A 557,055-nucleotide genomic window follows, 5' to 3' on the forward strand; every position below is an offset into this window, starting at 1 on the left:
GCATGAAAAAGGAAGGAAGGAAATGTTTTATTTAATGATGCACTCAACACATTTTATTTACGGTTATATGGTTAAGGACCACACAGATACTGAGAGAGGAACCACGTTATTGCAACTTCATGGGCTACTCTTTTCGATTAGCAGCAAGGGATCTTTTATATGCACAGACAGGATTACGCATACCATGGCTTTTGATATACCAGTCGTAGTGCACTGGCTGAAGCAAAAAATAGCCCAATGGGCCCACCGACAGGGATCGATCCCAGACTGACACCGTGCATCAAGAAAAAGAATAAATCCATTGTCATCACATAGGCTATTCCTACCAATAAAGCAGCATGGGATCTTTTATATTCTTTCTCAGACAGGACAGCACATACTACTGTCTTTGATGTACCAGTCATGGGACATTGGTAAGGAAACACAACTGTTTGTATGGCACAAAAACACTACATTTTCAATATTCCCAAGTTATTTATGCATATGCATAGATTATTTCTGAAATCAATTAATTTGTAATAATTTATCACAAATACATTTACTCTATTCTGATTGGATTACATACATTGTAACTAAAAAACTGAATGTTGTTCTTCGATAAACCTCCGAAAATTATGTCATTAGGTCAAATAGTATGTCATTACATGAAACGGATAACAGAAAGGACATTAGAAACTGACTTTATTCATATTTTTTAACTAAATCAGTTGTGTTTTTTGTAATTATAAAAACAATAATTGCTTTGACATTTTTAGTAAATTCACAAACAAAAAATGTCAAACAATGTAAGAATTTTGAAATATGGCAGTTATAACTATGATTTAACACTTTTAAACTAGCCCACTGAGGTAAACTGATCCCACAATCTCGGACATCAACAGAAATCGTCAAGCTTAAAGTGAGCAACTATGAAGACATGTTTTAAACAATTTAATTTTTTTAATTTTTAAATTTTTATCAATTACAACAAACTACATAAAACCAAGCTAATATTAAATACAAAAAGGTGAATAGAATTACACTGATGAATCGTAAATCATGTTATATCCTTTCAATCATGACAACAGAGAAATGCAAATTTACAAGCATTAGGAAAACTACCTTCTGTATGACCACTAAAATGTAATGAATGGTATTTCACATGAATAACAACACCAGATGAAATGTTCCAGCAATCAAACTAGCTAACTATTAACAAGATGATAACAAAGTCACAATACTAACACTCCAGCTTCAGTGATGTAGTAGTAGTCTTAAGGCTGGTAGGTACTGGGTTCATATCCCGATGTCGGCTCTCATCTAAAGCAAGTTAACACCTCGGTGGGAAGATGTATGGTCACTACACCAACTTTTCTTTAACGCACTGTTGACAACCGACCATTCACTGCCAGGCCCTATTTCCACGAAGCGATCTTAGTGCTATGATCACCTTAGGTGGTGCTTCAGATAGTCATGCACTTACGGTGATCATAGGGCTAAGATTGCTTCGTGGAACGGGGCAGCCTGCATGAACCATAACTGGATATACATGTATCAAGCGTCTGGGAATTAAACAATGGCGTAAACTATTTATGGATTATGAAAAACAAATTCAGGTAACCCATTTTGTTTTTGTGTAAACCGACGCGACCATATCAGGTGTGTGCAGGGGAAAGTTTTTTTAGGGGGGTCAAAACCTCTCCCTGCTCCAACAAATTTTCTTTTTTCTCAATATATTTTCCAGGGTAGCTAGATTTGACCCTCCCTATAAACTTAGTTTTTCAAAGTCCAGACCTTCCCTGCTAATGTTCCTGCACACGCACCTGCATATAAATGATATCCTAAATGCAATGCATGAATGAAAAATGGATTTTGCGCTAATGAAACAATTGTTCATGCAATTTTTAGAGGTCTTTTTTTTTTATACACAAAAATAAGTTGAATGAATGAGCACTGCCATGTTTAATGAACTCGCAATATTAACACACTCAAGTGCAGAGTGACGTCATGAGAGGTGGGGTCGAAGTTTGGGGGGGGGGGGGTTTGAATGAGAAATCCACTCATACATACATTTATGTAATATGGAAGGAATGTTGCACGATGGTACACTGCAATGTTTATTAACTAACTGTAGATGTTAGACTTAAATCCATACGCGTGACATCACACTATTGTGTCTAAGTAGATTATTTTTCAAGAATTAATTGCTGTTATGGGGGTCGTTCTCATTATGCGATTACCGGTAGTCACACCAACTTGTCACATGCAACTGAATTGTACTATCTGAACGACAAGTCAGGTCAGAGTCGTACCGATTAGAATGTCCTACGACAAGTCAGGTCAGAGTCGTACCAATTAGAATGTCCTACGACAAGTCAGGTCAGAGTCGTACCGATTAGAATGTCCTACGACAAGTCAGGTCAGAGTCGTACCAATTAGAACATCCTATGACAAGTCAGGTCAGAGTCATACCGATTAGAACGTCCTATAACAAGTCAGGTCAGAGTCATACTGATTAGAACGTCCTATGACAAGTCAGGTCAGAGTCATACCGATTAGAACGTCCTACAACAAGTCATGTCAGAGTCGTACTGATTAGAAAGTCCTACGACAAGTCGTGTCAAGAGTCATACGGATTAGAACATCCTACAACAAGTCAGGTCAGAGCCATACTGATTAGAACGTCCTACGACAAGTCAGGTCAGAGTCGTACCGATTAGAATGTCCTACGACAAGTCAGGTCAGAGTCGTACCGATTAGAATGTCCTACGACAAGTCAGGTCAGAGTCGTACCAATTAGAACATCCTATGACAAGTCAGGTCAGAGTCATACCGATTAGAACGTCCTATAACAAGTCAGGTCAGAGTCATACTGATTAGAACGTCCTATGACAAGTCAGGTCAGAGTCATACCGATTAGAACGTCCTACAACAAGTCATGTCAGAGTCGTACTGATTAGAAAGTCCTACGACAAGTCGTGTCAAGAGTCATACGGATTAGAACATCCTACAACAAGTCAGGTCAGAGTCATACTGATTAGAACGTCCTATGACAAGTCAGGTCAGAGTCATACCGATTAGTACATCCTATTTCTCACGACAAATTGCATAATGAGAATGCTGCTTTAACAATGCAATTTCAAAGTTTTTGCAAGTTCAGGTTAGGGATTCGAACCCACAACTGACTGAACTTGTACACTGTAAACAGATTCAATGCTTTTAGCCCATGAGGTCACACATCTGTATCACTGAATGAAAATGTAATAAAAGCCTTAAAAAGCTAATAGTAGTGGCAGTAATGTATTCGGACTGCATACAATGAAGACTGTCAACAGTAAATCGGAAATCAAACATTACATGTTTAGCACATCCTTAAAACCAGCCATCCACTGCTGAGGATTCAGGGCCTATATTTTCGAAGCTACGTAATCGTAGGTTGTGATGTCACTACAGCACACGCCATAGATACATCATAGTTTACGATGGTTTCACGATTTCGTAGGCTAAGACTGCTTCGAAAATGTGGGCTCAGGTTAGATCTGAAAGGACCCTGTCGTTTTGAATCATTAATTTTGTAAATATTCCTTGCCATATTAACCAATCTTTTTTTCATTAAAACATAAAATTATAGTAGTTAATTTGGCAGTTAGAATAACAAATTTAATTAATAATAGATTAAGCTGGGGAATGCATTGAAAAGTGGATTCACGAAAAATAATATTTACTCACAGGGTTCATGAATTTCACACTTCCTCAAAACAAATTTCATTACATAAATCGGTTCTTCGACAAACCAGTTAAAGTTAAAGTTTGTTTTGTTTAATGACACCACTAGAGCACATTGATTTATTAATCCATGGCTACTGGATGTTAAACATTTGGTAATTCTGACAGTCTTAGAGAAGAAAAGCACTACATTTTTTCACTGGTAGCAAGGGATCTTTTATAAGCACCATCTCACAGACAGGATAGCACGTACCATGGCCTTCGATATACCAGTTGTGATGTACAGGTTGGAAAGAGAAATAGCCCAATGGGCCCACCAATGGGAAAAACAGTGATGGGGGCAAATGTCTTCATAAACACTACCCCAAATCAAATTAAATAATTTATATTTCACCTGCAAAATATATTTTAATGTAATAAAAATAAAAAGCTACTCTTAAATAAACATGTCTGCATAAAATAAATGCTTTTTGTTTCTTCAGAAACTGCCATGCATGAAAAATATTCTGCAGATATTCCAGGCATCTTGTTATTTAAACCATGCTTTTGTTTAACTGACCTCAAGAGTGTATATATTCATTTTACCAGAACAGCAGAACATACCACATACTTTAACATACTGCCCTCTAGATTAACATCGTTATAGTTAAGGGCAGAAGATTTGGATCAGTCTAACAATATTTACAAATTGTAACGGGTTACTGTGGTTGTCATACAGCAGAATATTATAGTTTAAAACAAACAAAATGATAACAGTATTCAAATCGTTCATAATTTTGCCCTCATCTATAGAGTCTGAAAATCCCATCATTATTATACACTGTAACCATCTAACAGGGGCCCGTTCCACGAAGCAATCTTAGCACTAAGATCACCTTAGTGTATAAGGTAGTTATGCACTTAAGGTGATCTTAGGGCTAAGATCACTTTGTGGAACGGGGCCCTGGAGCTGTATTACAAAATTTGGATGACCAGGGCCCCGTTCCACGAAGCGATCTTAGCACTAAGATTACCTTAGTGTATAAGGTAGCTATGCACTTAAGGTTATCTTAGGGCTAAGATCACTTCGTGGAACGGGGCCCAGTGCTACAGCCATAACTGTTAGTTAATAATCAGCTTTTTTTTATACATTAACAATTTATTGTCAAATCTTTGCTTTAAAATATTATCTGTATCTCGTCTCTGGCAATAAAATTATCAGGGCTAGCTCTACCACTCGCCAAATTCGTCAATTGCGAATTTCAGGAACAATTGGCAAATTTTATTTTGATTTGGCAATAAAATTTCATGTACTAATTGATATTTTGTTGAAAAATAACGGTAGATTTTGCATATTTAAAGATAATTTGACAAATGGTTTTGCTTACGCAGAGCTAGCCCAGATTATTGTGATTTGTTACTTACAAGTACAACCTAACATAATAATGAGAGCAGACTATATTAGTCATGTGATAGATGTCTCTGCTGTGTTGACAATGCATGTGCTTCGACCGACGGTCATCCATATTAACACACACATAAACACACACACAATCCCTCCCCACACACTGTACCTCGTTACAGCAGACTGTTCACCGTTTCCATTTTCTACTATATATTTTACTTGAACATTCGCCAATCAAAATACCTGTATATGTACACCAGTAATCCATTTTCTTATGCTCATCAGTAAAAATAAACATTTAGAAGAATTTCAAGTTTTTTTTTTTTTTTACTTCTGTCGGTTAAATATTTCTAAGACAACATTCGACATGTGTGAACTTTATTTTTGTCACATATGCATATGTGCCATCCATGACACATTGTTGGTTCCTAGTCTCTGCTTTCATTATGTATTCAGCAAAATCCACATGCTACATAAATCGACCAATCATAAATCCTCTTACACATTTAATCCACCAATGATAATTTCTCTTACACAAACAATCCACCAATCAAAGCTAAGTGAATCGTCCTGTATACAATTTTCACCATCTACCAAACTCTGTGTTCATGTTTTCCTCAGTTTCTTCCTCCCATCGTCCGTAATGACTGTTGTCATGGAAGCGATGCGTTTACTGGCGCGTGTCGGAGTGTCGTCAGGATCAGCAACTGGAGGTGGTGGCGCTGCGGGTGGAGTTCTGCCCCCTGATACCCGAGGTCGTTTAGTGAGAGGTGGTGGACTCAGAGACTGAGAGTGGATGACACTGGGGAGAGAACCACAAGACTGCAAACCAACACCTGGAGGATAGAATATTTTATTATCCACATGGTTCAACATACCAAGTTAACAAATATCATACAAAGCACACGTGTAATAACGAGAGTAATGACATAATTTTGGGAAGAGACATCATAACATGCTGTTTCTTCCCCCAGTCCTAGCTCAGACTATGCATGTGAAATGTGAAGTCATTTCGTCTCCTCCTTCTAGTTGTGGTTGAAATATTTTGAGATGGCCCTTGTTATTCATAAAACAATAACAATAATAATAAGGATAATAAAGAAATTATTACACTTGTGTGTGTATCGTACTCATTTTACAACACTTATGTCAGCAGGGCTTCTAGTGTTTTTATAAAATCCACTAGCCATGGGATCAGTGATTTTTAAATTTATTAGCCACGATTAAAAATTCACTAGCCCTACTTTACTTTAAGTTAAAACACTTTTACTAAATAATAGTAATAATCGGATATTTCACCTAAAGAGGGAGATAGAGCTTAAAAACACTAATATTTGGAGGTGAGGTGGGGGCAGGATATTCATATTTAAAAAATAAGACTTAACTGCAACATTTGACCAAAAATAATTCACTAGCCATTGGGCATAGCAATAGTAGTTATTTACTAGCCCAACACTGAATATCACTAGCCATGGGAGTGGGGCTACCATAATCTAGAAGCCCTGGTCAGGATTTATGTGTTACTCTCGCTTAGGGAATACAAACATCCTAAAATCAGTACAACACACAAGCTCATGTTAATAATCTTCATTTATTACATTTCAGTAATATTACTCAGAATACCACATTTTGATTTGTATTACTCAGAATACCTCTACTTTGAGTTGTACTATGCAGAATACCTTTACTTTGAGTACAGTATTCTGAGTAGACTAGTACCATTAAAAGACGTACCCAGTTTGTGTTCCACTTCTTTGAGTTGTACAACTCAGAATAGCTCTACTTTGAGTACGGTATTCTGAGTAGACTAGTACCATTAAAAGACGTACCCAGTTTGTGTTCCACTTCTTTGAGTTGTACAACTCAGAATAGCTTTACTTTGAGTACAGTATTCTGAGTAGACTAGTACCATTAAAAGACGTACCCTGTTTGTGTTCCACTTCTTTGAGTTGTACAAATCAGAATAGCTCTACTTTGAGTACGGTATTCTGAGTAGACTAGTCCCATTAAAAGACGTACCCAGTTTGTGTTCACTTCTTTGAGTTGTACAACTCAGAATACCTCGACTTTGAGTACGGTATTCTGAGCAGACTGGTCCCATTAAAAGACGTACCCAGTTTGTGTTCCACTTCTTTGAGTTGTTTCTCGGCCTCGTCACACTCTTTGTATTTGGCAGCCATCTCCGGTTCCTTCCTCACGGTCAGCTGCTCCTGAAGGTCGTCTTCAGCTTTCTGGTGCTGTACCAGTGCTGCCTTGTAGTTCTGTAAGGTGTCTGTGAAGAAAACCGTATTCTTTAACATGACCATCACAACTGGGCAAAGGCCGTGGTATGTGCTTTCCTGTCTGTGGGAAAGAGCATATAAAAAAAATCTCTTGCTGCATTAGGGAAAATGTTGCGGGTTTCCTCTGATGACTACGAGTCAGAATTACCAACTGTCTGACACTCAATAGCCGATGGTTAATTTATCAATGTGCTCTAGTGTTGTTGTTAAACAAAACATCTTTAACATGACAGACCCTAGTTTTTAAACACTATGGTGTATTGTTCATTAGTTGTTAACATTTGTTTTGTTTAACGACACCACTGGAGCACATTGATTTATTAATCATCGGCTGTTGGATGTCAAACATTTGGTAATTTTTATACATTATAATCTTAGAAACCATTACATTTTTCCACAAGTAGCAAAGGATCTTTTATATGCATCATCCCACAGACAGGACAGTACATACCAGTCGTGGTGCACTGAGAAGAGCAAGAAATAGCCCAATGGGGCTAATGACGGGGATTGATCCTAAACCGACCGCACATCAAGCGAGCACTTAACCACTGGGCTACACCCCACCCTAACTATTAGAGCCATTTTCAACAGCTGAAGTCATACCTATTGTTTATGTACATGTAACTATCAGAGATGTGTTACCGGCTCAAACCCAGAGTGAGTGCACCGCTAGGCTCAATGGGTAGGTGTAAGGCCACATACACCGAGTTTCACTCACGTCACAGGTGCGATTATGGGTGTGTCTCCCGAGTGTATGACCTTACATGGGGGATGATTACCCGACATGCACTGCAGGTTCTGTGTACCCCGGGCTCGGGTGATACTGAGATAGCTCAACTGACAGCAAGCGTGGAGCACGGACCTGTCAAGTAGTCCCATACCGAAATGGAAATACTGCGGCTTCACCATTCATCTCATCATCATCCATGTTTGTAATGTCCAAAAATACAACAAATGCCTTCGTCTCTGTGTTAAATGTTTGTGGCGGTTTAAATAAAAATAAAAAATAAAAAAAAAAAAAAAAATCAGAGATGTTTAGCTACATATTATAGGGAAAACCTAAACAATTGTCTCATGTTTGTAGTGTGGTTTATACACTTGGATGGTGTTTCTTTGTTACTTATCTAATTTAATCCACACCTGTGATGTCACACTTGTTCTAGGTATAGATTATTTTTCAAGAATCAAGGATCTACACCTGTGAAACAATGCAATTTGAACTTATTATGCATTCAGGTTAGGGATTCGAACTCATTACTGACAGAACGTATTCATTGTAAACAAGTACAACGCTTTAGCCCATGAGGCCAAAAATCTCCATCATCAAATAAACATGTAATTTAAGCTTTATAAACCTGATACTAGTGGTAGTAATGTATGCTGGCGGAACACAGCAGACTGTCGGAAACTAAATCAGAAATCAGATATTACATGTTTAGCACATGCATCACACTTACTGCCAGCCATCCACTGCTAAGGATTTCCTAACCAAATCGTTCAAGCTAGGTCCCAAAGGATCCTATGGTTTTGGGTTATTAATTTTGTAAATATTCTTTGCCATTTTAGCCAATACGGGGCTCGTGAATTATTTTTCACGAACCTACACCTCCTCATACATCTCCATTACCTACATACTTAGAGAGTGTGTGGTAAGCCATTGGTAGAGGTTAAACACTTGCACTGAGTAGTGTTTGTTTGCTTCACTTTACCTGCTCTACATACCTGTTTAGGTACATAAAAGTTAAAAGGTTGGTTGCGACGCAAGCACCTCAGGTGAGCACTCTACCCACTGAGCAAGATCCGGCCCCATCTATGTACATAGTGCATAGCAAGTCACTGATCAGGTTTGACTATTTTAGTGTTTTCCCTAGTTTGTTTTAGCACGGTGCAGCACCATGCCTCAATAGTCTAGCACCATCTTGCCTTAATCAGCACCATGCTGCCCTGAGATTAAAGAAGTCTTTTTCACTAATTAATTCTAAAATTGCATTTATAAAACACCCAAAAAGCTATTATTAATTAATAAAATATGCCTTTTATATCTTTTGCCATTCATTTATTAAAGCAAGCACATAAATTACATTAATGTTTATTTCAATTAATTTTTGTGTATTTTTAATGAAAAACCGAAAATGGTGAAAATGCCCCAAAAGTGTTTGGTATACCATGCCTTGCCAAATTTCTAGGGAATATTTCTTTTCTAAACATACCTATCTGTGTACACAGGGCGTGGTAAGCCATTGGCAGTGGCTCACCAAACACAGCTCCTCGTAGTTTCTCAATGGGCAGAGCTCGATTCATTGCTCCACCAAATTTTCCGTTACTTCGGATCCGCTCTCCATCTCGAGTCAGGATCGTCGGGCAGTGTGTGTGTTTCACAATCTACACAGACAATAACACATCACAGTGAAGAATGTTATTTAGACACACACATCAATAAAAAAAAAATATTACATCTCGAGTCAATCAAAAAAATCCAAATATTTTACATCTCGAGTCAGGATCGTCGGGCAGTGTGTGTGTTTCACAATCTAAACAGACAATAACACATCACAGTGAAGTATGTTATTTATACACAGACATTAATTTTTAAAAAAAATTACATCTCGAGTCAGGATCGTCGGGCAGTGTGTGTGTTTCACAATCTAAACAGACAATAACACATCACAGTGAAGTATGTTATTTATACACAGACATTAATTAAAAAATTTTTTTTTTTACATCTCGAGTCAGAATTGTGGGGCAGTGTGTGTGGTTTGTTCAATTCTAAATGAACATATTATTGTTATTATTGAGCGCTTTTGTTTATGAACCAAAATAATTTAATTCAAAATAAAATATGAACTTTTAATCTTATTATTAGTAAGAATAATTTAATTATAAGGATTGTCTGTTATTTCGGGATTCACAAAGTTTGCAGGTAATTTTTTTTGTTCATACTCTGATGAATGTAAAAGAAATAACAAACAATGCTAAAAGGAAAAATCTGTTTAATTTCTATGACAAGAGCAGACCTTCAAATTGCCACAGCAAAAGCTGTAGGACGTAGCCCAGTGGTAATGCACCTGCATGGTGCACAGTCAGTCTAGGATCGATCCCCGTCAGTGACCTCTTTGGGCTATTTCTCGTTGCAGCCAGTGCACCTCGACTGGTATACCAAAGGCTGTGGTATGTGCTATCCTGTCTGTGGGAAAGTGCACATAAAAGATCCGTTGCTGCATTAGGAAATATGTAGCAGGTTTCCTCTGGTGACTACGAGTCAGAATTACCAAATGTTTGACATCTAATAGCCGGTGATTAATTAATCAATGTGCAAAAACACAAAAACAAACTTATTACTTTACATATTTTGGTGTTTAGGGCAACGGCACTGTTCCTCCACCTCTGTGTCTCCCGCCATTCGTCAACAGTGGTTTGATTTCCTATTATTTGACCGGCCTCGGTGGCATCGTGGTTAGTCCATCGGTCTACAGGCTGGTAGGTACTGGGTTCGGATCCCAGTCGAGGCATGGGTTTTTTAATCCAGATACAGACTCCAAACCCTGAGTGAGTGGTCCACAAGGCTCAGTGGGTAGGTGTAAACCACTTGCACCGACCAGTGATCCATAACTGGTTCAACAAAGGCCATGGTTTGTGCTATCCTGCCTGTGGGAAGCACAAATAAAAGATCCCTTGTTGCCTGTCGTAAAAGAGTAGCCTATGTGGCAACAGCGGGTTTCCTCTAAAAAACAGTGTCAGTTTGACGTCCAATAGCCGATGATAAGATAAAAAATCAATGTGCTCTAGTGGCGTCGTTAAATAAAACAAACTTTACTTTTTTTTCTTAATATTTGTACTAAAATATGTCACAAGATATCCAAATTTCAAAGGCTACAAATGGTTGATGTGTATTTAACGAACTATTGATAATGTAATACAATAGCAAACAAATATGTCACAACACACAGATGCTAAATAAAAATGTGACCTACCTCTTGTCTGTAGATATTGGCATAATCCAGAGAATCTAAGATTAACGTATCACCAAGCAACATACCAAAAACTGAAATACAAATAGATAAACATATTAATAAATAAACACATTCAGTGTGGAACTTAATAAGCACATTACACAGACCAAAGCAATTTGCAAAATTGCACAAATAATTTCATTTTCTTATCAACATATCTCACATTTCAAACTATAAAATATGATTTTGATGGCAACATAGTTAAACGATCTGCCTTAAAGGTGTATACCACCAAATAACATCACATAGATGACAATAGTAACATATGTGGTTAAACTCCTACCTGCTGCATATCAATCGACAGAAACACCACGGATATAAATACTACTACCCCTCACCCTTAAAGTGAATCAGAAAAAAATGGACGGTCAAGCTGCTCATTTCAGAGATAACAGGTAGCGTCTATGACTATCCTAGTTCTGTACAACATTTGAGGTTTTGGGTTTTTTTTACAGGTACCCCATACATGTTTCAAACAGAAGGCTACTTGACACAGTGGTACTAGATGAAATAAAATTGCATACATTCTTTGCCTAGATGAAACTAATTTTTTTTATACAATCAACACACTCACATTTATCACCAATCACAGGTTTTGTGGTGTTAACTGCTCTATCAAAAGTTGGATGCACCTCCAACTTTGACCCAGCTGAAGTCATTTGATTTAAGGCTAGCAGGTACTGTGTTCAGACCAATCCAGACAGAGTTTCTACTACACCAACTTCTCTCCCACTACCACTAACCCACTGTCCTGGACAGACAGCCCAGATAGCTGAGGTGTGTGCCCAAAACTGTGCCCTTGAAACTTAACTAGATATAAGAACAGAAACCAAATCTCACCTCCATAATATCACAGCTTTACCTGTTTTAACTTGTTTCATAGATTCTGTAAAGTACATATACTCGGGTAATAATATCAACCTATTAAAGGGACATTCCCGAGTTTGCTGCATTGTAAAATGTTTCCAAAAAAATAAAATATTTCTACAATTAAACTTACATATTAAACATATTTTCTTGTTTAGAATATCAGTGTCTGTATATTCAATGTGTTTCTGGTCGTTTTAATATTTGTAAGAAACCCAAACTGGATTTTGTCTTCAAATAATTTTGTACGTACGTATGAAATTTAACCTAGTACAAATAGTAGAATGATCAGAAACACGTTTAATATACAGCCACTAATATTTTATGCAGAAAAATATATTTGAAATGTAATTACAATCGTTAAAAAGTCTCTGTTAGTCAATAACATCTTAAAAATTGCAGCAAACTCAGGAATGTCCCTTTAATGCAAAATACAACAGAAAAGAATGTGTTACCTATTTTACAATTACTTTGATCCTGAGGGAAAATGAGCAGATTTCTGGCATAAACTGGGTTCCCTGCAGGTCTCCAGTTGGAGCGGAATCGAACGTGTGGAAGAGGTCTGCAAACAAGATAGGTTTATTCAGGTAGAATTTAGGTAGAATTTAAAACTTATAAACAATGTATGCAGAGCAATATTTAGTATGACAATCATAATGCAATCTGAATCCACTACTATAAACCAGGAAAAAAAACATGCGTATAAATTTGCATGTTTTATTACAGCTTTTTTGCGATGTGTAAAATTTGAGAACAACCATAGGTATCTGCAATTAAAGTTACTGTAATGTGTGTGTATAAATATCACAAATTAAAGTCACAGACGCTAGTTTTTAAGCCGTTTTTGATCATTTTAAACTACACCTGAAGTGGTTCTGGCCATCCACGTTTTTTGTAATAATTCTTCATAACTCTAAAAACACACGTTCATCTGAGAAGTAATGGTTATCGTGACAAGCTTTAGTTTATTTTTTAGATGGTATTTTCCCATTAAAACATAACAGACTTTAGCTTCTCTATGTTATAACCTTATCCAAATGTGTTTTGCAGGTTTGAAGATTAACTAAACTTAAGTGTTAATTTTCAGGGGCTGAAACTGGCGTCTGCACCTTAAAGGGCCTTAATTTGTGAAACATTAAGCTATAGGATAATGCTGCTACCCCCCCCCCCCCCCCCCCCCCGTTAACATGTAATAATTTCTAGGGTGGAGAGGAATAGACCATATTGCACCTCCCTCTGTTAACATGTAATAATTTCTAGGGTGGAGAGGAATAGACCATATTGCACCTCCCTCTGTTAACATGTAATAATTTCTAAGGTGGAGAGGAATAGAACATATTGCACCTCCCTCTGTTAACATGTAATAATTTCTAAGGTGGAGAGGAATAGAACATATTGCACCCCCCTCTGTTAACATGTAATAATTTCTAAGGTGGAGAGGAATAGAACATATTGCACCCCCCTCTGTTAACATGTAATAATTTCTAGGGTGGAGAGGAATAGAACATATTGCACCCCCCTCTGTTAACATGTAATAATTTCTAGGGTGGAGAAGAATAGAACATATTGCACCCCCCTCTGTTAACATGTAATAATTTCTAGGGTGGAGAGGAATAGAACATATTGCACCCCCCTCTGTTAACATGTAATAATTTCTAAGGTGGAGAGGAATAGAACATATTGCACCCCCCTCTGTTAACATGTAATAATTTCTAGGGTGGAGAGGAATAGAACATATTGCACCCCCTCTCTGTTAACATGTAATAATTTCTAGGGTGGAGAGGAATAGAACATATTGCACCCCCTCTCTGTTAACATGTAATAATTTCTAGGGTGGAGAGGAATAGAACATATTGCACCCCCCTATGTTAACATGTAATAATTTCTAAGGTGGAGAGGAATAGAACATATTGCACCCCCCTCTGTTAACATGTAATAATTTCTAAGGTGGAGAGGAATAGAACATATTGCACCCCTCTCTGTTAACATGTAATAATTTCTAGGGTGGAGAGGAACAGAACATATTGCACCCCCCTCTGTTAACATGTAATAATTTCTAGGGTGGAGAGGAATAGAACATATTGCACCCCCCCCCCCCCCCGTTAACATGTAATAATTTCTAAGGTGGAGAGGAATAGAAGATATTGCACACCCCCCCCCCCCCCCGTTAACATGTAATAATTTCTAGGGTGGAGAGGAATAGACCATATTGCACCCCCTCTGTTAACATGTAATAATTTCTAAGGTGGAGAGGAATAGAACATATTGCACCCCCTCTCTGTTAACATGTAATAATTTCTAAGGTGGAGAGGAATAGAACATATTGCACCCCCCTCTGTTAACATGTAATAATTTCTAGGGTGAAGAGGAACAGAACATATTGCACCCCCTCTGTTAACATGTAATAATTTCTAAGGTGGAGAGGAATAGAACATATTGCACCCCCCTCTGTTAACATGTAATAATTTCTAAGGTGGAAAGGAATAGAACATATTGCACCCCCTCTCTGTTAACATGTAATAATTTCTAAGGTGGAGAGGAACAGAACATATTGCACCCCCCTCTGTTAACATGTAATAATTTCTAAGGTGGAGAGGAACAGAACATATTGCACCCCCCTCTGTTAACATGTAATAATTTCTAGGGTGGAGAGGAACAGAACATATTGCACCCCCCTCTGTTAACATGTAATAATTTCTAAGGTGGAGAGGAACAGAACATATTGCACCCCCCTCTGTTAACATGTAATAATTTCTAAGGTGGAGAGGAATAGAACATATTGCACCCCCCTCTGTTAACATGTAATAATTTCTAAGGTGCAGAGGAATAGAACATATTGCACCCCCCTCTGTTAACATGTAATAATTTCTAAGGTGCAGAGGAATAGAACATATTGCACCCCTCATTGTTAACATGTAATAATTTCTAAGGTGGAGAAGAATAGAACATATTGCACCCCCCTCTGTTAACATGTAATAATTTCTAGGGTGGAGAGGAATAGAACATATTGCACCCCCTCTGTTAACATGTAATAATTTCTAGGGTGGAGAGGAACAGAACATATTGCACCCCCCTCTGTTAACATGTAATAATTTCTAAGGTGGAGAGGAACAGAACATATTGCACCCCCCTCTGTTAACATGTAATAATTTCTAAGGTGGAGAGGAATAGAACATATTGCACCTCCCTCTCTGTTAACATGTAATAATTTCTAAGGTGGAGAGGAATAGAACATATTGCACCCCCCTCTGTTAACATGTAATAATTTCTAGGGTGGAGAGGAATAGAACATATTGCACCCCCCTCTGTTAACATGTAATAATTTCTAGGGTGGAGAGGAATAGAACATATTGCACCCCCCTCTGTTGACATGTAATAATTTCTAGGGTGGAGAGGAATAGAACATATTGCACCCCCCTCTGTTGACATGTAATAATTTCTAGGGTGGAGAGGAACATAACATATTGCACCCCCTCTGTTGACATGTAATAATTTCTAGGGTGGAGAGGAACAGAACATATTGCACCCCCCTCTGTTGACATGTAATAATTTCTAGGGTGGAGAGGAACAGAACATATTGCACCCCCCTCTGTTGACATGTAATAATTTCTAGGGTGGAGAGGAACAGAACATATTGCACCCCCCTCTGTTGACATGTAATAATTTCTAGGGTGGAGAGGAACAGAACATATTGCACACCCCTCTGTTGACATGTAATAATTTCTAGGGTGGAGAGGAACAGAACATATTGCACACCCCTCTGTTGACATGTAATAATTTCTAGGGTGGAGAGGAACAGAACATATTGCACCCCCCTCTGTTGACATGTAATAATTTCTAGGGTGGAGAGGAACAGAACATATTGCACCCCCCTCTGTTGACATGTAATAATTTCTAGGGTGGAGAGGAACAGAACATATTGCACCTCCCTCTGTTGACATGTAATAATTTCTAGGGTGGAGAGGAACAGAACATATTGCACCCCCCTCTGTTGACATGTAATAATTTCTAGGGTGGAGAGGAACAGAACATATTGCACCCCCCTCTGTTGACATGTAATAATTTCTAGGGTGGAGAGGAACAGAACATATTGCACCCCCCTCTGTTGACATGTAATAATTTCTAGGGTGGAGAGGAACAGAACATATTGCACCCCCCTCTGTTGACATGTAATAATTTCTAGGGTGCAGAGGAACAGAACATATTGCACCCCCCTCTGTTGACATGTAATAATTTCTAGGGTGGAGAGGAACAGAACATATTGCACCCCCCTCTGTTGACATGTAATAATTTCTAGGGTGGAGAGGAACGGAACATATTGCACCCCCCTCTGTTGACATGTAATAATTTCTAGGGTGGAGAGGAACGGAACATATTGCACCCACCTCTGTTGACATGTAATAATTTCTAGGGTGGAGAGGAATAGAACATATTGCACCCCCCTCTGTTAACATGTAATAATATTGCACCCCCCTCTGTTAACATGTAATAATTTCTAGGGTGGAGAGGATTGGAACATACTGTACACCCCTCTGTTAACATGTAACAATTTCTAGAACTGCCCTGACTTACTTGGACCAGTCTGGAAGATTTTTTCGGTAAATCGAGTCGAGAGGTAAAACTTGCTGTTTTCCATTTGTCTGGTGGTAGATTTCTTTTGCCTGGAATCAAATAAAATATTAATAGTTCAAAAGGATAACACAGAGTTCATATACATGGAAGAAGGAAATATTTTATTTAACGACGTACTCAACGCATTTTATTTACAGTTATATGGCGTCGGACATATGGTTACGGACGACATAGATATTGAGTGAGGAAACCCGCTGTCGCCACTTCATGGGCTACTCTTTTAAATTAGCAGCAAGGGATCTTTTATATGCACCATCCCGTAGACAGGATAGCACATACCACAGCCTTTGATGTACCAGTCGTGGTGCACTGGCTGGAGTGAGACATATACATGGAAGTTCATGGACATCAATAATTGTTTTCAACTTATTTAAGGGACCACATCACCATTCCCAGTGACATATCTTTGTGTAGCAGTTTACCGGCCTCGGTGGCGTCGTGGTTAGGCCATCGGTCTACAGGCTGGTAGGTACTGGTTTTGGATCCCAGTGGAGGCATGGGATTTTTAATCCAGATACCAATTCTAAACCCTGAGTGAGTGCTCCGCAAGGCTCAATGGGTAGGTGTAAACCACTTGCACCGACCAGTGATCCATAACTGGTTCAACAAAGGCCATGGTTTGTTCTATCCTGCCTGTGGGAAGCACAAATAAAAGATCCCTTGCTGCCTGTCATAAAAGAGTAGCCTATGTGGCAACAGCGGGCTTCCATTGGAAAATAGTGTCAGAATGACCATATGTTTGACGTCCAATAGCCGATGATAATATAAAAAATCAATGTGCTCTAGTGGTGTCGTTAAATAAAACAAACTTTACTTTTTTTTTGTGTAGCAGTTTAATATATACTCTTCAAAAGAAGAAACGCAAAACCACATTGTCGTAACATTTGGAGAATTGATTTAATTATTGAATGGTGAGTCCGATAATTACCAAATGTTGCAGGATTGTTCACAATTCACTCTAGTCCATTGTGAGTAAGTGATAGGACCAAGGTCAAGGTCATCTGGAGTCAATACCGGGTGTGGCCTCCGCGTGTGTTGACAACTGCCTGGCACCGCCTGCCCATTGAAGCAACCAGAGTACGGATGACGTCCCGGGGGATGGTGGCCCACTCGGCCTGCAAGGCTGCTGCCAGCTCGGGCAGGGTCTGGGGCTGTGGTTGTCACTGTCGGAGGCGTCGGTCCAACTCGTCCCATAGATGCTCAATTGGGTTCAAATCCGGTGATATCGATGGCCAAGGAAGGACATTAATGTTGTTGTTCTGTAGGAAAGCCGTTGTGAGACGTGCTGTGTGAGGCCTGGCGTTGTCATGTTGGAACACTGCGTTGGCGTTGGCCATAACTGGAACGATGTGTGGCCGGAGGATCTGGTCAATGTAGCCCTGTGCATTCAGGTTGCCCGCACGTGGACCAGGTCAGTTCTGCCAGTGTGTGAGATGGCTGCCCACACCATGACACTACCCCCGCCGAATCTGTCCTCTTCCTGCACGCAATTTGCCGCATAACGTTCACCACGACGCCTATACACGCGACATCTTCCATCATGACGTCGGAGCAGAAATCGGGACTCGTCACTGAACCACACCTGTCTCCATCGCAGTTGAGGCCATTGTCGATGAATCTGGCACCACTGCAGTCGGTGTCGACGGTGTTGTGGTGTTAAGATGACACCTCGAACTGGACGTCTGGCACGAATTCCTACCTCACGTAGGCGGTTCCGTACGGTCTGGTCGGATATCCTGCGCAAACCTGGTATTGCTGCGGCTGTGGAGGTGGCAGTAGTCAATCGTTCCCGAAGGTGGCGTACCCGGATGTAGCGATCCTGCCGGGGGTAGTGACCCGTGGTCGACCGGATCTAGGGAGGTCACGTGTTGATCCATGTTGCTGGTAACGGTCCCACAGTCTGGAGATGGTGCTTGGGGACACATGGAATGCCCTGGCAACGGCCGTTCTGGATTCGCCTGCGTCTAGTCGGCCGATGGCATTGTTTCTCTGCGGTTCACTGAGACGTGGCATGTCCTGGATTGTCAAATGTCGGCCAGATACAGAGGCCAGGCAAGCGAACACCCTGCACTTTTATACTGTCGGTGTTCATGTTGCACGTGCAGACAACGCACGTGCAGTGGTGACATGGTTTGCACGTGGCTGCGTTTTTGCGAATATTCACATTTTGGAACTTTATTGTACAGTAGCTGCGTTTTATCGAATGTAACCGTGGGAATGTGTTTGGGACATGCAATGATCTTATATTCACAAAGCATGAACCGGTAGGAAACATAAAATCGGAGTTATAACCCATTTGTACCCTTTTGCGTTTCTTTTTTTGAAGAGTATATGTCCAGTTTAGGAAAAAGGTCTTAATTAAATAACATAAAATACTGAAATCTTTCTGAAATCTTTCACTGATGATTAAAAGCAGTTTGACCTCTCTATTAGTAACTTTTATTACTAAATGATAACAACTATCAGTGTTTCTGCCAAAAATACATTTTTGGGTATGGCACTGTGGAATTGAATGCAATCATCAACAGGGGTATGGGGAGGCCTACCCCAGAAAGAATATCGGTTAAGTTTAGGGTTAGGGTTAAGAAAATCATACAGTAATGATAAGACTAATTAATTTTGTTAAAAGGTTAACTTAAAAATAAAAAATAAAATAAAATAAAAATGTGGGTATGGCGTCATACCCGTTTTACCCTTTGGCAGAAACTGACTATACATGTGGTATGCTGTCTCTTGTATAACAGCAAAACTAGGTGGTGTTCTGGCTTAAGGGGGAATAACTCCAAACATTTCAGGTCATCCTACACAGATTTTTTGCATGTCAGTTACCAAGCGACTGTACTTCCTAAAAATAGCAGTCACATAGCTGATTTGTTTATCACAGAATGTATTCTGACATGAAAACTTTATTGAAATTCATGCAAACGTGAAAGTTGATGAAAAAAGGGATGGGAAAATGATAAATTCATACCTTAATCTAACTTAAAAAGGAGAGATTTTTCAGTATTAACTTATATGACATACATGAACAGACATATTAGCTAAACAAACTTCTCACTTAGTTTCGTTTCAATACATAAAGTGAAACATTAACACAAGTATACATTCATTGGTTTTCTACAAACCCGTTTGGTTGTCAAGGTGATGACACAGTCCATATCAGCTGACATGTGCCAGGACAAGACTCTAGCAATGTCGTTATCTTCAACCATAGCAAGATGGGCAATCTGAAAAAAAAGAAAGAAAAAATTTGTAGTGTTGTTCAACTGCCAACACTGTTGCTATTATCAGTCTGTCCTATAACACTAGTGAACTACTGTTCACATTAAAATCATATTTTCAGAGGTTACGCATATCACTGTTAATCTTAGTAGGCCATAGTCAGGGTAACTGATTAGCAAGGGCTGCAGAACAGACTGGGTTGCAGAGGCCATGACCCCCCCCCCCCCCCACACTCCCCCACTTTTCCATTTTACTGTGCTCAAAAGGATGAAAATGCTGTATTTTAACATCTAAAATTAAATTTTTGATCAGGGATGCATGCCCTAAAGCCTCCTAACAGGTTTTGGCCCTTAAGTATATGTATTTTCATCTCCCAGGTCATTAAATTGACAGTGCCCCCCCCCCCCCCTCCAACTTTCAAATACACACCACAGACCCTGATTATTAGGTTACATGTTATTTCTCAGTCATAACTTATTCGATTATGATTCCAGTTTTGAAATTTCAACTAGAAACACCTTGTTCTTTTTTTTGTTGTTGCAATGTATGTAATAGTTTAAAATCAATTAAATTATTTACATATTTACATATACCATAGCCAGACAAATGGACATTGTATTCCATTAATTGATATAATGGTTTCTATTAATCAGAACCACTACTTTAATTATTTCACATTACCTTCCCTAAAACAACCAATATTTATTTAATAATACTTTCCCTTAGCTGTCCATTATTTATTTAACATTCCCTAAACTGTCTGCTATTTAATATTACCGTATCTAAACAGCCCTTTATTTATTTAACATTCCCTAAACTGTCTGCTATTTAATATTACCGTATCTAAACAGCCCTTTATTTATTTAACATTCCCTAAACTGTCTGCTATTTAATATTACCGTATCTAAACAGCCCTTTATTTATTTAACATTCCCTAAACTGTCTGCTATTTAATATTACCGTATCTAAACAGCCCTTTATTTATTTAACATTCCCTAAACTGTCTGCTATTTAATATTACCGTATCTAAACAGCCCTTTATTTATTTAACATTCCCTAAACTGTCTGCTATTTAATATTACCGTATCTAAACAGCCCTTTATTTATTTAACATTGCTTTCCCTAAAATGCCCTTTATTTAAAGGGACATACCCTAGTTTTTAAACACTAACAAAACAAAATCTGGTTTTGATAACTGAAATCATACTTTACTTAGATTTTATGGTTTAGATTATTAATTTCCATACATTTGAAGTGTTTTTGGTCTTCCTGGTGTTTTTAATATCACAAAATGCATTTCTCATATTTTTAAAAACGCACGAGCGTCCGAGTAGTAACAGTTATGGAGTCGAGTTTTAGTCTATTTTAAGAGGGTATTTCACCATTTCAAAGTCACAGACTCATGTTTCACTAAATTGTAACTTTATCTAAATGTGTTACAGGTTTGTAGATTAATTAAACTTAGTGTTAATTATCACAGGTTGAAACTAGGGTATGTCCCTTTAACATTGCTTTCCCTAAAAAGTATTTTACTTAACATTGCTTTCCCTAAAATGTCCTTTATTTATTTAACATTACTTTCCCTAAAATGTCCTTTATTTATTTAACATTACCTTCCCTAAACTGTTGTTTATTTAATATTACCTTCCCTAAACTACCCATTATTGAATTTAACAATACTTTCCCTAAACTGTCCATTAATCATTTAACATTCCCCAAACTGTCTGCTATTTAACATTACCTTCCCTAAACTGCCCCTTATTATTGTCCTTTATTTATTTAACCTTCCCTTAACAGTCCATTATTAATCTAACATTACCTTCCCTAAAATGTCTGCTATTTAACATTACCTTCCCTCAAATGTCCTTTATTTATTTAACCTTCCCTAAACAGTTCATTATTTATCTAACATTACCTTCCCTAAAATGTCTGCTATTTAACACTATCTTCCCCAACATGTTCTTTACTTAACATTACCCTCCTTAAAATGTACTCAATTTAATTAATATTACCTTTCCTAAACTGTCCCTTATTTATTTAACATTACCTTCCCTCAAATGTCCTTTATTTATTTAACACTGCCTTCCCCAACATGTCCTTTACTTAACATTACCTTCCCTAACATGGCTAGTTCTGGCACTCGCTAAATCTGCCAAATGCAAATTTTAATAACATTTGGCAATTTTTATTTTTATTTGGCAAACTAATTGATATTTTGTTACAAAATAACTGGGTTTTTGCCATATATGTCAAGTTTAATAGTTGATTTGGCAAACTTATCTGATCACCCAGAGCTAGCCCCACTTAAACTGTCCATTATTTATTTAACCTTACCTTCCCTAACATGTCCATTATTTAACATTACCTTCCCTAACATGTCCATTATTTAACATTACCTTCCCTAACATGTCCATTATTTAACCTTACCTTCCCTAACATGTCCATTATTTAACCTTACCTTCCCTAACATGTCCATTATTTAACCTTACCTTCCCTAACATGTCCATTATTTAACCTTACCTTCCCTAACATGTCCATTATTTAACATTACCTTCCCTAACATGTCCATTATTTAACCTTACCTTCCCTAACATGTCCATTATTTAACCTTACCTTCCCTAACACCTCTGGCCCTTTCGGCATGGACTGCAGCCCACAACATCTCCGTGGAACTTTTAGTAACTGTTCTCTTTCTTTCATTCGTGCCTGGATTAACTTCTCAACTGTCTCAACCTAAACAGTATAAAAACATAATTATATTGCAACCTTTTTTTTTCCGCCTGTTACCAACTATGGTTAGACTGCAGGTGCTCCCTTGTAACTGTCAGTGCAGGCAGTCCCTCCTTCACCCTCCCCAACCCTTTCCTGTCCTGGACTGAGGAACCGACTGTAGGCCGGTACTTGTGCCCAGGACAGGCGTGTGCTACAACAGCTTGCTCTGAATGTGCACGTCATTTTAGAATTAGAATTAGAAGCTTTTTTCAGTAATGTCACATTGATTTTCAACTCAAACCAAAAAAATATATTAAAAAATTAAGTGTTTTTGGTTAATAATTCCAATTTGGTTTGACGTAAAAGGAAAGGAAAACTTTTAGAAATAAGACAAATGTTGTATTTTTTTATGTGCAGTGTGTAAAAAACATTGTTCAAGATGTAAATAACACTGCAATAATAACTCATAGTGAAGAATGCTGTCTGCCAATGGACATTGAAATTTTATTTTCTTGGACTAGTTTATCCTACTCAACTCCATATTTAATAATTATTTTGTTAATCTGTCTTTACTACATGGATATCCATTTTGTATATACATGTACATAGTATATAATAAAAGAAAAAGAATAAAAGATAATAAAATAACCCAGTGAAAAGATGACATTTTACACTATGACTATATATTGCTTTTTTATTTATAACTTGACCAACGTTTTTACAAAGTGCATATATATAAACTCCGCTAAAAAAAAAGAAAAAATACAAGCCCCACAAAAAAAAAAAAAAAACACAACATTTTACATTTGTTGTTTTCAATATGGCTTTCAATTTTTTTATTACGTCAAACCAAACTTGTTTTATTGAGAAAAAAAAATACTTACAATGGAGGCTGGTATAAGGCATAGTTACTTCCCTTTATTACAGAGCTGGGATGGGGAAATAACTGAAGGGAGGAAAATGCTGGTAGTTGTTTTAAGCTGTTTGTTCGACCCACCTGCTGAAGTTGTGATCCGGGAATATTCTGTTTTCTCAGTTCTGCTCGGATTTTCTGTTCTGCTTTCCCGGCGTCCACCATTGCCACTGAAGATAAAACATTGCTCAAACATGATATAATTATTGCAAATTCAATTCCGTAACACAAAAATTATCCAATTCATCTATTTATGGACCTATGTATCTGAATTAACCCATTAAATTGATCCATTTATTCATGAAAATATCAGTTAACAAATTTACCCTTCATCCATCCACACAAACTCACCACATCAACCCATTCTTCCATCTAAAACCATCCATTTGATCTGCCCATCCATGGTTTTAAATCTCAAAAACAAACATTTATCCATCCATCCATCCATCCATCCATCCATCCATCCATCCATCCATCCATCCTTCCATCCATCAATCGTTTCATCCATATTATAAATTAATGCAACATGTCAAAACAGAGAAATGATAACTTATTAATGATTCTTTTCACATTCATTACCTTAGTCTTAGCAGCTTTTCATTAGAGGAAATTAAAAAACAAAACAAAAACCATATTACAAATGAGTCACTATTTCCATGTTTGGATATTTAGAATCATTGACATGTACAGAAAAATTAACAAACACATAAAAGGGATAGAGAAGCACGATCATTTCCACTTACTCCTTAGTTCATTAATTAACTGTTCTTGTGTCTCGAACATGGATCTGTAAACCCGTATTGCACTCTGGATGTTGTCACGCTCTTTCGACAGAGCTGACATCTGGGACTGTTTTTTAGCATCTGAAATTGGTTATAAATATCCAAATGTACATAGGAATGGTAGAAGTAAACAAATGTATGGTAATAAAGATTTTCAAAAACATATCTGGTATTATTTTTCAAAATCTGAAATTTAGAAGTGAACAACTATGTAAATAGACATAATTTTTCATCCAGCCATGTTACCATCAAGAAGTTTCAAAAGAAAGAGTGAAATGCATAAAATGTGCTTGAAATAGCAATACCATGGGTCTATCATGTTGAAGACTGTTAACACTGTCACTGGTACATTTGACTTGAGTAGAACTACCGGGAAACATCAGCAACTAAAAACACTTTGAGAATACTCAACTCGCTAATCGGCAATACTGTTTATCTTGCATAAGTGAAGTGATGTTGGACAACATCAGTTCAGGAGGGCAATATAAAACGGTATTGCCTCATAGCTCGTTGGGCATTCTATTGAGAGAATACTCAACTTGCTAATCGGCAATACCGTTTATTTTGCATAAGTGAAGTGATGTTGGACAACATCAGTTCAGGAGGGCAATATAAAACAGTATTGCCTCATAGCTCGTTGGGCATTCTATTTATTACCCATTATCAATCATCATTCTATGGAAGATTTTTTTTAAGTCTGCAAGTTGAGAACAAGAGACAGTGTTGCTTCATAGCCGTGAGGGACAGGACGTTGCCCAGTGGTAAAGCACTCGCTTGATGCGCGGTCGGTTTGGGATCGATCCCCATCGGTAGGCCTATTGGATGGTGCATATAAAAGATCCCTTGCTGCTAATCGAAACAAGTAGTCCATGAAGTGGCAACAGCAGGTTTCCTCCCTCCATATCTGTGTAGTCCTTAACCATATGTTTGATGCCATATAACCGTAAATAAAATGTGTTGAGTGCATCGTTAAATAAAATATATCCTTCCTTTATAGCTGTGACATATATATATATATATATATATATACATCGCTGATGATGACTGCCACCATGAAAATTATTCTTACACTTAATACCGTTGTTTGCTGTTGCCTAACAGTTGTGATGTCAAAGCCAATAGAGATGTACTGATTATGACATCAGAACATATCTAGGAGAAAAAATGAGTTTTTGTCTTTACCTAGGGAAAGATAATTTTTCTTGCCCACGTCTCTTTACCCATATGGGTAATAATTTATTTCTATTTTATTTTAACCTCAGTTTCATGTTTATATCCAGTGGGTTCATGCCTGATGTCCGGTGCATACACATCAGCTTTCTTGTACATCCTTCTGTCCAGGACAGAGTAAATGGTTAGTTAGTATGTGCTTTCCTGTTTGTGGGAAAGTACATATACATATAAAAGATCCCTTGCTGCATTAGAAAAAATGTAGCAGTGTTCCTCTCTAAGACTATGTGTGAGAATTACCAAATGGTTGACATCCAACAGCCGATGATAAATTAATTAATGTGCTCTAGTGGTGTTGTTAAACAAAACAAACTTCTTCTTGTTAGTGGTTAGTGAGCGAGAAGTCAGTGTAGTGGGCTTACACCTCCATTCTGAGCCATCAAAACTCGCTCTGGGTGGTAGTCAGATTTGAACCCAGTACCTTCCACACTGGGTTTTTTTTTGTTTTGGGTTTTTTTTTTTGCTTCATTAAAACAATTTTTAAGAATTTAAAGAATTAAAGAAAAAATAAACAAAGTAAAGAAAGAAAGAACAAATGAAATAAATAATGAATTTGGAGATAGAAGTCCATACATCTTCTTCCAGCTAGTGGCATATCACAGGCCATGGTATGTGCTATCCTGTCAGTGGGATGGTGCATACAAAAGACCCTTTACTACTAATGCAACAATGTAGCGGGTTTCCTCTCTAAGACTATATGTCAAAATCACCAACTGCTAGATATCCAATAAATGATTATTAATAAATCAATGTGCTCTAGTGGTGTCGTTAAACCAAACATTAACTTTTTTAAGCTAGTACATTTTGTGCTGTAATAAATAAAATCTATAGTCTACTCCATCCTCATAAAAAATATATTTTTGTAAAATAATTTCAGTTTTGGTTGTCGTAAGAAGGAAATAACCAAAAAATACTATTTATGTGTGCAATTTAGAAAACAATCGGCTCAGAAATAAATAACTACTAGTAAATTCTATAGTATGAAAAAAGGCATTCCCTGTGGGATGTACTATAGAACAATACATTGCCATCAGTTATGTGTCTGTTTTAGGGTCAATACTACTATGATGATGGTGTTTTGCTGCTCCAACAATGGCATTGTCAGTAATTTAAAAAAAGCATGTATATTCCTCAACAGACAGGGCAGTTCTGCAAACCTAATATTGATTGCCTCCCCTGATACCAAGTGAACTACATTCATTATTGATAGCTCACTGATTGCAAATGAAATAGCTCTGATGCTACATTGTAAACCTCAGGTAAAAGTATTGATATCCGTGTAATTAATAACACGATTACTGATACAAGGAAATGTTTTATTTAACAATGCACTCAACACATTTTATTTATGGTTATATGGGGTCAGACATATGGCTAAGGACTACAAAGATATTGAGAGAGGAAACCCGCTGTCGCCACTTCATGGGCTACTCTTTTCATTTAGCAGCAAGGGATCTTTTATATGCACCATCCCACAGACAGGGTAGTACATAGCACGACTTTTGATATATCAGTCGTGGTGCACTGGCTGGAACAAGAAATAGCCCAATGGTTACACCGACAGGGATCGATGGCGAGCGCTTTACCATTGGGCTACATACCGCCCCCCATAGGTAAAAGTATTGATCTCTGTGTAATTAGTGACACAGTTACTGATATAAAAGATTACTTAAACACAGACTTTGTCACATTCCATAACAGCAAATTTTCACTGAAACTTTTGTTCAGAAAACCATAGCAGAAGAGATGGTCTAGGATCGATCTCTGTTGGTCAACTCCAGGGTTCGAAGCGGTCTGTGGCCAGGTCGCCAAATGCAACCAATGTCCTGTTTGGGCGACTTAAATATTTTTTAAATAATGTCATTAGTCATCTTCTTTAGAGCTATAACCTATGAGCCGCTCTTAATATTTGTATTCCATACAACAGAATTTAAGATGCTTGGAATAACGTTTACAGTAAATTTACAATTAACTGTTAAAGCGAATTACCCCACAAAAATTAATGAAAATAAACTATTGATAAAACTATGGTCAATAAGGAAGTTAACTATCTTAGGAAGATTAACCGTATTAAAAACACTAATAATACCTAAAATTACATATTTACTAACTTCACTACCAAACCCATCCAAAAAAGAAGTTGACAATTTGAATAGATTATTTCATAAATTCATTTGGCAAAATAAACCCGATAAAATAAAACGAGTCTTATTAGCTCAAGAATTCAAAGATGGTGGATTACAAATGTTAAATATATATAATTTCATGATGGCTTTAAAAGCTTCATGGCTTAGGAGACTATTTTTAGGTAACCCAAAATGGATTAAACTGTTTGAATCTACTACTAACTTATCCAATAGAGACCTTGTAATAAATGGAGATTATTATTTGAATATAAAAAGAAAGAAATTAACAAACATGTTTTGGAAAGATGTCTTATACAGTTGGGAGTTAATTCAACAAAAACAAATTTTGGAAAAAATAGAAGACATTTTAAGCTCAAATATTTGGTACAACAGCAATAAAACAATAAATACAAAACCATTCTGTTATAAAAATTATTTAGAAAAGGGAATAATATTTATAAACGATCTTCTTGATGACGATGGAAATTTCTTTATATTTGAGAAATTAAAAAATATATAACGTAAATTCACACTTTTTAGAATATTCATCGCTTATAAACAGCATTAAGGCATTTATAAATAAAGCAGACAACGTTAGAAATGGCCACTTTACATTGCTAACTAACCATGGAAACGACTCTTCAGTCAAGAAATTAATTTGATGGAAGATAATAGAAATAATTATCAAGCGAGCACTTGACGTGAATTTTGACATTATTACTTATCACTATAATTACCTACTATAACTTTTCTTTTTAACATTCTTTTTTTCTAAACTTATATATTTATTTTATGTCTCCATTACATCAACCAGGCTATTTAAATATATTTCTATTAACTCGCCATTTATAATACTACTATCTACATGTACATATGCATTAATATTAAATATATCACCATCTATGTTATTTGTATAAGTATTACTATTACTATAATCAGCATACTACCAGTATTTTGCATGTATAATTTAATTCATATTCTGTGAGGCGATGAATCAGGGCACCCCAACCCTGGCATCGTCAAAATGAGCTGGGGACAATTAAAAAAAAATAATAAAAAAAAAATAGTAATAATAATATTTGTATTCCATTAAAATCTTGCTCGTGGTTTGCTTACCATAATTTGCCAACAAGCATTATTATTTTTTGGGCGACCATATTTTTGGGTGAGTTTCGAATCCTGCATCTCATTGGGCTATTTCTCATTCCAGCCAGTGCACCACAACTGGTATATCAAAGGCCATGGTATGTGCTCTCCTGTCTGTGAGATTGTGCATATAAAAGATCGCTTGTTATTAATGGAAAAAGGTAGCAGGTTTTCTCTCTAAGACTATATGTCAAAATTACCAAATGTTTGATATCCAATAGCTGATGATTAATTCATCAATGTTCTCTAGTGGTGTCATTAAACAAAACAAACAAATGTTTTTTACAATTAAAAGTATTGTTTTATCATTTATTTTTGTGCTAGTATCCTACTAGGGTTCATGTCCTATTGGCACTCATATTCTCCTAAGGTTCAAGCACACAGATCCAGGCACATAGCTCAAAATGTCTGCGATGTTCAACGGCAGAGGATCAAATCTAACATACATGAGGGCTATCAGCTGAGCAAAGGAAAGAAGGAAATGTTTTAGTTAACGACGCACTCAACACATTTTATTTACGGTTATATGGCATCAGACATATGGTTAAGGACCACACAGATATTGTGAGAGGAAACCCGCTGTCACCACTTCATGGGCTACACTTTTCGATTAGCAGCAAGGGATCTTGTATATGCACCATCCCACAGACAGGATAGCACATACCACAGCCTTTGATATACCAGTCGTGGAGCACTGGCTGGAACAAGAAATAGCCCAATGGGCCCACCAATGGGGAATCGATCCCACACCGACCGTGCATCAGATGAGCGCTCTACCACTGGGCTACATCCCGGCCTCCTTTAAAAGAGATAGCCCAATGGGCCCACCAATGGGAATCCATTCCACACCAACCGCACGTTTAGGTGAGGGGTTTATCTCTGGGCTATGTCCCGCCCTATAACGTTCAAATGAGCCCCTGACTAAACCCAAGTGAATGGAAGGATGGAAGGAAGGAAATTATTTATTTAACAACGCACTCAACACATTTTATTTACGGTTATATGGCATCAGACATATGGTTAAGGACCACACAGATATTGTGAGAGGAAACCCACTGTCGCCACTTCATGGCCTTCTCTTTCCAATTAGCAGCAAGGGATCTTTTATATGCACCATCCCACAGACAGGATAGCACATACCACAGCCTTTGATATACCAGTCGTGGAGCACTGGCTGGAACAAGAAATAGCCCAATGGGCCCACCAATGGGGAATCGATCCCACACCGACCGTGCATCAGATGAGCGCTCTACCACTGGGCTACATCCCGGCCTCCTTTAAAAGAGATAGCCCAATGGGCCCACCAATCGGAATCCATTCCACACCAACCGCACATTACAAATGTAGGTGAGGGGTTTATCTCTGGGTTACGTCCCGCCCTATAAGGTTCAAATGAGCCCCTGACTGAACCCAAGTGAATGGAAGGAAGGAAGGAAGGAAGGAAGGAAGGAAGGAAGCAAGGAAATTATTTATTTAACGACGCACTCAACACATTTAACTACAGTTATATGATGTCAGACATATGGTTACGGACCACACAGATATCAAGAGAGGAAACCAATGTCGCCATTTCATGGGCTACTCTTTCCGATTAGCAGCAAGGGATCTTTTATATGCACCATCCCACAGACAGGATAGCACATACCAAGGCCTTTGATATACCAGTCGTGGTGCACTGGCTTGAGCGAGAAATAGCCCATGGGCCCACCGACGGGGATCGATCCCATACCGATCGCACATCAAGCAAGCGCTCTACCACTGGGCTACGTCCCACCCCTCCAAGTGAATGAGACTGTTTGATCCATTGTGATGTAAAGTGTGGGGGAACAGACAGCCCACATAACAGTAAGACAGGTAAGACAATGCTGGTAGTACGATACCAAATAACTTCCGGCTGGGTCAAAGTTCGAGGTGCACCGAACTTTTGATAGAGAAGTGAACACCACAAGTCCTGTGATTGGTTAAAAATGTGAGTGTGTTGGTTGTAAAAAATAATAGTTTCATCTGGGTAAAATAAATGTGCAATTTTATTTCATCTAGTACCAATGTGTCAAGTAGCCTTGTGCTTGAAACATGTATGGGGTACCTGTAAAAAAAAGTACTCAAATTTTGTGCGAAACTAGGGTAGTCATAGACGCTACCCGTTATCTCAGAAACGAGCAGCGTGACCCCCATTTTTTTCTGATTCACTTTAAGCGCAAGGGGTGGTAGTATTTATATCCGTGGCGTTTATGTCGGTTGATACGTTGCAGGTAGGAGTTTTAGCCGTATATGTTACTATTGTCGTCTATGGGATTTGATTTGGTAGTGTACACCCTATAGCACATATTCAGTGCATAATAAAAAATATTATGATTTTGTCATTTTATTTAATTAAACTATACTGGTTGATTAATTAGCCATCACTCGATCATGCAAGTTCACAATGACCTTGACCTTGACAATAATCTCTGTACATGGCTCTGAATGGAGTTTGAATCAAAGTTGGCACTGAAGAAAAGTTGGTTTTGGCCTATAATTCATACTGTAAAGATTTCAATAATTTCTTTTTACATGGTATTTGACTTGCCATATACAACTGCTCTTAAATATGGTATTATATATAGGCAACCTGAACTAAGATTTTAATAGCAATTTATTTTTATATTAAAAATAGCATGTGCCAATAGTGGGTTAATGTCTTTAGTTTCCATTAACATTGTTAATTTTTTATGTATGAAATTCTGAAAACTCAAATTTGTAAAGAAGTTGATTTTTATTGTCATTTTGACATATTTATAGGGTGCTAAGTTATATTTTAGACAAATTTGTAGTTTTATGCAAAATTTAAAGTAAATTTGAAGAAAAACTTTACCAAAAACATAATTAAATTTGTTGTCACTATTGTGCCTTCTGTTCTTATTTGTACATAACAATAAGGTTGTTAAACATATACTTAGATCTCCAGATCATTTTTGTTTCTTAATAATCACTTAGTTAGCTCTCATGAAAAGCATTTTGAGTTTATACTAGATTCAGAACCAATTTTTTCAGATTTGATTATCTGCCTTGGATTAAGTTGATAATTTATTTTATTGTTAAAGCTGTATTACCTAATGTTACTAGCTAAATAAAATGCTGGATTACAGATTGTAGGAATACATCTAATGTACATATTGTATTCATCCGGATTAGAAAATAATGCAAGAAAATAGATGTTCGGGTAATTTTGTCATTTAAAAATAGTTTTTTTCAGTAATTAATAAAAAATAAATGTGTTAAAGCTGCATGATTATTCCAGATATCACAACTATTAAAACCTCCAACTACAGTAGGCTATAAATAAAATATAGTCAGGAATATTGGTGGCTGCCATTGGTTTTGATAGTTCATTATGAAAATCAGCATGGCCGATGGATTTGAAATTCCTACACCTGGTAACTTGAAGACACCCACACCCAGCATACAGGATTTCCCCCCAACACTAATGTTCAGGACATTAAGTCATTACTTCATACAGGTACAGTCATGTTTGTGTTTCCTTCCTCAGACAGTGTATTTTTTTAATACTGATATTTCTTTGATGTGCCTGTTAAGGTCTTCATAATCTAGGGGTCAATCAAATGCATGTGTTTTAATGGAATTCTTTAAAGGGGTAGAGGTACTCTGACTATCTTTGTTGTCTCTACATATATACCTGAGTACACACACCCAACTGAAAGTAAATATCTTCAGGAGTTTTATTTTAAAACATTTTGTTGTTTAATATGACATATTGCATTTGTACAAAACTATATGCAATATTATGCTTTTTGAGGGGTACATTATATTAGGTTGCACTGTAGAAACAACAGTTTCAGTGAGGTTGTCAGTTTATGTCAGAATACACCAGATCCTGGTTGTCATAAAGACACATAGCTGGACACTTTTTGAAAAATGTATGTTATCAGTATAGGTAGTACGATACCAAATAACTTCCGGCTGGGTCAAAGTTCGAGGTGCACCGAACTTTTGATAGAGAAGTGAACACCACAAGTCCTGTGATTGGTTATAAATGTGAGTGTGTTGGTTGTAAAAAATAATAGTTTCATCTGGGTAAAATAAATGTGCAATTTTATTTCATCTAGTACCAATGTGTCAAGTAGCCTTGTGCTTGAAACATGTATGGGGTACCTGTAAAAAAAAGTACTCAAATTTTGTGCGAAACTAGGGTAGTCATAGACGCTACCCGTTATCTCAGAAACGAGCAGCTTGACCCCCATTTTTTTCTGATTCACTTTAAGCGCAAGGGGTGGTAGTATTTATATCCGTGGCGTTTATGTCGGTTGATACGTTGCAGGTAGGAGTTTTAGCCGTATATGTTACTATTGTCGTCTATGGGATTTGATTTGGTAGTGTACACCCTATAATTGATTTTGGTTTTAATCAAGAGAAACATGCATTATTGATGGTGAGACTCACTGACTGACAACACAAGATGATGATGACCACCAGAGGTCACTGTAAACAGTAGATCCGATGGCAACAGATGCCATGGTGATGAAGAAGAGGTTACCAATAGAAGACACGAAGAATGAGCACCATTATTGAACCAAAGCAAACTTATTTTATAGGCATTTGTTTTTTTACAAATTAAGGTAAGGTTGGGGTTTTTTGTTTTGTTTGGGGTTTTTGTTTAATTGTTGTTTTTGGTTTTTTCGGTTTTTTGTTTTTTTTACTTTTCTACCCAACAATACACATATTTTTATTTTTTTGACATGGAAAGTATTAGTAATAGGGAGTTGAGTATTGTCAATTTGTATTGTAATAGTGTTTGTATTTCAGTTAATACATGTATGTGTGTGTGTGTTATGTGGTGTGTGTGTGTGTGTGTGTGTGTTATGTGGTGTGTGTGTGGTGTGTGTGTGGTGTGTGCATGTGTGTGTGCATGTGTGTGTGTGTGTGTGAGAGAGAGAGAGAGAGAGAGAGAGAGAGAGAGAGAGACAGAGACAGAGAGAGAGAGAGAGAGAGAGGGGAGAGAGGGAGAGAGAAAGAGAGAGAGTGAGAGAGAGTGAGAGAATGTGAATGTATCAAGTCTCTTAAGTTTTTGCATAATATAACATAACAACATCACAGATGGTGCAGAAATTTAACATCCAATAATTTCATTTGTTTTTGGAGATATTTTGGTATTCAGACATTCTTTCTACCAAATTCACCCACGAGAAACCAAGCTAACAAAATGAACGACAGACCACATTTTTCTCCAACCGAAAAACTCCAATTTTTTTTATTTACATTGTCTGGAATCATAAACGAAATGTGGAAATAAGAAATAAAATAATAACTTGTCAGAAAGTCTCCAGTCCACTATTATTTCCACTTTCAGGAGACTACAAATCTGACACCATGTTACGTGGACAGACAAACAACAAATCTCGGCCAAACAGCGTGCGCCTACGGGTCATTAACAACTCCAAAGGTCAGGTCGAACTTGACCTGTGTAAATGTCACCTGACCAGCGTGCCGCCGGAGGTCTTCCAGTTCACAGGTATCGAGGTTTTGAAACTGACCGACAATGAGATTGACGTTCTTCCGACGATGATTTCCTATCTCCGCCGGCTGCGGCGCCTGATCGCCGAGAAAAACCTGCTGACGTCGCTACCAGAAACGATTGTCAACTGTAAGCACATGACTGAACTCGACCTAACACATAACCGACTGCCCTCGTTACCGAGGAGCGTGGGGTCACTCAGGATGCTGCGTTCGTTAAAGGTAAGTTTGTCATTTGTGTGTCCCTTTCTTACGTGTCCTCCACACCTACCTAGTGTTCAGTGTCAATAAGCAAAAAGAGTTTGTTTTGTTTAACGACACCACTGGAGCACATTGATTAATTAATCCTTGGCTAATGCATGTCAAACATTTGGTAATTCTGACTCGTAGTCATCAAAGGAAAGCCGCTACATTTTCCTAATGCAGCAAAGGATCTTTTATATGCACTTTCAGCGTTCAGTATCAGGTAGTACTAAACCAAATAACTTCCGGCTGGGTCAAAGTTCGAGGTGCACCCAACTTTTGATAGAAAAGTGAACACCACAAGTCCTGTGATTGGTTATAAATGTGAGTGTGTTGGTTGTTAAATATAATAGTTCCATCTGGGTAAAAAAAAAAATGCAATTTTATTTCATCTAGTACCAATGTGTCAAGTAGCCTTGTGCTTGAAACATGTATGGGGTACCTGTAAAAAAAAAGTACTCGAATTTTGTGCGGAACTAGGGTAGTTATAGACGCTACCCATTGTCTCAGAAACAAGCAGCTTGACCCCCAATTTTTTCTGATTCACTTTAAGTGTGAGGGGTGGTAGTATTTATATCCGTGGCATTTATGTCGATTGATACGTTGCCGGTGGGAGTTTTAGCCACATATGTTACTATTGTTGTCTATGGGATTTGATTTGGTAGTACACACCCATCAGTGAGCAATGCTATTATCAGCAAATAATTTGACACATTCTTTATGTGGTCATTTGGTTAACACAAACAAAAAGTGTGGGGTTTTTTTTAATGACACCACTAGAGCCCATTGATTAATTAATCATTGGCTATTGCATTCAAACATTTGGTAATTCTGCCACATCATCAGAGGAAACCCGCTACATTTGTTTTTTAATGCAGCAAGGGATCTTTTATATGCACTTTCCCACAGAAAGGAAAGCACATACCACAATCTTTGACTAGTTGTGGTGCACTGGAGATGATGAGATTTTTATTTTTATTTAATGGATCCACTGAGGTGGTTCGATCCTGCGATGCAAGCACAAGCGAGCACTCAACCGACTGGGCTAAATCATGGCTCCTAGAATTTGTATAAAATTCAGTAGTCGTGGGATCAGTGATTTAAAAAATTTACTAGCCACAATTAAAAATTCTCTAGCCCTACTTTACTTTAAGTTAATACAATTTTACTAAATAATAGTAATAATCAGATATGTCACCTAAAGAGGGAGACAGAGCTTAAAAACACTAAGATTGGGGGGTTGGGGTGAGGTGAGGATGTTTATATTTACAAAATAGACTTAACTGCAACATTTGACCAAAAAATAATTCACTAGCCTTCTGGCATGACAATAGTAGTTATTTACTTGCCCAACATTGAATATCACTAGCCATGGGAGTAGGGCCCCCATAATCTAGAAACACTGTAATTTCCGCCCAACACAAACAAACAAACCAGTTTAGTGTGAATTTTCTGTCCCTTTAAGACTACCATCTGTTTCACTGTATTTCCTCCATCAGGTTGCACGACTGGTATATCAAAGGCTGTGGTATGTGTTATCCTGTCTGTGGGATGGTGCATATAAAAGATCCCTTGCTGTTAATGGAAAAGAATAGCCCATGAAGTGGCGACAGCGGGTTTCCTCTCTATATCCGTAACCACGTGTCTGACACCATATAACCGTAAATAAAATGTGTGAGTGTGTCATTAAATAAAACATTTCCTTCCTTCCATCAGGTTGGTAAGAACGACATAGAACAAATTCCTCACGAGATCGGCCAACTGTCAAGTCTGCGGCACTTGGACCTGCACCAGAACAAACTGTGGTACCTGCCCTTCTCCATCCAGAACCTCCGCAAGCTGCTCTACCTCAACCTCTCAAACAACCTCTTTGACCAGATCCCCGTGCCCATCAGCCGGCTTTCCTCACTGCACACACTCAACTTGTCACAGAATCGCCTCGTCAACCTCCCGCCCGGATTCGAAAACCTCGCCCACCTCCGCGAGCTGAACCTTGGAGAGAACAAGTTCACATCGCTCAACACAATCATCATCAAACTGCGGCACCTGAAATACCTCAACTTAGCCAGCAATCGTTTAGCCTTTATCCCGCAAGAGCTGGCCAAACTGCAGTGCATCAGAGTTCTGCATCTCCAAGGAAATCTTCTAGAGACGTTTCCCGACAGATTCGATAACCTCCAGTACCTCAACTTAGCCAAGAATCAAATCCAGAGTTTCTCCGTCGAAAAGATGAAAAATCTCGTCTGTCTGAATGCTGCCAATAACAGACTGGATGTTCTACCCCGTGGCATATTTGAACTGTCCCACTTAAAGTTTCTGCGACTGGAAAACAACCGGATTCATGACATACCAGAAGAAATTGGCCAACTAAAGAAGCTTCAGAATCTTGACGTCTCCAACAACTGTCTGATGTCGCTGCCAATGTCGGTTTACAAGCTGGAGAACCTTCAGTCATTCAACATCAAGGGGAACACCATCACCAACAAGCCCACCAGCCCACCACAAATGTTTGAGCAGAAGACCTTTGGACTTTTCCGAAAAAATAAAAATGGACTGTCTTCGTTTCTGAAATCAAACTCCATGCGTCCATCTAGGAACAGCACCGTCAGAAGCATGAAGTCCATCACCAGCACAAAATCAGCAAACGGTCAAGAGAAGCCTCACAAAGCTCGCAGTAACGTCACCAGTCCAAACGGTCAAGAGAAGCCTCACAAAGCTCGCAGTAACGTCACCAGTCCAAACGTTGCCCGAAGAGCTAGGAGAAGAAGTCTGTCCGGCATAGAATACCAGACTAAAGAGATCTGTGCCGAGTTTTCCTCCGAGGGAGGTTCTAGTGGGGGGTCTCTGCGGTCTCACAGAAGCGAGTCCCAGCTCCACAGACTGCCGACCGATGCTGATGATGATGCTGTGGTCAAGGGGACAACTCTACAGCGTATCACCGATTACAACCTCCTTGGAGTGTGTTCACAGCTTGAGTCCCTGCTCAGCAAGCAGCTGCTACACCCAGTGTTAACTCTTAACGGAAGCATAAGAAAACGGTAAGTTGGACATATAGGGCAAATTTTACGAAGCCTGTTGTCTTAAATGCAGGTGTTTAAGCATTGTAAATGTATGTAGTTACACGTGTGAAAACATAAATGCATGTAGGCTTTGTAAATTCGGCCAATAATGTTATGTAGACACAGGCAGTGGAAGTAGGGAAGAGAGAATGGAGCAGTGTTAGTACTCAATGGAAGCATAAGAAAACGGTAGTTTGGACAAATAATGTTTATGTAGACACAGGCAGTGGAAGTAGGGAAGAGAGAATGGAGCAGTGTTAGTACTCAATGGAAGCATAAGAAAACGGTACTTTGGACAAATAATGTTTATGTAGACACAGACAGTGGAAGTAGGGAAGAGAGAATGGAGCAGTGTTAGTACTCAATGGAAGCATAAGAAAACGGTAGGCTGGACAAATAATGTTTATGTAGACACAGGCAGTGGAAGTAGGGAAGAGAGAATGGAGCAGTGTTAGTACTCAATGGAAGCATAAGAAAACGGTAGGTTGGACAAATAATGTTTATGTAGACATAGGCACATAAGCAGAAGCATAAAAAAAAATCTAGTTGAAAAAATAAGGATGAATTTATGAAGCCGGTTTTTCTTAAATGCAGCTGTTTAAGCATTGTAAATATATACTCTTCAAAAGAAGAAACGCAAAACCACATTGTCGTAACATTTGGAGAATTGATTTAATTATTGAATGGTGAGTCCGATAATTACCAAATGTTGCAGGATTGTTCACAATTCACTCTAGTCCATTGTGAGTAAGTGATAGGACACACCACCAAGGTCAAGGTCATCTGGAGTCAATACCGGGTGTGGCCTCCGCGTGTGTTGACAACTGCCTGGCACCGCCTGCCCATTGAAGCAACCAGAGTACGGATGACTTCCCGGGGGATGGTGGCCCACTCGGCCTGCAAGGCTGCTGCCAGCTCGGGCAGGGTCTGGGGCTGTGGTTGTCGCTGTCGGAGGCGTCGGTCCAACTCGTCCCATAGATGCTCAATTGGGTTCAAATCCGGTGATATCGATGGCCAAGGAAGGACATTAATGTTGTTGTTCTGTAGGAAAGCCGTTGTGAGACGTGCTGTGTGAGGCCTGGCGTTGTCATGTTGGAACACTGCGTTGGCGTTGGCCATAACTGGAACGATGTGTGGCCGGAGGATCTGGTCAATGTAGCCCTGTGCATTCAGGTTGCCCTGCACGTGGACCAGGTCAGTTCTGCCAGTGTGTGAGATGGCTGCCCACACCATGACACTACCCCCGCCGAATCTGTCCACTTCCTGCACGCAGTTTGCCGCATAACGTTCACCACGACGCCTATACACGCGACATCTTCCATCATGACGTCGGAGCAGAAATCGGGACTCGTCACTGAACCACACCTGTCTCCATCGCAGTTGAGGCCATTGTCGATGAATCTGGCACCACTGCAGTCGGAGTCGACGGTGTTGTGGTGTTAAGATGACACCTCGAACTGGACGTCTGGCACGAATTCCTACCTCACATAGGCGGTTCCGTACGGTCTGGTCGGATATCCTGCGCAAACCTGGTATTGTTGCGGCTGTGGAGGTGGCAGTAGTCAATCGTTCCCGAAGGTGGCGTACCCGGATGTAGCGGTCCTGCCCGGGGGTAGTGACCCGTGGTCGACCGGATCTAGGGAGGTCACGTGTTGATCCATGTTGCTGGTAACGGTCCCACAGTCTGGAGATGGTGCTTGGGGACACATGGAATGCCCTGGCAACGGCCGTTCTGGATTCGCCTGCGTCTAGTCGGCCGATGGCATTGTTTCTCTGCGGTTCACTGAGACGTGGCATGTCCTGGATTGTCAACTGTCGGCCAGATACAGAGGCCAGGCAAGCGAACACCCTGCACTTTTATACTGTCGGTGTTCATGTTGCACGTGCAGACAACGCACGTGCAGTGGTGACATGGTTTGCACGTGGCTGCGTTTTTGCGAATATTCACATTTTGGAACTTTATTGTACAGTAGCTGCGTTTTATCGAATGTAACCGTGGGAATGTGTTTGGGACATGCAATGACCTTATATTCACAAAGCATGAACCGGTAGGAAACATAAAATCGGAGTTATAACCCATTTGTACCCTTTTGCGTTTCTTTTTTTGAAGAGTATATGTTGTTGCATATATGTAAGATTAAAACAGACTTTGTAAATTCAGCCCATAATGTTTATGTATAAGCAGGTGTTGGATGAATAGGAGGGAGGATGAGGCAAGGAGGAAATGGCCACCATCAACTCTTTAGATGCTATACTGGCTTCCTACCACAACTAAAAGGCACATTAATATAACTGGTCCCTCCAGTAACTCTTGCCGTCATCTTCGGATACCAATATGCACTGTACTCGATTCTTTAAGTTCAGAAATCCATCATATGCGACTTGAAATGGAAAAATTAATTATTAGACCTACCTTGTTTCAGGGCGGAATTCTTACGTTCCTCCTGGTATAGTGTTCTTACTTGCCTCAGTCTATTACATCCCCGTTGGACCCACTTCCTATTTCTCATTTAGCCAATGCTCTCACTTATGTACTATCCTTGTGGGATGGTGTACATAAAAGATTCCTTGCTGCTAATCGAAAAAATCCCTTGCTGCTAATCGAAAAGAGTAGCCCATGAAGTGGTGACAGCGGGTTTCCTCTCTCAATATTTGTGTGGTCCTTAACCATATGTCTGATGCCATATAACCGTAAATAAAATGTGTTGAATGTGTCATTAAAGAAAACATTTCCTTCCTTCCTTCCTTCCAGTACCTTGTTTCACCCCATTTAACTCCCTACTCCAATAATTTGCAGTTGGAATTCTCTTTGTATGGATTTTCACCTTTTATTGCCTCCTTTAGAATTCTTACTTCCTCCTTTAGAATTCTTACTTCCTCCTCCTTTAGAATTCTCACTTCCTCCTTTAGAATTCTTACTTCCTCCTCCTTTAGAATTCTTACTTCCTCCTTTAGAATTCACTTCTTCCTCCTTTAGAATTCTTACTTCCTCCTTTAGAATTCTTACTTCCTCCTTTAGAATTCTCACTTCCTCCTCCTTTAGAATTCTCACTTCCTCCTCCTTTAGAACTTCCTCCTTTAGAATTTCCTTTAGAATTCTCACTTCCTCCTTTAGAATTCTTACTTCCTCCTCCTTTAGAATTCTTACTTCCTCCTTTAGAATTCTTACTTCCTCCTCCTTTAGAATTCTTACTTCCTCCTTTAGAATTCTTACTTTCTCCTCCTTTAGAATTCTTATTTCCTCCTTTACAATTCTTACTTCCTCCTTTAGAATTCTTATAATTGTGCAGATTGTTCTGAAGCCAGTGAAGGTTTTGGGCTTTTTGTTTTGAAATGTGTGTCATCACCATGGTTACAGGTTCAGCACGAGAACGATAAAGAAGACGGTGGGCGGGGTGTGGCGCCTCAGCCCGGACAGCACGATGAAGGGCGGGAGTGGATCGTTCGGCATCGAGTACAGTCAGCCTGAGACGTTCACCATCACGGACCGAGGGGGGTCATTCGTGTCCACCTTCAACTCAAACATCACAGTGTCTGTACCTCCAAACTGTGTCGCCATGGTCGCACATGCAACACTGCAGGTATGTGATTAACTCAAACATCAGTGTCCATCCCACCAAACTGTGTTAACAAAACTACAGGTATGTAATTAACTCAAACATCACAGTGTCCGTCACACCAAACTGTATTAACAACACTGCAGGTATGTGATTAACTCAAACATCACAGTGTCCGTCCCACCAAACTGTGTTAACAACACTGCAGGTATGTGATTAACTCAAACATCACAGTGTCCGTCCCACCAAACTGTGTTAACAACACTGCAGGTATGTGATTAACTCAAACATCACAGTGTCCGTCCCACCAAACTGTGTTAACAAAACTGCAGGTATGTGATTAACTCAAACATCACAGTGTCCGTCCCACCAAACTGTGTTAACAACACTGCAGGTATGTGATTAACTCAAACATCACAGTGTCCGTCCCACCAAACTGTGTTAACAACACTGCAGGTATGTGATTAACTCAAACATCACAGTGTCCGTCCCACCAAACTGTGTTAACAACACTGCAGGTATGTGATTAACTCAAACATCACAGTGTCCGTCCCACCAAACTGTGTTAACAACACTGCAGGTATGTGATTAACTCAAACATCACAGTGTCCGTCCCACCAAACTGTGTTAACAACACTGCAGGTATGTGATTAACTCAAACATCACAGTGTCCGTCCCCCACCAAACTGTGATTAACTAACAAAACTGCATGCAGGTATGTGATTAACTCAAACATCACAGTGTCCATCCCACCAAACTGTGTTAACAACACTGCAGGTATGTGATTAACTCAAACATCACAGTGTCCGTCCCACCAAACTGTGTTAACAAGACTGCAGGTATGTGATTAACTCAAACATTACAGTGTCCGTCCCACCAAACTGTGTTGCCATGGTCGCACACACAACACTGCAGGTATGTGATTAACTCAAACATCACAGTGTCTGTCCCACCAAACTGTGTCGCCATGGTCACACACGCAACACTGCAGGTATGTGATTAACTCAAACATCACAGTGTCCATCCCACCAAACTCATCTTCATAAATCAAGGCTAATATTCGTTTCTTGTATTCAGCCTTGATACATGTCGTCAAGAAATTGTGCCACAAAATGCTTAAATTTCATTGGATGCAATGAGATCTGATTGCAACGAATCGCAACGCTCCTTATAGATTCCCTTGTTATTGTAAACAAAGATGGCAGCATCAGCGTCTGGCGGTTAATTTTTGATATTTATTTCAAGATTGTCACATGTTACCGATGCTGTGATTGGTCAGCGATGTCATCGTGTAAGGGACATAATCGGTGTTACAAATTTTCTTCCAATAGAGGGCGCTAGTAGTGGATATCAGTAATCTTGACTACATGTATCAAGGCTGAATACGAGGAACGAATATTAGCCTTGATTTATGAAGATGCACCAAACTGTGTTAACAACACTGCAAGTATGTGACTAACTCAAACATCAATCGTTCAATGTCTGTCCTATCAAACTGAATTAACATGCAGCACTGCAAACAGTGTTTCTCTCAGAAAGAAATTTTTGAGTATGACGGCACTATGGAATTGAATGAAACCACAGTCAACAACTGTCAATGGGTATGGGGGCCTCCCCAAGAAAGAAAATAGGTTAAGTTTAGGGTTAGAGTTAAGAAAATCATACAGTAATGATAAAGAGTCATTCATTTTTTCAAAAGGTTAACTTAAAAAAAAAAAAAAATCTGCAAAATATTACCCGTTTTACCCTCTGGCAGAAACCCTGGCAGGTATTATGAGCATTAACTCAACTAAGCACTCGCCTGAACTGCAGTGGGGAATAAAATTTTATTTCCCCCATGCTGACCAGTGATGGAACATTAACTGCAGTATATACTTTCCTATCTAATGGAATATGTATAAACAAAATCCCTTGGCTTGTAGAACAGCAGTCACGTTTAGTTTTTTTGTCGACCCATTGAGAAATAACCATGTTGGACACTAAACAGCCTTTGTTTAAAATGTGCTGAAGTGTTCTTAAGCACCCCTTTCTTTTACAATGAAATAGTTAAGACTATTAGAACCATTTTTTAATAACTGAAATCATACTTACTTAGATTTTATTGGTCATCCTGGTGTTTTTAAGCTCACATAATACATTTCTCATATTTTTAAAAACACACATGCATCTGACAACTAACAGCTATGGAGTCGAGTTTTAGTCTATTTTTAGAGGGTATTTCACCATTTCAAAGTCAAAGACTCATGTTTCACTCAATTGTAACTTTATCCAAATATGTTATAGGTTTGTACATGAACTACACTTAGTGTTAATTTTCATGGGCTGAAACTAGGGTCTGTCTCTTTAAGACAGTTACCAGTTAGTCTCTAAATATAGCACATGTCTCGTATATAACTGTAGATGCACATGGATTGAAAAAACAAAAACAACATACAGTTCATAACACAGTACACAACTAAATATCAATAGCTGGGTTTTTAAAGGTGCTACCTCAAAGTTACAAGGACCATATTTTCATCTTTCTACATTTGTTATAAATAATTACCTATTAATCAATCCCACAAATAATCTTCACATAAATAACTTGGGAATAATAGTATCATCACTAAAAACAACTTGAAATGAGCAGATTTTCATTTCTAACTTTCGAAATGAAATTGACTGTATTACTGTGAGGCCACCTCTGGTTTGTCAAATGATATGCACCTGTATAATATGCTGTTACTAACACATTGGTCAACTTTATGAACCCTGTTTTTCTTGTAAGCAGGTGTCTAAGCATTGTAAATGTATGCATTTACACGCATTTAAGACAAAAACAAGCATTGTAAATGAGGCCATCTATGTTTTAACATATGTCTGGTATATTACTAAACAAATTCTTTTTTCAGATAATGAAAGTTCAACCAGCCGTTTTAAGCAAACTGCGAGAAGTGAACCGGGAGACGGACAATCTGATTGCCATCGGACCAATCATCTTTCTTCGATTACTTGAGTCGCAGCTCAGTTTTAACACCTCGGTGATGATCACGATCCCGTCGCCAGTGGAGACCAAGCGAGGACACCTGATGCTCATTTCCATCAGGGAAGACAACTCTTGTGTACCGTGCTCCAGTGGGGTCAAAATGGCTAAGAATACTGTGACATTCAACACGTGGAATTTCACAGGGTAATTACAACGGGGGAATATGGAATGGGCATATTATGTTTACAGGCTCCAGCTTACAGGTTCCAACTTTTATAGGGGAAGGGGGGGGGCGGCCGAGTTTTGTCAAATTAAACGTAAATGTCTGAATCTGGATAATTTATTCACATCAGTATTACTACCAAACATCTATATAGGTTTGCATTTTTAGATGAAAGAAAGAAATGTTTTATTTAAAGGATTTGTGAACAGCGTCTAAATATTGTAACTGTGTAAATATATGATGCCAAATATGACTAAAAAAATAATTTACAAAATATATAAAAATTATTTCACTACTTAAAAGCAGTACAATTCGTAATTCTGACATCGTTGGGAAATATGCATATTTTACCGGCAAAGATCGGCAATTTCCGTGATGACGTCAGAGACGCTGTCCAACCGTGAACCGCTATTCAGTAGCCTATTGTTTGCCATTACAAAAGCGTGCTTTCTTCGAACAACACTGAGTTAAATTACGGAATTATCCTTTATAATATGGTTTATTGTGTGGCATGGGGATGTCAAAACCAATCAAAAAAGGGATCAGGAATCAGCTTTTTTAGGTTTCCGCCGGAAGGTGATTCTAGAAGGAACATTTGGATCCATCGGTGTCAGAGAGGTGAGAAGGGATGGACACCAAAATGTACAAGTCAGTTGTGTTCGGCACATTTCGAAAAGGATGCTTTCGCTCGGGACCCGGTTGAAATGGCTAAGATGGGATACAGCAATGCAAGAATCTCGTTAAAAGGCACTGCTGTCCCGACTGTATTTACCAACAGGGAGTTTGTTGAAAATTCGGTAGAGATGCCGATTCGCCGCCCTAGGTCCGCTTTTCAGAAAAGACGCAATGCCGAGGTAAAACATTCATTAGGCCCTAGCCAAATGACTTCCACCAAATAGTTTTACAACCAGCAAACGTATTTATATTATATATATATATATATATATATATGGGTACTTGTTTTTTGGCTAAAAACCCTCCCCTAAAATAAAACAAATAAAATCCCCATGTCCAAATAGCACGATCCTGTACCGTAAAACATATCGCCATACATTGTATTTTCGCAAAATGCATTCTAAGCGAAAATTTCTGACATCCCATTACAAGATTGTGGAAAAACAGTACATTTCTTTTTTTTATAGAAATACGATAATTTACTGCAACAAAATATACATGACATACATGGCCTTGTAGAAATAAGTAGTTAATAAGAACGTCATTAAAAAAATAATAATAATAATTTCTACCAGTTTATGTTTCCAACACGGTTTTCCATAATGTCGTTGGTTTCGTGCTCGCTATCACTTTCATCTTCGCTCTCAACAGCTCGTTCGTGGGCCAAAGGCTCGAACTGGTACGGCTGTATGTCCAGGTAAAAGTTTTCTTCCCACCGTTTTGCCATTCAGAAATAATCGCGGAAATTAAAGTGAAACTAACACACGCGTACGAACTGGCTTCTCACTTCCTCTGGCTGGCAGTAGCGTCTCTGACGTCAGCAGACCACGTGACAGACCAGCTCATTAAAAGTCGGGAAGGATTTGGTACTGCCTTATTATTTTGTTGTTTTAAGCTATTTACACTAAATTAAGAGTTAAAAAAAAAAAAAAAATTGTTTTTAGACTTATAGTATGGCAATGCAGAACAAAATGACAACGTTTTGTGGTCTGTTCACAAATCCTTTAAGGACGCACTCAACACATTTTATTTATGGTTATATGACGTCAGACATATGGTTAAGGACCACACAGATATTGAGAAAGAAACCCGCTGTTACCACTTCATGGGCTACTCTTTTCAATTAGCAGCAAGGGATCTTTTATATCATCATCCCACAGACAGGGGCATTTTTAGATGAATTACAACTAATATTGTGAGTAGAATGATGAAAATACATGGTGAAAATTATTCAGGCCAGCTCATTTTGCCTCAATGACTTTTTGCACGAATTAAAAGATTTGCTTCATTTCCTATGCTCATGGAAAGGTGTAGTTACCACCCCTGTTGATTCCCCATCTAAATCCTTTTATTTTTAATTAATTAGGATTTATGACAGTAGTCTAAATCTGTTAAATTACAACATCACTGTTCCTCCCTTGAATACTAACAAAACTCGAGATGTCTGTCAAAACACTGGAATTTCAGCCGAAGGAAAGAAATGTTTTATTTAACGACGCACTCAACACATTTTATTTACAGATATATATGGCGTCGGATATATGGTTAAGGACCACACAGATATTGAGAGAGGAAACCTGCTGTCGCCATTTCATGGGCTACTCTTTCCAATTGGCTGCAAGGGATCTTTTATATGCACCATCCCACAGACAGGATAGTACATACCACAGCCTTTGTTACACCAGTTGTGGAGCACTGGCTGGAATGAGAAATAGCCCAATGGGCCCACCGACGGGGATCAATCCTAGACTGACGATGCAACAGGCGAGCGCTGTACAACTGAGCTATGTCCCGCCCAGCTGATTTATTTTTCTTGTTGTTTATTTACAGATGAAAAGGTTTTTGCCCAGCTCTTTCAAATGAAATTTCTTTTTAACTAGCACCTGATTTTCAGACCACAGTTCATCCATTTTAAGTTACTGCTACATGTATCTAATGATCCAGTCTATCCATATACATATAACAGGTACTATTGTTAAAAACAGTTTTTAAAAAATATAAAATATTTCAGTAAAACTATCCTCTTAGTTCTACATTCAATATACATTTGGAGATGTGGTTTAAAATATATTTCTATTTGTGTTTCAGGAAGGTTGCCGTGGTGACCAAGGCGAAATGTAAATACAAAGCCTGCAAGTCCATGGAGCAGCTGTTACACAGTCTGGGAGTGACTTTCAAACAGGTGTAACATTCAAAGGAGACAACCCACCAATGACAAACCATCATGCTTTTTTTATTTACGTCCACGTGTTTAAAAATCCTGGTTTCTGAATGAATTGTTTTCGCAAAGTACATGAATAGAGGCCATGTTGGCCTTCAAACCAAAACAAAATTCTGCTTGTGTTTAAAAACAATTTTAAAAAATACTTCGAGAATATAATGGACTCCATTTATAATGGATTCAAGGGATACTGATGAAATGTGTTGGTATATACAGAATGCCAGATTAGACAGAGGTCAAATAAGCTATTGTCACTGAACAGGACTCTGTGATAATACCAGTTTAAACAGAAAACTGGATTAAACATGTCTCTGTACAGTAAAACCTGCTTAAACCGGACCCTGAACAAACCGGAATCCTGTCAAAACAGGCCACGTTTCACAGCCCTGAATTTTCTAAATTCTAAAATATGACCCTTAAAAGACAACATCATGTTTAAATCGTATAAATGTTAGGTCCCTGGCGTGACCTGGTTTACTATAAATGAAAGGAATGTTTTGTTTAACGACGCACTCAACACATTTTATTTACGGTTATATGGCGTCAGACATATGGTTAAGCACCACACAGATTTGGAGAGGAAACCCACTGTCGCCACATAGGCTATTCTTTTTACGACAGGCAGCAAGGGATCTTTTATTTGCGCTTCCCACAGAGAGGATAGCACAAACCATGGCCTTCGTTAAACCAGTTATGGATCACTGGTCGGTGCAAGTGGTTTACATCTACCCATCGAGCCTTGCGGAGCACTCACTCAGGGTTTGGAGTCGGTATCTGGATTAAAAATCCCATGCCTCGACTGGGATCCGAACCCAGTACCTACCAGCCTGTAGACCGATGGCTAACCACGATGCCACCGAGGCCGGTTACTATAAATGATTATAAATGTAGAAAATATGACCAATATATTGACACAATAATTTCTTACTACATTACATTTGTACCAATAACACCAAAAAGTAAAAGAACAGATAAACAGGTCAAATGACTAAACGTATGTGCATCTAGTATAATGCAAGAATTGTTTTATGTCAACAGAAAGTATTTACATACAAGACAAAATAACTTAAGAAAGAGAAAGTAAAGTCCATGAGTTGTTGTTAACACTAATTAAATACACTCTATTGGCTCACCGCACCATGATATTTATAGGGTGCTTCAAGATATGGAGGAACTTACAACCAGCTAACCAAACATGGCTAACCTCTACTCATGTAACAATCAAAACAAATGTTGACTTGTTTAATCAATGAGAGATAAAAACTTAGTAAACTTAGTGAAAACAACTTAGCTTTTTTTTGTTTTGTTGAGTGATTGTTTGAAATGACAAATACCAGATACATGAATAAAAACACATTTTTTATGAGTATCTTTGATGTATCATTATCATTGTTTCCAGTATTTATCCACTCAAACTATCGTATCTCCAGCTATATATTAACCACACATGCCCATTGCTTAATATAATTCCATTTAAATGTTTCTTCATATTGTTGTTTCACATGAAATAAAACTATCAATGAGAGACCAAATTTTCTTGGCTTATTGTTTGTTATGTACAGCAGAGCTAAATTTCCAGTAGAACATCAAGTTGGACGTAACACTTTGATGTCACACGATGACATCATACGATTGGTGCAATATAACCTTACTGAAATGTCAGTCAAACAAATTCAGAGATATAAATTAAAATTGATTATGGGTAATAAATAGGATATTAAACTTGCTATGATTTCGTATCATGTGTATATCCCCAGTGAAATAATTTTCAATGTCACTCCCTAAAGCTTGTGACAATTGAAAATTATATGTCCCTCGGAACATAAACATGATATGAAATGGAAGCTTGTTTTACATCTTTTAAATACAGCTCAAAAGAAAAGTTCATCCAGGTGAGGCTATTCATTGGGTTTCAAAGTTGACCTGAATATAACTAAAGTAGAATTGTACATACCGTTATAAAAGAGGAATGGGATATTGAGAGGAGCGACTGCGCGGTTTTTCGGAATGACGGAGCACGTGACCTGACATCTCAGTGTGTACTCTAGGCCATCTTTACCGTGAGTGTTCTCCTGAAGCATCAAGTTCTGAAATCAAACAAACAAAAAATGTAGAAAACTTCAAACCAGTCTACTAACACAGGAAAAAATGCCACTAGTTTGACGTCAGGTTAAGCTTTAAAAATATATATATTATAAGTTGTAGAAGCATCACGAGGGGATCATGGATTTTTATACCCTCTGTATGCTCTTGCACCCTGAGACGAACAAGAGCATATAGAGCTTGTCTCTTGTGGCTATCTGTGCCACACACCTGCCATTTCCAATCAGCTTTTAGCCGTGGGCTTAGTTTGACCACTTCAGATAGTGTTCAGTAGTTACTGCTGGCATTGTTAAGAGGCACTTGTAACCACCTTTCAACAACAGTATCGTTTGAAAATCTTCCATAAAATGATAAATATTGAACATGGATAATAAACAGAATACCCAACTCGCTACTCAGCAATACCGTTTATCTTGCATTCATGAATTGATATTGTCCTTCACTCGTGCAAGATAAACAGTATTGCTGAGTAGCGAGTTGAGTATTCTCTAAATACACATAATTTCAGCTCAATATTTCAAGGCACATCCAGAAAACTGTAAGTGTGACAGATGGACAGACACACAGACAGATGGAGGGACGGACGGATGGATGGATGGACTAAGAGACAAAAGGACAGAGATGAAACCTATAGTCCTCTCCGAGTGGACCGGTTGGGGACTAAAAAGATATATTAAGTTATAAAATGAAACATAATACTGATTTTTATTATCCACATGATTCAACATAACTGGGTAAGCATTTGCTGAACTGCCTCTTTTGCAAAGTAATGTGTTTTTCACACTTTTATGTTAATTTTGTAAATATGACTTTCTGTCATTTGTTGTAAAGGCTCATTTTTTCTAAACAATTTAACAATGACCCCTTTAATTATTCACAGGGTGTCTATCATTCACATTCTAGGCAGCTGAGATGAAATATGCCCCTTAAACATGAAGCAGTTGTACCATTAATGCCAAGGTGTGGGGACTACGCAGTGTTGTTAGCAATCTGATTAAAATTAGTTCTACTGGTCTAAATAAGGCATTCGAAATTCACATGAAACATATCGTATACCCTCAGGATAATTCGGAATATTTTCAAATTATTTTAAAATCACTGGCAGGATTCTGCAAGTAAGGTTTTAATTGGTGGACATGAGCTACAACTGGCTGCTGTTAGATCCACATGTAATAGTGGAGCTAATTTTAATTAGATTGATAACTTTGCTACCAATGAAATTAGCACTCCAAATGTTTATGTTAATCCCCTCTACAAACTGATATATAACATATAGAAATTGGTGTAATAATTAAGTCACCAGGGGTCATGACATTTTGTTGATTTTAAAAATCCAAATGTCCAGGTAACATTTCGTCTGTAAATAATAATCTAAATATTGACCAATCACACTTCGCCTTTTATAACGTTATTTGGGAGCATACAAATTCTAAAAATATCGGGCGAGTCTATTTTAGTGGCCGCAGCACAGCAAACCATACCAATACGTACGGGGTGGGTTATCAGTCTTCAATTTTACATTAAAAATTATTTATTTTATAAAATAAAACATGTTTTAAGGCATTCGTAATTCACACAAAACATGTCGTATACCCTCAGGATAATTTGGAATGTTTTCAAATTATTTTTAAATCACTGGCAGGATTCTGCAAGTAAGGTTTTGATTGGTGGACATGAGCTCCAACTGGCTGGTGTTAGATCCACATGTAATAGTGGAGCTAATTTTAATTAGATTGCAAAGTTATGATACATTTTGTTATCCATAATTTGTCCTCACCTCACTATGTTTATGGGGTAAAATCCACCAAAAAGCTACTCCTTAGAAAACGTCTATCACACTAATTTATTAACTACAGGCATAGGGCTATTAAAAAAACACCATGCTACTTTGCCCAACCAGGTGATACCAATTTCGACTCTGGCCCACCCAGGTGATACCAATTTCGACTCTGGCCCATCCAGGTGATACCAATTTCGACTCTGGCCCACCCAGGTGATACCAATTTTGACTCTGGCCCGTGGACTATAATATTATGTCATACCTCTAATCACTGTGTGACACTCACTTGCAAATGTCATATATCTAACCAACACTTGCCACGTACCTGTAGAAGTGCCTCTCCGTTTGTCAGTGGAATGGTGAGAGATCTCGACCCCCCGACAAAGACTGGAATCTCCGTGATACCGGTGGGGCCGACAATCTTGAGCTCCACCTCCCCGCTGTATCCCTCGCTCACCAGGTTCTTGTACTGGTCTCGCAACAAGACCTTCAGATACCGGATCAGACAGCGCGATGCAGCGTTCCGAGTGTTCGAGACGGTGGGGGTGCCCGGGGACTGGTCGGGGGAGATCTCAACGGGGGGACCAGGATGTACAGTTATGGTGATCTGAAAATTGTGAAAATTGAACGCAAAGCATACAAATGTGTTAACCAGAATAAATTACAGTTTAATAGATTGGGTGGGATCTAGCTCAGTCAGTAGAGCAATTCGCAAGAGGAAATAGAAAGAAAGAAATGTTTTACTTAACAATGCACTCAACACATTTTATTTACGGTTATATGGTGTCAGACCACACAGATATTGAGAGAGGAAACCCACTGTCGCCACTTCATGGGCTACTCTTTTCGATTAGCAGCAAGGGATCTTTTATATGCACCATCCCACAGACAGGATAGTACATACCACGGCCTTTTTTACACTAGTTATGGAGCACTGGCTGGACAAAAACAGAGATCGGCTATTGGGTGAGTTAAAAAATTAAAGTCAAAGTTTTGTTTTGTTTAACGACACCCCTAGAACACATTAATTTATTCATCATCAGCTATTGGTTGTAAAATAGTACTGAGGTACTTGCATCATAGGATCAAACCAACTAAGTGGACACTATATCCCATCCCAACCACTTCCCCATGACTGGTATATGCTGTCCTGTCCTTTGGGAAAGTGCATATAAAAGATCTCTTGCACCTAATGGAAAAATGCTGCAGGTTTTTTTCTAAGACTATATGTCAGAATTATCCAATGTTTGACAGCCAATAGCAGAATAATTAAATTTCCATTACATTAATTACAAAATAACATCATTCCATTGGTAGCAACAGGAGTTTGTTAATTTTTCGATGAACGTAAAAATTACGTTGTCAGGGAACATCATGGCTGATGACGTCATTTTATACTGACAGTTTGTCTTATTGAGCCTTATTGTTTAGAACTAAAACATAATTCAAAAAGAAATTTGAACGTTTAACGTTATTATTATTAAGTATGTTTCAAATTTAATTATAAGGATTGTCTGTTATTTCACTTACGTTCATCTGCAAATTTATGATCAAGAAATCAATGTACTTTTAACTTTGTTTAGAGTACAAAAAGCAACAATATTCAAAAACTAGTATTCTGAATCACCTAATTATTGTACCAATACAAACATGGTAACCATGGTAACATTTGAGGCATGCATTACCATGACGACTGACAGTATTCAATGAACTCACCAGGGTGCTATACAGCTCGTGTTTCCTATCAAAGTAGACAAATATTAAGTTGTACGCTCCAGCTAACTCGGGTAATTTATGACCTCTGTAAAGAAATTAAAATTAAGGAATAGTCAACACATCTTAAAACATTTTTAAATCTTAGAAGGTGTTTGAACATACGCATACACACACACATACACATCATGGACAGACAGCCAGATTTAAAAACACACACACACACACACACACACACACACACACACTGAGGAAATCTTAATAACTTTTTTATTTATCTCTGAATTATAATTATATCAGTACTAGTATAAATTAAGAATACTATGTTCATAAACTAATACTTTAATGTCAAAAATACAAACATGCACACAATCACACACACCATACCACATCACACACCACATCACACACCACACCACACCACACCACACCACACCACACCACACCACACCACACCACACCACACACCACACCACACAATACCACAAACACATATACACTAAGAGTAAGATATCGTGGGGTAATACATTCTACCTACATCATTCCTGAAGATATACAAAAGAAAAAAAGAAGACATTTTTAATCACATACCACTTGTTGTTGTTTGTTTATTTCATGACACACTAGGTCTTTATGGTCAGCGAAATAAACCTGTATTATTTGCAATTCCTCACTTAAACATACACTCACCTAAAATGAAAGATTCCCTTCTCAACTTTATTTGGAGTGTCGGGTTTCAGTGTGACAGCCTAGAGAAAACAAAGACAACGTTTGTACAGAAAAAACTCAATATTCAAGACTCCAGTATCATGGAAACCAAATCTTACGGACAGTCAAAAGATGAAAATGGAGTCATTGTTCAAAACTTATGAAATGGTTTTGGCCAATATTTTGCATATATTCTTAATGTTTTGGGGGTTTTTTTCATCATTTTAGAACACTGTGCAACCCTAACACTAGGATCAATCGTGCTACTTTTCACAATCTCATCAATGAAAGGATCTTGCCAAAATGTCTTTGGATAAATCCCTGTTAAAAAGTCTCTATCTAAAACTTTTAAAATGGTTTGGCCAACATTTTGCATTTATTCTTAATGTTTTCGTTTTTTTCTCGTCATTTTAGACCACTGTGCAACCCTAACACTAGGATCAATCATGCTACTTTTCCCAATCTCATCTACCAAAGGATCCTGCCAAAATGTTTTTGGATAAATCCCTGTTAAAAAGTCTCTATCCAAAATTTAAGAAAAATTTATGGAATGGTTTTGGCCGATATTCCGCATATATTCTTAATTTTTTCGATTTTTTTTCTCATCAGTTTAGAACACTGTGCAAACTTTACGCTAGAACCCTAGGACCAATCATGCTATTTTTCCCAATCTCATCAATCAAAGGATCCGGCCAAAATGTTTTGGGATAAATCATTGTTAAATATTCATAAATTAATTTTGCTCTAACCTTTGACGGTGGTACACTGTCCTTGGTGCCTAAGTCCGTCTTCCACAGTTTTAGAGAAAGATGTGAGGAATTGGCCGTAGTCATGACATTCCCGTCTTCAGAAATTATCTTCACAGTAAACTCTAAACAAAGCAAATTATTTATAAATACAGTTCTCTTTGTCAACATGTCATCTGTTTTGATGACTTTCAGACTTGTTTTATGTGACTCAATTTATTGATTATGGACCAAAATATGAAGTCGAGGAACATTTTAGCGATATTTCTATTCAAATGAAAATTGATTAGCATTACTGTTTTATGTTTTAAAATTGTGAATTGTGACGCAATACTGAACAAAATGTTCTCTGGAAGTGTATTAAAGGAATAGTCTTGTTTCTAAAGACAAATCTACCAGTTTAAATTGAATACGTGTTGAACACAAGTAGCGCACGACTCGTTTGTTTTCAAAGTAGTTATTTTGGTCATGTGGTCTCAATAACTGAATAAATGTCTTGTCTTGTCTTGTCTTGTCTATTTGAGTCACTAGGATGGAATTCCATAGCTGTGATACTTTACTAAGTCTTACAATGTTAGGAAAGTTTTAGAAAATTGTCAGTGTTAAAGTCTGTTTTGTTTAACGACACCACTGACCACATCGACTACTAGATATCTAAAACTTCATGACTGTGAAATACAGTCTTAGAGGGAAGTTCTTACATTTCTCCATTAGCAGCAAGGGATCTTTTATATATGCTTTCCCACAGTTAGGACAGCACATACCATTGACATACAAGTCCTGGGACACTGGTTGAGAAGGAAACAAAACAATCAGAGAATGGGTTCATTGGGAAAGTTCTATCCTATGATTAAAACACCTCAGGCGAGAGCTCTACTGACTGAGCTAGATCCTACTCTTAGTCAAAGCAGAAGAAAGGAAATATTTTATTTAACGACGCACTCCACACATTTTATTTACGGTTATATGGCGTCGGATATATGGTTAAGAACAACACAGATATTGAGGGAGGAAACCCACTGTCGCCACTTCATGGGCTACTCTTTTTAATTAGCAGCAAGGGATCTTTTATATGCACCATCTAACAGACAGGATAGTATATACCACAGCCTTTGTTACACCAATTGTGGAGTATTGGCTGGAATGAGAAATAGCCCAATGGGTCCACTGACGGGGATCGATCCTAGACCGACCGCGCATCAAGCGAACGCTTTACCACTGGGCTACACCCCGCCCAGGTGAAACTATGAGGTAAATACCTGTGAGTTTTTCTCCTGCGATGAAGGATGCATTCTTGCTGTAGTCGACAATCAGCTCTTGAGGGTTGTTTGGGTCGGGCTGCACATTCACCTTGATCTTAGGACCTGATACAATCGTCTTGTTGACAAACGCTTTAGGCTGAATATCGTATAGACCACTGGAAATAACAAAATATACAACTGTGGAAAATAAACGTTAAAAGTTAAAGTTTGTTTTGTTTAACGACACTGCTAGAACTCAATTGGTAATCATCTGTCATCGGATGTCAAACATTTGATAATATTGACATATCGTCTTAGAGACTACATTTTTCCATTAGTAGCAAGAGAACTTTTATATGCACCATCCCACAAACAGGATAGCACATACCACAGCCTTTGAAATGCCAGTCGTGGTGTACTGGCTGGAATAAGAAATAGCCCAATGGGCCCACATACTGTATCGATCCCAGACCCACAATGCATCAGGCAAGCACATTACCACTGGGCTACATCCCACCCCTGTGAAAAATAAACACTGAAATAAACCAAACTTCTGCAAACAAAGGAACTTTTGAGAAACCACTCATGCAATTTTATGAAACCACTGTGATGTTGAAACCTCTTTACATCACTATCCAATAATGATCTTTTAACATAAACATTTATCATGTGATTACAAGCAACAAAGCTGTTTTAATTTGGCAGTGGTTGAAAAACAATCAATAACATTATCTCTATGCTACTGTAAATTCCCAAATGGGGACAAGTTAATGAAAGCAGTCATATTTTTTTGGTGATAAATATATTGAGCTTCTTAATCTACAGTTGAAATATTTGGAATAAATGTGTTTTTATCCCATATCCTGCCATTTATGTGTACAAACACCCAGCATCACCTATTATTATGTCATGCAGTAGCATTGCCATAGCACCTGGTTTTGTATAAATATTATAATATAATTATGGGTTTTATAACTAAGAATGTAATAGAGAGGATAACTTTACCTAGGTCCACACACAGATATAACTCCAAAGTCAGCAATACCTTCAGCATTTGTTTTCAGTGGTTGAGGAAAAGGCACCAACTGCAAAAAAAGAAAAAAGATTTTTAACATAAAATTAAGTAAAAGCCTTTAAAAATTGTGGTCTAGAAAACGTATGATGTACATCCACATTATGAGCATAAATTTATTTCAAACAATGTTCTGAATGAGAGAGAAACTTTGAGTGTTTCCCCGTTTCAAAAATACTTAACAAGACATCTCATGAATTGTATTTCATTTAAACCCTTATCCCAGTCTAACCGTCTTGGCCAAACAGTCCAAAAGCCAATCAATGAGATATAATCTTCCATAATTATACTTTGGACACCCGCATCTAGTCATAAGGCTAATTTATTTCAGCTCTTGTAGTCCGAATCTTTATTCTCCTACTCCTGTTTTCATGGAAGTATTTTTGTTTGTTGTACTGCAACATACTTCAAGTTTTACCAAATTAGTAGAAAATGCCATTCATGTGAGATCAGGTTTATGAATGAAAAGAAATTAAATATTTTACGCTTGTTTGAGAGAACCCTATCTACAAGTGATACCTTCAGCTTGGGATCCTTGGCGATCTGTACTTTGATGTCGGCTGTTTTTGAAGGATTCCCCGCCTCGTCTAGCAGCTGAATCTTGAGAGGGTATGGCAGTCTGCTGTCGTTGAAGACTGTCACAGGCTGCAAGACAATCAGAGAATTATGCAGGCAACATACGGACTACAATAATAGATTACTCACTAAACCTATTTTGCCCGATCACTTTAATAACGTTTTACTTCTAACTTGATAAGTAACGTATTTTAAGATAATGATCCACAAGAAATACATAAAGTAATAAAGCTAAAGAAATATCAGGGCTCTTACACTTGAAAATTCGAGGACATTTCCCAAGGACTTTTGCAGGACTTTTTTTTATTTTTCCAGGATCTGAAATGTTTAATCAATGAATGTTTTTAGAATAAATTGTTGTCTGAATTTAGACAGGTCATGACAACAACAAAGTAAAGATGGGGAAAAAATAAACCACCAAATTTTTGGTCTAAATTTCCAGGACACAATAAAATTTAATGCTTTTTCCAGACATTCCAGGCCTGGAATCTAAAATCATATCATAATTCAAGAACCCTGTTAATATGTCCCCTACCAGGCCCCACAAATTTCTGTATCTCCTAAATTCAAAGGAGATAACTGTAAAAAATAGTTAAATCACTATGAAAGGTAAACATGATCTGTAAATAGTACATGGTAAAGCCATCTACAAAATTTCATCTCAATATCTTCAGGTATTGCCAAAAACAAGTCTGAAAAATAAACCTTCATATCTCCTAAGTTCAAGGGCCATAACTCTGTGAAAAATGGGTAAATCGCCATGAAAGTCAAATCTGATCTGTAATAGATCATGGTAAAGCTATAAACAAAATTTAAGCTCAATATCTTGATGCATTGCATAAAAAGTCAGGAAAACAAATATTTGTAGCTCCTAAATTCACAGGCCATAACTGTCAAAACTGGGTAGATCGCTATGAAAGTCAAACTTGATTTGTAACAGTACATGATACAGCTATACAAATTTTTTTTAGTTCAATATCTTGAGGCATTGCAAAAAAGTTTTAAACAACAAATATTCATCTTTCCTAAGTTGAAGGGCCATAACTCTGTTACAAACGGGTAAATCGCCATGAAAGTTAAACTTGATCTGTAACAGTACATGATACAGTTATACACAAAATATCTGTTTAATATCCTGAGGCACTGAAAAAAATAAAAAGCGTCGGTGAAAAACAAACTTTATTTCAAGGGCCATAACTCCATGAAAATTGAAAATTTTACAAATCATGAAAAAGCTATACACAAAATTTCAGCTCAATATCTCAAGGCACTGTGAAAAAAACATCCGAAAAACTATATGAGGGACTGACAGATGGACAGACAGACGGACAGACAGAAGTATGGAGATGAAACCAATAGTTCCATCTGGCTGGACCGGCAGGGGAGTAATAATCAACTTCAAAACCACTATGTATCAGCAGTAACTCTCTGAAGACAAGCCTACCTGATTCAAATTCCAGTCGACTAAGTCCACTTTATCTGGCTGGACCGGCAGGGGAGTAATAATCAACTTCAAAACCACTATGTATCAGCAGTAACTCTCTGAAGACAAGCCTACCTGATTCAAATTCCAGTCGACTAAGTCCACTCTACAGGGTGGACCCGCAAGAACGTCGAACCGAACAAAATCCTCCAGGTTGTTCCAGGACACTCTAATCTCTTGATGACCCAGGGAAGAGTTGACAAACTGGATCCCTCGTATAACGAAGTGCTTCTGGAAGATAATTCATGACATAGATATGAAAAGGAAAGTTTAACAACATCTCAGAGGACTCTACATTAAAGGGACACACCCTAGTTACGTTTATTTGTTAACCATTACGGCGTTGTTTTTTGCTATTAAACCCCATTTTTCACAAATAAAATTGCACTTTACTTACATTTTATTATTTAGAATACACATTTCCATTCACCTGAAGTGCTTTTTGGTAATCCTAATGTTTGTAAAACCACGAAATAAATTTTTTGCCTTTTTTCACAAGACGTGTGTTGTCAAGAAAAAAACGTTAAGCAAGCGAGGTCCAATCTATTTTTAGAGGGGATATTTCCATTTCAATGTCACAGACGTTGGTATATCACGTGACCGTTATCATTTTGGTTCGGTTTGTTTTCTCGTGCACGGTTCGCGCAATCAACATTCGATTTGTTGTTGTTCATTTGTGAGATTTTTCTTCACAGTTCGTGAACATTTTCAGTAACAATAAAGTTCAGACAAGTAAGTGTCTCAATACAAAACGTTACAAATTTTGCTAAGTCTTACGATATCTGGAGAGAGGATACAACCAGGACAGAACAGTTGGAACATGTCCAGGAGAGGTGAAACGAACGCACCCCAAATCTGTGAAATTTGTCATGACGTAGGCATTGTTGTGCTTCGAGCGACATCTACCGGTGACATCAGAATACTAACTTTCAAAATTATTTCGAGCAATTGGGACATGGGGATTCCCATGGTATTTATCGATATAAAACCTGCTTTTTCACTCCATTTGATAAAAACGTGATCTAAGTGTGTTACAGGTTTGTAGATTAACCAAATTATAATTTATTTTCGCTGGATGGAACTAGGTGTGCGGCTTTAAAGCTTTTATACAGTTACATAGCCCAGTGGTAAAGCATTCACTTGATGCGCGGTCGGTGTGGGATCGATCCCCGTCGGTGGGCCCATTGGGCTATTTCTCGTTCCAGCCTGTGCTCCACAACTGGTGTAACAAAGGCTGTGGTATGTACTACCCTGTCTATGGGATGATGCATATAAAATATCCCTTTCTGCTAATCGAAAAGAGTAGTCCATGAAGTGGCGACAGCGGGTTTCCTCTCTCAATATTGGTGTGGTCCTTAACTATATGTCTGATGCCATATAATCGTAAATAAAATGTGTTGAGTGCATCGTTAAATAGAACATTTCTTTCTTTCTTTCATACAGTTACATTCAGACACCCAGGCCTTCGGATTTCACGGAAACGATCATTTCAGGTACCGAGTCGGTAGCATGTTAATAAAATCACAGAACTGAAATTTCGTTTCCCATGATTATTATATCGAGTACAAGTATTCGACAAAATTAACATAATAATATATATATTTATTTTAAAAAAAACAAGTTTCCGATGGGTTCCCATGATCACAAGGCACGGAACCGTAAAAGTGTTTCACATGAAAGTTGAAAATGCTATGGCCTGGACCTCCTCCCTAACTAGCATACTGAAGGCCAAAGTATAGTTCTTTACGACCAAAATTAATACCCAGCAACAAATCAAACACTTTGTGGTGGCAGTAAATAGGTATTACTATTAGTTGCCAAAAAGGATGTAAACAAGGTATGATTGTGCTTAAAGTCCATCCCACGAGGAAGGCTTTTTTCACTGCTACGGAATTTACCAAAAGTTATTTATTTCTGAGCTTGATTGTTATTTCAATTGGTCACAAAAATAGTTGGGGTTTTTTTCTTTTTGTCTTTCCAGAACATTTTTACTTTTCTTCTTATGTCAAACCAAACTGAAATTATTTACCAAAAACAACATTTTGGTATGTGATGGGTTGACTATATAAATTAAAAACTGAATAATAAAATTAAGAAATATGAACTGTATGGTTTAAATTTCTTTCACTTTATTCTTTGTACAATTTAATTTTTACCTGTTATTTTTATTCTTAATGACATCACTGGAGAGGACAACATAAAGCCATTTCCTTTTGGCATAACCCGTTATGACGATTGTAAATCAGATTTCAAAGTCAGTTACGCAAAACTCGACTTGCAAGAGCAACACAAAAAAAGAAATGATAGCAATTTTCCTAATTGTAGTAAGCCTGGAAATATGGGAAAGATATCTTACCTGTTGTTTTGATATCATAGCAGCATCCGTTTTTAAACACTTCCCTGTCACAGTTATCTCTCGGCTGGTTGACGGGGGCAACTGAAATACAGATCAAACATACACAGTCAAACACATATCCAAGTACAGTTTTATACTTGTGAAAAACAAAAAAATACATAGTTAAAACAAATCTTTAAATATATATTCTGCATCCATAAAAATTAACAACTGTGATACAAGTGTATTTATGAAATCATATGTAGATTAAAGGGACATTCCTCAGTTTGATGCAATTTTTAAGATGTTATCAATTAGCAGAGAATTTTTAATGATTGTAATTACATATCAAATATATTTTTCTGCATAAAATATTAGTGGCTGTAAATTAAACGTGTTTCTTATCATTGTAATATTTGTGCTAGGTTAAATTTCATTTTATTTCCTAAAAAGAATTTTCCGTACGTACTACATTATTTTAAGACAAAATCCAGTTTGGGTGTCTTACAAATATTAAGACGACCAAAAACATATTGAATATACAGACAATGATATTCTAAACAAGAAAATATATTTAATATGTAAGTTCAATCGTAGAACTATTTTATTAGTCGGAAACATTTTACAATGCAACAAACTAAGGCATGTCCCTTTAATTTTTCGAAATCTGAAAAGATGAATAACACATTTCTGTTAAAATGATGATGCCCAAGCTTCACCTCTGGTTCAAAGTGGTTGAGCACTGTACATTTAACATCTGTTTTGACTGTAAAGTTAGTTGGCAGGTGCAAATATCTAATAGCCTGTCAGGACTACCAGTTTTGGAAATCTGGTCACTTAAACGAGATTTTGGTTCACAAAACATCCTGGGCTACTGTTAAAGTCAAGCCCTGCAATTTTCTATCATCATGTGACAAGAAAGAATGAAAGAAGTGTTTTATTTAACGACGCACTCAACACATTTTATTTACGGTTATATGGCGTCAGACATATGGTGAAGGACCACACAGATTTTGAGAGGAAACCCGCTGTCGCCACTACATGGGCTACTCTTCCGATTGGCAGCAAGGGATCTTTTATTTGCGCTTCCCACAGGCAGGATAGCACAAACCATGGCCTTTGTTGAACCAGTTATGGATCACTGGTCGGTGCAAGTGGTTTACACCTACCCATTGAGCCTTGCGGAGCACTCACTCAGGGTTTGGAGTCGGTATCTGGATTAAAAATCCCATGCCTCGACTGGGATCCGAACCCAGTACCTACCAGCCTGTAGACCGATGGCCTGCCACGACGCCACCGAGGCTGGTCTATCATGTGACAATGTCAAGACACAAAGTCAAGCCCTCCAATTTTCTATTATCATGTCACAATAGCAAGACACAAAGTTAAGCGTTGCAATTTTCTATCATCATGTGACAATGGCAAGACACAAAGTCAAGCCCGGCATTTTACTATTATTATGTGACGATGGCAAGACACAAAGTAAAGCCTGCAATTTACTATTATCATGTGACAATGTCAAGACACAAAGTCAAGCTCTGCAATTTACTACTCTCGTGTGACAATGGCAAGACATAAAGTCAAGCCCTCCAATTTACTACTCTCATGTCACAATGGCAAGACACAAAGTCAAGCCCTGCAATTTACTATTATCATGTCACAATGGCAAGACACTTACGTCTGTTATCTCGTTTCCATTTTTGTCTCGTATTTTGACAATGATTTCTCCCGAGAAGGGTTGACCCATCTGTACAGAGTTACTTCCCTCACACACGCATTTGAGCTGCTGTGGTGGCCCTGCGCAGCCCCTGTAAACAGACACAAACATAAATGTGACAGTCACTACTATGTTCAACATTTTACTAAAATTATTGTCCATTGAATCTCAATTTAATGTAAAGCTAAAAACCAAACAAAAGAACATTTTGCAAAGTTGTAGTCAAATATCAGGGGAAGACATTATACGTTTTCATTTTCAATAAAGGCTATTTCAATTTTATAAAAAATGTTTTAGAAAATCCTCCATTAAATTTGCTTTTAAAGTCAACTTTCCTGAATGGTGATACAACTTGTATGATTTTTCCCCATCAGCTAAATAGTGTATGTACCTAAATGACGTAGAATGATGTCACATATATAAGGCATCTTTGTTTTCAGATAAAATTTGCAATGTTCAGCATACATATTTTGAAAGATGCTTTGCAGCACTTATGCGAAAGCAAAATCAGGGCTAGCTTTGCCACTCGACAAATTCCCCAATTGCAAATTTTTGCAAGAATTGGCAAATTTTATTTTAATATGGCGAAAACATATTGTGTTCAAATTTATATTTTGTTGGAAAATAGCTATAGGTTTTGCATTTTTTAGATAATTTGGCAAAATGTTCTGATCACCCAGAGTTAACCCTGAAAAGTAGGAATATGACATTTTACTCATTAATGGGAAAACAAAGTATACAGTAAATAGAGGATAATAAATGAGTTACCAGTTATTATCAAATTTATGTCCCGAGTGAAATAATTTAGCGAGCTTTAGCGAGTGACAATTGAAAATTATTTGACAAGGGACATAAATTTGACAATAACTGGTACCGAGTTTGTTATTCCATTTATTACCTCAGCTATTTTTTCTCTAAAAACCTTTATTTTCGACACACATGCACAAAGGCCAACCTGTATACAAACGATGTAAACCACTTTACGCAGTATTGTGAGAATTGCTATCACTTTGAAATTTAATCACGTTCATAGATAATTTTCAAAAACAAAATTTCTCTTTATTCTGCTACAAAATCTATAAGGAATTACATTAAAATGACATTTTGTTATTAATTTAACACCAAAAACAGAGAGCCGTAAACGTAAACTCTTTAAACTACATAACGTCATTTTGTGTCTGCCAAATCGTGATGACGTCATATTTAGTGCCGACAAGGTCATTGGTTTGTAAGCGTCAAATTGTCCAATAGTATTGTTCATTAGACCAATGCAGAATATTTCTCACTGAGAAAATATGGGAAATATTTTCCCTTTTATGAGTGACTGCTGGGGTAATAAAACAGATTTAAACCGTACAGTTCATAATTCATCATTTTATTACAAAGTTAACCTTTAACCTTTAGGCCATGTCATAACCTCAATCTCCGTTATTTCATCAGTCCAGGGTATCTCAAGGTTGAGAAATCGTTCTATAACATAATTCTCACTAACAGCTATTATGCCTATCTCAAGCCACCAACACATTAAGCTATTTGATTCGGTCCCTACAGCATTAAGATAACGACAGATTACCGTACTTCATTGTGTCCACAGACTTGAAATGAAAATAAAGGAGATAAAACTGTAGGCTTTATTTGTGGCTGTGGGGAGAAGGGGGAGTTCAAGAGAGGGGTGATGTCCCCCCTTTCGTCTGTTGAAATTTTTGAAAAAAACCTGAGTAACCTGAGATGCATTCTGACAGCATCTAGAGTCAACATTTCAAGATTTGCCCTGAAGAAATCTGTCCACAATCTATAAGATTTTAACAAGATATATTAAATTATAACTTTACATATTATAAGTCAGATATTTAATAGCTGTTTTATTTTAATCAATCGCCTCGTCCTTTACCCCTCATAGCCATTCCATCTTCATTTACACGTACTTCATTAACACCTACATGTACTTCATTAACACCTAATGATACACAGTACATTATATTATTACCTTTTATCATAGGACCAGACAGTGCATCCAATGAACACCAACAAGTGAATTACAACACAGTATACAATGATAATTATCTTATTTTCCTATGTGACTACTTAATATTTACACTGTTGAAACCTAGTAATATGACACTACATGAAAGTTTGCAATGAATTATAAATGGACTAATGTGAAACTAATTGTAAAATTGGAAGAAAAATAAATCATGTTATATTTGCACTAGCTGGTGTAGTCTAATAATTGGTTCACTAGACGCTACACCCTTATAAACCAGTGTTTTATTGCAGAAGGAGCTCGATTTGAAAGTATAAAAGTCACTTGAATACAATTATTAAATTTTTGTTTTATTTTTTTGTTCTTTTTTTTTTTTTTATTTTTGTTATTTGTAATTAATTTTAAATTGGGTTCACTAGGACGATAACCCTTATAAAACCAGGTTTTAGCAGAAGGCGCTCGATTTGAAAGTATACAAGTCACTTGAATACAATTACACTCAATTGTGAGAAAAAAAGCCAATAAAAATGCAGACTATCTCCTTTTTTCAAAAAAAGGAGATTTGTCCCAAAAATTAGGAAATAAAGGAGATCTAGCAGAATCATGAAATAAAGGAGATTCTTTGAAATAAAGGAGATTCTTTGAAATAAAGGAGATCTAGCAGAATCATGAAATAAAGGAGATTCTTTGAAATAAAGGAGACGTGGACACACTGTACTTGTAGTCTTATCACCACCATACATACTTGACTGAAAACGTGAATTCGAATCCTGGTCCGTCTAAAACGTTAATGTGGCAGTACTTGGAATCGCTGACAGAGTTTGGGATCTTAATGTCCGGTAACTTCCCATCCAGATACGTTTCCTTGGATACTTTTGGCACCCAGTTCACCTACCAGGAAAAATATTTGAATTAAAGCACTGAAGTAAATCCAAAATAATAAAATCATTTTTCAAAAACATAGCAGTTATTTTTATTATTAAATATTCTCATTCTTTCTCTCTCTCTCTCTCTCTCTCTCTCTCTCTCTCTCTCTCTCTCTCTCTCTCTCTCTCTCTCTCTCTCTCTCTCTCTCTCTCTCTCTCTCTCTCTCTCTCTCCCTCCCTCCTCTCACCTCTCTCTCTCTCTCTCTCTCTCTCTCTCACTCCCTCCCTCTCTCTCTCTCGAACACACTCTTTCTCTATCCCCGTTTTGTCTGTCTCTCTGTCTGTCTCTCTGTCTGTCTGTCTCCTTCCTCTCTGTCTCTGTCTCTCTGTCTCTCTCTGTCTCTCTCTCCCTCTCTCTCTCCCTCCCTCCCTCCCTCCTCTCACCTCTCTCTCTCTCTCTCTCTCTCTCACTCCCTCCCTCTCTCTCGAACACACTCTTTCTCTATCCCCGTTTTGTCTGTCTCTGTCTGTCTCTGTCTGTCTCTCTCCTTCCCCTCTCTCTCTCTCTCTCTCTCTCTCTCTCTCTCTCTCTCTCTCTCTCTCTCTCTCTCTCTCTCTCTCTCTCTCTCTCTCTCTCTCTCTCCCTCCCTCTCCCTCCCTCCCTCCTCTCACCTCTCTCTCTCTCTCTCTCTCTATCACTCTCACTCCCTCCCTCTCGAACACACTCTTTCTCTATCCCCGTTTTGTCTGTCTCTCTGTCTGTCTCTCTGTCTCTGTCTGTCTCTCTCCTTCCTCTGTCTGTCTGTCTGTCTGTCTGTCTGTCTGTCTGTCTCTCTCTCTCTCTCTCTCTCTCTCTCTCTCTCTCTCTCTCTCTCTCTCTCTCTCTCTCTCTCTCTCTCTCTCTCTCTCTCTCTCTCTCTCTCTCTCTCTCCTTCCCCATCATTTACTCAAACCAACCCCATCCCTCTCTTCCTTCTCTCGCTTCATTATCTTACTTCCCATTATATCTCTTTTATTCTTTCTTTCTCCATTTCTCTCTCAAAACTCTATGCACAAATTTTTGGTATTCTAAAGGTCATGGTGTGCACTATCCTGCCAGGTATGTCTAAAACAAAACCTTTCTGCAATTCAAATTATACTGTGATAATGCTACATGTACTTCTCTAGTGTTGGTTAACAGTATTAATACCTTTATCTTTGAAGTGATTTTATCAGTAAGAGGAATTTCTCGACCACCTTCATCTGATAATTTAAAAGCTGGAAGAGAATGAAATCACAGTTAAGTATCAAACATGAAGTAAACAATAGGGATTTAATTTAACACATGGACTCATTGACATTTTAACAAACCTGGCTCTTTTTTATAGTTACAACTATAAATAATTTTCATTTGCTAACTTAAAAATAATTAGTTTTTATTATTTCTGTGTTTCAGCAATTGCGGCCTCATGCAAACTGAGGTAACTTAATATATAGATAATTTAAACAAAACAAAAAAAACTCTACTAGTTAGGAGTTATTCACAATTATCAACATTTTTTGCAACTCCTCTCATTATTATTTTCTACGGATTATTTTGAATCAATATTTTTTAAAGCATACACCAGCATTACCCCTCCCCTGCCACATACACACACACAGCATATGATGGAGGTGATAACCACAGAACTGGTTGTTTAAAAAATGACATCTTTTCTTTTTTTCCCAAAAACATTGTGGAATGACTGTTCAAAATGTTTTGTTATACAATTTCCAAATGAGTTCCATAAATTTCCTATGGTACTAAAAAAGTTTGTTTTATTTAACGACGCCACTAGAGCACATTGATTTTTAATCTTATCATCGGCTATTGGACGTCAAACATATGGTCATTCTGACACTGTTTTTAGAGGAAACCCGCTGTCGCCACATAGGCTACTCTTCTTTACGACAGGCAGCAAGGGATCTTTTATTTGCGCTTCCCACAGGCAGGATAGCACAAACCATGGCCTTTGTTGAACCAGTTATGGATCACTGGTCGGTGCAAGTGGTTTACACCTACCCATTGAGCCTTGCGGAGCACTCACTCAGGGTTTGGAGTCGGTATCTGGATTAAAAATCCCATGCCTCGACTGGGATCCGAACCCAGTACCTACCAGCCTGTAGACCGATGGCCTGCCACGACGCCACCGAGGCCGGTCCTATGGTACTAAGTCATCAAAGTACCATAACAGCATTACATGTGTAGTAACATTTCACAGACTTAACTGTTTGTTATTATCACAAGAATAAAACACAAATCAAATGGTAATTTCATAGAAACATTTTAATTTACGCTGAATTTTTCCTTTTTTTAAAATGGTATTTAAATCAGGGCGTACCTAGCGGGGGGGGCAAGGGGCGCAATTGCCCCCCCCCCGAAAAAAAATCCGGAAAGCATTAAAGAAACTTACAGAAAATTCTCTTCTTAACTGTTTAAGGAGTTTTAGACTATTAACTACTCGGTTGCCCCCTCAAACAAAAAATCCTAGCTACAGCCCTGTAAATTGTTATGGGTTTTGCACAAAAAACAATATGTTTTGATATGAATTTTAACTTTATGCATTAAAGAGTTATATGTTAATTAAAGAGTTATATGCTAATTAAAGAGTTATATGCTAATTCATCGGTTCCCTTTTGACGACACAAGACTACTTAATGTATTTTATTTTATTTTTAAAATTGTCTTCACATTAAGCCATCATTCAAATTATTCACATACTGATGCCACGATTTCATATCTAGACGAGTCCCTGCTACCAGTGTACAAGATATATAGATATTATTATACAAGCTTGTGTGTCGTACTGATTTTACAAAACGAGTGTCAGGTAATACATGAATCCTGACACAAGTTTTGCAAAATCAGTACGACTCACACGCGAGTGTAATAATTTCTTTATTATCCATATTATTATTGTTGTTTCTTTATGAATAACAAGACCCAATTCAAAATGTTTCAGCCACAACTAGAAGGAGACGACGAAATGACGTCATATTTCAAATGCACAGTCTGAGCTAGGACTGGAGCAGCAACGTCATGTTATGATGTCGCTTCAAAAAATTACGTCATTACACTTGTTATTACACGTGTGCTTCATAAGATTATTATTAACTTGGTTATGTTGAACCATATGGATAATAAAAATGACTAAAAGCTCTAAAACTGGAATATAAAAACAAATACTCACACAATCCCGTTATGCTCTGACCAGCTATACCGGTCACTTCACCGGAATTTGTGATCTTCTTTGTTGTTACTTTATCCCCATCTTCAGCGGTGTAGTGTACATCAATATGAGCCACCCGGCCGCTGGGGGACACTTTTATTGTCCTGTCAACTGTCGCTACGTCCTTGTGACCCTAACAAGACAGGAAATATAAAGAGTTAATCACCATTGACAAAAGATAAAAAATATAAAGTGTTATCAGCTTTTACAAGCGATAAGATATAAAATGTTAATCACCTATAACTAAAACTAAAAATATAAAGTGTTATCATCTTTAACAAGAGATAAGATATAAAATGTTAATCACCTATAACTAAAACTAAAAATATAAAGTGTTATCATCTTTAACAAGAAATAAGATATAAAATGTTAATCACCTATAACTAAAACTAAAAATATAAAGTGTTATCATCTTTAACAAGAGATAAGATATAAAATGTTAATCACCTATAACTAAAACTAAAAATATAAAGTGTTATCATCTTTAACAAGAGATAAGATATAAAATGTTAATCACCTATAACTAAAACTAAAAATATAAAGTGTTATCATCTTTAACAAGAGATAAGATATAAAATGTTAATCACCTATAACTAAAACTAAAAATATAAAGTGTTATCATCTTTAACAAGAAATAAGATATAAAATGTTAATCACCTATAACTAAAACTAAAAATATAAAGTGTTATCATCTTTAACAAGAGATAAGATATAAAATGTTAATCACCTATAACTAAAACTAAAAATATAAAGTGTTATCATCTTTAACAAGAGATAAGATATAAAATGTTAATCACCTATAACTAAAACTAAAAATATAAAGTGTTATCATCTTTAACAAGAGATAAGATATAAAATGTTAATCACCTATAACTAAAACTAAAAATATAAAGTGTTATCATCTTTAACAAGAAATAAGATATAAAATGTTAATCACCTATAACTAAAACTAAAAATATAAAGTGTTATCATCTTTAACAAGAGATAAGATATAAAATGTTAATCACCTATAACTAAAACTAAAAATATAAAGTGTTATCATCTTTAACAAGAGATAAGATATAAAATGTTAATCACCTATAACTAAAACTAAAAATATAAAGTGTTATCATCTTTAACAAGAGATAAGATATAAAATGTTAATCACCTATAACTAAAACTAAAAATATAAAGTGTTATCATCTTTAACAAGAAATAAGATATAAAATGTTAATCACCTATAACTAAAAATAAAAATATAAAGTTTTAATATTCCTAATGAGAGGCGAGATGTAGCCCAATGGTAAAGCGCTCGCTTGATGTGCGTCGGTTTGGGATAGATCCCCATCGGTCGGCCCATTGGGCTATTTTTCACTCCAGTCAGTGCACCACGACTGGTACATCAAAGGCTGTGGTATGTGTTATCCTGTCTATGGGATGGTGCATATAAAAGATCACTTGCTGCTAATCGAAAAGAGTAATCCATGAAGTGGCAACAATGGGTTTCCTCTGTCAATATCTGTGTGGTTCTTAACCATATGTCCGACACCATATAACCATAAATAAAATGTGTTGAGTGCATCATCGAATAAACTATTTCCTTCCTTCCTTCTTCCTAATAATCCTCAAATGAACAATCATTCTGAGAGTACTGCTAAAGCAATACATTTCCCCGTCAACAATTTTTCTATCTCCTAAATTCAAGTTCCATACCTCTGTAAAAAGTGTGTAATTCCCCATTAAATATATATGATAACGCTATACCAAAATTTCATCTCAATATCGCAAGGCATTGTGAAAAAATCCTCTGGAAACCTTCATGTGGGACAGACAGATGGACAGACAGACAGATGGACAGACAGACAGATGGACAGACAGACAAAAGGACGTTGTTGAAATCTATAGTCTATTCCAGTTGGACCTCTAGCAGATTAAAAAGCATAAAGTGTCAATCAACTTTAACATGTGATAAAATATAAAGTGTTGAAAGCATACTGTCACAGATTTAAGGACCTTATTTCTCTAAAAATGGATAATAAATAAAAATTACATTAATTGTTGGAAACCAAATCTAGCTATCGCATCACCTTAACTGAACCATGATGGAGTGAAATCCATGTCAACCCTCTCGGCAATTTTAGGTTTTGAATTATGGACCATTGCCATAATTCAATTATTTTTACAAAATATCATTAATAAATGGAGTATGGTGGTTATGAAGATGGTTGAATAAAGTACATTTATTGACAAATCAAATTATTTTTATTCAGGTAATACTTTGTTAGACCATTAAATAGGTCAGTGGTCTGTGACAATATGCCTTTAATAAGTTATAACAAGAGATAAAAATATAAAGTGTTAATAACCTATAATATGAGATAATCACATAAAGTAGGTAGAACGACGAAAAATGGGCGTTTGAATGAACACATGACGAAAGCTAGTGACAAGATCTAGTCCATTGTAATACAATAGGGTAAAACAGTCTGTTTAATGATAGTGAAACTATTTTGAAGAAAAATAAAGTTGATGGTGGGGGGGGGGGGAGGGGGTGATGTGTCTTTTGGGGGTGGTGGTGGGTTTTTTGGTGGGGGAGTTCTTGATTTAAGCTGAGTAACAAAAAATACATTTGGACAAAAATATAAAAGGCTGAAAAATATAATATATTTTTAAATGATAATACAAATGTAGATTAAATGATAGTGAAAATATTTCGAAGAAAAATTAATGTTGGGGGGGGGGGGGGTGACGTGTCTTAATTTTGGGGGTGGTGGTTTGGTGAGTGAGGTCTTGATTTAAGCTGAGTAACAATGAAAATATATTGACAAAACATAAAAGGCTGATTTATTAAAATGATTAAATAAATTAATTAATTATAATTAATTAATTAATTAATAATAATACAAATGTGATTATTGCATGCCACTGTAAATATAGATAGAAAATGTGCGTGTTCATCTGAGTTATACATTTGTTTTTGTTTTTGTTCTTTTGTTCTTTTCTTTTCTTGGTGTGTGTGTGTATGCGTGTATGTGTGTATGTGTGTGTGTGTGTGTGTGTGTGTGTCGAGGGGGGAGAGGTATTTTGTATTTTATTTTGGGGGTGGGGTTGGTGTTGTTACTGGGTTTGTTTTTTTGGTTTTTTTGTTGTTGTTTTTTGGGGGGGGTGTGGATTGAGCTATTTGTTTGTTTGTTTTATTTATGTTTTGATTTGCCTGCCAATTATGCTTACAATCATGTGTACAACAATGTCTTCATTCTAACATGTTGGACATCTAGGCTCTACCTATCTTGAAAAATCGACATGCAAGACCAACATAAACATGTTTATTTGCAATTTAGCATGTTTATAATACAATTTAATGTACATATAAAATTAATTTCAAGCATTGAAACGAAATATTTTGTAAAACAAGGGCCTGTGCAGGAAATTGTGTAAAGGAGGTCTAGACTGTGGCTAGCAAAGGTTTTTGTGTGTGTGTTGGGGTGGGGGTGGGGGTGGGTCTCGGGTCATGTTTCCCCGGAAAATACATTAAAAAAGAACAATATAGCATGTGGGGGAGGGTACTGTGTGCTGATCGGAATATTACCTAAAATATCTATTTTTATTATTTAACTATTAAAATTGTGTTACTGTCACACACAATGCTTTATAAAAACTGTAGGTGTGTTTCTATGAAGTTATGCTAATTAATGTGAGGCGAGATTGCAGCTTTAAAAAAAAAGGAAGAAAATTTCCATGCAAGAAACGACCAAAACAATGTAATTGTGGGTGAGAGCTCGCTAGTCATAATGTATTTGGGCTAGATTCACCTCCGATATTTGACACATGGTCAGTTATAACAAAACGCAATTTCAGCAACTTATGCCCTAATATTTATTTTTAAAAACTAAAACACATGTAACATACTGGGCAGTGCCATCTTGAAGCGATGTATTATGGGATTGATAAAATGGCTGCCGCCATGACTGCTGAGACAACCCCAGTTAGGGTGAAATGACTTGAAACTTAAAAGAAAAAATAGAAATAGTTTCAACATAACAACTGAATATGTGAACTCGATGTGCCGAAGTATAGAAATATATTCAAAATCCATTTGAAGTTCAGTGTTTTTCAAAGTACATTTAAAATATCACATTTCGTTATCAGTGACAAAATCGATTTTTCTCTACAATGAGCCACATCTTGAACGCCTCAAAACACTTCTAAAAGAAGCCATTGACGTCAGACGCCGCGTTAAGACAAAATTATCATGTGACCCTATCAGCTGTAAATATGGCCGTGACGTCATACTTCTTACGCGACGTCATTGACAGAGCTCTCTTGAAAATTGTTATTGGTGTAGTTTTAACCAAATTACAAATTAAATAATTATATCTGTTGGAAAGACGATAAAACTCTGTGTATGTACACGTATTTAATATCACTGTATTTTATTGGGAAGCTGTAATATGTGTGTTGAAAACTGAGTCATTTAAGCTGGTGTCAGATATGCAGCGCAAAGTGACGTCAAACTTTGTCATACCTACATCAAGTTTTGTAATGAATTGTTAAAACTCACTCTGCATAGGAACCAGAACCAGGATGTGAACCAATACCTATAAATATTAAGTTTGACAAATCCACTAGTCCTCGGTCCTGGCTAGTGAAGTTTTCGCCTGAGTTGGTGGAAATATTCACCTGTATTAATTTTTATAATACATAGAGAATATTTCATGTTTTTTGTCAAATATGATTCATATCTCATCGAGTGAAGTTTGCAATCATATCTCACAAGTCATGCTTGTGCGACAAGTGTGATATGATTGCAAACTTAACAAGATAAGATATAAATCATACTTGACAAAAAACATGAACTTTTCTATTTATTATATAACTTTTGGCAATTTACCTTTATTTTTAAAATGCCAGCAGCAAAATAGTTCCGGCTTTCTTACAGTGAAGGTAACACTTTCTACAGTGACGATACTGAGTGACTGATAACACATTTATTTCACTGATATTTTAAGATATTTCACTAAATGTTATATAATAAATATTGCTAGTGACTTTCTCAAACACTTGTCATACACTGGCAGTGGCGCAACCACTACCCCAGCGAGGCCTATACACAGCTAACAGTCAACATGACGCCCACCTGCATGTCAATCTTCGCCGTGATGGTCTGGCAGTCTTTGATTCTCTTTATAGACAGACTGCCCCCAGTCAGCGTGCCACTCCCACTGTTACTGCAGTCCAGGGAATACGTCGGCAAACCAGAGGCTCCAGTAAACTGAAATATCAGTACAAGAAAACAAATCAAGAAAACTTGGATCAATTTCTCTTTTCAGGTGAATGTTAAAGGGGAGTTTCAGGGGGTTGAAATGCCTCCACCCAAGGCTCAAATTTTTTTCTTCTTTTTTTTCCAATATATTTTCCAAGGAAGCATGATTCAAACCCCACCCCCCTAAACTTCCTTTTGCCAGTCTGGAACCCCCTGCCAAAATCCCTGCACATGCCCTGCTTTTTATGAATAGTTAACCTGACCGTTAACCTGTGGCATTCCCTTCCCCCACCCCAATTCCATTAGACTGATCCGAACATCACAACAGCCCAATGAAATAGCTAAAATTTTCCAATTCTTTAATGACATCTCAGCACATTTCAAACTACAGCTATTTGGTGTCTAGCTATTTCCATATTTGTTCTACAGAGAGAAAAAGAGGAAACCTGCTGCTTCAACATGGGACTATTCCCACCAATAAAGACAGCAAGGGATCTTTTATATGCATTTTCCCACAGACAGTGCAGCACATATCACAGGCTTTGAGCACTTGATGGGATGGATGGTACAAAAGAAGCCAAAAAATTAATTACAAATGGCAGAAATAATTTAAAGAAGGAACAAAGGAAACTGATGAAAACTTTAAGTGTTTTTTCTCTTTTATTAATACTTATCCTGAGCTCTGACAAGGTCAGAGGTCAGGATAGAGTATAAAAAAGGTTTTATTTAAAGAAAAACTCAACACATTTTATTTTTAGTTATATGGCATCAGACATATAGTTAAAGACCACACAGATATTGAGAGAGGAAACCCGATGTCGCCACTTCATGGGCTACTCTTCTCGATTAGCAGCAAGGGATCTTTTATGTGCACCATCCCACAGACAGGATAGCACATACCACGGTCTTTGTTACACCAGTTTGTGGAGTTGGCTGGAACGAGAAATAACCCAATGAGTCAACCGACGGGGATCGATCCTAGACCGACCGCACATCAAGCGAACGCTTTACCACTGGGCTAAGTCCTGCCCCATGTATAAAGACTGATGAATTGCTGGAAAATAAACTGCTATTACCCGACACACTACTGTTTGTTTGCCGTCCGCCGTCAGGTTTCCCATCACATCAGTGACCTTGACATTGAAACTGACCGGATTCCCATTCTCAATTTCTATCTCTTCCTCCGGGCTCACCAACAGGGAATGCGGAGGACCTAGAACAGATATAGTTTCACCTTTTCAGCAAAGACCTGGGGCCTATTTCACTAAACATTGTAAGTTTACGTCTGCTACTAACAGTTATACTGGTCATGCGTTTACACATGTTTGGCGTCTATTCATATTAATGCGAGTTGGCGATCTGATGTCATCAAACGAAAGTCTTTGAACGATATCTTGTTAATTTGTAGTGTCAAATAATATTTAACACATGAAACAGACACAGCAAATATGACAGTGTAGCGTATTTTTCGGCATATAAGCCACTACTTTTTTACTGTGAATTGCAAGGTGCAGTTTATTTATGTTAAAATGGTCAAATGTAGAAGTTACTTTTTCAGCCATCTTTGCCAGTTTGTGTAAAATAATGGTTTATACTTTTAGTACAAACCATTTTTGGGTACGATCTTTTCAATGGTTATGATTATTTTATTGTAAGATAGAAAAACAAAATGTAGGTTTTTCACATTTCCCCCCAAATGCTTGTTTTTCATCTACTGGATGGGAGAAAAATAATCCTCCATTATGTATCCATGTGGGACAGGGCTATTCCACCCTCAGGTACATAATATGATGTTAGGGACAAGGCTTATTATGTACCCTCGGGTGGAATAGCCCTGTCCCACATGGACACATTATGATGGAGTCTATTGATCCCACCTGGCAGCAGTCTGATCTTCATGGTCTGTGTACTTTCCTCCAGCTCCGGGATCCGCACAGCAAAACTGAAATTCTGAAATACCACAAAAATATCATTCAAATATCTTATTAACTACAGTGAAACCTCTCAAAACCAGACCCTCTGTAAACCGGAATTTCCTCAAAACCGGACATTTTTCATGATCCCTTTTTAAATATCTGTACAGAAGAGAACCTCTCTAAACTGAATACCTCTTAAAACTGGACATTTTACTTAGTCCCGAGGTGTCCTGTTTAGAGAAGTTTCACTGTACATTACAAAGAAAACATAGGATTATTACAGTCTGTTTATATCAAGGGGAAACCATTGAATTAGGAAGTTACTCTATCATGAACAGTGCTAACATTTGTACAAAAACAGATTAAATTTTAAAGCAATATAAAATCACATAAAGAAATTTAGTAAAAATTTCAATGTAAACAAGCATTATGAGAGTCCTGCTAAAGTAATATATGTCCCCTATACCGAGCCAAACACATTTTCATATCTCCTAAGTTCAAGGGCCATAACTCTGTGAAAAATTGCCACAAAAGTCAAACTTGATACAAAAATGTTCAATTCAATATCTTCAGACACTGAGAGAAAAAAGCCAGAAAATGGTTTGTTTTGTACTACATGTCCCCTATACCAAGCCGTACAAATTTTCATATCTCCTAAGATCAAGGACCATAACTCTATCAAAAATGAGTAAATCGCCAAGAAAGTCAAACTTGATATGTAACAGAACATGATAAAGCTATACAAAACATTTCAGTTCAATATCTTAAGACATTGAGAGAAAAAAGCCTGAAAATGTTTTTTTCGTATCTCCTAACATCAAGGACCATAACTCTATTAAAAAATGTGTAAATCGCCATGAAAGTCAAACTTGATCTGTAACAGAACATGATAAAGCTATACACAAAATTTCAACTCAGTATCTTGAGCCATTGAGAAAAAAAAACCCGAAATCTTTTTTTCATATCTCCTAAAATCAAGGACCATAACTATATCAAAAATGTGTAAATCGCCATGAAAGTCAAACCTGATCTGTAACAATAAATGATAAAGCTGTATACACAATTTTAGCTCAATATCTTGAGGCATTGTGAAGAAAACATTCGGAAAACTATATGTGGGACAGACAGACAGACTGACAGACAAACAGACAGACAGACAGAGACAGACACAAACAAAGACAGAACGAAAGACAGACAGACAGACAGACATTAGGATGGAGATGAAACCTATAGTCCCCTCTGGTTGGACCAGTAGGGGACTAATGAAGTATGTAAAATAATGAAGTAATCCATGGATCTAACCTTTCCTGAATTGGAAGGAACTTGACCTTTCGCTACGACACCTTTAATGATCAAAGTGTTGCCCTTGATTGAAGTGCTGTCATATGAAATATCCAAACCACTGAAAACACAACAAGTGTTCAGTATATATTACATTTATCTAGAGTGAAATAATAAAACAACTAAAAACAATTTCAAATTAAATAATCAAACCACTGAAAAAAATGTCAATTAAACTATTAAAACCATTAACTATTGAATATGGTGTCAAACTACTAAAAACTGTCAATTAAAAAAACAAACACTGAAAACAATGTCAATTAAAATATATTAACAACAAAGAAAAAGTATAAATTCAAATATTTATACCACTGAATAGTGTGTCAATTATAATACCACTGAAATATTATTGTCAATTAAAATATTCAAACCAATGAAAACAGGGTCAATTAAAATATTCAAACCACTGAAAACAGTGTCAATTAAAATATTCAACCAACTGAAAACAGTGTCAATTAAAATATTCAAACAAATGAAAACAGGGTCAATTAAAATATTCAAACCACTGAAAACAGGGTCAATTAAAATATTCAAAACACTGAAAACAGGGTCAATTAAAATATTCAAACCACTGAAAACAGGGTCAATTAAAATATTCAAACCACTGAAAACAGGGTCAATTAAAATATTCAAAACACTAAAAACAGGGTAAATTAAAATATTTAAACAAATGAAAACAGCGTCAATTAAAATATTCAAACAAATGAAAACAGTGTCAAATATTTTCCATTTTTAAATTAATTGCACTACACAAATCACTGGAAATAGCATAAACTACGATCAACATAACATAATTTTAAAGTGACCTACTCACACCACAAAAACAAACTAACAAAGTACATCTTTAATAAACATTTGTCAACAAAATTACTATAAACACTGACCCCAGCTGCTAACTGAAAAAGAGTTGCTTGAATGATGGTAGCAAGTTTGCCATTATGCATCAATGTTAGTCAGTCATATTAAAGAAGATGGCTCTTTGTAAAAAAAAAATGTTTTAATCTTTGTTATCTTTTAAAAGATATGTATACACACCTAGCTTCCAGCACTGGTTTCAACTTGGATGACGGCTTGGCAGGGTGGTTGAACTTGTCTTGAAATTCCAGGGGAATCTGGAACGGCATTCCCACTCGAAATGGTCCATCAAGTAAACCAACCACAAACCTCTCGGGTTCAGCCTCTATGTAAAGACAGCAGTGACAGAATGAAATAATGCTAATTACAACATGGTTTCTGGACTTGGAATAAAGACAGCAGTGACACAGAATGAAACAATGGTAATTACTACATGGTTTCTGGACTTGGAATAAAGACAGCAGTGACAGAATGAAATAATGCTAATTACAACATGGTTTCTGGACTTGGAATAAAGACAGCAGTGACAGAATGAAATAATGCTAATTACAACATGGTTTCTGGACTTGGAATAAAGACAGCAGTGACAGAATGAAATAATGCTAATTACAACATGGTTTCTGGACTTGGAATAAAGACAGCAGTGACACAGAATGAAATAATGCTAATTACAACATGGTTTCTGGACTTGGTATAAAGACAGCAGTGACAGAATGAAATAATGCTAATTACAACATGGTTTCTGGACTTGGAATAAAGACAGCAGTGACACGGAATGAAATAATGCTAATTACAACATGGTTTCTGGACTTGGTATAAAGACAGCAGTGACACAGAATGAAATAATGCTGATTACTACATGGTTTCTGGACTTGGAATAAAGACAGCAGTGACACAGAATAAAATAATGCTAATTACAACATGGTTTCTGGACTTGGAATAAAGACAGCAGTGACAGAATAAAATAATGCTAATTACAACATGGTTTCTGGACTTGGAATAAAGACAGCAGTGACACAGAATGAAATAATGCTAATTACAACATGGTTTCTGGACTTGGAATAAAGACAGCAGTGACAGAATGAAATAATGCTAATTACTACATGGTTTCTGGACTTGGAATAAAGACAGCAGTGACACAGAATGAAATAATGCTAATTACAACATGGTTTTTGGACTTGGAATAAAGACAGCAGTGACACAGAATAAAATAATGCTAATTACAACATGGTTTCTGGACTTGGAATAAAGACAGCAGTGACACGGAATGAAATAATGCTAATTACAACATGGTTTCTGGACTTGGTATAAAGACAGCAGTGACACAGAATGAAATAATGCTAATTACAACATGGTTTCTGGACTTTCTGGACTTGGTATAAAGACAGCAGTGACACAGAATGAAATAATGCTAATTACAACATGGTTTCTGGACTTGGTATAAAGACAGCAGTGACACAGAATGAAACAATGCTAATTACAACATGGTTTCTGGACTTGGAATAAAGACAGCAGTGACACAGAATGAAATAATGCTAATTACAACATGGTTTCTGGACTTGGAATAAAGACAGCAGTGACACTGAATGAAACAATGCTAATTACAACATGGTTTCTGGACTTGGAATAAAGACAGCAGTGACAGAATGAAATAATGCTAATTACAACATGGTTTCTGGACTTGGAATAAAGACAGCAGTGACACACAATGAAATAATGCTAATTACAACATGGTTTCTGGACTTGGTATAAAGACAGCAGTGACACTGAATGAAATAATGCTAATTACAACATGGTTTCTGCACTTGGTATAAAGACAGCAGTGACACAGAATGAAATAATGCTAATTACAACATGGTTTCTGGACTTGGAATAAAGACAGCAGTGACACACAATGAAATAATGCTAATTACAACATGGTTTCTGGACTTGGTATAAAGACAGCAGTGACACAGAATGAAACAATGCTAATTACAACATGGTCTCTGGAGTTGGAATAAAGACAGTAGTGACACAATGAAATAATGCTAATTACAACATGGTTTCTGGACTTGGTATAAAGACAGCAGTGACACGGAATGAAATAATGCTAATTACAACATGGTTTCTGGACTTGGAATAAAGACAGCAGTGACAGAATGAAATAATGCTAATTACAACATGGTTTCTGGACTTGGAATAAAGACAGCAGTGACAGAATGAAATAATGCTAATTACAACATGGTTTCTGGACTTGGAATAAAGACAGCAGTGACAGAATGAAATAATGCTAATTACAACATGGTTTCTGGACTTGGTATAAAGACAGCAGTGACACGGAATGAAATAATGCTAATTACAACATGGTTTCTGGACTTGGTATAAAGACAGCAGTGACACACAATGAAATAATGCTAATTACAACATGGTTTCTGGACTTGGAATAAAGACAGCAGTGACACGGAATGAAATAATGCTAATTACAACATGGTTTCTGGACTTGGAATAAAGACAGCAGTGACACGGAATGAAATAATGCTAATTACAACATGGTTTCTGGACTTGGAATAAAGACAGCAGTGACACGGAATGAAATAATGCTAATTACAACATGGTTTCTGGACTTGGTATAAAGACAGCAGTGACACACAATGAAATAATGCTAATTACAACATGGTTTCTGGACTTGGTATAAAGACAGCAGTGACACAGAATGAAACAATGCTAATTACAACATGGTTTCTGGACTTGGAATAAAGACAGCAGTGACACAGAATGAAATAATGCTAATTACAACATGGTTTCTGGACTTGGAATAAAGACAGCAGTGACACTGAATGAAACAATGCTAATTACAACATGGTTTCTGGACTTGGTATAAAGACAGCAGTGACACAATGAAATAATGCTAATTACAACATGGTTTCTGGACTTGGAATAAAGACAGCAGTGACACAGAATGAAATAATGCTAATTACAACATGGTTTCTGGACTTGGAATAAAGACAGCAGTGACACACAATGAAATAATGCTAATTACAACATGGTTTCTGGACTTGGAATAAAGACAGCAGTGACACACAATGAAATAATGCTAATTACAACATGGTTTCTGGACTTGGAATAAAGACAGCAGTGACACACAATGAAATAATGCTAATTACAACATGGTTTCTGGACTTGGTATAAAGACAGCAGTGACACACAATGAAATAATGCTAATTACAACATGGTTTCTGAACTTGGAATAAAGACAGCAGTGACACTGAATGAAATAATGCTAATTACAACATGGTTTCTGGACTTGGTATAAAGACAGCAGTGACACACAATGAAATAATGCTAATTACAACATGGTTTCTGGACTTGGTATAAAGACAGCAGTGACACACAATGAAATAATGCTAATTACAACATGGTTTCTGGACTTGGAATAAAGACAGCAGTGACACACAATGAAATAATGCTAATTACAACATGGTTTCTGGACTTGGTATAAAGACAGCAGTGACACTGAATGAAACAATGCTAATTACAACATGGTTTCTGGACTTGGTATAAAGACAGCAGTGACACGGAATGAAATAATGCTAATTACAACATGGTTTCTGGACTTGGAATAAAGACAGCAGTGACACAATGAAATAATGCTAATTACAACATGGTTTCTGGACTTGGAATAAAGACAGCAGTGACACAGAATGAAATAATGCTAATTACAACATGGTTTCTGGACTTGGAATAAAGACAGCAGTGACAGAATGAAATAATGCTAATTACAACATGGTTTCTGGACTTGGAATAAAGACAGCAGTGACACACAATGAAATAATGCTAATTACAACATGGTTTCTGGACTTGGTATAAAGACAGTAGTGACAGAATGAAATAATGCTAATTACAACATGGTTTCTGGACTTGGAATAAAGACAGCAGTGGAATGTGTCGTGCTCTGAGATGTAGCGGAATGGCATCTGTCATCTTGAACAAACGATAAGTCAGATCGAGTAGGCTGCTGGAATGAGTTCCCCCTTGACGATTGATGTAAGCCGCCGCTGTCACATTGTCGGTTGCTACCATTAGTGTTGCATTTATCAAGAGATGACGCCAATGACGTATCGCATTGAACACTCCCAGAAACTCTAGCACATTGATGTGAAAACTTGATTCCTCGGCAGACCACAGCCCTGATGCTGTCTAACTGTTAAGATGTGCTTCCCAACCTTGTCTTGAAGCGTCCACAAACAGATGGTGAGTCACTTGGAATGGCATCAAAGAGACTCCTCCTAAGACGTTCGACGGAGTCAACCACCATTGTAGACTGTGTCGAAGATTGTCGGGTAGAGTGATCAACAGACTGGGGTTGTTCAATACTATGTAACTGTAGGCGACCCCGTAAGGTCAAGTCCTGGGCTGAAGTCAACAGGCCCAGAAGGCTTTGCCACATATGGAATGTCACAGGTTCGACTAGAACTTTGCATACCGCCAACTGAATCTGGCTCCCTCGGTCTGCAGGAACCTGAAGAGTCCCAGATCGGTATGTATCTGAATCCCAATGAATTGGAGATTCTGTGTTGGTAGCAGTAGAGACCTTTCCTGGTCGACAATCCATCCGAGACAGTTTAAGAACTGAAGTACGTAGCTGACTTGGCCCGCTAACTTCGTCTTGTCACGGCACTTCAAAAGACAGTCGTCCAGGCATGGGTAAAATGATATACCCTGCTGATGAAAAACCTGTGCCATTGAGGCTGTTATTCTTGTGAACAGCCAAAGAACTACCGAAATACCAAACGGCAAAACCATCCACTCGTAGTGCACTCTCTGCAGTACGAACCTGAGATACAACTCTGATAAAACAACAGTGAACGCAGTGAGAGGATAAACCACACTGGACCATAGTAAAATAGTCGCGGTCAAAAACCCCAAACCACGTGATGGCGACTGGATAACTTCTGGAGCCAGAGAAGCAGCGACTGACTGGTAACACCACCGGATGTAGTGATCGATCTGCCGAATATATCGGTAAAGTCATCAAACAACCGCCGGACCGACGCATTCTGTCGTCAACACCAACCCGGTACGCATGTAACGTCGAATCGATGCCGTAGCACAACTGACTGTGTGGCCCAACAGCAACAGCGGCAAACCGACAATCGACAGGAAACTGGAAAACAGTTTGTCATCAGGCAGAATGTCTGTATTAACCTCGGAACGAGACATATCGTCGAAGGTTCCATGCGACTAATATTTCATAACAGCAGCAAGGCAAACACGCATAGTCATATGAAGTAAGAACACCATATCCTCAACCACAGATGAGACTGGATCATCATGTGGAAATTCGTCATAAGGCGTGCACAAGCAGACCAACGGACAGAAAGGCAGTCGCTGGAGACAGAGACCACGAAAAGGCACGTCGGAATCACCCAGGAACCTGGAAGTGAACATCAGACGAAGATCGGTGACAACGGTCCATGAGACCCGTGATAGGCCATAAAGACCGACTGCGTGCATGGCTCCGGTGAGACGACTCAGACTGGTCACGAGAAGTAAACAGCAAAGTAAAGCCGCAGGATGGAACGCATCCAAAAACATCAAGACAGGCGAAGTCTAGATAGGGCCGGTAACAGGTGTCGCTGGAAACATCACTGAACCCGCCTTCTTTTTTTTTTTTTTTTTTCTTTTTTTTAAATCGCAGAAACCATGACAGTCATGGAAACAAACGTCTTCTGCAACATCGTCGGTAGCACCGACCTACAAAGTACCGGCTGTCAATGAACATCCAAAGCAATCATCGGTGTCGGGCCCATCTTGGAATGCGTCGGCGGAGGTAGACGTGACGGAACATGTCATAAACCGCAGCCATACAACCCCTCATCGTCATGTAGTCCGCAAATCCGTATCTATAACGGAAGCAGTCGAAGACGCATCTGCTCTCATAATGTGCACACCGGCAAGGGGATCGTCAATAGTGGAAGCCGCAGCTGAACCGAACCGAACCGAACCGAACCGTAAACGATCCGAACCGTAAACGGTCCCATCTGGAACCCTCAGAAACTCTGGAAGCCGCTTCAGCCAAAAATCAGCGACGATAATCCATGGAGCCCGTGGGAGGCCGTGAAGATTTAATCACAACATCCTCTGGGGCTGCGTCAGTAGCAATCATGGGAACCGGTCCCTTCCGGGTAGGTGCCAGTGGCCGAGGTAGCGATGGTAGAAGCTTGTAACAACGGAAAAACAGACCTTCATAGTCATATTATTTGCCCTATCTGTATCATCCACAACGGAACCATATGGTTCATTCTCAGGGAAGTCCCGCAAAAGTCTAGCACAAGCATGCCGATCCGCAGTACTTGAAGGTCGTGAAGACCGTGAATGGCCGTAACAGGAACCGGAGGGTGACCATGAGACATGATTCTGTATTCTTCGCGACCAATGACGGCGACTGGAATAAGCCGTAGATCGTGGAAAACGGCTCCGTTCATGGCTGCAATGCCCCAAAACAGATGGAGTAGATCGGCGATGATCCGCAGTGGAATCGCTAGGCGGTCGAGACACAGTAGCATCCATCGGTGCGGTAGCCATGGTCACTGTAGCGCACACCATAGTAGACACTGGAGTAGTAACCGGTACCGTCACGGTAGCCGTAGGTCTAGTAGTGGCTTGTAGCGAAGCGATAGTTTCTTTAACCATACTTGGTAATAGTGACTTGAGCAGTTCAGCCACAAACTCCAAAGTCGGCGTAGCTGGAGGGGAAGCCGCCGAAACAGAATCCGATTTCTTAGCCCGCTAAGCCAAGACCTTCAAATAGTTCTCAATTCAGCCGGTCCGAGAGGAAGACAGAGTAGACAACATGACTCGACATCACAGGGTGACCGTCACCCGGGACAGACGTCGTGCGGGTCTCCTCCATCCAGAAAGTTCCTGCATTTGGTACAGGAATGCATAACTCTAGAAGAGCTAGTATCCGACATTCTCAACAATACTGTAATGAGAATGCAAACACATAAAAATGCACAAATCCGGTAAACAATTAGACGCCATTTTAAAATGGCAACCTACAGGGTAACCGGCACACATGGCAAAAAATTAATTAAAGTGTAAATAACACTTAAACTAAAATGATTACAACCAAAATAATGGTATAATAGCAAAGTAATAACATTAAAGAATGTGTCACCACGATAAATCGAAACACAAACCAAAGTAATAAAACAGATGGCTCAGATTACGACAGAGCAAATAAAGAACGTCCAAACCGCTAGAAGCGAAGGAAAAAGAAGGAAGTTGTAGTCACGTGACTGGAACAGGAAGGTTACACAGTGGAAGAATTTAAGCCATCCCACTGGCTGTTGGGATGTTCGGACCAGTCTACTAATCGTAGGGAATATGCACTAGTTATGAGGACAGGTGATGTTGAAAAGAAATATCTGTTACAATGAATCTGATTCGATGAGAGCAGTTCTGTCAGTTGTAATAATGAATCTGATTTGATGAGAACAGTTCTATTAGTTGTAACAATGAATCTGATTCAATGGGAGAAGCACTATTACCTGTAACAATGAATCTGATTCGATAAGAGCAGTTCTTTCAGTTGTAACAATGAATCTGATTTGATAAGAGAAACATTTTTACCTGTAACAGTGAATCTGATTCGATGAGAAGGCAGTTCCCGCCCTGCATACGTTGTCTGGCCACTTTCATTGAGAATTGTTTGTAACTGTAAGGTATGTGGACCAAGATTCTTAATATTCTCTGAAACACAAAAACAACAAACAATTTAATATAGTCCTTTAAATATAATGCATGACATTAGAGCTGGGCGGTATACCGTATATACCGTTCGGTATCGGTATTATGTCAATACCGATTTACCGTACCGAGCAAATTTCAAAATACCGAAATTTCGGTATTGAAAAATGGGGTGGTATAAATCAGACGAGAGCCTTGTGTATGGAATTTAATTGTATTTAGATGAAATTAGCGGGTGAGCCATAACACAGGCATGCATTTAAAGCCGAGTATACCAAAAATAGCGCTCGATATCGGTATCATGTCAATACCGAATACCGTACCGATACCGAGGTAAATCACCCCTAAAATACCGATATCGATACCGAACCTCAAATTTCAATACCGCCCAGCTCTACATGACATCATAAGACTCTTAGAACTGAAGTTACAATGCCTGTTTTTAAGAACAGGCATAAATATATGTAGGTGTAAAACAAAAACAAGCTTCCAGCTTCGAACTTAATGACGGCACTGACAACAATTGCTGTAGTTGCAATATAAATTGCTGTCAGTCAGGAACTTCACCGATGGCAGTTTTTCTACCTTAGATTATACTAAAGATTTAATCATATTCATTCTTACAAATGTGTTGCATTAGAATCTGGAGAAAAATTGGATCTTTTTCTCTTTCCATGAGTACTTAACCTGACCTCTGATCTCTGACCTGAGATTTGAATTTGTTGAAAAAGAATCAATGATTTGCCAATCATGACCTCGTTCCATGAAAGAATCGTAGCTAAGGTTAATTGTAGTGACTTAAGACAAGTGCTATGGCTGGCATATGTAAACTTTACAGCCGCTACACAAAGCAACCGTATGGTAGTCATAACTGCCTCTTTAAAGATTAAAATCTTCTTTGCGAAGTGCAAATTAGTGAAATAATAAATTGATCACCGACAGTTCGGAACATCTTGGATGTAATTCATTAGTATTGGACATCCACAAAGTAATTTCGTCAATTTATTTGCTAAGCAGTAATTGCCAAATGCATAAGACATGAGAGTTATTTCCCATATTTACATGTGAAAGTCATATGGCCTAGAATGTTTTTCACCGAACGCCGAGTTTCATAAAAGGTATTTGGTGTGTATTAGATGCATTTTTACACAAAGAGTTAGTATCCTTTAAAAATTATCAAATCATCATCTAACTGCCATTTGACATCAATGTTAGTGGCTTACAACTGCCTCATACCAATTTAAAATTTTCACCGTAATTTACGATGATAGCAAGTTATGCCGTGTTAATGAACAGGCTGCCGATTATAGAAGAAAATAAATTTAGGTCGCGATGGTAGGTATTTAAGGCGATGTAATAGTAGTGCTAAGATCATTTCGTGGAACAAGGCCCAGATTTGTTCTTACAAATGTGTTGAATTAGAATAAGTTATTTGCCAATCAGATTTGTTCTTATAAATGTGTTGAATTAGAATTAAAGTTTTGCCAATTAGACCCGTTCTTACTTGCTGAATTAGAGTCAATGATTTACCAATCAGATTTTTACAAATGTGCTGAATTAGAGTCAATGATTTACCAATCAGATTTTTTCTTACAAATGTGTCGAATTAGAATCAATTATTTACCAATCAGATTTTTGGTCAGAATTAAGGGGACATTCCTGACTTTGCTGCATGTAAGATGTCTCCGACTGATGAAATATTTCTATCATTAAACTTACATATTAAATATATTTTCTTGTTTAGAATATCAGTGTATATATTCAATGTGTTTGTGATCGTCTTAATATTTGTAAGAAGCCCAAACTGGATTTTGTCTTCAAATAATTTCGTACGTACGAAAAAAGTATATTTTAGGAAATAAAATTAAATTTAACATAGTATAAATATTAGAACGATCAGAAACACGTTTAATATACAGCCACTAATTTTTTATGCAGAAAAATATATTTGATATGTAATTACAGTTGTTAAATAGTCTCCGTTAGTCGATAACATCTTAAAAATTGCAGAAAACTAAGGAATGTCCCTTTAATATTTTGCCCATCAGATTTTTTGTTGTGGTATTGAATCAGAAAATAAATATTTTACCCATCTTCCTGAACCAGTATGGCCACGTCTTCCCATGTTGACAGATGTGCGACACGATCACTTCGTCGCCACTCGTTGCTAGGAAACAACAGAAAATTACTGTTTATAGTACATCAGTGGTATAGAAATTAATGTCTAAAAAAGGGGGCCTTTCAAAAATTACATAACACCCAAGGTGGAGGAGGAAATATCAGGAAGGAAGAAAAATGTTTTATTTAACGATATACTCAAGACATTTTATTTACGGTTATATAGCGTCAGACATATGGTTAAAGACCACACAGATATTGTGAGAGGAAACCCGCTGTCGCCACTTCATGGGCTACTCTTTTTGATTAGCAGCAAGGGATCTTTTATATGCACCATGCCACGGACAGGATAGTACATACCACAGCCTTTGTTACACAGTTGCTTAGAAACAAATCGCAAGTGATATTTGAAAACATTAAAAATTTTAATGCAGCAGAATAAATTATAATGCTAAACAGGCAGATAACACAGCAGTTTGTATTATATGACGGTATGTACAATGCCAGAGCACTTTGTATTCTGTGAGTATTTTCTTTTAATGCTATATTGAGGATACTCCCTTTGCGTCTTGTGATATCATAATTTATCAGCACGAGTTAATAAAAGTATGAAATCCTAGGCTTGCCAAGGATTTTTATACTTTTATCAACGAGTGCTGATAAATTATGATATCACAAGACACGAGGAGGGTATTCTTTTTACCATTCATTATCATTCTTTTCATTTGCGACAATTGTAAACAATGTCAGTAATGTGGGTTGAATGTCACTATATTTGGCAGCAGTAGACTTGTTAACTAGCAGAACGACAGTGGCATGACGTCACTAATGATAGGTTTAGCGCTGAAACATACACAATGACGTAACAAAAGAAGTGATATCTTCTAGGAGAATGTCGCAGGAGATATCGCCGATTATAGTGCCAGCGATATCTCCCACAAAAGCCTTTAATGGATGATAGACAACCAGAATACATACAATGCCAGAGCAGTTTGTATTCTATGAGAAGTTTCTTTGAGGCTGCTGCAGTTCCTGGTAACTTGCTGATCAACTCTCCTCTCTTATTGGCAATCTCCAGCTTCAGATCACCTGTAACAGAACAAAGGTGGAATTAATAAAGTGGCAAACATTCATACTCTAGTCTTAACATGTTTGCCATAGTGATGAAACAAGGTGTTAGGGTTAAGATGGAAGGAAGGAAATGTTTTATTTAACGACACACTCAACACATTTTTATTTACAGTTATATGGCATCAGACGTATGGTTAAGGACCACACAAATATTGAGAGAGGAAACCCACTTTCACCACTTCATGGGCTACTCTTTTTGATTAGCAGCAAGGGATCTTTTATATGAAACATCCCACAGACAGGATAGTACATACCACAGCCTTTGTTACACCAGTTGTGGAGCACTGGCTGGAACGAGAAACATCCCAATGGGTCCACCGATGGGGATCGATCCTAGACCAACCGCGCATCAAGCGAACACTTTACCACTGGGCTACGTTAGGGTTAAGAATACAGGTTAACAGACGAATAATTAACATTTTTGTTATATTTAATACAATGGTAAATGTTAAAAATGCCTTAAAAGTGTTTGTTCTACTGTGTCTTGCCAACTTTGAAAGGAAAACACTAACAAAGCCTGTTTGTTCATTTCTTAATATAATCTTGTTTGTGTTTTTATTAACACATCTGTCTGCCCACGATGAACGCTATTCACATATCTGTATTAGCGGATTGCTATTGAGTTGTTTTTATTGTAATTTTTACCATTGTTTACTTAAATAGATTTTATTATAAAGTATTTCATACTGCATGCGTGGTTTCTAGCCATGAGAAAAACAGTAACAGTCGCATAGCCTTTACCATCAGATAACCCACAGGGGGCATGTTTAAGGGTTTTAAAACATACATATAACCTGCAGGTAACAGAGAACATTTTCGGACAAATTTACAAATTGGCTTTTGGGATGTTCAGACTAGACTACGAGCCGTAAGGGGGGGAGGGGGGGGGGGGGGGGGAGTGCACTTGTTTGAGGACAGGTAGTGTGGAAAAGAAAAGAGGTGTTTAAGCATTGTAAAGCCTTGTAAATGTATGTAGTTACATGTGTGCAAGTCTAAAATAGGCTTTGTAAATTTGGCCCTTTGTTTTTTTTAAATTTTGGTTAGCGACTTTTGTGTATCGAATCATGACGTGATACTGAACAAAACTAGTCTGTTAAAACATATAGCCTGCGGGTAGCAGGGCATATTTGTTTTTTAAATTTTGGTTAGCGACAGCTGGTGATCAGCTGAAAATTGAGTAGCAACTACTATTTACCGTTTTAGAATTGTGTACTAATCTCTGAAATTTGTGTATCAAATCATGACGTGATACTGAACAAAACTAGGTCTGTTAAAACATATAGCCTGCGGGTAGCAGGGCATATTTGTTTTTAAATTTTGGTTAGCGACAGCTGGTGGTCATCTAAACATTTAGTAGCAACTACTATTTACCGTTTTAGAATTGTGTAGTATTCTTTGAAATTTGTGTAGCAAATTGTGACGCGATACTGAACAAAATTAGGTCTGTTAAAACATATAGTCTGTAGGTAGCAGGGAATATTTGGTTTTTAAATTTTTGGTTAGCAACAGCTGGTGATCATCTGAATATTTAGTAGCAACTACTATTTACCGTTTTAGAATTGTGTACTAATCTCTGAAATTTGTGTATCGAATCATGACGTGATATTGAACAAAACTAGGTCTGTTAAAACATATAGCCTGTAGGTAGCAGGGAATATTTGGTTTTTAAATTTTTGGTTAGCAACAGCTGGTGATCATCTGAATATTTAGTAGCAACTACTATTTACCATTTTAGAATTGTGTAGTATTCTTTGAAATTTGTGTAGCAAATTGTGACACGATACTGAACAAAACTAGGTCTGTTAAAACATATAGTCTGTAGGTAGCAGGACATATTTGGTTTTTAAATTTTTGGTTAGCGACAGCTGGTGATCAGCTGAAAATTGAGTAGCAACTACTATTTACCGTTTTAGAATTGTGTACTAATCTCTGAAATTTGTGTATCAAATCATGACGTGATACTGAACAAAACTAGGTCTGTTAAAACATATAGCCTGCGGGTAGCAGGGCATATTTGGTTTTTAAATTTTTGGTTAGCAACAGCTGGTGATCATCTGAAAATTGAGCAGCAACTACTATTTAATGTTTTAGAAATTTGTGTATCGAATCGTGACGTGACACTGAACAAAATGTTCCCTGGGTAATATGCCCGAAATTACGATAACGAATAAACATCTAGAAATACCGATAGCTTTTCCTGCTGGTCGTTTCTCGTTGGTGAGAGCCATTCCACTCGGCCAGGTAAGAATCAGTTTGTCGGGTAACCTGTGAGAGAACAACACAAAATATCAGTCATCTAATACCAAACAGTGTTTCATCGGGTCAAAGTTCAAAGTGCACCCAACTTTGAATGTGGCATTAAATAACAGGGCTAGCTAACTTTTATCCTGCAACCACTGTTTCTATTGGCCGATTATGATGACAAATTAAAGCAAAATCATAAACGTATACTAACAGATTAGGACTTTTGTCGTCACCTGCATAGATACATTACAAAATCGCTCATTTGACCTCTAGATCATCGTACAAAGTAGGTGAGATAACAGAATTAATAACTACTTAATGATGTAGGATATCGGCTGTTCACGCTGAATAGGAAATTCTGCTCAGCAAGCCCAGAGGAATTTCCCATCTTACCATTACATGATAAAGCCAATATCGTACGTCATTAACTAGTTTAGAGCCACCGAAAATCCGCGTTTGACAGAGGCAAATTCCGCGTTGGAAATCGGCCGATTCCGCGATTTTCCGCGTTTGTGAAAAATGGCAATTTCCGTGATTTTCCGTGCAATACTAGCAATTTCCGAGATTTACGTGCAGTAAGAAACCAGTAACTCCGCAATGAACCCATCATCTGCATGCAAATCGTCGTCAAAACAGCAATTTCTGTGACTTATATATTCAAGTGCGGACACAAACTATACTAAATAACAGTCTAGTATTTGATTGCATGTAAACAAATAAACAATAAATAACGATACATTGCATTGTATTACAGTATATACTGTAATACATACTGGCATCTGTCAATCAATGATGCCAGTCTGGGTTAAGTCTGTTTCAACAACAATTTAAATGTTAGTAAATTTAAGATACAATTATTGAATGGAAATGTTGTTAAAAAAATTATCTTTGATACTGCAGTGAATCAGAATGTTTTATTTCGGAAGTATTTAAAAATAAAAACAACATTTAATTTACTATAGATACACAATAATGGGCTAAATAATGGTTTAAGGTTACATCTTGGTTAATACCGTTATTATCGGAAACCGACAGTGACTGAACTTTCTGATGTGCTACGCGCCAATGCGTTCAATGTATTTTAAATTATTGTCATTTACCAGTCAAGCCCCCGCCTGCTACCGGCTCCGACTGGGCGGCTGGCGCTCTTTACGCCAGTTAGCACAGGTGGTCCCTTCTTCTACCCCTCCATCTTTCCTGTCCTGGACAGGGGAGCCGGCCAAGGCCGGCGCCCATGACAGGCTTGTGCTACAACAATTTGGCAATTAACAGACAAGTAAGAAAGCACGAGGTTATTTCAATGAATAAGAAGTCAAAAGGTCTCTGTTTATAGAGAAAAGTACGATTTAAAAAAAAAAATTGTAAAAATAACCGGGGAAAAAAAGGACGATTTTGACCAAAAAAACATGTTTTCCGTGGAAAACGGGAACTTCCTTTTCGACGGCTGATTCTGTGATTTCCGCGGTCACGATTTTTGGTGGCTCTACTAGTTATTCTCTATGTAACGACCATTTAACGGATGAACTGTTCGTAGCATTGTGACTTTAACACAGTGGTTTAAATAGCAGGTTTCAACGTTTGTCTACTCACTTGGCTTCTTCATCTTCGATGTATTTTCTGATTGTCTGTTCTGATGTGGTTCGATCCAGCTTGGATAATGGGACAATTCTCACGTCATCGTACAGTGATCGTGGCTCCTGTAATAAGAAAGTTTATTTATTAATTATAAACATTTGATAATTTGGAGGAAACCTGCTACATGACAAGATAGCACATACCATGGACTTTTATATACCAGTCATGGTGCAGACTGCAATGAGAACATTGATTAATTAATCATCGGCAAATGGATGTCAAATATTTGATAATTTAGACATAAAGTCTTAGATCTGGAAAGACGCTATATGACAGGATAGCACATACCATGACCTTTTTATATACCAGTCATGGTGCACTGACTGGAATGAAAACATTGATTAATTAATCATCAGCAGAAGGATGTCAAATATTTGATAATTTGGACAAAGTCTTAGAGAAGATAGATGCTATATGACAGGATAGCACATACCATGGCCTTTTTATATACCAGTCATGGTGCACTGGCTGGAATGAGAACATTAATTAATTGATCATCAGCAAATGGATGGCAAATATTTAATAATTTTTACATAAAATCTCAGAAAAGAAAGATGCTATACGACAGAATAGCATATACCAGTCACGGTGCAATAACTGGAATGCGAACATTGATTAATTAACCATCAGCAAATGGATGTCAAATATTTGGTAATTCTGTCAAATAGTCTTCAGCTGAAGTTTTGTTTTATTTAACATTACTACTAAAGCACATTGATTAATTTATCTGTGGCTATTGCAAGTCAAACATCTGGTAATTCAAACATATACACCACAGTATTAAGAATTTAAGAACAATGCATATTTTTAGGTAACTGATTGAGTTACACAAGTATAATTCACACATAACCAAGGTAAAAGATCATGTGAATTGACAGCTGATTACCTAAAATTAATAGTTTTTGTCACAAGTCCTTTTGCAGATTGTCATACACCTTGTTAACAAAGAGAGAAATTAACCAATGAAAAAAGGAAGGAAATGTTTAATTTAACCACGCACTCAACACATTTTATTTATGGTTATATGACATCAGACATATGGTTAAGGACCACACAGATATTGAAGGAGGAAACTCGCTGTGGCCAATTCATGGGCTACTCTTTTCGATTAGCAGCAAGGGATCTTTTATATGCACCATCCCACAGACAGGTTAACCAATGAAAAGGGCGCATTACTGTGCTGCTAGACAGTTTTTTCTAGCACAGCCTTCTAGCATCTTTCTACCAGTTGACGGAACTGCAAACTGACATACTGTCCCCTGCAGCACACACATACCGACAAGCCTGAGGTACTGTGGTACTGTGTAATACCTGTATGATTTCAATATCACCGCCGGTTGAGAAGACATTGCCGTCGTATTCCCCATACAGCAAGAATGACTTGATTGTTCCCATCAAAACTGGCTGCGTCCTTTGGATGCGGACCTGCAAAACAACAACACATCTGTTATCAAGACTTGATGCATAACAGTGGTTTAAAACTATTGTAATATTGTTACACAGAACTGTATAAACTATATGGTAATATGATCTCACAGAACTGTGTAAACTGTATGGTAATATGATCAAACAGAACTGTATAAACTGTATGGTAATATGATCAAACAGAACTGTATAAACTGTATGGTAATATGATCAAACAGAACTGTATAAACTGTATGGTAATATGATCAAACAGAACTGTATAAACTGTATGGTAATATGATCACACAGAACTGTATAAACTGTATGGTAATATGATCACACAGAAGTGTATAAACTGTATGGTAATATGATCACACAGAAGTGTATAAACTGTATGGTAATATGATCACACAGAACTGTATAAACTGTATGATAATATGATCACACAGAAGTGTATAAACTGTATGGTAATATGATCACACAGAACTGTATAAACTGTATGGTAATATGATCACACAGAAGTGTATAAACTGTATGGTAATATGATCACACAGAAGTGTATAAACTGTATGGTAATATGATCACACAAAACTGTGTAAACTGTATGGTAATATGATCACACAGAAGTGTATAAACTGTATGGTAATATGATCACACAGAACTGTGTAAACTGTATGGTAATATGATCACACAGAAGTGTGTAAACTGTATGGTAATATGATCACAGAACTGTATAAACTGTATGGTAATATGATAACACAGAAGTGTATAAACTGTATGGTAATATGATCACACAAAACTGTGTAAACTGTATGGTAATATGATCACAGAACTGTGTAAACTGTATGGTAATATGATCACACAGAACTGTATAAACTGTATGGTAATATGATCACAGAACTGTGTAAACTGTATGGTAATATGATCACAGAACTGTATAAACTGTATGGTAATATGATCACACAGAACTGTATAAACTGTATGGTAATATGATCACACAGAACTGTATAAACTGTATGGTAATATGATCACACAGAAATGTATAAACTGTATGGTAATATGATCACACAGAACTGTGTAAACTGCATGGTAATATGATCCCACAGAACTTTAACTGTATGGTAATATGATCACACAAAACTGTATAAACTGTATGGTAAATCACACAGAAGTGTATAAACTGTATGGTAATATGATCACACAGAACTGTACAAACTGTATGGTAATATGATCACACAGAACTGTATAAACTGTATGGTAATATGATCACACAGAAATGTATAAACTGTATGGTAATATGATCACACAGAAGTGTATAAACTGTATGGTAATATGATCACACAGAAGTGTATAAACTGTATGGTAATATGATAACACAGAACTGTATAAACTGTATGGTAATATGATAACACAGAACTGTATAAACTGTATGGTAATATGATCACACAGAAGTGTATAAACTGTATGGTAATATGATAACACAGAACTGTATAAACTGTATGGTAATATGATCACACAGAAGTGTATAAACTGTATGGTAATATGATCACACAGAAGTGTATAAACTGTATGGTAATATGATAACACAGAACTGTATAAACTGTATGGTAATATGATAACACAGAACTGTATAAACTGTATGGTAATATGATAACACAGAAGTGTATAAACTGTATGGTAATATGATCACACAGAACTGTATAAACTGTATGGTAATATGATAACACAGAAGTGTATAAACTGTATGGTAGTATGATCACACAGAACTGTGTAAACTGCATGGTAATATGATCCCATAGAACTTTAACTGTATGGTAATATGATCACACAAAACTGTATAAACTGTATGGTAATATGATCACACAGAAGTGTATAAACTGTATGGTAATATGATAACACAGAACTGTATAAACTGTATGGTAATATGATCACACAGAAGTGTATAAACTGTATGGTAATATGATAACACAGAAGTGTATAAACTGTATGGTAATATGATAACACAGAACTGTATAAACTGTATGGTAATATGATCACACAGAACTGTGTAAACTGCATGGTAATATGATCACACAGAAGTGTATAAACTGTATGGTAATATGATCACACAGAAGTGTATAAACTGTATGGTAATATGATCACACAGAACTGTGTAAACTGCATGGTAATATGATAACACAGAACTGTATAAACTGTATGGTAATATGATAACACAGAACTGTATAAACTGTATGGTAATATGATCACACAGAAGTGTATAAACTGTATGGTAATATGATCACACAGAAGTGTATAAACTGTATGGTAATATGATCACACAGAACTGTGTAAACTGCATGGTAATATGATAACACAGAACTGTATAAACTGTATGGTAATATGATAACACAGAACTGTATAAACTGTATGGTAATATGATCACACAGAACTGTGTAAACTGCATGGTAATATGATCACACAGAAGTGTATAAACTGTATGGTAATATGATCACACAGAAGTGTGTGTATGGTAATATGATCACACAGAACTGTGTAAACTGCATGGTAATATGATAACACAGAACTGTATAAACTGTATGGTAATATGATAACACAGAACTGTATAAACTGTATGGTAATATGATAACACAGAACTGTATAAACTGTATGGTAATATGATCACACAGAAGTGTATAAACCGTTACCATCATGCCTTTCTTGTATTCCCTGCCATCCCACACGACCTGTATAAACTGTATGGTAATATGATCACACAGAAGTGTATAAACTGTATGGTAATATGATCACACAGAACTGTGTAAACTGCACCGTCAGTGTATTGTAATAGTAATATGATAACACAGAACTGTATAAACTGTATGGTAATATGATAACACAGAACTGTATAAACTGTATGGTAATATGATAACACAGAACTGTATAAACTGTATGGTAATATGATCACACAGAAGTGTATAAACCGTTACCATCATGCCTTTCTTGTATTCCCTGCCATCCCACACGACCTGTATAAACTGTATGGTAATATGATCACACAGAAGTGTATAAACTGTATGGTAATATGATCACACAGAACTGTATAAACTGTATGGTAATATGATAACACAGAACTGTGTAAACTGTATGGTAATATGATAACACAGAACTGTATAAACTGTATGGTAATATGATCACACAGAAGTGTATAAACTGAATGGTAATATGATCACACAGAAGTGTATAAACTGTATGGTAATATGATCACACAGAACTGTGTAAACTGTATGGTAATATGATAACACAGAACTGTATAAACTGTATGGTAATATGATCACACAGAAGTGTACCCGTCAGTGTGAACTGTATGGTAATATGATAACACAGAACTGTGTAAACTGTATGGTAATATGATCACACAGAAGTGTATAAACTGTATGGTAATATGATAACACAGAACTGTGTAAACTGTATGGTAATATGATCACACAGAACTGTATACTGTATGGTAATATGATCACACAGAACTGTGTAAACTGTATGGTAATATGATAACACAGAAGTGTATAAACTGTATGGTAATATGATCACACAGAACTGTGTACTGTATGGTAATATGATCACACAGAAGTGTATGTAATGTTAATAATCATAACCCTTTATTGTAATGTTAATGCCATCCCACACGACCTGTATAAACTGTATGGTAATATGATCACACAGAAGTGTATAAACTGTATGGTAATATGATCACACAGAACTGTGTAAACTGTATGGTAATATGATAACACAGAACTGTATAAACTGTATGGTAATATGATCACACAGAAGTGTATAAACTGTATGGTAATATGATAACACAGAACTGTATAAACTGTATGGTAATATGATCACACAGAACTGTATAAACTGTATGGTAATATGATCACACAGAACTGTATAAACTGTATGGTAATATGATAACACAGAACTGTATAAACTGTATGGTAATATGATCACACAGAACTGTATAAACTGTATGGTAATATGATAACACAGAAGTGTATAAACTGTATGGTAATATGATCACACAGAACTGTATAAACTGTATGGTAATATGATAACACAGAACTGTATAAACTGTATGGTAATATGATCACACAGAAGTGTATAAACTGTATGGTAATATGATAACACAGAACTGTGTAAACTGTATGGTAATATGATCACACAGAAGTGTATAAACTGTATGGTAATATGATAACACAGAACTGTGTAAACTGTATGGTAATATGATCACAGAACTGTATAAACTGTATGGTAATATGATAACACAGAACTGTATAAACTGTATGGTAATATGATCACAGAACTGTGTAAACTGTATGGTAATATGATCACAGAACTGTATAAACTGTATGGTAATATGATAACACAGAAGTGTATAAACTGTATGGTAATATGATCACACAGAACTGTATAAACTGTATGGTAATATGATAACACAGAAGTGTATAAACTGTATGGTAATATGATAACACAGAAGTGTATAAACTGTATGGTAATATGATAACACAGAACTGTGTAAACTGTATGGTAATATGATAACACAGAACTGTATAAACTGTATGGTAATATGATCACACAGAAGTGTATAAACCGTTACCATCATGCCTTTCTTGTATTCCCTGCCGTCCCACTCGACCTTGTCAAACACGGCCCATGGAGACTGTTTCTGTTTGGGCAGGTCAGACCGGGTGATCATCCCACGGTACCCGCTGAAGTAAATCTGTTTGTCGTGCAACTCGTGGCATTCTCGTAACCACTGCGGAAAGTCCTTCTCAACCAGAGTTCTCTTCTCCTGAAACAACAAATTATAATAATAATAACAATGATGACGATAGTGATGATAATATTAACAATGATAACGATGAAAATGATGAAAATTATGATGAAATGATGATTTTATTTCATTTTCCACTAGGTCCTCAGAAATATTTAAAGTAACATTGAAAGAATAGAATTTTTTTTTAAAAACAAGCTACAGAAAAAATAAAAAGGAATATTTTATGAAACTCAGTCACTGTTAGACGTTTAACATGGTACATTGTTTAAGGAGTCACTGTTAAATCTCTAACATAAAGTACATTGTTTAATAAGCTATTGTTACCTGTCTAACATACAATAAATTGTTTAATGAGTCACTGTTAGACATCTAACATATGGTACATTGTTTAATGAGTCACTGTTAGACATCTAACATATGGTACATTGTTTAATGAGTCACTGTTAGACATCTAACATATGGTACATTGTTTAATGATTCACTGTTAGACATCTAACATATGGTACATTGTTTAATGAGTCACTGTTAGACATCTAACATATGGTACATTGTTTAATGAGTCACTGTTAGACATCTAACATATGGTACATTGTTTAATAAGTCACTGTTAGACACTAACATACATGTATATACATTGTTTAATGAGTCACTGTTAGACGTCTAACATACAATACTTTGTTTAATGAGTCACTGTTAGACACTAACATACATGTATATACATTGTTTAATGAGTCACTGTTAAGATATCTAACAAACAATACATTGTTTAATGAGTCACTGACAGACACTTAACATACAATACATTGTTTAATGAGTCACTGTTAGACATTTAACATACATTACACTGTTTAATGAGTCACTGTTAGACATCTAACATACAATACACTGTTTAATGAGTCACTGACAGATGTCTAAAATACAATACATTGTTTAATGAGTCACTATTAGACGTCTAACATACAATACTTTGTTTAATGAGTCACTGTTAGACATCTAACATACAATACATTGTTTAATGAGTCACTGTTAAGATATCTAACAAACAATACATTGTTTAATGAGTCACTGACAGACATTTAACATACAATAGATTGTTTAATGAGTCACTGTTAGACATTTAACATACAATACACTGTTTAATGAGTCACTGTTAGACATCTAACATACAATACACTGTTTAATGAGTCACTGACAGATGTCTAACATATGGTATAATGTTTAATGAGTCACTGACAGATGTCTAACATACAATACATTGTTTAATGAGTCACTGTCAGACGTCTAACATACAATACATTGTTTAATGAGTCACTGTCAGATGTCTAACATACAATACATTGTTTAATGAGTCACTGTCAGACGTCTAACATACAATACATTGTTTAATGAGTCACTGTCAGACGTCTAGCATACAATACATTGTTTAATGAGTCACTGTTAGACGTCTAACATAGAATACATTGTTTAATGAGTCACTGTTAGACGTCTAACATACAATACATTGTTTAATGAGTCACTGTCAGACGTCTAACATACAATACATTGTTTAATGAGTCACTGTTAGATGTCTAACATACAATACATTGTTTAGACGTCAAACAGTGACTCATTAAACAATGTATTGTATGTTGGACGTCTAACAGTGACTCATTAAACAATGTATTGTATGTTGGACGTCTAACATACAATATATTGTTTAATTAGTCACCATTAGACATCTAACATACAATACAATGTTTAATAAGTCACCGTTAGACGTCTAACATACAGTACAATGTTTAATGTGTCACTGTTAAGACGTATAACATACAATACAATGTTTAATGAGTCACTGTTAGATGTCTAACATATGGTACATTTTTTAATGAGTCACTGACAAACATCTAACATAAAATACAATGTTTAACGAGTCACTGTTCGATGTCTAATGTGCAGTACATTGTTTAATAACTGGTACATTGTTTAATAAGACGCTCTCAAACCAAGCTAAAAGAATATGATCGATACTAAAAAGATATGTAAATCTCTGGATCTACAATAGTGGTAATGTATAAAAAACTGACTTACGTGTCCACTTATAACTCGAGTGAATTTTGTCGACTTGTCCCGGAGCTTTATCTCAAGGTCAAGGAAGGTGAGTTTGTTTGTGCTCACCTGGAAACTGTCGTCAGTCCACAGAACACCGGAAATTCTACAATACAACAAATACAAACACCACTCAAAAAGATCTTTATAAATTGATATCCAATTAAGGTTCAAGCACGCTGTCCTGGGCACACACACTCAGCCAGGACAGTGGGTTAGTTGTTAGTTGGTTAGTAGTTAGTGAAAGAGAAGAGGGTGTAGTGGTCTTACACCTATCCATTGAGTCTTTAAACTAGATATAGATATTTTGGAATTCCATCTCATAATCTTATTTATTCTATAACTTATCATAATATTATAAACCCATTTGATATTTACCATTATTAACTCAGTTAAACAGGTTTTGCTGTCAATGGGTCATTTGTTTACAGCCAACAAGACTTATATACCTGAGCGTAATATTTACATGAAATTTAGTTGAAGTGCGTGATGTCAAACTACATTTGTGCTAATTGCGATGACATCATTATTACCAGTGAATCAACTTCAGAACTTTGATTTACTAAATATTGAATTAAAATGTTATTTTAGAAGGGTTTAGGATAAGTAGAATTTACTACTCATGATTTTTAATATGTAAAATATCAAATGAGTCTAGTTAATCAGTATTTGTCTCGGGCAGAGCCTCAACAAATACCGATTAACATGTATAGACTCATTTGATATTTTCCACAGTAAAAAACAATTGTGACGAATCCTCTATCTATAATGCTTCTGATCCAAAATCTGGGATTCGTCAAAGCACGGAATCTTGCTAAATTTGTTAGCTGAAACTAATACCAATCAACTCTTTACCTGTTGTAGCATTCGGAGGGAACAGTCCTGATTTTCTTAGGAACAGAGCACCACTCAAAACTGAAAAATATATAATCAGATTTCGTTATAAATGTAAACATATAGGCCTTTCCCAAGGATTTTTTATAAGGCGCTTACGTTTTCAGCATCAGTTTACACAAATCTAGCCAAAATAAGTGGGTTTTGGGTAGTGGGTTGAAAACAATTTAGTGTTTGCCTTCAAACCAGCAAATGATGGGTTTTTTTGGGGGGGGGTTTAAATTATTTTACTATATTATTTATTTATTTATTTATTAATTAATTAATAAGACGTCAAAGTGCTTATTTGCACACCCATGGAGTAGCGGCCCAATATGCTATATGGCTCTGGGGGAACCCCTGAACATAGCTTGACAATTAACAGATAAATGAATGCTTAACAAAATCAAAACCCGTTTAACACTATCTAAGCACATTTCAAACACTACATATTATGGGCCAAATGTACATAGCCTGTTTTTCTTAAATGCAGGTGTTTAAGCATAGTAAATACATGTAGATACATGTGTGTAAGGTTAAAACAGTCTTTGTAAATTCGACCCCATGTGTCCAACATATAAGTGTGACACATGGTCTAAACAAGAAAAGAAAAAACCCTGCTGTTGCCACACACACACTATTGTTGTCTATTAGCATAAGCAGCAAAGGTTCTTTTATATACTTTCCCATCAACAGGATAACAAATGTTACAAACTAAATCCCATGACTTTTCATGATTTTTAAAGGCATTTTCCATTACCTTTTCTGCTATCATTAAACCACAATAAATTACAATACAATTTAAGACAAACTGACAAACTCTTCAATTTTTATTTTAAACTAATAAAATTTAATTATTAAGTAATTTTTATTTTCCGTAACTTAATTCAACTCAAAATTTCATGACTTTTCGAGACTGGAAAATGACATGTAAATTCCATGACTTTCAGAGAATTTCATAATCCATATGAATCTTGTATTATAGTGAAACATGAGATAAATAGAGAGTATTATACGAGCTTGTGTGTCAAACTGCTTTTACAAAACGAGTGTTACGATTCCTGTATTGCCCGAGCAAAAGCGTAATAACTAGCACGTACTCCTCGATCAGAGTGTACAGTATATATTTCCGTGTGAATCTTGAACTATGTGTGTGAACTATGTGTGTAATAACTATCACGTACTCCTCGATCAGAGTGTACGGTATATTTCCGTGTGAATCTTGAACTATGTGTGTAATAACTATCACGTACTCCTCGATCAGAGTGTACGGTATATTTCCGTGTGAATCTTGAACTATGTGTGTAATAACTATCACGTACTCCTCGATCAGAGTGTACGGTATATTTCCGTGTGAATCTTGAACTATGTGTGTAATAACTAGCATCTACTCCTCAATCAGAGTGTACTATTTCGATCTTGAACAGTGTGTACTCCTCGATCAGAGGTATATTTCCGTGTGAATCTTGAACTATGTGTGTAATAACTATCACGTACTCCTCGATCAGAGTGTACGGTATATTTCCGTGTGAATCTTGAACTATGTGTGTAATAACTAGCACGTACTCCTCGATCAGAGTGTACGGTATATTTCCGTGTGAATCTTGAACTATGTGTGTAATAACTATCACGTACTCCTCGATCAGAGTGTACGGTATATTTCCGTGTGAATCTTGAACTATGTGTGTAATAACTACCACGTACTCCTCGATCAGAGTGTACAGTATATTTCCGTGTGAATCTTGAACTATGTGTGTAATAATAACTAGCATATACTCCTCAATCAGAGTTTACGGAATATTTCCGTGTGAATCTTGAACTATGTGTGTAATAACTATCACGTACTCCTCGATCAGAGTGTACGGAATATTTCCGTGTGAATCTTGAACTATGTGTGTAATAACTATCACGTACTCCTCGATCAGAGTGTACGGTATATTTCCGTGTGAATCTTGAACTATGTGTGTAATAACTATCACGTACTCCTCGATCAGAGTGTACGGTATATTTCCGTGTGAATCTTGAACTATGTGTGTAATAACTATCACGTACTCCTCGATCAGAGTGTACGGTATATTTCCGTGTGAATCTTGAACTATGTGTGTAATAACTATCACGTACTCCTCGATCAGAGTGTACGGTATATTTCCGTGTGAATCTTGAACTATGTGTGTAATAACTATCACGTACTCCTCGATCAGAGTGTACGGTATATTTCCGTGTGAATCTTGAACTATGTGTGTAATAACTATCACGTACTCCTCGATCAGAGTGTACGGTATATTTCCGTGTGAATCTTGAACTATGTGTGTAATAACTATCACGTACTCCTCGATCAGAGTGTACGGTATATTTCCGTGTGAATCTTGAACTATGTGTGTAATAACTATCACGTACTCCTCGATCAGAGTGTACGTATATTTCGTGTGAATCTTGAACTATGTGTGTAATAACTGTACTCCTCGATCAGAGTGTACGGTATATTTCCGTGTGAATCTTGAACTTGTACTCCTCGATCAGAGTGTACGGTATATTTGTGTGAATCTTGAACTATGTGTGTAATAACTATCACGTACTCCTCGATCAGAGTGTACGGTATATTTCCGTGTGAATCTTGAACTATGTGTGTAATAACTATCACGTACTCCTCGATCAGAGTGTACGGTATATTTCCGTGTGAATCTTGAACTATGTGTGTAATAACTATCACGTACTCCTCGATCAGAGTGTACGGTATATTTCCGTGTGAATCTTGAACTATGTGTGTAATAACTATCACGTACTCCTCGATCAGAGTGTACGGTATATTTCCGTGTGAATCTTGAACTATGTGTGTAATAACTACCACGTACTCCTCGATCAGAGTGTACGGTATATTTCCGTGTGAATCTTGAACTATGTGTGTAATAACTAGCACGTACTCCTCGATCAGAGTGTACGGTATATTTCCGTGTGAATCTTGAACTATGTGTGTAATAACTATCACGTACTCCTCGATCAGAGTGTACGGTATATTTCCGTGTGAATCTTGAACTATGTGTGTAATAACTATCACGTACTCCTCGATCAGAGTGTACGGTATATTTCCGTGTGAATCTTGAACTATGTGTGTAATAACTATCACGTACTCCTCGATCAGAGTGTACGGTATATTTCCGTGTGAATCTTGAACTATGTGTGTAATAACTATCACGTACTCCTCGATCAGAGTGTACGGTATATTTCCGTGTGAATCTTGAACTATGTGTGTAATAACTATCACGTACTCCTCGATCAGAGTGTACGGTATATATTTCCGTGTGAATCTTGAACTATGTGTGTAATAACTATCACGTACTCCTCGATGTGTAACTAACGTACTCCTCGATCAACGGTATATTTCCGTGTGAATCTTGAACTATGTGTGTAATAACTATCACGTACTCCTCGATCAGAGTGTACGGTATATTTCCGTGTGAATCTTGAACTATGTGTGTAATAACTATCACGTACTCCTCGATCAGAGTGTACGGTATATTTCCGTGTGAATCTTGAACTATGTGTGTAATAACTATCACGTACTCCTCGATCAGAGTGTACGGTATATTTCCGTGTGAATCTTGAACTATGTGTGTAATAACTATCACGTACTCCTCGATCAGAGTGTACGGTATATTTCCGTGTGAATCTTGACTATCTTGAACTATGTGTGTAATAACTATCACGTACTACCTCGATCAGTAGTATATTACGAATCTTGAACTATGTGTGTATAACTTCACGTACTCCTCGATCAGAGTGTGAATCTTGAATCTTGAACTATGTGTGTAATAACTATCACGTACTCCTCGATCAGAGTGTACGGTATATTTCCGTGTGAATCTTGAACTATGTGTGTAATAACTATCACGTACTCCTCGATCAGAGTGTACGGTATATTTCCGTGTGAATCTTGAACTATGTGTGTAATAACTATCACGTACTCCTCGATCAGAGTGTACGGTATATTTCTGTGAATCTTGAACTATGTGTGTAATAACTATCACGTACTCCTCGATCAGAGTGTACGGTATATTTCCGTGTGAATCTTGAACTATGTGTGTAATAACTAGCACGTACTCCTCGATCAGAGTGTACGGTATATTTCCGTGTGAATCTTGAACTATGTGTGTAATAACTATCACGTACTCCTCGATCAGAGTGTACGGTATATTTCCGTGTGAATCTTGAACTATGTGTGTAATAACTATCACGTACTCCTCGATCAGAGTGTACGGTATATTTCCGTGTGAATCTTGAACTGTGTGTAATAACTGTACGTACTCCTCGATCAGAGTGTACGGTATATTTCCGTGTGAATCTTGAACTATGTGTGTAATAACACGTACTCCTCGATCAGAGTGTACGGTATATTTCCGTGTGAATCTTGAACTATGTGTGTAATAACTATCACGTACTCCTCGATCAGAGTGTACGGTATATTTCCGTGTGAATCTTGAACTATGTGTGTAATAACTATCACGTACTCCTCGATCAGAGTGTACGGTATATTTCCGTGTGAATCTTGAACTATGTGTGTAATAACTATCACGTACTCCTCGATCAGAGTGTACGGTATATTTCCGTGTGAATCTTGAACTATGTGTGTAATAACTATCACGTACTCCTCGATCAGAGTGTACGGTATATTTCCGTGTGAATCTTGAACTATGTGTGTAATAACTATCACGTACTCCTCGATCAGAGTGTACGGTATATTTCCGTGTGAATCTTGAACTATGTGTGTAATAACTATCACGTACTCCTCGATCAGAGTGTACGGTATATTTCCGTGTGAATCTTGAACTATGTGTGTAATAACTACCACGTACTCCTCGATCAGAGTGTACAGTATATTTCCGTGTGAATCTTGAACTATGTGTGTAATAACTATCACGTACTCCTCGATCAGAGTGTACGGTATATTTCCGTGTGTGAATCTGTGAACGATATGTGTGTGAATAACTATCACGTACTCCTCGATCAGAGTGTACGGTATATTTCCGTGTGAATCTTGAACTATGTGTGTAATAACTAGCTATGTGTGTAATAACTAGCACGTACTCCTCGATCAGAGTGTACTCTGAAATCCAATTGAATTGTTCACAGTTGATTAATTGAAATCGTTATTAAATATGTATACGTTTTAAGACTTGTTCGATTTTTTAGATTTAGCGTTTTTTATGGCTTCGCTAAATTCGCAAATATTTTATGCTCTCTAACATTTTCTGATTTACAGTAACAAGACAATGATGAGAAAATGAAGACTATTTTTTATAAAAATTTGTTACATCCAAAGTGGAGATTAGCACATAAATTCATTTGTTTCATATTCTGGTACAGGATCTACCTCAAGTTGAAGGACCAAATCCCCAATTCTCTGACTGAGTTTTTCTCATCCTAACCACAGCCTCATGACTAATATATCAAAGGCTGTGGTATGTGCTGTCTTGTTTGTTGGAAAGTGCGTACAAAATATGCCTTGCTGCCAATGGAAAAATGTAGTAGGTTTCCAATGAAGACTGTGTGTCAAAATTACCAAATGTTTGAGATTCAATAGCCAAATCTCTGCCACTCGCCAAATTCGCTAATTGCAAATTTTAGGAACAATTGGCGAATTTTATTTGCATTTGGCGAAAAAAAATCATGTTATAATTGGTGTTTTGTTGCAAAATAACTCTGGGTTTTGCATTTCTTTAATACATAATTTGGTGAAATGTTTTGCTTACCCAAAGCTAGTCCTGCCAATGGTTACTAATCAATGTTTCTAAATTCTGGTGGTGTCGTTAAACAAAACAAGGTTTAAAGTTTCATTTGGAATGCGATGCAGCTCAGAGAATGGGTCCACTGAGGAATATTTGTTCCTAAGACATAAGCACCTTAGGATGAGCACTCTACCCGAGCCTACCGGCCTCGGTGGCGTCGTGGTTAGGCCATCGGTCAACAGGCTGGTAGGTACTGGGTTCGGATCACAGTCGAGGCATGGGATTTTTTAATCCAGATACCGACTCCAAACCCTGAGTGAGTGAGTGCTCCGCAAGGCTCAGTGGCTAGGTGTAAACCACTTGCACCGACCAGTGATCCATAACTGGTTCAACAAAGGCCATGGTTTGTGCTATCCTGCCTGTGGGAAGCGCAAATAAAAGATCCCTTGCTGCTAATCGGAAAGAGTAGCCCATGTAGTGGTGACAGCGGATTTCCTCTCAAAATCTGTGTGGTCCTTAACCATATGTCTGACGCCATATAACCGTAAATAAAATGTGATGAGTGCGTCGTTAAATAAAACATTTCTTTGTTTCTTTCTACCCGAGCTAGATTCTCCCACCCATGCCGGGAGGTTTAATTAGACAGATCAGGGCTTCTAGATTATGGTAGCCCCACTCCCATGGCTAGTGATATTCAATGTTGGGCTAGTAAATAACTACTATCACCATGCCCTACGGCTAGTGAATTTTTTTTGGGGGGTCAAATGTTGCAGTTAAGTCCATTTTATAAATATGAATATCATGCTCCCACCCCATCCCCCCAATGTTAGAGTTTTTAAGCTCTATCTCCCTCTTTAAGTGACATATCCGATTATTACTATTATTTAGTAAATTGTATTAACTTAAAGTAAAGTAGGGCTAGTGAATTTTTAATTGTGGCTAGTAACTTTTTTAAATCACTGATTCCATGGCTAGTGGATTTTATAAAAATTCTAGAAGACCAGCAGATGTACAAATACATGGTTCAACTAGCTACATTACACCCAAAATAGGTTGTGGAGTTAGAATAATTAAAAAAATCTCTTACTTCTTGGATCGAATATATCTGATGGAAATGTTTCTTTCTCGTACAGGAAGGGGTGATATCTCACAATGCCTTCGACAGCATGGAACCCATCTACCGTGGCCTTGAACTCAAATGTGCTGGCTGCTGACCTTACAAACAACGTCTGCATGTCGTCTTCAATATCACGCAGGCTGATTACCATAGGCTGGGCCTGGCCTTTAGTGTACACCTTTATCTGTAACACAATCATTTATATCTTCAGTATCACGCAGGCTGATTACCATAGGCTGGGCCTGGTCTTTAGTGTACACCTTTATCTGTAACACAATCATTTATATCTTCAATATCACGCAGGCTGATTACCATAGGCTGGGCCTGGTCTTTAGTGTACACCTTTATCTGTAACACAATCATTTATATCTTCAATATCATGCAGGCTGTATCTGTAACACAATCATTTATATCTTCAGTATCACGCAGGCTGGGCCTGGCCTTTAGTGTACACCTTTATCTGTAACACAATCATTTATATCTTCAATATCACGCAGGCTGATTACCATAGGCTGGGCCTGGCCTTTAGTGTACACCTTTATCTGTAACACAATCATTTATATCTTCAATATCACACAGGCTGAGTACCATAGGCTGGGCCTTGCCTTTAGTGTACACCTTTATTTGTAACACAATCATTTATATCTTCAGTATCACGCAGGCTGAGTACCATAGGCTGGGCCTGGTCTTTAGTGTACACCTTTATCTATAACACAATCATTTATATCTTCAGTATCACGCAGGCTGAGTACCATAGGCTGGGCCTTGCCTTTAATGTACACCTTTATCTGTAACACAATCATTTATATCTTCAATATCACACAGGCTGATTACCATAGGCTGGGCCTGGTCTTTAGTGTACACCTTTATCTGTAACAAAAACATTTATATCTTCAATATCACACAGGCTGATTACCATAGGCTGGGCCTGGTCTTTAGTGCAAACCTTTATCTGTAACACAAACATTTATATCTTTAATATCACGCAGGCTGATTACCATAGGCTGGGCCTGGTCTTTAGTGTACACCTTTATCTGTAACAAAAACATTTATATCTTCAATATCACACAGGCTGATTACCATAGGCTGGGCCTGGTCTTTAGTGTACACCTTTATCTGTAACACAATCATTTATATCTTCAATATCACACAGGCTGATTACCATCTATAGGCTTGCGCAATACAAGAATCTTGACATGAGTTTTGTAAACTCAGTACGATTCACATGTGAGAGTAATAATTACTTTATTAATAAATATTTTTTATGAATAAGCTAATAAACAGTATTGAGACATTTTAAATATTTTGTTAAGCAATCACACAGTGCTAAGACTGGGGAAGCCACATTATGTTATGACGTTGCTTCCCAAAATTATGTCATTCATTGTGCATGTGAAATCATTATGACACACGTGTGTCATACTGGTTATATTTCCCTGTATATCTTGAACTATGTGGATAATAATAGTTATTATAATAATTCATTATAAAAATATAGAGCAGAACCAGATATTTACTTGGATGTTGATATTCTTGAAAGGTGCCATACTTTCAGCATCCTCCTCTTTCTTCACATTCCCATCCGGCCCATGAAGGTAGTAGTGATATATGTGACTGAAAATAAAAACACATTATTACTTTATATGTGACTGAAAATAAAAAACACATTATTACTGTATATGTGACTGAAAATGAAAACACATTATTACTTTATATGTGACTGAAAATAAAAACACATTATTACTTTATATGTGACTGAAAATAAAAACACATTATTACTTTATATGTGACTGAAAATAAACACATTATTACTGTATATGTGACTGAAAATGAAAACACATTATTACTTTATATGTAACTGAAAATCAAAACACATTATTACTTTATATGTGACTGAAAATCAAAACACATTATTACTTTATGTGACTGAAAATAAAAACACATTATTACTTTATGTTACTGAAAATAAAAACACATTATTACTTTCTTCACATTCCCATCCGGCCCATGAAGGTAATAGTGATTTATTCCGCAATCACTGTATATACTGGCAAGATATGATGACTAGATAAATCTCTATATTTTCAGTCACTGACCAAAAATATAGGTCACGTGACATAAGCCCGTCTCGACTCGAGTATTTCAGAGTAGATTTTCAATAAACATACTCTTTAAATCATTTGTTGAAGTACAGTAAATACAAATAACTTTTACTTTTGCGATAACAATACAAAACTTGTATATTTATTTATGAATTAAGAGTTTTGAAACGTTCTTTTAATGTGACAGAATGTAGCTAGCGTCTTACAAATAATGACGTCATGTATCTTGTATGACGTCAAACGGCAAAAGCCTTGCTAGGTTAACAATACTCGATTTGTATACACAAAACTGTCATAAATAATGATTTTCCGAATATTCCTGTAGGAATGCAGGATAAAAGAAATAACTGGTTACTGTTTTAAGATAACGGCTTTATCCTGCTCAGGTCGAATGGTGAATGCAGCTCAGCAGAGCCTTGATGCATTCACTATTCTAACCTTCGCAGGATAAAGCTGATATCTTAAGACAGTAACCAGTTATTCCCTATATGTGACTGAAAAAAACCCACACGTTATTATCTATAATCCATATGGTTCATAACATAAGTCCCTGTAGTATTATAAATATCACATAATATTGTGCTATATAGGGGCTGGTAGAATTTTATATAAATCCACTAGCCATGGGATCAGTGATTTAAAACATTTACTAGCCATGATTAAAACTTCACTAGCTCTACTTTAAATAAAGACAATTTTACTAATAGTAATAATCAGATATGTCACCTAAAGAGGGAGATAGAGCTTAAAAGCCCTTAGACTGAGGATGAAAAGGGGGGGGGCAGGATATTCATATTTACAAAATAAGACTTAAATGCAGCATTTGACAAGGATTTTTTTCCACTAGCTGTTGGGCTAGTTATAATAGTTATTTACTAGCCTAACACTGAATATCCCTAGCCATGGGAGTGGGGTTACCATAATCTAGAAGCTCTGTATATGCCATTAGGCTTTACAGACCTGTATAGGCATTCAAGTGTCTGTAGCCTTTTGACATTATCTGTTTAAAATAATCTGATGGAAAGAAAGAAATGAAAATATGGTATTGTAGACCAAATTTAATTCCAAGTTATAAAATTAAATGTCACAAAGGATCATTTCAACTTTTTAAGTTTTCAAAAAATGTATGTACTCTTTACTGTTACAGATGATCTTTTAGATGTGTGATATATAGCACACTAGAAACCACATTTGTAACTCACTGGTTACATAAATATGATTCACATAACCAAACAATCAGTTACTTACATAAAAATTGTGTGAACTGACTTCTGGTTACCTAAGGTTGACAACAGTCACTTTTCGCACTTCGTAGACAATAAATATAGCACATCTTACCGTAATTTTACTTGAAATATTTCATAAAAGGTACCATTCTTTAATCACAAGGTTTTTTTCAAACACATACAGATGCATTAGTAATGTGCAAACAAAAAAAATTCAATAGCAATTTTACATTGGAATTTTTCCAGCACAGATATTGAGAGGAAACCCGCTGTTGCCACTTCATGGGCTAATCTTTTCAATTAACAGCAAGGGATCTTTTATATGCACCATCCCACAGACAGAATAGCACATACCACAGCCTTTGATATACCAGTCATGGTGTACTAGTTGGAACGAAAAATAGCCCAATGGGCCCACCGACAGGGATTGATCCCAAACTGACCAAGCATCAAGCGAGCGCTTTACCACTGGGATACGTCCCACCCCTTACTGTGTACAAAGCCAAAACAAGGGTCCGAAAAGTGACTGTCGTCGACCTTAAGACAGACTGATAGTCAAAGACTTACGCTAACTGCCGTGACCATTCCTCCAGTCTGTTTGTCAGGTACGGCACATGACCCGGGTTCAGACTGTGGATGATGACGGCCGTAAAACTCTCACGATTTGTCTCCTCTTCGACGAGTTTCATAATCACTTCATCGTCTGGCGGAATGTGCGAGTTGTCCCCAGCCTATAGAATATTCATGAGAAGAAAAGTGTCGGAAATCATATAAGCAAATATATTCTAAAACAAAACATTTCCACCAATGTCCATGTAGTATTAAACATTCCCCAGAAGTGAAAGAAACAAAAAAATTAACAAATAAAACAACAATATTGACATGTAAGTTTACATGAAAATTAATAATTTAGCAAAATTTTATATAAAATTTTATGTTTTCAATTTAAATTTATGTCAGTCAAGCAAAATGGATACCACAATAAAAACTGTAATAGTCCAATAAATTAATGCTATAATTTGTTCTTAAGAGACTTTGGCATTAATACACAGTCAAACCTGTCTTAAATGGACATTCCTGACTTGTTGCATTGTAAGATGTTTCTGACTAATAAAATATTTCTACAATTAAACTTACATATTAAATATATTTTCTGGTTTACAATATCAGTGTCTGTATATTCAATGTGTTTCTGGTCATCTTAATAATTGTAAGAAGCCAAAACTGGATTCTGTCTTCAAATAATTTCGTACGTAAGAAAAAATTATATTTTAGGAAATAAAATGAAATTTTACCTAGTACATATATTAAAACAATCAGAAACATGTTTAATATACAGCCACTAATATTTTATGCAGAAAAATATATTTGATATGTAATTACAATGGTTAAAAATTCTTTGATAGTCGATAACATCTTAAAAATTGCAGCAAACTCAGGAACTCACATAAAGGGGTAGATAAAAGTGACCGCTTAAGACAGGTGGCCATCTGTACTGCTAATTAATGGATTAGTTGACTATAAATCAACTTTCGACATGTCGCCTTCTTCAGAAATAATGTGTAACTTGAATGAATTAATTTAACCGGGTTTTTTCTCCATTTAATTAATGACTATTTCAATCAGTGTATTGTCATGGTAAGTGAATCAACAACTGTCAAGCGCAGCCTACCCTGAGCTAATTAAATGCATTCCAGAGCCATACTTTCTTAACTGATACACAGTATAGATGTCGGGACTGAATGGGTACTAGTCTTCCTGAAGGTGTGAAGATCGGTCGTCTGCTGCACCCTGTCTCTGTTGTTAAAGGAACAGACCCTAATGTTTAAACACTACAGCATATTTTTCACTATTAGAGCCATTTATGATCACTGAAATCAAACATTACTCATATTTTATTGTTAAGATTATCCATTTCTGTATAATCGAAGTGTTTCTGGTTATCCTGGTGTTTCTAATACCACAAAATGCATTTTTCGTATTTTTTATATTAATAGTAACTGTCATAGAGTGGCGTTTTATTCTACTTTTATGGGTATTTCAACGTCACAGACTCTTGTTTCACTCTGTTGTATCCAAATTTGTTACAGGTTTGTAAATTAGTGTCCATTTTTATGGGTTGAAACTAGAGTCTAGGTGAAAATTATGCCTAGTATTTAGAAACTGGGGTCCGTCCCTTTAAAACATCCCTTTTACATAACAGTAAACATTTACTGTGGCCGCTTAATACAGGTATTTTAGTGATCTGGGATCCAACTTAAAATTAAAGTTTGTTTTGTTATACTGACACCACTAGAGCACATTGATTTATTAATCATCGGCTACTGGATGTCAAACATTTCGTAATTTTGACATATAGTCTTAGAGAGAAAACCTGCTACATTTTTCCATTAGTAGCAAGGGATCTTTTATATGCACCATCCTACAAACAGGATAGTACATACCACAACATTTGAAAATACCAGTTGTAATGCACTGGGGGGGGGGGGGATCTGATTTACAAGTGAATTTACATTAAAAATCATTTGGGAGGAAAAAGAGTGGCCGATTACGGCAGGTGACCACTAATTAAAGGTGGCCACTAGAACAGGTTTGACTGTACATCCATTGTTTATTTTTATTAATATTATTTCTTTAAAAAAAACACCTATTCTATTTTCAGTATGATGCTTGTTTACTTTCCTGCTTCTGATATATCCACTGTATTCATTCCTTCATTCATTCATTCCTTCATTCATTCATTCAGGGGGCGGGACATAGCCCAGTGGTAACGTGCTCGCTTGATGCGTGGTTGGTCTGAGATTGATCCCGTTCAATGGGGCCCATTGGGCTATTTCTCATTCCAGCCAGTGCACCACAACTGGTATATCAAAGGCTGTGGTATGTACTACCCTGTCTGTGGGATGGTGCATATAAAAGATTCCTTGCTGCTAATCGAAAAGAGTAGCCCATGAAGTGGCAACATCAGGTTTCCTTTCTCAATATCTGTGTGGTCCTTAACCATATGTCTGACCCCATAGAACTGTAAATAAAATGTGTTGAGTGCGTCATTAAATAAAACATTTCCTTCCTTCCTTCCTTCCTTATTTTAATAACACTTCTATTTTGAGTGTCTTGATTGTTTACCTTTCTGTTTCTGATATAACCGCTGTAGATGGACTCGTTATTTTTCTCTTTTTTCTCAAACTCTTCTTTGCTGATTGTCAACTCGTGAACATCTTTTGAGTCCTTCGGTTTACTCACCATCTGTTACAATAAACATATACATTTAACTGTACCACATTTTACCAGCACTACACTATACCAATACAAGATATCAATGCCATACTATATTAATACCATACTATACCAACACCACATTATACCAATACACGATCAATACCATACTATACCAGTACAAGACTATACCACTACACTATCAATACTATACTATACCAATACACGATCAATACCATACTATACCAGTACAAGACTATATCACTACACTATCAATACCATACTATACCAATACAAAACTACACCAATACATTATCAATACCATACTATACACTATCAATACCATACTATACCAATACACGATCAATACCATACTATACCATACACTATCAATACCATACTATACCAATACACGATCAATACCATACTATACCATACACTATCAATACCATACTATACCAATACAAAACTACACCAATACATTATCAATACCATACTATACACTATCAATACCATACTATACCAATACACGATCAATACCATACTATACCATACACTATCAATACCATACTATACCAATACACTATCAATACCATACTATACCAATACACGATCAATACCATACTATACCATACACTATCAATACCATACCATACACGATCAATACCATACTATACCAATACACTATCAATACCATACTATACCAATATACGATCAATACCATACTATACCAATACACTATCAATACCATACTATACCATACACTATCAATACCATACTATAACAATACACGATCAATACCATACTATACCAATACACGATCAATACCATACTATACCAATACACGATCAATACCATACTATACCAATACACTATCAATACCATACTATACCAATACACTATCAATACCATACTATACCAATACACTATCAATACCATACTATACCAATACACGATCAATACCATACTATACCAATATACGATCAATACCATACTATACCAATACCATACTATACCAATACACTATCAATACCATACTATACCAATACACTATCAATACCATACTATACCAATACACTATCAATACCATACTAAACCAATATACTATCAATACCATACTATACCAATACACGATCAATACCATACTATACCAATACACGATCAATACCATGTATACCAATACACTATCAACATCATACTATAGCAATACACTATCAATACCATACTATACCAATACAAAATATCAATGCTATACTCTACCAGTACAAAACTGTACCACTACACTATCAATACCATATTACACCAATACAACAACATGGCTGGCTTTCCATATGTATATCATCCATCACACGTCAACAAAAAAAAACTCCCGCTAAACTTATTGTACCCTCTCCATATGTCAGTGAGTGTCCATCACATGTCATCCAAGTTATAATTCTCCACAGCACTTTTTTGGCTGTGGATTATATTTTTTTTAAATTTTACTGCATGTTTTTTGCCATTGTCATTTTCTTAATTGCAGGCGTTGAGAGTATACTCTATGAACATCATTTTGTTAAATTCCTAATGAAATTGCAATTATGACAATCACATTAGGTCATCTTTAAAAATAAATATATATCCATCATTTTAAAATCTTATATATGGAAACCCTATAAGAAATCATTAAGCTGTTTTATTCAAAGCTGATGTTACAAAATGCTTATGGCATTTGAGGATAGCCCTGAGAACAGTTACTGTAAATTATGTATTCGTGATTTCATTTTATAAAACATCAAGTGTAATCAAAACCATAGGTCAGGTCAGTGTTTAACGTGCACACTCAGAGCAAGCTGTTGTAGTGCACGCCTGTCCTGGGTGCAGGTGCCGGACTTGGCTGGCTCCTCCGTCCAGGACAGGACAAAAAAAAAACAGTTAACATGACATTTTATAAATATACAACTGACATCTTCAGGAGAAGACCAAACTCCACGTTCAAGGTCAACAGACAAAATTAAAACAACAAATGCCTACAAAACAAGTGGTTCTGACTTCAAAATGTAGACCAACATTTGGCAGTTCGAGTGACTGTATCACAAACTTCGATGTTTGTATTCTCTAGCAAATAATATAGGCCTACCCGAGTTGAGTTTCCGATGTAGAAAATGGCCTGTTTCCCACCGACACCGAAGTAGGAAATGTCGCTGTTCATGTATCGTGGAACAATCTTAGAATCAACCGCATCATTCACAGAATCCTTACTTTCGTCTTCTTCAGTCGTTCCATTCCGATGTCTGTCAAAATTAAAGATATTTTAATGATACAGTGTAAAGAATACTTTTAATTACTGAGTCATACTCTGTAGCGCCGAAGATGGCGCTGAATTGGCCATGTCATCAGAATGCCTCAAACAGCCCTACCAAGAGTGGCACACCGATGGACCCCTCCTGGAAAAAGGAAACGAGGAAGACCGAAAGAAACATGGAGGAGGACAGTAGAGAAGGAAATGCAAGAGGGCAGTCTGAGCTGAAGGCTGCTAGAGAAGCTGGCAAAAGACAGGCAGCAGTGGTGATCTCTGGTTACAGCCGTATGTGCTTCTTAGCGCACGAAGGGGATTAAGTAAGTAAGTACTCTGTAGCTGGTTAGAATTCTTCAACTTGTAGGTGTTATACAAATGAACTTTTACATTAAAAGTTACTTTGGTTTGTTTAACAACACCACTAGATCATACTGATTTATTAATTATCGGCTATTCGATGTCAAACATTTGGTAATTCTAAGAAGAAACCCGCTACATTTTTCCACAAGGGATCTTTAATATGCACCATCCCACAGACAGGATGGCACATACCATGGCCTTTGATATACCAGTCATGGTGCACTGGCTGGAATGAGAAATAGCCCATTAGGCCCACCGACGGGGATCGATCCTAGACCGACCGCGCATCAAGCAAGAGCGTTACCACCCGGCTACATCCTGCCCTTTCCACTAAGAGTATTTGCTTTGTACAGTGATATTCCGAAAATACGGTTTATGTTTACAGCACTGGCATTCTAAAACAATGATTTTACCATGGCATCGCATTAACTTTCCTGTCACATTTGAGGCTATTACTAGGAAATTGTCCCAAAGTTATACATACACAGGACTCCTAGAATTTTTATAATATCCACTAGCCATGGGATCAGTGATTTAAAACATCTACTAAGCACAATTAAAAATTCACTAGTCCTACTTTACTTTAAGTTTTGGATATGTCACCCAAGAGGGAGATAGAGCTTAAAAACAATAACATTGGGGGGTTGGGGTGAGGACAGGATATTCATTTTGGGTTTTTTAAAACTTAACTGCAATATTTGATCAAACAAATTTCACTAGCCACTGGGCATGACAATAATAGTTATCAGTGTTCGAGATTAATATTTTTGGGCAGTATCCCATTTGGATACTAACATTTTAAAATCTGGTATCCCACCTAAGAATTTAGTATTATATGGTGTCCCGGTGGGATACTAGGTTCTTGAAGTCTGGTATCCAAAATTAAATTCTGGTATCCCCGGGATATCGGGATACCGTTAATCTCGAACAATGGTTATTTACTAGCCCAACACTTAATATCACTAGCCATGGGAGTGGGGCTACCATAATGTAGAAGCCCTGATATTACACATCACACCTTTGCATCTATGGATCTATATGAATTTTTTTATTATTCTTACCCTTTAATGGCCGACTCCTTCCTGATGAATTTCGACAGTCTGTAAATAGCCCAGTTGTTGAGCTGTTTAGGAGTCATGCCCTTGCCATTGTCTATCACACATATACAACTCTTGTTTGGACTGATATCATCAAAATGCTGTAATGGGGAAGGGTATAATATTATTTATAACACATCTCTAGGGTACAAAATAATTTATAACATCTCTAGTGTACAAAATAATTTATAACACATCTCTAGAGTACAAAATAATTTATAACATCTCTAGTGTACAAAATAATTTATAACATCTCTAGTGTACAAAATAATTTATAACACATCTCTAGAGTACAAAATAATTTATAACATCTCTAGTGTACAAAATAATTTATAACATATCTTTGGAGCACAAAATAATCTATAACACACCTTTCCAGCAGAAAAAGTTAGACTGTTTTGTTTAACGATACCACTAGTGCACAATGATTTATTAATTGGATATTGGATGTCAAATATTTAATAATTTTGAAGAACAGAAACCTGCTATTTTTCCATAAGCAGGCAAGGGATCTTTTATAAGCATTTTCCAGACAGGACAGTACGTGTCACAGCCTTTAATATAACAGTCACTGGTTGGGATGAAAAAACAACCAATCAGAGAATGGGTCCATTGAGGGGGTTCGATCCTATGACCAAGGAAAAAATGTTACGGACAAGACCTGTTTTGTTTAACTAGAGCATACTGATTTTTTAATCATCGGTTATTTGATTTCAAACATTTGGTAATTTTGATGTATGGTCTTAGAGAGGAAACCTGCTACATTTTTCCATTAGTAGCATGAGATCTTTTATATGCACGATCCTATAAACAAGATAGCACATACCACAGCCTTTGATATACCAGTCATGGCACACTGACTGGAATGAGGTATAGCACAATAGGCCCACAGACAGGAATCGATCCTAGACCGACCATGCATCACGCTAGCACTTTACCACTATGTCCCGCCCTGTGGGCTGATCAGATAACACAGGATGCAATAACAATGTTCACATTCAACAAATTTTAAAAACAATTGTTGAATTTTATTTTAATTTGATAAAATAAATTTATGCCAAAATTTATATTTTATAAATATTAAATTCCTAGTTTTATCTTACTCTCAGTGCCACATTTGTAAATATATACATATACATATACATATACATATATATATATACACACATATATATATATATATATATATATACACACACATACATACATACATCAGAGTTTGACAAATCCGCTAGCCCGACGCCCGTGGCTAGTGGTTTTTAAGTTCGGGCTAGTGAGAAACGCAAAACCACTAGCCCCTGCGGGCTAGTGGTTTCCCCCCTCCTCTCGTCATCGCTCGATCGTGGGGTTTTTTTTTCTTTCTTTCTTTCTTTTTTCTCTCGGCTGAAATTTCGTTTAATAAATTTGATTGTGACGTTTGTCATCGAATAATATCAACAACGCAATCAGTATATAATAATAATCCACTTGAGCTAGGTCTGCAAACTGCAGTAACATGCTATCTCTACATCGTCACAATTACAGCATGCATTGTTTACCTTTCCCTTTCAAGTTTCTGGCACAGGAAATAAAGTCTAATGACATGCGTGTTTTGATTGGTTAGACACGTCACGTGGTAGTTAATCTCTCACATATGTTTTAGGCTAAGAACTTGGAAATCACCAATCGCGACGACAGGTTAATCTCAATCAAGTAAACCCCAGCCATGCTTTGAATTTTAGTGTTTGTTTTATTTACCTATTGTTTTCTAATTTAACACTTCGCTAACATGTGGTTATCAGCAATCAGGGAAACAATTTACTTTAATGGTAACCGCGTATGCAATGACATACACACACACACACACATATATATATACAACACCCACCAATCTAATTTCAATCTCTCTTGGGCCGACATTATTCACTGTAGCAGCCAGTGCATTGTCAATCAGCTCCGCAAATGCATAGGCTAAACAAAATAAAAAATACATTATTAGGAAGTTCACACTAAATAAGTACTCTAAGACAACCCCTTCAAATTAAGAAAATGTCCACGGCAAAAAACAGGCTGGGGTAAAAACAAAATTGAATATAGTTCATAGCAAAAATGTGCAGTGGAGAATTAAAAATTCCAAGGCAATGTCCACAGAATTGCTGACTGCCATGGGCGATTACAGGGGTTGCTAACACAAAAAAAGTATAACATTTTGGCAGGGTTCGACATATCCACTAGCCATTGGTGAATTAGAGACAGGCCATTCTGTGAGGGCTAGTGACTTTCTTAAACATTTGTTGAACACTAATAGAAATGATAAATAGCAGGGCTTCTAGAATTTTTTTTAAATCCACTAGTCCTGGGATCAGTGATTTCAAAAATTTACTAGCCACGATTAAAAATGCACTAGCCCTACTTTACTTTAAGTTAACACAATTTTTCTAAATAATAGTAATAATCAGATATGTCGCCTAAAGAGGAAGATAGAGCTTAAAAACACTAACATTAGGGGGTTGGGGTGGGGGCAGGATATTAATATTTACAAAATAGACTTAACTGCAACGTTGGACTCTTTTTTTTTCATTAGCCGTCGGGCATGACAATAATAGTTATTTACTAGCCCGACATTGAATATCACTAGCCATGGGAGTGGGGCTACCATAATCTAGAAGCCCGGTAAATAGCCTACATTATTATACCATTCAGCACAGCCAACATAAAACTATGTAACAACTTACGTAATGGGTTTTGTCCTTCCGACGCGTAATACTCGTACATGCCACCCTTGACGATCGTGTCATAGTGAGGCAGATAGTTCACCCGTTCCTGAGCAGGAGCACACAATTCCTGATTGATGTTTTTCAGAACATACAGCGTGTCACCCCTCTCAATTAGCCCTGAAACAAAACTTAACAATTAGTCACATGCCTTAAAACCTCAGTTAAAATATTAATTCAAAAACTAAAAAATATCTAACAGAATATTTATTTAAAAATAAAAAAATAGAACACAGAATATTACATCAAAGAAAGAAAGAAATGTTTTATTTAACGACACACTCAACACATTTTATTTACGGCTATATGGCGTCAGACATATGGTTAAGGACCACACAGATATTGAGAGAGGAAACCCGCTGTCCCCACTTCATGGTAGAAAACTTCACTTCGCTGACAAAAACAACCAAGTGAAGGATCCCCAAGTCGAGCTGCGAAAGCACGTGCAGTGTGCACAAGCGAAACAAAGACGTCTTACCGCGACGAGCTCAAGACTGGGAATGTGTATAATGCAGAGGGCATATATCGAAAATAAACTTTACACTGAGTTTGAATAAACGTGTCTCTTTGCAGATTCTTGCGATAATTTAAATCAATTGTATTAAAAATGAGTTCCCAGGATTTGTTTTTACTGAACCTAAAAACAATTTCCGATGGGTTACCATGATCACAGATAGGTTACCATGATCACAGATAGGTTACCATGATCACAGATAGGTTCCCATGATCACAAGGCACGGAACTGAAAGTGTTTCCCATGAAATTTGAAATCTTATGACCTGTATTGTACCAATTTTTATTCATTTTACTATCTGAAAAAATCTCTGATGTCCGACCCCAACAAAATCCAACATAATCTCTGATGAGCTAGCAATGAACGTATTTTATCATTCTCTATACTATCAAACAAGAGAACTTACGCCAGGATTCATCGTCTTTTATTTCCTCCCTGTTTGTGGTTGCAATCACAAAGTTTTCATCATTTATTTTGAAAGCCTAAAAAACAAAATATATATATATGTACATGTGCAAATGATATCAAATGTATTACTTTCTTTATAAAGCTGTAATACCTTCTTTAAAAAAGAAAAAGGAATTATGTAATGCTACCAAACATGTTTCATAAATATGGCAGGGCTACCTCTGCCATTTGCCATCTTGCAAATTATATTTTAATTTGGCAAAATAATTTTATATAATGATTAACACAACCCCTGCAATTGCTTGTGGCAATCGGCAATGCCATGGAAATTGCTGAGAGGGTTTTCATTCTCTGCAGCATTGTTTTTGCCATGGACTACAATTTTTTTTTTAAAGATATTTTTTTCCTTATTGTTAAGAATAAAATATACTTTGTGAACTGAAAACAGATTAAAAGTAAATATTAAAAAAGTAACTGCACCATTATCATCAAGTAGCTGAATCTTGGCGCTATTGCGCATGATCGAAAATGCATATAAATTACCAGCAAGTTCCAACTATGTCATTGAACTATGTTGACTGTCCATAACATGTGCATTGCAGGGAACACTTGATTACATGGGGGCGACAGCTAATACATTGTTGAACCGTGGCTATGGTGCAGTAAGAATGTCTTATTTTCAGTAAAATGTTCAACATACACTTCTACTAGTCACTTGAAGTGTTATGGTCGGCCTGGTGATGAGATATTTGTAGATATACATATATAGAGATCACTCCGATAGATCAATCAAATTTTCTCTGTAATTTATATTGACAAAATATGCTACCCTTTTCTGGTGTCGAGTGGCCTAATCCAAAAGAAAAAAACTATACTGATTTACTTGGGTTTAAAAGGAGGGCATTCGGTCTTGGTGACAGATTCCCTAACAAAAATCATGCCGTTATTAAAGAATACTATTTCAATTGTATATCACATTAAATATATTCAGACACTTTGATGTAATATAATTAAAAGATAAAGATGGCACATTACTGCTGACTGACTACACTGTATTTATAAAGTGTCATCCCCATTGTTCTTGATCATGCACGTGCAGGGGTGGGAATTGGTGAACTGTAAAAAAAGTGGAAATCTAGAGGGGTCCTGGAAATTCTTGAAATCCTAGGTTAAAATCTGTGCCATCTGACACATTTTGGAGGAAAGGATGATTAAAATGCAAGGAAACGCAATATTCCATGAGAGGAAAACAGCTGATCCGAGAATTCCAACCCCTGATGTGTCATTCGCGTGTTAATTGTTGCATCACTTTCAGTCAATGAATAGTGAATACCGCCACTTGTATGAATCTTACAGCATATTGGCAAACGAAACAAATAACAAAACAACCTCATCATTCAGATTTACCTACAATCCGGAGTTGCAAATATGTTAATGGTAAAACTGCCACAGAAATTATTTTTCCACAGCATTTTTTTTTTTTTCTGTGGTAATTTTCTTAATTGCAAGGGTTGTAACATTTAATTATTAATTTATATTGGAAAAATAATGGTGGGTTGCTGTAAAAAAAAATAAGTTTAATCCCTAGCCCTGATATGGTAACTGTGACAACTGATCTACAGTGTTAAAAAACAAATACGTCACTGCCATGTAAGTTACACGTGTCTGATGACAGCAACAGAGAAAGGGATCTTTTATAAGCAATTTTATACACATCTGCCTTTAGTTATAGATATGCACTTTGCTAATTAAATGGGAAATAACCAAATGTGTTGCAAATACCTAAATACTACATCCATTAAGAATGGTCATGCAATAATTTTTGTCATATTGTAAATTAATTTCATTTGGCATCTGAATAAAATAAAACTTTTGGCGTGCAACTGTAACTTCTTTGCTTTGAGGCTAAACATTAAACAAAACCCAACGAAAATAGGAACATTTTAAAATGTTAACACTGTACAAAATTAAATTCATTTTAGGCAGCGTTTCTTGTAGTGCATCAATTACTTTTAAAATATGATGCATTTAATCAAAATTTATTAACAACAAAAATATATTCCAAAATGTAAACATTTTAACAAAGCGAATGTGTTAAAAAACTTAACTATGGAAGACAATACAATTAAAATGCACCTACATCTTTAACTCTTTTTTTCAAATCTAAAAAGGTTGGCAGTTCCCTTGTCGTAATTTTAATTTCTGGAGAATCTGACGTTCGTCTGTCAAACACAAACACAAAAGCATCGTCTCCATCCAGTGACGATCCACTGGGCGCAGCCATATTGGTTTCTGTCGTTTCGAAGTTCTCCGGCATTTACCGAGCTTCTACGACCCAAATAATTTTAGCGCCAAAGCTTTTATATGTTAACCATCTGGGCTCTCACCAATAAACCTGGCGCTTTAAAAATATAAAACTTTGATGTGCGAGAAATATGCTAATATTACGCCTATTATATATACAAATTGATAGACCAAACTGGTTTCATAAAAGGAAGATATATTGGAGAAAATATTAGATTAATTTATGACATCATGTCATACACTGAAGAACATGATATTCCTGGATTGCTGTTATTAATCGACTTTGAAAAAGCCTTCGATTCTTTATCTTGGTCCTTTATATATAAAGTGTTAGATATATTTAATTTCAAATCATCTATTAAAATCTGGATAAAAACGTTTTACTATAACTCTCTCTCTAGTGTCATACAAAATGGATTTTTATCTGAATCTTTTAAATTAGAAAGAGGTTGTAGACAAGGTGATCCTTTATCACCGTATATATTTATTTTATGTGCTGAAATGCTTGCAATTATAATAAGAAACTCGAGTAATATCAATGGTATCAGTATAGATGGTGAACAATATTTAATTTCACAATATGCAGATGATACAAGTTTCATCCTTGACTGTTGTCCAGAGTCCCTGTACAATACACTTTCGGTTTTAGACTACTATGCATATATATCAGGCCTAAAAATAAACTTTTCCAAATCTAAAGTTATTTGGATAGGAACGAAAAAGTTTTCTAAGGATGTATTCCATCATACGAGATGGAGGTTAGAAGGGGGTCAAACTCATTTTAACCTGCTTGGTATCAACTTTTCAGTGAACATGGAACATATAATCGAACTGAATTATGATTCCACACAAAATTTATCTAGAACCGCGATGCATAAAAAGAAAACAAATGACACTAATTTAATCGGGTGCTTCTAATGCCAAGAACTGTTATATTCAGCTGGATAAACTGGGTTGTTGGTGTTTTGTTGTTGTTGTTTTTTTGTTGTTTTTTTTTCTATTGTTTTTGTACCAAACCAATAAGGTGTATTGCATGCTACATATTAAAAGCCGCTCGAGTGTTTAATTCCATCAGTGCAATATAGTGATCCAGTACGTACCTGTTGAAAAATTACCATTTCCATAATATAAAGTTGATGACACGACGCGTTCGACAGCTAAATTCAGGCACGACGGAAGCAAGTAGACGGGGGGGGGGGGGGGGGGGGGGCTAGGCGGCTGACTGGCAAAGTTTCCAGGGGAATTTCACTTGATAATAAACAATAATATAACAGGTGAGTTATAACTGTCCAGACGTATGTGTAGGAGTTTTGGCAGGGGGCGCGTGGGATTCTAGACTTGTGAACGAAGTTTCGGAAAGGGGAGGGTCGAGAGTCCGACATGCTTCCCCAGAAAGTGTATTGAATATATATATATATTTTTTTTTTTTCCCCAGTTTTTTAGTTCAACCCCAGAACCATTAACCCCTGCACACGCGCTTACTGTCTCCCTCCAGATGACGTTTCCCTTCTAAGCACAGAACAGTCACAGAAAGAAACGCATGCAGCGAAACACAGTGGTAACCATCTCAGTGTTGTGGCCAACGCTAAAATGTATTTTAATTTATTTATTTATTTATTGAAAACTCCAGTCGCCATTATTGTACAATTTAATGTTTGTAATTAGGAGAGGGGCTCGTAAGTTGGATAATTTGTGCCCAATCCTTTTATATGCTGTGTATATAGCCAGTCCTCTTGGCAAGATATATGTACGGCTGCTGTGCATATAGCCATTAATCGTTTTCATACAAGAGCAGACAACTCTACATTTAGTAAGTTTGGAATTCCTACCACAACATCCGCCGACAACAAGAGCGCGAGGTCTGGTTGCATTCAAGAATAATGCACCGTATCTATATGGCAGTGGGAAGTATCAGCCTAAAATGACGCAGTCTATTGTTGTACAAGGTATAGTCGTTTCATCCCTAGCCATTTCGGCCCAGGTTAAGAACTATCCCACTTTCCAGGTTTGTTAGCTAGTAGCTACAGCCTGTCAGTAGAGCGCATGCCTGGTTTTTATTTTGTAGAATCAAACCTGTGCAGTGGACCCATTGGACTTTTTCTCCATCCCAAACCACTTGTATAACAACGGCTGTGGTATGTGCTGCCCTGACCTATAGCAAGTTATGTCACACTTAAGAGCAATTGCCGTAAGTGCCACCGTTAAGTCAAGCCTAGCCCGAGTACTCTGACTGTAAGAGAGCTAGACGGACATTTGGACATAAACACGCTCTCATTACAGTCAGAGACCAACCTATGTATTTTTTTGGCAATTCCTGACTACCAAACGGTAGGCAACGAATCCCGCTCTAATACCACAACAATCCTGTTTGACGTCGATCTATTTCGAGACTGGGCGATTCCGCTTTGTGCAGCAGTTACAGGGGTCGTCTCATAAGAGGAGGCAGTACGTAGCACATACTTTTGCCGTATCCTGTCGATAACACCCCAAATGTATCCTTCAAATTCAAAATGGAATCAATAATGTGTAATTGTTTTGGTTTAATGACGTAATGAAATCCAAATTCATCCAAAACGGCATTAGACAACTCTTCCATGTTGTAACTTCGCTTGATATGAGACGGCCCCTGTAACTGCTGCACAAGGCGGAATCGCCCAGTGCGCGATCACATGGTCTACGTCTCGAAATAGATCGCTGAGCTTTGCAATTGTTGCGACGGAGTGTCACGAAGCGTAGCTGAATGTGGGTGCTGTCGGGTTTCTTTCTGTAGTAAGTGTATTAGTGATTAATATGTGGATTTTTTTGTATCACTTAACTCGAAAATGATTGATGTAAAGGTATTTGACGTCAAACATAGGATTGTTGTGGTATTAGAGCGGGACTCGTTGCCTACCGTTTGGTAGTCAGGAATTGCCAAAAAAAGACATAGGTTGGTCTCTGACTGTAATGAGAGCGTGTTTATGTCCAAATGTCCGTCTAGCTCTCTTACAGTCAGAGTACTCGGGCTAAGTCAAGCCCTGCACTATACGCTTTCCAGACGGTTCGTCCTCTGGATGTTTTGTCCACAGACGATTCGTCCACCGTACAATTCGTCCACCCACCTCGGACAATTCGTCCACTCGATTACAACATTTAGATCAATAAATCTAAAATGTGTTTTATTAGCCATTGAAATGGTTAATTATTTTCGTTTTGCGGTAAATTACTAGTATATGTCGAGATTATCGTTACTCGTAACAAAAAAACATCTTTCAATAGATACTGTATAGGGGGCCTACATTATTATAATCTGCACCTAACCTCTACTCAACTCTCTTCATCCCTTTACCTCGTTGTACAGCCATGAATTTTCTCTTCAACTCTTCAGCTATACTCTCCACAAACTATATATATTGTAAATACAATGATCATAAATTTACTTTAATTCCTATTATAGTTACAATATTATAACTAAATAGACTATGTCTATCAAATTATTCCCGTCATACTCGGTACTCCCCCCACTCCCACCTTCTGCCACGGGAAAAGCCACTGGTGATGTCAGAGATATAGGCATGGCAAAGCTGTTAGGTTAGGTTACAATCTGCACTTCTCTGGCAATATCTGTGTCAATATTCCACTAAAATAAAGTGTCCATACATTTATTTAGTCCGTGGACGAAATATACGGTAAATAACTAATACAAATAAAAATTAAAATATATATAGTGGACGAATTATTCAAGAACAATTTTTGGTTGTGGATGAATCGTCTCGAGTTCAACAGTGGAATTTTTTTTAGTGGATGAATCGTCTGTGGACGAAACGTCCAGAGGATGAATCGTCTGCATCCCCACTATACAGACTTCTCTTACATTAACAGCCCTCTATGTTAACTTTTCCATCTGAAAATTGTCAGAACGGTAGTTTTGTTCACTTGTTGCTTGTGCGAAGTTAGTTTTTGTTCTCGCAAAATTTTTAGGACCATTTACTTAGATATAACGGGTTACGCAATAAGGAAATGGGTTACCTGGATTTATTTCTGTGTAACCAATAAATGGGTCGCACAGATTTTCAGTTGTCAGAGGCCTGAGGAGCCAGATGGCACCTACTTCTATTTTTTATATAGATAGTACAAAATGTTTTAGTTGCCAGATGAAACAAATGGTCACATATGCAACCAAATCAGTCACAATGTAGAAGGCTGATTAATGCCCTGGACTAATGTGCTTGAGCACTAATTGCAGAGGTAGCTCTGGCACTCGCCAAATTCGCGAATTTTGAAAGCAGTTGGTGAATTTTATTTTAATTTGGCAACAAAAATTCATGTAATAATTGAATTTTTGTTTGGAAAATAACTTGCTTTCTGCACTTTTTCAAGTTTAATAGACAATTTAGCGAAATGTTTTTCTCACTCAGAGCTAGCCCTGAATTGGTTATAAGCAACTGACAATAAATTGAAATTGTATTATTAATTTCAGTTGGACAGTGTGGTAATCAAATTGGATGTCGGTTTTGGGATTTGGCACTTCGTGAACATGCAGCCGTAAACAAGGTAAAGAAATTTGAAACACTACTAAACAAAATACTGTGAATTTGATGTGAATAAATTAAGTACAGTGGGTTCCGCGTAATTGCATAGACTTTGTGCAAACAGACTATGATTCAATTACTCGATCTAGTTGTTTATGCAAATGGCTTTAACTGGTTTCCACAGTTGATATTGCACCACTTCATTCCATTTCATACTAAACTGGTATTCGTTGCACCATAACGAAGTGGTGTAAACAGTGTAAAATTGACCGGCATATGGGATGAGGGCCTTTTTGTCCTGTCCTGTACTGTAATGTGATTATGACACATACAAAGTCAGAGATTTATAAAACCAGAACTTTTCATCAAGGTTCCATGTTTGATGGTACAGTGAAACCCCTGTATACCGGACACCCTTGGGACCAATACAAATGTCCGGTATTAATAGGGATCTGGTTTAGAGAGGTTCAATTATGTACTGGTTTTTAAAAAGGGACTGTGAAAAACGTCCGGTTTTGAGGGTATTCTTGTTTACAGAGGGTCCAGTCTTGAGAGGTTTCGCTGTATTGAGAAAATTAGTGTGACTTAACCAAACATGTACTTGTGAATTACTTCATTAGAACAAACAAATAAAGTTCCTTACTAATACACTTTATAAGATCTTTTATCTGCACATTTACTCTTTATTTTTAGAATGGTGTTTATGACGAGCCAGTATCCAGTTTCTTTCGGAACGTTGACAGTCGATATGACGATCCAGCAGATATTCCCTTGGGAACTGGAAAGGGAAAAATCCGTTCTCTCAAAGCAAGGGTAAAGATGGTGGAAAATACAACTTTTAATGAAATTATTCTATCCTAAAGAGCAAAGGGACATTTTGTTTTTTAAAAATCTTGATTAGCAACATTTCTAGTGAATTAAAAATTGATAACAACTGCTGTTTCATGTTTTAAAAATGTGTAGTGATCTCTGAAACTTGAGTAGCAAATTGCGATGTGATACTGAACAAAATGGGAGAAAGACCCATTTAGTTGTACGGTCACACTAAATATTTTAGGTCATGTCCATCCAAAATTTAATTTTTTAAATCTGTATCAAAGCAGAGCTTGGAAATATTTTAGTGAGGGGACTGAGGCCACATGAACCAAATCCTGAAATGGACACCCCAGTAATTGTTTGGTATATATGAAATGAATGTTAAAAAGGGGGTACTTCGTGTTTCTTTAGGGTTGAGATTGAGGAACTGTTATTTCCATGCCTCTATCCACACATGGTTCAGGCACGTGTATCCTGTGACCAGTCTCTGGCAAGGCCAGTGGCTGAGCATGGGGCTTCTTTAGGGAGGCCCAGGAATTAGCTCAGTGGTACAGCGCTTGCTTGATGCGCGATCGATTCCCGTTGGGGAGCCCATTGGGCTATTTTCGCGTTCTAGCCAGTACTCCACAACTGGTGTAACAAAGGCTGTGGTATGTATTATCCTGTCTGTTGGATGGTGCATATGAAAGATGCCTTGCTGCTTATCAAAAATAGTGGCCCATGAAGTGGCGATAGTGGGTTTCCCCTCTCAGTGTCTGTGTGGTCCATAACCGTATGTCTGACGCCATATAGCCATAAATGGGGTGTGTTGAGTGCGTCGTTAAATAAAACATTCCCTTCCTTCCTTTCTTTAGGGAAGACAGGTGTCCTGGTGCCCTTTCCTTGGATCTGTCCTTGTGCTTTCAACAAAATACTAGAGTGTGTGGTTTAGCCCAGTGGTAGAGTGCAGTGGTTTATATAGCGTACTTCACTTTTGCTCCATATCATTTTTTAATCTTAATGTGTCAGAAGAAGATCATTTTTTAATCTTAATGTATCAGAAAATCATTTTTTAATCTTAATGTATCAGAAGATCATTTTTGAATCTTAATGTATCAGAAGATCATTTTTTAATCTTAATGTATCAGAAGATTATTTTTGAATCTTAATGTATCAGAAGATCATTTTTGAATCTTAATGTATCAGAAGATCATTTTTGAATCTTAATGTATCAGAAGATCATTTTTTAATCTTAATGTATCAGAAGATCATTTTTTAATCTTAATGTATCAGAAGAAGATATATAAATATGTATGTATTGCGATGAATAATACAGAACAATTTTTACCACCCATGTTGCCTTTATGTTGACTTGTGACCTGTGACCTTTGTATTGACCTTTAACCACAAAGGTTAAAGGTCAATACAAAGGTCACAGGTCACAAGGCTGACCTGTCTAACCTTTATGTAGGCTGTGTTGGTGGACATGGAGGAAGGCGTGGTCAGTGAGATGATGAAGGGACCGCTGAAAGAAGTCTTTGATTTCAAACAGCTGCTCACAGATGTGTCCGGATCGGGAAATAACTGGTAAAAACTAGTTGTCAGTCAGATAAGAATGACTAGATTTGTTCAGCCAGCAAATGTTTCACTAATGTTCGTGAACTATTCGATTGGTTCTAGAGCAATTTAATTGTTTTCCGATTCAGTTTTCCGTAAAGGTGTAAAGTGCATAAACCAGTCTAGCAGACGTTTTTTCTGCACGGTCTGGCTGAACTCTTCCCAGTACTTGAATGGTTGAGAGAACGAATGATAACACAGGCTTGGTTAGATCTACTCCCTTGCTGCTAATTAAAAAAGAATACCTCAGTATAACAGTAATGAATTTCCTCTCATGGTTTGAGTGACTGACCATATGTCCGATGGGGTGGGATGTAGCCCAGTGGTAAAGCGTTCGACTGATGTGCGATTGGTCTGGGATCGATCCCCATCAGTGGGATCACTGAGCTATTTCTCGCTCCAGCCAGTGCACCATGACTGGTATATCAAAGGCTGTGGTATGTGTTATCCTGTCTGTGGGATGATGCATATAAAAGATCCCTTGCTGCTAATCGAAAAGAGTAGCCCATGAAGTGGCGACAGCGGGTTTCCTCTCAAAATCTGTGTGGTCCGTAACCATATGTCCGACGCCATATAACCGTAAATAAAATGTGTTGAGTGCATCATTAAATAAAACATTTCCTTCCTTCCTAACCATATGTCCGATGCCATATAACTGTCAATAAAAATGTGTTTAGTATATCACAAAATAATAAAAAAAATCTTTCTTCTACTCACTTTGCTATTACCCATCTCAATAAACTGTTGATGATTGGTGGTGAGATGTTTTTCCCCCCATCTAGTACACAAATCCATATATCTGACACAAAATGAGAATTCCCGAAAGCACAAAAATTAAATAAAGATTTATTTTCATGTTCTTTACCTGTTTGATTTAGGGTTAGGACGCAGCCCAGTCATAAAGAGCTCCCCTGGTGGAATCGATCCCCGTCAGTGGGCTTATTGGGCTTCTTTTTTTTCTCCAGCCAAGGAAGAAAAACTCTATTAACGTGCCCATATCCACTGAAGGTTCAGGCACGTCCATCCTGGGCACGAGTTCTGATTTACGCCAGATCTTCTGTCCAGCCAATGCACCATGATTGGTATATCAAAGGCTGTGGTATGTTCTATCCTTTCTTTGGGATGGTGCATATAAAACATCCATGCAATTAATGGAAAAATGTTGTGGGTTTCCTCTCTAAGACTTTATGTAGAAATTACCAAATGTTTGATGATTAATAATATGCTGTAGTGGTGTCATTAAGCAAAACAAACTTTACCCATTTGATTTATGTTCTCCATTTTTAAGGGCCGTTGGTCACAAGATGTATGGAAGCCAATACCAGGAGACCTTGTCTGACACAATACGACGGGCTGCCGAGTTTTGCGACTGCTTGCAGTGTTTTTTCTTAATTCATTCCATGGGTGGAGGTATGCATTGCTAAAGGTTTTAATTTCTAAAATTCTGTCTGGCCCAGTACTGATAAAAGTCTACATATAACGACTGAAATTTGGTTTTAATTTCTAAAATTCTATCTGGCCTGGTGCTGACGTATGACTGAAATTTTGATAGTTCAGTGGCAATGCCATTTGTTCTAAACCTGGTAGATACATAGGAACCCAATATAAGCTCCAACCCTGAACACGCTTTCCGAGAGTACTGCTAAAGAAATACAGATCCTCTATATGGCCCCACAAATATTCAAATTTCCTACGTTCATGGGCCATAACTCTGACAAACATGAATAAATTACATTTTTGACAGTTAGGACCCTTGAATAATTTTCCACAAAAGTCAAACTTGATCTGGCCATAACTGACATAAATGGGTACATCCTCACGAATGTCAAACCTGATCTGTAATCGTACATGATAAAGTTATGTACAAAATTTCAGCTCAATATCACTGCGGAAAATAAATCTAGTAAATTATATATGGGACAGATGAGATGAAACCTATAGTCTCCTCCAGTTGGGACCGATAGGGACCTATTGTCCGAACCAAATTGTTAACAACTAAGAAAAATTACTCTCCTACCTTTAATTGCCTCCAAAGTTTGTCCAGACACAAATCTTGAAAAACCCATTACAATGACACAGATTCCACATACCAGATGCAAACCATGTCATCTATATCGACTTTGCTGAGAGCGCATAGGGAAAAAAGCATGTAATTTTGTATCAGCTGCCACTTTGACTTTGTATGGAATATTCTTCAAGAGGGGTGAAAGGATAGGACTTAATCTAACAACGTCATAACATGTTATGATATAAAAGCAAACATGATGACGTCATATTATTATTTTTAATGATACCACTAGAGATCATCGATTTCATATTAATTGTGTCACATACTTTGGAGGCTTTCACCCCTCTTGAAGAGTATTCCATAAACAAGCAACATGGCAGACGGTAGAAAACTGCATGTATTTTTCCCTATGCAATCTCAGCAAAGACAATATCGGCGACATCGTTGCAGTCTCGTGTGTGGAATCTGTATATTTGTAGTGGTTTGTTTGCGATTTGTGTCTGGACAAACTTTGGAGGAAATCTAATGGCAATTAAAGGTAGGAGAGTAATTTTTTGTAGTTGTTAACAATTTGGTTCGGACAATAATAAGCCGACCCTTCGTGTAAAGCTGCCTCATGTTCAATCAACGCTAGGGTGTTTGTGTACTGAACACAGCTCTCATTCCACATACCAACTCAAGTACTAATCAAAATTATACCCAGATGATTTTCCAGTCTTATATATTAGTCTTGAAAATCCTTGGAATAAAAACCATAAAAATGTGTCTGTATTATTATGACCTTTTACGGTATTTAAACAACCAGTAAAAAAACACGACAATAAATGACCTGTTATAGATAGAAATGTGAGATGTATTTACAATTTTACTGCAAAACTTATGTAATTTAAAACAGACTATAACATTCAGGTTGATATTGATTACACCCAACAGGTGAAATCACAAGTACTAGCAGTCCAGCATATTAAATCAAATAACTAAAATAATTATATAAATTTGCTAACAGCAAAATTACTGATGTTGTACCCATAATCAATAAAAAAAATTAATCTTAATCTGACAAAGCAGTTTATTGAACTTCATTGTATGGGAAAGGACAGGTGTATTATTTCTGGTATCAATATGGTATGAGGACCTGCAGTCTCAGTTACAGTTAGTAAACTTGTGAAAGCTGTTTATTCCTTTTTCCATCTGGAGAATAAGAGAGGGAAATTGCTTATAACTTTAAATAAACTTAGTATGTGTGATTTCACCTGTCAGGTGTAATCAATATCAACCTGGGTGTTATAGTCTGTTTCAAATTACATACGTTTTGCAGTAAAATTGTAAATACATCTCACATTTCTATCTATAACAGGTCATTTATAGTCATTTTTTGGACCGGTTGTTTGAATACCGTAACAGGTCATCATAATACTGACACATTTTTATGGTTTTTATTCCAGGGATTTTCGTAACTAATATATAAGACTGGAAAATCACCTAGGTATAATTTTGATTAGTACTCTGTGACTGTATATATAGTAGAAAATCCGTTCATATCATTCAGTAGGAATAATCCATATAGTTGCAGACAACCCAAGTACTTAGTTGTACTTGTCTCAAAATCTTTCTTCTGTTTTTTAACTTCAGTGCTTCTCTTATTTTAATCTGGAAGCAAAAGTTAAGAGATACCGGATATGTGCTGTATTGGCCACTCTCAGGGAAACCCATGATGATGTTGGCGCCCCTTCACCAGATGAGGACCAGCTTGCTTAACTAACCTGGGGAGGAAGGCACAACTCAGATTGTAGATTAAAGAAAAAACAAATTGTGAAATCACAGCTTGAAGATTTTTTGTAATTTTTATTTCAAAACCGCCAACAAATTGTATATAGTAAACCCACTGAAAACCCAACAAAATATGAATAAATTACAAAATTTATATATCATTTTCACATTAAACTGGTATCACACCTACACAAAAAAAAACTTTTGTTTTAATAATATACAGTATGAAAATTTCCAAATGGGAAAAGTTAAACATGTTCGTTAATTTTGTTTTTAACTTACTAATGTTTCGGCAGCATCAAGTTGCCTTCACCAGGGGGTTGTAATTCTGTTGTATTCTAGAATCATATTTCATTATTTTCTAGAATATAATTATATTTTATATTATAATTATTATATTCCATTTTATTCTAGAATCTTATTCCATTCTATTCTAGAATCATATTCCCTTGTATTCTATTCTAGAATCACATTCTATTCTATTTTATTATCACATTCTATTCTATTTTATTATCACATTCTATACTATTCTAGATATACATTTTACACTATTCTAGAATCAGATCCCCAGATAAAGACAACTTGATGCCGCCAAAACGGTGGGTAATTATTGTAACAAAATTAATGAATATGTTTTGTTATAACTGCTTGTCAGAACTATTTAAAATATCACTGAAAAGTGGCCAACTTTTTGTGACTGATGAAAGGGTATATTTTATAACCATCAAGAATAAGGAATAAAAAGACAAAGTTACAGGACTCAAATATGCTAAAGTACTGTATACCATTTCAACACCTCTATGATGTTTAATACTTTTCTAGTAAATTTGGGCTATACAAAAATTACAACAAATAACAAATGTATTTTGGTTTTTCTTTTTAAAAATGATTAATTTAGCACATTTTGTTATTTCCAATGCCCCACAACACACAGCAGGCCAAACTAATGTTAATGTGGCAGTTGGAAAAGACTATACATTATGAACGTCAATATGTACAGGATGATGTAAGTGTGTAAAGAATGCTGGTTAACTCACCCCAAAACTGATTTGGTCCTCTAGTCTACTTAGTCAGCTTCCCCCCCCCCCCCCCCCCCCCCAACCCAAATAAACAATAACAACAATAATTAAAAACTGGAGTGAACTGTAAATTTGTAACTGTTTAAATGAACTGCCAATTAGAACAATATCACACTGCCGGATCAAATGATGTATTATACACCTTGTTTTTATTGTGTCAAATTTGTACACCTTGTTTGATGGTCAACTTGTTTGATTGATTAATACAAATTTTATCAGATCATTGAAAAAGAGTGTACATCATCTTATACTTAGCCAAAGACTAAATTTTGTAGCCATATTGTATAAAAATTAGCAAGTGGTTAATTTGGCAATGTACAGGGTGAGCCCTGTTTATAAATTTATACCCATCATACGTTAAGTTGTTTAAAACTTGTTAACTTATTATTAGAATAAAAATTACTGAAGCTCCTAATTCAGGCCTCTGGTCATTCCGTTAGTGTGTGTTAAAAAAAGCCCAGTTTTTGTGCACATATACTTTATGGACAGCTCCTAACCATTTTTGAAATACCAGTAGGTAGATGTAACACTTAAGACATTAGTTGGTTAAGATCTCACAAGTCCTTACCAAAACACTGTGTACTACACACTGACAGGGCTCACACGTAATAATTTTGTTATCTACAGCAATTTAAAAAGTTTTTGCTAGAGGAATAATGCTCACAGCAATTTTAAACCAGAACTTCAGGTCTTGACCTTAACTTTTCTCAGTGGTAGCCCACCATGTTTTAAAATCTAGTAGTCCTCAGTAAAAATTGGTAGCCTCACAACTTTAATACATTTAAAAAAGAGCGAGAAAGGCAAAATCATTTACTTTTATTTAAACATGTTGTTTCAGGTGGGTTCTTTTTTTTAGATGTTTAAGCGTCTTGTCCATTGCGGAGTAACTGAATGTGTATTTAAAAAATCTAGTAGCCCAGCGGACTACTGGGTTTAGATATCTGGTAGCCTGAGCAACAAATGGGTAGTCAAATCATCCTTGGCTAAATCAAGCCCTGAACTATTGCAGCAAATAAACACAAAATAAAAAACCCTAAAACCAATGGCAATAATTTTATCCATTGGCAAAAAACTGCCATCTGTTAAAACCCACACCTATGGCAATTAATATCACAACTACGACAACTGCCGTCAGAGCCACTATTAATTTCGAGCCCTGCTACTTTGACGTATTCCTGCCATTTTCACTTTTCTATTAATATCAACTTAAGGATTATCATGCAGACTGGCACTAATCATTTGGTTTTGACAAAAAGGTTACAAAAATAAGTGTAAACATTAGGCACAATAATTTAATGATATGTAAGTGCAGTACATATAATATAAAAGTACAATAATTATAATTTACAGAATTATCACTACTGGATTTCATTTTGTATGTATACCTGTAATATATCCTGTATTAGTAAAATCCAAGCACAAAACTATTTATAATTTGTATGACAAATGTACATACATGTATTATAGTTTTTGAAGATATTTATTTATTCATACAATGTTTATACATAGTACCTTTTCAAAATAAATATGTGATACATTGATACTGTATGTGGCAGGGAACATTTTGTTTTCAACATCTTGATTATCAATATTTCTAGGTAATTGAAAATTGATTAGCAATTACTGTTTAATGTTTAAAAATTGTGTAGTGGTCTTTGAAACTTGAGCAGTGATACTGAACAAAATGTTCCCTGGCGTGCATTTGATGTGTTAATCGATTGGTGGTTTTGAAGTACAGTGAAACCTGTTTAAACTGGGCATCTAATATTTATTCGATTTAGACAGGATCCAGTATTTAGGGGCTCACATCTTAGAATATAGAAAATTCAGAACCTTAAAACTTAGCCGTTTTGACAGGATTCCAGTTTAGGTAGGTTTCATTCTATTTACTTATGGTTTAAACTGAAAAGTACACTTCGACAACTCAAATTTTGCCATTATTCTGCTTGCAAAGATGCAGGTATGGAAAGGCACATAAAACGTATACAGTAATCAACACATTTCATTTATGGTTTTATGGCGTCACACATATAGTTAAGGACCACACAGATATTGAGGGAGGAAACCTGCTGTCGCCACTTCATGGACTACTCGATCAGCAGCAAGGGATCTTTTATATGCACCATCCCATAGACAGGATAGCACATACCACAGCTTTTGATGTACAAGTCATGGTGCACTGCCTGGAGCAATAAATAGCCCAATGGGTCTATTGACGGGGATCGATCCCAAACCGACCTCCCATTAAGAGAGCGCTTTACCACTGGGCTACGTTTCGCCCAAAATGTATACAGAATCACAGTAATGAAAAGTGGACCTAAGCAAGAATCTTTTGGCATCTTCCAAATTGTAGACACTAGGTTTATGTTAACAAGTACAGTGAAACCTGTTTAAATCGGATCATGCTGGGGACCTGATATTTATCATTACTGTATGATTTTCTTAACCCTAACCCAAAACTTAACCCATTTTCTTTCTGGGGAAGGCCCCCAATACCCTCTGGGTGAGCAAAACATTTTGCCAAATTATCTTTAAAAATGCAAAACCCAGTTATTTTCCAACAAAAAACTTGAAAGTTCTTCACCAAATTAAAATAAAATTTGCCATTTGTTCCTAAAATTCGCAATTGGTGAATTTGGCGAGTGGTAGAGCCAGCCCTGGTACCATACCCAAAAATGTCTTTCTGGCAGAAACTGCCAAAATTTGTTGCATATTTAATTTTTTTTTAACATAAAACCATTTGACAAAATTAATGATTCTTATTATTACTGCATGATTTTCTTAACCCTAACCCATTTTCTTTCGGGGGGGGGGGGGGGGGGGGGGGGGAGAGAGACAGCGGGTGCATGCAGCACACACATTATAAATATTCAATTCCATAGCACCATACCCAAAAATTTCTTTCTGGCAGAAACCCTGGCTATAACTTTTCAAAAAAAAACCTTATTCTTAAAATTGGTCAAACTAGTCTTGGCAAAGAGCAATAAAGTAACATTTCAAACAAAAGCTGCGTCCTCTCGAATTTTTGAAGATGGAAAAAGTTTATGGTCGGTTGGGTAACCGGAACCACACATATTTTTATTTGGACTAAACAGAATTCAGAAAATTTGGACCATGAAATTTTGAGGGATCTGACAAGATTCCCCTTTGTTCAGGGTTCTGTTTAGACAATTTTTACTGTACTTCGAAATGAATCATCATGACATGGTACAATTCAAAACACTCCATATAATAATGAACATAAACATTTATGATTTACATTTTAAATTAAGAAGGGCTGAACATTTGTACAATGAAATACACATAGAAGTAAATTTCACATTCATGACTAGATTGGAAAAAAGTCCATTTCATGCTAGAAGCTAGGCATCAAAATAAACTGAATCTTTGTTCACTTGCCACCTGCAAAAAAAGTCCAGACAACAAGACTTGTTATGACATGAGTAATACAGGTATGATATAGATCTCAACAATGTTTTTGATGAAATATCACCATCTAATTTTTTTTCAGCTACATGTTTAAATATAAATTTGTACACAAACAAATATTAGTACAAGATTAGAACAGTGATGTGAACGAATAACAAAAAGTATTAACACGTTTGTGAAGAAACAATAATGGGAACTGTAAACTTGATCTGTCACAACCTGTTACAAAGTTATGCACTTAAAGGTAGACTAAACTCAAACAAGAGATTTATGTGTTGGAAAGATCCATACCCGGTCCACCAACACATACTGACACTTTAACAAATGAAAAACGCGTAATTTTAGAGTTAATAAAAAAAACCATGATTATTCCTGCTAACTGGGGGCAGCCATTTTGTTTCGCTTTTGTGGCATCCGGTGGTATAGCTTGGGGCGAAGTGACGTCAGCTCCATCCAACCCCTCTTAAGCACAGTGTAAACAAACGCTCTAATTTACGACAAGGAGCTTCGCTTTCATCAACCTGACTTGTAAAACATCATAAATGACTTGATAGTATAATAAACTATTTCACTAAATATATTTCAATTTGCATCAATAGAAATGGAGTTATAGTTTTTTTTTTTTTTTAAATCCAAAGAAAAAAAGAGAGCATATTATTAAGCCTATTGGTATGCTACTTTGAGCAAAAACGACCACTCACAATACCCAAGTGATAATTTTCTTTTCTTTGGGACTACGTAATTGGTCAGTTTTGTGATTTTAGATGGGAAAGTCAACTTAATCAAGAGTTTTACAGAATTACTTACAATAATAAAGCAAGGCGGCTGATCGATTACGATTAGAGGGGTGTCCGTTCAGTTAACACACAATACCCTGTGATCTTAAAGTCGCACACCCTAGTTCCATCCAGCAAAAATAAATTATAATTTGGTTAATCTACAAACCTGTAACACACTTAGATCACGTTTTTATCAAATGGAGTGAAAAAGCAGGTTTTATATCGATAAATACCATGGGAATCCCCATGTCCCAGTTGGTTGAAATAATTTTGAAAGTTTGTATTCTGATGTCACCGGTAGATGTCCCTCGAAGCACAATAATGCCTACATCAGGACAAATTTCACAGACTTGGGGTGCGTTCTTTTCACCTCTCCTGGACATGTTCCAACCGTTCTGTCCTGGTTGTATCCCCTCTCCAGATATCGTAGGACTTAGCAAAATTATTTGTTTAAGGGTTTGTAACGTTTTGTATTGAGATATTTACTTGTCTGAACTTTATTGTTACTGAAAATGTTCACGAACTGTGAAGAAAAATCTCACAAATGAACAACAACAAATGATGTTGATTGTGCTAATCGTGCACGAGAAAACAAACTGAACCAAAATGATAACTGTCACGTGGTATACCAACGTCTGTGACATTGAAATGGAAATATCCTGTCTAAAAATAGATTAGACCTTGTCTGCTCAACGGTTTTTCTCAAACGTGCACCTGTTTTTCAGAAATACGAAAAATGCATTTTGTGGTATTACAAACACCAGGATTACCAAAAATCACTTCAGGTGAATGGAAATGTATATTCTAAATAATAAACGGTAAGTAAAGTGTAATTTTATTTGTGAAAAAATGGGATTATTAGCAAAAAACAACACCGTAATGGTTAACAACTAGCCGTAACTAGGGTGTGTCCCTTTAATAAAAGAGGCACGTCTTTTTAGTGTCTAAATATACACCTGCCAATCAGGAACCACAGGTACAGGCCACGAAAAGAAACTACCAATTAACTAAGAAAACACTCCGATTATTATTTCAGTACATGGGTTAATTTATGTACAAACCATAATACAGTTATTTCAACACTTTGACAATGGTGGTTTATTTTGTATTAAATATAATATATAATTGTTGCTGGCTTACTGGGATGACTATTATTAGAGAATATTGCAATGCATCCGCAAACATCAGGTATGTTTTGTTTCTTCAGTTCGAAGACTAATTCCTGATGTGACACGTTAGGGATTACGTAACCACCAGCTCGCCAGAGGGCGTATTCACTGGGATGATACAAAATGGCTGCGCCCGTTATATACAATAGCCGTCACATTTAACTGTTTTATTAATTAACTATACGATTATACTTGTTGATATTAAGCAATAATGTGCATTATATATCGTTGAATACGCATACCAGGTCAAATGCCTTGATTGTCCCCTCCTTTAAGGTGATCTACGCTCAATTAAGGCCTCGTTCCACGAAGCGATCTTAGCCCCAAGATTACCCTAAGCGCATAGCTACCCTATGCACTTAAGTTGATCTTAGGGCTAAGATCACCATGTGGAACGGGGCCTGGTCCATAATTTAGGGTAATCTGTACACAGGTTATCAATTACTGTGGGCCAAATTTACAAAGCCTGTGTAGGACTTACACGTGTGTAACTACACACATATATGTACAATGCTTAAACACCCGTGTTTAAGAAAAACAGACTTCCTAAATTTGGCCATATGCGTATTTGATGCCTGGAAAATATGTTTTAGACAGAAATACCATAACAGATAGTGTAGTGGTTAATTATTAGGCCATCGGACTTACGGTGGTAGGTACTGGGTTTGCATCCCAGTACAGACTCCTACCCACAGCATGTTTATCAACGCAATGCAGGACTAGCTCTGGGTCAGCAGAAAATTTTGTCAAATTATCTATTAAACTTACAGAAACCCAGTTATTTTGTAACAAAATATCAATTAATACGAATGTCAGAGCTGGCCCTTCAATGGGTAGGTCTAAGGCCACTACACCGACTTTTCTCTCACCAACAACTAATCACTAACCCACTGTCCTGGACAGACAGCCCAGATAGCTGAGGTGTGTGCCCAGGACAGTGTGCTTGAACTTTAAATAAATATAAGCATGAGGAAAAAAAGAAGGATAAATCAATCAATCAAAACGGGACCAAGTACCATTAATTATAATAAGTGGGGGGAAAAGCTTTTAGGTTAGTGTTGTGTTCCTTTATAACCCAGCCTCATTTCTCATCTAAACTTGAGTAATAATGATCACTTATTCTGGGTTCTGATACACGCGAATCTCTGCAAACTGTGTCCCCCTGAGAAGAACAACTATCTTGTTATCTGGAGTAATGGCCACATTGGTCGGTCTCACGCTGGGGCCGATGTTGGATGTAAACCTGACAACAGATGCAATGTATTTGCCTTTGTTGTTGAACATCTCAACTCTGTGATTGTCACTGTCTGCTACAATAATGTTGTCCTTCTTATCAACACAAACACCCAGTGGATGGAACAGTTGATCATGAGACGAACCCTGTACGCCAAATCTCCGTTTGAATTTGCCCATCGAGTTGAACATCTGAATACAGTTGTTTTGACTGTCAGAAACGATGATGTGATCTTTGGAGTCTGTGGCAACAAAATATGGGGTCAGGAAATGTTCGTCTCCGGAACCTTTTCTTCCCAATTTCTGAGAGAATTTGTACTGTTCTGTGAATAGGTAAATGCACATGTTTTCTAATCCAGTGACTGTGGTGTAGCCCGACGACATCACAGCAACACCACATGGGTTTTCAAAGCGATAATGTTCTCCGAATTGTGCCAGACAGCGTCCATTTATAGAATACACACGCATTATTGCCGATTTACATTTATTGACTGTTACCAAGATGTTGTTCTTTTGGGTAACAGCCAGGCCATTAACAATACAATCACAAGCTATCTTTTGTAACAGGTGTCCTCCGCTGCTGTATATGAGAATTCGATTTCCTCCATGATCAGAAACTATGATCTCGCCAGTTTTGGCTGTGGCCAGTCCGAATGGTTTACACAAGTGATCCACACCTCCTCCAAATTTGCCAAATCTCAGAAGCAAACCTGAAGCACATTCCACTTTTTGAGGGGGAGGATAAGGGGGTGGGTTGAACTCGCTGGAATCTGGAAGTTCAGGATAGAGTCTAGGGGAATTCGATTTACTGTCCGGTTTCGATTGTAAATCAAACGCAGTCCCCGTTCCTGAAGTAATCTGGGTTCCATCATTAGTCTTAGACAGACTCTGTCTAGGTTTAGGCATTGGGGCATTCTGAATCGCGGGTCGTGGAGGAATCACGGGTCTTGTTTTAGATGAGTTTACGGTGTCAGACAAACTAGAAATTATATGGTTGTCGGGAAACCCCTGTACGCCATTCGCCGGCATCTGCGTTTCCTGTCGACAAACCAAACACGGAAACGTTCCATCTTGATAACCCCTACTCTCCACGTAGTCACGTAAACAGCCCTCGCAGAACGAATGCAGACACGGTAAAGCTTTTGGCTTCGTAAAAGAATTCTGACATACCGCACATGTCAAATAGTCGTCTTCAATCTTAGCGCGAAGAAACTGCGATCCCATGGACGACATTTTTGTTGTATATTTGGCGCGTGACAAGTAATCACGTCTCCTCTTCCGGGATACCCCTGCTGTTCCGTCAATGTTTTTGTACCCACTACATGTCGTAAACTAACACCATACAGATAAATACCGAAAAACAACAACACTGTTCTGTGATATTTTTAAATATTTACTAAATAATAAACTATTTAAAATTAAATGCAATTTAAATGTTACCATATGTAATAATCCTGCATATTAAAGATTTGAATTTGTATTTTCATGGGAGTAAATTGTGTTGGCAAGGGGATTCCCATCTATTTTTAGCAGCAACGTTTGAAAATACAATAGAGAAACCATGGTGACTATTTGTATGGAACCGTGAAAATAGAGGTGTAGAAAATAGTCACACGGTAGAAATAGCACACACTTGCAGTACAGTATTGTATCATGGACATATTGTTATTGTTACAAACAGACCAATATAATAAAATAAAATAGTATCAATAAATAGTCAACATTATACCCACCTGTTAAATTCCTTATTATTATCCATATGGTTCAACATAACCCAGTTAATAATAATAATACAAAGCACACGTGTAATAACAAGTGTAATGTGTAATAACAAGTGTAATGACATCATTTTGGGAAGCGACATCATAACATGACGTAGCTTCTCCAACCCTAGCTCAGACTGTGCATTTGAAATATGACATCATTTCGTCGTTTCCTTCTAGTTGTGGCTGAAACATTTTGAGTTGGGTCTTCTTATTCATGTAAAGAAAACAACAATAATAATATGGATAATAAAGAAATTATTACACTTGCGTGCGAGTCGTACTGATTTTACGAAACTCGTGTCAGGATTCATGTATTACCCATGCTCTCGCTGGGGCAATAAAAAAATCCGGACACTCGTTTCGTAAAATCAATACGACACACAAGCTCGTATAATAATCTCTATTTATACAATGGTCCTATGTAAAATTATTATATTAAGATTATGATGAATTATTACTTTAAAGATGCTCTGAAAGTTTCAGTGTCATATTTTGCTATTTTTACATTTGTTTTTGATAAATAACTTAAATTAATTGATCCCATGTTTTAATATCACAGTTGAAAAGTGTTTCCATGCCATGTAAACAGTCACTCTCAGTATATTTAGGTTCCTGTCTTATCAAATCTTATGAAATTGGAGAATTTACAACATCTTGAAAGTTAATTGTTGGTAGCTAGATAGGGACATCAGAGATGGATGAGTTGCACAAAGACAGGTATATCAAAGGCCAAGGTATATACTGTCCTGTCTGTTGGAAAGTGCATATAAAAGATCCCATAACAAAATTTCGCAGTACTCTGAAGACTATTGTCACAGTTACCAAATGTTTGACATTCAGTAGCCGATGATTATAAGTAGGTGATCTCAAGTGTTGTCATTAAACAAAACAAACTCTAACTCTAATTTATTAACAGGCAGGATATCGCATGTATACAATGGTCTTTGATATATATACTTGTACCAGGCATCTACATAAGCATACTGTTTGATAACCCATGTAGAGGTTATCACAAAATACAGGCCTGGTAACCTAGCTATGGGCTATTTCATACATATCAACTTGACAATTTCCTATTATTATTTGTTTAAAATCCCTTCATAAATACACTGAATAAAATAGTTTACTGGGGTGTCATTAATCAAAAATTAATTTCCAGGTAATATATTCAGACTCCTGGAAAAATTTAAAAAATGTCCTTGAAAATGAACCAAAATAGGAAAGGAAAGGAAATGTTTTATTTAACAACACACTCCACACATTTTATTTACAGTTATATGGCGTCGGACATATGGTTAAAGACCACACAGATATTGAGAGAGGAAATCCACTGTCGCCACTTCATGGCCTACTCTTTTCGATCAGCAGCAAGGGATCTTTTATATGCACCATCCCACAAACAGGATAACACATACCACGGCCTTTGATACACCAGTCGTGGTGCACTGGCTGGAACTGAACCAAAATAGTGCTTAAAAGTGCTGGAAAATGAAATTGTTTGAAGTGTATGATCCTTGGATACTCTGTTATTCATTCATGTCACTACTGGCCTCGGTGGCGTCATGGTTAGGCCATCGGTCAACATGCTGGTAGGTACTGGGTTCGGATCCCAGTTGAGGCATGGGATTTTTAATCCAGATACCGACTCCAAACTCTGAGTGAGTGCTCCGCAAGGCTCAATAGGTAGGTGTAAGCCACTTGCACTGACCAGTGATCCATAACTGGTTCAACAAAGGCCATGGTTAGTGCTATCCTGCCTGTGGAAAGCGCAAATAAAAGATCCCTTGCTGCTAATCGGAAAGAGTAGCCCATGTAGTGGCGACAGCAGGTTTCCTCTCTCAATATCTGTGTGGTCCTTAACCATATGTCTGATGCCATATTACCGTAAATAAAATGTGTTGAGTGCGTCGTTAAATAAAACATTTCATTCTTTCTTTCAGGTCACTGTTCTCATTGTACTGATACTACTTATATGTGCTTCTTTTATTTGAATAGCGCATAATTAATCAAAATTTAAGGGGCGAAGTTTTAGCTTAATTAAGATTTTGTGGAGACCCAAAGTACTGTTCTCAACTGAGTACTACTCAGAAGGACAGTGGGTGGAACAGGAAATAACTCTATGGGTCCTCTGATGAGATAGTCCTGTGACCCACACGAGCCCTGGCAAAAACTCTACCACTGAGCTACGTGTATCATTCTCCAAATACAGTCAGGGAGAAAAATGTATTTAGTGTTTCACTGTCTTTGTATATGTGAGTTTTAATTGATCTCGTTTGTTCATGTTTTCAGGAACTGGGTCAGGTGTTGGAACGTATATTTTAAATCTCTTGGAAGAAGAATATCCAGATGTTTACAGGTGATTTAAAAGCTAATCTTGAGTGACCTTTATCCATCCATCCATCCATCCATCCATCCATCCATCCATGCATCCATCCATCCATCCATCCATCCATCCATCCATACATCCCATACATCCATGCATCCATACATCCATACATACATACATACATACATGCACCCATCCATCCATACATACACCCATCCATCCATCCATCCATCCATCCGTCCGTCCGTCCATTCATCCGTCCATCTATCCATCCTTTTATCCTTTTATCCCAACCCAGAATTAATTTTATTTTTTTTAAACAATTTGATTTCTATACAAAGTTTTAAATTATACTTATGTTCATTTGTATATTGTTCTGGGGTTTTTTTCACAGCTCTTTAGAGTTTTTACATAATTGTATAGTTTGTACGTAATCCTATACTTAACCTTTGTTTGTGGTGGTGTGTCATTAAGCATTCATTCATTCATTCATTCATTCATTCATTCATTCATTCATTCATTATTATTTCATTAATCCATCCATCTTCGATTCATTTATCAATAATTAAATTTCTGTTACATTCATTATAATATAACATCATCCCATTGGTCCAGCCGTCAAATGTGAGTTTGTTAATTTTTCGATGAATATAAAAATTACGTCATCAGGGTATATTGGTAATTTGTCTTACTGAGCGTTATTGTTTTTAACCCAAAAAATAACTCAAAAGTAAAATAAGAATTTTTAGTGTTAATTATAAGTATTGTCTGTTATTTCTCTTACGTTCATCTAAGTATGAACAAAAAAAATCATCCGCAAACTTATGTGAGAACAGCTTCTCCAATTCACACAGTTTGTAGATGATTTTTTTTGTTCATACCCCGATGAATGTAAAAGAAAAAACAGACAGTCCTTAAATGAATCCATATTTTTCTACACACACAATGAATTACTCACTATTATCATAAGTGTCCACTAAAATTTTAATGATTATTTCCTGATAGCAGAACTGTGACAAACCTGAAGATGGATATCATGGTTATTTTTTATTTTTAATAGGTTTGTTACTGCAGTCTACCCATCAGCTGAAGATGATGTGATTACCTCCCCTTACAACAGTGTTCTTGCTATGAGAGAACTCACAGAACATGCCGATTGTGTTCTGCCAATAGAGAATCAGGTAATTACCTCCCCTTACAACAGTGTTTTTGCTGTGAGAGAACTCACAGAACATGCCGATTGCGTTCTGCCAATAGAGAATCAGGTAATTACCTCCCCTTACAACAGTGTTCTTGCTGTGAGAGAACTCACAGAACATGCCGATTGTGTTCTGCCAATAGAGAATCAGGTAATTACCTCCCCTTACAACAGTGTTCTTGCTGTGAGAGAACTCACAGAACATGCCGATTGTGTTCTGCCAATAGAGAATCAGGTAATTACCTCCCCTTACAACAGTGTTTTTGCTGTGAGAGAACTCACAGAACATGCCGATTGTGTTCTGCCAATAGAGAATCAGGTAACTACCTCCCCTTACAACAGTGTTCTTGCTGTGAGAGATCTCACAGAACATGCCGATTGTGTTCTGCCAATAGAGAATCAGGTAATTACCTCCCCTTACAACAGTGTTTTTGCTGTGAGAGAACTCACAGAACATGCCGATTGTGTTCTGCCAATAGAGAATCAGGTAATTACCTCCCCTTACAACAGTGTTCTTGCTGTGAGAGAACTCACAGAACATGCCGATTGTGTTCTGCCAATAGAGAATCAGGTAATTACCTCCCCTTACAACAGTGTTCTTGCTGTGAGAGAACTCACAGAACATGCCGATTGTGTTCTGCCAATAGAGAATCAGGTAATTACCTCCCCTTACAACAGTGTTCTTGCTGTGAGAGAACTCGCAGAACATGCCGATTGTGTTCTGCCAATAGAGAATCAGGTAATTACCTCCCCTTACAACAGTGTTCTTGCTGTGAGAGAACTCACAGAACATGCCGATTGTGTTCTGCCAATAGAGAATCAGGTAATTACCTCCCCTTACAACAGTGTTTTTGCTGTGAGAGAACTCACAGAACATGCCGATTGTGTTCTGCCAATAGAGAATCAGGTAACTACCTCCCCTTACAACAGTGTTCTTGCTGTGAGAGATCTCACAGAACATGCCGATTGCGTTCTGCCAATAGAGAATCAGGTAATTACCTCCCCTTACAACAGTGTTCTTGCTGTGAGAGATCTCACAGAACATGCCGATTGCGTTCTGCCAATAGAGAATCAGGTAATTACCTCCCCTTACAACAGTGTTCTTGCTGTGAGAGATCTCACAGAACATGCCGATTGCATTCTGCCAATAGAGAATCAGGTAATTACCTCCCCTAACAACAGTGTTCTTGCTGTGAGAGAACTCACAGAACATGCCGATTGTGTTCTGCCAATTAAGAATCAGATAATTACCTCCCCTTACAACAGTGTTCTTGCTATGAGAGAACTCACAGAACATGCCGATTGTGTTCTGCTAATAGAGAATCAGGTAATCAGGAAGCAAAAGAAGTTGAAAGTTAGGAGGAGTTGCCAGATCAGGAATAAACAAGATGGAATTCAAAGTAGAGAAGGAAAAGGAGCAGTGAAATAAAAAGAAGAAGAAATATTAAATATATATATTTAGTTATTGGTTTGTATCTGCCAAATCGTCCAAAAATATTGTACATTACACCAATACATAATATATCTCTGTGTCATGTTGAATAATCTATATTTTGGGTTTGTTTTTTGTTTTGTTTTTCATTTTGTGCAGGCTCTGGTTGACATTGTGGAGAAGATCTCTCGAGCCGTGCCGTCCCTGCGGACAGGAAAGCGCGTCTACTCCGCGGCCGGTCAGGTGAAGAGTGGCAGTGAGATCTCCAGTGGTCAGGGAGGAGTCACGAAAACGAAGGATGAGAAACCATTCGACAGCATGAACAACCTGGTGGCTAATTTACTAGTTAATTTAACCAGGCAAGTTGTTGCAGAGCTTCTAGATTATGGTAGCCTCACTCCCATGGCTAGTGATATTCTGTGTTGGGCTAGTAAAGAACTACTATTGCCATGCCAGACGGCAAGTGAATTTTGTTTTGTCAAGTGTTTCAGTTACATCTGTTTTGTAAATACGAATATTATTGCTGTGAATCTTTGAATGTTCATATTAGTGATTCATAAATATGTTTTAACCTTTTGTTAGGTGATATGCTGTCTTCAAGGGGTAGAATTTAGCTCAGTTGGTAGAATGCTCGCCTGAGGTGCTTGCATCGTAGGATCGAACTACCTCAGCTGATCCATTCTGTAATTGCATTTTTTCCTGTCACTCTGTCACAACCAGTGCCTATGACTGGTATATGAAAGGCTGTGGTATGTGTTGTCCTGTCTGTAGGAAAATGCATATATAGGTAGTACTGAACCAAATAACTTCTGGCTGGGTCAAAGTTCAAGGTGCACCCAACTTTTGATAGAGAAGTGAATACCACAAGTCCTGTGGTTGGTGATAAATGCGAGTGTGTTGGTTGTAAAAAAAAGTATTTTCATCTGGGCAAAAAATGTATGCAATTTTATTTCATCTAGTACCACTGTGTCAAGTAGCTTTGTGCTTGAAACATGTATGGGGTACCCATAAAAAAACCAGTACTCAAATTTTGTGTGGAACTAGGGTAGTCATAGACGCTACCCGTTATCTCAGAAATGAGCAGCTTGATCCCCAGTTTTTTCTGATTCACTTTAAGGGTGAGGGGTGGTAGTATTTATATCCATAGCATTTATTTCAATTGATACACTGCAGGTAGAAGTTTTATTCACATATGTTACTATTATCGTCTATGGGATTTGATTTGGTAGTATACACCCTAAAAGATCCCTTGCTCTTAATGAAAAAATGTAGTAGGTTTCCTCCGAAAATTACATGTTAAAATTACCAAATGTTTGACATCCAAAAGCTGATTTTAATAAATCAATGTGCTCTAGCAGTGTCGTTAAACAAAACAAACTTTAACTTTTGCTGCCTCGGGTTTAAAGGCATATTGTCACAGACTACTTATCTTTTAAATGGCGCAACAAAGTATTACCTAAGAAAATATGTATTTGATTTGTCCCTAAATGTACATTATTCAACCATCTATGAAATCACCATACCCCACCTATTAATGATATTTAGTAACAAATAATTTAATTATGGCAATGGTCCATAATTCAAAAACTAAAATTGCCGAGAGGGTTGACATGGATTTCGCTCCATCATGGTTCACTTAAGGTGATACAATAGCCAGATTTGGTTTACAAACATTGATGCAATTTTAATTTATTATCCATTTTTAGAGAAATAAGATCATTAAATCCGGGACAGTATGTCTTTAACTTCAGTATTATTTGTCTGACTTGTTTGTGTGTTGCAGCTCTGCACGGTTCGAGGGTTCACTGAACGTGGATCTGAACGAGATCACGATGAATCTCGTTCCGTTTCCACGACTCCATTATCTCGTCTCCAGCCAAACGCCGCTCTACGCTTCGTCCGACGTCTGTCTGCCTCCAACACGGTACGGAATGAGATTCAGCTTGTAGAGCTAATTGTTGACAGCTTCTTATAATGTCTACAAGGGTGGGACGTAGCCCAGTGGGAAAACGCTTGATGCGTGGTCGGTCTAGGATCGATCCCCGTCGGTGGGCCTATTGGGCTATTTCTCGCTCTAGCCAGTGTACCACGACTGGTATATCAAGGAAAAGTTTTATTTAACAATGCACTCAACACATTTTATTTATGGTTATATGGTTAAGGACATATGGTTAAGGACCACATGTATATTGAGAGAGGAAACCTGCTGTCGCCACTTCATGGTCTACTCTTTTCGATTAACAGCAAGGGATCTTTTATATGCACCATCCCATAGACAGTGGTATATGAAAGCCCATAGTATGTGCTGTCCTGTCTGTGGGATGGTGCATATAAAAGATCTCTTGCTACTAATGGAAAAATGTAGCAGGTTTCATCTCTATGACTGTGTCAAAATTACTATATGTTTGACATCCAATAGCTGATGATTAATAAATCAATGTGCTCTAGTGGTGTTGTTAAGCAAAACAAACTTTCTTATAATGTCTACACTGATAAAAGACATAGAGAAAGAATACTACCATTTATCGAATTACCAAAAATGAAAATTATGACATCACTGCACTAGTGGCTTTATTTCTCATCCAGTTTTCATGAAACTTCACATAGGAATAGGATCATGAAACTGTGATGGGATTTGCAGCATTTCCGATGCCTTGTAGTGAAATACAAATAAAATATCATACCCTTTGTGATAACAGTAAACCGTTATTAGTATTACTATTAGATGCTTAAAAAGGGTGTATACAGGGTACTGTTGTGCAGTTAATTCAACTAGCAATGCCTAATGAGAATCTTTAGAAGTTGTGTACTTTAATTCTCTTGGGGGAAAAAAGTGATAATTAATACCAATGGACTATTTATTATCTGTTGTGGAATTGAATTGATGCATTTAAACATGCAAATTTCAATTTCAACAATATTGCTTTAAAGCAGTTTGTTCAACATTGATATACAGTGATACTTGGCAAGGGAAGGACAACATCAAGTCACAAGTGCAAGATAAACAGTATTGCTGAGTAGCGAGTTGGGTATTCTATTTATTACCCATTATCAAATTTATCATTTTATGGAAGATTTTCAAATGATACTGTTGTTGAAAACAAGTTTGCAAGTTGATAACAAGAGACAGCGTTGCATTATATCACCAATAGTGAAGCACTATTTATGACATCAAAACATATCTTGGGGAAGAATTTGTTTTTCTTCCCGCTTCACTCTGCCCATATGGGTAATAATGTTCACTATGATACAGTCATTCTGTGTTTTCACAGGTTAGACCAGATGTTTTCTTAATGTTCTCTATGATACAGTCATTCTGTGTTTTCACAGGTTAGACCAGATGTTTTCTTAATGTTCTCTATCATACAGTCATTGTCTGTTTTCACAGGTTAGACCAGATGTTTTCTTAATGTTCTCTATCATACAGTCATTGTCTGTTTTCACAGGTTAGACCAGATGTTTTCTTAATGTTCACTGTGATACAGTCATTCTGTGTTTTCACAGGTTAGACCAGATGTTTCTTAATGTTCACTGTGATACAGTCATTGTCTGTTTTCACAGGTTAGACCAGATGTTTTCTTAATGTTCACTGTGATACAGTCATTCTGTGTTTTCACAGGTTAGACCAGATGTTTTCTTAATGTTCTCTATGATACAGTCATTCTGTGTTTTCACAGGTTAGACCAGATGTTTTCTTAATGTTCTCTATCATACAGTCATTCTGTGTTTTCACAGGTTAGACCAGATGTTTTCTTAATGTTCTCTATCATACAGTCATTGTCTGTTTTCACAGGTTAGACCAGATGTTTTCTTAATGTTCACTATGATACAGTCATTGTCTGTTTTCACAGGTTAGACCAGATGTTTTCTTAATGTTCACTATGATACAGTCATTGTCTGTTTTCACAGGTTAGACCAGATGTTTTCTTAATGTTCTCTATCATACAGTCATTCTGTGTTTTCACAGGTTAGACCAGATGTTTTCTTAATGTTCTCTATCATACAGTCATTCTGTGTTTTCACAGGTTAGACCAGATGTTTTCTTAATGTTCTCTATCATACAGTCATTCTGTGTTTCACAGGTTAGACCAGATGTTTTCTTAATGTTCTCTATCATACAGTCATTCTGTGTTTTCACAGGTTAGACCAGATGTTTTCTTAATGTTCTCTATCATACAGTCATTCTGTGTTTCACAGGTTAGACCAGATGTTTTCTTAAAGTTCTCTATCATACAGTCATTGTCTGTTTTCACAGGTTAGACCAGATGTTTTCTTAATGTTCTCTATCATACAGTCATTGTCTGTTTTCACAGGTTAGACCAGATGTTTTCTTAATGTTCTCTATCATACAGTCATTGTCTGTTTTCACAGGTTAGACCAGATGTTTTCTTAATGTTCTCTATGATACAGTCATTGTCTGTTTTCACAGGTTAGACCAGATGTTTTCTTAATGTTCACTGTGATACAGTCATTCTGTGTTTTCACAGGTTAGACCAGATGTTTTCTTAATGTTCTCTATGATACAGTCATTCTGTGTTTTCACAGGTTAGACCAGATGTTTTCTTAATGTTCTCTATGATACAGTCATTCTGTGTTTTCACAGGTTAGACCAGATGTTTTCTTAATGTTCTCTATCATACAGTCATTGTCTGTTTTCACAGGTTAGACCAGATGTTTTCTTAATGTTCACTATGATACAGTCATTGTCTGTTTTCACAGGTTAGACCAGATGTTTTCTTAATGTTCACTATGATACAGTCATTGTCTGTTTTCACAGGTTAGACCAGATGTTTTCTTAATGTTCTCTATCATACAGTCATTCTGTGTTTTCACAGGTTAGACCAGATGTTTTCTTAATGTTCTCTATCATACAGTCATTCTGTGTTTTCACAGGTTAGACCAGATGTTTTCTTAATGTTCTCTATCATACAGTCATTCTGTGTTTCACAGGTTAGACCAGATGTTTTCTTAATGTTCTCTATCATACAGTCATTCTGTGTTTTCACAGGTTAGACCAGATGTTTTCTTAATGTTCTCTATCATACAGTCATTCTGTGTTTCACAGGTTAGACCAGATGTTTTCTTAAAGTTCTCTATCATACAGTCATTCTGTGTTTTTACAGGTTAGACCAGATGTTTTCTTAATGTTCTCTATCATACAGTCATTGTCTGTTTTCACAGGTTAGACCAGATGTTTTCTTAATGTTTTTTATGATACAGTCATTCTATGTTTTCACAGGTTAGACCAGATGTTTTCTTAATGTTCTCTATCATACAGTCATTGTCTGTTTTCACAGGTTAGACCAGATGTTTTCTTAATGTTCTCTATGATACAGTCATTCTATGTTTTCACAGGTTAGACCAGATGTTTTCTTAATGTTCTCTATCATACAGTCATTGTCTGTTTTCACAGGTTAGACCAGATGTTTTTTCAATGTTCTCTATGATACAGTCATTCTGTGTTTTCACAGGTTAGACCAGATGTTTTCTTAATGTTCACTGTGATACAGTCATTGTCTGTTTTCACAGGTTAGATCAGATGTTTTCTTAATGTTCACTGTGATACAGTCATTGTCTGTTTTCACAGGTTAGACCAGACGTTTTCTTAATGTTCACTGTGATACAGTCATTCTCTGTTTTCACAGGTTACACCAGACGTTTTCTTAATGTTCACTGTGATACAGTCATTCTCTGTTTTCACAGGTTAGACCAGATGTTTTCTTAATGTTCACTGTGATACAGTCATTCTCTGTTTTCACAGGTTAGACCAGATGTTTTCTTAATGTTCACTGTGATACAGTCATTCTCTGTTTTCACAGGTTAGACCAGATGTTTTCTGATGCCTTTTCCAAAGATCACCAGCTGATAAAAGCTGACCCCAAGCACAGCTTGTATCTGGCATGTGCGCTGATGGTTCGGGGAAACGCAGAGATATCCGACATTAGAAGAAATATAGACAGGTAAACCAGTAATTGTGTATGGAAGGGTGGGGTGGGGTGGGGTGGGGTGGGGTGTGTACAGATGTGGCAGGTGTATGGGTGGGGGTGACATCTCAAGCCCGTTACTAATTAAGCAGTATTTATTATCCACATGGTGTATAATAAATGGTGACATAAATACTATATTATTTATATCGATCTTTAGGAAAATATAACAATATCATTATAGTTATTACATGGAGAATAATAATAAACAAGTTACTGATTATAATCAAAGTTATGTCAAATATTCTTCATTTGTAATTTTGTCAGGAACATATAGTTGATTATATAATTGGATATTGACTGTTCTGTTTATTACCTCAGTTATTTAGTACAGTGCTGCATAACTTACTTTGCAACAGTAAAATCATCATTAATGTAAGCAAATGGTCAAAATACATCATGGGTATCCAGGACTGTAGGAACGATATCTGAAGTGGGGGGCACAATCTCTAGTTGGGGAGGGGGGGGGGAATGTGACAAGCATATTTTTACCTTTATTTATATACAATAGGACAAAAAACCTTACAGTTTTGTCCTCGAATAGGGGTGGTAATGATTCCTACGGGCCTGTTATCCCCAGCTTTAAATGCATGTATTAAGAGAATGTACAGTAAAGTACACTTATTACGAACATGCTTAGAACGAACTACTGCATAGAACGAACTGATCGTAAAGTCCCGTTTTATCTCCCTGTACATTAATAACCAACTTGTACAAATGTGTACAACGAACCACTGCTATAACAAACTAGCTATCATTTTTTCATTCTGATTCGTTATAAGAGTACTGTACTGTATTGTGATGTTTGTGCAGGTTAAAGCCTCACCTCAAGTTCATCCACTGGAATCTTGAGGGCTGGAAGACGGGTCTGTGTTCCGTTCCCCCCGTCGGACAACCGTACTCGCTGCTCACTCTGGCCAACAACACGTGTGTGCGACACACCTTTACCGAACTCCGAGACAGATTCGTCAGACTTTACAAACGAAAGGTGAGTCAGGCAGGTTGCAGTTTTTTTTGTATAACAAAATTGGCCTTGGTGGCGTCGTGGTTAGGCCATCGGTCTACAGGCTGGTAGGTACTGGGTTCGGATCCCAGTCAAGGCATGGGAGTTTTAATCCAGATACCAACTCAAAACCCTGAGTGAGTGCTCCGCAATGCTCAACGGGTAGGTGTAAACCACTTGCACCGACCAATGATCTATAACTGGTTCAACAAAGGCCATGGTTTGTGCTATCCTGCCTGTGGGAAGAGCAAATAAAAGATCCCTTGCTGCTAATCGGAAAGAGTAGCCCATGTAGTGGCGACAGCAGGTTTCCTCTCAAAATCTGTGTGGCCATAACCATATGTCTGACGCCATATAACCGTAAATAAAATGTGTTGAGTGCATCATTAAATGAAACATTTCTTTCTTTCATATAACAAAGGGGAGGGACGTAGCCCAGTGGTAAAGTGTTTGCTTGATACGCAGTCGGTTTAGAATCGATCCCCATCGGTGGGCCCATTGGACTGTTTCACCCTCCAGCAAGTGCACCATGACTGGTATATCAAAGGCCGTGGTATGTGTTATCCTGTCTGTGGGATGGTACATATAAAAGATCCCTTGCTACTAATAGAAAAAGAGTAGCCCATGAAGTGGTGACAGCCAGTTTCCTCTCTCAATATCAGTGTGGTCTTTAATCATATGTCTGACGCCATATAACCATAAATAAAATGTGTTGAGTGCGTTGTTAAATAAAACATTTCCTTGCACAATCTGACTTAGGATAACCATGCCACCAAAATGCAAACTGAGCATTCTGGACTGTGATTGAGCCCCACTATGTCTGAATGGTAGCATATCCATGAGACAAGTAGCGAGATGTCTGCAAGTGAGCCATTCCGTCATCCATTAACTGGCACATTGAATTGTCTACCCCTCTCAGACACAGTGTCTATGTGGCCCTTAACTTCTTGTGACTAATATATATATACAAGACATGTTTAATTGTGTATTTTAGGAGCTATTGTGAATTTAAAAATCAATGCTGTATACAATACACATAGATCTTTAATTGTGTATTTCAGGAGCTGTTATGAATTTAAAAATCAATGCTGTATACAATACACATAGATCTTTAATTGTGTATTTCAGGATCTGTTATGAATTTAAAAATCAATGCTGTCTACAGTACACATAGATGTTTAGTTGTGTATTTCAGGAGCTGTTATGAATTTAAAAATCAATGCTGTATACAGTACACATAGTCGTTTAATTGTGTATTTCAGGAGCTGTTATGAACTTAAAAAGCAATGCTGTATACAATACACATAGATGTTTAATTGTGTATTTCAGGAGCTATTATGAATTTAAAAAGCAATGCTATATACAGTACACATAGTTGTTTAATTGTGTATTTCAGGAGCTATTATGAATTTAAAAAGCAATGCTGTATACAGTACACATAGATGTTTAATTGTGTATTTCAGGAGCTATTATGAATTTAAAAAGCAATGCTGCATACAATACACATAGTTGTTTAATTGTGTGTTTCAGGAGCTGTTATGAATTTAAAAAGCAATGCTGCATACAATACACATAGTTGTTTAATTGTGTATTTCAGGAGCTATTATGAATTTAAAAAGCAATGCTGTATACAGTACACATAGATGTTTAATTGTGTATTTCAGGAGCTATTATGAATTTAAAAAGCAATATGCTCCATACAATACCCATAGTTGTTTAATTGTGTGTTTCAGGAGCTGTTATGAATTTAAAAAGCAATGCTGCATACAATACACATAGTTGTTTAATTGTGTGTTTCAGGAGCTGTTATGAATTTAAAAAGCACTGCTGCATACAATACACATTATGAATTTAAAAAGCAATGCTGCATACAATACACATAGTTGTTTAATTGTGTGTTTCAGGAGCTATTATGAATTTAAAAAGCAATGCTGTATACAATACACATAGTTGTTTAATTGTGTATTTCAGGAGCTATTATGAATTTAAAAGCAATGCTGTATACAATACACATAGTTGTTTAATTGTGTTTTTCAGGCTCATGTTCATCACTACACTCACATAGACGGGATGGAGTTGTTGGACTTCACAGAGAGTCTCGAGTCGCTGACTGCGATTGTTGCTGAGTACACCGGTCTGGAGTCACAGATGCACAACCCACCACCTCCAGAACCCAGGCTCAACATCGTCATGTGACGGCAACGTCCACAACCCACCACCTCCAGAACCCAGGCTGAACATCGTCATGTGACGGCAACGTCCACAACCCACCACCTCCAGAACCCAGGCTGAACATCGTCATGTGACGGCAACGTTCACAACCCACCACCTCCAGAACCCAGGCTGAACATCGTCATGTGACGTCAACGTCCACAACCCACCACCTCCAGAACCCAGGCTGAACATCGTCATGTGACGGCAACGTCCACAACCCACCACCTCCAGAACCCAGGCTGAACATCGTCATGTGACGGCAACGTCCACAACCCACCACCTCCAGAACCCAGGCTTAACATCGTCATGTGACGGCAACGTTCACAACCCACCACCTCCAGAACCCAGGCTGAACATCGTCATGTGACGGCAACGTCCACAACCCACCACCTCCAGAACCCAGGCTTAACATCGTCATGTGACGGTCGTCTTCACAACCCACCACCTCTAGAACCCAGGCTCAACATTGTCATGTGACGGCATCGTTCACACCACTCCAGAACCCAGGCTGAACAACTCATGTTCAACGTCTTCAACCAGTTAATATGTACTGAACTATCATAGTCATGTGAACATAGTCGCGGCCATCACAACTCTTCAACAACCAGTACTGAAATCATAGCCATGTGACGGCAACGGCCATCAAACTCTTCACAACCAGAACCCATGTACTGAACTATCATAGCATCAGACTCTCAAACCATACTGTCATAGACGGCCAGTCACAACTCTTCAACAACCAGTTAATATGTACTGAACTATCATAGCCAGACTCAACATCAGTAGCCACAACTCAACAACCAGTTAATATGTACTGAACTATCATAGCCAGACTCAACATAGTCACGGCCATCACAACTCTTCAACAACCAGTTAATATGTACTGAACTATCATAGCCAGAACTCAACATCGTCATAGTCACGGCATCACATCTTCAACACAACTCTTCAACAACCACGGTCAAATAATATGTACTATCAACTATCATAGCCAGGCTCAACATTGTCATGTGATGGCCACAACTCCAACAAATCAGCCAGACTTTATGTGTCACTCAAGTCATACTGAACTATCATAGCCAGACTCAACATAGTCGCGGCCATCACAACTCTTCAACAACCAGTTAATATGTACTGAACTATCATAGCCAGGCTCAACATAGTCGCGGCCATCACAACTCTTCAACAACCAGTTAATATGTACTGAACTATCATAGCCAGGCTCAACTCGCGGCCATCATGTTAAGCCTGAACTATCATAGCCAGACTCAACATAGTCGCGGCCATCACAACTCTTCAACAACCAGTTAATATGTACTGAACTATCATAGCCAGGCTCAACATTGTCGTGGCCATGACAACACTTCAACAACCAGTTAATATGTACTGAACTATCAAAGCCTGATCATGTCAACAGTAGCTCAACGTGTGACAACACTTCACAAACCAGTTTATGTACGGAACTATCAAATGTCAACAGTCGTGTGAACTCACAAACCAGTTATCATGTACGGAACTAGCAAAGCCTGGTTCAACAGTCGTGTGACACTTCACACTTCGCAAACCACTTATCATGTACATGGAACTATCAAAGCCTGGTTCAACAGTCGTGTGACAACACTTCGCAAACCAGTTATCATGTACGGAACTATCAAAGCCTGGTTCAACAGTCGTGTGACAACACTTCACAAACCAGTTATCATGTACGGAACTACCAAAGCCTGGTTCAACAGTCGTGTGACAACACTTCACAAACCAGTTATCATGTACGGAACTACCAAAGCCTGGTTCAACAGTCGTGTGACAACACTTCACAAACCAGTTATCATGTACGGAACTACCAAAGCCTGGTTCAACAGTCGTGTGACAACACTTCACAAACCAGTTATCATGTACGGAACTATCAAAGCCTACCTCAACAGTCGTGTGACAACACTTCACAAACCAGTTATCATGTACGGACCTATCAAAGCCTAGCTCAACAGTCGTGTGACATGACAACACTTCACAAATCAGTTATCATGTACGGAACTACCAAAGCCTGGTTCAACAGTCGTGTGACAACACTTCACAAACCATTTATCATGTACGGAATTACCAAAGCCTGGTTCATCATAGTTGTGTGACATGACAACACTTCACAGTCCAATAGCCGATAAGATAAAAATTAATGTGCTCTAGAGGCATTGTTAAAGAAAACAAACTTTACTTTTTTTTCACTTAAAAATCGCCTAATTCAAATAATAGTGAATGAACTTTAGCATTCTTACGTAACATCAGTATCAATGAAGATTACGCGGAGTCATACAGTGTGCACATCGTTTTTTGGGGTTTTTCGGTTCATACTTGCATGAACCAAAATATCATTGCGGTCAATTCTTAATTAAACAAAACTATGTTCATATTCATGTTTCCTTTGGTTTTCCGTATACTATGTCAGCATAATATGATGGATTTCACAGTACATGTGTATACACCTCACCATGACTTTAGCATGTTACTTCTGGTATGTTGTGTTCTTTCTTGTAGTAGTTACTTCTTTTCCAATTTAGTTGGAAATTCAGATTTTTAATTGTTTGTTTCCAGGGTTTTTTGCCATTTCAAAATGTTCCATATTCTCCGTCCAAAACTTTTGATATGGTTTCGACCGATACTTTGCATACATTCTAAACATGAATCTCAATCTTAGACCATTGTGTCACCTCAACCCTAGGTCTAACCTCAGTACCTGACCACCGATATTAACATTTCTCCATTCTTCTTTTTACCGTATATAAATGTCATGAGGTTTTTACAAATACAGTGAAAGCCCTCAAAACCGGACCCTCCGTAAACCAGAATTCCCTCAAAACCGGACTCTCGGTAAACCGGAATTCCCTCAAAACCGGACCCTCAGTAAACCGGAATTCCCTCAAAACCAGACGTTTTACACATTCCCGTGATTTGCGTATCTTTTAACACTAAAATTTACCCCTCTAAACCGGAAACCCCTTTAAACTGCAATGGACGAAATTATCCAGTCCCATTGTGTTCCTTTAATGTAAATTTTACCTCAAAAGACCAGACAGTCACACCGACGTCAATCATTACTGCATTACTTATACTTTGAATACCCACTCAGCCGATAATGTGATTGCATACACAGAGCTAATTAAATGCGCATGCTCCAGTGTCACTGTTGTGCAGTTGACAAATACCAATTAAGGGATATTTACTTTGGACATGTCGGAACGTCCAGCGAAATGCCGCCATGTTGAATTATTGCTTGATGATAAACTTAAAATAATTTGAAAGTTCGAAAGTGTATCTGGGTGGGGTTTTTTCAGTTTTATTAGTTACTATATCAGTAGAGAACACCAACCAACTCAATACTGAAACCTCTGTAAACCGGATACCCCTCAAAACCGGACTTTTTCCTTGGTCCCATGGCTGTCCGGTCTTGAGGGATTTCACTATATAAATGCATTTAATATTCTACCTTCTGTATAAATATTTACAAATGGTTATTTGAAACAGGGGACAGAATGTAGTCCATTGGTAAAGTGCTCGCTTCGTACATGGTTGGTGTGAGATTAATCCCCATCGGTAGGTCTATTGGGCTATTTCTCATCCCAGCCAATGCACCACGACTGGTATACTAAAGGCTGTGGTATGTGCCATCCTGTCTATGGGATAGTGCATATAAAAGATCCCTTGCTCCTAATGGGAAAAAAGGTAGCAAGTTATATATGTCAAAATTACCAAACGTTTGACATCCAATAGCCAATGATTAATAAATCAATGTGCTCTAGTGGTGTTATTAAACAAACTTTATTTGAGACAAATCTGCTATGTGTTAAACATCACCTCAGGTTATTTTATTTATATATTTCAGTTTCATTATTATTTGATGCACTTGTGTTTGTGTAAAATATGAAATGTGACATGTAAATATATTTTTATATGTAGTTTATTAATTTTGATATTGTAACAAGTTACTGGTAAATACCACAATCCATTCCAGTAATAAATTATAATAATATAAATGAAAAGTTCTTTTGTTTATTTATTGAAACACCACAACTGGACAAAGGCTGTGGTATGTGCTTTCCTGTCTGGGAAAGTGCATATAAAAGATCGCTTGCTGCATTAAGAAAGATGTAGCAGGTTTTCTATAAAAAAAATTGTCAAAATTACCATATGTTTGACATCCAATAGCCGATGATTAATAAATCAATGTGCTCTAGTGGTGTCATTAAACAAAACAAACTTTATTTGAGACAAGTCTGTTATGTGTTAAACTGCTGATTCACAAAACTTCACCTCAGGTTATTTTATTTATATATTTCAGTTTCAGTAGAAAACGGATTATTTGATGCACTTGTGTCTGTGTAAAATATGAAATCTAAATATATTTTTATATGTAGTTAATTAATTTTGATATTTTTGTAACAAGTTACTGGTAAATACTACAATTCATTCCAGTAATAAATTATAATATCAATGAAAAGTTGTTTTGTTTATTTATTGAAGCACCACATCTGGTCAAAGGCCGTTGTATGTGCTTTTCTGTCTGTTGGAAAGTGCATATAAAAGATCTTTTGCTGCATTAAGAAAAATGTTGCGGGTTTCCTCTGTAAGACTATATGTCAAAATTACCATGTTTGACATCCAGTAGTCAATGATTAATAAATCACTGTGCTCTAGTGGTGGTGTTAAACAAAACAAACATTAAACATTAACATTATTGAAGCATGGTGTTGTATATGGTTTGGTTACCACCAAGAGTGCATGGACCTTATTGGTCCCCTACCTGTCCAATCAGAGGGGACAATACATGTAGGTTTCATCTCCATCCTGTCTGTCTGTCTGTCTGTCTGTCCATCTGCCCCACATAGTTTTCTGGATGTTTTTTTCCCACAATGCCTCAAGATATTGAGCTGACATTTTGTGTAGAGCTCTATCAAGTACTGCTACTAATCAAGTATGACTTTCATGGCCATTTACCCATTTTTGATAGAGTTATGGCCCTTGAACTTGGGAGATTTTAAAATTTGTTGAGCCCAGTAGTACTCTCAGAATAGGGCCTCCACAAGTCCAAAATATTGTACTCAAGTACTTGAGGGTCAAACTCGACCCGGACCCGAGTACTTGAGGGTCAAACTCGACCCGGACTCGAGTACTTGAGGGTCAAACTCGACCCGGACTCTAGTACCCAACACACTAGATGATGATGAGATTAAGGAATAAAGTAAAATAGCATTATGAATCTTAATTCTAGTGATGAACATGGATGTCAAATCATGCCTTTATACTGCATTTAGAAATCAGTTTATATGTTCGGTGTTGTGACAGACGGACGGCCAGTTTAAAAAGAGAAACTAGTGAATGATCATATAATTATTGTGTAACTTATATCGTTGATTATCTACTGCTGAAATTATTGTCCTACATTGTCCATTGTATTATAGTTGCTCATTGTATTCCACCTTGTACGGGTACTTGAGTCCTGTGAACGGACTCCAGTCTTGCTAGACTCGAACCGTGCCCGAGTACTCGAGTACTCATGGAGATCCTATCTCAGAATACTTGTTTTCATAACAGTCGGTATTGCTTCCTATAGACGACGAGTGGAATCTAGCTCAGTCGGTATTGCTTCCTATAGACGACGTGTGGAATCTAGCTCAGTCGGTATTGCTTCCTATAGACGACGAGTGGAATCTAGCTCAGTCGGTATTGCTTCCTATAGACGACGTGTGGAATCTAGCTCAGTCGGTATTGCTTCCTATAGACGACGACGTGTGGAATCTAGCTCAGTCGGTATTGCTTCCTATAGACGACGTGTGGAATCTAGCTCAGTCGGTATTGCTTCCTATAGACGACGTGTGGAATCTAGCTCAGTCGGTATTGCTTCCTATAGACGACGTGTGGAATCTAGCTCAGTCGGTATTGCTTCCTATAGACGACGAGTGGAATCTAGCTCAGTTGGTATTGCTTCCTATAGACGACGTGTGGAATCTAGCTCAGTCGGTAAAGCAGTCATCTGAGGTACTCTGCTCAAGGATCGAATCCCCTCAGTGGTCTCATTCTGCAATTGTTTTTTCCCCCCACAAATAGTATATCAAAACTTGCGAGGGGAATTTTTTTTTTGTTTAACGACATCACTAGAGCACATCGATTTATTAATCATTGGCTATTGGATGTCAAACATTTGGTAATTTTGACAAATAGTTTTAGAGAGGAAACCTGCTACATTTTTCCATTAGCAGAACGGGATTTTTAAACTGCATGATCCCAAACAGGATAGCACATATCACAGCCTTTGATATACCAGTCGTGGTGAACTGTCTGGAACGAGAAATAGCATGTGGGAAAATGCATATAAATCACTTGCTATAGGTTTCCAGATTGTGACATTTGATCTAAACTGATGATGCTATAAAGATGGAAGTATATGGTCTTCAAAGTTTTTGTTTCTTTCAGATATAATTTTGTAACCACATGCTGATATTATAAGCTTATTTGTGGGCTTATATCCAAAGAATTTTTACCCATTTGTTCCAAGTAAACATGTTGGCTGTACATGTGTATTCCACATGTGTCTGGTTCTATTTCAGGAACCGGCCTCAGTGGCATCGTGGTTAGGCCATCGGTCTACAGGCTGGTAGGTACTGGGTTCGGATCCCAGTCGAGGCATGGCATTTTTAATCCAGATACCAACTCCAAACCCCGAGTGAGTGCTCCGCAAGGCTCAGTGGGTAGGTGTAAAACCACTTGCACCAACCAGTGATCCATAACTGGTTCAACAAAGACCATGGTTTGTGCTATCCTGCCTGTGGGAAGCACAAATAAAAGATCCATTGCTGATAATTGGAAAGAGTAGCCCATGTAGTGGCGACAGTGGGTTTCCTCTCAAAATCTGTGTGGTCCTTAACCATATGTCCGACGCCATGTAACCGTAAATAAAATGTGTTGAGTGTATTGTTAAATAAAACATTTCTTTCTTTCTTTCTATTTCAGGATACTTATGTGTCCTGGAAATCCTGGCATGTCCTTGAATTTTGTGATTTTAAAATCCAGGCCTGGAATGTCCTGGAGAAAGCATTAAATTTTATTGTGTCCTGGAAATTTGGGCAAAAAATTTGGTGGTTTATTTTTTTTTTCGCAGCTTTACTTTTGTTGTCCTCATAACCTGTCTAAATTCAGACAACAATTTGTTATAAAAACATTCATTTCATGCCCTGGAATTTAAAAAAAAAAAAAGAACTGAAAAAGTCCTTGAATTTTAAGTTTTTTTCCAGTGTAAGAACCCTGTATCTGTAAAAGCCCAAACTGGATTTTACCAACCAATAATTTTGTACCGATAAAAATACTTTGTTTTGTTTTAATGACACGACAACAGCACATTCATTTATTAATCATTGGCTATTAGATGTCAAACATTTGGTAATTTTTAAAAAGTTTTAGAGAAGAAACCCGCTATATTTTTCCATTAGTAGCAAGGGATTTTTTATATGCACTATCCCACAGACAGGATAGCACATACCACAGCCTTTGATATACCAATCGCAGGCATGGCGAAGTGGGGGGGGGTGGGGGGTGGAGGGAACGGGCTGGTAGTAAATCTTAGGCAGAGATGAATTTTACATGTAGAAAGAAAGAAAGAAAGAAATGTTTCATTTAACGACGCACTCAACACATTTTATTTACGGTTATATGGCGTCAGACATATGGTTAAGGACCACACAGATTTGGAGAGGAAACCCGCTGTTGCCACATAGGCTACTCTTTTACGACAGGCAGCAAGGGATCTTTTATTTGCGCTTCCCACAGGCAGGATAGCACAAACCATGGCCTTTGTTGAACCAGTTATGGATCACTGGTCGGTGCAAGTGGTTTACACCTACCCATTGAACCTTGCGGAGCACTCACTCAGGGTTTGGAGTCGGTATCTGAATTAAAAATCCCATGCCTCGACTGGGATCCGAACCCAGTACCTACCAGCCTGTAGACCGATGGCCTGCCACGACGCCACCGAGGCCGGCATTTCAGGACATCTAGTTTTCAAAATTTTACGAGAGTATACCCCCGAACCCCCTAGAAGCTTTGCTTCAGTGCACCCCCCCCCCCCCCCCCCCCCCCCCCCCACCATGTCTACTTGCTTCTGTCGTGCCTGTGTCATAGTGCACTGGCTGGAACGAGAAATAGCCCAAGGGGTCCACTGATGGGAATCGATCCTAGACCGACCACACATCAAGCGAACGCTTTACCACTTGGCTACGTCCCACCCCGAAAGGACAAAAAGACGACAAAACAAGGTAATAAAATTTAAAATAATACATTTATTTAAAGCACGTACAAATGTATAATTTGTACATGTGGCAGATAACAAATTTTTTTTAATGACATTATTTACAACAGCATAGTAATACCAAATTGACTATAATTTGTCAGGCTTAATATTTATCTAAACAATTTAGGACTCGCTTTAAAATACATATATATATTAATATATGTGATGTCTGTGAAATACAATAAATAAATATTCCACATATAACTGGGTTATGCTAGTTACTGTGACCTGTATGGGGGTCAATGCCACACAACCAATCATACAACACATTTACAGTCACATGGTGACAGCAGGTAACCAATCATACGGTCTGTTACACTGTTGCATGGCTTCTGACCAGTTGGTTATCATGTTTTAATAAGTATTACACAAACAATGCAAGGAATATTAAATGAAATATGCAAATATATAATATTTGTAATATTTTATTTTTAATATTTGTATGACAAAAAAAAAGGGAGAAGAGAATAAATAAGCTCATGCTACCAAATATACATACAATGCTTATTTTGTTCTGCACACCAATCAAATGCATTGTGTTATTGACAAAATTAGCCAACGACAACATCAACAACATTTACAATATCGCTATCAACAAGTCTTCATTTAGTGAAGGTAAATTTAGCATAATTAAAACATTTGAATTTCTGGGGGGCAGGGTTAAAAATATTTTTCCTTTTAAAGTCTTTGATTAAAATTTATTATTACGAAACATTTGCATTCTTTTATATACACATGGGGTTTTCCCTCCTATTTAGTCTTAAATTATTAAAAAAAAAATTCGATTTTGAGTCTAATAAAAAAGAAAAGAACCGATTAAAATAGATATAAATGTGAAGTCGATGATTATTTCAAACATAAAATAATTCTCTTTGGTACATATTAAATACATGTTGTTTATTAGTAAATTTAAACAAATTAATAATAATATTTAATAATAATAATAATAATAATTATAATATGAAACATAATAAAAAGCATAATAATAAAAAGCTCATCCAGAGATGTGGATTTGTTAAAATTATTATCTTCTGTTAAAACAAACATTTTACAATATTGCAAAATAATTTCAATTAGTTTGACTACAACTTAACGGAGAAAAGCCTCCCTCTAAACATGGGTTATTACATGTATCACTGTTAAGAAATTTGCTGAATCTTACCGAAAAATAAAATGAATAGGCAACTCATTCATGCAGTAAGGTTAGGTTATTAGCTAAGTTCTAATTTGATTTTGTCCATCATGGCTGTTGACTGTACGTAGAATCATGTCATCATAATGCTAACACAGTTTTCACGTTTTCATTCCAGCAATAATTTTGATTAGGACTTTAGTTTAATTAGAAGCTGACAAATTTGTCAGTTAATCTGATTATGGTTAAAGTATAAATCACTGGAGTAATGAACATAATATCATGATTTTGAGTTTTATGATTACTGACTTTTAGTTGACACACCGAGACAAAATTAGTATTATCTTGCAAAGGCCCTTTAGGAAGAATGTTTAAATTGTGGTAAGGAGGTAATTTCAGGCAGAGCACATGTATCATGTGTGTCAGGCCCCGCATTTCAGGCGGCTCCTCGGTGATGTGTACACTTATTTTCCCTAGGTCATTTTTCCCCCTCTCCTCCGAGGGGGCTGCAAAATATATATTCTGGGAAGGGGACACAGCTGTTATTTGTGCTACAGGCCCCGCGGATCCTTAAACGGGCTCCGATTTCAAGTGTATATAATACTGTATATTTTGATAAGCTGGAAGTTCACTGAGGTGGTGAGATTTTGATTTTCTGACATTTGATTTTGGTTAATAAAAACTGGGCCACCTGATGTCCTCTACAGGCCATATTGTTTAAACTCTACAGAATGTAAAATATCAGTACTTGAAACTTGGCACTAATACACCATTCTTTGGCACGTAAAACATCTGCTGCACTGTTTTGATTGGTTGAATATCAGTTAAATCCTATATGATTGGCTTATTAGTTTATACTCCTTAAAGGCATATTGTCACAGATCTCTTACCTATTTAATGGTCTAACAAAATATTACCTGAACAAAAATAATTTGATTTGTCCCTAAATGTACTTTATTCAACCATCTTCATAACCACCATACTCTATTAAATTTATTAATGACATTTTTTGTAAAAAGAATTATGGCAATGGCCCGTAATTCAAAAACTAAAATTGGATTTCACTCCATCATGGTTCAGTTAAGGTGATGCAATAGCTAGATTTGGTTTCTAACAATTAATGTAATTTTTATTTATTATCCATTTTTAGAGAAATAAGGTCCTTAAATATGTGACAGTATGCCTTTAAACAAGTCACTAGTTTTAACTAACAACTCACTGGATTCCATCATTTACATGTATGTTTTTCTGGTGTGACTATTTAATAGAAGCAATATTAAAGCAAGTTGCTGTAACTAATACATAAAATGAAAAATAATTTGTAAATCTCTCATCTATTACTTAAATAATAATCTGTAATGGATTTGGAGTGTCCATTTTTCTGAGTTAAAAGTAGGGTCTGCACCTTTACCAAATGTGTTTAACTGGCGTACAAAGGCCATTGGGCAATGAAGACTACTCTGTGAGAATTCCTTTAGGCAGCCATTAGGCCGGAAAAAAAAAAATATGTCTTTTAGGTTTCCTGACCTACTCTAATTTTATGTAGTGACCCTGAAATTTTTTGAAGCAAAAAAAAAAATAATAATAATAATAAAAAAAAGAAATATATATATATATATATATATATGTGATTTTTTGCAATCAGCAATCTAGATTTGGAACATTTTGGCCGATTACAGTTTCTCGGTTTGATTCGATTTATTAAAAAAAAAAAAAAGAAAAAAAAAAAAAGATTCCTACCAAACAATTTTTTTCAAAGATGAAACCTGAAACACATTTTTTTAGACCTTATCAACTGCACACTGAATGCTGTACCTATTTTAAAGTATTACAGGTTAAATGTTAAAGTTTTGCATCATGTAACTGTTGAATGTCCGTTGACTGTCAAGACATTATCACAAAAATTAATTGTACAATAATAAAAAAGAGAAAAAAAAGAGATAAATTAAAATTCATGAAAAAAAAAAAAAAGGCATACATTATCTGCTGCATCAGTAGCGAAGACCAACTTCTAAATAGAATGTTTTAAATTGTTAAGACACTTTACTGGGTGGCGAGGAAAAGGGGTAGATGATGGGAGAACTTGGTTCCAATTTTCGTTTTCTTCAAGACAACTTATCTCAGCTGCTCATAGGCCAGAGACAAACCATCCTTGTATCTTTGTTCTGTTAAACTGTTAAATAGAGTATCATGAGTCTTTAGCCCTAGCATAATTTCCGTTTGTTCCCCCCAACAAAATAAATGCACATCCTGCTTCTTTTTTTTTAAACACTATCTTACCTCAATCTTTTAAATATAAAACATTATACGGATAAATACATTTGAAATGACCTTTGGCCAAATTATTTTAAATTTCATTTAGCCATTGAAAAAAATAATAAATCTGTACATTCAAATTTTTTAAAACAAAGTAATATTGAAATACCACAAAACATTACGATGCCCAGAAATGTATTACTTATAGAGATATTCATATTCTAAGCATGAAAATGTAAGTACAAAATTATAATTTTAATAGTGTACAAATATTTATTTGTTGAAAATCTTTTAAAGTTCTAACAAGAAAATGTAATTTAAAAATTGTAATTTAATACTGTAAAAATATTTTTTTTTGCAGAAAACCTTTTAAAATTCTAAGCAAGAAAATGTAATTTAAATATATATATTTTTTAATAATGTACGGTAAAAATGTGGGTTTTGTTGGCCGAAAACCTTTTAAAATGGCTACAAACTCATGATAGTCCCTTTAACGTGTATGTTTTAATTTTATAATATGTTGTACATTGACTACAGACCGATGAAAGAACACATCTGAAATGATACAATTAATAATAAAACTACTGAGACATCCAGGGGAGACAACACATTAATTTACATTTCATTTACATAAAAAAATCTTCTTTTTTTACATCATTGCACACAAAAAAAACCCCAAAATACTAATAGTGTGTTTCTTCATCTTCCATATTTAGCATTTTAATAAATGTTGCTGTTTTTTTAAAAAGATATATGTATGTTGTAATAGAAAAATAATACAAAATATGTAAGGATTTAAAAATAACCGGTTAATAAAATCAGTCATTAGGATACTATGTTAACAACTATACAAAGACAGGTACAAGATTACAAACCTATTATGCCAAAACAGTTTTAAAAATCTAAATATTATTTTATTAGATAAAAATCATAAATGAAAACATTATTTCAAAGTATACAGTATAAAAATAGAACATTTGCTGAAAATTGTTTATATATCTCCGAAGTTTCACATTCTTGTATCAAATTCCTATTCATGTGAGAAGAATTTATTTATTTTTTATATACTACACAACAACAAAATTTTTACTATTTTAATATATATATATATATAATATTTGCGCTTTTTTTTGTTGTTCAATATATAAATAACCCAAGGCAGGTTGATCTAATAACCAACATGTCATGGCTTTGCCTAAAATGAGACTACACCGAATCCTGTTAAAATGAAAATTACTAGTTAAAAAGACTGTTCTGAATCTGCTTCTGTTGTGAATATATTTCAGACGAATAAGAGTCTTTTAACCATATTTTTGCCACATTAAATACATTTTCCTGTCTTTGAATATCAGTGTTTGTATACTTTATGCGTATCTGATCATCCTAACATTTGTAGTGGCTTGAATTCCATTTTATTTCCTAATATATGAAACTTCAACTGAAAATACACCATCCAATTTTCAGTTAGTATTGCTATTACGTGTGTGAGGTTGCTATGAAACATACATTATCCCTAACCCTTGAATATAATTTTTGGATTATGTTTTGTCTACCAGAATACATCCAGTTACAGTATACAAAAAAAATAAAAAAAATTCTTGTATGGTGCATTTTCAATGGAGTTTATATATATATGTTTTGGTACATACAAAATTATTGAGAGGTAAAATCCAGTTTGGGTTTCTACAAACATTAAGACAACCAGAAACAAATTGAATATAGACCAGGGCTTCTACATTATGGTAGCCCCACTCCCGTGACTAGTGATATTCAATGTTGGGCTAGTAAATAATTACTATTGCCATGCCCGACAGCAAGTAAATGTTTTTTTTGTCAAATGTTGCAGTTATGTCTATTTGGTCAATATGAACATCCTGTCCCAACCCCAACCCCCCAGTGTTTTTTAAGCTCTATTTCCCTCTTTTGGTGACATTTCCGATTATTACTATTATTTAGTAAAATTTTATTAACTAAAAGTAAAGTAGGGCTAGTGAATTTTTAATCGTGGCTAGTAATTTTGTTTAAATCACTGATCTCAGGACTAGTGGACTTTATGAAAATTCTAGAAGCCCTGTAGACACTGGTATTCCGAACAAGAAAACGTATTTAATATGTAATTTTAGTCATTAGTTGAACACTTCTTACAATGGAAACAAACTCGGGACATTGCACAGCTTGAAAAACCATACAATGCTAGACTGACATCAAGAAAACGGTACAAAACCGGATGTCCAGTCGCATGCATAGTGAAACCCAAGGCAAGGTATAAGTTAAGTGATTTAACAGTAAAGTGTAATGCTAGGCTCAAACTACCAACTGCCAGTACAAAGTTGGCCAACTTTCTGCTCTCACGACTTTTATGACATTCCAGTTGCCAATCTGAGCACTCGTGCAACTTGATTCTCATCGTGTAACCCATTAGCTGTTAATCTGAGTACCTTTACAACTCAATTTTCGTCGTATAAGACTTCTACGATTGATTAGTTGTTAATCTGAGCACACCCATCCTAAGTTGGCAGTTGGCAAAATTACAATGCATCCGCTGAGTTGGCCAACTTCATTGTGCCAGTTGACAGTCTGACCTTAGCATTAATCTACACCTGTTGCTTACAGAGTATTTTTTGTTAAAACTAAATTTATAAAAATTCTATCTTGACCCTTGTTCAACGACACGCAGAGGTGAACTTCATATAAATATCAACCACAACTTGTAAACAAGAAAAAAATAGCATAATCAGAGTAATTAAAATCAGTAAAAAAAAAAAAAAAGACAACGTAAGCTATTAGTAATGAAACCTGCATCACATATGGCGTATACGCCATCACAAACCCTGTCATAGGTACAAACACAATCTCAACATGAGTCACTGGAAACTCTACCGCACCCATCTCTCATCTTAAATACAGAATTCATCACCAAAGCTTAAAAGGATGAGGGCTGGGGGTGAGCTAGTGGGAACATGCATGCCCTCACACATAAAAAAAAATATGGTAGAAAAAACTTGTGAAAGTTTTTTTTAATATAACAGCAAAGATTACATGTGGGGAAATAAAAAGCACATTCATTCACATACACAGTCTGATGTTTGCATATAATTAATTTACAATAAATAGTGTTACGTCTCAACTCCTAGACACAGAATCTATCTTCAGTGTTTGTACATCCTGGCTACAAGTTGTCCGACTAAACTTGGCTCAAGCACTCCCAATATGTAAAGCAGAATAAATAAAAATATTTGGTATCTGTGAAATAAATAAGTTTCGTATACTGAACTTGCCATATCGCCTCATAACATTTAGTTATCATACACTGAACTTGCCATATCGCCTCATAACATTTAGTTATCATACACTGTACTTGCCATATCTCCTCATAACACTTAGTTATCATACACCGAGGTTGTCATATCGTCTCATAACACTTAGTTATCATACACTGAACTTGCCATATTGCCTCACAACAGTAAGTTATCATACACTGAGGTTGTCATATCGCCTCATAAAATTTAGTTATTATATATTGATGGCAAGAAATAAGGGAACACTTAGTATTTGAGAGCAAATTTAATTTACTATTAAAGCTGTTATGCCTGTATTAAATATGTTCTCATTATGCAATTACTCACACCGACTTTGTGCATGCAATCAAATCGTACTGTGATAACACCTATAGTCCTCTTACAAACATGTTTTTAAAAAATATAAATTCAGTTTGGTTTGACGTAAGAAGAAAAGTAGAAGTGTTTTGGAAATACCAAAAAAAACCCCACCCTATTCTTATGTGTAATTTAGAAAATAATCGGATCAGAAATAAATAACTTGTAGTATATTCTATAGTATGGGACGGACTACAAATCAGAATGAATTTAGTCTTATTAAAAAAACAATAACTATTTTTGTCTTGTACAAGAAAATACTACTTCTATATGCAATTTAGAAAACAACTGGCTTAGAAATAAATAACTTGTAGCATATTCCATAGTATGGAATGGACTATAAATTGGAATGACTTTAGTCTTATACATTCAGATTTTGTTTGTAGAGCCGACAAATTGCATGTGACAAGTTGGTGCGACTAATCGCATAATGAGAATTCCCCATGACGAACATTTTGTTTTAGCTGCTAATTATTAAAAAATATTACAACAAATACTTGGATTATTTAACCATTGAGATTTGGGTAGCGATCTCTGAAACTTATGGTTTTGGCTACAGTCAATCATTTTGCTCTTACTATCGACACGTTCCCTTATTTCTCTCCACCAGTACGTAATGAGGTTGCTACATCATCCGGTAACATCACATGTAAGTTAAGTACAGGCATGTACGGTAGGTAGAGAGATGATTCAATATATTCAACACTTTTACAAGAAAACAATATACACAAGGGACCTAGGTTATTTACCAATCGATGTTTAATCTGCAGTTATCAATATGACAACTGCTACACCCGATCCACATTTCTATAAAAGTAAAGTAAATTGAGTAACCATTTCGAGATTTGTACTCATAAAGCTCATTTTGCGCTAAACCAGTCAGAGCCAACTCTGGCACTCACCAAATTCGCCAATTTGCAAATTTTTGAAAAACGGCTGGTGAATTTTATTTTAATTTGGGGGAAAACAAATTCATGTAATAACTGACATTTAAAAAAAAAAAAAAGTTGATTTCTGCAATTTATCAAGCTTAATACACAATTTAGTGAAATATTTTAATTTGGTTAAAAAAAATTCATGTAATAATTGACATTTGTTTTAGAAAATGACTGTTGATTTCTGCAATTTTTCAAGTTTAATACACAATTTAGCGAACTATTTTTCTTACCAAGAGCTAGCCCTGCACATACAGACATCCCATTATTGTTTTTACATAGAAAAGAACGCACACATTACCCAAGGTACAAATGTAGAAATTAAAACAGAAAATCAATGTTTAAATATCTACGTTGAAAGAAGGGGAAATAATAAAATATAACATGTAATAATACAAACCTTTACTTTAAAGACTTAAAAACATGGAATCAACTCTTCATACGTGTAATACACTAAACGATCTAGCACTTAGTTCTACATGCAGGAATAAATTGTGACCTTGAGACGGTAGCCCTTTTCTCTCCTGTTTTTGTCGACAGGCGGTGAGGAAACGGGAGTTATAAAATTATAAAAAAGTATACCCGGTACATGTGAAAGTGTTGAAAATACTGAATGATCTGTAAGTATTTTTGCATGAAGATATAAACGATGTATACATTTATATTACGTGTGTATATAGTATATAAATGATCGAAGAGTCTTAAAAGAGAGAGCACAACTCCGATATCAACCATTCAGAATTCATTTGTTCTTCTACAGCACACACACACACACACACACACACACAGGCTCAAAACACAGGCTCAAAACACAGCACCTTGACAACCTACAAATTAAATACTTCAAAACAGTCCATCACCAATAGTAACATCTTTTATTTTCATTTTTAGTTTTCAATTTGTCTAGTGAACAATTGGTTTATCATTAATAACAGATTATAAAGAAAATAGGATGTCACAGAGAAGTTTTATTCTAAAACAGTAGTATTCATTTTAAAAAAAATAGCAACCAGTCGTTAAAAAATGGCAGTTACCAAATTAACAATTAACATGTACACATCTTTTAAAATTATTTAAAATTTCATTCTGATTTATGAATTACCTGTATATGAAGATTAAAAATGTACGAGATTTCTTGATATTTCAACATCCATTTGAAATTAGCAAAATTATATGAAAATTATTTTGAAAACAATAAATTATATGAAATTGACTTTTCAAACAATTATATGAAATTGACTTTTCAAACAATAAATCAACTATTTTTGACATATTCAGCAATTTTAACTCTTCCACCCCTTAATTCTATATCCTTATTAAACCGAAGGTACACAGATGGCAGGGGTGAGAGGGTTAAAAAGAACTGTTTTGAGATATTTAACGGCAAGTATAACCAAGGTACTGTGATCAAAAAAGAAAAACCACCAGGCAAATCACATGAAAAGAAACTTTGGCTAAAATATGCCGAGAATCATACAAGTTCGATCTGGCGATATTTCTTCCTCATGTTTGATACAGGATCTTTGAACAGCAGTGGATCCATCCGAACTTTGGAACGTACCAGAGGCATGCTCCCGAACACCTTAGCGAATGTGTCCACGCAGATCTCCCGTTGTGCGAAGTGAAATTGGTCTAACCACGTCGAGGCCTTACTGGCGTTTGTACCGCCCACTAGCATGCCTTTGTACTGTTTTCTTTGGGTGACTTTGATTGGTGGAAGCTTGGTCACATGACTGACTAGAAAGTTCATAAGGATGTCCTCGCAGTTGGATGACTGGTCCACAGTCTTTACCAGAACACTTGCCAGGAAATTGGTGTATAAAAAGTTGTAGTATCTAAAAAATAAAAAAATAAAATAAAGCAATGATTCAGAAATGTAAAATTATTGTTCTAACATGCAGCTGTATTATTAACTTATCCATATTTTACAAACACTATTATTCTTAATTAAAACTTTAAAAACAACTGACTTACTCTATAACATGTCTGTCTCGTTCCTGCCAGTGTACCACGACTGGTATATTAAAGGCTGTGGTATGTGCTATCCTGTCTGTGGGATGGTGTGTATAAAAGATCCCTTGCTACTAATGAAAAAATGCAGTGTGTTTCCTCTCTAAGAGACCGGCCTCAGTGGCGTCGTGGTTAGGCTATCGGTCTACAGGCTGGTAGGTACTGGGTTCGGATCCCAGTTGAGGCATGGTGTTTTTATTCCAGATACCGACTCCAAACTCTGAGTGAGTGCTCCGCAAGGCTCAATGGGTAGGTGTAAAACCACTTGCACCAACCAGTGATCCATAACTGGTTCAACAAAGACCATGGTTTGTGCTATCCTGCCTGTGGGAAGCGCAAATAAAAGATCCCTTGCTGCTAATCGGAAAGAGTAGCCCATGTAGCGGCGACAGCGGGTTTCCTCTCAAAATCTGTGTGGTTCTTAACCATATGTCTGACGCCATATAACCGTAATTAAAATGTGTTGAGTGCGTCGTTAAATAAAACATTTCTCTTTCTTTTTCCTCTCTAAGACTATGTGTAAGAATTACCCAATGTTTGATATCCAATAGCCAAGGATTAATAAATCAATGTGCTCTAGTGGTGTCATTAAACAAAACAAACTATAACTATTACATGACTAATATATGAGTATATTGCTAGAAAAGGGGCGGGACGTAGCCCAGTGGTAAAGCGTTCGCTTGATGCACGGTCGGTCTAAGATCGATCCCCGTCGGTGGACCCATTGGGTTATTTCTTGTTCCAGCCAGTGCTCCACAACAGGTGTAACAAAGGCCGAGGCATGTACTATCCTGTTGGGTAGGTGCATATAAAAGATCCCTTGCTGCTAATTGAAAACAATAGCCCATGAAGTGGCGACAGCGGGTTTCCTCTCTCAATATCTGTGTGGTCCTTAACTATATGTCTGACGCCATATAACTGTAAATTAAATGTGTTGAGTGTGTCATTAAATAAAACATTTCCTTTCTTTTTCTTTTATTGCCAGAAAATTTGTTAATTGACTACAGATATTTTTGGTTCTGCTAAAAGTTAAAACCAACATATGAAAATTAAATATTCCATGAGTAATATGGATCAGACCATAGATTAGTATTGCACTCAAAAGTCTAATCCTAATTAAACCTACTGTGTGGGCTATTGTGTGCTTGTGAAAATTCCTCCGTCAAAGAAATAATGGAAAAAAATTGCCCATAAAAATATATAATTACCACAATCTGTCACGTCACTCCTTAATACTAGTAGCCAATTTAGCCAATTTACCCAAGGTCTGTCAATCATTGCACCACTTAATCATATAAAACCACACTACTTGGCAGTAATTACTCTAAATCATACACATTATGTTAGCATATACTGTACCAATAACAATAAGCTCAGATTAAAAGCCGCATATTAAAGGGACATTCCCGAGTTTTCTGCAATTTTTAAGATGTTATTAACTAACAGACTTTTTAACGACTATAATTACATATAACATATATTTTTCTGATATAAAATATTAGTGGCTGTATATTAAACGTGTTTCTGATCGTTCTAGTATTTGTACTAGGTTAAATTTCATTTTATTTCCTAAAACATTTTTTTTTCGTACATACAAAATTATTTGAAGACAAAATCCAGTTTGGGCTTCTTACAAATATTAAGACGACCAGAAACACATTGAATATACAGATATTGATATTCTAAACAAGAAAATATATTTAATATGTAAGTTTAATCGTAAAAATATTGTATTAGTCGGAAACATCTTACAATGCAGCAAACTCGGGAATGTCCCTTTAAACAACCCACAAAAACATGGGAAGTGCAGTCGTCCAATAACAGATAAGATATTTTTTATTTCATGTCTCCTTTAATACAGTTTAGTTTGGTTACTCAGCTTTTGACTGAAAGGAATATTCTTTTAATAACACATTTTAAACTTTAGCTCTTTTATCTATAATGAATAATGTTAAAACTTAAGATTGAAACATATTATTGAGTTTTAAACACATACTAACTCAAATAAAAATTTTACTTAAAATTTTGTCATAAATAAAAAATTCTTAACTCTTATTAAAAGGACATTCCTGAGTTTACTGCATTGTAAGATGTTTCCGACTAATAAAATATTTCTATGATTTAACTTACATATTAAATACATTTTCTTGTTTAGAATATAAGCGTTTTTGGTCGTGTTAATAAAGAAATAAAATGAAATTTAACCTGGTACAAATATTAGAATGATCAGAAACATGTTTAATATACAGCCATTAATATGTTATGCAGAAAAATATATTTGATATGTAATTACAATCGTTAAAAAGTCTCTGTTAGTCGATAACATCTTAAAAATTGCAGCAAACTCCATCATATGCGGTCATATGGGATAGACAAAGTACACCCGAGGTGATGGAAATTTCTACCCAGGACAAGGCTTGCCGAGTCTAAGGGTAGAAATTTCCACCATGAGGGTGTACTTTGTCTATCCCACATGACCACTTATGGTGGAGTTTTTTTCACCCATCCATTCGATAAATAAACCTTTAGTTTACACAAACAAACAAAGATGGCTGAAAAAGTAACTTTTTTTTATTTGACCGTTTTATCATAAACAAACTACACTATCATATTTGCCGCGTCTGTTTCATGTGTTAAATAAAATTTAACACAACAATTAACTAGATAGCTGTTATAATGAAGGTTTTAATAACAAAATATCGATCTAAAATTAACTTGCATTAATTACGATGTCATATATTACTAACGATGTCATACTCCCTATGTTAACCTATGTTAAAACGCAATGACGCCACAGCCCATGCAAGACAGATTTATTCTGTATGGGCTCAGTGAAATAGCCCTGGGAGCAAAATTCTGGACTAGTGGAAGGGATTCGGGGAGTGCTAACGGTCCACTGGTTAGGGGGCGCAATACTTGCCTTGCCCCAGGCGCTGGCAACCCATGCTACGCCACTGTGTGGGCTGACGTCTTGGAATGGGGTCTCTCTTGCATAGGTAGGGATGGGGGAAAAAATGCTATAACAGCCAAGGTATGCAACTTCAGTTGCATTGTTAGCGAAGTAGTAATGGGTAATGCAGTATACAGAGACTAAAAGGTAGAACTATGAATGCTTTAACTTGGCCGTTCCAGCAGTTTTATTTACACTGAATTGTGGTTTTTTAAAAATTATTTGACTTAATTTGGGTTTAAAACGTAATGATATATTTTGATATGAATTTTAACTTTATTCATTACAGAGTTACAGGCCAATTCATTGGTTGCCTTTTGAAACAAACATATGTTGAATGGATCCAACGTGGTGGTTCGATCCTGCGATGCGAGCACTCAATTGACTGAGCTAAATTCCACCCCTAAGTTTAACAATTTCCAATAACTTTATTCACTACCAGTCATAATTACCACATGTTTGACATCCAATAGCCGATGATTAATTAATCAATGTGCTCTAGTGGTTTCGTTAAACAAAACAATTTTTTTTTTCATTATTTACTACTCCCCACGATGCCATCAAATGTTATGTAGTTATAGAATACAGTATAATAGTCCAAGCTTGTGAGAATGGCTCTAGAACAAATATGGCCATTACAATATGTCTGACATTTAATAGCTATCTGTCTGTGCAGGTAGGTGATGATTAAACAAACACTCATTTCCCATTGGTGTTTGTTTAGAATCACATAACCTGAGGTAAGCTAGTCACAGGAGACCCCACAATGAGGTACCATGCCAAGAAGTGACCCAAATGCAAGCCAAATGCCTGTGAAATAAAGGTCAGAAAACCGAGGACTGGAATAGCATCTGAATGAGTAAAACAATGACAAACATGCTTTCTGTTTACTGCCACCCAGAACCAGCTATGACCACCACACAAAACATGTCAAGACATCAACAGTCCATTGTGTAGCATGGTGCAACCTCTATAACAGTCCACTGTGTAGCATGGTGCAACCTCTGTAACAGTCCACTGTGTAGCATGGTGCAACTCCCACAACAACAGTCCATTGTATAGCATGGCACAACCTCTATAACAGTACATTGTGTAGCGTGGTGCAACCTCTATAACAGTACATTGTGTAGCATGGCGCAACCTCTGTAACAGTCCATTGTGTAGCGTGGCACAACCTCTATAACAGTACATTGTGTAGCGTGGTGCAACCTCTATAACAGTACATTGTGTAGCGTGGTGCAACCTCTATAACAGTCCATAGTGTAGCATGGTGCAACCTCTATAACAGTCCATAGTGTAGCATGGTGCAACCTCTATAACAGTCCATTGTGTAGCATGGTGCAACCTCTATAACAGTCCATAGTGTAGCATGGTGCAACCTCTGTAACAGTCCATAGTGTAGCATGGTGCAACCTCTATAACAGTCCATAGTGTAGCATGGTGCAACCTCTATAACAGTCCATTGTGTAGCATGGTGCAACCTCTATAACAGTCCATTGTGTAGCGTGGTGCAACCTCTATAACAGTCCATAGTGTAGCGTGGTGCAACCTCTATAACAGTCCATAGTGTAGCGTGGTGCAACCTCTATAACAGTCCATTGTGTAGCATGGTGCAACCTCTATAACAGTCCATAGTGTAGCATGGTGCAACCTCTATAACAGTCCATAGTGTAGCATGGTGCAACCTCTATAACAGTCCATTGTGTAGCATGGTGCAACCTCTATAACAGTCCATAGTGTAGCATGGTGCAACCTCTGTAACAGTCCATAGTGTAGCATGGTGCAACCTCTATAACAGTCCATAGTGTAGCATGGTGCAACCTCTATAAGTCCATTGTGTAGCATGGTGCAACCTCTATAACAGTCCATTGTGTAGCGTGGTGCAACCTCTATAACAGTCCATAGTGTAGCATTGTGCAACCTCTAGAACAGTCCATTGTATAGCATGGTGCAACCTCTATAACAGTCCATTGTATAGCATGGTGCAACCTCTATAACAGTCCATTGTGTAGCATGGTGCAACCTCTATAACAGTCCATAGTGTAGCATGGTGCAACCTCTGTAACAGTCCATAGTGTAGCATGGTGCAACCTCTATAACAGTCCATTGTGTAGCATGGTGCAACCTCTATAACAGTCCATAGTGTAGCATTGTGCAACCTCTAGAACAGTCCATTGTATAGCATGGTGCAACCTCTATAACAGTCCATTGTATAGCATGGTGCAACCTCTATAACAGTCCATAGTGTAGCATGGTGCAACCTCTATAACAGTCCATAGTGTAACGTGGTGCAACCTCTATAACAGTCCATAGTGTAGCGTGGTGCAACCTCTATAACAGTCCATTGTGTAGCATGGTGCAACCTCTATAACAGTCCATAGTGTAGCATGGTGCAACCTCTATAACAGTCCATAGTGTAGCATGGTGCAACCTCTATAACAGTCCATTGTGTAGCATGGTGCAACCTCTATAACAGTCCATAGTGTAGCATGGTGCAACCTCTGTAACAGTCCATAGTGTAGCATGGTGCAACCTCTATAACAGTCCATAGTGTAGCATGGTGCAACCTCTATAAGTCCATTGTGTAGCATGGTGCAACCTCTATAACAGTCCATTGTGTAGCGTGGTGCAACCTCTATAACAGTCCATAGTGTAGCATTGTGCAACCTCTAGAACAGTCCATTGTATAGCATGGTGCAACCTCTATAACAGTCCATTGTATAGCATGGTGCAACCTCTATAACAGTCCATTGTATAGCATGGTGCAACCTCTATAACAGTCCATAGTGTAGCATGGTGCAACCTCTGTAACAGTCCATAGTGTAGCATGGTGCAACCTCTATAACAGTCCATAGTGTAGCATGGTGCAACCTCTAGAACAGTCCATTGTGTAGCGTGGCGCAACCTCTGTAACAGTCCATTGTGTAGCGTGGCGCAACCTCTGTAACAGTCCATTGTGTAGCGTGGCGCAACCTCTGTAACAGTCCATTGTGTAGCGTGGCGCAACCTCTGTAACAGTCCATTGTGTAGCGTGGTGCAACCTCTGTAACAGTCCATTGTGTAACGTGGTGCAACCTCTGTAACAGTCCATTGTGTAGCGTGGTGCAACCTCTGTAACAGTCCATTGTGTAGCGTGGCGCAACCTCTATAACAGTCCATTGCATAGCATTGTGCAACCTCTACAACAACATTCCATTGTGTAGCGTGGTGCAACCTCTGTAACAGTCCATAGTGTAGCATGGTGCAACCTCTACAACAACATTCCATTGTGTAGCGTGGTGCAACCTCTGTAACAGTCCATAGTGTAGCATGGTGCAACCTCTATAACAGTCCATAGTGTAGCATGGTGCAACCTCTATAAGTCCATTGTGTAGCATGGTGCAACCTCTATAACAGTCCATTGTGTAGCGTGGTGCAACCTCTATAACAGTCCATAGTGTAGCATTGTGCAACCTCTAGAACAGTCCATTGTATAGCATGGTGCAACCTCTATAACAGTCCATTGTATAGCATGGTGCAACCTCTATAACAGTCCATTGTATAGCATGGTGCAACCTCTATAACAGTCCATAGTGTAGCATGGTGCAACCTCTATAACAGTCCATAGTGTAGCATGGTGCAACCTCTAGAACAGTCCATTGTGTAGCGTGGCGCAACCTCTGTAACAGTCCATTGTGTAGCGTGGCGCAACCTCTGTAACAGTCCATTGTGTAGCGTGGCGCAACCTCTGTAACAGTCCATTGTGTAGCGTGGCGCAACCTCTGTAACAGTCCATTGTGTAGCGTGGCGCAACCTCTGTAACAGTCCATTGTGTAGCGTGGTGCAACCTCTGTAACAGTCCATTGTGTAGCGTGGCGCAACCTCTATAACAGTCCATAGTGTAGCATGGTGCAACCTCTATAAGTCCATTGTGTAGCATTGTGCAACCTCTAGAACAGTCCATTGTATAGCATGGTGCAACCTCTATAACAGTCCATTGTATAGCATGGTGCAACCTCTATAACAGTCCATTGTATAGCATGGTGCAACCTCTATAACAGTCCATAGTGTAGCATGGTGCAACCTCTGTAACAGTCCATAGTGTAGCATGGTGCAACCTCTATAACAGTCCATAGTGTAGCATGGTGCAACCTCTAGAACAGTCCATTGTGTAGCGTGGCGCAACCTCTGTAACAGTCCATTGTGTAGCGTGGCGCAACCTCTGTAACAGTCCATTGTGTAGCGTGGCGCAACCTCTGTAACAGTCCATTGTGTAGCGTGGCGCAACCTCTGTAACAGTCCATTGTGTAGCGTGGTGCAACCTCTGTAACAGTCCATTGTGTAACGTGGTGCAACCTCTGTAACAGTCCATTGTGTAGCGTGGTGCAACCTCTGTAACAGTCCATTGTGTAGCGTGGCGCAACCTCTATAACAGTCCATTGCATAGCATTGTGCAACCTCTACAACAACATTCCATTGTGTAGCGTGGTGCAACCTCTGTAACAGTCCATAGTGTAGCATGGTGCAACCTCTACAACAACATTCCATTGTGTAGCGTGGTGCAACCTCTGTAACAGTCCATAGTGTAGCATGGTGCAACCTCTATAACAGTCCATAGTGTAGCATGGTGCAACCTCTATAAGTCCATTGTGTAGCATGGTGCAACCTCTATAACAGTCCATTGTGTAGCGTGGTGCAACCTCTATAACAGTCCATAGTGTAGCATTGTGCAACCTCTAGAACAGTCCATTGTATAGCATGGTGCAACCTCTATAACAGTCCATTGTATAGCATGGTGCAACCTCTATAACAGTCCATTGTATAGCATGGTGCAACCTCTATAACAGTCCATAGTGTAGCATGGTGCAACCTCTGTAACAGTCCATAGTGTAGCATGGTGCAACCTCTATAACAGTCCATAGTGTAGCATGGTGCAACCTCTAGAACAGTCCATTGTGTAGCGTGGCGCAACCTCTGTAACAGTCCATTGTGTAGCGTGGCGCAACCTCTGTAACAGTCCATTGTGTAGCGTGGCGCAACCTCTGTAACAGTCCATTGTGTAGCGTGGCGCAACCTCTGTAACAGTCCATTGTGTAGCGTGGCGCAACCTCTGTAACAGTCCATTGTGTAGCGTGGTGCAACCTCTGTAACAGTCCATTGTGTAGCGTGGCGCAACCTCTATAACAGTCCATTGCATAGCATTGTGCAACCTCTACAACAACAGTCCATTGTGTAGTGTGGTGCAACCTCTGTAACAGTCCATTGTGTAACGTGGTGCAACCTCTGTAACAGTCCATTGTGTAGCGTAGTGCAACCTCTGTAACAGTCCATTGTGTAGCGTGGCGCAACCTCTGTAACAGTCCATTGTGTAGCGTGGCGCAACCTCTGTAACAGTCCATTGTGTAGCGTGGCGCAACCTCTATAACAGTCCATTGCATAGCATTGTGCAACCTCTACAACAACATTCCATTGTGTAGCATGGTGCAACAGTCCCATTACCTAATGATATAACCTCAACACAAACATTCCATTGCCCAATAATGTAACTTCTAAATCAACACGCTATTGTTAATGACATAACCTCCACAGCAACATTCCACTGCATGGCATAGTTCAACTTCTACACCAACATTCAATTGCTTAATGATACAACATTTACAGCAAAATTCCACTGCCTAATGATGTAACTTCTACATTATACCATTACTCAATGATATAACCTCCACAGCCACATTCCATTGCATGGCATAGTTCAACCTCTACACTAACATTTCATTGCCTAATGATGTAACTTCTACATCAATATACCATTACTTAACCATATAACCTCCACAGCCACATTCCATTGCATGGCATAGTTCAACCTCTACACTAACATTCCATTGCCTAATGATGCAAGCTCTATTGCAAATTTCTATTGGTTGGCATGGTGGAACATTTATTACATACTGATGCAATCTCTACAACAGCATTCCATTGTGTGGCATAATATAACCTCTACAACAGCATTCCATGTTGTGATATGGTGCAAACTCTACAACAGCATTCCATGTTGTGATATGGTGCAACCTTTACATCAACATTCCCATGTTGTGGCATGGTGCAACCTCTACACCAACATTCCATGTTGTGGCATGGTGCAACCTCTACACCAACATTCCATGTTGTGGCATGGTGCAACCTCTACACCAACATTCCATGTTGCGGCATGGTGCAACCTCTACACCAACATTCCATGTTGCGGCATGGTGCAACCTCTACACCAACATTCCATGTTGCGGCATGGTGCAACCTCTACACCAACAATCCATGTTGCGGCATGGTGCAACCTCTACACCAACATTCCATGTTGCGGCATGGTGCAACCTCTACACCAACAATCCATGTTGCGGCATGGTGCAACCTCTACACCAACATTCCATGTTGCGGCATGGTGCAACCTCTACACCAACATTCCATGTTGCGGCATGGTGCAACCTCTACACCAACAATCCATGTTGCGGCATGGTGCAACCTCTACACCAACATTCCATGTTGCGGCATGGTGCAACCTCTACATCAACATTCCATTGTGTGGCATGGTGCAACCTCTACATCAACATTCCATTGTGTGGCATGGTGCAACCTCTACATCAACATTCCATTGCCAAATAATGTAATCTCTACAGCAACATTCCACTGCTTAATGATGTGATATCATGCTGCCACTTCTACACCAACATTCCATTGCATGGCATGGAATAAATTCTAAGACTACTTGTATATATCAAAATTAGAAAATTACCAAATGGTTGACATCCAATAGATTAATAAATCAATGTGCTCTAGTGGTATTGTTAAACAAAATAAACTTTAACTTTCACATTAAAAATAGAGATCTTTCATATATATATGCCTCTTTCAAACGGACATGTTCCAATATGTATGCAAAGCAGCTGTACATTCCCACTTGGGGCATCCAATAGTCGACAATTAATAAATCAATGTGCTCTAGTGGTATCGTTAAACAAAACAAACTTTCACATTAAAAATAGAGATCTTTCATATATATATGCCTCTTTCAAACGGACATGTTCCAATATGTATGCAAAGCAGCTGTACATTCCCACTTGGGGCATCCAATAGTCGACAATTAATAAATCAATGTGCTCTAGTGGTATTGTTAAACAAAACAAACTTTAACATTAAAAATAGAGATCTTTCATATATATATATATGCCACTTTCAAACGGACATGTTCCAATGTGTATGGAAAGCAGCTGTACATTCCCCCTTGGGTCACAAGGTGTGCTGTCCAGAACAATAGGCCGTCTGCTAAGTAAATGTTTTTCTTATGTGGGTTCGCTTTGTGTTGGAGCGACTCCAAACCACAAATCTGCTGCCGTAACTAGCTTTCTACTTCACCGATTGGCTACTTTGTAACGGAAACATTCGATCTCCACAGCCCGCTGGAAAATATTACGAGATAATTTTTCTTCGGTTTCATTCACATAATCCTTACAGGTTGTCACTTCTGCGAGAGAGAGAGAGAGAGAGAGAGAGAGAGAGAGAGAGAGAGAGAGAGAGAGAGAGAGAGAGAGAGAGAGAGAGAGAGAGAGAGACGGAGACGGAGGCACTGATGGGGTGTGCGACATGTCATCATATGTTTTCTTATGTCACTATTGGGCTATATGATAAATAGGACACATTGTAACAACACTTTATTTTTATACCAGCTTTATTGGTTTATCGGTTAAGCCACTGGCTATAAGGCTGGTAGGATCTGGGTTCATACCCCGGGACGGGCTCCCAATCAGAATGAGTTTTACCAAGTCAGTGGGTAACCATAAGGCCATTACACAGACTTCTCTCATTAAGAACTAACCACTAACTTGCTGTCCTGAATATGGTCCTGAATATAGCTGAGGTATGTGCCTAAGACAGTGTCACTGAACCCTAATTGAATACATGCACAACATTGGCATAGGAAATATATTTTCAGATATTTTGCTTTATATTTGCTTTATAATAGTGTAAAAGTGTGTAAATATAAAAGTGTTCCCCCCTCCCCAGCCCCCCCCCCCCCCTTTTGGCACCTTCCTATGCCACTGCACAAAAATAGGTAAAAGGAAATGACGAAAATTACATTATGGATTTCCCAATACACAGGATAGTATATACCTGTACCAATACCGTTGATATGTCAGTTGTAGAGCATCGATTTTGACAAAAACACTGCATGTACCAAACACTTTTTTTTTTTTCATGTAACACTCTGGAATTTTATAGAGCTCTATGACCCAGTTCTGTCATTCTATTTGTGGTATTCCAGGTCAGTCAGAATCTGTCTGTTATTAGGTTCACCTGGTGAAAGAGCAGGTAACTCTTGACACACAAACCACATGCGTTAGATGCATTTCGTTTACAGTAATATTAGACACGATGTCTACAACACAAAGGGAAAACCCAACTCCTAAAAGACGTTTGGCACATGGAAATGGCTGGGACATAAGAAGATTAAATTATGGTGTGGTAATGGTGACTTTAAACCCGAGTCGACCACAATAAAAGGCTGTCAACAGACAATAACTAAACACACATGGTGGGTTAAAACAAGGAATACTTCTCCACTGCCGCCAATTGTTCTCGTATTTGCATTGCGACCTTTGAGGTCAGACACTCACCGTGGAGCCGGAACAAAGAGAAACAAGGTGTTTTAGTTGATGGATCTTCAATTATGGCGGGAGCACCAAGGCCATCTAGTATTTTCAAATCAAAGAAGTGTAAATTGAAACTTTCATAAGCTCTAAAAGATTTCAAGCTGGCCCAATTATATAATACTTTACCACCTAGACTGGCTATTTAACTGTTTTAAGTCACCTAGCCCACACATATACTATGGCTACAGCACAAAGTTTGCTTCTAAAAAAAGAGTAATCAAAGAAGAAGGAAATGGTTTATTTAACGACGCACTCAACACATTTTATTTACGGTTATATGGCATCAGACGTATGGTTAAGGACCACACAGATATTGAGGGAGGAAACCCGCTTTCGCCACTTCATGGGCTACGCTTTTCAATTAGCAGCAAGGGATCTTTTATATGCTCCATCCCACACAGGATAGCACATACCACGGCCTTTGATATACTAGTCGTGGTGCACTGGCGGGAACGAGAAATAGCCCAATGGGCTCACCGACGGGGATCGATCCCACACCGACCGTACATCAGGCGAGCGCTGTACCACTGGGCTACGTGCCGCCCACCCCAGCGCAAAAAGACATGCAAGGATGATGTGAAGTTGTTTAAGAGAGTTTAAGAGAGCTCTGTGAAATAGACCCCAGGTATACTAAGGAAACTTCCGTTGGCATTTATCAGGGTTATCTCACTGATCATCCGGGATAAATGGCAGCATATTTAATCAACACTGAATATTGTCTCCCTTACCTAAGTTATTTTATCATTATTTAAATCAATCATTGTTTTGTAATTACAGCGATCGTTTCCTTTGCCTGTTAGATGACAACAATGATGTTATTACTAGGATTATCTCCCTTACCTATGTCAGATGACAGCTGTTTTATAATAACTAGGATTATCTCCCTTACTTGTGTCAGATGACAGCTGTGTAGTAATAACTAGGATCATCTCCCTTACCTGCGTCAGATGACAGCTGTTTTGTAATAACTGGGATTATCTCCCTTACCTACGTCAGATGACAAGTTTTGTAGTTACTAGGATTATGTTCCTTATCTATGGTAGATGACAGCTCTGTTCTGTAATCACTAGGATTATCTCCCTTATTTATCATATATGGCAGCACTGTTCAGTAATCACTAGGATTATCTCCCTTATCTATGGTAGACCGCAGCACCAGTAAGAATGATGGAATGAATATTCATTGAGCCACTTGGATGAGTAGCTCCACCTATTTTGTAATCACTAGGATTATCTCCCTTACCTATGGTAGATGGCAGCACCAGTAAGAACGATGGAATATTCATTGGACCACTTGGATGTGTAGCTCCACCTATTTTTCCCTCCATCCCAGTAGTAGTTCCGTGCAGGGTATCCCACAATCCTCTCGGGGAACTGTCGCCAAACACTGAAGGCAAAATCGATCTGCAACAAAGAACGTACCAATATAAATGTCAAAAACATCATTGCCCCTTAGAAGGCATAATGGGTTTTTTGTGGGGGGTTTATGGGGTTTCCCTACATTTAAATATAACTACAGAGAGCAAAAACGAATGCAGTTTGTTTGATTAACTATTAACTATTACTAATCTGGTATAATACAATTATCTTCACTTCATTCCAATTACCAATTTGCTAATGGGGGGTTACAAGTTTATTACCCATGCTTTAGTTTTATTGGGGTTTTTCTACTGGTCACAAATAGCCCAGATGACATTGTATACTGATGGAAAAAAATAAAGGAACACGCGAGTAGTTGACTACAACCAAAATCTTCATCCACAAGTATGAGGAAATTAACCGTGTTACTGGACATCAACCCCACAGTACTGACATGCAGTGCCACAATACATCTCTGTATTTTATACAGACTTAACTACTTCAGTAGTGAATTACATTTGGTCTGAAACACCATTCGTTCCCTTATTTCTTTCCATCAGTATATATAAATATAGGCCTATTACAATTTGTTTACGATATAGAGAGTTATTTTATGAAAAGAGTCATTCGCAACATGCTCGACCTTCTCAAATGTATAAACTATTAATTGCTCTGTATGGTTCCATTTCAGTGGAAAACATCACTGCTATGTATATTGATTAAATAAGATAAGAATAAAATAACAAAAAAGAAGATATCTTGAATGAAACAAGCAGTAAACATTAATGTAGTTTCAATTCATTTGACCTGGTCTTTTGATTTTCTGAGACCAATCCAAAATGTCGTAAAGTGTAATCAGAACTGCGTCAGTATAGAAGAAACTCCATTTTAACCCAACAGGAAGGAAATGTTTTATTTAATGACACATTCAACACATTTTATTTATGGTTATATGGCATCAGACATATGGTTAAGGACCACACAGATATTGAGAGGCGAAACCCACTGTCGCCACTTCATGGGCTACTCTTTTCAATTAGCAGTAAGGGATCTTTTATATGCACCATCCCACAGACAGGACAGCACATACCACAGCCTTTGATGTACCAGTTGTGGTGCACTGGCTGGAGTGTGAAATAGTCCAATGGGCCCACTGAAGGGGATCGATCCCAAACCAACCGTGCATCAAGCGAGCAATTTACCACTGGGCTACGTCTCGCCCCTCCTTTAACCCAACAGTTACAAATTATAACTCAAAAGACTTTTAATCCGGTTAAACAGTTTAATTCTAACCCCTGGCCTGGTGCTTATAAACTTTTATAGAGTCTAGACTCGAGACTCTAATAGAGTCTGAGACGTGAACATCATGGCAACGCTATACAAATTGTATGCATGTGACGTCGTTAGAGATCGAGTCTGGGCTCTAAAAACTTTTATAAGCACGGGCCCTGGATTCTGTTGTTTGTAGACACTGTTTGAACTTACTTCATCGGTTGTGAGCAATGCGTCTTCATCTAAACTAAACACAGCATCGGTTTCTATCTCTTTGTATGGATAAAATCTAGAACTAATAGTCTGAAACAGAAAGAAAATAAATTTATATTTAAGTATTGTCTGTTATTTCTTTTACATTCATCAAGGTATGAAAAAAAAGAATCATCTGCAGACTGTGTGAATCGGCGAAGCCGTTCTCACATAAAAGTTTGCGGATGATTTTTTTTTTTTCATATCCAGATGAACGTAAACGAAATAACAGACAATACTTATAATTAAATTTGAAACATACTTACTAATAATAACATTAAAAGTTCATATTTTACTTTGAATTATTTTTTTGGCTAAAACAATAATGCTCAGTAAGACAAATTACCAATATAAAATGACATTCCCTGACAACGTAATTTTTACATTCATCAAGAATTAAACAAACTCCCGTTGCTACGTCTGGACCAATGGGATGACATTATATTGTGATGACTGTAACGGAAATTTAACTATATATATATTTAAAACTTCTATGTTCCAAGCAAAACTGAACATAAATTTAACATTTTCTAGATTTTAATGTGTAAACTAAACTATTATGCAAACAAGATAAAATAGAAAATAGTGGACTTCTCTAATTTTCACAAATACAATAGACATCAGTTTTTCGCTTTGTGACGGGAGAGTGAACACTTCCACTCCCCTCCATACATGCCTAGAAATTTTTTAGGGGAGCGACAAATTGATTTTCTTTGCAATGAAAATATTCATAAATTTTATTTGTAACTTCAGTATGCCATCAGACTGCAGGTTGGTAGGTACAGGGTTCACAGCCTGGTACCGGCTCCAACCCAGAGCGAGTTCTTAAGGTCTCAATGGGTAAGGCCACTACACCCTCTTCTCTATCACTAACCACTAGCCAACTAACAACTAACCCACTGTCCTGAACAGACAGCCCAGATAGCTGAGGTGTGTGTGTGCAGGACAGCATGCTTGAGATTTAATTGGATATAAGCACGAAAATAAGTTGAAATGAATGTAACTTCAGGTGATTTCTTGCCTATCAGTATTTCAGGAGTGATCTGCAGCTTATCTTCATTTCTACTCATTGGTGATAATTGCACACAACAAGTGCTTGTTGTCAGCCCTCAATATGAGACACTTGTAACTCTTACAGATTAGCTAACAGGAATCTCAAATATGCACTTTCCCTAAATAGGATAACAAATACCGTGCCTGTTATCAGTCGTGGAACAATGGTGTTTAAAACCTAATGAACTGTGTGCTGGGAGGGGTGGTGTGTCTATATCCACGATCACATCTCACCACAGAGGAATGCTCGACCAATGGGCTACATCCCACTCAGAGTTAAATATGATAGTTAATGCTGTAACAAATATACTGAACAATAAAAGAAAGGCAAATACATGTCAGGGTTTTCTGCCAGAGGGTAAAACGGGCAGAATTTTTCATTTTTTTTAAAGTTAACCTTTTGACAAAATTAATTATTCTTATCATTGCTGTATGCTTTTCTTAACCCTAACCCTAAACTTAACTCATTTTCTTTTTGTGGAAGGCCTCCCATACCCCCTGCTGACTGGTTGCATTCAATTCCATAGCGCCATACCCAAAATTTTCTTCCTGGCAGAAGCACTGCATGTATTAATTTAGTCTTTTTAAAATGTATGTACAGTTATTCCATTTGAATCCAATTAGTTGTTGTATCTATTGAAATTAACATTCTCGGCTCATTTTCGACAGTGTATTTACTGAATTAATTTTATCATCAAAAATATATATTTACAGTGAAACCCCTTTAAACTGGACACCCATGGGACCAAGCAAATAGTCCAGTTTTAAGGGGTATCTTGTTTAGACAGGTCATGTTGTGTACTAATATTTAAAAAGGTTTTGATGGAATGCTGGACTGCAGTTGACTCTACAAAAGGACACATCTACATAAATGTACCTTTATGCTCCTGGTCTTGACAAGCACCGGAACCCCCAGGTCTGGCGGCCATCTGTGTGAGGGAGGAGGCGGTATGTCACAGTGCCACAGCACGATAATCTGCAGACAAAACACACAGTGGTTAGTTATACATGTATATATATATATATATATAAACAGCAGTCTCTGCAAAGAAAGGCGGGTGTTCACTCCTGCTCACCTAGAAACTGTGCCACACACAATAATCTGTAGACTGTGGCACACACAATATTCTGTAGACTGTGGTACACACAATAATCTGTAGACTGTGCCACTCACAATAATCTGTAGAGACTGTGCCACACACAATATTCTGTAGACTGTGGCACACACAATAATCTGTAGACCGTGCCACACACAATAATCTGTAGACTGTGGCACACACAATATTCTGTAGACTGTGGTACACACAATAATCTGTAGACTGTGCCACACACAATAATCTGTAGAGACTGTGCCACACACAATATTCTGTAGACTGTGCCACACACAATAATCTGTTGAGACTGTGCCACACACAACAATCTGTTGAGACTGTGCCACACAATAATCTGTTGAGACTGTGCCACACACAATAATCTGTTGACTGTGCCACACACAATAATCTGTTGAGATTGTGCCACACACAATAATCTGTAGAGATTGTGCCACACACAATATCTGTAGATACTATGCCATACAAAAAAATCGGTAGAGATTGTGCCACACACAATAATCTATTGAGATGAGACTGTGCCTCACACAATAATCTGTTGAGATTGTGCCACACACAATAATCTGTAGAAACTGTGCCACACACAATAATTTGTTGAGATTGTGCCACACACAATAATTTGTTGAGATTGTGCCACACACAATAATCTGTAGAGACTGTGCCACACACAATAATTTTAGAGACTGTCATACACAATAATATGTAGTGAGTGTGCCACACACAATAATCTGTAGACAAAACAGTGTGGTTAGTTATACATGTATAAATATGTATCAACGCATTGTAAAAAAAAACACATCCGGAAAACTATATGTGGCACAGATGGAAAAAAACAGACAGACAGACAGACAGACAGACAGACAAACAAATGAAAGCTATAGTCCCCTGCAGTTGGACCGGTAGGGGACTAACAAATTTTCTTTGTCATGAGCTTTAGCAATCCTTGACCGACTGTGCATTAGCCAGTCGTTTTACCGCTGGGCTACATCCCACCCTAAATGGCTTAGAATATGTCTGTTTTATTTAACGACACCACTAGAGCACACTGATTTATTAATCATCGGTTACTGGATGACAAACCTTTGGTAACTTTGACATATAGTCTTAAAGAGGAAACCCACTACATTTTTCCATTAGTAGCAAGGTATTTTTTATATGCACAATACCACAGATAGGACAGCACATACCACAACCTTTGATATACCAGTCGTGGTGCACTGATTCGAATGAGAAATAGCCCAATGAGCCCACCGAGGGGGATCGATCCTAAAACGATCATGCATCAAGCAAGCGCTTTACCACTGGGTTACGTCCCACCCTAAATGGATTAAGTACACTATTTATCAATGAAGTGATTGTAGTGCGTGCTGGTCAATACACCAGGCATGATTAGTTTCAGCTTACACTGCTATTGTGACAACAAATATGGACTTTTGTGAGCATGAAATATGAAACTAAAATAATATAATTACAGCAAATTGGCAGTTTGTAGTTCATGTGGATTCTGATTTTTTAATTATTTTTTTAAATATTTTTTTTATTATTATTTGATTTTTTTAAACAGAATTTGCCCAATGCATTAATCAAAATACACAGTTTTGGCACTCATGCAAATACAGACCCAAGATTATCATGACACATTAATTTTATAATTTACGGTATCATAATATTATGTACAATCATTCATAACTATGCCACAAGTGCAGTGTACTGGTAGTTTTCATTCTTAAAGGGACATACCCTAGTTTTTAAACACTAAGACATATTTCTGACTATTATAGCCGTTTCATATTTCTATTCATATAACTGAAATCATATTTAACTTAAGATTTTATGGTTTTGATTATTAATTTCTGTACATTCAAAGTGTTTTTGGTCTTCCTGGTGTTTTTAATATCACAAAATGCATTTCTCATATTTTTAAAAATGCACATGTGTCTGAGAAGTAACAGTTGTGGAGAGAAGTTTTAATCTATTTTTAGAGGGCATTTCACCATTTCAAAGTCACAGACTCATGTTTTACTCTGTTATAATTTTATCCAAATGTGTTACAGGTTTGTAGATTAAACAATTTTAGAGTTGCCATTTTTATGGGTTCAAACTAGGGTCTATCTCTTTAATTAATGTACAGTGAAAAAAATATATTTGCTATTCTTTAATATGGTACGGTATATACTTTTAAAAGATTAAAACAAATTCTTGCTGTGTTATGGTCGGTCCCTGAATTAAGTACCTTACAGTAGCAAACATCTGTACTAAAATATTTAACAGATTTAAGTAACAAGTATTAGTACTAAAATACTTAACAGATTTAAGTAACAAGTATTAGTACTAAAATACTTAACAGATTTAAGTAACAAGTATTTGTACTCAAATACTTAACAGATTTAAGTAACAAGTATTTGTACTCAAATACTTAACAGATTTAAGTAACAAGTATTTGTACTAAAATACTTAACAGATGTAAGTAACAAATATTTGTACTAAAATACTTAACAGATTCAAGTAACAAATATTTTGTACTATAATATTTAACAGATGAAATTTTTGTAAAAGGCTTGTACTCTGCCATTTTGAAAGTCTGTCTGGACCACTGTAATTTCCTCTCTAATGCAAAGCACACCATCTATAACTGGAAGTCTGCAAGTGTTTTGCACCAGTGTTTATTGAGAGGATAAAAAGTGCACCAAATCCTTCCTCTACACATTGTTCCGATTGTGTGCTTCAGTGGAGATACCAGGCACGAGATCATGAACTTCCTGTAAACCAATTCCAGCTATAGCACTTCTCAAACACAGCACAGTTAAACCTCCTTAAACAGACACCTCCGTAACACCGCCATGTGTCACCCAATCCTGATGACGGGCGAGACGTAGCCCATTGGTAAAGCGTTTGCTTGATGCGCGGTTGGTTTGGTATTGATCCCCGTCAATAGGCCCATTGGGCCCCGTCAATAGGCCCATTGGGCTATTTCTCGCTTCAGCCAGTGCACCATGATTGGTAAATCAAAGGTCATGTTATGTGCTACCCTGTCTATGGGATGGTGCATATAAAGGATCCCTTGCTGCTAATTGAAAAGAGTAGCCCATGAAGTGGCAACAGCGGGTTTCCTCTCTAAATGTTAAGCAGCTACCAATCCTGTAATCCTGTAAACTGATTCTAGCTATAGGACTTCTCAAACACAGCAGAGTGAAACATCAAGAAACAGGTGTTGACCTCTCTGTGTAAGGTCATTTTGTACTCTTCTACATATATAGGAAGAGTTAAATTTCCAAAACGTGATATATCCATTTATGTCATTTTGAGAACAATTTCAGTATTTAGTGATAAATCAAATTAGTTTATCAACATCTATGTTAAAGATGACTCTGTTTATGTATAGAGTTAGCAATATTATCAATGATGGCGATAAATAAAGTTAGTTTATCAACATCAATGTTAAAGATGACTCAGTTTATGTACACAGTAAACAGTATTATCAATATTAGAGTGAGGGTCATTCTCAATACTTAACAAGTGGAAGATAGTTCATATATTATTTTGGCTTATAATTTTTTCCTGTGACAGGAATGAAAGCTGATCTATAATAAAAAATTTATCATCATGAAATAAAATAAACATGACTTTTAATTGAATAATGTGTCAAAATTACAATAAACTGCTTTTAAAATTAAACAAAAAATGGTAACTAAAAGTGTTATGATTTATAAATAAACATACTCTCCTACATTTTAAATTTTATTTTTAAATCTCAAAAAAAATAAAATAATTCTTACTTTTTTCTGACACACAAATTGTATTTAGTTTTTAAAATATTCTACCTTTCTCTCCATTTAAGTACCAGTGTTCGAGATTAAATTTTTTGGCCAGTATCCCAGTTCGATACTAACATTTCAAAATCTGGTATCCCACCTGAGAATTTAGTATTATATGGCATCCCGGTGGGATACTGGGTTCTTGAAGTCTGGTATCCAAAATTAAATTCTGGTATCCCCGGGATATCGGGATACTGTTAATCTCGAACACCGAGTACAGAAGTAATGATATTGCTATAAATGTATATGACATTGTGTCACACTCTATATAACAGTACATGTTTCACAACTTCACTGACAACATACTGAGTAAAATGTTTTAAGGGACATACCCTTGTTTTTAAACACTAAGACATATATTTTACTATTATAGCCGTTTTTGATAACTGAAATCATACTTTACCAGATTTTATGGTTTAGATTATCAATTTTCGTCCATTCAAAGTGTTTTTGGTCATCCTGGTGGTTTTAATATCACAAAATGCATTTCTCATTTTTTTAAAACGCACGTGGGTCTGAGAAGTAACAGTTATGAAGTCAAATTTTAGTCTATTTTTTCAAGGTATTTCACAATTTCAAAGTCACAGATTCATGTTTTTCACTCAGTTATAACTTTATCAACATGTGTTACAGGTTTGTAGATTAACTAAACTTAGTGTTAATTTTCACGGGTTGGAACTAGGGTCTGTCCCTTTAACTAAACTTAGTGTTAATTTTCACGGGTTGAAACTAGGCTCTGTCCCTTTAAAACGACAATAAAACATGATCTTCGCATATATGTCAGAGTGCTGTAGTAATAAATGAGTGACCTTTACTGAAACAACTGATAGACATAGCTATCTCCACTCACCAGACCAGAGTACACAGACAACTAACAGCAGATAGTCTTCTCAACAAACATAAAAGCACTTGGCCCATTGCTCCCACCCACTAAACACGCCATTGTTGATACATAAAACAAAATGGCAGAGAACAGTTAAGTGTGGTGTTCATTTCAGACAGCTATTTCAGAAAGCAATAACGTTACTTTACTGGAACATGCAGTGCATACTGGGTGACAGTGATGAAGCTGTCATCATTAAAAACTACTTACACTCTTTGAAAATATTGGCTGCTAAGTACCCGGTTCGTATCCAGCCCTTGCAATTGTCCACAGCAATCAGCAATGCTGTAGAGGTTTTAATTATCTATGGCACATTTCTGCCTTGGAATATAGTCTTTTTTTCTCTCTTTTTTCTATGGTATGTTTTTCGTTTGCCGTGAATATTTTCATAATTGCAGGGTTGCTTATCCTGGTACTGACTTGCTCAAAATTATAAGGATGATAAGACAAAAAAAAAGACAAAAGAAATGTTTTATTTAACGACGCACTCAACACATTTTATTTACGGTTATATGGCGTCAGACATATGGTTAAGGACCACACAGATTTTGAGAGGAAATCCGCTGTCGCCACTACATGGGCTACTCTTCCGATTAGCAGCAAGGGATCTTTTATTTGCGCTTCCCACAGGCAGGATAGCACAAACCATGGCCTTTATTGAACCAGTTATGGATCACTGGTCGGTGCAAGTGGTTTACACCTACCCATTGAGCCTTGCGGAGCACTCACTCAGGGTTTGGAGTCGGTATCTGGATTAAAAACCCCATGCCTCGACTGGGATCCGAACCCAGTACCTACCAGCCTGTAGACCGATGGCCTGCCATGACGCCACCGAGGCCGGAGATGATAAGACAAATGTTTATTTACTAGAACATGCAGTATGTACAGGGCAACAGTGATGTGGCTGGCATTATTAAGAACTAATGGAGTGGGACGTAGCCCAGTGGTAAAGCACTCGTTTGATGTGTGGTCGGTCTAGGATCGATCCCCGTCGGTGGGCCCATTGGGTTATTTCTCGTTCCAACCAGTGCACAACTGGTATATCAAAGGCCGTGGTGTGTGCTATCCCGTCTGTGGGATAGTGCACATAAAAGATCCCTTGCTATTAATGAAAAAATGTGGCAGGTTTCCTCGAGCTAAGACTATACATCAAAATAATCAAATATTTGACATCCAATAGCCAATGATTAATAAATCAATGTGCTCTAGTGGTGTTGTTAAACAAAACAAACTTTAACTTTAACATTAAGTAGTACCTGTTACTCTTTGACATAGTGCTGGCTGCCAGGTACTGGGTTCATATCCCGTTACCGACTTGCACAGAATGAGTGCACTGTTTATTTACTGGAACACACAGTCTTTTAGGTCAGGTCAGGCCATAGGGCTTAACATGCACATTCACAACAAGATGTCATGGCGCTGGTGTCAACTTTAGCTGGCTCCTCCATCCAGGACAGGAAATGGGTTTGGGGTGGATGGGAGGAGGGGACCACCCGTGCTGGCAAGTGTAAGAGAGCACCAGCAGCCCGACTGGGATCGGTAACGGACGGGGGCATTCTTGGTGCTATTGAATTTATATCTGGTAGGATTAAAACAAAAAAAGTAAATGATTGCAAATTTAAAAAAAAAAAATTGGCGCATTTTGGAATGGTTCATCAAAAGAGAAAGGGGGAGCTGATGCTTAATTTTGAATTTAGTTTGCCGAATAGTAGCTCATAACAGTCCTTTAGCAGTAAGGGATCTTTTATATTCTCTTTAAATTCCCAGACAGGACAGCACATTCCACAGCCTAATATATCAGTCATGATGCATTGGTTGGGATGAGGGGGGAAGGGGGAAAAAACAATCAGAGAATGTGTCCACCAAGGTAAGTGAATGCTCTGCTAGGATCAGAGGACAACTGAATAAATGAATAAATGAATGAAGAAAGGAATGAATGAATGAATGAATGAATGAATGAAGGAAGGAAGGAAGGAAGGAAGGAAGGAAGGAAGGAAGGAAGGAAGGTTTAATGACACCCCAGCATGAAAAATATATTGGCTCTGTCAAACTAAGTTTGTTTTGTTTAACGACACCACTGGAGCACATTGATTAATTAATCATCAACTATTGGATGTGAAACATTTGGTAATTCTGACTCGTAGTCACTAGAGGAAACCCGCCACATTTTTCCTAATGCAGCAAGGGATCTTTTAAATGCACTTTCCCACAGACATACCATGGCCTTTGACCAGTTGAGGTACACTGGTTAGAACGAGAAAAACCCCAATCAACTGAAAGGCAATGAACTGTGTTCCACTGATGCAATTCCAAAGGCTGTGGTAGTACTAGTATGCTTATAAAAATCCCCAAACTTAAAAAAAGAAAAAAAAAAAAAAAAGACCCGTCATTTAAATATGCTTTGTCATAGCTTTCAGAGATAATGAGTAATAATCCCTTGCTAATTGGAAGGAGCAGGTTACATGGCAGCAGCAGGCTTTGTGCTCATAACATGATTGATGATACCTTGGCTATCAATTAATAATGCTTACATACAGTCAAACATGTTCAAGCAGCCACCTGTATTCTGCTGCAATCCATCTTAACAGGCCACTTAAATTCCTCTCATTTCATTTCATTTTATTTTCGTGCTTATATCCAATTAAGGTTCAAGCATGCTGCCCTGGGCACACACCTCAGCTATCTGGGCTGTCTGTCCAGGACAGTGGGTTAGTTGTTAGTTGGTTAGTGGTTAGTGAGAGAGAAGAGGGTGCAGTGGTCTTACAATCGTTAAAACTCGCTCTGGGTGGGAGCTGGTACCGAGCTGCGAACCCAGTACCCACCAGCCTTATATCCAATGGCTTAACCACGACACCACCGAGGCCGGTTAGTATCCATTAAATGTGGCATTTCCACTGTGTACCAATTAATGAATTGTGACTGGAATACATCAAACTGCCTCTCAGTAAGCTAAGCTTGCACACAAACCTTGGTGGTGTCATGGTTAAGCCATCAAACATAAAGCTGGTAGGTACTGGGTTCGCAGCCCGGTATCGGCTCCCACCCAGAGCGAGTTTAAGGACTCAGTGGATGGGTGTAAGACCTCTGCACCGACTTCTCTCTGAACAACTAACCCAGTGTCCTTGGTTTTACTGCAGTTTTAGTTACTTGATGTCATATATGATTTGACCGGCCTCGGTGGCATCATTGTTAGGCCATCGGTCTACAGGCTGGTAGGTACTGGGTTCGGTTCCCAGTCAAGGCATGGGATTTTTAACCCAGATACCGACTCCAAACCCTGAGTGAGTGCTCCGCAAGGCTCAATGGGTAGGTATAAACCACTTGCACCAACCAGTTCAACAAAGGCCATGGTTTGTGCTATCCTGCCTGTGGGAAGCGCAAATAAAAGATCCCTTGTTGTTAATTGGAAAGAGTAGCCCATGTAGTGGCGACAATGGGTTTCCTCTCAAAATCTGTGTGGTCCTTAACCATATGTCTGACGCCATATAACCGTAAATAAAATGTGTTGAGTGTGTCGTTAAATAAAATATTTCTTTCTTTCATATATGATTTACAAATGATGTCATGTCATATTTGAAACATTACACAAGGCTGTCGCAAAGTAAGGTTCTTACTCCATGACAGGTAGTATTAATTTATGACCGTTTTGGTAAAACATAAAAGAAGGTATGTAATAAATACAGAACTTCACATACGTTGTTTTCGCTTCTTATTTATTGCACTTGTTAATTTTGCACAAGAACATACCATTCAACCGCGTGGTATATATAAAATAAACTTGTGCAATAAATAGGAAGCAAAAACAACGTATGTGAAGTTCTGTATATATATATATATATATATATATATATATATATATATATATATATATATATATATAAACTGATGACAGAATGAATTCCAAATGATCATAGTTACGGTATACTTTCCACTTACATTTTATTATGTTTTAAGACGGCGATAGGCCGAAATTTACATTAAACTCTAAAATAGACATTTATTAATTATAAAGCAGTGAAAAATAAAACACTTTTTTAAAAAGTGTAAAAGTGGCCCACGTCTTTGCGTATGCATTCAACCTTGGGTACCGGCCTCGGTGGCGTAGTGGCAGGCCATCGGTCTACAGGCTGGTAGGTACTGGGTTCGGATCCTAGTCGAGGCATGGGATTTTTAATCCAGATACCGACTCCAAACCCTGAGTGAGTGCTCCGCAAGGCTCAATGGGTAGGTGTAAACCACTTCCACCGACCAGTGATCCATAACTGGTTCAACAAAGGCCATGGTTTGTGCTATCCTGCCTGTGGGAAGCGCAAATAAAAGATCCCTTGCTGCCAATCGGAAGAGTAGCCCATGTAGTGGCGACAGCGGGTGTCCTCTCAAAATCTGTGTGGTGCTTAACCATATGTCTGACGCCATATAACCGTAAATAAAATGTGTTGAGTGTGTTGTTAAATAAAACATTTCCTTCTTTTTTTTCAACCTTGGGTTAGTGGTGGGTCGTAGCCCAGTCGTAAAGCGCTCACCTGATGCGTGGTGGGTCTGGGATCAATTCCCATTGGTGGGCCCATTAGGTTATTTTTCATTACAGCCAGTGCACCATGACTGGTATATTAAAAGCTGTGGTATGTGCATTCCTGGGTGGCCAGCCACTTAACACAGGATTCACTGTGTATGAACATTCAACCTTGGGCTAATGAGTTTATTAAAATATGTGGCCTCTTAAAACAGGTGACTGTTTATTGGAGGTGGCCAGCTGAGCAGGTCTTGCTGTATTTGTGCACTCATCGTTAAAGGGTGATGCTCTAAAGGAAACAGACTACTGTATAATTTATACATAAAAGACCTGGCAGCTTCAAAGGCAGGGGGCTAAGTGGCACTTCCGTACAACTTACTTACTAATGTCAGACCACACTATAATTACCTCCAGCTCGGGTTATGAGGAGGAAATTGCATTAAAGTAAAAACTAAAGTTTGTATTATTTAATGACGCCACTAGAGCACACTGATTTTTTATCTTATCATCGTCTATTGGACATCAAACATATGGTCATTCTGACACTGGTTTTTTTTAGAGGAAACCCCATTGTAGCCACATAGGTTACTCTTTTATGACAGACAGCAAGGGGTCTTTTATTTGCACTTCCCACAGGCAGGATAGCACAAACCATGACCTTTGTTGAACCAGTTATGGATCACTGGTCGGTGCAAGTGGTTTACACCTACCCATTGAGTCTTACAGAACACTCACGTAGGTTTTGGAGTCGGTATCTGGATTAAAAATCCCATGCCTCGACTGGGATCCGAACCCAGTACCTACCAGCCTGTAGACCTAACCACGATGCCACCGAGGCCGGTAAAAATTGCAGTAAGAATATACACTAACACAGATGCTTTTGTATTGCATCTATGTACTTATGGCATGGGATTATGCTCAGTTGGTATAACAATAGTTGTCCTCAGTGAACCAAATGAGATTTTTTTTTCCCTATCTCAAGCAGTGCCCCATGATATGCAATACAAAGTGCTGTCCTATGTGGAAAGTTCATATAAAATATCCCTTGCTACTAATGGGAAAATGTAGTAGGTTTTTTTCTGAAGACTATGTATCTGAATGATCAAATGTTTGACATACAACAGCCAATGAATAGTTAATCAATGTGTTCCATTTATAATAGAGTTGACAGTGAACCACAGTGGGTTGATAGCTGCTACATACTCCAACCCCCACCCACCCACTCACCCCCACCTGTGGCAATACTAACAGAAAATACACCTGCTGGATGGGCATTGGGTGTAACCACAGTGGGCTGATAACTATTACATTCTACACCACCCCACACTACCCCACTCCCACCTGTGTCAGTACTAACTGAAACACTTGTTAGAGATTGGTGTAACGACAGTGGGCTGATAACCGTTACATGCTCCACCACCCACCCTTACCTGCGGTAGTACTAACGGAAACACCTGTTAGAGATTGGTGTAACGACAGTGGGCTGATAACCGTTACATGCTCCACCACCCACCCTTACCTGCGGTAGTACTAACGGAAACACCTGTTAGAGATTGGTGTAACGACAGTGGGCTGATAACTGTTACATGCTCCACCACCCACCCTTACCTGCGGTAGTACTAACGGAAACACCTGTTAGAGATTGGTGTAACAACAGTGGGCTGATAACTGTTACATGCTCCACCACCCACCCCCACCTGCGGTAGTACTAACGGAAATACCTGTTAGAGATTGGTGTAACAACAGTGGGCCGATACCATCCCATCCCACCCCCACCTGCGGTAGTACTAACGGAAACACCTGTTAGAGACTTCTGTAACCCCAGTGGGCCGATACCATCCTATGCCACCCCCACGTGTGTCAGTACTAACGGAAACACCTGTTAGAGATTGGTGTAACGACAGTGGGCCGATAACTTACATGCTCCACCACCCACGCCCACCGGCGGCAGTACTAATGGAAACACCTGTTAGAGATTGGTGTAACCCCAGTGGGCCGATACCATCCCATCCCACCCCACCTGTGTCAGTTATAACGGAAACACTTGTTGGAGATTGGTGTAACGACAGTGGGCCGATAACTTACATGCTCCACCACCCACGCCCACCGGCGGCAGTACTAATGGAAACACCTGTTAGAGATTGGTGTAACCCCTGTGGGCCGATACCATCCCATCCCACCCCCACCTGTGTCAGTTATAACGGAAACACTTGTTAGAGATTGGTGTAACGACAGTGGGCCGATAACTTACATGCTCCACCACCCACGCCCACCGGCGGCAGTACTAATGGAAACACCTGTTAGAGATTGGTGTAACCCCTGTGGGCCGATACCATCCCATCCCACCCCCACCTGTGTCAGTTATAACGGAAACACTTGTTAGAGATTGGTGTAACCACAGTGGGCCGATAACTGTTACATGCTCCACCACCCACCCCCACCTGCTTTAGTATTAACGGAAACACTTGTTAGAGATTGGTGTAACCCCAGTGGGCCGATAACTGTTACATGCTCCACCCACCGGCGGCAGTACTAATGGAAACACCTGTTAGAGATTGGTGTAACAACAGTGGCATACCTGTCAACTCTTACGCATTTGGCATGACTCTCACGCATTTGTAACAAACATCACGCTCTCACGCAACGTTATTATAATCTCACACCTTTTCTAAAAATGAAATTATTTTATAATCGTGGTTTATACTTTAGAGCTGAACGAAATCATATGCTGATTATGCAGGGTCTCTGAATTCGTTACCTATCAATAATAATACAGCATATTGAACCTACCCTCGGTTCAATACCAACAATCACTCGCGGATGCTACCAATGACCGACTTGTATGGTTTAACATTAAACATATTAATTAGTAAATCTTGCACTTGCTCGATTTCCATTTTGGACAAACAACAATAAAAAAACTTCGCCCTGGACCCGACCAAGAGCCTGCAGTCCCTGAACCCCAACTTCTAATTTTCTCATGCCTAAGAACTGCCACAGGTTGACAGCCCTGCAGTGGGCCACTACCACCCCCCATCCCACCCTTACCTGCGGTAGTACTAACGGAAACACCTGTTAGAGATTGGTGTAACCACAGTGGGCTGATAACAATTACATGTTAGTGTTAACAGAGCATGTCTGTAACACATGGCTTCCATAGCAACAAGCCACATGTGAGTAACAATACCAGCCTTCTTACCAACACCTCACCAACAACATTCGCAGAATTCTCCACTGCTGTAAATCTTTCGCAACATCTCCATTACTCATTTCCAGCCATTTTCTGCAACAAGCCGGCATGCAGGATTACATGAATGTGGAGTATTATGTGGGTGGTTTCACGGTCCATCAAAATTAATATGTGCACACCAAAAAAACACCCAATAGAATTGTTAGTCCTAACTAAAAAATTAGTGTGTTTCTGGTGCATCATCCAGCTCTGATTTTAACGCCTCAGTCCTAATTAATTTTTAACCCCTCATTTTAACTCTTTTTTTTCTACCATATTTTTGGAAAATAACATGTATTTTTAGTTTTGAAATTCATACTATTAACACTATTAAAATTCAGAGGCCAGCCAGGATGGACTTGACTGAAACCGTAGTAGTATAGGGGGCATGTTAAAGAGAGTACCTCTCTCTGATCTTTATTAAACAAGGCATCATCTTTCAGAAAAAAAAATTCATTTGTATGGTGGAGTGACTTCCCTTGAATTACATTTGACATCATATAAAAGCAAAAGAATATTTGTTTAAAAAAAAAAACCTGCTACCGACCACGGTCGGGCTGCTGGTGCTCCCTTGCACCTGCCAGCACAGGAGGTCCCTCCTCTACCCTCCCCCCACCTTTCTTGCCTTGGATAGAGAAACCGGCCGAGGCCGGTACCTGTGCCCAAGATAGGCGTGCGCTACAACAGCTTGCTCTGAATGTGCACGTTAATCATTAGTCCAGTCCAGTTTAAAAACAATTTAACAATTTTTGTACACCACTGTCAAAGAAGAAGGTTGTTTTGTTTAACGACACCACTAGAGCACATTGATTTATTAATCATTGGCTATTGGATGTCAAACATATGGTCATTTTGACATGGTCAGAGGAAACCCGCTATGTTTTTCCATTAGTAGTTAAGGGATCTTTTATATGCACCATCCCACAGACAGGACAGCACATACCACGGCCTTTGATATACCAGTCGTGGTGCACTGGCTAGAGTGAGAAATAGCCCAATAGGCCCACCGACGGGGATCGATCCTAGACTGACCGTGCATCAATCGAGCATTTTCCCACTGGGCTATGTCCCGCCCCTCCCACTGTCAAAGAATAAACTTTTCTCATTCCAGCCAGTGCACCATGACAGGTATATCATTATCAAAGGCTCTGGTATGTACTATCCTGTCTGTGAGTTGGTATATATATAAAGTCCCTTGCTACTAATGAAAAACATAAGCGGGTTTCCTTAAATGTCAAAATTACCAAATGTTTGACATCCATTAGCCGATGTGCTCTAGTGGTGTCGTTAAAGAAAACAAACATGATTATTTTCAGCATATTTTGTTTTTTAATAATTATTTTATGTTTCACATTATCTCACTCCTATTTAAGAAAGGAGAACAAAGATCAGATACTTTACAGTAATACTACTTGCCATTCACATGTCAGCACATTTTTTTTTTACAGGTCTGGGTTTTTTTTACATGCTCTTCCAGAAACTTATGGATGTGTTCGAACCTAAAGGAAATACAATATTCCTTCTTTTTTCTTCTTCTTTTTTCATTCCTTACTTGGTTACAAATCTTTCTAAGAAATTAGAGTATTTCAATCTGCAGCTCCAAAAAACACAGAAAAACACTTAAATGTGTATTGCACATTTGCAGATGATAGGAAGTGCATAAATTAAGGAAAAGGATGTATCCCAAATTCTGTTTATCCATTGAGAATGTCATTTTATTTATTTTTTTTACATATAGAAAAGAAAGAATTTTTTTATTTAACAACGTACTCAACACATTTTAATTACGGTTATATGACGTCAAACATATGGTTAAGGACCACACAGATATTGAGAGAGGAAACCCGCTGTTGCCACTTCATGGGCTATTCTTTCCGATTAGCAGCAAGGGATCTTTTATATGCACCATCCCACAGACAGGACAGCACATACCACAGCCTTTTATATACTAGTCGTGGTGCACTGGCTGTGACAAGAACTAGCCCAATGGGTCCACCGACTGGGATCAATCCCAGACCAACCGCGCATCGAGCGAGCGCTTTACCACTGGGCTACATCCCGCCTTGTTACGATTATTTCAAAATGAATGGAGAGAAAATTAAAAAAGAAAGAATAATGGATACAATAATGAATGATAATACCATTTGGATGGATGGACGGACAGACGGACGGATGGATAAATGGACGGACGAACAGATCGATGAAGGATGGATGGATAGACGGACGGACGGATGGACGGACATATGGACGGACGGACAGATAGATGGATGATGGATGGATGGACGGATGGAAAAAGGAAGATGAATGAATGAATGAATGAATGAATGAATGAATGAATGAATGAATGAATGATGCCTGGCTGGCTGGCTGAAAGATGAATGAAGGGATCACTGGTATGGATGGAAGATGAATGGATGGATGGATGGATAGATGGATGAATGGATGAATAGATGGATGAATGGATGGATACTGGGACAAGCCAATGAACTGAAAACCTGTGTATTTTCATCAGTTTTCACTAGCAAGTTTTGATTACAAATAATTAATTTTTCTTAAGCTTGTTCGAATAAATTTTGACCAGCTGTTTAAACTTGACCCTGACCAAACTGGAATCCTTTTAAAAACCTGGCCACATTTTATGGTCCCAAATGTTTTTAATTCTAATACACGACCCTCTAGAAACCGGATCCTGTGTCAATTGGATAAATATTAGGTCATCAGCGTGATCCGGTTTAGACAGGTTTTACTGTTCAAAAGAAAAAGGTAAAATATGCACTGTAATTGTAATAGATTTTTCTGAGTACATAAAGATAACATTGAAACTACAATTACCTTTTCTACATTGGCCGATCTAGCCACGTTTCTCAGTAATCTAAAGAGAGGTGAGGACGAAATCACAGGCGTTGTTGCATATATTACAGCAGTGAACTTGGCAGCCGGGGCCATGGCGAGGTGGCCGTAGTAGAACGGGAAAGACTCAAGGACGTCAGAGTATTCAGGGAGGATAGAGATAGCACCAGGAATCATATTCCACAGGTTCCGAGATCGCGACAGCTCAGTAGAAAATCTATCACGTATTATCTGCAAAAAAACAAATAGTTGAAACTCAAAATTAACTATAAAAACAAAGTCGAAACTGAAAATGATTTACAAAAACAAACAGTATAAAATCTGAAAATGATCTTTAAAAACAAATAGTTGAAACTGAAAGTTTCTAAAAAAAAAAAAGTTGAAACAATGAAAATCTATCATGTATTATTTGCAAAAACAAATAGTTGAAACTAAAAATCTGGGGGCGACATTTAGCTCAATCAGTTGAGCACTTGCTTGTGTCGCAGGATCGAACCACCTCGATGGAACCATTCACCTCATTGTTTTTTTCTCATTCCAACCAGTGCACCACAACTGGACAAAGGCCATGGTATGTGTTTTCTTCTCTGTGGGAAAGTGCTTATAAAACTTCCCATGCTGCATTAAAAAAAATGTAGCAGGTTTTCTCTGTTGGCTACGAGTCAGAATTACCAAATGTTTGACATCCAATAGCTGATGATTAATTAATTAATGTGCTCCAGTGGTGTCATTAATCAAAACTAACTTTAGCTGTGAAAATCTATGGCACATTATCTGTAAAAACAAATAGTTGAAACTGAAAATTATCCGTAAAAACAAATAGCTGAAAATTAAAGTTATCTGTATTTAACAAATAGTTGAAACTGAAAAGTATCTGTTAAAAATAGTTGAAATTAAATATTATTTATAAAAAGAAATAGTTGAAATGGCAAACCTATCTCATATTATCTTTAAAGTTACACAGCCTAGTTTCAACCCGTAAAACTGGACACTAAATGTGATTAATTTACAAACCTTTAACACATTTGGATAACGTCATAACAGAGTGAAACAAGAGTTTGTGATATTAAAACGAAGAAATACCCTTTAAAATAGACAAAAACCTCGACTCCATAACCATTACCCCTGCACGTGCTGTAACCTCACCGTGGTGCAGGGGTGTAACATTCTCTTTGAGAATGGCCAATACAGCACAAAATTGAAATTTTGACTAAAAGTCAGCATCTATCTGTGATATTTGTATTTTTACTTTACACTGTTTTTATTTAAATCTTGAATTCTTATATTGATGTTGATCATAATTTACTGTTTGCATTTACCATAGTTTGACACCCAATAGCTGATGTATTTTTCGTGCTGGGGTATCGTTAAACATTCATTCATTCATTCATTCATTCATTCCATAACCGTTACTTATCAGAGGCACATGCATTTTAAAAAATATGAAAAATGCATTTTGTGCTATTAGAAATGCCAAGATGCCCAGAAACACTTCGGGTATACAGAAATTGATAATATAAACAATAAATATAAGTAATGTCTGATTTAATTGATCATAAATGGCTCTTACAGTGAAAAATATGTCATAGTGTTTAAAAACAAGGGTTTGTGCCTTTAAACACAGTCAAAACTTTAAAAATCTATCACACATTATCTGTAAAAACAACAAGGTTAGTTTTGAGGACATACATGTCCAAACTACTAGTATACAATTTAAATAAATAAATAAATAAATAAATAAAATTGCTTTCTTTTCAGATTTTTCTTAATTTTAAAACATTTTCTGAAGAAAAAAAATGTTTTGGACATTGCCAATTTAATTTAAAACATGGTGTCTACATTTAGAGTTGTGCTGACAATGGCATCAACAGATGAGAAATTCATTTAAAACGTGGTGGTTACCTCTAGAGTTGTGCCGACAATGGCATCAACAGATGAGAAATTCATTTAAAACGTGGTGGTTACCTCTAGAGTTGTGCCCACAATGGCATCAACACATGAGAAATTCATTTAAAACGTGGTGGTTACCTCTAGAGTTGTGCCGACAATGGCATCAACAGATGAGAAATTCATTTAAAACGTGGTGGTTACCTCTACAGTTGTGCCCACAATGGCATGAACAGATGAGAAATTCATTTAAAACGTGGTGGTTACCTCTACAGTTGTGCCCACAATGGCATGAACACATGAGAAATTCATTTAAAACGTGGTGGTTACCTCTAGAGTTGTGCCCACAATGGCATCAACAGGTGAGAAATTAATTTAAAACATGGTGGTTACCTCTAGAGTTGTGCCGACAATGGCATCAACAGATGAGAAATTCATTTAAAAATGTGGTGGTTACCTCTAGAGTTGTGCCGACAATGGCATCAATTGATGAGAAATTCATTTAAAACGTGGTGGTTACCTCTAGAGTTGTGCCGACAATGGCATCAACAGATGAGAAATTAATTTAAAACGTGGTGGTTACCTCTAGAGTTGTGCCGACAATGGCATCAACAGATGAGAAATTCATTTAAAAATGTGGTGGTTACCTCTAGAGTTGTGCCAACAATGGCATCAACAGATGAGAAATTAATTTAAAACATGGTGGTTACCTCTAGAGTTGTACCGACAATGGCATCAACAGATGAGAAATTCATTTAAAAATGTGGTGGTTACCTCTAGAGTTGTGCCGACAATGGCATGAACACATGATAAATTCATTTAAAACATGGTGGTTACCTCTAGAGTTGTGCCGACAATGGCATCAACAGATGAGAAATTCATTGAAAACATGGTGGTTACCTCTAGAGTTGTGTCGACAATGGCATCAACAGATGAGAAATTCATTGAAAACATGGTGGTTACCTCTAGAGTTGTGCCGACAATGGCATCAACAGATGAGAAATTCATTGAAAACATGGTGGTTACCTCTAGAGTTGTGCCGACAATGGCATCAACAGGTGAGAAATTCATTGAAAACATGGTGTCTACCTCTAGAGTTGTGCCGACAATGGCATGAACACATGATAAATTCATTTAAAACGTGGTGGTTACCTCTAGAGTTGTGCCGACAATGGCATCAACAGATGAGAAATTCATTGAAAACATGGTGGTTACCTCTAGAGTTGTGCCGACAATGGCATCAACAGATGAGAAATTCATTGAAAACGTGGTGGTTACCTCTAGAGTTGTGCCGACAATGGCATCAACAGATGAGAAATTCATTGAAAACATGGTGTCTACCTCTAGAGTTGTACCGACAATGGCATGAACACATGAGAAATTCATTTAAAACGTGGTGGTTACCTCTAGAGTTGTGCCGACAATGGCATCAACAGATGAGAAATTCATTTAAAAATGTGGTGGTTACCTCTAGAGTTGTGCCGACAATGGCATCAACAGGTGAGAAATTCATTTAAAATGTGGTGGTTACCTCTAGAGTTGTGCCGACAATGGCATCAACAGGTGAGAAATTCATTTAAAATGTGGTGGTTACCTCTAGAGTTGTGCCGACAATGGCATCAACAGTTGAGAAATTCATTTAAAACGTGGTGGTTACCTCTAGAGTTGTGCCGACAATGGCATCAACAGGTGAGAAATTCATTTAAAACATGGTGTCTATCTTTAGAGTTGTGTCAACAATGGCATCAACAGATGAGAAATTCATTTAAAACATGGTGGTTACCTCTAGATTTGTGCCGACAATGGCATCAATGGATAAGAAATTAATTTAAAACATGGTGTCTACCTCTAGAGTTGTGCCGACAATGGCATCAACAGATAAGAAATTCATTTAAAACGTGGTGGTTATTTCTAGAGTTGTGCCGACAATGGCATCAATGGATGAGAAATTCATTTAAAACATGGTGGTTACCTCTAGAGTTGTGCCGACAATGGCATCAACGGATGAGAAATAGGAGTCCCAGAGAAACTGTGTCTGTTGTCTCAAGGAGAATATTTTTGGTTGTGATATCGACCGCACTACAGAAGGAACCTGCAAATAAAAAAGATAAAATTTTAACTGTTATGTATCGTATGAATACATGTTATTACTTGTGCATACATTGCATGCGCTGTGGGGACATTGCACATAATGCAAATAAATAAAGATTAATGGCCATTAAACACCATTTATCTTATAACAAGCTGCTTCAAAACTTATTTAACGAGCAAAAGCTAGTTGGATATCTTTTATAAACAATGAGTTGTAAGATAAATGGTATCTAACGGACACCAAGTATAATATTCCATTTCTTATACAGTGAAACTTCTCAAAACCGGACCCTCTATAATCCAGAGTGTCCGGTTTAGAAAGGTTTCACTGTATATCCTCAATATTGCAGTTAACTTACATGTCACAAAACAAGCAATTTCAGTTTATTTTACTCATGCTTATTTTATTTCATTCATCCATGATATGGCTGTGACAACCGGGTCATCATCTAGGAGTGGCCAACTATATGTCTGTAACTTGATAGCACACGTGTTATTTTCATGTGATATCATAAATAAAGAATGATATTCACACCAACAGGTGTCCTAGAAGACGACCCATATAAAGTTAGAAGTTTGTTTTGTTTAATGACACTACTAGAGCACACTGATTTATTAATCATCGGCTATTGAATTTCAAACATTTTGTCATTCTGACATATAGTCTTAGAGAGGAAACCCGATACATTTTTCAATTACTACTAATGGATCGTTTATATGCACCATCCTACAGACAGGACAGTACATACCACAGCTTTTGATATAACGGTCTGGTCCATCTGACAGGAATTGATCCTAGACCGACTGCACATCAAGCGAGCGCTTTACCACTGGGCTACATCCCACCCCATCACCCACCCACCCCCCAGGGAGGACAGAGATGAAAATGCATGATTTATTTTGTAATGGCCTATAAAACTTCTATTAGGTCACGAGGTCACTCGTTTGTGAAATGCTGTCACTCTGATGTTCATTAGTTTGAAAATATGTTTCCAGACATCAACCCCACGTCTAAAGCAACAGCCAGCTCGGTTACAGAAAATAGCTTTCTCTTTGATATGAAAATACACTCCACTAGTTTGCAAATCAATACGAGTAAAATCCAATATCGCAGCTACAACTTAATATCGCTGTGTTTATATTACTAAAGCAATATGATTTTGAAAACAGCACAAACAAAACACGAAATCTATCCGACGCCTGTGTGCGTTGATGAGATGGCTGGCCACAACTTCCTGTTGGAAAGTAGTATCGATTTGACATTCACTGGCCAATCGGGTCATTTTGGGGTCAATATTTGTCAATCATTGTTTGAAGGCAGACGTGCATGGACAATGTGATGTCTGGCTAGTTTTGGGGCTGGTCATCTGTCCACTGTAACTAAGTGTGGTCAATATTTCAACAAAGAATGAGAAACAATATGTGTGAGCATCCAGCAAGCTGAAAAGCCATTAATCTCTCTGTATCAAGAGACTGAGGAGACACACTTCCAGGATTAGGCCAATTTCTAGGTGAAGTCAAGCAGGCAGAGCCACTAACAGAAATATCAGCGGACGACGTAAATGGAGAAAACCATGCAATGACTTAATTCTATCATAAGTTGAGACAGCTTTTGAAGAAACGAAAAAACGAAAGGCGAATGAGGAAAGAAATGATGAAAGAATGAATAAATGAAAGAATACATTCAGGGCTTCTAAAATTGTTTCCAAATCCACTAGCCATGGGATCAGTAATTAAAAAAATTGACTAGCCACAACTAAAAATTGACTAGCCCTACTTTACTTTTAAATTAAAATAATTTTACTAAATACTAGTAATAATCAGATATGTCACCTAAAGAGGGAGATAGAGCTTATAAACACTAACATTGGGGGGTTGCGGTGGGGTCAGGATATTTATATTTACAAAATGGACTTTACTGCAACATTCGACACAAAAAAATTCACTAGCCATCGGGCATGGCAATAGTAGTTATTTACTAGCCCAACATTGAATATCACTAGCCATGGGAGTGGGGCTACCATAATCCAGAAGCCCTGACATTGATGGATGGATGGATGGATGGATGGATGGATGGATGGATGGATGGATGGATGGATGGATGGATGGATGGATGGATGGATGGATGGATGGATGGATGGATGGATGAAGGAAACTTGCTGCCCTATTGCAATGGGCTTCTCTTTTCAATTAGCAGCAAGGGATCTTTCATATGCATCGGTCGGAGCGGGACATAGCCTAGTGGTAAAGCGCTCGCTTGAAGCACGGTCGGTCTGGGATCGATCCTCGTCAGTGGGCCCATTGTGCTATTTTTCATTCCAGCTAGTTCACCATGACTGGTATATCAAAGGCTGTGGTATGTGCTATCCTGTCTGTGGGATAGTGCATGTAAAAGAGCCCTTAAAAATTGCTACTAATGGAAAAATATAGCAAATTTTGTATCTGCAGTACCGAACATGCAAGTGGGGTATGTTTGCTACAAACTATAACAACATTACTTTGTATAATATGAGGCGAGCTACTTCATTTTAAAACAGACAAACACATCTGATGCACTACTAACAACAAATGTTACAGAAATTAAACTAAGAAACTTCACAGTCGACTCTATTTCTGACAATATAAGTATAAGAATACACACGTGTTGTATTGTTTCTAGCCTGACTAGACTATTAATAAAGAGCCATTCCATAGTAATACTTTAGTCCCAGTCATTTGGTATGCTATATTATTATTACGAGAATGAAAAAAAAGAAGAGAAAAAAGTGTGGTTTATATGCGCGGCGGTTACCGTAAAATTCATAAATAAAGCGCACCATTTTATAAACCGCACCTTGCAATTCACAGTAAAAAAAAGTAGCAGTTTACGTATATGCCGAAAATATGGTATGTCAAAATTACCAAATGTTTGACATGCAATAGACAATGATTATTAAATCAATGTGCTCTAGTTGTGTTGTTAAACACAACAAACTTTAATTGTATCATAGTTGAGAAAGCCTTTAAGAAAGAAATGAAAGGTGGTTGAGGAAAGAAAAGATGAAATAATGAATAAATGAAAGAATGAATTGATCGATGAATGAATTAATGAATGAAAGAAACCTGCTGCCCTATTGCAACAGTCTTCTCTTTTCAATTAGCAGAATGGGATCTTTCATATGCACCATCCCACAGACAGAATGGGATCTTTCATATGCACCATCCCACAGACAGAATGGGATCTTTCATATGCACCATCCCACAGACAGGATGGTACACAACAAAGCCTTTGTTACACCAGTACTGGTGCACTGGCTGGAACAGGAAATAGCACAATGGGCCCATTGACAGGGATCGATCCCAGACCAACCGCACGTCATTAAGCATGGATGAAGGAATGAATAAAACAGTTTTTCAGTGCTTATCATGAATTCAAAAATTGTTCATGAGCAATAAACTGGTTTTCTGAAATTACCAGTAAGCAGGAGAGCAATTGCTCTCATGGTCAACTTCACAGTAATTGTGATTAAAATAAATGAGCAGAATCAGGGTGTGATGACATTAAGTTGTCCCACGGAAATCATTTTGCTCAGGCACACACAAGTGAGAGCAATTGCTCATTTCAAACTATAAAGACTGGGTTTCTCCCCAAAAAGCTGGTTAATATACATTTTTATTTAAAGGGACATTCCTGAGTTTGCTGTAATGTTTAAGATGTTATCGACTAAAAGAGACTTTTAACGATTGTAAATTGTAATTACATATCAAATATATTTTCTTGCATAACATATTTGTGGCTGTATATTAAACCTGATCGTTCCTCTCAAAATCTGTGTGGTCCTTAACCATATGTCTGACGCCATATAACCGTAAATAAAATGTGTTGAGTGCGTCGTTAAATAAAACATTTCTTTCTTTCATTCATTATTTATTTATGATCATATAGCTTCAGACATACAGTTAAGGGCCACACAGACAATGATAGAGGAAACCCACTGCCGTCACGCATTGGGCTACTCTTTCCAGTTAGTAGCAAGGGGTCTTTCATACAGGATAGTATATACCATGGTCTTTGCTACACCAGTTGTGGAGCACTGGCTGGAACGAGAAATGGCACAATGGACCCACTGACTGCATATCAAGCAAGCACTCTAGCAATGAGCTACATTCCACCTGTTGTTTTGTTTAAGGACACCACTAGAGCACATTGATTAATTAATCATCGGCTATTGGATGTCAAACATTTGGTATCTATGACAAAGTCTCAAGAGAGGAAGCACATGCTACATCTTTCCCCATTAATAAGAAGGGATCTTTTAAATGCATTTTCCCCACAGAAAGCACACCACGGCTTTTGACCAGTTGTGGTGCACTGGCTGGAATGAGAACTCAATCGACTGAGCTAAATTCCACCTGTTATAGGAAGGAAGGAAAGAAAGGAATGTTTTATTTAATGACGCACACTCAACACATTTTATTTACGGTTATATGGCATCAGACATATGGTTAATAACCGCATCAGACATATGGTTAAGGACCACACAGATATTGAGAGGAAACCTGCTGTCGCCACTTCATAGGCTACTCTTTTCGAGGGATCTTTTATATGCACCATCCCACAGACAGGATAGCACATACCACAGCCTTTGATATACCAGTCGTGGTGCATTGGCTGGAGCAAGAAATAGCCCAATGAGCCCACCGACGGGAATTGATCCCACATCGATTGTGCATCAAGCGAGCGCTTTACCACAATGTCATGTTCACTAGACTTGTCTAACAATACACGCAATTGTTATGGATAACATTTTCCGCACAACTGATCTAGATAGTATCTTCTGTCCGATCACAATGACTCGGTGATGATTAATAATGCACGACTTCTACAACTCACCAGTGACATAATGTCCTTTGTTTGCACACTAACGCCAGCATGTGTCACTCCAATTGGAGCATGCTTACAATTAAACTGAAGCAAAATTAATCAGCTAACTGCTGAAAATCATTTACCGTCAAGTTGGCGTAATTGCCTGTCACCACTTACGTGTAAGCCATTAAGAGAATTAAGAAAGGAATGTGTGTACAATAACACTACAGGGAAATTACTGAATTGGCAACAGTTATTATCGCAACAGTTTGATATGGTAATTGGTTTGGCGGTTGCTCAATAACAATTGTCTGATATGTGGTGCATGTTAGTCGGAGGACGGATCTGACTGAATGATTGAATGAATGAATGTTTAATGGCACCCCAGCTGAAAAATGGAGTGGAAATGTTTTATTTAACGATGCACTCAACACATTTTATTTACAGTTATATGGCGTCAGACATATGGTTAAGGACCACACAGATATTGAGAGAGGAAAGCTGCTGTCTCCATTTCATGGGCTACTCTTTTCGATTAGCAGCAAGGGATCTTTTATATGCACTATCCCACAGACAGGATAGTACATACCACAGCCTTTGTTACACCAGTTGTGGACCACTAGCTGGAACGAGAAATAACCCAATGGATCCAGTGACAGGGATCGATCCCAGACCGACCACCCATCAAGTGAATGCTTTACCACTGGGCTATGTCGAGAAATAACCCAATAGGTCCCCGACGGGGATCGATCCCAGACCATCCACGCATCAAGCAAACACTTTACCACTGGGTTACATCCCCCCCCCCCCCCCCCCCCCCCCCCCCCCGAAGCTGAAAAATACATCAGCTATTGGATGTCAATCAATGGTAAATATATGAAGTGATAATCAAATCAATATAAAAGTTAACAAATTAAATCACAGCAGTGTAAAGAACAGGACAGGCAGATCCTTCAATAAACCCTTTACTATCTAGTCCAACCAAAGTTCACAAATCATTTATCATTGTATCAACACTTTGTTTACAGAAAAATATTTATTGAAATAAAAAAAAAATTGCTGTTATAATCAAAGAATCCATCGGTGAAATAAATTTGTCTCAACGTTATCTCATTAACTTGTTCTAAAAAAAAAAAAAAAACCCAGTTCTTTTCCATATGTCATACACTGCTCAATTTGTCACACATTTCATTTGTCATACACTGCTCAATTTGTCACACATCTCATTTGTCATACACTGCTCAATTTGTCACATCTCATTTGTCATACACTGCTCAATTTATCACACATCCCATTTGTCATACACCACTCAATTAGTCACACATCTCATTTGTCATACACCACTCAATTTGTCACACATCTCATTTGTCACACACCACTCAATTTGTCACACATCTCATTTGTCACACATCTCATTTGTCATACACCACTCAATTTGTCACACATCCCATTTGTCATATACCACTCAATTTGTCACACATCTCATTTGTCATACACCACTCAATTTGTCACACATCTCATTTGTCATACACTGCTCAATTTATCACACATCCCATTTGTCATATACCACTCCACTCAATTTGTCACACATCCCATTTGTCATACACTGCTCAATTTATCACACATCCCATTTGTCATACACTGCTCAATTTGTCACACGCCATTTGTCATACACACTGCTCAATTTGTCACACGCCATTTGTCATACATACTGCTCAATTTATCACACATCCCATTTATCATACACGGCGCAATTTGTCACACACCATTTGTCATACACATATCAGTTGACATAACACTGCATTTATCATACACATATTTCTTCTCACCCCACTGTCATACATCACCCCATTTGACATACCACTGCATTTATCATACATGTATGTCTCTCCATTTGTCACACACCACCCCATTTTTCCATAGACCACCCCAACTGTCACACACATCTTTTGTCAAACATGATTTTTCATGTACAACCCAGTTACCATATACTGGTGTAGGAAGGGGGGCAATGAGGCATGTGCCCCCCCCCCCCCTTTGTGGTAGCAAGGATGTTTTTTTTTAAATATTTATACATATATTTATATATATGTGTGTGTGTGTCCCCACCCACCCACCCCCACCCCCACTTTTTGGCATATTCATACGCCCGTACTTTAAACTACCCCATCCCATCTGGCATACACCACACCCCAGTGTCATACACCACCGAATCTGCCATACATATATTCTATCACATACGGTGAGCTGTAGGTAGTAAATTCATAAGCGGAGTACCCAGAAAACAAACTTGAACCGTTAGTGGTTAAACACTAATACAAAGTAGCATGACTTAATGAAGTTGTCACAAGTCATAAAGCAGTCTCCTGTTTTAATTGATTTCCAAGCCCAGCTTATGCTTGGCTGCAATTATGATTAATCTGTTAGTAATTGTCATGGCAACTGGCCATCCAGTGCATTCCACTTAAAGACAATCGGTCATGGAATGTCGATCGCATATTTGTAAGCACAATTATCATATCTGGTCATTTTGACATTTGTAATCACAGTTAACCCATCTGGTCATTTTGACATTTGTTATCACAGTTATATCTGGTCATTTTGACATTTGTTATCACAGTTATATCTGGTCATTTTGACATTTGTAATCACAGTTATATCTGGTCATTTTGACATTTGTAATTACAGATCTACATGGCTGTTAACAAAAGTAAAATGTTGTGACTGAAATTTCAAGGTACAGGGCATTGCCCTGGTTGGGGGTTTAGATGGCGGATGTCAGTGCCATGATTATATCACCATTCAAAATGGTAGTGTTTTACATGACAATTGTAGTCCACTTTAAACATGTATTCCTCCCAACCCAAACCCTGTTGGGTTTTTTTTTATTGGACAAAAACATTAATTTGATGGGTCCTGCAGTGAACCTATATTAATAAAAATAGTCCTATTAGGCTGACATTTGCTGGGGTGTTCTTTCACAAGTTACGGACATTTTTTTTAAAGTTTGCATTATTACTTGATATTATTTATTTTGGCTTGACCGCCAGCTAATGGACGGCAAATCAAATATTCAAATACATTTATATCGGGTCGCCGTAGTCTTATTGCAAATTGATTATGGTCGTTAAAAATTGGGGTAAAAGCCAATGTCTAATACTGCATTACGCTAACGTTGAATAGTACTCGATTGATGTTGTGTCCATTTAACAATACGCAATGCAAAATCTTGCAGTTTTAATACCCCTCTCGCTCGTGTAACGTTTTGTGACCATGTCATATTTTACTTTGGGGTCTTTAGTAATACATATATGTTAAAATAAAACAGCAATGACTGGTTGCATACTTTATTAATTAACATTACGTTGCACAATAACACCCCCCCCACCCCCCACCCCCCACCTCCCCAATTACGTTTTGTCACACATCCCATAATTCCTACTCTCCTTAGTACACGTTGAGTAGTTCTCGAATGACCCCATTATTCAATCGTAAATAATAAAGAAGTAACATACCGCTGGTCGGTAAATGTTAATTTTTCACCGGATCAATTTTATTAAGTCTCAATATCTATAATACGCAATCTAATAATCTCACAGCAGAACTATTACATTGTAACAGTGTTCAAACTCGCACGTGCTGTTCGTCACATGGTGTGACATCGGGTACGGCCATTACTTCAAAGGGAGTGAGTAGCACATTTAAATTAGGGTTTTTTTTCACTTAATTTACAACTACTGTATAACGGGTTTTTTTTGGGGTGGGTGGGGGGTGGGGTTAATTACAAAAACCGTACCAAACATGATTTTTTTTTTTTTTTTAAACAATAATAATAAATTATCTGGGGAAAAAAGTACGAAACATATGTACACACCTTTTTACAAAATAAGATCGTCTGCTTAAAATAGCACAGCAAATGGTAGTGCAGGATGCACATTAAGTCAATACTTTTACTTGCTACGTCCGTAAATAGCGGATTGGACGTGTTGCGATAGATCCCAAATATGTGTTAACGCAAATGGATGGATTAAAACAAAAAGTTATATTCTTCTACCAAAAATATATTATATCAGACAATGTAGGCATTATTACTAAAAACTACGATACAACAGACTGTATCAAAATAGGATACACCTAATTTGCATATCCAGGTCAGAGTTGTTCGTCACGTGTTCATAATCGATTGGAAAACCAAAACGAAACTTTTTCTATGTCATTTAAAAAAAAAAAAATACAATTAGCTAAATTTGTAAACATTTTTATGAGTTCAAGTGTCCACAATAAGAGCAACTTTGGGAAACTGTTGGGTTGAAGGGTCTAACTGGGGAAAAGTTTGATATTGGATTGGGAATTTACGTTAGGGGAATGGGGCCATTCACCATCCCCAAATTGTTTAGTAGTTTATACCCTGGGATGGGTCCCTAAAGGGGGTCAGTGGGGCAAAGAAAATATCCGAAGCGATCGGGTTGACATTACGGAAACCGAAAATGGCCGATGTGATTCTCATTTTTAAAAAAAATCGAAAAGAGTAGCCCATGAAGTGGTGACAGCGGGTTTCCTCTCTCAATATCTGTGTGGTCCTTAACCATATGTCTGACGCCATATAACCGTAAGTAAAATGTGCTGAGTGCGTCGTTAAATAAAACATTTCTTTCTTTTTTTCAAGAGCAAACTAAACTGTAAACTTTCATCTTTTACATAATTACTGATGCAGTCACGTTTCTGTTTTGAGCTAGACATTTTCTTAACTGCAGGGGTTGATAGTCCATATAATTCAAACCAGTTGTGTAATCAAATGTTGATCGGTTGGTGCCAACTGATTATAAGGAAGGAAATGTTTTATTTAACGACGCATTCAACATATTTTATTTATGGTTATATGGCGTCGGACATATGATTAAGGACCACACAGATACTGAGGGAGAAAACCCGCTGTCACCACTTCATGGGCTACTCTTTTCGATTAGCAGCAAGGGATCTTTTGATATGCACCATTCCATAGACAGGATAGCACATACCACGGCCTTTGTTACACCAGTTGTGGAGCACTGGCTAGAGCGAGAAATAGCCCAATGACGGGGATCGATCCCAAACCGAGCGTGCATCAAGCGAGTGCTTTACCACTGGGCTACGTCTCACCCCCCAACTGATTGTAACTAATAATTGATGATGAAATTCCAATCATTTCCCAACAACACTAATAGTAGTTGCTGTTATTTTGGGTGTTTTTTTTAAACATAAAAAAGCAGGATGGGTCTTTATTTTGTTGGGGGGGGGGGGGGGGGGAACAAACGGAAGTCTTAGGGATTAAAAGTTGGCTAAAGCACTGTCTCTGTGCGGTATATCACTTGAGCAGTACTGCAGTTACTTAACTTGTTAACATTTAATACTTAAAATAACAAGCAACTTCAAAACACAGGGGTTAGTTAAATATTAAACAGGTCAACCTACTTGTAATCATCAAAGAAAGATTTGAAAAGGCACTTAAGTATTATATATATATATATAAATATATTTTAATGAAGAACTATTTCCTAAACCGGACTATATTAAAATGGAACCCAAAGTTACAACACAGGGAATGGTGGTAAACTGCCTTAAAGGGACAGACCCCTCGTTTCAACCCGTGAAAATTAACACTAAGTTTAGTTAATCTACAAACCTGTAAAACATTTGGATAAAGTTACAATTGAGTGAAACATGAGTCTGTGACTTTGAAATGGTGAAATACCCTCTAAAAATAGACTAAAACTTGATTCCATAACTGTTACTTCTCAGACGCACATGCGTTTTTAAAAATATGACAAATGCATTTTGTGATATTAAAAACACCAGGACAACCAAAAACACTTCGAATGTATGGAAAATGATAATCTAAACCATCTAATAATAATCTAAGTAAAGTATAATTTCAGTTATCAAAAACGGCTCTAATAGTCAAAAATATACCTTAGTGTTTAAAAACTAGGGTCTGTCCCTTTAAGACCAGAGTTTCTGCCAGAGGATATGGAGGGTAAAATTACATACCGTAAAATCTTGGCAATTAATGGATCTATTTTTATAATTTTAAAATAAATTATAGTAAGAGAATTGCTGTTTTTAAAAATTGTTAAAGTGTATGAAATGCAATGTGCAATTTGAAAACATTTGTTACCCATAGTCACTTAGTAAGGGCATCGACATATATGTAGTTTTTGTATTACGTACCCTCCAATTATTTTCTGGCAGAAAGAGTGGAATCAGTCTTCCAGTCTTAAGGTGGGGCGGGACGTAGCTCAGTGGTAAAGCGCCCGCCTGATGTGCGGTCGGTTTGGGATCGATCCCCATCGGTGGGCCCATTGGGCTATTTCTCGTTCCAGCCAGTGCACCATGACTGGTATATCAAAGGCTGTGGTATGTACTACCCTGTCTGTGGGATGGTGCATATAAAAGATCCCTTGCTGCTAATCGAAAAGAGTAGCCCATGAAGTGGCAACAGCGGGTTTCCTCTCTCATATCTGTGTGATCCGTAACCATATGTCTGACGCCATATAACCGTAAATAAAATGTGTTGAGTGCATCGTTAAATAAAACATTTCTTTCTTTTTTTCCAGTCTTTCTGCCAGAAAATAATTTGAGGGTACGTAATAAAAACAAAACAGATCATAAGTGCTCCTTCTGGATGGTTATGGGGTTTAAATGTTTTGATAATGGACACTGCATTTCATGTGCACTGACAAATTTTAAACAACAGTTCTCTCTCACTATCATCTATCTAAAAATTATTAAAATATGTCCATTATTTTCCAAAGTTTTTGGGTACATAATTTTACCCCACATACCCTCTGAAAGAAAGTTTAAAGTTTGTTTTGTTTAATGAAACCACTAGAGCACATTGATTAATTAATCATCGGCTATTGCATGTCAATTATTTGGTAATTCTGACACGTAGTCATCAGAGGAAACAAGCTACATTTTTACCTAATACAGCAAGGGATCTTTTATATGCACTTTCCCACAGGCAGGAGAGCATACCACAGCCTTTGACCAGTTGTGGTGCACTGGTTGGAATGAGAAAAAGGCTTAGTCAGTTGAATAGATCCACTGAGGTGTTCGATCCTGCGATGCAAGCATCTCAAGCGAGCACTCAACTGACTGAGCTAAATCCCCCCCCCCCCCCCCCCTGCAAGAAACCCTGTTTATGTGTGCATGAAGTTAATTTGTACTTTCCCACAGTAAATTAAGAAGATGATGGAATGGGAAAAATCAAGAGATCTACTGCACAGGGGATTGATCTGCTGACCTCCCATTCCTCAGGCTAACATTCACCACTGGGTTAACTCCTATTCCACATGCAAAGGAAATAAAAAGTCAAACTTAAATAAAAAATAAATAAAATAAATCATTGAGCTGTGTTTTAAAAATTCACATCATACAACCATATGCTCAAGGGCAATGACACATCCTGCACATATTCATGTGAGAGAAAGTGCACAGGGCTGGAACCACACTACAGTGAAACCCCTCCAAACCAGACACTCAGAAAACTGAAGTTCCCTCCAAACCAGACACTCAGAAAACTGAAGTTCCCTCAAAACCTTCAAAACCAAACACTCAGAAAACTGAAGTTCTCTCAATACCATTCAGAAAACTGAAGTTCTGTCAAAACCAGACACTCAGAAAACTGAATTTCCTTCAAAACCAGACACTCAGAAAAATGAAGTTCCTTTAAAACCAGACATTCAGAAAACTGAAGTTCCCTCAAAACCATTCAAAAAACTGAAGTTCCCTCAAAACCAGACACTCAGAAAACTGAAGTTCCCTCAAAACCAGACACTCAGAAAACTGAAGTTCCCTCAAAACCAGACACTCAGAAAACTGAAGTTCCCTCATAACCAGATACACAGAAAACTGAAGTTCCCTAGCAACCAGATACACAGAAAACTGAAGTTCCCTAGCAACCAGAGACTCAGAAAACTGAAGTTCCCTCAAAACCAGATACACAGAAAACTGAAGTTCCCTCAAAACCAGACACTCAGAAAACTGAAGTTCCCTCAAAACCAGATACACAGAAAACTGAAGTTCCCTAGCAACCAGAGACTCAGAAAACTGAAGTTCCTTTAAAACCAGATACAAAGAAAACTGAAGTTCCCTCAAAACCAGACACTCAGAAAACTGAAGTTCCCTCAAAACCAGACACTCAGAAAACTGAAGTTCCCTCAAAACCAGACACTCAGAAAACTGAAGTTCCTTTAAAACCAGACATTCAGAAAACTGAAGTTCCCTAGTAACCAGATACACAGAAAACTAAAGTTCCCTCAAAACCATTCAGAAAACTGACGTTTCCTCAAAACCAGACACTCAGAAAACTGACGTTTCCTCAAAACCAGACACTCAGAAAACTGAAGTTCCCTCAAAACCAGACACTCAGAAAACTGAAGTTCCCTCAAAACCAGACACTCAGAAAACTGAAGTTCCCTCAAAACCAGAGACTCAGAAAACTGAAGTTCCCTAGCAACCAGATACACAGAAAACTGAAGTTCCCTCAAAACCAGAGACTCAGAAAACTGAAGTTCCCTCAAAACCAGACACTCAGAAAACTAAAGTTCCCTCAAAACCAGACACTCAGAAAACTGAAGTTCCCTAGCAACCAGATACACAGAAAACTGAACCAGACACTCAGAAAACTGAAGTTCCCTCAAAACCACACTCAGAAAACTGAAGTTTCCCTCAAAACCAGATACACAGAAAACTGAAGTTCCCTCAAAACCAGACACTCAGAAAACTGAAGTTCCCTCAAAACCAGACACTCAGAAAACTGAAGTTCCCTCAAAACCAGACACACAGAAAACTGAAGTTCCCTAGCAACCAGAGACTCAGAAAACTGAAGTTCCCTCAAAACCAGAGACTCAGAAAACTGAAGTTCCCTCAAAACCAGACACTCAGAAAACTGAAGTTCCCTCAAAACCAGACACTCAGAAAACTGAAGTTCCCTCAAAACCAGACACTCAGAAAACTGAAGTTCCCTCAAAACCAGACACTCAGAAAACTGAAGTTCCCTCAAAACCAGACACTCAGAAAACTGAAGTTCCCTCAAAACCAGACACTCAGAAAACTGAAGTTCCCTAGTAACCAGATACACAGAAAACTGAAGTTCCCTCAAAACCCAGAAGTTCCTTTAAAACCAGACACTCAGAAAACTGAAGTTCCCTCAAAACCAGACCAGAAAACTGAAGTTCCCTACATTCAGAAAACTGAAGTTCCCTCAAAACCAGATACACAGAAAACTGAAGTTCCCTCAAAACCAGACACACAGAAAACTGAAGTTCCCTCAAAACCAGACACTCAGAAAACTGAAGTTCCCTCAAAACCATTCAGAAAACTGAAGTTCCCTCAAAACCAGACACTCAGAAAACTGAAGTTCCCTCAAAACCAGACACTCAGAAAACTGAAGTTCCCTCAAAACCAGACACTCAGAAAACTGAAGTTCCCTCAAAACCAGACACTCAGAAAACTGAAGTTCCCTCAAAACCACTGAGTTCCCTCAAAACCAGACACTCAGAAAACTGAAGTTCCCTCAAAACCAGACACCTGAAGTTCCTTTAAAACCAGACATTCAGAAAACTGAAGTTCCCTAGTAACCAGATACACAGAAAACTAAAGTTCCCTCAAAACCATTCAGAAAACTGAAGTTCCCTCAAAACCAGACACTCAGAAAACTGAAGTTCCCTCAAAACCAGACACTCAGAAAACTGAAGTTCCCTCAAAACCAGACACTCAGAAAACTGAAGTTCCCTCAAAACCAGACACTCAGAAAACTGAAGTTCCCTCAAAACCAGACACTCAGAAAACTGAAGTTCCTTTAAAACCAACATTCAGAAAACTGATACCATTCAGAAAACTGAAGTTCCCTCACAACCAGATACACAGAAAACTGAAGTTCCCTCAAAACCAGACACTCAGAAAACTGAAGTTCCTTTAAAACCAGACACTCAGAAAACTGAAGTTCCCTCAAAACCATTCAGAAAACTGACGTTTCCTCAAAACCAGACATTCAGAAAACTGAATTTTCATCAAAACTAGAATATTTTTTATTGTCCCTTCTTAAGTATCAGTAGTACAAGACCTCTCCAAAATGGATACCTATTAAAACCAAACTTCTTACTTGGTGTGGTGGGTGTCATTTTAGAGGGGCTTCACTGTACTACCACTGCAGATATGACCGAGAGTGCATATATATTCATGGGAGAAAACTGCATACGCCGGCAAAGCAACTATTACCACTGCTGATATGTGGGACAGATTCCGCCAGTCACCATGGGGTCATGAATAGATATAAATCTAAATATCTGCATCAAATTCAGCTAGGGATGAAGTCAAATGAATTACCATGAAAATAAAGGCAAACATGAGGTATAGGATATCTGTCTGTCTGTCTGTCTCTGTCTGTCTCTGTCTGTCTGTCTGTCTGTCTCTCTCTCTTGCTCTGTGTGTGCATGTGTGTGTGTGTGTGTACATAAGGCATAACTGTGATTGTTATCAATGAAGGATGCTCTCTGTCTCTGATTTACTTTCTCTCTTTCTTCTCTATCTCCTCTCTCTCTTTCTTCTCTATCTCTCTCTCTCTCTCTCTCTCTCTCTCTGTGTGCATGTGTGTGTGTACATAAAGCATAACTGTGATTGTTATCAATGAAGGATGCTCTCTCTCTCTGATTTACTTTCTCTTTCTCTTCTTCTCTATCCCCTCTCTCTCTCTCTCTCTCTCTCTCTCTCTCTCTGTGTGTGTGTGTGTGTGTGTGTGTGTGTACATAAGGCATGACTGTGATTGTTATCAATGAAGGATGCTCTCTGTCTCTGATTTACTTTCTCTCTTCTTCTCTCTCCTCTCTTCTCTCTCTCTCTCTCTCTCTCTCTCTCTCTGTGTGTGCATGTGTGTGTGTGTGTGTACATAAGGAATGACCTGTGATTGTTATCAATGAAGGATGCTCTCTGTCTCTGATTTACTCTCTCTCTCTCTTCTTCTCTATCTCCTCTCCCTCTCTCCATCTTTCTTTGTGTGTGTGCTACACATAATCACGTGACTTTGTTATCAAAGAAGGATCCAGTTCAAAGGTAGGGTGCCGGTCTAATGAGCTTCAGGTCACGATGTCGATGCACTTGAGTGGACCTGCTTCACGCAGGTTGGTCCCAGTTCCGGTGTACATGTATTTTCTACCCTTGGTATCTCCAAACATCATGTCATGGACTGCTATCCTGCATGTGAGGGGAGTGTACCAGGACAGCTAAACCAGCTAGCAAATGCAAAGCAAGTCAGGTAGTCTTATACACGCAGGACTTCAGATTAACTGCACCAGAGTCAAGGCCAGAAACGTTGTGCCCAAAATAACGATGCCAAAATTAAGATAATCATGCTGACCTGAAAACATTTCCCCTCAAAACCACTGAAATGTTAAGACTTAAACTAAAATAATTTGAAGTTTGTTTTGTTTAACGACACCACTAGAGCACATTGATTAATTAATCAATGGTTATTGGATGTCAAACATTTGATAACTCTGACACAGAGTCATCAGAGGAAACCTGCTACATTTTCCTAATGCAGCAAGGGATCTTTTATATACTTTCCCACAGACAGGAAAGCACACACCACGACCTTAGACCAGTTGTAGTGCACTGGTAAAACAACTTGAAATGTATTTCTGGATATCTACAACTCTTGTTAGTACAGTTGTTAGTACATTTACTGCACTAAAAAGACCTCAATGTGCACAGAACAGACCAAAAAAAAAAGCCTAAAATTCTGTTGCACCCAAAATAGTAAGATAGATCTACATGGCCTTTGAATACACCTGCAGTGGGGGACTGGTTGGAATGAGAAATACCACTATCAGAAAATGCCTGATTATAATGAATGTAATTAAATTAAAAACAAGCAACCTGAGAGTACTATTAAAGCAACATATGTTCCCAAGCAAGCCCCACCTTTCATTTCAACTTATTTTCATGTTTATATCCAATTACGGTTCACGCATGCTGTCATGGGCACATATCTCAGGTATCTGGGCTGTCTGTCCAGGACAATGAGTTAGTTGTTAGTAAGAGAGAAGAGGGTGTAGTGGTCTTAAACCTACCCATTGAGTTGTTAAACTCGCTCTCGGTTGGAGCTGGTACCGGGCTGCAAACCCTGTACCTACTAGCCGTATATCTAATAGCTTAACTACGATACCACTGAGGCCGGTAGGCCCAACAAATCTTCATATTTAAGTTCAAGGGCCATAACTGAGTATAAAATGGGTACATCGCCATGAGAGTAAAAATCTATTTGTAACAGTAAATGATAAAGTGATATCCACAAGATGTCGGCTCAGTATCTTGAGGCAATGCCAAATTGTTTTGAAAAACTATATGTGGGACATATGGACGAACAGATAGACAGACAGAAGAATGGAGACAAAACTTATAGTTACCAAGGTGATTGGTTTGTAAGCGTCAAATCGTCAAATAGTATTGTACGTTAAACGTTAAATATTTCTGACTGAGAAAATATGAAAACTGTTTTCCCTGTTATGAAGGAAGGAAATGTTTTATTTAACGACGCACTCAACACATTTTATTTATGGTTATATGGCATCAGACATATGGTTAAGGACCACACAGATAGTGAGAGGAAGGAAATGTTTTATTTAACAAAGCCACTCAACACATTTTATTTATGGTTATATGGCATCAGGCATATGGTTAAGGACCACACAGATATAGAGAGAGGAAACCCGCTGTCGCCACTTCATGGGCTACTCTTTTCGATTAGCAGCAAGGGATCTTTTATATGCACCATCCCACAGACAGGGTAGTACATACCACAGCCTTTGATATACCAGTCATGGTGCACTGGCTAGAACGAGAAATAGCACAATGGGCCCACAGACAGGGATCGATCTCAGACCGCCCGTGCATCGAGCAAGCGCTTTACCACTGGGCTATGTCCTGCCCTAGTGGGACTGAAAGACAGTAATGTGAAACTGAAAGTCAGTAATGTGAAACTGAAAGTCAGTAATGTCACTGAAAATGTGTGGTTTTGGTCGCAGTTAGTTTTTAGTTAATACTGACCATTCATTTATAGTTAATTTCGTGCTATAATTCTGTTACGTTTCAAGCAAACTGTGCTGGGCCAGAAGGTTAGTGATTAGTTGTTAGTGGTTAGTGAGACAGAAGTCGGTGTAGTGGCCTTACACCCACCCACTGTCCTGGGTTAGTGGTTATTTGTTAATGGTTAGTGTGAGAGAAGTCGGTGTAGTTGCCTTACACCTATCCACTGTTCTGGGTTAGTGGTTAGTGTGAGAGAAGTCGGTGTAGTGGGCCTTAACCTATCCACTGTCCTGGGTTAGTGGTTAGTTGTTAATGGTTAGTGACAGAAAAGTTTGTGTAGACGCCTTACACCCACCCACTGTCCTGGTTAGTGATTAGTTGTTAATGGTTAGTGAGAGAGAAGTCGGTGTAGTGGCCTTAACCTATCCACTGTTCTGGGTTAGTGATTAGTGTGAGAGAAGTCGGTGTAGTGGCCTTAACCTATACTGTCCTGGGTTAGTGGTTAGTTGTTAATGGTTAGTGACAGAAAAGTCTGTGTAGATGCCTTACACCCACCCACTGTCCTGGGTTAGTGGTTATTTGTTAATGGTTAGTGAGAAGTTGGTGTAGTTGCCTTACACCTATCCACTGTTCTGGGTTAGTGATTAGTTGTTAATGGTAAGTGTGAGAGAAGTCTGTATAGTGACCTTAAAACCTACACACTGTCTTGGTTAGTGGTTAGTGAGAGATAAGTCTCTGTGTAGTGGCCTTACACCTATCCACTGTTCTGGGTTAGTGATTAGTTGTTAATGGTTAGTATGAGAGAAGTCTGTATAGTGACCTTAAAACCTACACTGTCCTGGTTAGTGGTTAGTGAGAGATAAGTCTTTGTAGTTGCCTTACACCTATCCACTGTTATGGGTTAGTGATTAGTTGTTAATGGTTAGTGTGAGAGAAGTCTGTATAGTGGCCTTAAAACCTACACACTGTCCTGGTTAGTGGTTAGTGAGAGATAAGTCTGTGTAGTTGCCTTACACCTATCCACTATTATGGGTTAGTGATTAGTTGTTAATGGTTAGTGTGAGAGAAGTCTGTATAGTGGCCTTAAAACCTACACACTGTCCTGGTTAGTGGTTAGTGAGAGATAAGTCTCTGTGTAGTGGCCTTACACCTACCCATTAAGTCGTTAAACTCGCTCTGGGTGGAAGCCTCTAAGTCATACAGCTTAACCACTACAGCACTGAAGCTGAAGCTGATTCACATCTTTTAGTCATGCTGCCACCGACAGCCGACTGTAACAGAAATATATCCGGTAATCGCCTGCAACACCAGACAACCTATTGAGTCTAAATAACAAAAGCATGTAAGAGCCGGTAAAATACTTCCCATTGAGCAAGACTGAGGAAGAAAAACGCTTGGAATCTATAACTGTATGGAGTGGCACGAACAAACGTCGGGTGCAGATATCGGCCCAACAGAAAGCTGGTGGCTATCAGAGATGATCGAACCCTACGCCAGTTTTACTCCACAATCTCCCTGGTGAGTCCTTAAATTAGCTGCACACATGCAACCATAATGGAAGTTCAAGTAAATCACACCTAAGCAGCCGGAGCCATCAGGCTTGATGGATATAAAATGGTTAATACTTCATTCCATTTACCAGGGGACTCCAGCAGCAGCATCGACAGCATTAATGAACAAGACCATTAGTAGTAGTTAGGTCAATCTGGATCTGCATTAATAACAATAATAGTCTTTGGGCTTCGACCTCAAAATAGGGGCGGGAGGTATGTAGCCCAGTGGTAAAGCGCTCGCTTTATGCACGGTCGGTTTTGGATCGATCCCTGCCAGTGAGCCCATTGAGCTATTTCTCATTCCAGCCAGTGCACCACGACTGGTATATCAAAGGCCGTGGTATGTGCAGTCCTGTCTGTGGGATGGTGCATATAAAAGATCCCTTGCTATTAATGAAAAAATGTAACAGGTTTTCTCTCTATGACTATATGTCAAAATTACCAAATGTTTGACATTCAATAGCCGATGATTAATATATAATCAATGTGCTCTAGTGGTGTCATTAAACAAAACAAACTACTGACCGTAAAACAAAAATAAATTTGGTTTAAAAATCATTATACTGGCCTCAGTGATATCGTGGTTAAGCCATCAGACATAAGGCTGGTAGGTACTGGGAATCGTAGCCCGGTACCGGCTCTCACCCAAATAGCTGAGGTGTGTGCCCAGGACAGAGTGCTTGAACTTTTAATTGAATATAGGGATGGAAATAGGTTGAAATAAATGAATGAAAGACTCGTTTTGAGTGAGTTCGGTATAACAGAGGCACAAACAAAAGTTGTCAAAACATCCACCAGTATCATTTACTTCTTCGCTATAATTATGATGTATGGAAAAATACCAGCTATCAAGCCTATTTTGTCCCTTGCTAACATAGTTATGATAAAATACCAACACTATCTTTCCCTTGCTAACACATTTGTGATAAAATACAATCTACCAACACTATTCTAGCCTTTTTCAACATATTTATAATAAAATCCTAGTTAGGAAACCTATTTTCCGACTTGATAGCATATTTGTGCCAAAATCCTATTTACCAACACTATTTTTTACTTGCCAGCATATCTGTGATAAAATACTACTGTACCTACAAACACACTTTTCTCCCTTCCTAACACATCTATAATAAATTCCCATTTACCACACCTATTTTTGTCTTTTGCAAACATATTTGTGATAAAATATTACAGGATATCGGACCAACGCTATTTTCTTGCTCAAAACTATAATCCACAAAACATGATGAACACATAATGGTAGAAGGAAGAAGGAAATGTTTTATTTAATGACGCACTCAACACTTTTTATTTACAGTTATATGGCATCAGACATATGGTTAAGGACCACACAGATATTGAGAAAGGAAACCCGCTGTCACCACTTCATGGGCTACTCTTTTCGATTAGCAGCAAAGGATCTTTTATATGCACCATCCCACAGACAGGATAGTACATATCACAGCCTTTGTTACATCAGTTGTGGAACACTGGCTGGAACAAGAAATAGGCCAATGGGGCTACCGACGGGGATCGATCCTAAACCGACCGCGCATCAAGCGAGCGCTTTACTACTGGGCTATGTCCCGCCCCCATATAATGGTAAAAAGAAAGAAGGAAATGTTTATTTAACGACGCACTCAACACATTTTATTTACAGCTATATGGTGTCAGACATATGGTTAAGGACCACACAGATTTTGAGAGGAAACCCGCTGTCACCACTACATGGGCTACTCTTCCGATTAGCAGCAAGGGATCTTTTATTTGCGCTTCCCACAGGCAGGATAGCACAAACCATGGCCTTTGTTGAACCAGTTATGGATCACTGGTCGGTGCAAGTGGTTTACACCTACCCATTGAGCCTTGCGGAGCACTCACTCAGGGTTTGGAGTCGGTATCTGGATTAAAAATCCCATGCCTCGACTGGGATCCGAACCCAGTACCTACCAGCCTGTAGACCAATGGCCTAACCACGATGCCACCGAGGCCGGTATATACTGGTAGAAATGCAAATTATCACACTTCTGTTAGTGTAATCAACTACAATTTAGTGTACGAAACATGAAAAACATGAGTTTCTGATCTGACGACGATAAAATACCATGTACAATTTTCTATTCCTCACTGGTATAATTAACAAGGCCTTCCAAATAGGGGGAATTTCAAATTGGCATACTTGAGTTATCAGCTGAAATCTGCCCTGCAAGGTACAAAAGGTTACAGACCTCTCCACTGGATAATGGCTAATGGCTAATGGCTTAAGTCGGGTTCATTACCAGTGACCCTGCTTGCCTGTAATTAGATGCCAATCTAGACATCAAAGAAGACCAACAAAAGGAACCAAGATTTAACAATTTGTCACAACAAATTGACCCTCATGAAACATGTCTTGATCTACAGGACCGGCCTTGGTGGCATCATTGTAGGCCATCGGTCTACAGGCTGGTAGGTACTGGGTTCAGATCCCAGTCGAGGCATGGGATTTTTAATCCAGATACCGACTCCAAACCCTGAGTGAGTGCTCCGCAAGGCTCAATGGGTAGGTGTAAACCACTTGCACCGACCAGTGATCCATAACTGGTTCAACAAAGGCCATGGTTTGTGCTATCCTGCCTGTGGGAAGCGCAAATAAAAGATCCCTTGCTGCTAATCGGAAGAGTAGCCCATGTAGTGACGACAGTGGGTTTACTCTCAAAATCTGTGTGGTCCTTAACCATATGTCTGACGCCATATAACCGTAAATAAAATGTGTTGAGTGTGTCGTTAAATAAAACATTTCTTTCTTTCTTTCTTTGATCCACAGATTTAGAGTCGCCCATAAATGGAAGAGGGCAGGGCACGAGCTATTTTGTTTACAAGTGGTGCATCTGCGTTTTATAAAATACATGTAATACTAACTAATACACTTTTGTGAAATACAAGACAACGTGCTTATTATGTGTGACCAGCCTCAGTGGAATGAAATATTTTATTTAACGACGCACTCGACACATTTTATTTACGGTTATATGGCGTCAGACATATGGTTAAGGACCACACAGATATTGAGAGAGAAAACCTGCTGTCGCCACTTCATGGGCTATTCTTTTCGATTAGCAGTAAGGGATCTTTTATATGCACCATCCCACAGACAGGGTAGTACATACCACGGCCTTTGATATACCAGTCATGGGGCACTGGCTGGAACGAGAAATAGCCCAATGGACCCACCGACGGGGATCGATCTCAGACCGACCACGCATTGAGCGGACGCTTTACCACTGGCCTACGTCCCACCCCCAGCCTCAGTGGTTTCAAGGTTTTGCCATTGGTCATAATGTTCCCACCCCGAGCGAGTTTTAACGACTCAATGGATAGGTGTAAAACCACTACATCTCTTCTTTCATACTATTAACTAACCCACTGCCCTGGACAGACAGCCCAGATAGCTGAGGTGTGTGTGCCCAGGACAGTGTTCTTGAACCTTAATTGGACATAAGTATGAAAATAAGTTAAAATGAAAGGAAACTGTGTGGGAACTGTTTGTTTTGTTAACGACACCACTAGAGCACACTGATTTATTAAATGAAACCGTGTGGGAACTGTTTGTTTTGTTAATGACACCACTAGAGCACACTGATTTATTAACCATCAGCTGTTGAATGTCAACCATTTGGCAATTTTGACATACAGTCTTAGAGATGAAACCCTGCTACATTTTTCCATTAGTAGTAAGAGATCTTTTATATGCACCATCCCAGATAGGATAGCACATATCACAGCCTTTGATTTTTAACTTGGGTGTTCAATTTTTAAAAATAAAATTTGGTAAAACAAATGTCAACCAACAGGACTTCAGGACAACTGTACCATCTTACAGACAGGATAGCACATACCACAGCCTTTGTTATACAAGTCATGGTGCACTGACTGCGTATAAAGTGAGTGCTTTACTTCCCACCCATGTGGGAACAGTGGCAGTGGTGTAATTAAAAAGTATCTTGGTGTTCAAAGCATGCATTTTAAACCTGTTTAATTTTTTAAAATAAATTTTTTGTTAAAAAACACACAAAGAAACCTTCAACCAACTGCACCATCCCACAGACAGAATAGCACATACCACGACCTTTGATACACCAGTCGTGGTGCACTGACTGGAATGAGAAACAGCACAATGTGCCCACCCATGGGGATCGATCCTAGACCGACCATGCATCAATCAGGCAAGTGCTTTACCAAATGGCTATGTCCTGAAAGGAATAATTCATGCAGAAGATGTTCTCATTCTCCACAATAAGTGCCACAACCACTACGGGCTGAATTTACAAAGGCTGTTTTTGACTTACACGCAACCCCTACAATTACTCACGTCAATCGTAATGCCATTAAGATTATTATTCTCAATGGCACTTTTTTTTTTGCTGTGGACTACATTCAGTCCCCCCCCCCCCCCCCCCCCCCAGCATGTTTTTGGCAGTAGACATTTTCTTTATTATACTGTATGAGTGTAACCACATACAATGCTTAAATACCTGCGTTTAACAAAAAGCAGACCTACATATAAATGTGGCCTTCTATACATCTGACAAAATCACTGTAATTGGTTAGATCTACATGTCTGGGCTGTCAGAAAGTAACATTCTTTTCCTGACCTTAACCACACACCACCAAAAAGCAGTTGTCAGTTAAGCTCCAAATATATGTAATGTGTCCACCATGGAATGTTAACGGATATGTACTTACATGTAATTTTGTATAAAAAAATATATGCAGAAAATATACAAATATAGCAGTTGTTACATACATACATACATACATACTGTAACTGGGTGGAACGTAGCCCAGTAGTAAAAAAACAGAAAGAAAGAAATGTTTTATTTAACGACGCACTCAACACATTTTATTTACGGTTATATGGCGTCAGACATATGGTTAAGGACCACACAGAGTTTGAGAGGAAACCCGCTGTCGCCACTACATGGGCTACTCTTTCCGATTAGCAGCAAGGGATCTTTTATTTGCGCTTCCCACAGGCAGGATAGCACAAACCATGGCCTTTGTTGAACCAGTTATGGATCACTGGTCGGTGCAAGTGGTTTACACCTACCCATTGAGCCTTGCGGAGCACTCACTCAGGGTTTGGAGTCGGTATCTGGATTAAAAATCCCATGCCTCGACTGGGATCCGAACCCAGTACCTACCAGCCTGTAGACCGATGGCCTACCACGACGCCACCAAGGCCGGTCCCCAGTGGTAAAGAACATAGTAGATAGCAGACCCTGCTTTTTAAGGTGCGTGGGTGCGATCACGCTCCTACAGTGCAAGTAATTTCAGTCTGACAAGTGTGAAAAACAGCACATGTTACACTCAACAAATGGCACACGTAAAATAGATGGGTATATTTATTTCCACTGTTCACAAAAATCAAGTTTCCATAGCTCATTTAGCTGATAGGAAGGTCCTTTTATTAAAACAATAAAAATTAAAAACATGGCAGTGGCTTCCATGCAGTCGTCAAACTGGTATTTCTCTTTGTTGAACAAATCGGGAAATATTGGTTTAATAGACAATTTTGTAGACATACCAGTCAAAATCCAATCGGAACTACACTGGAATCATTGAGCTATTTCAGCTAGTGCACTAGTGAACTAAAAAGGTTGACTAGAATGAATGCTGGTTTTAGCAGACAGGTTGACTGCAGTAGACAGTGACTCTACTAGACAGGCTGACTGTACCAGATTGGTTCACTGTACTGAACAGGTTGACTAACAATCAGGTTGACTGTACTAGACAGATTCACTGTATTAAACAGGTTGACTGTATTACACAGGTTGACTGTACTTGACAGGTATACTGCACTAAGACAGGTTAACTGTACCACACAGGTTGATTGTAGTAGACAGGTTGACTGTACCACACAGGTTGATTGTAGTAGACAGGTTGACTGTACTAACCAGGTTGACCGTAGTAAACAGGTTGACTACTATACAAGTTGACTGTTCTAAACAGATGGAACATACAAGATGGGTTGACTATACTTGACAGGTAGACTGAACTACTAAGGTTAACAGTACTTCGTAAACAGAGTGACTATACTAGACAGATTGGCTGTACTAGACAGGTTGACCATACTAGACAGATGGAACATACAAGACAGGTTGACTGTACTTGACAGGTAGACTGAACTACTAAAGTTAACAGTACTTCGTAAACAGAGTGACTATACTAGACAGATTGGCTGTACTAGACAGGTTGACCATACTAGACAGATGGAACATACAAGACAGGTTGACTGTACTTGACAGGTAGACTGAACTACTAAAGTTAACAGTAGTAAACAGAGTGACTATACTAGACAGGTTGGCTGTACTAGACAGGTTGACCATACTAGACAGATGGAACATACAAGACGGGTTGACTATACTTGACAGGTAGACTGAACTACTAAGGTTAACAGCAGTAAACAGAGTGACTATACTAGACAGGTTGGCTGTACTAGACAGGTTGATTACAGTAGAATGGCTATTTATAAAGGTGATACATACTGATAGTAGAAACCAGAACTGTGACTTGCAAAGTGACCGAAAATGTGTGTTTCACTCACAAAATGGGTTAAGCTATGAAGAAAGCCTCGAATGTGTTAGATAATCCAATTTAAACTTCATCTATTATAGGAAAGCCCTTCGCAGACTGGTGCACGTCACAAGACAGTGAACGGACAATGAAACTGAACAAGTCTTAGTTATTTGGTCCTACATCAGCTATTTGGACAACTCATCTTTCGAGTTTGTCTGAACCGGCCCATGACCATCTGATATTAAAACCTACAGGCATGACTGCGAGTTTCATCTGGGCAAAAAATGCAGGGATTCTACAATTTTTATAAAATCCACTAGCCATGGAAAGAAAGAAAGAAATGTTTTATTTAATGACGCACTCAACACATTTTATTTACGGTTATATGGCATCAGACATATGGTTAAGGACCACACAGATTTTGAGAGAAAACCCACTGTCACCACTACATGGGCTACTCTTTCCGATTAGCAGCAAGGGATCTTTTATTTGCGCTTCCCACAGGCAGGATAGCACAAACCATGGCCTTTGTTGAACCAGTTATGGATCACTGGTCGGTGCAAGTGGTTTACACCTACCAATTGAGCCTTGCGGAGCACTCACTCAGGGTTTGGAGTCGGTATCTGGATTAAAAATCCCATGCCTTGACTGGGATCCGAACCCAGTACCTACCAGCCTGTAGACCGATGGCCTAACCACGATGCCACCGAGGCCGGTCCACTAGCCATGGGATCAGTGATTTAAAAAATTTGCTAGCCAGGATTAAAAATTCACCAGCCCTACTTTACTTTAAGTTAATACAATTTTACTAAATAATAGTAATAATCAGATACGTCACCTAAAGGGGGAGATAGAGCTTAAAAACACTAACATTGGGGGTTGGGGTGGGGACAGGGGATTCATATTTACAAAATCGACTTAACTGCAACATTTGACTGGGTTTTTTCACTAGCCGGCATGGCAATAGTAGTTATTTACCAGCCCAACAATGAATATCACTAGCCATGGGAGTGGGGCTACCATAATCTAGAAACCCTGAAAAAGTATGCAATTTTATTTCATCTAGTACCACTGTGTCAAGTAACCTTGTGCTTAAAACATGTATGGGGTACCTGTAAAAAAAAAACTACTCAAATTTTGTGCGGAACTAGGGTAGTCATAGACGCTACCCATTATCTCTGAAATAAGCAGCTTGAATCCCAATTTTGTCTGATTCACAAGGGTGAGGGATGGTAGTATTTATATCTGTGATGTATATGTTGATTAATATGCTGCAGGTAGGCCTTTTAGCCACATGTTACTATTGTCGTCTATGGGATTTGATTTGGTAGTATACACCCTATAGTTCTTCCTATCCTTCATGAACACTGTTTTTTTTTCGTAAATAATTTCAGTTTAATTTGCCGTAAGAAGAAAAGTAAGTGTTTTGAAAAAAAAATGAAAAGAAAAAGAAAGAAAAACCCACTATTTTTGTGTGCAATTTATAAAACAATCTGCTTAGAAATAAACAAGTTGTAGTATACATATAAAACAATAAGAAAACGACATTCCCAAATGGGGAAGTTATTATTTTTATTTTAGCAGTCTTCACTTGTTTATACATGTAGCAAGCTTTGTGCAAGTCACCTTAACACACAAACACTATCAATTAAACTGGGATGATGCAAGGTATCATATTAACATGCCCATATCCAATTGAAGTCACAGGCCCATGTTTGAGCAGTGAAAATATACACTGAGTTTGATTAATCTACAAACTGTAACACATCTGGATACGGTTACAATAGTCTGAAACAAGACTGTGTCACTGAAACGGGGAAATATCTTCTAAAATAGACTTAGAGTTCGTCTCCATAACCATTGAGGGGGTAGGACATAGCCAAGAGGTAAAGCGGTTGATGTGGGGCCCATTGGGCTATTTCTTGTTCCAGCCAGTGTACTACCACTGGTATATCAAAGGCTGTGGTATGTGCTATCCTGTCTGTGGGATGGTGTACATAAAAGATCCCTTGCTACTAATGGAAAAATGCAGCGTGTTTCCTCTCTAAGACTCTATGTCAAAATTACCAGATGTTTGACATGCAATAGCCCATGATTAATAAATCAATGTGCTCTAGTGGTGTAGTTAAACAAAACAAACTTTAACCATAACCGTTACTTTTCAGAGGTTCAAGTAAGTGTGCCTTTCCGTGGCATTACAAACACCAGGGTCACCATAAACAATAACATATAAGAAATGTCCGATTTCAATAATTGACAATGGGAGAAAAGTGATGGGGAAAAAATGAGGTGGTCTCTAAAACAGGTGACTGTTTAACACAGGTAAATCTGTACATAGGCATGTACAGATTTGGTATTCTAAAAAAAAAAACTGAAAATGTTCTATCATACAAAAGCACAGCGATTTCTTTGACTGGTCATCAGTCTTATATCGCGGTACACTGTCTACAGGTAAGCGAATAGCCATTAAGAAAATGGTTTAGTGGAAGTGCAATAATTTTTTTAAAACCTGAAAATAAAGGGAAATGGGATTTTGTTTATGAAAACATTTTCACGGATTTATTTTACGATAAACAGTTTTTTTTTTTAAAGCGGTATTCCGCTAAAAAGCGGAAGAATCACATGCCTGTGTACAATATTATATGATTTGGCACATAAGTAAGGTGGTCTCTAAGGACAGGTGTATGTTTAACACAGGTCAGTCAGTACACTATTAAGATGATTTGGGAGGCAAGTGAGGCAGTCTCTAAAGACAGGTGGCTTTTTAATACAGGTTGCCACTGGAGCAGGTTTGAATGTATCGTCACAGCAAGTGGAATGAAAATGCAACATCAGCTATATTAATACATCTGCTTTGCACAAAAAAGCGATAAGAATAATACACAAACTAACTGAAAATATTATTCTAATAATTATCGTGAATTCCATCAGCACATTTTTCTTCCGAACAGAAATGTGGTTATATCACTACAGACAAAACAAGACATACACAGAAACATGTGAGCAATGCGTGCATGTGTAATAGTCATCAATGCTTTCATTATTGTAAACACATTGGTAATATTTTAAATAACCGAAAAGTGGCCCGGGAAAACGCTTTCTGTGATGCATTCTGCCTGATACCTCCATCCGGCAGGCACTTCAAAGCACTTGAGTTTTTTTCTCTCTAACTGCTAGATAAACAAGCGACTGCCACAGAGGGCTAGGTGTATTGGTGAGAGACTGGTAAAAGGTCTATTTCTACACACTTGTTGGAAGGAGCAGATCAATCCCGTCTTAAGAAAACACGTCTAACATCTTAAAATTGCCTCGGGCTTATTTCAGAGAATCACCTTGAAGCACTGCACCCAGACTCCTAAATGACAGCAAAATCAAGGTGAACTGAAGACCACTCTCCATAAATGATGCCAGGCGAGCAATAACATGATGAATGAATAAATGTTTAACAACACCCCAGCACAAAAACACACATCGGCCATTGGGAAGGAAGGAAGGAAGGAAGGACATTTTTTATTTAACGACGTACTCAACACATTTTTATTTACGGTTATATGGCGTCAGACATATGGTTACGGACCACACAGATATTGAGAGAGGAAACGCACTGTCACCACTTCATGGGCTACTCTTTTCGATTAGCAGCAAGGGATCTTTTATATGCACTATCCCACAGACAGGGTAGTAGATACCACAGCCTTTGATATACCAGTCGTGGTGCACTGGCTGGAACGAGAAATAGTCCAATGGGCCCACCGACAGGGATCGATCCCAGACCGATCACGCATTGAGCGAGTGCTTTACCACTGGGCTACTTACCAGCTATCAGCCATTAGGTGTCAGATCAATCACATAATGTTTCAAATGAAATTTATTTTAAAATGTACTGCAACGCAATCAATTTGAAGCTCTCCTAAAACGTTTTAATAAATAATGCAATTAGCTTGCATCAAATGAGACTTGAGGTTTGTGTTTAAAAGGACATACCCTAGTTTTTTGTTTAAAAGGGACATACCCTATTGTCGGAACCAAATTGTTAACAACTACAAAAAATTACTCTCCTACCTTTAATTGCCGTTAGATTTCCTCCAAAGTTTGTGCAGATACAAATCGCAAAAAAACCGCTACAAATATACAGATTCCACACACGAGACTGCAACGATGTTGCCGATATTGTCTTTGCTGAGATTGCATAGGGAAAAATACATGCAGTTTTCTGCCGTCTGCCATGTTGCTTGTTTATGGAATACTCTTCAAGAGGGGTGAAAGCCTCCAAAGTATGTGACACAATCAATATGAAATCGATGATCTCTAGTGGTATCATTAAAATAATAATAATAATAATAAAAAATAATAATATGACGTCATCACGTTTGCTTTTATATCATAACATGTTATGACGTTGTTAGATTAAGTCCTATCCTTTCACCCCTCTTGAAGAATATTCCATAAAAAGTCAAAATGGCAGCTGATACAAAATTACATGCTTTGTCCCCTATGCGCTCTCAGCGAAGTCGATATAGGTGACATGGTTATCATCTGGTATGTGGAATCTGTGTCATTGTAATGGGTTTTTTCAAGATTTGTGTCTGAACAAACTTGGGAGGAAATCTAATGGCAATTAAAGGTAGGAGAGTAATTTTTCGTAGTTGTTAACAATTTGGTTCGGACAATAGTTGTTTTTTTAAAGGGACATGCCCTAGTTTTTAAAGACTAAGGCATATTTTTGACTATTAGAGCCGTTTTTGATAACTGAAATCATACTTTACTTAGATTTTATTGTGTAGATTATCCATTTCCGTACATTCGAATTGTTTTTGGTCATCCTGGTGTTTTTAATATCACAAAATGCATTTCTCATATTTTTAAAAACGCACGTGCGTCTGGGAAGTAACAGTTATGGAGTCCAGTTTTAGTCTATTTTTAGAGGGTATTTCACCATTTCAAAGTCACAGACTCATGTTTCACTCAATTATAACTTTATTCAAATGTGTTACAGGTTTGTAGATTAACTAAACTTAGTGTTAATTTCTATGGGTTGAAACTAGGGTCTGTCCCTTTAAAATAGTTTTAATGAGCATGGACCATCATAACACAGGGTACATTAATTTTGTTCAGTATCGTGTCATGATTCGCTAAGCTAACTTTCAGAGATCGCTAAACAATTTTCAAACATTAAACAGTAGTTGCTAAGCAACTAATCAATTTTTAACTGACTACGGCAGAATATCGTCAATTAAGATTTTGAAAACAAAATGTTCCACGAAACGTGAAGTTAAATACAACAATGAAGTCACTTACTTGTAATAGAAGTCGTTCATCCCCCCATATTGATGCTTGATTCCAATCTATAACTTCAGAGAATGGCAACTCCCAGTTGTTGCTTAGCAACACAGGTATACAAGCAGCATGTAAAGCTTCTAAAAATCTGAAAATAAACACATCACATTTTATAGTACCGTAATAAAAACAACATTATTTACACACAGCACTACATACCCCAAATTCAAACACTTCTTCGAAGCTGGCACACACCAATCACAAGACAACTATTTCAAGCTAGTGCACACCTCTGATAATTGAATATCTGTGTATACCATTTATGGGTTACGCAAATATAAATTCAGGTAACCCATGCTCTTTTTGCGTAACCAGTTATGTCCATGTAAATAATAATGCTATATTTAATGCGCGAACGTAAAATAGGTTACGCTAATTTAGATTTGCATGAACGACATGCAAACAAAATGATCATTCTCGCAATTTTTAGAGGCCTGTAGTGTACTTTGACCCATTATATTTGAGTTATATGAACATTTTTATGGAACCTGATCTAGAATTTTATTATTTTAGACCTCATTTAGCAGCTATTTTATTAAATTATTATTTTAAAATTTTATACCTCATTTAGCAGCCATTTTATTAAATTATTATTTTATTATTTTAGACCTCAATTAGCAGCCATTTTATTAAATTATTATTTTAGTGTTTTATACCTCATTTAGCAGCCATTTTATTAAATTATTATTTTAAAATTTTATACCTCATTTAGCAGCCATTTTATTAAATTGTTATTTTATTATTTTAGACCTCATTTAGCAGCCATTTTATTAAATTATTATTTTGTTATTTTAGACCTCATTTAGCAGCCATTTTATTAAATTATTATTTTGTTATTTTAGACCTCATTTAGCAGCCATTTTATTAAATTATTATTTTGTTATTTTAGATCTCATTTAGCAGCCATTTTATTAAATTATTATTTTGTTATTTTAGACCTATTTAGCAGCCATTTCATTAAATTATTATTTCAGTGTTTTAGACCTCATTTAGCAGCCATTTCATTAAATTATTATTTTGTTATTTTAGACCTATTTAGCAGCCATTTCATTAAATTATTATTTTAGTGTTTTAGACCTCATTTAGCAGCCATTTCATTAAATTATTATTTCAGTGTTTTAGACCTCATTTAGCAGCCATTTTATTAAATTATTATTTCAGTCTTTTAGACCTCATTTAGCAGCCATTTTATTAAATTATTATTTCAGTCTTTTAGACCTCATTTAGCAGCCATTTTATTAAATTATTATTTTGTTATTTTAGATCTCATTTAGCAGCCATTTTATTAAATTATTATTTTGTTATTTTAGACCTATTTAGCAGCCATTTCATTAAATTATTATTTTAGTGTTTTAGACCTCATTTAGCAGCCATTTCATTAAATTATTATTTCAGTGTTTTAGACCTCATTTAGCAGCCATTTCATTAAATTATTATTTTAGTGTTTTAGACCTCATTTAGCAGCCATTTCATTAAATTATTATTTTAGTATTTTAGACCTCATTTAGCAGCCATTTTATTAAATTATTATTTCAGTCTTTTAGACCTCATTTAGCAGCCATTTTATTAAATTATTATTTCAGTCTTTTAGACCTCATTTAGCAGCCATTTCATTAAATTATTATTTTAGTGTTTTAGACCTCATTTAGCAGCCATTTCATCAAATTATTATTTTAGTGTTTTAGACCTCATTTAGCAGCCATTTCATTAAATTATTATTTTAGTATTTTAGACCTCATTTAGCAGCCATTTCATTAAATTATTATTTTAGTATTTTAGACCTCATTTAGCAGCCATTTTATTAAATTATTATTTCAGTGTTTTAGACCTCATTTAGCAGCCATTTTATTAAATTATTATTTTAGTATTTTTTATTCGTGCAAAATTTAGGGAACCATCTATAGTCACATAATAGGTTATGCAAAAAGAAAATGGCAGGCACATAACCAATAGGGGTCAGGGGGGGTCAGTCGATCCCACCTTACCGGTGACTTTTTTTCCCCCAATATGCCCCCGGACCGTGCCTCACAATAAGCCTAAAGCAACCCCCTCCCTCAAAATCCTGGCTATGGACCGGAGTGGGTTACCTAAATGTATTTTTGCATAACCCATAAACAAGTTAAGCATTCTGAGGCCTGTTATTGTCCTGGACAAACTATTATGGCTGCCTTTAAAATAAATAAAAATTCCAGGTTTGTATTAAAGGTGTCACTTATCATGTAGGTTACAATAAACAATGGATTTTTTCTGATTGCGTAATTACATATTTTATGCTGACGAATAAATATATCATGTAGTTTTTAACACAAATCTACGAGCTTTGTTGCACATTTATGTTATGTTATTAGGTAAAAAAAACACACACAAAAACCCCCAACCAGTTTGTATTCTTGGTCGAAGTTTATTCTTTATTACTCTGTTTTATTACTTTAACATGTTTTATACCTCACTAAAATATAAAACTTTACATATTGTGAAACTGCATATTATGTGTTTCATGCAGGCAGTGTTTGCTATATGATTACCGCTGCACATTTTAACCTTCTGACTACTGCAGGTGAGATATCTCGCAAGATGTCACGCAAGCCTACACACCGTATATATCGCATACAGTACATGCAATCATTCATATTTCCCGCCGTTTTGCACACGGCACTGACTGAAATAATATTAGACCAACATTGATCAAGACTACTCTTGATAATGACTGTTTTTGATTTAATTTTTTTTGCATGAAAAATACATGGGAATTTGGAGATTAAAAAAAAGAGTGTTTTTTGACAAATATTTACGCTTGACAACAATGGCAGAATTTATAGCTGATTGTGATAGATAATTTGATAATAAATTTGACCGTTTTACCAACAATGAAAATCACGAAATATTGGTATATGAACTCGTAGTTCGTTTCCCAAAAACATTCTAGTCAGTACACAGTTATTGGGAATAATGGCTGTAAATAGTGTTTCTGTCAGAATTTTTTTTGGGGGTATAGCGCTATGGGATCAAATGCAACCACAGTCAACAGGGGGTATAGGGGTCTCCACCAGAAAGAAAATAGGCTAAATTTAGGGTTAGGGTTAAGAAAATCATACAGTAATGATAAGAGTAATTCATTTTGTCAAAAGGTTAAGTTTTTTTTTTTAATCTGCCAAAACTCTGATATTAAATACTTGACATGTGGCCACAAATGTGCTTAAGTAAATGCAACTTTATAGATTTTTTGCCTAATTTTAATCAACATTAAAAGATCTAAAATACCATACAACTTAGAAAAACACACAAAAATAATACAAGTTTACCAATTCACATATGAACATTATTTTATGTATTAATTAATAAAATTTGAAGTGAAAATTTGTGAGTAAAAGTTATATATTTTAACTCCCTCAACATGGTTTTTGTCAAACATTAATCCAGTAATCAAAAGGATAAACTACAACTATCAAATTTCTAACTGACAGTGTTTCTGCCAGAAAGAAATTTTGGGTATGGCGCTATGAAATTGAATATTTACAATGTGTGTGCTGAATGCCTGAAAGAAAATGAGTGAGGTTTAGGGTTAGGGTTAAGAAAATCATACAGTATTGATAAAGAGTCATTAATGTTTGTCAAAAGGTCAACTTAAAATTAATAAAATCTGCCAAAACATTTGAGTATGGCGCCATACTCATTTTACACTCTGGCAGAAACCCTGACTGAATGCATGGTAATTGTGACAATGGCATAGAGGAAGGAAGGAAATGTTTTATTTAACAACACACTCAACACGTTATTTACGGTTATATGGCATCAGACATATGGTTAAGGACCACACAGATATTGAGAGAGGAAACCCGCTGTCGCCACTTCACGGACTACTCTTTTTGAGCAGCAGCAAGGGATCTTATATATGCACCATCCCACAGACAGGATAGTACATACCACGGCCTTTGTTACACCAGTTGTGGAGCACTGGCTGAAGCGAAAAATAGGCCAATGGGTCCAACAACGGGGATCGATCCTAGCCCGACTGCGCATAAAACAAATGCTTTACCACTGGGCTACATCCCGCCCCTTGGCATAGAGATGACATCATAGAGGCTACAGTACTCCCGAGTAGCAGAATGGTATTTTGTACATGTATTGTTTCACGATAAAGCACGTGTATACCAAGTCAAGAGCACTGGATGTAACTGAAAATAACCACACAGTCCTTAAGGTCGGATATCAATACTACAATTTACTGTATTTCAGTTACAGAAGTCATAAGGGATGTTAAAGTTTATTTTGTTTAACGACATCACTAGAGCACACCGATTTATTTATTAATTAATCGGCTACTGGGTATCACACATTTAGTCATTCTGACTTGTAATCTTAGAGGAAACCTGTTTAAAAAAATTCATGAGCAGCAAGGGATCTTTCAACTGTTCTGTCATAGATGGGACAGCATATACCACGACCTTTGATAAACTTGTTGTGGGGCACTGGTTATAAAAAAAAATAGAGAATGAGTCCACTGAGGAGGTTCGATCCTGCAACCAAAGCACATCAGGCTCTACTACCTGAGCTAGACCCCACTCTTGATACAGGAAAAGAAAGGAATGTATGTTCAAAAAACAAGAAGAAAAGAAATGTTTTATTTAACGACGCGCTCAACACGTTTTAGCTTACGGTTATATGGTGTCAGACATATGGTTATGGACCACACAGATTTTGAGAGGAAACCTGCTGTCGCCACTACATGAGCTACTCTTTCCGATTAGCAGCAAGGGATCTTTTATTTGCGCTCCCCACAGGCAGGATAGCACAAACCATGGCCTTTGTTGAACCAGTTATGGATCACTGGTCGGTGCAAGTGGTTTACACCTACCCATTGAGTCTTGCGGAGTACTCACTCGGGGTTTGGAGTCGGTATCTGGATTAAAAATCCCATGCCTTGACTGGGATCCGAACCCATTAACTACCAGCCTGTAGACCAATGGCCTAACCATGACGTTACTGAGGCCGGTAAAAAATGTATGTTCAATGACACCTCAGCAGATTTTAAATTACAGCTATTTGGTGTCTAAAATATGGTTATTTCAACACCTGATTGATAGAAAGAGTGGAAACATCCTACTGCCCTATACATGTAAGCTACTCTAACAGTAAACCAGCAAGAGATGTTTTTACATGCACTTTGCCATACAGGACAGTACATACCACAGCATTTTGATGTACCAGTCATGGATTAAACTATTTGTTTATTGTTTAATGACACCACTAGAGCATATTGATTTATTAATCATCGACTATTGGATGTCAAACATTTGGTAATTTTGACATAGTCTTAGAGAGAAAACCCACTACGTTTTTCCTAATGCAGCAAGGGATCTTTTATATGCATTTTCCCACAGACAGGAAAGCACATACCATGACCTTTGACCAATTGTGGTGCACTAGTTGGAACGAGAGAAAAAACAATCAGTTAAATGGATCCACCGAGGGGGTTCGATCCTGTGACGCCAGCAACTCAAGAGAGCACTCAACTGACTGATCCAAATCTTGATCCCTGCTACATGCTAAGACGCACCAAATGCACAAACACGGAATGCATGGCAAACATCTTCTCTCACTTAGCTTGATTCATTTACACTGTACGCATTCAGGCAGAGAGAAAAAAAACTTCAGTAAGCTATTTACATGTATGTTTTTGCATCTTGCATTTTTTTTGCATTTTACAGACTTCTATGATTTTGTGGAAAAGTATATTGTGTGGTTACTTACACCCAATGGGCTAAGCAGAGCAGCTGTACATCCATCACACAAAAATATGTAGTAATTAAGGCCCAAAAAAAAATTGTTTTTGAGAATATGTTGTAAAAAATATAAGGGCCCCGTTATACAAATCGATCTTAGCACCAAGATCACCATAAGTGCATTTAAGGTGATCTTAGCACTAAGATCACCATAAGTGCATTTAAGGTGATCTTAGCACCAAGATCATCATAAGTGCATTTAAGGTGATCTTAGCACCAAGATCACCATAAGTGCATTTAAGGTGATCTTAGCACCAAGATCATCATAAGTGCATTTAAGATGATCTTAGCACCAAGATCACCATAAGTGCATTTAAGGTGATCTTAGCACTAAGATTGCTTCATAAAATTAACTTGGAGCGTGGCGTAGCCCAGTGGGAAAGTGCTCGCTTGATGCGCCGTCAGTCTGGGGTTTGAACCATCGGTAGACCCATTGGGCTATTACTCGTTCTATCCAGTGCACTACGACTGGTATATTAAAGGTTGTGGAATGTGCTATCCTGTCTGTGATATAGTGCATATAAAAAAATCTAAAAAAAATTAAAAAATGTAGCAGGTTTCCTCTCTAAGACTATATGTCAAAATTATCAAATGTTTGACATCCAATAGCCAATGATTAATAAATCAATGTGCTCTAGTAGTGTTGTTAAATAAAACAAATTTTAAACTTGAAAATGAATCCCTGGTAAGGCAGATTGGTCTGTTTTGTTTTGCTGTGTATTTTTTTTTTTTTTTTTTTTTTTTTTTAACTACATTCACATTAATCAGTTGAGATAAATTTAGTTTTTTCACCCTAATATTAATGTAAAGAATTTTTTTTTTAATGCACAATTTTTTTGAACAAAAATTAGGGTCAGCCCTTTTTTTCTTGGAACATGTACATGTAGTGTTCTTGGAAACACACCTTTTTTTTTTAGTCCTAAACACGTCAGAGACACAACCTATGACATTACAGTACAATGCATTAATACAGCATGGAGGTTTGTTTTTTGTGGGATCAACCAACAGAGTGCTGTTTTAACCCTCACATTACACAATCATTTCATCTGTCGGGAGTCCACTTAATTCCTAAAGAAAAGTTCAAAGTTGAATTAAACATGGCCTGATATACATATATTTATGCCCTTTGCAAAACAGGTTTGTATCTAAATGCCAGCCTTTCATGTCAAGTGTTTCGTAAGATCTTATTTTGGCAATGCAATCTTGACATGCACCAACAGACAGACGGCGATAGAAAAGGACGCAAAAGCAGTAATTTTAATTTATTTGTGCTCAGCTGGAACAAATGTGAAGAAAACCCCACCTTAACTTGACGTCATAATAAACTATTTACCATAACCACATGATCCTTTATTATCATACTGTATTATTGAGTTTTAGGATTTATTGCACCGCGGTGGCGAAGACACCCATGTGATATTTTTCGTATCTCACAACGTGAAATATATCTTTTTAGCTTATCGACTGTGTCACACAGTATGACTCCGCATAAACATCATGCAAAAAGTGTGCTCATGTGTGTTTTTTAATTCATATTTCTATAATAGGAAAAATACTAGTTGTTAGCCACATAATTTAACAAAATCAATAATTTAATACTTTTGTTTTGCCTGTTTGTTTAAACTTCATTGCAAGGCTTCTAGATTATGGTGTCGAGGCATGGGATTTTTAATCCAGATCCCCACTCCAAACCCTGAGTGAATGCTCTGCAAGGCTCAATTGGTAGGTGTAAACCACTTGCACCGACCAGTGATCCATAACTGGTTCAACAAAGGCCATGGTTTGTGCTATCCTGCTTGTGGGAAGCGCAAATAAAAGATCCCTTGCTGCCTGTCGTAAAAGAGTAGCCTATGTGACGACAGTGGGTTTCCTCTAAAAAAACCAGTGTCAGAATGATCATATGTTTGACTTCAATAGCCGATGATAAGATAAAACATCAATGTGCTCTAGTGGCGTCGTTAAATAAAACAAACTTTACTTTCTGAATTATGGTAGTCCCATTCCCTCGGCTAGTGATATTCATGATATGCTGGGCTAGTAAATAACTACTATCACTATGCCTGATGGCTAGTGAAAAAAAAGAAATCAAATGCTGCATTTAAGTCTTATTTTGTAAATATGAATATCCTGTAAGGGATCTTTTATATGCACCATCTCACAGACAGGATAACACATGCCACAGCCTTTGATATACTAGTTGTGGAGCACTGGCTGGAACAAGAAATAGCCCAATGGGCCCACTGATGGGGATCGATCCTAGAAAGACCGCGCATTAGGTGTGCGCTTTACCACTGGACTACGTCCCTGCTCAATTTTGACTTATAGTCTTAGAGAGGAAACCCGCTACATTTTTCCATTAGTAGCAAGGGATCTTTTACAAACACTATCCCACAGACAGGGTTGCACATACCACGGCCTTTGATATACCAGTCATGGTGCACTGGCTGGAACAAGAAATAGCCCAAAGGGCACACCAAAGGGATTCAAGCCTAGACCGACCGTGCATCAAGCGAGTGCTTTACAACTGGGCTATGCCCCTGCCCATAATAATAAAGTACGGGCAAAAACCACAGATGTGATGATTTTTACAAATCATAAGCCATTAGCACGGAATACAGGAAAGGAGGGGAATATTTGTTTAATGACACCTCAGCACATAATAAACTATGGCTATGAAGTTATTTCGACACTTTGAGGGAACCATCTGTTGCCACATAGGCTACTCCCATTGATAAAGTAGCAAAGGATCTTTTATATGCACTGTGGGGCATTAATTGGGAGGCAGGGATTCTAGAATTTTTATAAAAATCCACTAGCCATGGGATCAGTGATTTAATAAATGTACAAGCCATGACTAAAAATTCACTAGCCCTATTTAAAGTAAACACTATTTTACTAATAGCAATAATTGGATTTGTCATCTAAAGATGGAGATAAAGAGTTTAAAAACCTTAAGCCCTTAGATTTGAGGGGGATGGGAAGAGCAGGATATTCATATTTACAAAATAGACTTAAATGCAACATTTGACAACTAGCCATCGGGCATAGCGATAGTAATTATTTACTAGCCCAACATTAAGTATCATTAGCCATGGGAGCGGAGCTATAATAATCTAGAAGTTCTGTGGGAAAGAAAGAAAGAAATGTTTTATTTAACGATGCACTCAACACATTTTATTAACGGTTATATGGCGTCAGACATATGGTTAAGGACCACACAGATTTTGAGAGGAAACCCGCTGTTGCCACTACATGGGCTACTCTTTCCGATTAGCAGCAAGGGATCTTTTATTTGCGCTTCCGACATGCAGGATAGCACAAACCATGGCCTTTGTTGAACCAGTTATGGATCACTGGTCGGTGCAAGTGGCTTACACCTACCCACTGAGCCTTGCGGAACACTCACTCAGAGTTTGGAGTCGGTATCTGGATTAAAAATCCCATGCCTCGACTGGGATCCGAACCCAGTACCTACCAGCCTGTAGACCGATGGCCTAACCACGACGCCACCGAGGCCGGTAAGTCCTGTGGGATGGGAAAAAAAATAACTAATAAGAGAATGGATCCACTAAGGGGATTTGATCCTATGACCAAGGCTCCTCAAGTGAACGCTCTACTGACCAAGCTGGATTTAGTCCCTGCCCAGGACAATGCACTATAGGGAAAAAAAGAAATTAACATCATGTAGCATTATGCTAGGCTTATACTACCAACTGCCAGCTGTTGGCCAACTTTTTGCTGTCACGACTTCTACAACGGTCCAGTTGCTAGTCTGAGCACTCTTGCACTCTATTTTTGTCATATATGACTTCTATAATGGCTGTCATATTCGATTCAAAAAAAGAATTTGGCCCAATATTTGCACATTAGTAGTAGTAATCATCACAACTCAACGCGACACCCAGTTGTTAGTCTGAGCACATTCACAATGCAACAGTGGAGTTGACCAACTTTCTGCTGACAGTTGATAGTCTATACCTAGCATTAGAGTATGTCTTAATTCCCAGTTCAAACTGCAAACTTTATAAACATGGTTTGGCATTTTGGTAGCAAATCTAATTACAGATTATTGTTAATTTCAACGAAAGAAAGAAATGTTTTATTTAACGACGCACTCAACACATTTTAATTACAGTTATATGGCATCAAACATATGGTTACGGACCACACAGATATTGAGAGAGGAAACCCGCTGTCGCCACTTCATGGGCTACTCTTTCTGATTAGCAGCAAGGGATCTTTTATATGCACCATCCCACAGACAGGATAGCACATACCACTGCCTTTGATATACCAGTCATGGTGCACTGGCAATTTCAATGAAGATGGTAGACTGTATCTCAATGAGATGTTTGTATGCATGGGTGTGAAAACAAATGGTTCAAAGGTTTGGGAGTCCACACAACAACATGCAATAGCATTATACAGCACAAAGAATACAGATCTGTTACAAACTGATAATTTGGCATCAGATCATATCTAGCAGAAAAAACGAAAGTCAAATTTTGATCTATTTATGACGTTTGCAGGATTTACATGCTATGTGAAATTCTCTGCATTAGGAAATCCACACATGTAACAGCACAAAGAATACAGATCTGTTACAAACTGATAATTTGCCATCAGATCATATCTAACAGTAAAAACGTAAGTCAAATTTTGATCTATTTATGACGTTTGCAGGATTTACATGCTATGTGAAATTTGCTGCGTTACATAATTCTGGACACGTTTCAGAATCCTGGTCCCAAGTTATCACAGTGAATCACAGACATGGCAGAACTAGTTGATTAACATCAAAATATTTTTCATACTATGTGATTTGGCATGAAACCAAGAGAATAATATATAGTAATGGAAAGGAAAGGAATATTTTAATGTTTGTTTGTTTTGTTTAACGATATAACTAGAGCACATTGATTTATTAATCATTGCTATTGAATGTCAAACATTTCGTCATTTTGACATATAGTCTTACAGAAGAAACACGCTACATTTTTTTCCATTGGTAGCAAGGGATCTTTTATATGCACCATCTCACAGACAGAATAGCACATACCTTGGCCTTTGATATACCAGCTGTGGTGCACTGGCTGGAACGAGAAAATAGCCCAATGGGCCCACCGACGGCATATCAAGCGAGCGCTTTACAACTGGGCTACTTCTCGCCCCACCTCAGCACATTTTTAAATACGGCTATTTGGTATCTACTTCATGGTTATTTTGACTCTTGGTAAAGTGAAAGAAAGATGGAAACCATTGCTACCACACAGGCTGCTCCTACTAATAAAGGTTATGGATATGGGAAATTTCTGGAGTATTTCCATCAGAAAACTAATCAAGTATGCCTGCTGTAGGCACTTCTGCCCATGACAAGGTACCAAAAAGCAGAAAGGGTTCTTTCATATTCAATTTCCCACTGATACACAATAGGACATGGTCTTTGATATACCATTCATGGGCAATGGTTCATAAAAAAAAGAAGAGGAAATATTTTATTTAATGACATACTCAACACATTTTATTGACGGTTATATATGCATTGAACATAATGGTTACGGATTAGCAGCAAGGGATCTTTTATATGCACCAACCCACACACAGGATAGCACATACAGGGTTAGATCTTCACCATTTTTTCAGGATGTTAACAGGACTACCTGGCTTTCATTTCAGATAGTCCCTCGAAGTTTTAGGTGGTCCATATTTTGCAATAATTTGAAGTTAAAATAACGCTACGGTTTGTTATTTTAATAATTTAGAACTGGGTAAATCATCCACAAAACGTTACATTTGTCCTAAATACATTTTAAAATCCAGGTGGTCCGACGGACTATTTGTTTGCAGCTTCAGGTAGTCCTGTTAATTTTCAGGTAGTCTCGGACTACCGGACTACCATTAAGATCTAACCCTGACATACCACGGCCTCTTACGCCAGTTTTGGGGCACTGGCTGGAACAAGAAATAGCCCAATAGGTTCACCAATGAGGATCGATCCTAGACCAATCGTGCATCAAGCAAACGCTTTACCACTGGGCTACGTCTTCGTTTTGTTTACTGACACTTCTAGAGCACACAGATGTATTGGCTACTGGATATCAAACACTGGGTAATTTCAACTTACATGTATATATTATGCTTAGAGGAAACCCGCTACACGTTTCCATTAGCAGCAAAGGATCTTTTATATGCTCTTTCCCATAGACAGGACAGCACATACCACAGCCTTTTATATACCAGTTGTGGCACACTGGCTGGGATGGGAGTGGAAGGTTGCATATAAAAGATCCCTTGCTACTAATGGAAACATGAAGTGGATTTCTTCTCTAAGACTATATGTTAAAAATTACCAAATGTTTCAGATGTATCCAATAGCCAATGATTAATAAATCAATGTGCTCTAGCAATGTCATTAATTAAAACAAACTATAACTAAGACTATATGTCAAAACTACCAAATGCTTAATACCCAATAAGCTGATGATAAATAAATAAATCAATGTGCTCTTATTTAAAAAAAACCAAAAAAAACCCACCTTGTAACTTTAAAACAAGACAGGCTTAACACCTGTCTGTATGTAGAGAAAGAACGAAAGAAATGTTTTATTTAATGATGCACTCAACACATTTTATATATGGCTTTATGGAGTTGGGCATATGGTTACGGACCACACAGATAATGAGAGAGAAAACCTGCTGCCGTGTCTGAACATAACATTGGTGAATTAATTCGCAGGAGAATTGAAGACATCGTCATTAGGCCAGAAATAGAATCATCCCAAATGCACATTACATTTTGTGAAAATAAATGCAAATGCCAACAAAAGCACGCAAGCCTTAATTCTGTTTAATTAAAAAAAATGTGAAGTTTTTATACCACCCACATGTAAGTGCAATCAAAATTTAAATTAGTCTCTCAGCTGCTGTCAAATGTGTGGGTTTTTTTTTTTAGATAATACTATTACTATTAGGTGTGCAACAGTATCTTTTTTCCCTTTTTTAAATTATGTGATAAAAACATATAATTAAAATTCTGTTATATTCATTACAACATAACGCCATCCCATTGGTCCGGGGGAGGGAGGGAGAGAGAGAGAGAGAGAGAGAGAGAGAGAGAGAGAGAGAGAGAGAGAGAGAGAGAGAGAGAGAGAGAGAGAGAGAGAGAGAGAGAGAGAGAGAGAGAGAGAGAGAAGAGAGAACGTAGCCCAATGGTAAAGCGCTCACTCAATGTGCGTTCGGCCTGGGATCGATCCCTGTTGGTTGGTCCATTGGGCTATTTCTCATTCTAGCCAGTGCACCACGACTGGTATAACAAAGGCTATGGTATGTACTACCCTGTCTGTGGGATGGTGCACATAAAAGATCCCTTGCTGCTAATCGAAGAGAGTAGCCCATGAAGTGGCGACAGCAGGTTTCCTCCCTCAGTATCTGTGTAGTCCTTAACCATATGTGTGACGCCATATAACCATAAATAAAATGTGTTGAGTGCATCGTTAAGCAAAAGATTTCCTTCTTCCCACTGGTCCATACGTAGCAACAGGAGTTTGTTGATTTCTATATGAACATAAACATTATGTCGTCGGCGAATGTCATATCTGATAATGTTATTTATATCAGCAAGTTATGTTACTGAGCGTTATTGTTTATGGACCAAAAATAATTCAAAATATTGTATGAAGTTTTAGTGTTATTATTAGCAAGTTTGATTCAAATTTAATTATAAGTATTGTCAGTTATTTCTTTTACGTTCATCTGGGTATGGAAAAAATATATATCATCTGCAAACCTGCAAACATGTGAGAACGGCTCAGCCGATTCACACAGTTTGCGGATGATTTTTTTGGTTCATACCCCAATGAACGTAAAAGAAATAACAGACAATCCTTAATTATCCTATAACTTACCCATGAAATTCATGTCAAAAACCCATATGATAATTTAGTGTATTAACCCGTGTAATAATGGTATGCAAATTTAAAGGTAAATGCAAATTTGCAAGGTTTCTAGTAATAACATGTTGCTGTGAATGGGTCATTTGTTTACAAGCCAACAAAACCTTTATACCTAACCATAATGTTTTCATAAGATTTAGTTAAAATGTGTCACCTCAAACTAATTTGTACTAATTGTGATGATGTCGTTTTACCGATGGAGGCGACTTTAGTACTGTGATTTACTAAACATTTAATTAAAATATTATTTTAGAAGTTTTATAGGATAAATAGAATTCGCTACTTGTGTTTTTTAATATGTAAAATAATCAACCTTGTCTAGTTAACATAGACTCAGTTGATATTTTCCATATTAAAGGAACATACCCTAGTTTTTAAACACTAACGCATATTTTTTACTATTATAACCGTTTTTGATAACTTAAATCATACTTTACTTAAGATTTTATTGTTTAGATTATCAATGTCCGTACATTCAAAGTGTTTTTGGTCATCCTGGTGTTTTTAATATCACAAAATGCATTTCTAATATTTTTTAAAACGCACATTGTGTCTGAGAAGTAATAGTTATGGAGTCGAGTTTTAGTCTATTTTTAGAGGGTATTTCACCATTTCAAAGTCACAGACTCATGTTTCACTCAATTGTAACTTTATCAAAATGTGTTACAGGTTAGTAGATTAAATAAACTTAGTGTTAATTTTCACGGGTTGAAACTAGGGTATGTCCCTTTAAAAAATACTTGTGACGAATCATCTATGTAAGTTGTATTTAACCATTTGTTAACATTAATGCTGGCTTTACTGTTGTAAACTGAATTTCAGCAGAGGCAGTATTTAAACAGATATTTGTGACAGTAAAACCAGCATTAACATCTGCAAATGCTCAAATATAACATGAACTTTACCCTCATTCTAATTCAATAAAAGCACTTCAAAAACTTTTGTTCATGTAAATAATTATTTTTTTCTGACAGACCACATCATCAATCTGGTCATTACTATCAAATCAAAGCATCCAACACATAAAATAATTGTAGGGCAAGCAATTTAAAAAAAAAAATGTATACCTAAATCATTTATTTTTGGAGTTTTATTAACAACAATCTCAACCATTATTACCAATTTTACATTCATCGTGACAACTGATGCTTGATAAATGTGTAGTGTGTGTGCCGACAATTAATGGAAGGAAATGTTTTATTTAACGACGCACTCAACACATTTTATTTACGGTTATATGGTGTCAGAAATATGGTTATGGACCACACAGATATTGAGAGAGGAAACCCACTGTTGCCACTTCCTGGGCTACTATTTTCGATTAGCAGCAAGGGATCTTTTATATGCACTATCCCACAGACAGGATAGTACATACCACAGCCTTTGTTACACCAGTTGTGGAGCACTGGCTGGAACGAGAAATAGCCCAATGGATCCACCAACGGGGATCGATCCTAGACCAAACGTGCATCAAGCGAATGCTTTACCACTGGGCTGCGTCACCTCCCCCACTCCGACACTTAATGATTCAGCATAGCTGACATCATTTACTTCAGGATTCCTGGCAGCATCAAAGGTAACATGACACATTTATAAACAGCATGTATATTGCAACTTTTTCATGTTATTTTGTACACTCTGTTCCCATGTGGAATGTTTAAATGCAATAAATTTTATCTTATCTTATCTTATCTTATCTTTACGTCATACTTGTTTTTTTAGCTTTAGAAATCTTTCAAAAGTAATATTATCCTATCCATTGCCAAAATTGCCAAATGCTTCTTTTTTTTTTTTCTTTTTTTTTTTTTTAAATAGCTACAACATTTAGCACTTAGTTCCATTGCCAAATTAGCCAATTGCTGATTTTTATACAAAATGGCTACATTTAGCATTCAGCTAATGAAATTTTCTTTAAATTAGCTTCTTCTGAATAATTTTCAAGGATTTATTCTGGATCAAAGTTCTTTTCAGTGTGAGTCCTGAATGGAACATGTGTATAATTAACAGTATGGAACATGTGTATAACTAACAGTATGGTACATGTGTATAACTAACAGTATGGAACGTGTGTATAACTAACAGTATGGAACGTGTGTATAACTAACAGTATGGAACGTGTGTATAACTAACAGTATGGTACGTGTGTATAACTAACAGTATGGAACGTGTGTATAACTAACAGTATGGAACGTGTGTATAACTAACAGTATGGAACGTGTGTATAACTAACAGTATGGAACATGTGTATAACTAACAGTATGGTACGTGTGTACAAATAACAGCAGTGAACATGTGTATAACTAACAGTATGGAATATGTGTTTCTAACACTCATTATTTTTGATAATACATAGTTGTTTACTCATGTACGTGTGTTAACAATTTCAAGACATACGACTGGCTGCTCCTAGGTAATGACCAGGTCACCAATGCCATACATCAAATGAACAAACAGCACGGTCAAAATCGATTATACTGTGATGTATAGATAACCTGACAATCATTTGTCTGTGAGCTGTAAGTGCAAGGACTGTAAATAACTTTTTTGTCGAAAAAGATGTTAACAATTGCTTAAAACCTGGTTTTTTGAGAATATGTAAGAAACAGAATAATACATTCATGTCTGTTAGATACCATTTATCTTACAACTTGTTGTTTAAAAACATATCAAAATCGCTTTCGCTCGTTAGATACATTTTAAAACAACTTGTTGTAAAATAAATGGTATCTAACGGCCACTCATGTATTATTCTCTATATAACTAACAGTATGGAACGTGTGTATAACTAACAGTATGGAACATGTGTATAACTAATAGTACAGGAGCACTTCCTCAGTTCACCTATTTTACAACTAATAAAATGTCTTACCTAAAGGATCCTAATCTTCTTCCTCTTGGCACGAGACAGAATGTGGAATTATATAAAAGTTTTTTATAGTCATACCTGAAAAGAGTAGAAAACAAGTCTTAAATACAGACATACATTTGAGCAAATTCCTATTATTTATACATTTATGTAGTTAAACTGCAATTCAGTCACTATTGAATGTGTGGCTAATGGCACTAAGTTTGGACTAAACAGCTAATATGATTGCAGTCAGGTTGGACTGTATGCAGTGTTCGAGATTAACGGTATCCCGATATCCTGGGGATACCAGAATTTAATTTTGGATACCAGACTTTAAGAACCCAGTATTCTACCTGGATACCATATAATACTAAATTCTCAGGTGGGATACCAGATTTTGAAATGTTAGTATCCAACTGGGATACTGGCCAAAAATTTTTAATCTCGAACACTGGTATGGCTAATAACAGTCAGACTGGACTGTACGGCTAATAACAGGTTGGATTGTACAACTAATAGCGGTCAGGTTGGACTGTACGGCTAATGGCAGTGAAGTTGGACTATGCAGCTACTGGGCAGTCAGGTTGGACTGTACAGCCACTAACAGTCAGGTTGGACTGTACAGCTACTAACAGTCAGGTTGGACTGTACATCTACTAACAGTCAGGTTGGACTGTACGGTTACTAACAGTCAGGTTGGACTGTACAACTAATGGCAGTCAGGTTGGACGGTTGGCCTCAGATTACTGCTACTAACAGTCAGGTTGGACTGTACAGCTAATGGCAGTCAGATCGGACTATATGGCTAAATTGCAATCATGTAGGACTATATATCTAATAATTCAAGTTGGACTGTACGCTAATGGCAGTCAGGTTGGACTGTACAGACAATGGCAGTCAGGTTGGATTGTGCGGTTAATGGCAGTCCATGTTATACATTCTTCAACTGTTTTTATTCACACCCAGCAAACCGCTTCAGACACCTGCGATTGTTTTCAAAAGCTGTTTGAAATGTTTTCACTTGTCACTACGGTGTTTATCATCACGGGCAGGAGGTAATATGGTTCATCACAGGAGGTATAGCAATATCATTCAAATACATGCCTTGATCAACAGAGTACTGAGAAAGAAAAAGATTAAAATATAACCACCAACAATACCCGATGTAAAAGATGTAAGCGTATCATATTTGATGGGGAAAAATGCACACATGTTCTTTAATACGCCCCTCCCAACAGCAGCACCTCCAACCTTTATCACCATAAATAAACATAAATCAAGTTGATAACATTCATACAGTATTTCATATAAAATCTGACTGGCCTATTAAAGGGACATTCCTGAGTTTGCTGCATTGTAAAATGTTTCAGAAAAATAAAATATTTCTATGATTAAACTTACATGTTAAATATATTTTCTTGTTTACAATATCAGTGTCTGTATATTCAATGTCTTTCTGGTCGTCTTAGTATTTGTAAGAAGCCGAAACTGGATTTTAGGAAATAAAATGAAATTTAACCTAGTACAAATAGTAGAACGATCAGAAACACGTTTAATATACAGTGCCCCATGGATGGTATTTCAAAGGCTGCAGTATGTGATGTCCTGTCTGTTGGAAAGAGCATGAAAAATATCCCCTGCAGTCTTTGCCAGGAAAGAAGGAAATGAAGAAAATGTTTTATTTAACAACGCACTCAACACATTTTATTTATGGTTACATGGTGTCAGACATTGCCAGGAAAGACTAATGATAATTCCCACTCATCTCTATACTCACCTGTAAAATTTTTAGGAGAGCTGTAAATTGATCACCTTGCAATAAAAAATTTTTTTTAATGAATATCATCTGAAATTTGATGTAAATTTTCAGTGCACCTGATATTAATTTTGCTAATGGCAAAGACTGCCTCACTGCTAATGGAAAAATGTTGTGGGTTTCCTCTAAAATCATGTGTCCAAAATTACAAAATGTTTGACACCCAGATGATTAATTAATGCTCTAGTAGAACAAACTTTATTTTTCATTGTTAATTATAATAATAATAATAATACATATTCCTAGTATCCGACCCCATGTTTGACAAGTCCATAATTAGCTTTGGGTAAGAAGTTTGTTTTGTTTAACAACACAACTGGAACACATTGATTAATTAATCAGCACATTGATTAATTAATCATCGGCTATTGCATGTCAAACATTTGGTAATTCTGACTCGTAGTCATCAAAGGAAACCCGCTACATTTTTCCTAATGCAACAAGGGATCTTTTATATGCACAGACAGGAAAACACATACCGTGGCCTTTGTCCAGTTGTGGTGCACTGGTTGGAACAAGAAAAAAAACAATCAGCTGAATTGATCCACCAAGGTGGTTCGATCCTGCGACGCAAGCACCTCAAGCGAGCACTCAACCGACTGAGCTAAATCCCAGCTTTGGGTAAAGTAACATTCTCACTTTAAACAGAAACATTATGACAATGTTGCATCTATGGGTACATGTAGTTGTATAATATGTCAAGCGTACTCGTTTGATACAGTGAAACTTTAAAGGCATCAAGTACATGTCGAGGTAACACTGAATAGCAAGTCTGGACTTTGTATACATGTTTAATACAGTCATAATAAGCATGTCATAACAGTAAAATAACTTTTTGAAAACAAGTTGGTTTTAAAAATAAAAGTCACAACAAATCAATCGGCTGATTAGACTTTGTAATGAGTTAAAAGTGTGTTTAGTTTGACAACACCACTAGAGCACACTGATTTATTAATCATTGGCTATTGGATGTTAAACGTATAGTTAATTCTGACGTGATTTTAGAAAGGAAACCCGCTACATCTTTCCAACTAGTAGCAAGGGATCTTTATATATATATATTATTCCTAGACAGGATAGCACATACCATGCACTGGCTGGAACAGGACGTAGCCCAATGGGGTGGATACTGAGAGACGTCGGTGAAGTGGCCTTACACCTATCCAATGAATCTCCCCCATTTCTCTATTTATTATTTTTGGCATTAAATTTCAAAATTGGCCTTAGTAGTTAGGTGATTCCCTGTTCCGAGTCAGACCCCCGATCTGATCGGAGGGCCGGACTCCGGATAGGCGTGTTTGAAACCATAGAGGTATATGGACACCACGTTAAACTCCTAGTCAAGTCAAGCCAATGAATCTTTAAACTCACTGTGGGACTCACTCTGGGTAGTAGCTATAATCAGGATGCAAACCTAGTACCTACCAGCTTATAATTACCAAGCTTATAACTGCTACATACTCATTTTTATTATTTTTTTTTTATTATTATTATTTTTATTTTTTTTTTTGTTTTTTTTTTTGTATTGCCAACCCCTTGTTTACAATTAGAACAACACATTTTTTATGGTTATGTCCAATTAAGGTTCAAGCATGCTGTCCTGGGCACAAACCTCAGCTACATTTGTGTATCTGGGCTGTCTGTCTAGGGCCCCGTTCCACGAAGTAATCTTAGCACTAAGATCACCTTAAGTGCATAACTACTCTATGCACTTACGGTAATCGTAGCGCTAAGATCGCTTGGTGGAACGGGGCCCAGGGCAGTAGGTTAGTGGTTAGTTTTGTTAGTGGTTAGTGTGAGAGAAGTCGGTGTAGTGGCCATACACCTACCCGCTGAGCCATGAAAGCTCGCTCTGAGTAGGAGCTGGTATCAGGACACGAACCTCGTACCTACCAGGTGTAAATCTTATAGCTTATAACTACTAAACCACCAAGGCTGGTAATGGTCTTGTTTTGCCTTCATGTCTATAAATTGAGTGTGTTGAGAACCATCGTAACACAGTGTTTATACTACAGGAGAACAAGTTCGCACGGTGGTACCGGGACATGAACCTAATATCTACCAGCCTAAAGTCTGATTGCTTAACCACTACACCACCAAGGCTGGTAATGGTGTTGTTGTGCCTTCATGTCTATAAATTAAGGGTGTTGAGAACCATCGTAACACAGTGTTTATACCAGGGGAGAGCAGGTCGCACAGTGATACTGGGACGTGAACCTAATACCTACCAGTCTTGAATCTTATGGCTTATAAACACTACACCACCGAGGCTGGTAATGGTGTTGTTTTGTCTTCATGTCTATAAATTAAGAGTGTTGAGAACCATCTTAACACAGTGTTTATACCACGGGAGAGCAGGTCGCATGGTGAACACATAAAGAAAATCAAACATGGTGATTACCCAACACAATGCACAACCAGTACACAATGGTGGCTGGCTGCCAAGGTCAGAGGTTAATCCTGATGCAGCATAAATATTTCACAGACAGGCAATGTGGGGTTTTTTTCCTTGAGTCATAACTCACTTGTCAGTCTGCTCACAGCGACTCACATCACTGCACTCCCCGTTAACACGGCTTGTCTTACACTACTGCAAGAATCTCATCAGCGGTTCTCCAACAAGTTGTGAATGAAAGAAAGCCACGGAATCATGACACCTCAGCATCTTATTCAGCAGGCACCAGCCTCGGTGATGGTGTGGTTAGGCCATCAGTCTACAGGCTGGTAGGTACTGGGTTCAGATCCCAGTCGAGGCATGGTATTTTTAATCCAGATACTGACTCCAAACCATGAGTGAGTGAGTGCTCCGCAAGGCTCAATTGGTAGGTGGAAACCACTTGCACTGACCAGTGATCCATAACTGGTTCAACAAAGGCCATGGTTTGTGCTATCCTGCCTGTGGGAAGCGCAAATAAAAGATCCCTTGCTGCCTGTCATAAAAGAATAGCATATGTGGCATCAGCAGGTTTCCTCTAAAAAACAGTGTCAGTATGACCATATGTTTGACTTCAATAGTCGATGATAAGATAAAAAATCAATGTGCTCTAGTGGCGTTATTAAATAAAACAAACTTTACTTTACTTATTCAGCATGTCATATTGGGTGTAAAAAAAAAAGTTAAAAGTTTGTATTGTTTAATGACACGGCTAGCTTTGCCACTCGCCAAATTCGCCAATTGCAAATTTTGACAACAATAGGCAAATTTTATTTTAATTTGACGAAAACAGAAATTGTGTTATAATTGTTATTTTGTTGGATAATAGCTATAGGTTTTGCATTTTTTAAGATAATTTGGCAACATTTTCTGATCACCAAGAATGACACCACTAGAGCACATTGACTTATTCATCATCAGCTAATAGACATCAAATATTTGGTACATTTGTTCATCAGTAACAAGGGATTGCTTATATGCACTTTCCCACAGACAGGAAAGCACATACCACGGCCTTAGACCAGTTGTGGTGCACTGGTTGGAACGAGAAAAACCCCAGTTGCTTTAACAACTTGTGACTGAAAGTCAAGGAATCAGACACCTCAGCATCTTATTCAGCAGGCAGTTATCTCATGTCAAACTCATATCATACTAGAAATATATTTATATATTAAATTACTATAATATTATGCATTTTCACTTATATAGCAACTCTATTGTAAGGCCATGAAATCAAGGCTCCCCAACCTTGACATGGTCAAACTTGGCTGGGGATAATAAATGATTAAAAAAAAAAAAAAAAAAACCCCACCCTCATTTTAGTTGTGATATTAGGGTATAATTAGTTAAAAGTTTGTATTGTTTAATGACATCACTGGAGCACATTGATGTATTAATCATCAGCAAATGGATGTAAAAAAAAATGGTAACTTTTTCCTTCAGTCTATACTACCAAATCAAATCCCATAGACGACAATAGTAACATATGTGGCTAAAACCTGCAGCGTATCAATCGACATAAATGCCACGGATATAAATACTACCACCCCTCACACTTAAAGTGAATCAGAAATAATTGGGGGTCAAGCTGCTCGTTTCACCTTCAAGTGGACTGATTGTTTAACATGCACATTCAGAACAAGCTGCTGTACCTTCCATTAGTAGCAAGGGATCTTTTATATGCACCTTCGCCACAGACAGGATAGCACATACCACAGCCTTTGACCAGTTGTGGTGCACTAGTTGGATTGTGAATGTAAGTCAAGAAATCAAGACACCTCAGAATTGTTTTCAGCAAGCAGTTATCTCATGTTAGTTGTGATACTGGGTGTAAAACGTTAAAGTTAAAAGTTTGTATGTATAATACGGTGAGAGTGAGCAATATTTTGAGTGCAATATGGTGAGTGTGTGCAATATGTTGAGTGTGCACTACGGTGAGAGTGAGCAATAGTTTGAGTGCAATATGGTGAGAGTGGGCAATATTTTGAGTGTGCAATATGGTGAATGTGTGCAATATAGTGTGCAATATGGTGAGTGTGCAATATGATGAGTGTGCAATATGGTGAGTGTGCAATACAGTGAGTGTGCAATATTTTGATTGTGTAATATGGTGAGTGTGTGCAATACAGTGACAGTGTGCAATATGGTAAGTATGTCATACAATTATGCTGGAGCATGGAGCAGATCAGTCAATTGCGTCATTGGGGTTTGACTGTACAACAAGTTTGGTCTTCGCGCCAATAAATACCACATCACATTGTTACCGTTAACCAACCTACTTAATCAGTGGCTATTGTGCCAATCTTACAGGTAACCATTAATTACAACAGGTCATGCTACCGGCCTCGGTTTGGCGGTTGGGCTCACCCTGCACATTGCCAAATTAGACAATTGCTAATTTTTATATAAGTTGCTTTCCATTCATACTAACGTCACATGCATTACAAAATCACTCATATGACCTCTAGGTCATCTACACACAATAATCATTTTTCCTCTTAATGTTTGATGGCTTGCAGAATAAAAATAATAACTAGTTCAGGGCTTCTATATTATGGTAGCCCCACTCCCATGGCTAGTGCTATTCAATGTTGGGCTAGTAAATAACTATTGTCAAATGTTGCAATTAAGTCTATGTTGTAAATATGAATATACTGACTTCATCACACCTCCAATGTTAGTTTTTTTAAGCTCTATCTCCCTCTTTAGGTGACATATCTGATTATTACTATTATTTAGTAAAATTGTAGTTATTTAAAGTAGGGACAGTGAATGTTTAATCGTGGCTAGTAAATTTTTAAAATCACTGATCCCATGGCTAGTGGATTTAAGAACAATTCTAGAAGCCCAGTAGTTATTGACGTAGTATATCGGCTTTTTTACTGTTCAGGCCTAATGGGAAATGTCCCATTCTTACTGTGACAAGATACAGCTGATATCCCACATCCTTACCTAGTTATTCTCTATATATCACATTCAATACACACGTTCTAGAATTGCTTCTCACTTTCTACATTTTGGCTACGAGATTAAAATTTGAGATGCAAAGATTACTTCGCACACCACAAAATGAATTTCGAGCCATGACTTTGGCCAGGACAAGACAACACTGTGGGATACTGTTCTAAATACTAGAACTGAGCCCAACACGAGCTGACGACAGGATCTGAGAAGTGACATCTGAACATGGTGTAGCCACTGCAGTATACTGGGATCAATTGAAGATCTGTCGACGTACATGTACATTAACAATAGGTGAGGCACTCACCACCAGATGATTTACAATCTGTTGAGGAAGGAATGTGACTCTCCTATCACTGGCCAGTACAGTACAAATGATCAGTGACACATGAAAGGGGGGAAAAGCCATCTTTAGACAGGAAAGAAACGTAGCTCATCACAATGCTTAATTAGCAGCCATTAGACGTCTAACCTGGTCATCCTAACAGTTGGTCTAAAGGGTTTAGAGAAGAAACCTGACTCCGTCAAGAGAGTTGTAAGATTAAAGAAATTCTTTTGCAGTTGGCAGAACATTTTGGAGCAGATGTGGAGGTGCTGAATACACATGGCCTGTCTTTGTCCATCTGTCTGTTCAATACATGTGGCCTGTCTCTGTCCATCTGTCTGTTCAATACACATGGCCTGTCTCTGTCCATCTGTCTGTTCAATACATGTGGCCTGTCTCTGTCCATCTGTCTGTTCAATACACATGGCCTGTCTCTGTCCATCTGTCTGTTCAATACACATGGCCTGTCTCTGTCCATCTGTCTGTTCAATACACATGGCCTGTCTCTGTCCATCTGTCTGTTCAATACATGTGGCCTGTCTCTGTCCATCTGTCTGTTCAATACACATGGCCTGTCTCTGTCCATATGTCTGTTCAATACACATGGCCTGTCTCTGTCCATCTGTCTGTTCAATACATGTGGCCTGTCCGTCTGTCTATAGTCTTTCCAACTAAGAACTTCTGTTTTCATATTATAGAATTTTTTAGCTGATTGTTTTCTAAACTGCACACAAAAATAGTGGGGTTTTTTTTGTTATTTCTAAAACACTTTTACTTTTCTTCTTATGTCAAACCAAACTTAAATTATTTTTAAAAACCCAACACATTATTATAGGAGGATGGGACGGATTATAGCTCACATTCCCTCTCTTTCTCTCCCTCCCTCCCGCTCCTCTTCCTCTCCCTCCCTCCCGCTCCTCTTCCTCTGTCTCTGTGTGTGTGTGTGTGTGTCTCTCTCTCTATCTCTCTCTGTATCTCTCTCTCTGTATCTCTCTCTCTCTCTGTCTCTCTCTCCCTCCATCTCTCTATCTCTCTGTCTCTGTCTCTCTCTCTCTAGCTCTAATATTAATGTATGTTACTATACTTTACCATCCTAAAATGTATTTCATATCTCAAAGCATCATTTTTTATTTTATTTTAAATTTGGGGGGGGGGGGGGGGAGAGTAGCGTTTTGATTTTTTCTGTTTGTGGTATTTAAAAAAAAAAAAAACACTACACATACTGAAAAAACAACCAACAGGAAGAAACAAGAAACAGATCTGTTAAGCAACAATATAATTATATTGTAGGATTGACCTCAGAAAACAAATGACTTCGCTGCAAGCTTTAATTACACCATAATGTGACAATAGAGTCCAGACACCCCACCCACTTCAAGTCCATTTACCAGCCAAATGAAAAACTGCCTCGCATAAATTCTGGCACACAAGGCTTGCTGCGTTAAGCGTTTTGGAATTTTTGCGATGCCATTGTAATTTAGTGGGCAAGAGTGAACACTTGAACTGTCAGAAAACACAGCTCGTACAGCAATAAACTCTACGCTGTAATACCAAGGCAGTACCATAATCTTAACAAAATACTCCACAAAATACCTCAGCTAGTCTTTAGAAAGATTAGACATAAATTGTAGTTTTTTGGTAACGTAAACCTTTTTTTAGTAACAGATATTAGTTATTATGTGTCTATTGCAAACAGAAAGAAGAGGGATAAAAGCTACCTATACACATATAAAAAAAAGGTAATTAAGCTGAGGTAAAGAAAAGTTTATTTTTCAACTTTGCCCTCAGGAACTATTAAAATGTTCACTTTATTCAGGTGATATGATTTAGAACATTTATATAAGGAATGGAATAAAAAAGAAACATTAGTTAAGAGGCATATTGTCAAAGACCACAGACCTATTTAATGGTCTAACAAAGTATTACCTGAAAAAAAAAAATTCGATTTGTTCCTAAATGTACTTTATTCAACCATCTTCATAACCACCATACTCTATTAATATTTTTGTAAAAATAATTGAATTATGACAATGGTCCATAATTAAAAAACTAAAATTGCTGAGAGAGTTGACATGGATTTCACTCCATTATGGTTCAGTTACGGTGATGCGATAGCTAGATTTATGTAATTTTTAGTTATTATCCATTTTTAGAGAAATAAGGTCCTTAAATCCGTGACAGTATGCCTTTAATATTCACTAATGTTGAGATTTAAAAAGAGAATAATTAGTTAATGACATAGGATATCAGCTTTACTGTGTAACTGGCCTGAACAGAATAAATCTGATATGCCACACCATTCACTGTGTAACCCATCAAAAATTTAATGAAAAACCATTATTATTCCTGTTTATTCCAGCTACGTTATATGATTACTTAAAATCAAGTGTCAGTTTTGTCATGTGTCTGTTGATGTGACATCACAAAACACCTCACTGTGATATAAAGATTGTTTTGTTTAACAACACCACTAGAGCACAATGATTTATTAAGCATTGACGATTTGGTAATTCTGACTTGTAGTCTTCTGACATTTTTCCATTAGCAGCAAGGGCTCTTTTATATGCACTTTCCCCATAGACAGGACATTACATACCACTGCCTTTCATATACCAGTATGGGAGTACATTGTACTGGTTGGGACAGAGGAAGATTTTTTTTCAGTAAATGGGTCCACGGAGGAGATTTGATCTCACAACCCATGCACCTCAGGCTAGAACTCTACCGACCAATCCAGATCCAATCTCTCACTGTGATATAACCTAAAACATTTTCTTTTAGAATTTGGTATGTGCTATCCTGTCTGTACTCCAAATGTGTGAAGGGTTTAGATTGCCAGAGGGTAAAACGGGTATGGTACCATACCCAAAAAATTTTGCAATTTTTTTTTTTTTTTTAAGTTAACTTTTTGACCAAATTAATTAGTCTTTATCATTACTGCATGATTTTCTTAACCCTAACCCTAAACTTAACCCATTTTCTTTCTGGAGGAAGCCCTCATACCCCCTGTTAACTGTGGTTGCATTCAATACCATAGCACCATACCCAAAAATTTCTTTCTAGTAGAAACACTGCTGTGACATCCAATAGCCGGTTGTGTCGTTAAATAACATTTCCTTCCTTCCTTCCAATAGCCAGTGAATAATAACATCAATGTGCTCTATTGGTGTCATTAAACAAAACAATCTTTTATCTCACAACCCAACTTGGTCGCTTGCCATAGATCCAAGTAGCGCTTGCTATAGATCCAAGTAGCTAGACCATTACGAATGGAACCAGTGGTGCTACCAGTATAATGCACTGAAACACCAGCTTCCCTATCTTATCAGCCCATTGTAGAGTTCTCTTTTCCAAACAAAATGGGTTTACTTTAAACAGTTCGGCTGTCAGATATTGGCTTTATTTGCATTCCACGATGGATTCATCTGTCTTGCTGTATCAACCAGTGGTGCTTCCCTGTTGTGTAGAAACTCATCACATGTACAGAAGAACAGAACGGAACAGAACAGGCACAGAGCCACCTGCCACGTCTTGTAACTACTCGTAACAATGGCAAGGAAGGAAAGGACTTTTGTGTTAATAGGTCTCTGAAAATTGCAAGAAAAAGTAAAGTTTGTTTTATTTAACGATGCCACTAGAGCACACTGATTTTTTTATCTTATTATCGGCTATTGGACTTCAAACATATGGTCATTCTGACACTGTTTTTTTTTTTTTTTTTAGAGGAAACCCGCTGTCGCCACATAGACTACTCTTTTACGACGGGCAGCAAGGGATCTTTTATTTGCGCTTCCCACAGGCAGGATAGCACAAACCATGGCCTTTGTTGAACTAGTTATGGACCACTGGTCGGTGCAAGCGGAGCACTCACTCAGGGTTTGGAGTCGGTATCTGGATTAAAAATCCCATGCCTCGACTGGGATCCGAACCCAGTACCTACCAGCCTGTAGACCGATGGCCTAACCACGATGCCACCGAGGCCGGTCAAAGGACTTTTGTGTAATAGGTTTCTGAAGAGTGCAAGAGGAATCGGTTCATTTATGTAACCTATTCTGGGCCCACAACCCTCTACATTGGGACAAATTTGGTGGCATATATCTTTTTTCATTCGGTGACTAAAACATTTCATACTATATAAAAATACCAGTAGGCGCCATTTGGCTCATAGATGGAAAAGTTAACGTAACCATGAGGCGAACCCAGCCATATGTCCTGATGTAACAGTTATGGGGCACAGGTTGAGATGGAAAAAACAAACAAGTCACTGCTGGGGGGGGGGGGGGGGAGAGAGAGAGAGGAGAGTGGGTGAGAAATTGATCATGTGACCCATCACACCTCATTATTATTAGTCCGATACAATACAAGTGTGTTACAGCTGTAATATGTTTAACATCTAATGGCCAATGATTACCAATGTGTTGGCAAGTCATTAAACAAACATTCCCTTCCTCTGTGTACCACAAACAGCCCAGTGGCCAGACACCGCGTGATGATGGGCAGAGTACAGGTAGGTAATAAAGTGAGTCGCCACCTGTTTCACCTGTAACACGCTGGCAGTAATCGGCTACACGGATCCAGTCGGATAACCTAAAGAGTGGAGACCACAGACCAGTCAGCCGTAAGATAAGGAATGGAAAAGTCATTAGATTTATTAATCGTTGATTTTAACATATAGTCTTAGAGGAAACAACTACATCATATTCATTAGTAGCAAGGGATCTTTTATATGCACCATCCCACAGACAGGATAGTACATACCATGGCCTTTGATATACCATTCATGGTGCACTGGTTGCAACCAGAAATAGACCAATGGGCCCACCAACGGGGATCGATCGCAGACCAGTGTTCGAATTAAGCACTTATCCGTTTATCAACATTTGTTTAACAGACATTGAATTTATGAGAGATAAAAAACGTCTTTGTAAGAATCATAAAAATGAAGGAAGGAAATGTTTTATTTAACGACGCACTCAACACATTTTATTTACAGTATATGGCTTTAGACATATGGTTAAAGACCACACAGATATTGAGGGAGGAAACCCGCTGCCGCCACTTCATGAGCGACTCTTTTCGATTGGCAGCAAGGGATCTTTTATATGCACCATCCCATAGACAGGATAGCACATACCATGGCCTTTGATGTACCAGTCGTGGTGCACTGGCTGGAGAGAGAGGATCGATCCCAAACCGACCGTAAAATTATGTAATATAAATATTTTGGGATTCCAGACTTCATTCATTTATTTGCGGTGTGTGACCTTTCAACATTTTGAATTGGGCATCATTGGCAGACCTCGCCATTTAAGGGGAGCTATCATTCCTGCTCCTCATCACTCCCCTAAGACTACAGTAGTTCAAGGAGTAATGTTTAGCTCCCATTAGTGTAATATGGTAATATCTTAACTGGCTCCCCTTAATCTAAGTTAGGGGAGCAATTAATCACTCCCCTAAGACTACAGTAGTTCAAGGAGTAATGTTTAGCTCCCATTAGTGTAATATGGTAATATCTTAACTGGCTCCCCTTAATCTAAGTTAGGGGAGCAATTAATCACTCCCCTAAGACTACAGTAGTTCAAGGAGTAATGTTTAGCTCCCATTAGTGTAATATGGTAATATCTTAACTGGCTCCCCTTAATCTAAGTTAGGGGAGCAATTAATCACTCCCCTAAGACTACAGTAGTTCAAGGAGTAATGTTTAGCTCCCATTAGTGTAATATGGTAATATCTTAACTGGCTCCCCTTAATCTAAGTTAGGGGAGCAATTAATCACTCCCCTAAGACTACAGTAGTTCAAGGAGTAATGTTTAGCTCCCATTAGTGTAATATGGTAATATCTTAACTGGCTCCCCTTAATCTAAGTTAGGGGAGCAATTAATCACTCCCCTAAGACTACAGTAGTTCAAGGAGTAATGTTTAGCTCCCATTAGTGTAATATGGTAATATCTTAACTGGCTCCCCTTAATCTAAGTTAGGGGAGCAATTAATCACTCCCCTAAGACTACAGTAGTTCAAGGAGTAATGTTTAGCTCCCATTAGTGTAATATGGTAATATCTTAACTGGCTCCCCTTAATCTAAGTTAGGGGAGCAATTAATCACTCCCCTAAGACTACAGTAGTTCAAGGAGAAATGTTTAGCTCCCATTAGTGTAATATGGTAATATCTTAACTGGCTCCCCTTAATCTAAGTTAGGGGAGCAATTAATCACTCCCCTAAGACTACAGTAGTTCAAGGAGAAATGTTTAGCTCCCATTAGTGTAATATGGTAATATCTTAACTGGCTCCCCTTAATCTAAGTTAGGGGAGCAATTAATCACTCCACTCAATTTTTTTTTCACAGAGAAGTCTGGGCTTCCATGACAGAATCGTGAGCATCTTACCTAAAATCTGGGACTCATTGAAGCATTGTATCTTGCTCATTATTCACAGCCTGTTGAACAACCCTCTGTACTCTACACATTTTAAAGTAGGACTATTTGCTGTCTAACATATAGTTATTTTGAAATTTTGGTTGATAAAGAAAGCCACCAAATAGGCTACTCCAACTGAAAAAAATGCCAAGGGATCTTTTATATGCACTTTCCAATAGACAGGATAGGAAACACCACAGCCTTTGAATCTAGTTTGATGTATCAATCATGGGGCATGATTTTAATGGGAAAGGAAATAGAATCCACTGACGGTAATTGATCCCGAGATTCATTACACTCAGACTTATCGTCTAACACTGAGCTATACAACCCGCTAAAGGCTGTTCCTGTAAGTGACTTGTAAACTTGATAAAGCTCATCAGTGGAAAATAACCCGAGTCCACTGACGATAATTGATCCTGTGACTGACCACACCTCAGGCACATGGTCTAACACTGAGCTATACAACCCACTACAAGCTGTTCTGTAAGTGAGTTGTAAACCTGATAATGCTCATCAGTGGAAAATAACCCGAGTCCACTGACGATAATTGATCCTGTGACTCACCACAGCTCAGGCACATGGTCTAACACTGAGCTACACAACCCACTACAAGCTGTTCTGTAAGTGAGTTGTAAACTTGATAATGCTCATCAGTAGAAAATAACCTGAGTTGATCCTGTGACTCACCACAGCTCAGGCACATGGTCTAACACTGAGCTATACAACCCACTACAAGCTGTTCTGTAAGTGAGTTGTAAACTTGATAATGCTCATCAGTGGAAAATAACCTGAGTTGATCCTGCGACTCACCACAGCTCAGGCACATGGTCTAACACTGAGCTATACAACCCACTACAAGCCGTTCATGTAAGTGAGTTGTAAACTTGATAAAGCTCATCAGCGGAGACTGCCCGTAGATTCGCACCACGGAAAACACTTGTTGGAACCTAATCTGTTAGTGAGAGGAAAGATACGTCTACAATAACACAGACAGATTATCCTCAGCAATCCTATCTATGGGCAGATAACAATAGCTAGCAGTTGGGGGCAACGTCAGAGTTATTGTTACTGGGGCATACAGTACTAGCAGTAAAATTAGCTTCCTCAGGAGCCCGGGACTCGTATGTCAGGACGGTACACAGATTTAGAACAAGAATCACAAAGACAGTGTGTGTGTATATGGCTTTTTTACACAGGATTCAGTTTCATGATGGTCCTGAGGTCATCAAAATTAAATTCAGGAAATTTTATGTCCATGTAGCACATTTTGCCTGTATATCGTATGCAGGCTGTCAATTTAGCATGATTTTGTACTTTTCATAGATTTAGAACAAGGATCACAAAGACAGTGTGTGTATATGGTTTGTTTTTCACACAGGATTCAATATCATGATGGTCCTGAGGTCATCAAAATTAAATTCAGAAATTCAGAATATATTATGTCCATGTAGCAAATTTTGCTTGTATATAATGCAGGCTGCAAATTTAGCATGTTTCTGTGTTTTCCACAAATGAAAGGGTTATGGGTTGGAAGCTTAAGATTAAAAAATGGAATTCCAAAATATCTATATTAAATCATGTTTATGATTCTGGCTGAATCCTAAAGAGGCGTTCTCATTATATGATTTGTCGGGCCTACATAAATCAGAATGAGGTGTTTTCACAGTATGATTTGATGACATGCGACAAGTCTGTGCGACTAATCACATAATGAAAACACACCTTAAACAAAAATACCCAAATTCAATGCCTGTTATGTATAATGTCGTATACCAGAGAGTAACACTTGCCCCATCATTGGGGATGAGTACTGTTTAAATGATGGTAGTCCATGGTGCAAGTAGATAATTTCTTAAGTACTTCCTTTCATTGATTTCAAGGGGCAGTATGTAGCCCAGTGGTAAAGTGCTCACCTGATGCGTAATTAGTCTGGGATCGATCCCCGTCAGTGGACCCATTGGAGCTATTTATCATTCTAGCCAGTGCTCCACAACTGGTGTAACAAAGGCTGTGGTATTATTATCCCGTCTATGGGATGATGCATATAAAAGATCCCTAATCGAAAAGAGCAGCACATGATATGGAGGCAGATGGTTTCCTCTCTCTAATTATCTGTGTGGTTCTTAACCATGTATCTGAAGCCATATAACCGTAAATTAAATAAAAACCTTTTTTCCTTTTTCCTTCCTTCATTAATTTCAGGATCAACAGATCTGTAAATGAAGTACTAACAAAAGGCAAGCACTCTGCTCTCTGTCTTCTCATGACAAATACTGCATATATGTCAGTCACATGGTTTAAACCAATTACCGGGGCAGGGAGGGCAGCCACTGATGTTTCATGGAAGACTAACAACTTATTACACTGCTAGTTCACCAGGCCAATGGAAATATTTTTTTAGTTCTACTCCTGTGTACATGAATATAAATTAAAATGAACGTGCGGATCATGAACACAGAATGATACAATGGAGAAATCTATCAATCTATTTATCTACCTATTTCATTCATCTATCCATCTCACAACCATATACAGTGAAACCCCTCTAAACCGGACACCCTGGTGACCAATACAAAAGTCTGGTTTTGAGAGGGATCTGGTTTAGAGAGGTTAAGTTCTGTACTGGTTTTTAAAAAGGCACTCTGTAAAACATCCGGTGTTGAGGGAATTCCGGTTTACTGAGGGTCCGGTCTTGAGAGGTTTCACTGTATATGTAATATTGGGGGGGGGGGGGGGGGGGGCTCAGGTGCATGTGTAGGAAATTGTGACGGAGGATACTATACTGTGGAGACCAAAGTTTTTAGGAGGGGTCGAGACATGCTACCCTAGAAAATATACTCTTCAAAAAAGTAGGGGAACCTGAAATATTAATGTTAATATCAACTATAAGAGTATTAAGACTGAACATACGTTTTGACCACAAACATCCTAGTAAAGAACGTTCAGGTCTGTTTATCAACATACCGAAACACATTCCATAGTTTGCTACTTTTTTTGAAGAGTATATATTGAAAAAAATGAACATTCACTTGGAGCAGTATTTATGTTGCCGAGTATATTATGAGACAGGCACAATTTCTTTCTTTCCATCTGGCTCTTAATTTATGTTCCGGAGTATATTATTAGACGGGCACAATTTCTTTCTTTCCATCTGGCCCTTAATTTATGTTGCCGAGTATATTATGAGACAGGCACAATTTCTTTCTTTCCATCTGGCTCTTAATTTATGTTCCGGAGTATATTATTAGACGGGCACAATTTCTTTCTTTCCATCTGGCCCTTAATTTATGTTGCCGAGTATATTATGAGACAGGCACAATTTCTTTCTTTCCATCTGGCCCTTAATTATGTTGCTAAGTATATTATGAGACAGGCACAATTTCTTTCTTTTCATCTGGCTCTTAATTTATGTTGCTGAGTATATTATGAGACAGGCACAATTTCTTTCTTTCCATCTGGCTCTTAATTTATGTTGCTGAGTATATTATGAGACAGGCACAATTTCTTTCTTTCCATCTGGCCCTTAATTATGTTGCTAAGTATATTATGAGACAGGCACAATTTCTTTCTTTCCATCTGGCCCTTAATTTATGTTGCCGAGTATATTATGAGACAGGCACAATTTCTTTATTTCCATCTGGCCCTTAATTTATGTTGCCAAGTATATTATGAGACAGGCACAATTTCTTTCTTTCCATCTGGCCCTTAATTATGTTGCTAAGTATATTATGAGACAGGCACAATTTCTTTCTTTCCATCTGGCTCTTAATTTATGTTCCGGAGTATATTATTAGACGGGCACAATTTCTTTCTTTCCATCTGGCCCTTAATTTATGTTGCCGAGTATATTATGAGACGGGCACAATTTCTTTCTTTCCATCTGGCCCTTAATTATGTTGCTAAGTATATTATGAGACGGGCACAATTTCTTTCTTTCCATCTGGCCCTTAATTATGTTGCTAAGTATATTATGAGACGGGCACAATTTTTTTCTTTCCATCTGGCCCTTAATTATGTTGCTAAGTATATTATGAGACGGGCACAATTTCTTTCTTTCCATCTGGCCCTTAATTATGTTGCCGAGTATATTATGAGACGGGCACAATTTCTTTCTTTCCATCTGGCCCTTAATTTATGTTGCCGAGTATATTATGAGACAGGCACAATTTCTTTCTTTCCATCTGGCCCTTAATTATGTTGCTAAGTATATTATGAGACAGGCACAATTTCTTTATTTCCATCTGGCCCTTAATTATGTTGCTAAGTATATTATGAGACGGGCACAATTTCTTTCTTTCCATCTGGCCCTTAATTATGTTGCTAAGTATATTATTAGACGGGCACAATTTCTTTCTTTCCATCTGGCCCTTAATTATGTTGCTAAGTATATTATGAGACAGGCACAATTTCTTTCTTTCCATCTGGCCCTTAATTATGTTGCTAAGTATATTATGAGACAGGCACAATTTCTTTCTTTCCATCTGGCCCTTAATTATGTTGCTAAGTATATTATGAGACGGGCACAATTTCTTTCTTTCCATCTGGCCCTTAATTATGTTGCTAAGTATATTATGAGACGGGCACAATTTCTTTCTTTCCATCTGGCCCTTAATTATGTTGCTAAGTATATTATGAGACGGGCACAATTTCTTTCTTTCCATCTGGCCCTTAATTATGTTACTAAGTATATTATGAGACGGGCACAATTTCTTTCTTTCCATCTGGCCCTTAATTATGTTGCTAAGTATATTATGAGACAGGCACAATTTCTTTCTTTCTTTCTCTTCTTATAGCCCTTAATTTCTTCTGTTAAGTATATTATTCTTTGGACACACACGGCACCATGCAGCACCACGCGAAGATTACCGAAACATGCGTCCAGCACTTGTTTGTGTTTGTAGATGGGTGTCAAGCAAGCTGTTGTTTGTTAGCAGTATTTATGAAGTGGCTTTAAAAAGCAGCAAGGGAAGGGTGTTACAAATTCAACAAACACTGGGAACAAACAGTGGTGTCACTTTATGACATAAGGGCCGGGATTTAGCTCAGTCGGTAGAACGCTCACCTTGGTGCTCAGATTGTAGGATCGAACCCGGACTGGTTCAACATCCTGTCAATAATTTGGGTTTTATTTTATTTTATTTTATTTACTTTTTTGGGTTTTTTTTTTTTTTTTTTTTTTTTTTTTTTACATGTATTGACGTTCCAAGCTCTGTTATAATCATATATCCTTGGCAGAACCATTATTTTGTTTTTTCCTCTCATCTCAACCAGTTCCCCACGAATGGTATATCAAAGGCCATGGTATGTGCTATCCTGTCTCTGTAAAAGTGCATATAAAAGATCCCTTACTGCTAATGGAAAAATGTAACAAGTTTCCTCTGCAGACTGTGTCACAATGACCAACTGTTTGACATCCAACAGCCGATGATTAATAAATCAATGTGCTATAGTGGTGTCATTAAACAAAACAAGCTTTAACTATGGCAGTATGCCTGTTCTGGCCAATGACCTAGATATGCTAGACTAGTCACTATGCATAATTAAACAAAGTAGTGTTATGTTGTCAAACCTATATTCCACAGAATGAAACATCCATTTACTGCATAATCCATTGAAAGAAAGAAAGAAGTGTTTTATTTAATGACGCACTCAACACATTTTTTATTTACGGTTATATGGCGTCAGACATATGGTTCAGGACCACACAGATTTTGAGAAGAAACCAGCTGTCGCAACTACATGGGTTACTCTTCCGATGGGCAGCAAGGGATCTTTTATTTGCACTTCCCACAGGCAGGATAGCACAAACCATGGCCTTTGTTGAACCAGTTATGGATCACTGGTCGGTGCAAGTGGTTTACACCTACCCACTGAGCCTTGCAGAGCACTCACTCAGGGTTTGGAGTCGGTATCTGGATTAAAAATCCCATGCCTCGACTGGGATCCGAACCCAGTACCTACCAGCCTGTAGACCGATGGCCTGCCACGACGACATAATCCATTGAGCACAAAGCCCAGTGGTAAAGAGCTCGCTTGATGTGCGGTCGATTTTGGGATCGATCCCCATCGGTGGGCCCATTGAGCTATTTCTCACTCCAGCCAGTGCACCACGACCAGTACATCAAAGGCCGTGGTATGTGCTATCCTGTCTATGGGATGGTACATATAAAAGATCTCTTGCTGCTAATCGAAAAGAGTAGTCCATGAAGTGGTGACAGCAGGTTTCCTCCCTCAATATCTGTGTGGTCCTTAACATTATGTCCGACGCCATATAACCGTAAATAAAATGTGTTGAGTGTGTCGTTAAATAAAACATTTCCTTCCTTCCTTCCATTGAGCACATATGTTACAATAAGACTCCTTCACATATATGGTATACTTTGGGGACTTCGTGAGCAGAAGAGATGATGAATAATTTATCTCTGCCACATACACGTAGTCAATAACATATTGATGGTGTGATACACATACTGTACAACACTGTTTCAGTTCATATGGCTACAACTTGTACAAGCAGTGCCACATACACGTAGTCAATAACATATTGATGGTGTGATACACATACTGTACAACACTGTTTCAGTTCATATGGCTACAACTTGTACAAGCAGTGCCACATACACGTAGTCAATAACATATTGATGGTGTGATACACATACTGTACAACACTGTTTCAGTTCATATGGCTACAACTTGTACAAGCAGTGCCACACTTCCACGTAGTCAATAACATATTGATGGTGTGATACACATACTGTACAACACTGTTTCAGTTCATATGGCTACAACTTGTACAAGCAGTGCCACACTTCCACGTAGTCAATAACATATTGATGGCGTGATACACATACTGTACAACACTGTTTCAGTTCATATGGCTACAACTTGTACAAGCAGTGCCACACTTCCACATAGTCAATAACATATTGATGGTGTGATACACATACTGTACAACACTGTTTCAGTTCATATGGCTACAACTTGTACAAGCAGTGCCACACTTCCACGTAGTCAATAACATATTGATGGCGTGATACACATACTGTACAACACTGTTTCAGTTCATATGGCTACAACTTGTACAAGCAGTGCCACACTTCCACATAGTCAATAACATATTGATGGCGTGATACACATACTGTACAACACTGTTTCAGTTCATATGGCTACAACTTGTACAAGCAGTGCCACACTTCCACGTAGTCAATAACATATTGATGGCGTGATACACATACTGTACAACACTGTTTCAGTTCATATGGCTACAACTTGTACAAGCAGTGCCACACTTCCACATAGTCAATAACATATTGATGGCGTGATACACATACTGTACAACACTGTTTTAGTACATATGGCTACAACTTGTACAAGCAGTGCCACACTTCCACATAGTCAATAACATACTGATGGTGTGATACACATACTGTACAACACTGTTTCAGTACATATGGCTACAACTTGTACAAGCAGTGCCACACTTCCACATAGTCAATAACATATTGATGGTGTGATACACATACTGTACAACACTGTTTCAGTTCATATGGCTACAACTTGTACAAGCAGTGCCACACTTCCACATAGTCAATAACATATTGATGGCGTGATACACATACTGTACAACACTGTTTCAGTTCATATGGCTACAACTTGTACAAGCAGTGCCACACTTCCACATAGTACAAGCAGTGCCACACTTCCACATAGTCAATAACATATTGATGGCGTGATACACATACTGTACAACACTGTTTCAGTTCATATGGCTACAACTTGTACAAGCAGTGCCACACTTCCACATAGTCAATAACATATTGATGGCGTGATACACATACTGTACAACACTGTTTCAGTTCATATGGCTACAACTTGTACAAGCAGTGCCACACTTCCACATAGTCAATAACATATTGATGGCGTGATACACATACTGTACAACACTGTTTTAGTACATATGGCTACAACTTGTACAAGCAGTGCCACACTTCCACATAGTCAATAACATATTGATGGTGTGATACACATACTGTACAACACTGTTTTAGTACATATGGCTACAACTTGTACAAGCAGTGCCACACTTCCACATAGTCAATAACATACTGATGGCGTGATACACATACTGTATAACACTGTTTCAGTACATATGGATACAAGCAGTGCCACACATACATGTAGTCAATAACATATTGATGGTGTGATACACATACTGTACAACACTGTTTCAGTACATATGACTACAAACAGTGCCACACATACACCTACTGCCACACTTCCACGTAGTCAATAACATATTGATGGCGTGATACACATACTGTATAACACTGTTTCAGTACATATGGATACAAGCAGTGCCACACATACATGTAGTCAATAACATATTGATGGTGTGATACACATACTGTACAACACTGTTTCAGTACATATGGCTACAAACAGTGCCACACTTACACCTACTGCCACACTTCCATGTAGTCAATAACATATTGATGGTGTGATACACATACTGTACAACACTGTTTCAGTACATATGACTACAAACAGTGCCACACATACACCTACTGCCACACTTCCACGTAGTCAATAACATATTGATGGTGTGATACACATACTGTACAACACTGTTTCAGTACATATGGCTACAAACAGTGCCACACATACACCTACTGCCACACTTCCACGTAGTCAATAACATATTGATGGTGTGATACACATACTGTACAACACTGTTTCAGTACATATGGCTACAAACAGTGCCACACTTACACCTACTGCCACACTTCCACGTAGTCAATAACATATTGATGGTGTGATACACATACTGTACAACACTGTTTCAGTACATATGACTACAAACAGTGCCACACATACACCTACTGCCACACTTCCACGTAGTCAATAACATATTGATGGTGTGATACACATACTGTACAACACTGTTTCAGTACATATGGCTACAAACAGCAAGATACCTGCATTCTGTTTACTACGGCACTTTCGGCATGGTTGCCCTCTTTACTTGTCATTGTGCCCAAACTTCAAATGTTGTCAATGGAAAAAAAAAAAATGCTGTGATGCTCAAACCAGTTTGCCACCATGCCCTTCCCAAACCAGGGTTTCTGTCAGAGGGTAAAACAAGTATGGCACCATACCCAAATGTTTTTGCAGATAATTTTCTTAAGTTAACCTTTTGACAAAATTAATTACTCTTTTCATTACTGTATGATTTTCTTAACCTTAATCCTCAACGTAACACATTTTCTTTCTGGGGGAAGCCCACCATACTCCCTGTTGACTGTGGTTGCATTCAATTCCATAGCGCCATACCCAAAAATTTCTTTCTGGCAGAAACATTGCAAAGGGTAAAATAATGTTTGTTTGAGAAAACTTGATAGAAAGTACGGTGCTTTGGTGCCCCTCCAGCTTGCATTGGTGTCATAATTTTTGTTCTTAAACTGAAAGCAACACTTATACCCCCCTGCCCTGCCCCCCCCCCCCCCCCCCCCCCCCCCATATTAAAAAAAAAATTCAACATCTGAACTATGCTGCAAGCATCCTCATTAAAACTTAAGTGACAATTCTTTCTACTTACTGAAGTAAATTGGTCTGTATTGATTATTTGCATGCAGCATGTTAACTGGATCCATTAGTGAAGAAAACAAGACAATGTTGTAACAAGACTTGACATGTTGACATGGATTCCATATCCACATAAAATAAATGCTGAAATGGTCTGGGAAAGCTAAAACCCTAAACCAGATGAAATCCAACTTACTACTACTACAAATAAGCTAACATCAGATAAAAACCCTTTGAGTAGGATGTTGGTTGTAGATTGGGGGTTTTGTTTTTGGGGGTTGGGAGTGGGGGGGTGTTGGGGTTGGGGGGTGTTGGGGATTTATACATTCTCTTTCCTTCTTTTTTTTTGGGGGGGATGGTAACTTTTTATTATTTACTGATGGTGTACATTACTAAGAAGAGCTACCGTAACATTTTCCCCATTTTCTAAATTGGTCATAAAAGGTAAGATAAGATAACATATATAGATATATATAATATAATTATATACATTTCTAAGATAAGATAAACTTTATTGCCCGTAGACATTCCACATCTGGAACAATTTGCACAAAATAACTTTCTGAGATTTCATGAAAGGTAAACGAAAGCAAGCCTTCATTTTTGACCTGTTAGTGTTGTATGACCCAGACAAAGCGGATTAGGTCACTGCTCATGTACGCCACCAGGTGCAAGCAAGGTGACCAATTTATCATGCACAAAGAGAAGCCACTAATGGAGGTAAAGCAATCTGAGAATCAATCAACAATTAGTTTTAACGACACCACTAGAGCACAGTAATTAATTAATCATTGGATACTGGAAGTCAAACATTTGGTAATTTCGACTCGTATACATGTATTGCCCATAATTAGTCCTTGTTTAGTCATTAGAATAGTATGGTGTTTGTTTGTGTCTTGTCTGTGCATATGTTTTGCATCCTGTTCCGTATGTGGAACGTCCATATGCAATAAAGTTTTATCTTATCTTATACAGAGGAAATCCGTTACACTTTTCCTAATGCCGCAATAGATCTTTTATATGCACTTTCTCACCGACAGGAAAGCACATACCACGGCCTTTGACCAGTTGTGGTGCACTGGTTGCAATGAGAAAACCTCCCAATCAGCTGAATGTATCCACCGAGGTGGTTTGATCCTGCGATACAAACACCTCAAGCGAGCACTCAACCGACTGAGCTAAATCCCACCCCTAACAAGCACATTAACAGAACAACAACAAGGGGGTGGGATGTAGCCCAGTGGTAATGCATCCACCTGATGCAAGGTGGGTCCAGGAACAAACCCCGTCGGTGGCCCCACATGAGCCATTTTTCATTCTTACTCAAGCCATCAATGGTATATGTTATCCTGTCTGTGGGACCGGCCTCGGTGGCGTCGTGGACAGGCCATCGGTCTACAGGCTGGTAGGTACTGGGTTCGGATCCCAGTCGAGGCATGGGATTTTTAACTCCAGATACCCACTCCAAACCCTGAGTGAGTGCTCCGCAAGGCTCAATGGGTAGGTGTAAACCACTTACACTGTGTGGTCCTTAACCATATGTCTGACGCCATACAACTGTAAATAAAATGTGTTGAGTGCGTCGTTAAATAAAACATTTCTTTTTTTCCTGTCTGTGGGATGGTACATATAAAAGATCCCTTGCTACTAACGGAAAAATGTAGCCGGTTTCCTCTCTAAAACTATTGTGCCAAAATTACCAAATGTTTGACATTCAATAGCTGATGATTAATAAATCAATGTGCTCTAGAGGTGCCGTACGTATCTACCAAGATGTTTAATCTAGATATGGCTCACTCAGTGGTTAAGCTGGAACAGTTATTAAAGTATGTTTGTGAAATTTATTTGCAAATGAATAATAGACATTCAGTGTATTAACAATGTACAATACCTGTGGTAATCTGGCATATACACAGATACCATACACACACATACAGATACCACACACACATACACAGATACCACACATACACACACAGATACCACACATACACACAGATACCATACACACACTTAGTAGCAATGAATCTTTTATATACACTTTCCAACAGGCAGGACAGCACATACCACAGCTTTTCATATACAAGTAATATGGCACTTGTTTGAAAAGGAAACACATCCAAATAATAAACTATTAACAAATTTTATGCCTTTGTTAGATCATAATTATACTAGTATAACTTATGAAGTATATAGACTTTTTTTTTTTTTTTTCATAATTATTATTCCATCCCTTCACTGGTTTACAATTAAACAACCCATGCCAAGGACGAAGTAACATAGTTTTTATTAGCAAAAGAAAGAAATGTGACCCCAGAGTTCTAGTTACATGTATTTATATGTATCTACTTTTCGAAGAACATTGGAGGTAATTTTTAATTATGTAGTCACTTGTCATAAATATTGCTGTCACAGGGATTACCGGGGCCATTAAGACAGAGGCCTGGGTGCAGGTACCCGGCAGTGATTAATGACACTGACTACGACGACACATTGACGCACACTAAAGCGGAACACTGGGGACACTGATTAATAGCTGGGATTTACCGCTCAGGTATTTCAACACACCGCGAGAGGCTCATCAAAGAACACTTACGTGTACAATTAACGTAAGTGTCTTGAAGAAACATTTCAAATCCTTGGTGTTAAAAAATTAATTAAAGGACAGTAAATATATTTGGCGTTGAAAACAGAAAAATAATATAAATTAATGTAATGATATTCTTGGATACATTTAAAATTAGATATATAAATAAAATTCCTCTGATTTGGACAGCTAAGGTGTGTGCCAAAGACAGCAAATTTTATTAATAAGCAGAAACAAGCATTTTGAGAGTACTGATAAAGTCATACATGTCCCCTACTAAGTGCAAAAATGTATGTATTTCCTAAAGTTCAAGGTCCATAAAAAATGTGAAAAATAGGTAAATCGCTATAAAAGTTAAAGTAAATCTAAATAAAGATATACACAAAATTTCATCTCAATATAATATCTTCAAATAGTTAAACCTCCTACAAAATTTCATCTCGGTATAATATCTTCAAATAGTTAAATCTTCTACAAAATTTCATCTCAGTATAATATCTTCAAATAGTTAAATCTTCTACAAAATTTCATCTCGGTATAATATCTTCAAATAGTTAAACCTCCTACAAAATTTCATCTCGGTATAATATCTTCAAATAGTTAAATCTTCTAAAACATTTCATCTCGGTATAATATCTTCAAATAGTTAAATCTTCTACAAAATTTCATCTCGGTATATCTTCAAATAGTTAAATCTTCTACAAAATTTCATCTCGGTATAATATCTTCAAATAGTTAAATCTTCTACAAAATTTCATCTCAATATAATATCTTCAAATAGTTAAACCTCCTACAAAATTTCATCTCAATATAATATCTTCAAATAGTTAAACCTCCTACAAAATTTCATCTCGGTATAATATCTTCAAATAGTTAAATCTTCTAAAACATTTCATCTCGGTATAATATCTTCAAATAGTTAAATCTTCTACAAAATTTCATCTCGGTATATCTTCAAATAGTTAAATCTTCTACAAAATTTCATCTCGGTATAATATCTTCAAATAGTTAAATCTTCTACAAAATTTCATCTCAATATAATATCTTCAAATAGTTAAACCTCCTACAAAATTTCATCTCAATATAATATCTTCAAATAGTTAAACCTCCTACAAAATTTCATCTCGGTATAATATCTTCAAATAGTTAAACCTCCTACAAAATTTCATCTCGGTATAATATCTTCAAATAGTTAAATCTGCTAAAAAATTTCATCTCGGTATAATATCTTCAAATAGTTAAATCTTCTACAAAATTTCATCTCGGTATAATATCTTCAAATAGTTAAACCTCCTACAAAATTTCATCTCGGTATAATATCTTCAAATAGCTAAATCGCCATGAAAGTCACACTACATGTATATTTGTAATACAACATGCTGAAGATATATACAAATTTTCTGCTCAATATCTTCAAGCAATGCAAAAATATTCTGGAAATCAAATGTTCATACTTCCTAAGTTCAAGGGCCATAACTCTGCAAAAAATAAGTAAATCACAGGACTTTTAGAATTTTTATCAAATTCACTAGCAATGGGATCAGTGATTTTTAAAATTTTACTAGCCATGATTAAAAATTCACTAGCCCTACTTTTCTTTAAGTTAATATAATTTTACTAAATAATAGTAATAATCAGATATGTCACCTAAAGAGGGAGATAGAGCTTTAAAACATTAACATTGAGGGGTTGAGGTGAGGACAGGATATTCATATTTAAAAAATAGACTTTATTGAAACATTTGACAAAATAATTTTCACTAGCAGTTGGGCATGGCAATAGTAGTTATTTACTAGCCCAACACTGAATATCACTAGCCATGGGAGTGGGGCTACCATAATCTAGAAGCCCTGTCTGGCATGGTAATAGTAGTTATTTACTAGCTCAACACTGAATATCACTAGCCATGGGAGTGGGGCTACCATAATCTAGAAGCCCTGTCTGGCATGGCAATAGTAGTTATTTACTAGCTCAACACTGAATATCACTAGCCATGGGAGTGGGGCTACCATAATCTAGAAGCCCTGTCTGGCATGGCAATAGTAGTTATTTACTAGCTCAACACTGAATATCACTAGCCATGGGAGTGGGGCTACCATAATCTAGAAGCCCTGTCTGGCATGGCAATAGTAGTTATTTACTAGCTCAACACTGAATATCACTAGCCATGGGAGTGGGGCTACCATAATCTAGAAGCCCTGTCTGGCATGGCAATAGTAGTTATTTACTAGCTCAACACTGAATATCACTAGCCATGGGAGTGGGGCTACCATAATCTAGAAGCCCTGTCTGGCATGGCAATAGTAGTTATTTACTAGCTCAACACTGAATATCACTAGCCATGGGAGTGGGGCTACCATAATCTAGAAGTCCTGAAATCACCATGAAAGTTAAACTTGATCTTTAACATTACATGATAAAGCTATTGCAATGCAAAAAAAAACCTATCTAAAAAACTAATTTTCTTATCTTCAAAGTAAAGCTATATAATACAGTTATCTCAATATCCTGAGGCACTGCAAATTTTTTTTTTTTTTTATCTAGAAAACAAATTTTCTTATCTCGGAAGTTCAAGATTGGAAAGCACAAACCAATACATTTGATACATGTATTGCACAAGTTTGAAATAGGCAATAATCCAATGATTCACACTTCTACAACCCTATGTACGTTTGGTTCTCAAGCATAAAATTATAACATTTTGATGGGCAAAAAACAAACACCTTGACTTATTGATAAATATATACGGTAATTTTAATCTGGATTTATTTTTGCATTCAAGCTGTCTTTCTGCAACACAATATCAATATAGCAATATCAAGCTAGGAAACAACAGCGGGAAATCTGTCTGTCCTCATTTCCATGAATGAAACTGTTTCGCTTCATGAGTAATTCGAAATAATCACAGGAAACTTTTTAAGTGTCACACATGAGGAGTTTGAACTTTGATGAATGACAGTCTGTGTAAGCCACATCGACAATGAAAAGCAAAGTTAGTTTCACAAGTATTTCATTCTTCACTAGATTCATTCAGTTTCTCATGTCTAATGTACTTTCACAGTTGGAAAGAAAATTGCTTTATTGAAGAAAAAAAACGTTTTAAAGAATTAACGGCCTGTTGCGTTTATGAAATGCAACACTGATGTAATATTAATACTATAGGACTTCATCATATGTGGTCGTGGAAGACAGAAATTTTAACCTGGGCTGTAATTACAGCAGAAATATTATGGTAATATTGTGTTGTCGGCCGTACATATTATACTACTTCCTGTTAGACCAATCCCTAACTCCCTTGATGAAAAATGCAGTAATACAGTATACATTTCATTTCATTATAATTAATGTAATTAAATTAAAAAACAAGCAAACTGAGAGTACTATTACATGTTCCCTAGTAGGCCCAACATTTCATTTCAACTTATTTTTGTGCTTATATCCAATTAAGGTTTAAGCACGCTAATATGGGCACACACCTCAACTATCTGTCCAGGACAGTGGGTTAGTTGTTAATTGTTAATTGTTAGAGATTAGTGAGAGAGAAGAAGGTGTAATGGCCTTACACCTACCCACCCAAAGTGAGAGCCAGTACCAGGCTGCGAACCCTGTACCTACAAGCCTTATGTCTGATGACTTAACCACGATGCCACCGAGCAACTGTGTTGTTGTTGGTGTTGCATATCATACTACTTTCTGGAAGACCAATCCCAAACTAATGCAGACAGTGAAAAATGCAGAAATAAGTAACACTGTGTTGTCGGTGTTACCGTATATCTTCGCCTGTAAGTCGATCTCGGCTATAAGTCGAGTCCCTAATTTCAAGCCCTGAAAACGTATTTTTTTATTGACCCGTTTATAAGTCGACCCATGAAAAACAACTTATAAATATTGAAGTATTTCTTATTTTCAGCACATGAGAACAATAATGTACAATATTTGAACAAAAGAAAATTATTTTACAAACTTCGGTTTTCACGTTTTGTATATTGCAAACAAGTAACATAGCATCAAAATGAATATTCCCTTAGTAGATAGTGAAAGCTGTTTGGCTGTTACCGTATGGCACTGTACAGCATGGTTTTGTGCACAGACAACAACTTTATTTATAAACACTGACAACAGATCACTACAATAAAACTGAAAGTATCAGTTAATCACATGTTTTGTCGCCATATTAATACATGTAAGGAGGATAACTCTGGAAAGTACACTGGTTTTTAGGTATGTCCCTATTGCTCTAGTGAACTGCAGATATCAGTCTAAGCTGTTTTAAGGGAAAGCTCAGTAATATTCATGAAGATAATCACCGACAAAACATTGTTTGAACAACCATTAATGCCAGTGACCAGATTTAAAAATAAACTCAGGCAACAGGTAGTTAGTATTGTTTACATTTTTGTTGACATTTTTGCTATTAGTGATGACTGTTATTTTAACTAAGTGGACTGTTCTCTTGGCATGTGAGTAAGATCGCACGCCTTTTTGCATAACCAAAACCGTTCTAATGCCCAAAAAAAAGGTTATAAAAAAAAAAAAAATGCGTCAAATTAACATATTTGAGTATAAATACAGGGCATACTTCAACAATAAAACTTGTAAAATAATCCCCAAAACGGTAATATTTTTACCCTCTTATAAGTCGAACCCCCAAGTTATCAAATAATTTTTAGGTAAAAAAAATTCGACTTATAGGTGAAGATATACGGTAAATATTAAAGTATTATACTACTTTCTGCAAGACCGATCCCAAACCAAGATTTCTAGAATTATTATAAAATCCACTAGCCATGGGATCAGTGATTAATTTATTTTACCAGCCATGATTAAAAATTCAATAGCCCTACTTTATTTATGTTAATACAATTTTACTGAATAATAGTAATAATGTGTCACCTCAATAGGGAGATAGAGCTTAAAACACTAACATTGGGGGTTTGGGGTGGGGGCAGGCTATTCATCTTTACAAAATAGACGTAACTGCAACATTTGTCTATTTTTTTCACTAGCTGCCGGGCATGGCAATAGTAGTTAGTCAGGGGAGTGGGGCTACCATAATCTAGAAGCCCTGTAAACTAACTCAGACAGTGAAAAATGCAGAAATACAGTAATACTGTGTTGTCAGTGCTGCATTATTAAACTACTTTCTGTAAGACCGATCCCAAACTAACTCAGTGAAAAATGCAGAAATACTATGTTGTCAGTGACTGCATATTACACTACTCTCTGTAAGACCAATCCCAAACTAACTCAGACAGTGAAAAATGCCAAGCAGTCTGGGCATGTGATAAAAAGCTGAATATTGTTAGTTTTGCTCTCGTAAATTAGTACTTGTGTCACCACACTGTGTAACCAAGGCACCTGCAAGAGGCTGTTATGTGGCTTATTGTTTATTATTAATATTTGCTTATGGAAAATAGGACACTAATGGGTGAATAAGATGCACCGGGCAGGGCAGGCTGTTATTAAAGGGACGGAAAAGCCTGTTTTAAAAACATCTGCTGTAATGACATACCACGCTCGGATGACTGGATTGTGGCAGACATGCTATCTTATGTTTTATTAATGAAGGCCACGGTTCAGCAGGCAATTATCTTCTGATATATCCACCATGTTTCGATGAAACAGTCATTTGCATTTCTAATCATACAGGGGCGGGATGTAGCCCAGTGGTAAAGCGCTCGCTCGATGCACGGTCGGTCTGGGATCGGTGGGCCCATTGGGATATTTTTCCCTCCAGCCAGTGCACCACAACTGGTACATAAAAGGCTGTGGTATATACTATCCTGTCTGTGGGATGGTGCATATAAAAGATCCCTTGCTGGTAACTAAAAAGAGTAGGCCATGAAGTGGCGACAGCAGGTTTCCTTTCTCAATATCTGTGTGGTCTTTAACCATATGTCCGACACCATATAACTGTAAATAAAATGTGTTGAGTACATCATTAAATAACACATTTCCTTCCTTCCTTCCTTTTAATCACAAAACAAAAAGTGTCCAATTGCAGTCAAGGTTTTAGTCAATTTAGTCAAGGCAATAAATGTTGTGCCTAAAATACATTTGCCTAAATTAAGTACAAACATGCTGAACTCAAAATATTTCAGCTAAAAAACACTGAAATGTTAAGTTTAATTACATTAAAGAAAGAAAGAAATGTTTTATTTAACAACGCACTCAACACTCGGTGCAAGTGGTTTACACCTACCCATTGAGCCTTGCGGAGCACTCACTCAGGGTTTGGAGTCGGTATCTGGATTAAAAATCCCATGGCTCGACTGGGATCCGAACCCAGTACCTACCAGCCTGTTGACCGATGGCCTAACCACGATGCCACCGAGACCGGTTTTAATTACATTAAAATAACTTGAAATACATTTGTGAATATTGACAACTCTACAGCAGCTGTTAATGACGGTGCTGAACTATAACAACTTTCCTGGGCTCAGAAAAGACAAAAATCGACGTTGTGCCAAAATGAGTGAGATGTAAAGCCCTAGTGTTAAAAGTTTCATGATTAAACTTTGTTTTTTTGTTTAACAACGCCACGAGAGCAAATTGATTTATTTATCCTCGGCTATTGGATGTTATTTGGTAATACTGACATCTTAGAAGAAAGCCGCTATATTTTTCCATTAGTAGCAAGGGATCTTTTATATGTACCATCCCACAGACAGGACAGCACATACCACAGCCTTCGATATACCAGTCATGGTGCACTGGCTGGAATGAGAAAATAGGCCAATGGGCCTACCAACGGCATATCAAGCGAGTATTTTACCACTGGGCTATGTCCCGCCCCATATGTTTTCATGACACCTACGGGCACAGATCCTAAACCAACCACGTATCACGTGAGTGCCTTACCACTGGACTACATCACGCCCTATATGTTTTAATGACACCTACGGGCATAGATCCTAAACCAACCATGCATCAAATGAGTGCCTTACCACTGGACTACATCATGCCCCATATGTTTTAATGACACCTACGGGCATAGATCCTAAACCAACCACGCATCACGTGAGTGCCTTACCACTGGACTACATCACGCCCCATATGTTTTAATGACACCTACGGGCATAGATCCTAAACCAACCACGCATCACGTGAGTGCCTTACCACTGGACTACATCACGCCCCATATGTTTTAATGACACCTACGGGCATAGATCCTAAACCAACCGCGCATCACGTGAGTGCCTTACCACTGGGCTACATCACGCCCCATATGTTTTAATGACACCTACGGGCATAGATCCTAAACCAACCACGCATCACGTGAGTGCCTTACCACTGGACTACATCACGCCCCATATGTTTTAATGACACCTACGGGCATAGATCCTAAACCAACCACGCATCACGTGAGTGCCTTACCACTGGACTACATCACGCCCCATATGTTTTAATGACACCTACGGGCATAGATCCTAAACCAACCGCGCATCACGTGAGTGCCTTACCACTGGGCTACATCACGCCCCTAAAAACACAAGCGTCATAAATAAGTTTATGGCAACTTTGGGGCGGGATTTAATACGCTTCCTACACTATTTTATGTATATTGTCATCTGTAAGTGTGTGTAGCAAGAAGCTGTGAATTTCAGGTACTAGTTACTGAATAAAATTAGTTCAAGCCCAGACATCTTGTATTTAATCTACTGAACAACAACAGACACTGAGTGAATACAAATACCCTGTAAATTATCAAACATTGTATTAATTAAAATCAATTATTTATGGTTAAAAATATCAGGCAAGTTATAAAACGTTCACTTCATCAGCTCACTTCATCAGCTCACTTCATAAGCTCCAGCGGCGAGACGTAGCCCAGTGGTAAAGCGCTCGCTTGATGTGTGGTCGGTTTGGGATCGATCCCTGTCAGTAGGCCCATTAGGCTATTTCTCGCTCCAACCAGTGCACCACGACTGGTACATCAAAGGCCGTGGTATGTGCTATCCTGTCTATGGGATGGTGCATATAAAAGATCCCTTGCTGATAATCAAAAAGAGTAGCACTTGAAGTGGCGACAGCGGGTTTCTTCTCTCAATATCTGTGTGGTCCTTTACCAAATGTCTGACATCATATAACCATAAATAAAATGTGTTGAGTGCGTTGTTAAAGAAAACACTTCCTTCCTTCATAAGCTCCAGGTGAGTGATTAACGTTTCACAGAAAACACACTGCATATAATATGTACATTGACAAAAATATGTTTTGGATAGCACAAATTGAACAATCTCTGTATTAGTATAAAGACATTCAAGCAAAATGTACCCTCCCCTCCCCCACACCCTGTAAAATGTCAGCAGTTCTGGATATGTTCTCAGATATGAAGGAATATAAAACAGAAGTATCTTTTTTAAAAACGTCTGTTAACTTGAAATCACAAAAACTGCAGAATTTCAATTATCTTCATCATAGCCGAAAACAACACATTTTCTAATTATTTTTGCATTTCGCATCTCATTTGTCACTTAGTAAATATTATAGTACTGGAGCCTTTTTCACAAAATGTCTTTACGTTTACATTTGTGACTGGCAGCTACATGTATATCTGTCATACATTTAAATGTGTTTAGCTTGTATGTCATGCAGAAAATTACATCAGTACCGAAGATAAAGCATTGTGACAAAATGAAATGAAATGTGTACTTCAAACGATATTAGTTGTACCGTTAGTAGTATAATATGAATTGTGATTTAGGCATAGATTAACATTTGCATGCAAAATTAGGTTTAAGATATTTTGTGAAATTGGTCCCAGATGTGCAAAATTACATGATTTGAATTCATAAACAGTTACCCAGCATGTGACTTGTGGGAGGAATATTTTATTGTCAATGTGTTGTGGTAAATAAGACCGAGTGTCGGTTATGATAAATTATGATTCAGACAAATTGAGAGAACAGAGTGGCGACAACCTAGTCAAAAATTAGATTACAAATATTTTATTTCTGTGCTTAAATAAATGGTTTTAGTCACAAAGTCCAACAAACTTTATGCATATATAATTCTTTAGAATTTATCTATAAATTTGTTTAATAAAGTCATCTATTGTCCATACCACAGGGAATGCCTTTTTTCATGCTATGGAATTTACTACACGTTATTTATTTCCTAGCCATTTGTTTTTTAAATTGGACAGAAAAATAGTTTTCACCAGAGGGTATGTATGTACCCTTAAATCTGGAAAATTAATGGCTACATTCTTATAATTTTTATCAAGACTACAGTAGGAAAACTGCTGTTTAAAATATGTCAAAGCTCATGAATTTCAATTTCCCATTTTAAAACATTTCAAACCCATCTATAGTCTGTTCCATCGTCCTACAAAAAATGTTTCTTGTAAATAATTTAAGGTTGGTTTGACATTTATAAGAAAAGTGCAATAAAGAAAACAATTACCTCATAAATAAGGAAAGAAGGAAATGTTTTATTTAATAACGCATTCAACACATTTTATTTATGCCTCATAAAAAAAATAACTTGTAGTAAATTTCATAGTATGAAAAAAATGCGTTCCCTGTGGGAAGGACTATAGTAGGGACACGCACTTATGGTCTGTTGGACCCAACCCCTGCACCTGCCCTGACAGTTTTTAATTCTTCACGGCACTTTTTTGCCTTGGGACTATATTCAGGTTTTTTTTCAATGGCAGGTTTTTTTCAGGGATGTGAGTGGGGCTGGAACAAAAAAAGCTTACTGCGGCCGGGGTCCAGGGGCCGCTCAAGGGCCCCTGAAGTTACAATTGTTGTTTGCAATCCCTGGAACTGCCAAAAATTGCATTCATGTTGACAAATCTAAACTGGTAATAACTTAGAAAATTTGTTTCTAATTTTCATTATTATACATACTTACCTAGTACTAGTACAACAACAATGCTATACGACCCTAAGTCATAACCTACACTGCAGAATTATCTCCCCTTGCCAGATGTATACCTTCACCCGGGCATGGGCAGACCATATATCCTTGTTGTCGATTCATGGTCTGCCAATGCGCCGGTGTAGGTATACATCCAGCAAGGGGAGGTAATTCTGCAGTGGAGGTTATGACTCAGGGTCGCGTATAGCATTGTTGTTGTGCTAGTATGGTGAGTTGAAAAGACTGTTATAATATAAGGCACACATCATAAAGTTGAAACCGTGAAAACATGCAAATGAACCATGTGTGGTCAACAGTATTGAACATCATGTTTTGGGGGTTTTTTAAAGACGAAACATAAAAGCTCTCACATCCCAATGGGCCGACCAACTGGGATCGATCCCAGACCGACCACACATCAGGCGAATCACTTTACCACTGGTCCACATCCTCTTGCTGTAGCTTAGTAGCTGTGAAGATCACCTGATGTTGGACACGATGAAGGAATGTCGGGCCGGCTATGCTGGAGCAGACAGGTTTACTGTGTGTGTGATGTAACCCAAGTATTACACCATGTTGATATAACCTACAGCTGGGCCGACTGCATTAGACAGGAGCAGACACCAGGTGTCACTGTCTTTCCTATCCTAGATCAGTCTTTAATCGCCACCATTTATCATCAAACACATACTGCTTATATATACCGCTGGTGTGTTGTATAACACAAGTATTAACATGTTGATATTTGTATAGTGTATATTTAGTAGAATTTCATGGCAACTTATTATTCTCTGTGTGTTTTGTAACATAAGAATTACCATGTTGATTGTTGTTAGTTTTAGAAAAACATCATTACTGGGCCATGTAGTCCAGCTGTCTCTTTTTTTCACCTGGCTTGGGGCAGTTAATTGTAAACAGGGTATCTGTGAATAATAATTTAAAAATAATTAAAAAATTACCATGTTGATATTTGTATAATCTACATTTATTAGAATTTCATGATAACTTATTCTCTGCGTGTTGTGTAACACAAGAATTTCCATGGTAATATTTGTATTTAATCTACATTTATTAGAATTTCATGATAACTTATTCTGTGTGTGTTGTGTAACACAAGAATTAGCATGTTGATATTTGTATTTATCGTACATTTAGTAGAATTTCATGATTACCACAAATTAAAGTTCAAGCATGCTGTCCTGGGTATATACCTCAGCTATCTATTCATAACACTAACAGGAAGGTTTTGTTTTGTTAGTGGGGAGTAGTGGCCGTAAACATGTACATCCCTATCAAGACATTAAAATTTACTTTGCATTAGCATCACTACTGACACACACATGTATACATAATCGGGCGGGGACATAGCCCAGTGGTAATGTGTTCGCTTGATGCATGGTCAGTCCGGGATCAATCCCCATTGGTGGACCCATTGGGATATTTCTCGTTCCAACCAGTGCTCCACAACTGGTGTAACAAAGGCTGTGGTATGTACTATCCTGTCTGTGGGATGGTGCATATAAAAGATCCCTTGCTGCTAATCGAAGACAGCAGGTTTCCTCTCTCAACATCTGTGTGGTCCATAACCATATAAAATGTGTTGAACAGAACAGAACACAACTTTATTTCACTTAAAGCCACCATCCAGTGGTATCAGAGGAGCACATTATATAAATTATATATACATATACACGCATACGTTAAATGACAAGTGTTTATAACAAACAAATACGTAAGATTAAGAGTGCGTCGTTAAATAAAACACTTCCTTCCTTCCTCTTTACATACATACATACATGCATGTACAAACCCAGCACCAACTAGCTTAACATTTGAGATGCTTGGGCTGTAGGAACAAAACCCGTTTGTGGAACCATTCTCCAATTGGGTTCCCACTCTTCCCAACCAGTGCCCCCGGCTGATATATGAAAGGTTGTGGTATGTGCTGTCCTGTCTATAGGAATGTGCATATAAAAGATCTCTTGCTACTAATGGAAAAATGTTGAGGGTTTCCTCTGAAGACTATGTGTCAGAATTACCAAATGTTTACTATATGCAGCACTGTGTAGACCACAAGCCTCGATGTACAGCTGTGCTATATGCAGCACTATGTAGACCATCGGCCTCAAGGTACAGCCTCGATGTACAGCTGTGCTATATGCGGCACTGTGTAGACCATCAGCCTCGATGTACAGCTGTGCTATATGCAGCACTGTGTAGATCATCAGCCTCGAAGTACAGCTGTGCTATATGCAGCACTGTGTAGACCATCGGCCTCAATGTACAGTTGTGCTACATGCAGTATTGTATAGACTATCAGCCTCGATGTACAGCTGTGCTACATGCAGTACTGTGTAGACTATCAGCCTTATTGGACAGCTGTGCTATATGCAGTGCTGTGTAAACCATTGGCCTCTATGTACAGCACTGTGTAGTCTGTGTCTTAACATATAGCTGTGCTAGATTATAATATACAGCTGTGCTATATGTAACACTGTGTAGACCATCTATCTTAACGTACAGCTGTGCTATATATATACAGCATGGTGTAGACTATCAGCCATAATGGACAGCTGTGCCACATGCAACACTGTATAGGCAATCAGCCTAAACATACAAAGACTATTGGTCTTAATATTCACGTGTGTCACATGCAGCACTGTGTAGAAAACCGGCCTACATGATTGATGACTAAATGACACAGATAGTTATGAATAAAGTTATTTTAAAATGTTTTGCGGGCAATCCGGTGATATGTCTCCGGTGTGCCGGGATTTACACGATTACGGCAGACACCTTGCACTGAATGACGACTGTTTGACACACAAACAAAACCTCACCTCTGCCTGCAGTCGATAATCCCACTAAACATTTGTGCATGCTCCTCTCAGCAGCCATCTTTAAATGGCACATTCCACTGTATTCTTTAAATAATTAGTCCTGCAACTGTCTTAAGGTTATCCATTTTTTAAGATTTGGGAGTTCGGGGTGGGGCCAGGATATTCATATATTCAAAATAGACTCAAATGCAGCATTTGACAACTTTTTTTCACTAGCCGTCGCGCTTAGTAGTAGTTATTTACTAGCCCAACATTGAATATCACTAGCCACGGGAGTGAGGCTACCATAATCTAGAAACTCTGACAATGCATATAAATGTGTTCACAACATTCCTTGAAAGTATATTTTACTAACATGCCCAATCAGACAGAAAATCCTGTCTGTATTAATTATAACCCAGTTTTCAGAATGTGTATCACTATATAATTACCATGCTGTGACTTTTAATTTGCAATAAACTAATAAAATGATAATATCACACTACCCTACAACAAAACATGTAATTGCTAAAAATAACACTGCACTGTCATTCACAGCTACAAAAACCTTGATGTATTACCTGTTAGAAGATAATTTTGATATCTAATAAATCACTGCATCATTGTTATATATATGTCACTTGTCAAAAAATATAATGCCCAGCTTACGCATGATTAATAAAAAAAAAAACGTGCATTGTTCTCAACATAAATGCAAAACATAAGGTACGAGGTATATTTAAATCTGATGTAATGTTAATGTATGCTATTTGTATTACATGCTCTTTAAGTATACATGTACAAGTAACTGGTAGGAACCGGCCTCGGTGGTCTTGTGGTTAAGCCATCGGACATATGGCTGGTAGGTACTGGGTTTGCAGCCCGGTACTGGCTCCCACCCTGAGCGCGTTTTAACGACTCAGTGGGTAGGTATAAGATCACTACACCCTCTTCTTTCTTTCTCACTAACCACTAACAACCAACCCACTGTCCTGGACAGACAGCCCAGATAGCTGAGGTGTGTGCCCAGGACAGTGTGCTTGAACCTTAACTGGATTAAGTACGAAAATAAGTTGAAATGAAATGAACAACACTTTACTGGTTATGAATTTTGTACATGTAGTTTTAAAAAGGACCACACAGATATTGAGAGAGGAAACCCGCTGTCACCACTTCATGGGCTATTCTTTTCAATTAGCAGCAAGGGATGTTTTATATGCACCATTCCAGACAGGATAGCACATGCCACGGCCTTTGTTACACCAGTTGTGGAGCACTGGCTGGAACGAGAAATAGCCCAATCGGTCCACCGACGGAGATCAATCCTAGACCGACCACGCATCTGGCGGGCGCTTTCTCACTGGGCCACGTCCCGCTCCATGTGATATATGCTACATCATGTTCCAGCAAAATCTAATTTTTTCTCAAAAAGTGACGTAAACAGATATACAGCATTTTGGGAATGAACTCTTCATATTCACATTATCCCAAACACACCGACATTAGCATAATGAGTTTTGACTTGTAATGACTAGTGAGTCACACACAAAGTCTATTCAGAATGAAGTGAAACCTGAACTGGGAGACCAGACTAAACACACCTTAACCACCAACTCGCAATAAATCATCCCGTTGTGTCCGTCATTCCTCAAAAACATTACACAGTACTGTACCCAGACAAACCTATCTTTTTAAATTATGGCTAACACCCCAGCACATTGTTAACAAAGGCTACTAATAGAAAGAATTTCTATCACCCCAGCACATTGGTTTTAGTCTAGAATGTTTCACACCCCAGCACATTGGTTTTAGTCTAGAATGTTTCACACCCCAGCACATTGGTTTTAGTCTAGAATGTTTAAACACCCCAGCACATTGTTATTAGTCTAGAATGTTTAACACCCCAGCACATTGTTATTAGTGTAGAATGTTTAAACACCCCAGCACATTGTTATTAGTCTAGAATGTTTAACACCCCAGCACATTGTTATTAGTCTAGAATGTTTAACACTCCAGCACATTGTTATTAGTGTAGAATGTTTAAACACCCCAGCACATTGTTATAAGTCTAGAATGTTTAACACCCCCAGCACATTGTTATTAGCGTAGAATGTTTAAACACCCCAGCACATTGTTATTAGTCTAGAATGTTTAACACCCCAGCACATCATTATTAAAGGCTATATTTATATTAGAAATTAAAGCACAAAAGAGGCTATTCTATATATATTTTTAAATAATAATAATAAAGAGAGAAAAAGGAATGTTTAACAGCACATTGTTATTAGAGGCTAATCGTGTAAGGAAAAAGAAAAGAATATTTGGTACATCAGCATAGACGTGATTATGTTTTGCGTGACGGCAGCAGGTTTCCTCTCTCATTATCTGTGTGGTCCTTAACCAAATGTCAGATGCCATATTTATAACCACAATTAAAATGTGTTGAGTGCTTTGTTAAAATTAAGAATCACAGAAAGACGGAATGAATCTAAAGGCGATGACACATGATATGAATGCCTCGAACAAGAATAGCGGAATGTGGCGAGACAAATATTACCATTTCATCGATTGTTATGCAATCTGCTATTCTCATACAAGAAGATATGTACATATCATGTAGCGTCATCTTTAGAATGCAACAACTTCAATTAGAAAAAAAAAGTAAAGTTTGTTTTATTTAACGACGCCACTAGAGCACATTGATTTTTAATCTTATCATCGGCTATTGAACATCAAACATATGGTCATTCTGACACTGTTTTTAGAGGAAACCCGCTGTCGCCACATAGGCTACTCTTTTTTACGACAGGCAGCAAGGGATCTTTTATTTGCGCTTCCCACAGGCAGGATAGCACAAACCATGGCCTTTGTTGAACCAGTTATGGATCACTGGTCGGTGCAAGTGGTTTACACCTACCCATTGAGCCTTGCGGAGCACTCACTCAGGGTTTGGAGTCGGTATCTGGATTAAAAATCCCATGCCTCGACTGGGATCCGAACCCAGTACCTACCAGCCTGTAGACCGATGGCCTGCCACGACGCCACCGAGGCCGGTAACTTCAATTAGAAAGAAAAAAGTGTTTTATTTAACAACGCATTTTATTTACGGTTATATGGCGTCAGACATATGGTTAAGGACCACACAGATTTTGAGAGGAAGCCCGCTGCCGCCACTACATGGGCTACTCTTCCGACTGGCAGCAAGGGATCTTTTATTTGCGCTTCCCACAGGCAGGATAGCACAAACCATGGCCTTTGTTGAACCAGTTATGGATCACTGGTCGGTGCAAGTGGTTTACACCTACCCAGTGAGCCTTGCGGAGCACTCACTCAGGGTTTGGAGTCGGTATCTGGATTAAAAATCCCATGCCTCGACTGGGATCCGAACCCAGTACCTACCAGCCTGTAGACCGATGGTCTGCCACGACGCCGGTACATATCCATCAATTCACACCAGAGACTTTCTCATTACTTCTAGTAATTGGGTGGGACGTAGCCCAGTAGTAAAGCACTCGCTTGATGCACGGTTGGTTTTGGATCGATCCTCGCCAGTGGCCCCACTGGGCTATTTCTCATTCCAGCCAGTGCTCCACAACTGGTGTAACAAAGGCTGTGGTATGTACTATCCTGTCTGTGGGATGGTGCATATAAAAGATCTCTTGCTGCTAACCGAAAAATGTAGTCCATGAAGTGGCGACAGCAGGTTTCCTCTCTCAATATCTGTGTGGTCCTTAACCACATGTCTGATGCCATATAACCGTATATAAAATGTGTTGAGTGTGTCATTAAATAAAAGATTTCCATCCTTCCTTATTTCTAGAAAGATTAACTGGTCTGTCTAGGCAAGTGGAAATGACCAATTGTATTACCATAATACAACAGGTACTAACCAACGTGACTCTGAGGTCTTGTGACTTTCTCAAACATTTGTCGAACGGAACAATGCATAAACATCTCTCTTATCATCAGGGTTAAAATGGCAAAACAATGACATTTGATAAATTTATATGTTTATTACATCCAAAAATTGTCATCGTAAGTACAATACTGGTAGATTAACACTCAGGAGATTAACACTGCAACAAATACGTTTTTATGGGTGCTTTTTTTATATGCAAGGATATTTCTAATTGCGCAATGCCAGAACAAACAATACACTTTTAGAAATGTCTGTTATCAAGAACCAATTTCCTCTCTGTTCAAGATTACTTGAGTACTTTGACAGCTATTCGAAAAGGTTGCCTATATATTACGTATATCACAACATGATAAACACCAACACCTGTAACAGCAGGCATAGGAAATAACACTTTGCTCCCTCTTCCCTGGCTAGTTAAAAAAAGTAATAAAAAATGTTTTATTTTATGATGCACTCAACACATTTTATTTACAGTTATATGGAAGGAAATGTTTTATTTAACAACGCACTCAACACATTTTATTCACGGTTATATGGCATTGGACATATGGTTAAGGACCACACAGATATTGAGAGAGGAAATCCGCTGTCACCACTTCATGAGCTACACTGTTCGATTAGCAGCAAGGGATCATTAATATGCACCATCCCACAGACAGGATAGCACATATCACGGGCTTGGATAGACCAGTCGTGGTGCCCTGGCTGGGTCGAGAAATAGTCCAATGGGCCCACCAACGGGGATCGATCCCAGACCAAATTATTTGAAAAGGTTGCCTATATATTACGTAATCACAACATGACAAACATAAACACCTGTAACAGCAGGGATAGAAACTAAGGCTAGGCTCAGACTGTCAACTGTTATGACGAAGTTGGTCTAACTTGACAGTTGCATTGTAATTTCCCCCATCGTTCCCACTTAACTTTTGCATATAGCTCCATTTTTCACGACGGGTGAGCTCAGATTAACTAATGGGTTATACAACGAGAAGGGAGTTTTAAGTCATAGAAGTCATGACAGCAGAAAGTGTAAGCCTAGCTGTGGCTAGTAGAATTCACTGGAGACAAACATAATTTAAATGAATCCAGCCCTACCTTCAAGGCAAAAAGAAAGAAAGAAATTTTTATTTAACGACACACTCAACACATTTTATTTTACGGTTATATGGCGTCAGACATATGGTTAAGGACCACACAGATTTTGAGAGGAAACCCGCTGTCGCCACTACATGGGCTACTCTTCCGATTAGCAGTAAGGGATCTTTTATTTGCACTTCCCACAGGCAGGATAGCACAAACCATGGCCTTTGTTGAACCAGTTATGGATCACTGGTCGGTGCAAGTGGTTTACACCTACCCAATGAGCCTTGCGGAGCACTCACTCGGGGTTTGGAGTCGGTATCTGGATTAAAAATCCCATGCCTCGACTGGGATCCGAACCCAGTACCTACCAGCCTGTAGACCGTTGGCTTAACCACGCCGCCACCGAGACCAGTCAGAAATCACTGGGGACAAATATAATTTAAATGAATCCAGCCCTCCTTCAAGGCTAGTACATATTATGTTCTAATATTCATCATACATTTACTTCAGTTAATAATTTTTAAGGTCAAGACAGATTAATACTCTACATAATGAAAAAAAGCCTAAGGTTTTTCTTCTCGGAATAGCGACAGCTTCCAACCAATATGGAGGGGGTTATGAGAATTCATGGGATTAGTAATTTGTCTAGGCTACTAGTATTAGTCACATGGGTTAATGGAAATATTACTCATTTTCATTTTCATCTTATCTTCGTGCTTATATCCAATTATGGTTCAAGCACGCTGTCCTGGACACATACCTCAGCTATCTGGGCTGTCTGTTCGGGACAGTGGGTTAGTGGCTAGTGAGAGAGAAGAGGGTGCAGTGGTCTTACACCTACCCATTGAGGTACCACCTACACCACTGATTTCAAGCCATGCTGAAAGCTACATGGATTCAAGGGGAATAATCTGATTTTGTTCAGGGGTGGGTGGGGGGGGGGGGACTGTTCAATACACAAAAACAAAAACCACACACACTTGAGGACAAAAATGTACAGGATTTTTTTTTCCTACTTTATAAATATGAACAAAGATATAAACCTGGTGTGTGCCCCCTTCTAGAGACTGTGCTCCTCACTTCAGATATCGTTTGTACGGGCCTGTACCAGTGTTTGCAATACATGTAAGCACATGTCTTTTGTCCTAATAAGTGCTAGGACAAAACAAAAATATTTAACTCAGTCGTTTTTAATTGGTGGACAAGTTTAATTTACAAAAACGCAGGATCATAATTTCAGCCATTGTTGCATTTTATAAAACAAACCATCTGATCTCAAAGCTAGCTCTGGGCGAACACAAAGTTTCACCAAATTATTTATTAAGTTTTAAAAATGACAGAAAACCAGTTATTTTCTAATAAAATATATACTACTCAAAAGAATTTAAGGGTCAGACGATATTTTCGACATTATTTTCTGAATGTCAATTATATTAGCTAGACCATAATGTCACGCATGGTATTGTTCCATTTTGACGAAAGTGGGTCTAAGCAACCCATAAATGAATTAAAATCCACTGTCATTGACACTGTCGACTAGTTCTAATGGCGAAAACATGCTTACATTTGCACGTAAATTAGGGCGAAAGCGAAAGGTCTGCTTTTTCACAAAGCGCTTCATTTGCACGCTTTGCACGTGTATTCCATGTTCCCAATGCTGAATTTCCGTATAATTGGAGCTTGCGTTCGTGTACGGTGCACACTCCAAATTCGACAATGGTATGACTTCAACTGACTATCGAAGATCGAGGAAGGGCTATTGCTTGGCTTCAGGATGGCAATACGTAAAGAAATGTTGCTCTGGTGTCAGAGTGTCGTTGGCCGACTGTGGCAACAGTACCAAGCAACAAATTCTGTTCGAAATCGTCCATGTTCGGGAAGACCCCGAAGCACTACAAATAGAGAGGACCGCTACATCACCAATATGGCTCTACGTCAAAGCACAACCACTGCACGCCGATTACGTGACAATCTGTGGACTGCGACTGGAACTCGGGTGTCTGATCAAACAATACGCAATCGTCTGAGAGCCAATAATCTACGCTGCCGTCGCCAGGCTGTTCGACCACCACTCCTACCACGTCACAGAACGACCAGACGTCACTGGTGCACGCTTCATCTGCGGTGGCAACGTGTTCAGTGGGGTCGAGTGATGTTCACCAATGATTCCAGGTTTAGTCTCCAGTTCAACGACGGTCGGGTTCGTGTCTACAGACGTCCTGGGGAGCGCTTCGCTGATGTTAACGTTAGACAACGTCACCGTTTCGGTGGTGGCATGTCATGGTGTGGGGCGGCGGGGCAGTTCTGCAGGATGACAATGCCAGACCCCACCGCGCCAGGGTGGTAACGGACTTTCTCAGACAACAAGGTATCGCCAGGATGGATTGGCCAGCATATTCACCTGACTTGGCCCCAATAGAGCATGCCTGGGACGAATTAGGCAGGAGAGTTCGGGATAACCATGCCCCTCCGGCCAACCTTCATGATCTGGGTCAACTTCTTATGGCAGAGTGGCAGGCCATTCCCCAAGAGTTCTTCAGACGTCTGATCAACAGCATGAGGCAACGATGTGTCGAGTGTATTCGCATCAGGGTGGATTCACACACTATTAAACGAATGTTCTAATTTGTAAAATCCATGTTTGACAACCTTCAACTTTGACAGAATGTCATGTGACTTTCTTGTATACAGTGACGTTTATTTGTGGGTTTTTGTAAATATGGAACAATAAATAAAAAATTTGGTGTAGTTTACATCATCAATCTAAAACACTCTGAAACTTATTTGGTTATAAATTTTTGACCCTTAAATTCGTTTGAGTAGTATAGTCAAATTATTTTGCCAAATCAAAATAAAATTTGCCAATTGTTTTCAAAATTCGCAATTGGCGAATTTGGCGATTGCCAGAGCTAGCTGTGAATCTCAACTGTAGATGAATCTGCCATTTGTCAGGGTCACCGTGACCCATAAAAAACATCAACTTAGAAAATGTGTTTGTAATTTTCATTATTATTCATACGTACCTAGTACTAGCACAACAACTATGCTACACAACCTGAATCATCTCGTCCAACTGCAGAATTGAGAACGACGTGTGGATATGGATATACATCCGGCATGGGAAGACAATTCTGCAGTGGAGATGACTCAGGTTGTATAGCTTAGCTGTTGTGCTAGTACAGTAAGTTGAATAAGACATTTAACAAATTAATCTGAAGTGAATGGTAACAAGTGATTTGATTTTACAAACGGCTTGAACTTTTCCATACATACACATCTCCTTCCTAACAACCTTTTATTTATTTGGACAAGTGAAAATATTGGTAGACAAGTAGATTTTTCGATGGAAAACGTTTTCTTGACCTGCATTGTCATGCATGTGTCGCTCCAGCCAGTGCACCATGATTGGTATATCAAAGGCCGTGGTATGTATTATCCTGTCTATGGGGTGGTGCATATAAAAGATCCCTTGCTGCTAATCAAAAAGAGTAGCCCATGAAGTGGCAACAGTGGGTTTCCTCCCTCAATATCTGTGTGGTTCTTAACCATATGTCTGACACCATATAACCATAAAAATGTGTTGAGTGTGTCGTTAAATAAAACATTTCCTATTTCCTTACATGCCAGGGTTTCTGCCAGAGGGTAAAATGGGCATGGCGCCATACCCAAATATTGGGGGATAAATAATTTTTTTAAGTTAACCTTTTGACAAAATCAATGACTCTTATCATTATTGTATGATTTTCTTAACCATAACCTTAAACATTATCCATTTTCTTTCTGGGGGAGGCACCCCATACCCTCTGCTGACTGTGGTTGCATTCAATTCCATGGCACCATACCCAAAAATTTCTTTATGGCAGAAACACTGCTTGCATGTGTTGCCACTGAGCTAAACATGTCTTCGTTTATCAATACACTGTTAATCTAACAGAAAAGAACAACTTTTTTTAAATCAATGGATTTGTACCAGAACGCCTACATGTATCTCGCCAAGCCCGAAGATTACAATTTACTTAAGAACATGCTCATTAAAGGTTAATTTTAGACAAATATTGACCAACACGGCTCCACAAGCTATACTCAGAGGAAGAACTACATAGGTATACTTGTCAGTAAGATTAGACTAAGTTAGTTGAGTAAGGCCAAACAAAATAAATTTCTGGTCTCTGGTCAAGGTGTGCAGTGATTTTGACCCTTGTTTGTCAACTTTTTTTCTTTTTTTTAATTTTCCGCAGTATCACGTCGATTTCTACCTGGTTTATCTTGATATGACGTAAAACTGCATTTGGAGCCAAATGCCACCACCATGAACTAGGATGTGCATTCTGATTTCATTTTAAAAATGCCTCTTATTTGGTATCAAATGTACCCACCTTTTCTGTGCAATCCATGTTTGGTTATTTTAAAAATTGAAAAAGCAACTTTTGGGGGGGGGGGGCTTTAATGCAGGTGGGAGTTCAAGGGGAGGGCAGGCTTTTTGTTACAAAATAACTGGAGAGTACATAATAAAAACAAGAGATCATAAGTGCCCCAACTAGGTGGTTATGGGGTTAAAATCTTTTAAAATTGGGCACTGCAGTTCATATTTTTGACAATTTTTAAACACCAATTCTGTTACTATAATCTTTGTAAAACTTATAAAAATATATATATTTATTTCCAAGATTTTAGAGTACGTAATTTAACACTATGTACCTTCTGGCAGAACTCCTCAGTGCTGCCATAGGATATCTACATCTATAATTTGAGGGTACATAATAAAATCATAAACAGATCACAGGTACCCGTTTGCAATTTTGCTTTAAAACATTAAAGTGTTATAAGGACTCCCTGTTTGCAAATCTTTAGAGCCCGCCACCAACCCAGTGAGCCCTGCCGTGTGTCTCCAGTAGAACAGAGGATACACTAAATGTTTTGCATGAAACCTCGGAAAAGATCGCTATTCAAGACTGTGGTTTCCAAGGATTTTGAGATGTACGTTGACTGTGTCATTTTGAAGAATCAATGTAAATTGTACAAATTTTTACGAGCCATGCGGGCTCATATGCTAGCCAAGCTATGTGATTTTTGCGAGCCTCAAAATTGCACACTGGTACCTCTACTAGGTGGTTATGGGGTTGAAGTCTTTTACAATTGGACACACCACGACTGGTATATCAAAGGTTGTGGTATGTGCTATCCTGTCTGTGGGATGGTGCATATAAAAGAACCCTTGCTACTAATTGAAAAATGTAGCAGGCTTCCTCTCTAAGACTATATATATTAAAATTACCAAATATTTGACATCCAATAGCTGATGGTTAATAAATCAATGAGCTCTAGTGGTGTCGTTAAACAAAACAAAACTTTCATGCAATTTTACAAATTTTTAAACAGTTCTCTTACTGTAATCTTTCTTAAAAACTTATAACAAAATACATCCTTTAATTGCCAAGATTTTAGGGTATGTAATTTTAACCCTATGTACCCTCAGGCAGAAACCCTGACCGTTGCTGTGTAATATCTATATCTCGTCTTTACTTCGTCAAAACAAGATAAAAACTGCACCATCTCTACCCCGCACCCAACATGATCAAGTGATAAACAAGTCCTGATGCAAACAGGTGCGTATTGATTCCACTGATTACACAGAAAACACAAAAACTGCACGACCTCCCCCTTCCTTCTCCCTCCCCCCACATGATTAAGTGATAAACAAGTCCGGATGCAAACAGGTGCGTATTGATTCCACTGATTACACAGAAAACACAAAAACTGCACCACCTCCCCCTTCTTTCTCCCTCCCCCCACATGATTAAGTGATAAACAAGTCCGGATGCAAAGAGGCGCCTACTGACTCCACTGATTACACGGTCGAGTATACAGAAAAGACAATCAGTAGGTAAACACTTGACAACAATGTAAGCGGCTAGGTCATCTTAACACTGAGGTTTGCTTCTGCTTTTTTTTTTTCCTCTCTTTTTTAAGTACGGGCACTGAAGAGGTATTTTAATTGAAAACCCAACAAACGCTACAACAACATGTGGCTCACTAATAGAACTTCCATCTTAAAGAACAGGATGGATGAATGAATGAATGAATGAATGAATGAATGAATGAATGAATGAGGAAGGAAAGAGGAAGGAAGGAAGGAAGGAAAGAATCGTTTATTTACTGAAGCACTCAACACATTTTAATTGAAAACCCAACAAACGGTACAACATGTGGCTCACTAATAGAACTTCCATCTTAAAGAACAGGATGGATGAATGAATGAATGAATGAATGAATGAATGAATGAATGAGAGAGGAAAGAGGAAGAAAGGAAGGAAGGAAGGAAAGAATCGTTTATTTAGTGAAGCACTCAACACATTTTAATTGCGATTATACTGTGTTGGACATACGGTTAAGGGCTACTAAGATAATGAAGAGGTAACCTGTTGCCTCCAATATTGGGCTACTCTTGAATAAATTAATGGTTAAATAAATTAATGAATCAATCAATGAATTAATGAATCAATGAACAAACGAATGAACGAAATGTTTTATTTAACAACGCACTCAACACATTTTATTTACTGTTATATGGTTAAGGACCGCACAGATATTGAGAGAGGAAACCCGCTGTCGCCACTTCTTTTCAATTAGCAGCAAGGGATCTTTTATATGCAGACAGATACAGATGTAGTACATACCACAGCCTTTGTTACACCAGTTGTGGAGCACTGGCTAAAATGAGAAATAGCTCAATGGGCCCATCAACAGGAATTGGAATGAATGAATGAATGTTTAACCACAACCCAGTACACAAAATAGCCCACATTGGCTAAGTTGGGTATCAGTCGGAAGTGTATAAAAATATGTCCCCATTATAACCAAAATTCTATAGTACGTGTGCAGCTTGGTGGAATACATGTATATATGCAATCTCGTCTGCGGAGAAGTGCACCTATACAGGTATATAAAAGACCCCCTGCCAGTGGTATGAAAGAATTGCACGCCGTAGATACATGGAAGAGAGTCGCTTTGTTAAATTCTCTTCTCAGTCGCCCACCCACCCAGACAGACTACCCATACAAAAACATACAAACAGGAAAACATGTTCAGCAGCAGAATAAAATAAAAAAAAATGAAAACAAGTACGTAAGGTTATATAAAACATAAATCACTTTATATGTGGTGTTGTGCATAAAACAGGTTGTAGGTGTGTCATAAGCAGACGAACTCATAAAACAGACGTAGTTCTTTATTACAAAGCCTGTTTGATAGGGGGGGGAAGGGTGTTGGGTTTTTTCTTCTTTTTTCATTGGTATTTAAATAACAAATTTTTTTTAAATTCCATATGAAAAAATAAATCATGGGTCTTATAGATATAAAAAAAAAAAAAAATTAATCAATTTAATTCTGCCTACAAATTAAATTTTGAAACATGGAATAAGCAAATCACAATTTTTCATTGATGGCCTGATAACAAAAGCCAGCACACTGACACACAAAATCACTAAAACATCCGCTTTAATCGTACTACAATATATAAAAACAGAATACTGCCTGCACAGAGCCAACAATGTCAGATTGAGCCAACAGTGTCAAGACTTGAGTAGCGAGTGTCATATTGAGTGTGACATCCACTGGCAGCACATCTGACAAGTGCAAGTGTTGCATGATCAAATACAGTGGATCATCAACAGATGGGAATATGATAAATATGTAAACAGGTGTTACCTGCCAGCGGCTATGTAATAATGCTGTATTCCACACCGCGTTAATAACACGTTAATAACACGCTGATGGTTATCGATTCCACTGGAGGCTTTGTCGGGAACATGTTGCTGGCAATAAACATTCACGTTCATATAAAACTCCCATCACAAGTAGCAACATGATGCAGGGATTGAATTTTTTTTTTTTTTTTTTTTAAGGTTTTGCTCGGGCTGACAGTTACCTGTGGGATATCACACAAGTTGAAGAATTAAGGTTTCACAATAGCTTATTTGATGTATTTATTAACGAAAAGGAAAGGAATGCTTACAGTGTAATGCCCCCATAGCATATTGGGCTATTTAGTGTCTAAACTCCTCTCAAGCAAATGTTCTTCTGTTTTTTTAAATATATTACTTGGGGGAGCATGATGCAACCCACCCCCCACATATAAACTTTGCTTGCCAGTCTAGACCCCCCCCCCCAACCCTCCCACATAAATTTCTGCACATGTGCCTGATGTACCAATAATTATTTAGTATCATGCTAGGAAAAGGACAAGAACACTGTCCTGGACACACACCTGAACTGTCTGGGCGGTCTGTCCAGGACCAACTGTCTGGGCGGTCTGTCCAGGACAATGGGTTAGTGTTAAGTTTCTAGCGATTTGTGAAAAAGAACTCTGTGTAGTGACTGACTGCCAATACCGGGACGTGAACCCAGCACCCACCGGCCTCAAGTCTGATGGCCTAATCATGACACCAATTACCACAGACTCCCAAGAGTAACCAGTCAATTAGCAGCTGTTTAAATTAACACTGACTGCAGGTCTGGTGAGCCCACAGCTCAATCACAGCAGCTCAAGGGCATCTATCATGGACCAGACCGGATGTGCAGATCTTTTCCAAATACAAATGTATTTCCCACCGGCGAGCGAGCAAGTCTGCTGTGTGTACATGTGGAGCTCTACAATTTCAGACTCTAAATTTATGCTTCAGCTCCTGCCACAAAGCTTACCGTGGTAATGAAGTGTATGTTTTACCGTGGTAATGAAGTGTACAAATTATGTATGTGTGTGGTAGGTCTCACTTAATGCAATAATAAGTGTAAATACTTTTCATATTAGGGCTTTAGATCTTAATAATTTTTTCACAACAGGGTTGTTTTCGTTTAGTTTTTTAGGGTGAGGGGTTTTTGGGGTTTTTTTTGCTGTATTCCGAGAACATCAAAGTCTTTTTTAGTTTATTGCAGTAATATGTTGTTAATTTACATAAATTTGTTGTGGATTGTGGAGTTGTGGAAAAATGGATTTCCAGTTATTCTAAAATAATTAAAGCTTAATAATTCAGTGAAGGTTACCTGAAGAAAGGCGCTACATTTTATATGCACCTTCCCACAGACAGAATAGCACATACCACGGTCTATGATATACCAGACATTGTGTACTGGCTGGAACGAGAAATAGGTCAGTGGGCCCACCGATGGGGATTGATCCCAAACTGATCTCGCATCAAGCCAGCGCTTTACCACTAGGCTACGGCCTGCCCCTAAACTGTACAAGGAACACCACAATGTTGTGGTTTGCCATCAAGACTTAATCTGAAGTCCTCGTAACTGGTGACCGGCCTCGGTGGCATCGTGGCTAGGCCATCGGTTTACAGGCTGGTAGGTACTGGGTTCGGACTCCAAACCCCGAGTGAGTGCTCCGCAAAGCTCAATGGGTAGGTGTAAACCACTTGCACCGACCAGTGATCCATAACTGGTTCAACAAAGGCCATGGTTTGTGCTATCCTGCATGTGGGAAGCGCAAATAAAAGATCCCTTGCTGCTAATCGGAAAGAGTAGCCCATGTAGTGGCGACAGTAGGTTTCCTCTCAAAATCTGTGTGGTCCGTAACTATATGTCTGACGCCATATAACCGTAAATAAAATGTGTTGAGTGCGTCGTTAAATAAAACATTCCTTTCTTTTTTCTTTTCGTAACTGGTTTTGAGGTTGCCAGTCTTCATGCTAGAAAATACTTTGAGGATACATAATAAAAACCAAACAGACCATAAGTACCCATACTAGGTGGTTATGGTTTTGAAATCTTTTGAAATTGGACACTGAATTTCATATATGCTTTAAAAAATCTTAAACAGCAGTTCTTTTACTATCATCTAATAAAAAATTTTTTAAACTATATCCATTAACTTCCAAGATTTTATGGTACAAAATTTTACACGCCATTAAACCCTGGCTGTCTATAAAATTTACTTTTATCATCAAACGAGTACATGTGCTATTTGGTTATGTAATAAAATAAAACTAGTAATAAAAATTGAAGTACTAGCATATATTCTCAGCTGCCACTAGTATAAATTACACAACTATTTATGTAACTTTTATTAAGTACACTGTCCACAAAACTGATATTTTGGCTCACATACTTACTGGAACCATAGAACACTGCTGAAATGCACATTGCTATCATAAATATCTCGTAACTGCTTATCTCATGGAAATATGCTGGCAATGTCGGATTTAGACAAAATGTGTCTCACAAAATATCAGGCACTAATTTAGCTGGTGAAATGGCTTTTCCCCCCCCTGCCATAAGTTGGCTCAAAGTTAAAAGTTTTGCAACACCACTAGAGCACATTGATTTGTTCATCATCAGCCACTGGAGGTCAAACATAAGGCCGAATTTTCGAAGTCTGTATTTCTTAAAAGCAGATGTTAAAGCATAGTTACACATACGTACACTGTAAGTCAAAAACAGGCTTTGCAAATCCAGTTCTTGGTCATTTTTGATACAAGGTCTACAAGGAAAGTCTGTTTTGTTTAACAACACCACTAGAGCACATTGATTTATTAATCATTGGCTATTGGATGTCAAACATATGGTCATTTTGACACAGTCCTAGAGATGAAACCCACTACATTTTTCCATTAGTAGCAAGGGATCTTTTATATGCACCATCCCACAGACAGGACAGCACATACAACAGCCTTTGATAATCCAGTCTTGAGGGACTGGTTAGGATGGGCAGGGGGGATCAATGGGTCAATAACAACCTAGCAACATGGTTGAGAATGGGTCAATAACAACCTAGCAACATGGTTGAGAATGAGTCCATACCTACCAACATGGTTGAGAATGGGTCAATAACAACCTAGTAACATGGTTGAGAATGGGTCAATAACAACCTAGCATCATGGTTGAGAATGGGTCAATAACTACCTACCAACATGGCTGAGAATGGGTCAAAAGAGGTGATTCAATCTTACGATGCAAGCATCTCGGGCACTAAAGCAAGCATTCTCCAAACTGTACTAGACTGCAATTTGAAAGACAAAAACGCCCAAAAGATGTCAAGACAACAACCTCTTTAAGAAAATGATTTATTTAAGGATGCACTCAACACATTTTATTTACGGTTATATGGCGTCGGACATATGGTTAAGGACCACACAGATATTGAGAGAGGAAACCCGCTGTCACCAGTTCATGGGCTACTCTTTTCGATTAGCAGCAAGGGATCTTTTATATGCACCATTCCACAGACAGGATAACACATACCATGGCCTTTGATATACCAGTCGTGGTGAACTGGCTGGAGCGAGAAATAGCCCAATGGGCCCACCGACCGGGATCGATTCCAGACCAACTGTGTATCAATTAAGCGAACGCTTTCCCACTGGGCTACATCCCGCCCCCGCAATTTGTTTAATGTCACAACTCACTTAGCACCGTGTTGGTCCCTTGGTTTTCTTTTACTTAAGACTGTACATCCACAAGCATTGCATCATCTTAGGGCTAGCTCTGGGTCACGGAAACGATCGTTTCTGGTACTACGTCTTAAAAACCACGGAACCTAAATTTCAGGGTTTTTTTTTTTTTTTTTACAACAGCACGTTTTTTTTTGTCATGGACATTTTCTTAATTACATGTTTGCATGACACAATTACCATAAAGCTTCATAGCCATTAACTACACCTTAAAAACCCACAAATAAAATACACTTGCATGTGTCCGACCTTAAATAATATACAGTAAAGTACGTTTAGAACAAATTATTGCACAGAACGAACTGATCGTAAAGTCCCATTTTATCTCCCTATATATATCAATGACCAACTTGTGCAAATATGTACAACGAACTACTGCTATAACGAACGAACTATCATGGTCCCTTCTGGTTTGTTACAAGAGTACTTTACTGTATATCATTCATGATTATGCCTGAAGAAAGTGAATTCATACAAAACTTGTAAACAAAACTATTTCAATTCACGCAATATTTAAGACACATTTATAAGTCATTTAAAGTTCATAGGAAAACCGACACACAAGTAATACAACCGCATAAGCTCCAGGCACTGAGCCAACATTATTATATACCTATACACTAGTAAGCTGCATGGCGCACACCCACGTGAATATTGCTCCACAAACACGCAGAGTGACAACTGTAATGTGTGAAAACATTTACAACATGCGACTGCCACTCCTTTCAATTTACATATATGCAAATTTACACGATTCAATTCAGATCAGAGAGAACATGACCACAGTATCTAGCTACGTGTATATCTTTACTGGGAGTTTTCATGTTAATGTAGCAACTACTCCATTTAATATCCCATGGTGGGGGTCACAGGTTGGGCATAAGGGTACACAGAGTAAAATAGGGTACCTTAAAATCTTGGAAATTAATCGTTAAAAGTTTGTTTTGTTTAACGACACCAATAGAGCACACTGATCTATTAATCATTGGCTTGGATATCAAATGTTTGGTAATTCGGACATATAGTCTTAGAGAGGAAACCTGTAACATTTGTTTTCATTAGTAGCAAGGTATATTTTATGTGCACTATCCCACAGACAAAATAGCACATACCACAGCTTGGAACCGAGAAATAGCCTAATAGGCCCACCGACGTAGATCGAACATGGAAATTAATGGATGTATTTTTTTAATTTTAAGATACTTGCTGTTAAAAATGTGTCAAAGTAGTGCCCAGTTTCCAAAGATTTAAACCCATAACCACATAGTAGTGGGACTTTATGATCAGTTTTGTTTTTATTATTTAAAACTTGTTAAAGCACACAAGAAATGTACAGTAAAACTCCTCTTAACCAGACACCCTTGTGACCAAGTAAAAAGTCTGGTTTTAAGAGGTATCCGGTTTAGAGAGGTTCTCTTCTGCACAGATATTTAAAAAGGGACCACGAAAAACATCCGGTTTTGGGGGAATTCTGGTTTACAGAGGGTCCAGTTTTGAGAGGTTTCACTGTGTAAAAAAAATACAGTGTCCAATTACAAAATATTTCAAATCCATAACAACCAAGAAGGGTCTGTTTTGTTTTTAATATGTACCCTCAAATTATTTCATGTTTGTTCTCGTCACATGTAGGCCATTTTCTTGCCAAAACCCAGTAAAAAAAGTTCACCAGTATGTATTTAACAAAAAAATCACAATGGTCCTGGTCAATGATGTTATTTATGTACTGGTAAGTAAGATTCGTTAGTTTTCAATCATATATTTATTGCAGATCTGTTGAATTACTTATTCCGTCATGGTTACGCAAAGTGACTTTCATTAAATTTTAACATAATGTTTTAGTAGTATCAATTAAGGACTTATTCTGTATACAAAGTTCTTTTCACCATACAACAAAAGAACCTTGCCTGCACTCGCAAACTGAGCTCTATTTACCACAGGTTTGGTTTCGATTTTTAACTGAATTGAAAATGTCTAGTTAATGTCATATGTGCATTTATTATGTCAAATACGGTAACACAATTGGCCTGAAATGGGTTAGGTCAAGTCACTTCTAGCCCTAACCCTTATTGATAATGATATCAATATCAATAAGGGGTAGGGCTGGAGGTGATTCAAGCTAACTATGGGTCAACTTATACCATGAATGTACTATCTGCAAGCTCTTGTTGGATCAAATACGGTAAACAGCTTTCCAGAAACTTGCACTTCTATACGCCTGCTTCAATCATTTGATCTGGCTTCAGACTGGAAGCATGTTTTTTTTCATTCACTAATTTAACCATTTACAGCTCATATTTCTTACCAGTCAAACTGCTCTTAAGCAATTTTTTTTTTCAATCGTCAAGAGCGCTTCCAAGAATTTTACTATGATTTTTTTTTATGCAAGATTTATTTTCTGAATCGCCAAACAGTATCTGAAGTTGAATTTGGTTAACTTATTTAAAGTTTGTTTTGTTTAACGACATCACTGGAGCACATTGATTAATTCATCACCGGCTATTGGATGTTAAACATTTGGTAATTCTGACTCGTAGTCATTAGAGGAAAACCGCTACATTTTTTTCTAATGCATCAAGGAATCTTTTATATGTGTTTTCCCAGACAGGACAGCACATACCACAGCCTTTTATATAGCAATTGTGGCACACCGTTTGGGATGGGAGAGGAATGTTGCATCTAAAAGATCCCTTGCTACTAATGGAAACATGTTCCATTTGCAGCAAGGGATCTTTTAGATGCACTTTCCCACAAACAGGAAAGCACATACCACGTCCTTTGTACAGTTGTGGTACACTGGTTGGAATGAGAGAAAAAAATTCAGTTGAATGGATCCATAATAAATTCAACAAAAAACTAATGCAAGATTATTTTTTAACTAGTCTTCATGTTGAATTTTGTATATATACAGGATACAGGACTTCTAGATTATGGTAGCCCCACTCCCACGGCTAGTGATATTCAATGTTGGGCTAGTAAATAACTAATATTGCTATGCCCAATGGCTAGTGAAAAAAAAAATGTTGCAGTTAAGCTGTTTAGGTGTCATATCTAATTTTTACTATTATTTAGTAAACTGAACTTAAAACTAAAGTAGGGCTAAACAAAACTTTTAAATCTATTTTCCAGCATGATTATGTACATGATTTCCAGTATAATAAGCAGACATTAATTTGTAGAGCTACATACAAGTACATAAATCTGTAAGATTTCTAATTTAAATAAAAATAGACAAAATTCTTTTACAGTGAAACCTCTCAAGACCAGACCCTCTGTAAACCAGAATTCCATCAAAATCGGATGTTTTACAGTCCCTTTTTAAAAACCAATATAGAATGTAACCTCCCTAAACCAGATCCCTCTTAAACCGGACAATTGTCTTGGTCCCAATGGCATCCACTTTAGTGGGGTAGCAAAAGGGCTCCTTTCATGTCTTGGAGTACTAGTCGGAATGGGAAAAACAAATGATCCACAAAGGGAAGATTTGGATATACATTATAAAGTGTCCAACAGTAATACTGGGCAGTTTGCTGGGGAAATTGTCCCACGGACAATAGTGAGGTAATTTTCACATTAAAATAAGATAAACAACCTGTACTACCACGTAGCTTTAGGGTATCACAGATAAATCACTACTCTTGATGTCAGTCTGTAACTTACAACACTGATTAGATAACACAATGTATATAATTAAAGCAAACCGTTCTCTCTCTAGAGAGGGACGTATGCTGTCACACATAGTAATATTTAGTATTCTTGAGTAGTTTCTTGATCTAGCAACAGAGTTACATCGTGTACTGAATTAAAGCAAACCAGTCTTTCTAGAGGGCCGTCAAAGAGCAGAGATTTTTCAAACCCTGTATGCTGTCATACTTAGTATTCTTAGTAGTTTCTTGATCTAGCAACAGTTACACTGTACAAAATTAAAGCAAACCAGTCTTTAGGGCTGTCAGACGGATGAGATTTTTCAAACCCTGCATGATGTCACACTTAGTATTCTTAGTAGTTTCTTGATCTAGCAACAGTTACACTGTGTACAAAATTAAAGCAAACCAGTCTTTAGGGCTGTCAGACGGATGAGATTTTTCAAACCCTGCATGATGTCACTCTTAGTATTCTTAGTAGTTTCTTGATCTAGCAACAGTTACACTGTGTACAAAATTAAAGCAAACCAGTCTTTAGGGCTGTCAGACGGATGAGATTTTTCAAACCCTGTATGGCATCACACTTAGCATTCTTGTGTAGTTTCTTGATCTAGCAACAGGGTTACACTGTGTATCTAGAATTAAAGCAAACCAGTCCGGGGCTGTCAGACAGCCAAGATTTTTCAAACCCTGCATGATGTCACACTTAGTATACTGGCAGTTTCTTGATCTAGCAACAGAAATACATTATGTACACGTACAGAATTAAAGCAAATAAGTTTCTCTAGAGGGCTGTCAAACAGCGGAGATTTTTCAAACCCTGCATGGTGTCACACTTAGTAATAGTAGTGTAGTTTCCTGATCAAGCAACAGAATTAAAGCAAATCAGTTCTCTAGAGGGCTGTCAAACAGGAGAGTTTTTTCAAACCCTGTATGGTGTCACACTTTGTATTTTGGTGTAGTCTGCAATTGGGTTACATCGTGTACAGAATTAGTCAGAGCAAACAAGTTGTGTTTACTTTACCATGTGTTGTTTGAGAAGACCACACGATTATGCAACCGCTGGCATTGATGGACGTCCAGGTCATAGCAACAGGAAAATCTGTACCAGTACTTCCTTAGTACTACTAGTCTACACAGGCCTATATAAGAATAGATTATACAAAGTGGTTTAATATTTAATATTTGTTTAATTTAGCTTCTTTTTACTATTTTTCATGGAAATTGTGTAACCAAAATCTAAACAAAATTCTTTCCAGTGTAACCCCCTGATAAAGTGAAACAGTAAGTCTACAGGTACAATTATGTACTTCTATCCACGGCTTTTAGATTATGGTAGCCCCACTCCCATCATGCCATGGCTAGTGATATTCAATGTTGGGCTAGTAAATAACTACTATTGTCATGCCCGACGGCTAGTGAAAAACAATTTGTGAAATGTTGCATTTAAGTCTTATTTTGTAAATATGAATATCCTGACCCCACCCCAACCATACAATGTTTTTTTAGAAGCCCTGTTTTATCGTAGAATTTTTATGGCTGCTTCTTATCATACTATTTAATAACACCATCCAAATTAGAGGTGCAATGATGTATCAACTGTGATATGAGGTCTATGATAAGATGCATTTATCTATGGCAGCTGTTGATATATAGAAATTTATTTCAATAAATCTGGGTAAATAAAGATGACATTTAAACAAAATATTTACAAACTGGCGAGCTTGTCTGATGAATGAAACTACAATTTCCCCAGTTAGTTGTAGGAATTTCCAAACATTTGAGGTGTCTTTATTTATAAATTTCCCACTGTACAAAACAGGTCTTTTCATTTATGAAATGTCTTTTGTGGGCCAATGCTAAAGTGCTCACAATGTGCGATCAGTCTAGAATCAACTCGTCAGTTGGCCCTGATTGGGTTATTTCTTGTTCCAGCCAATCCACCATGACTGGTATATCAAAGGTTGTGGTATGTGCTATCCTGTCTATGCATATAAAAGATCCCTTGCTACTAGAATAGAAAACTGCAGCACATTTTCTCTCCTAAGACTGTGTGTCAAAATTACCAAATGTTTGACATCAAATAGCTAATGATTAATAAAATAAATTAAATCAATGATTCTCTAGTGTTGCCATTATTAAACAAAACAAACTAACTTTTTATTTATAAAAATGTCTAGGAAAACTGGATTTAAAAAATATCTCAGTCCAGGGGACAATATTTCAAAATCTTAGGTAATCGGAAGTCAGTTCACATGAGTTTTAATTAGGTAACCGATTATTCGGTTACGTGAATATAGTTCTCGTAAACGACGAGTTAGACCTACCTAATCCTAAAACACTTGAACTACGGTTCTGAGTTTCATAGGTGGTTCAAATGTATTTAAAAACAAACTGATTTTCACTTTCATTACTGATATATGGTACTTTTAATTTTCGAATGTTCATCACGTAACCAAATGACGGTTCTTGTGATTTAAAGTTTCATAACCAACAGGCGAACAGAACAACGGTTCTTATGAAATATTGTGCCTTGCAATCCATGTATAGCATATGAATTTTACTGTGGTTTACCCGATTCATTACACCGTAGTCCATACTGGAAGCATAAAGATTCAATTGGTTCTAAACTGAGTTGTTTATTACTGACTAAAAAATGTCTCTGTTAACTGGCTAATGGCTATATTGTACTCAAAACATGTTCAATATTAATGGCTGCTGATTGCCTTTAAGTATAACAGGTGAAAGTGGGGTCACCCAGTGGCTTCCCTAACGGTGAACATTCTGAGAACTGGACAAAAAAGTGTGTTTTGTTTAACGACACCACTAGAACACATTGATATATTAATCATTGGCTACTGGTTATCAAATATCTGGTATTTCTGTCATACAGTCTTAGAGAGGAAACCCGCCACAGTTTTCCATTGGTAGAAAGGGATCTTTCATATATGCACCATTCCAGAAAGGATAGCACATACCACAGCCTTTTACGGCTTTAATACACCAGTCATGGTGCACTGACCAGAAAGAGAAATAGCCCACTGAGCCACCTACTCCCCACCCACCCCCCATCCCCGATGGGGATCAATCCTAGAGCAAAAGTTCATCAGGGGAGCTCTTTACCACTGGGCTACATTCCACCCTCTAACTGGAAAAAAACGGCCTCGGTGGCGTAGTGGTTAGGCCATCGGTCTACAGGCTGGTAGGTACTGGGTTCGGATCCCAGTAGAGGCATGGGATTTTTAATACAGATACCGACTCCAAACCCTGAGTGAGTGCTTCGCAAGGCTTAATGGGTAGGTGTAAACCACTTGCACTGACCAGTGATCCATAACTTGTTCAACAAAGGCCATGGTTTGTGCTATCCTGCCTGTGGGAAGCGCAAATAAAAGATCCCTTGCTGCCTGTCATAAAAGAGTAGCCTATGTGGCGACAGCAGGTTTCCTCTAAACAAATCTGTGTGGTCCTTAACCATATGTCTGATGCCATATAGCCGTAAATAAAATGTGTTGAGTGCATCGTTAAATAAAACACTTCTTTCTTTCTAACTGGAAAAGTGATCGTAGCCTGCACACTACATATTTGTAAGTAGGAATCTGGATCAATATGGTCTTAGGAGTGATAAAGCACACTGTGTCAGTGGTCCAAACCTGCCACAGAAGTTTCAGTATTGTTGTAATGTGATAGGTATAATACATACATGTATAATATTTAACTGATTTTAAATATACTGTGCTACCTAGTACAAGCCAGACTTTGAAATTTGGCATTAGGGGCCATTTAATAAAGACATAATGCTCTAGGGTGTAGGTAGTATCACATAATTACCCGGAAAGGCGGGTGATTACTCCTGCTACCCTCCACGCTCGCCTGGAATGTTTTAGGAAAACTTTGTAAATTAATTGCCTTGCAATAAGTTCCATTTGAAACTTCACAAGTGTTCGCCTGGCATCATTTAAGGAGTGATCTTCGGCTTACCTTGATTTTGCCCATGATGCACATGTATGTGCTTCCAAACCTCCACCCCACACCCAGCTTAAACCGAACTCTTTTTTTAAGATATATTTTTCAGGGGATTGTATTGCCCGAACCCTCACCAGTCTTGATCCCCCTGCACAAGCGCTTGCTGAACTATCAGGGCTAGCTCTGAGTAAGCAAAATGTTTTGCCAAATTGTCTATTAAACTTTAAAAATTGCAGAAATCGCCAGTTACTTTCTTAAAAATGTCAATTTTTACATGAAATTATTTCACCAAATTAAAATAAAATTTGCCAACCACTTTCAGAATTCGCAATTGGCTAATTTGGTAAGTGCCAGAGCTAGCCCTGACTATTATATAATTTAATTAATATCTTACTTGTCAAATTCAGCGTTATCCTTCTCACAACGAGCGTCTTTCTTCTTCTGCCAGCCTTTCCCATGCTTGCATGTGGTCAGCAATACTATATCCTTAGAATTATGAATATGATACAAAGAATTGCGAGTTTCCGAACCTATTCCAGTAAGGTAACGTTTTCCTTTGAAAGCCATTAAGTAATGCCTCGAAGACGGAATATTGTTGGAGGAAAGAGTCAAATAGCCTCTTTCTCCTCCCTTTTGGGGGTGATCTTTGGCAAACAATGGGAACGAAATATCAAATCCTGGTCTATATCGGCCGATTGAAAAACTGGCTTTGGCCAACATCGCTTGACCAATGTCAAAGCCAATGGTTTCTACATAATCGGGCCAGGTCCCAGAATACATGTTAAATATTATGTGATTTTTTCCATTGTTCCAATGAGGCAGGTTATGAAGCTTGGTCTGTACATCATGAATGTAATTTTGACTAAGAACATCTTGATCGAGGGTGTCTATGGAAGGAATAAATATGCAGGCCTCGTTGGGGTCGGATGTGTAATACCTCGACTCTTGGAAAGATGTAAGGATCTTAGAGTAGGTAGTCGACAAACGGTGTGAGGTATCCAGCGGATACACATAAACCTTGAATCCATTTTTGCACAGGTTGAAATCAAAGCACGTCTCCATTCGACATCGCGATTTTTTGTTCTGTGATGTCGTCTCCCTCCTATTTCTGGGTGACTGTATAAAATCCGCGGAGAAACTTTCCAACTCGTTTGAATCAAGGAAAATGTGGCGTTCGCCTCTGGTGCCCAATGGGAAAGCATGTTTATGAAAGATGCTCAACTTCAAATAACCGACGAGAGCTAAAATTCCGCAGATGGACACCAGAATGTACCGCTTTATGGCCTGCATCGAACATTGATAATCACCGACAGCTATGTGTCATTCTGCTCTTTGGCTGCACCACTAAACCCGGAGAAAATCCCGGAAACTCTACCATAGCTTCGACTCACGAATACTTCATGTCGCCATCTTTGTTCAAGAGCAGGTGCCCTATAGACTTACACCCCGTCGACAAAAGTGTCCGGGAACAAATATTATAAACCTAATGGTTCCTGCTGCCTCATTGGTCGATACTGTAATCTCAGAGAGAGAGATTTGTTGTGCAATGTAAATCAGAAATGTATAAAAAAAAAAAAAATCAGTTTCAAAAATTTATTTTTTCTATTTCAGATTCACGAAACAACAGGGACTTCTGGCAGCCCTACGCCTCACAGAACCTCGGAACGAACCGGTAAGTATATTATTTACAATTATTTACATCATTTAATTTGCTTGTTCAAAGGTAAGTATAAATTATTAAAAATTAAATGTGCAAGTTATGTATTATTATGAAAAGGTGAGTATAAACATTGTATGCTATTACTGTTTAAGTTCTTTTCAGTATATTACATTAATTAAGTGTTTCAATCACTGTTCCATAATGTCTGTATTTGTATATCATTTTTTTAAAGCCATTTCTGTTTTGTACCTTTTGGTTTCCATGAACCAATTACGTTTTCTGTCTGGGTTTAGATTGTATCTCTTTACTATTTCTTGTGTAACTGTCCTTCCTGTGTTTGTTTTGAATGTCTCGTTTGTACCTTTGATTCCAAGTAAATACACGCTCTTATCACTATCACTGTCACTACTGTCACTTTCACTTTCATCCTCATCTGAAATCCGTCGTTGTGTCCTGAGCTGAAATGCAATGGTGGAAAAAAATTAAAATGGAAAAAAGTAAAGTAAAGTAAAGTAAAGTAAAATAAATTAAAGCGAGAGGCAATTAAGTAGATAACATAACACAAAAAAAAAAAAAATAATAAATAAAATAATAAAAAAAAAAAAAAAATAAAAAAAAAAAAAAAAAAAAAAAAAATCAGGCAAGTTGATATAATAATCAGAAGTGATGATGGCAAGACATTTGGGAGGGGTGGGCACATGCTTATCTCACACAATAAATAAATAAATAAATAAATAAATAGGTAACACAACTCATATCACTACCTTTAACATAGCCAAAACAGACAGTGAGGGAGAATTTCTTGAATCTTCAAAGCACTTCTCTTCTTTTTTTTTCTTTTTCTTTTTTTTCTTTTTTCTTTTTTTTTGTATGTCCAGAGAAACTTCAATTTTTTTTATATAAAAATTAAAAATTGTTAATCTAATCTCAGACGGTTGCGCCTCCAGTTGACCTACTTAGTGGTGAGAGGAAATGTTGCTTAAAAAGATATACATTTACTATTTAGTTTGTCCCGAAAAGTACTTACGGTATACCAGATACATGGTCGTCATATCTAAAATGTTTGGATATTTGTATATAAAACTGAAATATGGCTACGAAGCTATGAATCAGTATAAAATAATTTCTTATATTTTTAATGTGGGCGAGGAATCAAGGAAAGGGTGCCGGGGTGCGAAATTTTAAGATCTCTGAACGCAGGCATAGGCGTACAGGCTATTTAAAAAAAAAAAATATATATATATATATATATATTTCTTTTCTTTTTTCTTTGTTTTAATTATTATTATTATTTAATTTTTTTGGAGGGAGAGGGGCGTAGGATGATTTTTGTCCGAATTAAACGAAAATTCCCGAATCCGAATAACATATATATATATATATATATATATATATATATATATATATATATATATATATACATATTAACATTACTATTTCTCGACAGTACACCACGACTGGGATATGTGCTATCCTGTCTGTCGGATGGTGCATATAAAATATCCCTGGCTACTAATGGAAAATTGTAGCTGGTTTCCTCTCTAAGAGTCACTATATGTCAAAATTACCAATTGTTTGACATCCAACAGCCGATGATTACTAAATCAATGTGCTTTAGTGGTGTCGTTAAACAAAACAAACTGACTTCATATTAACATTACTGCCAAACTAACATATAGCCAGGTAATATTGGGACAGAATTTTATAGTAATATTTAGTTTTTGTTTGTTTGTATTTTGGTTGTCATATATACATGCCAAACATCTATTTTGGGTTGCAAACAAATCACTACGCATTTTTATATGGCTTATAACTAATATTGTGCGTAGAATTATGGCACTACATAGTGAAAAGGTTTCAGGCAAGTTATCTATTGATCGTTTTTTCCCCGAATTTGAGGATTTGCTCCAGCACGAGGGGAGGGGGCTGACGCTCCCTTTGCCCCGTCTCGTACGTTTATGCAAGGGGCGAGTGCCGAGTAGCATACCCCCTCTCCCCTTCGAAATCTGGCTCTTGTTTAACCCTGTTGTAACTTTATCTAGATGTGTTACAGGTTTGCAGATCAACCAGACTTAGTGTCCATTTTCACTGGTTGACACTAGGGTCTGCTGACAGCCTATTAAGTCGAGGTGAATGACCTGGACAGCGTGCTCCAACCTTAATTTAATGTAAGCAGGGAAATAAAGTTGAAATTGGTATGCTCTAGATAATTGGTACATGTGTTGATTGCATGTGTAGACGTGTGTTAATTGTATATATTATAAGCAAACAATAAATTTGTATCGACTCTGACTTGGGGCACAGATAATAAAAACTTATCTGGTAGTTTGTTACGTGTTGAAACCACTTCATGTAGTATTGTTTTAGCGGGCACTATTTTGGCAAACACCGGGTCAACTTCTATCTTTTCATTCTGGGAATCACCGCTTATTCACTCGTTGAGAAAAATCTGTTTCGCATTGGGAGTCCCGTTGTAAAAAAAAAAGTTTTGACTTAAAGTATTAATATATTTTCTGTTGAAATTCAGTTAATATTAATAAAATAATTACAGGAATTCTTGCTATAGCAATGTGTAGTTCGCTATTAAAGTCCGGTTTAGGTTATAAAACTAAACATGATTCACCAAAATAGGATGACATACATTGCGTGACGTCACGTCTGGGTAACGTGATCAACGGACAGGAATGGTTAGGCCAATGTGAACTAGTTCTTGGTTTCGTGTAATCTTTTCTACTTGAAGGTTTAAAAAACAAGAAGACATCTTTCTAAATAACTCGAGTTTATAAACAGAATAGGGCTCGTCCGCACCACTGTACCAGCCATGATGACTAAACTATATCATAGTTTGATACTCTCTCACTGACGTAGTAAGCGTGGGGAGTGTGGGGGGGGGGGGGGGGGGTGGGGCATGTGGCACCATTTTATAACAGCAGCGATGGTTTATATACATATATATATATATATATATTGTGGGGAGGGTGATTTTAATGCTACAAAACGCATTTTTCATATTTTAAAAAAACGCACGTATGTCTGAGGAGTAACGGTTATGGAGTCGAGCTCTAAGCTACTTTTTAAGGGTGTTTCCTCGTTTTAAAGTCACAGACTCTCTTGTTTCTCTCTGCTGTAACTTAAAACTACATTCCCTGAAATATTTTTATTATTTAAGCATATAGAACAGAAAATCCAATTACGTTTGGTGCATATATGACGCCGTACTCCGCATTGGTTTCACTACGCTGGCTTATCCAGGTCAAAAACAAAGTCATGATTTTGAAAGTGGAACACTTTTGACGGGCTCGTACCGATCTCGGTTTTCATTGGCTTATCACAAGTATAGAATTCCCCAACAAGAGATCACGTGAGATTTCGCAATTTTTAAACAAATTTAACTGTCTTGATTGAGGGGTCGTCTCATATCTCCAAAACATATTTATATCCATAGAGGTATGGTACAACGCCTTTCCAGGGGTCGGTGAGTGGGGAATTTGCCTTGAAATTTTGACAGTGGCCAGCTGTTGGCATACGCGTTACATGTAAGGGGGTGTTACTAATTACGTACCGCTCTAGGGGTAGAGGAAGAGAGTACTGTGTTTGATTTACGTAACATTTTTCAAGACTGTTATTTTTATTCATTACTTAGACCTAAAAAGGTGTTTTTTTGGAAATGCGCGGTCAGTCTAGGATCGATCCCCATCGGCGGGTATACAAAAATACCATGGTATGTGATATGCTGTCTGTGGGATGGTACATATAAACAATCCCTTGCTAAAAAAAAATGTATCGGGTTTCCAAGGCGCGTGTGCAGGGATTTCAGTGGGGTTGGGGTTATAGACTGTGTTAAGCGAAGTTTATATGGGACCATGCTCCCCCCAAAAAATACATTTCAATTTTCTTTAAGCTTGGGCAAGTAAGGGTTTCGACCTCCAATACCCTCCCCCCTGCACATGCACCCGATTCCTCTCTAAGATTATATGTCAAAATTACCAAATGTTAGACATCCAACAGCAGATGGAAGGAAGGATAGGATATGTTTTATTTAACGACGCACTCCACACATTTTATTTACGGTTGTATGGGGTCGGATGATTATTAAATCAATATGCTTTATCTTTGATGTCGTTAAACAACCCCCCCCCCCCCAACTCTACCCTTTCCAAACGAAATAATATTTATTTGAATTTGTCGATTTTAACACGTAAAATTAAGAAGTGAAAACGTTCATTGTCAACTTTAGTATATTTTATTTTAAAAATATATACATGATTAATGTGTTACTAGTATACAAACTAAACTTTGAAAGTTCTACTAACACTTTATAAAATATCAATTCTGAAATAGGAAGGTACGACTGTCGATAATACGTTGTCAAGATCAAACCGGTTTTAACTACAGCGCAAGATTTCTCTTTTAATTTTTTGAGACGAACCCTACAATTTGAAATCGGCAAACGCACGTGTTAAATGAAACTGACAACAGGCTGTCGTTTGTGCTTTGCCGAGCTATGGCGGCAAAGGCGACGAATCAAGCGTATACGTTTGACGATATCCGTTCATAGCGAATACACACGACTTTTTAAAAAGTGCATTTGAGCTTGTATTTCACATTTGTACATGATGTTATAATATGGTAACCAGATAATGTAACTTTAATCTAAATGTGTTACAGATTTGTTGATTAACCGAATTTAGTGTCAATTTTCACGGCTTGAAACTAGGGTCTGCGACTTTAATATACCAAACACCAACACAAACGCGAATTTAATAGTGTAACTATACTAATTTAGTTTTTTTTTTAAAAAGAGAAGATATCAGCATGCACTAAGATTCATGATAATTACAGCTTGATATTCCGTTTGTAATCAACTAAAAATAGCCTATTCTAATTTCTTATTGCAAAGTAAGCATAAATGCCATACTCTTGATTTGCGTTTCTTTTGGTATTCAGTATACCAAGGGAATTCGTGAAACTGTGTGGCAGGCAGAGTAGAATGTATGTGTAGCTCGTTGGTTGAGCGTTCGTCTTAGGTACGACGGGTTGCAGGATCGACCCCTCGGTTGACTGGATTTTTTTTTTTTTTTTTTTTTATCTCAACCAGTCTCACTAGTTGGCCCTATGTGCTATCCTGTCTATGGGAAAGTGCATATAAATTATATAAAATAAATACCAATTGCTGCTTTATTGCAGGACTAGCCTATAATATGGCGTCTCTCTCTCTCTCTCTCTCTCTCTCTCTCTCCCCCCCCCCCCCCCTCTCTCTCTCTCTCCCCCCCCCCCCCCCCCCCCCTCTCTCTCTCTCTCTCTCTCTCTCTCTCGCTCTCTCACACACACACACATTCTGAATACATTCTGATTCTTGGAACAGGTGCTGATATATACATGTGTAGTTAAACAAACCGTCATTGTGTATTCATTCAATGTGTATCAACCGTACTGTAGATATTCGTTTGTATTACACAATATGTCTGACCCGTGAAAAACTAAGGCATGCTGGGAAGGACGAGGACTATCATCTAACGTAAACGGGTGTGGTATTAAAGCAGACGATGGTACCAGTCAAATTGATCGCGAGCGCTCGACCTCCTGAACACGCCACTGAGCACAGGGCACCGTCTGGCTAAGTGCAGATTGGTTGATATAGGGTAGATTTTTGTAACTCGATACTGTTTATCTCTTTATAGGTCGAAACATAACTTGGTTTGTTGTTCGGGTACATGTTCTTTATTTCTTATGTTTCTTTTTTCTTTGGTTCTTTATATATTTGTTCTTTCTTTCATCGTTCTTTCTTCTTTCTTTTTTCTTCGTTTTCTTCTTCTTCTTTGGTCGAGGACATAGGTTAAAGTAAATGGGTATCTGCTGTGGTAACACCAGTTTCTATAAATTTTGGTCTCGTCACAGCCAGTGCACCATGATAGGTATATCAAAGGCTGTGGTATGTGCTATCCTGTCTGTGTGATGGTGCATATAAAAGATCCCTTGTTACTAATGGAAAAATTTAACGGGTTTCCTCTCTATAACTGTCAAAATTACCATATGTTTAACATCCAATAGCCAATGATTAATAAATCAGTGTGCTCTAGTGGTGTCGTTAAACAAAAGAAACCAAACTTTTTTTTCTTTCTTTTTATAAATTTTGACGTGCAAGAAATCACCATCGAGCTGTCAATCAGTTCAACGTACACACAGTGATACCACAAGGGAACGATTACAGCACAACATACCAGCCTAGGTTGTCTGCCACCCGCTATTAATATTATAGGGGCACGTAAAACAGGCAGTGGTGTGTTTTTTGTCGGCGATGTTTTCGCCTCATTTCATTGAACTAGGTCTCTTGTGGGCGAATTAACACATACACCTTGTGAAAAAACCGCCCAACCTGTTACAACGTAATCCCCACCGTGAATATTTGATATGACAGTTCTACTGCTTTACTGCCGCGAACAATGCCCGTGTGGTTCTCGTGTCTAGACGATTCTTGTCCGGTCAAACCGTGTAAAAAGTGGGGGAACTCTTTGCACGCGACCCGTGTTAATAGCCACCACAGGTGTAAGAGACACTGGGTCTGCGTGGGCGGTCACCACCTCCTCAGTTTCAGGATTGAGAGTTAAAATTCAACTTGTTTTCTGTGTGGTCACCTATATAATAATCTGCCTTCAACTTGGAGGGCACGACTGATATATCAACGGCCGTGGTATGTGCTATCCTGTCTGTGGGATGGTGCATATAAAACATCCCTTACTACTAATGGGAAAAAATGTAGCGAGTTTCCTCTCTTAAACTACATTACCAAATGTTTGACACCCAATAGCTGTTAGCGGGTTTCTTCTCTAAGACTATATGGCGGAATTACCATATGTTTGACATCCAATAGCCGATGACTAATAAATCAATGTGCTCTAGTAGTGTCGTTAAACAAAACAAACTTTTTACTCTATATGAGAGCTCGGCTTATTTGCCTTCGGCAAGCTCAAACAAGGCGCGTGTGCACTGGTGGGTTTTGACAGTCAAAACCCCTCGCTGCTCAAGCAAAAAAAAAAAAAATAAATAAATATTCAACAGCCTACATTTGCTTGGTGAGTATATGAAAGGGGTGTCGTTAAACAAAATAAACTTTAATAAACTTCTTTTCCTCCCCATACCAAAATGTTTTAAAAAGACTGTTCTGTTTGCTGCAGTTCAAACACGTTTCTGCCAGACAGATTATTGTAGTAAGTACCGGCAAATGTAGGCTGTTGAATTTTTTTTATTTATTTATTATTATTATTTAAATTTTTTTGCTTGAGCAGTGAGGGGTTTTATATTTACACACTTTTACACTATTATAAAGCAAATATAAAGCATTCCCCCCCCCCCCCCCCCCCCCCCCCCCCGCTTCCTACGCCAGTGATCTGATCGCTTGAATGTTTCCTGAAGCTGAGACCCAATTCATACTTACAGAAAAACAAAACAAAAATACAAAAATTAAAAACTTCAGAACCGTTTCATCTTGGCTAATTAGCAAATATGACAGAAGAACGTGTTAAATAAAATATATTTTTATTGTATGATGTCCAAAGAAAGAATAGGAATAAATGTTGAGTTAAAAATCTGTTCGATGCACCCACAGCATTCGTCAAAACCATAAACAGTCAAAATGGTAATTCACAAGCAGGGTCGTCTGATGAAATCACAGGTTCAGTAGCGTGTATGCCCTCTATGTGTACCCACAACTGCAAGGCAACGCCTCCTCATTGACTGCATGTGTAGGCCTAATATAAAGACGTCAACTGTGAGCACATACCACAGCCTTTGATGGTGCACTGGCTGAAGCAAGAAATAGCCCAATGGGTCCACCGACAGTGATTGATCCAAGAGCGTTGGGTTGCAGTCGACAGGCAATTTATGATCTGCGAACACGAGTACAACAAACGGGCACCCCAGCTGATCGCCCCCGACCAGGTAGACCACATCTGAGTGTGTGGACTCGGAGGGAATGGAATAGAGTCGTGTTTAGTGATGAATGAAGATTCACACTGCAATTTGCCGATGGCAGGCAGAGGGTTTGGAGATGGAAGTGGTGAACGTCATGCTGCTGGTGTTGTGTCCGTGAAGTTGACAGATTCGGAGGCGGAAGTGTGATGGTTTGCGGTGCTTTCTGTGGAAATGGACGTTCTCGACTTTTTGTCATCCGTAGCAACCTCAACGCTGCTGCATACCGTGACCAGGTGCTGGCCTAGGAACGTGTGCCCTTCATGGCAGCTCCTGGTCCAGGCCTGATCTTTCAGCATGACAACGCCAGACCCCATACGGCCATCTTGACAAGGGATTACCCGAGGAACGTGGGCATCAATGTCATGGATTGGACGTTCTCGACTTTTTGTCATCCGTAGCAACCTCAACGCTGCTGCATACCGTGACCAGGTGCTGGCCTAGGAACGTGTGCCCTTCATGGCAGCTCCTGGTCCAGGCCTGATCTTTCAGCATGCCAACGCCAGACCCCACACGGCCATCTTGACAAGGGATTACCCGAGGAACGTGGGCATCAATGTCATGGATTGGCCTTCAATGTCGCCCAACCTGAATCCCATCGAGCACGTCTGGGATGTGCTGGGAAGACGTCTGTACACTCTCAGGAACCCTTCACAGACTTTGCAGGAACTTGGTGCCTCATTAGTGAAACGACGCCGTATCCCTAATGCAGACTTTACACATATCAGGCAGTCAACGAGAAATTGTTGCCTTGCAGTTGTGGGTACTCTTGGAGGGCATACGCTCTGCTGAATCTGTGATTTCATCAGACGATCCTACTTGTGAATTACCATTTTGACTGTTTGTGGTTTTAACGAATGCTGTGGGCGCATCGAACAGATTTTTAACTCAACATTTATTCCTATTCTTTCTTTGGACGTCATACAATAAAAAAAACAATACCTTATTTAACACGTTCTTCTGTCATATTTGCTAATTAGCCAAGATGAAACAGTTTATTTGACTCAGTGTATTTTACGCGCAAACGTAGGTTACGACAGTCTCTTTAACTTTTAACACAAATGTAAATGTAAATACAACTTCAACTGGCAATTTGTTTTAGAAATCATCAATTTGACTTTCATCCTCATTTTGTTGCATGCAACTTTAAGTCGTTAACTGAATTTGATAATTTCCTAAAAGAAGAATATTAAAATATTATTTTGATAATGTTAATAACGAGACATGGTGAACATTCCACAGTTGTGAGGGCTATCAGTTATCTCCCTGTTACTTATACGCAACTGACACTGAACTCTGTCTCTGAGACTCTCTCTCTCTCTCTCTCTCTCTCTCTCTCTCTCTCTCTCTCTCTCTCTCTCTCTCTCTCTCTCTCTCTCTCTCTCTCTCTCTCTCTCTCTCTCTCTCTCTCTCTCTCTCTCTACCGGCCTCGGTGGCGTCGTGGCAGGTCATCGGTCTACAGGCTGGTAGGTACTGGGTTCGGATCCCAGTCGAGGCATGGGATTTTTAATCCAGATACCGACTCCAAACCCTGAGTGAGTGCTCCGCAAGGCTCAATGGGTAGGTGTAAACCACTTGCACCGACCAGTGATCCATAACTGGTTCAACAAAGGCCATGGTTTGTGCTATCCTGCCTGTGGGAAGCGCAAATAAAAGATCCCTTGCTGCCAATCGGAAGAGTAGCCCATGTAGTGGCGACAGCGGGTTTCCTCTCAAAATCTGTGTGGTCCTTAACCATATGTCTGACACCATATAACCGTAAATAAAATGTGTTGAGTGCGTCGTTAAATAAAACACTTCTTTCTTTCTTTTCTCTCTCTCTCTCTCTCTCTCTCTCTCTCTCTCTCTCTCTCTCACACACACACACAGGTGCAGAGGGTGTTTGGGAGTCAACCCCTTTTTGCTCCAAGCAAAAAATTAAAAACTTCGCTGACTAGTGTAGACTTCCCGGTACGATTAAATAATTATTATGTCATGTTCAGGTTTAGTTACTTCAGGTTCTTTTGCGTTTTTATGCCATGTTCAAGTTGGCCTACTGTTGTGTGTACCATGTCGTGTTCTGATTAGTTCATCAAGATTCGCTCAAAGTTTATCTTGATTAACTGAGGTTCTGGGCCCGGTAACACAAAGCACTTGTAACACTTACGTCAGACATATGCCACACATTAAGTATGGTGTACGTCTGACGTAAGTGTTACAAGTGATACCAGACCCTGATGTCATGTGAATGCTATGTTATGTTCAGAGGCGGATCAAGAGGGGTCCCAAGGGCCTGCCTCCCCTAAATTTTGCGACAGTTATAATTTTATTATATATATTAATTTTAATTTTTTATGATCCCCTTCCAAACCTCCCCCAAGTTCCCTTGGCATTCCGCCTCATGTCATTGCCCCCCCCCCCCTCTCCAATGGATTGTTTGGATCCGCCACTGATGTCATATGTGCTACCGTATGTAGTGTCCAGTGTCTGTTCTAGGAATCGAACTCACTCCATATGCTGTATTGTGAGTCGGTTGAGAATTTGGAATCCAAAAACTTCAGTTTGTTCTCTTGCACTTTTAATTTTCATGTCTTTGTTTCTGTTGCTATATATTTGCTTGCTCAGCATTCTGTTGCAAATATTTGTTAACTGTAAAATTCATAAATCTTGCACTGTTTCGTTCTTAACTATAATAATTTAAGAATTTTTTTTTAGGACTTTTTGGTTAAATTGTTAGTTAACAATGAAACACAGTGGTATTATCCACTAATTAGATGCTTTTAACATCTTTTTTTTTATGGTAACTTTGTTTTCAATCCAGATATTTGACATCAATTCCAGAATTCCAAATACAGAAACAAATTCTAGATTTTTAGAAACATTTGGGAAAGTTGATCACCCTGCAGAAAGAAAAGAAAGGATTTTTTTTAATTTAACAATGCACTCAACACATTTTATTTACAGTTATATGGCATCAGACATATGATTAAGGACCACACAGATATTGAGAGAGAAAATCCACTGTCGCCACTTCATAGGCTACTCTTTTCGATTAGCAGCAAGGGATCTTTTATATGCACCATCCCACAAACAGGATAACACATACCACGGCCTTTGATATACCAGTCGTGGTGCACTGGCTGGAACGAGAAATAGCCCACCGACTGTGCATCGAGTGCTTTACCACTGAGCTACCTTCTCTCCCCCCCCCCCCCCCCCCCCTTTGCAGAAGATGTCGAGATATTTGCATTTTGGCCATTTGTAGTTAGCCGTTAACATTCTTGGTACTTATTTGCAGACATTTTATTCATATTTAGATAACCATGCAGAATTTGTTCCGCTGATGTTTTATGGATACAGGCTAATTGTCCGATTCACCTGTCCTGCAAGTCTGTGTCAAGGACAGGTCAGGATTTAGTTCTGGATACAGGCTAATTGTCCGATTCACCTGTCCTGCAAGTCTGTGTCAAGGACAGGTCAGGATTTAGTTCTGGATACAGGCTAATTGTCCGATTCACCTGTTCTGCAAGTCTGTGTCAAGGACAGGATGGGATTTAGTTCTGGGTACAGGCTAATTGTCCGATTCACCTGTCCTGCAAGTCTGTGTCAAGGACAAGTCAGGATTTAGTTCTGGATACAGGCTAATTGTCCGATTCACCTGTCCTGCAAGTCTGTGTCAAGGACAGGTCAGGATTTAGTTCTGGATACAGGCTAATTGTCCGATTCACCTGTCCTGCAAGTCTGTGTCAAGGACAGGATGGGATTTAGTTCTGGATACAGGCTAATTGTCCGATTCACCTGTCCTGCAAGTCTGTGTCAAGGACAGGTCAGGATTTAGTTCTGGATACAGGCTAATTGTCCGATTCACCTGTCCTGCATGTCTGTGTCAAGGACAGGTCAGGATTTAGTTGAGTCTGCTGAGTGCTCGCCTGACATGATTGCATCGGAGGATCGACCACCTCAGTGTATCCATTCAGCGGACTGTTTTTTTTCTCATTCCAATCATCACCGGCCTCGGTGGCGTCGTGGCAGGCCATCGGTCTACAGGCTGGTAGGTACTGGGTTCGGATCCCAGTCGAGGCATGGGATTTTTAATCCAGATACCGACTCCAAACCCTGAGTGAGTGCTCCGCAAGGCTCAATGGGTAGGTGTAAACCACTTGCACCGACCAGTGATCCATAACTGGTTCAACAAAGGCCTTGGTTTGTGCTATCCTGCCTGTGGGAAGTGCAAATAACAGATCCCTTGCTGCCAATCGGAAGAGTAGCCCATGTAATAGCGACAGCGGGTTTCCTCTCAAAATCTGTGTGGTCCTTAACCATATGTCTGACGTCATATAACCGTAAATAAAATGTGTTGAGTGCGTCGTTAAATAAAACATTTCTTTCTTTCTTTCTTTCCAATCAATGCACCACAACTGGTCAAAGTCCATGGTATGTCCTTTCCTGTCTGTGGAAAAGTGCATATGAAAGATCCCTTGCTGCTAATGGAAAAATGTAGTGGGTTTTCTCTGATGAGTCAAAATTACCATATGTTTGACATCCAATAGCTGATGATTAATTAATCAATGCCATTATGTGCTCTAATGGTATTGTCAAACAAAACAAACTTGTTTGTGTCAAGGACAGAGCATGGATTTTTTCTCCAGTGCCTTTTTCTACCATTTGAAATCAATTCACCACTGCTGTATAGTAATGTACAATAGACGAGTTCTTAATGTTTTTGTCATGTCTGCATGAATTTATTTCCACTTAGTTTTCTTTAAATTTAAATATTTAATTACTTTTTGACACTCAGGTTTATCCATCTTCTGTAAAATGTAGAGGGGTACCTCAAAACATAACTATTGCACTGTTTAGATGGGCAGTGGAATCACTTAACATGCATCATTCATCACTTCAGATGTGGTACCTACTCCAATTAACTATTGCACTGTTTAGATGGGCAGTGGAATCACTTAACATGCATCATTCATCACTTCAGATGTGGTACCTACTCCAATTAACTATTGCACTGTTTAGATGGGCAGTGGAATCACTTAACATGCATCATTCATCACTTCAGATGTGGTACCTACTCCAATTAAATATTGCACTGTTTAGATGTGCAGTGGAATCACTTAACATGCATCATTCATCACTTCAGATGTGGTACCTACTCCAATTAAATATTTTTCTTACACAACTGTTGGTGATAACACATTCCGTTAACACATATATGTGAGATAACAAACGACCGGCTGCTCCTAAATGATGAGCAGGTCACCAAAGCCAAACCATCCAATAAAAAAAAGCATGATCAAAGTCGATCATTATACTGTTGCGCGTTTAAAAATGTATTAATCTCTCTTGCTCATTAGGTACATTTTAAAACAACTTGTAAGATAAATGGTATTTTAACAGCCACTCGTGTAGTAAAAAACACAAAAAAAAAAAAAAAAATCAGAAAAAAAAAAAAAAGTATTCCGTGTATCAGTGTCACACATCTGTCAGTCATGCCAGAAACTTTTGGGACACCTACAATGATCGAATTTCAAACCGACGAATCTCTCCTGAATGATGGCATTTTATTATGAGTTACAGATATTGGTGGGGTCTTATTTTGCTGCCCCGTGACCATTTTTCAGGGACCCAGCTTTAGGGTGCCGCACCCTCTGTAATGGAAACAGAAACCTTACTCATGATTCTAACTCCCATATTACATGATTAGGTGATTTTCTATTTGCTAAAAGTTCTCAAATACTTTAAATCCACCTTCAAACTTTGGTCCTCGAAATATACTCATAGGGCAGCTGAATATGACGCCACTATATATTTACCATGTAACTATACTAAAAGGCAAAAGTTATTGTGACATGGATTGTTTGGGATTAATAAATTTGTGAATGGATTTATGGATGTAAACCAGAGAAAATGTGCATGAAACAGCTCAAAGAAATGCAACCAAGCAGTTGTTGCAGCGATTGCATGCTTTGTGCAAGAAACATGGAATATTCGGGAGAAATGCTGTCCAGTGTTCACCACAACAGGCCAGACATTCAGTTGCAAATCATTGCCACTCTGTGCAGCCTTCAGAAGTCCAGAAGTCAGAAAAGCACCATTAGTGAACTGTTTGATGCAATTTTGTCATGCCACGCCTCAGTGAAAATGACAGATGGCGGGTCATACTGATGCTTGAATCTGTGACCTCACAGCGTGATGTCGCACGTTAATTCAACGTCCACAAAAACACCATATGGCACTTATGACAACAATATCAACAAAACAACCAGGTCAGGGACCGTCCCTGTAGCAGCCGACCACCCGTGACAACTCCTCGCCAAGACACATGGATCCTAACCAAGCATCTGCGAAACGGGCATTCCCAGGAACTTTCTCCAGCATTTAGTGGTCTCAATGAGATGACAGTGCCAGGCCTGTATCAGTGCTCAAGGTGGACACACTCGCTACTGACTGTGTGAACTTCACTCTGGACCCCTTCTAGTGATGTGGCTCATTTGCATGTGGCAGGTGTGCCCTTTTCATGGACTATTGCTCAGACATTTCTCTTTCCATATTATAACGTTTTATACATGGCAGTAAAAACTTATCATCAATTATCTTTGTCTTTTGTGTATCACAATAACTTTTGCCTTTTAGTATATCTTTTATTGACATTTGCTTCAAGCAAGACCATCAGAAAGACAAACAAAAGAGTACAACCATATTAAACTTTATTGAATTCATAATAGTATTGATGTTTCCACGCAAATTCTAAAGAAAAAATATACAGTAAATGTAATCTAAGATTGAAAGAAATGTCGTATAAAAACAAGTCCATGATGTCTCTCTTGGTCTCAGCACTCAACAACTACACTACGATGCATGCTTTCTAAACAGGAATCTTAGCAAGCCTGTCTAAAAAGAAATCTTAACAAGGCTTTCTAAGTAGAAATCTGAACAAGGCTTTCTCGACAAGAATCATAATCATACATTCTAAATAGAAATCTTGACCATACGCTCTAAACTGAAATCTTAAGGCTTTCTAAATAGTAATCTAATAAGGCTTTCTAATCAAGAATCCTAACAGCTTTCTTAAGTGAAATCTTAACTGTAAGACTTTATAAAATGATATTAACAAGGCTTTCCAAATAGCAATTTTATTATTAACAATGCTTTCTGAACAGCAGTCTTAATGTTAACATGGCTTTCCAAATAGCAATCTTAATAATAACAATACTTTCCAAATAGCAATCTTAATACTAGTATTAACAAGGTTTTCTGAATAGCAATCTTAAAAGTAACAAGGATTTCTGAATAGCAATTTTAATATTAACAAGGCTTTCTGAATAGCCATTTTAATGTTAACAAGGCTTTCTGAATAGCAATTTTAATATTAACAAGGCTTTCTGAATAGCAATTTTAATATTAACAAGGCTTTCTGAATAGCAATTTTAATGTTAACAAGGCTGTCTGAATAGCAATCTTCAAGTTAACAAGGCTTTCCAAACAGCAATGCAATCCTAATATTAACAAGGCTTTCCAAACAGCAATCCTAATATTAACAAGGCTTTCCAAACAGCAATTTTAATATTAACAAGGCTTTCTGAATAGCAATTTTAATATTAACAAGGCTTTCTGAATAGCAATTTTAATGTTAACAAGGCTGTCTGAATAGCAATCTTCAAGTTAACAAGGCTTTCCAAACAGCAATGCAATCCTAATATTAACAAGGCTTTCCAAACAGCAATCCTAATATTAACAAGGCTTTCCAAACAGCAATCCTAATATTAACAAGGCTTTCCAAACAGCAATCCTAATATTGACAAGGCTTTCGAAATGGGAATCGTAAAGAGGCTTATCAAACCAAGTTTTACATGTAGTTTTCTAATCTCAGTATAGGTGATGATGACGATGACGATGACGATGTTTTTGCAAAGAACAAAACCCCAACACACTGAGTCAAACCTTTCCATGGGACATCCTCGTTTTAAGAGACCACTTCCCAATACTTGTTATGTGGCAACTTAACATGTTTGGCTGTATTCAAATGGAGAAATGTATTAAATTTGCTTTAAAATACATACAAATGCATGTATGTTTTATATCTAGTGTAGAAATACTTGCCTTTATATTGTGACTGGTATTGTGCCATACTTTAATAAGTGACCAAGGGTCGAAATTGGTTGAAATTCAAGCTGGACATTTGGTCTGGTAAGCTACAAATTCTACCGGACTGAATCAAAACATTCCGGACCAAACATGATCATAGTCCAGTGGGACAGCAGGCAAAAATATCTCCCTGTCCCTGGTGATGTATTTTTGTCTTGTCTTTGAACATCTGTTTCCCTGTTCTGTGGAGAATTTATACTGTACATGTAGTTAGATGACAGAAACAAACAAGAAATAATTAAATGTCCGTTACATTAATTGCAATATAACGTCATCCCATTGGATCCAGCCGTAGCAACGGGAGTTTGTTCATTTTTCAATGAATGTAAAAATTACATCGTCGGGGAACGTCGCATCTGATTATGTCATTTTATCGTATTGAGCATTATTGTTTCGAGACTAAAAATAATTTGAAATAAAATATGAACTTTTAAGGTTATTATTAGTAAGTATGTGGCCCTATTACATATTTCATTAAAGATTTCTGTTATTTCTGTCACTTTCATCAGGGTATGAACAAAAGAAATCATCCGCAAACGTATGTAAGAATTCGCCAATTCACACGGTTTGTGTATTTTTAAAAAAAAAAATTCATACCCAGATGAATGTAAAAGAAATAACAGACAATCCTTAATTGAAATATGCAATAGGGCCACCATACAATGTAGGCTAAATCATGTTTAATTTTTCCTCATCACCCATTTCTTACACAGAATATGTTCACAGTAACATGTATTCAAGACGTAATAATTGTAATATTTACTATGTATAACTGTGAAATTTAGAATTTAACAGGAATAGCCATTAAAGACACCAGTGTTATTTGTTGGTACATGGGCCTGTTGGCTTGCTGTTTACAACTTTAGCCAATTTTAAAATACTAATTTTAAAGTACTTTACTGTTGAAATAATATATGCATTTGTTTATTTTGCGTTCCAGTTGTAATGAAGTTAATACTCCTGAATATAAATATTTCATCGGCTCTTCACAGAAATAGTCAAAATGAAATCTTAAGACCGATTTGGATACAGAAGAAGTTTGTTTTCTTTAATGACACCACTAGAGCACATTAATTTATCAATCATCAGCTATTGAATGTCAAAGATTTGGATACAGTAACAACCTTCTCATTCTTTCATTCATTTAAATTTTAGGTGTGATTTTTAATATTTAAAAACAAATGTAATACTCTATGCTGCAATTTTTTTTATTTGAAAACATCTCCCCTTCTCTCCCCTCTTTTCTACCCCCACCCTATCGCTTGCTTGCTCTCTCTCTCTCTCTCTCTCTCTCTCTCTCTCTCTCTCTCTCTCTCTCTCTCTCAATCACACACACACACAAACACAAACTTCCATTCCATTATTTGTACTACTTCAATAAATGTTTTTGCCTACAAACCAACAAATACAACTGGTGCGAGTTTTTGCCTACAAACCAACAAATACAACTGGTGCGAAGAAAACCAAGCTTGATCATCAAGCTGCAGTTGGGGGACAAACTCTTGCAAGCCAATCTTTTAAAAAGCTCCAAGATATTACTTGGTCTACCAACATGTCACAAACTAGTACCCGTAATCAAGTGGAATCATGGCACTCTACCTTTCCAGATTTGAAAAAAAAATCATAATAAAAAAAAAAAATCTAAAGGATATCAAACTTGGACACTACATAAGTATTGCTTCATGAAAAATATTAACCTTAGGAAAACAAGCTTGTGAATAAAGTGCACTAATGTTGTGACAAGATAAGCCATCTGACATTTGAACATTCCCTAAAAGAAAAACCATTCATATCACCATTGCAGAGCTTCTATAATTTTTATAAAATCCACCAGCCGTTGGGTCAGTGATTTAAAAAAATTCACTAGCCCTACTTTACTTTAAGTTAATACAATTTTACTAAATGATAGTAATAATCAGATATGTCACCTAAAGAGGGAGATAGAGCTTAAAAACATTAACATTGGGGATGGGTGGGCAGGATATTCATATTTACAAAACAGATTTAACTGCAACATTTGACTTCTTTTTTTTCACTAGCCATTGGGCATGGCAATATTAGTTATTTACTAGCCCATCATTGAATATCACTAGCCATGGGAGTAGGGCTACCATAATCTAGAAGCCCTGTGTTGAGAATGGTGATCACAGTTCAAACCAGACTTAACCCTTTGGCTGCCAAGAATACTTCCAATACATTAACAGAATAGTCAACAGATTTTCATAACTTAATTAAATAACTTGGTTTAACTTGACTACAATGCCCATATATCATGTAAGAATTCAAATATCTAATGAAAGTTTAGAATATTCTTAAAAGAATATACTAGATTACTCAAAACTGACTGGGAATCATTTGTAGGAAGTTCTGACGCAAGCTCTTTAAAACAAGTGAACAGAAAGCATTTATGAAGTTTATTATTTAACATTATTTTCCAAAATATCTCAGACATCAAATCTGATGTAATAAAATCCATTGCAGAAATGAAGTCTGTAGAAATTGAGTTTGATGCAAATTTAGTGTGATGTAATCAAACCTAAACCAAGTCTGATGTAATCAAACCTAAACCAAGTCTGATGTAATCAAACCTAAACCAAGTCTGATGTAATCAAACCTAAACCATGTCTGATGTAATCAAACCTAAACCAAGTCTGATGTAATCAAACCTAAACCATGTCTGATGTAATCAAACCTAAACCATGTCTGATGTAATCAAACCTAAACCAAGTCTGATGTAATCAAACCTAAACCAAGTCTGATGTAATCAAACCTAAACCAAGTCTGATGTAATCAAACCTAAACCATGTCTGATGTAATCAAACCTAAACCATGTCTGATGTAATCAAACCTAAACCATGTCTGATGTAATCAAACCTAAACCAAGTCTGATGTAATCAAACCTAAACCAAGTCTAATGTAATCAAATCAAGTCTGATGTAATCAAACTTAAACCAAGTCTGATGTAATCAAGTCTAAACCAAGTCTGATGTAATCAAACCAAGTCTGATGTAATCAAACCTAAACCATGTCTGATGTAATCAAACCAAGTCTGATGTAATCAAGTCTAAACCATGTCTGATGTAATCAAACCTAAATCAAGTCTGATGTAATCAAGTCTAAATCAAGTCTGATGTAATCAAACTTAAATCAAGTCTGATGTAATCAAATCTGATGTAATCAAACCTAAACCAAGTCTGATATAATCAAACTTAAATCAAGTCTGATGTAATCAAATCTAAATCAAGTCTGATGTAATCAAGTCTAAATCAAGTCTGATGTAATCAAACTTAAACCAAGTCTGATGTAATCAAACTTAAATCAAGTCTGATGTAATCAAATCTAAATGAAGTTTAATGTAATCAAACCTAAACCAAGTCTAATATAATCAAGTCTAAACCATGTCTGATGTAATCAAACCTAAACCAAGTCTGATGTAATCAAGTCAAAACCAAGTCTAATGTAATCAAGTCTAAACCAAGTCTGATGTAATCAAATCTAAACCAAGTCTGATGTAATGTAATCAAATCTAAACCAAGTCTGAAGTTATCAAATCTAAATCAAGTCTGATGTAATCAAGTCTAAACCAAGTCTGATGTAATCAAGTCTAAACCAAGTCTGATGTAATCAAGTCTAAACCAAGTCTGATGTAATCAAACCTAAACCAAGTCTGATGTAATCAAGTCTAAATCAAGTCTAAACCAAGTCTGATGTAATCAAGTCTAAATCAAGTCTGATGTAATCAAGTCTATGTAATCAGAAGATAACATTTTGTGTGTTATTTATCTTAAAAACGTTTGGCAAAATTCTTTATCATTGAAGACTGTACTGAAGTAATGACTGAAAACATAAAAACAATTACCGGTAACTCATTGTGATGACCATTTTTTGTTCTTAAAAAACCCATAAACAACAACAACAATAAAAACAAACAAATAACAATGCACAAAACAGTCTTGACAGCAAAAGGGTTAAATCACTCAAACTTGAACATTGCATGAATATACAGCCTTAATGGGTAAACCATCATAATAAATAATAATAATATTGTTATAAATAATAATAAATAAATAATGGTAATAATGATGATGATGATAATAACTGTTATACCTGCAATATAACGAGGTTGCCGTTTGTATCATACATAATACAGTATCACCAGTCTTTGTACCACAAACCAGCAAACAAAGGACACCAGTCGATTACAAGTAGCATTTCAGTCCATCAGAGAAGGGGCAGGACGTAGCCCAGTGGTAAAGAGCGTGCTCGGTCTGGGATCGATCCCCGTCGGTGGGCCCTTTGGGCTATTTCTCATTCCAGCCAGTGCACCATGACTGGTACATCAAAGGCCGTGGTATGTGCTATCCTGTCTATGGGATGGTGCATGTAAAAGATCCTTGCTGTTAATCGAAAAGAGTAGCTCATGAAGTGGCGACAGCGTGTTCTCTCTCTCAATATCTGTGTGGTCCGTAACCATATGTCTGATGCCATATAACCTTAAATAAAATGTGTTGAGTGTGTTGTTTAATAAAACATTTCCTTCCTTCCTTCCTTCCGTGAGAGAAGGTGACTTTAAAACAAAGAGTCCCAGGTTCAAATCATCTCGGTGGACGATTGACTTATTAAAACTCTACTTTAACCAATTCTCCCCAACAGGTATACCAAGGAACAAAGTTTTATAAAAAGAAGTTTGTTTTGTTTAACAACACCACTAGAGCACATTCATTTATTAATCATTGGCTATTGGATGTCAAACATTTGGTAATTTTGACATATAGTCATAGAGGAAACCCACTATATTTTTCCATTAGTAACAAGGGATCATTTATATATACACCATTCCACAGACAGGATAGCACATACCACAGCTTTTGATATATCAGTCATGGTGAACTGGCTGGAACAAGAAAGAGCAATCTGGCAAATGCTTTACCACTGGGCTACATCCCGCCTTCTCCATCAGGTGAATGCATCTGTCTCGGTGACAGAGAACGTAACTTCTAAGCACAGGGTCATAGGTTCAAACCATCTCACTGGACAATTTACTTTTCTTTCTTTTTTTAACTGTTTATTTCAATCAATACTTCCCAGCAGATAAACCAAGGAACAAAGTTAAAGTTTGTTTTGTTTAATGACACCACTAGAGCACATTGAGTAGTTAATCATCAGCTATTGGATGTCAAACATTTGGTAATTTTTAAAACCTCCACTCAGTACGAGGTTAACAGAAAAATCAACTTCCACTGAGGGGATTTGAACCACGGACAATCATTACAAGAATCCAGTGCTCTACCATCTGAACTAATAGGGAAATTCCCACAAGCTACTGCCAGTAGGAGCACTTTATACCTACAATACTACATACTGCCAGCCCAAGTGAAGCTACATCCAGGAGCTGTGGGCCACGGGCAGTGAACTGTTACAGGTCCTGAATGGGTTATAATTGTATTCTTGTGTTAAGAACACACTCAGTCCCTACGTCGGCTCCAAAAGTAACAGAATAAAAATCAACCTCCACGGACTCTCACTACGAGAATCCAGCGCTCTACCAACTGAGCTAATAGGGAAATTCCCTCTAGCTACTGCCTGTAGGAGCATTTTATTTCAACACTACTAAACACATACTCTACATCTTGCTAATTACTGGCACCAGACTGACATCTTTTGTGTACATGGAAAATTTACAAAGACTTGTGGCGCCACCTATCAAAATGTAACAATGATAGAAATATACAGTGAAATGGGAAATGACAAGACAGTCTGCACTCAGCAGTAAACAATCGTTAATAGTAAACAATCGTCAATAGTAAACAATCGTTAATAGTAGACAATTGTTAATAGTAAACAATTGTCAATAGTAAACAATCGTTAATAGTAAACAATGGAACTTTTTACACGCTGTCCATCAGCACTAAAACACCAACAATATTAATGCTACATCTAAAATTTTCAAACAGTGCAAATTTGTTGTCATTTCAATTAAACCAGTAGCCATATATCCTGCCATCCACTTAAACCAGTCAAATTCAATAACTAAGCTTGAATTATTAACTGCAGATAAAACTCTTTTATGTTGAACTTGTCTTAAACCTGATCCAGAGGTTCTAGAATACGGAGACCCGAGTCCAGTAGTTTTTCGATTCAGGCCACTAAAAATTACTTTGTTCGATCCCCATGGGAACTGGTAAAATTAAATAAAAATAAATCTACAATGGTTGATTAAAAAAATGGTTGGCATATTATATTTTAGTGCATAAGGTGAGATGTAGCCCAGTGGTTAAGTGCTCGCCTGATTTGCAGTCGGTCTAGGATCGATCCCCGTTCGTGGACCCACTGAGCTGTTTCTTGTTTTAGCCAGTGCACCACAATTAGAACATTAAAAGCTGTGGTACGTGCTATTCTGTTTGTGGGCAGGCGCATATAAAAGATCCCTTGCTACTAATGGAAAAATGTAGTGGGTTTATTCTCTAAAAAAAATAAGCAAACATATTTCACATCTTTTAGAATATTCATATCCCTTACATCTTTTGTAAGCAGAAAGTAAAGATATTGTTTTGCATTAGTTAGTTAATTTTTAAAAAAGGTTAATGTTTGTGTTAATTACTTAAAATGACCTTATATGCGAATTACTGTTGCCAACTTTGGCTGTTTTTTTTTGCATAGACCATCACATATTTTAACACCCTATAGTGCACCATAAGTAGCCCCCACCCCCAAATCTCCCACCAATCCATTCAGTTATACAGACAGTCTAGCTTTCACAATTTGACTTTTAAAACATATCTAACGAGCAAAAGCAAGTTGGGATACATTTTTAAACAAACTGTAAAATACAAATGTAGTATTCTATTTCTTACATATCCTCAAAAACCAGGTTTTAAGCAAATTTAAATGTCTTTTCCAACTAAAACCTATTTACAACCCTTGCACATGATGTTAACTAACAGTGGTAAAGTGCTCACTTGATACCTGTCGGTGGGCCCATTGGGCTATTTCTCGTTCCAGCAAGTGCACCATGACTGGTATATCAAAGGCTGTGGTATGTGCTATCCTGTCTGTGGGATGGTGCATATAAAAGATCCCTTGCTGCTAATCGAAAAGAGTAGCCCATGAAGTGGCAACAGCAGGTTTCCTCTCAATATCTGTGTGGTCCTTAACCATATGTCTGAGGCCATATAACCATAAATAAAATGTGTTGAGCGCGTCGTTAAATAAAACATTTCTTTCTGTCTTACGCATCACAGACAAGTCAATGTCAGGTTAACTTATAGGTCACAGTGTAATCAACTGTGATAATGTTTGTTTTTTCATTGGATGGTATGGCACTATCATCACCAGCCAGCCATATGTCAAGAAATTGTTATCACACATATATGTGTTAACAGTATGTATTATCAAAAAATAACAAAAGATGACAATGGGTGTGTCTGTAAACAGCAGACTGTTCACGTGACCACTGTTGGCAATGTTTGCTGAAAAAGCCAGAAGTGCCAAACTGGTCATGTGACGTGGCAGGATGTTAACTGGTTACGATTTAAGGGAGACAACTTGTTGCACACTGTAAGAAACTCTTCTGAAACTAATCTAAAACAACTAACCAGTTCTATGCTAAATTAACCCCTTCATCACTACTAAAGAACAAATCTACAGCACAGACACTCTGGTGTGTCAATTCTGTGGTCAAGGGGTTAAATGCCTACTATATTCTCCACTGCAATTGTTAGAAAGGCCAAATACAAAATAACAGATCCTCATCAAACTTAATGCCAGACTCTGAACCATCAAAAGTTTATTTCATTAAGTGCTGTTCACCCAACAAAGTGATGTTCACCCAACAAAGTGATGTTCACCAACAAAGTGATGTTCATCCAACAAAGTGATGTTCATCAGGCCGGTAGCATGGTGGACATTGGAGGGGCCCCAATTGAATGAGTGCCAAAGGCGCGAGGTATTTGGGGGGTCCAAGGGCATGATTCAGTTTAACTGTAACTCTCGCCATTAATCTCACTACAGCTTTTACATTCAATCAAGATGTAAAGGTTATAAAATAAAAAAAGCCAAAATTATTGGGGGGGTTGGGGGGCCTGGGCCCAACAAAGTGGTGTTCATTCATCAAAGTTAACTTTACCCAACAAAGTGGTGTTTACATGACAAAGTGAAGTTCTTAATTTACACCTATGTAACTGCTTTACATGTAATGTAAAAAAAAAAAAGAGTCTACACTCGGATGCAAACTTGAATATAATGCAAATTAGGGTTTTGTCCACTTATACACTCAAGTTTAAAAAAAATATTTAAACACGGAAGAACAATTTCTTTTCTTCATTTGCAAAAGAAAAACAAATAAACGAACTTAGGTAACTAAATGGCAGCTTATGTTTTACAATTACAGTGAAACCTGTCTAAACTGGGCCCTGTCATAACTGTCCCTAATTATCTAAATTTTAAAACACAACCCTCTAAAAACCAGATCCTGTCTAAATCGGATAAATAATATGTCCCTGATATGAAACCTTTCTAAACTGGACCCTATCATAACTGGCCAGGTTTCTCGGTCCCTAATTATCTAAATTTTAAAACGCAACCCTCTAAAAACCAGATCCTGTCTAAATAATATGTCCCTGACATGAAACCTGTCTAAACTGGACCCTGGACAAACTGAAATGCTGTCAAAATCAGCCAAGTTTCACGGTCCTGAATTTTCTAAATTCTAAAACATGACACTCTAAACACTGGATCCTGTCTAAATGGGACAAATATTAGGTCCTTAGTGCGATTGGTTTTAGAAAGGTTTCGCTGTGTACAACTGATGGGAAACAAGTTATTTTTAATATGGCCTTTCTGTTTGTAAGGCAGGTCTCTCGTGTCCAGTTCTGTTGATACGCTGCAAATAATTAGAATCATATACAGAATGAGATCAATAAAATTTGGCACAAAACTGACACACTTGAAATGGACAATTAACAATAACTGGTCAAGAAATAATTTACATTGCATCAGGCATATACGAAGACGATCGTATAGCTGTTTAAAAAAAACTTCCATAAATGTTTTAAATATCTAATATACATGTACATGTTTACAAACTTCCATCCATTTTTTTTTTCAATATGGCATCTTGGGGTTCAAACATCACATATCTATTTACCTACCAATGTCCATCTCGTCTTTCAAACATTCCACATATCTTTTTGCAAAATGTCTTTTCTTAACAAACCAGTTTATTTCTTCTTCTTTTTTCAAATATCTATTTTTTTGCAAACCTGGATGAGGGTTTTTTTCAATCATGGCCTCCAGAGGGTTCAGTTTCATATATAATCAACGTTTGGTCAATGTTTTTCACTCTGCATTTTTTTGTTTCTGTTTACAAACTTCTGTAAGATTTTTTTTCTTTCAATATGGCATGTTTGTGTTTCCAAGTTTAAAAAAAAAGAAAAAAAAAAAGGTTTTCCTTTGGTAGGTATATGTTAAGAGCAATCTGGTTGGAATGGCTCCTGTACAGAGAATTTTGAGAACACATAACATAACAGAAATTACAATAACATATTCGATGTTATATCTTTAACATGCTTTGAGTCAGGACAATATTTTGTAATGATCATTTTTAAAGTGTGTAGTGTTTTCAATTATATCTCTTTAAAAAATTATTCATGAAAAAGAAGAAGAAAAGAAGAAGAAGAATAAAAAAAAGAAGCAAGAATCAGATACTGTTATAGTAATAAATTCTGAATGACAAAACTGTTATCCATGATCCAAACCACATCTCTGCACAATGCAGAGTTGAATGGACATTTGGCAAACTTGTTATTAATCTCATTGAAACATTTCATCTGAATTATTAACTGGTCCATTAATTAGCATCATATTAAAAAAATATCTTAGCAACATAAACATTCTAGAAATAAAAGCATGGCGGGTGTTGTGGTGACAACTCAGTCTTATTTAGCATTTTGCACTCGTAGGCATCTGATGGGTCTATATCTTTAAACTGAGGCAGAGAAGGGAAAGGCATAATCTTCAGTTTGGTGGGGGGGGGTGGGGGAGGTGGGGGGGAAGACATTAAACCTCTGCCCACCCACTCCTGATTCTAATTTGTATGGTGTTTTATGGAAAAATCGTATTAACGATCTAAAACACTGCTATTGTCATTGACTCTATAGTTTCTGATAGGATAGTTACTTAAAGGGATACACCCTAGTTTTTAAACACCAAGGCATATTTTTTACTATTAGAGCCGTTTTTGATAACTAAATCATACTTTACTTAGATTTTATTGTTTAGATTATCCATTTCTGTACATTCGAAGTGTTTTTAGTCATCCTGGTGGTTTTAATATCACAAAATGTATTTCTCATATTTTTAAAAATGCACATGCATCTGAGAAGTAACAGTTATGGAGTCGAGGTTTAGTCTATTTTTAGAGGGTATTTCACTATTCCAAAGTCACAGACTCCTGTTTCACTCAATTGTAACTTGTAACTTTATCCAAATTTGTTACAGGTTTATAGATTAACTAAACTTAGTGTGCATTTTCATGGGCTAAAACTAGGGTCTGTCCCTTTAATAACTACTAAATATGCAATACAGTCTAACTCTCATTAGTTTTTCAACCATTCCTCGTTAAATAAGAAAATTTGTGAAGAGCATGCATACAAGAATTAAAAGAGAATGTATAGTATACAGGAAGATATAATATATACCATAGAATATAGCTGGAATTAGATAAGGAGAAAACTGTTGTGTCTAAACTACCATTAAAAGATATGGATGCATAACACAAGGTATAACGTAATTCTGCATTCGACAAAAAGATTCCTTGCAATTTAACATAATGCATATAACTAATTAAACAAATTTATGCCTATATTAAACAAAACCTGAAACTACAGATGCAGTAAATAAATGTGAAATAGTGCTTTTCTAATTTTTGTAATTGGCATGCAGTTGTGTCTAGCTTATATTTGTTGTGTCAAATATTACAAAGACAAGTGTAAATTTTGCAAATTATTATAGATTCCACTTGTGGACATTCCATACGCTGAAAAAAAAAAAGTTGATTGATAAGCAATTTTTCCCCACAAGAGTTTTTCTGCGCGGTGACATCATAAGGTGAAATATTTACTTTCAACTTAAAAGCACACTTCCTCAATGTCAAATTTTGTATATTAATCCACTTGTGAAAACGCAGATAAATCACACTAATGGAAAGTGGGCCTAAAATCGGTATGAATCCAGGATTTTGTAAAGCGGTGTCACAAAATTCTTATATCGGCAGGGCTTTAGATTATGGTAGCCCCACTCCCATGGCTAGTGATATTCAGTGTTGGGCTAGTAAATAACTAATATAACTAGCCCGATGGCTAGCGGGAAAAAAACCCCTTGTCAAATACTGCATTTGTCTTTATTTTGTAAATATGAAAATCCTGCCCTCTCTTCCCACCCCCAATCTAAGGGGTTTTAAGCTCTATCTCCCTCGTTAGGTGACATATCTGATTATTAATATTAATAAAATTGTATTTATTTACAGTAGGGCAGGTGAATTTCTAATCATGGCTAGTAAATTTTTTAAATCACTGATCCCATGGCTAGTGGATTTTTTTATAATTCTAGAAGCCATGAAAATGGGCTAAGATTAGTTGGTTGTCCAATGATGATGATAACTAGTTTAACGTGCCCATATACCACTAGGGTTTCGAACACGCCCATCCCGAGTCCGACCTCCGTTGTCCAATGATCTATTCTTTCAGTGTTAAAGTGTTCAGTGTAATAGGAACACTTTAAATTGTTTATTTTTATTATTTTTAATTTTTTGACGAGTTGGGTGGGGTGAGGGAAGGTTGACGGTAGGGGTGTTCATAAAATTATTCTTTATGTTGTTATTATGTTGTTGTTTTGTACATTTAATCAAAGGCTACTTTGTTAGATGTGTTATAAAATCAGAATGTTAAAGGCAGAAATCCCATAACTTTCAAAACCAATTGTAGACGACTGTCAGTTTGAAAAATATATTAAAAATATATCATCAAATAACATTACCTGATTTGAGGATTTCAAGGTCTTGTGTGAACTTATGGTAGGTTATTGGAAAAGAGAATAATAAAATGTAATTTTTGAAATGTTAGATTCAAATAATCAAACATGCCTGAAGAATAAAATGCAACTTTAATATGTAGTAATAACATTTTTATTATGCCAAGCTATTTATATATATGCGTTGTTTAATAAATAACATACAAATATTCTTACTGAAAAAATGATCAATAAAAATTGCACTTTTGTGGACAATAATGTACACATGTTGATGGCTTTGGAACTGTTTTGAAACAAGCAAAAAACCTAAACAAATAAAATTAAACATTCATGAAATGTCCAAATTCTAATTCAAACAACTGTAAATAAATAAATGTTTTTTTTTTATTTTATTTTTTACAAATAACGAAGAAATATGGTAACTTCCAACAATACTATAGTATACTATAGTAAGCATCATACCAAATAAATCAATAATTTTATGAAATAACTTTATAAGCTTAAACATTTAATAAATAATTCACAACAAACAAAGTGTTTACATAATTAACCTGTCATCCTTAAAAAAAAGTTATTGCATAAATCGTGACTTATTTTTCATGACACATACTATAATAAATTTGCTTTAACAATCACAGTGATAATGTTAACCCTTTCAATAACATAGCATACTGTAACCCATGAAGTTAATTTTTCATGAAGCCCAAGTCATAATCACTATTGTCTGTATTCACTGGTATTGGGGGGGGGGGGGGGGTGGGAGAGAGGGGTCAGGACGTAGCCCAGTGGTAAAGCGTTTGCTTGATGCATGGTCAGTTTAGGATCGATCCCCATCGGTGGCCCCATTTGGCTATTTCTCGTTCCAGCCAGTGCTTCACAACTGGTGTAACACAGGCCATGGTATGTACTATCCTGTCTGTGGGATGGTGCATATAAAAGATCCCTTGCTGCTAATCGAAAAGAGTAGCCCATCAAGTGGCGACAGCAGTTTCATCTTTCAATATCTATGTGGTCCTCAATCATGTCTGATGCCATATAACCATAAATAAAATGAGTGTGTCGTTAAATAAAACATTTCCTTCAGTGGTATGACTCTATTCCATAATTGATTGTCGAGGAAAATGTTAAATATAATTGTTCCTACAAATTAGATGATGATGAAATTGTATGTAAATATTCTAGGATTTCAGTTTTATTTTCACATGTAAGTAAAGAAAACAAACACTGAATACGAATCAAGGGGAGGGACGTAGCTCAGTTGTAAAGCACTTGCCTGATGTGTGGTCTGGGTTATTTCATATTCCAGCCAGTGCACCATGACTGGTATACTTCAAAGGTTGTGGTATGTGCTATCCTGTCTGTGGTATGGTGCATGTAAATGATCACTTGCTAATAATGAACAAAATTCTGGATTTCCTCCAAGACTACATGTCAAAATTACCAAATGTTTGACATCCAATAGCTAATGATTGATACCCATCAGTGGGCCCATTGGGCTATTTCTCGTTCCAGTCAGTGCACCATAGCTAGTATATCAAAGGACATGGTATGTGCTATCCTGTCTGTGGTACGGTGCATATAAACAATCCCTTGCTATTAATGAAAAAATGTGGCGGGTTTCCTCTCCTAAGACTTATATGTCAGAATTACCAAATGTTTAACATTCAATAGCCTATGATTAATAAATCAATGTGCTCTAGTGGTGTCGTTAAACAAATCAAAGTTTAACATACAAAGGTAAAATTAGTGGTTTGTGTGATGTATTTTGGGGGGAATACGACCACAGCTTCGCAGTTCTAAAAATTCATAATTCTAATGGCTAGTACTGTGAAACCTCTCAAAACCAGACCCTCTGTAAACCAGAATTCACTCAAAACCAGACATTTTTTACCAGAATATACATATACATGTACTCTTCAGTTTGGTGCAAATGGGAGTCAATATTCATCAGAGAATGTACTTAGGTACCTAGCCTAAGGACAGCTACCATGAGTTATCCCCCTTTAATCCTAGACTTGAAGGCCAACATTAGGTTCTCTTGCACTTGCCAAGTGTGGGCGGTCCTTTCTCCCACCCTCAACCCCTTTCCTGTCCTATAACGAAGGAGCCAGTATAAGTGGACACCTGTACCCATGACAGGCGTGCACTACAACAGCTTGCTCTGAATGTGCACGTTAAACCCTATGACCTGACCTAAATTAGATTTTCAGTTTGACTTTAAAACCCTCATAATAAATGTGTTAGATTACATTCTGTTACTACTGAGAAATTTAATAAACAAATACAGTTTCTATAAATTACAGTGTTGTTGAGACAAATTTGTTTCTGTTGTTTTTAGGTGTCTGTATCTTGCACATATAGATGAGGTAGTCAAGAAACTCAGCCTTATTAATATTATTATGATTATTATGATTATTATTATTATTACATTTCCAATTATAATAACATATACATTTTAAATCCACAATAAAAACTGTAAAACTTGATAAATGTATAACAAATATAACTCAATACTCGATAAAAGGTTGGGCCAGCCCAAGAAAGTAAAGTGATTAAAAAAAGTGCACAAAAGCAACATATGCAAAAACAAAAAGACAAAAACAGGAGAATCAGACTTGTCATCACTGGTTTGTAAAAAGGTGCTACATATCACAAGGGGGAAATACAATACAATACAATATGAAAGTCCATGCAGGCAATAAAGAGACTGTCCTGAGTTTGCAACTATTGTAACATATTTCCATATAATAAATAACATATTTCCGTATAATAAATAACACATTTCCATATAATAAATAACACATTTCCATATACATGCAATAAATAACATATTTCAATATAATAAATATCATATTTCCACATAATAAATCCTTTTTAACAACTAAAGTTACATCAAAAAAAAGAAGAAGAGAGTTTAAAGTTTGTTTTTGTTTAATGACACCACTAGAGCATAAGCTATTGGATGTGAAATATTTGGTAATTTTGACATACAGTCAAAGAGAGGAAACCTGCTACATTTTTCCATCAGTAGCAAGTAGCAAGGGATACCACAGCCTTTGATATACCAGTCATGGTGCACTGGCTGGAACGAGAAATAGCCTGATGGGCCCACCAATGGGTATCGATCCCAGACCGACCGCACATCAGGCAAACGCTTTACCACTGGGCTACATCCCACCCACTTTACATCTTGAATTCAATTTAATGTTTACAACATCAGTGTCTGTATATCGAATGTGTTTCTAGTCACCCTAATGTTTGTAGTAGCTAAAATTTTATTTTATGTCCTAATACTTTTTTTTAACTTTCGGTCGTACAAAATTATTTGGAAATGAAATACAGTTTGGACTACTACAAACTTTGTTTACAGTGACATCTTAAGTGTTGTTTGTTATCAGCAAGATTAATTTCAGCAATGTCAGAAAATACAAGTTATAACTTTCATTTTAATATAATAACGACACATCAAGTATCAGTTACTTAATACTATCGTATTTTTAATGATAAAATTCAATTATTTTCCTTAAATTTTATTACCAGAAGTAGACTAAACATATCCCGATTCGAACCGCCTGTATCATTCAGAATGTATCTGATTGAATGCGAAGCATGACGAAACATTGAGGAATGTACCGATAAATTTTCACTTATCCTAGTTTTATCAAACGACTCTCCTTTCTCCTGGATAGGGAGAAGTTACGTCTCCCACTTTGTGTAATCTAGATTAGGGCCTGCAATAAACATTAGAATATCAAGAAACACTTTGTATACAGTAAAAGTAAAGTAAAGTTTGTTTTATTTAACGACGCCACTAGAGCACATTGATTTTTAATCTTATCATCGGCTATTGGACGTCAAACATATGGTCATTCTGACACTGTTTTTAGAGGAAACCCGCTGTCGCCACATAGGCTACTCTTCTTTACGACAGGCAGCAAGGGATCTTTTATTTGTGCTTCCCACAGGCAGGATAGCACAAACCATGGCTTTTGTTGAACCAGTTATGGATCACTGGTCGGTGCAAGTGGTTTACACCTACCCATTGAGCCTTGCGGAGCACTCACTCAGGGTTTGGAGTCGGTATTTGGATTAAAAATCCCATGCCTCGACTGGGATCCGAACCCAGTACCTACCAGCCTGTAGACCGATGGCCTGCCACGACGCCACCGAGGCCGGTCCTTTGTATACAGAGTCTGAGATACTGACATTTTAAACTAAATTTTTTATTTATTCTGTAATTTTAGCTGTTAAAAATGCTCTGTTAGTTGAAAACGTGTTACAATGGCAACAAACCGAGGACCGTCTCTTTAAAATAAATAACTATTAAAATTCAGGCACTAAGAAACAAATAAGGAATATTTGGTCTATACAGTGAAACCTCTCAAGACCGGACCCTCTGTAAACCCGACGTCTTACAGAGTCCCTTTCTAAAAACTAGGACAAAACTTAACCTCTCTAAACCGGATCCCTCTTAAACTGGACATTTGTCTTGGACCCAAGGGTGTCCGGTTTAGATGGGTTTCACTGTATATGCAGGACTTTAGATCTACGTAATGTCGGCACAATATGTTTTTAGTCTGTTCTGAGTACAGCTTGGCCTTTTTTAGTACACTAATATTAACAACAACTGCTAATTCAGTGGTTTTGAGGTGAAATATTTTGAGGTCAGCATGTTTGTACTTAATTTGGACTTGTTTATTTTGGGCACATACTTATTTTGAGCACAGCATTTATCACCTTAGCTTCATGCAGTGGTGCAATTTAAAGCCCTGAAATGAGTTCTATAAAAGTACTGATATTCAATATAAGAATTCTTATTTCTTCATTTCTTTTAAAGTAAATTCTGTAAAAACAACTAATAATTTTTGTTGTTTTGCAGTGTGATCTTTAAAAGTAACATTTGCCAGACAGCTACAGATTTTCAAAGCTATCTTAGTGCTGTGATATCATAAAACCATTGTAGGCTATGATATCACTATGACACACGCCATAGCATACAACGATATTGTACTGCTAAGATAGTTTTAAAAATATGGGCCCTCATTAGTTATAATAGTGGATTTATGCTAGGGTCAGACTAGCAACTGTCATGGCAGTTGGCCAACTCGACGGCAGTGTTGAAATTCCCTCCACTCCCAACTTATGACGGGTGTACTCAGATTAACAACTAATTTGTCGTAGGTGTTGTAAGAGTGCTCAAAGTAGCAACTGAACAGACATAGTAGTCAAAAGATTGGTAAGTTGGCCAACTCTGTTGTAACAGTTGGTAGTTTTAGCCTAGCATTACTGTACTATTACATCGATGGAATGACAACAATAACTGGCTTTGTCCACTTTGGGTGAAAATGAGACTAATCGACAATTTCTTTATTTTTTCATATTTTTACTATTAATGTAGGGTTTTGTGAGGGGAGACATACATTTAATAAAAGTGATAAAAGCTACGTACTTTGAAAAAGTAAACAAAATTGCTTTGCTTTTAGATTTTTCTGAAATGTTTTTAAATAATAAAATTTTATTTCTTAAAACCACGACTTTGAACAAAACCAATTCCAGTTGTGCCAGCAGTAAATCAGAACAGTGTGTTGTTTTAATAATTATATGTTAGTTAAAGATGGAAAAATATTGAGAATGTAACCACCCCTACTACACATAGGACAGTAATAATATCATAATTCTGCATTATATATCTTAACACAGACTGGTTATCTGAATATAAATATTGCTGTAATAACAACATCCTAATAAGACAAGTCTTGCAATATTTGTTTGTATAATGGTCTGTATATATACTGACGTCCAAAACAAACTATACTAATATTCTAAGAGACTACTGAAGAAAAAACAGAAAACAGTGAAAATCCTCTAAACCGGACACCCTCAGTACCAAGTAAAAAGTCTGGTTTTAAGTGGTATCCAGTTTAGAGAGGTTCTCTTATGTACAGATATTTAAAAAGTGACCATAAAAAATGTCCGGTTTTGAGGAAATTCCGGTTTACAGAGGTTTTACTGTATGTTTAAAACATATACTGGTATATTCATGAGAGTGGTGTTTTGGCATGCTGAGAACAAAATTTTATTTCATAAAAGCAGAAATATATTTAACCACCATTTTATTTCCATTATTCAAATTATTAAGGAAAATAAATCAGTTTTTCTTGGTATAGTTTCTTTTGGACGTTAGTATACACATGTATACTCGCAGATAAATGTTCCTGTACACCAAATAATGCGGTCTCAAACCAACTGTAAAGTTTGTAAATGGTTGAAATTGTTTTACTCATATGGACACTACGTAACTGGAAATTGTCTCATAATGTTTTTCGAATAAGTAATAAATAATTTGTTGAAAACAATCTGATTTTTCTTTCATTATCGTTATACCTGGTACAACAGCACAGGAAAAATTTTCTGTGAGTATATATTATTCATTGTTCTATGTTAAGTATTGTAATATTGATCATATTACTATTTATAGAATATCACAATATTTATTATATTATGGATTACGTATCACAAATGTTTTGTTATCATTGTATGTATAAAGTAACGCAGTATTTACTATATATAATGTATATATGGATATAATGTATATAAATTATCACTATGTATATAACATACATGTATATATATATATATATATATATATATATATATACGATACATATATATACATGTATATATCAATATGTCTTATATTATGGGCTACATTTATATATATATATATATATATATATAGTAATGTAATATTTATCATATTACTTTCTATGTATATAAAGTATCATAAAACTGATTGTATTATGGGGTGTGTATATAAATTATCACAATATTTACTGTATCATTGTTTATGTATATAGTATCACAGTATGTATTGTATATCATGACTGGTGAATTTAAAGTATTGGGATATCTGCAATATTTGTTATATTATTGTCTGTAAAAAGTATTGCAATATTTAGCTTAAAATAGTCTGAATACATGCATGAAATAGAGGTGTAACAAGTGTTTTACCATATCATATTGCATTCTAATTCACTCTGCATATATCACGATATTTTCCTAGTCATCAGGCATTGTTGCCGTAAGTGCCAATTGTACACAAAAGAGTAGACATTTAAATTCTTGGCTCTTTTCGAATATAAGTTTAATCATTCAAATAAATTGTACTCATGTTCAGGATATTAGGCGTATCTGGACATTCTCAGTACTTATTCATTAGAAATATTTTATTTTTGAAAATAGTATTTATGCTTATGAAGTATGCACTTATTTGAGTACATTGAACATTAAAGGGTTAATAAATAATAAATATTTTAGTTAAAAAAAGGGTTAAAAATATTTTATTTGCTGAAAAACTTTTAAAATGACTACAAACAGAGAATAGCCAATTTAGGTAGTATGATCCATGTAACAGGAAATTTATCACACCGTGACCTACCCATATCGCAAACAACTCATATCATGACCTACTTATATCACAAACTACCCGTATCGTTACACCTCTACTGTGAACTAATGCAAATATATATGTTATAAAGATATGCTGTTAGCTATATAGATACTCTCCTTATAGAATTCTAAAACACTGCAAACTTCTAGAAAGCATTTTTTCATCAAGTTTTAACATATCCTAAATCACATGACAAAATCTTTCAGCTTTCACAAACTTCAGAAACCCTTGGAATGTGCAAAAATTCATACTATAAACAAGATACTAGTGCAAAAATTCACAACGCCATAAAAGACTATTGGTCAAAATATACTAAAATACTGAAAAATGAAGTAAGTGGGTTTTTTAAAAATTCCCTCAAGTCAGATTTACAAGCCCAATTTGAAACTGGAATGCAAAATGTTATTCGAGAGAAAACAAAAAATGGTATTTTAATAATAAAAACCATTTACAATTATGAACAAAATTTATAAATGATAACAAGTAAAACAGCATGTCACAAGCACTCCGTCCAAATGAATATTTTAAATAAGGCAAGACTTTGTATCCCCAAGTGTTGTGATCTATATATACAAAATGACAATTTTATGAGACCAAATGAACTGTGAAAACTTGAAATACCAACAATCAACTGAACTCAGCCAATAAAAATGTATCTAATATAACACTATGGTTAATCTCAAAATGTTTAAGCCAATGAGAAGTGAGCTTTCTCTAGATTACTTATAATAAACATGGACACCATTCACACACTTTTATGTTTTAAACCAATCAGAAGTGAGCTTTCTCTAAATTACTTATAATAAACATGGACACATTCACACACTTATATGTTTTAAACCAATCAGACGTGAGCTTTCTCTAGATTACTTATATTAAAGATGGACGTCATTCACATACTTTCAAATGATCAGGTTTTGCATTGATAAACATACTTAAGTCAAAGTATGAAACTGGCAAACTAATTTAAGACTCATACATTTGACTAAAATACATTTATGGATACAGAGCCAGAATAATAATACTTTTAATATTCAGAGCCTATGTATTTTTTTAAATATTATATTTTGGCATAAAAAAAAAGAGTAAAGTATTACACATAACCTGTCAATATGTAAACATGTAACTTTGCTTTGCATTTCACTTTAATATTTTCTTGAAACAAGTGTATGTTTCTTCTTCTTGTTTTATTTCTATAATGTAAAGTGTCGTTAAAATTTTCAACCTGTAATAAAGCTATGCAGATAAAGCCCACGTGAATTAATTAACTTTCTGTAGTTAGGTATTGCACACACTAGGGCCTCCATGAATCCAAAATATTGGACCCGAGTACTCAAGGGTAAAATCTGACTCAGACCCGAGTACCTGATACTTACACTAGATGATAATGAGACTATATATATATATATACTAGACTAAGGAATAAAGTAAACTAGCATTATGCATCTTAATTCCAGCTATGAAAATGGATGTGAAATCATGCCACTGTATTGCATGCCACACATTCAACCTTTGTTTTCCCTACATGTCTCATAGCTCTATAATATAACCAGAGGCAAGCATAGAACAAAATTATGTTGTTTTTTTATAATTAAATGAGAGTACTCTTCCTTACACAGGTACTTCCTGACTACTGAAGAATGATTCGTTTTCAACAGTTAATTTCCTGAAACTACTGATGAGGGCTTTGTTTTCAAGAGTTAATTTCCCAAAACTACTGATGAGGGCTTTGTTTTTAAGAGTTAATTTCCTGAAACTACTGATGAGGGCTTCGTTTTCAAGAGTTAACTTCCTGACACTACTGATGAGGGCTTCGTTTTCAAGTTAACTTCCTGACACTACTGATGAGGGCTTCGTTTTCAAGTTAACTTCCTGACACTACTGATGAGGGTTTCGTTTTCAAGTTAACTTCCTGACACTACTGACGAAGGCTTTGTTTTCAACAGTTAACTTCCTGACACTACTGATGAAGGCTTAATTTTCAACAATTAACTTCCTGACACTACTGATGAAGGCTTCGTTTTCAACAGTTAACTTCCTGACACTACTGATGAGGGCTTCGTTTTCAACAGTTAACTTCCTGACACTACTGATGAGGGCTTCGTTTTCAAGTTAACTTCCTGACACTACTGATGAGGGCTATGTTTTCAAGTTAACTTCCTGACACTACTGACGAAAGCTTTGTTTTCAACAGTTAACTTCCTGACACTACTGATGAAGGCTTAATTTTCAACAATTAACTTCCTGACACTACTGATGAAGGCTTCGTTTTCAACAGTTAACTTCCTGACACTACTGACGAAGGCTTCGTTTTCAGTTACTCGGTTGTTAATATTGGTGTGATCCCTTTTTTCCCCATCAGAATACTACCTTTTGTGACAAATTTACAGAAAAAAGAATCTATTTTAATTGCCCTATACTGTTGTAAATCCATTAGATTTTAGGCTATAATAAACTAATTGTTACAATTTCTTCTTAATTTTTAAAACTTGCATAGGAGGGGAAACAGTTATGGAAGTTGTAAAATACACGATTATAGTGTTCACTTTCATACTCTTGGTGGTTACAGAAGTAACAGAAGTTGATTTGCTGCAAACTAGCCCATCATTTTACACACGTTTTTTTTTTTTTTTTTTTTGGTAAAGGTTTCGTAAATAAGCATTCCATAAAACTTCAACAAGAGATGTATGTATTCCTTTCAGTGTGTTTACCTAATCTATAGGCCGCTTTATTTCAGCACTTAACAAATTTATAAACTGCTTTAAGTGGGTCCATCCCATAAAAGAAGTAGATTAACCCATCATTTTACAAATGTGTACGTTTTTTTTTTTTTTGTAATCGTCAGTAAATAAGCATTTAAATTCCACACATATATAATGGGTCTTAATGTGGAAGGATAAATGATCCCTGAAAAGTTGGATGTTGGGCTGAGTGAAACTGAATATTTTGTTAAATGTATTGTGTCAGCAAACAGGCATTACAAAGATTGCATTATTAAAGTCACAGACCCTAGTTTCAACGCATGATAATCTACAAACTTGTAAGACATCTCGATAAAGTTGCAATAGAGTGAAAGAAGAATTTGTGATGTTGAAATGGGGATATACCCTTAAAAAATAGATTATGGCTTTTCTCCATAACCGTTATTTCTCAGATGTACACACATTTTTTTAAAATATAAAAAAATGGATTTTGTGTTATTAGAAACACCAGGATGACCAGAAATACTCAGATGTACGGAAATGGATAATCTAGACAATAAAATGTAAGTAATATTTGATTTCAGTTATTCAAAATGACTCTAATAGTGAACAATATGCAGTAGTGTTTAAAAACTAGGGTCTGTCACTTTTAAGAGGAAGAACACATTACACTTTAAAAAAGGCAAAACAGAGAAGATTTTATGACTTAGTTAAGTTAGATCAAATGATAGAGTTTTTAATTTAGTTTTTAATTTGGTCTTACATTAATTTCTTAGTCATATGGTTTTCAGTCTGGCCATACATTCATTTCTTAGTCATAGGTACACACAATACAGACCTTTTTAAATGTCTTTTTAAAAAAAGATAAGATTTTATGACTTGGTTAAGTTAGATCAAATGATACGGTTTTAAATTTGGTCATATATTAATTTCTTTGTGTGGTTTTCAGTTTGGCCATACATTAAATTCTTAGACATAGCTAATAGCCAATACAGATCTTTTTAAATGTCTCCTTGTTTATGAAAAAACCTTAATCTTTCTTTCTAAAATATTACATGGTAAATGCAAATAATAATTAAATTCAGTCATAACTCTAAAAATGCAAGAAATAATTATTTAACAGGTCACTAGAACTGGTTCTTGTTCCAGCCTCGGTACAATGTTCTTAGTGCTAAACACGGACTAATTATAAATGTTGCTTTTACTGTGGATTAGGCACATTTTCCATTAACGTGATTTTGCATTTTATTGACAGTGCTATACACAGTACGTTTTCCATATAAGCCATACTGCATGTGGGCATTTAGAGTGTTAAAAACAAAGTTGATAAATGAGCCATTTTTCTACGCGCAGGTTTTTCAGTGATGTCATAATGCAAAATATTTATTAGCGACTTAAAAGTAGGCCTACACTTTGACAATGTTACCTTTTTTTAAAATAGAAATCCACTTACAAAAACACAGATATTGAAAATGCATTCAATATTAAATGTACACTCTGACAATATTTAAATTTTGTATATAGCAATCTGCTTGCATAAATGCAGATATTGAAAATGCATTCAATATTAAAAGTACACTTTGACAATGTTAAATTTTGTATATAGCAATCTGCTTGTGAAAACAAAAAATATTGAAAATGCATTCAATGTTAAAAGTACACTTTGACAATGTTAAATTTTGTATAGAAATCAGCTTGCGAAAACACGAATATTGAAAACGCATTCAATATTAAAAGTATATTTTGACAATGTTAAATTTTGCATAGAAATCAGCTTGCGAAAACACGGATCTTGAAAACGCATTCAATATTAAAAGTATATTTTGACAAAGTTAAATTTTGTATAGAAATCAGCTTGCGAAAACACGAATATTGAAAACGCATTCAATATTAAAAGTATATTTTGACAAAGTTAAATTTTGTATAGAAATCCGCTTGCGAAAATGCAGATATTGAAAAGCACATGTGGAAATGTGAATGATAATCACAAACAGAATCACGTTAATGGAATGTGAGCCTTACAGAATGTTCTACCACACGACAGCTTAATTATCATCATCCAAGGGTTACAATAAATATTTACAGTTAATCATCAATTAAAAGACCTTTCAACGGCAGCTGAAATCGTTTTGATACATATGAGAATTTGTATAAAGTTTTAAAAAAGGAAGAAAGAAGACATATTACAAATCACTCTCTCTGGGCCTATATACTTGCTTGCTACAGTTAACGTAATGAAGAAGGAATAGTTGAAAAAAATCCATTCCATTAGTAATTGCTTATGTGATACATTTTTTATAATCACATTTCTCATAAGAAACAAATTAAGTAAATAAACTCTACAATTATGAATAGCATAACCATAATGTACCATTCGAAAAAGACTAAAAATATTATCACATCAGTCATACTGCAAGCAAAGTACTTTGTTCTGTTAAAAGTGCCAAGAAATACATGAAGAGTTCAGGTGCAAAACGCGATATAAACCATTTTCTTTCTAGTTTTTAATTAAAGCCATTATTGTATGTCAGTAAGGGCTAATCGTAGGCACGCTGTTTTGCTGCAAAACGTGATTGATCCGTATGAAATTGTATTGGGTAAATCCCGTTTTTTTTATTATTATCAAAACGCGATATATGCCAATTTAAGAAATCACTTTTACTGAAAATTACAAATGGATATATTGCGTTTTGCACCTAAACTCTTCACATGTAGTTCTGATAACTATAACATGTTTATAGTAATCTCAGTCATGTCAGGATTGCTTGGAAATATTCAACAATGCCATTAAAATAATGAAATAAGAAGGTTTCAAATAACGCTAAAACCTTCTCGTGTGATATCTGTATTAAATGTCTATGGAGAGGCATTTATACAAGCCTACTGCCTGTCTGCCGATCCACTTCATTTATCTGAATAAATATTGTTTAAAAAAAAAAAATAATAATAATAATCTAGGCCAACTCTTTTAAAGTGAAGACTCACATGATGGCATATATACTGAAAATGATGCTGAAATTGTTTTTTTCTGTTACATCAATAAGTCTTTTATTTTTAATAAAAAATGCATGGGACAAAAAATTGTCAGTTCAAGGAAGAAATAACGTTGAGAAACATTGGAAAACACTGCGCCAAACAAATACAGCTTGAAAAACAGATCATGCACATTCTTCTCCTTCTCCTCCATGAAGCACAAATCAGGTGGTAAAGCAGCCATTGTTTTTCGAGCCCTGTGCTTGAGACGACTGGTGCCCGGAGACTGTGACTATATTATCAGCCGAGGCTGAGCGATTCCAACTACTATGACCTTGACCCTAGTATTTCAAGAGAAGATGTCGAACCCCGTGACGATTGAGCAAGACCAGAGGAAGAGGAATGGTGTCCAACCAATGAGGAAGTTGTAAACAGTTTGTACCAGCCAATCACAATGTTGCTTAAATCTAAATCAGCCAGTAGAATTTGGGCTACACCCATAAACACTTTTTTGTCCATTCGTCCATAATCACCCCACACAGTAACCTAAAATGAAAAAGAACAAAAACATGCAAATATTTAAACTTATACAATGTATTTATTTATAGATAACCTGCTATGGGCTTGGGGTATCCCAATTAAAACAACTTAAAGGGCTATAAATAGTTACAATGTACTTAAAAAATAACCTGCTATGGGATTGGGGTATCTCAATTAAAACAACTCTAAGGGCTATAAATAGTTCTAATGGTTTTTTTGCCCATTCGGCTATTTCTCATTCCAGCCAGTGCTCCACGACTGGTATATCAAAGGCTGTGTTATGTGCTATCCTGTCTGTGGGTATGGTGCATATAAAAGATCCCTTTCTATTAATGAAAAAATGTAGCGGGTTTCCTCTCTAAGACTATATGTTAAAATGACCAAGTGTCTGACATCCAACCTGTAATATTCTGCCATGATAAGACTAGTAAGAACCTTTACATTTCACTTGACAAAATAAATATTTTTTGTCATAATGAAAATTTAAGACTGTGCCTTTAACCTTCTGACTACTGCAGGCGAGATATCTCGCCCGACGTCACGTCAGTCGATATATTGTACACTGTATACAGTGCATTCCCCAATTCATATTTCCCGCCGTTTTGCACATGACACTCACCGGAAACGGAAATATAATTAAAGAAAAAAGATTTTTTTTCAAAATGGTGGTTTTTGTTTTGATTTTTTCAATTGAAAATACCTTGAAATTTTGAGTTCAAAAAGTGGTTTTCGGCAAGTATTTTCGCTTGACAACAATGGCGGCATGTCGCGGTAATTTTCAGGGATCGATAGCTGATTGTAACAGCTAATTTGATAATAAATTTGATCGTTTTACCAACAACGAAAATTACCAAATATTGCAATATGAATCGTAGTTCGGGTTTTAAAAAAAATTCTGGTCAGAAAACCACTGTTATCGGGAATAATGGACATAAATACTGGACAGCTGGCCACAAATGCCCGTAAGTAAACGCAACTTTTTCGATTTTTTGCCTAATTTTAATCACCATTAGCCGATCTAAAATAATAAAAATTACAAAAAAAGACACGAAAATAATACTTACCGATTCATATATGAACTTTATTTCATGTATTTATGAAACATTTAAGTGAATATATGTGAGTAAAAATTATAATCTTGTACCCACTCAACGTGGTTTTTGTTAAAAATTAATCCAGTAGTCTAAAGGTTAAGATGGATTAAGGGAGACAACTGTACCTGCAGTATTCTGCCATAGTAGGAATCTACATTTCACAGGATTTTTTATTTTTTTTCATAATTAAACTTTGAGTCACTGCTCCTTTAAAACTGATCAAGGGAGGCAACTGTACCTGCAGTATTCTGCCGTGGTAAGACTCGTTGAAGACGAGTTGCTGCTGGTAGAGCGGGTCGAGCGTTCTTCTCGCCGTCGTCGTCTTCTGTTTCTCCACACACGTCTTGTTCTCTATCAGGTAAACCTTCACATACGGTGCTGAAATACACAAGTTATTATAATTCTAATACTGGCACTGAAATACACAAGTTATAATTTTTCTAATATCAGGTAAACTTTCACATACAGTGCTGTAAATACACAAGTTATTGTAATTTTAATATTGGCACTGAAATACACAAGTTATCATTGTTCTAATATTGGGTAAACCTTCACATACGGTGCTGTAATACACAAGTTATTGTAATTCTAATATTGGCACTGAAATACACAAGTTATCATGGTTCCAATATCGGTTAAACCTTCACATACAGTGCTAAAATACACAAGTTATTGTAATTCTAATATTGGCACTGAAATACACAAGTTATCATTGTTTTAACCTTCTGAGTACTGCAGGCGAGATATCTCGCCCGACGTCACGTCAGTCGACATACTGTATATAGTGCATTCCCCAATTCATATTTCCCGCCGTTTTGCACACGACACTCACCGGAAACGGAAATATAATAAAAGAAAAAAGTTTTTTTTTCAAAATGGTGGCTTTTGTTTTGATTTTTTCAATTGAAAATACCTTGAAATTGTGAGTTCAAAAAGTGGTTTTCGGCAAGTATTTTCGCTTGACAACAATGGTGGCACGTCGCAGTAATTTTCAGGGATCGATAGCTGATTGTAACAGCTAATTTGATAATAAATTTGATCGTTTTACCAACAACGAAAATCACCAAATATTGCAATATAAATTGTAGTTTGGGTTTAAAAAAAAATTCTGGTCAGAAAACCACTGTTATCGGGAATAATGGACATAAATACTGCACAGCTGGCCACAAATGCCCATAAGTAAACGCAACTTTTTAGATTTTTTGCCTAATTTTAATCACCATTAGCTGATCTAAAAATAATAAAAATTACAAAAACTCACAAAAATAATACTTACAGATTCATATATGAACTTTATTTCATGTATTTATCAAACATTTAAGTGAATATATGCGAATAAAAATTATAAACTTGTACCCACTCAATGTGTTTTTTGTCAAAAATTAATCCAGTAGTTTAAAGGTTAATATCAGGTAAACCTTCACCTACAGTGCTGAAACACACAAGTTATTGTAATTCTAATATTGGCACTAGAATACACAAGTTATCATTGTTCTAATATCAATTAAACCTTCACATACAGTGCTGAAATACACAAGTTATTGTAATTATAGGCCATTCCATGGTAATCATTTAAGCCTTCACTACTAATCATTTTTAAATGGAAATGTAGTTTTACCATTCATAAATGCTAATACAGTGAAACCTGTTAAAACCAGACCCTCTGTAAATCAGAACTCGATACCATTTTGTATCATGTTTATATTCCTCGTGAAATAATTTTCATTGTCACTTGCTAAAGCTTGTGACAATTGAAAATTATTTCACTCGGGACATAAACATGATATGAAATGGAAGCTCATTTTTAATATTCTTTATCCTGCAACCACCGGTTCTACTAGCAGGATATGACTTTTGACGTCACTCATGTGATGTTACACGCATAGCTACATTACAAAATAGCTCATTTGACTTCTAAGTCATCGTACAATGTGAATGAAATAACAGAAATAATAGCTTTTCCCCTTAATTTTTATGATCTGCAGGATAAAGATAATAACTAATTAATGACGTCAGACATCTGCTTTATCTTGTTTAGGCCGAATGATAAATTTTCCATTCTTACCTTCACCTGGACCCCTGGTGGCAAGAGAATAAGAGACCCAAGGAGACCTGGAGAAGATCGGTGGAGTGGGAGATGAAAGCTCTTGGGTGGAGTTTGGGCCAGGTGCCGAAGCTTGCAATGGACAGACAACATTGGCATTCTTTGGTGTCGGCCTTATGTGTGACCGCAAATGAAGAGGATTAAGTAAGTAAGTAAGTTACCTTCACAGGATAAAGCAGATATCTGACGTCATTAGCAAGTTATTGTCTATATAAATCTGACATTAGACGATATTAAATGATAAAAGACAAACATTTGGCGAGTGCCCCGACCTCCTGAACACACCACTGTTCTTAAGTACTAACCTGGAAGAACTCTAGCTCCAGGTTTAGACAACAACCCTCTTGCTCGAATAACCTCAACCTCGAGGTGACCCTTCCTGTCATAGAGGCCGAGTTGGATTTCCCCGAGACACGCGGACCCAAGGACCTGGCGACCTACGAGTTGGGACGGACCGAGTCCCTCAACAAAGTCCCCAAACTGTCCCTCTGGACCGAGCCGCACACCCGTGGGAAGCCATTGTCTGAAAAGAAAGGAATGGAAGGTTTGTTTAGTAAGATCTCAACACATTTTAAAGGGACAGTCCTAAGTTTGTTGCAATTTTTAAGATGTTATCGACTAGCAGACTTTTTAACAATTGTAATTATATAACAAATATATTTTTTGCATAAAACATTAGTGGCCGTATATTAAACATGTTTCTGATCGTTCTAATATTTGTACTAGGTTAAATTTCATTTTATTTCCTAAAATATATTTTGTTCGTATGTACGAAATTATTTGAGACAAAATCCAGTTTGGGCTTCTTACAAATATTAAGATGACCAGAAACACATTGAATATACAGACACTGATATTCTAAACAAGATAATATATGTAATAAGTAAGTGTAATCGTAGAAATATTTTATTAGTCGGAAACATCTTACAATGCAGCAAACTCAGAAATGTCCCTTTAAACTATGGTGATTTGGTGTCTTAACAAATGATTACTTAAACACTTGGACAGTTTCTCACCTCAAAACATTTTAAACTATGGTTATTCGGTGTCTGACAAATGATTACTAGCCTAGAGAGTGAGTAAAGGAAAGGTAGGTTTGTTTAGTAAGACCTCAGCACATTTTAAACTTCGGCTATTTGGTGAATAACAAATAATTACTTAAACACTTGGGCTGTTTCTGATATCTCTTAAATTCAAGGGCCATAATTTTGTCATGAAAATCAAAACAGTACATGATAAAGCTATACACATTATTTTGAGGCATTGTGAAAACAAATGTCCAGAAAACTATATGTTGGACAGATGGATGGACAGACAGACAGACAGACAGACAAGGCACTAATAAGATTTCAGCACATTTTAAACTATGTCTATTTTGTGTCTAACAGATATTCACTAGCCTAGAGAGTGAGTAAAGGAAAGAAAGGTTTAATATGATCTCAGCACATTTTAAACTACGGCCATTTGGTGTCTGACAAATGATTACTTAAAAACTTGGGCTGTTTCTCATCTCAAAACATTTTAAACTATGGTTATTTTGGTGTCTCACAAATGATTACTTAAACACTTGGACAATTTCTCATCTCAAAACATTTTAAACTACGGCTATTTCGTGTCTAACAAATGATTACTTAAACACTTGGACAGTTTCTCACCTCAAAACATTTTAAACTATGGTTGTTTGGTGTCTGACAAATGATTATTAGCCTAGAGAGTGAGTAAATGAAAGGAAGGTTTGTTTAATAAGACTTCAGCACATTTTAAACTATGGTTATTTGGTGACTAACAAATGATTACTAGCCTAGAGAGTGAGTAAAGGAAAGGAAGGTTTGTTTAATAAGACTTCAGCACATTTTAAACTGTGGTTATTTGGTGACTAACAAATGATTACTAGCCTAGAGAGTGAGTAAAGGAAAGGAAGGTTTGTTTAATAAGACTTCAGCACATTTTAAACTGTGGTTATTTGGTGACTAACAAATGATTACTAGCCTAGAGAGTGAGTAAAGGAAAGGAAGGTTTGTTTAATAAGACTTCAGCACATTTTAAACTGTGGTTATTTGGTGACTAACAAATGATTACTAGCCTAGAGAGTGAGTAAAGGAAAGGAAGGTTTGTTTAATAAGACTTCAGCACATTTTAAACTATGGTTATTTGGCGACTAACAAATGATTAGTAGCCTAGAGAGTGAGTAAAGGAAAGGAAGGTTTGTTTAATAAGACTTCAGCACATTTTAAACTATGGTTATTTGGTGACTAACAAATGATTACTAGCCTAGAGAGTGAGTAAAGGAAAGGAAGGTTTGTTTAATAAGACTTCAGCACATTTTAAACTGTGGTTATTTGGTGACTAACAAATGATTATTAGCCTAGAGAGTGAGTAAAGGAATGGAAGGTTTGTTTAATAAGACTTCAGCACATTTTAAACTATGGTTATTTGGTGACTAACAAATGATTACTAGCCTAGAGAGTGAGTAAAGGAAAGGAAGGTTTGTTTAATAAGACTTCAGCACATTTTAAACTGTGGTTATTTGGTGACTAACAAATGATTATTAGCCTAGAGAGTGAGTAAATGAAAGGAAGGTTTGTTTAATAAGACTTCAGCACATTTTAAACTGTGGTTATTTGGTGACTAACAAATGATTATTAGCCTAGAGAGTGAGTAAAGGAAAGGAAGGTTTGTTTAATAAGACTTCAGCACATTTTAAACTATGGTTATTTGGTGACTAACAAATGATTACTAGCCTAGAGAGTGAGTAAAGGAAAGGAAGGTTTGTTTAATAAGACTTCAGCACATTTTAAACTGTGGTTATTCGGTGTCTGACAAATGATTACTAGCCTAGAGAGTGAGTAAAGGAAAGGAAGGTTTGTTTAATAAGACTTCAGCACATTTTAAACTACGGTTATTCGGTGTCTGACAAATGATTACTAGCCTAGAGAGTGAGTAAAGGAAAGGAAGGTTTGTTTAATAAGACTTCAGCACATTTTAAACTGTGGTTATTTGGTGTCTGACAAATGATTACTAGCCTAGAGAGTGAGTAAAGGAAAGGAAGGTTTGTTTAATAAGACTTCAGCACATTTTAAACTGTGGTTATTTGGTGTCTGACAAATGATTACTAGCCTAGAGAGTGAGTAAAGGAAAGGAAGGTTTGTTTAATAAGACTTCAGCACATTTTAAACTGTGGTTATTTGGTGTCTGACAAATGATTGCTAGCCTAAAGAGTGAGTAAAGGAAAGGAAGGTTTGTTTAATAAGACTTCAGCACATTTTAAACTGTGGTTATTTGGTGTCTGACAAATGATTACTAGCCTAGAGAGTGAGTAAAGGAAAGGAAGGTTTGTTTAATAAGACTTCAGCCCATTTTAAACTACAGCTATTTGGTATCTAACAAATATTCAACCTATTGTTCTATTTCCTTAAAATATTTTTATTTTTATTTCAGGGGCATTTGTAGGAATGTTTTAGAGAGGACGTGTAACTTTATCCAAATATGTTACAGGTTTGTAGATTTTACAAAACTTAGGGTTGAAACTAGGGTCTGCTCCTTTAAGTATCACAACTAAACTTAGGGTCTGTTTTTACATATTGAAACTAGGGTCTGTGACTTTAAATGTAACTTCTAAACTTAGGATCTGTTTTTATGGGTTGAAACTAGGGTCTGTGCCTTTAAGAGTAAGAACTAAACTTAGGGTCTGTTTTTACAGGTTGAAACTAGGGTCTGTGACTTTAAATGTAACTTCTAAACTTAGGGTCCGTTTTTACAGGTTGAAACTAGGGTCTGTGCCTTGAAAAGTAACAACTAAAGTTAGGGTCCATTTTTACAGGTTGAAACTAGGGTCTGTTTACTTACACACTGGAGGAGTCACTACTAATACTGCCCACGCTGCCGTCAGTCGAGTCCTTGCTGGCCTGTTTGGACATTCCACCCCGGAGATCTACCGGCCCAACTTCCTCACTCCGCTGGAAAGCATTCTTCTTCTTCTCTGCAATTAAAGTCATTTAACAATTTATAGCATATTAAACGAGCTTCCATGTCGTATCATGTTTATGTCCCGAGTGAAATAATTGTCAGTTTGTCACGAGCTTTAGCAAGTGATAATGAAAATTATTTCACAAGGGACATAAACATCATACGAAATGGTAGTGATGTTAATATCCTATTTATTACTCGTAACCGATCTTAATTTATATCACTCGACTCGTTTGGTTTATGTTGTAGTGCGCCAATCAATGAAGTCATCATGTAATGACGAAGTGTTACGTCCCATTTGGCATTCTAGTGGGATGTATCACTTTGATATGTACCAAGATATTTTTAACCATATGGGTAATAATGTCTATTATTTGTTTTTACATTCATAAGGGTATGAAAAAAAATTCATTTATAAACTGTGTGAATCGGCAAAGACTATATGTAACAATTACCAAATGTTTGACATCCAATAACCAATGATTAATAAATCAATGTGCTCTAGTGGTGTTGTTAAACAAAACACCCCAAAACTCCATTAGTGCATGCCAAATGGTCTTGCCCTCCTATTTGTCAAATTCGAGACGTGTTTTACCTGCTAATTGTGTTAGACTGTCACTTTTGCTTTGTTGCCTTGCCTTCTGGCCATAATCCCCCTCCAACCCCTACCCCACAAATCTCCATTAGAGCAAGCCAAATGGCCCTGCTCTTCTATTTGCCAAATTCGAGACATGTTTTACCGGCTAATTGTGTTGCACTTCTACTTCTCCGGTTAACAGAGTTGTTAATTTTGCCTTTTGGTCATAATTTCCCCCTCTCCCAAATCTCCATTAGTGCAAGCCAAACGGCCTTGCCTTCCTATTTGACAAATTTAAGACCAGTATTACCTGCTAACTGTGTGGCACTGCTACTTCTCCGATTCAGACCAACAAACGAGGCCACTTTGTGACTGAGACTGGGCTGGTGTTTGCGGCCCTCCTGTTTGCCAAATCAGACACGTGTATTAATTTACCTGCTAACTGTGTGGCACTGCTACTTCTCCGGTTGAGACCGATGAACGAGGCCACTTTGTGATTGAGACTAGGCCGGCGTTTGCGGCCCTCCTGTTTGCCAAATCAGACACGTGTATTAATTTACCTGCTAACTGTGTGGCACTGCTACTTCTCCGGTTGAGACCGACAAACGAGGCCATTTTGTGACTGAGACTCGGCCGGCGTTTACGTCCCTCAGTTAGGCTTGACGACACGGCAGAGTCGGACATGCTGCCATCATTCTTGTCGTAGCTGGGCGTGTCATTGTTGGTGCTGCGGACCACCGGCCGCGACCGAGGGATCGTTGTCTTACTCTCCATCTTCTGGGTGAACTCGCTGAGAAAAAACACAAGTTTTTCACTTCATTTGTCTTTGTTTACAAATATCAATTTATTAAATTTGTCATCTTGGCTGTATGTCTTTTTATTTGAAAAATGTAGGGAGAGGCTTTAATACAGACTCATGCCTGTTGGCTGATCCCTAAACCTCAGGGGCGTAGGCTGGGGGGGGGGGGTTCGGGGGGTTCGGATGAACTCCCTGCTGAAACAAATGGTTTGCTTTCAGAACTAAAACATACAGGTTTATACATATGGAGTTTCTGATGGTGCAAAAACTAAATAGAAAAATGGTCCACTTGATTCATATTCGAACCCCCCCAGGTTAAGATCACACTACGCCCCTGAACCGCATATTTAATGGGTAATAAATATTGTTTAAACCAAGTTACGTAAATCAGAAAATATTTGCCATCTTAAATTTTAGCGCAATTCAAATACAGTCGAATCCACTTAATTGCATATCGGTTTATAGCATAAATCAGTTATATGCATATTATTCTGTTGCACAGAACCTTTTGGCATTAAACCAATACAAATATTGCATAATCCAATATTTTTATAAATAGAGGATACACCCCGAGTGTCTTGTGATATCATAATTTATCAGCACGGGTTGATAAAACTATGAAATCCAAGGCTTGCTAAGTGCTGATAAATTATGATATCACAAGAACCAAGGGGGTATTCTTTTTATCATCCATTATAATTTTTTTCCTCTGCGACAGTTGTAAACAATGTCAGTAATGTGGGTTGAATGTCACTATATTTGGCAGCGGAAGACTCATTAACTAGCAGAACAACAGTGGCGTGACGTCACTAATGATAGGTTTAACACTGAATCATACATAGTGACGTAACAAAAGAAGCGATATCTCCTTGGAGAATATCGCAAATTATAGTGCCAGCGATATCTCCTACAAAAGCCTTTAATGGATGATAAATATATATATTGGTTATTTGAATAAAAAAGACAGAATAGCACATACCATGGTACTTGATATACAGTTAGTGGCCCAATGGGCCTACCAATGGGGATCGATCCTAGAGAGACTGCGCATCAAGCGAGCATTTTACCACTGGGCTATGTCCCTCCCGCCCTGGTAAAAATAAAATAATTACCTCAGTCTGCGATGAGGTCGCTCTGACTGCGTTGACCTCACACTAATCGTGCTGACCTTTGACACCTCCGACATGTCACTCGTTTCAGAAACATCACTGGCCACGTCATCAGACACATCTGGACTGAATTCTAAACCAAAATCAAACAAATATTTAAAAAAAAAAGTCACAATAAATATTTACAAGACAATTGCTGAATTAAATTTCTTGCTCACCATAAATGTTTTAAGTGCAACTAAAAAACCAAGTTTCATTGATATCAAAGGACTTGTAGTTTGTGAGAAAATTATTTAAACTAGAAACTTTAATGCAAACATTGCTGTCATTGCTACCACAGCCATCAGGAAGGTTATACCATCGTCTTGCTGTTTTATTTCGTAAAGGACGAGACAAAAATACATTTGTATATACTTTTCCTTCATCTAGAGCATGGTTACATTTTTCTGGTTCTGTGTGTTTTTGTATATTTTCCTTTGGTGAATATGCTTAAATATTAAAAGCTCGACATCTCTTCCTAATAAATTTTGATTGATAAAGATTACCCCATCTCTGTAAAATATGTTTACATTCACTACAGAGGTTGAAACTGGCTGAAATTCTGTCCAACAAGCTACAAATTCTGTTGGACTGAATAAAAAATCTGTCGGACCAAACATGATCAAAGTTTATACGCAAAATAGAGCATGGTTACGTTTGTATGTTTTTATATGTTTTCCTTTGGTGAATTTTTAGTGATAAAGATTACCCCTTCTCTGTAAAAGATTTTTGCATTCAACAAACTACAAATTCTGTCAGACTGAATCAAAATCTGCCAGGCCAAACAAATGATCATAATAACTGCCAGTCCTACGAGATAGCAAACAATTTTTAATCTCCCGGTCCCTGATGTTGACCAGAAAAAACACAGTTGGAACAGCAGTATTTTGATCACTGCACTATGTCAGCAAAACTTTGAGATTCAATATAAACCTTTTCTCCTACTTCTGTTTCCTCTTTCAGGGTCTCTGCCCCTGTCATAGCCACGGTCCATCCTGTCTCGACCATGTTCCCGTCGGTTACGATCCATTGACACGCCCCGCTCTCTTGACTTGCCACGTTCTTTTGACCTAAAGAAAATATCAAATGTGAAATGTTTAAATTGTAATCTCACAGAAGTTAATTAAAAAATATTGTGTGCCTTAATGAATGACTTAGAAGCTATGATTTAGACAAATTAATGTTTCATATAGAAAATAGGACCTCCATGAGTCCAAAATATGGGACTCAAATACTTCAGGGTTAAACTTGACCCGAACTTGAGTACTTGACACTTACACTAGATGATAATAAGACTAAGGAATAAAGTAAAATAGTATTATGTATCTTAATTTCAGCGCTGAACATGGATGCCAAATCATGCCATTGTATTGCATTGCAGACATTCTCATAGCCCTGTAATTAATGTAACTGGCTGCAAGCATATGGCAAAATGAAGTATAAAATATAATTAAATGAAAATTATCTTCCTTGCACAGTGTTTGAACCTTAATTGGATATAGGTACGTTAATATTTATCCTATTCTATTCCTTGCATGGGTACTCGAGTCCTGTGAACGGACTAGAGTCTTGTTAGACACGACCCGTGCCCGAGTACTCGAGTACTCGTGGAGACCCTAATAGAAAACAAGTAAAGTGAACCCCATCTAAACTAGACATCCATAGGACCAAGTATTTTGTCCAGATCCCGAAGTGTCCGGTTTTATCTGGGGATAGTTCATTGATTCAATTCAATTTCAAAACAGTTTATTGCTCAATACCAAACAATCTGGTGTCATGCAGCAAACAGAGATAAAAAAAAAATATATATATATTAATAATAATAATAATATTTTTTTTCGTTTTTTTAGTAATAATAATTTTTTTTTTTTTTTTTTGAGTAGTTACCTATCTAAGTACTTGTCATGTCTAGAATAATATGCCTCGCTGTCGGACTGTGGATAGTTTGACCCGTGTCTGCTAGGACTTCCACCCATCTTCATCTTCATCTTCATCAGGCGAGCTCGTTCTTCTAGATCTTGAGTTACTAGAACATCAACACGAAACTCACAATTATCAGGCAAACCTTTAACACAAACTCTTTACTCAAACCTGACCCACTAAGGAACATCAACACGAAACTCACAATTATCAGGCAAACCTTTAACACAAACTCTTTACTCTAACCTGACCCACTAAGGAACATCAACACGGAACTCACAATTATCAGGCAAACCTTTAACACAAACTCTTTACTCTAACCTGACCCACTAAGAAAAACTAAATAATAAAAAGAGAAAACTACCTACTCACTGAGTAACTGAATAATAAAAAGAGAAAACTGCCTACTCACTGAGTAACTGAATAATAAAAAGAGAAAACTGCCTACTCACTGAGTAACTGAATAATACAAAAAGAAAACTGCCTACTCACTAAGTAATTGAGCAAAAGAGAAAACTGCCTACTCACTAAGTAATTGAGTAAAAGAGAAAACTGCCTACTCACTGAGTAACTGAATAATAAAAAGAGAAAACTGCTTACTCACAGAGTAAAACAATTTTGGTCTCAGAGATCGAGAATCGGTCCCAGACTGAGAAAAAAGGGGTTTTCCCCACCCCTGCTACTCAGTAACACAATACAAAAATAATATTAGGGAAAACACTGACTTGTTAAAGTGTGCACACCTCGGTCTCTGCTGGCCATATTATACGTACTATATTACATGAACAGTTAAATGATTTTGTGGTTTCTGAATGATAAAATATTTGCTAAAATTATGTAAACTGCAAAGATTAGGCAGTGACTTGTTAGTTAAAATCACATACCCTAGTTTCAAGTAAGTGTGATTATAATCAACAAACATCTTAAACAAGGGGAAATGGCCTCTAAAATAGACTAGCGCTCATCTCATTAACCATTACTTTTCAAAGGTATGTACATTTTTAGAATCATAGTAAACTGCACTTCATGATTTTAGAATCATAGTAAATTGCATTTCATGATTTTAGAATCATAGTAAACTGCACTTCATGATTTTAGAATCATAGTAAACTGCATTTCATGATTTTAGAATCATAGTAAATTGCATTTCATGATTTTAGAATCATAGTAAACTGCATTTCATGATTTTAGAATCATAGTAAATTGCATTTCATGATTTTAGAATCATAGTAAACTGCATTTCATGATTTTAGAATCATAGTAAACTGCATTTCATGATTTTAGAATCATAGTAAATTGCCTTTCATGATTTTAGAATCATAGTAAACTGCATTTCATGATTTTAGAATCATAATAACTTGCATTTCGTCATATTACAAACACCAAAATGACCAGAAACACTTTGGATCTAAAGAAATGGTTAATCTAAACAATAAAATGTCAGTAATGTCTACCGGTAATTTCAATTACCAAAAATGGCTCTAATAGTGAAAAATATGTTACTTTAAAGTGTGCACACCTTGGTCCCTGCAGACCATATTATATGTACTATATTATATATAAGTCATATTGTTTAAAAACTAGGGTCTGCCAGAGAACATTTTGTTTTTTAAAATCTTGATTAGCAATATTTCTAGTGAACTGAAAATTGATTAGAAAAAACTGTTTAATGTTTTAAAATTGTGTATCAATCTCTGAAACTTGCGGAGCAAATGGCGATGCGATACCGAACAAAATGTTACGTGTCTGTCTCTTTAACGAGTGCACACACCTTGATCTCTGCTGGCCATATTATATGTACTATATTATATATATGTCATAGTGTTTAAAAATTAGGGTCTGTTTCTTTAACGAGTGCACACCTCGATCTCTCCTGGCCATATTATATGTACTATATTATATATATGTCATAGTGTTTAAAAACTAGGGTCTGTCTCTTTAACGAGTGCACACCTCGATCTCTGCTTGCTATATTATATGTACTATATTATATATATGTCATAGTGTTTAAAAACTAGGGTCTGTTTCTTTAACGAGTGCACATCTCGATCTTTGCTGGCCATATTATATGTACTATATTATATATATGTCATAGTGTTTAAAAACTAGGGTCTGTCTCTTTAACGAGTGCACACCTCGATCTTTGCTGGCCATATTATATGTACTATATTATATATATGTCATAGTGTTTAAAAATTAGGGTCTGTCTCTTTAAAGAGTGCACACCTCGATCTCTGCTTGCTATATTATATGTACTATATTATATATATGTCATAGTGTTTAAAAACTAGGGTCTGTTTCTTTAACGAGTGCACATCTCGATCTTTGCTGGCAATATTATATGTACTATATTATATATATGTCATAGTGTTTAAAAACTAGGGTCTGTCTCTTTAACGAGTGCACACCTCGATCTCTGCTGGCCATCTGAGCCTCAAGAGGTATTGCTGGTAGCTGTCTCTTCTTCGGGGAAGGTGTGGACTGGGGGGTTCCGCCGGCAGATCTGGCGTGCACGCTCCGAACACCCCCTACAGCTTGTGTCCTACAAATGAAAATAAACAAAACAGTCATAAGGGGGCGGGGATAGAGGAAATATTTTTGGGGGAAAGGACTAAGGGTAAAAATAAACAAAACAGTTGTCAGTGGTGGATAGAGGAAATATTTTTTGGGGAAAGGACTAAGGGTAAAAATAAACAAAACAGTCGTCAGTGGTGGATAGAGGAAATATTTGTAGGGCAGGATTAAGTGGAAAATTAAGGGCACTTGAATATATTTAGAGGGGGTCAGGTCCTCTGATCTTCCACCTTGAATCTGCCATGGAAAGATTTCCGCTGGTTATCACTCATTATATTGATACATGTATAAAGAGGGAACCTCACCCTAACCCTAACCCTAAAGGTCAATTCATACTTTGATTGCCGACCTCATGCGAATCAAAAATTTAAGGTTTTATTAGGTAAACTAAAAAGCATTGAACGAACGCACACTAAAATTTAACATGAACTGTGTTAAAATCATACTGAATTGACTGAAAAATGAGAATTAGGTTTGAACAGAAGCAGAACTAGGCGAGCGAACTACTCACCGACAAGAGTCAGCAGTGAAGTATAAATCTAGCCTAACAATAGATGGATAATGCAGTCTGACATTTCACCTGATGTCACTGATCCTCAGAAATTCATTCTCAACCGGAGGGAATAATTCTTGAAAAGAATTATAGTCCGTCCCAAAATGAACACCTTTTTTCATACTATGAAATTAACTACAAGCTATTTATTTCTGACCCGACTGATTTATAAATTGCACTATACATGGTAAATTTAACCATACATGATAAACGTATACACAAAATGTCAGCTCAATGTATTGTGGCTATTTGAAAAAAACCGTCTTGCAAACTATATGTGAGACAGACAGACTGATAGACAGAAGGATGGAGACGAAACCTATAGTACCACTCATTTGGAACGATATGGGCATAGTGTATGAGACAGGGGGGCAGGTGGAGGGGGGCCGACTCCTTAGTGCTGGAGCAAAACCTCAAATTCTGGCAATATTTATACAGATATTTCGGCAAAATGAGTTAACCCCAAGACCTTTTTACTGTGTATTTCCATCATTCTACTCCCAAACATTTGTTGTATTCCATGTAAAAATGGCAGCCCAAAAGCCTATAGGTAAGGGATTAAAAATAGCAATCATTAAGGCTTGATTTAAGTGCCTGAATCTTAATTGGACAGTTTAAGGTTTGTTTTTGTTTAACGATACAACTAGAGCACATTGATTAATTAATAACTGGCTACTGGATGTGAAACATTCAGTAATTGCAACATATAATCTTAGAGAGGAAACCTGCTACATTTTTCCTAATGCAGAAAGGGATCTTTTATATGCACTTTCCCACAGAGAGGATAGCACATATCACTGCCTTTGACCAACTGTGGTGCACTGGTTGCAACGAGAGAAAACCTCCTCAGTTGAATGGATCCACCAAGGTGGTTTGATCCTGTGATGCAAGCACCTCAAGTGAGCACTCAATAATTGGACAGAGGCACATTAATGTGGTATCTTATTCTTGATTTTTAAACTATACTACAGAGTTATCTACCTTAGATCTGGCGGTGATAGTGATCGTGAACCTTCAGGGACTCTGTGATGGCTGGGTGATCTTGATCGCGATCTTCCACCGACCTCCCTTGATGGAGACCTTGACCTTTTCTGTACATGCTCTGGTAATTCCAGCTGTTCACCGGGTATGTGTCGCCTGCGAGAGCCGAGTTCATCGCGACCTACAACTGACAATTTGTAGCCATTAAATAGTTGTTCTAAATTTACTCACACATCATGGTCAATATAGTATTGAAGAAAAAGAAGTTTATAACATTTCAACAGAAGCAAAAAGAATTTCACAGAATCACAATCTGTAGCCATCAAATAGTTAATCTAAATTTACTGAAAAAAAAAGGTTTATAAAGTTTCAACAGAAGGAAAACAAAATTCACATATGGACAACTGACAATTTATAACCATCAAATAGTTGTTTTAAATTTACTCAAACATGGTCAGTCTAATACTGAAAGAAAAAAGTTCATAGCATCTCAACAGAAGGATAAAGAAATTCACAGATGGATCAACAACAGTTGCCGACAAGTTGTAGCCATCAAATAGTTCTTCTATATTTACTCAAACATGGTCAATCTAGTAATGAAGAAAAAGGTTTATGACATTTAATTCAACAGAAGAAAAAAGAAATTCACATATGAACCTACAACTAACCATTTGTTGCCATCAAATTCACTGTATAAGCAGTGTTAGAATCATAAAATTTAGGATTTTTAAATAAAGAGCAAATTCAGGGGCCTAGCTTCCAATCAATTCTACAAAGACTTAAGCTGCTGTACCGTATTTTCCGGCCTATTATACGCACTGGTGTATAAACCGCACCCCTTGTTTTTAGACAAAGTTCCGACCTTCGTCCGTACATAAACCGCACCTTTAAATAAACCGCGGTTGAAATAAAGCCATAAACTTAATTACAGTTATTTATTGTTTGTATTTATTAATGATAAAGAGATCCATTCTCCCTTAAATTCAAACAATAAATAATTGTCGATTGTGTATGTGGCTTTCAGTTTCATTTCACCTAATCGTAAGTTTCGTAAACAAAACACACTGTTGACAAAGCCCGCTATTTTTATGAAAATATTAACAAGAACTTGGTAATGCATTGTTGGTAATCTTGCATTAGTTGCAAAGAAATTTTTTTACTTGATAACATTTTATTTGTTCCAGTATGATTACAAAGCGTGCACCCCAAAATGTTCACAAGTAAAAATTACTTGTACTCACTCGATTACACGTTTCTCTGTAACCTAATTAGCATGCCGTGTGCAAAAATTACATATTCAAATGAGGTCGGGTCAAGCTGGATATATAGACCATTGGCAGTGAACCGAAGCTAAGCACAGTCCTGTCGATAGTTTACAGTTTCAACATTGTTTTATAACTTTTAAACGATGGCCTTTTTAAAATAATATTTGCCCAGAATTGTATATTTATAATATATATATATAATTACATGTAATATAATGAAATACAAAAAAGTTATGCTCTGTATAAATTTGTGGGCTAATTAGATTGGGAATGTCGACATGTAATACAAACATTACAGGTAGGCCTACTCTGATTATGTCATTTTAATTCACAAGCTTTGTACTGGACTTAAATTCTGATATATTAATTAAAAATTACAAACAGGTAACAAACAGAGGCATTAAAGATATCAAGATACTGTTTTGATGTCATTGTTAAGGTCCGGCTTTTGCAATTGGCCGTAAATAGCCATGACATTGTAACTGTGTCACGTGACATTGTTTAGGCTGCCAGTACTAGCTTTTTATCTGGAGTACTGAATATGCAAGTTGGGTGCGTTTGCTACAAACTATAACAACATTACTATGAGGCAAGTGACTTCATTTTAAAACACCAGACACACATATCTGATGCACAACTAACAATAAATGTTACAGAAATCAAATTAAGAAACTTCGCGATCGAGTCTATTTTTGACACCGTAAGTATAAGAATACACACGTGTTGTATTGTTTCTAGCCTGACTAGACTATTAATAAAGAGCCATTCCATCGTAATACTTAAGTCCCAGTCATTTGATATACTATATTATTATTATGAGAATGAAAAAAAAAAAGAGTGCTGTTTATACGCACGGCGGTTACCGTAAAATTCATAAATAAACCGCACTGTTTTATAAACCGCACCTTGCAATTCACAGTAAAAAAGTAGCGGCTTATATGCCGGAAAATACGGTAATAAATTTTAAAGTAGTTTATACCTATCAGTTCTATATATACTTATGTTACTATGATAATTAGTTATTAAACTTAAACCTCAACAAGAATATAGCCACACTAGCCATTTCTACATGTACTTAATAAGCTGCTATAATAAACTAGCTACAATGAGTTCTACACTGAACTAACACAAAACTGTGGTTCTATCCATCTACTAACACATGTGACACAGAATACTGAGTTCTACACTGAACTAAAACACAACTGTGGTTCTATCCATCTACTAACACATGTGACACAGAATACTACCACAACACTTCAAAACATATCTAATAGCAACACACCACTATACAGCTATATTGACAGCTATAATATAGTTTATTTTGTTTAACACCACCACTAGAGCATACTGATTTATTAATCATCGGCTATTGGATGTCAAACATTTGGTAATTCTGGCCAAGTCTGAGAGAGGAAAAGCGCTACATTTTTTCCATTAGTAGCAAGGGATCTTTTATATGCACCATCCCACAGACAGGATAGCACATACCATGGCCTTTGATATACCAGTCATGGTGCACTGGCTGAAATGACAAATAGCCCAATGAGCCCACCGACGGGGATCAATCCTAAATTGACTGTGCATCATGGCGAGCAATTTACCACTGGGCTAATCCCACCTAAAATGTTTTATTTAATGACACATTCAACATATTTTAACAATTATATGATGTTGGACGTATTGTTAAGGACCACACAAATAATAAAAGAGGAAACCTGCTGCTGCTGCTGCCACAATGGGCTACTTTTTCTGATCAGGAGCACTCCACAGACAGGATAGTACAGGGGTAGAATTTAAGAAATATTTTCACTAGTTTGGAGAACTAGTAGCCTAGAAAATTTACTAGTCCCTAAGAAAAATCACTAGATCTCGTACTATTGTGAATTCTGAGAAGATGAAATTTATGTTGGTTCAAGCATACTGATAAGGGACACACATTACCTATGTAGTGTATCATGGTATCATGGCAAAATAACCTGACAGTTAACATCTTAAATTTGGGTTATATCTACTCTGATTCATTCATTTCAACATATTTTTCGTGCTTATATCCAATTAAGGTTCAAGCATGCTGTCCTGGGCACACACCTCAGCTATCTGGGCTGTCTGTCCTAAACAGTGAATTAGTTGTTAGTGGTTAGTGGGTTAGTGAGAGAGAGAAGAGGGTGTAGTGGTCTTACACCTACCCATTGAGCCACTAAAACTTTCTCTGGGTGGGAGCCAGTACTGGGCTGTGAACCCAGTACCTACCAGCCTCATGTCCAATGGCTTAATCACGACACCACCAAGGCTCATATCTAATCAGAATTACTGACTCAGGAGATTAGCATAATTTAAATTGTACTCGTCCCCAACGATTTCTACTCATCTGGGGTGAGGGATTGAGCATTAGTTTCTATTCCTGTAGTGTATACAATGACCTTTGTTATATCAGTTGTGGAGCATTGGCTGGAACAAGAATAGGCAAGCGCTCTACCAGTGGGCTATGTCCCACCCCCAACGCAAAGAAGATGCTGTCCATGTTTGATATTCATTCCCAACTTGTGACTAAGTGCATTTGATGGTAATACTAGTGAAAGAAATGTTACTTGGTGTCACACAGACAAACTAATACCGAGCTGTGACATAAATGCATATGACAACAGGACCCCTATTTTCAAAACTATCTTAGCAGTACAATATTGTAAAACCATAGGGGAGCTAGCCATGACGTGTGTCGCTGTGACGTGATAGCCTATAATGGTTTAGTAAAACTGTCAGGGGCTAGCCATGATGAGTGTCAGTCACTGTGACGTCATAGCCTACGATGGTCTCTTTCATCAATATCGTGGTGCTAAGATAGCTTCACAAATGTAGGGCCAGGACTATATTGTCTAGACTATTACAGCACTCTGACTACTTTCACAGACAGCCGCTAGCTACCTGTGGCGCTTCGCCTACGTAAGGAACTGTCGCGATCCCTGCGGCTATGGTGCCGCTCACTGTCTGAGAACTCTTCAATGTCGGGAGGAGTAATACACGGACTAACGCTAGCACCGTCACTTCGTCCTGCGAGAGAGAAAACAGCCCACCAACTCAACAGGGGCAGGTAACCCTTATGGCCAGATTATGGACGACAGCTGATAGTACTTTTAGCATGATCAACAACTGATAATTATCAAATTATTTCCACACACCCCCGCAACTCACCCAGCCAAACAAACATCCCTTAGGCCTTAACATGAATAGTTGATAATTCTCAAATTATCTCCACCCCCTGACCTCCCAACAACTCCCCAGCAAAACAAGCAACCTTTAGGCCAGAACATGGACAACAGCTGATAATACACATATTATTTCTCCCCTCTACCCCCAACTCCCTCCCTTAGGCCAGAACATGGATAACATCTGATAATACTCAAATTATCTCCACCATCCCCTCAACTCCCCAGCAAAACCAGCATCCTTTAGGCCAGAACATGGACAACAGCTGATAATACTCATATTATCTCTCTCTCTCTACCCCCAACTCCCTCCAGCAAAACCCCTTAGGCCAGAACATGGACAACATCTAATAATACTTAAATTATCTCCACCACCGCCCAACTCCCCCAGTAAAACAAACATCCCTTAGGCCAGAACATGGACAACTGCTAATAATACTCAAATTATTTACCCCCTAACTCACCCAGCAAAAGAAACATCATTTAGACCATAATATGAATAGCTGATATTCAAATCATCTCCCCCACCCCCAACAACTTCCCCAGCAAAACAAACATCCTTTAGGCCAAAACATGGACAACAGCTGATAATTCTCATATTATCTCTCCCCCCCCCCCCCCCCCCAACTCCCTCCGGCAAAATCCCTTAGGCCAGAACATGGACAACTGCTGATAACACTCAAATTATCTCCCCCAGCACCCCTTTCCTCCAACAAAACAAACAACACAGAACCAGGATATGTTTTAAATCCTATTGTGACTGTTATCTGAATCCCTTCAAGATTGTCTTTCTGTATTCTCCATGGACCATGGACAACACCTGTTAATACTCATAAAGACATCTTCCCCCTCCCCCAATCTCTCCTATCCACCTGTAAAAAACCAACAGTTTCAAAGACAAGCTTTATATTTTATCATGACTCTTATCTGAACCCTTAAAGATGTATTTCTATATTCTCCAGAATATGGGCAAGAAATTATAATAACCTTTTCCCTCCCCTTGAACAAAAATACAAAGATTTCATTTTTCATGTGTGTATATTAAATATCGTAACATCTTTGCTTTCAGACCATGTACCGTACCTTACATTTATTCTGTCTCTATAGCAATAAAAATGTTGTGATTTGTGATTATTATTGTTATTTGAATTCCCAGCAGATTGTCTTTTAACATTTCAGAATACATGAGAAAATTAACAATGGTGAAAAGAAAGGAAAGGAATTATCAGCACATTTTAAACTGGTTAGGTCAGGTCATAGGGTTTTACATGTACATTCAGAGCAAGCTGTTGTAGTACACACCTATCATGGGCACAGGTGCCGGCCGTGGCCTGCTCCTCTATCCATGACAGGAAAGGGGTTGGAGTGGAGGGGGGGGGGGGGGGGGGGGGGAGTGGACCGCCCGCGATGGCAGGTGCAAGAAAGCACCAGCAGCCCAACCAAAACTACAGCTAAGAATCTTTTATATGCACCATCCCACAGACAGAACAGCACATACCACGGCCTTTGATATACCAGTTGTGGTGCACTGGCTGGAATGAGAAATAGCCTAGACCGACCCCACATAACGCGAGCTCTTTACCACTGGGCTATGTCCCACCCACCTGTAGGGTAGAGTGTGATTAAAGTAGAAACCTGCAATAACTCCGATGCCGTCGTCGAAGTCGAGTTCCGACATGTCACTGTCGCTGAGGCCGCGTGAAATGTGAGGTGCTGTGAGGTGGGATTTCCGCAGATCGGTCGCATCGTGACACACTTTCTGAAACGGCAAATTTAAATACTTCAGTCAGAGGTAAAAATCATATAGAAACACTTTCTGAAACGGCAAATTTAAATACTTCAGTCAGAGGTAAAAATCATATAGAAACACTTTCTGAAACGGCAAATTTAAATACTTCAGTCAGAGATAAAAATTAAATAGACATACCAAGAAACACTTCCTGAAACATCAAATTTAAATATTTTATTCACAAGTGAAAATCAGCAGAAAAGACATAAGACATTAGTGGATACAGAGTGGGCCGTTGGATACCGTTTATCATACAAAGAGTTGTTTAACTACAGAATACTCCAAGAGTGGGCCGTTGGATACCGTTTATCATACAAAGAGTTGTTTAAATACAGAATACTCCAAGAGTGGGCCGTTGGATACCGTTTATCATACAAAGAGTTGTTTAAATACAGAATACTCCAAGAGTGGGCCGTTGGATACAGTTTATCATACAAAGAGTTTAAATACAGAATACTCCAAGAGTGGGCCGTGGATACCGTTTATCATACAAAGAGTTGTTTAACTACAGAATACTCCAAGAGTGGGCCGTTGGATACCGTTTATCATACAAAGAGTTGTTTAAATACAGAATACTCCAAGAGTGGGCCGTTGGATACCGTTTATCATACAAAGAGTTGTTTAAATACAGAATACTCCAAGAGTGGGCCGTTGGATACCGTTTATCATACAAAGAGTTGTTTAAATACAGAATACTCCAAGAGAGGGCCGTTGGATACCGTTTATCATACAAAGAGTTGTTTAAATACAGAATACTCCAAGAGAGGGCCGTTGGATACCGTTTATCATACAAAGAGTTGTTTAAATACAGAATACTCCAAGAGTGGGCCGTTGGATACCGTTTATCAGACAAAGAGTTGTTTAAATACAGAATACTCCAAGAGTGGGCCGTTGGATACCGTTTATCAGACAAAGAGTTGTTTAAATACAGAATACTCCAAGAGTGGGCCGTTGGATACCGTTTATCATACAAAGAGTTGTTTAAATACAGAATACTCCAAGAGTGGGCCGTTGGATACAGTTTATCATACAAAGAGTTGTTTAAATACAGAATACTCCAAGAGAGGGCCGTTGGATACCGTTTATCATACAAAGAGTTGTTTAAATACAGAATACTCCAAGAGAGGGCCGTTGGATACCGTTTATCATACAAAGAGTTGTTTAAATACAGAATACTCCAAGAGAGGGCCGTTGGATACCGTTTATCATACAAAGAGTTGTTTAAATACAGAATACTCCAAGAGTGGGCCGTTGGATACCGTTTATCATACAAAGAGTTGTTTAAATACAGAATACTCCAAGAGTGGGCCGTTGGATACCGTTTATCAGACAAAGAGTTGTTTAAATACAGAATACTCCAAGAGTGGGCCGTTGGATACCATTTATCAGACAAAGAGTTGTTTAAATACAGAATACGCCAAGAGTGGGCCGTTGGATACCATTTATCATACAAAGAGTTGTTTAAATATAAAATACTCCAAGAGTGGGCCGTTGGACACCATTTATCATACAAAGAGTTGTTTAAAAACAAGGTATCTAACAAGCAAAAGCACATCCAATACTACACCACAACCAGTGTGGAGATTATCACTTACAACTGGCACCGTATAATAAATTTACAAACTGAAATTTTGTTGTAAGCCTAGAAAGAGTTATAACCATGGTTACCGTTCTAGGTGAGGAGGAAGGAAGTGGTAAGCTGGCATCATCATGGAGACCAAGTTGATACCAGTAAGGCTCATCGTTTAGATTGGCAGTGGTTAGATCAATTAACACCTGAAAGAAAACAACTCACTTGGTTTCATATCATCCAAAATAAAACATCATTATATGACATATGACATAGTCAATTTTAGTCCATAAAAAACAACCAGGTAAAATGAAAAAACAAAATGTGTCTACAATTGACATATAAAATATAAGATTTTATTTCCTTCAAATTTACAGTATTATTCTAATTTAATAAGATTAATATAACATCATATTAACCCCCCTCCCCCTCAATTATTTTGTAGCTTCTCCCCCCTCTATACTTAAGGATAATTACCTCCCCTGGAAGGTTGATGGCTTTATAGTTCAGCAGACCAAAAAAACCCACAAACACATACCAAAACTCAACAACTCAAATTGCACTTTTTAGAATTTTGTGAATATCACATTACTATAACTGTAGCAAAAAAAAAAAAAAAACCCACTAGAGAACATTGATTTATTAATCATCGGCTACTGGACGTCAAACATTTGGTAATTCTGACAAATAGTCTTAGAGGAAATCCACTACATTTTTCCATTAGCTACATGACATTTTCCCCACATGCAGGACAGCACATACCACAGCTTTTGGTATACCAGTTATGAAGCACTAGTTGAGATAAATAAAAAACCAATGGGTTCATCCTATAACTGAAGAACCTCAGGTGACTGATCTCCCAACTGAACCAGACCCCCCCCCCCCCCTCCTATTAACTTAAGCAATCACCTTTGATTACTACCCTAATTTTTAGCCATCACTTTTCCTTCTTCAGAAAGCCACTAATCAAGCACGCAGTCCTGGGCACACACACACACACACACACACACACCTCAGCTATCTGGGTTAATTGCTAATTGTCAGTGGTTAGCGAGAAAGAAGAGGGTGTAGTGACCTTACACTTACCCATTGAGCCCTTAAGAACTCGCTCTGGGTGGGAGCCAGTACCGGGCTGCGAACTCTGTACCTACCAGCCTTATGTCCGATGGCTTAACCATGACACCACCTCCTTAGATGTTACATTACCTCCCTTAGGAAAGTTCTCTAGCTTCTTCTTCTTAAAAAAATTTCATCTTACATCACATTACTTCCCCATTTAGAAAATGATCTAAAATATGTATGCAGCATTATCTCCCCATAATATTACCAATCTGTCTAACATGACATTACCTCCCTTAGGAGGTCTGTGATCTCAATTTGCATATAGAAGATTACTTCCCCTGAATATTATCTATCTGTCTGACAGCACATTACCTCCCCTAGGAAGTCGCTGGCTCCTATTCTGTCGTAATCCCAGACTGTTATCTCGAGTAGTCTATCTCTCATATCCGACTCCTTGACAGCGTAATAAATAAACGTCTGATTCCACGTTGGCTCGATGGTGTTAGCAATTGTTTTAGTTCTTCTTTTGCTCTTCTCACTGTAAAGGGAAATAACTCAGTGTACAAACAAACAAAACAAAAAAACCCAAGTAATCACTGGATTTTGTAAGAAAACAAAAAATTGGGGGGTAATCCAATCAAAGGAACTATTTCCAGTACCTACACAATAAAATAAAAATAATGCGACCTCGTATATAACATAATTAGTTTTATCCTGCAATCACAATATGCACTGGCAAGATATAATAAGTAAATAAATTTCATATCTGTTACTCAGTGTCCAAAAATATAGGTCATGTGCTATAAACCCAAATCATTTACTTCAAACTATATTTTCAATTAGATACTGGTTATACATATATACAAAATAAAGTTTTGTGTTGTGTTAAAAAAGCAAAACATATATTTACTTATGAATTATAGGTAGAGTTTAGAAATGTCTTTTCGTGTGACAAAATGAAGCTAGCATCTGACAAAGAATGATATCATGTAACCTGGAATGAATAGGACTTGCTGATTATTCTCAATGTTCTAGCCAGGATTTTGACAGGACAGGGCAGAGTGGGGTGGGGTGGGGTGGGGTGGGGTGGGGTGGGGCAGGGCGGGGCAGAGCAGTGCGCTAGTTTAATTGTAGGGCATTTTTAAAGTGAAGGGATAATATTGAATATGTGACATTAAGAAAATCATATATGAACACTCTATAGATATGGAAGGCTCAATTATTGTAATAACCATTATTATTCATACTTTTAAAAAATTTTACTAGCCATTTAAACATTTTTCTCTCATTTTTGCAGGGGGGGGGGGGGGGGGAATCAGTTTCCAAAACAAGATTTATTATTCTTAAATTTGGATTATAGACAAAAAAAGTATATCCATAAACATAGGTATAATTATTGTACCAATAATTAAAATATAAACAATTATTTAATTAAGCCATAATTAATAATTGCAAACTGTCTGATCACTTAAAATCCTATTAGTTTTTGTTTTGTGTTGTTTGTAGTATTTATACCATTTAATACCATGCATATTTGAAAATAAAAAAATAAACTATTTTTTTTAAAATCTATAAATGAAGTAATAAGGAAGGAACAAGCAAGTAAATAAATAAATAAATAAATAAATAAATAAACTGATATCTGGATATATTTTGCAGCAAGTGGCCCATTGAGGAATTAGGGCAGGGTGGCGAAAATCACGGGCAGGGTGACACAAAACTGGGGCAAGGCTAGCTAGAACACTGATTCTTATTGGATTGCACCATAAATAAAATATAACTGGTTACTTCCTTAAGATATATTAGATTTATCTTGCCCAGGTCGAATAGCAAATGCCACTTGGCAGAGTCTTGATGCATTTGCCATTCTAACCTTTACAGTGTTCAAGATTAACGGTATCCCGATATCCCGGGGATACCAGAATTTAATTTTAGATACCAGACTTCAAGAACCCAGTATCCCACCGGGATACAATATAATGTTGTTGAGGTTTTTTAATCCTGCATTTTTATTTTTCGCTGAAACAATGAAAGTCATCATTTACTGGTGAAGTTAGGTAACAGTGTTGTCCAAGTTTGTTACGATGTTATTTATGAATTTCATTTTAGTGGGATACCAGATTTTGAAATGTTAGTATCCAACTGGGATACTGGCTTCACAAGATCTTAAGACAGTACAGGGCCGTAGCTAGGATTTTTTGTTGGGAGTGGGGGAGGGGGGCAACTGAGTAGTTAATGTCTAAAACTCCTTAAACGGTTAAGAAGAGAATTTTCTTTAAGTTTCTATAATTGTTTCCGGATTTTTTTTTGGGGGGGGGGGTAACTGCCTCCTGCACCCCCCCCACTCCCCCAGCTTTGGCCCAGTAGCATAACCAATTATTATCTAACAGATCAACGATGTATAAAAATTAAAGTTTTGTGTTCTGTTCTGATTATTTCATACTGAAAGAGAAATATAGCATCATGCTTATGAATTTTGTTTTTAGAGCATGGACTGAATTAATTAAACTATTAATGCAATTTCACAGTAATGTAAGAAAGAGTCAGTTTCCAAATGATGAAGGTTATTTGTGTAGAGACAAAACTGTATGATTTAGTCCATCAACAAAATGCCATTATACAATGTAAAATAAAATGTGCTTTTCAATAACCAATTGATATTAAGGTAGCAGGGAAGTAAATAGACAAATCAGCATCATGTTACCCATGAACTTAGTACATTGTAAATAAAGACCATTTAAAAAATGTATTTAGTGGTTTGCAAGTAAATAAGAAATTTAACATTTGGCAAGATTACATCTGTGTATGCTGCTCACAAGTTTTAAAAATTAACTATTACTTTCCAACCCTGGTTATGTCCCGGACCAGGCCACTGGCTATCCAGAAGCCGGGCCCAGGATAGACATGTCTGAAGCCTTAGTGGTATAGGGGCATGTTAAAGGGGTACTCTCTCTCTCTCTATCCAAGCCTAGAATATGGTGACTTCCTAGCAGCCGTGAAACAACATATTAAGGGGTCCTTTCCAAAACTGAAAGCTTTTTTCCAAATTTAGGTTCACAACACATAATTTAGATACTTTTGATGTACACAAACCATGAACTGGTTATTGTCACTATGTATGTGATTCACCCTGGAAAATTGTTATGAACTGGTTATTATCACTATGTATGTGATTCACCCTGGAAAATTGTTATGAACTGGTTATTATCACTATGTATGTGATTCACCCAGGAAAATTGTTATGAATTGGTTGTTATCACTATGTACGATTATGTTATGCTGGTTATTCACACCCTGGAAAATTGTTATGAACTGGTTATTATCACTATGTATGTGATTCACCCTGGAAAATTGTTATGAACTGGTTATTATCACTATGTATGTGATTCACCCTGGAAAATTGTTATGAACTGGTTATTATCACTATGTACATGTATGTGATTCACCCTGGAAAATTGTTATGAATTGGTTATTATCACTATGTATGTGATTCACCCAGGAAAATTGTTATGAATTGGTTGTTATCACTATGTATGCGATTCACCCAGGAAAATTGTTATGAACTGGTTATTATCACTATGTATGTGATTCACCCAGGAAAATTGTTATGAACTGGTTATTATCACTATGTATGTGATTCACCCTGGAAAATTGTTATTATCACTATGTACACGTATGTGATTATCCCAGAAAAATTGTTATTATCACTATGTATGTGATTCACCCAGGAAATTTGTTATTATCACTATGTATGTGATTCACCCAGGAAAATTGTTATTACTATGTATGTGATTCACCCAGGAAAATTGTTATTACTATGTATGTGATTCACCCAGGAAAATTGACATTCTTTACTGTTTCATTTGCATTTGTTAGTCATCATAAATAATTTATATCCAATAATAATATTATTCCCCTTTAGGGTATTAATAAAATGATATACTGCCCACTGAAATCCTGCAAGAACATATGTAATGAAGTACCAGTGTTTATTAGTTATAACACAACAGAGGGCCAAGTTGTTCTAATGTTAGTTAGCTGAACCTTTTTCAAGTTTATGTAATGTCAAACAACAGTAACTACTCATTTGAAACTGAGGTGGGACATAACCCAGTGATAAAGTGCTTGCTTGATGCGAAGCTGGTCTGGGATCGATCCCCATCAGTGGACCCATTTGGGCTATTTCTCACTCCAGCCAGTGCACTATGACTGGTATATCAAAGGCTGTGGTATGTGCTATTCTATCTGTGGGATGGTGCATATAAAAGATCCATTGCTAATGATGGAAAAAATGTAGCAGGTTTCCTCTCTCAAACTACATGTAAGAATTACCAAAACGTTTACATCCAATAGCTGATGATTAATAAATCAATGTGTTCTAGTGGTGTCATTAAACAAAACAAACTTTAAACTTTCATTTGTAACTGGTTTTTTTGTCTGCTATAGGAGAAACAGTCACTTGTTTTGAAAATGTAACAAAGGGTAGCATGTATATTTTTATGACAATCTTTGGAAGTTTCAAGAAGAAAAATGTGTTAATTAAAAAAATAAAAATTCTGTTAGACATTGAAGAAAGGTAGACACAATGAATAAAGTGAATATAGAATATTCCTGGGGGTTTTCTGACTTTATCTGCAATGAAATATGTTTAAAAGGAGATTTTATTTTCAAAAGTCTGTTATTAATAAAAGAATTTATCTTTAAAAATGTTCATGTATCATTTATGTACATAATGTTGAAGAATAATGCCTTCATTACACATTTCGTAAAACATGCATGCACATACAATTTGTATTTGTAAATTCAACTTCAAAATGTTGTGAAGACTGACATTAATCACTATGCATGCAATTACTTCATGCAGAGAAAAATTAACATAAGAGAGAAGGATGAAAAAAAGATACTTAAGTTGTCTCGACTTCATTTAAGAACAATACTGTTTAATCACTGGCTACTAAGAATGAAATATACACAGGATTCAGAAGATGCCAGCATCTTGAGTCACCAAAATTTACATTAATTTCCCTTTCAAATGGGGGGAGGGACAGGCACCTGTGCAGGTAATTGTGCAAGGGGATCTAGACTGTGGCGAGCAGGGGGAGGGGATTTAGACTGGCAAGCAAATGTTTGTTTTTTGGGGGGTTTTTTTGGGGGGGGTGGGGGGGGGGGGGTGAGGGGTGGCAGATCATGCTCCCTGAAAAATACATTGAAAAAAAAACAAATATTTGCTTTGAGCTGGAGTGGGGGGGGGGGGGGGGGTGTGTCTCAACCCCCAGAACCCCCTCTGCACAGGCACCAGGGGGTTGGAAATACATAACCTCAGAACTAAAAGAAAAGGCCAGTGCTCACTCTGGCTTTTTGTTGTTGTTGTTGTTGCCTGTATCATTTTTAATTGTGGCACTATAAAGTATATACCAGTATGTAGAAGAGTTCTCTTCATAGAACTCCTGAACTTATAGCAAGAGATCTTTTGTATGTAATTTCCAACAGACAGGACCATACCATGCTCTTTGAACCAGAATAGAATACAACAGATGTTTAATGACACCCCAGCACGAAAAATACATCGGCTATTGGGTGTCAAACTATGGTAACTGCCTTTGAACCAGAGTCTGAGCAATGGTTTCAAGTGGAGAAACTCAATGTGTTCACAGATGGTGGTATCAACTGTACCATCTAAACGACGTATCAAAATTCAACTTTCAAAACCAAACTCAACTGACTGACAAGAAGGCGACTTGAAACAAAAAAGGTTGGCTACTAAAATATTTGAAATATATAAATACAGCACTAACCAATGGTTAGCTAACTTGTGCTCAGAACAACCTGCCCCTGGAGTGTAACAACCAATAGAAGACTGTCTCGCTAAGTTTACAAAGTTAACTCCCTTATGGTGATTCGACACACTTTTCTGAAGAAGTCTGAAGAACATAAAACCAGGATTTATGCAGAAGCATTTTAAAGACATCACATGAATACATACAACAGCATACATTAAATCATACCATGTACGGAGTCTAGATGAAAGCACAGTGAATATACAGGGTTGGTTATATTAAAGTCACAGACCCTAGTTTCTAACCATTAAAAATGGACACCAAGTTTAGTTAATCAACAAACCTGTAACACACATTTTTATTTAACAACGCCACTAGAGCACATTGATTTATCTTATCATCGGCTATTGGACGTCAAACATATGGTCATTCTGACACTGTTTTTTAGAGGAAACCCGCTGTCGCCACATAGGTTACTCTTTTATGACAGGCAGCAAGGGATCTTTTATTTGCACTTCCCACAGGCAGGATAACACAAACCATGGCCTTTGTTGAACCAGTTATGAATCACTGGTCGATGCAAGTGGTTTACTCCTACCCACTGAGCCTTGCGAAACACTCACTCAGGGTTTGGAGTTGGTATCTGGATTAAAAATCCCATGCCTCGACTGAGATCCGAACCCAGTACCTACCAGCCTGTAGACCGATGGCCTAACCACGATGCCACCGAGGCTGGTTCACACATGGATAAAGTCATCGCAGAGTGAAACAAGAGTCTGTAACATTGAAACGGTGAAATACCCTTAAAAATAGACTAGAACTAGACTACACAACCATTAGTTCTCAGATGCACATACATTTTTTAAAAATACGAAAAATTAATTTTGTAATATTAAAAACACCATGATGACCAGAAACACTTTAGATGTATGGAAATGGATCATCTAAACAATACAATCTAAGTAATGTCTGACTTGAGTCATCAAAAATGGCTATAAAAGTGAAAAATATTCCTTAGTGTTTAAAAACTAGGGTCTGTCATTTTAAAGCATCTTAACCAACAGCAAACATTAAATCATACTACAATACATATATAGAGTATTAGGTGAAAGCACATTAAATATACAGGGATATATATTAAAGCAATGTATCCAACAGCGTACACTGAATTATACTACATATTATAGAGTATTAGATGAAAGCACATTGAATATTCAGGGATATATTAAAGCATTCTAACCAACAGCATACATTAAAGCACTGCAGATGATACCCAAAATGTTACAATAAAAACAGAAGTTATACAACAGCTTACAAGATAAGACAAAGGATTACATTAAAACACACTGTAGTCAAAGGATAACATTAAAACACATTGTATACAAAATATGTTAAAATAGACTGTATACAAAGGGTTACTATACATTAAAACAGATTGTATACAAAGGATTACATTAAAATACACTGTAGTCAAAGGATAACATTAAACCACATTGTATACAAAATATGAGGTCAAAATACACAGTATACAAAGGATTACATTGAAACAGGTTGAATTAAAACATTGTATACAAAGGATTACTTTAAAATACATTATATACAAAGGATTACATTTAAACACAGTGTATACAAAGGATTTATATTAAAACACATTGTACACAACAATTTAAACAATCTGCTTAGATAGATTAGCATTAACACATTGTTCAAAGGATGTCAATATAACAAACTTGATCGTATTACAGCCCAACATTATTTCCCATGACTGGACCTTGTGGGCTATTCACATTCAACAACTGATGTAACTACAGCCATGGAAAGGTGCATACAACAGATTTTTTCTTTGTTGACTAGACAAAATGGCCAATGTGCAAAATGTAGCAGATTCTATTCATTCCTTCCGGAACCAAACGTGAGACACCTAACAGCAGCATATATACGCATCAAACGTTGGGAGAGGAGGAGTTGCAAAGCTCCAACTGAACCCTTTTCAATGACCTCCCCAGTTCATTAATTTCAAGTTACTATCATGTTTATATCCAAGTAAGGTCTTGAGCCCCATTCCACAAAGTGATCTTAGCACTAAGATCATCTTAAGTTCATAACTATCTTATGCATTTAAGGTGATCTTAGCATTACGATCGCTTCGTGGAATGAGACCCTGGGCACACACCCCAGCTACCTGCACTGTCTGCCCAGGACAGTAGGTTAGTGGTAAGTTGTTAGTGAAAAAGATGTCAGTGTAGTGGTCTTACACCTACCTATTGAGTTGTTAAAACTCTCTCTAGGTGGGAGCCGGTACTGGGCTACGAAACCCAGTACCTACAAGCCTTATGTCCCATAGCTTAACCACAACACCACCAAGACCAGTCCTCCCCAGTTGGAAGATAAATTAATATAATATAGTGCCCCTCCCCTCCCAGTTGTTTTTGTCTTCCTTTGAATAGTCAGTGATTCAATAAAGTGCTGAGTATACCAATCATTTAATTCCTTAATATAGATTCTAATAGGCCACTTTGCAATATTTTCTCCAATTTGGCCATGAACTGTTACGAAAATGACATCAGTTTTTGTAATTGGAACCAAGAGGACCCCCAAAAAATTATTTTCTCAAAATCATCTTTTCTAATCTTTTCTCCAGTACCAAATATATCTGTTCTACTTGATGTGCCATTAAGCTTTTGTTCTTTTGTAGTGAAAATATAGTGCACATAGAGAAACAAATTAAAATTTAAACCTTACCTTCGATCAGGAAGCAGATACAACTTGCAGTATGGGTTGCGGAACTTGCCCCCATCAGTCAGTGGTAGATCAATGGCATTAATCACAGTGACTATCAACTCATAACTTTGGACATCATACCACAGTTTGACCTGAAAAAACAAAAAACGATTTGTGACTATCAGTTCATAACTTTGGACATCATACCACAGTTTGACCTGGAAAAAAACCCAAAAAACAATTTGTGACTATTAGTTCATAACTTTGGACATCATAAAACAGTTTGACCTGAAAAAAAAAAAAAAAACGATTTGTGACTATCAGTTCATAACTGACATCATACCACAGTTGACCTGGAAAAAAAAAAAAAAAAAAAAAAAAATTGTGACTATCAGTTCATAACTTTGGACATCATACCACAGTTTGGCCTGAAAAAAACACAACCAATTTGTGACTATCAGTTCATAACTTTGGACATCATACCACAGTATGACCTGAAGAAACAAAACCCCAGACTTAGTGACTATTACTTCATAACTTTGGACATCATATCAGTTTGACAATTCATATCTTTGGATGTCATACCAGAGTTTGACCTGAAGAAACACAAACCCAGATTTAGCGACTATAAATTTGTAACTTCATGTTGTTTAAATCAAACTTGAGCTAACATTGCACCTTCAAATTTCATTTTGTTTTCAGGTTTGGATTTTATAACAAATTTGAGGGTTACAAAAAAGTGCACTGGGTAACCTTAGTGTTATTTTGTAAACAATAAACGTAAAAATTACTCACTTTATTTTTCTCATTATGGGGAGTAATGGGGGATTCAAAAAAAAAAATGCTCGCATACTGACTAATGTTCATTAAATTTGGAAAATTTAATCCTGTGAAATTAGAATATTTTACAGTAGTCATATAATGACTTCAAATAGTTGTAGTTTTAAAAAGTGTGGAAGTATCATTTCACTCTTAAAGTTTGAAATGGCCTTGACCTTGATTTGAAGCTATGAACAAATAGCTATTCCTTCAATTACTATGTCCAAGAGGTTCAAAGTATATTACTATATCTGTAAGAAATAACATTTTATCTCAATTTTACTCATACTAATTTTTGTAGGAAGGAAAGCTGTTTTTTGTCTGAATTAAATGAAAATGCCCAAATGTGGATAACAACATTTATTCACATTTGCATTACTCCCAAACAGTTATATAGGGTTGCAAATGAATCACTACACATTTTTACATGGATTACAACTAATAATGTGGGTAGAATGATGGAAATATGGGGTGAAAAGGTTTCAGGTAAGCTAATTTTGCCTGAAAATCTCTATAATGTTTGCCTGAATTTGAGGATTTGCTCGAGTACTGGTGGGAAGGGCAGTTAATTACCCCCCTGCACCCACCCACCCCCCCTGTCTTGTACGCTTATAATTTTACTGCTTCTATAACAGTGAACTATAATGTTTACAATACCTGAAGTTTTCCGGTGATTTGAGGAGTGTGTGGTCTTGACCTGACCCCTGGCGAGGTCGGTGACACTGGAGAGGTCACGGTCACACTGCAGGGTGGATGACTTCTGTGTCCATCTCTGTCTCGATGGGAATCCCTGCCTCGTTCCCGCTCTCGCTCCCGTGCAGGCAACGCATCCCTGAGACCATAATCTACAAACACAAAGTGTTCAGTTTAACAAGCATTCAGAGAGTGCATCCCTGAGACCGTAATCTACAAATGGAATATGTTCAGTTTAACAAGCATTCGGAGAGTGCATCCCTGAGACCGTAATCTACAAATGGAATATGTTCAGTTTAACAAGCATTCGGAGAGTGCATCCCTGAGACCGTAATCTACAAATGGAATATGTTCAGTTTAACAAGCATTCGGAGAGTGCATCCTTGAGACCGTAATCTACAAACACAAAGTGTTCAGTTTTACAAGCATTCGAAGAATGCATCCCTGAGACCGTAATCGGAACATGTTCAGTTTAACAAGCATTCAGAGAGTGCATCCCTGAGACCGTAATCTACGGAACATGTTCAGTTTAACAAGCATTCAGAGAGTGCATCCCTGAGACCGTAATCTACAAACGGAATATGTTCAGTTTAACAAGCAATCGGAGAGTGCATCCCTGAGACTGTAATCTACAAATGGAACATGTTCAAGTTAACAAGCAATCGGAGAGTGCATCCCTGAGACTGTAATCTACAAATGGAACATGTTCAATTTAACAAGCATTCGGAGAGTGCATCCCTGAGACTGTAATCTACAAACACAAAGTGTTCAGTTTAGCAAGTATTGTGAGAAGAAGCATGCCCATATATCACAAATGTTTCAGGCACATTCACCATGGGCCCAACCTCCAAGTATGCCAGTGATTGGTTCGGACTGGTTCCAGGGCAGAAGGGAAGAGGAGAAGTTTGAGCTGGGTGGAATTTGGAATACCACTTTAGGTCTAGAACCCAAAGCATTCTGAGAGTAATGGTGACTTTAGGTCTAGAACCCAAAGCATTCTGAGAGTAATGGTGACTTTAGGTCTAGAACCCAAAGCATTCTGAGAGTAATGGTGACTTTAGGTCTAGAACCCAAAGCATTCTGAGAGTAATGGTGACTTTAGGTCTAGAACCCAAAGCATTCTGAGAGTAATGGTGACTTTAGGTCTAGAACCCAAAGCATTCTGAGAGTAATGGTGACTTTAGGTCTAGAAGCCAAAGCATTCTGAGAGTAATGGTGACTTTAGGTCTAGAAGCTATATGTCAAACTACCAAATGTTTGACATGCAACAGCCGATGGTTACTAAATCAATGTGTTCTAGTGATGTCGTTAAACAAAACAATCTTTAACTTTTAATGATTTGATGCTGTGATCAGAAGCCAGTCTCTAAATGCAAAGGGACATAACTCACCCCGAGCATGACTTCCAATGAAGGTGGTTTGAACTCCTGGTGGCACTTCTCCCGTTCTATAAAACACAAAAATAACACAATGAGATGCAGTAAATGAGGTAACAAGCTTTACACTAATAGCTTTTAGTCCATCCCATCCTCATACAAAAACTGTTTTTGTAAATAATTTCAGTTTTGTCTGATGTAAGAAGAAAAGTAAATGTGTTTTGGAACCATCCCCCCCCCAAAAACCTACTTTTATGTCCAGTTAAGAAAACAATCGGCTCAGAAATAAATAATTTGTAGTCAATTCCATAGCATGAAAAAAGGCATTCCCTGTAGGATGGACTCTAGGTTGTTAGATAATTAAAGATTAAATCATTTTTGAAAATCAAGAAAGCAAATTACCTAAGAATTGTTCATCGTTTTGCGTACATTTATTGATGTATGACAGTTACAAATTGTATAAAAGCGTGTAGCGTAGCAATTTTATACTAACTGTGTTACTGTTTAGTTTTCTTTAACTTATTTTAAATGATTCACTTTGAATGCCTTTAGTTTTAGTGCCTATTAAGCTTACTAATGTCTTGTATACATTTTACACCCATTTTGTCTGTTTATCGAATTACTTTTATAATGAAAAAATACTGTATACAGTTGGATCCTGTTGGCTCGACAAAGTGTTCAACCCATCAGGTAGTTCGACCCAACCATTTGGTCAACACCGTGTAAGTGTAACTCGGGACTTTGTTTTTGGTTCAAGTGTTTCGGTGTATTTGACCCTTCCGAATTTGACCCCATGAGAATCTACTTTATATTAAAATATTCGCATATCTTTTGTGGTTCAGTATAAATACATTGTAATAAAACTCACTCTGTACTGCGATGAACTATAAGCTCAACCTGCGGCTCCTGTTTTGATTCTAGAATTATTTCATAAACTTCCTCATATGTAGCGCCCTGAAGTGATCGGCCATTCCATTCTACAACCTCATCACCTAAAATACAAAATATTCCATGAATTACAGAGAAACAGATAGAGAATAACTAGTTAATGACGTCACCTGGACATGGGAGTCAACACAATGCTGTTAGATCTACTGGTAGACCAGTAGAGCTAATTTTAATCAGATTGAGATTTAAATAGAGAATAACTAGTTAATAACGTCACCTGGACATGGGAGTCCACGCAATGCTGTTAGATCTACTGGTAGACCAGTAGAGCTAATTTTAATCAGATTGAGATTTAAATAGAGAATAACTAGTTAATAACGTCACCTGGACATGGGAGTCCACGCAATGCTGTTAGATCTACTGGTAGACCAGTAGAGCTAATTTTAATCAGATTGAGATTTAAATAGAGAATAACTAGTTAATAACGTCACCTGGACATGGGAGTCCACGCAATGCTGTTAGATCTACTGGTAGACCAGTAGAGCTAATTTTAATCAGATTGAGATTTATATAGAGAATAACTACTTAATAATGTCAGATATCTGCTTTATCCTGTGAAGGTAAGAATGGGAAATCCTACGAGGCTCTGCTGAGCGGAATTTCTCATTCAGCCTGAAAAGGATAAAGCAGATATCCGACGTCAATAACTAGTTATTATTTTTATCCTGCAGACCATAAAAATTAAGGGGAAAAGCTATTATTTCTGTTATTTCTGCCACATTGTATGATTACCTAGAGGTCAAATGAGCAATTTTGTAATGTAGGTATGCGTGTGACGTCATATGAGTGACGTCAAAAGTCATAATCTGCTAGTATACGTTTATGACTTTGCTTCAATCGGTCACCATAATCTGTCAATAGAAACAGTGGTTGCAGGATAAAAAATTGACTGTACTACTGCTGACACCCCCCCCCCCCCCCCCCCCCCACCCCACAGACCCTTGTATCCGCCTCCGATTATACTTCTTTAAACCACTAACTACTACAGGTTACACATCACCATTAATTACTCCATGCAGTTCAATATAATTTCTATGTCAGAATATATTCTGTGAAAAATCACCGACTACGCCCTCTTCCTATGGGAACAATACCTAATTTTAATCAGAAGTTGGGCCTACAGTAAGCGTGTTTGAACCCTCGGAATATAAGCATGTTAATATCTACCAAACAAACAACTGACTACTAACTGGCCTCGGTGGTGTCGTGGTTAAGCCATCTGACATAAGGCTGGTAGGTACAGGGTTCGCAGTAGGTGTAAGACCACTAATACACCCTCTTCTCTCTCACTAACCACTAACCCACTGTACTGGACAGACAGCCCAGATAGATGAGGTATGTGCCCATACAGCGTACTTGAACGTTAACTGGATATAAGCATAGAAATAAGTTGAAATGAAATGAAACGAAATGTAATCATCAAAGTAAGATTTCAAAAAGCATATTAGAATTTTGCAGGGTTTTTCTTATGAGGAACTATTTCCTAAACCAGACTATATTAAGCTGTTACAACAAGTAACAACAAGACAAATGGTGGTGTGGCACCTACAACAGCAATATATATAGGATATTAAACTACCTTCCATTTTGTATCATGTTTATATCCCGAGTGAAATAACTTTCATTTGTCACAAGCTTTAGCAAGTTACAATGAAAATTATTTCATAAGGGACATAAACATGATACGAAATGGTAGTGAGTTTAATATCCTATTTATTATCCATAATTGATCTTAATTTATACCACTCAACTTGTTTGGTTGACGTTCCTGTAAGGTTGTAGTGAGCCAATCGATAACATCATAAAGTGTTACGTCTCACTTGGCATTTGATATGTACCAATATATTTTTAACCATATGGGTAATAAATTCATATATACAGTCAAATCTGTTCTAGCAGCCACCTGTAATCAGTGGTCACCTGCCTTAAGTGGCCACTTTTTCTCCTCCCAAACAATTTATGATGTAAATGCATCTGTAATAAATGGTCACCTGTCTAACGCAGCCAGCGCCCACTTAAATCAGATCCCAAATCGCTAAAATATATGTATTAAGCAGCCACATTTAATGTTTACTATTATACAAAAAGGATATTTTAACAACAGTGATAAGGTGCAGCAAATAATCTATCTTCACACCTTCAGGAATACTAGTACCAATTCAGTCCTGACATCTCTACTGTGTATCAATTAAGAAAGTATGACTCTGCAATGCATCTAATTGCCTCTGGACAGGCTACGCTTGACATTTATAGTTTCGCTTATTATGACAATATACCTCATGAAGTAGGAATTAAATAGAAAACGAAAACAAACTTGTTGAGAACGGTTAATTTAATACATTCCATTTGCATTTTTTCGGAAGGAGACGACATGTCATAAGTTGATTTATAGTCAACTGTGAAGCACACATCCATTGTTCAGCAGTACAGACGGTAAAATAAGAAACAACGACAAATGTTTTAAAGACTACATATGTGGCAACCTGTAATCAGCGGTCACCTGTCTTAAGCGGCCACTTTTATCCACTCCCTTGTGTAACCGCTTAAGACAGGTGTGACTGTAATAGGCCTATGTACCTGGTCTAAGGTGACCGACTGTATCGGCGATGCTGCCTTTCTTCACCTTTGCAATGAAAGCCCCGAGTTTTCCTTTTTCAGACAGTTTACCACCAATAACTTTTAAACCTGCAATCAACAGAGATGAGATATTTTATGTGTATACATCAACAGAGGCATTCTTAAGACACGAATCCACGAAAATTGCGATTCAATTTTAACATTACTAAATAAAGTAAACAGTTGGAATATAGAAACAAATTGTGAATGAGAAGAAGTTAAAATGACAGACCTTAGTTTTTAAACACTATGGGATGTTCACTAACTTAAGAGTTTATTGTTTAGATTATTCATTTTTGTACATCCGATGTGCTACTGGTTATCCTGGTGTTTCTAATATCACAATTTTTTTTTAAAATACATGTACCTCTGAGAAGTAACTGTTATGCAGACAAGCTCTAGTCTAGTTTTTAAGGGTATATTTACCCTTTTCAACATCACAGACCCTTGTTTCACTCTGTTGTAATTTTATCCAAATTTCTTACAGTTTTATAGATTAACCAAACTTAGTATCCATTTTCACGGGCTGAAACTAGGGTGTGAGACTTTAATAAATAGGATTAGGAACAATATACAGAAAACAAAGCATGCTTTTGAACAGACAAGGACTTGGATATAGAGTTGAACATCAAGATGGTAACTCAAATCAACATCATCCACTAATGCTGGCGTTAAAACCTTAGCACTGTATAGTAAACTAAGTATTGTATGCAATTAAATAAGCAATGACTGGCACGTGTGCATAGACAAGAAGCAGACTACTACGGTAGATTAATACAACATGAAAGGCATGAGCAAACAAGCATTCTGAAAGTACTGCTAAAGTAATACATGTCCCCTACCAGGACCAACAAATTTCCATATCTCCAAAGTGCAAGGGTCATAACTCTGTGAAAAATGTGTAAATCGCCATTAAAGGTAAACTGGATCCTTAACAGTATACGATAAATATATATATACAAAATTTCATCTCAGTATTTTCAGGCATTGAAAAAAAACCCACTTCAGGAAAATAAATTTTCACATCTCCTAAGTTCAAGGGCCATAATTCTGTGAAAAATGGGTAAATAAAGCCAAGAACGTCAAAATTTAAGCTCAATATATTGAGGCATCGTCAAAATAAGATTGGAAAACAAATGAAGAGTTCAGGTGCAAAACGCGATATATCCATTTTTCATTTTCAGTAAAAATTGGTTTTTTAATTGACGTATATCGCGTTTTGATATATTAAAAAAAACGGGATTTACCCAATACAATTTCATAAGGATCAATCACGTTTTGCAGCAAATCAGCGGGCCTACGATTAGCCCTTACTGACATACAATAATGGCTTTAAAAAAAAACTAGAAAGAAAATGGTTTATATCGCGTTTTGCGCCTGAACTCTTCAAATGTTCTTATCACCTATGTTCAACGGCCATAACTTTGTCAAAAATGGGTAAATCATCATGAAAGTCAAATTTCAGCTTAATATATCGATGCATTGTAAAAAAACAAACATTGAGAAAACTATATGTGGGACAGATGGACGGACAGACAGACAGACAGACTGAAGAACTGAGATGAAGCCTATAGTCTCCACCGGTTGGGACAGGTAGTGGACAAAAACAACACTAGATAAAGGAGGAATAAAACAGAAATACATAATTTGACATTCATCTATTTTTGTCAGCTGTATTTGCCATAGGACATTTTCTAATTTAAAAAAATAAAATTAATATAAAAATACTCGTACCTAAAATAGCACTAGAATCTGTTTTATGGCCGCCACCTTCTAACACAGTTTTCTTTAATATCATGTGACCAATCCACTTAGAGCCACTGGCTGACAGTTGCCAGGTAACCGGGTGCTGAAAAAGGGAGAACATTAAAAATACAGCAATTATTTTAAATTAAACTCACAAAGTTAAATACTATTTAAAAGAGTTTAATTTAATAGTAATTATAAATATAAACAATATCATTACAATACATGTAAGTTTACAATAAATAATTAATTTAACTCTTCTTCTTTTTCAAATAATAATTGAACAATTAAGCAATCAATATATATGTATGTATATAAGATTAAATTTTATGATAAAAAAACAACCTAAGCTTACAAGTACATGTATATATATGTTCATATTTAGTGCAATTTAAACATTTCTTATTGAATATATTAATCATTTGGGATAATTGATCTTAATGCAACATACAATAATAATATACATTACATACATAGACACACAGACACACAGACACACACACACGTTTGCATGCGCGCACACACACACACATGCATTGTCAAATATATCAAAGAATGGATATGTATTTAATTTTAATTGTTGTAACACCAATTTGGAATTCAATCAATCTGAAATGAATGTTTATTAATGTAAAATCACAAAGAAATCTGGGATAGTTGAAGTTATACATAAATTCATGCACATTAAAAACATGTCTCATTCAAACATGCTTGCATCAAATTGCCACATGTAAAAACATATGTGCTAGTGTATGCATACAGTCACTTGTACACACATATATACTCATGGAAAAAAGTACCTATGCATGTATTGCATAAGGCATATATTTAACAGTAATGAAGGAAAACTCAAATTGTTTTCAAGAAACTATATATTGGTCATTCATAAATATTATGAGATGCATTCCACAATTCAGGTTTGTCTACATGAGTCACAATTTTCAATTATTTATAAATGTTTCAACTGGTATGAGAACATTTTATTTGGTGTACAGGAACTTTTTTCTGTAAGTATACACATGTACTTAATTGTTAAAAGTTAAAGTTTGATTTGTTTAACGACCTCACTAGAGCACATTGATTAATTAATCATCAGCTATTGGATGTCAAACATTTGGTAATTTTGACTTGCAGTTTTAGAGAGGAAACCAGCAACATTTTCCCCATTAGTAGCAAGGGATCTTTTATATGCACCATCCCACAGACAGGGTAGCCTTTGATATATCAGTCGTGGTGCACTGGCTGGAATGAGAAATATCCCAATGGGCACAGAGACAGGAATCGATCCAAGACCAACCATGTATCAAGCAAGCAAGCGCTTTAACATTGGGCTACATCCTGCCTTTTGTACACAAACACAAACAAACATATACACAGACAGCCAGACACACACACACACACATAGACAGACACACACACACACACAGACACACAGACACACACACACAGACAGAAACATACATACACACACACATATACACAGACAGACACACATACACAGACAGAAACACACACATATACACAGACACACACCTACACTGGCTTACAAACACACACACACACCTGTGCACTCATACATTGGCTTACAAAAACATGCACACACACACACACACACACACACACACACACACACACACTTACACTGGCACACACACACACACACCTGCGCACACATACTGGCCTACAAAAACGCACATGCACACACACAAACACTTACAATGGCACACATACATATACACAGACAGACACACACCTGCACACATACACATGCTTACAAAAACACACATGCATACACCACTTGCACACACACTCAGACACACTTGCACACACACATACACATACACATTTACACACACACACATTTAGCAATTAAAGATGCACACATACCAAATGATCATGCATACAATTCATTTAGAGAGAACGTTTTTTAAAACTTTGTCATCTACTATAAAATAAACAAGATATACTATAAAAGGTTATGAGTATTAACATTGGAAGAACACGACATGCAGACGGAATGATGTCAAATACACAGGACGGACACCATGGTAACTAAAACCCCAAATAAAAGACTCAGGCAGATTGTATGCCACACCCAAGCAGGTCTTGAAGGGGAAAGTTTATAAAGTTAAAAATTCTACAGGTTGTAAAAGGGGAAAAACAAATGGAAATCACAGAGTTATTGTTAGCTTTGATTTTTTTTTTTTTTTTTATTTCTACAGAAAACAAGTTTATAAAGTTAAAAATGCTACAGGTTGTAAAGGGGAAAAAACAAATGGAAATCACAATGTTATTGTTAGCAAGAAATTTGTTGGGATTTTTTCTTCAGAAAACAAGTTTATAAAGTTAAAAATGCTACAGGTTGTAAAGGGGAAAAAACAAATGGAAATGACACAGTTATTGTCAGCAAGGAATTTGGGTTTTTTCAGTAAACAAGTTTATAAAGTTAAAAATGCTGCAGGTTGTAAAGGGGAAAAAAACAAATAGAAATAACATAATTATTGTCAGCAAGAAATTCGGTTTGTTTTTTAGTTAATACTGTTTTTGAGCAAGTAATTCAGTAAGAAATTAAAGTTAAAAATGCAACAAACTTTATACTAATTTTATGCTTTATTTAGTGGAAGATGTTAATAATGTATTAAAAAAGGAATTTGGGTGTTTTTTTCAGTAAACAAGTTTTCTTTTTTAGCAAAGAATTCAACATGGAATTAAAAGTTTAAAATGCTACATGTTGTAAACAGGGGAAAAACAAATAGAAATAACTGAATTATTAAGGAATTTGGTTGGGTTTTTTTCAGTAAATAATTTTTATATGTTTACCCTGTGGGTAAAGATTGAATGCTTGTTAATAATAGTATTTACACTTATACTAAGATATTTAAAATTAATATTCAGGGGCCTCATTCAGAAAGGTCTCTTAGGCTCTGCTAGACAACAAAGCGTCCTCTTTGCAAGTCTTTTAGCACTGCACTGCGAGATCGCAAATTTATGAGAGTTTAGTGAATTAGGCCCCAGGTTTGTTATTAATAACATTTCTAAACAGTCTTTGCCATGAAGGTGAGTGATTACTTACTCCCACTCCCCTCCACACTCGCCTGCAAAGTTTTAGGAGAGTGACCAATTACTCACCTTAAGATAACTATTTTTAATGCATTTTATTGGAATATTCCTGTGATTGCTCGCCTAGCACCATTTTAGGAGAGTAATCTGCAGCTCACCTCGATTTTGCTCATGGGAAACACTGCTAAATGTTTTTGAAAACCAAAAAACTAAATAGTGAAATGTTTTGATCTGCTGGTAAGAACCAAATATGGATGTTATATAGATGATAAAGGATATGTCAACTAACTTATTGTATGATGAAAAATATACTAAGCACAAAAATTAAAGAAATCCTTTTTTTTTTTTTTTGTAGATACCTTTATTTCAAATTGAAAATTTGAATGACAGTTGCTCAGTGTCAATATTGTGTGTTAAAGGGACATATCCTAGTTTTAAACACCACAGCATATTTTTCACTATTAGAGCTGTTTATGACCAATGAAATCAAACATTACTTTTATTGTATTCTTTAGATTATCCATTTACGTAGAACCGAAATGTTTCTGGTCATCCTGGTAATTCTAATACCTAATAATGCATTTTTCACAATTTAAAAAATGCATGTATATCTGAGAAGTAGCGGTTTATTGATTCAAGTTCTAGTCTATTTTTAAGGATATTTCCCGTTTTAATGTCACAGACTCTTCTTTCACTCTATTGTAACTTTATCCAAATGTGTTACAGGTTTGTAAATTAACTAAACTTGGTGTCCATGTTTTTTGACGGGTTAAAACTAGGGACTGCACCTTTAATATCCACTGTTATGAACAACACATGCATGACCTTTAATAGCTACCAACTCCATCAGAGCTAGAAGTCACTTTGGGATTACTCTATTTTCTATGCTTACCGTAAGTATGTCTAATGGTATAAGTATAGCTACTAATAGAAGATAAAAAATAATAAAGTGGAATATTTTCTGAATGGTCTAAGAATAATATTAATGACTATCTACACTGCTTGAAAATGGTATTTAATTTATTTAATGTTAAGCAATGAATAATATAACAATGATGTTGTATTATAACAGAATTAGAACTACTCTATTTTATAAACAAATTATTGATTCATTACTGGAGCAGAATTGAAGCATAACCATCCCAGGAAACAAAGACGTTGAAAGAATGGGGGAAATAAATAAGAATGGGGGAAATTAATAAACAGAAGAAATAAAATGAAAGAAAACACATACACAATCCACTCTTATCAAATTGCCTTGGGGTAATGAGTAGCGAGGCTCTTTGTAAGGTTTCTTGAAAAATAAAATCATAGATATTGATTTAAAATTTAAATAATTTGTTGCAAACTGTAATAATTTTGTAAATAAAAACAGATATTTTAGTATTGTTCACTCACATTATGTATGTGATTTTGATTTATTCATATGTGACAGTTGTTTTTATTAGATTAATTGCAAGATATATTTGACCTCATATTAATATATACTAATTATTAGTATAATGATGTAATAAATAAATAATTCACAGCAGTTTGTCAAAGATGAAAATTACATCTAAATATTTCTGTAAACACAGAAAGATAAATGAAACAAAATCAAACAGAATAAACAGTACCAAATTTAATGAACATTATAAAACTAGCAAATCAGTTTCAGTAGTGCCCTTCTGACACACATAATGCTTTAACCAGACATTAACTGGCTTTAACCAGACATTAACTTGGCTTTAACCAGACATTAAAACTGCTTCCACAGACATTAACTGGCTTTAACCAGACATTAACTGGCTTTAACCAGACATTAACTGGCTTTAACCAGACATTAACTTGACTTTTACCAGACATTAACTGGCTTTAACCAGACATTAACATGACTTTAACTAGACATTAACTTGGCTTTTACAAGACATTAACTAGCTTTAACCAGACATTAACTTAACTTTTACCAGACATTAACTGGCTTTAACCAGACATTAACTGGCTTTAACCAGACATTAACTTAACTTTTACCAGACATTAACTGGCTTTAACCAGACATTAACTTAACTTTTACCAGACATTAACTGGCTTTAACCAAACATTAACTGGCTTTAACCAGACATTAACTGGCTTTAACCAGACATTAACTGGCTTTAACCAGTGCATAAAGACATGAATTCACATCTGATCACTATACAGACCTCCTTGACCAAAGATAATGATGAAAATAGATTATCAATAAAGAATAATAAATATATTTGAGAAATATATTAAATTGTATTAAACTGGACAATTACACATGTATTTAGATTTATAAGATTCCATAAGCTGTTAAATAAGTCTTTTTCTATCAGAATAAAATGAATAGCCATCAAAACTTCAGTGGATTACACAAAATATTATTTTTAAAAATACCAAATGTAGGTTTCTATCAAACAAGTTATATTTGTGTATATTTAAAAAAAAACCCCAAGAGTTACAGATAATATTTGGATATGACAGATGGAAAAACTAACTGATTACTTTAGTACCACATGACAAGTCTATAAAAGGCTCTTTGTTACCTTATATCCATAGAAAAGTGCACATAAAACCCAACATAACACTAGTTGTGACTTGGATGGACCTTAGTTGAATATAAACATCCCTTGCTACTAATGGAAAAAGGTAGTGAGACTTTCAGGTTTCTGCAATACCCAAAATACATTTTTCATAACAATGGGCTATACTTCTACTGATAAGGCAGCAAATGATATTTTATTTGGACTTTCCCACAGACAGGTTTATTTTGACATTTGGTTGATAGCGAAATAAGAGTGAAAACTCACCATTGCCACTGATACAGCAGCAAATGATATTTTATTTGCATTTTACCAAAGACAGGAACATACATACCATGGGCTTTAATGTAGCAGTTATGAGGCACTGATTGAGTCCAATAATAGTGACCAATCCTGCAACCCACCACACCTCAAAATAATGATTCTATCACTGACCTACATCCCAACCCCAACCCCACCATAAAACCCACCCATCATATAGAAAGCCTTATATTAGAGAATTTACGGTAAATACTTCCCTATAATAAAAAAACAAAAACAAAAACATTAGCTGCACTGATCATAATGGAGGTGACCGGTCTCGGTGGTGTAGTGGTTAAGCCACCCGACTTAAGGCTGGTAGGTACTGAGTTCGTTCCCCGTTACCGGCTCCCAACAAGATCAAGTTTAACGTCTCATTGGGTAGGTGCAAGACCACTACACTGACTTCTCTCTCACTAACCACTAACCCATTGTCTTGCACAGACAGCCCAGATAGCTGAGGTGTGTGCCCAGGACAGCGTACTTGAACCTTAATTGGATATGAGCACAAAAATAAGTATAAACAAACAAACATGGATGTGGTTTTGCATTTATCATTTAGTTAAAATTTAAATTTATTTTGTTTAACAACACCACTAGAGCACATTGATTTATTAACCATCAGTTATGTGTAATTCTGACATATAGTCATCAGAGGAAACCCGCTACATTTTTCCTAATGCAGCCAGGGATCTTTTATCTTTTCCCACAGACACGAAAGCATATACCACGGCATTTATCCAGTTGTGGTGCACTGGTTGGAACGAGAAAAAAACCCAATCAGCATTTAGATGACCTTGAAGAGCTATATCTTGTATTTCTATATCCTGCACTCTGTGCTATGAATATTTCCATAACCATATTACTTTTATAAAAATTAATGCAACAAGCAAGCAAAAATTAAAATTGCTAAAATGCACCAATGCCCTCAAATAAAAAAAATAATGAATAAAAATTAAATGAACAAGAAAGAAAAAAAAGACCCACAATACCAAGTCACTAAATATGACTTTACAAATATTCATTTGGATATTTTATTACTTTTTTTAAATAAATAATTTTTAAAAATTATTTTACAAATAATTATTCACTGGCCAGATATATACATGTACACACATGTATTATTTGCTATATTACACCTATTAATTTTAGTTTGATTTGCTTTTGTGTGATACCTAGCAAGCTATTTCATTTATTACTTCTTTGAAACTTACTAATTTCTGTTAGTCATTACATTTACAATTAAATAAGCGATAGTTATACTGGTATTTACCACAAGAATGACTAGTTACAGTTACTATAAATATTTCAGCTACATAATGTTTAATAGTAATGATGGAAAAACAAATTGTTTTCAAGAAATTATTTTTGTCGTTTGTAAAGATTATGAGACAATGTAATACACAATTATGTTGATGTCATCATCTTTGTCATATTTCAACCGATAAACAGGAACTTTTTTTCTGTGAATATATGTATTTTACAAGCTATATAACTGCATGGACCATATGTATAATATCCAAAGTACCCTTTACCAAATTGATAACATGTAGAGTTACATTAAAGGGAATTTTTAAAAGTGTTTAGCCTTAGCAAGACTTCTGTTTGCCCCCCCCCCCCCCACCCCAACAAAATAAACTTACATCCTACTTTTTCCTGGGTTTTTTAAAACACTATCATGTAACATGTTGTAAATATAAAACATTATACGGACAAATATTTGGAAAGACCTTTAGTCAAATTATTTTAATTTCATTTGGCTGTTTGAAGAAAAAATTAATTTGTACATACTAAAGTATTTGAGACAAAAATCATATTGAGACTCTACAAAACATTACAATGGCCAGAAATGCATTGGTTATAGAGATATTCATATTCTAAGCAAGAATATGTTAGTAAGTTGAAATTTTAATAATATAAAAATATTTTATTTATCGAAAAAAAAACTTTAAAATTGGTGACAAACTTGGGATAGTCCCTTTAAATATTATACACACTTTTAAAAGCCATTTTGAAGTAGACAGGTTATTAATAGTTTTTCTACAGCTACACAGTTCAAAGAACTGTTTCAGGTAATGCCCATAAACATCCACTTCTTGTTTTCATGCCTTTACAACTTCTTATATTTTAAAATTCCTTCTATGTTTTTTTTACATAAAGAGCAACAAAAGAAAAACTTTAAAATGCAAACACAATTCCTTTAATAACCTGTTCATCAAGTTTGATTATGAATTAATAATAAACTGAATTAAAAAAAGATATGCCAATAAAAGAAATTTAAAAAATGACCTCAAAACCATCATCCCAAAATATCCAAAATTACAAACAAAATGCAATGACCGGAATTCATTATTCAACACTGGAGTAAATTTCCATTTAAAAAAAAATATATATTAATGAATGGTAAATTGAATTTCAAAACTCATATACCACAAAAAGAAATAAAAAAAAAAAAAACCCCCATAAAAACAACAAGCCAAAACAACCCCTCCAAAAAATCATAAATAAAAAGGTGCCAAAAAAGAGAGATATAACTACAAAGAGAAATGCAGAAGAAACGAAGAGAGATAGAGATGCGAGAAAGGCTACAAAGATATGAAGGTACCTTAAGATGGTCTTCGTTCAATGTTTGACTACTACTTGATAGGCCCGTATCTATGCCTGAGTCTTTTATTTGGGGTTCAGCCCACCCGCCACTCTCTTCATCCAGACTACCTCCGCGACTAAATTGCAACATTTTCGCATGTTTAGATCGCCGAGAGGAGCGCAATGAAGAGGCATCGCTGAAGCTTTCTATCTCCCCTAGAAAGCAGAGAAAAGACCGTCAGCCTCGGAACACAGCTGCTGATGCTGCATGGCATTGGGGGTTCTTCTCTTTTTGTTTGGCAATAAAACTTCTGTGTGACCAACTTTTGATATATGTAAAAACAAGTGGCAGATTCTGTTAATGAAAACTTTTATGGGTAGTTACTTTTAAGTTAAAGGTTTGTTTAAAATTTGTTTTGTTTTAATGACATCACTAGAGCACTTTTAGATTTCAGACATTTGGTAATTTTGAGAAGTAGCCCACTGATGGGGATCGATCCTAGACCGACTGAGCATCAAGTGAAGACTTTACCACTGGGCAATATCCTTCCCCTTTACCTTTTAGAGTATGATGACTAAATTTATATCTATATAGAGTCAGAGGCTGTTATCTCAACATCTGTTACCATGTCAGCTAAATGTATCTTGATGTTGAGAAATGGATGAATGGTATAATTTACATTAACGACTACGACTACTATGTTATCTCAACCCACAGACAGATTCTTTTAAGGGAAATTTTTAATGGTGACTAAATTTATATCCACATAATTCAATCATCATCATCCCAACATATATGCTACCATGTCCGTGACAGGGTTTTGTTTCTAAATTTGACTTGACGTCCAAGGCTTTGACTTTAGGAATTTTTGTGTTGTGTTACAAAAAAAAGAAGAGAATTTTCAGTTTCATTTTAAAAAATATTTTATTATGTTAAGTCATAATTTAAGAGTAATACTATTTATCTGTACTGGTATTTATTCAAATTAATATATTTATTTTGCATTATGAAATGTTATGGGTGAGGAAAGAGGTGTTTGTCATGTATTACATATTGTTTTCTAAATATATATTTATATACCAGAAATGATTTTAAAAAAAAGGAATTACTAGTACATGTATGTATTTACATTCAGACTTCAAAACTGGGAATAAAAAACGATATAGCCTTTGTGGAATGGTGGGGAATGATGCCAATTATTGGAGTCTAGAAACATAGCAAATAAAACCCTGCTTGAGGTTGAGAAATGGTTGAATGGCATACTTTTTACTAACATCTATTATGTTTATCTCATCCCACTGATAATTTGCACTGTTTGTTTTGGTTCCTTCAACCTCAAAATTACGACTTTTGACTCATTTGTATACACAAACTATATATTGATAGAAATAAGACATTATATGGGTCTGTTATAAACAGTGGACATACTTTAAAATTGTTTGTCTTTATATACAAATGTTAAAATATTTGTATATACTATTCAAAGTAAGTGTTAAAATATGTCAACAGTAACAGCCAATAGTTTTGCGTATATCAAGGGAGGCCACTACAGAAGAATTATCTGGTACCCAATGCCTGCAGATTTAACTGTTGTTATGACGATGATTGTTGATCCCGTCTCCACATCTTCTCCCTGTAATCTGTTGTCACCTGTAAACAAAATGGCTTCTATCTTCTAGGGCAAAAACTCACAGCTGGGAAACTCTGCTACAAACAATAAACTCTAAATTCAGCCTTTTATCCAGTGTGCTTTTTGAACAAATTGATAAAATCATTTCAAACACTTTTTTTTTAATTTGAGAGTTCAATCTGGAATATGCAATTTCAACAAAGATAATGTCTGTTATTTATTAATTCAATCATTCAATAAATTTGGCTAATAATAATTATTGTAATAAAGTTAACGTTAAAGTGTATTTTGTTTAACAACACCACTAGAGCACATTGATTAATTAATTAATCATCGGCTATTGGATGTCAAACATTTGGTAATTCTAACTGGTAGTCATCACAGGAATCCTGCTACATTGCTCCATTAGCAGCAAGGGATCTTTTATATGCACTTTCCCAGACAGGATAGCACATACAACGACCTTTTGACTGGTTGTAGTGCACTGGTTGGAATAAAAAAGCAACCAAACTTCTTTCTCACTAACCATCAACAACTAATCACTAACAGCTAACCACTAACAACTACCCTGGACAGAGAGCTGAAGTATGTGTCAGGACAGTGTACTTGAACTTTAATTGGATATAAGCACAAAACTCAATTTAAACTTAAAGAAATCCTCATTTGTTCTCAGCAATGGAAGAGAAAATGATTGGTGATTGGTAAATTCCTCTTTGTTTTTGTCAGGCATCATGTTTGTAACCTGCAGATTCTGTGGCAGATTGGTTGACTGGAACCATTGCTTTTTATCATTAGGCACAAAAACCAGTCTAGCAAGTGACATCAATTGCTTGCCTCAATGAATATGCCTCAGATGTACATTTTCTTTCTTTCTCTCTTTTTTAAATTTATTTATTTTTTAACATTTTCTTAAGTTGAAATGATACTCTCATTAAAATATAAAATCTTGTTTTACATGCACACAGCTGAATACGTTTTGTGTTTGTAGCAGCATCCTCTGTAGCCATGAGGAAAGCGCTAACCATCTATAAATAAAAACTCACCGAGAGAAATTTTTTAATTTTAGCAGCCAGAATTTCATCTTTCTTCCACTGTTCATCATTCACCTCATAATCCCCTATGATAAAAAGATGTTATCATCCTCGAAAAGCTAAACACCAAAATACCCTGACTATATACACTAGGATAAAAAATGTATAGTGTTAATAACCTTGAGTAACTATTATGAGAAGTACCCCAGCTATCCCCCTAATGTTATATGATATGTATCACTTGGAGAAGATACAAACTAAACACAAAAATACCATATCCACTAGGATTAAACATTTATAGTGTCAATATCCTTGAGGAACTATAACCAGAAGTACCCCAACTACATTGTATCCCTTAATGTTGTATATGTCCCCTAACGTTATATATGTCCCCTAATGTTATATATGTCCCCTAAGGTTATATGATATGTCCCCTAATTGTTATATGTCCCCTAATGTTATATGTGTCCCCATATGTTATATGATATATCCCCTAATGTTATATGATATGTCTTCTAATGTTATATATGTCCCCTGATATTATATATGTCCCCTGATGTTATATGATATGTCCCCTGGAGTTATATATGACACCTAATGTTATATGATATGTCCCCTGATATTATATATGTCCCCTGATGTTATATATGTCCCCTGAAGTTATATGATATGTCCCCTAATGTTATATGATATGTCCTCTGATATTATATGATATGTCCCCTAATGTTATATATGTCCCCTGATGTTATATGATAGGTCTCCTGAAGTTATATGATATGTCCCCTAATGTTATATGATGTCCTCTGATATTATATATGTCCCCTAATGTTATATATGTCCCCTGATGTTATATGATATGTCCCCTGAAGTTATATATGTCCCCTAATGTTATACGATATATCCCTTAATATTTTATATATATATATCACTTTTATATGTATACAAACTGTCAACCTGATAAAATGTGTATATGAATCTTTAAAGTTTAAAAGATGCACACAAAAATGTCTCAGTGATGCCTGATTCAAAATATTGAAAGGTCACACACCCAAAATAAATTGGCAGTTCTCTAGAATAGATTTTTTTTTCAATTACACAAAACAGGAACATTAAATACCCCCACTACCTCCTATACTAAAATAACTGTTTGAATCTTGAAACCCCGTACAACATACCCTATAGGTTGTTTCTTAATCTAACAACTGTCCTTAAAAAAACGTTTACCTTTTCACTATTTAACAGACAAATGTTATAATCCTAAAAAGGTCACACAACACAGACAAAATGTCCTGGCTATCTCCTATTATGAAAACATTTATGAGCCCTAAAAGACACACAGCATGCAAATATAGCTACAGATGTTATATAGAATAAATATTTTGTATCAACTGTAAAAAGCGACATTCCATGCAAAAATGCCCTAACTATAAAGCACACAAGTGAAACAAATTCTCCACCTATTGTCTATGACAGAAAAAAATTCAGATTTCAGAAGAAGAAAAAATACTCAAGACATAATTATATATCATAGGAAAATGACAAGAATGTTAAAAATTAAAACAATATACTAAAATGTCCTAAATCTATTACTTTCTATACATAAAAATTACATGCATGTTGTAACTTAACCAGCTTTAATTAACTAATTGTTATATTTCAGATATAAAAATACAACATGTCATAACCCAACCAGCTCATTCATTTTTATATTTCAACCATAAAAATAGGCCATATACTGTGTTATAACCCCACCAGCTCTCCCAACTTATTTTTATATTGTAACCATAATAAAATGCTTTGTATTATTTGTGTAATTTAAAACAAATTGACTATTTATATGTTAATTATTAACAATGACACTATGCTAGAATTCCTAATGACCAACCCATAGATGGTCACATTTTAAAAAACATTATATAACTCTCAACACATAATCAATAACCCCTCACCCATAACATTTTGTCAAATATTTCTTGTCCTCCCTGCCCCCATTACTTCCCCATAATCACTACGTAATTGTTGAATGGCCCTCAACAAGTCTAGAGGTTTAATTCTGTGTTTGAACTATTACAAGCCAAAGGGTATACATTCAGGATCTGTCACTAAGTACATGTATTCGTAACTCTATACTAACTATGAAAGAAGTGAAATAATGAATGAACACCAAAAAGAAAGAAGTTCGAAAATTGAGAATAAAATTCTTACATTCCCGAGCTCTGTGATTCACGCCTACAACAAGACCATTGCGGAGAAGAGAATAAACAAATGTGATGATGTAATAACACAGACAATGAACAGATGTGATGATGTCATAAAACAGACAATAAACAATGTGATGTTATAAAACAGACAATGAACAAATGTGATGCTGTGATAACACAGACAATGAACAAATATGATGATGTAATAACACAGACAATGAACAATGTGATGATGTCATAAAACAGACAATGAATGTGATGATGTCATAAAACAGACAATGAACAATGTGATCATGTCATAAAACAGACAATGAATGTGATGATGTCATAAAACAGACAATGAACAATGTGATCATGTCATAAAACACAGACAATGAACAAATATGATGATGTAATATCACAGACAATGAACAAATGTGATGATGTAATAACACAGACAATGAACAAATGTGATGATGTAATAACACATACAATGAACAAATGTGATGATGTCATAAAACAGACAATGAACAAATGTGATGATGTAATAACACAGACAATGAACAAATGTTATGATGTCATAAAACAGACAATGAACAAATGTGATGATGTAATAACACAGACAATGAACAATATGATGATGTAATATCACAGACAATAAACAATGTGATGTCATAAGACAGACAATGAACAATGTGATGATGTCATAAAACAGAATGAACAATGTGATGTTATAAAACAGACAATGAACAAATGTGATGATGTGATAACACAGACAATGAACAAATGTGATGATGTGATATCAGACAATGAACAAATGTGATGATGTGATAACACAGACAATGAACAATATGATGATGTCATAAGACAGACAATGAACAATGTGATGAAGTGATAACACAGACAATGAACAATGTGATGATGTGATAACGCAGATAATGAACAACGTGATAATGTCATATGACAGACAATGAACAAGGTGATAATGTCATAAGACAGACAATAAACAATGTGATGTCATAAGACAGACAATGAACACTGTGATAATGTCATAAGACAGACAATGAACAATGTGATAATATAATAACAGACAATAAACAATGTGATGATGTAATAACAGGCAATAAACAAATGTCATAATGTGACAGGGTTGAAAATTAGCAGTCACCTGATCGCCTGTGGCGACCTTTATTGGCTAAGGGTGACTAAGAATTTTACAAAGGTAGTCCGTTGGGCGACCATTGATTTTATTGTCATTGTCGGTATTGTTTTAAGTTTAAGCGATCTGTATGAAATAAGAACAGATCAGATCTAAATTGACACCAAGACTTTCATGATAACCATCCAAATATTACTGATCGTAATAAACAATAAGTACGTTTTTATTCTTTGTAATATGATAAATCGTATATTTTGGTAAAATGTTTTTTTGAGTTGTTTTTTTTGGTCAAAGATTTATTTTTCTTTCGATATTTATTTTATTAGTAGCCTACTATTATAACGTTTGCAACATCTAAATTAAACGCACATGTGTGCATACTTAGTCTATAGGAGGACAGCCATTCCTGAGGAAATCCTTTACTGGAAATATAACCCCTCTTGCATCGCCACAAAGTTTATTTCATCTCTCTTGCATCACTATAAAGAGACCGGCCTCAGTGGCGTCGTGGGTAGGCCATCTGTCTACAGGCTGGTAGGTAATGGGTTCGGATCCCAGTCGAGGCATGGGATTTTTAATCCAAATACCGACTCCAAACTCTGAGTAAGTGCTCCGCAAGGCTCAATGGGTAGATGTAAACCATTTGCACCGACCAGTGTTCCATAACTGGTTCAAGAAAGGCCATGGTTTGTGCTATCCTGCATGTGGGAAGCGTAAATAAAAGATCCCTTGCTGCTTATCGGAAAGAGTAGCCCATGTAGTGGTGACAGCGGGTTTCCTCTCAAAATCTGTGTGGTCCTTAACCATATGTCTGACACCATATAACCGTAAATAAAATGTGTTGAGTGCGTCGTCACATAAAACATTTCTTTCTTTCTTTCACTACAAAGAGCTCTGCCACCTCTAGACTAGTTTATATACTAAAGCATGTGCACTTCTACCCTTTATTCTCTTTGTACTGCATTATTTATTTGTTTTACTTTAGAGACAATGCAGGTCAAACTGCATACCTTAGCTGTTTCAGCATTCTGTGTCCACCCCTGTATTAAAAATGAGATTTAATATGTATAATTTAATAATAATTGGTAAAGAAACATTTTTATTTATACTGGATTTCTTTTTTCAAAAAGTGTTATTTGAGTTATTATAGGTTTAAAACTTATATAAAACTTTTATATGAATTTTAACTTTATTTATTATGAAGTTACTTGCCAATTAATCGGTTTCCGTTTGAAGCAAACGGACTATGTACAATGAGCACATGGTTATTATTCAACAAAGAACATTCTAGTTTTGAATTTGGCTGTGCAGTTAAATTTGAATGTGAAAATTGGAGGACTAGTTGAATTTGAGAAGGGCCAGTGAGATTTTTCTTCAATTGGCCCTGCTGGCGACCATGGTTTTAATGTTACTTTTTAACCCTGATGTGTCAACACGGAGGATAAACAAATGTGATGATGTAATAACACAGATAATAAACAAATGTGAGGACGTAATAACACAGATAATAAACAAATGTGATAATATCATAAAACAGACAATGAACAATGTAATGATGTAATAACAGACAATAAACAAATGTGATGTCATAATACAGAGAATGAACAATGTGATGATGTCATAACACAGACAATGAACGAATGTGATGTCATAAGACAAACAATGAATGAATGTGATGTCATAAGACAGACAATGAACAATGTGATGATGTAATAACAGATAATAAACAAATGTGATGATGTCATAACATGAAATAAAAATCCAGGTAATGATGATGTAATGCAACACACAGAATGAACTAATATGATGACATCATGATGTAATGAAAACACAGAGAACAAACAAACATGATGATGTCATGACAACACAATCAATGAGTTTGAATCAAACACCTGTATTAACAGGCTACCTTACTCCCAACTCAACTAAACTATTGTGAGAGACATAAATAATGCAATGGTTATTTCACTGATAAAATTTGTTTTTGTAGAAATGTCATATCATATAATATATATTAAGCTTGCAGACAAATGACATATTGATAACAATTATAACTGACAGATAATTTTGTTCAAATTGAAAAAAAAGGAATAAAATGTGTTTGAAGCAAAAAGCAACTTTGTGTTTATTAAAACAACACAGCATTGCATATGGAAATCTGTTTGCACATGTGTTGCCTGCACTAGTCTCCCTATAAAACATGTGTTGCCTGCACTAGTCTCCCTATAAAAGCAAACAGTTTTTTCTTATTGTCTTTCTTCTATATACAGCAATAAACAATATTGAAAAAAATGTTTTACTGCAAAAATTCAAGTTGTGTAAAACTTGTTTTTGTTGAAACACATTCTATTCCACGCCCCACCCCACCCAACCCCCAATTTGAACAATATCTTCTTTCACTTACAGTTGTTACCAATATGTCATTTATCCGCATGCTTAATATATACCATAATATTTTTATATATAAGAAAATATCGGTGAAATACCCATTGTGTTATTAATGTGTCTTAGTATATTACAAACTGGCTTACTTTAATCCATCACCTACCACTGACACTAAGTTTGAAACTGACAGGAGGCAGACACAAAATGCTGCCCAAAGTACACAAAATGCTTTTTGATAATCAACTTCATAAACATCTTAGCTTTCTTTCCTGGTTTTGACAGTATTTCAGATATATCCAGAATTGTTGAATTTTATGCTTGGCAGACACCTACAGATTAATGTTGACTCGACAGTCATGTCGGCGTTAATCGGTAGGTGTGTGCAGGGTAAAGACATGACCGTCGTGTCTAATCTCCAGTGTTGCCCCGATTAGACAGTCGTGTCGAGTGGTGTGTGCATGTGCACATTTTCAGACTACTGCTGACTCGATAGTCAAGTCTGTGTTAATCGGTAGGTGTGTGCCAAGCATTAGAAGTGTTTAGAAACATAAATCTTATGTTTTTATCCACGCCTTTGTTTTAAGTCTTCAACATTGAATATCTTAATAAATGTTATGTTTCTTGTATTATTTTAGGATTGTCTGTTGTTGTTTTTTATGTTCATCGGGGTATGAACAAAAAAAATCATCTGCAAACTCTGACTTGGAGAAGCCGTTCTCATATAAGTTTGCAGATGATTTTTTGTTGTTTTCACACCCTGATAAACATAAAAGAAATAACAAACAATTAAATCCTTTTTATTAAAATTGAAACATACTTTATTAGTATAATGTACTATTAGTATAGTGTTTGAGCACTTATTTTGTAAGGTGATGAATTAGGAGTCCCTAATCCTAACACTACCAATGTATTTTAGGGCAATGAAAAAAAGAAAAAAGTTCTTACGGTGTACAATAATGGTCAATAAGACAAAGTGTACCAATGTACGGTGACGTCATCAGATATGACTTTCTTTGACAACATTATTTTTATGTTCATCAAGAAATGAACAAACTCCCATAGCTACAATGGGTTGACAGTAAATTGTAATAAATATAATGAAAATTTAATTATTATGGAATGATAAAGTGTTGGTATAAAATCTAAATCATATTACGAGGGAGACAGAGAGGGTTCAATATCAGTATCCATTTTTTTAAACAAACTGAAAAAATTAATGAAAAATATTCCATATAATTAAAAATTGACCGCAAGTGAATGAAGGGAACGTGTCTAACATTTATGCTGTTGGAGGAACCATTTAATTTTCGCCAACAGCTGTAGAACATTGCTTACAAGTATGTTATAGGCGTGAAGTTTCCTACATGATTTCTTTGGCTAACGACCGAGTCTCATTTCATGATTAGCGAAGAGGGGTGGGTTTTTTTGGGTTTTTTTTTTAAATCAATGCATATAGATCCATATGTCTACTCTGCTGTAGCATTTTCCATTAATTTATCGTATACATTTTTATTTTTGCTTTTAGTTTTCTTCAAAATATCTAAATATGATTGCCAGAATAATCCGGCTTGTTGCACAAAAGTAGTGCGAGTTAGTGGGTGGGGGGTGGGGTAGTAGGCGTGAATGAAAAAAAGTAAGTACCTCTGGACAAATCAGATTGCCGTAAAGTGTATAGACGCAAATAAAATTTAATTATAACCCTATGTTTTTAGGAGGGTGGGAGGTACCAAAAGAAAAAAGAAAGAAAAAAATGAGGATAGGGATGGGGATGGGGATGGGGATGGGGATGGGATAGACCGGTAGTATGATGGATGACAGATGGATTGAAGGATGGACAGACTGTGTGGATGAATGAATGGAATAGACTGTGGATAGATGGATGGATGGATGGATGGATGGATGGATGGATGGATGGATGGATGGATGGATGGATGGATGAGATAGGACAGAATAAACTATGGATGGATGATGGATGGATGGAAAGATAGGATAGACTATGGGTGGATGGATAGATCGGACAGAATAAACTATGGATGGATGATGGATGGATGGAAAGATAGGATAGACTATGGGTGGATGGATAGATAGGACAGAATAAACTATGGATTGATGATGGGTGATGAATGCATGAATCGATGAATGGATGGATGAAGGATGCATGGATGGATGGATTAATGGATGGATGGATGGATGATGGATGGATGGATAGGATAGGATAGGATAAAATAAACTATGGATAGATAGTGGATGGATGAATGGATGGATGGATGGATGATGGATGAATGGAAGGATGGATGGACAGAGGGATGAACAGACCGATGGATGGGTGGATGGATGGATAGAAGGATGGATGGACAGACTATGGATTGATCAAATGATAAAAACAAAGAACAGAAGGATGAATGAAAGGACAGATGAATGAATGTCTGGTCTTTATTAAGACATACACAAAATGTTAGGTACATGTATTTAAGTCCTGTAATATTAGACATATACAATCCATCTATTTATAGTGAACTACGTTATCTGTTGTGGTAGATATTTAAGGACAGATTTCTACATTTCTTTTGCTACTAATCTGACAAATTCTGTTTGATAATGTGTCCAATCGAATTTGCTAGTCCAGCGGTCACTGATAACAGGGATAATACCACTCATTGGTGTAATGTACCATATGATATTATTGGTCGATTTAGTGCTTACTGATCAATAAGCCAGTTAGATCTATATATACGAGACCATCACAAACAGAAAAACCTACAAAATGTTGTACAGCAGTTTAAAGCATTACACATTGTTAAACATATAAAATGATCTTATAAAGTATTTAGTAGTTTAAAGACTTTTATTTATGCTTGTTTTTTTCACTAATAAAATTGTAAAAAAGAGGAAGTATTTAATACATATATTTATGTAGATTTTTTTTAAATAAAACTTTTTCTTTAAAAAAAAAATATATATTCTGTAAAAGTGAAACAAAAACCCCAGTAGTAATATTCAGAATAATGAGTAAAATGTTTTTTTTTAAATTTATACAAAAAATAAAAGGTTTTTGGAGAGAAAAATTGCTGGGGTAATATTGAATATTCAATACCACCAGTTAATGTTATTATCAAATTTATATCATTTATGAAATAATGTTCATTTGAAACACAAACTTGATAATAACTGTTTCATTGTCAGCTAGGAGACAGTTTCATTGTCAGCTAGGAGGCCGTTTCATTGCCAGCCAGGAGACTGTTTCATTATCAGCTAGGAGACCGTTTCATTGCCAGCTAGGAGACCGTTTCTTTGCCAGCTAGGAGACCGTTTCTTTGCCAGCTAGGAGACCGTTTCTTTGCCAGCTAGGAGACTGTTTCTTTGCCAGCTAGGAACTTTAAAAATTATTATAATTACTCCTAAAATTAAGAATTCTGGATATATCTGTTATCTGATATAACAAAATAAGATGGAAAGCAAAAGCTGTTTGTGAAATTGATTACTGCCTTCACCCTGTGAATTTCAATCCCTGAGTTAGAATGGTCAATACTGCTACATTTTAATGAAATAAAACAATTCTGGCTGCACACTAATAGCATTTGCCACAATGTGCTTTGTTTAACTTCAACACTTACCCACCCACACATTTCAGTTTAGGATTCCTTTCCAAACTTCAGTTTCAAATGCATTTAGTTTTTAAAACACTAAAACACATTTACTTAAAAATGTGGATATTCAACCTGTGCTATAAATACAGAATCTTATATGCAAATATAATATGACTAATATATAATTCCAGCCCTCTACATTGTGGCCAATTTCATCTGGTGAATAAAACTATCATACTATCCACATAAAAAAAATAGATGTAGGCGCCATCTGGCCGCTAGATGGAAAAGTTAACATAGAGGGCTGAATACAATTTAATATTCTAGCTGTGCAATAAATATAAAATTTAATCTACAAATAAATTAAGCTTAATATAATGTTTCAATTTACCTTTTTCGCTCACACTTTCACTCTCAATTTCTTGCTCTTCACAACTTGAGCACTCTGGCGTCGATCTAACATCATCGTCCGAACTACTAATGGAATGCTGTCTTTGCTTCTTGCCGCGTTTATGCCTGTGGGGTTTTGGGGGAGGGGGGCGCACACAATCGGAAGGGTCCGAACTCAACGAATCATTGCGTAACATACTTTCCAATTTTTTGCGATTATTTCGCGATGTCCTCGAGGCAGCGGAACTTGGGTCGAGATGTTGCTTATTTTTACCATCGTTAAATCGGTCCATTTCCCGAGAGTCTTCCGAGGCGGTTGGTGTATCACTAGCTTGATCTATTAATATCCTATGGCGTGGAATTTGTGTATCCTTAAAATCTACATTTTCTATATCTTTGTATCTATGTGTATCACGTTCCTTGCTAGGAGATCGCCGTTGTTCTTTGAGACTGCGGTCTCTATGGTGACGACCACTACCCCGCCTTTCTACGTGGGGGTCGTCACCTTGCATATCTAAGTTGTGCTGGTCATGCATTTCAGTCCTGCTGTCTAGCATATCCAGCTTTCGAAGTTCTCGACCTTCGAGAATTTCCACTCTTGTGTCGTGAACATCCGCGTATTCCCTATGACCATTGGTTGGCTGTCTGTATCTATCACCTTGTCCGTCCTTCCGTCTGTCCTTTCCTCCGTCTCTGCGTCTCTCACATGTCTCTCTGTCTTCTGGTCTGTCATGGCGTCTTTCATGTCCTGTCTGCGAAGGTTCTCGACTGTCTCTGAAAAAAAAAAAAATGAATGCAACATTAAAGGCATATTGACACAGACCACTGACCTATTTAATGGTCTAACAAAGTATTACTGGAACAAAAATAATTTGATTTGTTCCTAAATGTACTTTATTCAACCATCTTCATAACCACCACACTCCATTTATTAATGATATTTTGTAAAAATATTTGAATTATGGCAATGGTCCATAATTCAAAAACTAAAATTGCCAAGAAGGTTGACATGGATTTCACTCCATTATGGTTCAGTTAAGGTGATGCGATAGCTAGATTTGGTTTCCAACAATTAATGTAATTTTTATTTATTATCCATTTTTAGAGAAATAAGGTCCTTAAATCTGTGACAGTATGCGTTTAAAATCATGTACAAACCTGTTTCAGTAACCATATGAATATTTTGTAAACACCAACTGTACTACTGTAGTCCGTCCTACAGGGAACACCTTTTTCCATACTATGGAATTTACTACAAGTTATTTATTTTTGAGACGATTGTTTTCTAAATTGGACACAATTTTTTTTTTTTTTTTTTTTTTTTTTCAAAACACTTTTACTTTTCTTCTGACATCAAACAAAACAGAAATAATTATTTACTAAAAAACATTTTTGTAGGAGGATGGGGCAGACTATAGAAGGCTATAACTAAAGTTTTCTTTCAAGTCATATCAGGCATGTACACAGGTTAAGGGTTTTGAAGGTCGAAACCCCCTTTCTCCAAGCTAATTTTCTTTTTTAATGTATTTTCCAGGGAAGCATGACCCGATACCCCTAAAAATGACAGTCTACACCCCAAGCAAAACTTCATGCACATACTCCTGCATATTAATATCATTATTATAAAAGTTTAATAATACCAACCTGTGACATTCTCTGGTGTCAATTATAAAAGTTTAATAACACCAACCTGTGATGTTCTCTGTCAATTATAAAAGTTTAATAGCACCAACTTGTGATGTTCTCTGTCAATTATAAAAGTTTCATAGCACCAACTTGTGATGTTCTCTGTCAATTATAAAAGTTTAATAGCACCAGCTTGTGATGTTCTCTGTCAATTATAAAAGTTTAATAGCACCAACTTGAGATGTTCTCTGTTCATTATAAAAGTTTAATAACACCAACCTGTGATGTTCTCTGTCAATTATAAAAGTTTAATAGCACCAACCTGTGATGTTCTCTGTCAATTATAAAAGTTTAATAGTACAAACTTGTGATGTTCTCTGTCAATTATAAAAGTTTAATAACACCAACCTGTGATGTTCTCTGTCAATTATAAAAGTTTAATAGCACCAACTTGTGATGTTCTCTGTCAATTATAAAAGTTTAATAGCACCAACTTGTGATGTTCTCTGTCAATTATAAAAGTTTAATAGCACCAACTTGAGATGTTCTCTGTTCATTATAAAAGTTTAATAACACCAACCTGTGATGTTCTCTGTCAATTATAAAAAGTTTTAATAACACCAACCTGTGATGTTCTCTGTCAATTATAAAAAGTTTTAATAACACCAAGCTGTGACATTCTCTGCTGTCTATTATAAAAGTTTTAATAACACCAACCTGTGATGTTCTCTGTCAATTATAGGTTCTATGCTGTCTATTATAAAAGTTTAATAATACCAACCTATGATGTTCTCTGTCAATCATAAAAGTTTAATAACATCAACCTATGACATTCTCTGTCAATCATAAAAGTTTAATAACACCAACCTATGACGTTCTCTGTCAATCATAAAAGTTTAATAACACCAACCTATGACGTTCTCTGTCAATTATAAAAGTTTAATAACACCAACCTATGACATTCTCTGTCAATTATAAAAGTTTAATAACACCAACCTATGACATTCTCTGTCAATTATAAAAGTTTTAATAATACCAACCTGTGACATTCTCTGTCAATTATAAAAGTTTAATAACACCAACCTATGACGGTCTCTGTCAATTATAAAAGTTTAATAGCACCAACTTGTGATGTTCTCTGTCAATTATAAAAGTTTAATAGCACCAACTTGTGATGTTCTCTGTCAATTATAAAAGTTTAATAGCACCAACTTGTGATGTTCTCTGTCAATTATAAAAGTTTAATAGCACCAACTTGAGATGTTCTCTGTTCATTATAAAAGTTTAATAACACCAACCTGTGATGTTCTCTGTCAATTATAAAAAGTTTTAATAACACCAACCTGTGATGTTCTCTGTCAATTATAAAAAGTTTTAATAACACCAAGCTGTGACATTCTCTGCTGTCTATTATAAAAGTTTTAATAACACCAACCTGTGATGTTCTCTGTCAATTATAGGTTCTATGCTGTCTATTATAAAAGTTTAATAATACCAACCTATGATGTTCTCTGTCAATCATAAAAGTTTAATAACATCAACCTATGACATTCTCTGTCAATCATAAAAGTTTAATAACACCAACCTATGACGTTCTCTGTCAATCATAAAAGTTTAATAACACCAACCTATGACGTTCTCTGTCAATTATAAAAGTTTAATAACACCAACCTATGACATTCTCTGTCAATTATAAAAGTTTAATAACACCAACCTATGACATTCTCTGTCAATTATAAAAGTTTTAATAATACCAACCTGTGACATTCTCTGTCAATTATAAAAGTTTAATAACACCAACCTATGACGGTCTCTGTCAATTATAAAAGTTTAATAACACCAACCTATGACGTTCTCTGTCAATTATAAAAGTTTTAATAATACCAACCTGTGACATTCTCTGGTGTTATTTATAAAAGTTTAATAACACCAACCTATATGTTTTCTGTCAATTATAAAAGTTTTAATAACAACAACCTATGACGTTCTCTGTCCATTATAAAAGTTTAATAACACCAACCTGTGACGTTCTCTGTCAATTATAAAAGTTTTAATAACACCAACCTATGACGTTCTCTGTCAATTATAAAAGTTTTAATAACACCACCCTGTGCCATTTTCTGCTGTCTATTATAAAAGTTTAATAACACCCACCTGTGCCGTTCTCTGCCATCAGTTTTTCTCTCCGGGCCTTCTCTATGCTGTTCCCCTTCCCTTTTACTTCTCTCCGACTTGTGCTGCCCTGCAGGTCGGTCAGACGACACATCACGTGACCTCTGACTGCCGTGCCGGTCATGACCATGACCTTCCAGCTCCCGGTTGTATCGTCTGTCTGTCTCGGTTATCCTGCTCTCACTGCTGTGTCTGTGCCTGGCAGGACTCCGGTCTTTGCCCCTCCCTCTCTCCGGCAGCTGCCCGTGCTCGCGTAGTTTCTCCTGCTCGGAAATCAACCTGCTGTCTACACTAGTGCCAGGTCCAGCCTGGGGGTGCGTTAAATCCTTGATGTCAGACTTTTTGTCTGTCATGGCATCAGACATAGAATACTGACGCTTCAGTTCTCTCCCTTGCATGCTACCAGTCCTCACTATGTTGGCCTTTTCGAGTTTTTCTATATTCTCTTTCTCCGAGCGTTGACTGTTGTCTAGCAGCTTGGGCTTCTTCTCGTTGAGAGGACTGGGGTCCTTCTTGCTGGACACGGACTCACTGCCCGAAGCTGTGTCCCCGACGTCCAGTGCGACCGGTCGGGCCATTCCGCCGTGGTACCATGCTCCCGTCTTCGCCAGCAGCTCCTGTTTCTTCCGACACAAATTGCATGCCCATATTATCTGCAAAACGAGATCACAAAATATTATTTATTTATTTATTTATTTATTTATCTATAATCTTTATTTATTTATTTATTTATTTATTTATTTATTCAGGGGTGGCGCAAATGGTACGACCACTTTTTTTGCGCTTGTTGTGGGTTATATTTGTTGTATCTGCAAACATGTCCTTCATAAATGAATTTGAAAGGAGAGTCCAGCAACCTCAAGCTGTACCACTATTTTTTATACTGCCACCCGTTACTACTTGTATAATTACAAAGTTCCCACCGACTGTTATATGATCTACTCCATTCTGATTGGATGACGTCCCTTAACCTTCGGACTACTGCAGGCAAGATATCTCGCCCGACGTCACACAAGCTGACATACTGTACACTGTATACAACTCCCCAATTCATATTTCATACCATTTTGCACATGGCACTCACCGGAAATATTAACCATTCACAGGAAGTAGATTATTTGACAGTATGGCATCTTTAGTTTTTCGTTTTTCAATGAAAAATACCTGGTTTTTGACAAGTATGTTCGCTTGACAACAATGGTGACACATTGCAGTCATTTTCAGGGATCGATAGTTGATTGTGAAAGTTAATTTGATAATAAATTTGATCGTTTTACCAACAACGAAAATCACCAAATATTGGGATATGAATCGTAGTACATTAAAAAAAAAAAAGTGAGTAAATATTATAAATATGTACCCACTCAATGTCGTTTTTGTCAAAAATTAATCCAGTAGTCTAATGGTTAAAAAGAGAATATTAGCCTTCGATAAACCTCAGAAGATGCTGTCTAGAAGTCAAATGGGACGCCATTACATAAAACAGTTCATGGAATGGACGTTAGAAACTGATTTTTGTGTATTTTTAACTAACTAGAAGTGTTGTTTGTAATTACAAAAAAAAAAGAAGAAAAAAAAAAAAAAAGTGAATTTATTGATGTATAACAGTCACTAATTTGACTTTAAAGGGACATTCCTGAGTTTGCTGCATTGTAAGATGTTTCCGACTAATAAAATATTTCTACGATTAAACTTGCATATTAAATACATTTTCTTGTTTAGAATATCAGTGTCTGTATATTCAATGTGTTTCTTGTCGTCTTAATATTTGTAAGAAGCCCAAACTGAATTTTGTCTTCAAATAATTTCGTACGTACGAAAAAACTATATTTTAGGAAATAAGATGAAATTTAACCTAGTACAAATATTAGAACGATCAGAAACACGTTTAATATACAGACACTAATATTTTATGCAGAAAAATATGTTTGATATGTAATTACAATCGTTAAAAAGTATCTGTTAGTCAATAACATCTTAAAAATTGCAGCAAAGTCGGGAATGTCCCTTTAACTAATACTAATTAATTTTTTCAAAAATTATTTTTAATAATATTTGTTGAAATTTTGCTTTAGGCTGAATGGCTGATATTTATATTTATTTATTTACACAGATCTTCCCATGGATTCTGAAATAGATCAGGAACATATTGCATTGCTTTATGAATAAAGGTTTAATTCTAAACTTTTTACTGTGATATATAGAAACCATACATAATAAAACAGTGTCTTCTAAATAATAAAAAAACTATACACAAAACATTTACAACTGCATCATATGATCTTAGGAGGTACATGTAGATTCAATATAAAATTCTCCATCAGTTGATATAAAGTTTAAATATGTTCATAATAAAATGTTAACTAACAAAACTAACTGTCAGATTAAAAATTGTTTTGTTAATGCAATACAATCCATATTTAATATAAAATGAAAACTCACTTATTAACCTCATTAATCTCATTAAATTACTTGAATCCAAATTAACTAAAACATGCATAAGCTCTTAATACAGAGATCCAAACAATGCTTAGTTTCATACCATGCAAAGTAAAAGACAAAATGCAGTGATATATACACACATGTACATGTAAGCTGTGTAATTATTATGATTTGTAAAAAGCAGGCCTAGCTCTGCCGCTGACCAACTTCGCCAAGTGCGAATTTTAGAAACAATTGGCGAATTTTGTTTTAATTTGGCGAATAAATTTCATGTAATAATTTTTATTTTATTAGAAATTTTTTAATGTACATTTAAACAAATGATTTGGTGAAATTTTCTGATCACCCAGAGCTAGCTGTGAAAAGTGAATGTATTTCATTTTATTTAACAAAAATACCAAAATGCAGAAGATACAAGCATGCACTTACTAATTATAAACTATCCAACACTAAGACACAAAATGCAGTGGTCTATAAGCTATGCATTTAGTATGATTTATTCAACACTACGACACAAAATGCAGTGGTCTATAAGTTGTGCATTATTATGATTTATTCAACACTACTACACAAAATGCAGTGGTCTATAAGTTGTGCATTATTATGATTTATTCAACACTAGACACAAAATGCAGTGGTCTATAAGTTGTGCATTATTATGATTTATTCAACACTAGACACAAAATGCAGTGATCTATAAGCTATGCATTTATTATGATTTATTCAACACTAGACACAAAATGCAGTGGTCTATAAGTTGTGCATTTATTATGATTTATTCAACACTAGACACAAATTCAGTGGCCTATAAGTTGTGCATTTATTGTGATTTATTCAAGAGTAAGACACAAAATGCAGTGGTCTATAAGTTGTGCATGTATTATGATTTATTCAAGAGTAAGACACAAAATGCAGTGGTCTATAAGTTGTGCATTTATTATGATTTATTTAACACTAAGACACAAAATGCAGTGGTCTATAAGTTGTGCATTTATTATTTATTCAACTAAAGCACAAAATGCAGTGGCCTATATATTGTGCATTTATTATGATCTATTCAACTAAATCACAAAATAACTTATCTGTATATTGTGCATTTATTGTGATATATTCAACTAAAACACAAACTGTTGTATCTATAAGCTGTGCATTTATATAAAATGCAGTTGCCTATAAACTGTATATTGATTATGATCTATTCAACTAAAACACAAAATGCAGTGCCCTATATATTGTGCATTCTTATTTTGATATATTCAACTGAAACACATAATGCAGTGGTCTATAAACTGTGCATTTATCATGATCTATTCAACTAAAACACAAAATGCAGTGATCTAAAACATAATCATATTTATTTCAACAAAATAAAACACAATTACACAAAATGATACATTTTTTGAACCGGAAAAAAATATAAATAAAATAAATGCAGTGATTTATATGACTAACAAAAAAGGATAGTTGGGACCAATCACCAAAAAAAAAAGAGAAAAAAAAAAAAAAAAAAAAAAAAAAAAAAAAGACACACAAACTGCACTGGCCTAACATGCATCAGTACTGACCTTCTGTTCTGCAGTAGAACCCGGTGCCCCAACAGGGAACAGACCAGGCTGAAAAGCAAGAGTTGGTTCAGGTTTATGGCTTAGAAGAAGCAAAACAAACACAGCACAAAAGAAGTCACTTGTCACAGAATAAGATGATTGACGGTTCATTCACAATGGATGCAATGAAACGCGTGCGAAACAGCTGTATATATAAAAAAAGAGTTAAATATACATCTATACCAATGACAGCATCCACAATGGATGTGGGCTCCCATTTTTGTAAGGGGGCAGGCTGATTTTTGTCTGAATTAAGTAAAAATGTCTGACTGAATAACAATGTTTATTCATATAACTGCCAAACAGCTATATAGGGTTTCAAATGAATGACGGAGCATTTTTACATGGATTACAACTAATAGTGTGGGTAGGATGATGGAAATACACAGTGAAAAGGTTTCAGGCCAGCTCATTTTGCCCGAATATCTCAATTGTTTTTTTCCAAATTTATTTATAAAATGCAGGCAGCAGCCACAAATAACTGCTGCATGCATCTATTATATTGTATTGTATTGTATTGTATTGTATTGTATTGTATTGTATTGTATTGTATTGTATTGTATTGTATTAAGCCAATATTTATTAATTCTTTTTACAAACTATTATATTTCATCTTTAGCATGAACATATAAAAAAAAAAACAATAAGTAAGATATTTACAGTAAGATATTTACTGTACAATATCAAACATACCATCAATTTATCAAAATAATGGTTTGCATGCTCTTTAAATTTCAATACAAATATATATCCATAGTAATAGGCCTACTAAACATGACATGTATATAAATACAGTGAAACATGTCTTAAAACAGATCATGTCGGGGACACTCTTCAAATTTCAATACAAATATATATCTATAGTAATAGGCCTAATAAATATGATATGTATATAAATACAGTGAAACATGTCTTAAAACAGATTATGTTGATGATTTAATATAAATCCATATTTAGACAGATTTGGTGTTTAGAGGGTAGCATTTTAGAATTTAAAAGCTTCGAGACCATGAAACTTGGCCGGTTTTGACACGATTCCGGTTTGTTCAAGGTCCGGTTTAAACCGGTTTTACTGTATGTCCAAAACACAGCAATACTTTTAATATGTTTAATTGCACATTGCATCCATTGTGAAGGAGCCCCAGGCCATGCGCACATTGCATCCATTGTGAAGGAGCCCCAGGCCATGCGCGCATTGCATCCATTGTGAAGGAACCCCAGGCCATGTGCACATTGCATCCATTGAGAAGGAACCCCAGGACATGCGCGCATTGCATCCATTGTGAAGGAGCCCCAAGCCATGCTTCCAGGTAAGAACTTTAAATTATAATCTCTAACTACACCTACTTTCCCAAAAAATATATCAAAGACAGATGGACAGATTGAAGCAGGGATGGATGGAAGGAAGGAGGGAGAAATAAAAAGGAAGGAATGAAGGAAATGTTTTATTTAACAATAAACTCAACACATTTTATTTATGGTTATATGGCGTCACATATGGTTAAGGACCACACAGATATTGAGAGAGGAAACCTGCTGTCGCCACTTCATGGGCTACTCTTTCCGATTAGCAGCAAGGGATCTTTTATATGCACCATCCCACAGACAGGATAACACATACCACAGCCTTTAATACACCAGTTGTAATGCACTGGCTGGAGTGAGAAATAGCCCAATGGGCCCACTGACGGGGATCGATCCCAGACCCACCGCGCATCAAGGAGGGAGGAAATAAATGAGTTTTTGTCTTCTGTAGTAGATAAATTTTGGATAGATGGTTGGTTGAACAAATACAAATACGAATGTTTATTTGGATTGCCGATCATTTCACAGTGTATTCCACTTATATTTCAACTCATTTTCGTGCTTATATCCAATTAAGGTTCAAGCACTGTCCTGGGCACACACCTCAGCTATCTGGGCTGTCTGTCCAGGACAGTGGGTTAGTTGTTAGTTGTTAGTGAGAGAGAAGAGGGTGTAGTGATCTTACACCTACCCACTGAGTCGTTAAAATTCGCTCTGGGTGAAAGCCAGTACCGGGCTGCGAACCTTGTACCTACCAGCCTCATGTCCGATGGCTTAACCACAACACCACCGAGACTCATCAATACATTACAATGCATATATATAAATAAATACACATCTAATTAATTAACGATAATGTTAAAAGTTAATATAAAATTGAAATGACAATTGTTAAATTAAGTATATATACTATTTTGCCTGACTGTTTGAGCCGTAAGCTAGTATAAACTTATTTAAGTTAGTACAAACAGACACTGATCCAGAGATGAAATCACCGGCCTCGGTGGCGTAGTGGTTAAGCCATCGGACTACAGGCTGGTAGGTACAGGTTCGCAGCCCGGTACCGGCTCCAACCCAGAGCGAGTTCTTAAGGGCTCAATGGGTAGGTGTAAGGCCACTACACCCTCTTCTCTCTCACTAACTACTAACCAACTAACAATTAACCTACTGTCCTGGACAGACAGCCCAGATAGCAGGACAGCGTGCTTGAACCTTAATTGGATCCAAAATAAGTTGAGATGAAGAGATGAAATCTTTTTTTATGTTTTATTGGCTTTTGGATTGGTATGTGAAGGGGACACACATTTATGAAAACACAAATGGATTTAATCAATTAAGGACTGTCAGTTATTTCTTTTACGTTCATTGGGGTATGAACAACAGAAAAAATCATTTGCAAATCATTTGCAAACTGTGTGAGTCGCAAAGCCGTTCATGCATAACCTTGCAGATTATTTTCCTGTGACAACGGTGAAAGCGTAATTCATATCTGAGACTACATCATTTGAACATCCTGTCTGGCAAAGTCAATTGTTGTATCCATGACATGCATGCTTTAACAGTTCTCTGATGAAAAATGCTAATTACCCATGTTCCACACACACAATTTTAACATGGGGTGGGATTTGAACCCACAACCAACCTAAGTTGTACGTCATAAATAAATGCAGTACCTTAACTACCGGCAAGTCATGAAAGAAAGAAAGGAAATGTTTTATTTAATGACACACTCAACACATTTTATTTATGGTTATATGGCATCAGGCATATGGTTAAGGACCACACATATATAGAGGAAACCCGCTGTCACCACTTCATGAGCTACTCTTTTCGATTAGCAGCAAGGGATCTTTTATATGCACCATCCCACAAACAGGATAGTACATACCACGGCCTTTGATATACGAGTCGTGGTGCCCTGACTGGAACGAGAAATTGGTAAGTCATGAGGTCATACATTCACATCATCGAATGAACATGTACTTTAACCATCATTTAAGCATCCTGTCCTAGACAGAGGAGCCAGCGAAAGTTGACACCTACACCCATTACAGGCAGATTATATAGAGATTATTATACAAGCTTGTGTGTCATACGGATTTCACGAAACTTATGTCAGGATTTTTGTACTGCCCGAGCGAGAGCGAGGGTAATACATAAATTCTGGCACGAGTTTAGTAAAATCAGCACAACACACACGCGAGTGCAATAATTTCTTTATTATCCATATTATTATTGTAAATTTGTTGATAAATAACAAGGGCCATCTAAAAAAAAAATTCAACCACAACAGTTACTAGAAGAAGACAAAATGACAATATATTTTACATGTACAGTCTGGGCTAGGACAGGGGAAGCAACGTCATGTTATGATGTCGTTTCCCAAAATTACCAAAATTATGTCATTACACTTGTTATTACGTGTGTGCTTCATATGATTATTATTAACCCAGTTATGTTGAACCATGTGGATAATAAAACAGCTTGCTCTGAATGAGCAAGCAAATGTTTCAATTAAGTCTATTTTCAAATATGAATATTCTTTCCCCACCCTAACCCTCAATGTTCGTGTTTTTAAGCTGCATCTCTGTGTTTAGATGACATATCTCATTATTACTATTATTTAGTAAAATTTTATTAACTTAAAGTAAAGTAGGGTTAGTGAATTTTTAATCGTGGCTAGTAATATTTTTAAATCATTGATCCCATGGCTAATAGATTTTATAAAAATTCCAGAAGCCCTGTAATCCAGAATGGTCTTTTTAAACATTTATGCCGCAGAAGTCAGTGTAACATTATATCCTGAATATTACACAACTACTGCATTTATTGAACTGTATGTGTAACACATGCTGTCTGTAACTTCATGCATAGCATGCATTGTCTGTAACATATCTGCTCAGTTAAGTCGTAGTTAATAAATACCTGAACACCAATATGCAAGCTACTTATTAAAGGACCCTGAGGACGAAATAAAACTTCTGCAACACTACCCAGTTACCCCCTCTTGTGATAAACAGCCTCCCCAGATACCGGCACATACAGTGGAAGTCTATTATAATTGTTAACTATTCAATAATTTGTCTCCAGAGACCGTTTTCGGATAATGTGAAAGAGAACACAGTTACTCCCCTTGGATAATTAGATCTGGCATTATAGCCACATGGAGATGTAGACTTTTCAAGTGAATAATCAGTCGAAATGGAGCTTAGTTCATAGCGTCTGTTACATAGAATGTATTCCACCTGACATATTATAATTTATCATTTAACTTGTACTTCCCTCACCTACACCAAGTGCTTCATTAACGAAATTCAAAGGTTTTAGTACATGCATAATTCAAGGTTTTTTGGTTTAACAATATCACTAGAGCACATCGATTTATTAATCATCCGCTATTGAATGTCAAACATTTGGTAATTTTTACATATACATGTACCTATAATGTTAGACAAGAAACCCGCTACATTTTTCCATTAGTAGCAATGGATCTTTTATATGCACCATCCTACAGACAGGATAACACATACCATGGCCTGTAATATACCAGCCACGGTGCACTGGCTAGAAAGAGAAATAGCCCAATGGGCCCACCAATGGATCCTAGACTGACCACGCATCAAGCAAGCATTTTACCACTGGGCTATACATCCCGCCCCCACCTTAGTTTGAACTGTAACGCCAGAGGCGGATCTAGTAGGGGGCAGGGGCCTGGGCCCCCCACCCCCTTAAATTTTGCGATAGTTATAATTTTATTATATATTAATTTTAATTTTTTACGATTCGCCTCCAAACCTCCTCCAAAGTTCCCTTGGCATTCCACCTCATGTCATTGGGGCCCCCTCTTAAATGTATTTTCTGGATCTGCCACTGAACACATCTGGATAAAGTTACGGTAGAGTGAAAAAAAAAGTATGCAACTGTATGCAACGTTGAAATGTGGAAATACTCTCTAAAATAATCTAAACCTTATCTCTATAACCGTTACTTTTGAGAGTTTGTGGGTTTTTAGAATTATGACAGACACAAGCATGAACAAAAACACTTCTGATGTATGGAAATTTAGCTAAGGGTGGGATGTAGGCCAGTGATAAAGTGTTCGCTTGATGTGTGGTCGGTCTGGGATCAATCCCTGCTGGTGGGCCCATTGGGCTATTTCTCGTTGCAGCCAGTGCATCCCGACTGGTATATCAAGAGCCATGGTATGTACTATCCTGCCAGTGAGATGGTAAAAAAAAAGAAGATCCGTTGCTACTAATGGAACAATGTAGCAGTTTTCCTATCTAAGACTACATGTCAAAATTACCAAATGTTTGACATCCAACAGCTGATGATTAATAAATCAAAGTGCTCTAGTGGTGTTGTTAAACAAAACAAACAAACTTTAATTTAAACAATAAAACTAAGTAATGTCCGATTTCAATAATTGAAAATGGCTTTAATAGTGAAAAATACACTATAGTGTTTAAAAACTAGTGTCTTGTCACTTCAAGGTATAATCTTTACATAATCCGACGCCATATAACTGTAAATAAAATATGTTAAGTGCGTTGTTAAATAAAACATTTCCTTCCTTCCATATAACCATAAATAAAATGTGTTGAGTGCATCATTAAATAAACCATATTCTTCCTTCCTTTACATAATTTCACAACAAAAATTAACAAAATATTTTTGGACATCATCCAATTTTGAGACTGCCCCTTTATAAAAAATAATAAAAAATGCCAAGCAATATTTGATGATAGAGCCTTTAGCAAGTCTAGCCGCCAGTATACACTGCACAGTATTGATTGGATTCTTGCACACTGGCCATAAATAATTAACGGCACCAAGAAAAATCACAATTGTTAACTGAGGCTTTGACTTTGCAGTGCATTAGAGTACATCTGTGGGAAAAAAGGGAGAGAAAGAGAAAGAGAGGGAAAGGAATAGAATGTTCGTTTAATGACACCCCAGCACATTGCTTAAGGAGTATTAAGTTTATGTTGGTTTATAATTAGAGAATGAATAATTAACGGCACAAAGAAAAATCACAATTGTCAACTGAGGCTTTGACTCTGTGGTGCATTAGAGCACAACTGCAAAAAAAAGGGAGACAAAGAGAAAGAGAGAGGGAAAGGAAAGGAATGTTTGTTTAATGACACCCCAGCACACTGCTTAAGGAGTATTGTTTAACGACACCACTAGATCACACAGATTAATTGATCATCAGCTATTGGCTGTCAAACATTTGATAATTCTGACATGTAGCAGGAATCAGACTAGTAAAGTTAAAGTTTGTTTTTGTTTAACGACACCACTAGGGCACACTGATTAATTAATTAATCATGGGCTATTGGATGTCAAACATTTGGTAATTCTGACATGTAGTCATCAGAGGAAACCCGCTATATTGTTTCCTAATGCAGCAAGGGATCTTTTATATGCACTTTCCCACAGACATGAAAGCACATACCATGGCCTTTGAGCAGTTGTGGTACACTGGTTGGAACGTAATGAGCATTAAGATTATGTTGGTTTAATTAGAGAATGATGAATAGACAGGTTTGTTTTGTTTAACGACACCACTAGAGCACATTGAATTATTAATTATCGGCTATTGGATGTCAAACATTTGGTAAGTTGGACATATAATCTTAGAGAGGAAACTCACGTAATGTTTCTATTAGTAGGAAGGAATCTTTTATATATGCACCATCCTACAGACAGGATAGCACATACCATGGCCTTTGATATACCAGTCATGATGCACTGGCTGAATCAAGAAATAGCCCAATGGAAAGAAATGTTTTATTTAATGACACACTCAACACATTTTATTTACTGTTATATGGCATCAGACATATGGTTAAGGACCACACAGATATTGAGGGAGGAAAGCCGCTGTTGCCACTTCATGGGCTAGTCTTTTCGATTAGCAGCAAGGGATCTTTTATATGCATAATAATAATTGTTGAGTGCGTCATTGAATGAAACATTTCCTTCCTTCCTTCCACTACATATTTTAATATAGATTACAACTAATAAAATGAGTAGAATGATGGTCGAGGCCAAGTCATTTTGTCCAAACATCGCCATTCGTTTTGCCTAATTGCGAAGATTTGCTTCACCAATGAACCAGGGGGAGGGTTGGAGAGACAGGCTGCCCCCTACCCCCATCTCGTAATATTATGAACAGCACAGAAGAATAACTGATCAACTTAACAGTGTGGAAATTTAAACTAAAATGGGATATACGTGTTTACATCATGCGTCCATTACCAGCCAATGATTTGTGTAAGGACGCTTGCAGGTATGCAGTTTCACAAGTCAAGGTTTGTTATCAACTAGCATTTACATATAGGGGAATTGCCAAGCAACTCTTCATTCCTGAAAAACGTTTGTTATGTTTAACAACACCACTAGAGTACATAGCGATTATTATACGAGCTTGTGTGTCGTACTGATTTTACGAAACAAGTGTCATGATTATTTTATTACCTGAGCGAGAGCAAGGGTAATACATGAATACTGACACGAGTTTCATAAAATCAGTATGATTCACATGCGAGTGTAATAATTTCTTTATTATTCACATTATTCCAAATATTATTTTCATGAAAAGCAAGCTAGGACCATGTCAAAACGTTTCAAACATAACTCTAAAAAGAGACCACAAAACGATGTCATTTTTCCGAAATGACATCATTTTGATAAGTGTTTACACTGGAGAAGCCGCATTAAGTTATGACATTGCTTCACAATATTATGTCATTTGCTGTGCACGTGAAATCATTATGACACATGTGGGTCCTACTGGTTATATTTCCCTGAATATGTGGATAATAAATTGATTTATTAATCATCAGCTATTGGATGAATATTTGGTAATTCAGATATATAGTCTTAGAAAGGAAACCCGCTACATTTTTTTCCATTAGTAGCAAGGGATCTTTTATATGCACCATCCCACAGACAGGATTGCCAATGCCAATGCCAAAGCCAATGCCAAAGCCAAAGGAGTTAAAGTGCACATTCAGAGCAAACTGTTGTAGCGCACACCTCCATCCAGGACAGGAAAGTTTGGGAGGTGAAGGAAGGACCGCCTGCACTGGCAGGTGCAAGGGAGCACCAGCAGTCCAACCGTAGTTAGTAACAGGCGGGAGGTGACAAGATTGCACATACCATTGCCTTTTATATACCAGTTGAGGAATGAGAAAAAAGCCAGTCAGTTGAATGGATCCACTGAGGTGGTTGGATCCTGCGATGCAAGCACCTCAGGTGAACACTCAACAGACTGAGCTAAATCCTGACCCCACAAGGCAGGGCTTCTAGATTATGGTAGCCCCACTCCCATGGCTAGTGATATTCAATGTTGGGCTAGTAAATAACTACTATTGCCATGCCAGACGGCTAGTGAACTCTTTTTGGGACCAATGTTGCAGGTAAGTCTGTTTTGTAAATATGAACATTGTGCCCCACCCAACCCCCAATGTTAGTGTTTTTAAGCTCTGTCTCCCTCTTTAGGTACCATATCTGAATATTACTATTATTTAGTAAAATTATATTGACTTAAAGTGAAGTAGGGCTAGTGAATTTTTAATCGTGGCTAGTAAAATTTATAAAATCACTGATCCCATCGCTAGTGAATTTTTAATCGTGGCTAGTAAAATTTATAAAATCACTGATGCCATCGCTAGTGAATTTTTAATCGTGGCTAGTAAAATTTATAAAATCACTGATCCCATCGCTAGTGAATTTGATACAAATTCTAGATGCCCTGCAAGGTAGAGTCCTCTATGTAAAACAGGCATTCGGAGAGTCCTGCTAAAGCAATACCTGTCCCTTATACAGGGCCCAACGGATTTTCATGTCTCCTAAGTTCAAGGCTCATAACTCTGTGAAAAATTAGTAAATTGCCATGAAAGTCTAACTATATTTGCAACAGAACATGAAAAAGCTATACACAAAATGTCAAATCAATATCTTGAGGCATTGCAAAACCAAAGTTTGGAAAACAAATGTTCGTATCTCCTATGTTCAAGGGCCATAACTCTGTCAAAACTGGGTAAATAGTTATGAAAATAAATAGTATACATGTATTATAAAGCCATACACAAATTTTCAGCTCTAAAGGTGGGACAGATGGATGGACAGACAGACAGACAGCCAGGCAGACAAACAGAAGGACAGACAGACAGACAGAACAGACAGAGAGACAGAAGGACAGACAGACAGACAGAAGAACAGACAGAGAGACAGACAGACACACAGACAGGCGGACAGACAGACAGAGGGACAGACAGACAGAAGGACAGACAGACAGACAGAGACAGAAAGACAGACAGAAGGACAGACAGACAGACAGAAAGACAGACAGAAGGACAGACAGACAGACAGAAGGACAGACAGACAGAGAGACAGAAGGACAGACAGACAGAAGGACAGACAGACAGAAGAACAGACAGAGAGAAAGACAGACAGACAGAGGGACAGACAGGACAGACAGACAGACAGAAGAACAGACAGAGAGACAGAAGGACAGACAGACAGAAGGACAGACAGACAGACAGAAGAACAGACAGAGACAGAAAGACAGACAGACAGACAGAAGGACAGACAGACAGAAAGAAGAACAGACAGACAGACAGACAGAGGGACAGAGATGAAACCTAGTTCCTTCCAGTTGGATCAATAGCGGACTAATAAAGGAAGGAAGTAATGTTATATTTAACAACACATTTAATTAGTGTCGGACACATAGATAATTAAAGAGGAAACCCAGAGCCACCACACAATGGGCTGCTCTTTGTGATTAGCAGCAAGGGATCTTTTATATCCAGCATCACACAGATAAGATAGTAGATACCACAGCCTTTGGAACACCAGTTGTGGAGCACTGGTTGGAACGAGAAATGGCCCAATGGGCCTACTGACAGGAATCAATCCTAGACCGACCGTGCATCAGGTTAGCACTTTACCACTGGGCTACGTCTTCCGTTCAGGTTGAATAGTTTTATCCGGCAACCACCGTTTCTATTGACAGAATATGATTACAGATAAAGCAAAGACTTTTGACATCATGTGACATCACACGCATAGCCTACATTACAAAATCGCTTGTTTGACCTCTAGGTCATCATACAATGTGGTTGAAATAACAGAAATAATAGCTTTTCCCCTTAATTTTTATGGTCTGCAGGATAAAGATAATAACTAGTTAACGACGTCGGATATCTGCTTTATCCTATTCAGGCCAATGAAAAATTTCCCATTCTTAACTTAGCAGATATCCAACATCATTAACTAGTTATTCTCTATATAATTTAACAAATATACAACGTAAGTTGTGAAATCAATACAAGTGACATAAGACACGTACCAGATGTGTCAATACAGTATATATCTTTTATTTTATCTTATATTTGAGCTTTAAATGGCTTTAGGAGAACAAAACAGCATTGTTTTAGATGACAATTTTCAGCTGTTTTTAAAAGTACATTTTGTGGTGCTGAAATGGGGAGCACGGCCACTTCAGCACCCTCTCTCCATTTCCTGCAAACCTGAATACACATTTTAATACATAGACAGAACCACATTATGTCATACCAATTGATTTGCCATGTTATTTATTGCACAAGTTTATAGTGCGCAGAATATTATACCACGGGATATACCGTGTAGCGGTCGAGTGGTATAAATCTTGCGCACTATAAACAAATTGAATTTTATAGAATTGATGGAACGCTGAGCGTCTTGGCTATGAAAATATGCCATTCCTGGCTAGGGACATGATGCCATTCCTGGCTAGGGACATGATGCCATTCCTGGCTATGAAAATATGTCATTCCTGGCTAGGGACAGATGCCATTCCTGGCTAGGGAAAGTACGTCATTCGGGTGAACTTGTACAACATGTTTGTTTCTACTGCACGGACAGACTTGCTTTTATTACTAGTAAGATTAAATGGGTATGTAATAAATACACATCCTTACACAATGATATTGTGATGCATAATGATAATAATTTGCAGTAACTGCTGTTTAGAACATCAAACTCTGTACTGTGTGATCAAACCCTGTACTGTAAGATCAAACCCTGTCCTGTGTGATCAAACCCTGTACTGTAAGATCAAACCCTGTCCTGTAAGATCAAACCCTGTCCTGTAAGATCAAACCCTGTACTGTAAGATCAAACCCTGTACTGTATGATCAAACCCTGTACTGTATGATCAAACCCTGTACTGTATGATCAAACCCTGTACTGTATGATCAAACCCTGTACTGTATGATCAAACCCTGTACTGTATGATCAAACCCTGTACTGTAAGATCAAACCCTGTACTGTAAGATCAAACCCTGTACTGTATGATCAAACCCTGTACTGTAAGATCAAACCCTGTACTGTAAGATCAAACCCTGTACTGTATGATCAAACCCTGTACTGTAAGATCAAACCCTGTACTGTATGATCAAACCCTGTACTGTAAGATCAAACCCTGTCCTGTAAGATCAAACCCTGTACTGTATGATCAAACCCTGTCCTGTAAGATCAAACCCTGTACTGTAAGATCAAACCCTGTCCTGTAAGATCAAACCCTGTACTGTAAGATCAAACCCTGTCCTGTATGATCAAACCCTGTCCTGTATGATCAAACCCTGTCCTGTATGATCAAACCCTGTCCTGTATGATCAAACCCTGTACTGTAAGATCAATCCCTGTACTGTATGATCAAACCCTGTACTGTAAGATCAAACCCTGTACTGTATGATCAAACCCTGTACTGTAAGATCAAACCCTGTCCTGTATGATCAAACCCTGTCCTGTAAGATCAAACCCTGTCCTGTAAGATCAAACCCTGTCCTGTAAGATCAAACCCTGTACTGTAAGATCAAACCCTGTACTGTATGATCAAACCCTGTACTGTATGATCAAACCCTGTACTGTATGATCAAACCCTGTACTGTAAGATCAAACCCTGTACTGTATGATCAAACCCTGTACTGTATGATCAAACCCTGTACTGTATGATCAAACCCTGTACTGTACTGATCAAACCCTGTCAAACCCCTGTAAGATCAAACCCTGTACTGTATGATCAAACCCTGTACTGTATGATCAAACCCTGTACTGTAAGATCAAACCCTGTACTGTAAGATCAAACCCTGTACTGTATGATCAAACCCTGTACTGTATGATCAAACCCTGTACTGTAAGATCAAACCCTGTACTGTATGATCAAACCCTGTACTGTATGATCAAACCCTGTACTGTAAGATCAAACCCTGTCCTGTATGATCAAACCCTGTACTGTAAGATCAAACCCTGTACTGTAAGATCAAACCCTGTGCTGATCAAACCCTGTACTGTAGATCAAACCCTGTACTGTAAGATCAAACCCTGTACTGTAAGATCAAACCCTGTGTCCTGTAGATCAAACCCTGTACTGTAAGATCAAACCCTGTACTGTAAGATCAAACCCTGTACTGTATCAGATCAAACCCTGTACTGTATGATCAAACCCTGTACTGTAAGATCAAACCCTGTACTGTATGATCAATCCCTGTACTGTAAGATCAAACCCTGTCAAACCCTGTATGATCATGATCAAACCCTGTACTGTAAGATCAAACCCTGTCCTGTATGATCAAACCCTGTACTGTATGATCAAACCCTGTCCTGTAAGATCAAACCCTGTCCTGTAAGATCAAACCCTGTACTGTATGATCAAACCCTGTACTGTATGATCAAACCCTGTCCTGTAAGATCAAACCCTGTACTGTAAGATCAAACCCTGTACTGTATGATCAAACCCTGTACTGTAAGATCAAACCCTGTACTGTATGATCAAACCCTGTACTGTATGATCAAACCCTGTCCTGTATGATCAAACCCTGTACTGTATGATCAAACCCTGTACTGTATGATTACAGGCAGGACAGCACAAACCATGGCCTTTGTTGAACCAGTTATGGATCACTGGTCGGTGCAAGTGGTTTACACCTACCCATTGAGCCTTGTGGAGCACTCACTCAGGGTTTGGAGTCGGTATCTGGATTAAAAATCCCATGCCTCGACTGGGATCTGAACCCATTACCTACCAGCCTGTAGACCAATGGCCTAACCACGACGCCGGTCATTAGCTAACATAAATGCACTAGCAGGAGAATGTGGAAGCAGATGTGACAAGTTTTTTGTTCATGACTAAGCACAGCATGCCACAGTGTATACACCAGAACTCGGTAATGATGTATTGTGTGTTCCGTTACCTAACAGAATTATTCTTCATTCATGCTTGAAGTTTAGCAAATTACAAATTACGAATTCTCCAAGCAAACGACTGTTATCTATCTCCAAGTGGACGCAGAAGGATTTGCAGATGTAATCAGCCTGTGTGGGTTTATTTCCAAAACATGATTCTTCGGTAACAGTTTGGATGTTTTAGACGTCATGCAGTTTGTGCTTCTTCTTTTGCAGCAAAAGAAAGGAACTACAGCTATTTGGTATCTGACATATGTGGTAATTTAGACACTTGGTCGCGAAGTAAAGTTGTTGTTATATGATCCCCCCTCCATGTTGTTAAATGGTTGTATATATTGTACATACATGTATGGTCTTGTTAGTTTTTATTTTTAATAATTAATATGATTATTATTATTATTATTGTTATTGTTATAATTAGTAAAAAGGCCTCAGGGGAGAATAGTCTAGAACTAACTGAGCTACCTTCTATAAATAAAGATTTTACTATTATTATTAAAAGAAAGGAATATTTTTTTAACACAGGGCCTTAGCTAGCTGGGGGGGGAGGGGGCAAGGGGGGGGGGGCAATTTGCTCCCCAGAAAAAAAAAAAAAAAAAATTATAGAAATTAAAAAAAAAATCCTCTTCTTAACTGTTTGAGGAGTTTTAGACTATTAACTACGCAGTTACGCCCCCCCCTCCCCCCCCCTCCAACAAAAAATCCTAGCTACGGCCCTGCAACACTTACATTTAATTTACGTCTAATATAGTGATTTAGACACATGGTCGAGAAATGAAAAAGAAAGAATATTCGTTTAACACCACCTACACCAACTATAGCTGTTTGGTATAACTATAGCTGTCTAATATAGTGATTTTCAACTATGGATGTCAAACTATTGGATGTCAAACATTTGGTAATTCTGACTTATAGTCTTAGAGAGGAAACCTGCCACATTTTTCCATTAGAGGATAGTACATACATGTACCATGAAAAATAGCCCAATGGGACCATCCACACATTAGACGAGCATTTTACTATGAGGATACATCCTCTCCCCCCCCCCCCCCCCTCCATTTTGTTTTCTAACATCTAATATTATACAAATACTGTATTTAATACCTCTGGGTCATGTAGACCACATGTCCCTTTTCTCCTGGATTGGGGCAGTTACGTGTAACAAGGAATGACATGTTTTATTTATCAATGCACTCAACACGTTTTATTTACAGTTACATGGCGTCAGACATATGGTTAAGGACCACACAGACATTGAGAGGAAACTTGCTGTCGCCACTTAATGAGCTACTCTTTTCAATTAGCATCAAGGGATCTTTTATATGCACCATCTCACAGACAGGGTAACACATACCACAGCCTTTGATATGTCAGTCATGGTGCACTGGCTGGAATGAAAAATAGCTCAATGGGCCCACCGATGGGGATCAATTTCAGACCGACCGCGCATCAAGCGAGCGCTTTACGACTGGGCTACGTCCCGCCCACTTACTTGTAACAGGGTAAAGTAAAAAATATTTTTAAAAACCGTAAAAAAATATTTACATTTAAAAAAAAAAAAAAATTCAGATGAGAACCAGCTAAGTGACATGTGACACTGATTATTTGTGCAAATACTATTACAGTATCAACAAAAAAATTAGAAATACCATTTTCTGAAGTAATGAAGGTTGCTAATAAAAAAATTCTTTAAATCTCTTAAATGCTATGTAACAGCCCATTTTCGTGCAAGTAGAATGAATGTAATGTGCTACTTAAATCAGTTTTATCGGAAAAAATGAACTTTTTGGCAATAAGAATTGATTTGGTCTATCAACCATGAAGGAAGGAAGGAAGGAAGGAAGGAAGGAATGTTTTATTTAATGATGCACTCAACACATTTTAAATAGGTTATATAGCTTCAGACATACGGTTAAGGACCAGAGAAATAACTGGGATAGGAAACCCGCTGCCACTACACAATGGGCTACCCTTTCCAATTAGCAGCAAGGGATATTTTATATAGCACATCCCACAGACAGGATAGTACATACCACAGCCTTTAGTACACCAGTTGTGGAGCACTGGCTGCAATGAGAAATAGCCACATGGGCTTATTTAAGTAGATCGATCTTAGTTTGACCGCGCATTAGGCAAGTGATATACCATAGTCTTAGCAAGGAAACCCGTTACATTTTTCGATTAGTAGCAAGGCCAAGGGATCTTTTTATATGCACCATCCCACAGACCAAATAGCACATACCACGGTGTTTGATATGCCAGTTGTGGTGCATTGGCTGGAATAAGAAATAGCCCAATGGGTCCACTGATGGGGATCGATCCTAGACTGACGGCGCATCAGGTGAGCACTTTATTTCATTTCAACTTATTTCCGTGCTTATATCCAATTAAGGTTCAAGCACGCTGTCCTGGGCACACACCTCAGCTATCTGGGCTGTCTGTCCAGGACAGTGGGTTAGTTGTTAGTTGGTTAGTGGTTAGTGAGAGAGAAGAGGGTGTAGTGGCCTTAAACCTACCCATTGAGCCCTTAAGAACTCGCTCTGGGTTGGAGCCGGTACCGGGCTGCGAACCCTGTACCTACCAGCCTGTAGTCCGATGGCTTAACCACTGCGCCACCGAGGCCGGTTGAGCACTTTATCACTGGGTTATGTCCTGCCACTTTTATTAGCCAAATTCTAATTGCTGCAGCCACTTTGTATACAAATTAGCACTTGGCTCATTTGGCAATGGGTAGGGTGAGCCCTAGTGCATATAGGGGTGGGACGTAGCCCAGTGGTAGAGCATTCGCTTGATGTGCAGTCGGTCTGGGATTGATCCCTGTCAGTGGACACATTGGGCTATTTCTCATTCCAGCCAGTGCTCCACAACTAGTGTAACAAAGGCTGTGGTATGTACTATCCTGTCTGTGGGATGGTGCATATAAAAGATTCCTTGCTGCTAATCGAAAAGACTGCGGGTTTCCTATCTCAATATCTGTGTGGTCCTTAGCCATATAACCGTAAATAAAATGTGTTAAGTGTTAAACACTAGACAGCCATAGGTGGTGGGACATACTACATAGCCCAGTGGTAAAGCACACGCCTGATGAACAGTCAGTCTGCGATCGATCCCTGCCAGTGGATCCATTGGGCTATTTCTCATTCCTGCCAGTGCACCACGACTGGTATATCACAGGCCATGGTATGTGCTATCCTGTCTGTTGGATGGTGCATATAAAAGATCCCTTGCTACTAATGGACAAACAAATTTTAGCAGGTTACTCCATAAGACTATGTCAGAATTACCAAATGTTTGACATCCAGTAGCGGATGATGAATAAATCAATGTGCTCTAGTGGTGTCGTTAAACAAAATAAACTTTAATACTTTCAATGGCATATTTTTTTTGCAGTGGAAATTGTTTTAATTACAGAAGTTATATAACTGTAAATAAAATGTGTTAAATAGCCAGTTTAAAATGTGCTGCCACAATTGGTCAAAGGCCGTGGTATGTGCTTTTCTGTCTGTGGGAAAGTGCATATAAAAGATACCTTGCTGCATTAGGACAAATGTAGCGGATTTCGTTTGATGACTACGAGTCATAATTAACAAATGTTTGACATCCACTAGCTGATGATTAATTAATCAGTGCTCCAGTGGTGTCGTTAAACAAAACAACTTTAATATTTTCAATGGCATGCTTTTGTGCTGTGAACATTAATTGCAGAGGCTGTATAACTATAATTAAAATGTATTAAATAACCAGTTTAAAATGTGCTGAAGTATCGCTAAATGAATATCCCTCTGTCTTACCATTTGTTATAAACTAATATTCTCGAGCTGAACCCGAGTACTTGACTGTGTCCCTATTGTTAGAGTAATATTTAGATAATAGAGCACTCGGCGACGACAGATCAGCTGATATCTGGGGATGTGGACCAGTCAAGCGAGTGACGACGACACATTACTGGAATCTTATTCAGGCCATATTTCAATCAATACGGGGCTTTGTGCCACCCTAAGCCTGTGTTTACACACAGGTAATGCAGAAATATTGATGGCATGGGAACTGCAGCTATTCCTAGTCAGCAGGACTCGAAATTACCACAAAACTGGCCAGACCAAGACTAGTTACAAGAATATATGCAGCCTGTGTTTACACACAGGTAATGCAGAAATATTGATGGCATGGATCTGCAGATATTCCCAGTCAGCAGGACTCAAAATTACGACAAATCTGGCCAGACCAAGACTAGTTACAAGAATATATGCAGCCTGTGTTTACACACAGGTATATACAGAAATATTTATGGTATGGAATCTGGAGATATTCCCAGTCAGCAGGACTCGAAATTACCACAAAAGTGGCCAGACCAAGACTAGTTATAACAGGTAATGCAGAAATATTGATGGCATGGGATCAGCAGTTATTCCCGGTCAGCAGGACTCAAAATTACCACTATTTATAGTGGTGGACGAGGGTGTACTTTTTCTATCCCACATGACCGCATATGATGGGGTCTTTTTCTCCCATCGATTCGATAAATAAACCATTATTTTACATGAACAAACAAAGATGGCTGAAATAAACTACACTATCATATTTGCTGCGTCTGTTTCATGTGTTAAAATTAACACTACAAATTAACAAGATAGCTTTTATAATAAAGGTTTAAATTAAAAATATTAATCTAAAGCTTGCATTAATATTAGGTCATATATTAAACGCAATGGCGTCATAGCCTAAACAAGATAGATTTATTCCATATGGGCTGACATCAATGGAATGGGTGTTTTGCATAGCCCGGGATGGGAAAAATATCAGACCCAACAGTTGGAACAAACGCACACACCACATTAACAACACCACTGGAGTACATTGATTACAGTAATTAATCATCGGCTATTGGATGTCAAACATTTGGTAATTCTGACTCGTAGTCATCAGAGAAAACCCACTACAACGCAAAAAGGGATCTTTTATATGCACTTTCCCACAGGCAGGATAGCACATACCACAATCAGTTGAATGGATCCATCAAGGTGGTTTGATCCTGCGATGCAAGCACCTCAAGCGAGCACTCAACCCACTGAGCTAAATCCTGCCTTCATATGAGCCTTCAGACCTCGCTAATTTGGATGCGACAGGTTTTGTTGTCTGTTCTGAGAGGAGCCAGGTCTTTCTAGAGCAGTACTGTCATTAACAGCTGCTGAATAGCCTTGAATATTCAGAAATACATTTCAACTTGTTTTGATCTAATTAAAACTTAACATCGCAGCTTTTGAGAAAAAATAATTTGAAGGTCATCATATTTGTACGGGGCGGGATGTAGCCCAGTGGTAAAACGTTCGCTTGATGCGTGGTCGGTCTGGGATCGATCCCCGTCGGTGGGCCCATTGGGCTATTTCTCGCTCCAGCCAGTGCACCACGACTGGTATATCAAAGGCTGTGGTTTGTGTTATCCTGTCTGTGGGATGGTGCATATACAAAAGATCCCTTGCTGCTAATCGAAAAGAGTTGCTCATGAAGTGGTGACAGTGGGTTTCCTCTCTCAATATCTGTGTGGTCCTTAACCATATGTCTGACGCTATATAACTGTAAATAAAATGTGCTGAGTGCGTCATTAAATAAACCATTTCCCTCCTTCCTTCTTCATATTTGTACATAATATGGACATTATTATTTTGGGCATACATATTTGGGCACAATGTCTATCCCCTTGACTTTATTAAAGTTTGTTTTGTTCAACGACACCACTAGAGCACATTGATTTATTAAGCTATTGGATGTCAAACATTTCATAATTCTGACATATAGTCTTCGAGAGGAAACTACATTTTCCCACTAGTAGCAAGGGATCTTTTATATGCACCATCCTACAGACAGGATAGCACATACCATGGCCTTTGATATACCAGTTGCAGTGCACTGGCTGGAATGGTCCGACGCCATATAACCATAAACAAAATGTGTTGAGTGTGTCGTTCAATAAACATTTCCTTGGCTGGAACGTGGAATTGTATGCAACAGGTTTTGTTGTCTGTTTTAAGTAAGATTTCTTTTTAGAGCAGTAATGTTATTAACAGCTGTTCAAGAGCTGTGGATATTGAGAAATATAATATCTGTCAGTTATTTGTAGAGAATTAGACAGAAATTAGATAAATTATGTTCCCTTGATTTGGGAGTAGCTCGCATAAGTGGCACTTTGGTATGGTTAATGCTGCACTTGCAGTTTGTAACACGTGTCATTCAGCCTAGGAGACAGACAGGGCAAGTGGTGTTTTTGTTATTTTGCATTATGGTGAAGTACTACTTAAAGAGTGACTGTGTGAAGCAGTATGTGTTACTGTGTTACTTAATGTACACTCGGTCAGTCGGTCCGGCCTAGTGTTTTTAGTCAGTCTGGCTTAGTGTGTTTACAGTCAGTCCGGCCTAGTGTGTTTACAGTCAGTCCAGTCTAGTGTGTTTACAGTCAGTCCTGCCTAGTGTGTTTACAGTCAGTCCAGTCTAGTGTGTTTACAGTCAGTCCTGCCTAGTGTGTTTACAGTCAGTCCTGCCTAGTGTGTTTACAGTCAGTCCAGTCTAGTGTGTTTACAGTCAGTCCAGTCTAGTGTGTTTACAGTCAGTCCTGCCTAGTGTGTTTACAGTCAGTCCAGTCTAGTGTGTTTACAGTCAGTCCAGTCTAGTGTGTTTACAGTCAGTCCTGCCTAGTGTGTTTACAGTCAGTCCGGCCTAGTGTGTTTACAGTCAGTCTGGCCTAGTGTGTTTAGTCGGTCCGGCCTAGTGTGTTTAGTCAGTCCGGCTTAGTGTGTTTTGTCGGTTCGGCCTAGTGTGTTTAGTCGGTCCGGCCTAGTGTTTTTAGTCAGTCCGGCTTAGTGTGTTTACAGTCAGTCCGGCCTAGTGTGTTTAGTCGGTCTGGCCTAGTGTTTTTAGTCAGTCCGGCCTAGTGTGTTTAGTCAGTCCGACTTAGTGTGTTTAGTCGGTTCGGCCTAGTGTGTTTACAGTCAGTCCGGCCTAGTGTGTTTAGTCGGTCCGGCCTAGTGTTTTTAGTCAGTCCGGCCTAGTGTGTTTAGTCAGTCCGACTTAGTGTGTTTAGTCGGTTCGGCCTAGTGTGTTTACAGTCAGTCTGGCCTAGTGTGTTTACAATAAATGAGTTGATAGTTACTGGTGTTTTATGTTTTCTATGGGAGGGCTCTGGAGTTACGGGAAATACATTTCAAGTTGTTTTAATCTTAACATCAACAGTTTTCAGATGAAATGATTTGTACATTATTATATTGGGCATACATATTTGTACATTATTATATTGGGCATACATATTTGTACATTATTATATTGGGCATACATATTTGTACATTATTATATTGGGCATACATATTTGGGCACAATGCTTATCACCGTGACTTTACTAAATAGAAATAGGAAATGTTTTTTTATTTAACGACGCACTCAACACATTTTATTTACGTTTATATGGTTAAGGACCACACAGATATTGAGGAAAAAAACCCGCTGTCACCATTTCATGACCTACTCTTTTCGATTAACAGCAAGGGATCTTTTACATGCACCATCCCAGAGACAGGGTAGTACATACCACAGCCTTTGATATACCAGTTGTGGTGCACTGGCTGGAACGAGAAATAGCCCAATGGGCCCACCGATGGGGATTGATCCCAGACCGACTGCGGATCAAGTGAGCGCTGTACCACTGGGCTATGTACCGCACCTCTGTGACTTTACTGTGCACAATCTAAACATGATATTAATACCAATGGTCTGGAACAGCTAAACTCAATTTCTAGCTTTTGCATCAAGCAAAAATTAGTTCCCACTCGACAAAATTAATTTTAAACCTTGAATTTAAAAATAAAAATTCACTGATATTTTGTGTAGAAAGAAAGTTAGCACTCTACCCACCCATATATATATATATATAGGATATTAAACGAGCTTCCATTTCGTATCATGCTTTTGTCTCGAGTGAAATAATTTTCAATGAAAATTATTTCACGAGGGACATAAGCATGATACGAAATGGTAGCGAATTACCCATAATCGATCTTAATTTATATCACTCATCTCGTTTCGTTGACGTTCCTGCAAGGTTGTGTGCCAGTTGATGACATCCTCGTGTGACATCAAAAGTGTTACGTCCCACTTGGCGTTTCTAGTGGGACGTATCACTTTGACATGTACCAAGATATTTTTAAGCATATGGGTAATAAAATGTCATCCTTGTAATCCATGTACAGTTGTAAATAATATAACCAGACATAATTTAACAGTATGCTAAGTAAAAGAAAGAAAGAAGTGTTTTATTTAACGACGCACTCAACACATTTTATTTACGGTTATATGGCGTCAGACATATGGTTCAGGACCACACAGATTTTGAGAGGAAACCCGCTGTCCTATGCCAAGTAAATAAAACACATCTAATCGAGCACCCATATAACGTCATTCTTACAACCTGGGGCGGGATATAGCCAAGTGGTAAAGTTCCCGCCTGATACACGGTTGGTCTAGGATCGATCCCTGTTAGTGGACCCATTGGGCTATTTCTCGTTCCAGCCAGTGCACCACAACTGGTATATCAAATGCTGTGGTATGTGCTGTCCTGTCTGTGGGATGGAGCATGTAAAAGATCCCTTGCTACTAATAGAAAAATGTAGCGGGTTTTCTCTCTAATACTAAATGTGAAAACTACCAAATATTTCACATCCAATAACCGATGATCAATGAATCAATGTGCTCTAGTGGTGTCGTTAAGCAAAACAAACTTTAATTTTTTATTTTTCAAATAACCTAAATATGGTTATAAATAATGATAAATAGATGTATAGGTCTTGCCTACTGTTTAAACCACGTCATGTGTCGAACATACTGGTAATACTTTAACAATATGCTATATGTTTGACGTCCAATAGCCGATGATAAGATAAAAAATCAATGTGCTCTAGTGGTGTCGTTAATTAAAAACAAACTCTTTTTTTCTTTTTTTAACAATATGCTAAAGTAAATTGTAAAATGAATTTTTTATTTCCTTGTTTTTAAAAAATCAATCTGCTGGTTTATTAAATATTTAACAGGTGACAAAATGATTAATCTGTTCATGTTATTAGTAATATAACTAAATTAATCAATATTTCTTGCAAACTAGCACATTTTTCGGAATAACGATTAGTTTTTCATAGCCAAAATAAACATGGGACAGAACAGACAAACAAACAGAACAGACAAACAAACAGACACACAGTTGCACGGGATAACAAATTAATTGCTTTAAATGAGATGTTGATTGACTATACCAATGAGAACATCAGTTTGTATCTGATGAATGTAGTGATGTTCCAGTGATAGATTATAATAAAAAAAATTGATTGGTTTGGCTCTACCGATGTGATTATTGATTGTAAAAATTAATAATCAATTATGTGGGGAAATGTCAACTGTAATTGTCCCTCCAGTTTCAATTAATGGAACTGATGTGAGTATGTTGGGTTGGGGTTGTTTTTATGTGTATATAAAGAAAAAATACCCGTATATTAAAGGGACATACCCTAGTTTTTAAACACTAAGGCATATTTTTTACTATTATAACAGTTTTTGATAACTGAAATCATACTTTACTTAAATTTTATGGTTTAGATTATCAATTTCTGTACATTTGAAGTGTTTTTGGTCATCCTGGTGTTTTTAATATCACAAAATGCATTTGTCACATTTTTAAAACACACATGCGTCTGAGAAGTAACAGTTATGGAATCGAGTTTTAGTCTATTTTTAGAGGGTATTTCACCATTTGGAATCGAGTTTTAGTCTATTTTTAGAGGGTATTTCACCATTTCAAAGTCACAGACTCATGTTTCACTGAATTGTAACTTTATCCAAATGTGTTACAGTTTTGTAGATTAATTAAACTTAGTGTTAATTTTCACGGGTTGAAACTAGGGTATGTCCCTTTAAAGAGTTATTTCTAGGGGTCTAAATTCCAGTCCTATTCCTAAGTGAGTGACATATTTCAGAAGGATGAGTCATGTTTGTTAATCACATAGTGACATGAGTAATTAACTAAGGACCCATGACTAACTTACTATAGGCTAATGGCATTGTATTAGTAAAGCAATGCATCATCAACTTCTATCTTAATTCACTTTATGACACAAATAACACATTTCCTGCACACTGGCAACATTTTTGGGTTATTATTAATTTTTCAAAGCCAATAAATATTGTGAGAAACTGTCAGTGTAAAAAATATCTATATATGTGTGAATATTTTATTGTCAAAATGGGGTCAGCTCTATGTTCCCTGACGGTTAGGGTTAGGGTTAGGGTTAGGGTTAGGGTTAGGATTGGATTAGCTGAAGGAACATAGAGCTGAGGGTACATAGAGCTGATGGAATATAGACATAATTCCGTCAAAATGATGTCTTCATCTACACATGTAAATGGTAACTGTTTGATATTTATCATGTCTGCTGTTTATATATATGACAGGTCATTACTACTACAATTTTCAAGTTTTCTTTCAAGGGATTTTCATGAATCATATGTAATAAGTTAAAAACCCCAAAACAAACCCACTTATTAATTTTTAAGTATATTGCATGTGACTCCTATATTCTATTATGACAGGTCATTACTAATACAGTATATCAAAGGCCGTGGTATGTGCTATCCTGTCTATGGGATGGTGCATATAAAAGATCCCTTGCTGCTAATCGAAAAGAGTAGCCCATGAAGTGGCGACAGCGGGTTTCCTCTCTCAATATCTGTGTGGTCCTTAACCATATGTCCGATGCCATATAACCATAAATAAAATGTGTTGAGTGCATCATTAAATCAAGCATTTCCTTCCATAAATAAATTGTGTTGAGTGTGTTGTTAAATAAAACATTTCCTTCTTCTTTCAAGTGATTTTCATTAACCATATGTAATAAGTACCCCCCCCCAAAAAAAACAACAACAACCATGTATTAATTTTTAAGTATATAGCAAGTAGCTCCTATATTCTATTACATTTAGGTAGCCTAGCACTAGTATTTTAATTACAGTAAGTGTAACTTAAATATTTTTTCCCCTCCTCTACAAGATGCGTAAGACAATAAGGACGGAATCGCATTAGTGGCAGTTTGCAGGAGACACACACAGTAAACATATTAGTAATCTGCCTGTTATTAAGCCAGGAAAATATCACACGTTGTTGGCAGCACAAAAATCAATAATAGGTTTCATTGACGAAAGCACATTACAGTTTGCCGAGTCAAGTGGAAATACACACACTTTATTGGGTCAGTGTAGCCACTTATCAATGAAATAAACAGAGGCAAGATAACCAATACTTAACAGATTTTGACCAATGAGTATTGCCGTTATATTTTATGCGTACTGAATAAAATTTAAAATAAACACACTTTATTGGGTAAGTGTAGCCACTTATCAATGAAATAAACAGAGGCAAGATAACCAATACTTAACAGATTTTGACCAATGAGTATTGCCGTTATATTTTATGCGTAACTGAATAAAATTTAAAATAAACACACTTTATTGGGTAAGTGTAGCCACTTATCAATGAAATAAACAGAGGCATTATCACCAATACTTAACAGATTTTGACCAATGAGTATTGCAGTTCTAATTTTATGCATAACTGAATAAAATTTAAAATACAATTACATTATGAATCATTTAATGATTACAAATGAAGCAGTATTAAAAAACATTTATGATTATAGGTGTTTTATTATTTCTCAAGTTTTAGAAATGATTATAATAGTAATAATGTGGGTAATAAATTGCTAGGAATTGATGAATATATATATGTTATTGCTGTTGTTATCTGATACAGATTATTTTTATGTGACACATAAAATACGTTATAACATACGCAGGTGTTCTTTAATGAAAAGTATACTTGATATGTCAGTGACATCTCTATTTTCCATGATTTAATTCAAAATATCCCATCTATAACACAACCCCATCTAAACATTTATCCAGCACATCTTTTTTCTTCTTTAAAAAAAAACAAAAACTAGAGTTAAAAAAAAATTCTCATAATAATCTCATTTTAATAATAATAAACCTTTTCCTTTCATAATAATCTAGGTTTGTTTTTGGTCATTTTTTTACAATAATCTAACTTATTGTTCACTTCTCATAATAATTTTCATTCTTTTTTTTTTCTTTTTTTTTTTGGGGGGGGGGGGGGGGGTGAGGGGGCAAAATAATATGCTGTAACCTTTTTCAAAATTAGTTGTTCATAATAATCTAACTTATATTAGTTTTTTATTCATAATAATGTAACTTACGATACATGTTTTTTAATTCATATCATATTAAGATACAAGTTTGTTGTTCTATGTATACAAGCTTTATGTCCTTGTATGGTGGTCCTGGTATGGTACGGCGTTCTCTGTGTACATTTGTCAATAAAGATTAAAAACATTATCTTTTATTATGTTATTTTTTCCACCAAGAAAAATCAAGTTTGGATCTAGAGAGAGTACCTTTTAACATGCCCCCATACCACTAAGGTTTCAGGCACTGGATCTAGACACAGCTTATGAACGTGACAACATTTGATACTCAACAATTTAAGAAAATCATTCCAATATTTCTTCATTAAAACACAGTCCTGTTTATTTGAAATAAAACCAAATTACATATACAGTACTAGTATTTACTCTATGGAGTATACAGCACTGGAACTTTGTCTTAAAAGACTTGGCATAAATGCAGAACAGACTATATCCAGGAACCCGAGTTAACACATGAAAAATACATTTACGCACACGCATACACACACACATGCACAAACACACACACACACACACACACATAAAAAAACCCCACACACATACATAAAAAACACACACACACACACTCTCTCTCTCTCTCTCTCTCTCTCTCTCTCTCTCTCTCTCTCTCTCTCACACACACACACACACACCATGTATTTCCATCATTCTGTCATGGTGAATTTTATTTGTAGAATGCAAGAAATTGCATTTTTAGTTTGCAGAATTTTCTGGGGAACAATTCTCTGAATCTTTCTAGAACTGACATAAACTTGCTACCAAGAGTCATTGAACCATTTCAAATTTTTTTTTTTTTAAAAATGATGTTTATATACAACTAATACATTCTACAAAATACACAATTACCTAACATCCGAATAGTTTCAGCTCTTTACAACATATATTCGTCATCGGTGTCTAGACCTGTTTACATGATGATAATGATCGGAAGTGTGACCAAACATTTTGGGCCATTATGGAATTGTAACAGTATCTATCTGTTACAACAGATTGTAATGCATTTGGAGCCAGCAATTGATGACCAGGGCCCAATTCCACGAAGAGATAGTAATGCTAAAATCACCTTAAGTGCATAACGACGTTATGCATTAAGGTAATCTTAGTGCTAAGATCGCTTCGTGGAATGCGGCCCTGATGTCTGTTCACAGGGAAAAAGAAGTTAGCATGCTGTATTGCTTCAGTAAAATGTATTCTTTAGGGGCCATTAACCTTCTGACTACTGCAGGCGAGATATCTCGCCCGACGTCACGTCAGTCGATATACTGTACACTGTATACAGTGCATTCCCCAATTCATATTTCCCACCGTTTTGCACACGACACTCACCGGAAACGGAAATATAATTAAAGAAAAAAGAATTTTTTTCAAAATGGTGGTTTTTGTTTAGATTTTTTCAACTGAAAATACCTTGAAATTTTGAGTTCAAAAAGTGGTTTTCGGCAAGTATTTTCGCTTGACAACAATGGCGGCACGTCGCGGTAATTTTCAGGGATCGATAGCTGATTGTAACAGCTAATTTGATAATAAATTTGATCGTTTTACCAACAACGAAAATTACCAAATATTGCAATATGAATCGTAGTTCGGGTTTTAAAAAAAATTCTGGTAAAAAACCCACTGTTATCGGGAATAATGGACATAAATACTGGACAGCTGGCCACAAATGCCCGTAAGTAAACGCAACTTTTTCGATTTTTTGCCTAATTTTAATCACCATTAGCCGATCTAAAATAATAAAAATTACAAAAAAAGACACGAAAATAATACTTACCGATTCATATATGAACTTTATTTCATGTATTTATGAAACATTTAAGTGAATATATGTGAGTAAAAATTATAAACTTGTACCCACTCAACGAGGTTTTTGTTAAAAATTAATCCAGTAGTCTAAAGGTTAAAACAAATTTTGCATTACTGGTATACAATGTATAATTATTTAATAGTTCCTTATCCATTATGACACTCTTTACTACATTTTTTATTATTGCTTTGTCATTTGATATGATCCAAGAAATTGTTAAATAGCATAGTGGTGAAATTTCGACCTGGGATGAGGCTTGCATCATAGCATATGAAAGATTGAAAAATTTCTTTCATGTGATAGCTTTGTCCTAAGGATAAGAGAAGTATATATATTTGTAGCAGATCTTGCACACAAGATACTGAACAAAATGTTTCCTGATGGGTAATGAATAAGGACAGCACAACTAAGATTAAACATGGAAAAACAAAACTCCAGCTTGAAATATGCATCCCAATAAACATCAAGTTCAAGAATAAAACAAAGTAAAAATATACATCCAGACCGTAAACTGACAGACAGGAGGAAGTAGCTACCACATGACCAGAACAGGATGCCCATAATATAATAGAAGATTTTAGCCATTTGGTTGGCTGTTAGAATGCTCAGACCAATATATAGCACTAGGGAAAAAATGCCACGAGTTTAGAGGTCAGGTTATGTATGAAATAGACTTACTGGAAAGTCAAGGACAGGGATGTATAGCTGGACAGCAAATGCTATGGGTTTAGAGGTCAGGTTATGTATGAAATAGCCTTACTGGAAAGACAAGGACAGGGATGTATAGCTGGACAGCAAATGCTATGGGTTTAGAGGTCAGGTTATGTATGAAATAGCCTTACTGGAAAAACAAGGACAGGGATGTATAGCTGGACAACAAATATTAGGTAATTTGGGATAATAGTAAAATGGTATAAACGAAATAGTAAAATGCTATAAAACGCCATGGATTTAGAGGTCAGGTAATGTATGAAATAGACTTACTGGAAAGACAAGGACAGGGATGTATAGCTGAACAGCAAATGTCATGGGTTTAGAGGTCAGGTAATGTATGAAATAGCCTTATTGGAAAGACAACGGCAGGGATGTATAGCTGGACAGCAAATGCCATGGGTTTTGAGGTCAGGTTATGCATGAAATAGACCTACTGGAAAGACAAGGACAGGAATGTATAGTTGGACAGCAAATGCCATTGGTTATGTATAAAATATACCTGCTGAATAGCAAATATTAGGTAATTTGGATAATAGTAAAATGGTATAAATGAAATATTAAAATGGTATAAAAGAAAGATGGATGCTCCAAAGAAGTGGCCACAAGATACCACATTCATGTAAGTGGGTCAACACAGAACCTGACTCTTACCTTGTTAGCCCGTAAGGCAACGCGCCCACCGCACCTGGCGCAGGATTTGAGGTTGCAGTAGTGGCAGCTGTGTCCGACGCCGTCTGCAAACTTGGTCTTGTGGCAGATCTGGCAGACGGCGCCCTCATCCTGAATGTTTGGTACTTTCTGGGTCTCTTCCGTGAGCTTCTTGACAGACTGCTGATACGACTCAAACTCATCTTGCATTTGCCTGCAGAGAAAAAGACAAAAACCCTGAATATAAAATGTTTCGAAAATTAAACAAAATATCAAATTTGCTTCTGCATAAGGAAAGAAATGTTTTATTAATGACACACTCAACACATTTTATTTACGATCATAAGGTGTCAGATTCTGCATAAGAAGCAAGATTTCTCCTCTGTTGCTTAAGGACTGACGCCATATAATCGTAAATAAAATGTGTTGAGTGTCATTAAATCAAACATTTCCTGTTGCTTAAGATGGGTGGAACGAATCCCAGTGATTAAAGTCATTCAATAACAAGACCATTAGGCTTCAGAATAAATGCACCTTTCCACCATTTTCTTCACCATCTTTAAACACTTTAAAAGTGATTTGTTTTTACCAGCCAGTGCACCACGACTGGTCTAACAAAGGCTGTGGTATGTGCTATCCTGTCTGTGGGATGGTGCATATAAAACATCCCTTGTTACTAATAGAAAAATGTAACAGGTTTCCTCTCTTAGACTACATGTAAAACTGACTAAATGTTTGGCATCCAATAGCCAATGGAGGCAGGAAGTAGACCAGTGGTAAAGCGCTTTCCCGGTGCGCGGTCAGTCTAGGATTGATTCCCATCAGTTGGCCCATTAGGCCCTTTCTTGTCCTAGCCAGTGTACCATGACTGGTACATCAAAGGCCATGGTATGTGCTATCCTGTCTGTGGGATGGTGCATATAAAAGATCCTAGGGGTGGGATGCAGCCCAGTGGTAATGTGCTCACTTGATGTGTGGTCGGTCTAGGATCGATCCCTGTCAGTCAGCCCATTGGGCTATTTCTCATTCCAGCCAATGCAGATCAAAGGCCATGGTATGTGCATCTGACACAATATGTCAAAATTACCAAATGTTTGACACCCAATAGCTGATAATTAATACATCAATGTGCTCTAGTGATGTCGTTAAACAAAACAAACTTTAAAAATGAACTAATTTTTTATATATAAAAAAAAATTATATGCTATATTTTTATAATATCAATGTTTGAATAAGACTCTTTCTGTAACAAAAACTCCAAAATATTCCAGCAAAATATAAATTAATTTTTAGCAATTTTGGCCAATTTTAGACCCCTAATTTAATCACTGTCCTTGGGAACCATAAAATAAACATTTCTTTCATTCTTATATTTTGTTCTATTGGCTGTTGCACAGTAGGAGTCATGTTATTTATTGTTAATCCTTAGTTTTTAGTTCACATCTTGTGTTATCTGAATTATTTTTCATGAATTCATTTATGAACAAAGAGCCATGAAGATAAAATGAAAATAAAATGGATATGAAACAAAGATTATCGAATACCAAACTGGCATTAGAGTGCAGCGCAACCAACGTCACTGCCTGCTATGGTTTAATTGAAAACTGTGTACTTAACATCAATAACATTTACTGTTCAAATGGATCAATGACCACTTAAATTATGTTAATGCAGTTTATCATCCCTTGGTATTTAAAGAGATTGTCCTGTGTTTGCTACCATTCTTAAAGGTGCAGGCCCTAGTTTCAACCCGTAAAAATGAACACTAAGTTTGGTTAATCTACAAACCTGTAGCACATCTGGCTAACATTACAAGAGAGTGAAACATCGTTAAAAATAGACGACAACTCCATAACTGTTATTTCTCACACATCCGTTTTCAATGACAAGTAAATTGTGTTAATGCAGTTTATCATCCCTTGGTATTTAAAGAGATTGTCCTGTGTTTGCTACCATTCTTAAAGGTGCAGGCCCTAGTTTCAACCCGTAAAAATGGACACTAAGTTTGGTTAATCTACAAACCTGTAACACATCTGGATAAAGTTACAAAAGAATGAAACAAAGAGTCTGTGACATTGAAACTGTGAAATATTGCTAAAAATAGACGAAAACTCAACTCCATAACTGTTATTTTTCAGACGCACGTGCGTTTTTAAAAATAAGAAAAATGCATTTTGTGGTACCAGAAACACTGGTTGTATGGAAATGGATTATCTAAACAATGAAATATAAGTAATGTTTGATTTCACTGATCATAAACGGCTCTAATAGTGAAAAATATGCCTTAGTGTTTAAAAACTAGGGTGTGTCCCTTTAAAGATATTTATATTGAGGGGTCAGATGTAGCCCTGTGGTAGAGTGCAGAGCTCTACATAAACTCTCAACAACAAGAGTCCTATAGGACAGCTGGCGCTCCATTTGTACTGAAATGTGCTAGTTTGTTATTTGTTTGTTTTTTGATACTTATTTCCATGCTTATATTCAGTTAAAAGGGTGGGACATAGCCCAGTGGTAAAGCCACGCATGATGCGTGGTTGGTCTAGGATCGATCACCATTGGTGGGCCCATTGGGTTATTTCTCGTTCCAGCCAGTGCACCACAACTGGTACGTCAATGGCTGTGGTATGTGCTATCCTGTCTGTTGGATGGTGCATATATAAGATCCCTTGCTACTAATGAAAAAAAGTAGCAGGTTTCTTCTTTAAGTCTATATGTCAGAATTATCAAATGGTTGACATCCAAGCACATAACCGACCTGTGGTGTAGTGGTTAAGCTATCAGACATAAGGCTGGTAAGTACTGGGTTGGCATCCTGGCACATAACCGACCTGCGGTGTAGTGGTTAAGCTATCAGACATAAGGCTGGTAAGTACTGGGTTGGCATCCTGGCACATAACCGACCTGCGGTGTAGTGGTTAAGCTATCAGACATAAGGCTGGTAAGTACTGGGTTGGCATCCTGGCACATAACCGACCTGCAGTGTAGTGGTTAAGCTATCAGACATAAGGCTGGTAAGTACTGGGTTGGCATCCTGGCACATAACCGACCTGCGGTGTAGTGGTTAAGCTATCAGACATAAGGCTGGTAAGTACTGGGTTGGCATCCTGGCACATAACCGACCTGTGGTGTAGTGGTTAAGCTATCAGACATAAGGCTGGTAAGTACTGGGTTGGCATCCTGGCACAGGCTCCCACCCAGGGGCTGTTTTGTTTTAATGACACCACTAGATCACATTGATTTATTAATCATCAGCTATTGGATGTCAAACATTTGGTATTTTGACATACAGTCTTAGAGGAAACACGCTATATTTATCCATTAGTAGCAAGGGATATTTTATATGCACCATCCCACAGATAGGATAGCACATACCACAGCCTTTGGTATACCAGTCATGGTGCATTGGCTAGAGCAAGAAATAGCCTGATGGGCCCACTGACGGGTATCGATCCCAGAAGGCTGTGCATCAAGTGAGCGCTTTACCAATGGTCTACGCCCCTTTAATTGGATATAAGCATGAAAATAATTGTAAACAAATAACAAACTAGCCCATTTCAGTACAAATGGAGCGCCATCTGTCCTGTAGGATTCTTCTTGTTGACTTGATGCAGAGCTCTGTATTGGTAAAAACAATTTTAAGAGTACAACTTGGGATTGTCCAGAACATTTAATGACACACCAGCTGTGTACGTGAATCAAAGGTATTCAAGAATGGATGGATGGATGGACGAGTGGGTGGGTGCGTGAGAGGCTGGTGGGTTTTTGAGTTGAAGGGTGGATGGATGGATGGATGGATGGATGGACGAGTGGGTGGATGAATGGAGTGATGGATGGATGGAAAGATGGATGGATGAAAGGATGGATGGAAGGATGGATGAGTGCATGAGGGGTGGGTGGGTTTTTGAGTTGAGGGGTGGATGGATGGATGAGTGGCTGGCTGGATGATGGGATGGATGGAGGGAGGGAGGGATAGAAGGATGGAAGGATGGATGAAAGGATGAAAGGATGAAAGGATGGATGGATGGATGGATGGATGGATGGATGGATAGATGAAGTATGTTTGGATGGAAGTATAGAAGGATGGATGGATGGGCAGATGGATGAATGGATGGATGAATGGATTAATGAAAAGTTGGTTTTATTTAACGACATTACTAGAACACATTGATTTATTTACCATCGGCTATTGGATGTCAAACATTTGGTATTTTCGACATATAGTCATAGAAAGGAAACCCGATACATTTTCCCATTGGTAGCAAGCAATCTTTTATATGCACCATCCCACAGAGAGTACAGCATATGCCACAGCCTTTGATATACCAGTTGTGGTGCACTGGCTGGAATGAGAAATAGCCCAATGGATTCACCGACGGGGATCGATGCTAGACGGACCACACATCAGGCAAGCTCGTTTACACTGGGCTACATCCCGCCACAGATGAATGGATGAATAAATGAAATATTTGTTTTGTTTAACACCACCACTAGAGTACACTGATTAATTAATTATCGGCTATTTAGGAGATAACCATATGGAGTTTTTATATTTGCGGGTGTTATTGTCTATTTGATCCCGCAAATGTCATTTTTGACTGAAGGTGTTAGCCTGAGGTAAAAAATGAAATATTTGCAGGCTATATGTCAAAATTATCAAATATTTAACATCCGATAACCGATGATTAATAAATCAATGTGCTCTAGTGGTGTCGGTAAAACGAAACAAACTTTATTACTTTTTCCATATTTAACCGTATTTATCTCGGTCAAAGGAGCTACCGACCCCTGGAACTGAGTATATACATACTCAGTACATACTTGCTGTATACCATAATAGCAACAGCTGTTGTAATGTGTAGTGCAGTAACTATTAAACTGGGCGTACGCAGAACAACATAATCACATGGCACTTTCAATAACAATGCACAATCACCCAGTTCGCTGCTAACGGAATTCAGTCAATGTTAAATACTGGGTTAAAGGATCCTCAGTGTAGCTGCTGCTGAAACGTGGTCAGCAAACGCGGTATGGATATACAGTACAACCCCTCAAAACCGGACCCTCTGTAAACCGGAATTCTCTCAAAACCGGACGTTTTACTTGGTCCCTTTGTAAATATCTATATAGAAGAGAACCTCTCTAAACCAGATACCTCTGAAAACTGGAATTTTTTACTTGCTAACAAGGGTGTCCGGTTTAGAAAAGTTTCACAGTATATGTGTATTTAGTCAATATGATTTAATGGCTTTCCACAAACAGTTTGTAACAATACGAGCCGAATTTATGAAGCCTGTTTTTCTAAAAGGGACATTCCCTAGTTTTTAAACACATATGTTTTACTATTATAGACATTTTTGATAACTAAAATCATACTATACTTAGATTTTATTGTTTAGATTATTCATATCTGTACATTCAAAATATTTTTGGTCATCCTGGCATTTTCAATATCACAAAATGCATTTCTTATATACTCTTCAAAAGAAGAAACGCAAAACCACATTGTCGTAACATTTGGAGAATTGATTTAATTATTGAATGGTGAGTCCGATAATTACCAAATGTTGCAGGATTGTTCACAATTCACTCTAGTCCATTGTGAGTAAGTGATAGGACACACCACCAAGGTCAAGGTCATCTGGAGTCAATACCGGGTGTGGCCTCCGCGTGTGTTGACAACTGCCTGGCACCGCCTGCCCATTGAAGCAACCAGAGTACGGATGACGTCCCGGGGGATGGTGGCCCACTCGGCCTGCAAGGCTGCTGCCAGCTCGGGCAGGATCTGGGGCTGTGGTTGTCGCTGTCGGTCCAACTCGTCCCATAGATGCTCAATTGGGTTCAAATCCGGTGATATCGATGGCCAAGGAAGGACATTAATGTTGTTGTTCTGTAGGAAAGCCGTTGTGAGACGTGCTGTGTGAGGCCTGGCGTTGTCATGTTGGAACACTGCGTTGGCGTTGGCCATAACTGGAACGATGTGTGGCCGGAGGATCTGGTCAATGTAGCCCTGTGCATTCAGGTTGCCCTGCACGTGGACCAGGTCAGTTCTGCCAGTGTGTGAGATGGCTGCCCACACCATGACACTACCCCCGCCGAATCTGTCCACTTCCTGCACGCAGTTTGCCGCATAACGTTCACCACGACGCCTATACACGCGACATCTTCCATCATGACGTCGGAGCAGAAATCGGGACTTGTCACTGAACCACACCTGTCTCCATCGCAGTTGAGGCCATTGTCGATGAATCTGGCACCACTGCAGTCGGAGTCGACGGTGTTGTGGTGTTAAGATGACACCTCGAACTGGACGTCTGGCACGAATTCCTACGTCACGTAGGCGGTTCCGTACGGTCTGGTCGGATATCCTGCGCAAACCTGGTATTGCTGCGGCTGTGGAGGTGGCAGTAGTCAATCGTTCCCGAAGGTGGCGTACCCGGATGTAGCGGTCCTGCCCGGGGGTAGTGACCCGTGGTCGACCGGATCTAGGGAGGTCACGTGTTGATCCATGTTGCTGGTAACGGTCTCACAGTCTGGAGATGGTGCTTGGGGACACATGGAATGCCCTGGCAACGGCCGTTCTGGATTCGCCTGCGTCTAGTCGGCCGATGGCATTGTTTCTCTGCGGTTCACTGAGACGTGGCATGTCCTGGATTGTCAACTGTCGGCCAGATACAGAAGCCAGGCAAGCGAACACCCTGCACTTTTATACTGTCGGTGTTCATGTTGCACGTGCAGACAACGCACGTGCAGTGGTGACATGGTTTGCACGTGGCTGCGTTTTTGCGAATATTCACATTTTGGAACTTTATTGTACAGTAGCTGCGTTTTATCGAATGTAACCGTGGGAATGTGTTTGGGACATGCAATGACCTTATATTCACAAAGCATGAACCGGTAGGAAACATAAAATCGGAGTTACAACCCATTTGTACCCTTTTGCGTTTCTTTTTTTGAAGTTCGAGAAATAACAGTTATGGAGTCGAGTTTTAGTCTATTTTTAGAGGGTATTTCACCATTTCCAAGTCACAAACTCGTGTTTCACACAACTGTAACTTTATCCAAATGTGTTACAGGTTTGTAGATTAACTAAACTTAGTGTTAATTTTCATGGGCTGAAACTAGGGTCTGTCCCTTTAATACTTGGGAGGGGGCAAGGGGGATTTAGCTCAGTCGGTTGATCACTCGCCTGAGGTGCTTGCGTCGCAGGATCGAACTACCTCAGTGAATCCGTTCAGCTGATTGTGTATCACAACTGGTCAAAGGCTGTGGTATGTGTTTTCCTGTTTGTGTGAAAGTGCATATAAAAGATCCATTGCAGTATTAGGAAAATATAGCGGGCTTTTTCTGTTGACTACGAGTTAGAATTATCAAGTCTTTGATTAAATAATTCTGGAATACAGACATCATAATGTGCTTGCTTGCATGCATATATATATATATATATATATATATATATATATATCGTATGCGTTCAGTGTAAGTGTATATCTTATGAACCGGCGAAACCACAAAATATGACAACAGTAACATGTCGCTGAAGGACACACATGTTCCCGAAGGGATTCTTAGGATTAAGCAACTTAAAATAAATAAAAATATAACTGTAACTAAATTTAGGGGGGGAGACAGAGACACACACATATATTTGTATGTATAATTTTTTAGTGTTAATTTTCATGGGCTGAAACTAGGATCTGTCCCTTTAAATGGTGGTGTTTGTTCATTCATTTCAACTTATTTTCGTGCTTATATCCAATTAAGGCTCAAGCACGCTGTCCTGGGCACACACCTCAGCTATTTGGGCTGTCTGTCCAGGACAATGGGTTAGTTGTCATTGGTTAGCGAGAGAGAAGAGAGTGTAGTGGTCTGCTTTTCTTAAATGGTGGTGTTTGTTCATTCATTTCAACTTATTTTCGTGCTTATATCCAATTAAGGCTCAAGCACGCTGTCCTGGGCACACACCTCAGCTATTTGGGCTGTCTGTCCAGGACAATGGGTTAGTTGTCATTGGTTAGCGAGAGAGAAGAGAGTGTAGTGGTCTGCTTTTCTTAAATGGTGGTGTTTGTTCATTCATTTCAACTTATTTTCGTGCTTATATCCAATTAAGGCTCAAGCACGCTGTCCTGGGCACACACCTCAGCTATTTGGGCTGTCTGTCCAGGACAATGGGTTAGTTGTCAGTGGTTAGCGAGAGAGAAGAGAGTGTAGTGGTCTGCTTTTCTTAAATGGTGGTGTTTGTTCATTCATTTCAACTTATTTTCGTGCTTATATCCAATTAAGGCTCAAACACGCTGTCCTGGGCACACACCTCAGCTATCTGGGCTGTCTGTCCAGGATAGTGGGTTGGTTGTTAGTTGTCAGTGGTTAGCGAGAGAGAAGAGGGTGTAGTGGTCTGCTTTTCTTAAATGGTGGTGTTTGTTCATTCATTTCAACTTATTTTCGTGCTTATATCCAATTAAGGTTCAAACACGCTGTCCTGGGCACACACCTCAGCTATTTGGGCTGTCTGTCCAGGACAATGGGTTAGTTGTCATTGGTTAGCGAGAGAGAAGAGAGTGTAGTGGTCTGCTTTTCTTAAATGGTGGTGTTTGTTCATTCATTTCAACTTATTGTCGTGCTTATATCCAATTAAGGTTCAAACACGCTGTCCTGGGCACACACCTCAGCTATTTGGGCTGTCTGTCCAGGACAATGGGTTAGTTGTCATTGGTTAGCGAGAGAGAAGAGAGTGTAGTGGTCTGCTTTTCTTAAATGGTGGTGTTTGTTCATTCATTTCAACTTATTTTCGTGCTTATATCCAATTAAGGCTCAAACACGCTGTCCTGGGCACACACCTCAGCTATTTGGGCTGTCTGTCCAGGACAATGGGTTAGTTGTCATTGGTTAGCGAGAGAGAAGAGAGTGTAGTGGTCTGCTTTTCTTAAATGGTGGTGTTTGTTCATTCATTTCAACTTATTTTCGTGCTTATATCCAATTAAGGCTCAAACACGCTGTCCTGGGCACACACCTCAGCTATTTGGGCTGTCTGTCCAGGACAATGGGTTAGTTGTCATTGGTTAGCGAGAGAGAAGAGAGTGTAGTGGTCTGCTTTTCTTAAATGGTGGTGTTTGTTCATTCATTTCAACTTATTTTCGTGCTTATATCCAATTAAGGCTCAAACACGCTGTCCTGGGCACACACCTCAGCTATTTGGGCTGTCTGTCCAGGACAATGGGTTAGTTGTCATTGGTTAGCGAGAGAGAAGAGAGTGTAGTGGTCTGCTTTTCTTAAATGGTGGTGTTTGTTCATTCATTTCAACTTATTGTCGTGCTTATATCCAATTAAGGCTCAAACACGCTGTCCTGGGCACACACCTCAGCTATTTGGGCTGTCTGTCCAGGACAATGGGTTAGTTGTCATTGGTTAGCGAGAGAGAAGAGAGTGTAGTGGTCTGCTTTTCTTAAATGGTGGTGTTTGTTCATTCATTTCAACTTATTGTCGTGCTTATATCCAATTAAGGCTCAAACACGCTGTCCTGGGCACACACCTCAGCTATTTGGGCTGTCTGTCCAGGACAATGGGTTAGTTGTCATTGGTTAGCGAGAGAGAAGAGAGTGTAGTGGTCTGCTTTTCTTAAATGGTGGTGTTTGTTCATTCATTTCAACTTATTGTCGTGCTTATATCCAATTAAGGCTCAAACACGCTGTCCTGGGCACACACCTCAGCTATTTGGGCTGTCTGTCCAGGACAATGGGTTAGTTGTCATTGGTTAGCGAGAGAGAAGAGAGTGTAGTGGTCTGCTTTTCTTAAATGGTGGTGTTTGTTCATTCATTTCAACTTATTTTCGTGCTTATATCCAATTAAGGTTCAAACACGCTGTCCTGGGCACACACCTCAGCTATTTGGGCTGTCTGTCCAGGACAATGGGTTAGTTGTCATTGGTTAGCGAGAGAGAAGAGAGTGTAGTGGTCTGCTTTTCTTAAATGGTGGTGTTTGTTCATTCATTTCAACTTATTTTCGTGCTTATATCCAATTAAGGCTCAAACACGCTGTCCTGGGCACACACCTCAGCTATTTGGGCTGTCTGTCCAGGACAATGGGTTAGTTGTCATTGGTTAGCGAGAGAGAAGAGAGTGTAGTGGTCTGCTTTTCTTAAATGGTGGTGTTTGTTCATTCATTTCAACTTATTTTCGTGCTTATATCCAATTAAGGCTCAAACACGCTGTCCTGGGCACACACCTCAGCTATTTGGGCTGTCTGTCCAGGACAATGGGTTAGTTGTCATTGGTTAGCGAGAGAGAAGAGAGTGTAGTGGTCTGCTTTTCTTAAATGGTGGTGTTTGTTCATTCATTTCAACTTATTTTCGTGCTTATATCCAATTAAGGCTCAAACACGCTGTCCTGGGCACACACCTCAGCTATTTGGGCTGTCTGTCCAGGACAATGGGTTAGTTGTCAGTGGTTAGCGAGAGAGAAGAGAGTGTAGTGGTCTGCTTTTCTTAAATGGTGGTGTTTGTTCATTCATTTCAACTTATTGTCGTGCTTATATCCAATTAAGGTTCAAACACGCTGTCCTGGGCACACACCTCAGCTATTTGGGCTGTCTGTCCAGGACAATGGGTTAGTTGTCAGTGGTTAGCGAGAGAGAAGAGAGTGTAGTGGTCTGCTTTTCTTAAATGGTGGTGTTTGTTCATTCATTTCAACTTATTGTCGTGCTTATATCCAATTAAGGTTCAAACACGCTGTCCTGGGCACACACCTCAGCTATTTGGGCTGTCTGTCCAGGACAATGGGTTAGTTGTCAGTGGTTAGCGAGAGAGAAGAGAGTGTAGTGGTCTGCTTTTCTTAAATGGTGGTGTTTGTTCATTCATTTCAACTTATTTTCGTGCTTATATCCAACTAAGGTTCAAGCACGCTGTCCTGGGCACACACACACCTCAGCTACGCTGTTTCAGCTATTTGGGCTGTCTGTCCAGGACAACTAAGGGGTGGGTGTTAGTTGTCAGTGGTTAGTGAGAGAGAAGAGGGTGTAGTGGTCTGCTTTTCCTAAATGGTGGTGTTTATTCATTCATTTCAACTTATTTTCGTGCTTATATCCAACTAAGGTTCAAGCACGCTGTCCTGGACACACACCTCAGCTATTTGGGCTGTCTGTCCAGGACAGTGGGTTAGTTGTTGTCAGTGGTTAGCGAGAGAGAAGAGGGTGTAGTGGTCTGCTTTTCCTAAATGGTGGTGTTTGTTCATTCATTTCAACTTATTTTCGTGCTTATATCCAACTAAGGTTCAAGCACGCTGTCCTGGGCACACACCTCAGCTATTTGGGCTGTCTGTCCAGGACAGTGGGTTGGTTGTTAGTTGTCAGTGGTTAGTGAGAGAGAAGAGGGTGTAGTGGTCTGCTTTTTCTAAATTGTGGTGTTTATTCATTCATTTCAACTTATTTTCATGCTTATATCCAATTAAGGTTCAAGCATGCTGTCCTGGGCACACACACCTCAGCTATTTGGGCTGTCTGTCCAGGACAATGGGTTGGTTGTTAGTTGTCAGTGGTTAGTGAGAGAGAAGAGGGTGTAGTGGTCTGCTTTTCCTAAATGGTGGTGTTTATTCATTCATTTCAACTTATTTTCATGCTTATATCCAATTAAGGTTCAAGCATGCTGTCCTGGGCACACACACCTCAGCTATTTGGGCTGTCTGTCCAGGACAATGGGTTGGTTGTTAGTTGTCAGTGGTTAGTGAGAGAGAAGAGGGTGTAGTGGTCTGCTTTTCCTAAATGGTGGTGTTTATTCATTTCATTTCAACTTATTTTCGTGCTTATATCCAATTAAGGTTCAAGCACGCTGTCCTGGGCACACATCTCAGCTATCTGGCCTGTCTGTCCAGGACAGTGGGTTGGTTGTTAGTTGGTTAGTGAGAGAGAAGAAGGTGTAGTGGTCCAACACCTACCCATTGAATCATTAAAACTCGCACTGGGGTAACAGCCGGTACTAACCAAAACACTGGCCTCGGTGTTTAAAGGTTAACTTCATTATAAAGTTATTAACTACAACCTGTATGGTTTATTAAATATATTTTATTATAAGTTTCAGACTTTATCCGAAAACAAGAACACCTTATTTGTGGCATCATTTTAATGTTTTTAGTATGAACACTATTCAGCAAATTAAACAAATTAATGTTGTTTTGGTTAATGAGACCACAAGAGCTAGCACATTGATTGATTAATCATCGGCTATTGGACGTCAAACATTTGGAAATTCTGACACGTAGTCATCAGAGGAAACCCTCTACATTTTCCCATTAGTAGCAATGGATCTGTTATATGCACCATCTCACAGACAGGATAGCACATGCCATCGCCTTTGAAGGAAGGAAGGAAATGTTTTATTTGACAACGCACTCAACACATTTTATTTATGGTTATATGACGTCAGACATATGGTTAAGGACCACACAGATATTGAGAGAAAACCCACTGTTGCCACTTCATGGGCTACTCTTTTCAATTAGCAGCAGGGGATCTTTTATATGCACCATCCCACAGACAGAATAGTACATACCATGGCTTTTGTTACACCAGTTATGGAGTGAGCACTGGCTGGAACGAGAAATAGCCCAATGGGTCCACCGTCGGGGATCGATCCTAGACCGACCATGCATCAAGCGAATGCTTTAACCACTGGTCTACGTCCTCCACCCCATAGGCTTTGATATTTAATATACCAGTTGTGGAGCACTGGCTGGAATGAGAAATAGCCCAATGGGCCCGCTGATGAGTTTCGATCCTAGACTGACCATGCATCAGGCGAGCGTTTTACCACTGGGCTACGTCTCACCCCATGACTAATGGAAGTAGTCATGATGTTGTCACTCGCCACATGCAGATACAGTGAAACCTCTCAAGACCGGACCCTCTGTAAACCGGAATTCCATCAAAACCGGACGTTTTACAGAGTCCCTTTCTAAAAACCAGGACAGAACTTAACGTCTCTAAACTGGACCCCTCTTAAAAGATATATCTGTCTTGGTCCCAAGGGTGTCCGGTTTAGAAGGGTTTCACTGTACATGATTTTAAAAATGCTAAAGTTTTTTATTTTATTTTTTTGTTCAGAGTAGGGCCCGTTTTCCATTAAGGTGATTCCACATCAAGTGATTTATTGTGCATTTCTATATCTGCATTTCCCAAGCGGATTACTATGCACAATTTGACATCATCAAAGTGTACTTTTAATTCGCTAGTAAACTCTTTGTACTATGATATCACTGCATGGAAAAATTAATCATCTACTGACATTGTTTCAGCAGGCTGAAACCAGTTCATGCTGAAACAAGCGTGCAGTAATGTATACATGAAAAATGTATTGTGCATATTATGCATAATATCAATAAATCTATATTGATGGAAAGTGGACGTAAGAGAAAATGATAATAATAAATTATAACCACTCTTTTGAATGGATTAAACAATTAACAATAATATATTTTTTGAATGGACAGGGACATAACAAACAATGACTGTTCAAAGATGTCAAAAGTTAAAAGTTAGTTTTGATTTATTAATCATCCGCTATTGGATTTTATTTAGTAGCAAGGGATCATTAATATGCACCATTCCACAGATAGGATAGCAGCCATTTAAGATGTTTCCAACAGAGTCTTTTTGGCGACTTAAATTACATATCAACCATGCAATTGCCGAGGGCAATCAGCAATGCTGTGGAGATTGCTGTGGAGATTGCTGTGGAGATTGCTTGTGGAGATTGCTGTGGAGAATGCTGTGGAGATTGCTGTGGAGATTGCTGTGGAGAATGCTATGGAGATTGCTGTGGAGATTGCTGTGGAGAATGCTGTGGAGATTGCTGTGGAGAATGCTGTGGAGACTGCTGTGGAGTTTTTCATCCATTTTGATGTGGGCTATATTAGATTTTTTTTCCACTGCTTGTTTTTTGCTGTGGATTTTTTTTTAATTACAGGGGTTGCATATTAAATAAATTTTCTTGTTTAGAATGCCAGTGATTGTATAGCCAATGTATTTGTAGTGGTGTGCTGTCTGTAGTGCTCAGTCATGGTTCAATTTCTTTGTGACACATATTTTTTTCGTAGGTACAAAATTATTGGAAGGTAAAAATCTGGTTTGGATTACGTACAAATTATGGATGTCAACAAACACCTTATTTGTTCAGATACTGACAGGGATTTATTCAGGTGATATCTGGGTTCGAACATAGGCCCCTTCCCAAAAGAAAGTGGCACTGAAAATTCTAAATTTTTAAGATAAAATTCCCAAAATAATTATATACATATATTCAATATATGAGCATGTCATTTCCTTCAGGGATTTCTCGAGGCATTCTGTGGGTCCGAACATAGGCCCCATCTCAAAAGAAAGTGGCACTGAAAATTCCCAATGTCTATGCTAAAACTCCCAATATAGTTATATACATATATTTAATATATGAGCATTTCACTTGCTGTGGGTCAGAAGATAAGCCCCTTCAACAAAAGAAAGTGGCACTGAAACATCCCAATGTCTATGCCAATAATTCCCAATATATATATTTAATGACGTCTGCTGTAACAAAATAATTTAACAGTGGTGTACTGTATCATTCAGTAGCCTGAAAAAACCCATCCCAAGTATGATTCACTCTTACTAACTTTCACTATCCCATCAGACATGGGACCATGGCAGAACATCCTGGATAAATCCCTGACTGATATTCTAAACAGAAAAATATCGCAATTATGTAATTTCTGTTATCATAAACTGATCTGTTTGTGGTAAACATGTTACTATGGCAACAATCTGGGGACAATCCCTTTAATTACAATGAATTTTTGTTGTTGTTTATCACATACCATTCATGTGAAAAACATGTTATAGTGCATAGATTCCTACGCTGCCATTCTTCTAACCGTGCATTACAATGAACGATGTAAATTATGTATAAATTACTCCATTCAATGTAGGTGTTAATTTGCCTGACATTTAGAAAGGAACATACCAGTAACTGTCAGTGACCCAGACAATTAGTTAATTATCTCACACAAATATCACATATGTTGTGGTGCTCTCCTCCATGTCACAACAGCCAGTGCACCACGACTGGTACATCAAAGGCCGTGGTATGTGCTATCCTGTCTATGGGACGGTGCATATAAAAGATCCCTTGCTGCTAATCGAAAAAAGTAACCCATGAAGTGGCGACAGCAGGTTTCCTCCCTCATTATCTGTGTGGTCCTTAACCATATGTCTGATGCCATATAACCGTAAATGAAATGTGTTGAATGTGTCGTTAAATAAAACATTTCCTTCCTATGTGACAACTTCACTTGACAAAAAGTTTGTTTTGTTTAATGACATCATTTGACCACATTGATTTATTAATCATCAGCTGTTGGATGTCAAACATTTTGTAATTCTGACATGTAGTCTTAGAGAGGAAACCCACAATATTTTTCCATTAGTAGCAAAGGAATCTTTTATTTGCACCATCCCCCACAGACAGGATAGCACATACCACAGCCTTTAACCAGTTGTGGTGAACTGGTTGGAATGAGCAAAAACCCAACCAGTGAGTGAGTGAATGAATGAATGAATGAAAGAGTGAAAGAATGAATGAATGAATGAATGAATGAATGACAAAGTTTCAAGACCTTATCAAAGCCTTTATTAATCACCGGCTACTGGATGTCAAACAACTGGTAAATTTGACATACAGTCTTAGAAAGGAATCCTGCTACATTTTTTCATTAGTAGCAAAGGAATCTTTTATATGCACCATCCCATAAACAGGATAACACATAGCACGGCCTTTGATATATCAGTCATGGTGCACTGGCTGGAACGAAAAATAGCCCAGATGGGGATCGATCCCAGACCGACTGCACATTGAGCGAGCGCTTTACCACTGGGCCACGTCCCACCCCACCTTCACTCGATGCCTATGAAACTGACTTGGTAAAATTTAGTATTGATTCAAATTAAACTGTGAAATTCTCATGTAGAACATATTATCGGTATACACAACAATAGATGACATTTTCCAAATAAAACAATTACGACCTATTATTATCATTAAAATATTTATCTGCTATAAGCTGGGATTATATAGTTCATGCAGTGCTTTACAACATACAGGAATTAATTTCCTTCTTTTGATAGGATAAATAGGATATAGATATTTATTGTGGTGTTGCCTCCAACATCACAGCTCTTCTAAATCATACAGTGAATTAAAGGGGTTTTTTTAGGGGTTTTTTTAAAACTAGAACACATTGATTTATTAATCATCATTTAATGAATGTCAAACGTCTTGGAGAGGAAACCTCCTATATTTTTCCACTAGTAGCAAGAGATCTTTTATATGCACAATCCCACAGACAGGATAGCACATACCAGGGCTTCTAGAATTTTTATAAAAGCCACTAGCCATGGGATCAGAGTTTTAAAAAATTTACTAGCCACAATTAAAAATTCACCAGCCCTACTTTACTTTAAGTTAATACAATTTGACTAAATAATAGTAATAAACAGATATGTCACCTAAATAGGGAGATAGAGCTTAAAAACACTAACATTGGAGGTTGGGGTGGGAACATGGTATTCATATTTACAAAATCCACTTAACTGCAACATCTGACCCAAAAACAAATTTCACTAGCCACCGGGCATGGCAATAGTAGTTATTTACTAGCCCAACATTGAATATCACTAGCCATGGAAGTGGGGCTACCATAATCTAGAAGCCCTGGGCTGGAACAAGAAATATCCCAATGGGGATCGACAGTACATCAAGCAAGTGCTTTATCAAACTCGGGACATATCAAATGCAAAAAAGAACAAGACAATGAAGAAGATAACGGAAAGAAAATGTTGAGGTAGAAACTAGAATATGGTAGAATCTTTATTACTACCACTAGTGATTCAAATTCCAGTTTTAACTGGTAGAAACTGAAATTGCATTGCATATAAACATATTTATACAGATATTACCATTTAAGGGGAGTGGGATGTAGCCAAGTGGTAAAGCGCTTGCTTGATGTGCAGTCAGTTTCGGATCGATCCCCGTTGGTGGGCCCAATGGGATATTTCTTGTTTTCAGCCAGTGCATCACGACTGCTATATCAAATCCCTTGCTACTAATGAAACAATGTACCAGGTTTCCCCTCTAAGACTAGATGTCAAACCCAAATGTTTGACATCCAATAGCCGATGATTAATAAATCAATGTGCTGAAGTAGTTCTGGTCATCCAGGTTTTTGTAATACCCCAAAAAGCATTTTTCAAAATTCTAAAAATGCATGTTTGTCTGAGAAGTAATGGATATCGAAACAAGCTCTAGTTATTTTTAGATGAATGCCGTGTTGCACGTTTGTAGATCCATTAAACTTAGTGTTTATTTTCACAGACTGAAAACTTAGAGTCTGCTCTTTTATAAACCAAAACATTCATATTTTCATTTACCTTAGTTTGACACCCAATAGCAGATGTATTTTTTTGTGCTGGGGTGTAATTAAAAAAAAAAAAAAAGTTTTTTGCTTAACAACACCACTTGAGCACATTGATTCATTAATCATCAGCTATCGGATGCCAATCATTTGGTAATTTTTACATATAAAGTTAGCGTTTGTTTTGTTTAATGATACCACTAGAGCACATTGATTCATTAATCATCGGCTATCGGATGTCAAACATTTGGTAATTTTTACAGTCTTAGAGAGGAAACCCACTAATGTTTTTCATTAGTAGCATGGGATCTTTCATATGCACCATCCCACAGACAGGATAGCACATACCACAGCCTTTGATATACCAGTCATGGTGCACTGGTGGTTATTACACATTCAGTCATTCATAAAAGTAAATGAAAAAAATTATCTAATAGGAGAGGCAGGATGTAGCTGTCAATTTAGTGCTTGCTAGAAGAGCTTGCATCGCAGTATCGAACCACCTCACATTCAAATGATTTGGTTTTTCTCGTTCCAACCAGTGGACCACAACTGGTCAAAGGCTGTGGTATGTGTTTTCTTGTATTTTGGAAAGGAAGGAAGGAAATTGTTTATTTAACGATGCACAGAACACATTTGGACATATGGTTAAGGACCACAAAAATATTGAGAGAGGAAACCCGCTGTCACCACTTCATGGGCTACTCTTTCCGATTAGCAGCAAGGGATCTTTTATATGCACCGTCCCACAGACAAGACAGCACATACCATGGCCTTTGTTACACCAGTTGTGGAGCACTAGTTGGAATGAGAAATAGCCCAATGGAAAGTGCATATAAAAAGATCCCTTGCTGCATTAAGAAAAATGTAGTGGGTTTCCTCTGACAACTACGAGTCAGAATTACCGAATGTTTGACATCCAATAGCCGATAATTAATTAATCAATGTGCTCTAGTGATGTCGTTAAACAATACTCATAAGGCAATGTCCTGGGTGTCATTAAACATACATTCCTTTTCTCCTTTGGTAGGACTTTCCTTTGGCACTGTCATGTATAAAGAACATTATAAAATTTTAATACTTATCATAATAGTTAGGGTTAGGGTTAGGGTTAGTGACGGTGCCAAAGGAAAGTCCTTCCCCTTCTTTTTTCTAATAGGAATTATTTATTAGAAAAATAATAATAAAAAATAAAAACATCAAAAACCTAAACAAACAACAAAACAAAACAAAACCATACCAACAACCAAACAAAACAAACGACAAATGTAATTATGAATAAACTATTAACCGTAACCGAAGTGCAGGTCCAAAAAAAATAGAAAAAAGACGCTAGTTCTATAACCTTCAGAATTAAGCAGACGTAGGGTTATCTCCCCTTGACCCGCTTTTAGCTGAATATTATGACAGTATCATGTAAATGAAACACGAAAAAGGCAAATTAAATATATAGCATTGGGATTGAAAATGCTTTGTTACGTGGTACGGATATATACTTTGTTGTTTACCATAGTCAACTGCGATATTTGTAAGAAACTGATAAATTAAATTAGCTCTGTATATTAGTATATTCCTCATTTTGCCAGTGGGTCTATTGGAAAAAGAAATGGAATTTGGCACTTAAAACATTCCGGTGTATGTCCAACGATCTAGCTTCTTTCCATATATTTGGACATGTTCTGTTACAGTCATCTGATTAATGTACTAACAGTATGGTTGTGCGTGCATGCATATTAAGTGAAAGGGCTAATCGTAGGCTACATTCACAAAAATATAAATGTCATGAAGAACATAAACATGAATACGAAGGAAAATCCTGTTTTTATATCGCATGTACGTCCCGTTTCGATACATATCACTGTTTTTTAAACACACCTGCGTCTAATCTATGGGAAAAAGAAATGATCACAACAGCCTAACAATTATATTACTTAGCAAAACCAACGTCAACGAGTCGCCTATTTATTGAATGCTCCTAAATTCAATATGGCGTCCGATTTTCATGCTACTGCCCATTTTTGGCATTAAAGATAAACTAGCTTTTACCGGATGACTTCTTGCTCTTTTTCCTCCTCCTCTCTCTGTCTTCGAAGGACATCTTCAATAACCCTCCTTTCGTCCTCAGTTAAATGGCTGAGATCAGGCATAGGCGGCAGGGATGGTCGACGCGAGGAAGACATTTTGTCCCTTTCTGGTTATTGATCCGCTAAGCTCCGAGTTGCAGCCAGGTTTGCGGTCGCCTGGCGGGCGAGATCGTTCAATTGTAGCTATTTTCCTTCAATCATTTTCAGAAATCAAAATACCCAAAGCATAGAGCAACGGTATCCCATGCCTGAAGTTCCTCCCGGTTAACGCTGCAGAGGATTTTGGCGCCAACATGTAGCCGCAGACCCAACGAGACGTTACGTTCCCATTTCAAGATAGAATTCCGTCGGAAATGATCGCATACTTCATTATCTATGTGTTATGCATAATATAAAGGCTAAATTGTAGCCAATCAAATAATTTTATTTTCTGACGTCACCTTCTCCAACCTCTGGCGTTCGTGTACACATTCCTTGGATACATCACAATTGGTAGCCTAATGATTGCCGAGTTCCACCAAGCTGTTGCCATTTGGCGTTGGTGCTTCAATTACAAAACGCATTGTTAGCGCATTGTACGGAATACTCACAACTCCGGGACCACAGGCTATGCATAATTTTTGACCTGTGGTATCGATTTTGTCCAGGGCACAGAAACGATGGTCTCAATGGCACGTGGGAATCAAATAATTTTATTAAAGGCTACTGGCGGATAACGAGGAGGCAGGGATGGCGGCGTTAACTGCTGCCGTGTCCGTTGTTTTGAAGAGGAATATTGCTGAGGAAAGACCTGTCTTGTAAAGAGTCCAGGCAAGCTGGATAATGTCACCTTCATGTGGAAGATACAAAAACAGAAAACGAAATGGTTGAAAATGATTGCGTTGGGGAGCTTTATGGATGCAGATCATTATGTTATGCACCAGGATGCTGAAACGGGAGAGGGGTTGATACCTCTTTCAATAGACAAAACTTTTTAAAGAACATTATTTTTGAAGGAGCATCGATCACAGATGTCTGATGTTTATGCAAATACGTTCTCTTTTAAAGGCTCTGGTTGTCCTATAAATGATATATTAGACTAATGGCTCCTCGAATGGAAAGGAGGGGTGTAGTTATGGTCACCCCCACCCCCCCCCCCAGCCCAACATTTCTGCTCCATTTCACTAAATTGATAGGTGTTTGGTGTTTATGTAAATATGTTGGGTTGAAAAAAAAAAAAAGGAGGGGTGTAGTTATGATGACCACCACCCCCATATTTCTGCTCCATCTTACTATACAGATAAAAAAGAGGATATAAATGGTTCAAAATGCACCTAATAGCTATGGGGTTTTCATCAATAAAGTTTAAAGTTTGTTTTGATAAATTAATCATCGGCTATTAGATATTAAAAATTTGGTAATTCTGACTCGTAGTCATCAGAGGAAACCGGCTACATTTTTATATGCACTTTCTCAGACAGGAAAGCACATACCACGGCCTTTGACCAATTGTGGTGCATTGATTGGAACGAGAAAAAACAATCATTTGAATGGATCCACAAAGGTGTTTCGATCCTGCGACGCAAGCACCTCAGGGAGCGCTCAAACGACTGAACTGAATCATGCTCCTTTTCATCAATAATGCCAGTCACTATTTGCACATTTCAAACTTCCGTCATTAATTCTAATCACTATTTGCATATGTTTCCTACTTTCACCATTAATACAACGTGTTCCATAACCACTTTAAAACAACGATGGAATAGCATGGCCGCTACATCCCTCCATGACTATTACGGCTAAAATAGAGAATACCATAGTATTTAAAGGGACATACCCTAGTTTTTAAACACTAACCCATATTTTTGACTATTATAGCCGTTTTTGATCACTGAAATCACACTTTACTTAGATTTTATGGTTTAGATTATCAATTTCCATACATTCGAAGTGTTTTTGGTCATCCTGGTGTTTTTAAAATCACGAAATGCATTTCTCATATTTTTAAAAACGCACGTGCGTTTGAGAAGTAACAGTTATGTAGTCGAGTTTTAGTCTATTTTTAGAGGGTATTTCACTATTTCAAAGTCACAGACTCATGGTTCTCTCAATTGTAACTTTATCCAAATGTGTTACAGGTTTGTAGATTAACTAAACTTAATGTTAATTTTCACAGGTTGAAACTAGGGTCTGTCCCTTTAATACACTAGTGACTGGGCACTTCTTATATCAGGACATATTAATCAAGTGGTTAGCGTGCTTGAATCTTGAAATGAATATAAAGGAGATAACGTACATTGGTAGATATAAAGTGGCAACGTACTTGGGGGAATATAAAGGGGTTAACGTACATTGGTAGATATAAAGTGGCAACGTACTGAGGGGGATATAAAGGGGTTAACGTACATTGGTAGATATAAAGTGGCAACGTACTGAGGGGGATATAAAGGGGTCAACGTACATTGGTAGATATAAAGTGGCAACGTACTGAGGGGGATATAAAGGGGTCAACGTACATTGGTAGATATAAAGTGGCAACGTACTGAGGGGGATATAAAGGGGTCAACGTACATTGGTAGATATAAAGTGGCAACGTACTGAGGGGGATATAAAGGGGCCAACGTACATTGGTAGATATAAAGTGGCAACGTACTGAGGGGGGTATAAAGGGGTCAACGTACATTGGTAGATATAAAGTGGCAACGTACTGAGGGGGATATAAAGGGGTCAACGTACACTGGTAGATATAAAGTGGCAACGTACTGAGGGGGATATAAAGGGGTCAACGTACACTGGTAGATATAAAGTGGCAACGTACTGAGGGGGATATAAAGGGGTCAACGTACACTGGTAGATATAAAGTGGCAACGTACTGAGGGGGATATAAAGGGGTCAACGTACATTGGTAGATATAAAGTGGCAACGTACTGAGGGGGATATAAAGGGGTTAACGTACATTGGTAGATATAAAGTGGCAACGTACTAAGGGGGATAGACATGGGTGTACATAGGGGGGGATTCGATGGCTTCGACCGACCCCCCCCCCCCTGAAATCGCTTTTTTTATAATTTAATATATCTGACATTGATATCTGACATTATTATATTTACTCAACATAGAAATATATGCCCAATATCTCTGCAATCTATTTTGGAACCCCCCTTTTCAAAATCCTATGTATTGGAACCCCCCTTTTCAAAATCCTATGTACGCCCATGATAGAAAGGGGTCAACGTATATTGGTAGATATCAAAGGGGTAATGTTCTATTGCGATAGAAAATAGGTAATGTACAATAGGTGTTTTATTTCATACAAAACTTGCAAAAAAATTATTTTTGTTTCTTCTTCCTTTTCGAAATTCTTTGCAAATTCAGAATGGTATGAGATCAGTTATCAGTTAATCGCTTTAAATGCTATCATTTATAAACAGGTACGTGTACGGAGGAGTGGGGTTCGGGGCTCGAACTCTCCTGGTCTAGCAAATTTTCTTTTAATTTCAATATATATTATCCGGGAGCAGCATGGCTCGATCCCTATCCGCCTTATACACTTGGCTCGCCAGTCTACCCCCCCCCCCCCTTCCCGCTATAATTCCTGCACACGCCCCTTATAACTGTACTGGTATAATGATGGCAACGACGACGACGATGATGGTGATGATGTTGATGGAATTAAAATAACACCTATCAAAGTGCGCCTTTGAAGCATTTTAATACGTGTTAGTTCAACTCCATTTCGCTTAATTACTTGTTTCCATATTTGTGGATTTCCTTGTATTATGCGTATGGACAGTGGTTCTATAGTTTAATTACTGTCAACGGCGGCAGGTGATCGAGAGTACAGGCATGTCTGTGGGTTTATCGCACGTCAAAGGTGTAATTAGCGTTTCGTAAACAACACAGCAGCTGTCACTTAGACGTAATTTATATTGCGTGCTACAGAACCTCCTGTCAGACAGATCTAGTACCGGATTTTATATTCGGGTGGGGGGGGGGGGGGGGTAACCCCCCACGTTTATCTGGCTACCGGCAAATATAACAAATGTGGGTGGGGGGTGGGGGGAGGGGAAGAGGTGCCCTCGTGCCAACGTTCTGTCAGACAGATCTGTTACAGGATTTTATATTAGGGTGGGTGGTGGGGGAAGGTTACCCACACCATATATCTTGCGACAGACATATATAGCAAATGTGTGTGGGTGTGGGGGAGAGGTGCCCCCGTGCCAACCCACGTCCTGGCTACATACATAAGCGTACGAGACAGGGGAGCGGGGGGGGGGGGGGAGGGACAACTGCCTTCCCCCAGTGCTAGAGCAAAACCTCAAATTCGGGCAAACATTATAGAGATTTTCGGGCAACATGTGCTAACCTGAAACCTTTTTACCACGTATTTCCAACATTCTACCCTCAAAATTGTAATGAATAAAAAATTGCGTAGTGATTCGTTTGCAACCTTATATAGCTGGTGTTTGGTAGTAATACTAATATGAATAAATCCAGATTGGGGCATTTTCATTTAATTCTGGCAAAAACCAGCCCGACCTCTTACAAAACAGGGAGCCCGTATGCCTATGGCTACATCAGTGAAAGTATATGCGTGCGTGCGTGCGTGCGCGCGTGTGTGTGTGTACTATAATATATATATATATATATATATATATATATATATATATATATATATATATACTGATACTATTGATAACTCCTAACGAATATTCTCTTAAGATTTTGAAGCTGACCTGGTTTTTGCATAAGCACTATATACTAGTAATAATTATAAATATAAAGTATATATATCCACCTGTATCCAGAATTAAAGGAATGTATGTTTAACCCCGCCTCCCAATTTAAAGTACGTCATTGTATCTGTAACATATAGTTATGTAACAGATAAATGAAGCTCCACTGGGGGATTGAACCACAGAGTCCAGCGATCGCCCAAATGAGCTAATAGAGAAATTCCCAATAACTATTGCCAGTGGGACACCTGCTACATAGAGAGAGAGAGAGAGAGAGAGAGAGAGAGAGAGAGAGAGAGAGAGAGAGAGAGAGAGAGAGAGAGAGAGAGAGAGAGAGAGAGACATACAGAGAAACAGACAGACAGAGAGAGAGAGAAAGAAAGAGAGAGAGGGAGAGACACACACACACACACACAGGAAGAGACAGGGAAAGACAGACATACATAGAGATAGATACACGCACACAGACACACCACAAACACACACACACACACACACACACACACACACACACAGATAGATTCCATGAGGTTATTGGTAAACTTGTGCGTGGGTGTTTATTGTGTTTACGTCGTACGGTACATACTTATTTATATACTATTAATATATCTATAGACAAATTAGTTCTATATTCATTCAACCAAGTCGACAAAACCATGTGGGCGACTTGTGTATAAAATATTTATTTTTTTACAAATAAATAAAATAATCAATATATCTGTACACAGACAAAAGCGGATATTTATAAACGCACTCATCGTAATATCGACGGAAATACATACTGGTAAACAACGTTGTTACTGAAGAATAATTTTGTAGAAACAAATTGTTTTGCTTAGCTAATTCGGTACAATGTAAAAATTAATATAAAATTGAAATGACAAATGTCAAATTAAAGGGACATACCCTAGTTTTTAAACACTAAGACATGGTGTTTTTTTTTGACTATTGGAACCGTTTTTGATAACTGAAATCATACTTTACTTATCCATTTCCGTACATTCGAAGTGTTTTTGGTCATCCTGGTGTTTTTAATATCACAAAATGCATTTTTCATATTTTTTAAAAACGCACGTGCGTCTGCGAAGTAACAGTTATGGAGTCGAGTTTTAATCTGTTTTAGAGGATATTTCACCATTTCAAAGACACAGACTCTTGTTTCACTCTATTGTAACTTTATCAAAATAGGTTATAGGTTTGTAGATTAAACCAACTTAGTGTGCATTTTCATGGGCTGAAACTAGGATCTGTCCCTTTAAGTGTGCATACTATTTTGTCTGACTATTTCAACCTTAAAGGGACATTCCATATTACATATTAAATATATTTTCTTGTTTGGAATATCAGTGTCTGTATATTCAGTGTGTTTCTGGTCATCTCAGTATTTGTAAGAAGCCCAAACTGGATTTTGTCTTCAAATAATTTCGTACGTACGAAAAAATAGTTTCTAGTTAATAAAATGAAATTTAACCTAGTACAAATATTAGAACTACCAGAAACACCTTTACTATACAGACACTAATATTTTATGCAGAAAAAATATATTTGATATGTAATTACAATCGTTAAAAAGTCTCTGTTAGTCGATAACACCTTAAACATTGCAGCAAACTCGGGAATGTCCCTTTAAGTATAAACTTACTTAAGTCACTAGTAAGAAGGAAATGTTTTATTTAACGACGCACTCAACACATTTTATTGGCGGTTATATGGCGTCGGACATATGGCTAAGGACCACACAGATATTGAGAGAGGAAACCCGCTGTCGCCACTTCATGGGCTATATTTAAGTTACTAGTAGAACAATGGTGTATATTTAAAGGGTTAAAGCATTAATAAACAAAATTTGAGTTCATCATGGATGGCAATCTTTTGTTTACATGAAAGAACACTGAATGTCATGAATTGGCCTTCCCTGTCTCCGGATCTTGGTCCCGTTGAACACCTTTGGGACGAACAGAGACGTTACCATTCGATTTGGAAGGAAATGGTTTATTTAACGACGCACTCCACACATTTTTTTACGGTTATATGGCGTCGGACATATGGTTAAGGACCACACAGATATTGAGGGAGGAAACCCGCTGTCGCCACTTCATGGGCTACTCTTTTCGATTAGCAGCAAGGGATCTTTTATATGCTCCATCCCATAGACAGAATAGCCTTTGATGTACCAGTCGTGGTGCATTGGCTGGAGCGAGAAATAGCCCAATGGGCCCACTGACGGGGATCGATCCCAAACCGACCGCGCATCAAGCAAGCGCTTTACCACTGGGACAGTAAACATCAATGTGTGGCAAGTGATGGAATTCAATTGAGTTCAGTCTGTTTATTAAATAAAATATGAAAGCTTGATACGAGCAAGCGTGTATGCAGGAGGCTTTCACGGGGAGAAGGGGTGGTGGGTCAAAATTTATCTTGTTTAATGCCACCACTAGAGCACATTGATTTATTAATCATCGGCTATTAGATGTCATAAATTTGGTATTTCGACATATAGTTTTGGAGAGGAAACCCGCTAATTTTTTTCATTAGTAGCAAGGGATCTTTTATATGCACCATCCCATAGACAGGGTAGCACATACCACGGTATTTGATATACCAGTCGCGGTGCACTGGCTGGAACGAGAAATAGCGGGTGGTGGATCACGTCATGCTATCCCAGAAATTATACTGAATAAATAGAACATTTGCGCGAGCGGTGTATGTGTGTGCGTGTGTGTGTATGTGTGTGTGTGTGTGTGTGTGTGTGTGTGTATGTATGTGTGTGTGTGTGTGTGTGTGTGCGTGCGTGCGTGTGTGTGTATGTGTGTGTGTGTGCGTGCGTGCGTGTGTGTGTATGTGTGTGTGTGTGTGCGTGTGTGTGTGCGTGTGTGTGTGCGTGTGTGTGTATGTGTGTGGGTGTATGCGTGCGTGCGTGCGTGCGTGCGTGCGTGCGTGTGTGTGCGTGGGTGTGCGTGCGTGCGTGCGTGTGTGTGTGCGTGTGTGTGTGTGTGTGTGTGTGTGTGTGTGTGCGTGCGTGCGTGCGTGCGCGCGTGTGTGTGTGTGTGTGTGCGTGCGTGCGTGCGTGCGTGTGTGTGTGTGTATGTGTGTGTTCGACCACGAACCCACCTCCCTGCACATGCGCCTGATGAGTGCTGCATTTTAAAAACGATTCAATAGATTAATTCATTCAACTTATTTTCGTGCTTCTATCCAATTAAGGTTCAAGCACGCTGTCCTGGGTACATACCTCAGCTATTTGGGCTGTCTGTCCAGACGAGTGGGTTAGTTGTTAAATGTTAGTTGTAAGCGAGAGAGAAGTTGGTGTAGTAGTCTTACACCTACCCACTGAGTCGTTAAAACTCGCTCTGTGTGGGAGCCGGTACCGGGCTGCGAACCCAATACCTACCAGCCTTATGTCCAATAGCTTAACCATGACATCACCGAGACCGGTTTCAGTATATTTTAGCAGAACGTGTGTGTACTTTAATTATTATAATAATTCCGGGTATGTTCAGTGGCAATATTTGCGTGGATGTATGCATTGTCCAAATCAATATATGTTTTTACTAACAATCATGGTTTGCTAAAACTGTATTAATATTTGTTTTGTTTTGTGTTGTCTTCGTTAGTATGACTTGTTTATTAGCTACAACGCAAAATAGTTTATGCTTACAATGAAATGTTAGTGGGCGGATTTATGGAATAACATACTTTCATCATGAACTGCATTGACTTCTGCACATTTCTGTCCAATTTATGTTGGTGCTTATATCCAATTAATGTTCAAGCACGTTGTCCTGACCTATCTGGACTCTCTTTGCAAGATAGTGGGTTAGTGGTTATTGAGTGGTTACCGTTAGTGAGAGAGAGAGAGAGAGGGAGAGAGAGAGAGAGAGAGAGAGAGAGAGAGAGAGAGAGAGAGAGAGAGAGAGAGAGAGAGAGAGAGAGAGAGAGAGAGAGAGAGTTCAATTTAAGTATTAACGCTGTGCATGGCATACTGCAACAGAAATTTGAAAGGGAAAGATATATTCTTTAAAAAAAAGGGGAAATACGATATATTTAATAATGAATGTGCAACGTGGCAAACACTATTTTATTGAGACTTAAAGGTAATATTGACATGGAAACAGCTTGTTTGGAACAAAATTCAGACTATATTTTAGAAAAAATATAATACTTTAATTTAAATGGACATACCCTAGTTTTTAAACACTAAGGTATATTTTGTACTATTAGAGCCGTTTCTGATAACTGAAATCATACTTTACTTACATTTTATTGTTTAGATTATCCATTTCCGTACATTCGAAGTGTTTTTGTTCATCCTGGTGTTTATAATATCACAAAATGCATTTTTCATATTTTTAAAACGCACGTGCGTCTGAGAAGAAACAGTTATTGAGTAGAGGTTTCGTCTATTTTTAGAGGGTATTTCACCATTTCAAAGTAACAGACTCGTGTTTCACTCAATCGCAACTTTATCCAAATGTGTTACAAGTTTGTAGATTAACTAAACATAGTGTGCGTTTTCATGGGTTGAAACTAGGATCTGTCCCTTTAATCTCTTCCGTATATTTCTGGTAGATGTGGGTACGTGTGTGAATATATGTATAATATATATATATGTGTGTGCATTTATGTATGTGGGTATCTCTATGAATATACTGTCATATATTCGTTCCTTATTTCTTTTCTTTTTTTCTTCTCTATCTTTCTTTTCAATTTAAGTCAGTGCCCAAGAGGAGTTTAAAGAATATTTCTTCGTACTAGATATGTCTATGTAATTACCTGTATATATTGCTGCTAATATATATGCTATGTATTGTAGTGCTTTAGGGCCCCAAACCTAGCACTACGTATTCTTCTGGGTCAATTTAGATTATATATATATTTTAATTACCCCCCCCCCCCCAACCCCCGCATCATTAAAAAAAGAAAGAAAGAAAGAATTCGATATATAGTGCACATGACCTTTGCAGGTCACTGGGTTAGTGGTTAGTGAGAGAGAAGTCGATATAATAAAAAAATTACCTTTGTAGATTAGTGAGAGAGAAGTCGATATATAGTGCACATGACCTTTACAGGACAGTGGGTTAGTGGTTAGTGAGAAAGAAGTCGATATATAGTGCACATGACCTTTACAGGACAGTGGGTTAGTGGTTAGTGAGAGAGAAATCGATATATAGTGAACATACCCTTTACAGGACAGTGGGTTAGTGATTAGTGGGAGAGAAATCGATATTTAGTGCACACGACCTTTGCAGGTCAGCGGGTTAGTGGTTATTGAGAAGGAAGTCGACATATAGTGCACATGACCTTAGTGAGAGAGAAGTTGATATATTAACGAATGAATGATTAAAAGATTGTTTTGTTTAACGACACCACTAGAGCACATTAATTAAAATTAATAATCATCGGCTATTGGATGTCAAACATTTCGTAATTCTGACACGTAGTCATCAGAGGAAACCCGCTACATTTGTTTTTGGTGTAATGCAGCAAGATATCTTTTATATATGCACTTTCCCCACAGACAGGAGAGCACATACCACGGCCTTTGTCCAGTTGTGGTGCACTGGTTGCAACGAGAAAAAAAAAACCAGTCAGTAAAATGGATCCACCGAGGTGGTTCGATCTTGCGATGCAAACACCTCAAGCGAGCACTCAACCCACTCAGCTAAATCACGCCCGGATGAATGTTTAACGACACCCCAGCACAAAAATACACATCGGCTATTTATTGAGTGTCAGTCAAATAAAAGGAGAGTACACGAATATGAGTATACGCGCGGTCGGTTTAGGATCGATCCCCGTCGGTGGCCCACTTGGGCTATTTCTCGTTCTAGTCAATGCACAATGACTGGTGTATCAAAGGTCGTGGTATGTGCTATCTTGTCTTTGAGATGATTCAAATATAAAATAATCCCTTGCTACTACTAAAAAAAATGTAGTTGGTTTCCTCTCTAAGACTATGTGTCAAAATTACAAAACGTTTGACATCCAATAGCCGATGATTAATAAATAAAAGTGGTCTAGTGGTGTCGTACAACAAAATAAACAAACCTTATGAATATTTGAATAATATTATTATATAATTACGTAAAACCATTATCACTTTCAACTAAGCAACAACCGACTCATCAAACTAACTGGATTTTTTATAGTTTGAAATTTGTAATAAACTTTTAATATAAAAAACAGAAAGACATGTTTTATTTAACGACGCACTCAACACATTTTATCTACGGTTATATGGCGCCAGATATATGGTTAACGAACACACAGAGGAAACCCGCTGTCGCCACTTCATGGGCTACTCTTTTCGATTAGCAGCAAGGGATCTTTTATATGCACCATCTGACAGACAGGGTAGTACATACCACGGCCTTTGATATACCAGTCGTGGTGCACTGGCTGGAACGAGAAATAGCCCAATAGGCCCACCGACGGGGATCGATTCCACACCGACCGCCCCTAGACTTTTAATAAAATGGGAATAGGAACTTTTTTTAAGTGCCCATATCCAAAAATAGGTTCAGGAACGCCCATCTCGAATTGGGCCTCTGACATCGTCAGGGGGCATGCGGCAGGGGGAAAGTGGTTTTAGTAACCAATTTTACAGAAGCAAGAGTTGCTTTACAAAAGAAGGTCTAATATAGTAAAACATAATAATGGGTTACATTTAACTTTTATTAAGCGAAATTATTTATTATCTCTCCCCCCCCCCCCCCCCCAAAGCAAGTTACCTCAGAAAAGACATATATTTGTTGACACGTGATTATCATGGGTTATAATCCTTAGTTTAATTCTAATTGGTCCGATTGCTAGCCACCCTAATTAACTAAAGACTACGTTATTACAGGTGACAGCTAACTCAAAAGGCAACAAAAGCAATGTACTTTGTTCTGTCTAAATCTAAAGACAATAACTTTTTCAGTAGAAAGAAAGAAAGAAAGAAGTGTTTTATTTAACGACGCACTCAACACATTTTTTTTAATTTACGGTTATATGGCGTCAGACATATGGTTCAGGACCACACAGGTTTTGAGAGGAGACCCGCTGTCGCCACTACATGGGCTACTCTTCCGATAGGCAGCAAGGGATCTTTTATTTGCGTTTCCCACAGGCAGGATAGCACAAACCATGGCCTTTGTTGAACCAGTTATGGATCACTGGTCGGTGCATGTGGTTTACACCTACCCATTGAGCCTTGCGGAGCACTCACTCAGGGTTTGGAGTCGGTATCTGGATTAAAAATCCCATGCTTCGACTGAGATCCGAACCCAGTACCTACCAGCCTGTAGACCGATGGCCTGCCACGACGCCCCCGAGGCCGGGTTTTTTCAGTAGAATGCAAATTAAAACTATTTGACTCCACTGTACTCCCGATTCTCATATTCGGATGCGAAATATGGGGTTCTGAAAACATCGATATCATTGAAACTATTCATATAAAATTCTTAAGACACATCCTACCAGTAAAAAAGTCACCCCACTATTCATGTTATATGGAGAACTAGGAAGAAGACCCCTTAAATTAAGTATTTAACAAATAATTATAAGTTTTTTGGCCCGTATCGTATCTGGTAAACAAACAAAATCATTGTTTTTACTGCATGCATTAATGTTACCCGACTCTTCTGTTAATGGATATACATGTAATTATAAATGGATAAACATGGTCGAAAATATATTTAACCAGCTAGGCATGACAAATGTTTGGATGTCACGGAACTTTTCATCCATAAAAATACTTTTAAGCAAGCAAAATTAAGACAAAACGACCAGTATTTACAACAATGGAATAGTAACATAGCTTTATCATCAAGAGGTAACGTACACTATATTTAAAGAAAATCTTACATTAGAAAAATATCTTATTATATTACCACAAACATTTTGGGCTATATTACTCAAATTTAGAACATCTAATCACTACTTACCAGTCGAAACAGGACGCTGGAACAACACCCCGGTAGAAGATCGAACGTGCACATTATGTAACAGTAATGGCATTGGAGACGAATTTCACTATTTATTCACATGTACTTATTTCACTAACTCCCGTAAACATTTGCTTAAGCCGCATTATTATAATAAACCAATTACGTTGAAATTTAAACAACTAATGACGAATATAAATAGCAAAATAAGTGTTGTCAAGAAATTATGTAAATTAATAAAAGAAATTATTGATAAATGCAGTAAACCCTAAAAGAACACTGGCCTATAATTATTTACAATGTCTATCACTACACAAGTATACATATATATATATATATATATATATATATATATATATATATATATATATATATATATATATATATATATATATGTGTGTGTGTGTGTGTGTGTGTGTGTGTGTGTGCGCGTCTGATTAGCACATTTTGGTAGTAATTATACAATAATGTGTCATTACATTACTTTATTATAATTATATTTTATTATTGCCTTTATTATTCTATTCTATTTGTATCATACTATTGTCACTATTACTGTATTGCATTTGTATTAATACTATTGTACTATTGTCTCCTGTAAACACCCTATTTTGTCACTACAGTTTATATATCATGTTCCTCATATGCCGTTGCGTAATAAAGTTCAGTTCTGTTCAGTTCTGTTCTGAGAGAATAACAATTAATTGAATCGTATATGCACAACTAAATTGCATTTGTATGTAGTTGTAAATGTAGCACATCGAGTCTGAAACTGGAGACACACATTACGTTCCCGACTGTACGCACGAAGCAAGCGGCATGCAGGACCGATCTTATGATTAAAAGAAACCACATTATCTTCCTTTCTTTTAGAGTCATTCTCCCCATCCGACCTAAAACTCCAGATATTCGAATACTTAAAAAATGCTATTAGAATACCAAATTAGCGAGCGTACATTCGGACCGAACACTATAGTAGTGTCGGAAATAGAATAAAAATGATTTTCATAAATTATTCCTTTCATATTAAACTGACAAGTAAATATTTTGTAAATATCTATTTAATGATACTCTACCTAATTTAGCATTTACTTGTTTGGGCTCTCATTGATGTACAAGGTGGTGTTTACTCTTGAAATTAAAATAAATATGTCGGTAAACAGGCGATTTGTGACCTTTATTGGAACAGACTATAACACATTTTGAAGATATGTGTCAATTTCATTTACCCTTAAACAAACTTTTAATTTAAAACTGCAAGTTAACTGATTATTTTGAATTGCAGCATAATTATTAATTATGACCAGCATATTTAGTAAATATAAATTCAATATAAGTACATTAGAAATTTACACAATCTTGCAACCACTTAAAGGTGCTATATCATAGTTATATGTGAGCATCTGTTTGTGATAAAGATTCTCCAATAAAAATTTATTTTCTACTAGTAGATACAATTATTTCCTATAATCATGTATGGGCATATAATTAAAGGTGTAGTTTTTAAATGTTAAAGCAAAAAATTAATAAAAACATAATTTGCAATAGCTGTCACATTACAACTTTAAGATAGCACCTTTAATACCAATATAATATATCACAAACGCAAAATGCTTTTTGACAGTTTTTCTCAAAAGTTACTTATAAATGTCTACAAATATTTGTTTTGGAGAGGAATAGGGGTAAACTGTCATCAGAAACAGTCCCTCACATATTGTAACAGCAATGAAATTGACAATTGTTGACCAAAATGTTTTATAGTCTGTTCCCATGAAGTGCACAAATCACCTATTTACCATCCTTCTTTAATTTCAAGAGTAAACACCACTTTGTACATTAATGATAGCCAAAACAAGTAAATGCTAAAATAGGTAGATGATCATTAAATAGATATTTACATAAAATTTAATATGTAAGAAATAATCGACGAAAATCATTTTTATTCTATTTCCGACAGTACTTTAGTCATAATTACTGTCCGCTTTGCTCTCTTATTGTGTCAGAGTACTAAGCCACCACCCGAATTGCATTACAGCCAAAAACGTGCCTCTGTTACTTGCTATCAGTCTTTTTCCAGTATCCTCCGTATACACAGAACATTAATTTAAGTATTTTGCACACACTAAATTTAGATAGAAAGAAACAGGAGAGAGAGAGAGAGAGAGGGAGAGAGAGAGAGAGAGAGAGAGAGAGAGAGAGAGAGAGAGAGAGAGAGAGAGAGAGAGAGAGAGAGAGAGAGAGAGAGAGAGACAGAGACAGAGAGAGACAGAGACAGAGACAGAGACAGAGAGCGAGAGAGAGAGAGAGAAAGAGAGAGAAATAGAGAGACAAAATAGGGAAATAGAACGGAGTCAAAGAAAGAACAGGGAAAGAAAGAGATGATAGATAATACAAAAAAAAAAAACCCCAACAAAACCTCACAAAACAAACGAAATAGAAAATAGAATGAAGAGGGAACAAAAAAAAAAGAAAACAAAAAAGAAAGAAGAAGAAATAGAAAAACAAATAATATAGAAGAGAAACAGAACATAGAGAAAGATAGAAACTGGAAGGTAAGAGAACAAGAAAAACTAAAGAAAGATGATAGAGAAACTGGAAAGAAGAGAAAAAGAGAGAGAGAAAAAAAAGGAAAAACGAACATAAGACGAAGAGAAAAAGGATGACAGAACGCGCGCGCGTGCGTGCGTGCGTGCGTGAGAGAGAGAGAGAGAGAGAGAGAGAGAGAGAGAGAGAGAGAGAGAGAGAGAGAGAGAGAGAGACAGAGACAGAGACAGAGAGAGAGAGAGAGACAGAGACAGAGACAGAGAGCGAGAGAGAGAGAAAGAGAGAGAAATAGGAGCGAGGGGATGGAGAGAGAGAGAGAGAGAGAGAGAGAGAGAGAGAGATAGGATAGTGTGTGTAGGTGTGTGTGTGTGTGTGTGTGTGTGTGTGTGTGAGCATACTGTGTGTGAGAGAGCATACATAACTACATGTGTATTATGGTATGTAGGAGGACTGCCACTCCCAGGACTGGCTTGACAGAATAAAGCTTGTTCGCAATCATCTTGCCAAGTCGGAAAGATATAATTATATTGGTTAATATGATATTTAAAATCGCTGTATGGGATACCAACACTAGAACGGAGCAAATAGTGCACGTGGCCCAACATTTTCGAGTTCCCTATTAAGCGGCTAAAACTGGCTCTGGGTTACAGGGTAGGAATTGTACTGGGAATGAATGAATGAATGAATGAATGAATGTTTAACGACACCCCAGCACGAAAAATACATCGGCTATTGGGTGTCAAACTATGGTAATGCAAATAAATAAAGTGATGATCAACATCAATATAAAAATTCAAGATTTAAACAAAAACAGTGTAAAGAACTGTGAAAAAACACAAATATAACAGATAGATACTGAATTTTACTCAAAACTTCAATTGTGTGCTGTATTGGCCATTCTCAAAGAGAATGTTACACCCCTGCACCACGGTGAGGTTACGGACGGTACTGGGGTGCGAACCCAGTACCTACCAGCCTTAAGACAGAAATGATATTGTATACGGTATATAATAAAGCAATTTAACTATTTGCATATTTATTCAGTCATTCAAAAACGTTAAAATTAGTCTTCCATGTAAAATGTGTTGAGAACTATAATTTTCTAGGTCATATTGTATACACAAGCATTATTTAATAAGTGACAGTATAACACTATTTAATAAGTGACAATGTCATTAGGTAGGAAGTCTAGCAACTGAAAGTAGGCTTAGAAGGCGTCTTTGTTCAAACATCTCATAGCAACACGGTTGGTCAGGGCCGTACCCTGACCAAAATCCATGGGGGGGCACTAAATTTTATAAATAATTTTTAACATACTATAAAGATTAAACATTTCTATGCTATTACTGGAGATATATAAAAAAAAAAAAAAGGACAAGATTCTCGGGGGGGGGGGCAGCTGCCCCCCCTGCCCCCCGGAGGGTACGGCCCTGTTGGTGAAATATGCGTTGGGCAGAGAAGTAGAAAGAATAATTTTTCAGTCTCTGTTAATTGAGTAAATGTTGGGTTTAGCTGGTGTAGTTTTCTGTATATAGTATATTTCTGTGTTTTGTAATACAGAGGCGAACGAAGTTTTTAGAGGTTCGAGTCATGCACCCATGGACAAAAAGAGAACATTTTGATTGGAGCACGAAGGGGTTTTCGACGCCCGACCCCCCCCCCCCCCCACTCCGCGTTGTGTTTTAATCATATTCTTTAAAACTGCTCTGACGTTTCAGATCTGTGGAGGAATGTGGAAGACAATGCAATAGTTATCTCCCCTGAACACTGCGCACCTGCTGTTTCCGGGTTTAGATCATATCGTTTGTTGTGAGTTGGCAGTCGGTAATAACCTTGCATACACGTAATTTAGCTAATTAAGAAAAGAAAGAAAGAAGCGAATATCTGTTTACTGACACCCTCAGCACATTTTTAAAATATGGCTATTTAGAGTCTAATATATTTATAGTAATTTCGACATTTGGTCGAGAGGAAGGACTGATCGTCTGTCGTTATGACCAGTGACAGTCGTCACATATCACATCATGACATAGACTAAGGCAATTCCTACCACTAAAAGTTAGTTTGTTCTTTTTTTTATTTAACAACACCACTAGAGCACATTGATTAATTAATCATAGCCTAGGCTATTGGATGTCAAACATTTGGTAATTCGGACTCGTAGTCATCAGAGGAAACCCGCTACATTTTTCCTAATGCAGGGAGGGATCTTTTATATATTATGCGCTGTCTCACAGACGGGGGTATAATATCTGCCCGGTCCCCTCCATTATTATTTTTAGTTAGGGTTGGGGTTAAGGTTGGGGTTGGGGTTAGGGGAGGGGGGGACCGGGCGGATATTTTTCCCAGACGGGAAAGCACATACCAAATTCTTGAGGGCGGGACATAGCAAAGCGGTAAAGTGTTCACTTAATGTGCGGTTGCGCTATTTCTTCTTCCAGCCAGTGCTCCATAACTGGTGTAACAAAGGCCGTGGTATGTACTATACTGTCTGTGGGATTTTAATGCACCTCATGCAGTTTATGCTTTATCACTGAGCTACATCCATGTCCAAATTGACAAGTGCAAGTTTTGGTTATGTACCTATATTGAAAAGAATTCCACCCAAATATTGGAGTTGAAATGAAGCAAAAATAGTTTTAACTACTAGTTGATCCATTGGGCTATTTCTTGTTCCAGCCAGTGCACCACGACTGGTATATCAAAGTTTTTGGTATGTGCTATACTGTCTATGGGATGGTGCATATAAAAGAACCCTTGCTGCTAAGCGAAAAGAGTAGTGTATGAAGTGGCGACAGCGGGTTTCCTCTCTCATTGTCTGTGTGGTCCTTGACCAAATGTCTGATGCCATATAACCATAAATAAAAGGTGTTCAGTGCGTCGTTAAAGAAAACATTTCTTTCTTTCTTTTACTATTATGATATACCCCTTACTCTAGTGTCTTCAAACCTGTAGGCAACTGATGGCACAGATGGTTAGGAATCTAGGGATGTTGAGTTTCATCTTGTAAGGTTTACACTGTTTTGCAAGTTTAATGCTAATAGTAAAGTTGAAAAAGATCTGAAAGTTAAGTATGTTGTGTCAGATTTTATTTTAGACATCATCGCATTACTTGACAACCATTTGGTCATCTGAAACTAACACCTTTTAAAACTATGTACACTCTAACTCTATCTTAACATGTAGAGAAGGGATAGACCTGGAAGACACTCAAGCTACTATACTCTGTAAATAAAATAGCAATACATATTACCCATAATAAAGAATTTTATCTGCTTCACAGAGTTTGAATTTTGTATCTTCTTTTTTTTTTTATAAACAAAATGATTTAATATACAAAATTGATTTCTAACTTGTAAAGAAAAATTATTAAAAATAATCAAAATAATCAAATATAGAGTTTCTCAGTTTAGTGGGATAAAACAGTTAAAACATTTTTTTTATTCAAACTGGATTTTGCAATAGCTTTTTGTACTGATTGCTGCTGCAGATTTTGAGGGCTGCATGAGTTTTATAATGTGAATATGTATATGTTTTCCCCTCACAGTATCAACAAAAGAAAATGAGGAAAATGCAGTGGAACTTGCCTATACCGAATGATCTTGAGACCTCAGCATTTATCTGCTTTGAAGACAGATCTGGAACATCCAGAGTTATTCGACATATCCAGGGTTTGCATTTTGGTCATTGTTTTATAAATATTTCTCTTGTCGGAAAGACTCAGAAAGTTTATTCCGAAACATGCGGTCAGGTCATAGGGCTTAATGTGCACATTCAGAGCAAGCTGTTGTAGCACACACCTGTCATGGGCGCAGGTGTCAACCCATACCGGCTCCTCCACCAAATACAGGAATGGGGTTGGGGTGGGACCACCTGCGCTGGCAAGTGCAAGAGAGCACCAGCAGCCCGACCAGGGTCGGTAGTGGGTGGAGGTATTCCGAAACAAGAACTAACCCTTTATATTTCAGTAATGTACATGTATTAAGAAAAAACTGTTGTCATGTGACTTATCATTTTACTACTTGGTCATTATTTAGGGAGTTTTAAATGATTATTTTTCAATTTGTATTTAAAATGGTAAAACAGAATAATACAAGGCTAAACAAAAGATTTGTGAGTAATAGATTTGGTTGGAATATAGCTGTGGTTTTAGAAAACAGATTTAACCCCCCAAAAAGACTACCCTGAGATCATCTATTTTATTCTTACTTTCAGACTGAACGGTGCAACTTCACTAGCTACCCTCACGATGTTCAAAATTGAATCCTATATCACACCTCTGTTGATGGGCTATGTCAACAAGTATGTTGAACTACGCCAAGAAGATTTCCAACTTAGTCTATGGGGAGGCGATGCCGTTTTAAATAACCTTGACCTTCGGCTTCATGTCATCGAAAAGGCGATCCAGTTGCCCATAGTGTTTAAGAGTGGCCACATACACGAGCTACGCATCCACGTTCCATGGACCAAGCTTGGATCTGAGCCTGTCGTGATCACGATAAACACGATTGAGTGTATTCTGAAGGTTCGAGACACCGCGTACGACGATGGGGCCAGTTCTGTATCTGGTGATTCTGGGAAGAAGATCGCACAACAGATCAAAGCCAAGGTGAAGCCGAAACGGCCCGAAGACTACGACCTCCCTCCCGGCTATCTCCAGAGCTTGATGAACCGAGTGCTAAATAACGTTTCCGTGATTATCAACAACCTTATTCTGAAGTTTGTTGAAGACGACATTGTTCTGTCTCTGAATGTGAAGTCGGCCGAATGCTACAGTGTCGACATTGGGTGGAACCGTGCGTTCGTGGATCTCGTCCCTCCAGAACTTGTCTTGAGAAAAGTCATCAACATCTGTGATCTGACTGTTTGCCTGGATAAGACAAACTCCAGCGGGAAGATTGAAAGCTATCAAGAACCGCTACTCTATCGTTGTTCCGTATCTTGTCGGTTACACATGGCCTACGATGGCGTGAATGCCAAGACGCCAAAGGCGACGCGATTTAATCTCGCTTGTGATCAGTTGGAGTTGTCCTTGTCTGACTGTCAACTGCCGATGTTTTTAAGACTTATCGAGCTGTGTATTGCACTGTATTATGGGACACGCCAGTTTCACGAGGATGAAACTAAAGAGCCGGATAGACAGGAAGTGGACAGAGTTAGTGTTGGTGACATCGGTGAGTTGAACTTTCTCACATCATGCAGTCATTATATAGGGTGTAAACTACCAAATCAAATCCCATAGACGACAGTAGTAACATATGTGGCTAAAATTCCTACCTGCAGCGTATCAATCGACAAACCATTGGGCTATTTCTCGTTCCAGCCAGTGCACCACGACTGGTATATCAACGGTCGTGGTATGTACTACCCTGTCTTGATGGTGCATATAAAAGATCCCTAGCTGCTAATCAAAAAGAGTAGCCAATGAAGTGGTGACAGCAGGTTTCCTCTCTCAATATCTGTGTGGTCCTTAACCATGTGTCTAACGCCATATAACCGTAAATACAATGTGTTGAGTGCATCATTAACTAAAACATTTCTTTCTTTCTTTCAATCAACATAAATGCCACAGATGTAAATACTACCACCCCTCACCCTTAAAATGAATCAGAAAAAAATGAGGGTCAAGCTGCTCATTTCTGAGATAACGAGTAGTGTCTATGACTACCCTAGTTCCGCACAAAATTCGAGTACTTTTTTTTACAGGAACTCCATACATGTTTCAAGCACAAGGCTACTTGACACAGTGGTACTAGATGGAATAAAATTGCATATTTGTTTTACCCAGATGAAACTATTTTTTTTTACAACCAACACACTCACATTTATCACCAATCACAGGACTTGTGGTGTTCACTTCTCTATCAAAAGTTTGGTGCACCTCAAACTTTGACCCAGACGGAAGTTATTTGGTTTAGTACTACCTATAGGGAATAACTAATAATGATATTGGATATCGGCTTTATCCCGTGAAGGTAAGAATGTGTAATTTCTTATTCGGCCTGAACAGGATAAAGCCAATATCCGACGTCATTAACTAGTTATTATCTTTATCCTGCAGACCATAAAAATTAAGGGGGAAAGCTGTTATTTCTGGTACTTCAGCTACGTTGTATGATGACCTAGTAGAGGTCAAATAAGTGATTTTGTAATGTAGCTATATGTGTGTGACGTCACATGCATAACATCAAAAGTCGTATCCGTCGGGGGACCCATTGGGCTATTTCTCATCCCAACCAGTGCTCCACAACTGGTGTAACAAAGGCCGTGGTATGTACTATTCTGCCTGTGGGATGGTGCATATATACAAGATCCCTTGCTGTTAATCGAAAAGAGTAGTTCATGAAGTGGCGACAGCGGGTTTCCTCTCTCAATATTTGTGTGGTCCTTAACCATATGTCTGACGCCATATAACCGTAAATAAAATGTGTTGAGTGCGTCGTTAAATAAAACATTTCTTTCTTTTAAAAGTCATATCCTGCTACTATACGGATATGACTTTGCTTTATCCGTCATCATATTTCGTCAATAGAAACAGTGGTTCCAGGATATATAGAGTTAACGGGTTACTGTCTTAAAACACGGTCCGACAAATCCTCTAGCACTTGGTCCCGGCTTGTGGATGTTTTGGTCTGGCCTAGCAGAAATTATCAGCTGTATTACTATAATACAGAAGGCACTAGTTAGCCAAAGTGGCATTAGTTGGCCAAAGCGGCACTAGTTGGCCAAAGCGGCACTAGTTGGCCAAAGCGGCACTAGTTGGCCAAAGCAGCACTAGTTGGCCAAAGCGGCACTAGTTGGCCAAAGCGGCACTAGTTAGCCAAGAGGGCTAGTGACTTTCTTAACATTTGTCAAACACTGCTTAAGATATCAGCTTAATCCTCCCTCATAAGTGTACAAGACAGGGGCAGGGGTGTGGGCAACTGCCCCCCTGGGTGGGAGCAAATACAAAAAAAGATAGAGATAGTGGGACAAAATAAGCTTGCCTGAAACCTTTTCACAATGTATTTCCATCATTTTACCCTCAATATTAGTTGTAATCCATGTAAAAATGCATAGTAATTCATTTGCAACACTATATAGCTGTTTGGCAGTAACACCATTGCTAATTAATATGAATAAATGTTGTTATCCAGATTGTGGCATTTTAATTTAATTCGTAGTGGCGGATCCAGAAAATCCATTTGGGGGGGCCCCAGTGACATGAGGTGGAATACCAAGGGAACTCTGGGGGAGGTTTGGAGGGGGATTGTAAAAAAATTAAAAAAATTATAACTATCACAAAATTTAGGGGAGGGCGGTCCCCTAGGGCCCCCTAGATCTGTCTGCCCCCCCCCCTCCAACCACAATGGGAGCCCGTATGCCTATGTGGGGCTTAGAATGACTAATGCTGCAGGATGAAGCCAATATTTTAAGACAGTAACGGGTTACTTTATTTATCCTGCAGTCCAAGAAAAATAGTTGAAAATCATATTTATTCCAGTTTTTGTATCCCAGCTGGGTACCATCAAACCAGTGCTGGCTTATGCAGTATGACGTCATTCAAGATACTTGAAGTTGATCATTCTTTGTAAGATGCTAGCTACGGTTTGCAGTCTTAGAAAAGTGTTTCCAAACTCAAATTCATAGTAAATATATACAAGTTTTGTATCTTTATCATAAAGCAAATCTTTATTTGTATACACTGTACTGAAATTAATGATTTAAAGAGTAACTATGTTATTGACATTCTAGTCTGAAATACTCGATTTGGGCTTTTGTCACATCAGTGTTCGAAATAAGCACTTGTCCGTTTGTCCTGACAAGTGCAAATCTATTCAGACAAGCAAAATGTGCCTCGGTGGTTGTCCAGTGGATAAGTAAAATATTCAGTAGAGTTTCATTTTGAGCAATCACAAACATCGTCCTGGTGCTTGAACGAAACAAACCATTTATTTGGACAAGTGAAAATATTGGTGGACAAGTAGATTTCTAGATGTATTTGTCCGGTGGACTAGTAAAAACATTTGCTTATTTCTATCACTGCACATAACATGTATTATATGTCTGTGACCGAAAATATAGAAATTTATCAAGTCATCATATCTTGCCAATATATATATATATATTATATATATAGTGATTGCAGGATAAATTTATTTATATTAAAAAGAGATGTCATTAATCAATAGGCAGCACCTGGTGATTTTTTATCACCTTTTTGTCTCGCCTTAACGAAGGAAAAAGGTGAGATGAAGGTATTATTTCTTTTATGACACCAGTGGTGGTGATGGCAGCAACAACAACAACAACAACTTTTGGATTAAAATTTTGCATTTAGAATCATCAATTTCTCAGTCTATAAGACCTAGGTCATTAAAACTTGGGTTTATAGTTGCACCTTTGTAGGGCTATCTCTGGGTGAGAAATTGTTTTAGTCAGATTGTCTATTAAACTTCATAAATTGCAGAAATCGAGTTATTTTCTAAAAAAAATGTCAATTATTACATGAAATTATTTTGCCAAATTAAAATAAAATTTGCCAATTTGTTTTAAAATTTGCAATTGGCAAATTTGGCAAGTCCCAGAGCTAGCTGTGCCTTTGGATGTTCATCACTGTGCACCTAAACAGGTTATGGCAGGTGAATGAATGAATGAATGAATGAATGAATGAATGTTTAAGGACACCCCAGCACAAAAAATACATCGGCTATTGGGTGTCAAACTGTTGTAATGCAAACAAATAAAGTGATGATCAACATCAATATAAAAATTCAAGATTTAAATAAAAACACAGTGTAAAGAACTGTGCAAAAATACAAATATTACACATAGATGCTGACTTTTACTCAAAACTTTAATTGTATCTCAAAGAAAACAAGGGAATTTGTGCTGTATTGGCCATTCTCAAAGAGAATGCTACACCCCTGCACCACGGTGAGGTTACAGCACGCACAGGGGGGTTATGGCAGGACAATTAACTCTGTGGAATTCATGTTCAGTAAATTAATTGTTGCCTGATATAGAATTACAAGGAATATAAATGCTTTCTGACCAAATGTTGATATTTTATCAATAATCTAATTTGTGCATGTTGACAATCCTGTTATATATGCAGACCTCACTTTAAAAAAACTGAGGGAAGTAATTAATTGCTTCTGAACATCATTTCTTTTACGTTCATCAGGGTATGAGCAAAAACAAATGTTATGCAAACTGTGAAACCAGATAAACATAAAAAAAACCCATAACAGACTATCCTTACAATTAAATTTAAAATATTCTTACTAATAATAACACTTAAAAGTTCATATTTTATTTTGAATTATTTTTTGGTTTTAAATAATAACGCTCACTATAAGACAAAATACCAATAACACTAAAAAAAAATATTGTTAATTGAGAAAAGAACAAACTCACGTTGCCACAGCTGGACCAGTGGGATGACGTTAAATTGTAATGAATATAACTGAAATTTAATTATGACATGGTGAATTGTTTTGTTGTTACATTAAAATGACTTTATTTTCATCAGACCAAGCTGATGGGGAAGATGAGGGTTGGGCCTTCTGGGCGTGGGTGAATGATTGTGTTGTTACATTAAAATGACTTTATTTTCATCAGACCAAGCTGATGGGGAAGATGAGGGTTGGGCCTTCTGGGCGTGGGTGAATGATTGTGTTGTTACATTAAAATGACTTTATTTTCATCAGACCAAGCTGATGGGGAAGATGAGGGTTGGGCCTTCTGGGCGTTGGTGAATGATTGTGTTGTTACATTAAAATGACTTTATTTTCATCAGACCAAGTTGATGGTGAAGATGAGGAGGGTAAAGATGAGGGTTGGGCCTCCTGGGTGTGGGTGAATCGTTCTGTTGTTAAATTAAAATTAATTTATTTTCATCAGACCAAGCTGAGGGTGAAGACGAGGATGAAGATGAGGGCTGGGCCTCCTGGGCGTGGTCATACGTTCCACAGATTTTACCGTCTGAAGAAGACTTGGCTGGCGAGGATCGCCCTCGCACAAAGCCACTGCCTCCTGTCGTATCAATTGGTTTCTACATCCACAAGGCATCCGTTATGTTCAAGGTGAGGTGGCACAATCTATAGTCCGTCCCATAGGGATTGTCTTTTTTCATTCTATGGAATTTACTACCAGTTATTTATTTCTGAGCCGATCGATTTCTGAATTGCACGTTGCCTTTTTTTTGTTATTTCCAAAACACCTTTACTTTTCTTCTTACGTCAAACCAGACTGAAATTATTTACAAAAAACATTTTTGAAGGAGGATGGGTCGGACTATAGCTCAAACAAAACAATAGCCGACAAACATTCATTATTTATTATAGTCTGTTTTGTTTTTATTTCTCACAGAAAGCCTGGTTAAACTAGAGTTCGACAAATCCACCAGCCCTCGTTCCTGGCTAATGAATGTTTGGTCTGGGCTAGTAAAAATGATCAACCTCATTAATACTATACTTTAAAGGGATATTTTTCACTATTAGAGCCATTTTTGATAACTAAAATCATACTTTACTTCAGTATATTCGAAGTGTTTTTGGTCATCCTGGTGTTTTTAATATCACAAAATGTATTTCTCATATTTTTTAAAAACACACACATGCGTCCGAGAAGTAACAGTTTTAGAGGGTATTTCACCATTTCAAAGTCACAAACTCCTGTTTCACTCAATTGTAACTTTATGCGAATGTGTTACAGGTTTGTAGATTAACTAAACTTAGTGTGCATTTTCATGGACTGAAACTAGGGTTTGTACCTCTAATCCCAATGGGCACTAGCCAAGGTTTTTTAAAGTGCTAGTGAGTTTCTCAAACATTTGTCAAACACTGGTTAAATATTCCTTTTCTTTTTTATGTTTTAGCTCACAGAAAAGATGAAACCCGCTCAGCTTGCTTCCCAGCGAGTGGCGTTCCAGCCATTCCTGTTTCTCGAGTCCGAGGGTCTGACGGCAGAAATACTCGTTCATGGGCTCGGTTTCTTTGACGCTCAGTGTGGGATTACCATCCTGCGCATCCTGACAGCGGGAAACTGTATATGTGGAATCGCCGATATGACAGATCCACGGGTAATTGTGTGAGTCAGAGAGAGAGAGAGAGAAAGCTTGCACACCATAAACGAGTGCAATTAATAACATGGCAAAACAACTTGTATGTGGTTCTGTATTTATTACATACCACGTTTCTGTATTATGATTAACAAAAGTTTAAGTAAATAACACAACTTACTTTGTCTGGAAAGTTGGTTGAATTTTATGGAATTGACAGAATACTGCTAGGAACATGACATATATATATATAATACTAAACGAGCTTGCCTGTCATACCATTTTTATGAAACGAGTGAACAGTTTTGGTATCTGACGGTGAAAGTGGGTCTAATACCAACACCGTTCACAAGTTTCATAAAAATGGTATAACAGGCAAGCTAGTTTAGTATTTTAATTGTCAGTTAATGAGGTGGTGAAATTCACAATAATTACTGAATTGTTGATTGGACCAGCATTGTTTCATATTTCCACCATTCAGGAAGCATTTTGTTTTTAAATTTTTGATTACTGACTTTCTAATTAGCAATCCCTAATTTTTTGTAGAAATTTATTCTTAAAGTTCAATAGGACCTTTCCCCCACATTATTTATATCTGTCATGTATCTATACTGTAATAAAAGTACAAATAATTGAAAATCTCTATATTTCATGGCTTTGTATATATTATAAAATCTCTGTTTCATGACTGTATATAATAAATCTCTATTTTTCATAGCTATGTATATTATCAATCTCTGTATTTCATGGCTGTGTATATTATAAATCTCTGTATTTCATGGCTGTATATGTTATAAATCTCTATTTTTCATGGCTATATATATTATAAATATCTATATTTAATGTCTATGTATATTATAAATCTCTTTATTTAATGGCTATGCATATATTTTAAATATATATATTTCATGACTGTGCCTATTTATATATTTATATATTTCATGGTATATTATAAATCTATATTTAATGGCTATGTATATTATACATCTTTATATTTCATGGCTGTGTGTTATATGTATTCACTGTAGAGTCAAGTCCTGCTGCATGCTGGGGAACCTCTTGAGAACAAGACACAGATGAACTTCCTGTCTCAGTCCCTGTTTGACCCTAATTCCCCGGAAAACCTCGGTGATGTGAGGGAATTTCCGCTCGATGAAGAGCGCCACCTGGCAACTTACACAGAACAGTATGGCCTCCAGCGTTACGGTGCCTTTTGGATGGACTACAACTACGTAATGCAGATCCCAGAGAAAACACACTGTATGTTAAAATAGATTCTAAAGAAATGTTTTATTTAACGATGCACTCAACACATTTTATTTATGGTTATATGACGTCGGACATATGGTTAAGGGCCATACAGATATTGAGAGAGGAAACCCGCTGTCACCACTTCATGGGCTACTCTTTTTCGATTAGCAGCAAGGGATCTTTTATATGCAAAATAAGGAGTATGTCTTGCCACAAAGTTGACCAACACACAATAATATATGGTAACCAAGCTTTCCCTTTTTTTTATTTTTTTGACAGGTGGGGCCACCCTTCATTAATTTTCACCCAGCGAGAACACTGCCTATCATGAACATGTAAATGAAGTCATAAATTCAATGCGCAAATGAAAAATTGGTTACCTAAACTATCTTTACGCGAGCGACACGCAAAAACTAAATTATTGCTCTCGCAATTTTCAAAGGCCTGACATTGATTTATTAAAGACCGGCCTCGGTGGCATCGTGGCAGGCCATCGGTCTACAGGCTGGTAGGTACTGGGTTCGGATCCCAGTCGAGGCATGGGATTTTTAATCGAGATACCGACTCCAAACCCTGAGTGAGTGCTCCGCAAGGCTCAATGGGTAGGTGTAAACCACTTGCACCGACCAGTGATCCATAACTGGTTCAACAAAGGCCATGGTTTGTGCTATCCTGCCTGTGGGAAGTGCAAATAAAAGATCCCTTGCTGCCTGTCGTAAAAAGAGTAGCCTATGTGGCGACAGCGGGTTTCCTCTAAAAACAGTGTCAGAATGACCATATGTTTGACGTCCAATAGCCGATAAGATAAAAAATCAATGTGCTCTAGCGGCGTCGTTAAATAAAACAAACTTTTGATTTATTAAAGGGACATTCCTGAGTTTGCTGTATTGTAAGATGTTTCCAACTAATAAAATATTTCTACGATTAAACTATCGTGATAAATATATTTTCTTGTTTAGAATATCAGTGTCTGTATATTCAATGTGTTTCTGGTCGTCTTAATATTTGTAAGAAGCCCAAACTGGATTTTGTCATCAAATAGTTTCGTACGTATGAATTTGTTTTATTTTAGGCAATAAAATGAAATCTAGCCTAGTACAAATATTAGAACAATCAGAAACACGTTTAATATACTCCACTAATATTTTATGCAGAAAAATATATTTGATATATAATTACAATTGTTAAAAAGTCTCTGTTAGTCGATCACATCTTAAAAAATGCAGCAAACTCAGGAATGTCCCTTTAACCTTTAGACTACTGGATTAATTTTTAACAAAAACCACGTTGAGTGGGTACAAGTTTATAATTTTTACTCACATATATTCACTTAAATGTTTCATAAATACATGAAATAAAGTTCATATATGAATCGATAAGTATTATTTTCGTGTCTTTTTTTGTAATTTTTATTATTTTAGATCGGCTAATGGTGATTAAAATTAGGCAAAAAATCGAAAAAGTTGCATTTACTTACGGGCATTTGTGGCCAGCTGTCCAGTATTTATGTCCATTATTCCCGATAATAGTGGTTTTCTGACCAGAATTTTTTTTAAAACCAGAACTACGATTCATATTGCAATATTTGGTAATTTTCGTTGTTGGTAAAACGATCAAATTTATTATCAAATTAGCTGTTACAATCAGCTATCGATCCCTGAAAATTACCGCGACGTGCCGCCATTGTTGTCAAGCGAAAATACTTGCCGAAAACCACTTTTTGAACTCAAAATTTCAAGGTATTTTCAATTGAAAAAATCAAAACAAAAACCACCATTTTGAAAACAAATCTTTTTTCTTCAATTATATTTCCGTTTCCGGTGAGTGTCGTGTGCAAAACGGCGGGAAATATGAATTGGGGAATGCACTGTATACAGTGTACAGTATATCGACTGACGTTACGTCGGGCGAGATATCTCGCCTGCCGTAGTCAGAAGGTTAAGCATCGGCTATTGGATGTCAAACATTCGGTATTTTGACATATAATCTTAGAGGAAACCTGCTACATTTTACCATTAGTAGGAAAGGATCTTTTATATGCACCATCCCACAGACAGGATAGCACATACCACAGCCTTTAATATACCAGTCGTGGTACACTGGCTGAAACAAGTGTGTGCTAAGGCCACCCTATGTAGACCATTAATTAAAATACTGGAATACCGCCTGGGTTGGATGTATAATTGGTTGAATATTAATAAATGACTAATTTTGTCGATTTCATGTACCACAGTGTACAGTAAGTTAGTTACTGAGACATTGCATATGTCTAAATATACTGTCCCTGAAGTATTTTCATGTCACAGCCGGGAGTAAATCTATCATTCTTATGTTTGAATGTTTTATCTGTTACAGCCGGGAGTAAATCTATCATTCTTATGTTTGAATTTTTTATCTGTTACAGCCAGGAGTAAATCTATCTTTCTTATGTTTGAATTTTCATCTGTTACAGCCGGGAGTAAATCTATCATTCTTATGTTTGAATTTTCATCTGTTACAGCCAGGAGTAAATCTATCATCTTTATGTTTGTATTTTCATATGTTACAGCCGGGAGTAAATCTTCGACCACCGGTGACCATTCGGAAATGATGTTTTTCCGTGAAAATGCCACGATCCGATTCCTTATTGGCCAATGTCGCTTGAATGTCACGTCAGCCTTTGTCCATCGTGTGCAGAAAGTCATTCATTGTGCCTGGGACCACCAGTACCAACCATATGGCAGCTTCAAAACATGTAATAATATACTCTGTAGATAACTACAATCATAGAAAATAGTACTTAGTTACTGGGAAAATGTCCTGTAGTCCTTCCCACAGGGAATGCTGTTTTCTTACTATGGTGTTTACTACTGGTAATTTATTTCTGAGCCGATTGTTTTCTAAAATAGTGTTTTTTTTGTTATTTTCAAAACACTTTTACTTTTCTTCTTATGTCAAATCCAACTGAAATTATTTACAAAAAACATTGTTCAAGGTACATGTATTACTAAACCAAATAACTTCCAGCTAGGTCAAAGTTCAAGGTGCACGCAACTTTTGATAGAGCAGTTAATACCACAATTCCTGTCATTGGTGATAAATGTGTGTTTGTTAATTTTTTTTTACTGATTTAAAATAGTGCAATCGGCATCAAAAAAAAAGGAAAAAAAAAGAAAGATTAAAAATGCCCGTAAAACTTAGGGAAAGTCATGGAATTTGGTTGATGACAAAACTGTTGATCTCCAAATGCAAATAAATGACGAGTTTAATTTGGTGAATATATTTCATTACAAGTTCTCTAAAAAGTAGTTTAAAAGTTGTGTCAGTTATAGATGTACCACCATTTTGTCTATTCGGCTTAGTGAATCTTAAATTTAGCTACATATTTTCTGAAAAATTCACCAAATTGCTGATAATTTCTGAGGTTGAGTTTAAAACCTGTGAAGCATGAAAAACTGTTTATTATCCATATGGTTCAACATAATCGAATTAATAATAATCATACGAAGCACACGTGTAATAACAAGTGTGATGACGTAATTTTGGAAAGCAATGTATAACATGATGTTGTTTTCTCCAGTCCTAGTGCGGACTTTCCATGTGAAATATGACATCATTTCGTCGTCTCCTTCTAGCAGTGGTTGAAATAAGCTCGTATAATAATCTCTATGAGTTATATTTTCAGTCCCGGACGAGAGCGAGAGATCTCAGCTGAGTGAGGAGGAGATTCAGAGTCTGGAGGAATTCATCCCCACACACACGTATCAGCTGACCCTAATCGAGCCAATCGTAACCATCCATGCGGCCGAGCATGCTCGGTGTGACATAAAGAAGAAAAACTACAAAGCATCAAAAAAGAAAAGTGTAAAGAAGAAAACATTTTCTCACTTGCCTAAAAAGAAAATCCTAATCATATCGATGTACTTACCTTTGTTTGACACTTGATGGCCAATCTTTGTTTTTGTTTAGGGGTGTCATTAGACGTTCGTTCGTTCGTTTGTTCGTTCGTTCGTTCGTTCGTTCATATGAAAAGTTAAAAGTTTGTTTGTTTAACAACTCCACTAAAGCATATTGATTAATTAATCATCGGCTATTGGATGTCAAACATTTGGTAATTCTGACAAATCTGGTAAATCAAAGGAAACCTGCTACATTCATTCATTATGAGGGGCAGGATTTAGCTCGGTCAGTTGAATGCTTGCTCAAGGTGCTTGCGTCTCAGAATCGAACCACGTCTGTGGATCCATTCAACTTATTGGGCTTTTTTTTCTCGTTCCAATCAGTGCACCACAACTGGTCAAAGGCCGTGGTGTATGCTTTCCTGTCTATGAGAAAAAATACATATAAAAGATCCCTTGCTGTATTAGGAAAAATGTGGTGGGTTTCCTCTGATGACTATATGTCAGAATTACCAAATGTACATGCAAGTAATCAATGTGCTCTAGTGGTGTCTTTAAACAAAACAAACTTTTTTCCTTTGATACCCAATGACAGATCTCTGTTTTTGTGCTGGGGTGTCGTTAAACATTCGTTCATTATGAAGTGAAATGGGGAGATATTTAAGTATTACATTTCTGGAGATGTTATCAACGTTTGCATTAAGCTCAGTGTTAAAGTTTCATGTTTTGCTCCATTGATCACAAACAATAAGTTCTAGATCAGTGAAACTAGGTTTATGGTTTCACCTATGATTGTTCATCACAATGTATGTAGGGAAAATTTTGTTCCAGATATTTTTTTTCACAATGCCTTGAGATATTGAGCTTTAATTTTGTGTATAGCTTTATTATGTACTGTTACATATCATGTTTGATGTTTGTGGTGATTTACCCATTTTTCACAGATTTAAGGCCCTTGAATATAGGAGATACAAAAATGTGTTGTCCCCAGTAGGGGATCTCAGAATGCTTGTTCTGGTAGGGTACATGTATTAATAGCTTTAGCAGTAATCTCGGAATGCGTGTTCCGGTAGGAGACTTGTATTAATAGCTTTAGCAGTAATCTCGGAATACTTGTTCCGGTAGGAGACTTGTATTAATTGCTTTAGCAGTAATCTCAGAACACTTGTTCCGGTAGAAGACTTGTATTAATTGCTTTAGCAGTAATCTCAGAATGCTTGTTCCGGTAGGAGACATGTATTAATTGCTTTAGCAGTAATCTCAGAATGCTTGTTCCGGTAGGAGACTTGTATTAATTGCTTTAGCAGTAATCTCGGAATGCTTGTTCCGGTAGGAGACTTGTATTAATTGCTTTAGCAGTAATCTCAGAACACTTGTTCCGGTAGGAGACATGTATTAATAGCTTTAGCAGTAATCTCGGAATGCTTGTTCCGGTAGGAGACATGTATTAATTGCTTTAGCAGTAATCTCGGAATGCTTGTTCCGGTAGGAGACTTGTATTAATTGCTTTAGCAGTAATCTCGGAATGCTTGTTCCGGTAGGAGACTTGTATTAATTGCTTTAGCAGTAATCTCGGAATGCTTGTTCCGGTAGGAGACTTGTATTAATTGCTTTAGCAGTAATCTCGGAATGCTTGTTCCGGTAGGAGACTTGTATTAATTGCTTTAGCAGTAATCTCGGAATGCTTGTTCCGGTAGGAGACTTGTATTAATTGCTTTAGCAGTAATCTCAGAATGCTTGTTCCGGTAGGAGACTTGTATTAATTGCTTTAGCAGTAATCTCGGAACACTTGTTCTGGTAGGAGACTTGTATTAATTGCTTTAGCAGTAATCTCGGAACACTTGTTCCGGTAGGAGACATGTATCTTTAGCAGTAATCTCGGAATGCTTGTTCCGGTAGGAGACATGTATTAATAGCTTTAGCAGTACTCTCGGAATGCTTGTTCCGGTAGGAGACATGTATTAATTGCTTTAGCAGTAATCTCGGAATGCTTGTTCCGGTAAGAGACATGTATTAATTGTTTTAGCAGTAATCTCGGAATGCTTGTTCCGGTAAGAGACATGTATCAATTGCTTTAGCAGTAATCTCAGAATGCTTGTTTCAATTGTTAACTCGATGTTTTTAAACTTTTCTTCAGGATTCTAAGTCTGGTGCGGAAAAGCAAAGTGGTCACGTTCTGCCTGCGACTCAGATCTGTGTGTCACGGTGTGAACTACAGGTCATTTCTCCCATGTATCCCGCCAGGGTGGTACGACTGGTGAGCAACATCGCCGGTCCGTCAAGCAACCTCCTCTACTACTGTAACTCACACACGCAGATAAAGGTAATTTATCCTGCAACCACTGACTGATTCTATTGACAGATTATGATGACAGATAAAGCAAAGTCATATCCGTATAGTAGCAGGACATGACGTTTGACGTGACACGCATAGCTACATTACAATATCGTTCATTTTACATCTAGGTCATCGTACAATGTAGCTGAAATAACAGAAATAATCCTTACAATTTTATTCTACAACCATCGTTTCTATTGACAGATTATAATGACAAATAAAGCAAAGTCATATCCATATAGTAGCAGGATATGACTTTTGACGTTGCATGCATAACTACATTACAGTATCGCTCATTTTACCTCTAGGTCATCGCACAATGTGGCTGAAATAACAGAAATAATAGCTTTTCCTCTTAATGTTTATGGTCTGCAGGATAAAGATAATAACTAGTTAATGACTTAGGATATCAGCTTTATCCCGTTCAGGCTGAATGAGAAATTTCCCAATTTTTAAAAAAAAAGTCTGGTTTTGAGGAAATATCAGTTGACAGAAGGTCTAATTTAGAGTGGTTTCACTGTATGTAACCTGACTTCTGACGTATAGCAGGCGGAACGTAGCCCAGTGGTAAAGCAGTCGGTCTAGGATCGATCCCCATTGGTGGACCCATTGGGCTATTTCCCGTTCCAGCCAGTGCTCCACAACTGGTGTAACAAAGGCAGTGGTAAGTACTATCCTGTCTGTGAGATGGTGCATATAAAAGATCCCTTGCTGCTAATTGAAAAGAGTAGCACATGAGGTGGTGACAGCGGGTTTCCTTTCTCAATATCTGTGTGGTCTGACGCCATATAACCGTAAATAAAATATGTTGAGTGCATCGTTAAAACATTTCTTTCTTTCGTTTAGTTAAATGAATAATTTTGCATAACTGGTCAGTTACCTAATCGTAACACACATGTATTGTGGTTCTGTACTACACTGAAGTTCCACATGTATCTTAAAATTAGGGTGGGTCATAATCCTGTGGTAAAATGCTCCTTTGATGTGTGGTCGGTTCAGGATCGATCCCCGTTGGTGGACTCATTGGATTATCTCTCATCTATGGGATGGTGTGTATAAAAGATCCCTTGCTACTAATGGAAAAATTAAAAGTCTGTACAACTACTCGCATAATAAGAATGACTCTTTAAGTAAATGTAATATGATTGGCTAAGAGCTTACAATTTGTTATGAGAAATAGGACATGTTTTAATCAGTAGGACTCTGATTTAGCTGTTCTCACAGTACGATTTTATTGCATGCGACAAGTCTATGCAACTAATTGTATAATGAGAATGCCCCTTTAAGCCCCGGTCACACTGTCAAGGGTCAGGACGCCGGGTTAGTCACGAATACGATCCGGCATCATTCGTGACAATCCGTTATGGTCCGTACTAAACTTTAGCACTCCCCATTGTCAACTAACCCCTATCCTTAATAATCCTTGGCTTATCTGTCGAAAACCATAGTTAAACAGTGGTGCATCTGTAGGAGACCGCAGATAGACCATTATCCGGGGTCATCCGCGAGGTTTTCATCCATCGTGAATCCGGCCAGACGATCCATGACAGTGTGACCGGGGCTTTAAGTGGAGTGTTGGGGCTTTAAGTGGAGTGTTGGGGCTTTAAGTGGAGTGTTGGGGCTTTAAGTGGAGTGTTGGGGCTTTAAGTGGAGTGTTGGGGCTTTAAGTGGAGTGTTGTGGCTTTAAGTGGAGTGTTGGGGCTTTAAGTGGAGTGTTGGGGCTTTAAGTGGAGTGTTGGGGCTTTAAGTGGAGTGTTGGGGCTTTAAGTGGAGTGTTGGGGCTTTAAGTGGAGTGTTGGGGCTTTAAGTGGAGTGTTGGGGCTTTAAGTGGAGTGTTGTGGCTTTAAGTGGAGTGTTGTGGCTTTAAGTGGAGTGTTGGGGCTTTAAGTGGAGTGTTGTGGCTTTAAGTGGAGTGTTGTGGCTTTAAGTGGAGTGTTGGGGCTTTAAGTGGAGTGTTGTGGCTTTAAGTGGAGTGTTGGGGCTTTAAGTGGAGTGTTGGGGCTTTAAGTGGAGTGTTGGGGCTTTAAGTGGAGTGTTGGGGCTTTAAGTGGAGTGTTGTGTGTAATATTCACTGAATGAGTTTCTTTGTGTTTGCAGATATTTGGCTTCCACGCTGGCTTGTTGAGAGTTGAGCCCAGTGCTACACATTCCCACCTCCTGACGGTGGTCCCTCCATCCAGTGGGGTGGTGCTTCTCAACAAACTTCTCTTCCCGAAATTCTGGCAAGATTTTAATCATTTCCTTCAAGCGAAAGTCATTTAACCGTAGGGGCCAGGATGTAACCTATTTATTTGTTGCCTTAAGGCACTACACCACTATTTGGCATTACCAGGGTTCGAACTTAACGGTCGCCCGATCGCCCCTGGCGACTGAAAACGACGACGGGCGACTGAAAACCCACAGTAAGGTTGCCCGCCTGGCGACCGATTTTTTATATATTTAAAAAAAAATCAATAATCAAAAATATTATTCGGGCAAGTGAAAATAAATCCGGGCAAGTGAAAGTGCTGTCACCACTTGCCCGGATGGCAACTAAAAAAAAAAAGTTAAGCGCAGACACTGCATTACTTGTTGTAGCAGCTTAATATAGTCCTGTTTAGGAAATAGTTCCTCATATAAAAAATACTACAAAATTCTGATATGCTTTTTGAAATATTTTTTTGATTGACCTCTGTAGGATTTCAGTAACCCATTGGTTTGAAGTTACTTGTTATATGCAGTACTAACTGATAACAACTGTGTAAGAGGTATGTTGCCAATTGTATAACAGCATCATGAGGTGATTGTCAGGCATAGAGGCCGTTAATTGAAAAATTTCGTGGTCAACCTGTGTTGATTTTTTTACACAGTACTTGTCAGTTGAGAGCATTCCCTAAAATTAGTAGTCACATGACCCTCTCGATAGTGATGTATTTTTCACAGAATATATTCTGACATAGAAACTGTATTGAATTGCATGGAGTAATTAATGGTGGTGTGTAACCTACAGTCATTTAACATAAATACAGGCAAGATTTTAAACATTTACTTCTTGTATTTTCATTTAAGTCCGTGAACCTAAATACTGGCCAAATTTTGTTATTGTAGTCTAAAGAAGTTTAATCTAAATACTGTCAAGATTTTAATTACTGTAAAACGGGTATTATTCGCGGCAGTAAATTTTCGCGATATCAAAAATGCAGGCAGTTCGCTTTTTAAAATTTTCGCGGTGTCATGGTTTTTTGTTTTTTTTTTTTTGTTTTTTAAATTACTAACACGTAAAAAAAACATGGGCGTACATAGGGGGGGTTCAATGGGTTCGACCGAACCCCCCCTGAAATCACTTTTTTTATAATTTAATACATCTGACATTGATATCTGACATTATTTTATTTACTCAACATAGAAATATATGCCTAATATCTCTGCAATCTAGTTTGGAACCCCCCTTTTCAAAACTCAACATAGAAATATATGCCCAATATCTCTGCAATCTATTTTGGAACCCCCCTTTTCAAAATCCTATGTATGCCCATGAAAACTATACTTTGGTACATAACATTAAATCAACACTAGAGTGGTCAACAGAGGTATACGTAATATTATCCCTTTCTGAGCGACTCCGTTAAGTGCTGCAGCCACATGTCCAGCAGCGACCACACTGTGTGTACAATTAATGAAATTAATCCAGGAAGTGGTTCAATCAACTCTCCAGAAAGCGTGAAATAAAGACAAACACTTGTACTAGTAATCTTGTTTTAATGTTTAAACACCGGTTGTTAAAAACGTCTCACCTCTTTTGTTTTTGTCACTTGTCGATGACGTTTTTCCGGAAACCATTTGTGTCCCTTATTTTGATTGGCCAATTAAAAATGGCTCATTATACTAATTTCTAAATGTTTATTCACAGCTTAACAATACCAGTAAGAATGTCTGTTCCAAAAATCAACTACATTTATCATTCTTCACAAAAACAGTGTTATGGCAGGTTAAAAAAAACATGGACAAACCTGAAACTGTTGGTTTACCTGACCCTTCAACGTGTTTAACGATCGAAGAAGTTCAATCGACACAGGCCCGCCAATGATGCTGTTGATGAATTAAACACTTCTACAAATCGTAAATAAAAAACGGTGAATATAGACTGTATGATGCAGAACAGCATGCCAAAATTGCTAAACTGTTCGGGTGGGTTTCTTTTTTGTTCCAATGGATTTTATTGTTTGCGTAAGTGTAATTTTCGCGGCTAAATTAAAAACGCGAAAAACGCGAAAATTATACATTCGCGAATAATACCCGTTTTACAGTATTTACTTTTAATTGTGAGTCTACATTTATGTTTTTATGTGAGTCCCTTATGAGTTGGAGATGGTGGATGGGATTTAGCTCAGTCGGTTGAATGTTTGCCTGAGGTGCTTGCGTCACAGGATTGAACTACCTCAGTGGATCCATTCAGCTGATTGTTTTTTCCCCTTCCAACTAGTGCCGTGGGAAAGTACATATAAAAGCTCCCTTTCTACATTAGAAAATGTAGCAGGTTTTCTCTGATGACTATGTGTCAAACTTACCAAATGTTTGACATCCAATAGGTGATGATTAATCTAAACAAACTTTTTCGTTAGCATCAGCAAAAAATATAAGGATATCTGTTTAAATACTAAGGGTCATTTATATGTTTTTTTGTGATGCTGACTTCAAAAATACTTTTAAAATTTCCAACCATTGCATGGATCCTGTCCATTACAGATTTAATTAATTAATTCTATTTTTTTTTTTTTTTTTATTATTACACAACTGTTGTGTGTCAAGGACATGATTAACATGAGTATAAATTTATGTTTGCAGGAAAAACTCGTATCTGCCTTTGACAGACCAAATGTTTGAAATTTCCCAACTGTCTGTAAACATGTCGAAGGCAAGCATTCTTTTGACTGTGAGAATCATATCGTCATGGCTACAGGAGACACCCCGTCCATCTTGCTTTAGTGAGGATAGTCTGTTGCAGGACCTCTTTCCAGAAACAGGTGAATTTGCTAAGTTGTTTTGTTTGTACTCCATCCAGATTCAGAATCGATCCCCATCGGAGGGCCCATTGGGATATTTCTCGTTCCAGCCAGTGCTTCACAACTGGTGTAACAAAGGCCATGGTATGTGCTATCCTGTCTGTGGGATGGTGCATATATGGTTAAGGACCACACAGATATTGAGAGAGGAAACCTGCTGTCGCCACTTCATGAGCTACTCTTTTCGATTAGCAGCAAGGGATCTTTTATATGCACCATCCCACAGACAGGGTAGTACATACCACGACCTTTGATATACCAGTCATGGTGCATTGGCTGAAACGAGAAATAGCCCAATGGGCCCACCAACGAGGATCGATCCCAGACCGACCGCGCATCGAGCGAGCACTCTACCACTGGGCTACGTCCTGCCCCCAGAATCACAAGCTAAATAGCAGATGAAATAATTATACATACATCTGTGTCTTGAAAAATTACCTGCATTTTTTTGGTGGTTCTATCAGGTGAATTTCTATTTCACCGACTAGGTCGAAAACAGTTTGTGCCCTAAATGGCATTTGGGAAATTAAGACTACATGTCAAAATTACAAAATGTCTGACATCCAGTAGCTGATGATTAATTAATCAATCAATGTGGTCTTGTGGTTTTAAACAGAAAAAACAAAAATCCCATTGCTGCTACTGGAAAAAGGTGCTCCAGTGGTGGTGTTAAACAAAACAAATTTAATGTGCCATTTATTGAGGTCAGGCTATTAATAGGTTTTCTAGATTATGGTAGTCCGACTCCCATGGCTAGTGATATTCAGTGTTGGGCTAGTAAATAACTACTGTTACCATGCCCGACGGCTAGTGAAAAAAAAGAAGAAAAGAGTCAAATGTTGCAGTTAAGTCTATTTTGTAAATATGTATATCCTGCTCTCACCCTACCCCCCCACCCCCAATGTTAGTATTTTTAAGCTCTATCTCCCTCTTTAGATAACATCCAGTTATTACTATTATTTAGTAAAATTGTATTAACTTAAAGTAAAGTAGGGCTAGTGAATTTTTTATCATGGCTAGTAAATTTTTAAAATCACTGATCCTATGGCTAGTGGATTTTATAAAAATTCTAGAAGCCCTAGGCTAAGTTAAATTAATTAAGTTAATTTTCCAGTGCCTGCAGCTTGATACTGTATGTTGCTTTAACTTTTTTTAATGTTTGCAGATCACAATGTAATTCCGGTGCCGAAGACGCGACAGATGCCGATGTTGGAGGTCGTGGTTGGTGGTGTACAGCTGAAGACATGCTCCACGCCTGTTGTTACCGCCTACACAGGAAACTTGGCATCGCTCCAAGTGATGTTTTATGCAAAAGGTATTGCATGCACGATTCTTGGGGTGTGACGTAGCCCGGCGGTAAAGTGTCCGCCTGATGTGCGGTCGGTGTGGGATCGATCCCCATCATTGGGCTCTTTCTCATTCCAGCCAGTGGTATAACGTCAAATATTAATGCATTCAATAAAACTTTAGTATAAAATTGCTTCACTACACTTAGCAATTTTATACAATTTGTGACTGTTATACATCGATAAATTCACAAAAAATGACAAACAATTTTTAAAATTTGTTTTCACTGTTTAAGTCACAAATTTAATATAAAATCGCTTCACTACGCTGAACAATTTTATATAATTTGTTACTGTTATACACTGATAAATTCACAAAAAATTACAAACAATTTTTGAAATTTATTTTCACTGTTTGACAGTCACATATTTAGTATAAAATCACTTCACTATGATATGCGATTTTATATAATTTGTGACGATTATTCATCGATAAATTCACAAGAACTGACAGACTTTTTAAAATTTGTTTTCGCTGTTTAACAGTCACAAATTTAGTATAAAATCGCTTCATTATGCTAAGTAATTTTATGTAATTTGTGACCATTATACATTGATAAATTCACAAAAAAACCCAACAAACAATTCCTAAATATTTCAGACCTGGTTCAGCCTCTGATGTCTGGTCCGTCCGATACGTCACTGCTGCACACACCAGGCTATTTCAAACACAAGTTACCTCGTACTGATGTCACGACTGATCTCTTTTCCTTCACTCTGCAGCTGCCGAAAAACACCAGTATGTTGGAGGGTAAGTTCTTACTTCAATAACATCTATTTCATGATCCATTCCTTGACGTGGTGAGATAGCTTGTATGTCTCTGTGATCCAGAGAGCTATACCAACAGCAGCTTCAGCTCCTAGTATAGTCACTCAAGCTGGATTGGCTAAAGGGTAGAGTCTAGACTAATATGGAACACTGTGGGTCACCCAAGCTGGATTGGTCACAGGGTAGAGGTTATACTAATATAGATCACTGTGGGTCATCCAAGCTGGATTGGTCAAAGGGTAGAGGCTATACTAATATGGATCACTGCGGATCACGCAAGCTGGATTGGCCAAAGGGTAGAGGCTAGACTAATATGGATCACTGTGGGTCACCCAAGCTGGATTGATCAAAGGGTAGAGGCTAGACTAATATGAATCAATGTGGGTCACCCAAGCTGGATTGGTCAAAGGGTAGAGGCTAGACTAATATGGATCACTGTGGGTCACCCAAGCTGGATTGACCAAAGGGTAGAGGCTAGACTAATATGAATCAATGTGGGTCACCCAAGCTGGATTGGTCAAAGGGTAGAGGCTATACTAATATGGATCAGTGCGGATCACGCAAGCTGGATTGGCCAACGGGTAGAGGCTAGACTAACATGGATCACTGTGGATCACACAAGCTGGATTGGTCCAAGAGTGGAGGCTCGACTAATATGGATCACTGTGGGTCAACCAAGCTGGATTGGTCAGAGGGTGGAGGCTATACTAATATGGATCACTGTAGGTCTGCCAAGTTGGATGGGTCAATAGGTAGAGGCTGACTAACATGGATCACTGCTGAAGACTGATGAGCTGGGTCAAGCTACTTGTAGGGTGGCAACTAACCACAGCTTAATACACATTCACTTCATTTGAAGAACAAGAAAACGACTTCAACAATATAGCCTATGAACTACTTTAGGCTCAAGTGGTGGGACGTAGCTCAGTGGTAAAGTGCTCACCTGATGTGTGGTCAGGTTGGGATCGATCCCCGTCGGTGGGCCTGTTGGGCTGTTTCTCGTTTCATTCAGTGCACCGCGACTGGTATCACAACGGCCGTGGTTTGTGCTACCTTGTCGGTGGGATGGTCCCTTCCTACTAATGGAAAAATGTAGCGGGTTTCCTCTCTAAGACTATATGTAAAATAATTACCAAATGTTTGACATCCAGTAGCTGATGATTCATAAATCAATGTGCTCTAGTTGTATCATTAAATGAAAGAAACTTTAACATTTTGGCTCTCCTCATGATATAAATATCAAAGGCCATGATATGTGCTGTCCTGTCTGTGGCAAAGTTCATATTAATTGCTGAATCCATTTACTGATTGGGTTTTTTCCATCCCAATCAGTACCCCATGACTGGTATATCAAAGGCCATGGTATCTGCTGTCCTGTATGTGGAAAAGTGCAAATTAAAAATCCAGGCTTGGAGCATTCACTTGGGTCGAAGGATTGAATCCTGTCTGTGGCAAAGTTCATATGAATTGGTTAACCCATTTACTGATTGTTTTCCTTTCTATCCTGATCAGTACCCCACAACTGGTTTATCAAATGCTGTGGTATATGCTGTCCTGTCTGTGGGAAAGTGCATAATATAAAAGATCCTTTAGCACTTTCTCTTGGGTCAAAGGATCGAGTCCTCTCTGTGGACCCATTCTTGGATTGTTTTCTTCTCCGTCCTGATCAGTACCTCACAACTGGTATATCAAAGGCCGAGGTATATACTGTCCTGTCTGTGGGAAAGTGCATATAACAGATCCTTAGAGCATTCACTTGGGTTGAAGGATCAAATACCCTTAGTGGACCCATTCTCTGGTTTTTTCCCCATCCTAATCAGTACACCATTACTGGTATATCAAAAGCCATGGTATGTGCTGTGCTGTCCTGTTTGTGGTAAAATGCAAATTAAAAATACAGGCTAACGTAGGTTGAAGGATCAAATCCCCTCTTTTGACCATTCTCTGATTGTTTTTAATTCCATCTTCATCAGTACCCCACAATTTGAAATATCAAAAACCGTGGTATATGCTGTCCTGTCTGTAGGAAAGTGCATTTAAAAATCCCTTGCTGCTGCTGAAAATATATATGGCTGATTTCCTCCAAAGATTGCATGTCAAAATTACCTAATGTGTGATATCCAACAGCCAATGATTAATTAATCAATGAGCTCAAGTGGTGTCATTAAACAAAACAAACTTTAATGTAACTCAATTTATTGTTTTGTTTATTCAGCTCCTGCCTTGATACTGCTTAACATGGAAGGTTTGGTAATCAACCTTGACCCTTTAGTCATAGACTGGTTTTCCTACGAGTCTCACCTTCAGCCTAGTGCCACAAAGCGGGAGGAGAGGTCAGTCACAGTTGACCTTGCCCTTGCTCAAGCAGCCTCACCTTTACAAGGAAATATTTCTCAAAGTAAGTATGCTTGAAATTTTCTCTATTACACAAAACTACGAACAGTAAATTTCACTTAACTGTTTGATAACACAATGGATTGGATAGCTAATGTTTGAAGTGTATTGATTGAATATATTTGATTTGTTTCGCATGGACAGTAGTGTGTTTTAGTGTTATTCGAATGGCATGTGGTGCATTGAGCAGGGATTTATCCAGGCGTTCTGTGGGTCCGAACATGGGGCTTCTTCCCAAAAGAAAGTGGCACTGAAAATTCCGTCAAACAAAACTCGTCAGTTTACAAATAATTTACGGAAAATGTAAGTGCCTACAAATTTGCACTGAAATAAAGAAAACGTGAATGTAGACAATTTACTGACAGAATTAAGTGATTAATGTCCCAGGGATTTTTCCAGGCGTTCTGTGGGTCCGAACATAGGCTTCTTCCCAGAAGAAAGTGGCACTGAAAATTCCCAAATTGCTATCCACAAATTCCCAATAAAAATATTTAATTATGTCTGTTCTAATAAATTGATTTAACAGTGGTGTACTGCATCATTCAGTGGACTGAAAAAATATCCCAAGTATGAATTAGGAGATAACCATATGGAGTTTTTAGATTTGTGGGTGTTACTGTCTATTTGATCCCGCAAATGTCATTTTTGACCAACGGCGTTAGCCTCATGTAAAAAATGAAACATTTGCAGGCATCAAATAAACAATAACACCCGTAAATCTAAAAACTCAATATGGTTATGTCCATTGTAAACTAAATAGTTTTGCTACAGAACTAACTGTATATTTGGTATTTCTTGAAAAAAATACCTGGCTACAATCTAACTGTAGACCCTTGAATAGTCAACTTTGCCAGTTCCAATTGCTAATGATGTCACTTTCTAATGACGCCATTAGCTTTCCGGGTTGTATTTTCATTTGTTCCTGGAAAAAGAATGTAATTAACCAATCACAATACAGAACACTTTACAATTCTTTATTAAAAGGTGTGTAGTTTTATATTGTAATGATTTAAATTCTTGTTTAGTTTCAGTACATTCCAGCAGCTCTTTAACCAACCCGACTGGATCGCGGCCTCTAGAACAGTCACACACACAAACTCCCTCCCAAGTTGTCTCCCCTAGAGAACTCGACGCTGAGGCTTCAGAACTAACAACAGCAGATGGATTCGGAAGAAAAATGGCCGTCTGGTTTCCATTACTGCGGATGTTGCATGTTCAGGTATAATTATAGTAATTTCACAGCAGTTGTTTGATATGTGTGATGTGATTTGATCATGAAGGTGATGTAATTATTTGATTTTTGCCTGGTAATTTGATGATACCGTATTTGACCGGAAATAAGCCCAGGGGGCCAAGACAACTCATTGTGAGCTTAGCATGGGGTGGGCTTATTCCCAGACAAGGGGCCAGTTTTGTTGAGAAAAAAAAGAGATAATAATTAAAATAAATAATAATAATTAAATGAACTAGGAAGAAAACAAAAAACGTTCAGTAGCATATCTATTAATTAGTGTTCCATTTGTTATTAATAAATAATAATTGTTTATTAATTAAATTGTGGGTTTTTTACTAGTATCTAATTATCAGAAACACACCTTCTATGTTACAATTACTTACCAGTGAGGTTTATTTACATCCAAAATTTAATGCTGAGAAGACTTAAAACAACATCAATTAACAACAAACTCAATAGCGTATACACGTTTCTGACACAGGCAGCCAGCTTACACTACAAAAAATTGTCAATCTAAGGTCATTGTTCTTAGCCAATCAGAATATGGTATTTGCTTAATTAGCATTAACTGCGGACCCAGTGTGGTGGTAAAAATAGACATTGGTTTTTAGTTCATACTTGGGCTTGGATACTTCAAAGAAATACTGCAGGCATGAAATTGAAAACAATGTTACACACTGTTATTGTTAGACTGCTAAATCTCACTGGTGGTAAAATATTGTGTTACATTTGTGTTTAATTATCTGCAGGAGGTATGACCTTTTAAATGAACTTTGAGCAAACTTGCAATTTCGAGTTATTTATAAGGTGACGAAGTTGGGTGTGGGCTTATTTACGAATGAGGGCCTAATTTCTTAAATGCTATCAAAACGGAGGGGGGCTTATTCAAAGACATGGTCTTATTTCCGGTCAAATACGGTAATAGTGACGTAAATATTTGAAATGTGGGATGTTTTATTTGTGTGGGGGATGTAGCCCAGTGTTAAAGCACTCGGCTGTGTGCAGTTGGTCTAGAATCAATCCCCATTAATGGGCTCATTGGGCTATTCTCGTTTCAGCAAGTGCACCATGACTGGTATATCAAAGGCTGTGGTATGTGCTATCCTGTTTGTGGGATGGTGCATATAAAATATTCCTTCTGCTAATGGGAAAATGTGGTGGGTTTCCTCTCTAAGCCAACTCGTCAAAATTACCATATGATGTGTGGGACGGGACGTAGCCCAGTGGTAAATCGCTCGGTCTGGAATCAATCACTGTTGATGGGCTCATTGGGCCATTTATTGTTCCAGTCAGTGCAACACAATTGGTATATCAAAAGCTGTGGTATGTGCTATCCTGTCTGTGGGATGGCACATATAAAAGATTCCTTCTGCTAATGGGAAAATGTGGCAGGTTTCCTTTTCTAAGACTACATGTCAAAATTACCAAATGATGACAAGAATTGCTGAAATTATATTAAAAAAAAATTGTAGATTAATGTGAAGAACTGAATTAACTATTGTATGTATTTTATACTGACTAGGTGAATATGAAGAACTGAATTAACTGTTGTATATTTTTTTAATGACTAGGTGAATATGAAGAACTGAATTAACTGTTGTATATTTTTTTAATGACTAGTTGAATACGAAGAACTGAATTAACTGTTGTATATATTTTTTATTGACTAGGTGAATGTGAAGAACTTAATTAACTGTTGTACATTTTTTATATTGACTAGGTGAATGTGAAGAACTGAATTAACTGTTGTATATATTTTTTATTGACTAGGTGAATGTGAAGAACTTAATTAACTGTTGTATATTTTCTATATTGACTAGGTGAATGTGAAGAACTGAATTAACTGTTGTATATATTTTTTATTGACTAGGTGAATGTGAAGAACTTAATTAGGGCAACGACCCCAGTATTCGACCACTTAAGAAAGAAAGGATTATAACATATTCATTTTATTGGCATTTGCTAATATTTGTTTTTCTTCGTAAATACTTACTGGCAATGCTATTCATTGAATAGACCCAAGTTTTGTTCATGCAGTATACGCCGACTAGAGTAGGTTTGAGTGCCGCAAGGAACAGTGTGCAGTATTCGACCAGCTGACCTTGTATTCGACCACTTTCTAATTAACTAATAAAACTAAACTTTGAAGTTTATTTTATAGTAAATGCAGCATATATCAAACAACTAAGTCCAAAAAGTGTTGATTTTAACAACTGTAACATATATTCATGCATTTACGCATGCAAGCACATACTTATAAACACATTCACACACGCACAATTACTTTCTGGTGAACAGTCTCTTTGGTCCAATCTCAATTTACAAATAATGATATTAGATTGAAAATAAAAGAAAACATAATTGTGTAAGTCCTGACAAACAGCACCAAAATACATAAAATTAGTAAATTTGTGGTTCTTGGGAGTTTATTTTGGGAATGTATCCTCAAGCTTTTCTATTGGTCGAATACTGGAGCAACCCTCTCTATCATATGCCATTATTTGATCACGTGGTCACGTGATTGAAATTATAATGACTGAGGTCACATTGCATTGCCAGCTCCATTTGATTATAAATAATAACATTAAACACATTTTCAAAGATTTCAAATGGATTAAAAGTATTGCATATGTTCACGGGATGTTGGATGGTATAATAGCATGCTATAAAAATGGCTGTATATTATCACTATAGCTGATGAATATATACTTACGTTCATTCACATGGTTATCGTCTGCTATTGCATTTCCGGAAGAAAGAATGTTCACCCTGTCATGTATGTTCAAAATACGTTGGGAAAATCTATATACTATTCAGTTTAAACGAGTATAGTAATTAAATAAATACACTGGTTGAATACTGGGTACTGGTCGAATACTGGGGTCACTGCCCTAACTGTTGTATATTTTTTATTGACTAGGTGAATGTGAAGAACTGCTGTGTGTTTCTGCCAGAAACCACACCCTGTGTCACTGAACCGACGATGGACATTCCCGCAGATTTCTCTGCCACGTTCCAAGATGGCTGCTGCCCAAACACTCTAGTCATATGTCTGCCATCATTCAGTATACACAGTTCGGGGCTCAAGGTCGTGCCCTTGGTGCAAGACATTCCAATAACAGCGATTGGCGAATCCCTTGTTGGTACGGAAATAATTAAAGATGCGCAATATAACCAGTGTACCTATATACCACAGTATAAATTTTGAACAATACGTATCACAGTATTTGTTTAGTGTACTGGTATATTGCACTTGTATCTATTTTTCACTTGTGTTAGTATACACGTATTATAGATTCAAGCAAAAACTACCAGTTTATGAAAAGGAAAAATAGCTTCACATTTTATACATGTACAGGAAATTGGGGCACTTTATAAATTCTAATAATTGAGAGTTTGTCTTCACAATAAATCATGGTACATAGACCCATCTCTATAAATAATATAGACATTTTTTAACTCTGACAATGTCAGCTTATGAAATGTTGGTTAGAATTACATTTGTACTATGATAAAATTGATTAAATGGTGTAAATAAGAAAGAATGGTAACTTTATTATATTTTAACTGTTATTTATAAATAAAGGCTATTTCATGGGGGTTTTCAAATAAGAATTTTATGTCAATGAGTGATGTGTGAAAACCATATTTTCACAAATTGTGAAAATATGATTTTTACACATCACAAGTTTAAAAAAGAGGCATGAAGGCAACTTACTTTCTATAAAGGTTTCTCAGACAAAAAGATTACACTTTGGTGCCATAATCTCTATTTTATGAAGTTGATTGGCTAAGGACATAAATTTAATAATAACTGGTACTAAGTTTGTTATTCTATTTATTACCTTAGTTGTTTTTGTTTTGTTTAAGAACTTTCTATTTTCATTATGACTACATTTATATAAAAACAATTTGAACAGATTTACACACTATTCTGAGTATTACTATAACTGTATTTTATTCACGATCACAGATAATATTTAAAAACCAAAAGTTATATTTATTCTGTCCAAAAATGTATTATGAATTGTATTAAAATAGCATTTTATTTCAAATTTAAAAATTAAAACTGGGATGTAAATGTAAACCCTTTAAAGTACGTAACATCATTGTGTTTTCGTTTGCCATATTGTGATGATGTCATATTTAGTACTGGCAAAGTCATTGCTTTGTATACATCAAATCGTCCAATAATACTGAACTTTACACTAATGCATAATAATTTCTCAGTGAGAAATTATTCTTTTTATTTTCCCAGTTATGAATGCCCGCTGGGACAATAAAATGTGTTTAATGTGTGCGTTGTTAGATAAAAACATTCCTTTCTTCCTTTCTTTTATGGTCATCCCTGTTAAATTAACTTTTGTCATTCCAGGAGACAAGCTACCATGGACCTTCAAGCTGCACAACCTTGCAGTGTATACCGTCCATTTGTCCGGTCACTGCTGGTCAGTGTGTAAGCCGCTGGATATTACGTCCACCCTGGGGGTCACCTGCAAGTACAACCCCCCAACCTCGGACAACATCACATCGCTCGGGCTGTGTCTGCATGTGGACACTCAGCAACCAACGATAGCAATTTCCAAACAACAGGTTGGCATTTTGATTAACTAATTTTATGAAACAAATATAAGGGCTTCTCAACTAGATACACTGTTTTTAATAACCATAGAATCAAATCACCTCGGTGGACCCATTCGCTGATTAGGTTTGTCCCAAGGAACGGGACGTAGCCCAGTGGTTAAGTACTCGCCTGATGCGTGGTCGGTCTAATATCGATCCATGTCTGTGGTTCATTGGTCTATATCTCATTCCAGCCAGTTGGTATATCAGAGGCTGTGGGATGTACTGGGATGGTACATATAAAAAGATCCCTTGTTACCAGTGGAAAAAATGTAGCAGGGTGTATACTGCCAAATCAAATCCCATAGATAACAATAGTAACATATATGGCTAAAACTCCTACCGGCAGCGTATCAATCGACATAAACGCCACAGATATAAATACTACCACTCCTCACCTTTAAAATGAATCAGAAAAAATTGGGGGTCAAGCTGCTCATTTTTGAGATAACGGGTGGCGTATACGACTACCCTAGTTCCGCACAAAATTAGAGTACTTTTTTTTACAGGTACCCCATACATGTTTCAAGCACAAGGCTACTTGACACAGTGGTACTAGATGGAATAAAATTGCATACATTTTTTGCCCAGATGAAACTATTTTTTTTATAACCAACACACTTACATTTATCACCAATCATAGGACTTGTGGTGTTCACTTCTCTATCAAAAGTTGGGTGCACCTCGAACTTTGACCCAGCCAGAGGTTATTTGGTTTAGTACTACCAGCAGGTTTTATCTAAGACATTGAGTCAGAATTATCAAATGTTTAACAGCAACCGATGATCAATAAATGATGTAGATGTCGGAGATTTCTGACTCTTACAGGATTAATGCAGGTTTGTAATGCGCCCACCTGATGTGCAGTCAGTCTAGGATTAATCCCTGTCGGTGGACCCATTGGGCTATTTCTCATGTACCACGACTGCTATATCAAAGGCTATGGTATTTGCTATCCTGTCTGTGGAATGGTACATATAAAAGATCCCTTGCTACTAATGGAAAAATATAGCTATATGTATTTCTTGTTCCAGCCAGTGCACCACAACTGGCATATCAAAGGCTGTGGTATGTGCTATCCTGTCTGTGGGATTGTGTGTATAAAATATCCCTGACTACTAATGGAAAAATATAGTGGGTTTGTTTTGCAAGACCAAACGGTAATTATATCAGAATTACGAAATGTTTGACATTCAATAGCCGATGATTAATAAATCAATGTGCTCTAGTGGTGTCGTTAACTTTAACTTTTATCCATAACAAGGCACAAATTGCCCATAGGTTACATTACGAACTGTCATGCATGCCAAAATTTAAAATTTACAAACTTAAGAATCATCAGAACTTTATTCAGTATGCAAAGATAATTAATGAGTTCCGGTTACCCAAGATTTCGAAATATTTTTCCCTGCATAATATCCATGTCATAAACCCATTGGCTATTTTGGTGTATTAACCCGGCTCTAACGTTTTGTTTTTATTTTATCAGTTTCAACTTTGCTCAGCACTGATAACCCATCTGACCGGTGCCGTGACTCGAACTCGTGCTCTGATCTCGCACGTTGATAAAACACTCCAGCTGAGCAAATCATCACCCAGTGATTCGCAGCCATCGATGGGCTCTCCCGTGAGGAAGACAGAAACAGTCGCTTCGTGTGACAACGACGTACTGACGACAGAAGTGTCGGAGGAAACGTCGCGAGAGGAGACCCCCGTCCCTGAATGCAGCGACAGTCCTGCAGTACACAGCATCAAACTGTCACTGTGGACGCAGCTCCTCATGCCAAAGATAGAAGTGAAGTTTTACGGACATGACAGCATATCGTCCAAAAGTAAGCAGTCACAGTTTTCTGCCTGTCACAGACTTTGCTTTTTAATGGGAGCCATAACTCTGGCTCCCCAACACTCCCTTGAAACTAGTTCAAGGAGAGTAAATTTTTATCTCCCCGTAGTATGTTAATAATAAAAAAAAGTACTATGAATGGATTAAATATTAATGCACAGTATGGTAATATCTCAAATAGCTCCCAATAATCTTAAGTTGGAAGAGTAGTTAATTACTGATTTTCATGACGAGGTCAGAGGTCAGTAAAGGTTGTACACGACGATTTACTTTTCAAGCATTTCAATACAATTTCTATGTCAGAATATACTCTTCAAAAAAAGAAACGCAAAAGGGTACAAATGGGTTATAACTCCGATTTTATGTTTCCTACCGGTTCATGCTTTGTGAATATAAGGTCATTGCATGTCCCAAACACATTCCCACGGTTACATTCGATAAAACGCAGCTACTGTACAATAAAGTTCCAAAATGTGAATATTCGCAAAAACGCAGCCACGTGCAAACCATATCACTACTGCACGTGCGTTGTCTGCACGTGCAACATGAACACCGACAGTTTAAAAGTGCAGGGTGTTCGCTTGCCTGGCCTCTGTATCTGGCCGACAGTTGACAATCCAGGACATGCCACGTCTCAGTGAACCGCAGAGAAACAATGCCATCGGCCGACTAGACGCAGGCGAATCCAGAACGGCCGTTGCCAGGGCATTCCATGTGTCCCCAAGCACCATCTCCAGACTGTGGGACCGTTACCAGCAACATGGATCAACACGTGACCTCCCTAGATCCGGTCGACCACGGGTCACTACCCCCGGGCAGGACCGCTACATCCGGGTACGCCACCTTCGGGAACGATTGACTACTGCCACCTCCACAGCCGCAGCAATACCAGGTTTGCGCAGGATATCCGACCAGACCGTACGGAACCGCCTACGTGAGGTAGGAATTCGTGCCAGACGTCCAGTTCGAGGTGTCATCTTAACACCACAACACCGTCGACTCCGACTGCAGTGGTGCCAGATTCATCGACAATGGCCTCAACTGCGATGGAGACAGGTGTGGTTCAGTGACGAGTCCCGATTTCTGCTCCGACGTCATGATGGAAGATGTCGTGTGTATAGGCGTCGTGGTGAACGTTATGCGGCAAACTGCGTGCAGGAAGTGGACAGATTCGGCGGGGGTAGTGTCATGGTGTGGGCAGCCATCTCACACACTGGCATAACTGACCTGGTCCACGTGCAGGGCAACCTGAATGCACAGGGCTACATTGACCAGATCCTCCGGCCACACATCGTTCCAGTTATGGCCAACGCCAACGCAGTGTTCCAACATGACAACGCCAGGCCTCACACAGCACGTCTCACAACGGCTTTCCTACAGAACAACAACATTAATGTCCTTCCTTGGCCATCGATATCACCGGATTTGAACCCAATTGAGCATCTATGGGACGAGTTGGACCGACGCCTCCGACAGCGACAACCACAGCCCCAGACCCTGCCCGAGCTGGCAGCAGCCTTGCAGGCCGAGTGGGCCACCATCCCCCGGGACGTCATCCGTACTCTGGTTGCTTCAATGGGCAGGCGGTGCCAGGCAGTTGTCAACACACGCGGAGGCCACACCCGGTATTGACTCCAGATGACCTTGACCTTGGTGGTGTGTCCTATCACTTACTCACAATGGACTAGAGTGAATTGTGAACAATCCTGCAACATTTGGTAATTATCGGACTCACCATTCAATAATTAAATCAATTCTCCAAATGTTACGACAATGTGGTTTTGCGTTTCTTCTTTTGAAGAGTATATATTCTGTGAAAAATAGAACATCGTCATGAGGTCTACATAACTGCTAATTTTTGGCAGTACAATCTCTTGGTAACTACCAAGCAAAAAATCAATGTAAGTTGATCTCAAACATTTTGAGCACTGCCTCATTTTAAATAAAACAGAAAGCCACAGTAAGTCTTTGAATATGTAGTTGGTAGCTGGGGTAATAAATATTTAGTAATTTTAGGATGTTAAACGAGCTTCTATTTTGTATCATTTTATGTCCCAAGTGAAATCATTTTCAGTTGTCATTTTATGAGGGACATAAACATGATTCGAAATGGTAGCGAGTTTAATATCCTATTTATTACCCATAATCGATCTTAATTTATATCACTCATCTCGTTTGGTTGGCGTTCCTGTAAGATTGTAGTGCGCCAATCGATGATGTCGAAGTGTTACGTTCCACTTGGCGTTCTAGTGGGACGTATCACTTTGATATGTACCAATGTATTTTTAGCCATATGGGTAATAATAACAAGTAACTTGTTTATTATTCTCTATAAAAGGCTCGAAAACGCCTCCCAAAAAGAGGGAGCAAGAGCTACATGTAATTGCCAATCAAAATACACAGAATGCTTTTTGATAATCGATTTCACAAGCAGCTTTAGCTTCTTATCTAAAAGCTTTGTACCACTATTACGAAATTAAGGCCAGCTATAGGACAACCAATATGAAATTAGATATCGCAAAAAATAAAAACAAAAATGAGTCTTTAAAATTTATATGAAATTAGAGTAAAGTTTTTATCAGTACAAGTTGTCTAGAAGTGTTTCTCAATTTCTAGCAGAAATTGCATCTCTTTCAACAAAATAAATTTCCAACCTGTTTCATGCAGTGTCCATTGAGTTATACACATATACTGACGTCCAAAAGAAACTATACCAATACTCTGATACTACGAAATATGTTGCATGTTTAACTCTTTCCGTCCCATTCTCGACTGCAGTCGAGACGCGACTGGTCTTCATGAACACAACTGTCAACATTCACAGGAGTTGTCTATCTTGATTCTGTGAACGCTAGAACATAGTAGAATGACAGTGTATTTTGTTGACTGGTATTCGTATTTAAGTTGTTATCGCAATATCGAAAAGAAAACAAAAACGGTCTAATTTTGTTGTAAACGTTATTGATGATGTAATGCGCACATGGGTTCGATTTCACGTTGTTTGTATAATTATTTCTTTTAAAACATATTGGAACATGAAAACTAAAGATTTGTAAAGGATGTATTCGCCAAAAATAACTGATAATACAGACTTTGAAGTAGATGATGGATGGGATTACTAGTCATCGATTGAAAGTGAAAATAAACTGTCATAAACAATGACGTCATAGATCATGATCGTAGGGTTTTTATTTTTAATTTTTTTAAATATTAATAACTTCTTCTGTAAATTTTATTTTGTTAATTAGACTCACTAATATTTCCTCTAAACTATGACGCACATCAAAATAGTGTTAAATTAATTGTTTTTTTTTACAATTTGAGGTTGAATATTGTTTTTTTTACAATTTGAGGTTGAATAATGTAGGTTCAAAATGACATATTTCACGTTGGAAAGCTGGGTGGATAAGAGTTAAAACACATATATTCATGAGAGTGGTGTTTTGGCATGGTGCAAACAAAATTTCATTCCTTAAAAGCAGAAACATATTTAAGCACCATTTTATTTCCATCATCCAAATTATAAAGAAAAATAAATCAATTTTTCTTGGTATAGTTTCTTTTGGATGTTAGTATAGTGTTGTTCTCTGCTTTCAGAAAGCTGTATCGTGATTGCTGCAGAAAATATTGCTCTGTCGGTTGACATTCAGACTGTCTATTCCAAGATCAAGACCAGCATTGAATTGTTCAGCATCAAACATTTCACGAAAAGGTTTGAATTTGATATTAATTACATCCTAGTATATAAACACAGCTTCCTGGACCCTTGCTTATAAAACTTTGTTTAGAGTCCAAACTCGATCTTTAATGACGTCACAAGGGCTGGACGTAGCCCAGTGGTAAAGCACTCGCTTGATGCATGGTCGGTTTGTGATTGATCCTCATCGGTGGGCCCATTGGGCTATTTCTCGTTCCAGCCAGTGCACCTTGACTGGTATATCAAAGGCCGTGGTATGTGCTATCTTGTCTGTGAGATGGTGCATATAAAAGATCCCTTGCTACTAATGGAAAAATGTAGCGGGTTTCCTCTCTTTGACTGTGTCAAAATGACTATATGTTTGACATCCAGTAGCCGATGATTGATAAATCAATGTGCTCTAGTGGGGTCATTGAACAAAACAAACTTCTATATAATGACTCTATTAGTCTTGAGTCCAGACTAAAAGTTTTATAAGCACCAGATATAATCTTATGATGGTAATATGGTTTTGCGTGTAGTCACACCTTTAATTGTTGTCTATTTTTTATCTTTCAGTGACGAGGTGTCGGATTGGTCCAATGGGCCGTGTGAAGGAATCATCCTTTCATGTCACGGCGACCTTTCCCGAGATCTACACATCATTTCAAACAAAGTCTGGTCGGCGGACACCCAGCCAGTTATCTCCCTTTACCCATCTCAGGACCCACAGCGAGATTCAAACAACGGCTTCCTGTCATTCACGTTCACTAAAGCTCTGTGTAAGAACGTCAAGAAACGGCTTCACAAACTCAACATCGACCTCACTGATTTGAGCGAGATTGAGTCTGAGGCGAACTTCAACGATTTGTATGCTCACCAGTACATGTCTGAAGTCTGTCTGCGCATCAACCCGTTCGACTTCGTCTTCTACGCTCCCATGTTCGAAACTCTCATCGATATTTTCGATTTTGTGCCGGCAGTCGTCAAAGGTTCAACTCTGCCGCATCGATCCACTCAGAACTTGTCTTACAAGTCGTCACAGAGGAAGAGAAAGCCACTGACGCCTCTGTTTGCTGCCCATGCCTTGCCCTTGCTGTATGCAACATTTGGATGTATCCGGATATTTTTACCTGAATCGGGACCATCCACAGTGACTGGTGAAGCAGTAAGAAGTAACAAGGAGACCGATACTGAGAGAGCAGTAAGAAGTAACAAGGAGACTGATACTGAGAAAGTAACAGCGGAGGAAGTTGTGGGTGACAGTGTCCAGACCACGTTGGATCACGACATGATTGTGATGCAGTTCCACTCCGTGCTTATTCAGCCTCACGCGGACAATCCGTTGCCACGGTACCCGGTTGAGAAGGAGCTGTACCACCGCGCGCTGGTCTGTGGTATGACTCACCAGCCCGGCTCGTCCGTGGAGGATCGCCAGTATCAGCTGGATATCCGAGGATTTTCTATGTCATCAGGTTTGTTGGTGTTCCTTATAATATTAGATTTGGCTCATTCGGTAGAGGACTCACTTGGTGTTTAGGTTGTAGGATCGAACCTGCCTGGTGGACTCATTGTTCGTGTCGGTTGGCCCATTGGGCCATTTCTTGTTCTACCCTGTGCACCACAACTAGTATATCAAAGGCTGTGGTATGTGCTATCCTGTCTATGGGATGATACACATAAAAGACCCCTAGCTACTAATTAATAGAAAAATGTATAAGTTTTCCTCTCTAAGACTATATGTCAAAATTACCAAATGTTTGACATCCAATAGCCGAGGATTAATAAATCAGTGGTGTCATTTTTAAAAACAAAACAAACTTTTAACTTTTCATTGTAGTATTAGATTTGGCTCATCGGTAGAGCACTCATTTTGATGTGTTTGGGTTGTAGAATCGAACCTGCTCGGTTAACCCATTGGGTTTTTCCTGTTCCAACCAGTATTCCACAACTGGTGCATCAAAATCTGTTGTAGGGCAGGACGTAGCTTTATGGTAGCACGCACTTGATGTGTGGTCAGTCTAGGATCGATCCCCATCAGTGGTGGACCCATTGGGCTATTTCTCTTTGCAGCCAATGCACCGTGACAGGTATATCAAAGGCCTGCCTGGGATGGTGCATATAATAGAACCCTTGCTACTAATGGAAAAATATAGTGGGCTTCCTCGCTAAGACTATTCGTAAGAATTACCAACTGTTTGACATCTAATAGACGATGATTCATAAATCATATAGTGGGCTTCCTCGCTAAGACTATTCGTAAGAATTACCAACTGTTTGACATCTAATAGACGATGATTCATAAATCAATGTGCTCAAATATAGTGGGCTTCCTCGCTAAGACTATTCGTAAGAATTACCAACTGTTTGACATGTAATAGACGATGATTAATAAATCAATGTGCTCAAATATAGTGGGCTTCCTCGCTAAGACTATTCGTAAGAATTACCAACTGTTTGACATCTAATAGACGATGATTCATAAATCAATGTGCTCAAATATAGTGGGCTTCCTCGCTCAAGACTATTCGTAAGAATTACAGCAGACCAACTGTTTGACATCTAATAGACGTTGATTCATAAATCAATGTGCTCAAATATAGTGGGCTTCCTCGCTAAGACTATTCGTAAGAATTACCAACTGTTTGACATCTAATAATTGACGTGCAACGTGAATTCAACTGTTTGACATTTAATAGACAATGTGCTCAAATATAGTGGGCTTCCTCGCTAAGACTATTACAAGGTAAGGGTATTGAATTACGTTACGTATTGTTAAACTGGGCTTCCTATTCAACATTAGCGTGCAGTACACATTGGCTTTGTAATAGACGATGATTCATAAATCAATGTGCTCAAATATAGTGGGCTTCCTCGCTAAGACTATTCGTAAGAATTACCACTGTTTGACATGTAATAGACGATGATTAATAAATCAATGTGCTCAAATAAGTGGGCTTCCTCGCTAGACTATTCGTAAGAACTGCAAATGACAGCCTAATAGACTATTATGGCGTAAATCGGGGTGTGCTCAAATATAGTGGGCTGCCCTCGCTGACTATTCGGGAAAGAATTACCAACTGTTTGACATCTAATAGACGTGTGATTCATAAATCAATGTGCTCAAATATAGTGGGCTTCCTCTAAGACAAAATCGCTAAGACTATTCGTAGGAATTATGTTTTTGTCCATAACTGAATGGGAGAAATACATTAAAGTGGACATCTAATTACCATTTTGAATGACGATGATTCATAAATCATATAGTGGGCTTCCTCGCTAAGACTATTCGTAAGAATTACCAACTGTTTGACATCTAATAGACGATGATTAATAAATCAATGTGCTCAAATATAGTGGGCTTCCTCGCTAAGACTATTCGTAGGAATTACCAACTGTTTGACATCTAATAGACGATGATTAATAAATCATATAGTGGGCTTCCTCGCTAAGACTATTCGTAGGAATTACCAACTGTTTGACATCTAATAGACGATGATAAATCAAATCATATAGTGGGCTTCCTCGCTAAGACTATTCGTAGGAATTACCAACTGTTTGACATCTAATAGACGATGATTCATAAATCAACTGGGCTTCCTCGCTAAGACTATTCGTAGGAATTACCAACTGTTTGACATCTAATAGACGATGATTCATAAATCATATAGTGGGCTTCCTCGCTAAGACTATTCGTAGGAATTACCAACTGTTTGACATCTAATAGACGATGATTCATAAATCATATAGTGGGCTTCCTCGCTAAGACTATTCGTAGGAATTACCAACTGTTTGACATCTAATAGACGATGATTCATAAATCATATAGTGGGCTTCCTCGCTAAGACTATTCGTAGGAATTACCAACTGTTTGACATCTAATAGACGATGATTCATAAATCATATAGTGGGCTTCCTCGCTAAGACTATTCGTAGGAATTACCAACTGTTTGACATCTAATAGACGATGATTCATAAACATATAGTGGGCTTCCTCGCTAAGACTATTCGTAGGAATTACCAACTGTTTGACATCTAATAGACGATGATATAGTGGGCTTCCTCGCTAAGACTATTCGTAGGAATTACCAACTGTTTGACATCTAATAGACGATGATTCATAAATCATATAGTGGGCTTCCTCGCTAAGACTATTCTACCAACGACATCTAATAGACGATGATTCATAAATCATATAGTGGGCTTCCTCGCTAAGACTAAGAATTACCAACTGTTTGACATCTAATAGACGCTTCCTCGCTGATTCGTAGGAATTAAATCAATGTGCTAAATCATATAGTGGGCTTCCTCGCTAAGACTATTCGTAAGAATTACCAACTGTTTGACATCTAATAGACGATGATTAATAAATCATATAGTGGGCTTCCTCGCTAAGATATCGTGGAATTACCAACTGTTTGACATCTAATAGACGATGATTCATAAATCATATAGTGGGCTTCCTCGCTAAGACTATGCGTAAGAATTACCAACTGTTTGACATCTAATAGACGATGATTCATAAATCATATAGTGGGCTTCCTCGCTAAGACTATTCGTAAGAATTACCAACTGTTTGACATCTAATAGACGATGATTATATAAATCACTGTTTGATAGACGATGCTAATAAAATATAGTGGGCTTCCTCGCTAAGACTATTCGTAAGAATTACCAACTGTTTGACATCTAATAGACGATGATTCATAAATCATATAGTGGGCTTCCTCGCTAAGACTATTCGTAGGAATTACCAACTGTTTGACATCTAATAGACGATGATTCATAAATCATATAGTGGGCTTCCTCGCTAAGACTATTCGTAAGAATTACCAACTGTTTGACATCTAATAGACGTTGATTCATAAATCATATAGTGCTTCCTCGCTACTATTCGTAAATCAATGTGCTAATAGACGATGATTCAATATAGTGGGCTTCCTCGCTAAGACTATTCGTAGGAATTACCAACTGTTTGACATCTAATAGACGATGATTCATAAATCATATAGTGGGCTTCCTCGCTAAGACTATTCGTAGGAATTACCAACTGTTTGACATCTAATAGACGATGATTCATAAATCATATAGTGGGCTTCCTCGCTAAGACTATTCGTAGGAATTACCAACTGTTTGACATCTAATAGACGATGATTCATAAATCATATAGTGGGCTTCCTCGCTAAGACTATGCGTAAGAATTACCAACTGTTTGACATCTAATAGACGATGATTCATAAATCATATAGTGGGCTTCCTCGCTAAGACTATTCGTAAGAATTACCAACTGTTTGACATCTAATAGACGATGATTCATAAATCATATAGTGGGCTTCCTCGCTAAGACTATTCGTAAGAATTACCAACTGTTTGACATCTAATAGACGATGATTAATAAATCATATAGTGGGCTTCCTCGCTAAGACTATTCGTAAGAATTACCAACTGTTTGACATCTAATAGACGATGATTAATAAATCATATAGTGGGCTTCCTCGCTAAGACTATTCGTAAGAATTACCAACTGTTTGACATCTAATAGACGATGATTCATAAATCATATAGTGGGCTTCCTCGCTAAGACTATTCGTAAGAATTACCAACTGTTTGACATCTAATAGACGATGATTCATAAATCATATAGTGGGCTTCCTCGCTAAGACTATTCGTAAGAATTACCAACTGTTTGACATCTAATAGACGATGATTCATAAATCATATAGTGGGCTTCCTCGCTAAGACTATTCATAGGAATTACCAACTGTTTGACATCTAATAGACGGTGATTCATAAATCATATAGTGGGCTTCCTCGCTAAGACTATTCGTAAGAATTACCAACTGTTTGACATCTAATAGACGATGATTAATAAATCATATAGTGGGCTTCCTCGCTAAGACTATTCGTAGGAATTACCAACTGTTTGACATCTAATAGACGATGATTCATAAATCATATAGTGGGCTTCCTCGCTAAGACTATTTGTAGGAATTACCAACTGTTTGACATCTAATAGACGATGATTAATAAATCAAAGTGATGTCGATAAACAAAACAAACTTTAACATTCATCGAAGACAATAAAGGGGGCGAGACGTAGCCCATTGGTAAAGCACTCACTTGATGTGCAGTCGGTCTGGGATCAATCCCAGTCAGTGAGCCCATTGGGCTATTTCACGCTCCAGCCAGTGCACCATGACTGGTACATCAAAGGCCGTGGTATGTGCTATCCTGTCTATGGGATGGTGCATATAAAAGATCCCTTGCTGCTAATTGAAAAGAGTAGCCCATGAAGTGGCAAGATACCAAGTTTTCTCCTTCAATATCTGTGTGGTCCTTAACCATATGTCTGACGCCATATAACCGTAAATAAAATGTGTTGAGTGCATTGTTATATAAGCTGTTTCCTTCCTTCCTTCCTTCCTTCCTTCCTTCGAAAACAATAAATGCAGTTACTTTACTTGACATTTATTTTTTCAACTATCCCTAGTGAAAGTTTAGTAACATGTATGTAAACTTTCCATTAAAAGGAAACTGGTCGAATCTTTTGGCTGAGTCGAAGAGACTAGGAAAAGAGAAAGCTGCTGCAACGTCGGGTGTTCAGATACCAGCACTGGAGTGGAACACCGTGTTCAGTTTGAGAGAGTGAGTAACGCCAATATATACACAGTTAATTAATGCACAAATACACCGATCGAGGCGGGATTGAGCTCAGTCATTTCAGGGCTCGCTACAGGTGCTTGCAGTGTAGGATCGAACCACCTCGGTGGATCCATTAAGCCAATTGTTTTTTTTCTCGTTCCAACCAGTGCACCACAACTGGACAAAGGCCGTGGTACAGGTATGTGGTTTTCTGTCTGTGGGAAAGTGCATATAAAAGATCCCTTGCTGTATTAGGAAAAATGTATTAGGTTTCCTCTGATGACTGCGAGTCATAATTACCAAATGTTTGATATCCAATAGCCGATGATTAATTAATCAATGTGCTTTAGTGGTGTTGTTAAACAAAACAAACTTCTTTTTTTTAAATGCAGTGATCAGTTTTGTTTTCAAGTCTGAACTACACAAGAAATTATAGTCACCATTTTCATGAATAGGAAACCAATGAATTGGCTTATAACTCTATAATGCAGGCTCTAACCTAGCTGGCGAAATTAAAGTTTTTTTTCGCCGAAAGTCTGCTCAAGTCGCCGAGGTATTAGCAGTAGTGAGAAGTCTAAATCACCGTAATATTTTGGACCTAATCCAGTATCGAAAACTAAATCACACAACAGAGGTCAAGACACCAACGTGTTATAGGGGATAGGGGAGTGATTAATTGCTACCCTAAGTTATATTATAAGGAACCATTTAACCATTTAAGATATTGCCATGTTGATACCATATAAATTCACATGCAAAGGTGAGATAAAAATTACTTTCTTTGAACTAGTGATGTGGAGCAAGAGTTAGCTCCCCTTAACTGGCGACGTCTGATGTTTGATGATTATAAAAATGGTGGTGTTATGCTTTTGTAGGGAGGACCATGAAGAGATCCAGCTCATACCGGTTGTGTCTGGTTGTGACCTGTGTGTTATCATGGCACCTGCGATAGTGTACGTGAAGAGAGGACAGCTGGATGTCGTCAGTGAGGTGATAATAATATTTTATTTATTACACTTCATATCTAACTTATCGTCAGTGAGGTGCTTATTAATCTTATATTTATCACAAATCATATCTAAATTATTGTCAGTGAGGCAATTACGAATATTTTATTTATCACAAATCATATCTAAATGATCGTCATTGAGGTGATTACGAATATTTTATTTATCACAAATCATATCTAAATGATCGTCATTGAGGTGATTACTAATATTTTATTTATTACACTTCATAACTAACTAATCTTTTATTTATCACACAAGTTCATATCTGACTTATTGTAAGTGAGGTGCTTATTAATATTTTATTTATCACACTTCACATCTAACTTACTGTCAGTGAGGTTGTTACTAATACTTTATTTATCACACTTCATATTGAACTTATTGCCAGTGAGGTGATTACTAATATTTTTTTTTTTTTTTTATCACACTTCATCAGTATGGTGATTACTAATATTTTATTTATCACACTTCATATCTAACTTATTATCAGTGAGGTGATTACTAATATTTTATTTATCACACTTCATATTTAACTTATCATCAGTGTGGTGATTACTAATATTTTATTTATCACACTTCATATTTATCATTGCCAGTTACTAATATTTTATTTACACCTCATATCTAACTTATCATCAGTGAGGTTCTACTAATGTTTTATTTATCACAGTTCACAATATCTAACTTAACGTCAGTGAGGTTGCTACTAATGTTTTATTTATCACAGTTCACAATATCTAACTTAACGTCAGTGAGGTTGCTACTAATGTTTTATTTATCACAGTTCACAATATCTAACTTATTATCAGTGAGGTTATTACTAATGTTTTATTTATCACAGTTCACAATATCTAACTTAACGTCAGTGAGGTTGCTACTAATGTTTTATTTATCACAGTTCACAATATCTAACTTAACGTCAGTGAGGTTGCTACTAATGTTTTATTTATCACAGTTCACAATATCTAACTTAACGTCAGTGAGGTTGTTACTAATGTTTTATTTATCACAGTTCACAATATCTAACTTAACGTCAGTGAGGTTGCTACTAATGTTTTATCTAACACACCTCATATCTAACTTACTCAAAATTATTCTTTAAATTTTCATAAATATTTTACAAATGTGAATTTAAAAAGCCTTACATTTAAAACAATTTTATCATTTTCTTTTGTCAGGATGTTCTTGTCTGTGGATACTCCATGGAGATGAATGTTACCAGTGACCTTGACCTTTATATCAGCACCAATCAAATTCACCTCGCCGAGAGGCTAGTGAAGAAATGTATTTCCTCTCTGACAAAGTCACAGCCAGGCTCATCAGGATTTGTCCCTCATAGTCTAAGTTCAGTCGACCCCACCAGTGTGGACAGTGGTGTTGGAAGTGACACTTCGTCATACACTATTGACAGACATGCCAAGAGTAGTCTACCATCTCTTACTGAGTCCATGGCTTTCTCGGATAGTGATGTCAGGTCAGAGGTCATGCCCTTTGACATCTTATTGACAGCTGGAAGAATATCCTTTACCGTGTATTCTCATAAAGAATGCCAGCAATGCGTTCACAAGGAAACTAAAAAAAGGGAAAAGACTAAGAGCAGAAAGAAAAAACGACCGAAAACACACATGGATGTCAAGGAAGACAACTTTTCTTGTCTTGTGGGTTCGCGTGTTCAGCCGTTAGTTTCTGAAGCCGATTCTGAGATGGATGAGTATGACACGTGTACCGATTTTAGTTTTCTCAACATTCGAGTTGATGAGGACCCTGCAGTTCAGACTCAGCCTGTGGGGAATATTTGCATCAAGCCCTTCTTGTACGTGTACGTCACCCAGCCGCACACCATTTTGTCTTTTCACTCTGACAGCCAGCGCTTCGAGATGAGCTGCTACGACATCATTGTTAAAGGACTGAATGAAACGCAAAATATTACAGGTACATAAATAAGTTTTTACACTTTTCAGTACATAACTGTCAAGTTAATGACTTAGTACATAGCTATCAAGTTAATGACAAGTTTGTGCATTAGTGACTGTTTGTTTTTGGTTCAGAAAAATAAAGTACTGCATGACTGTGCTGATTTCATGAGTTATTGCACTGATTACTGTTTGTTTTAGTTGAAAAATACCAAGTTTTGCCAGACTGCTGATTTCACAAGTTATTGTACTGGTGACTATTTTTTTTTAGTTGACAAACACTAAGTGTTGCCTGAATGCTGATTTCACGAGTTATTGCACTGGTGACTACTTGTTTTAGTTGAAAAATACCAAGTTTTGCGTGACTGTGCTGATTTCACAGTTTATTGCACTGGTGACTACTTGTTTTTAGTTGAGAAACACTGAGTGTTGCCTGACTGCTGGTTTCATGAGTTATTGCATTGGTTACTATTCGTTTTTAGTTGAGAAACACCGAGTGTTGCCCGACTGTGCTGATTTCACGAGTTACTGGATTGAGACTCGGGCCGGACAGCCACATTCAAAGACTGGAATACCACCATGTCTGTACACTCTGCGGATAACTGACTTCCTGTACAACCCAGGTAAGTTTTATTACATATTTTACACTGTGTGTGTTTTTATATACCACTGTGTCTGTACACACTGTAGATAACTGACTTCCTGTACAACCCAGGTAAGTTTTATTACATGTTTTACAATTTTAGATAGATGATAACGAGAACTGCTATTTAAAAGTTGTCAAAGTGCATAAAATGCAGTGTCCATTTGAAAACATTTCAAACCCACAACCACTTACTGTGACCTAGTAGTAGTAAGGACACCTATGACCTGTTTTGTGTTTATTTCATACCCTCAAATTATTTTCCAGCAGAAAGGCTGATGAAAGTTTGTTACGTTATCTCACATTTTCTGTATAATTGACTACAGTATTTTATAGTATACTCTGTATATTTTAAACTCTGTGTACTGGTGTGTTCAGGGTTTGTGCCCAAGATTTATTCTAAGGTATGCTTTCGATGGGCCGCAAAGACTACCAGCGCTCGTGTGGAAGTTATGGTCAATTAAATTTTTTATTTCAACGTCATAATGTATATATAAATAGAGAATAACTAGTTAATGAGATAATCAGTTTTATTAGCCGTTAGATGCTGACAATCAAAAGCGATTCATGCTTGTATTTACCTTAGTTTGACACATAATAGCTGAGGTATTTTTGTGTGCTGGGGTGTGGTTAAACTTTCTTTCTTTCTTTCATTCATTCATTCATTCATTCATTCATTCATTCATTCATTCATTCATTCATTCATTCATTCATTCATTCATTCTTTCATTCATTCATTCATTCATTAAAAACTAGCTCTTTATTAGCTTTGTTCCAGCCATTCTTCCATGACTGGTATATTAAAGGTTGTGGTATGTGCTATCTTATCTCTGGGAAAATATATATATATATTTAAGGATTGTCTGTTATTTCTTTTGCATTCATCGGGGTATGAACAAAAATAAATCTTATGTGAGAACGACTTTGCCGATTCATGGTTTGCAGATGACCTTTTTTGGTTCATACCCAGATGAACGTAAAAGAAATAACAGACAATAATTATAATTATAATTCTAAAAGTGATTTGTTTTGTGAATATTAATTGTTTTAAAATTCTTTTTTATCTGAAGCGAATGTTGAGTTGAAAATTGAACGTCCTGTCATGTTAAACCTCAGTCTGAGCAAAGTGGAGCAGATAAAGGAATTCATGCAGGATCTGACACACAGCAAAGAGAGCACGGAGAAATCACACGAACCAACCAAGTGGTCAACGCAGAATAAAACACCTCATTCCCAACCAGGTCAGTTTAATGCTCATTTTACATTATGCAGGCCCATACATGTACATGTAGCTGGTGGGCCAGATAGGTGTGTGTGTGTGTGTGTGTGTGTGTGTGAGTGGGTGTGGGAGCCCCCTCCAATTTGAAGACGAAAATATAATTAATTTTTTTTGTCCCACTGTCTATAAATAAAGGTAAAAATCTGGCACCCCCCACTAGAGGCTATAACCCCACCACTAGATATTGTGACCCCCAGTCCAGATACTGTTCCTATCCGTCAGTGTTTGATAAATGTTTGAGAAAGTGACTAGCCATTACAGAAACATTGGCTAGTGCCCTATGTAAATATTGTAGAAATTCGGTTGATAGTTTTTTTTCTAGCCCAGATCCAAAATTGACTAGCTAGCCAATTTGTCAAATCCTGTATCAGTTTATCTCTTTAGCTGATTACCTCTTTACAGTTAAAATAAACATATAAATTAGTATATTTTCCCATTCCAAGCAGTTCCCCAGGACTGGTATATCAAAGGCAGTGGTATGTGTTGACCTGTCTGTGGAAAAGTACGTATAAAGATCTTTTGCTGCTAATGGAAAAATGGTGGGCGGGACGTAGCCCAGTGGTAAAGCGCTCTCTTGATGCCCGTCGATCTGGGATCGATCCCCGTCGGTGGGCCCATTGGGCTATTTCTCATTCCAGCCAGTGCACCACGACTGGTATGTACTACCCTGTCTGTGGGATGGTGCATATAAAAGATCCCTTGCTGCTAATCGAAAAGAGTATCCCATGAAGTGGCGACAGTGGGTTTCCTCTCTCTATCTTTATGGTCCTTAACCATATGTCTGATGCCATATAACCGTAAATAAAATGTGTTGAGTGCATCGTTAAATAAAACATTTCTTTCTTTCTAATGGAAAAATGTAACTTGTTTTCTCTGAAGAGTGCTTGTCGGAATTACCAAATGTTTGATATCCAATAGCTGATGATTAATTTATCAATGTGCTCTAGTGGTGTCATTAAACAAAAACAAACTGTATTGTTATTGGCACCCCATAGAAGGAAGGGCGGGATGTTAGCTTGATGTGCGGCAGGTCTGGGATCGATCCTCATCGGTGGGCCCATTGGGATATTTCTCGTTCCGGCCAGTGTACCTCGACTGGTATTTCAACGGCTGTGGTATGTGCTATCCTGTCTGTGGGATGGTGCATATAAAAGATACTTGCTGCTAATGGAAAAAGGTAGCAGGTTTCTACTCTAAGACCAAATGTTTCGAATAGCCGAAGATTAATAAATCAATGTGCTTTGGTGGTGTCATTAAACTAAACAAGTTTCTGTAAAACATCTCTTGCTGTTAATAGAAAAATGTATCAGGTTTCCTGTGAAGACTACGTCAGAATTACCAAATGTGTGACATCCAATAGCCGATGATTACTTTACAATGTGCTCTACTGGTGTCGTTAAACAAAAACAAACTGTATTGTTATTGGCACCCCTTAGAAGGAATCATAAACTTTAAGTCTAGACTCTAACAGACATATCCAATTCATGCTACATGTATGTCTTGAGTTTATGATAAGATAGGATAAGATAAACTTTATTGCATATAAACATTCCACATATTATGGAACTGGAAGGAAGGAAATGTTTTATTTAACGATGCACTCAACACATTTTATTTACGGTTATATGGTGCCGGACATATGGTTATGGACCACACAGATATTGAGAGAAGAAACCCGTTGTCGCCACTTCATGGGCTACTCTTTTCGATTAGGAGCAAGGGATCTTTTATATGCACCATCCCACAGACAGGGTAATACATACCACAGCCTTTGTGGAGTACTGATTGGAACGAGAAATAGCCCAATGGGTCCACCGATGGGGATCAATCCTAAACCGACTATGCATCAAGCGAGTGCTTTACCACTGGGCTACTTCCCACCCCTATTATGGAACTAGATGCAAAACATGTTATGTAATTGAATCTGTTCTCTTTTAGGTTTTCTATCAAAGTTGGAGAGAATAGAACTGCTCACTGAGCAGGTGGTGGTTTCCATGGAAACGGGTAGCACCGAAGAAGAGTCAGTTGGGCTGATTGGTTTTATGACGTCAGTGAGGGTGCAGGCCGAGTTCCAGCAACCTGAACAATGTGAGTTGTCCAAACAAAGCTGAGTTATTTCCATAGGCGTACGAGCACCCTTTGTTTTTCTGAGCTGGGCAAGCTGGTTTTTGCCCGAATTAAACAAAATTGCCTGAATCTGGATAACAACATTTATTCATATTAGCATTACTGCCATATAGGGTTGCAAACATATCACTGCACATTTTTATGTCGATTACAACTAATTTTGCAGGTAGAATGATGGAAATACATGGTAAAAAGGTCTCAGGTTAGCACATTTTGCCCGAATATCTTTATCATTTTTGCCCAAATTTGAGGATTTGCCCCCTGTATTAGTGACATAGTGACAAAAAATGCACTTTGTAGAGTAGAATCTGACACTGAGGGAATCTTGCTTAACAGCCACTGATTTTATACAGGAATTGTTTGTCGTTTTTTGTGAATTTATCAACTGGTATAGTAATCATTTACTGCATCAAATGTAACATTATTAATATTAAAAAAAAAAAAATCTTTAAAACCCTACGATTGTGATCCATGATGTCATTGTTTGACAGTTTATTTTCACTTTCAATTAACGATGAGTAATCCATCCATCATCTACTTCAAAGTCTGTATTATCAGTTATTTTCAGCGAATACATCCTTTACAAATCTTCAGTTTTCATTAAATAATAATGTCCAACATGTTTTAAAAGAAATAATTATACAAATAGCGAGAAATTTTAACCCATGTGTGTGTTACGGTATGTCATCAATAACGTTTACACAAATTTAGACTATTTTTTGTTTTCTTTTCGATATTGTGATAACAACTTAAATACAAATACCAGTCAACAAAATACACTCAACGTGTTCGATTGTCATTCTACTATGTTCTAGCATTCACAGAATCAAGATAGATAACTCCTGTGAATGTTGACAGCTGTGTTCACGAATACTGGTTGCGTCTTGACTACAGGCGAGAATGGGAGGGAAAGAGTTAATTTATTGAGAGGAGCGGGACATAGCTCAGTGATTGATCCGTCGGTAGACCCATTGGGCTATTTCTCATTCCAGCACTGGTATTTCAAAGGCTGTGGTATGTGCTATCCTGTCTGTGGGATGATGCATATAAAAGATCCCTCATTATTAATTGAAAAATTTAGCAGATTTCCTCTCTAAGATTATACGTCAAATAATGACCAAATGTTTGACATCCAATAGTGGATGATTAATAAATCAATGTTCTCTAGTGGTGTCATGAAACAAACTAGAATCGATCCCCGTCGGTGGACCCATTGGGCTATTTCTTGTTACATCCAGTGCACCATGATTGGTCTTTCAAAGGCTGTGGTATCTGCTATCCTGTCTGGGATACTGCATATAAAAGATCCCTTGTTACTAATGGAAAAATGAAGCGGGTTTCCTCTCTAAGACTATTCATAAAAAAATTACCAAATGATAAATAAATCTAGTAGTGTCGTTAAGCAATACAAATTTTAAAGGTGCAGACTATTTCTTCAGTAAGTGAAAATGGACGTTAAGTTTAGTTGATCAAAAAACCGGCAACACATATTTGGATACGGTTATAACAGAAAGAAGCTAAAGTCTAAACATGGAAATATTGTTTAAAAATAATTAGAGCTTGTTTCGATAATCATTACTTCTCAGACGAACATGCATTTTTAGAATTATGAAAAATGCATTTTGGATGACCAGGACCATGTCAGGTGTATAAAAGTTAATATTCTAAATAATAAAATGTAAGTTAAATGATCAAAAACGGCTTAATAGTGAAAATATGTTGTAGTGTTTAAAACCTTGGGTCTGTCACTTTTACTTTAACTTTAATTTACTGACAGGCAAAACGAGTTTGGTTTCGAGTCAGATTCGCGTCAAAGACGCCGTCTTGAAGACAATGTACAACAAACACACTCGTCTCTTCCTCGGACCGACAACTTTGGCTTTGGAGCTGCTCGTCAGATGGTCCGATCACAGTGAACACAGCAGTTCTCCGAGGATTGTGGCC

At 37.3% G+C, this 557,055-nt stretch overlaps 6 protein-coding genes and 1 long non-coding RNA gene across 11 annotated transcripts in view; 3 read left to right on the forward strand and 4 right to left on the reverse strand.

The window, feature by feature from the left end:
- Positions 1–4,668: 4,668 nt before the first annotated feature.
- Positions 4,669–97,355, reverse strand: LOC121376921 (structural maintenance of chromosomes flexible hinge domain-containing protein 1-like). The gene is made up of 36 exons (XM_041504725.1): positions 97,339–97,355; positions 94,562–94,675; positions 93,206–93,312; positions 91,557–91,636; positions 89,219–89,329; positions 88,212–88,289; positions 86,006–86,125; positions 78,572–78,716; positions 77,498–77,597; positions 76,157–76,229; positions 75,356–75,492; positions 74,154–74,288; positions 68,999–69,170; positions 66,979–67,046; positions 65,669–65,814; positions 62,901–63,030; positions 61,244–61,324; positions 58,963–59,118; positions 57,348–57,473; positions 56,762–56,841; positions 55,775–55,932; positions 54,519–54,640; positions 53,752–53,810; positions 53,065–53,149; positions 51,674–51,955; positions 49,420–49,552; positions 24,471–24,590; positions 23,812–23,897; positions 22,716–22,835; positions 20,006–20,107; positions 16,821–16,909; positions 12,704–12,810; positions 11,343–11,413; positions 9,582–9,753; positions 7,203–7,361; positions 4,669–5,925 (listed from the first exon to the last, which is right to left on the reverse strand). Exons 1-36 carry the CDS (start codon positions 97,342–97,344, stop codon positions 5,696–5,698), a joined length of 4,260 nt encoding a protein of 1,419 aa, XP_041360659.1. The 5' UTR covers positions 97,345–97,355; the 3' UTR covers positions 4,669–5,695.
- Positions 97,356–127,327: 29,972 nt separating this feature from the next.
- LOC121377026 (tubulin epsilon chain-like) lies at positions 127,328–159,838 on the forward strand. Its single transcript, XM_041504868.1, has 12 exons — positions 127,328–127,457; positions 129,971–130,044; positions 130,716–130,835; positions 132,289–132,404; positions 133,723–133,844; positions 147,957–148,023; positions 149,054–149,174; positions 150,783–150,982; positions 152,407–152,547; positions 156,443–156,583; positions 157,421–157,595; positions 159,648–159,838. The coding sequence occupies exons 1-12, from the start codon at positions 127,433–127,435 to the stop codon at positions 159,804–159,806; spliced, it is 1,461 nt and encodes a 486-aa protein (XP_041360802.1). The 5' UTR covers positions 127,328–127,432; the 3' UTR covers positions 159,807–159,838.
- LOC121377027 (E3 ubiquitin-protein ligase TRIM71-like) lies at positions 142,821–145,160 on the reverse strand. Its single transcript, XM_041504869.1, has one exon. It carries the CDS (start codon positions 145,132–145,134, stop codon positions 143,785–143,787), a length of 1,350 nt encoding a protein of 449 aa, XP_041360803.1. The 5' UTR covers positions 145,135–145,160; the 3' UTR covers positions 142,821–143,784.
- A 17,462-nt stretch (positions 159,839–177,300) lies between the features above and the next one.
- LOC121376972 (exostosin-1b-like) lies at positions 177,301–326,298 on the reverse strand. The gene is made up of 9 exons (XM_041504785.1): positions 325,292–326,298; positions 262,049–262,123; positions 245,406–245,532; positions 213,967–214,086; positions 210,090–210,338; positions 194,586–194,684; positions 192,617–192,706; positions 191,016–191,176; positions 177,301–177,970 (listed from the first exon to the last, which is right to left on the reverse strand). The coding sequence occupies exons 1-9, from the start codon at positions 326,185–326,187 to the stop codon at positions 177,607–177,609; spliced, it is 2,181 nt and encodes a 726-aa protein (XP_041360719.1). The 5' UTR covers positions 326,188–326,298; the 3' UTR covers positions 177,301–177,606.
- A 68-nt stretch (positions 326,299–326,366) lies between these two features.
- LOC121377387 lies at positions 326,367–364,600 on the forward strand. The gene is made up of 2 exons (XR_005958611.1): positions 326,367–326,569; positions 363,752–364,600. It is a non-coding gene; the product is annotated as an uncharacterized LOC121377387 (long non-coding RNA).
- Positions 364,601–366,538: 1,938 nt separating this feature from the next.
- Positions 366,539–487,202, reverse strand: LOC121377386 (regulating synaptic membrane exocytosis protein 2-like). Of its 5 annotated transcripts, none has more exons than XM_041505365.1 (28): positions 486,835–487,202; positions 467,366–467,576; positions 438,302–438,349; positions 434,277–434,947; positions 430,498–431,270; positions 423,001–423,024; positions 418,153–418,349; positions 413,942–414,001; positions 409,636–409,750; positions 407,863–407,970; positions 405,206–405,329; positions 404,353–404,408; positions 402,927–403,114; positions 401,472–401,602; positions 398,748–398,873; positions 393,325–393,490; positions 391,989–392,096; positions 390,167–390,290; positions 384,064–384,250; positions 382,364–382,497; positions 379,923–380,061; positions 378,981–379,105; positions 378,000–378,129; positions 376,649–376,878; positions 375,392–375,524; positions 371,851–372,068; positions 369,680–369,819; positions 366,539–368,353 (listed from the first exon to the last, which is right to left on the reverse strand). In XM_041505365.1, the coding sequence occupies exons 1-28, from the start codon at positions 486,966–486,968 to the stop codon at positions 368,135–368,137; spliced, it is 5,019 nt and encodes a 1,672-aa protein (XP_041361299.1). In that variant the 5' UTR covers positions 486,969–487,202; the 3' UTR covers positions 366,539–368,134. The 5 variants fall into 5 exon arrangements, with proteins under 5 accessions (XP_041361299.1, XP_041361298.1, XP_041361301.1 ...); XM_041505364.1 differs by having other exon boundaries at positions 378,969–379,105; XM_041505367.1 differs by lacking the exon at positions 413,942–414,001 and having other exon boundaries at positions 378,969–379,105.
- Positions 487,203–503,842: 16,640 nt separating this feature from the next.
- Positions 503,843–557,055, forward strand: part of LOC121378021 (vacuolar protein sorting-associated protein 13B-like) — a 92,560-nt gene continuing 39,347 nt past the window's right edge. Inside the window, exons 1-27 of the mRNA XM_041506118.1 lie at positions 503,843–503,883; positions 505,607–505,730; positions 506,275–507,233; positions 511,945–512,126; positions 512,921–513,124; positions 514,132–514,363; positions 516,903–517,088; positions 518,019–518,197; positions 520,370–520,555; positions 522,668–522,792; positions 525,395–525,573; positions 526,778–526,927; positions 527,560–527,709; positions 529,943–530,125; positions 531,147–531,340; positions 534,276–534,498; positions 535,731–535,948; positions 537,468–537,810; positions 541,419–541,533; positions 542,077–542,972; positions 548,028–548,142; positions 549,015–549,129; positions 550,328–551,081; positions 551,545–551,685; positions 552,776–552,946; positions 554,923–555,072; positions 556,889–557,055. The exon at positions 556,889–557,055 is cut by the window's right edge and continues 229 nt beyond it. Of these exons, the coding sequence (XP_041362052.1) occupies positions 506,309–507,233; positions 511,945–512,126; positions 512,921–513,124; positions 514,132–514,363; positions 516,903–517,088; positions 518,019–518,197; positions 520,370–520,555; positions 522,668–522,792; positions 525,395–525,573; positions 526,778–526,927; positions 527,560–527,709; positions 529,943–530,125; positions 531,147–531,340; positions 534,276–534,498; positions 535,731–535,948; positions 537,468–537,810; positions 541,419–541,533; positions 542,077–542,972; positions 548,028–548,142; positions 549,015–549,129; positions 550,328–551,081; positions 551,545–551,685; positions 552,776–552,946; positions 554,923–555,072; positions 556,889–557,055 (6,483 nt within the window). The 5' untranslated portion in view covers positions 503,843–503,883; positions 505,607–505,730; positions 506,275–506,308. The remainder of the gene's footprint in view (positions 503,884–505,606; positions 505,731–506,274; positions 507,234–511,944; positions 512,127–512,920; positions 513,125–514,131; positions 514,364–516,902; positions 517,089–518,018; positions 518,198–520,369; positions 520,556–522,667; positions 522,793–525,394; positions 525,574–526,777; positions 526,928–527,559; positions 527,710–529,942; positions 530,126–531,146; positions 531,341–534,275; positions 534,499–535,730; positions 535,949–537,467; positions 537,811–541,418; positions 541,534–542,076; positions 542,973–548,027; positions 548,143–549,014; positions 549,130–550,327; positions 551,082–551,544; positions 551,686–552,775; positions 552,947–554,922; positions 555,073–556,888) is intronic.

This window comes from Gigantopelta aegis, chromosome 7 (genome assembly GCF_016097555.1).
Source record: "Gigantopelta aegis isolate Gae_Host chromosome 7, Gae_host_genome, whole genome shotgun sequence".
Lineage (NCBI taxonomy): Eukaryota > Metazoa > Mollusca > Gastropoda > Neomphalida > Peltospiridae > Gigantopelta > Gigantopelta aegis.

Excerpts from the sequence above, each read along its gene's own strand:
- LOC121376921 (XM_041504725.1), bottom strand. Across the intron at positions 59,119-61,243 it reads CTATGATATCAAAACAACAG|AAGCACTTCGTTATACGAGG; the intron begins GTAAGATATCTT and ends ATTATCTTCCAG. Across the intron at positions 51,956-53,064 it reads ACGAGCTGTATAGCACCCTG|ATCACCATAACTGTACATCC; the intron begins GTGAGTTCATTG and ends CACAATTTTCAG.
- LOC121377026 (XM_041504868.1), top strand. The coding sequence starts at position 127,433 with ATGACGCAGTCTATTGTTGTACAAG. Across the intron at positions 127,458-129,970 it reads GCAGTCTATTGTTGTACAAG|TTGGACAGTGTGGTAATCAA; the intron begins GTATAGTCGTTT and ends TATTAATTTCAG. Across the intron at positions 130,045-130,715 it reads AACATGCAGCCGTAAACAAG|AATGGTGTTTATGACGAGCC; the intron begins GTAAAGAAATTT and ends CTTTATTTTTAG.
- LOC121376972 (XM_041504785.1), bottom strand. The coding sequence starts at position 326,187 with ATGCAGGCCATAAAGCGGTACATTCTGGTGTCCATCTGCGGAATTTTA. Across the intron at positions 214,087-245,405 it reads ATGAACGACTTCTATTACAA|GTTCCTTCTGTAGTGCGGTC; the intron begins GTAAGTGACTTC and ends TTTTATTTGCAG. Across the intron at positions 210,339-213,966 it reads TTGTCGGCACAACTCTAGAG|ATAATACGTGATAGATTTTC; the intron begins GTAACCACCATG and ends GTTTTTTTGCAG.
- LOC121377027 (XM_041504869.1), bottom strand. The coding sequence starts at position 145,134 with ATGTCGTCCATGGGATCGCAGTTTCTTCGCGCTAAGATTGAAGACGAC.
- LOC121377386 (XM_041505364.1), bottom strand. The coding sequence starts at position 486,968 with ATGTCTTCCTCGCGTCGACCATCCCTGCCGCCTATGCCTGATCTCAGC. Across the intron at positions 369,820-371,850 it reads TGGAGCTAGAGTTCTTCCAG|CACCGTATGTGAAGGTTTAC; the intron begins GTTAGTACTTAA and ends TGTGTATTTCAG. Across the intron at positions 368,354-369,679 it reads ACCACGGCAGAATACTGCAG|GTTACTGTGTGGGGTGATTA; the intron begins GTACAGTTGCCT and ends TTTTCATTTTAG.